General features: G+C 35.4%; 2 protein-coding genes across 2 annotated transcripts; one reads left to right on the top strand and one right to left on the bottom strand.

The window, feature by feature from the left end:
- Positions 1 to 93223: 93223 nt before the first annotated feature.
- Naa15-16 (N-alpha-acetyltransferase 15/16) lies at positions 93224 to 490184 on the bottom strand. The gene is made up of 21 exons (XM_090403132.1): positions 490041 to 490184; positions 470902 to 470986; positions 459123 to 459227; positions 443768 to 443856; positions 433263 to 433331; positions 428672 to 428806; positions 417950 to 418097; positions 392405 to 392524; positions 367764 to 367859; positions 358932 to 359038; positions 321432 to 321504; positions 306392 to 306567; positions 287385 to 287537; positions 257049 to 257177; positions 229573 to 229722; positions 216149 to 216212; positions 141874 to 142067; positions 130164 to 130371; positions 117097 to 117240; positions 107847 to 107944; positions 93224 to 98609 (listed from the first exon to the last, which is right to left on the bottom strand). The coding sequence occupies exons 1-21, from the start codon at positions 490095 to 490097 to the stop codon at positions 98391 to 98393; spliced, it is 2619 nt and encodes an 872-aa protein (XP_090259258.1). The 5' UTR covers positions 490098 to 490184; the 3' UTR covers positions 93224 to 98390.
- Positions 490185 to 490382: 198 nt separating this feature from the next.
- On the top strand, positions 490383 to 542517 carry LOC150100090 (ras-related protein Rab-33B-like). Its single transcript, XM_090402341.1, has 3 exons — positions 490383 to 490440; positions 514345 to 514688; positions 538302 to 542517. Exons 2-3 carry the CDS (start codon positions 514470 to 514472, stop codon positions 538791 to 538793), a joined length of 711 nt encoding a protein of 236 aa, XP_090258467.1. The 5' UTR covers positions 490383 to 490440; positions 514345 to 514469; the 3' UTR covers positions 538794 to 542517.
- The last annotated feature ends 11728 nt before the right edge of the window (positions 542518 to 554245 follow it).

Here is a 554245-nt window from a genome sequence, read left to right as displayed (position 1 = left end):
AAATTATAATTAGTATTTCTGTTCAGATGTTTCAATGGTATCTATGGTAGAACGTGTGTGTTAAAACTTTTAAATGACACACGACTTCTTTTTCTGTTATGACATCATCATGATGTCCTAAGGTTGGTCGATTGGTAGAGTCTCTGCTGCTAATGGCGCGCAAAAACTTAAGCAAGTTTGAGAGCGGTTAGTAGTTAGGAAAGGGATATCAATCGTTCGATGCTGTTGGTACACTCTCCCTCGATGAGTCTTTGGACTCCTTGGAGATGTCACCTAATAATAATAATAAGAAGAAAACAATAAAATGAAATGATTTTCAAAAAAAATCCAGTGTCTCACGTCGAATTCACACAAACAGGGTATCTGCAAATGTTTTTGGTAATGGCGTGATGCTGTCCTTGATGAATCAAGCCACAATGAAACTAAAAGTACAATATGAAATAGGCAAATGCTGTTATTTTAGAGGGAAACAAATATAATTCATAATTTTCTTGATCCAACCTTCTATTTCTCCTTGTCGGATCTCTAATGTGTGTCCCATCTACCGATATCAGTGATACTACTCATAACGTGACCTGTTTAAAGGCTGTTGTTACCTAACTAAATAATCTACTGCTTGAATGTGGGAAGTCTCGTGAGATAACGGCTGCAGAATATTGTGTCAAATGTATGGAATTCCTAATGAAGCCAACACAAATCGGCTAGTGAAATTAGCTTTGAAATATAAATAAATATATACCAGCAAAAGGACTTTCTTCCTAAAAATATATCACATGTTATGAATATACGATCTTTCTCCACTTTTATAAATAAATTAGGATTAATTTTGTGGTGTTAAGCAGCTGTTTCCCAACACAAAATACTTGCTGAAATTTACGTGGAAGAGTTCAAAACTTGAACTATACTGTCTAAATCAAGATATACAAGATATTACTTTACACTTAAAGATTAGCAATGGGATGAGATGAGAATATGTCAGATATCACAACTTGCGCATGTCAACCAGTCACGTTTAACAATATCATACTCGAAGATACTTTCATTCCTGAAGTTTATTGTAATAAGGAAATTATATTTCGCATGTAATGAGTGTATGTGAGGTAAATCAAGCATGAACAGGTTTCTCTTCAGGCGTAGGCCTCATGACGTTATATCTGTCGTAATTCTAGCATTTAATCGTATGAAGATTTATGACATGAATTGCTTGGCGTGCACCTTCCTGCTATGGCAGAAATTTTCCCCATAACAAGATGTTTATAAGACTGACTTTAACGTTATTTGAATTAATTTTTTGATATTTTTATGAAAGTGGCGTAAAAAATTAATAGTTTGAAAAACAATTAATGTTAATTTTTATGTTAATATTTATTAGTAATTTAGGTTCTTTAATTTAATGATTATCGTATCGTTTCTTGTTTAATTTTTTTTTTCCAATGATTTATACTGGTTGACCGAGTGATTAACGTATCTACTCTCCAAACAAAAGGCTGCGGTTTCGAATCCCGTCACAGGCAGCGATGTTTCTGATTGTCTATTAACTCTGTGTGGAAAGGACATCTGCGACCCTACCATTTTTTTTTTGTTTTTGTTTTTGTTTTTATCTAGTAGAAGGCTTTATTCCCAAAATCTTATGAGGTACTGGAGTGACCATACGGTGTCAATTGACGTCACATGTGAATAAGTAACTGTTTATACCTAAATTAGAATTCTGTTTGGGATGCGAAGAAGAACCTTTATAAAGGATTTTCATCTGAAAAGCCTTTATTATTATTATTAAGCCTTTATGAATTGGTTACGGAAATTCTTGAAGCTTGGATGATGACCATTTCAGCAATGTCTATGAATTATTGTGCATTATGTCTGTAAATTGCATGTGTGATTTTATTTGTTTCCTGGAATGAAAAGCTAACTTTCCTTGAAGGAAACGCTTCGACCTCATCCCCCCCCTCAAGGAAAGGCGGCTTTTCATTCCAGAAAACAAACAAAATCACACATGCAATTCACAGTCATAATTTACAGGCTTCATAGCCATAGTTTGGCCGAAATTCACAAGCAAGATTCAACGGTGATTTATTTATTATTTTCATCAGGTAGGTGTCTGGCCTCTTTATAAACCATTATCTTATGGTTTGCCTTACATCAATTTCAAATGTCCGCCAGTTTCTTCTCCTTGCCATGAATGGGTTCAGGTTTCTCCAAAATGTCAAGACTCTGCACTTTTTTTCCCCTAACGCTCCTATACATTAAATGACTTTCTCTTACTAATCTCAAACCTACCTATCGTATTGCTGATGAGCGTACACCTAGTACCTCTTTTCATTAGATACATCTAATGGTGCTGAAGTGGTCATCCAAGCCTCAAGATTTTCCATAACCAATATTTTAAATACTAATCTCCTTACGATTCTCCAGCGGAAGGTGAGGAAAATATGAACTTCAATGCTACAAAAACACAATCCTATTCCCGTCTTGCAGGACCGGTTTCATGAACGTGAGACCAGTGCAGTCGCACAGGGTCCAGACAGACGGAACCAGACAGATTTCGACCTTTGTTGAGGTCTCGTCAGTGGCGAGGTGCCAAAAAAGGTGTCACATCACAAAAGGCACCAAGAATTACTGGAAAAAGAGAGCCAAAAGGCTTCATTTCGGCGACGCAAAATTATTCAAATTAAGCGGATGTTGAATCCAACATTATTTCAAAGCCAAATATAGAAACTATAAAAGTTTCGGCGGATCCAAGCGTAAGCAAACCTTTCAATGACGGGGGCAACTCGTAGTAAAGGTGTAGTAAGCTCTCGTTTTTCAGTAATTCTTGGTGCCTTTTGTGATGTGACATTTTTTTTTTTTTTTTTTTTTTTTTGGCAACTCGTATGGTAAAGTATAAGTTCTGCATCACTTCAACCTGAGTATTTACATCTGGGTCTGGCTCCCACTGACGAGACCTCAACAAAAGTCGAAACTGGTCTGGGTAGTGACCCCATCCATAATGTATAACATCATACATGTCCGCTGGGAGATGTGTTTTACATTATGGGAAATACTGAGGATAGTGATCAGAGCTTACTCCACGTTTACTACGAGTTTCCCCTGTCATGAAAGGTTTGCTTACGCTTGGATTCGCCGAAAATTTTATAGTTTCTATATTCGGCAAGAAACCTTTGTAGTTTCTCTATTCTACTTTAAGATAATGTTGGATTGAATATCCACTTAATTTAATAATTTTGCATCGCCGAAGTGAAGCCTTTTGGCTCTCTCTTTTTTTTTTTTTTTTTCACTAATTCATTGAAACAGTTCCTAACAATACTATTAAATTGGAAACAGATTCTATATATATGAAGACATTGATTGATTTAAATGTTTCTTAGCTTAGTTTAATAGTCTGGTGAACTTTTGTTAGAAGTAAATATCGTCAGTAAATTACTGCCAAATAAGAGCATACATATTGATATTGCAATTAAACATATCGGAGAATTTGTCGTGAATTGCAATTATATCGATTGAAAATGAAATGCCTAAATTGTAAAGTTCGTGGATATAATAAATGACTTTACCGAAAAACGAGTTAGGCTAAATAAAACTACTTAAACTTAACTCTTTTCAAGTTGTAACATGTAAAATATTGAATAAATATATTTTTGCGTCTATAAATTATTTTAATTTTTCTATCCAAAATGTGACATGAACTTACACACACTGAGAAGAAACTAAGTTTATTCGGTCCAAAAAATTTCTGGACGCATTTATTTTTTTTTGCCTACGAAATTTGAGGCCCTGTTTTGCACAGGGGTTCCACAAAATATGGATCCGATACTGCTGTCTTATTTCCTCATACGAAAGATTTTACCTCACTTCCATTTATCTTTGATAAATACTCTTATCTCCGGTACACACATAAGTCAACTTGTTGACTTATGCGTGTCGCCTATTTCTAACACACACACACACACACACACACACACACACACACACACACACACACACACACACACACACACACACACACACACACACACACACACACACACACACACACACACACACACACAGCATACAGTGTCCTCCGTTTTCAAAAAAGTGAACTATTCCGTACAAGACAATACTTCTTACTCCCACTTCTTACACTATATAAATCCCACATCTGGCCAAATTTAGAATATTGTTTTCACATTTGGGACAGTGCGTCAAAAATACTTGTTAACATCCATAATAAGAGAGCATTCTGCTTAATATATGGTCCTTCTCTCTCTCTCTCTCTCTCTCTCTCTCTCTCTCTCTCTATCTATCTATCTCTATTTTTCTCTTTCTCTCCCACATCCACCCACACAAACAAATCATTTTCTTATAGACTTTCTTCTTCCGTATGCCTTTTCTACAGATATTTTCATGAATACTGTCCTACTGAATGGTTGCCATCATCCACCTCTAAATATGTAAGAACACAAGCACATACTGATCCTGGTCAACATCCCTACACAGTTAAGCTTCGTATTTCGTTGAAGCAACTTCTCCTACTCTTTCATGCCATATTATATATATAATCCATAATAAGAGGGCATTTTGCTTAAGATAGGGTCCTTCTCTCTCTCTCTCTCTCTGTATATATATATATATATATATATATATATATATATATATATATATATATATATATATATATATATATATATATATATATATATATATATATTTATGACTCATTATTATGAGTCATAAATGAAAGATATAACTAATTATGGATATAACTTTCGAAGGTTCGAGCCTTAGTTTTTATCATTGTCTACTGGTAAGTAAATACAGTAAATGGAAACAACAACAATATCCTTTTTATTATGATTCATTGCCAAGTTAGTCTTTTGAATAAATGTTATCAGTTTAAATCTGATAATATTTATTTAAAATAATTCAACTGATAACATTTATTTAAAAGACTTTTGTGAAAAGCAAAATCAATAATTGAGTTTGTTTTTCACTGATAACATTTATTTCAAATTTTCAGTTGTATTATATTTAATTGTATTATGTGGGTGTTGTATTCGAGAAGATATACAACAGATTTAATTTTTTTTACAAATTCGATTAAACATTCTCAACATTTTTTCGCTGTGATTTGGTGTGAGAGGCACATCCATCCCTATTTCCCACTTCCTCTAGATCACGCACCAGTTTCTTTTGGCACATGCAACATACTTTTATACATTCTACTGCTCTTTTCAGCTTTTGTTCTCTTGACAGATTTAACTGTGTACATTGTTGATCGTGCGTTCCAATTCAGTCCAACTCGATTTGGAGGGTCAGATATCATCATTATCATAATTATATTGCACTAATGAGTAAGCATCTGATGTGAAAAGGAAAAGTCGATGAGCCACTGATGTTTTAAGTAGAAAAACTTTCAAACATTCCAAAATGAAGAAAAATTCAACGAATCATGTTTAAGGGATTTTTACAAGTTTAGTGTTTGGAAATTTGGAGCGACCTCTGTATATAAATCTCAGCGATATAGGAGCAACTGACAACAAATAATAATCATAAATTACTTATTATAAAGTCATATTAATTATTGATATAAAACATTTTGAAACTTCACCTTTAGACTAATATTTTGAAAATAAATCAAAGAAAGAATAAAAAAGGCGAAGCAAATAAACAGCGGAACGATTTGCAGAGTACAATATTTCTTTTTGAAACCGCCTACAATTCAATCACAAGCTCTTCAAGCATGTAACCAAAATTAAAAATTTAATTTTTAAAATATTATTTTTATAAATTACAATTAAAATAAAATTACTTGTATAAGTAAGAAAAAGTAAATAATTTTATTTTATATTAATTAAAATATTAATTTTAACGATAAATAACTTATAATATTAAAGAGCCGTGAGAGTAATATATCGTCTGGGAAATGTGAGATGAAATATTCTAAGAACGTCGTCTGCTGTAGTAGTTTCCATATGTTATACTAATTTTCATAATTTGTGGGTTGGATCGTACAAAATTGACGCTGGTAAGTAGCAGATCTGTAATTTATTCTATATTCCGCATTCTTATCTCCTTTAATACTGTAATTATATAAAGCAGCGTATAAATAAAAATATGATCGCCGTCTTTAGTAACACCGTAATTATATAAAGCAGCGCATGAATAATAATCTAAACTGGTATGGTACTGATTGTGAAACTGACAGTACATTAATAAATATTGGAATTATTAAAATATGGCAAGAAGATGGTTTATTTTTAACCATCATCCACTACCAAGAAATTACACAAATCAAGGTAATGGGGAATTTAAAGAGAAAAATGGAAATTAAAAGCAGTACTTGTAAATAACTCAAAAATCATTTTCATTCTTATTATGATGTTACTGAGAATTAGTCAAGCAAAATGCTCAAGCTATTACGGCGCAAATATGACGTGAGAGTTGATTGCCTGCACGCTGCTTGGTTCAGTACAAGTTTTTCAGGCGTGGTAGCTGACTCACCCCCCACCCCTCACCTCCCGTCCCACTATCTTCATGGTCGATTGATATCCTACCTACACCTCGACTCTCAAGACTGTAATTTGTTCCGTTTGTATCCATCTCTCTTTGACCTTGTATTTTATAAAGAATTGGCAAGTGCTACATGTTAAGTTCTGAGTCTATTTCTCGGATGACTGCCAAGTTTTATTTCTTCTTTATCATGAAAATGGTTGCACGCGTGTTTGTATGCTCAGTAACACTATCTTCGTTTTCACTTGATCCTTAAGCGTGTTGAGCAAAGGGATATTTCGTCACGCATTACCTTGATTTGTGTAATTTCTTGGTAGTGGATGATGGTTAAAAATAAATATTTAACATGTATTTCGATATTAAATAAAATTTAATAGAAATTTCTTAGCAGAAAAGCAAATAAAATGAATGCAAAAAGCTTTTTCGTACATTTACAAAAGAAGAATGATTTTATTCTTCATTTCTGATTCAGGGAGATTTGGGTTAGGTTTGATATTAACAACGGGATAGCTAGAGTCGTGAATCATCAAAGTGAATACGTGTTCATACAGGTGCACTGTGATAACGTCCACCTGTATCGCATTTCTGAATGAGAACATATGGTACTAGAGCAAGTGAAATTTCCGGTGTTGTGGTTGTGGATTAAAGCGCCACCTAAGTAGCTGGTATCCAGCTACTTAGGTGGCGCTTTTTGGAATTGTCAGTTAGTGTTTAATTTTGAGCTTAATGTACTGAGGATGCCTGTGACACACAGGCGAAAATTATACTAATAAATAATCTTTCTACGTGAGTTTTTCCGCTATTTATTGTGTACCGATTCAGCATAAGATACCGAACAGATGAGGAAAGTAAGCATCCTTGCCTGTCCAAAATCAACCAGTTAATCCAACACAATTATGGCTTCTTGTTCACTGTACAAAGTAGCTATCAACCTGATAATGGGAAAACCCATTACTTTCATTATCTCCCACAGTTTCATGTTGAACACAGTCAAAAGATTTTGAGTAGCGACTACGAAACACATTACCAAAGGAAGTCTAAATTCTCTATACTTCTCGATCATCTGCCTAAGGTGATCTCTGATACCCTTGCCTTTCCTGAAACCCGACTGTTCCTCAGGCATCTCAGCCTCGATTTTGATTAGGCTAAGGATATACTTCCAAAACCCTGCTCTAGAGATCAAACAGGAACTTTTTTCCGAGCCATTTTAAGTCTCTGATAAGGAGGGTAGTGTTGATGGCGGTGGTCTCGCACCCGACAATGAAATTCATTTTCTATCTAAAGACATTCACAACACCCATGTGGTATGCGAACCCACGACCTATTAGTCGGAAAATATAGACGCTATCCACTGAGTCAACCAGGCCGGCAGATATCACATTATAAATGTTTCTTTTGCACTACAACGAAAATTGAACCGTTTAGTGACAAATCTTTCGTTTAGTTAGAAACGAAATTCTAATGAAATGGGAGAGAGATCTCTTCGCTCTCTACGCAGAAGACAGGCACTGCTACATAAGTTGATTCAAATATAGTCATTATTATTATTTTAAATCATAATATGACAAATGATATTGAAATCATATTGGGAAGAGAGTATTATTAAATGGTTTTAGATGGACGAAATGACCAAGAAAAACAATCCTAAGTGCCCACGCGCTTATTGCGAAACGATACTTATTATTATTATTATTATTATTATTATTATTATTATTCCATGGTATTATTACACCAGATCATAGAGGTCAAATTCATGTATTTTATACAGCACCTTTTCTGGGTTGTTATAAAGTTCACATTGGGAAATATTCGCCAATGTATTTACAATTTAGTAAATGCATTGGCGATGCTTCCTCGATGTTACAGATTTTGCAGATGGGAAAGACTTTCATGCCATTGCTAAACTTGATTGTGTGGCCGGTCTTGAGGCGAGAGAGATCATGGTAGTGGCACAGCGATTAAACTTGGAGTTGATGGTAGCTCCAGGTTTTTCTGCTGAATACCAGTGGTGAGTCATGTCCTGGAGAGTCGTTCTTTTTGAGTGGTTTTAAAAAGATTGAAATATGTGGTATCGCTTGATGTTGCAGCCATTTTTGCTACTTCATCAGCAGTTTCATTTCCCTTTATTCCCACATGGGATGGGATCCATTGGAAAATTATTTCAGAATCCTTATGTAGTTTGTTTATGTTTTTTGCTATGTCTCTAAGTATTTCTTGATGGCTAGTGTAGCAGTTCTTAATAACTTGAAGGGCTGCTAAAGAATCAGTGAAAAATATAAACCCCTTTGTGTTTTGTTTATCCAAATGTTGCAGTGCTGTATTAATGGCTATTAATTCTGCATGGTATGAGTTGCATCCAATACTGTTAGTAGTTTTTAGTTCTATATTTTGAGATCCATAGATGAGTACGCCACTCCCAGAATTGCCATTTGGATTTTTGGAGCCATCTGTGTAGATCTTTATTGAGTTAGGTCCATATTCCATTATTATTGAAAGAACTAATGATCTCAAAATTTCAGGGTTTTCTATGCATTTTTTCTCATGGTTCCCTATTTCAAAGTTGATAACTATATTTTTCCTGTCTTGATTTGGAAGAAATGCTGGGTAGTCGGCTGTTTTATTTGGACAATCCAAAGGAATTTTATTTTCTATGATTTCATACATTGTTGATTTTTTCTTTATTCTGTTTGTTGGTTGCCAATTTTTAAATAGTTCACTTGTTCTATGATGTGCAAGGTTGGCTCTTTTTTCTACAAATTTAGTAAGATTTTCTTGCCACCTAATTTTAAAGGAACAAGGTTGGATTCGAATTCTGCTATTTTTCCAAGAGTTGTATTCCGTAGTCCACATATGATTCTAGCTGCATTTTTCTGAATTTTTATAAGCTTGTCTAAACTGGTTTGTGATGTTTACATCTAGATAGGCAAAGCATATTCCATTATGGTTCGGATAATAGAGGTGTATGTGACTTTTAAGGTTTTAGCATCAGCTCCCCACTCTTTACCTGAGATATTTTTCATAATATTTAGTCTTCTTTTTGCTCTGACTGCAACATTGTTGATATGTTTATTGAAGCTTAGTGATGGATCCAGAGTAACTCCAAGGTATTTGGGTTTTCATTAAAGGTAATAGGTAATTAGTTGAGTGTTTAGCTTAATCTTTGGTCTCCACTTTCTGACGTGGTTATTAATGGTAAATACACAAATTTCTGATTTAGTAGGGTTAATGTTGATTTTTTGGTTTTCACAGTATGTAGATAAACTTTCATTGGCTTTGTTTAAGTGACCTTCAACAACTGTTGAAGGTCACTTACCGTCAACATTCTCAACTTCCTATTTTCAGCTCACAACAGGTCGGTGTGAGCTGAGAATAGGACCAAATCATCAGAAAACATAGCTGTCTTGGTTTTCTTTATTTATATTTTTATCTAAGTCGTTTAAGTAGATGGAAAAAAGGAGTGGGCTCAAAATGCTGCCTTGAGAGAGTCCCTGTCTTATTTTCACTTTCTTAGAAAAGGTATTATTTATTCTAACTCGAATTGTCCTATTTCTTAGAAAGTCATAAATCCAGTTCAGAACTTTCCCTTCTATTCCAATATGACAAAGTTTGGAAAAGAGTTTCTGCCTTCACACCTTGTCAAAGGCATTGCTAAAAATCTATAAAAGCTGCAATAGTGGATTTGGTAGGTTTGGTCTGGAAGTTATCTTGAATTGTCTGGGTTAAATAGAAAAGTTGATCAGTTGTGAGTGATTTCTTCTAAAGGCAGTCTGAAAATGTGGTAGTATACTATTTTTCTTCGGATAGTTAATTCAAACGTTGGAGTATCATTTTTTTTATCAATTTGCCTGGAATTGAAGTCAGTGAAATTGGTCTATAACTCCCTGGTTGGTCTTGAGGTTTGTTAGGCTTTAAGATTGGTATGATTGTGGCTGTCTTCCAGTCTTTTGGAGCTTTTCCTTGTTTTAGGCTATTGTTGTATAGGCCAAGCAGCCAATCTAGGGCTAGGGAAGGAAGATGTTTGATCATAATTCCTTGTATGTCATCTAGTCCGCATGATTTATTTATATTTAGTCTCTCAAGGCATCTCTCAATTCAGAGATTGTAAATGGATCCAAGAATAATTTGTTTTTATATTTTGGGAAATTTGCAGCGTTTTTCTCCTGTAGAGCCTGTTTTGATATTTAATGGTCTTTCCTAGTATTCATCTCTAGTTTGCTTATATTTTGAAAATAAAAGGCAAACATATTTGCGATCTCCTTGTCTCCTGTTATGACATTTCTATCTGGATCTTTTAGTGTGTTAGTCTCACTTGCCTTTGGTAGGTCTCTTTGTAACTTAGCAGTCAGTTTCCAAAGTCAGTAACATCATACATGTCCGTTAAGAGATGTGTTTTACATTATGAAAAAATACTAAGGATAGTGATCGGATCTTACTCCACCTTTACTACGAGTTTCCCCTGTCATGAAAGATTTGCTTACTCTTGGATCCGCCGAAACTTTTATAGTTTCTATCTATATTTGATATAAAACTCTTATAGTTTCCCTATTCGCCGAAGTGAAGCCTTTTGGCTCTCTTTTTCAGTAATGTTTGGTGCCTTTTGTGATGTGACACCTTCTTTAACACCTTGTATGGTAAAGTATAAGTTCTGCATCACTTTAACCTGAGTATTTACAATTACATCTGGGTCTGGCTCCCACTGATGATACCTCAAAAAAAGGTCGAAACCGGTCTGGGTAGTGACCCCCCAATAATGTATAACATCATACATGTCCTTTAGGAGATGTGTTTTACATTATGGGAAAATACTAAGGATAGTGATCGGATCTTACTCCACCTTTACTACGAGTTGCCCCTGTCATGAAAGGTTTGCTTACGCTTGGATCCGCCGAGACTTTTATAGTTTCTATCTATATTCGGCATGAAACTCTTGTAGTTTCTTTGAAACTCTTGTAGTTTCTCTATTCGGCTTCGAAATAATGTTGGATTGAATATTCACTTAATTTGTATAATTTTGCATCGCCGAAGTGAAGCCTTTTGGCTCTCTTTTTTCAGTGGTTTCCAAAGTTTGGTATCCGAAGTGTTTAGATATAAGTTGTGGCAAAATTCTTGCCATCTAGTTCTTTGTAATATATTATATTCTTGTTTAATTTCAGCATTTATCTTGTTGCACTCGATCCTGGTTTCTGGAGAGCTTCCAATTTTTAAGATGCTAAATAATTCATTTCGTTTAGTTATTTTATTATCAAGTTCCTGCTGAACTTTTGTGTAGTTTGAAATAAATTTTCTCCTGTAGCCCTTTGGGATACTTTTCTTTTCTGCATTTAGGATAGTATTCTTTCAAGTTATAGTATTTCATAAGTCATCATGGTGTGTGTGTGATCTTTCAGCATTTTACTTACTTCATCCTTGTATTTCTCCCAATTTGCCTTCTGGAAGTTCCAATGATATATTCTTTTTTGGTTGGGTCTAATCATTTTTGGGTTCATATTGATTAATATTGGGGTATGGTTGTTCCTACTGGTTCTAAAACAGACCAAATAGCTTTGTCGTGAAGATCTGAAGATACCGCAGTAATATCTAGGGCATCTTTTATACCATGAGAATGAGACAGATAAGTGGGTTCTCCACTGTTGAGAGTTATTAGTCCTGTTTAATCTAAGAAATTACTCAGGTTTTCTCCTCTTGGGATTATTTCCTCAGAACATCTGTTATGGGGGTTCTCCTAAGATAATGGAGTTTCCTTCAGTGAGATGGGATAGGCTGGAAAGATTTGGTCCAGGTTTGTCAGGAGGATGATAACAATTGAATATGTTTAATGGCTTTTTACTTGGTTCCAGTATTTGGATTCCTTGTATTTCAGTTCCTTGTGATACTATGTCTAACTCAACAACTTTATATGACAAGTTTCTGATTAGTGTCAGAAGCCCTCCTCCATTTTGGTCAGTAGGCCTATCTTATCGATGATGTCATAGTTTTGAATGTTTATTCTGCTGGTTTGTCGAAGTTTGGTTTCCTGGATGCAGATAATATCAGCATCATGTTTGTCAGCTAGTAGTAATAATTCGTTTAGTTTTTCTTTGCTTGCTGGAGTAACGATGCCGTTTAAACTACATTAGATGATATTAATATTTTTTGTAATGGGCGGAATGATTTGCTCATTTCTCAACTCTGACATCATTTCCAAATCAAGAGTCGCATCGGCTGCCCCGTACGCGGTAGCATAGGTATAACACTGAAATTTGTCTCCATGATGGGGAAAAAAAAAAAAAAAAAAGAAATGCTGCTGTCGTTAGATCATCCAGAGGGCACCACGAGGAGGTGACAGTCAGACTTTGCCCTCCGCGAAACGATACTAAAGTGGTCTAATTATTAAAATATACTTTCACTGGCCCGTACTTTAATGGGTTTTAATGTTCGTGAAAGCATTTCTAGACAAGAAATAGTGGACACGCATGAAAATAGAAAGCCGTTTTCATTCTTCGTTAGGTTGAACGTAAAGATAAATAATCTCTTTGGCCTTTGGCCTCATCAGAGAACTTTACACGGTTATCAAAAAGTATATATTAACTGTATAAATATAAATAAATGATTAGAAACATTAAAGTTGATAATAATATAAAGTTTAGGTATTATCTGTGCATAAGATCATTGAAAAGGAACATTCCTTTGCAAAAAGAATATCATCCTTAGGGAGATAAATAATTATAATCAGACATAAAAAAAAACAAAAAAAAAACAGGTCATTGAACTGCAAACTAAAGATTACAAAATATGAATGGTCGTGTAATGAAAGCAAAGAACGGATATCAGCTTATAACCAAGACGAAAAAGGAGACTACCGTTTGTAATCATGTAGAAATTCAATAGTGAAGCAATAAAGTGATTCAGCAGTTCAAGGAAATGGGGTTGAAGAATGGTAAGGAAAATACCAAATAGCATTTATTTATTTAAAAATATGAAATTTGGTGATCAAGCAAATATTTGTGCCAATTTGTGGCTGTTGGGAGACTAGGTGGTTCTAGAAATTATTTCGCAAAACATAGACAGAATGATGAAGAAATCTCTAAAGAGTTTCGGCAATACATTTAGGAAAGAAGGATAAGGAAGTTGGCATATTTCTTATTTCAAATTTAGAGCACGTGGTGTTTATAAAGACAGAAATCAAGGTAGGAAAAAAGTTTCGATACACAGAAGAAATTCACATAATTTCTCTTAATGGATTCTTTTATCAAATGAGATTAAAAATAATATAAAAGAGTGCAAAACAGATGAAATTAAGGTATACGAAGGAAGGAAAGGAATAAAATGGAAATTTAACTGTATTCGTGTCTGTTTTGAATTTTATGAGGGAACGTAAGTTAAGGAAATGAAATTATTTATTTGTTTTACGTAGCTAGGAGCAAGTTAATATTTTCATTAGTGTGTGTTTATGTTTTCCTGTACGTCTAATATTACATCAAATGTAATATTAAACGATTGGTCTAATATTACAATATATTATTAATATAGAGAAATATTTGATAAACTGCATATAAACTTCTGTTGTTTAAAAGGCCAGATTTTTTAAGGAAAAAAAAAGCAGTCCATTGCTAATGCCATGTGAGATAAATAGCTGTCATGCCTTGAAAACGAGAAATGAAGAATATTATTAAATTTAATGAAAACGTTTTAAATATAAATATGAAGGAATAGAATGTCAAAGGAATCAAGTAAAATATGTATATTGCAATGCAATAAACAGCGAGTGAGATTACCAAGCTCCGAAAACTTTCGTTGTAATCACATTACTGAACAAAACTGAAATATTGTTCTGCAATCAACTTCCTGACAAATAAGGAAGAACATTTGCTGGATATTAAAGATTTATGGCTACGTTGTCCATTCATTCGGGTGCTTTTTGTTTATTAGAATCAGGGGCTGCTCGTGCATAGGCACTGTGTAACTGCAGCACCCCCAATTTTTCTCGATATATAAATATAGTTATTAATTTATTTATATTTGCTTGTAATATTTAATTTTATCATCAATAATCCTATACAATTCTCTTATTTTGTATAAAAAAATAATAAAAATCCATCTTGTAGCACTTAGGAGGGCGAAGGACGCTAGCAGCACTGTTGTTTACCACAGTGATATGCTAGCATTTGCTGCTCGCGCAAGCATATGCACGTCAAAGTGAGATGCGAGCTATTAGTGTAATGCGGCACTGTCCTTTGCGCCAGTAGTAGTGTTCGTAGTGCTTTACGTGTTTACTCCGTCTCTTTAAATATTTGGACATTACAATTAAAGACACAACATTTGTTATAGTTTTTATTTTAGAACATTATTGGGGTTATGATAATGGATTTTATTTTTAATTTTGAATTATACTAAACTGTATAATTTTTATCGATAATAAACAATATTTTTTCATGTTTAATTTTTTTAAATTTTTACCATAATTTTGATATTTTATCCAAACATGTATACACTGTACCTACAGTGTGTATATATATTTCAAAAGTTGCAGCACCCCCACGATTTCAAGCCCCGAGCCGCCACTGGTTAAAATAATTTGAAATCGCTGGGAAGAAGACGAGAAAAGATTAAGATCTGTATTACCCCCCCCCCCCACGCACAAAAATCAGGACTGCTTGATACTGTTCCTGTTTCAAAACATGCTTTCTGTGTTAAAAAAAAAATATATAACATGGAAATGGTCACTGCCAAATAAATTGGCTTCGTGTTATTTGGATTTTAGCTACTGAGGTGCAATACGAGCACGAAACAGTTTTAATTACGGTTTCGATGTTTTGTCCTTGTGATAAGGACATTATCAAGAACGTTACACAATTGTAGAACATTAATATACAACATGAAGGTTACTATGATTGCAAAGATACTAATGTTACTATCACCTAATGGTGATTTCCTTCCATCTTCTATCTGGAGTGTGAGCTAAAATTTCGAGGCTTTTACAAAGTCATTCTTGTTTATCGCAGGGTTGTTAAATGCTATAGCTACGGATTCTTTAAATAATCTCCTTAATTTTTAATTCCAAGAAAGGCAGACATAGCCAAATTGTTTTCTATTTCATTGGTACATATGAAGACATTATAAATGTTCAGACAATTTAAGGCAGAGATTTTTCAAAACTGTTACCAAAAAGCTCAACCTGTATCGTGTGAATTAGGAACGCTTTAAATTTTAATCATAAATTTACTTATAATTTTTTTTCAAATTAAAATTGAAAATTTAAATTAATTAAATATTGGTTTCAATTTAGGTCTGATATTAGAATTCAGATGGATATTCTTCCACAAAATCTGTAAGTAAAATCATGCTCCATAAAATACAAAGAATGATGTTGTTTCCGTGCCTTGAAGGTTTTGTGCCATAACGGTCGTAGGGAGAACAGCATATGGAGTAAACTCCTACAGCATCCTAGATCAGTAAGATTAAATAACATGTCAACACAAGGAAGGATAAATAAAGTATTAAACTTTAATAGCCAGATATTTCAATCTGAAAATTACAGGCCGCCATAATCAGTACTAATGCTAGTGGATGTAAATGAAATGTCTTGAATTGTGAGTAGCTAAGGTTGATATCACTTTGAAATGTTCACTACTTATTTTTTTATATATATACCATCATGTGTAGCATTTTTTAATATAGAATTCGAAGTGGTTTACACTTAAAACGTACTATATTAACTCCATTGCTGTTATATTTCGGTAAATTTGTAAATTAAGAACTTTTGAGCTGAAAAATAAGCCCAAATATTAATATAATTTCAAATTACGTAAATTACGAACGTGATCACTGAGTTTTGTCCGCGTGGTTAGCCAAGTGGCTGTGCGCTTCGCAACCATATGCCTCGGGAAGGAGTATCCTAGGTTCGATTCCCAGCGGTGACGTGAGGAGTTGAAGGATCTTCCTCAGCCAAGTTAGCCGATCTTGGGCGTGTCCACGAATTCTCCATGCTTCTGCTCAAGCTCATTAATTGAGAAAGAAGTACTATTTATTTGTTAATAAATGCATGCAATTATAAGCATTCCATTTAGGCTTTTATTTTTGTAGACAGAAGACGTCTTAAGCTTGCGCGGCAATAATTGAGCTTTGCGTTGTGCATCGAAGGCCGATGCTTGCTCGTCTAGTCAAAGCTACCTTGGCTTGCTCGGTTGTAAGAGCTTACAGGTCCACGCAGCAGCACTGCGATTTCATGCGCACGCATAGCCATCTCACGTCGTCTCACTCTGTTGCTTAAACCACAGGCCATACGCAGTCAACGTAGCTCTAGCCAGTGAGCTTCAGCAGCCTTTACCGGTGTGCGTGTTGCTTGGGAAAATTAAGTTACAACCAACTTTTTATGAAGATGTTATTGACCAGTTCATAAAGAAGAACTGTAGGGTAGAATTTGTATTCAAGTAGCTAAATTGAAAAATATAGAATATCATTTGTGAAATAAATGTTGTATTTGTATGATTAAATGTACATAAATTTCTAAATATATAGTTTTAATTGGTCAGTACGTACAGTAATTCATTATTCCGATAATCAGATTTCCATCACATCTCTCACTCCCTGAATGATAACAAGAGCCCCTGTGGACAATAAGGTTTTTTCCAAATTTATTATGGGGTTTTTCATCCCGCAAAGCAGGCTAACCGGCCTTTGAGAACTCAACACTACAGGACATAGGATACACCGGGACCACCTTATCCTGTGAACGGTTTGAAATTCGATGATTAATAAACTCTCCACACCGCAAGGTAAAAGAGGGTATAAAGAAGATGAGATGAGATCACTGCGTTTTTGATTTTAATTAATTAATTTATTGGTCGATTTTTTTATTTTCATTACTTTTTTTTACAGTATTTTATAGCAAACTAGTTTTGAAAGTTTAGAATAAATATATCATTTAATTTTAAAAAAAAAAAAAAGGAGAAAGAAAGAAACATTAAAAACGCACAGAGGGAGCGAAGCGGAAAGATCCAGCATGCACGACACGTTTAGAAATAATAGAAAATGGGACGTCTGGAAGCGTTTGTACAGTTAATTCCAAACCGGAATCATAATCTGACCAAACAGCACTTAAGAATAAAAAATTATAATAAATTAAAAAAAAACACTTTACCCTTACAGCTAATTTACATCGAATTTCATGTTGCATCACGAATTGTAATACTTTACTTTTTCCGGAATTCTTAATTTCGTCAGCACTGATAAACAGTAGCTAGCCACGAATAAATAAATAAATAATAAAAGCTCTTGGAGAGAAAACAATAATGAATCAGGTTTTTTATTTGTTTATTTATTCCCCCCCCCCCCCGCTCCATCAAGACTGAATTAAATAGAGCGCGAATTATAAGTGCCAAATGATTAACCCTTACAGCCTTGTTTCCCGAGTTTATTCTTTCGGACGAGGCACAACTTTTATTTTTATTACTTTTTTTTTTTAAGCGAGATGTTGTTGTTTTTGCTGTTGAAATAATCATTTAGGAGATGCTAAGATTATAAATAATTCTTTCAAAAATTCAGCGAAAAGAACTAAATGGATATCACAACAAGCCTGCTGATTTCTGAGTAGCATTTTCCTCCAAGGAAGAAAATAAATTCAGAGGTTAAAGTCAGCGTTCAACTAAGAAGACAGTTTCTTAAGGTTATGGTATCAACAGTTGTAATACTGAAGAAATCTATATTTTCTCCTGATATAAAAAAAAAAAAAAATTGAACATAAAATAACTTGCAACCTCTGTTCAATCAATTGGGAGGCAATTTATGAATGACGTAATCTACAGGAAGAAAGACATTAACCTAGAATTCCAATGGAAAATATCGTTAACCCACTTAAGCTCCTGGCTGTTGACTTCCAAACAGGAAGCCTAAATATTATATCGCACCGAATATGTAACAAGTCTGTTGTCGGCCGGGAAAAAAATGATATGCTGTATATATATATATATATATATATATATATATATATATATATATATATATATATATATATATATATATATATATATATATATATATATATATATATATATATATATATATATAGTACAGTGGCGAATTCTCCATGCTTGCTATGCTTCCTGCGCAAGCTCATTAATTGAGAAAGAAGCAATATTTATTTGTTAATAAATGCATGCAATTATAAGCATTCCATTTAGGCTTTTATTTTTGTAGCCAGAAGACGTCTTAAGCTTGCGCGGCAATAATTGAGCTTTGCGTTGTGTATCGAAGGCCGATGCTTGGCTTGCTCGGTTGTAGGAGCTTACAAGTCCTCGCTGCAGCACTGTGAATTCATGCGCGCGCATAGCCATTTCACGTCGTCTCACTCTGTTGCTTAAACAATAAACAGCCTTTACAAGTGTGCGTTTCTTGGGAAAATTAAGTTACAACCAACTTTTTATGACGATGTTATTGACCAGTTCGTAAAGAAGAACCGTAGGGTAGAATTTGTATTCAAGTAGCTAAATTGAAAAATATAGAATATCATTTGTAAAATAAATGTTGTATTTGTATGATTAAATGTACATAAAATTCTAAATATATAGTTTTAAATGGTCAGTACAGGTAACCCTCGTATAACGCGGTACTTATACAACGCGGTTTCAATATAACTTGGTCTACAAATTGTAGTAACCCTTTATCTTTTCATATACTTTTCACCGCGCGACACTTAAAAATCAAATTTTATCTTCGTTAAATTTTTGTCTGACCGTATCGTGCAGGTAGTTATAAGTAGCGAATTTATATTAGGGGAAACACCCTTGAGCACGCATGTACGTCAATTGTATACCGTATAAAGTGTTTATTGTTGAAAATTGTCTTCGTTTTCTGCCAGGAAGCGCATTAAAAATCATAAGTGTGTTACCTGTAGTAGCTTGAGATAGCACACTTACACTTAGATTCATGTACACACTTATACTGTAGATTCATGTTGCATGTGCTCTACGACTGATTTGATTTGTCTGTTAAGTGAATAAAGATGCAAGTTTTCTTTGTAAAGTCTTTCTTTGTAATGTCTGTTAAGTGAATAAAGATGTAAAAAATGGGATAAATTTTCTTGTCAAAAAATAGAAAGATAGAAAAAACAAGGAACGTAAGAAATAAATTCGATTATATCAAAAGCCTTAAAGAAAATGCCACCGATTTATATTTATACCCTCACATTAATCTCTAACATTGTCCTGTGTCTAACAACCGGCGACATAAAAATAAAAATAAAATAAAATAAAATAAAAACAACCTTCCTCTCGTGTTACGAGGACGCCCATTGATATTTCTTGGCTTCGGTATCATGAAAATGGTACAAAACATATAACATCTGGAGCGTTTAGCTAGCGAAAGTTGTTTTCACTCGTGAACGCCTTCTGCTAACTAGTGCGTGGTAAAATACCCATTACACTTGTTTGAGCATTTATGTAAACAGTCCTGTGTTCTTTGGGTCGTGATAACACGTTTAAGTGCTTACGTACACTGTGTGTGTGTGTGTGTGTGTGTGTGTGTGTGTGTGTTCTTTGGGGCATGATATTTGCAGAAAATAAATAGTTTTAGAGATGTTTTGCATTTGTTTCACTAGCACTGATAAAGCAATAGTTAATAAACTTTTTTATTTTATTTTAGTTTATTTTTTTAATGCTCTGCATCAAGAGAATCTACACACGAGTACGATTGTACTGAATAATTTATATAAAGTCCAACCAACAAAAACATTAATTTTTGAATGCTTATTCAAAAATCCATAGTTATCCAGAAAACATGTGCATCCTATTCCTAAATTGCTTGTGGTTTCTATAACTTTTAATTCTAATTTCTGTCGCATATCTATCTTGTATTTAAGAACAAAATTTTTCTCATACGAAACTGAACAAATTAAAAACTGCAAATAGGATAATAATAATAATAATATTAATAATAATCGTATTATTATTATTATTATTATTATTACGCGACACATTGAAGTAGTCCAAAGACTCGCAACACGCAACGAACTGTCTATATATTACAGCAATCCCCCGATTAATGCGCCTAATACTTTCTTTAAAACAGGTGCATTAATCGAAAACGCAGAAATCGAATATTATAACCTATGGGAAAATGTACAATTCGTTCCTCAAATTTCTTTATGGACACTTGAATTTTTTTATAAAATAATTAGGGTATGTCTCAGGACCTAGTTAAAGGAAAACCACGAAGCTGAAAGACTATAAAACATTTTCAGAATATATATTTATTATTTTGCTTCTTAACAAAGAATTGAGCAAACGTAGATTGGCGGGCATTCTGTTTCTTTTTTTTTTTCATACAACTGACGGTATGGTTTTATTGCCTCTTCTGCAAATTTTACTGGTTCTCTCTTCATCAGAGTCAGTCTCTAAGCACTGCTGCTTAAAAACTTCGGTTGCACGAAAAATATTTTTCAATTTGTTTCTGTGAAATCTCTTTGGGCTTGTCAGTGATTATTTTCTTCATATTCTTCAGGATCTTCCAGTGGAATTACTCAATTTCTCAGAATGAGATTTAATTAACTTAAATTCATTTGAAAAGCCTCTAAAATCATTTGCACAATGTAGAAGAATGTGCTTTCAAACAGCTCGCATAGTGCTAGTAGTAATTTCATTCGACTTTGCGACTTTATAACCAGGCTGAGATTTCTCTGATTTGGCCAGAAAAGTCTTGGAAGTCATTCCGTTCCAAAAAAAAAAAAAAAAATGCCGGTTTCATCGACATTAAATATTTGTTGGTCACAACAGCCCCCCCCCCCCTTCTTACACAATTTTCTTCAAAATCTCTGGATAATTTGCGGCCATCTCCTTATCTGCACTTGCAGCTTCGCCTGTGATTAAAACATTACGTATGTAGACTATTTCTCAAACCACCCAGTACTAACGTGGAATTCTTCTTTTCCATCATTGATAGAAATGATGGAAATGATAGACATGATGATCCATGTAGAAAGAAGTCTCTCTAATTCAATCATTATAATACTTGGATTTCGAGTGCATGCATGATGAACTTAAAGCAGCCTTACCTTTCTCTTTGTATTCAACAGCTTTGCTTAAAATTGCTCTTATAGTTGATTCACCCATTTTTGTGTTATTGTCTTATCTTTGCTCTGGACTTGCTTGTTAATTTTTCATTATTATTTCAAGTTTTTCTTCCAATGAGATTACTTTTCGAATCATTTTCACACTTTTACTTTTTTGCTCACTAATTCTTTTACTCATGATGAAAGGTTGGGAAAATACTTTGAAATAAAAAAAAAAAGTAAGGAAAACAGTTGCAGAGGAGGCACTAGATATGATCAGCAAAGTGCTATGTAATTAGCAGACGACATAAATTTTGCGGTAAATTTGAAACATAGTATACATGGTGCACATGGAAATAGTGTAGCATGCCATTAAAAAATAACTTTGTAAAATGTTTCAAATCGGTAACTAAATTATTTCATCCTGGTGAGTGATTTTTTTAAAAATAATTAGCCATAAAAAATGTATAGATAGAAAAAATTTTAAAACCCGTAACATTTATTGTTAAGATGTATATAGGCGCACTAATCGAATTTGGGTACAGAAAAAAAAAAAGACGTACAAATCGAAAATGCAATAATCGGGGGCTCATTAATCGAGGGATTGCTGTATTTAATTTTACCATCTACATATCTACACCCAAAGCTACTATTTCCACTTACAAACCACCATACTACTGCTGTCCACTAATAATAATTTTGTCAATAAATTGTGTGTTCTCTGGCCGATTTGCCTGCATGCTGCATGAAAGCTTTACCCCGAATGTTTCAAACAATTGGTAGGTATGAAGTCAACTGTCGGCGACTACGCAGAGTGTTAAATGTCAAATATTACTGCTGAATGTATTAAGTCGAAAATCTATAACAAGTAGCATGTATATGACGTCATTATTACAGCAATTGAGCCTATCTGTTGAAAGTTTTTTCACTTGGTCATAAATTAAATTATATATTGCCAAGATGCCAAGAATTTATATTCATTTTTTTAATCCTTTAAATGATTTGAACTGAGAGTAATTAGTTCAGATTGTTTGAAGTGGTAATAATTCGACACTGGCCGAATGGAATTCAACGAAATTTAGTATTTAAGATTTCCATTTTGTGAATTAGGGGAAATAAAAGTAGAATTAGGGAAAATAAAATTGTTTACATTTCAGAAACTATACTATAACTTGAAAATCGTGATAGATTTCGTGAAGACAATCCAGATATTGACAATCGAAAATTCATCTCTGAACAATTTCAAACTCTATTCTAGATAGAAATTGTAAGAGGTTGGTAAAGTGCGTATATATTTCGTCGTATGCATAAGTTGTAATACAATAGTTTTGAGTCTTAGATTGAAGACTGGTTGATGAGTGTTTTTTTTTTTTTTTTTTTTTTTTGCGCTGCAATGACATTGTTTTTATTGGCAAAATGTTGAAGAAAAAAACGATAGGATCTGTATTAATAATTGTCGAGGTTGGTTTTCAATCGGATTGTTTTAATGGAAAATTCTTATTACCTTGTTTATTTTCATTTCTGAGTTTCGAATCGTTTGCTACGAAAGGATCACCTGATTCAAATCAAAATTGAGATGACGCAATAAATTTTAATAAAAATTCAAAATACTGTAGTAAGTCCGATTAAAATTCACCCAGTCACACGAGCTGTGACAAAAGTCCACTAGTCAAATCGCATGATTGTCGCAATAATAATTATTATTTTTGAAACTTTCGTTTAACATTGTGTTGTTGAATGCTTCGATCTAGACAGATTTAGAAAATTTAGTGCAACTGTTATCACTGTGATAACATATTGATAATCTACCATATCAATCTACTATTGATATCTACCATTGGTAGATAAGAATGCCTATTTACTCATTTAGATAATAGGCATAAGAATGCCTATTTACTCATTACCCAAAATATTCTTTGATAAAAATGCACAAACATGAAAATTTTCAATTTGGCCAAAGGTTTTCTCTGATATTGGAATTATGCGATTATTATATTAGAACAAACTAAAATTACTGTATTACGTATGTCTACTTAAATGAAAGCAAATGTCTTTTCAGTATAAATCAAACATTAAATAAATAAACTTCTAAAAAGGAAAAGGCATGTACTGTACTTGATAATAAACTCTCGTTCTGTAAACGAGTCAACGGAGTTAACTAATTTAAAAAAAAAAAAAAAAAGAATAGTTAATCTGTTAGCGATCATTACTAAGGAATTCCAGAGGATTTATCTTTGATTCCGTTTGTGAAATGAAGAAATGGAATTTTAGCAGACACCTCCAAACTACACAATACATCTCTCTTCTTCAAACTATCATTGGTATTAGGAACATGTTTTTTAAAACTGTTGGGCATAAAGGGAAAATGTACATCTCGATAACATAAGGGGAAACCGAAATAAGCCGCGATAGCGCACATTTTATACGACGCGAAGAAACTTTATCTAGACTTTCAACTAAATGTGAGTTACCGGTCTCGTACAGGGGGGGGGGATGGATTGTTTTCATTCCATAAAACAGGCAAACTGACTAGAAGAATAAGAGTTGACAGTCACAAAGCACTGTACAAACAGAATTAACCCTCCTGTCAGAAGAGCATTTATTAGGTTTCAAAGGAGTCAAGTTATTTGGCCGTCACAAGCCACTGAGTCTCACACTTAGGGAAAAAGAAGAATGAGGGTAATATATCTATATACTACAAATTACGTGTGGTTATTTAGCATACTCGTGTATAGTAAGTTTAGACTCTAGACCAACGGTGTCTAGCCTTTTTATCACACCACCGCGAATATCAAATTATTATTATTAAGAGAGACCTCCAGGGAGTCAGAGACTCATTGAGGGGGGGGGGCACATACTACACACCAGCTATCATACTTATTCTTGAATTCATTCACACTACTTGTACTCACAACATCCAATGGCAATCCATTCCAATCAAGCACCACCCTCTGAGAGAAATATCTAGCCCTCACCCCTTATTGGCGGACTTCATTCTCAGCTTCCAAGGACGCCCTCTCGCCCTTTCCCCACCCTCCATAAATTGAAAAATTCCATCAATTGAAATCCCGTATAACCCTTTTAGAAGTTTATAAGTCTCAATCATATCACCCCCCCCTCTTTCTCCTGTTCGCTAGTGTCTGCATACAAATTCTCAATCTGTCTTCATATTCAGTATTCCATAATCCTGATATCATTTTTAATACTCTCCTTTGTACTCTCTCCAATATATCAGAATCACAACGGAAACCAGGAGACCAGACCTGCGCATAATAGTCAAAATGAGGTCTTATCAAGGCCTTGTAAAGAGGCAAAATAACATCCTTATCTTTACATGTGAACTTTCATTTCAGCATTATATTTCTTTTTTTGAAAAAGAGGTGTAAATTTTATATGGGTGAATGTTAAAGATAGTAACTGTTGTTTCAATAAACATTAAAATATATATATAATTTTTTAAATAATTTAAAAATTAAAAAATGTTTAATTAACTCAAACGCAGCAAAGGGCCAGTCAATTAGCAGACGCGGGCCATATTCAATATTATTCTGTGAACCAAAACATAAACTAAAAAAAACAAAGGCCCTTTTGTTGCCGGGCCTTTACGCCTTACGTAAACAGTTACACCACCATTTAAATTTATAACCATTTTTATTTTAAAATTTCAACAATATAACGTCGTCATCCGGTAGCATCCTCTAGCAAGAGGGTTGCAGCAGATGAGCAGCTCTTCTCCATTTCTCTCTGTCTGTCGCCTCCATCATTCTTAAACCAATCCATTCCATGATGTCATTGAACCACTCTCTAGTTGGTCTTCCACGTCTTCTCTTTCCCTCAACTTTCCCTTGTAATATAGTTCTTGTCAGGTGTCTCGAAGAACCTCTCAGAAGATGTCCTGGAAATCTGGTCTTTCTTTGCATAATATTCTTCAGCAGTGTTCTTTGCATAATATTCTTCTTAAAACTTCTTGATTTGATATTTTCTCTGTATAGCTAATATTTTCCATCTTTCTATAACACCACATTTCCAATGCATTAATTCTTTCTGAGTGTCCATGACCTACTTCCATAACTTGCAATACTCCAAACTGTTGCTTTTACTATTCCAATTCTAACGCCTATTTTAATATTCTTGTTTATTAAAATTCTCTTCATTTCCATAAATGCCGATTTAGCCTATTCTATTTCTAATGTCCAACTCTAAAGTTCCTTTCTCTGAGATCCAGCTACCTAAATATTGAAATCTTTCCACTTCTAAAATATTTCCTTCTCATCTTATCTTTACATTATCTCCTATTTTTCTGCCCATTATCATTATCTTCGTCTTCTTTGTGTTAATCCTTAGTCCGTACTCTTTACAAGAGTTTTCGAATTCTTTGAACAATTTGTTGTAATCCATTTTCACTTTCTGCCATCACCACTGCATCATCCTCATATCTTAAGTTATTAATGATTCTTCCATTTATTTTTATTCCTTCTTCTACATCCTCAAGTGCCTCTCTAAGCATCTATTCACTATAAAGGTTAAACAATAATGGTGAAAACTTGCGTCCTTGTCTAACCCCCTCTCTCACCACCCGGAATTCTCCTGTTTCCTCTCAATTTACACATACTGACGCTATTTGTGACCAATATAATCTCTTTAAAATTTCCTAGTCATAAGAGTCAATATCAGTATTTTCTAGAATGTCAAAAACCTTTTATGTTTCACTGTATTAAATGCCTTTTCAAAATCTAGAAATCCCAAAAACAACTTTCCACCATGGTTTAGTGTTTTCGCCCCAGTAAATCTTAGACAGTTATAGCCTCTCTAGTTCCTCTGTTGGTTCGGAATCCAAACTGTTCCTCATTCATTTCTTTTCCTATTTTATTCCTAATTCTCTCTAAAATTATTTATGCCAAAATTTTTGCTGTGTGAATTATAAGACTTAAAACAAGTTTAGAAAATATAAGTTCAATTACATTTTATTCATACTTTAAGAAAATTATTTAAATACATCATTTTGACTTGCAAAAATAAAGATTTTTATCTACGAGTCCTTTTTTAATTCGATTTTGATCCTGAAAACTGACATCTTTTCCTCTGTACTAACATGTCAATATCTGCTTTTCGTTTCGTATTGCAATTTAATCTAGAATCTTTTATCCGTGAGCGGCACTTTGACTTATTAAGTTTCATAATTGAAAATAATTGCTCACATACATAGGTGCTTCCAAAGATTGACAACATTTTTGCACAATAAATTTTATATTTGGGATATTTACTGCCGAGGTGTGTATAAAAATTTGGTATGCCAACTTCGTTATATTTATTTTTTTAGTTCAGTATTGCACTGGAGTTCAATTACTTCCATTTGTAATTCTTCGTCAACATTTTCAATATTAATTAAAAAAGGTGAACTGAATAATAATAATTCATTTTCAAACTGGTTGAAATCAGAAAATCTTTTTTCAAATTCAATTTTCAATTCTTCAATTTGAGGAATGTACTTTTCGGCATCATTATTACTTCGAGAAATCGATTTAAGTGTAGGAAAGTGGACTAAATTATTCTTTGCCAACTGGGTTTGTCAAAGATAGAGTTTTACCAGAAATGACTTAATTGAATCATACATATGAACATGAACATATCAACTGTTCACGTCTTTGCAAAGCAGTATTCAAAGTGTTTAAGTGGCTTGTTATGTCAACTAAAAAGACCAAGTCTTTGCACCAATCTTCATCGGTGAGCTGAGAAATCAATTTTCATTTGGATGAAGTAAACATGTCAATTTCTTTTAAGAGTTCAAAAAATCTTTTTAAAACGACGTCACGACTAAGCCACCTAACCTCCGTATAATATAGCAAACTGTAGCAAACTGCTGTATTGGGAATCCAATTCATCCAAGGTTTCGAAGCCCAAGCAATTTTTCACTTATGACGTAACTACATTTAACAGCAGCATCACTTGTTGTGATAACATTCGAAAATATCCTCTGTTAAAACTTCAGTTTATTTTTTAAATCTTCAAGTTTGTCATCACGCATCTTTTTTGTATATTTATCACAGTTCTTATGGTTTGTTTCATAATGGCGTTTTAGGTTATATTCTTTCACCACGGCGACACTTTGTCTACATATATAACATGTTGGAATATTTTTTACTTCCACAAAGAAATATGCCTTCTCCCATTTTTCTTGAAAAGTTCTGCCTTCTTGATCTATTTTTCTTTTTTTAACTTTAAATTCAGACATTGTTATGGGCCAAAAAAATATAAGTTATTGAGGTAACTTTTTATTAACACACTATCATATTACAATGGCAACCTGTAACTTATTGACATTGTATCACGTGGCTTAAAATGGCTGCGTGATAAGTGACTTCCATTCAATGTTGCCAACATTTGATGATAGAAACATGGTACAAAGAATTATTCATAATAAGTTTTGCTTTTGTTTAAAGCTGTCATAAAACATTTAGAAGTTTGACTTTTTTCTGTTTTAATCCCCACAGGATGTTAGAAACATTGATTTTTAGAAAAAAAAATCATTAAAGTTGCCGGCCGGATACGAAGCCTTCGCGGGCTACCAGTTTGTGATCCCTGATTACTATATATGTATATATATTTGCGACCCTTGATTTACTACATACTTGATATATATTAGGGTTACCAAGTAATTTTATAAACTTGGTTATTTTACTCCTAATCCTAAGTAATCCTAATCCAGAGATTCTTATTCAAAATAAAAACACCTTGTAGCAACTTGTATACGTAAAGTTGATAAGGCTCTGTACTATAAAATGATAAGCTGAAATTGGCAACGGATGTGGCGTCGGCTTGAAACGGATGCAAGCTGTAACGTTTTTATGTAACGTTTTTTTTTTTTGTAACGTTTTTATTTTTATGTAACGCTTTCGTCAAGTTATTTGAAACGTTTTGAAACTCAGGGGCTACCCAGAGTGTCGAGTCTTCAAAATTTGAGTCATCGGAATTCAAGGAGAACCGGCCTACCAGTCCGAGTTGGGCGCCGTAGGCGTCAGGGGGAGGATCCCCCCTAGTAGTAAATAAAATAAATACAGGTTAAAAATAAACAAGTATTTTTGTATATGCGAACATTTTTCGCATAGCTGCTGACGCAAGAAGCTGGGTGTGACACCATCTTAACAAACGATAAAACTTTTTATTATATAAAGAAATTTATTTGCATGTAACATGTAGTGGTCTTTGCTGTTTCAGATAAATATGGAAGGATTTTTTTCTTATACAGCAAAGACCACTACATGTTAAATGCAAATAAATTTCTTTATATAATAAAAAGTTTTATCGTTTGTTAAGATGGATGTCACACCCAGCTTCTTGCGTCAGCAGCTGTGCGAAAAATGTTGGCCTACTTCCAAAATTTTCGTTTAAATCTTCAAGTGAGGCTACAAATATTTTTTTCTTTGAATTGGGAATATTAAGGGGAGAAGATCGACTTGGTTTGTTGGAATTACGGCTGAGATACGAGTTTTAACTCCTGTCGAGGTAGCGAGGAATCTATTATAAGGACTTTCCAGCCGGTATCATACGGTGCTGACAGATTATTATTATTATTATTCCAGCATAGTATGTGTGTTAATTTCGCATGTTCTCCAACCGGCTTATTTGTTTCGCATGATGAAAAAACCCAAGTTTCCGTGAAAAAAAAACAGTAAAATATAATAATAATAATAATAATAATAATAATAATAATAATAATAATCTGTCAGTGTGTCTCTTAAGTCCGTTTCATAGGGCAAGTCGGTTATTTATTATTATTTATTTATTTTCCCTATCATGAACCTACTGCGGGATTACTCTCTCTACAGTGATAAAATATACTGTAATGTTTGTCAAGTTGATAGCGCACACTTTACATATTAGTATGAAGCGCCAACCACTCATTTAAAATTAAAAAAATATATATAATATAATTCGAATGGGAAAACATGCCTTGTAGCAGTATTTCTTCTTATTTTGATCATAAACCCCAAAAAAACGAATGGTAAAAATCTATAGCACACTTTAAAATTCACCCTACGAGGCTAATTCCCCATTCGTGTTTTTGTATGCCTGAAATTTACTTTCCACAAGGCAAAATCAGTCGATTCTTAGGGATGACTATCTTATAATCTTATCCGTTAACATCATCAGGGTGAACGATAATGAATTACTCATTAAAGTAGGAGGAGGAATATAATATAATAGTTTGCATGAAAATAATTGGAGTCACAAACAAGTGGTTTGTTAATCTGAGACTATATCCATAACTCAGGAGTGAGAAATATCTGCCGTATTGGCCCTGCAGTTAGAAAGTTTTTATTTTATTTTATTTTATTTTTTGCTCCCAGAAACTTGAATTTTATTATTTATTTATTTATTTTATTTTATTTTATTTTATTTTTTCGTCTTGCAAAACAGACAAACCGGTCATAGAAATTTACGGCTCTTACTTTCGGCCAAAACAATCTTAATGTGGTTTAAATGTTGAAAAGACGTTTTGAGTCAAGATCCCAAATATTGCACTGACTCAAATCTCATCCCAGATTTTTATTATACTGACTCAAATCCCATCCTTTTTTTATGAATAAGAAGACCGACATTAATAGATAGTTATTCCTTCTGGAAACATGTCTGATAGTGTTACTACTAATAAAAACACCTTAGGAGGTAATATTATGTAAAAATCACTAAACCATTTATCTGATGAAAATTCAAATTAAAGTATGGTAGTAACAATTTTATTTTATTATTTATTTATTTTTCTTTTTGCCGGATAACCTTTGACGTTTCCGTCTCGTTTTATCCTTCATAACACACTCATGTCGAGTGTGTTATGAGTAAAGCTTAAGTAAAGAAAATGTAGAGCTCTCAATCAACACAGGCATCTTAGAAATATATGGAAATCGTCCCTCATTACCTTGGAATCAAAAATTAGGCTTTAAAAAGCACCTTCTCAGGCTCTCTTCTTATACGGTGGAGAAACATGGAACGTTTCCACTCAAAAAGCAATAAAAACCATTAATAGCTTTAATACAACCTGCTTAAGACTGTTACTCGGTTGGACATCAACTGAGACATCCTCCTTCCCCATACTTTGACATCTTAGTTTTATACGCCTCCTTAACAATTCTGCCAGTATATTAACCAACTTATCAGCACAGATACTTCAATTGTAAATAAACCACGATGAGTAACAAGTCTCTAATGAGATTCTAAGAATTCTTTTATATATCTGAGCGTAAGAAATAGCGAAATAGAGTGCCCTCCTGCGATGAGTCCTTGAACTCCCTGGAGGTGTAACTAATAATAATAATAATAATAATAATCTCTCTTACGTTTACAGTCAGTACATTTGGCACAGAAATGATTGCTTTGTTTATATTTCCAGGAACGACTTTTAATATAAAATCGTAGCATTTTCTCAGAAGCCCGTGTTCTGGTTACTTGTTTCTGTAAACAATGCATTATGCCATAGGCAGCACAATCGACCTGTTTATCAAGTTTTTACCTACTATCTTCTTTAAAATTGTAAACACGTATAAAGGTCTTTCGTCTATTTCTTGCACTAATCACACGGGATTATTACAATGGTACTTGGGAGAAACAAACGAAGGATAACCTTTGACGTTCAGTCTCGTTTTATCCTCCACAAAATACTCATGTCGAGGCAGCTTAAGTAAACTTCCCGCAAGGAAACTTTGTTCCAAAAAACAACTGTAACATGATATTTCTGTGTGAAACACGATAATACGATCGCTTCTATTGTTCTAGGCAAATAATATGCGCCAACTGCTGTTCATATTTCGAAGTATAATAATACTTTTATTTCTTTACAACAGTAAAGAAATAAAAGTATTATCTTTTATACCGGGATTATATTGTAATAATGTATGCATTTCAAATGCCAAGAATATATATGTCATATACTTTTAGTTCACGTGCTATTAGTCTGAATTTCTAAAAGGCTGCACGAAAGTAGTAAACTTCCCTTCTATTTCCTAATGTGCCAACACATTTACATTATATGTATGACACTTTATTTCGATTCTAATCGCTAATTAGAATTGAATCTCTGTCTTCTGGCAGTGTAGCTCAATGGAATGGTTACAACAGAGCAACACAAACAAAGCTGCATAGCCCTATGATATCTATAATTTATCTATAATATCTCTAACTCTACAAGATTATATTTTGATATGATAAGAAATAGTAATTGAATTCTTTCCGTTTTCACAAAATTATTGTGAGTTTTTTTTGTTTAAATAATTTCTTAAAATGTGCTCCATTTCTTGTGCTTTTAATCTGAAAACTTTTTTTTTTCAAGAAAATGGGCTTTAACTTTTATAATTTTATATACATATTTAATGTGATTCCCACCTACAAATGGTTGTAAACTTTAGTACTGTGGATGGGCTAAGGATTTTTTTTTTGTTTATTTATTTATTTTTTTAAAAATATTTTTATCGATTTTTGCGTAATTCGGAAATCTCATTCTAGAGACCAAACATGGATTTTTGGCCTCCAATAAACGGGTTAGTGGTCTCACATCCTACGATGAAACTCATCTACCCCTAAAGACAATCATAAATATCCATGCCCACGGCGAGATTTTAACTCAAGCCTGTTGGTTGGGGGAGCGAGTACGTTAACTACTCGGCCAACCTGGCCAGGAATTTGACATTCTTTTTATGACCACAAAGAGGCTATATCTCTCTATATTATAACATTCACATATCTGATTAATATCAACTGCGGTTGCGGGCATGATAGCCTTCAGAAGCGATGACTTTTGAGAGAGAGAGAGAGAGAGAGAGAGAGAGAGAGAGAGAGAGAGAGAGAGAGAGAGAGAGAGAGAGAGAGAGAGAGAGAGAGAGAGAGAGTTAGACTTCATTAATCAAGATATCAGGACAGTTTCATGCCAAATAAATTATTATTACATGGAACTTCTATGTAATAATAATTATGTGTACTACTACTACATAATTCCCTCCATTGTCAGTTAATTGCGTGTGTTCTCCTGCTGTTTGTCTGATTGCTGGAGGCAAAACCCAAGTTTTTGGGATAAAAAGAAAATAACTTTTTCAATGAAGAAAAGCATACCTATTGACGAGAACCCAACCCAGATCTTTTTCAAGGGCTACAGAAGGAGGCTTTTAACGTACTCTCCAGTTCGAGCGTAATTTCAAAAATAAATATTTGGTGAGAAATAAAATAGAACTTGACGAATTCCTGACAAATATTTGTTACAAAATGTTGCAAATTACCGACCGATCAGGAGTCGTTGTAAAGGTTTTGGAGAAAATAGTCAAGAGAAAAATACAGGAATGGATAGATGAAAATGGCATACTGTATGGGGGACAACATGATTTTGTGAAGGGTAATCATGCTTCAGTAACTTGCTCACGTATTATAACACAGTGACGGCTGAACTGGATAAGCGTAATGGGTTTACAGTGATACTGCTGGACCTTGTTAAGGCCTTTGACAGGATACCACATGGAATTCTAATCAGTAAATTGCAGCGTATGGGGATGGATATAGGGTTGGTGAGATGGATAGGAGGGTGGTTGATGGTTAGATATCAGAGAGTAGTTTATTCAGGAGTAGAGTCCAAAAGACGGCCTGTGACTAGTGGTATGCCGCAGGGTTCAGTTCTTGGACAACTACTATTTAATTTGTTCTTTAACGATATAGGAAAGGATCTAAGAGAAACTGTTCATTTGTTTGCTGATGATGCAAAGTTGTGTAGAGCAATAGTGAATGCACATGATGTCAAAATTTTGCAGGATGATTTGGATAGATTGGAGGACTGGGCTAAAGAGAATGGATGTCAATTTAATGTGGCAAAGTGTAAGGTTATGCATTTTGGGATGAAAAGATTAGCAGCAGTATACCACATTGGTGGAACTGTACTCCAGGAGATTGATGAGACCAGTGATTTGGGAGTGTTGGTGGATAGGTAGTTGAAGTTTACGGGGAACATTGCAAAAGTGGCTAAATCAGCTCATCAGATCACTTGATTACTGAAGAATACTTTGACGAGCAGAGACAAGCAAGCTATTGTTCCTCTGTATCGAGCCTTGATAAGACCCAATCTTGACTAATGTGCCCAGATCTTGGTGCCAGGGTTTCTTCTTGATGGGGAGGAGGTGGAGAGGATCCAGACGCGAGTGACCAAGATGATAGCAGGTCTATGGAATGAACTTTATGAGAACAGGTTGAAGATTTGTGGGTTGCAGAAATTGGTTGATAGGCGGAAGAGGGATGATATGATTGAGATAATCAAATTACTGAAAGGTTTTTATAAGATTAATTCAGAGGATATTTTTTAGAACAGGACTGGTGGTGGGAGGACTAGAGGCCATCCATGGAAACTGGCGAAGACTGTGGTTAGCAAGGGTGTTAGAACTAGGTTTTTTACTTGGAGAGTGGTGAATGAGTGGAATAAATGCCAGAATCTGTTGTGGGTTCCATGACTGTGAATGAGTTCAAGGCAAAGTATGATAGATACTGTGTGGATGTTGAATAGTTTTTCTTGACATGATGTTTAGGTCTCCCTCAATGAGTCTAAGGACACCATGGAGTTGCCCGTAATAATAATAATAATAATAATAATAATAATAATAATAATAATAATAAAATTTACATTCTGAACCTGTGAGCAAAAAAAAAAAATCTGGATTTATGAAACAATAGTACTCCAGAGGGAAGGTTTTCAAATAGAACTGTGATTACCGAGGCTAAATAATAATAATAAATAAAACAAGATGATCTTTAGATCTCCCTGGAGTTGCCCGTAATAATAATAATAATAATAATAATAATAATAATAATAATAATAATAATAATAATAATAATAATAATAATAATAATAATAATAAAATTATTTACATTATGAACCTCTGAGCAAAAAAAAAAAAAATCAGGATTTATGAAACAATAGTACTCCAGAGGGAAGGTTTTCAAATAGAACTGTGATTACCGAGGCTAAATAATAATAATAAATAAAACAAGATGATCTTTAGGTCTCCCTGGAGTTGCCCGTAATAATAATAATAATAATAATAATAATAATAATAATAATAAAATTATTTACATTATGAACCTCTGAGCAAAAAAAAAAAAAATCAGGATTTATGAAACAATAGTACTCCAGAGGGAAGGTTTTCAAATAGAACTGTGATTACCGAGGCTAAATAATAATAATAAATAAAACAAGATGATCTTTAGGTCTCCCTGGAGTTGCCCGTAATAATAATAATAATAATAATAATAATAATAATAATAATAATAATAATAATAAAATTATTTACATTCTGAACCTCTGAGCAAAAAAAAAAAAATCAGGATTTATGAAACAATAGTACTCCAGAGGGAAGGTTTTTTTCAAATAGAACTGTGATTACCGAGGCTAAATAATAATAATAAATAAAACAAAATAAAATAAAAATAAAATAAATTAAATGATAAAAAACCATGCTGTAACAATTAAGAGCCCTTTCAAAAGTATACACTAACATTATTTTAAAACGTAATCCATAATTTTTGGAACATTTTGACCTCTAATGGTGCATTTGTCGGTGTTTTGCTTTTGCGTAAATGATAGGTCTTCTTAGAGAAATAAGCGGAAAGACAACGAGGTTGAGGTTTCTAATGAGGTTGATTTTATTCAAATTCTGTATTTTAGAAGCTTTAAGAGTGCTAATTTCTTTTAAATAGTTCCAAGATGAACTGTCTAGAGAATGAGATTAACGTGTTTCATGATAGGTCTTCTTAGAGAAATAAGCGGAAAGACAACGTTTGGTATCACAAATGCGTTCCGATAAAAGATCCAGTTTTGCTCTCCTGTAAATCCTTTCAGCTCTAGCGGTTTTTATCGATTTTTTAAAATTAAGGAAGCGTGGAATAATAAAATTGCACTTACATCTTTTGAGAAATACAAGTCTGTTGATGTATAATCCAATCGCTCTGAGATTCTTTTGATATTCTCTGACCAGTGAATTTAATTCCTCGTCATCAGGAAAGTAGATATTTTCAGAATTCATTTTTACTCGGTTGGAATATTATGAAAAAGCTTTAATGACTGATACAAAGAGAAAAAAAAAAGGATAACATGGTATATTTGAAGCATGTTTGTCTCCAAACACGCCACTGTCTTTTTATACTTGTTATGTTATTACAATTTTAAGTCTCTGCAATTCTTTATACATTTCTTTGATTGTGATACCTGAAGATCTTGATCAATTCAACGAAACTAGTAAACTAGTAGTATCTTTTCAAATATACCATGTCATTCTCTCGGTACCAGTCATTAAATCTTTTTCATAATATTCCAACCAAGTAAAAATGAATTCTGAAAAAAAAAAAAAAAAAAAAAAAAAAAAATATATATATATATATATATATATATATATATATATATATATATATATATATATATATATATATATATATATATATATATATATATATATATGTGGCGATTAGTTTTTACTCGGTTGTTATACATTTCAAAAAATAGATTTAATGACTCCAAGACCGAGATAACATATAAAGATTTTAATGATAAATACTACTAGTTTCGGCATATAGCAGCCTTCTTCAGGTATTTATAAAGGAAAGGAATACTAATAAACATTGAATTATTTAAATAAACAAACTGGAAATTACAGGTACAAATTGCCTCACATAATCGATACATAAAAACGTTGTATTTTTCAAGTTGTTCCAACTGGCGTGCCATTGTTTGTTGCAATTGTGCGTGCAAGTTCACGTGAACGCCAATATTGAATAACTGCAGCATGGCTATCTGGGATGTTATAACTTAAATTATTATTTAAGTGGACCGGATTCAGTAGGATTTCCCGTGATTCTACGATTTTTCTTTCAAACTCATCTTCACAGCGAAAAATATTTTCTGATCTATTCCAGCATACAGAGTGGCTTTGTTGGTCATCATTAGGATTATTTGAAAAAAGAACATGACTGGATAAAGCAGTTGCATGAGATCTTTTGTATGAGATGTCTCTCTTATGCTCTTCTATGCGTTGTTCAATAGATTTGTTAGTTTGACCAAAGTATGGGATATTGCAATCACACCACAATTTATATACTCCAGGGTACTTAAGGTTGTGATGAGTAGGTTTTGGATGGCTGATTAGAGAGCGGATTTTTGGAAGTGTGGTGAAGAAGGTCCTGATATTATATTTTTTAAGGACTTTAGCTATTTTCTTAGAGACTGTGCTAATGTATGGAATAGAGATGCTACCTTTAAAATTAATAGTCTCTGTTGTGCACTGCTTAGGAGGGTTCAGAAGAAGTTTCTTAATTGTTTTTTCAGAGTATCCATTTTGTTTAAAAATAAGAGTGAGGTGATTCATTTCTTTTTGTAGTTCATCTTGTTCATTTAAGAGAGAACGTGCTCTGTGTCCTAAGGTAGATATAATTCCAAGTTTTTGTGGTGGAAAATGATGAGAAAGATTATGCAGATATCTATTGGTATGCGTAGGTTTTCTGTACATAGAGATTTTTAATCTTTCAGAGTATCGTGTAAGCATAACATCCAAAAAAGGTAAAGAGTTATTATTTTCTATATCAGCAGTAAATTTTATATTAGGATGTTGGATGTTTAGATGACGAAGAAAATCTGTGAGAGCTGTGTGCCCGTGATTCCAAATAATGAATATATCATCAACATATCTTTTCCAAACTTTTGGTTTAAATGAGAAGGAAGATATGGCTTTCTTTTCAAAGTCTTCAAGGAAGATGTTAGCTAGCACAGGGGACAAAGGGTTGCCCATTGCCAGGCCTTGTTTTTGTTGGTAAATGGAGTCCTTATATCTGAAGTAACCAGAATGAATGCAATGTTTTAATAAAGTGAACATTTTTTTGGATAATTTATCCTGTAGTAATGTAAGTACCTCGTCCGTAGGAACGTTAGTAAATAAAGATATAATGTCCAAACTAGCTAGAATATCATTATCATCGATGGGAATATCTTTAATATGAGAAACAAAATCTGTGGTGTTTTTGATGAAAGATGAAGATTTATTGGAGAAACACTTGAGGTACTTTGCTAAATATTTTGAAAGTTTATATGTAGGTGAATCAATTCCTTCCACAATTGGGCGAAGAGGGATGTTTTCTTTATGAATTTTTGGAACTCCATAGATGCGTGGGATAAGAGGATGTAGAGAGCGTAATGAGAGCCGAATATTATGAGGAAGTTCACTCGCAGTCTTTAACAAGTTGTTTGTACGGTTTTGTAATTCTCTTGTAGGATCTTCCTGAAGAATTGAATATATTGAACTATCTTCAAGTAATTGAAGCATTTTGTTGTGGTAATCTTCAGAGTTGAGGATGACCGTAGAGTTGCCTTTATCTGCAGGTAAAATAATAATTGATTATGTGAGGCAATTTGTACCTGTAATTTCCAGTTTGTTTATTTAAATAATTCAATGTTTATTAGTATTCCTTTCCTTTATAAATACCTGAAGAAGGCTGCTATATGCCGAAACTAGTAGTATTTATCATTAAAATCTTTATATGTTATCTCGGTCTTGGAGTCATTAAATCTATTTTTTGAAATATATATATATATATATATATATATACATAAACTATATATATAAACTATACTTATGTAAGGAATAGATATATTGCCTTTGAATCTATTTGTTTCTTCTGAGTGATGTTTAGGAGGATTAAGAAGGAATTTTTCAATGATTCTCTTGGAATATCCATTAACTTCGAAAGCAGTTTTCAGATGGTTTATTTCTGTAAGAAGTTCAATTGGGTCATCCAGAAGAGAACGAGCACTATGTCCCAAGGTGGAAATTATTCCAAGCTTATGAGGAGGGAAGTGATGGGACTGACTATGCAGATATCTGTTGGTATGTGTGGGCTTTCTATATATCGATATTTTGAGTTTACCAGAAGAGCGAGTCAGTTTGACATCAAGAAAAGGCAAGGAATTATCCGTTTCAAGCTCGGCAGTAAACTTAATACGTTGATGTCGGCTATTGAGATGTTCGAGGAAAACCATAAGGGAATCATGTCCATGGCTCCAAATAATGAAGACATCATCATCTACATAGCGTTTCCAAACTTTAGGTGTTAAAATAAAGGAAGAGATAGCCTTGGTTTTCAAAATCCTCTAAGTAAATATTTGCGAGTACAGGGGATAAAGATTACCCATAGCCAGTCCATGATTTTGTTTGTATATATTATCTTGAAATTTGATGATGCAGTGTGTAAGCAAGGCTAACATTTTTTTGGATAACTTGTCCTTGAGTAATGTTGGGACTTCATCTGTTGGGACATTAGTGAACAAAGAGGTTATGTCCAAGCTAGCCATGATGTCATCTTCATTAACTGTAATATCCTTGATGTATGTAACAAATTCTGTAGTGTTCTTGATAAAGGATGGTGACTTGCCTGAAAAACTTCAGTCCCATCACTTCCCTCCTCATAAGCTTGGAATAATTTCCACCTTGGGACATAGTGCTCGTTCTCTTCTGGATGACCCAATTGAACTTCTTACAGAAATAAACCATCTGAAAACTGCTTTCGAAGTTAATGGATATTCCAAGAGAATCATTGAAAAATTCCTTCTTAATCCTCCTAAACATCACTCAGAAGAAACAAATAGATTCAAAGGCAATATATCTATTCCTTACATAAGTACAGTTTCATATAAATTAGCAAAAGTTCTAAGAAAATACAGTATCAGAACCTTGTTCACTCCACTTCCAAAGATCCGTTTCTTTGTAGGCCACCCAAAACCTTGTCATCATCAACTCAAATACTCTGGTGTATATAAAATATTGTGTGATTGTGATATTCCTTATTTTGGGCAGACAGACAAATCTGTCAAATTGCGTATGGAAGAACACATGAGAGACATTATTTACAAGAGACAGCAAGCCAGTGCATTATCAAGTCATATCCTTTTCTCGGCTAATCCTAATGATGAAAATCAAAGTCACAAAGTCTGCTGGGAAAAATCTACTAACATCTTTCGTTGCAATGATGAACTAGAGAGAAAAATCGTGGAATCTAGAGAAAAATCGTGGAATCTAGAGAAATCATCTTCAATCCTGTTCATCTAAATAATAACTTGAGCTACAACCTCCCAGATTGCCATTCAGCTGTAATCACGTACTGGCGTTCACGAGATGCTACTAGCACGCACTTTCCCAACAATACAACTAACGAAAGAAAAGCTTCTTCTTCTTCTTCTGCAGCTTTTCCCACTTAAGTAGGGTCGCTGTTTGTGGTGAGGCTCCTCCACAACTTCCTTTCTTGGGCTGTAGCCACATCCAAGTTCTTCGTCCTCAAGTCCTCCTCCTCCACCATCTCCCTCCATCTCTTCTTTGGCCGTCTGCGCTTCCTCTTCCCCTGCACATCCATCTGCATGACCTTTCTTCTCACATACTCTTCCTCCCTCCTCATCACATGACCAAACCATCTCGACCTTGCCTCCTGTATCTTTCTTCCTGCTGATGTTATTTTTCCTCAGGGCCACAGTTTCCAAAGCATACGCCATAGCTGGTCTCAATACTGTCCTGTAGATTTTCCCTTTTAGTTTGATCGGCACCCTCTTATCACATAGCACACCAGCCATCTCTCTCCAGTTCCTCCATCCTGCATCCAAATTCCTTCTCAGCCTCACCATCCTCATTCATTATTGAACCTAAGTATCTAAAGTTACTGACCTTCCTGATGACATTTCCTTCCAGCTCCAGATCTGTCTCGTGGCTGCCATCCACTTTGCAACACATATACTCGGTCTTCTGCTCAATCTCATACCTCTCTCTTCAGTACTTTCTTCCAACTGTCCAGTTTGGCTGCCACTTCTTGATTCTGCACACAGCACGATATCATCTGCATACAACATAGTCCAAGTCGCGTCTTCTCTCACTTCCTCCGTCACCACCTCCATCACAATATTAAACAGCAACGGACTTAATGCTGACCCTTGATGCAAGCCAACTGTCACTGGAAAACTTTCTGTCTCTCCAAGGCAAGTTTGTACTCTTGTCTTCACATTTCTGTACATCTCCTGCACCAACCTGATATATTTCTCCGGTACCTTCTTCTCCCTCAGACACCTCTAGACTTCTTGCCTTGGCACTCTATCATACGCTTTCTCCAGATCAATAAATACCAGATGTAGCTCCCGTTGCTTCTCCCGAAACTTTTCCATTATTTGTCGTACCCCAAAGATAGCATCTGTCGTCGATCGACCAGGCATGAAGCCAAATTGCCCTTTTGCAATCTCCACCTCCTTCCTCATTCTTCCATCAAGAACCCTCTCTAGGATTTTCATTATGTGGGACATCAACTTTATTCCTCTGTTATGTTTACAGTCTTGTGCATCCCCTTTACTCTTGTAGATGGGGACAAGAGTACTTTCCTTCTATTCCTCGGATATATTTTCCTGTTGACAAACTTTTATTAACAGGTCCCACAGCAGGTCAATTCCTTCTTCCCCCAGTGCTTTCCATGCCTCCACTGGGATCCTGTCAGGGCGCACTGATTTTCCATTCTTCGTGCTCTTTATGGCTTCCTTCACTTCCACTTTAATAATGTTCTGCACCATCCCCTCATAAGGCTCCCCATCTTCTCTGTGAGTCCTTGCATTTTCTTCATTCAAAAGCCCTTCAAATTATATCCTCCATCTCCTTCCTTTGTTTCTAATTGCTCATAAAGATCTTGATATACCATGGCCTTCGCCTGTGCAACAACTCTCTTGGCTTCTCGATTTTTCTCTCTGTATTCCTCTATGTCCTCTTCCACTCTTGACTCATCCCACTTCTGATTTGTCTTCCTCTTTTCTCTCACTGCTTCTTGTACAGCATTATTCCACCACCAAACCTCCTTCTGCTCTCTAATCTTTCCGGATGTTTCACCAAAGCACCTCAATTGCACAGCTTAGAATTACTTTTGAATTATGTTTCCACTAGTCTTGTACACTTTCTAATCCATCCGAAATCCTCTGTAACACTTTCTTCCTAAAACAGTTCCTCACTCTCTCTTCTTTTAAGCGAAACCACTTAATTTTCTTCCTCCCATGGCTTCCAAAGGTTCTTATCTTCGACTTTATTTCAAAGTCTGCACACAGCAGCCGGTGTTGCTGCGCCACTTGATCTGTTGGGATTACTTTACAATTTGCCTTAAGATGTTTTCTTCTAGTCAAAATATAGTCAATCTGTGAACTATTGTTGCCACTTCTAAATGTTATCAAATGCTCTTCCCTCTTACAGAAGAAGGAGTTCACAATTGCCAGATCAAACGCTACTGCAAAGTCCAAAATCCTCTCTCCCTCTCCTTCCCGGTTCATCATTTCCACTCCATGGCCACCATGTACCCCTTTCACAGTCCTTATTCTGTCTCCCTATGTGTCCGTTCAAGTCTCCTCCGACAATCACCATCTCGTTTTCTTCCAGTTCCCTCATTTCTTCATCTAGCACGTTCCAGAATTCATCTTTCTCTTCTGCTGTACAGCCAACTTGTGGGGCGTATACACATAAGATGACCAGTTCTTCTTCTCCTAGACCCAGTTTCAATCGCATGATCCTGTCGTTCCTCCTACCCACTTCCAGTACTTCACCCTTCATTCTGCCACACACCACAATTCCGACACCATTTCTTCCCTTTTCATTCGCTCCAGAGTAGAACAATTTATACCCGTCTCCTAGTTCCTTCGCATTTTCTCCCTTCCACCTTGTCTCCTGCACGCATAAAATATCAAACTTCCTCTTCCTCATCATGTCTGCCACCTCTCTTCCCCTTCCAGTCATGCTTCCAAAATTCAACGTTCACACTCGCAACATTCTCTCCACTTGCTGGGCTCGCTTCTTTAACCGCAACCACCCTTGATGCGGTAGCCCTCGTCCACTTCTCGCAGCTGTAGGGCGATGTGGCTGCGCGTCGCTTAAGGGGTACGCCATAGCCCTTGTTATGAGGTGTATTTGATCCATAATGGCCGGTGAGGTGGTTAAATACAGCCACAACGATTTAGTGTGAATTATGTATAGAGACTCTCTATGATGTTATGATGTTCATAGTTTATTTAAGCTTCAATGTTTTAGTTTATTTTTCTTTTTTCTTTCTTTTATGTCACCTAATGAAAGCTGCAAGCCAAAACTAGTCATGTTTTTATATTAAAACATTTTTACTTAAATCTCGGTTCTAGTTATTCAGTTCTCTCTCTCTCTCTCTCTCTCTCTCTCTCTCTCTCTCTCTATATATATATATATATATATATATATATATATATATATATATATATATATATAGAGAGAGAGAGAGAGAGAGAGAGAGAGAGAGAGAATATTATTATATAATATTATTAAATAATATTATATAATAATTTATTTAGTGATTATTTATTTAGAAATATTAAAAAATAAATATTTAGTGACTTTAAACCGAGGTAAAATATTGTTTTAATGAACATGATACAACTAGTTTCAGTCTTTTACAGTCTTCATCAGGTATCCACTAAAGGTAGAACACATTAACAAAAATTGAAGTTACAAAAAACTGAGAATTACAGGCAAAAAAAATGCAATACATAATTGACACAGAAAACGTTGTATTTTTCAAGCTGTTGTATCTAACGTGCTATTGTTTGTTGCATGCGTGCTTACAAATTCTCGTGAACGCCAGTATTGAACAACTGCAGTATGGCTAGCAAGGATGTTGTAACTTAAATTGCTGTTCAAATGTTAAGGATTAAGGAGGATTTTCCTGGACTCCACGATTTTCCTTTCAAACTCATCACCACAGCGAAAAATGTTTTCGGATTTATCCCAGCAACCTGAGTGACTCTGTCATGAGGATTGTTTGAGAAAAGAACATGACTGGATAGCGCAGATGCATGTGATCTTTTATAGGAGATGTCTCTCTTATACTCCTCTATACGTAGTTCAATAGATTTGTTAGTCTGTCCAAAATAAGGAATATTACAATCGCACCATAATTTGTATACACCTCGATATGAAATTAATAACGGAAAACTCACGTACAAAGATTATTTAATAGTATAATTTTTGCCTGTGTGTCACAGTCATCTCCAGTACATTTTAAGCTCAAATTAAACAATAACTGACAATTCCAAAAAGCGCCACCTAAGTAGCTGGTGTAAGATAACTAAAAAGATCAATAAATTTCCGAACAAAAAAAAAATGTATACAATAAAAAGTTAGGAAAGATTAGCTGATTTATAAAGTACTATCTCCCATAAAGGGGATAGACGTAAGCCATCGGATCTATTTAAGTTAGGAGAATCAAGTAAAGTTTCACATGTTTCTTTATAAAGGCGTTCCATGAGGAACCGACTTTTGTGAAGGACACCTGTCTTTCTCCAATGAACTTTATGTCTAGTGAAGATGGCATGTTCTGCAAGTCCAGATTTTTCAGGTTTAAAGTATTCAATATAAGATTGGTGTTCTTCTAGCCTAAATAAATAATCTTTGTACGTGAGTTTTCCGTTTTTTAATTTCGTATCGATATGTCTACTCACGGTATACCTCTTTTAAAACTTATTGTATATACCTGGATATTTCAGATTGTGATGAATAGGCTTCGGATGGCTTATAAGAGAACTGACTTTAGGGAGTCTAGTGAAAAACGTCCTGATGTTGTATTTTTTAAGGACTTTAGCCAATTTATTGGAGATTGACCTAATGTAAGGGATTGAGATGCTACCTTTAAAATCAGTAGTTTCCGTAGTACACTGCCTAGGAGGATCCAGAAGAAATTTCTTAATCGTTTTTTCAGAATATCCATTTTGTTCAAAGATAAGAGAAAGCTGATTAATTTCTTTTTGGAGCTCATCTGGTTCATTTAAAAGAGAGCGTGCTCTGTGTCCTAAGGTAGAAATAGTTCCGAGCTTTTGTGGTGGAAAGTGATGAGATTGACAGTGCAGATATCTGTAAGTATGAGTGGGTTTTCTGTATATAGAGATTTTAAATCTATCAGAGCATCGTGTAAGAATTACATCAGGAATGGAAGGCAGTTATTTCGTTCTAGTTCGGCAGTGAATTTTATTTTAGAATGCTGGTTGTTAAGATGATGAAGAAAATCCATGAGAGATGTGTGTCTGTGACTCCATATAATGAAAATGTCGTCAACATAATGTCTCCAAAGTTTCGGCTAAAGTGAGAAGTACGATTGTAATATTCCTTATTTTGGACAGACTAACAAATCTATTGAACTACGTATAGAGGAGTATAAGAGAGACATCTCCTATAAAAGATCACATGCATCTGCGCTATCCAGTCATGTTCTTTTCTCAAACAATCCTCATGACAGAGTCACTCAGGTTGCTGGGATAAATCCGAAAACATTTTTCGCTGTGGTGATGAGTTTGAAAGGAAAATCGTGGAGTCCAGGAAAATCCTCCTTAATCCTGAACATTTGAACAGCAATTTAAGTTACAACATCCTTGCTAGCCATACTGCAGTTGTTCAATACTGGCGTTCACGAGAATTTGTAAGCACGCATGCAACAAACAATAGCACGTTAGATACAACAGCTTGAAAAATACAACGTTTTCTGTGTCAATTATGTATTGCATTTTTTTGCCTGTAATTCTCAGTTTTTTGTAACTTTAATTTTTATTATTGTGTTCTACCTTTAGGTAGAACACAATAATAAAAAGGTTGAAGGCTGTAAAAGGCTGAAACTAGTTGTATAATTTTCATTCAAACTTAATATTTTATCTCGGTTTAAAGTCATTAAATATCTATTTTTAAAATGTACCATACCAACCGAGTAGAATCTCAGGAATGTATATATATACAGAATATTAATTTTAATTAATAATTAATTTAATGTTAACATTAATCAATGATTTTTATTTATTTATAAATAAAATAAATAAATCCTTAACGCCTTCTTCTCAAAAAGAGAGTAGGCGAGGCTGTATCAGCCCTATGAGGGAGCAGTCATTGTCCACCCTTAGCCAGTCAGAAACAGCTGGTCAAAGTATTAATGATTATAAATGGCATCCGGTGAAGAGACTACGGCAGACAAGTATTTCTTAATATATTAACCATGCACACAAGAGTTAGGTGATTAGGATCACGAGATCCTAATCACCTAATTTAGAATCACGGGATTGCGGTATTTGCTTGTTGTAGTGCTACTAAATATCAACAGCCATTAGCTCAGCTTTCAGTTACTGCTATGTATACAGATCCCCCTCCGCCAATTTCTAAAACTTAGTTAAAAGAGTTCCATTATTGTAGTAAAAATCACCAGGGGCGGCTCGTGCATACGCACTGCAGAACTGCAGCACCTCCAGATTTTCTTGATATTATTATTACGCGCAACGCCACACAACTATACGACATTCTCACAGTATCTATCATACTTTGCCTTGAACTCACTCACCGTCATAGCACACACAACAGACTCTGGCAGCTTATTCTACTCATTTACCACTCTAAAAGTAAAGAACCCAGCTCTAACACCCCTGCTCACCACACTCTTGCCCAGCTTCCATAGGTGTCCCCTAGTTCTCCCACCACCAGTCCTGATCTCAAAAATATCCTCTGAATTAATCCTATAGAAACCCTTTAGCAATTTGAATGTCTCAATCATATCTCCCCTTTTCCACCTATCAACTAATTTCTGCAACCCACAAATCTTCAACCTGTTCTCATATGGTTCATTCCATAGACCCGCTATCATCTTGGTCACTCGCCTCTGGATCCTCTCCAACCCTCCCCATCAAGAAGGAACCTAGGTGACCAAATCTGGGCACAGTACACGAGATGAAGTCTTATCAAGGCTCTGTACAGAGGTACAATAACTTGCTTGTCTCTGCTCTTCAAAGTATTTTTCAACAACCAAGTGAGTTCATGAGCTGATTTAGTTACTTTTGCAATGTGCCCCCTAAACTTCAACTCGTTATCCACCAACAATCCCAAATCACTGGTCTCATCAATCTCCTGGAGTACAGTTCCACCAATGTGGTATACTGCTGCTAATCTTTTCCTCCCAAAATGCATAACCTTACACTTTGCCACATTAAATTGACATCCATTCTCTTTAGCCCAGTCCTCCAATCTATCCAAATCATTTTGCAAAATTTTGACATCATGTGCATTCACTATTTCTCTACACAACTTTGCATCATCAGCAAACAAATGAACAGTTTCTCTCAGATCCTTTCCTATATCGTTAAAGAACAAATTAAATAGTAGTTGTCCAAGAACTGAACCCTGCGGCACACCACTAGTCACAGACCGTCTTTTGGACTCTACTCCTGAATAAACTACTCTCTGATATCTAACCATCAACCACCCTCCTATCCATCTCACCAACCCTATGTCCATCTCCATATGCTGCAATTTACTGATTAGAATTCCATGTGGTATGCTGTCAAAGGCCTTTCAAGGTCCAGTAGAATCACTGTAAACCTATTACCCTTATCCAGTTCAGCCGTCACTGTGTTATAATACGTGAGCAAGTTACTGAGGCATGACCTACCCTTCACAAAACCATGCTGTCCCCGATACAGTGTCCCATTTTCATCTATCCAATCTTGTATTTTCCTCTTGACTATTTTCTCCAAGACCTTGATAGCGATTCCTGTTATGCTGATTGGCCGGTAATTTTCAACAGCAGCCTTGGAACCACCTTTATGCAGTGGAACTATTTTCCCCTCTTTCCACCCCCTTGGGACTGACCCAGATCCGCAGCTCAAATTAAACAAAATGGTCAAGGGCACTGAATTCTTTAGCTGCTTCACGTACGACACGAGCTGGTATACCATCCAATCCCACAGATGTATTGACATTGAGGTTCTGTAATAGACTAGTTACCTCTACTTCATTCATCTCAATTCCAGTATAAGCTGTTGGTTCTTCCATTCCTGCAATGTCACCACCTGGATGATATACTCTTGCAAAGTGCTCGCTCAGTAATTCCACTATATCGACTGATTCGGTTACCTCCCTATCCTCAGCATTTTATAAAATCATTCTGCCATGAACATTTTTCCTTTTACTTGCAACATATTGAAAAAACTGTTTGGGATTCTCTTTAGCCTGCATGGCTACTTTTCTTTCGTAGTCTGCTTTTGCTTTTCTTACCACCCTTGTTACCATCCTGGCCTGAGCTTTATACTGTTCCTGCACCTACTGGTCACCTTTCTCCTTAAATTCCCTCCACAATTGTTTCTTTTTTTGCAGCTGAAGCTTAATTGTGTTATTCATCCATTTAACCCCTGCTTGATTTATTATTCGGACTTTTGGTATACAGTCAACCATTGCCTCCTGCAAACACTTCTTAACCACCTCCCATGCACTATCAACATCCAGCTCTTGCAGTTTTACATGCCATGGCACTGAGCCAAGCACACGCCTAAGCTTGTCATACTTACCAGCCCGGTAATTCCACATGTACCCTGTCTTAATTGTAAATTCCACTCCTTTAGCCACCTCCCAAGTCATGACCTTATGATCACTCTCACCAATTGGTGGCAACATGGTCATGTTGGTTACAGCCACATTCTCAGATGCAATTACTAGGTCAAGCACTCTATACCCCCTTGTATTTTCCACTACATGCTGTCGCAGATAGTTGTCCCTTAATAACCACATAAAATCCAATTCCCTGCTCCCATGTGCCCTCTCCTCTTTCCAGTCAATGTTACCATAATTGAAATCACCCATAATAATTACCCTCCTTCCACTCATTTCTTCTATTTGCCTATGCATACTATCCCCACCATCTATTCCATCACCTGGTCTATAGCAGCACCCAGTTGTATATTGTGTTCTGCTAGACTCTATCTCACACCAAATAGCCTCAAATGTGCTCTTTTCTCTATCCTGCAGTTCAACTTCTATACTCCTTGGCTGCAACTCATCAGCTATCATCAATAACACTGCTCCCCCCACCTTTTTATTCTCCCTGTCACGAACACGCTATACCGTCGCATTCAATCCCACTAGCTTTATTATGTTCCGTCAGCCATTTTTCACTAATACCAACAACCTGTGGCCTGGAAGTGCCAACCAAGGCCAAAAACTCCTCCTCCTTGTTCTTAATACTCCTTGCATTAGTGTACATGAATTGCAGAAGCCCATTAGTCCCATCCCCTACTTTGATGCCTTATACTAACTATCCCATTCTGATCTGTTGTCCTTCGTACTCGCTCGCGCATATTATACTCATTCATACACTCAACTGCCTCCCTAAAGTCTGCGTATCTATACCCCCCCCCCCTTAATAAATCTAGTTTCCCTGGGTCTCTACATCCACTTCCACTTCATTCATCAACACTCTTTCAAGCCTCCGTACACCAAATCCATTCAAATGTAACCCATCCATCTTATATAAATCCTTTCGCCCATCGAACTCACTCCACACACACCCACAAATTCCACACCACTCTCCATGCATAACCCACGCATAAAGTCATTGGCAATTATGGCCCTCCTTCTAAACACTTCACTGTCATACCGCAGCAAAATACTCACCATCCTAACTCTCTCACTCTTCTCTTTTGCTACCTCAAGTAATTCCCTCACATCCTCTATCATTTCCATTTTGTCTTTCAAATCATTTTTTTCCTGCTACGCTTATCATCTCTTTCACCCTCTGTTTTTGCACTCGAATAGATTCTCTGACGTCCTTTATGGTCGCATCCGGCTGGTACGATTTCGTCGAACTCTCAACTATCACACCTTTTAATAGCGAATCTCCATACAGCACTCGCTCCTTCATTTTATTTACGTTTACGAACATTCTATTATTTTTCGTAACAGACTTTCGCCGTTTATTAGTCGGTACGTTCAGCACACATTTTTCCATATGCTCCGGTTGCTGCTTTGCTCTGTGTATCATCCGCTCAACCGAGCGATTTCACTACTTGCATATATTTCACCATTTTCATTATCAGTTAAATCATCCATTCGTTCTATATTTCTACCTTCATTTACACTTTCAACAACGCTTTCACACCTATCTGGTACTACCTCGCAATTCCTTATCACATCGCTAATTTCTATATTCTGACTATCTTTAACGATATCACTCTTGCCACCCGAAACACGCTCGAGATCCTCATTATCCTTACACTTTCTGCACATATTAACTCCACTATCACCATCTAACCAGACTCCCACTGCTCTTCGCAAAGCATACACCTCACAGACAGCACATTGCAGAAACTTTTTTAAACAAAACTCTTAAACAAACATGGCGACCTGGCCGCCATTTTTTTTATCGGTGCCATATGTACGCTATCTTATCTTAAAAATAATAATTAAAATAACACAGAAAACACACAAAAATCGCACAGACACACCAAGAAACAAAAAGCAAACAATACTACTTAAAATTCTAGTAAAATTGCCAATGATAACATAAAATACTACTAATCTTTTCAGATGCTCTCGACAAGCCGACGATCATATCAGATCATATCATATCATTAATAAACATATAAATATATTTATTAATTTACTTATATTTGCTTGTAATATTTAATTTTATCATCAACAATCCTATACAATTCTCTTATTTTGTATAAAAAAATAATAAAAATCCATCCTGTAGCATTTAGGAGGGCGAAGGATGCTAGCAGCACTGTGTTTACCACAGTGTCATATTGCTAGTATTTGCTACGAGCGCAAGCATATGCACGTCATAGTGAGATGCCAGCTATTAGCGTAATGGGGCACTGTCCATCGCGCAGTTCCACTGTTACGTATATGTAGTTTGCGCCAGTAGTAGAGTGTTCGTAGTGCTTATCGTGTTTACTCCGTCTCTTTAAATATTTGGACATTACGATTAAAGACATAACATTTGTTATAGTTTTTATTTTAGAACATTATTGGGATTATTGACAATTATGACCTCAGAATTTTCAAGTAATTTTGAATTAAACTGTATAATTTCATCGATAATAAACAATATTTTTTCATGAAACAAAACAAGAAGAATATATAATATTTTTAAGTAATTTTGAATCATACCAAACTGTATAATTTTATCGATAATAAACAATATTTTTTTTCATGTTTAATTTTTTTTAAAATTTTTATCATAATTTTGATATTTTGTCCAAACATGTATACACTGTACTTACAGTGTGTATGTATATTTCGAAAGTTGCAGCACCCCCACGATTTCAAGCCACGAGCCGCCACTGAAAATCACTATTATTTATTTGATATATACACTAAGTTTCTGGAGTATGATTTATTTTTATGTATTTTTATTGTTACGTTGGGAATTGTAGAGGTGTATTTATATTCACTTTTGGTTTATTCCTAGTATCATTTTACTTGTTTATCGCTTATCATGATATGGTATAATGACATTTCTACGAATATTAAAATTGACAATTGGATCACGGAAACATGCCAATGACCTTTACGTGTTGTTGAAGCCATAACCTGTCGATCGCTCTCTCTCTCTCTCTCTCTCTCTCTCTCGCCTAAAGCATCGAGACAGATATTTAATGCAAATGACGTTAAAGGCGTATAGAAAACATGTTAATTCTAGGAAGAATTTTTCCGCAATGGTAATGTTATATTACTGTGTGTTAACCTTGTGTAAAAGCTCATGAACCTCAACTAGGTCGGGTTTAAGCTTTTACACAAGCGAAGTTAAGGATAGTATATATATACAGGGTGTTCGGGATAAATTTGACATATTTATAATTAATTATATTTTTCCGTAAGTTACATGTATTAACACACACTTCTCTTCATTTAAAAGTTTGGACCCTTCTTCATTCATATACAAGATGTCAGAAAGGATGGATAGCTGGAACCCACCTGAATCATGGAAGAGAATAACTTGTATCATGATGATTCGTGCCCGCCATCAAAATAAGGATATTACGACTGCTGCCCAATGCTCCCTGAATACAGTAAAAACAATCAGGCATGAACTAGAGACTTGCAATGGTGACTACGAGGATGTAGCAAGAAGAAAGATCCCTAGCAGACGATCTGATTGCGTTCGTACAGCAGAATTCCTCGCAAATCTGCAGGAACAGGTGTTGAAGAACCCTGGCATTGGAATTCGGGCTTTGTTCGTGGAGTTGCTAACTGTAGTCAAGCCCTGGATAACAAGGGTAGCCAATGGTAGGCCGTATGTATGGCAGCAGGATTCGGCCCCTTGCCACACCTCTGGGAAAAGTCAAAAATGGTTGTCTGAAAATTTCTACGACTTCACCAGTCCAAATGTTTGGCCTCCAAACTCCCCAGACCTTAACCCCATGGATTATTTTGTATGGGGCGCAGTTGAAAAAGACACCAATCGCACTTCCAGTAATACAAAAGCCCAGTTAATGGATAAAATTAAAACAGTTTTTGCGGCCCTTCCCAGGGAGACTGTAGCATCAGCTTGTTCGAGGTTCCGAAGCAGAATTGAAGCTGTGATCGATGCTAATGGTGGTTACTTTGAGTAAATCTTGTTGATAGTATTGTAATTAACTCTGCCTGTAATGTTTTTTTGTCAATTCATTAAATTTAATAGATACAAAGAAGATTTTCTTTTTCCTTACGAAACTGTCAAATTTATCCCGAACACCCTGTATATATATATATATATATATATATATATATATATATATATATATATATACAGTATATGATGTGTGTGTGTGTGTGTGTGTGTGTGTGTGTGTGTGTGTGTGTGTGTGTGTGTGTGTGTGTGTGTGTGTGTGTGTTTTGTAAAACAATATTTGCTGGTAATCATTCCTTCTAGTAGAAAAATTGAAAATCAAAAGGATATGAAAAGAAAACTAAATAATTATTTACTGATATATCTGTATTTATTGATACTGTCTACTTCACAGTCTGATAATATTGTTTGAATAAGAATAGAAAATTAATTACAGTATATAACATAGAGTTTATTAAAAAATAAATTTATTGTGCAACTATTATGCCAGCAAAGGTTGGTCGATTGATAGAGACTCTGCTACTAATGGCTCATGCAAAAAGTTAAGCAAGTTTGAGCGCGGTTAGTAGTTGGAAGTGGTTCAATCGTTCGATACTGTTGGCACACTCTCACTAGATGAGTCTTTGGACTCCCTGGAGGTGTCACATAATAATAATAACTATATAAAATATATAAAAATTAAGTAAAAAACGTATGTATACCATCATTTTAATAAAAATATATATATAGCAAATATAAAAAAAATTCATACAGTAAACATCCAATAGACGTAATGAAAAATGTTACTATGTCTATAAATTTCATTAAAAAACTAAGCTTATTGGCTTAAATGTATAAAATAATTACTGAATATAAAAATTTCTAAATGTACCGAATTCGTATGTCGCACTTCACTACGTCACTGTTGGGTGCAGTACACCGTACCATTGCTTACCGTCACGACAACAATAACGCATCGCTTGTAGCTAATATTTTGCTAGTGTAATGAGCGGCATCATCATCATCATCATCACTGGACCTAGGAACCAATTAAAAATATACATGTATGATTAAGGCGTACATGATACAATATGATGAATACAGTATAAGATTTAATGATGACATATGCTCAAGAAAGTATATTAAATGACGTTGATTATATTAAATCAGGTTGATTATATATGTATATATGATTGATATTTATTGATGCATATATGATTAATATGATTATATTAATTGATGAAAATTATTAATATATATTATTAAATTATGTTGATGCAGAAATCCCACGGGATGATTCTTCTTTGGATAAACCTTTAGAGAGAGAGAGAGAGAGAGAGAGACTCAGATGGAGGAGGAGCCCTCTGTAGCTCGGTCAATTTTGAACATGCCCTTCTTCCAAAGAACTAGGTTCGAGTCCCGTCTAAGACGCGAAGAACCTTTGCAAGTGATTTGTTAGTTTTTTTTAGTTTTTTTTTTTATCCCAGTAACTGGGATTTTTCGTCCCACATATAGGCAAACCACATATTTACATACAAATTATTGGGTAGGGCTAACAACCTTATCCTGAAATTATGGTTACGAAATCCCAGGATATCTTGGACGCTTAAAGGCCTGTTAATAACCACAGAAGTCGAGTCAGGGGAAGTAAGTTTTTAAGTTTCTCAGCAAGAAGCTTTCAGTACGCTCTTTCAGACATTTAGAATTTTTGCGATTACTCTTTGAACATACCTAAGCTATCCCTCGTTTCTAGACTTCGCTGTATGGTAGTGATGCCTATAAACTACTAACTATTCTGCAGAAGCAAGACGAGAAGAAATACGAACTGCATTCGATTTCACCAACATAGGAAGTCAGATCTTGCTATTAATGTATTGTCCTAAGTAGTATATGTCATCATCGAGCCTCTCTCATCGCAGCATTGTTTTCTAATATCGTGTTCTGTTTAGCAATGAGGATACCAACTGATACATTAGCGAAATATTAGCTATAATAGAAATTAATAATATATATTAATCATGCCTCATCTTAAGCTATTTATTATAATACGTAATCTCAAAATCAGTTTACTAGATTCTTTATTTGCATATCATGTGCTTATGATCGGGTATCTAATGCTTTCGGAAACATTACCGAAAACATCAGTTTGTTTTTCTTAGTGTGTGCGCTCGCGCAAAACCACTTATCAAATTTTAGTTACTAATGCCTTACTCTTAGCTTTATCTTTCATTTGGCATTGCTTCAACAAGCATGTCATAAAAGAAGATAATATGTTAACAACTCGCCGAAGATAAAGAGTCTTTTTAAAAATTAAACGTATTCAAGAAATATTTAGCCAGATAATGGCAAGAATTTCTGAAGAACTGTGAACACTGTGTTGTGGAATAGAAGTTCTACGATTTGGCAGTTGGCCATCGTAAACAAGCAAAGTGGTTCGGGAGGTGAAAGGAGTTAATGGTGCATTATATAAAATAATACATGCGGAAATTGTAAAACGGTTAAAGGATGATGTTTTCATTCTTAAGGGAAGTGTTACGAGTTGGCTGCAAAAATCACACCAGCTCTCTTAAATTATCACATGCAGATCTGATTTTAACAAGGCACCCACTTACGTTATGTAGTTTAGTAGGCCAATTGCCATTATAACAAGGAAGAGGAACTGCTAGGACCAAGTTCTTTCTCCCACTTTTTTAAAAGTAATTTTTGACATGCTCATTATAAATAACTGGCTAGTTTACTTTCAGTCGAAAGCGTGCTTTGAATGAAATATTACAGTTTTGAAGCTCTAGTATTTAATTCGGACTACGCTCTCAATATTAATAAGAAAATAAACTCTGCATTTGTTATATATTGTTTCAGATCATCATTACCTTGATTGACAATCGTTCGTTTAGTGTATTTTTTTTTCCATGAAATTCTTTCTGGAGGCCTCCGTAGCTTAGTCGGTATAAACGATTTTCTTTTGTTGAAAAACGCGTTCGTATCCCGTCTAGGATGCAACGAACTTTTATCAGGGTTTTTCAGCTGTGGGTAAGTTAGTCGATCTCATATGAAACTGAAGAGTTTTTCCTTCGGAAAACTCCACGTAAAACGGGTATAACCGACCAAAAGATCACACACTTTACAGCCAAAGCTGACAATCCAGATGGGATTAATTGTTGTAACAGTATCAGGTTTCTGAGAAGCCACGTGACAAGCCATCGTGCCTAACAGGAAAGGGAAGATGAGATAGGAAAATCTTTCTGTCTCTCCAAAACAAAGTGATCTTCTTTTATCATTGCGTCAACTATATCCTCAGAAGTTGGGAAGTTATGTCATATTAATACCGTGGGCCAAGTAAGAGTTTAGATAATCTGGGAATCTTATTTTACAGACCGAAGTGGCTACTTATTCAGACCACTTCAAGCCTGTAATAAACATTCCAACGCTGTACTACAAAAATCGTTTTTCCACCTAAACATGTTCACAAGCCCCCTCCTGAGCAGTGGCGCACTCAGGATTTAATCTTGGAGAGGGCCGAGCACTCAAGATTTAATCTTGGGGGAGGGGGAGCGAGTTGAGTAGACGATTTGAGAATACACACTACGCATTGCATACGAGCTATGATTGAGCATCTGCAGTGATCACCAATACATGATACCCGTGATTCCTCTGGCCCGGCTCGGTCAAACCAAGTAGCGCCCGAGCATTACTTCGTTCGCTTTGCGTTCATAGCGGCCAGGATTCCCGAGAACTATAGGGTATTCCCACCTTATGTGACCGCTAATTCATAAGTAACATAGAAATAGAAGACACGACACAATATAAATTAAAAAAAAAAAGACTTTTAATTAGGAAAAGATTTTGGGGAATTTTTCTAGTGTTTTTTTTTCCTTTTTCTTTTTTTTTGGGGGGGGGGGAAGGGCCCCTTGGCTCCCTCCCTGGGTGCGCCAATGCTCCTGAGTATACAGAAACGTTGAGTGAGTTTAAGGCACACTGTTAGATCATCCTTTTGTATCAGTGGAGAATTTCTGCAATGAGTGGGCCAGGGCCCTTGGCCTCCTCCCTGGGTGCGCCAATGCTCCTGAGTATGCAGAAACGTTGAGTGAGTTTAAGGCACGCTGTTCAATCATCCTTTGTATAACAGTGGAGAATTTCTGCGATGAGTATTTCGACTCCATGTAGGTATAATAATAAAATTAAAAAACAGCTAAGGCCTTTTATTCCCTTATAGACAAGGCCGTTTTTAGCCCTGTCGAACTTTTGGAGACAGTGGACAGTTCAATCTCCAATAGTAGTCAATCGGAAATAGCTGGCTCAATATTATCACTACTTTTAAGCAGCAGTGAAAAGACTGTGAAACATGCTGCTGTCTCGTGATCCCCTAACCATAACAGGATATGTTATTGTCTGATACGGTCAATTTTCTTGAGTTTACGGGACGAAAAATTCGAGTTTCGAGCCTAGTGTAGAGGATGCAAACGTCACATCCACTGAACTCCACACAGGCTTTGTATAATAATAATAATAATAATAATAATAATAATAATAATAATAATAATAATAATAATAATAATAATAATAATAATAATAATAATAATAATAATAATAATAATAATAATAATAATAATAATAATAATAATAATAATAATAATAGGCTTGTGTAGCTCATTGGAAGTAATGCTTACACCCTCTGCGCTTGGTCTGCACGAAGACAGACTTATAGTTCGAGTCTAGTCGTCGACTGGAGGAACTTTTTTAAGCCTTTCTTTGACCAGCTCCCGAGTTACTCGATCTCTGGCACGGGCAAGCCAGTTTTTTCCTCCTGAATACTCGGGTTTTTCATCCTGTAAACTCAAGAAAATCGACCGCAGAACCCACATTATTTCAAATAGTAACATATCCTGTTAGGATTAGGTACTATGGCAGTATTTGTTTACCAGTCTCTTCGTCGGTGGCTGATTATAATTAGTGATAGACATGGGACAGCTATCTCTGATTGGCTACTGGTGAAGATTGAACTGCCACTCAGTCTCAAAAAGCTAGCCAGGGTTAAAAGGCCTCGCCCACTCCCTGTACTGGAATAAAAGACATTAGTTTATTATTAATATTTATAATAATAATAATTCCTTTAATCAGTGACTAGACTTGAACTTAAGTCGGCCTAGCATAGAGGATGAAAATGCCACTTTCACTAAGTACACAGGCCTTTTATAATAATAATAAGAACAATAATTATGTTGTTGTTGTATAATAATAATAAAATCAGCTAACTCTTTTTTGTTCTCGCATAGGGAGTAGGCAAGGCCGTTTTAGCCCTATCTAACTTTTGGAGACTGAGTGGGCAGTTCAATCTCCGCTGATAGCCAATTAGAGATATCTGGTCCAAGGCTATCACTAATTAATCAGTATGCGGTGAAGAAGGCGGCTAGCAAGTGCCGCCATCTCGTGGTCCCTAACACAATGTTTTTAATTTGTGAAAATAGTATGGGTTCGACTACCGATTTTCTTGAATTTACGGGACGAAAAACCTCATTACCCGGTCGAGAAAAGGCTTAGAATATCCAAGTCTTTCGTAGTGCGGTCAAGCACGTAGAGTGCAAACGCCAATTCTACTGAGCTACATAGGCTGTAATAATAATAATAATAATAACTTATTATTTCAGTAACCTCCATGGAGTCAATAGAGTCATTGCAGGAGGTCCACTCAACCAGCAACATGTCTATCATAATGAAGTTATTTACATTCCCTGCATTCACAATGCACTCCAGCAATGTATTCCACTCACCCCCAGGTAGAGAATTGTTGGTGAGTGCAATGTATTCCACTCACCAACAATTCTCTACCTGAAAAAAAATCTACTCACACTCTTCTTCACCACATCTTTATACCACTTCCATGGATTGTCACTCGTTTTTCCCATCTTAACATCCACTCTTTTCATAATGCATTCTGTGTCAATCTGGTAGAATCCCTAAATTAACTTGAAGGTCTCTATCATATCTCCTCTTTTCCTCCTATAGACATTCCCTCAAACGATCTTCATAACCAACATCCCCATAGTCCTGATATTTGGTCATTCGTCTATGAAGCCTCCCTAGTGTTTCCACTCACAATGAAACCAGACGACTAAATCTGGGCACAATGGTCAGTATGTGGTCTTACCGATGCCTTATATAGAGACACCACCAGTGCCTCCTTATTCCTACATGTTAATGTACTTTTTATCATAGCAGCGATATGATGTGCAGGCTTTGCAACACTTAAGACGCGCCATCTGAACTTTATCTACTGTCTACCACCACCACTCCAAAATCCCGAATCTCATCCACTTCATGACATACGGCTCCACCAATACAGTACATAGCCTTAAATTTCTGTGTTCCAAAGTGCAACACTGTGCGTTTATTAATATTAAAACTGCAACTCTAGTCATTTGTCCGAGCTAAAAGTCAACTGAAATCTTCCTGTAGAGAATTAACATCTGTACTGCTCCTGACAATTCTACCTAGTTTTGCATCATCAGCAAACATTTGAAGATCCGCAGTCAATCCACAAGAAATATCATTAACAAATAATTTAAACAGTAGTGACCCAAGACCAGAACCCTGAGGCATGCCACTGGTCACCTTTCTGATACATTGCTCCTTCATACGCAACTTGCTGGTATCTTTCAGGAAGTTAATCTCCAATCTATCTGACCAACCTGTTATGTGGTAATCTATCAAATGTCTTTTGCAAATCTAAGAAAATCACTGTATATGAATCTCCCTTACCCATCACATTCGTCACCTTATCATAAAATACAAGCAGATTGCTAATAATAGAAATAATAATTTGGAGAAGAAATAATTTATTTTGTCAGTAAAAGTTCAGTTGTTCGCTGACAATGCAAAGTTGGGAAGCGCAATAAGAAATTAAGCCGATGTTAAGAGTTTGCAGGATGATTTAAATAAGCTGGCAAAATGGACAAAAGGTAATGGATGTCAGTTCAATCTGGAAAAGTGTAGAGTTATGCATTTTGTGGTTAAAAGATTTCCAGCTGTGTACTACATTGATGAAACGGTACTCCAAGAGATTGATGTGGCTAGGGACTTGGGGGTATTAGTGGATAGGGAATTAAAGTTCAGAGGACACATTGCTAAGGTGTCCAAGATTGCACATAGGATTACTTGGTTATTGAAGAACACACTAACACCCAGAGATAAAGAGGTTATTATTCCTCTTTATAAAGCGTCGATACTTCCACATTTGGATTACTGTGCTCAAGTCTGGTTGCCTGGATTCATTGGAGATGACGAATTGGTGGGGAGGGCTCAGAGGAGAGTGACTAAGTTGGTGAGTGGTGTAAAAAATGCTCTCTACATTGATAGATTGAGAGCTTGTGGATTACAGAGGTTGGTTGATAGGCGGAAAAGAGGGAATATGATAGAAACAATTAAATTACTTAAAGGTTTTTATAAGATTGATGCAAGGGAAATATTTCAGCTGTGCGATAGTGATGGAAGAAGAAGGCCATCCCTGGAAATTAAGGAAAAGTGTGGTTAACAAGGGCGTGAAAACAAGATTTTTTGCTTGGATAGTGGTGAATGAATGGAACGCATTACCTGACTCAGGTGTGAGTGCTTCGTCTGTAAATGAGTTCAAGAAGAGATATGATAGATATTGTTTTGATAGCTTGGGTCTCCCTCGATGAGTCTCTGACTCCATGGTACCCATATATAATAATGATAAATCTCTGAGAAAGGTATTCAGATTTAAAATGATAGCACTACATAATACATTTATGCAATCAGTCTTCTCGCTAGTTCTCTTTTCTTTTCTTTTTCAGGGCATACTTCTTGGATTAATTTATGTTTGTTTAAATGCCTAATAGCATTTTCTACAGCGAGACGAAAGAACAAACCAAATCTGTGCTTTTTATTTATTTATTTGAAAATTGCATAGTCAAATATTATACAATATTTTCTTCCTCGTCTGCATTCCCCAGTTTCATCATAATATTTTAGACATCAGCGAGAAGCCTACAAATACTATCAAATATACTAGTTTGATATTATTATTACAGTAAAACCTTGATATTAGGGCCTAATTCGGGGGAGGGGTTGTCCCTTAAATAATAAAGTTGATTTTCCGAATATGTATGTTAAAAAATTGACAAATTAGCTAATTTACATGTTTTTACTTATGTAGAAACTTTTATTGCTTATAATCTCACTGTGGTTTTGAGCGATCTATATCGAAATAAATAAACAAACATTTTCCAGAAAATAAGCTTTAATTATATTTAAATAAACAAATACACAATATTCTTAAAAACAAAACAAAATTTAAATTTTATAAAAACACAAAATATGTTTCCCATTTATTTGTCTTTGGCTGATGATATATTCAGACACTTCCGTTCTGGCGTGAAGTTAATGTTCGATGTTGAGGCGCTTGGTTTAGGTAATCCTGCTTTGAAAAAAAAAAACTATCTAGGTTTTTTTTTTTTTTTGAACTTTTGAATTCTGCTGTTTTTTTACAATTAACTCACTAAAATTACAAAAAAAATGTGTGTGATAAAGCTGAATTTCTTATCTGATGAATTGTCAATAAATGTTATTAGATCGTCGAGATGAGATCTAATCACTGAAATTGAACATTTGGGCGTGTTGTTTCTTCTTCCTCCTCATTATCTTCACTCCCATCCTCATCTTATTACAAGGCCTTAACCTCATCTGCTATTTCATTTTGAGTCATGATATGATATCCAGGATCACCTTCTTCTTCTAACCACTCTAAAACATTTTCCTCAGCTACTTCCTCCCCATCAATATTCTGTATTGTCCTGCAGTAATCACTAACCTCTAGCCCTTCTAAATCCAAGTCTGCATCTTCGTCAAGCAAATTCTTCCAACCATTCTTCAATGTTTGAACTTTCACTTCTTTTCATGCTGCTGCAAAATTAAAAATCGCAGATTTTAAACTGTAACTTTTTAAGTTTTGTAAGGTATGCAGACCTCTTGTATCTTCTTCATTATCTTCAATCTGAAATACAACCATTACTTCGTCTAAAAACTTTTTGCGATATATTCGCACGTCGGAACACTGGCCAGCAAGCGTTAAAACTGCCGCAGAAAGTCATGCCACGTGACAAAAGGACCAATTAGAGCGCGATTGGTGTGATCACGTGCTAGTCATTATCCGAACATGCTTCATGAGCGGTGGCTCATTTATGTCGACTAAATTACTACAGTGTTTTTCCAACATATGATGGCCTATTCGCCAAAATTTGTTAAAAATAAGAGGAAATTAATAATGAAAATAACCTGTTGATTTAATTATAAGCAAATCTTGGTTAAAATCATTTTAAAATTAACAGGGTGTTAATTTTCACACGTGACATATGGACCGGAAATTTTGTTTCATTAAATCGAGGGTTTACTGTATTACGTGACACCTCCAGGGAGTCCAAGGACTCATCGCGGGAGGACACTCTACTTCGTTAAATACATCTCACCATCTCCACTACTACTTAATTTTTCCTACTACGATACTACTACCATCAACGACATCTACCATCATCACCAACAACTGCATTTTTTGTTTGTAAATTGCGTGTGTTCTGAAGGCCGATTTGTCTGTACGCAGAATGACTAGAGTTTCCGGGAAGGGAAAAACCCTGCTACATCCGTATGAGATCGGCTAACTCACCTTCAATTGAAAGAGCCCATTACCACGAGAATCGAACCCAGGTCTTTTCCAATCGAAGGGCGCAATGTTCCGCTGTTTTTCTAATTGCACTACGGAGGCACTCAATATATAACTTGAAAAACATCCACTCAAATTCTGCTTCTCATGTTTTAATCTTAAGATTAAAAACTTGTTATGAACATCATAATATATGATATGCCCTTGCAGCCTTAGTTAGTACAGGCTTAATTCTAAATTAGCAAACCAAACCGAAATATAATTACCGTATTTTTCAGACCATAAGACGCACCTTTTTACATAGAAAAATCGACTTAAAATTGAGGTGCGTCTTATGGTCCGAAGATAACATTAAAATACGAATCTTTACACTGTACCGAAGTTGTTTAGCGAAGTTCAATTACTAGCGCAATATGTTAATAAAATTAGTAAGTACGCCACTGAAGGCAGGTACCTAAGTTATTATATCTCGCTGCATGTGGGTGAATTACCGATTTAGAGCGTAAATAGTCATTAGTGTGGAAACATATGCGCTTTTGTACCGTTCATTTGAATTATTTTTTATAAGTTGTTAAAATTTTTATCTTAAAATTAAGAAAAAATGACATTTAATTTATAACTCACATTATATGAAAAAAGATTTTCATATAACGTGAGTTATAAATTAAATGTGATAAATTATGCAAAACAATATTGAAACAGAGCATCAGAAAGACATTTTGGTCCCCACCAACAGAAAAAATGGTTCGCGAGTGAAGAAAACAAGAGGAACAATTAAAACTGCTATGTAAACACAAGAAAACATTCCGTTCGCACCTAGAAAAATGGCCAGAATTAGAAGTGCAAATGAAAAATTGGGTAATAAATCATCGAGACATGGGAATATCTGTTTTTTCTACAAAAATGATAATTTTTGAAGCGAAACGATGGGCAACTGCTAATGGACTTTTAGATTTTACCGGATCACCGTCTTGATGCTTTAGATTTATGAAAAGACACCGGTTATGCATGCGTACAAAAACCATTCTAGCCCAAAAAAAATGCCGGCTGACTATGAAGCTAAAATTATAGAATTCCATAGATTTGTCATATCAACGAGAAGGAAATTTAACTTTGAGCTTAATCAAATTGCGAACATGGATGAAGTGCCTCTAACTTTTGACGTTCCTTCAAATTGGACAGTAGATCCAAAAGGCACGAAATCAATAGTGATCAAAACATGTCACGAAAAAACTCACTACACTGTAGTTTTAGCTTGTTGCGTGGACGGAACAAAACTATTCCTCATGTTAATCTTCAAGAGAAAAACGTTACCGAGAGATGAAATTCCTCTCGGTAACGTTAGGTTAATATCTTTATCTTGAACGTGGATAATAATGCCACCTCTCTGTGGCATTATTATCCACGTTGAAGATAAAGGCTGGATGAACAAAACAGGAATGAAATTATGGATACAAAAGATATGGGCAAAACGTCCAGGTGCGTTGTTTAAAAAGCCTGCGATGTTAGTGGGATCAATTCAGAGCGCATAAAACCGAATCAACCAAGAAGCTTCTAAAAGAAATGAATACAGAATTAGCTGTCATTCCTGGAGGCCTTACAAATCAATTACAACCCTTGGATGGATCTATTAATAAACCATTCAAAAATTTTATGCGGGAAGAGTGGAACAAATGGATGGCAAAGCCAAATCACGATGTTACAGCAACAGGACGTATGAAACGGCCAACAATTTCAGAAGTATGTACCTGGGTGAAAAATTCATGGGAAGCTGTGAAAGAAGAGACGCGGGATAAGTAATGCGATGGATGGTACCGAAGATGACGCAGTTTTTGAAGGGAGTGACAACAATAGTTCAGACGAAAGTAATACGAACGGTGACATTAACGAGAACAGTGATAGTACTGAGAGTGAAGATGAGCTGAATATTGCTAATACAAATGATTGCAACAATAAATAAAAATTAAGATTAAGTAAGAATTTGTAAATATCTTTATATAATAAAATATTTTTTCTAAAAATCGTCTCATAAATTTGGGGTGCGTCTTATCGTCCGAAAAATATGGTATCCTGCCACTCGGCTTTGCTTTATCTTCTTTGTCACTGTGATATTTCCATATGGTATGCTTACACCATCTGGTGATAACTTTTAAAAGATACTAATCAAGCAGTTATTCTGAAATGCAAAACTTAGTAAATACATATAATTTTTCAAATACTGTATGCCTGAGCTGAATTATTAAAAAAAAAAAAAAAACACTTGAAACTGAGCTAAGGAGGCCCTATGCTCCATAGAGACTCCGTGGCTCCAGCTTGGAGAAGGGTTTGTATGGAAAAGGTTCAAATCCTTCTAAGACGGGAAGAAGCTTTATAAGTTTTTTTTTTTTTTTTAATTATTATTATTATTATTATTATTCCTGATACCTCCAAGGAGTCCGAAGACTCATCGCGGGAGGATATCTTCAACTGTCTCTACACCTTACCTCTACTACGAATCAACGCCATCTATCGCCCACCTCCAACACCACCACAACTAGTAATTTTTGTCTGTAAATTGCGTGTGTTCTGAAGGGCCGATTTGTATGTATGCGGGATGAAAAACCCGAGTTTCCGGGAGAAAAAACCCTACTACCTCCGTATGAGATCAGCTAACTCACCATCGATTGAAATCGACCAGATAAAGATTCCTCCCGTCGCGACGAGAATCGAACTTAGGCCTATTCCAATCGAAGGGCGCAATGTACCGTCGTTCTTCCAATTGCGCTACGGAGGCGCTTACTGAAAGTTTTAAACTGAAAGTGAGTTATCCGGTCTCATACCGTAGCAGAAGAGTTTTCAATCCCGGAAACTCGGCTTTTCATCTCGCAACTAATCCAAGTGGTGAGGAGAAAACGCTGTTTACAGAATACATATGTTTAGGCATAAGACTACTCATCTTGTCTCCTAAAATTCTATTACGAAAGCCATTTTTGATAGGTCGTGTCTTGAAGGCTTATAAGTATCACTGATTATTTTTATTGTTTCCATATTTCCTGAAGAGTTTACAGATTTCAATAAATAAATGTGCATCAATTAATCCTTTAAGCTATGGATTTTCCATGAAAGAGTTACTGGACTCTTTCAGCACTAACTCGGAAGATAGTAGTCAGTAGACCTGTTTCCACCTCTCACTATAGTCAGGGTTTAGTACATTTCCACGTTCTACTAAATGAAATAGGCTGTTCCTAATCCTAAATGGTGCTTATACAGATACCGACCACTGAATTAGAAAGTTTTATTTAATACAATGTTGGTCTCTTTTAGCATGAATTACAACACGTATGTGGATTGGCATAGATTCCACAAGGTTTGGGATTGCATCTATGTCTGTGGCATAGCAGGCATTCATCACACAATCCTTTAACATCTTAAAAAACAGAAGTCCCATACATTCTCAATGGGGTGGGTTCAGATTTAGTCTTTGTGGTGGCCAAAGTGAGAATGACAGCGACTTCCACCATCTGCCAGTGGCGCACTCAAGATTTAATCTTGGGGAAGGGGGGGGGCGAGTTAAGTATACGATTTGAGAATACACACTACGCATTGCATACGACCTATGACTGAGCATCTGCAGTGATCGCCAATACATGATACCCATGATCTCCTTTGGCCCAACTCGAGCAAACGAAGTAGCGCTCGGTCCGATGGAGCAATACTTCGTTCGCCTCGCGTTCAACAGTGGCCGTGATTCCCGAGAGCTATAGGGTATTCCCACCTTATGTGACCGATAATTCATAAGTAGTATAGAAATTGAAGCTACGACACAATATATATATAAAAAAATAATAATTTTAATTAGGAAAAGATTTTTGGAAAATTTTCTAGTGTTTTTTCTTTTTCTTTTTGGGAGGGCCAGAGTCCCCTGTCCCCCTCCCTGGGTGTGCCACTGCCATCTGCTGAACAAGTTTTGTGCAATGGACAGTAACCTTGTTGTTCATGAAGCAACTGTCACCTGCTGGATAAAAAGTGAACATTGCAGGGTGGAGTTGATCGGAGTGACGTTCAGATGTTCCTTGGAGGACACCTGACCTTCCAGCAATATCAGTGGATCCATTCTGTACCAACAGAACATGCCCCACCTTCAGAACCTTGCATTGTGTTTACCAGTGAACATTGGTGTTTACTGGACACCAATGAACCCAGTCAAGCTGGGTTCATTGGTGTCCAGCCAAATGATCTGCCTACTGTCGGTACAGAACAAGGTGTACTCATTGGACCACGACTTTTTTTCCAGTGTCCAGTCACGTGAGTTCTGACACGAACATTTTGGTTCTACATCAGAAATTAGTGGTTTCCGTATAGGCATGCAACTGTCAATATCGATCATCTTCAATTCCCTGCACATAGTTCAGGTATGAGTTAGAAATAGCCTTCATTAAATGCTTCACTCAATTGCTGCACACATGAAGTTCATTTGTCCATACAAACCTTCTGAGATGACAGTGATCTCGTTTCTGATACTGTCTTAGGATCACAGTTACACCTCTCAGACAAGCAATTTACGTTATTTTTCCACTGATTAAACACCAGGATATATCACCTTTTGGAGAAACCAGTCTGTTTTCAAACTCGTGGCTGCAGCTAGACAGGCACCCACAATAAACACTTTATCAAACTCTGAAATATCCTTTTTTCCCCGTGATCAACATTATTATCGGCAATTACTGACTAGCAGCATTCTTAAATAGTTGCCTAGAACACATGACCAAGTCGTTTGCATATACACTGCATAAGTGATATTTACCTATATTTGTAAAGATTACTAATTCAAAACACAATATGCACGCGCGCACACACACAGCATACTGGTGTGTGTGCATATTGTATTTTGTCTATTATGTTCAGTTGAAGGATTTAAAACTCGAGTTTCTTTTAAAAATCGAACTACCAGTTCTCAATAGTGACTTACTTGCATAGGCAGTGCCATACTTATGCACAGGTGCATGAAGCTCTAGCTTGAGCTCCCCAAAAATTAGGGCCACAAACAATGAAGGAGAGTTTTTTTTTTTCATCAATAGAAATCTTGATTCAAGGACAATTTCAATCCAAAACACATTTCTTCAGTTGTTTTAAAATCTTCCAGAGTTAGTAGATTGCTATAATTTGTAGTCAAGACATTGGTTAGAAACAGACTACAGGATAGGGCTGATGGTCATTATGGGTTTGCGAAGGGTAGGTCTTGCTTTAACAACCAATGTGCATCAGAGGCGTAGCTAGGGTGGGGAAGAGGGGGCGATCCACCCCAGGCAACACTTTGAACCTTATTGAATTTTTGCAGTTAATTCTATAATGGTCTCGAGAACTCATTTCCAAATATTGTAATACTACTGCGAATTTTCCTCACAATTGCTGTAAGTGTTGCTAGTTGTGAGAGGAGTTTTTTCTAAATAAAACTGATTAAGAATTACCTACATTACTATGAAATAGACTTCGCGAATGTCATCGACGACTTTGCTAACAGAAAAGCAAGAAAAATAACATTTTGGAATGTTGAAATTAAAGTTTTACTTAAAAAATAAATACGTCATTTTTATTTTTTGTAGTATTTTGGTGTGTACTGAGAGGGGTGTCAAACTCAGGGACCGCCCCAGGCGGCAAAAGCTTTAGCTACACCACACTGATGTACATTTTATAGGAGAAAGAATATTTTGGAAAAGAGAAGTGCATATATACAGGGATATTTTTGGACTTTGCAAAGCCATTTGATGTCACATAACAACCTACCAAAATGCATTACAATGTACAAGCTGCAGATGGGTCAGGGGCGGCTCGTGCATAGGCACTGAGAAGTAACATCTTGAGAAAAGGAGCCATGAAGTTTCTTTGGGACTATTGGATATGATGCATTTATACCAGAAAAGGCTAAAAGTAAACGTCAACCCAAGAATAGAATTCTAGTTTGAGAGATCTGGATATTATCAACAATAAGGGAAGATGAAGTGAGATCTTTCTTGCAAAAAGGAAGACTACTACTTTGATTTCTCACATACATTGAAGAATAGTAAGATGTATTTAAGGCATTGGTTGGAAGATTTTTGAAGCTTGGAATCTCTGAGCACTATGAAGTTTGTCAAATGACAAGGAGGAATGGAGTCCACTCAATTTGTCATTAGCAAAACTTTAGATAGGATATGAAGTCAGTGTGGTGATGATCATTTACATACAGAAGGAAGAGAATGGGATACTACAGCAGTGCTTTGTATTTTTGGTGCAGAAACTTGAAGAGAGGAAGCTATTTACCATGATGTGGTAAATAACCTATCTGTTGAATTAAACACCAAATTACAAGGGATGGAAGGCTGATCATACGATGACAATTTTTAAAGTAGGTCATTATGCCAGACTCAATCTTGAACTATTAACAGTGACTAAGGGGGTCTCCAAACCTTTCATGTTTTGCACTCAAAAGACAAGTTAGCCATATCTGCTGCAGAATGAGGGTAGCAGAATCCATACTGGTGACCTCTGATTAATTGTTAGACTTCCAGATGTCAAAATGAACTGAGTGTGGAATGATAATTTGGTGGCTGACTTTTATCTTTCACTTGGAATAGACTAAGTATAGGCTTTCTTCCATGCAGGATGTGAATGAAAGATTGAAATGGCAATACAGAATGGATGTTAATTCCAGAAAAACACATAGCTAAATTTTCAAAGGATGAAGAGTAGTATAATACATATCACAGCACTTATGGGGAATTTTATTAAACAAATTACAGGTAGGTAAGATACTCCAGTAGAATAAACAAGTAAATATATGAATATGTAAGTATATTATACATATCAAGAACCTTATACTGCTCATTTTGGCAAAAATATACTGGAAGTATATGTATACAATTTTTTGCTGCAATAGACATTATATGCATTTCTGCACATAATATTTTTAGCAAACTTACTTCTTCATTTTCTCTGGAAAAGGAAAATCTTAAATGACATAAATATCATTATATATTTTTTACCAATTCAAAAAGTTTGTGCTCTGCCAAATCAGTTATTCCATCTTAGAAAGATACACTCTGACTAGGAAATCTAACTAGGTATGGAAGACCATTAATCACACCAGACATACCTCAAATACAGTTTTTGCTGGTAGGATATTATAAAAATAATACACTAACATGCTGAATTTGTAGAGCCCCCCCCCCCATTTTTTTTTTCTTTTTCAGGTAGCAGAATCAGATGAATGAAGGAATAGCCGGAGTGTTTTAACTCTGAACATAAAGCAAACTTTATTGGAAAACTGAATATGATATATTTTTTTTTTCTGTTTCTACTAAATGTTCTAGTAATGAAGTGAAGTGAAGGAATTGTATCAACTATTAGGCAGATAAACTGACATATACACACAAAGTATGGAAACAATCAGAAACAAGCATATAACGTTGAATTTCATGATAGCTTTTGTTCTAACTCTGGGTCTGAACATCAATCAGGAATGTACTCAGGATTTTGTTCACTGAAAGCATGGTTCTTCAAACTAGTTTAGGACCACAGATTATTTAATTCATATTATTATACAGGACTTTCCATAGAAGACTCACTTACAAACACCTCTAGCAACCCAATCCTCCAAATCACCACCCTCCAAGCAAAATATCTAGTCCTAGTACTGCAAATAAAAGTTTTCAGTGTCAATCTTATACATCTCCTTTAACAACTTAGATGCTTCTATCATTTCTTCTCTTTTTTGCCCACAATTTACAATGTTACAAACTTGTGTACTTGCATATACCCTATGTGGAAAAGTGTCCAGACATTCCATTCTGCAACAATGGAACATTGCAGTAGATCATGTGTGCCAGAATAGAATTCCTTTATAACTGAAGGTGAGTGCCTCAGATGTCATACTGTACCGTATATTGTCTACTCGTGAGACATGGCCACATGCTGAGCTTACTGACTTCTGAGGTATTATTATAGGGTGTCATATCAGCAACCGATCTGTGGTGATTTCAGAAAAATTGCAAAACCCAAGGTCACAACTGTTCAAGATGTTATTAGTAAATGGAAACGGGAGGGACTTACAACTACCAAGAAATGTTCAGGAAGGGCATGTAAATTGATGGAAAGGGATGAGAGCTCAGAAACATGCTATCTGCGAGCGCCATCATTCCTCTGCACAAATCATCACCAAGGAATGCAGGAGTCAACGGGGGGGGGGGGGGGAGAGTGTACATGAAGACCCTTCATAAGGAACTGCACAAGTTAAATTTCCATGGACGAGTTGCTGTATACAAGCTGTTAATAACTCATACAAATGCAAGTAAGCAACTTGCTTGGTGCAAAGAACAATGTCGATGGACCCTAGACCAGTGGAATGGAGTGACAAATCATGCTACACTGTTTTTAAATCTGATGACCATTGCTGGGTGTGGTATATGCCAGGTGAATGGTATCTGCTAGCATGTGTCATTCCCACCCCCATCTGTCAAATTTGGTGGAGGGAGACCAATGGTCTGGGGATGTCTCTTGTGGTATGGACTCGGATAACTATTGGTGGTTGTGGATGGAAACATGAATGCCGTGAAATACTGGGACATTCTAGATAACACCACACTGCCCACTTTACCAGTTTTATGGAGGAGGGCCATTCTTGTTTCAGTACAACAATGCACTGTGCCATAAAGCACTTCTGTAAAACAATTTTGTTTCATTTTTGTTGCCCCCATTAAGCTGACAACTAGAGCAAGTGCCCCAGATTGCTCACCCTCCTCAGATCCATCCCAAATTGTAATAATTCATTATTGTTAATAAATTGTTATTCTCTAAATAGTGATATCAGTATTACTATAATAACTGAACTCTGGTATGTTTTTCATTTGTACCATTTTGCAACTAAAATGATCCAACAGGAACTAAAACTGAGATGATTTGTTAAAGATTAGCAGAGAAGATCCAAAATAAAATATCTGATTACATTTCATCTAGCCAGAATGGAATTACGGATTCACCACACCATCATCAGTCATATGATCTTTCCCTTACAGGTATAGCTGTAAAGTGAGACTAATTTTTTATTGAACAGTATGTGATGAGTAGAAGTGTTCTGGTGAGACAGGTATGACTTATCCTTGAATACCATACTAAGTAAATCAAAAAAAAAAAAAAAAGGAAACAATTAGAACATGGAATATGAAATTTTTTGCGAAGTCGAAAAAGAAGCAGTAAATAAGATACTTCAAATCCTTGTGTTAGGGGTTAAGTGCTAGGAGGAGACATTATTCATGTTGAAGGTTTAATGGAGTATTAATAACAGCACTAAGAAAGGATTAAAAACTATTTTAATTATTCCAATATTTTAAATTTGTGGATATAACACTAAATCCTATCTAGGTAGGGTGCCCTCTGTGGACATTTATAGGAGGCCCAGGTTGTAAACTGAGATTTCTGCAGATCCATCCATCCTATGTATGGATGGATGGATGGATCTGCTTGGGAAAATATGCATAGTCCGAAAGACCTGACTGGCCATGGTTGTGATTGCAGATGTATTGTTTGTGTTCATCTATGAAGATAATGGCTGATCTTTCTGGCTATCCACAGTATTAAAAAAAAAAAAGAAAGAAAGAATTATAGCTGTTGGACAAGGTGTTGTGTATATGGTTGAGTTCTGTTGAAAGAGAGGTATCACTAAACCTCCATTGAAAATCCAATTTTAAATAATACAGATATATTGATTAGCTTCGATATCACCTCACTATTTAACATCATTCCCTTGAATGACACCTTAACACTTAAAAAATGTTTTTCCTTCTGATATCTTAGATTTCTTTTCCTTTGCCATCAATTCTGGATATTTTTCTTAGAAGAACAAAATTTCAAGACAGATAGAGGGAACTGCTATGGGTTCTCCACTCTCACCCTTCACTTGCCAATTTTTAAACAGAAACTTTTGAAAAATGAGTCACAGATTCAGTCCCCTTCAAACCCTCTGTCTGGCTAAGATATGTAGATGATGCATCTCTATTTGGCCTCATGGCTCAGATACATTAGATTCTTTCCCCTATCATCTCAATAGTCTACATTCAAGAATCCAGTTTATAATAGAAAAGAAAACTAACAATAGACTACTCTTCCTAGACACCTTCCAAATGGTAACCTCTCCTTCACTATAAACAGAAAGCCCACTCACACATTCATGAATCCTATCCCCTTCAAAAATATGGCATCATTAAAATTCTAACCAATAGAGCCTAGAATCATTGGTCAGTGGAACCTCTCTTTCAACAGAACTCAACAATATACACAACACCTTCATATCCAATGGCTACAGTAACTACAGAATTAAAAAAATAATCACCCCCCCCAACCAAATCCATGTCCATCTTTTCAGAAGGATCTCAGGAATGCCATTACCATTCTCCATGTCCAAGGTATATCCGAAAAAATAGCCAGGTCCTTGAACTACATCACTGCACAGCATTTAAGCCATGCCTAAAACTGGCTACCCTATCTGTTCTGCCAAAGATCAGTTCCCTCCTCTCTCTCTCAGTTCCAAGAGTAGATAAAGTACCCTGTTTCTGCAAGTTGGCATACTTTGGACAGACAAGTAGATCGGCTACCATCCACAGAGATCAACACAAACAATACATCTAAGATCATGACCATGGCCAATCTAGTTTTGTGGACCATTCATTGAACACTATGCATAGGATCCCTGCTGGGAACAAAATACCATGCTCCATCACAGTAAATTTAAAAAAGGACAGTTTTTGTAACCTGCAGCTGCTCTCAGAAATAAACTGAATTTAAATAAATACAGATGCAAGAAACTTCCCAAATGGGAAACATTAATCCTCAGATATCTCAATCTACAACCTAGGTTTCTTGCAAACACCCACAGAAGGTTTCCCCACCCAGTTTAGGACTTTAGTGTCATATCCACGTGTTTCATTTTGTGTGTGTTACAAATATTAGTTTGTAATCCGTGAAGAGGTTTAAGGTGACTGAGATGAAATGTTGAATGAATTATTATTATTATTATTATTATTATGGGCGACTCCAGGGAGTCCTTAGACTCATCGAGGGAGGCCCTCAACATCATGTCCACACAACGATGACATTCTCACAGTATCTATCATACCTGGCCTTCAACTCACTAACTGTCATAGCACCCACAACAGACTCTGACAGCTTATTCCACTCATTTACCACTCTAAAAGTAAAGAACCCAGCTCTAACCACACTCTTGCCCAGCTTCCATAGATGTCCCCTAGTTCTCCCACCACCACTCCTGATCTCAAAAATATCCTCTGAATTAATCCTATAGAAACCCTTTAGTCTCAATCATATCTCCCCTTTTCCACCTATCAACTAATTTCTGCAATCCACAAATCTTCAACCTGTTCTCATATGGTTCATTCCAGAGACCCGCTATCATCTTAGTCACTCGTCTCTGGATCCTCTCCACCTCCTCCCCATCAAGAAGGAAATTTAGGTGACCAAATCTGGGCACAGTAGTCGAGATGAGGTCTTATCAAGGCGCGGTACAGAGGTACAATAACTTGCTTGTCTCTGCTCGTCAAGGTATTTTTCAACAACCAAGTGAGTTGATGAGCTGATTTAGCTACTTTTGCAATGTGCCCTCTAAACTTCATCTCCCTATCCACCAACACTCCCAAGTCCCTGGCCTCATCAATCTCCTGGAATACAGTTCCACCAATGTAGTATACTGCTGCTAATCTTTTCACCCCAAAATGCATAACCTTACATTTTGTCACATTAAATTCACATCCATTCTCCTTAGCCCAGAACTCCAATATATCTCAGTCATCCTGCAAGATTTTGACATCTTCTGCATTCACTATCGCCCTACCCAACTTTGCATTATCAGCAAACAACTGAACTGTTCCTCTTAGATCCTTCCCTATATCGTTAATGAACAGATTAAACGGCAGTGGTACAAGAACAGAACCTTGCGGCAAATCACTAGTCACAGGTCGTCTTTTGGACTCTACTCCTGAATAAACTACTCTTTGATATCTCTCCATCAACCACCCACCTATCCATCTCACCAACCCTATATCCATTCCTATATGTTGTAGTTTACGGATTAGAATTCCACGTGGTATCCTGTCAAACGCCTTTGCCAGGTCCAGCAGTATCACTGTAAACCCATTACACTTATCCAGTTCAGCCATCGCCTTGTTATAAAACTTGAGCAAGTTACTGAGGCATGATCTACCCTTCACAAAGGCTATGCTGTCCCCCATACAGTATCTCAATTTCATCAATCCATTCCTGTATTTTTCCCTTGACTACTTTCTCCAAGACCTTGACAACGACTCCTGATATGCTGATCGGTTGGTAATTTGCAACTGTAGTCTTGGATCCTCTTTTATGCAGTGAAACTATTTTCCCCTCATTCCACACCTTCAGGACTAAACGAGACCAGAGACTCAGATTAAACAACATGGTCAAGGGCACTGATAATTCCTTAGCTGCTTCACGCAAGATCCGTGCCGGTATACCATCCAATCCCACAGATGTATTCACATTAAGGTTCTGTAATAGACTATTCACCTCCACTTCATTCATTACAATTCCCGTATAAACTAATGGTTCCTTCATTTTTTCAATGTCACCACCTGGATGATATACTTTTGCAAAGTGCTTGCTCAGTAACTCCACTATATCGACTGATTCAGTGACCTCCTTACCATTGTCATTCCTTAAAATCATTTTGCCGTGTACAGTTTTTTTCTTGCTTGCAGCATATTGAAAGAACTGTTTGGGATTCTCTTTAGCTTGCATTGCTAGTTTCCTTTCATAATCCACGTTTACTTTTTTTACCACACTCGTTACCATTCTGGCCTGCACTGTATACCGTTCATGTACTTGCAGGTCACCCCCTTTCTTTAAATTCCCTCCACAGTTGTTTCTTTTTTTGCAGCTCAAGCTTAATGGTGTTATCCATCCATTTAACCCCTACTTCTTTTACCATTCGGACCCTAGGTATACAATCAGCCATAACCTCCTGTAAATGCTCCTTGACCACTTCCCATGCTTTATCGACATCCCGCCCTTGCAGTTGTACATGCCATGGCACTGATCCAAGCAATCTCCCCAGCTTGTTATACTTGCCAGCATGGTAATTCCACATATATCCTGTCTTAACTGAAAATTCCACACATTTAGCCACCTCCCAGGTCAAGACCTTATGATCACTCTCACCAATAGGCGGCAACATGCTCATATTCAGTCAAATTCTGAGATGCTATTACCAGGTCAAGCACTCTCACACCCCTAGTATTTTCAATTACATGCTGTCTCAGATAGTTATCCCTTAATAATTGAATAAAATCCATTTCCTTCCTCACGTGTCCTCTCCTCCTTCGAATCAATGTTACCATAGTTGAAATCCCCCATAATAATTACCCTCCTTCCATTCATTTCATCAATTTTTTTATGCATACTATCTCCACCATCTATTCTATCACCTGGTCTCTAGCAGCACCCAACTGTATATTTTATTCTGCCAGTCTCAATCTCACACCAAATAGCTTCAAATGAGCTCTTTTCATTATCCTGTGATACAACTTCAATTCTCCTTGGCTGCAGTTCATCAGCTATCATCAATAACACCCCTCCCCCATTTTATTCTCTCTGTCCCTCCTAAACACACTATAACCTACACATTCTATCCCACTAACTATATCATCTTCCGTCAGCCATGTTTCACTAATGCCAATAACCTGTGGCCAGGAAGAGCCAATCAAGGCCAAAAATTCTTCCTCCTTGTTCCTAATACTCCTGGCATTAGTATACATGAAATGCAGAGGTCCCTTTGTCCCACCCCATCTTGATGCGTTATTCTAACTATCCCATTCCGATTTCTTGTCCTTAGTACTGACTCGGGTACATTATATACATTCTTACACTCAACTGTGTCACTGATGTCTGCATATCCCCCCCCCCTCCTTGGTAGTTCTAATTTCCCTGGTTCTGCACATCCATTTTCACTTCATTCAGCAACATTTTTTCCAGTGTCCGCACACCAAATCCATTCAAATGCAGACCATCCATCTTGTATAAATCCTTTCGTCCATCAAACTCATTCCACACCACACTGTCTGCATAATGTCATTTGCAATTATGGCCCTCCTTCTAAACTCCTCTCTGTCATACCGCGGCAACAGACTCACCAATCTAACTCTGTTACTCTTTTCTTTCGCTACCTTTAACAATACTTTCAAGTCCTCTCTCATAAAAAATTTATCTCCTTTCAATTCATTCGTACCTGCCACAACTATCAATTCTTTCACCCTCTGTGTTTGAGCTCTAATACTCTCACTTACATCCTTAAATTTCGCACCCAGTAAATACGATTTAGTTAAACTCCCATCTATCACTCCTCTTAATAACGAGTCACCATACAACACTCTTTCCTTCATTTCAGAAAGTCTCCCACCCTTACGCTTATTTTTCCTTTCAAACACTTGTTTATTTATGTTAGCTGAATCACTCTGGAAAGAGTTTTGCAGGTGCTCTAATTGCCCCTGCGCATTTTTTATCACTGTGCGCAACCTAGTGATCTCGCTTCCTACAAATAATTCCTCATTTTTTTTATCATGTAAACCATTTTCTCTCTCTGTATAGTTGTTTCACTCTTTCTTTGATCACCGCTCTCACTGCCATCTTGTACATCGCAATTCTCTATCAAGCCACTATTTTCTGGCTTTCTTCAACCATAAATGTCTCACAATCTGATATCACTTTGCTTACACTTTCTGCACATTCTCCCACCACTATCACTTTCAATCCAAACTCCAGCCTTATTCGGGAATGCATACATCCCACACACATCACATTGGACAATTAAAAAATTTTTAATCCTTTCTTAGTGCTGTTAATACTCCATTAAAGCTCCAACATGATGCTTGAAATCCAAAAAAAAAACTATGAGGATCATGAACAGGGATGTCAAGTTTTTAACTGGTTAAAAAAATAATAAATAAAATAAAATTAGAAAGACGTTAGTATAACTGCATTTTGAAACCAAAGGCCTAATAAAAAAAAAGGGTAAGAAATAGTTCATTCAGATGTACAGTTCGACTACTTACTCTTAATTAAGGTAAAGAAATTGCCAGGCTCATTTTTGTAGAAAATTTGAACAGAAGAACAATACACCAGCTCTGTGTGCATTATTATTAGTGAGATAGTTTTTAACACAAAATTATTAGTTATTTCGTATGGTGATTCAACGGCAGTGAGCCCCTTTTACAGGGAAGTATGGCACCACCTCAATTCCCCCCCCCCTCTCTTTTTATCCAGGCACATGGGCGTTAGGCTGACAATTCAGACCTATGGCTGGAGGGATCGTCTTAGATATTCCTGACTGTATCAGTGTGTGTTCACAGGGCCAGTTTGCCTGTTTGCAGGATGAAAAACCCCAGCTAAACTGGGGAGAAAAATCTTGCTGTCCATGCCCAAGACTGGCTAACTTGGCTATGGCTGAGGAAGATCTTTAAGCTCTTCTCATCACCGACAGAAATCAACCTAGGACACTCCTTCCCCAGGCATATGGTTGCAAAGCGCAAACCCACTAGGTTAACCATGCAGACTTTAACACAAAAGAAAGATTATTACATAGTCTGATAATCCACCTTAATTCCTAAAACTCAGTTCTGAATGACTTCCGGCTCCAAACTGAAGGTCATCTTAAAAGAACAAACATTTGATAGTACTGAGAATAAATATAAGGGGTTGTAAACTTTGAAGATGCTTACAAAATAAGAATTCAACAAATGTTTTATGAGTAATAATAGCAGCAGCATTACTGGCTTAAGCATAGCTAGCTTGCTCAAGTAACAAAATCAATAGCATAGTCATTCCAGGTATATTATCATGTTACTTCATAACCATGCTTTGTACATTTCAGTGTTTCCTTGAAGATACATATTGTATAGATATGGTTTTTTCCTAATACAATGATAAACAACAAGATGACTAAAACTGGGAATATTGAAGATATAAGAAAAATCTGGTCAAACCATTTTAAGACTACTTTCACCAAGGAAACAAAACTACAATGCCAACAATAGAAGAAAATAACGACCACCCAAAAATTTTACAAGAAGTTAGATACGCAATAAAACAGATGAAAAACAATAAAGCACCAGGCATTGATACTCTCCCTACTGAACTGTGGTCATATGGAAGCAGCACATCAATAGAATATTTAACAACCCTATTCAATAAAATACTGCAAACAGGAGAGATCCCAGATCACTGGAAAGAGCATCCCAATATTTTTGAGAGCGCTTATGAGTCAAGCGCAGTGACATGTAGAAGAGCTCCTGATTGGGATAAGTTTTCTAGGAATAATTAAATATATATATACGTAATTGTTTGAGTAAGAGAGGCTGTAAACATGTGCACTACCGGTTTTATTAGTATGGGGGATTTTTTTTGCCAAAACTTAATTACAAAATTGTTATTATTAGACTTATTAACCTGCAAAAAATGGCAGCAGCACTGTCATTCCATGACTTTAATTTAGATTTCAGTCGTTTCATTAAGTGTGAGGTCTGTTATATGTATTCTTTCGATTACATAAATGATTTGTGGATATTTAGTGAGGATGGAAGGAGGGTGTGTGCGAAGTGTGACCTGAACGAGGAAATGATGAATGCAAATATGAAATTGATGACAGAAAGTGTTAGTAGCGAGTTTGTCGTGGGGAAAATGAGTGCACGTTTGAAAGAGAGGCGAAAAAATGTTAAAAAATCAGTAAAAAAGAAAAAGAGCGATTTGAAAACCATAACGGATGTTAAAAGGGATGGAAGTGAGGTAAGAGTGGTGGAAGGAAACGAAATTAAGAGAACGAATGAAACTAGAAATGGCATGATGCAGAAATCAAAAGAATGGATGATAGCGAAAGTTCGATGCATGTTGGACTGAAAGTACAGAAATAAAGAAAGATGAATGAGTGTGAAAATGGGACCGAAAGCATGGAAACAAAGAAGGATGAATGAGAGTGAAAATGAGAAGAGGGGGTCGAGAGTTAGAAAGATTGAATGATAGAGAGAATGTGTCGCGAGATTCGGAAGTTGAATTGGATCGGATGAGGCAAGAAATGAAATGGATGCGGAATGAAATTAAGAAAATTCGGGAAAAAACTATTAAAATAAATAATGATGGCATGAAAGAGTTAACGAAAGATGAGTGAATGGCGTTGTATGGCGACTCCATTATTAAAGGTGTGCTGGAGGATAGAATGCACAAGGTATGTATTCCAGGCACTAAAATCAGTGATTGAGGCATTGGTTATGAGGCAGGAGCAAGCAAAAGAGTTAATAGTATTAAGAGGTGCGAATGATTTGAGAGAGGACAAAGAGTGTGTCAGAATGGATATCAGGAGTCTGCTTAGAAGGATAAAAGAGAATAGTGTGACAGGAAGGGTAGTTAGCGTGTTGCCTAATATGACTGTGGTGAAATGAGGCGAGGCAGAGAGCAAGGATTTTGAATGATATGCTGGCTGAAATGTGGAGACGGGAGTACAGTTTGTTAATGTGTGGAATGAGTTTGAGGGACGAAGTGAGCTGTATGGGAGCGATGGACTGCAATTGAATGGTTATGGTGTGAGTTGCTTGGAGAGACTGCTGCTGGAAGGTAGAGAAGTGAATAGAGAGAATGAATCAGATCGAGTGGGAAGTGATATGGAAGAGCGGGAGAGTAAGACAGGAGAGATTGAAGAGGTAGTTATGAATGGGGAAGTGAGTGGTATGAGTATAGAAAATGAGAGAAAGGGTGTGCAAGAGGAGCAGGGAAACGGGGAGGCTCAGGGTGAGCAGGGGTACACAGCATAAGAAAGGTGGATGCTCCAAGAGGAGGTGAGCATGTGTAGGAAAGGAATGGGATGACCAGGGATCAAGAGGAAACAGCTGGAATTGAAAAGGGTTTTAAAATGAAGAAGAAGAAAGGGAAATGGCCCCAGTCGAGCATGGAGAGATCACATCGAGTGAGTGGTATCAGTGGAACTAGCTGCAGATCCAGAAATGAGCTGTTGTGTTTGTATACAAATGCTAGAAGTATAAGAAACAAGGCAGATGAAATGGTTGCACTAATTGCGTCTGTTCACCCAAAGATTGTCGAAATAAATGAGACATGGTTGGAAGAGGATGACATCTGATAAGAATAGAGATGGAAGGGCATGATGTGTTTCGTGAGGACAGAAGGGGTAAAAAGGGAGGGGGGGGGAGGAGTGCTATTAATGATAGAGAAAGAGTTATGTCCATATAAAGTAGAGATGTGCAAGAGGGAAATAGTGCCAGTGGTTTTGAGGCAGTATGGTGTGAGATAGAGGTGAATGGAATCAAATACTTGGTGGGATGTTGTTATAGACCAGGTAATGTGGATGGTGGTGATAATGAAATGTACAATCAAATTAACCAAGTAAATAAGAAAAGAGTGATCATTATGGGTGATTCTAATTATGGTAATATGGACTGGAATGATGAGATAGCAACTGGAAGTAAAGAAAATGAGTTTCTTGAGGGATAACTACCTCAGAGTATGTAACAGAGGGCACACGAGGATTGAGGGTCTTGGATTTGGTCATCTCATCAGAGGATGTAATTATAAATGAGGTGTCAAATCATCCACCAATTGGTGAGAGTGACCACAAGGTGATTACCTGGATGGTTGCCAGCAGTGCGAGGACCTCTGTGAGAAAAGGGTATATGTGGAACTACAAGGGGGGGGGGGGTGATTATGAAGAGCTCAGGAGACAGCTTGCGGGTGTAGTGTGGAATGAGGAGTTAGCTGGAAAAGAGATCAATGCAGCTTGGGGGATTTTCAAAAACTGTTTAGTAGATGCAATGTCTAAATGTATTCCAAGGGTGAGAAGGTTAAATAAGGTGGGTGTGAGATGGATGAATAAAGAGATTAAGCATGCGATACAGAGAAAAAGGGCATTGTGGAGACAGCATAAGAGAAGTGGAAATAACCAATTCCATGAGGTCTACAAAGGAGGTGATCGAAACCAAGCAAGGAGGGTGACTTGGTTGGTGAGGGTAGCTAAAGAGAGGTATGAACAGCAGTTGGCTAATGAAGCCAAAAAGAATCCTAAGGAGTTCTTTCGATATGTAGCCAGCAAAAGAAAGACTAATTATGGAAGGATGACATTGACTGGAAAAAATGGTATAAAGACAGCTGATGCAGAATGTGTGGTGGAGATACTTAATGAGCAGTTCATAAAGATCTTTCAATCTTGTGAATGTGACTTCATGGAGGGATTGAGAGCAGTTGATGATGGGGAGGAGAGATTGACTGTAGGTGAGCAATAGGTGTATGGGGAGTTGAGTAAACTAGATGTTAATAAGGCTGTGGGACTTGATAATATATCACCACATATTCTGAAAGAATGTGCCAGGGAGTTGACACCTGCCTTGACATATTCTTTTAATATGAGTCCTGCACTTGGTCAAGTTCCTAAGGAGTGGAAGGAGGGCAAGATTGTGCCACTTCATAAAGGAGGTGATCGAACTCAAGCATCAAACTATAGGCCTATCTGTGTGTCAGGTGTTGTGGTTAAGTTGTTGGAGAGGCTTGTGAGAACTAGGATCCAGAGTTGGGTTGATAACAATGGTATTATCTTTGATGGACAGCATGGATTTGCTAAAGGGAGGTCATGTTTTAGTAATCTACTTACTTATTACAATAAAGTGACTGCTTCTTTGGACAGAGGAAAAGGATACACAGTAATATACTTGGATTTCGCAAAGGCTTTTGATAGAGTACCTCATGATAGGTTGACAGTCAAACTAGAGGAGATGGGGTTGGATATTAGATTGGTGCATTGGATTGGAGACTGGCTATCTGATAGGTATCAACAAGTTGTGTATGGGGGAGCAATATCCAGGAAAAGGAAAGTCACTAGTGGAGTGCCTCAGGGGGTCTGTTTTAGGTCCATTACTGTTTAACTTGTATATTAATGATATAGGTGAAGATTTGGATGGAGATATTCAGTTGTTTGCAGATGATGCAAAGTTGGGACGAACCATGAAGTGTAGTGAAGATGTTGTGGCCTTACAGGAAGACTTGAATAGATTGAGTTCAATGGACACGGAAATGGGGATGTGAGTTCAATGTTGCAAAATGTAATGTAAGGCTTAAAAATTTGGAAAACAAAGATGGGATGCAGAATTTATGCTTGGTGAGAATATATTGTTGGAGGTAGAGGAAATAAGAGATCTGGGGGTGATAGTGGATAAGGATCTAAAATTTAGGGGACACATTGCCAAAATTTTGAAGACAACACAAAGGCTTCTGGGAATGATGTGGAGGACACTGACATGTAGGGAGATTCTTGTTCCATTGTATAAGGCTTTGATTAAGCCACACATGGACTATTGTGCCCAGATTTGGTCACCGGGTTTTGTTTTCAGAAGGATGAAGAGATGTTGGAAAGGGTCCAAAGGAGACTGACTAAGGTAAATGTCGAGTATGAGGAAAGATTGAGATGTAATTTGCAGTCTGGTGGACAGGAGGAAGAGGGGAGATATGATAGAGACCTACAAGTTGGTAAGGGGTTGTTATAGGATCAATGCTGGAGAAGTTTTACAGAGAATAGTGGGAGAACCAGAGGTCATCCCTGGAAACTGTATAAAGAGGGTGTGAGTAGAGGAGTGAGGCAGGTTTTTTCATGCAGAGTTGTGAATGATTGGAATGCCTTGCCTGAGAATGTGGTGTCTGCAAAGAGTTTGAATGTGTTTAAAACACGGTATGATGAGCTGTGTGTGTGTGCGTGTGTGATAAAAGGACCTCCCAGATGAGTCTTTGACTCCATGAGGTCTTGGGGTGGTAATATTAATAATAATATACAAGAAAGGAGACAAAAAAGACTGCAGAAATTACAGACCAATCAATTTACTGTCCCACACCTATAAAATATTCGTAAGAATTATACAAAATAGATTAAAAAACACCTATGAAGAAACGATAGGCATAGAGCAAGCTGGTTTCTGATGAAACTATTCAACAATAGACCAGATTTTCACATTGCACCAACTAGCAGAGCTCAGCCGGGAAGACCATAAAGAATTATATTGTTGTTTTGTATTGTTGTTTTGTGGACTTTTAAACAAGCTTTCGATAATATCAACAGAGAAATCCTTCTTAAAGTTCTACTAGAAAAAGCAATAGAGAAATATATAATACAGTTTCTGATAAAATATTACTCTAAGACAAATGTAATAATTAAAAAGGACACACTCACAACAGAACCCACAGAGATCCAAAAAGGAGTAATGCAAGGATGCCCATTATCCCCATGTCTATTCAACATATATCTAGACGAAGTTGTAAAGAAAGCAATAGACAATGAGTAATGAGCCATCAATGTCAATGGTTTAAACATAAATAATATCAAATATGCAGATGATCTCGTCCTTATTGCAAGAACCCCAAATGAACTACAAAGGTTGATAAACAAGCTCAACGAAACCTGTAAAACATACGACATGACAATAAATATACAAAAGTGATGAAAATAGGGAGGAACAGAACTACCATCTCAGCCACCCTAAATGGAGAACAAATAGAACAAGCAGACAACCTCATATATCTTGGATCAAAAACTAACAGAAACAATAGATGAACTCAAAACAATCAAACAAAGAATAACGATAGGATGGACCACCATGAGAAAATTGCAGAAAATCTGGAAAACAAACAAGATATCTAAGCAAGCCAAAATCAAATTATATGAATCAATAATTATACCAACAGTCATCTATGCAACAGAAGCGTGGACAGTTAAGAAAAGAGAGGAGAAAAAACTGCAGGCATTTGAATGAAATGCTTAAGAAAAATAAATAGAACAAGTTGGATAGAAAAGATAACAAACAGCACAGTCAGACAAGAATTATTGTATAAAAATACAATAATAGAAAAAATTAGAAAACAACAACTGAGATGGTTTGGCCACACTGTACGCATGGATGTAGACAGGCTTCCTAACGTCCTAATCAATACTTTTCCAACTGAAAAAAGAAGACCCAGAATTACCTGGCTGAAATTAATAAAGAACATCTCGGGATGCAGAACATAAGGAATTTTTTGAATAGCAAGGAATAGAGAAGACCCTGCTCAAGAGAAGACTCAACCCGTCTTAGATGGAAGAGAAGAAGAAGAAGATGGTTTTTAATTTATTAAACTTGTGACAAATAATATATGATTACTAAAATGTAGGGCTATCTCCCAAGTTTAATACAGTTAATAAAAGACATTTATGAAACATTAGGTAGATGTTAGAATGGAATCAAGACACAAAGTATTAATATTAGTAATTATTTGTTAGTGGAGATATTTTGTTCACTCAGAAAAGAGTTTTTGGATTAACTAATTGTAGTCTATCCATGGTACTAATTGTGATATGCATTTATGACTTTTTGCAAGTACAACTGATATAATAAAAAGTCTGTATTAGCTAGCATCTTCTGAGAAAAGATAAGTAAAAACAATGGATACATAAAATCTGTTTAAGGAATCATTTTTCCATCAGCCAAAACCTGATTAGCAGTAATATATAGTTATTACTAACTACTTGCCTTATTTGCAGTATTTTCCTAAATGACTCACAGTAATAAACATTTATGACTTTATTTATTTTTTATGACACTATCTTCATTCAATGAGGTTCTGGATTGTGAGTTTTTAAAATGCTATGTCATAATCACGGTAACACCGATTTGGCATAGCATGCAATGTAAGTAATATGATGGCTTAAAAATCGGCTGCATTGTTCTGATTCAGCTGTAGTATTTGAAAAATTTCCTGAATTACTATAAAACTAAGCATCACTGCATACTACTAGAATTATGGTTGATAGTAATCAAGAGATGAAGCATACAGAGCATTTAAAAGGACAAATTGAATTTTTTTTTTTTTAAATATAAGTTATATGTAAAAATAAACTCGTATAAATTGTTTTTTTGGCCACTCGATTAAATTCATATTCTTAGTCTCTAGAAGTAACTCCACTGCTTGTGCAATGTGGTGTGGCAATATCATCCATAAAATGAATTCTTAACCTACAGCACCACATTCCTTTATACAACTATAAAGAAATATCCAGCCACAGCTGACAAGTTTCTGAGCCTGAAACACATAAATCTGAATTATGCATCACCTTTTTAACATGTTCTTTTAAATTTTTCTACAAAACTCTTCAATATTTAAAAATAAATTATATAAATAAAAATGAGAATGATTCTTTGTTGATTGGTAGAGCCTCTGCTACTAATGGCTCACAAAAAGTTAAGCAATTTTGAGCGCAGTTAGTAGTTGGAAGGGATGCAATAGTTCGATGCTGTTGGCACACTCTCCCTCAATGAGTCTTTGGACTCCCTGGAGGTGTCACAATAATAATCCCAAAATGGAGATCATAAACAAAGTGCATTTTCTAATGTTCCTGTTTCTGGGCACTTCATACAAATACCCTACATTTATTAATTCGATTGCTCATAATCATATTATTTATAATTTGCTGCAATAATTGATATGATACACTGGTGTCCAAAAGCTAAGGACAAACTGCATTTTTATTTACACATGAAAAAATTTTCATGACTATAGCAAAATGTGGACATAAATTTAATGGCAGCATACTAAGGCATTATATTACACACACAAAAAAAAATGTTATAAATTTCGTACAAATTAAATTACAATGTTTCTAGCAAAAGTTACAAATTTCCTAAGGATATAGGCTAAGGAATTAATGTACAGTGCTTAGAGAAAATTATGTGGAGAGACATTTCACTATGGAACATGCCCACTCAAAACTATGATGCAGCTCTCACAGCGTCTTACTATGTTTAGCACAAAGTGATTCAGGTGCTCTTGAGGCAAACTCCTCCTTAAGAGCAAGGATAAGGCCTTGTTTCTTTTCTGGAGGGGGAATTTCGAGTAGCAATGCACTCCCTGTTGCAGCTCAAGCATGTTCTATGAGGTTGAGATCTAGAGAGCATGTTGGCCACTCGATTCAATTCATATTCTTAGTCTCCAGAAGTATCTCCACTGCTTGTGTACAATGTGGTATGGCACTATCATCCATAAAAATGAATTCTTAACCTACAGCACCACAGAACAATCGAACATGATGCTGAAAAACTTTGTAATATTGTTCACTAGTCATAGTCTCTTTTTCCAGCACTTGTAGCTTGGTGCATTCATTAAGCATAATGCCTCCCCACACCATGATTCCAACACCGCATCTATCTGTCCCTTTCAAGAAAATTCTCGCAATGGTAAGCAGTACCACTTTCACGCAAGATCAAGTGTCTTCTAGAATTAGAGGAAAGACTAAAATGACTCTCATCTGTGAAGAATGCATTAGCTCACTGGTGTCTTGTCCATTTTTATGGATAAAACACCACTGAAAATATGCTGCTCTAACATGAGTGGTGTATAAAGGGATGGAAAGGTCTTGCCACAGTTTGTCAAGATATCTGCATACTTTGTGCTTGAATGGAGCTGACTTGCAAGCTAACCTGCTGTGGTGCATTGAATACATTCTGTGTTATAATCAAAAATCTGTCTTCATGCTAGGTGGTAGAGCGAGGGCAACCTCTTAGCAAATGTCTGGAACATATTCTGCCCAGAGCCTAGATACAACACTATGTGAGATTCCAAACTCTCTGGCAATATCAGTAATTCTGCAGCCTTTTTCAAGCTTTCCAGTACTTCTACCCACGTGAAATCATCTAGATGATGTCTTTGAGACAATGCAAGACATCCAAATTTACAACTTTATTCCTTCATGAAAACAGCTTCCTTCAAATACAATTCGCTTAGTGCAGCCTTTTACCCTGTTAGTGCTACCGTGTGACTCCCTTTGCACACAATTCGTACCTGCTTTCTACTCGGAACTGTCAGTTACACAAATTTCCACAAGCTCATTCATCTAAATTTGCAGTTGTAATCTTCAGATTAGGTTTTGGACATACACTGGTGTCCAAAACCTAAGAGGCCAAATATTATCTCTGAAGATTACAACTGCAAATGTGGTCCTAGTCTACTATACAATAACGTGGTAACATTGTTTCATAATGACATAGCTGGATTTGTTCTAAGCACTAAAAGTTCAGTTTAACTCAGAATCAAAACAGCCTACAAATTTCAGTAAAGATTCCAAATTATTAGAGACTGAAAACTAAAAAGGAAACAAAATGGAAAGAGTCATAATGAGGGATTTATTATCCGCTTAACTTAATTTACGTCACCGAAAAAGAAAAAAACCCTCTTGGCTCTTTATTGTAGTAATAATATATGGGTACACCTTTCTGGCAATTCGTATAGTAAACTATGTAAGTTCTGTTCACTTAAACCTTGGTATTATCCAGGTCTACCTACTCACTGATGAGACCTCAATAAAGGTCGAAACCGGTCTGGGTAGTGACCTTCCCTCATAATGTAAAACGTAATACATCTCCTAGGAGCTATGTTTTACATTATGAGAAAATATTAAGGACAGTGATTGAAACTTGCTCAACCTTTGCTTCGAGTTGCCCTAGTGTTGTACTACCAGGCATTAACTTACGCTTGGACTCGCCGAACATTCTTCGGCATGAAACTCTTAGATTTCAATCTTCAAGTTTCTTATTTGGCTTTAAAATAATGAGGGATTTATTATCCCCTTAACTTAAGAGTCATAATGTTAACCAAGTAAGAACAAAAACTTAAATCTTAATTTCAACTAACTTCTAATTTTTTAGGAAATGATTAATGTAAACTATATTTTTAATTAATAACTACCTATATTTCGTCAATGTTACATTGCCATCTTCAGGGATCACAAAAAAATGATATGTGCATGCAAGCACTCACATAAGCAAATGAGGCTGAAGAAAGGCAACAAAGTTGTTCCTAGAGTCCTAAATGGTGCCCCTAGTGGGCTAAATTACGTTGTCTTAGCCATTGGGCTGACGATCCTAGAACATATACTTCCGAAATTTGGGGAAGACTCATTGCACCCAAATTTGTTGAGGTTTGGAAAGTTTATCAGAGCTGAGGCAGATTCAAGAAATAGTCTTTCATACTTGTGCTTGCTGCAGTATAATAAAATGGCCTCCTTCCAGCGTATTCTATGGTGGGTGTCCAAAGCATGGTCAGCAAGTCCTGAGTGGCTGTCTTGGTGAAACCGGATGTAGTCTTTGTGTTCGGATAACTTGATATTAGCTGTCCTGCCTGTAGTAGGACAGTTTGCAACTGCAAGGGACCTGGTAGTATACTTCAGGTCGGTCTAGAGGACGTGGCTGGGTCTTTGGTGGAGCAGATAAGAGATGCCAATTTCTTATGTGGTTTGTAACTGGTTGTGAGGTCATATTTCCTTAGGATTTATGTTAATTTTTTTGGATGTACCCCGGATATATGGAATGGTGGTGATAGATTTAGAGTAATCTCTGCTTTGAAGGGAGAGGGGGATTGTGATTACTTGGTTTTAATATTTTTTGGGTGGTCAAGTTCAATAGTTAGGACATTGTTAACTGAATGATTAATTTCAACTGTTATTTATGATACTTAAAAAAACAATAAGGATACTTTTCTGCTTAGCATTCACATGCACTACAGAACTATTTCATAACCATTACTTGCTATCAAAAGTATGAGAATTTCTATTTTGTAGATTTTCAAAAGTAATTTTAACTCGTTAAAAATATTTTGGCTAATGGATTTGATTAGACAGCTTAACTGGTAAGTTAAGGTAAGTATAGATTAAATAAACTATTTGTGTTAGCTCACTATTGCTGCTTTGATGTAGCTGACCATACAAGTTATGTTTGTGGCAATAGGAAGTTGTAAATTTTATATCACTGTTATGATTTTTTTTTAACTATAATTATTTAGGACTTTGAGAAATGGAAAGGGTGTCAAGATTCCAGCTTAGAAATGTTCTGAATATGATGGACTGCAAAAACATAAAATTGCAGGGTGTAATATAACAACAGACAACCATGCATACTTACGCTATCCTAAAGTTATGTGGTGCTCCTCTTCTGACTGCAAGAAAATAAATGCAACTGTGCAATATGCACTACCGTACAACACAAAAACTGGTATCATTAATACTCTAAAAAATAGGGCTTTGGGGATTTGCTCCAATGGACAAGTGCTTAAAGATGAATTTAAAGTTATCGGCAGTGCTTTCCTGGAAAGTGGTTGCTGCCAAAACACTAATAACAAAATTCTCTACAAGACCTCAATAAAAAACAGGGATGGACCGGACTAAGGTCGAACTATAGCCATTCCTTATATTGGAGGGACATCGGATAAAATAGAAAGAATACTGCAGAGATGCAACCTCAAAGCCACATTTAAACCTCTTGCAAAATTAAAAAGCTTACTCAACTCATCCAAAGATGCACTACCTCTACTGGCTCACCCTGGAGTATATCGTATTTATTGCACCTGTAATCTACCATATATAGGGGAAACAGGATACACAATTCCTATCAGACAAAAGGAACATAAACGACACATTACATATAATAACTATGGTGAAGCTGGTCTTTCTGATCATGCCCTGAATACTTTATATAGAATTGACTGGAAAAGCACCAGTTGTTTACGTGAGATTCTTATCAACCACCCTAATCTGAACAATGACGATGGTCTAAAAATCCCATGTTCATTTCAGCATTGCAATGCTCTGAATTATATTTACAATCTTTGCTATATGGCCCTTGAACTTCAACACCCTATCTACTAAAACTCCAAGATTTCAAGCCTGATCAGTTTCTTCTAACATAATCCCACCAATATAATATGACAATGGATATTTAATCTGACTGAAGTGCATGACTTTACACTTACTATCATTGAACTGACAACCATTTTCAAATGCCCACAATTCCAGCCTATTCAAATCATTCTCGTGTACTATTCATAATAGTATCTGCATATCAGCAACATTCCTGATTGCCCAGCCTATCTTTGCATCATCAGCAAATAGCTGTATATCACCTGTTAAATCCCTCCAAATGCCATTAATGTACAGACTGAATAACAATGGACCAAGGACTGATCCTTGCGGTACACCACTGGTTACTTTAAACCTTGCAGACCCACATTCCCTGTATACCACTTTTTGATATGTGTCAGTCAGCCATCCTCTTATCCACAATAATATTTTATAATCCAAACCCATATTTTCCAATTTATTCAACAGTCTTCCATGCTGCATTCTGTTAAAAGAGAACAGAAAAGAAAAGCATCTGCATTATAAGAGAAAAACTTTCTCTGTCACTGTGAACCAAAAACAAGAAATTGGTCATACTTCTAAAAAAAATTAACCATATAAAAAATCTTGACTTAAATAGTTGCTATGCTACATATTTAATAAAAAAAAAAAAATTAAGTCCTATTTACTCTTCCTTTCAGCTTCTAAACAAACAAGTAAGGAAATTATTGCAGACAATCATCAAAAAGGTGTGTTCATAATAGTATTCTTATATACAAAGGTCATTTCAAAAGTTCTACACACTTAGACATGGCCAGGGTGTAGCATATTGGCAGCCTGCCCCAAGGCATGGCTTAATAAGGGAGCTCGTTCAGCCATATTGCGGTAGGTGCAGTCACTATGCTAACAATTCCCATTAGCGTAGCAAAAAAGTGCGGAAAGTAGTTTTTCCAAGCTTAAACTGATTAAAAATTATTTGCGAACAGCAATGACCCAAGAAAGATTGGTTGGTCTAGGAACCATATCGATAGAGGTGGACATAGCTTATAATTTAAATTCAGAAGAGCTTATAAACAGTTTTATTGTGTGATATGCCCGTAGAGCAACTATTTAATTAATATTATTATATAATTGTTTTGCATTAATGTTTCTCTTGTAATAAAAAGAAAATAGCAACTATAGATTTTCTTATATTTTTGTCTTATAATCCATCAGGGCGATATATTTAATTGTTTGCCTCAGGGCGTGATCTAATCCGGCGATGGCCATGCCAGGGTGAGATGATGTTTTTGCCTTCACATCAGTCCTAAGTCACCTGAGTAAAACCAATGTTCTTGCTTTCTGTTTGTGGTGCTCTTGTTCTGTGAAATAAGACATCAAAATGGAGGAAAAATCTAGTTCAAGGGTCAGATATCATGAGTTTTACATGACAATGCAAGGCTACATGTTTCACATGAAGTAAGTCAACCTTATTCTTGTGGAACAATATGGATGGCAAGTGCTTCCCCATTCCTACAGTCCTGACAAATGTTCCTTAAGTTGAAAGAACTATTCCATTTGAAATGCTTTACTGCCACTGAGGTTTCTGCTTAAGAGGCCCAACTTATTAAATACATAACACTTGGCTGACAGAATGGAGATTATATCAAAAGCCTATAAATGTATTTTGTTAAATTAATATTTAGTTTAACAACAGGAGTACAACATGCAGAACTTTTGGAATGATCCTTGTACCTAACAATTCTGTTTTGCTTAGATTTTCCATTAAAATTATTCTACAAATTTTACTAGAGATCTTAAATACCAAATTTCATTCACTTCTATGAAGCCAGAAAGAAATGATAATTTCAATTATTTTAGCAATAACAAAGATCTAATTATAGGAGAAAAAATAACTAAATTAGTCCTGAATCTAAGATTGAAAATTATTGTACTGCAATTGTGTGCATGCAAAGTTAAGAGATTCTTATAACACTTTTCGTGCAATAAGAGCTGAAGTTCAGTTGTTGATATTTGTCATTTTTGCCAGAATCATGATGCATATGACAAATTTATGTTAATCAATCAGTTATACCAAATGGTGGCACATCTGTAAAAATCTGATGGGTATATATAAAAAATAAGAGTGCAATTAATGAACATCAATGTGTTTTTGACTTACGTACTATACATATACCTTTGTTTTACTATTTTGTCAATATAAATGGTCTAAATAAAGCTGAATTCTTTCTTTTAAGGTTACACGGTAGTCAGCATTCATGGTTCAGAATTTAGGGAGACAAAACACGTGTTAAAATAACTACTTTACTTAATATTGCTATATTATGTTAATAAGAAAGTAACAATTGACGTTTCGACCCCTGTATTGAGGTCATCAGAAAAATGCATATATATATATATATATATATATATATATATAAGAAAACAAGCTACATGCTCTTGTATTCTACAAAGGTAAAATGAATCTAAGCTGCTTATTAATCCCTTATCTAGTCTGACCTCTAGTGAGGAAAAAATAAATAAAAATAAAATAAAATAAATAAAGTTAAAAAAATTACAAACAGAACTACAATAAACATTCCTCAAGTCCTCTCATATTGAGATTTCCTTCTGGGCTTGTTCTGGTTGCTATAATAGTCAGATGGGACCTCCACATTCTTGGAATGATTAGTCATTCATTTTTGTTCAGGTTTGGATTGTCTTTAATCATTTCACATGCTTCTTTAAACTTCCTCTCAAACCAGGCTTTGGCATGGTGTAGGGACTTGGTGCCTTTTCCAGTCGATTCTATGGTATGTATGGAGTGCATGGTCTGATAGGCCAGTTTTTCCATAATGGAGGTATTTAATGTGTCGTTTGTGTTCTTCTTTCCTGATTGGTATAGTGCGTCCTGTTTCCCCTATGTAGGGTAGGTTACATTACTCTGGATTTTGTAAACCCCTGGGTGGGCCAGGTGTGGAAGAGGATCTTTGGAAGAACTGAGTAGACTTCTTAATTTTGTCAGGGATTTGAAGGTAGTCTTGATGTTGTATTTGTGTAGTGTTCTATTTTTTCTGAAATGCCTCTGACAGTATGGATATGGCATTCTTAAAATATTTTTTTGTTTTTAGTGGTGTTTTTGTGAATTGTTTTTTTATTATAGCCATTTTTTTATAAATGTGTGATTAATGATCTTGAATTCCTGGTTTAGAGCTTGCTCATTCAAGCAAATAGTTAGTGCTCTGTGTTTGAGGGTGCTTATGACTCCTAGTTTTTGTGTTGGGTGGTGGTATGAATTTTTGCATATGTACTGGCCTGTGTGCATGTGTAGGTTTGCAGGAGACAGAGGAGAGACAGCCTGAGTCCTTCTCTGTCTACCGCAAACCTTCAGCTTAGATTTATTTTAACTTTGTAGAGTACAAGAGCATTTAGCTTGTTTTCTTATACATATGTATTTTAATGGTCTTAATACTAAGACTAGATCTTAGTATTAAGTAAAGTATTTATTTTAACACGCGTGTTTTGTCTTCCTAAATTCTCGACCATAAATAAAGCTAAAATTGAAGTAATTCCTCAATTATCCAACCATAGTGAAAAATCAATTTGGTTAGATAATTGAAGGGTTGGTACTAAAGGTATAATTTCATGGTGCTGTACTAGAAGTCAGCTGGAATGAAACATTTATCTATTCACAGGTCAGTTTGTTGAAGGGTTTTTTTTTTTTTTTATTTATTTGATTTTTGAAGGCTGGTAAGAATAAATAAGAAACTGCTGTACTTGACAAATTTTAGTAGAAATCCAAAATAACAAATTTTATTAAATTCCATCTAGCCAGTGTAGAATTATTATTATGACTCTGAATCATTTTGCTAATGAAAATTATCTCACTGAACAAAAACAGAACAACATGAACATATTCTGGTGTACATCTTAGGTACAAAATTTATTAACTTCCATTAGCAGATTGAAGTTATTTAAATGTTTCCCCAATGCATGTGGTCATCAATCAAAATAAAAACTGAGATGGCACAACAAATATTTGTAAGAATTCAAAATAGTAAATTTCAATAAATTATATCCAGCTAAGGTCTAGAAATAACTTGTATACAGACAAAACAAATGTAACAGGTGCTTAAGCATTTTAAACATTTTGTGAAATGTGCCTATAAAGAAAACTGCAAAGGTGATGCACTTATCCTTGTTACAAGAGTACTCTTAAAATATATGAATTAAAGAGAAAGTCATTCATATTCATTAATTAAAGATTACAGTGATAGGCTATAGCAAGTTTAACTGCCTCCCTCACCAATCAAGTTAAACTTTTAGATGACTAAGGATGTTTAAAATTAGGATATGCAAATTTCTTAAGCTATGAAATGAATACAATTCAAATAATAAACATAGAAAACAGCATTAAGATTAGAATTATTAGTGTGGTGCCAACAGAAGATATCGGTGTATTATGTTTGTTAGTCACATGAACTCTTAATCTGATTTATTTCATGGAAGGAAAACTCAAGTTTTCTGGAATAAGAAGCTCTGCCACTTCATCGACAAGCTAGCTAGCTTAACCCTGCCTGATATAAAGTGAAGAAAGTATGTATAGATAGTATAGAAAGTAAAGAAGACACATATAGAGATAGGGAGAATGAGCTATTATGCAAGTTCTTATTAATTTTGCAGTGTCATTTCAGAATATCTGCAGCAATGAAAATATTCTTTGTTAACTGCAAAATTCTATTTTAGACAGCATTATTTTTGCTACTTTCCTTTCAGTATAACAGAATGATGATTTTTAAGTTTTATTCAGAACTTTTAACCAAAAATGCATTATACCTAAATTTTAAGCCAGCAGTTCAAAACTTTTTTTTCCCACTAGAGATCACCTTCTTATTCTGATTCTTGGTATGACTAGCAAACTCATGTTTAGCTAAGCATTAACATATTAGCAAATTAAAAGTAGTCAGTGCATATAAAGAAAGCAGATTTTTTTTTCTTTTAGATGAAAGAATGCAAGAATGAAAAAAGTGTCATTGACATAATTCTGTTTCTAGAAATAAATTATGATCTAAGAGCCATTGGAATGATTAAAAAAGATTAGCTAGAATGTTTTTTTTTTTTTTTTGAAAAAACATGGTTAACTGAAACAAAATAAAAGCTTGTGAAATAATGAACTAATAGCATTTTTTAAGAAACAAATGTGAAATGTGATTACATTTTCAACCTTACTCAAAAGAGGAGTTATTCTATTTTCTAGCTAAGGTTTTTCTGATTTTATGAAATTTTAATATTCTGCTATTGCAAATTTCACTTTATATATATTTTTTCTTTTATTAATATTAAATGTTTATCTTTAAAGATATTATTGATCTTGTTTCACAAGTTCCCCCCCCCCCATTATTCATGTGTGGAATTTTGCATTTTGGACCTACAGCTTCAAAACTATTTCTATACAGGACTGGTACCAGAATATAGTTTCGTTATCAATGAATATATTTGTACTGAAGAGTGGACAATTACTCAATTAGTAATTAAATGTTCATGCTCAAGCAAACCTCTGCTTTCAAACGTTTTCATTATGTGCAAAGGAAAGGAGCTGGAAAACAAGGTAAGGTCTTTCTTTTCCTTCTCATAACAGTATGCACATAATTTAAAGGAAATTTCTAAACATTCACATGCCTTCTCTTTTTTATATCATATAATAAACTAATAACTGTAAGACAGACATATATGAAAGCCCATCATATAAAAGTTTGAAATATTTCTCTTGTACATATCTCAAAACAATTTTGAAGACCAATTTCTGAGAACATATGAATTGCAGTTGAACATGGTCTCACAGACAGCTTGACTTCTAGCCACAAAAATAATTCATTCTTGAGAGAGAAAGATCACATTTGGGAAGAAGCAAATATTTCAGAGATGCTTAAGAACAAATGAAACAATGTAAACATTCCAATGCAATTTTGGAAGAAAGTTAAAATCATTGTAATCCTTTCTTGAGAATACTCAATGGTCAATGACCTCATCCTCAAGACCTATCCAATGAGATTTTTTCAGATGGAGTAAATAAATGGATTTTAAAACAGAGTTCTGTCATTTTGTTTCTGGAACAAATAAATGTTCTAGATATTAGATAAGGCAATTCATGTCATGATCCCTATAACCCTATAATGATTTTATTATTATTTATTATTTTAAATACTGATCATCCTTATCTTCATTTTTTCCTCCCTGTTTTCTGATGTGATTAGGATTTTCATTACAAAACATTCAGATATGATACAAGTCTAAATTGGTGGCCTGGCAACTTTCATGTGAAACATTTAGTAAATGCTTCATGGATGCTTGGCATCCAACAACTTCATAAATTCTCTTATGCTAGCTTTGTTTTGAGATCTCAAAGTCGTTTCCAGTCTTCCTTAAACTACTTAAAAATAGTGCACCTGGATGGACAGCCATATGAAATGAGGAAAAAGGAATTGGTAATTTTTTTCATGTTACCAAAAAAATTTTATATTCACGCATACAATTCGATATTTGCCACTGCAGATGAAAAGATATAATAAAAGTACAAAACCATGTCAGATGATTACATGAATTTTATAAGTGATGCTGAATATTGTTCAGCCAATCAGAAAAAATGAAATAGCTAAAAGTTTGTCAGGTGAAAAAAACAGAACCCTACTTTATGGACTTTCTCCCCTGCTCCAGTCCTTTATCATTTTTGACACACCTTCAAAGACATAACAGTGCTATTTATTTGGTAGATATAATTTAACAAAATCTTAATGACTATGTTGTTAGTTATCATAGAATTAGTGTGACGATGATTAATACTTTAGGATCGTTAAATAGTTATGATTTTCTCTCAAAATTATATATATATATATATATATATATATATAATTATGCTTGTTATTAACATGTTATCAAAAAGTATGCATTTATTGAGAAAAATAACATGAAAATACATGTCACGAGGATAACTGTTGTATTTTTAACTCTCCCTCTCCACCCAATGCAGACTGCTGAAAATAAATAAAACTGTGGTGTTGATCTGTTGAAATCAAGTTAAAGGATCAAGATTTGTTTTGTAATTGAGTTGGAGTTTGGATGGATATCAACAAATATATATACACATAATATATAAACAAAATAATTTAGCGCATAACTATATAATCAACAGTTATGTAAAGCATAATTAATTAGAGAATAAACATTAACTAAGTAATTCACAGCATACATAACAAATAGTAAAAATAGTAAAGCTCCATTATTAATTTGAGACCCTAAAAAGTAACAATTGGGATTTCACATACAGTAACAGATTAAGCCTGTAAGATAGAATTTTTTTTTTTTTTTGCATAATGTGGTAGTAAAAAATAACTGAAACATTGGCAAAAATGCTTTAATTTAGGTTGGTTGTCCTTTACAGTTGAGTCACTCCATGTTACATAGCATTTGTATACACAACCTCTTACAGCCACTGTCATTTTGTAGGAGGACCTTGTTGTAGGTCAGCATCAACCTGCCAATCCTAGAAATAGTACAACAAAGTTGTGGCACCTAGGCTGCAACAGTAACAAAATAGTCCAACTGCTGGGCTTTGAAGCAAGCATTTACAAAAGATTTCCCCTCCCTTAAATCCCTTAGTGGAGCAATTTCATTAAACTAAGAGTAGAAGATTTTTGAAATGTAACTGCTGAACAACAGCTAGCAGATATCACACTTTATGGATAACACACTTTTCAAACAGCATCTATAACTGCTGACAACAGATCACGTGTGGTCGTTGTTTCTTTCTTCCAATAATAAACACAAATGAATAAATTTAAACCCAGCCTGGTGAATGAACTTTTCTATTATATTTTTAAGAAACTGTACATATTTTGCAGTTTTATTAATAACTGAATCTGTTAGCATCAACAATTTCCCCCCCCCATTATTTTGCTAAGAACAGCTGTATGTCTTATAAAAAGCAGCAATTAAATCAAATTAAGACAGAATCCAAATTAAGTCTATTTGCACAGACTCCCCTCCAATTATGAAAATGAAAACACCATGTGTGTCATTTGCAACTAGTACAAAAATTAATATAGCTAAAATTTTTTTTTTCTTCTTGGCTGGAATCTTTTTTTTTTTTTTTTTTTTTTTTTTTGTCACACTAGAAACAGATACATTTATGTGACAACTGTTATCAGATATATTAAATAATACTACTGATCGACTTAATGACCACTATGAAAACTACAAATGCTAATTCAACCATGGGGAATTCTGTTTTCAGAAAAGTTTCTGCAAGAAAACACTTAACTTTTTAAATGGTTCAATGATTTTTTTTTTTTTTTAGGATGTAGCTCCTGTAAGTACAAGGGCAATTGCAAACATCTAAATAGTGCTGTATCAAGTCATTCTTCAAGTGGGATTTATTTTTATGCTTTTATTTAAATGTTCTATCTATAAATGACTTTTCTGTAGTTAGACTAGCAGGAGATCCAATTATGAAACAACTTACACCTTTCATCTTTGATCAATGCAATTCCTGAAAACGGCAATCATCCAACTATAACAATCCTTTTGCTTGTATTATTCACACCAACATGCGAAATGAACAAAATATCTTCCACAACAAACAAACTGTCAAGAACTACAAACAGGTGTACCGATTGTTTTTTATTTATTATTATTATTTTTTTTAAAGTAGCGCCTCTTATATACACTGATTCAAGAGGTCAGTTTCTAAATCCTGCCCAGTTCCCTCAGATGCCCAAAGCTGAGCATATATGGGATAAATGTCTGTTGCAGCTCTGTGACAAGTCAGAATGGGGAGATGCATCATACTAGGTCAACAACAACTTCACAGTCAGAAGCTAAACACACACATGAACTGTAAGTCGTAGCTGTTTCTGGAGTCTGAGCACATTCAGCTATATCTGTCACATTTGCATCCACTCCTGGGAAACAGCAAGACCAGGAGTGCAGCGGAATGCAGCCATTAATGTCCAGGTGGTGGAGCTGGAGACAAAAGTGGAAGAAAAAAAAGATTTGCAAACACCTTAAGGGGTAGGCGATGGTCATTCTTCTTTAGTTATACTGTCCACATGATTTGAAACAGGATTATCTGGAGAACTTGGAAGCTGAGTTTCAACTTTTTGGTCAACTTTTGGAGTTCCAGTCTGGAAGGCTACTGCATAGGGATATAATTCATGGCATTTAGCAATGAAATCAGTCAATGCCTCATCACATGGTCCAAAATCACCTCTCCGAAGAGCATTTAGAACATCTGTACAGGTCTGTTGAAAAAAATCATACAAAATTAAACTTCAAATTAAGTTTTAAGGTTAATCCATAAAAATATTTATAAAATAAGTATACCTGATAATGCAGAATAATTTTATTATAACACAAAAATATTCATTTTTGTTTTCATTCATAATTTTTTAACAGTTATAGACTAAATGTGAGTACAGTTGACTTAGATGTTCCTGTCTGCAAAATAATTTGATGATAAACACATTAGCCATTTGTTATTAAAGATATTTTCTATATTAACTGTAGCAAATTTACAAGAAATCTCCATTTGGTCTATTTCATGAGAACTGGGGTTAAAACAAATACATGTTCTCCTGCATGTTCAAGTTTTTATTGTTGAAACATCATTTCACAGCTTACAGTGTGCTTGTAGTAGGAATGCTATAGATACGTAATTTATTTCATGTGGAGTCAAATTCATCATCTCTAATCATGCCTAATGACTGAATGGAGCGCAAGGTCAGATAGTCTGTACATCTATGGCTCCTTTCTTCTTTACCACATGTTGCTGTGTAAAGCCTTATGAATAGCATAGGCTACTAGTTCTGTGCTTTCCATGTTTGGTGTCATCTTGGTGGTCCTATCCACCCACCTACTCACCTATATGAGCAAGGTAAGAGGTTTGATAAACACCTAAATGTTTTATCCATGGTTGTGACACCTTTGGTGAACTAATCAAAGACTTCATTTGATTTGTAAACTTGGAAACGACTGAGAGAATTGCAACAAGATACAGGAAGAGAGGAGGGAGAATGAGAAGAGTATTTCATCAATATGCTTAACCTATGCATCCATTTTGTTATAAGGAAAAGCATGTTTTATAAGAAATGCTTCCTTCTGTAGAAAGGATAGAGTCTTGGATAGTTGATTCTATTTGATGGTTGAGTACTTTTATATGGAACTGTTGATATTATTTCAACATTTTCCATGGCGAGAACTGTAGAAGGGGGGGGGAGATGGGATGGGAGGAGTTTCCCCTTGTTGCAATCCTCTCAGTCATTTCCAAGTTTACAAATCAAATGAAGTCTTTGATTGGTTCACCAAAGGTGTCACAAGCCAAAAAAAAAGATGTTGTTTGTAGAATGCACCACTTCAACAGTACTGCATTCAGTGTAACAAGATATCTTCTTACCTGAGATATCTGGTAAAAAGAGGTCTTTGATAAGACTCAACACTTATAAACATTACTGGAGAGAGAGAGAGAGAGAGAGATACTATATCTAAATTGGCAACTGTCAGAGACAATGAAATGGAAGTATTCAACAGTTTCTAAATAAAATGTGCTGAATTCTTAAAGAAAGAACCAGAATGTGTAATGTAGGTGTTTTTTCTTTTTTAAAAATAATTCAGCAAGATGTTTAGAAAATAAATAAGCAGGTGAACTTATTCTATTAACTTGGCCCTAAAAGGAATATTAGTTTTATGAATGATGAGCCATATAATCTGGGAGTCAGAGAGTGAAATCTTAAGGTTTTTTTTTTATTTCAGTTCTAGACAAGTCTGCCATGTTATAAAACAAATCAAGAAGATGAAAAACTAGAGTCCTAACTAGGTGAGGCACCTGTTGGTGGCCTACAATGTAAACTGGGATCTTAAAGTATTATATTAGTGTTCCTCATTGCATGTATGTGTTACAACAGCAGTGTTATCTGAACAAATTAATGAACATTAATAGATAAATCGCCTGTGTAGCTCAGGGACGAAGTGGCGTTTGCATTCTATGGCGCTTGACCGAATGAAGGAAGACTTGGGTTCAAATCTAGTCTCTGACTAGAGGAACATTTTCTAAGCCTCCCCCCCACCCAACTGGTTCCTGAGTTAGTCAATTTCTGGCGTGGGCAAGCGGGTTTTTTTCTCCCGAAAACTCAAGAAAATCAACCATCAAACCCTCACTATTTTCAAACATTAAAAATGCTGTATTAGGATTAGGGACCATGAGATGGCAGCACTTGTTAGCCATCTCTTCATTGCCTAACGATTAAATTAGTGATAGCCTTGGGATAGCTATCTCTGATTGGCTACCAGTGGAGATTGAACTGCCCACTCAATCTCCAAAAGTTAGATAGGACTAAAATGGCCTCGACTACTCCCCATACAGAATAAAAAGGCATTAGCTTATTTATTTATTTTTTTGATAATATAAATCAAAATACTTTATGACAGGATTTTATTCATGTTGGTGTTTAGAGGAGAAAAAAATATGTGTAGGAATAATTAACTAACTAACTTTAGTTATTAAATTATTAGACCAATATTTTGCTTTGGTCACCAAGGCATCTTCATGAACTCATGTTAGAAGTTTAATGGAGTGAAATAGCACTGAGAAAGGATTAAAAATAATATTTAATTCTCCTAATATTTCATCTTACTTACAGAAACATTGTTAAGGAGTACAATATGAGACATATAACACACACACAAATAACACAAAACTAAGTGAAACACATGGATGAAAAACTAGAGTCCTAAGTAGGTGGGGTACCTGCTGATATAAAACCCAAAGTCCCACTGTGTATAAAATCTTATACATAGTGGCACTGGTGTCAGTGCCACTGTGTATAAGGACTGTTCCAAGACTGTTTATGGATAAAATACTCTCACTGAGAGAGGGAACTGAGGAAGTTCCTTCCCTCAATCACACTGCTCATAGTTTTAGCAGCACCATCATCATTTAAAATACTTTATGCATTAAGTGAGGTAAGAACATGTCTTGGTGTTAAGCAGGAAAAGAAATGGTGTAACATTTATTAAATTTAACGTTTAAATTAACCAAGAGTAACGAGGAACTCGCATAGCAAATTCTAAGACAGATGATTCAGTGCATTGTATCATGAACTCATTAGCTATCATTAATGCTGAGAATTTGAAACCAGAAGTGATCACCACTTAGTTTTCAGCTGGATAATAAATTGAATACCATATTGAAAAGAAAAGTATATAAGAAAGGTTTAAAACAAATCAAAATTGAACAGCTTTCAGAGGTGAACTGTAGACTCAAATACACAAATATTATATAAGAAAAAATGAAAGAATTTGAAAACAAGAAACAAACTTTGAACATATAGTGGCAAGTGCTGATTGATTTGGTCAGAGAGAGAGAGAGAGAGAGAGAGAGGAGGGGGGGGGGGGCATATGATGAAGTTGTCCCAGGAAGGAAAAGTAGAACTCCATGGTGGGACTCAGAAAGTTAAAGAGGCAGTCAAGGAAAATAAGAAAGTATATCAATCAAAAGTTCCTGCAACTTGTGCTCTGAGAGAATAGAAAAATGCGAAAGAAAGCAAAGCACTATGTAAAACTAATCTCAACAAAAGTCATGGGAAGACTAGTAAGAACACAGAAGATGATAAATATTCTGGAGGCTATTGAAAAGAGTTCAGAAATGGAGGAAAGAATATTATAAAGGGAATCAAAGATAATAAAGGCAACATGAAAACTGAAGAAAAGGCTAAGAAAAATCGTAGAAGGGAAGCTTGGGAAGGAACAAGTTGGGTTCAGGCCAAATAAAGGTTGTCAAGATCAGATTTTCACTTTAATACACATACTTGAGAAATCATGAGAATATGACAAGGATCTGTACTTAAGTTTTGTAGATCTGTAAAAGGCATATGACAAGAGAAAAGCTGTGGTTATATGGTATGAATGGTACAATATACTGAGCAATATATAGTGTACATTTGAGCTGAAATTTGGCAGTTAGAATTGAAGAGGCACAGGAAGATGGTTTGATTTTAAATCCAGTAGGGCACATTACCTCCATTATTACTCATCATTTATATGGATCATAATATGAAGGAAAGCATTATACCTGATATCAAATTCGGAAAGGTTAATCTCAGCTCTTTACTTTATGCAGATGACATCATACTCCTAAATAAATCTAGGCATGTCTGCAGGATTCCTTAACTAAACTGAAGAAGTACTGTAATAAAGCAATAAAAAGACAAACCACAAAAATAAGCAGGAATACTAAAAACATCAACTGCATCCCAAATGGAGAACCTATAGAACAAGTAAAACATTTCAGCTATTTTAAGCATAATTTTTAGTAAGAATGGCAAAAATTAACATGTTGACTGCCAACTACTAGGTAACTCATAGATGGCTGTCTATATCATGATACCAATTATGAGTTCTCATATCATATTTTTCATACTAATGGCACTCCCTGTGTGTGCTAGAATCATTCAATCAATATAATCACACAAGTTCTGAAATTTATTTATTTTTTACTAAAAAAGAGTTCGTAAAAATGAAAAATGTATCGATATATATTTTGAAGAGAAAATACTCACAACCTTGTGGCACTGGTGGCAAGTTTACATTAGGACAATAGCAGTGAACATGTTAAACATGGAAATAGACAATAGAATTAGCAAAGCTGGTTTGGTAGGAAATCCAACGAATAAATTTATATGGAATAAGAATGAAATTAGTTGAAATACTTAAAACTGCTGTTTACAAGGGTGTTGAAACTAATTTTAACTTATGGCATTGAGAACTGGATTATAAATAAAATGTCTGATCAAAGACTTGAGATGAAAGATATGAGAGTTCTGAGAAAGATTAGGGGGGAGTGAACAGATTTCATGAATGGCTGAACCATATTAAAAACAAGGATATTAGGAAGGAGCCTGACATTGTTAGCATTCAAGAATGTGTTAACAGAGCTAATCTCAGGTCACTTAAATAGAATGGGAGAGGAAAAGTTACCAACAGACAGGTGTTTTTTTTGCCAGAATGGCAGGGAAATAACACAGGCGAAGACCGATATCTCAGTGGTTTGATACAGAAAATAGGGCGTTAGAAGAGAGAAACATAAGATATGATAATACTGAAGTCTCGACAGATAACAGATTAATTTTGAAGAAAAGTGCCAATAAGAAGTTAGTAATGAGGTACATTTTTCATATCATACTATCATAATGTCCTGTACACCCCCCCCATGAGGTACATATCAGGAATTTGATGATAGTTAACAAAGACTCAAGTTAAGAACTGCAAGTTGAAAGTTTAATTTTAAGTCCTGTAAGGTGTTTTTTGAATTACATTTAAAGTGTCTGAACTCATTGGCTAAACCCTCTGCATGTGCTTATAATGCTAGTTAAGATACTAAAAGCAGGTGTTATAAACATTATAAAGAGCATAAGCATAATCAAGAATGGCAGATTTGCTATACTGGTCAAACAGGACATTCCAGAGTGATCTGCATGTCAAATATTTTCAATGATGTCAAAAAGAAAAGATAACACAAATCCAGATTACTTTTTTACACAGCAAATGTAAATGTAAAATGTAAAACATCCAGTACTTTTGGCAAAAAAAACAGAAATGCCTTATCAAACATAGCTGTTTATGTCTGTATGGAAATTATGATGGTTTTAATTACTAATTATTAGATTCAAAAATCCAGCATCTATGGACCTGGGCTATGGCATGCATTGCATTACAGAATGTGGTAGTACCAACTAATCCTCCTATCTTCATGATTTAGTTTAATTTCTTTAATCCTTTGCATTCTTTCATTACTTAATGTTATATGTTTACTAATTATATAAAGAGCCAAAGGCTTCAATTCGGCGACATGAACTTAAGTTAAGGGATATTACATCCCATATTGTTTCTTAGCCAAATAAGAAACTCAAAGAGTTTCATGCCGAATATAGAAACTATATAAAGTTTGGCGATTCCAAGCATAAGCAAATACCTGGATAGTGCAACTGACCCATTTGGTAGTGCAGCACTCAGGCAACCCATAGTAAGGGTGGAGCAAGCTCCGATCACTATTCTTGGCATTTTTCCCATAATGTGAACTCAGCTCCTAGGAGCTATATTACTATATTTGGCATGAAACTCTTTTGAGTTTCTTATTCAGCTAAGAAACAATATGGGATGTAATATCCCTTAACTTAAATAAGTTATATGTTTACCTTCTCTAGTCTTTTAACCTTTTTTTTTTTTTTTGGTAACATCAGTAAGGTTCTAAGGAAGTGGTCCTGTTGGCTCATGAAACTATGCAAACAAGAAACTTACATTTTCTACCATTGTTTTGTCACTTCTTTCATTTAACAATCTTTCAAAGTAATTATTCCACACCTCCACAATAGCTATATCTTCAATTTTTATATGACCTTTATTATCTCAAATTCCTTTTACAACACTCTTTCCTCCATTTCTATGTATTTATCTCCTACACTGATTTTTCAATAGCCTCTAGAATATTTTCTATTTATCTTTTATATCCTTACAAACGTCTTCTCATGATAGCAACTTTTTACCCATAATTTAGCTTTTGACAATTTTTCTCTGTATTCTCTAACAGACATCTGCTGACTTACTTGCCAGGAACTTTTGAAATGATTTCTCCTTTTCCAGAAGTGCTCTAATTTTTTTAAGTTCACCATGAAGTTTGCATTTTTCTACTATTGCAAACAATTCCACCACATTTTTTCTTAAAAATTGACATTTGCTTCAACTTTTACATCCAGTAATATGCATAATGTATATTTGACTCTACAGTTCACCTTCGGAAGTCACTCTGGTTCTTTTTTTAAAACTTTCGTACATATTTTTCTTTTCATTGTGATACTAATTTTTATCTGAAGAAGTAAATGATGACTGCTTCCTATTCCAAATCTGTTGTATACTTTTCTATCCTCAACCAGTCTGAAGTTATTATCAACAATAATATATCTTATCAACAAGACTTTTTCTGTTTCCGTTTCATCTTCTCTCCTCATGAATTTATACACATATTTATATTGGAACATAGATTTGTAATGACTAGTCTGCGTCCTAAACACAAATTCAACAGGTGCTTACCATCATTATTAGATTTGCTCTTTTCTCCAAAATTTCCCCAAACAAATATACATTTCTATATATGTGATATTCATTTTCTACCTTGCTGTTTAGAGCTCTAACCAGAACCAGTTTTTCTTCTTCTTCATCTCAGTTGGCTCTCTAATGATGAAAAAAAAAATTCTTCTACTTCTTTCTTCTGTGATAACATAGGCAAAAACAATAAGTCTCTTTCCTTGAATTTATTCACATTACTCTAGTTAAAGTTGTACACTAGTTAAGAAGTTTATGTTTAGAATTGAATATTATAACTACTGCTTCCTTTTTCTGATCACTGCCTAAATATAGTATCATACAGTAATGATTTAGTAGTATCTCACCTGACTACTAAAAAGACACGTTAGATACAGCACAGATTTATTAAAAATTAGCAACAGATATTTTGTGTTGAAAATAACAGTATATCATCAGTGTGGAACAAATAAATAATTTAATCACAACAGAATACAAGGCAAATACAACAATCAGTTAACCCGTAAAAGCAAGTGCTGTGAGCAAGACGTTAATCATTTAAGATATTTGGAAAGGACAGAATCATCCAAACTTTTAGGATCGAGAAGGAATCATTCTGATTGATTGAATGATTTCACACTGATGATGTGCTATCATTTTCAGTATGAAAAATCTGTTGTTAGCTTTCAGCAAATCATTACCATGTCAAAATTTTTATACTCTATAATTTAGTATATCACAGGTATCATTAAAGTTATGGTATCTCACCTGTTTGTCTTCTTTATCCCAGTAATAATAACAATTTTGTTGACATTGTTGAAATGTCATTGGGACAACTAAGGCAACTGATGTGAAGGCGTTAGCCCCTGTATACAAGCAGGTGAGTCATGAAGATACTTCACGTGCAAACTTTGTTTGCTTACACTTAATAAAGGATGAAACCAAGAATATAATTTCTTGTCATCTTTAATTTAAATCATGTTGACACAGTACTTCTCTAATTCTTCTCCTAGTTCCACTTTTTTTCTTTGATAGTTCTTACAATGATGGTGTCTACTTCAATTCTGTTGATTTGTACCAACAGCTAACTTTTCACTGTTCATGCTGGTCTACTGATGAAAACCAGTAGGGACTTCGTTTAACTAGGTAATATTCTACCCATTGACAATTTATCATATTGTACCATCATATCCACATACAATTTAAGCTAATGCAGGATACAATTTGATTAAAAAAAAATGTTCATCCTCATTTGTTTGGTATCACGGGTGAATCCCAACAAATGGAATATACGACAAGGTGACAAATGAACATTGTCAGAAGCCCTGATCAGCTCTCCACATTCCTTACAGGCTACATGGAGGTCATCTCCTATTAAATACATCTAGTTTAACTCATACGTTTAACAAATAGTTTAACAAATCCAATTTAAGACCATTTTCTTTAATAATGTGTGTATGTGTGTGTATATATATATATATATATATATATAGATTATAAATAACAGTGAGGATGGCATAAATCATACCGCATAACCTGATTTAATATCAAGTCTTCCTTCTGCACATTCTTCAATTCTAATCGATGATTTGCAACTTATACTGCAACTTATATTTGCAATTTGTGCAACTTATGCACAAATTGCAAATCATGCTTTTATGTATTACATAAATGAAATCACAACTGCATTAATATGGATAGTGGATATAGTCACTTTCTAATTTGAGCTGTTTTAGGTATTTTGTAATGTACAGTATGTATAGGTTACAAGAGCAAAACTATGATAATCCTTTTATGAATTCAGTTAGGTAACTGAATTCATAAAACATTTACTCTTTTTCAAAGTTTGCAAGAAAATTAAATTATCAAACTGAGCTATATATATATATAAAGAAAATGGAAAGTGATAAGTTTAGAGACTAAAATGGACATAACAAAAAAGAGTGGAAGCTAGTAACCTAAAAATGAAGTGGATAAAGAATATGGATTGACATAATTAATTTTAAAGACAAGTTTAAATCAAAGAGATAAAATTAAAGCAATTATGCAAAACTGTATTGATATTAGTGCAATAAGATAATATACACCTAAGATAGCATTAGAAAAGAAAATGTTAAGGGTATGCTCAGCAACATGCCAATCAGTGAGTTGGCAATTTAGCACAACCCATTAAGTTTCTTTATATAACTATCTAAAGGACCAGGAAGAAGGAAGACATTGGATGGTTCCAAAAATTTACGTGTCAAAGTTCATACCATGTGCCTTACTGGTGAAGATTCAGGTGGTAGTAGCTTTACCCTATGTAAACCAAAAGCCCTAGAATACTTATTAAACAAAAAATGAATACTTAATGAAAAATGAATAATCAAAAAAGGTAGTGTGTGGAAAATTACAAAATAGAAACTCACCTGAATACTGACTCCTTCCATCTGATTGTTAAGCCTTGTCACTAGTTTCAAAGCTTTTTTTTGTGATGACCTGTCCAGATAACAAAGCATTCTAGCACCTAATGAAAAGAAAGAAATTTAGTGAATTATTCTAATATAAAGTTTATGCTTTTGATTTCACCAGTAAAACAAACCAGAGGTCTAACAATACACCAAAAAACAACTGATATGCTAGGACTTTAATCTTTTCCATAATGAGTCGCAAATAAAAATGTATTATGGAGAAGATTAAATTCCATCCCAGAGAACATATTAAATCACTCTAAGAATGAAAAAATTGTACTGCTCAGAACAAATAACATAACATATTGTGAGTATAATTTTTTTGGCCACTAACTTAATTTTAGAAAAATATTACTGTTTTTTTTTTTTTTTTTATGAACCAATGCATTTAATGATAAATTTTGCCCACAAGTTTCACCAACTGGGCTGTTTGGTTTCTTCAGGACATACAAAATGGCAAAGACAACTCAAAGTCGCTAGTACATAGAACAAACGTATAAAACATAACAAATTAAAAAGATGTGTAACATGGAGCGTGTGTTTCATTAGTTATTGTTGTGTGTGCATGCTCTGTAGTTTGCAGCGAAATTAACTTCTGGCAAGCTTAGTGATCTTATTAGGGTTTTCCATACGGCAGGCAGGATCATTCCTTGATTTCTGTTTAGGCTACTTTCAGAACGAAGAACCATTGTGGCTTTTTATGTTATATTTTATATGTTTGTTCTATGTACTAGCGACGTTGTATGCCCTGAAGAAGCCAAACAGCCCAGTTGGTGAAACTTGTTGGCATAATTTATCATTAAATTCATTGGTCCATAAAAAAACCCAGTGTAATATTATTCTAAAATTAATGTAACATATTCTTGCTTCTGAAATTAATTTACAACCAATGTATAACCATGCCTGCAATACAAAGCAAAGATGAAGGCAACAAAGCAGAGCACTTCAAGTCTCACTATTGCAGACAGACCTTTTGAAGCTTTAAAATTATGAAACTGCAAACCAGACATTTTAGAAAAGAAAAAGTTTACTATGCAATTTTTGTTGCCAACAGACTCATTCCAAATGTGCCAAAATTGATAAATTGGCACTCAAACTCCTAACAACCTCAGCCTGCTATTTTTCTGTCACCTGTGCCTCCCCACCATTAAATAGGTCCTAAACTTCGACAAGTAAACAGATAGCTTGGAACTTATCATGCTTGATGAAACCTTCTCCCAGAAAATCGACACAACTGAAAAAAAAGCCCCAAAACAATTCACGATCAGTGTCTCAAAGCAACCATGCCTACCACAGACAATGCCAGCAAGCTTTGTGACCTCATCGTTTCATCAGTTCAAGACACAACTTAGGTAAAAAAAAGTATAATGCCATTTGCAGGTTCGCTGAATAATGTAACTTTGATCCCCAACAAGTAGATCTGCATTCATATCAGCTGTGACAGCAAATTGGAAGGCACTAGCCCCATAGGCCAGATCTGACCTACATACAGCATGAAACAAGGTGGCAATTATGATCAGTGCAGAAACCTATCCCAAAAATTGTATAGGAAATGTGTGAGACCCATGTGGTCAACAGCAAACTTCACAGGGCCTATCAGATCCATTTCACAAATATAAGCAGTCTCAGTTCTAACCTCAATGATGTTCACTTCCACCGTATGCAAAACTTCACCCACTTTTCCTGATAGAAACTCAAATCTCAACCTCCTCAAACACTACTCAATCTCTGATTTCCCAACTACAAATGCACAGACCCTCACCTCAGAAGCAGGGTCTGTGCATATGTTTGTGCCAATATACCACACCAGGTAGTATCAAACATGGAATCTCCCAATTTTGACCTCTTTTGGCTAAAAATCATTTTAGCTTATTCTACCAAATTCATACGCTGTCTCTACCACTCTCTAATGCCAACAACCACTCTGAACTCTTTGATCAACTTTTCTTAAATGTTAATTTTCTTCCATCCAACTCTCCAAACAGTGAAGTCATCTTCCTCAGAAACTTAACTGTCCACAACACCAGCTAGCTGCCCTCTTCCAACTGCACAGATCAAGCAGAGTAGACAGGCTGAGACTTTTGCAATCACAAATTATCTCACACAAATTTTCTCCATGCCCACCAGAATACCAGACAATCTCAGCCACTTCCCAAACAATCTGGATCTCTTCCTCACTAGTGACTCTTTTAAATATGCTGTGAATGTTGTCTGCACTCTAGGCAGTTCAGAGTGCAGATTTTTGCACGCACACAGTCAACTGAGCTATGGCCAAGTGGGTGCCGGACATCTGGGCGACAAAATAATAGATCATCATCATGCGTATCAAGGATTTAGGCCTAGCATGGCCTGTTCCGGCCTTAGAAGTCATCGTTGAATCGTTTAAGAGGACGTCCTGGTTTTCTTTTTCCTAATGGCTTGTACTTTAAGGCTTGTTTTAGTAATCTTTCTGTTTTCATTCTTTGAACGTGTTCCTTCCATTTATGTTTATATTTTTTAATTTTTTCTATTACTGGTTCTTGGTTTAATTCTTTCATAATATCTTCATTTCTTTTGTGATCAAATAGGGTATACTTTGCAGTTTTTCTCATAAACTTCATTTCTGCTGTTGTTAATCTTTGTTTGTCTTTTTGTTTTATTGTCCAGATTTTGCTTCCATACATTAAGACCGGTAGGACTAATGTATTGCATACTTTTAGCCTGGTTTGTTTTTGAACTAGGTTTGGTTTAAATATAGAGTTCATTACACCTGTTATTTTTAAATATTTTGCAATTTTTACGTTTATATCTTTTTCATTTTCATATGTGATCATACATCCTAGGTAGTTAAATGAATTCACCTGTTCTAAGATCTTGTTGGATCTTGTCCTTTAAAGGCCATAGTTTTTGATTTTTCTGTTGATATTATCATACCATAATCTTTGGATATTTCATTTAGATCTAAAATAGCTTTCTGTATTTATCTTCAGAATTTGTAATTATTATTTGGTCGTCGGCAAAGAGGAGAGGAGAGTGTTTAAGTTAACTGTAGGAGAAAGTTTAATTCCTTGATGTAAATTTTTACTCCATTTTATTATTATTTCATTTAAGTAGATATTAAAAAGAGTTGCTGAGAGGGGACATCCCTGTCGGATCCCTTGGTTTATCTCTTTTGTATATGATAGCTTGTGATCAAAATAATAGATCAAATATGCAATTCTATTCTATTGATCTGCTATCTGGTAAATTTAGATATTTTTTTGAGAAACGAGTTAAAAGAACGGTATAAACATAAAATTTGAAAAATCTCGCTTATAATTAAGTTTATTTTTATTGTGTAGAATTATGAAATTATATAAAAGTTATACTGAAATTTCCCATGCAAAAAATGAGTCAGCTAGTTAATAAATATTTTGTTTATATCATAATGACAATATTAATTTTTGGTCGTGAAAGTTATGCAATGTGGAGCCAAAGCATGATTGAATGAATTATTTGTGAATGGCACATTTTTACTTTCACCCCCTCTTTTTGCTCAAATTTTTGTTATTTTGGCTAGAAAGGATGGAGGGCTTGTTTTCTCTGTTTTGTATTGTTTACTACCTAATAAGACTCTTGAAACATGCACAAAATTATTTTATATGATACATGAAATGTGGTCATTACTTGATCCCGAAAATATAACTGTTGATTATGAAATTGCCATTCATCAAGCTTTCTTCTTCTTCGTGTAGCTTCCTCAGTGAGAGGGTGCAGCACCATGTCCTTCCAGTTCTCTCTGTTGGTGGCTTTCCTTTTTGTTTCTGTATAGTCATGTGATCCTGTCCATGATCTTATATCTTCAAGCCATGTCCTTCGTTTTTTATCTCTTGATCCTTTTCCCACAATTTTTCCTTCTAAAACTGTTAATATCCTCTGTCCTGCTGAACCTCTCAGTACATGTCCTGCCAACCTCATCTTTCTCTGGATCATTTCCTGTAATAAAGATCTCTGTGTTCTCATTCTCTGTAGGACATCTGTATTTGTCACATGTTCTGTCCATGGGATTTTCAGAGCTCTCCTATAACACCACATTTCAAAGGCCATTATCTGTTGCCTTAATCTCTTCTTGAATATCCAGGTCTCACTTCCATATGTGAAAATTGGCCACACTAATGTTCTTATCATCCTTTTCTTTGTCTCAATACTCACAGAACTTCTGAGCAGATCTTTATTTTTCCAGAATGCATCTTTAACAATGGCTGTTCTTATTTTTATTTCTTTATATTGCTTTCCATCTGCAGTAAAGCAAGTGCATAAATATTTGTATTCTGTTGTATGTTGTTCATATTGTTTATGAATATTTCTGGCTCGGATCTGATTTCTTTTGAGATTTTCATAAATTTGGTTTTTTTTTGCATTAATATCTAATCCAAATTCTTAACCGTCTTCAATTAGTAGCTGCAGTAATTTGATTAATTTGTTTCTGTTTTCTGCTATTAGAATGTCTCATCAGCATATCTAAGATTGTTGTATTTTATACCATTGATACTAATTCCTGTTTTTTGTTTTTCAATCTTTTTCATCACTGTCTCACTATAGATATTAAATAGATTTGGTGAGAGGATACAACCTTGTCTAACTCCTCTTTTTATTTTCATTTCGGAAGTCTCAGAGTTAAACAGTTGCATTTTCTGTTTGATGTAAATCATTTTTATATTCTTAAGTACATGATCTTCTATGTCTAATATATCTAATATATTGAACATTTTATTACGTTTTACCCAGTCAAAAGCCTTCTGAAAGTCTATGAAGCATATGTAAATGTTCCTATTTCTTTCAAGTGATCTTTCTATTAGTATTTTTAATTCCAGGATAGCATTAATGGTTCCCATTCCTCTTCTGAAGCCTTTCAGAAGAGGAATATTAGGCTCACAGTTCTGTAATCCTCACAATTTTGTGCATTATGTTTCTTTGGAATTGGTATGCAGATAGATGTTGTAAAAACTTCAGGTAATTGTACTGTTTTATAGATGTCCTGAATGGATTCCACTAAATAGTTATAATTGTCAGTCAAAGCTTTCAGCAACTCAGCCGGAATATTATCACACCCAGGGGATTTATTATTAGGAAGATTCACCTCCTTTCTTGTGGAAGGAGTGGTATCTGTTGTTGCATTTAACTTAAGGTGTCGTGAATCATCTAACATGTTACCATTATCATCATCACAGAGATCTGATAAGTACTCTGCCCATCTTCCATTTAACTTTTCCTTATCAATGAGTATGTTTCCATCTTTGTCCTTGATGTTATTAGACTGTGCGTTTTGTTTTTCCATTAAGTTCTTTCACTTTCAGGAATGCTTCTCTGGTTTTGTTCCTATTTCCTATTTTCATCAAGCTTTACATATAATATTTCCGCAAGCTAACATAAATGGTTGCTTTTTTTCATCTCGTACAAAATCTTCGTAAGCATTTAGCTTTATGCAGACTTTCAACAGATACAATTCTGATGCACAATTTGCTTTAAATTTAAAAATGATCACTTCACTTGCTTTTGTTCCAGAACAAGATATTATTTACACTATTTCTGAACTCGAGAATCATTTATCCAATGAATTTGAACCAATTTTAGAATGGTTTATGAACACATACATAGGCCGTCTAAGGCAGCGCTTCCCAAACTGTGGGCTGCAGCCCCCTTGGGGGGCATAGGTTTTGTTGAGGGGGGGGCCATGAAATAATGAAAACAAATTTAAAATGTTTTAAGACTAAGTAGATTTTTTTTATTTTAAAAGAAACGCATTTAACTTTTATTATTTCTTTTTTGTTATTTTTTATATTTTAATGGAAAAATTCACACATTGGTGTTGGTTCACAAACTTTGCTTCCTGCGTATTTCGGCACTTAATGAATATTAGTAAATATTGCTTATTCATATGTTTCATTTCAAAGTAGTGGTTATTGTATTTACTTCGAATGCTCTCCAGGGAGGGAAGCTCCAAATCTTCCTGTCCCTTTCATCACGCGTTCGTAATCAGGGACTGTTGATATTGACTTTATATACATATCAAAACTTGTTTTATATTATCACTGTCATCCGAGCTAGTTTTCTGTTACCAATAAAAGTTTCTCATATACTTCACACATGAAAAAAAGCTTAAACAAGTTCATGTGGGGAGATAGTAACCCGCTTGCAGTGGTAAACAACATGCCCTCCCTAAAAGCCACTATACTGCAGAGACAATAAAAACAAGTACTTTTATTATGCCAGTGAATAAGGTATGAAGAGTCTATGTAATATATTTCTCAACAAATAGTGCAATTAGAGACAACTGGGATAAAAACACACTAATTAATGAATCACATGTCCCCTCATACAGAAACTTGTATAAACTGAAACAAAACCATATGTTGCATTGGCAAACACAGTATCTAACTAAAAACTATTGTTATTAATTAGATGTGTGTGAGTTCAATTTCCCAAAGCAGCAATAAAATTCAACCGATCGTGTTAAAATTCATAAAAGTGTTAAAACTAAGTAATATATATATATATATATATATATATATATAATGAATGTTATGGCAGTTTCACATATGGAATTCGGTTGAAGAGAGTTAGCATTTCAACTCAATTGTCAGCTATGCTTTTATCTTTTGGTTGTGCGATCTTTTGTTAATACCGCACCAATCATATGCACGTTTTAATAACTTGCCTTTGCTGTCTGTTTCACGTTAGGCTTAATTACCGTAAAGGGAGAAAAGTCACAAAAGAGAAAAATGTTCCTGGTCCGGGGATTCCCTTATTCAGGTAATATTCACTAATTTCATGTTATCAGTCTGTGGTGTGCCAGTATCGGTAAGTGGCGATATTATTTGATCTATTCTACATTAAAAAATTTAACCCTGAGATGGATAAGTGGCTGATAAAAAATTTAAAAAAAAATCTTGCGAACAATCAGAAGCAGAAACAGACTCAAAAAAAAAGGACAGTATTTCATATTTTACCAGAACAGCCCGCATCGTCTTCAGAACCATACGGTAAGAGGCAAAAAATGTAATATATGCATTTGATTTTTGCAATATTCGCTGTGTATGTTTTGTATTGAATATAAATACAATAAATATTATAATAATATATCTCTCTCTATTACGATTTTTTTTTCAAGGGGGGCCGTGAAATATTTTAATTTTTGCAAAGGGGGCCCTGACATCCAGAAGTTTGGGAAGCACTGGTCTAAGGAATAATAGAACCAGGGCTCCACCGATTTTTCCCTCAAATGTTTGGTCTGTGTACCAAAGAACAATAAATGGAAGAGATAGGACAAATAATTTTAAGGAAGCCTGTCATCGAAAATTGCAATTGAGCTTTGGCACAAGTCACCCAGATTTATGGATTTTTATAAATGGACTACAAAAAAATTCAAAAAACATATGTTGATTATGAAAGAGCAGTAGGCTCTTTTCAGCAGGTTTTCAACATCAGCACAAACGTAGACATTACGATGAAGCTGACCAAAGAATTTTGAAAAAGTTATAAATTACGATAGGAAAAATAGAATATTTACGTTGTATTGCATATAGCTATAATATGAACTGATAAATTTAAAATAAAAATTTTGTTTTGAATTTCACATGCTTTTTTGTTTTAATGTATATATATGTAACATGTGTAAATATATTTGTTAATTACAAAATAATATTAATAAATGAATTAAAAAACTATATTTTTTCTTTATTTTAATATGGTGCAATTATACCTTTTCATTTTTTAAATCATTTTCGAACCACTCTTTTTAACTATCTCTTTCTTAAATGATCCTACAAATTTTGATATATGATATAATTCTTCGAAAGTAAGTTTTAGGAATGATTAGTTCTTCGAAAAAATAAAATTTTTTAATTTATCGAAAACTAGAACGGAGGTAAGCTTAGGTCAGATTAGGTCGTTAGGTCTGGATTATTTTTAGTTTTTTTTTTTCACTTATGTGGAAATAACTCAACTTATACCTCATAAGTCTTAACCATATTTATATTTATATATATTTTACCAATATTTACAAAAAATAAAATAAATAAATAAAAATTGCCAAATTGTATCCCTGCTAAGCAGGCAAAAATTTGCAAGTTTCTGTCACCCATTGTGAATTGTCCAGTTGTCGCATGCCCCCCCCTCCCCCACACACACGTTGTATGGCATTACCAGAAAGCCAAGCGAGATATAACCTATGCAACTTCTATACCTCATTTCCTTGGTCAGATTACTGTTTCCAGCCACGTGAGAAATCGCCAAAATAATTCTCAATGACATGGAAACATTTATTCCCCACTCCATCCTAAATTCCCATACCCTATACAAGTCTTTGTTCTTCCACAGGTGTGCAAGACTGTACAAAAGAAGAGTCAGCAACTGGTTTGCACCTGAAAACTCCACATTCCTATACTGCCTATGCCAAAGCCCAGAATGACTGCACGAAAACTGTCACCACATTGAAAACTAATTTTGAGAGAGCTAAAAGCAGGAAACTTGCATCTTCTCAAAATGGCAGCCATACCTTCTGGACTTTAGCTAGCCAAGTGGCCTGAAAAAGTTCTGTTTGGTTTTAAAAAAAAAAATTTTAACTTGCCCATAACTAATGCACTATAGGTTTCCCACATTTTGTGAATGACAGTCACATTAAAAAAAAAAAAAAAAAAAAAAAAAAAGATTGGATTAGACCTCTTTCTCTCTACAACAAAGGACAAACTTCCATAGAATAGCACTTTGAGTAATGAAGTGAAAGATTCAATTAATAACTGCCTTCATAATTTGCAAAATATATTTTATAAGTAGGACTACTAATTTTCAGTTGAATAAAATGTGTTAATCTAAATTAGAAAACTTGTTAACACTTCTATTACATAAATTCAAAACTTTGCATTTCCTATTCCCCTATCCCTTTATGGCAGGCTCTGCATAGATCTTTTCAAATAACTTCCAGAAGAAATGCAAAACACTGGCAATATTTTCTTTCACAAGAAAAAATGAGGAAATTAATTCTCTGGACAATATGTCCAGAGAGAGAGAAAAGCACTCTTTCAATCTCCAGTGAAAAAGACGTGAAAAGAAAATACACTCATGCTAAAAATACAGCTTCGTATTGAAAATCCGCACCTGCTGGCAGTTGTAAATAATGCAGTTGATCATCATCATCATTTTAAATTGGCTACAAGTTGAAAAAAAAATAAATAAATAAATAAAAAAATACCTTGAAGCAAGTGAGGCAAAGAATTGGCATATTTGTCCAGGAACTCTTCATTTAATTGATAGGCATCTTTAGAACCATAAATTTTATCCATTTCTTGCTTTAGGACGGTAGACACAGGCTCTGGCAAATCTATATTCTGGAACACTGCACAAAAATAAAAGATATGCTTTGCATTAATTTTAATGACTCATTTATATACATATTCAAGTAACCCAGTTTATTTATTATACATGCTCATACATGTGTGTATGCATTTAAATTTGAGTTTATTACTCTATTTTTGTTTTTCTTGTTATTTAATATTATCATCTTGACTAAACAAACCAGCATTCTCAGAAAGGACAGCTTTTAACATTCTCTTCTTCTGGAGTAGCCAGAAGAAGAGAATGTACTTTTTATGTACTTTTTGAAATATCGCATAAGTCATATTTCATCATGTACAAAATTAAAAATATTGGAGAAGTCGCACATTTGTATCAACAAGTGAAAAAAAAAAAAGTTTGGTTTACATATAATATAGTAAATGTTTAGTTTATTATACATATCTGCATTATGCAATGGAATTTATCACTAGTTTTAGGTGATACACTTTTTATCACGCGGTGGTCTTGCACTTTTTATCAAAAAGTGCAAGACCACCATCCTGCTTACTGGAGCTTTAAGTAGCTTGAAAACTAGCGTTTGATCTTTAAACAGGGTTCCAGATTATCTAACATGATTATCTACTCATGGTAATGTATGATAAGTTTACAATCTTTTATAGCTGGAATTCACCAAAATATATGTTCTATGCTATATATTGAGCAAGCACCCAATTTTCAACACTGCATGAGTGTGCATGAATGTAATTTAATAGAACAACCTATATCACATCAGTTCTGCATGTGATGTGTAGATAAGGTCTGATGCAAATCTATCCAAATGTGTGCAGCTAACCAACACCATGTCACAGTTTGACTCCAAACCTACAGAACTTCTTCTCTTTGTTTATCCCTTCCAGCACTGTCCTCTGGGACAGTCTTTCACATACATTTCCAAAAGAATAAAACCCAAAGCTTTTCAAGTCAAATGTGAATAAGTTCCCTATTTCCAGTATCAGCGTACTCTAGGTTGGCCAACCTCTCGTGGATGAGTTCTCCATTTAAAAAATAATCACCTGGAATTCCACCTTCTGACATGGCCCTCTGAATTATGCAGTGTTGCAAAACTTTTATACTTCCATATATCTGAGCATTTCTTGCCGAATTTCAACTAATCCAGCCTTTCCACATTTCAAGTTTTTGAACTTTTTTTTCTACCAGAAGTATTGATATATACCCCTGTTTGCATTTCTCTTGAAAATTTTCTACTAGAGTTCTGTCACTTCTTGTTTCAATTAACAGTTTTTCAAAGTAATTACTCCAGACATCTAGGACATCTTTGATTCCTTTTATATACTCCTCAAAACAATTAGGGGATATTCTTGTTAAATTATTTCATGCTAAAATGTAAAATTTGTAATAAATATCGATTATTAAAACAATATCTCATCACTTACACTCTATCCATAAGTAAGAAATATTTATTCATGTATAAAGTATCCAATAGTTATAATTATTTGCAGAAATTTATAATTATCTGACAGAAACTAAAATATCCCCTAACTGTTTTGAGCAGTATAGTACTCTTTCCTCCATTTCTAATAGCCTCCAGAATATTTTGACACCTTCCTGATATTTACTTTCTACATAGGATTGCTTAAGGGTCAAAGACAAATAACTGGGAAAAGATCTTCATATTGCCTTTAAGGAATGTGGAGAATTGACTATTTTCAATATCCTTCCCTTCATGTGTACACCCTGTTAGTAGGTATCCACTAGGTATACTGAACAAAGGGAATGGGCAGTCAATTTTTGACTTACCCAACCAAACTGTACTCTCTATTGACTTAAACCACAAACAATATGATGGTGCTAAATTATTCTAAAATGCTAAATTAGCTGTAGATAAGCAGTGTTGAAACCAATTTAACTTATGGATCTGAGAGTTAGGTTAGAAATAAAACACTTGATCAAAGACTGCAGGCCACAGATAATTAGAGTTTTGAACAGATGGAAGTATCACATAAAAAATGAGGATATTAGGAAAGAACTTGACATCGTTAACATTTAAGAATGTGTTACCAGAGCTAATCTTGGGTGGTATGGTCACTTAAACAGAATAGAAGAGGGAAGGTTAGCACACAAAGAAAGTGTCTTTTGCCAAGATGTCAGGAAAAATGACCCAGAGGAAGACTGAGATCCAGGTGGATTGAAACAGTAAGAAGTTCTATAGAAGACAGAATTACAAGATATGATGATATTGGAGTCTTGAGAGATAGCAGATTAATTCTGAGGAAAACTGTTTCTCAAAATAGGAAGTTAGTAATGATGTAACTTTTTCATTTAGTATTATCACAATATTCTATACACTCTGTGAGAGTACATGTCAGGAATTTAATAGCGATGATGAAGTTGGCACTAGGCATATCTATGCAAATATCATGGAAACTTTTGTCCTGTTGGCTCAATTATATTCAACAGTGAGTGTTTAAGGTGACTGAAATGTCTCAAAACATCCAGCCAATGACTGTCCTTGGCCAGGACCAGTGTAGTGATGTGACAGGCTGATGGAGGATTACAGGGTGTTCGGGATAAATTTGACAGTTTCGTAAGGAAAAAGAAAATCTTCTTTGTATCTATTAAATTTAATGAATTGACAAAAAAACATTACAGGCAGAGTTAATTACAATACTATCAACAAGATTTACTCAAAATAACCACCATTAGCATCGATCACAGCTTCAATTCTGCTTCGGAACCTCGAACAAGCTGATGCTACAGTCTCCCTGGGAAGGGCCGCAAAAACTGTTTTAATTTTATCCATTAACTGGGCTTTTGTATTACTGGAAGTGTGATTGGTGTCTTTTTCAACTGCGCCCCATACAAAATAATCCATGGGGTTAAGGTCTGGGGAGTTTGGAGGCCAAACATTTGGACTGGTGAAGTCGTAGAAATTTTCAGACAACCATTTTTGACTTTTCCCAGAGGTGTGGCAAGGGGCCGAATCCTGCTGCCATACATACGGCCTACCATTGGCTACCCTTGTTATCCAGGGCTTGACTACAGTTAGCAACTCCACGAACAAAGCCCGAATTCCAATGCCAGGGTTCTTCAACACCTGTTCCTGCAGATTTGCGAGGAATTCTGCTGTACGAACGCAATCAGATCGTCTGCTAGGGATCTTTCTTCTTGCTACATCCTCGTAGTCACCATTGCAAGTCTCTAGTTCATGCCTGATTGTTTTTACTGTATTCAGGGAGCATTGGGCAGCAGTCGTAATATCCTTATTTTGATGGCGGGCACGAATCATCATGATACAAGTTATTCTCTTCCATGATTCAGGTGGGTTCCAGCTATCCATCCTTTCTGACATCTTGTATATGAATGAAGAAGGGTCCAAACTTTTAAATGAAGAGAAGTGTGTGTTAATACATGTAACTTACGGAAAAATATAATTAATTATAAATATGTCAAATTTATCCCGAACACCCTGTATAAGAATTATGCAGACTAACAGAAAGGGTTACAGTTAGTTAAATGGCACTGTAACCCTTTCTGTTAGTCTGCACAATTCTTATAATTCCTATTAGGCAATTTGCAAAGAAGCAACTAGGAATGCACAACACATCAAACTCTGCAGAGAGATAAGGTATAATAGAACGTAACAACTAAATTCTACTCTTGTCAGCTAAAAAACAAGTAACCTACAGATACAGTGGACATAAACATTCAGACTGGAAAATCATGGAGAGTGTTTTCATGGCATACCTTAGATTGCATAATACCAGAATTATGTTTAAATGCCAACAGCTTACTTGAGAATTGTTTTAAGTGGACATAAATATTCAGGCTGGAAAATTGAGGAGCAGAAAAAGGCTTATTTTTTTTGCTCCTCTAACTGGTGGAATTTGTTAGAGACAAATTCCACCAGTTTCATTTATTTCAACTGGCAGTATGTACAAGATATGGTGGAAGCATGAATCATGGTTTCGCTATGCCACATGGCAACAGGCTGATTGAAGGTAGTGATTTGGAGAGTGTTTTCATGGCATACATTAGATTGCATAATACCAGGGTTATGTTTGAATGCCATAGCTTACTTGAGAATTGTTTTAAGTACATTCCAACATACTTATAGATTATTTATCTGTATTTAATTCCAGCAAAATAATGCACCATGTCCTAACAGAGATCATCTGGAAAAGTTCCTGGAATAGCACTAGTCTGTAGTCATTATATCAACTCAATGGAACATCTGCAGGATGAGTTGTAACAAGCTGTTCACTATAGAGAATGGTTGAAAGCACAGAGGAATAAAGAAATCTTACAGCTTAATTAGTTTGTACAAGGTGTGTGTGTGTGTGTGTGTGTGTGTGTGTGTGTTGTCAAATTCATCCATTGTACACCAGTATGGTGGAAGCCAACAACTCTGTTTTGTAGGCTAAATTCTATATTTTACTAAAACAAGTTCTCCAAACCAGCTATGTGATCGTTTCTTCTTCCAGTTTGTGTCCTCATAGTTGAAGCCTTCCCATCATAATTGCTTGATCTCATTGTGCTAATTTGCTGATACATGTCTTCCACATCATCCCTACTACCACCCCCCCTTCTCCCCTAGCCTATGGCAGCAAGGAAATGCATATTTTTTCTTGTTATCCTCTATCTCACACCAGATGCCTCAAATGAACTACCATCCATATCATCTCTGTTTTCCTGACCACCTACTGTTTTTTGGCTGCAGTTCATCTGCAATCATGAGCATTACTGCTCCCTATCCTATTTTCTCTATTCTCCCTGAAAATACTATACCCTCACATTCTCTCCTTGTACCTACAGCGTCAGCTGTGAGTCAAATGCCATTAATGCCTGTAAGTTTTGTCAAGGCTGTATCAATCCGTGCCAAAATCTTATTCCTGATATTTCTTGCATTAGTATACATAAACTGTAACATCCTTAGGCCCCAACCACTTTTACATGTTTTGTTGAAGATGTTGAGTGCTGTATTGCTTATCACAGTTGTTTTGTGTTCTGAAGATGCTGGGTAGAAAACTAGCAAAATATTAGTGAGTTCAATATTTATTTTTTTCTCCTATTGGCATTGTTTATACTGTGAAGTGCTATTATGAATATTAACACTTTTATTGAATATATAAAAAGATATTTTATATTCATTTATAAAAAATATAACGATGATAAAGTTCCATTTAATCTTACAGTATTATCATAAATTCATTAATTTTGCTAAATTTGTGCCCTGTATATGTTAAACATGTACTTTCATGTGTCTTCATATGAGGCCCTTATGCATGAGAGGGTTAATTATTACACCGTTATTTAGGTTGCATAATAATATATGTAAAAGAACAAAGATACAGATGCAAGAAATTTCAAGAAAATCTGTGGAACAATTAAAAGGATATTGAATAAAAACAACAAATCTAATCGCCTCCCACTCTATTTTATGATTTAGAAATATGTACTTTTTAAAAAAAAGATCAAAGTAAAATATAGGGACAGCAGAAATGAGATTTTTAATTGCAATTTTGTTCCTTATGAACAAAAGTACTGCTTCAGTGATGACGATAATTTATCTGAGGATAAGGTGACATTAGAAAAATCTCAATTAAAAGAAATTATTAGAAAATCGACCAGAGAATTGGAAAACCGTTTGATTAAACAGAGACGTGATAAGAAAAAGGATCAGAAGAACAGGCAGGAAAGTACTGAACTTGGTAATCATAATATTAATAACAACAAGGTAAGTCAGTTGAAATCTAAGAAAAAAGAGGTGATATGGCATGGCGACTCAATCTTAAAATTTGCACTTGCCAATGGAGTCACCACTTCTAGTTTCCCGAGGCCAAAAATTAAATTATTTTGTGTGTGTAATATATAAAATATGTAATATATAAAATCTTATTTTAACATTCACACAGATAATTGTCATATGGAGTAGTTAACAGCACCAGTATCACTTTGATCATCAGAAACTTCTGTATGCCCTTTACCATATTCCTCATCGTAGCATTAATACTGACATTGTATTATGCTTAATATCGTCAACTTTTGCTCTCCCTCTTGCAACTGCTACCCATTCACATAATATTAAACTGCATTATTCCTTATTGAGATTAGCATCATCTGTGGTTATCTATTAGTGGCGGCCCATACATAAGCACTGCGACACTGCAGCACACCCAAGGAAAAAATGAAAAAATTAAATTTTGTTTGTGTTTATAAATAATAACAATGCTTACAACATTATATAAATGCAGTACAACATGTTAAAGGTTACAGCTTATGTTCTGACATTGATTAAATAGTTAATAATTGGAATTGTTCGATTAATGCTTTAGATTACGAAACAAATGCACTGCGATCTAACGCCAATATTCGTTTGCTCTTGTCATTGCACATTACGTCATTCCCAACTGTAACTGTTCAAACGGAAGTGTGTTTTTAGTAAGCTTACCTGCCTTATTTCTGTGAGATATGAGACGTTTATTATTGGTGCATGTGTCTGGTGAACTATTTTTTGTAAATCTTATTTTATTTTGTTAAAATAACATATAATTATTTATTTATTATAGATACAAGGCTGAATTATGACGAGTGTCACTGCTGAAAATATGAAAAGAATAATATTTTTTCAATTATTGTTACATGAAACAAATGCACTGCGATCTAACGCCGATATTCGTTTGCTCTTGTCATTGCATGTTATGTCATTCCCAACTGTAACTGCTCAAACAGCGGTGTATTTTTAGTAAGCTTATGCGCCTTATTTCTGTGAGATATGAAACGTTTATTATTGGCGCATGTTCATGGTGAACTATTTTTTTGTAAATCTTATTTTATTTTGTTAAAATAACATATAATTATTTATTATAGATACAAGGCTGAATTATGACGAGTGTCACTGTTGAAAATATGAAAAGAATTATATTTTTCAATTATCGTTACACAAAACAAATGCACTGCGATCTAATGCACCGATATTCGTTTGCACTTGTCATTGCTATTGATACAAAACTTTTATTGTGTGTTTGTTCGTGGTGAGGATGAAATATTTTTAATAAAGCAATTTTTAATATGTAAATTTATTTATTAATAAATTCATTACTGATTAGGGAAAAAAAGTGTTTATTTTTATTTTTTTGTATATGCAGCACCCCCACTTAAAATTTTCACCAGCCGCCACTGTTATCTATAGATCATATCATTCATGAACACAGAATCTGAGATGGGCTCATTTGAAGGGAGGGATTTGATTGCATGCTCTTTGTGTATTAGTATCGTATAAAATATGAATTTTATATGATGTTACTGTTTAATATTATACTGATATATGCAGTTATTTGGTCCATTTTTGCCATATCTTGCCTATACATTGGACCTTTGAATTCTGATAATTGGAATAGAACTTTTAAATACCGTCACTTCTGTTGTAATGAGTAGTACAATAACATATCTAAGCACAAGTGCCCTTACTGTTTACGTTATTTCATTTTCTCTCTGAATATGAACATAATGCTAGTTTTAGCTAACAATATGTTGGCATGTAAATATTTACTATGTTTGTCAGCATATAAGACAATGTTTGAAGTTAAGAAAAAAATATTCTGAAACATGGCGGGGGTCGTCTTATACTCTGGGTATAAAATCTGAAGCAATTAATTTGGCAATGGAAAATGCCATCAAGCTATTGTCTAGCTCATGCAATAATGTAATATGTGTAGTTGTGCTATGTTGGATGCATGTACTCTGTTTTAATACACTTTTTTATATTATGTTAATTAGAACATTAATGTACTGACATATTAATATATTCAATTTATTCAATTGACTTCCCACGATACCAGCTTTGCTGATTCTGTTGTCTATTTCTATATTTAGTTTACCATCTTCAGTAAAAATTGTGCCTAAGTAGCTGAAATGTTTTACTTGTTCCACAGGTTCTCCATTCACAACACAGTTCACATTTTCAATGATTCTGCCTATTTTCATTGTCTTTGTCTTTTTATTGCTGACCTTCATACCATATCTATTACAACAGCTATTCAATTTAGTCAGAGAATCTTGCAGACTTGTAGCGGATTTATTTAGAAGTATAACATCATCTGCATAGAGCAAAGAGCTGACATTAACATCTCCAATTTTGATATCATGTTTAATACCACTTTCCTTCATAATGTGATCCATATAGATAATGAATAACAGAGGGGATAATGTACATCCTTGTCTCACACCAGATTTAACATTAAACCATCTTCCTGTACTTCCTTCAATTCTAACTGCTGACTCACAACTCAAATAAAGACTAAGTATTGCTTGATATAATGCCCCATTGACACCATATAACTGCAGCGTATTGAATAGCTTCTCTCTCGGCATCTTGTCATATGCCTTTTCCAAATCGACAAAACTTAAATACAGATCTTTGTTATATTCCCATGCTTTCTCGACTATTTGTCGTAAAGTGAAGATCTGATCCTGACAGCCTCTATTTGGCCTGAATCCAGCTTGTTCTTCACCAAGCTTTTCTTCCACAATTCTTCTCAACCGTTTCTCAAGTATACTTGCATAGATCTTGCCAGGAACACTCAGTAGGGAAATACCTCTGTAATTCTCACATTCAGTTTTATTTCCCTTTTTATATATGGGTACTATGAGAGCTCTACTCCAATCATCGGGAATTCGTCCCTCTGTCCAGGCTTTCTGAACTATGCAGTGCAGCCACTGTAAGACTCTTATACCACCATATTTCAGCATTTCTGGTCGAATATCATCTACTCCTGCTGCCTTTCCACATTTCAAGCCTTTGATGGCTTTTTCTACGTCAAGTATGGATATGTATTCCTGACTGCATGCCTGGTCAGTGTTTTTTATCACTGTGCTGTCAATTGAATAAATTCATATTGAATAAGAAAGAAATTAGTCGGAACACTAAATTAGCTGTATACAAGACTGTGTTCAAACCAATTTTAACTTATGGATCTGAGAGCTGGGTCAGAAGTAAAACACTTGACCAAAGACTAGAAACCGCAGATATGAGAGTCCTGAGAAAGATTAGAGGCGTGAACAGATGGCATCAATGGCAATATCATATTAAAAATGAGGATATTAGGAAAGAACTTGACATTGTCAGCATCCAGGAATGCGTTAGCAGAGCTAATCTCAGATGGTATGGTCACTTAAATAGAATGGGAGAGGAAAGATTAGCAAAACAAGTGTTCTCTGCCAGGTTGGCAGGAAAACGACCCAGAGGAAGACCAAGATATAGGTGGATTGATACGGTACAAAGTGCCTTAGACGATAGAAATATAAGATCTGATAATGTTGGAGTCTTGACAAGTGACAGACTGAATTGGAGGAAAATTGTAGATAGGAAGTTAGTAATGATGTAATTTTTTCATGTAGTACTGTCATATCCTGTACACCCCTTGAGGGTACATGGCAGAAATTTGATGATGATGATGATGATGATGATGATATTAATATATTTTTTATAAATATTGGTATTTAAGAAATGTATTCATCAGGGTAAGCATGTAGTTTTTTATTTAAATCCTAAAGAAACTTTACTGATTCAAAATTACATGAATTACAAACATACAGAGCAGAAGAGTGGTGTAAACATAACAAACAAATGATTTTATTGATTGTCTTATATGGGAAGACATTATTCATAAATTACAGTAAAGAAAATTCCTACTATGATTTGTATGCCTACATTATATTAAATTAAAATAAAGTAATGTGTAAGAAACTGTCAGTGTAATTGTAAAATCTGTGGTTCTTATATGGCAAGCATAGCACAAAATAAACATTTTGAAAAGAAATTTTGGGGGTCGTCTTATGCTCACTTGCCTTGTATACACTGGTGCGTATTACAGTAATTATTAAATTATTTTTTTCATTTCTGTTCTGCACAGTTACTTTTCCAGAAAACTGCAGTGTGAGTGATTACAACAACAACTACTGGTTGGCCAAGTGGTTAGTGTATCCACTCTCCAGCCAAAAGGCTGAGAGTTTGAATCTCGCCATGGACATGGATGTTTGTGATTGTCTGTGAAAATACTAGTGGTGGTGGTTGGCGGTAGATAGTGTAGATGATAGATAGTTGGTATAGATGAAGAGTTGTAGAGTAGATGCCCTCCCTCGATGAGTCTTTGAACTCCTGGAGGTGTTATGTAATAATAATAATAATAAAAAATGTGACTAGAAGACTTGTTTTAGTAAAATATAGAATTTAGCCTACAAAACAGAGTTGTTGGCTTCCACCATACCGGTGTACAATGGATGAATTTGACAACACACATACACACTCCTTGTACAAACTAATTAAGCTGTAAGATTTCTTTATTCCTCTGTGCTTTCAACCATTCTCTATTGTGAACAGCTTGTTACAACTCATCCTGCAGATGTTCCATTGAGTTGATATAATGACTACAGACTAGTGCTGTAGTCATTATATCAACTTGATATTGAATGGAATTTATTCAATATTAAGAGATAATTACTTGAAATAGCATGTGATGAAAGGGACTTGAGAGTGCTGGATTCTGATTAGAGGATCTGTCCATAACCAAGTTAGCCACACTGCATTCAAATGGAGAGAGGAATCATAATATCTGGACTCGGAAGGTTGTTAAGCATGCATAAATCAGGTAGAAATTACATGGATGAGAAGTATCATTAAGCAGAAGCTCAAAAAAAAAAAAGTGCATCAGCAAGCTCACAATAAATACAAGACTCAGACAAGAAATGTGACCACCATAGTAATTAAGAAAAAATCAGATTAGGAGAATTAGTCAAAAAATTTAACCATACACAGTACTAATATACCATAGTACATTAGTGTACTAATTTACTATATACTAACCTCTCGTGAATGGAATCAACAGAAAAATGACTAAAGAAAATTCCAGTCTTTTACAATGTTGGTAAGTAAGAGGGAGAATGACTACAAATGGATAAACTTAATGCATGCTGATGGTAGCCAGGTGATGAAAGCAAATAAAATAGTTGAGAGTAAGTTACTGAGTGACCACTTTGCAAGGGTCTATCATCTAAGTACTGTGACAGTTCTCACATGAGAATAGAGGGCAATGAATTAGAAATACTCAAGATATTGCAGAATGTTAATGCAGATACGGCTGTGGGATTAATTAGGATATCAGTATGTGTAAAGGAATTAGCATTGCTTAGTAAATTACTAAGGCATGATCTACATACCTCAGCTTTGGCTGAAAAAAAATATAACATTATATACATGCACATTTTACACACACACACACACACACACACACACACACACACACACACACACACACACACACACACACACACACACACACACACAAGGGGGGAAGGGTCTGGAAAGTTCTGATAAACACCTAGAACAAAAATGAATTAATTTTATGTCTTCTTATATATCCTAAAAGAAAAAGAACAAATTATTACAATTTGATGATACATGTGGGTTAAAGGGTTTTAAGGTATGTTCTTTCTTGTGGTTATATCAGTTGCTTTAATATGATTTTTGCTCTAGGTGTGTATCAGAACTTTCCAGACCTCCCCCCCCCCCCCTCATGTATGTGTATGCAGGTGGTCTGAAAAGTTCTCGACCTTGACTATAGATGGCAACACTATCAGCAAGATTTTTTTTTCTAAGTTGTTACATCTGTCATAAGCATTCCATGTGAAATTGCAAGTCATTCTATCAAGTAGTTTGTTTTATATAGCTATCTGAAGCAAAAATGTTGACTGTATCCCTTAAAATGGATAAAATTAAGTACTGTGCGGTTATAAAATTCTTTGTAAAAGAAGGTTTAATGCCAAAAGAAATTCATTCGAAGTTCATAAAAGTTTATGGGCACTCTGCTCCATCGTTTTTGACAATTAAGAAATGAGCTGCTGAGTTTAAACATGGCAGTACCAGCCTTGAAGATGATCTGTTTGAAGGATGTCCAAGAAGTGTAACAACACCAGAAATCATTGATCAAGTGCACGATATGGTATTGGATGACCAGTGAGTCAAAGTCTGTGAAATTGCTGAGACTATAGGCATTTCAAAGGAACATGTAGGATATATTTTGCATGAAGAATTGCAAATTAAATGCTTTGCGCAAGATGGGTGCTGTGCTTGTTCACAGCAGATCAAAAACGCACTCGCATGAAAATCTCTGAACAGTGCTTGGAGCATTTTAACAAGAATAAAACTGATTTTGTGTATCGATTTATTACTATGGATGAGACTTGGATTCACCATTACACACCAGAATCCAAACAGCAGTCAAAATGGACAGAAGTCGGTTCAGAGCCAAAGAAGAGAAAGGTGGTTCCACCAGCAGGAAAGGTCATGGCATCGGTGTTTTGGGATGCTAAAGGCATTTTGTTTATTAATTATCTTGTAAAGGATAAAACAATAACCGGGCAATATTATTTCGATCTTTTAACCAGACTAGATGAAAAAAATTGTTAGAAAAGACCCGATTTGCAGAAGAAAAAATCATCTTTCATCAGGACAATGCACCTGCCCACAAAGGTGTTTTGGCAATGGGAAAATTAAGGGATCCACACTATGAACTGTTGGAACATCCACCCTATTCCCCAGATTTGGCTCCCTCTGACTACTATCTCTTCTCAAAACTAAAACCTCTTTCTTGCTGGTCAGCATTTTTCTTTGAATCAAGAGGTGATTGCAGCTATAGAGGGGTATTTTGCAGATCTTACTGAGAACAACTACAAGGATGGGATAATGGTGCTGGAGCATCGCTGGAATAAATGTATTAGTCTTAAGGGAGATTATGTTGAAAAATAAAAATAATTATGAAATTATAAATTCGTTTTTTTTCCATAGTTAGGCCGAGAACTTTTCAGACCACCTTCGTATGTATATATATATATATATATATATATATATATATATATATATAGTGAGAGAGAGAGAAATTGAAAAAAGATGTTTTACACTATACATACCTATAGTGTAAAATCGCACTAGATTACTATGCAGCTGTGGATGATGTGGTGCAAGTTTCCATGCCCTTTTAATGGATTGCAGCATTAGTAAAAGCTTGTTCTTACGATAGTATATTTCAAAGGCCAACAAATGAGTCTCTACCCGCTTTGATGAAAGTGTTTGCAGTGGTTTCAAAAATTTAATAGCTTGTTCTAATGGATCTTCAGCCTACAATATCAACAAAAAATAGATAATACATAATTTGGCTGGGATACTTTGATTTAAATTTCTAACTTAAGCAATGAATGTATAAGCTATAATGCAGTAAAAATTAAAGTAAAAATTGATTATTTGGAGAAGCGACTGAAATTTGTAAATTATTTATATTCATAATTACTTGCTATCACTTAAAGTTCACACATATACAAAAATCTTTTAAGGTATAAAATTCATATAAAAATTGGCTATTTTGAGAAGTGAATATGTGCCTACATTGTAAGTTATTAATACTCAAAATTAGTAACAACACAGAATGATTATTAGTGTAACTGTAGTCGAGTTAATTTAATGCATTCCCGTGATGCAAATAATATAGAAAACATCCACAAGACTGAGAGAACTGCATGTGAGTCATGACATGTTTAGAAAGTTCCTCCATTACTCTTCCACCTACAGACAAGTATAGTTGATGTGTGCATAATTAGCAGCTTTCACATAAAAGTGCAAAGTGAGAATTATATCTAAATAGCCCAAGGTCAACTTGCAGAATATTAATATAAAGAAATTGAAACCAGAAACAAAATCCAAGATGCTTTTTTTCAAATCAAAAATACCACTCACTGTTTCTGCATAAGAAGAAATCTAAGATACCTGCAAAAAAAAAAAAAAAAAAACTTCTGCCTCTATTTGATACTTGGTTGATCTCACTGAAACATTAAGATAAATTTTTGCATGATAATGGTACACAAACCCAAATCTTTTTAACAAAGAGGAATATGTCATTCTTCTAACTGCATGTGACATTTTGCTAAAAAGTTCAGCTTCAGACTTGTACATAGATTCTGATAGGTACAAGTTGTTCTAAAAGCACATGCTCATACAGTTTCCTACTATTTTCACATACTAATCAACAGAGCACATGTTTGTTCCAATACCAAATATACTCTATGCGATAAAAAAGAAGTGTCTGGATACTCTATTCCACAACAAAAACGAAATATTGCAATAGATCATATGTGCCAGAATTTCTTTATAACTGTGGGTGAGCTACTCAGATGTTGTACAGTACTGTACATTGTCTACTCTTGAGACATGGCCATGCATGTTGAGCATACTGTCTTCCAACAAGGTGTTATTATAGGATGTCATATCAACAACCTGTCCGTGTGTGCGATTTCAGAAAAATTGCAGCACCCACGGTCAACTATTGAAGACATTATTAGTAAATGGAAATGTGAGGGACTTACGACTACCAAGAAACATTCAGGAAGGCCACATAAATTGATGGAAAGGGACTAAGAGAGTTCTGAAATGCGTCACCCGTGAGTGCCATTATTCATCTGTGCAATCACCAAGGAATTGCAGGAGTCAACAGAGCGAGTGTGTGTGTGTGCATGAAGATCGTTCATAAAGAACTTCATGCACACAAAGCACCAGTTAAATTCCCATGGCCAAGCTGTGTATGCAAGCTGTTAATAACTCATACGAATGAGAGTAAGCAACTTTCTGTGTATGTGTGTGTTTGAAACCCCTGTAAAACCGAGCTCGATAAGTAACTAATTTTACTTATTGTGCAAGATTTTACACAGTATCTGCCAACATGTATCATCCCAAATGTTAAATTTGGTAGTGGCATGGTCTGAAGATATTCTTGTGGTATGGACTTGGACCATTAGCAGTTGTGGAGGGAAATATCAAATGCAAAAAGTACTGGGACATTCTAGAGAATGTGACATTGCCTATATGTTACTAGTTTTGCAGAGGCAGGCCATTCTAGTTTCAGCATGATAATGCGCGTGCTATAAAGCATGTCCCATTTCAACATGGTTTGAGGATATTGGTGTACAGAATTTGGTGTGGCCAGCTCAAAGCCCTAGCTCATCCCTTTGGGATGAACTCAAAAGCGGATTTGGGTTAGAATGACATTTTCAACTTCTGTGTCTGAACTGACCACTGCTTTGCAGGAGGAAAGGAAAACTATACCTGTGATTAGTTACTAGCATCTCACTGAAAGTGTGCGAAGGAGAGCACACAATGTAATTGTGGCCAAAGATGGACCAACTCCTTATTGATTTGCAATAAATGCAGTATTGTCTAAACAACACTGGTGTCGGGACACTTTTTTCCACATAAGGTGTGTGTGTGTGCGCATGCACACACACACACATACACACACAATATACTATCATTTATTGGGCCTGGGATGGCCCAATTTGTCAACAGATAGGCCTCCAACATGGCATCCTATCACAAAACCTCTTTTAAACTCCATTAGTTTCCTTTTCACAATCATTTCACCCAGACACAGTCGCACTGACTTGGGAGCATAGCATTCCTCTAATTTATACCGTTTACAAACGTGACTTGTTTCATGGCACAATGCATCTTGCCCAGGCTCTGTTGACTTCTTTCCAAGCAGTGTATAGTATAATTAGTCTGTATTCTGGTGCAGATTTCACTTCTTTAGCAAGCTTCATATTTAATATTTTAAAGTAATAATCAACCAGTTTTCTTTTAATGGTATAGTCTGGAGCTAATATATTGATGTGATTGATGACAGAGCTAACTAGGCAATTTCCTCTCTAGTGAGATCTCTTTGGCTTTTGCAAACTTGTAGCTGGCTAGATCCAGGTATTGTAATGTAAATGGGAAGACTTGGTCAACCGTACTGAAATCACCAATCATAACAATTTGATTGTTTTGGTTTAGTGTGAAGTGGCTTAACAGCTTTCTGTTTCATGAGAGCATGTCAGGAAGCTTTGGTCTTGCAGATGGCATAATGTTGACAAATGAGTGTTCTCTGATATCCTTGCTCTTTTTTTTTGAAATTTTATATTCTGATGCTGTAAATGGAACCATTTACAGCACCGGACATTCCTTCTGTCATACTATAGGCTGATTACCTAACCACATATTCCTCTTGTTCTTTGCACTAAGTACACAGCTAGCAGTCCTCAGTGAGTAGTTATTACTTGTTTCCCATAATGTTGTGAAGATAGGACTGAAGGTTAAGCTGGTATTGTTTTTTAATACTTCAAATACTGAAGTATAGGAGATTTGTGCAATTTTCTGAATAAAGATTTGATTTAAATTTTTGGAAGTCTTTTAGGTCTAACAATAATAATTTCCAATTAAGTTAATCTTTCTATTACTATTACTCATGAAAATGCAACATATCCTATTATTATTACTGCCCACCCCCCCAAAAAAAACCAACAATTCAAAGATACTTTATTGACATACCTGTATTACAGGAATAGGTTCTGGTTTTAGTCTGGTTAAACTAAGTAACACCAGTCAGTGGACTGCATTTGCCCACAGATTGGTTACCAATGATCTAGATCAGTGGTCTCCAAACTTTTAGCCGTGAGGGCCACATTGGGTACTTCAGCACTGTTCAGTGGGCCGTAGTAATAAAAAACTCTAGAACTAGATATATGAGTTTTATTGAAAGCAAATAAAAACTTATTACAAAGTATGTGAGATTAAATTATCGTATATTAATGACAACGAACACTATCAGCAAATTCTCATATTTTTATCACAAATTATAATAAAACCATTAATGTGAATGATGTAACTGTGTTTGTGTTTTTAAAATCTTATTAAACTCAGGTTCAAATTTTGAAGTGCTAATTACAAGTAGCGATTTCAAATGTTCATCAGATAAATTTGCCCTGTATTTTGACTTGATATATTTCATTCGGGGAAAAAGTTTGTTTGCAAAGATACGTTGTCCCAAAAATAGAGATAAATTTACAAGCAAATTTCTTCAAATTTGGGAACTGCCCAGAGTTCAAAAATTTATAAAAATCTATCATGTTTTCTTCCCTGTATTTATCTTTAATATGTTCATTTGCCTGAAGTTCAAAAATTTCCATTTGAAGTTCTATCAACACCCCATGTTTTTTTGTGGATTCTTATTGAAAAATTAGTCCAATTGGCGGGGCAGATAAAATCATATTGCGGGCTGCATCTGACCCACGGCCGTAGTTTGGAGACCCCTGATCTAGATGACAGCAATGAAGAAGATGTCTCAATTGCTAAGAATGAGCCAATAACAAAATTACAAATACTGATACACAAACCAAATCTTTAACAGAGGATAATGAGAAGTGCTAATAGGCTGCTCACAAGTAAAATGTGTAACTGCAGTATTATTCGCAGAATAACAATCATCTACAGGAAGGTCCATTACATATCACTAATAACTTTGGTGGTAAGGCTTATGTGTTGGCTATTCATGACTGTCTTTTTTAAGGAAACTACAATGTAGCCTAATATATTAACTAAAATGAATTTAATTAATACTACCAACATTTTGGCAAAGACAAATCGCCATAATCAGGGAACAAAACATAATAAGATATGTGCATGCAGGCACTACACTAAGTAATGAAGCTGAAGCATGTCAACTGACAGAAGGTCCAAAGTCCTAAATAGTGCCTCTAGTGGGCAAATTACAGAGGATGAGAACTTTCCAAATTTGGGACAGTTTCATGCAACCAAATTTGTTAAGGTTAGGGTAGCTTCTTAAGGCAGAAGCAGATTCAAGGAAAAGTCTTTCATATTTCTATTTGCTGCAATGAAATAGAGTTGCCTTTTTCCAGAATATTCTATGGCAGGTGTCTCCAAAGCATGGTCAGCAAGTCCTGAGTGGTTGTAGTGCTGGATACAGGTACAGTCCATATGGTCAGCAATCCTGATATTGGCTGTTCTACCTGTTTGGCCATAGTAAGATAGTTTACAAATACAAGGGACCTGGTAAATACCAGGCAGGTCTAGAGAGACTGTGACTGGTCATTAGTGGAGTGGAAAAGGGATTCTAATTTTTTTATATGGTCTGTAAGTGGTTGAACGATTGTATTTTTTTTATTAAAGATTTTTGTTAGTTTTTCATATGTGCCTTGGATATATGGAATAGTGATAGCATTGGTGTAGTCTCTGTTCTGGAGAAGGTGTGTGAGTTTTGGGTTTTAATAGTTTTTGGATATGGGAGGAACTGTAGCTAATGGCTAAGAAGATTTTATGAAGGTCATCAAGTTCCATGGAAAGAATGCTGTTATCTGAACTAATTAATTTAGCCCTGTTACATAAAGTTTTAATTATTTCATAATGTTAGAAGGGGGACTGTTTGTGACTGTATCTACCAGTGTGCATGGGTTCTCTGTAAACAGAGAATGCCATGGATCTATTAGGCTGGAATGTAATTAAAGTGTCTAGGATCCAAATAGTGGATCTATATGGGGAAAAGTTTAGAGCTTTCTCTTCAAATGTTTATTATTGTTATTATTACGTGACATCTCCAGGGAGTCCAAGGACTAATTGAGGAAGGGCACCTACTCTACAACTATCTGTCTCCACCTCTCCACTCAATCCACCAACTACAATGAGCTGCAACCACACCAATGCCGTCTACCACCCACTACCACTAGTATTTTCATACACAACCACAAACTTCCCATGCCTATGGTGGGATTTGAACCTGCAGCCTTTTGGCTGGAGGTTCAAATCCCAGCCGAGTGGTTAGCATAGAGCGGATATGCTAACCACTCGGCCAACCAGGCCAGCTTTGTTTGTAGATGCAAAAGACAGTATGAAATGGTGGATGAATGCCAAATGGTGTACAGCTGGTATAAAAAATATGAAGAGAAGTGAGTATATGAGAAAAAAATATGGTAAGGGTGAGGAATTAATTGAGGCATGTGCAGGGTGAAGATAAGATAGGATGTGTAGAGAAGAGATTGATGGTTGGAAGTATAAGAAGGTAGATGAGTCAAAGATGAATGATTACAGTGGAATGGTGGAAAGTAGCATGGTGCTATATAAGGACTCTATGTGAAAAGTTGCAAAAATGGAGCAGGCATCAAATGTATGCCTGACAGGAACAGTGATAGGAGAAGTGAGGAAGTGCAGAAGAATTGACTATGGCAAGAACACCTGATTTATGAGAAAGTGTGGGATTTGCGAGTGTTGCTAGAGACAACGAAGAGAAGCAATGCGAGGGGAGAACTGTGTGTGTGTGTTGCCAAGATATGATTAGTAGAACGCTAAGAGCAATGATTACAAATGGCATGATAGCTAGAATGTGCAGAAAGAGAGAACTTGAATTTGCAAATGTATGAGATAAATTTGAAGGGGGGGGCTGTTTGCTACAGATAGCTGTATTTCAGTGAGAACAGCAGTGTGATGCTGGATAAGTGAGTGTAGCCAATCAAAAAATGAAAAGAAAACCAAATAGTGGAACTGAGAGTGTAAGAATAAAGGACTGTCTTAATAGGAGCAACAACAGGGTCAAAGAATTATGGGAAGGGGACCAGAGGAAAGCCACTATGCTTATACACCAATACAAGGAGTATTAGGAATAAGAGTGCTGAGTGTATGGCCTTGATACAGTTAGTCCATCTGCAAATAATTGGTGTCAACAAAATGTGGTTAACAGGGGATGATGTAGTCATGGGAATAGAATACGATGGTTATGGCATTTTTCGACTGGTGAATAACAGGAGGATGATGATAATGGATGCCTTTAACAATGGGAAGCATTCACTGGAAACAGGAAATAACGTGTGAGTAAAGAGATCGAATTCCTCGAGTTACTCAGAGACAACTACCATGATGCTACCAACCGGGAAGAGTGATCGTGTGAATGTGATGTGGGGAGTGGCTAGGCAGGTACAAGCTTCATACAGCAAAAGAGATATGTGGAATTACAGAGCAAGGGGACTATGATAAATTAAGGAAACAAAGTGATGTGCATGAGCATTATCAATTAAAAGAGAGAACAATCAGCAATGCCCAGGACTTGGTCTAAAATCAGTTACCTATGGCAATGTCAGATTGCATTCCTATGGTTAGGAGGACAAATAAAGTTGGGGTGAAATGGATAAATCATGGAATTATGTAGGATCATCTTCTAAGAAAGAGGATGTTGTGGAGGAAATATAAAGAACAGGGTACCTTAGCAGCAGCGTGAAGAGTATAAGCATAGATCAGAAAAGTGATGAGTGTAGTGAGGAAGGATAAATTGGCATATGAAAGGAGAATAGCTGAAGTGGTAAATAAAACCCTAGGGAATTCTACATTTATGCCAATAGAACAATAAAGAGTGAATATGGGAGACTGGCTTTAGCTAGCAGAGATAGAACATGAGTGACATCTGCTGAAGATATAGTGGAAATGTTCATTGAGTATTTCATTAGTATATTTCATGTGTCATATGAGAGGAGTAGTGATGAATACCCATAGGAAGAAGGACAGAAAAACTGACAGTTCAATAATGGAAAGTATTTAGAATATAACCAACATTGATGTTAATAATGCTGTGGGACTGGATGGGATATCACCATGTGTTACAGGAATGTGCAAAAGTGCAGGCAGTGCTTTTCACTTAGTTGTTAAAAGAATGCTAGATCACTTAAAACAGTGTTGATTCACTACATAAGGGAGAATCTGAATGGTGTCCAATACAGGCGAGTGTGTATATCAGGTGTAGTGCTGAAGATGTCCGAGAGACTAGTTAGAGACAGAATATAAACTGGATTGATGAGATGAAAAACAGAAAGCTTTCAAGAGACCAGAATTGGTTTGTTAAGGAGAGGTCTTGCTTTGGTTATATTTTATAATAGGGTTGCTAGTGTATTGGAAGAGATGCGTATGGAGTGATTTATCTGGATTTTGCTAAGCATTTGATCCAGTGCTGCATGGTGTCCAATACAGGCGAGTGTGTATATCAGGTGTAGTGCTGAAGATGTCCGAGAGACTAGTTAGAGACAGAATATAAACTGGATTGATGAGATGAAAAACAGAAAGCTTTCAAGAGACCAGAATTGGTTTGTTAAGGAGAGGTCTTGCTTTGGTTATATTTTATAATAGGGTTGCTAGTGTATTGGAAGAGATGCGTATGGAGTGATTTATCTGGATTTTGCTAAGCATTTGATCCAGTGCTGCATGATAAACTACTGTTGAAACTGAGCAGATATGGATGGATAATCAGTTGGTAGCTTGGTTACAGAGATAGCTGACTGATAGGGGCCAATGAGTTGTGTATGGGGTTGCAGTCTCCCAAAAAAAAAGGAAGGTGACAAGTGGAATATCTCAGATTACTATTGTTATATATCAATGATATAGTTCAGGGAGTTAGAGGAGATATTCAGTTGTTTGCTGATGATGTTAAATTAGAAAGAGCATGTTAGGAAGTTCTGATGTGATTGTTACAAGAGGATTTAAATAGGCTGGTGCTTTGGACTGAATAATGGGGATGACATTTCAATGTTGTAAAGTGATGTACTTTGGCCAGAGAAGATGGAATAAGGTTTAATACATTGGAGAAACTTTGCTTCTTGAGGTGAGAGTTCTTTGTGGATAGGGAAGAACTGAAGTTCAGGGACACATCATGAAAGTTTTAAGGGTAACCCAAAAAACTGCTTCTATAATGTGAAGAACCATGGCAAATATGGATAAAGAGGTGATAGTTCTACTGTACAAGGGCAGTAATTAGGCCTCATTTTGTATTTCTGTGCACGGATCTGATTACCTGGTTATATGAATAAACCATATGAATAAAAATGGAAGAAAGAGTGCTGTAAAAGGAGTTAGAGATGATAAAGGTGACATGAAAACAGGAGAAAAAGATATCCTTGAAGTATGGAGTAATTACTTCGAAAAATTCCTAAATGAAACAAGCAGCAATAGCACAGTGGTAAAAAACACTCAACACGCATACATACAGCCAGGAATACATATCCATACTTGAAGTAGAAAAAGCCATCAAAGGCTTGAAATGTGGAAAGGCAGCAGGAGTAGATGATATTCGACCAGAAATGCTGAAGTATGGTGGTATAAAAGTCTTACAGTGGCTGCACCGCATAGTTCAGACGGCCTGGACAGAGGGACGATTTCCCGATGATTGGAGTAGAGCTCTAATAGTACCCATATATAAAAAGGGAAATAAAACTGAATGTGAGAATTACAGAGGTAGTTCCCTATTGAGTGTTCCTGGCAAGATCTATGCAAGTATACTTGAGAAACGGTTGAGAAGAATTGTGGAAGAAAAGCTTGGCGAAGAACAAGCTGGATTCAGGCCAAATAGAGGTCAGGATCAGATTTTCACTTTACAACAAATAGTTGAGAAAGCATGGGAATATAACAAAGATCTGTATTTAAGTTTTGTCGATCTGGAAAAGGCATATGACAAGGTGCCAAGAGAGAAGCTATTCAATACGCTACAAGTCTTTATTTGAGTTGTAAGTCAGCAGTTAGAACTGAAGGAAGTACAGGAAGATAGTTTAATGTTAAATCTGGTGTGAGACAAGGATGTACAGTATCCCTCCTCTGCTATTCATTATCTATATGGATCACATTATGAAGGAAAGTGGTATTAAACATGATATCAGAATTGGAGATGTTAATGTCAGCTCTTTGCTTTATAATTACGATGTTATACTTCTAAATAAATCCGCCACAAGTCTGCAAGATTCCCTGACTAAATCGAATAACTGTTGTAATAGATATGGTATGAAGGTCAGCAATAAAAAGACAAAGACAATGAAAATAAGCAGAATCGTTGAAAATGTCAACTGCGTTGTGAACGGAGAACCTGTGTAACAAGTAAAACATTTCAGCTACTTAGGCACGATTTTTAGTGAAGATGGTAAATTAAATATGGAAATAGACAACAGAATCAACAAAGCTGGTATGGTAGGAAGTCAATTGAATAAATTCATATGGAATAAGAGAGAATAAGTCAGAACACTAAATTAGCTGTATACAAGACAGTGTTCAAACCAGTTTTAACTTATGGATCTGAGAGCTGGGTCAGAAGTAAAACACTTGACCAAAGATGAGAGACCGTAGATATGAGAGTCCTGAGAAAGATTAGAGGTGTGAACAGATGGCATCAATGGCAATATCACATTAAAAACAAGGATATTAAGAAAGAACTTCACATCAGCATCCAGGAATGAGTTAGCAGAGCTAATCTCAGGTGGTATGGTCACTTAAACAGAATGGGCGAAGAAAGATTAGCAAAACAAGTGTTCTCTGCCAGGTTGGCAGGAAAAAGATCCAGAGGAAGACCAAGCTATAGGTGGATTGATACGGTACAAGATAAGATCTGATAATGTTGGAGTCTTGACAAGTAATAGACTGATTTGGAGGAAAATTGTAGACAGGAAGTTAGTAATGATGTAAATTTTTCATGTAGTACTATCATATCCTGTACACCCCTTGAGGGTACATGTCAGGAATTTGATGATGATGATGAACAAACCAGGATCTGTTACCTGGTTTAGGAGATTTTTGGCATAACAGATGGTTGAATGCTCCAATGTTGAATATCCTTGAGACAAAATATGATAGTTATTAAGTGTTCAATCTCCTATGATGAGTCTTCAGACTCTACTGAGACTTGGAAATAATACTAAAGTACTTGCCATTATTATTAGCCCCCACTATTTCATCTAAATTTCCCTAAAACTTTATGGTTTGTACTAGCTTCGACCCAGCCATAGTCTATGTTTTGTTATATCTTTCTAAACACTATTGATGCCTGTCACCTTTTACAACCATTCTGTAAACATTTTTATTCTTCAACCTTTTTAAAATATTCGGATACAGAAAAATAGTTTCATATTTGGTCTGTAGAATAGGGTTTCTGGATTATTATAAACCAGAAACTGACGAAATCGACAATCCTAATTTTTTATATTTTTTTTTTTGGTGTACTATAAAATATTCCTTATGGTACAGTTTAATTGCTTTTTATTTCACTATTAATCTTATATCCTTACCCACTTTTAATTTATGCTATTAAATTAACCACAGAAGAAATCTATATAACTTAGTAGCAGAGATTTCTTCAGTTTCTGGATTACAATAATCCAGAAACCTATTCTACAGACCATAAATACAGAACTTCTAAGCCATTTCCTCCTCCCCACAGGGAGAATGTCAGAGAAATTTTCATTTTTCCACTTAAAAATATTCACAAACATCCATGTTTAAGGTGGAATTTAAACACAACCTGCTGGATGTTGACTGATGTTATATCCACTTATTATTATGTAACACCTCCAGGGATTGAGGGAGGGCACCTACTCTACAACTTTTCACCAACTCCATCTACTGCATATCACCACCACCACTAGTATTTCCACTGACAATCACAAACATCTATGCCCAGAGGGGAAGGGGATTCGAACCAGCAGCCTTTTAAATTCAGCAAGTAAATTGGCCTATTCACAATTAGCCACAATGTTTCAATATTTTTGAAACATAAATATGAATGCATGTATTTAAGGGGGGAAAAGCATATGTTCTGAACTGTCACTTTTCGTTTCAAAAAACTGACACTAATATTTCAGCTCTGTTGTTTGGGGGAGGGGAGGGGAGGAGCATAATATCAAATTCCAGTCCAAACTATATAAAAAATAAAACTAAATTAATGACAATTAGTTTATGACAATTATATGCCAAATCTTCTGACATAAACAAGAGGGAGAGAGCATTTACCCTAGCCAATTTATCAGGCACTAACTCTTCTTCTTTAACACCATCTATTTCTCCATCTTGTTGCTGTCTTGACTTAATGTGTTGTTCTCGTTTTTCCTGTGCAGCTGTCTGCTTTTCTTTTTCGAGTTCAGCTCGTTTTCTTGCCTTCCTCTGCTTATTCCTAAGCTTTTTCAATTCTGATGGAGCCATATTTGCTGAAAATAACATTAACAATTTAATATGTTATTTGTATGAGATGATAATGGAAATAAGAATTTTGTAATGAATATAGTGTGTTGTACATTTGCATGTATTGTAAAATGGTCCATGATATTATATATAACTAGAAGTATAATAATGCCATGCACATGTATGTGCATGCACACACACATGCAAGCACTATATAAATGGTTCATGATATAAATACCTATAGTGTTGACTACAAATGAAAATCAAATAATTCATATAAAATATAAAAACAAAGATTCTTCACACTAATTATAGGAACTAGTTCTTGATTGGACCATTTTAGGGTTTAAACCAAACTAAGCCTGATTTGCACAATGAAATGGATCTATTACACGATGATCGTCAGCCTAGAATCTATTCCAGGCTGGCATTCATAAGAGATGATTCTTTTGCTAGTCAGTTATTTAGAGTCCTCAGTTCAAAATAAATACCCTCTCACCCCTTTTATGTGAATTCCACTCACGAAAACTTGCAAATGATTTATCATACAAGAATATGTATAAAATTAATAAAACTTTGGTTAACAAATATTTTAGTATAAAACTAACATATTACCCTCAGTGTGAAGACAGTTAAAACAAGGTAGACTGATAACAATGGATTTTTGAAAAACTATGTGAGCTATGAGGAAGATACTAAAAGTTTTCGACCTGACAGATGGCACCATCTATGGGAGAGCTTAGTGTACCAGTTTCCACTCTCTACCTGCATCATTCAGTTAGAGGCTAAGTGGCTATAATATTAAAACTGAGTTTGCTGTGATAAGGTTTTTCACCAAAGAAGGGCTTTCTCCAAGTGCTATCAAACAGCAACTGGATGGTGTTCATGAGGAAGCTTCTCCTTCATATTACACCATGAAAGAATGGGCTAAACAGTTTTGCATAGGAAGAGAGCATCAAAGATGATCCTAGTTATAGTTGGCCTGTGGAAGTGATGATTGAGGAAGAACTGTTCAATGACAGACAGCTGAAGTCTCAAAGAAATCTCAGCAAGGTCAAGGCTTTCTATAACAACTGTCTTTTGTATCATTCACGAGAAGCTTCACATGACTTCAAATTCCCATTATGTAAATGTAAAAATTCTAGAAAATGTATGGTTTATCATAAGTGACTCTGAGCCAAATACTATAGAAAGTCACTATTCATTTTAAAAAGGCTTGAAAGAACCAAAATTCAACCCACTTCTCTTCATCAATATCTTCTCCTTTACAAACACCTCTACAGGTCATATCACTGAACTGATTTTAACTAAATTTCGAATGTTTCTTGTGTCATTGAAGGTTAAGAAATTCAGCCTAACTAGACTAACAGGGGAAAGTGATAGCATTCCTCTGCAAACGTGTGCATCATTTAATTCATTTTGGCTACCTATGGAACAGGTTTATTTCTTATGTTATTTATGTTCACACAGAAATTAAGTCCAACCAGACAGAAGCAACGGGAGAGAGGTAAATGAGGGCATCCATGGCCAGAACTTCTATAGGTTACATCATTCAACCAAGTATAACCAAATTTAAAATTTTTGATATTGCTTAAGATCCTGAAATATTCAGCCCATTTGGACTAAAAGGAAAAGGAATTTGTATGAGGAGGGAGGCAAGTTGCTCAAAAGTTACAACTATTTTTGGAAATCACTATTTTTGAACATGAAAAAAAAAAAAAAAAAACCCACCTTGAGTTGTGCTCATTTTTTCTTCACCAAAAGCAAGTGTAAACATTTCAAAGGCTTCCTCCCACCAGTTTGAAGTAGAACTTAATGCATATGCCCAAATGTGGTTTATACTGGAGATAATACCAATACAAACTATAGAAGCTTGAAATCAGTTACTGACACACATTTTTAAAGAAAATCGGGCATTACTCATTCTTATCTGTAAGTAGAATAATTACTATTCCTGATCAACAGCCACATTCTGTCTTTAAAAAAATTTCTGTATTCATTAACAAAATCATGAATAGTAAAGAGCATGTTGAATTATTAAAAAATAAAATAAAATAAAACCAGTACGTGGACTTATGTGACATCAATCAACAGACAAAATAAACAAAAAGGATAAACTTAATATGAAAGCATGCCCGAGGCTGAAACAAAAAAGGAAAAACGATATCTTTTATTTCTAATAAGAGATATGACTCCCAATTTTCTTGTGATGTTGTTTATTGATAACTAACGTATAACAATTCTTGATGAAATATATAGCAAAATTAATTACATCTACTCATTATTATCGTGGAGGACATTCTATATACTACGTTACAACCGCCATTACGCACTGCATTCCATTAAACTATCTACCGCTCACGAATAGTATTTTAGTCTGTTAACTGCGCATATTCTCTGGCCAATTTTCCTATATACAGGATGAAAAACCTTAATTTCCCGTAAGGAAAACGCTGCTACCACCGAATGAGATCGACTAATTCACCTTCAATTGAAAAAGCCCATATAAAGATTCATCCCATTCATGACGAGCATCAAAGTCAGTATTATTATTATTTCCTGACACCTCCAAGAAGTCCAAAGACTCGTCGAAGGAGGGCACGTACGTACTCTACAACTCTCAATCTCCACCACTTTATCTATCAACTACACAGAGCTGCCACTGCCATCTACCACCGCTAGTATTTTTTTTAAAATCGAAGTGTCCTGTCATTCTTCCAACTGTACTACCGAAGTGCTTAAATATGCCATATGACTCTCATAATCATTCTTACTACTAGGGGAGAAATAGAGCTTGTCGTTTGAGATACAAACTGCCAAAATTTTAAAGATGAGAATACCACACTTTAACTCAAAGGTAAATCATACACGATATCAGAACTGTAATATGATAATTTAGATAAGATCCACTTACTTTAATATTCAAGACAGTATACTTAAATTTTAATATATTATAGTCATTATAATAGCAGAAAACATGCTAAAATCTACACAATACTGCCTTTAATGCGTATATTAAGTAGCTATTCTAAAACGTGTAAACTCTATAATTAAATAGAGCGCTAAAAACAACTGCGAACGAGACGAGACGAGATTGAAGACGTGTGCACAAAAAAAAAAAAAAGAAAAAAAGTAATTTATTCTTTATTTCCGCAATTATTTCTTTCCTCTACTGCCACAAAGCGCGCACACACCCTTTGCAAACGTTATTCGGCAGTCCATCCCTTTCATGATAAAGTGCAGCAGCGTCCTACTGACCACAAGGTCATTTCATGATGGCAACAGAGAACATAAAAGTAATGAGCCTTAGAATGTTCCCGGTCACGACTGCGATGGAATGGGGAAGAAGCTCTGATGAACACGGCTAGTCATGAAGGTGGTGAAGAAGAATACTGTATTTATTTGTAACAAGTGCTGTTTCCTGACTGTGTTGATAGCCCTGTTAATACTGGATGATTTTTAAGTTCATATGATGCGTAGAAAACATAGTAAAAACTGCAAAAATAGAATTTCTTCCGGCTTTCATTATAGGAAAAAAGTGACGTAAACAAGGAAATTTCCAGTAATTTGGGTGGAGTAATGAGAAAGTAATTTTACCATAATCGCTGTTCAAATCATAACAGGCGTATCAATAATCGAATACAATGAAGCGAAACTACAAATGAGGTTATTAAAAAAAGTGAGGAGGCGGCAATCTAAGAGATAAGACATTTACAATACGGTTAAGTTAACTGCAGAAAAGAAGAGCGCCAGGAAATCAAAATGATAAACTTCTTTGTTCACATCCTCCCACCGTTTTAATACTCCTATTTCAAGTAAAACTCTGAGAAGAAGAAGAAAACAAAAGTAGTTGTAAGGAATCTTCAACCATTTTTCTTGTATATTATATATTTGTCACCACTATTAATTATCAAGTATTTATAACTACAGAATTCACATACACAGATATATATAGGAATGCAAACTTTAGCCGATGCACAGACACTGAAAAATAAGTTTCTATTGATTAAACCGGGATTGTTTTAATATTACCATGACGACTTTCGTCCTAGTTAGAAGAAAATTCTTCAAGTGTAAAAAACAAACATTAACATGTGTCAACAAATACATTTTGTGCGTGTGTGCATGGCTCAAATTGACTAAAGAGGATCAATGCGATATACGGTATTCTTAACTGTATCGACCATAATTGAATGCAGTAAAATTTCACACAAAATCTTGAGAAGTTTAATCTACTCTATACTATAAAATGATAAGCTGAAATTGGCAACGGATGTGACGTCGACTTGAAACGGATGTAGGCTGTAACGTTTTTGTCAAGTTATTTGAAACGTTTTGAAACTCAGGGGCTACCCTGAGTGTCGAGTCATTAGAATTCAAGGAGAACCGGCCTACCAGTCCTGAACACGGGGGGGGGGGGGAGAGATTGTGCGCGGTAGGCGTCAGGGAGAGTAGCCCCCTAGTAAATAAATAAGTGTAATAAAATAAAACTGTTCATCACTTCATGCAGGTGATTACTATTTGTGAGTTCAGTAATTAATAGTATAGAATTCAGTTTCAGGCATTTTTATAAAAAAATTAATTGTATCAATTAACAAGAGTGTACTTTGAAACGTGTTGCGCAACTCGGATCACCTGTACGATATTTTGTTCACGCAAGAAATTAATTCTCGTTGCTCACAACGTCATAATTTGCTAGCACTTCTGTATCTGAGCATCCGACTTTAACCAAAGCCTCAGCAGATAATCTCTTAAAATTAAATACTTAAAAGGACTGAGTATTATTTAAGCACGTGATTGAAACGAGAGCTCTTGAGATGTTGATTATATAGGGCAGGATAAAGTGCTTAGGCTCCGCTATGATATGCAATTGTTCATACGTTTGGATTGGATATATAATTTTTGGTTAACAAGTATAGCAGATAAATTTTGAACCAGTATCAGAGATAACTGACATACTATACAGTCTGCATTACAAATTTAATACAAAACCTAGATAAATAACGTAGTTACGCAGTTCAAATCTAATGTACCAATAAAAGCTGGTGAATACCTGCTACAGCAGCAAATTACAACTTTTACCTAAACTAAATATCATCCAGTGTTTTTAAAAAAACGAACTCGACTGTGCCCAACCTAGATACAGCATGCCACATGTTCTAAAAAACGTCTAATGGCAAAACAAATTAAAATAAAATTGCTGACCAATCCTACAACATTCTTTCTTACAAATGTGGGTCCAAACAGAGAAGTTGTATTTCAATAATACTTGCAATACTTGGAATGAATAATATACCATTCCACAGCCCACCACCTGTCTTTACGAAACGGCTTTTTTTTTTTTTTTTTTAAATACTTGCTGAAAGCATTCCGTGTATTCCTCAACTGACAAATACTGTTCTAACCGATGAACTTGCGCAGTTAAGCTTTATTTGATAATTTCCGCCCAGATGAAAAGCAGCTGTATGTAATTTCCGGTGAGGATCTGAAGAAGAAAGTAATCTGGCACAACACAATCGATTCCTGTCGCTTGCATTAAATAAAAATAATAACGTATGAGTTACCTATGTGGTATACGAAGGAGTACAATGGTCACCTTTAACCGCATAAAAATTTCAAAACAAAATAAGCATTTTATCAGATGACCTCTTTCGGTGTCAGAAGGTGGGGGGGGGAGAATAACACAGATGAGAGAACAAGAAATATCCAAGCAGCTGAGTACACACCATGCTTACACACAAAAACCAGCTATACTGTGCTGCGGGTCAGGGACGCCAATAGAGTAGCAGCATCAAGTCTCCCATGCAACCCTTATTGAGAAATTCTTCACAACAAAAGTTAAAAGAGACGAGGTCAAAGTTTACAGTGACGTATACTGGAGGCTATCATTATTGTGCGATCTGACTGGCCGCGCTCGGCATACCTGTCAGAGATGTGCAAGGGAATGGCGGGAAAACCGGCTAGTCATTCACTCCTTTCTCCCACGACGTGCAAGCCATATAAGTGGCGAGGGAGGAAGGGAGGGGGTGAAAAGAAGGGAAATCGAAGCAAATGATAGCGATGCGCAAGATATAACCAGCTCACTGGTATTGCCCTGCAAAATAAAAGAAGAGATGGTATGAAGAATGAATCATTAAAATCTTGTTAACCCTTTTCTTTCTTTCTTTTTTTGCCTAAGGGAAATTCTGGTTTCTCAGCTGAGACTGGTATTCAGAAGTATGCCAAGTGAACATTCATTATATAAACACATACTTACATCATCATTAAATCAAGCTGGCGATCCTCTACTAATAAAGCCGCATCCTCGAGTAAACAGTTGATGTATATAAGTTATGCACGTATGATGCACGATTTACGTGCATCATACGTTTCACCCATCAAACCTTTCATGTGAACAAATTGAACACGTGTTCGGCAATGGGAGTAGTATCACATTAATAACGGTGGCAGCATATGCAACAATTCCTGCTATGTCAAATAGAGGGGGGGGGAGAAAGACAATACATTTCGAGAAAGAATTCATTTCCCAAACAAAAGAATAATTTTGCGCTTTGAATATTTGAACTTTGTAATTTTGCAACAGCATATGTTTCTGTTTATAATACCATTCTTTCATATATATATATGTGGTATATTGCGTGCATTTTACTGTTTCGTAAAAGGCATTATATTATTTTCCCCACGTGAAATAGCGAATACAATTCTTAAAAAAATTTGTCAATCTTTGATGGCTCATAATATCCTTCCCCCCGCTTATTTCTACCAAGTGAAATTTTAACAATAGCGACCTATTTACTGACTCACAGTATTTAGAACATGTAAATATAAGCCTGTTTCACATTCAAAGCATACAGATTTTCTGTGAATGCTTCTGACAGAGATAGTCAAATTATTTATACACAAATTCATGAGCTGCATTTTTTAGCCCGTGTTTTTGAAGTGAACCAAAATATATCTAAATCGACATTTTTCTGTATATAGAATGGAGGAAACGCTCTTGAAGAACTTTGCTTTTATGTCTAATAACAGTGTTTTTTTATCATTTATAAAGTAAAAAGAAGTTTCAGTTAGTTTTTGTTTTCAAGAAGTTTTTGTTAAATGATATAACAAAATAATATACATTTATAAACGGCTGTTAATTCTACATAACTTGATATTGTTATTACATGCGTATTATACATGGACAAATTCTCAACTTGTTTTATGAGATTTTGCTTTTAGAGGCATTTATCTGTCTCATGACAATTATTTCAATTTCGATCCAATTTTGCTTTTTTATTATCACTGTCTACTGTTGCTGTTATGTCGTTCTCCCTCCCATCTTTCATTTTAAATACTTTTCTGCCTACTGAATCTTTGTCCTCCACTTATTACTAAATTTTTTCATATTTACTTTTAATTACTGTACTTTTTTAAACTTTTTTTTTTACTTTTTCATATTCTTTAAAGAACTAAGTTCACATTTTGCAATTATTTATGCTCAAGCTAACAACAGAAGATGGAATTTAGTCTTTTTAAGTGAGATTACAAAATTATAAAATATATTAAAAGATCACCACAAATAACAACAACAACAAAAAAAAAACTTGTTTTAAGATTTGGAAATTCAGATTAATGTGCTGTCATTTTTGTGGAAACTCATTTTACCGGAAATATGAAAATCAGACTACTGTATAAATAACTGTATAAATATCGCAATTTATAATTCAGATAAATACTAGTAATACAGTTTTAATGTCATTCTATCTTTTCGGTGTTCGCTTATTTCAATATTTCTTCTATACTGCTAAATGTTTGACAGCTCGACATCTATTACAATAAATTACAATCGTAATGTTTATAAAAGCGACCGCTATCTTTCTTCCTGAAATACCTGAATACACCTCGACGGAAGAACGCCGATACTGAACTGCGTAATATATGGCCGACGACTATTTCTAAAAACGTTGATAAATCTACGTGATATGTTCCCCAAAATATCTAAATATCAAAGTTCACAATCAATTTTACACGAGACAAGTTTCAAAACCTAGGTCAAAATCGATAAAATGGCAAGCTGTTTGTGCGTGCGTGTAACTGCGCTCCAAGGAGTATAAAATGTTAGTTTTATTTAAAAGAAAAAGAAAAAAAAAAAAAAAAAGCGCGATGCTTTTAGACATACAGCTGAATAAACAGTTAACCAAAACGTTATTTTCTAAGCAAGTAAGAGGAACATGAAATCAATTTCGACAAGAAAGCAACTACTATAGTTCGCTTCTGCAGATATTAGAACTGTAACTTGGAGCCTAATATGGAGGAGAATGACGACAAAAAGGATGCTCTAATTATAAATGTTCGACCATAACCACGATACTAATGCAACTATAGGTTTACAACTTTTCGCGGGTGGGAGTAAAAAACTATTCTCACTTGGATACTTAAAATTCAAGTATCAAATTATTGACAATTTTTTTCTCTCTCCTAAATTGCACAATGAGTAAGTGCGGGGTAAATTTGGTTACACCATTGAATGACAGGTATTTGTGAGCAAAAGGGGAAAAAATGCATCGTTATATACAGTATGGCATTTCGATTATTATTGCAGACTATTTATATTATCTTAGAATGGGAAAATCCTGCAAACATTATTCTACATCTAATAAAAATGTATCAGGAGTGGTTGAATTTTGGTTTCAATCGGCGTATTTTTATCGGCAAAATTATTTGAATTAACATTAAAAATTTCATCCAGCAGGGTATAGCTCAATTACATAATACTGTATTATACTCAATGGTGATTTTAAGCTTTCTGAGAAATATATTGCTATCGCTCGAAGTTTGAACAAACAAAATATTCGAAAATCAACACATGATTTGTCAACTCCTGATAGATTGAAAAAGGATTGGTAAAACATGTAATTGTTTATCTTCAGCGGGGGAAATTTTTTATATTTTATTATTCTTCATTTTATAAATTAAAAAAGAAAAAAAAATTAACTATCCATTATACACGTACCACCGGTTGAGATCTGATGTAAATACAGGCAAAAATATCTCTTAGTGCCATAAAAGTACGGACGATACGTCACATTGATCTCATAACTCCAAATAATAAACAAAAATATTCTTTATTATATACATATATCTTATTATTATTCCTTCCCTCCTCTTTTACCTTGTGGTGTTGGAGATAAGGTGGTTAGCCCTCTGCCTCCATATATAGACTGTTTCTGGGGTAAACATTTAAAAGAAAAAAAAATAATTTGACTGTCACTTTTAAACTTCATTTCATAATAGTTGGCTCTTTCACTTGAATCTTCCAAATCTAGGAAACGGAACTGTACTATTATTATTACTACTACTATATGACACCTCAAAGAACTCATGAAGGAAAGGCACTCCTCTGTAGCTCTCCATCGCTTAATCCACGAGCTACATAAAACGCCACATAATCATTTACACACACACAACGCCATCTATCGCCCATCACCACCACTAGTATTTTTTGTCTGTAAATTATGTGTGTTCTCGCGTCCGATTTGTTTGTATGCGGAATGAAAAACCCTGCTACCGCTACTGTATTATGAAAAGCAAGCATCCAGTTAGTAAATAAACAGCTGTTTGAATTATCTCAATTTTATCAAGACTGCAATTGACTACAATCTAACGGTCTTTCCATTCTTGGGTTTTGGCATCATTTCTTTGCATGGTTTAATGGGTCGATGGTGTCTCTACTCTCCAACAAATATTCGTGGGTTCGAATACCACTGTGAGCATAGATGTGTATGAAAGTCTCATTTCCCACCTAAATTTTCATCGTCCGGTGGAAGATCACGTTCCCTGATTAACGGAGGCTTGATGGCTTGGAAAAAAAGTTCCATATTTGCTGTAGAGAGCAAGTTTCAAAGAATATTTTAACTCTTAGCTTATCCAAATACTAATCTACCATGTATTTACAACGTTTCGTGCGTGCGATTCACATTAAAAAAAAAAAATATATATATATATATATATATATATATAATAAAAAAAAACTGAATATACACAGAAATGTGATTGTTATATTAAAATGATACTATTTTGTTAATCTTCGGAATAACAATTTCAACGCTTGTGGAGCCAACGATAATTTTCATAATATAATTTGTAACATATTTGTCTTAATTTCTTTTATACCAAAGTAGGAAAAAAAAAAACAACAACTGATGAAACGAATAATTTACAAAGACAGAGAATTTTTCTTAGTAACAGTTTCACAGATACGGCAAGTAACAGAAGTTTTTTTTTTTTTTTCCCCCCAATCAGTTTGTACCAGTTATTTAAGCTATAATCCTCAGCGGGGTGAAAAAAGAAAGGGCTTTTGAAATGGATATGAGAAGGAAACGGATGGAAAGGTCAGACCACTACAGCTTTAGAGTCTCGCAATGTTCATCGTTTCCTCCTTTCCTTTCATATATTATCAGATGACCTCGTTCAGAGCGAAGAAGAGGTTGATAGAGGGCGGAAAGAAGTAGTTAAAGTCGCTACAATGGAAACCTACGTAAAACTTTTGTAACTTATCTGTGGGAAGATATGGACCGTAACTGGAAATGCAAAAGAAGTCTTTTCACAAATACTACAGGTAAAATGCAAGTTATTTAATTTTTGCAATATACTTGCGGAAGAACCTCATAAAATCACGGAATAATTTGCTCATTAAAAAAAAATCTTCACCACCCACCAAAACGTGATTTTCCTGAAAGAATTAATAAGAAAGATACGAACTCACATTCTTTAATGACCAGCAAAACTTGAACAGTGCATACTGAAGAGAAGTAGTCTGGTTACCTTACCAAGGTATGTGTCATGAAAGATCAGCCATTTTACTTTCTATGACACTAATATTTTTCCAAGTCCGTGGAAAAAAATAAAAAAATAAAAAAAATAAAATACAAAATTAACTTAAGCTGAGCTGCAAAAAAAATAGCAACTGTCATTTCTTTACCTTTTTTCCCCCACACATAAATACATGTACCGATGCACTGCCTATGAAACACCCATACGTATCATAGTAAATACTAAATCATTCTATTCTAAGAAGTAAATTTAAAACGTCTAGCTCCATTTAGGAGTTAAAAATTCACGCAATGCAGATTTTTATTTATAAACTTGATAGCAATATACCCTCCTCAAAATTTCTTTCTTCTATTATCATAAAAACAAAAGTTGTTAAGCCAAACTCAAAATGTTAATTAGAGAATTTCGCATATCTAGAAAATGATTTAATATGAATGAGGGCTGAAATTTATAGTGCAATAATTTTAATGTTCTCAATGTTTGAGAGCACTTTATTCTACATCTCTACTACCCATTAACGTGTTAGATTCAATGAACCATAACGACCAAGTAATTCGGCTTTACAGTAACCTAATTAATGTAATCATAGGGCGGTTAATCCTGCCAGTTAACTGTGTGAATTCTTCTGGCTAGTTTGTCTGTGTTGTGAGACGAAGAACCTGAGTTTCCGGAGGACGACGACCTGGGTTCGAATCCTACGAGCTACAATAGCTTCAATACTCTGGTAATAAAGAAATGTAATGGTAAAGAAGAAATAAAAAGAACTGAATTTTTTTTTATTCCAATATTTCTAAAGCGTAATAGTAACTGAGGCATTGTCAAAGATAAAGTTAACATGGCAAGCAAAATCATATGAATAGGAATATAAAAATATCAAGCAAGCAATTATTTTAACTAAGCCCTCTGAGCACAGTCAAAGGTGTCCTTTTTTTTTTTTTAATTTAAACGCAAAATTAGAATCTCCCAAACGTTGGAAGTTTTATTGCAGCCATACTTGTTTCGGTTCGAAAGTGTTCTGAATTACATAACCAGATTCCCCAGATTCAGATGTCAAACTGTCCATAATATGGAAGTTTACACTGACAATGTATTCTATATACAGGTACTGATAATGAGTGAACTTCATCTTTTGGAAAACGAATAAAGGAAGCTAGTTTTAATACTAGTTTACAGAAAGTTTGTAACTGGTTATTTACTGAATGCTTTTTTTTTTTTTTTTAATCTTTTCAGATTAGTACTAATTTTTCGCCTCATTAGGCGTAGGATATAACAACCTGTTTATTTACTTATTTATTTTTTAGGATTGTAACCATCATTAATGAATATAATAAATTTAGTTTAATCCTTTATCCAAGTGTGAGCAAACAAAGTTTGCGCCTGAAAGTATCTTCAGGAATGGGTTAAGGTGGTACACACCAGGGCAACTCGTTGCAAAGGTGGAGCAAGCTACCAACACTCCTATCTCAGTATCTCCTATAATGCAAAACACATCTCCTTGCGGATATGTCTAATGTTATGCATTAAGGGAAGGGCCACTACCCAGACTAGTTTCGACCTTTATTGAGGTCTCTTCAGTGGGAGCCAGGCCCAAGTGGAGATATCAGGCAGAAGCATTAGCAGGTCATCTCTACCTATAGGAATTGCATCATTAATGAAATTAGTGAAAATGTATTCTAATTCTTTTTGGAGTCTCGAAGAGTTTTGACTAGGGGAGATGTTTATATAATAATAATTTATTATTATTACTGTATTAAGAATTTATTATTAATTATATAAACATCTCCCAGAGTTGTACTAAATTATCCAAAATACGCACGACGCCACTACTGCCATCACCACCAACAACAGTGTTTTTGTCTGTGAATTGCGTGTGTTCTCATGACCGATTTGTCTGTACGCGGTATGAAAAACCGAGTTTCCGGGAGGGAAAAAACCCTGCCACCTACGTATGAGATCGGCTAACTTACCTTCAATTGCAAAAATAAAAAACATACAAAGATTCATCTATATATAGTTAGTTAATTATTTCCCTAGTCTAGTAACATATTGCTACCTGACCAACCATAAGGTTGAAGGGAAAATAGTACAAGAGAATAATGTACAACTAATGTGTCTAAAAACGGTAAATAGTTATTTTCAATTTTCGAAGTGCATTTTATTCTAGGGTGATGGTTAAGTGCACTAAGAATGTATCTAAAGGGCTGCGGACCAGATATCAAACAAGTCTTCAACGTAACGCAGCTACAGGGTTTCAGCAGGAAGAAGTTTAGCGCTTTTTCTTTTGAAAAAGCGCTAAAGAACTTTTGAAGAAAAAAGTTTCTATGAAACAATTTGCAAATGGCGGTGAAGGGGTGATGGTGAGAATCCATTGCCATTCCTTCGATTTGGATGTAAATTTTATTACGCCATACGAAATATTCCGATTGCAATGCAAAATGAAAGAAGGAAGTAATATTAGGAGGGATTTTTTTTTAATGTTTCTTTTAAGCATGATATTTGTAAATAGAGAAGTAACATCAAAACGTACTAAGATGTTTGATTCTTTAAGCTTCAGTTTTTCGGTTAGAGATTTGAAATGAAGAGAAGTTTTAATGTATGATGTCTGCTTTAACTATTTTAGCTAAATTGCATGTAGGGCTATCTCTATTATCAACTAGGGCGGGTGTTATTTTTGTGCATTCTTGGAAGGTCATTGATACGAGGGATACGTGAATGACAGGGATATAAGCAACCCCGGTGAGAAGGGGGGGGGGAAGGAAGTTCCCCGGGCCCATGATTCCCCACCCTTTTTTTTTTTGATTCACTTCAGCGACACGGTAACTTCTTTTCCCCAGGCATAGTATATTAGCTGCCCGATGCCTCAGAGTATTTTTTTTTTGTTAGGAGTTTTTTTTTTTAATCTCAAGGAGCCGATAAGGGATTTCTACGGTAATAATAAATACTTATGAATATAATAGATACATGCTAACGTTATCTTTCAAGAGACCATGCTACATATGAAGTTATGACAGAAATCCTACGAATTTCTAAAACAAGAAAGTTTCTAAGTTCATTCAAAAGGCAAAACAAGAATTGAAGGAAAAAAAAAAAATAATTTCTTATCAAGTATAATATATCTTTTAATCCGGAGGTAAAACTTTCTACAATTATCTTTGATCTGGAATATTTAATAATATGGTGGTATGCCATTTTATTATTTTTATATAGAAAATATATGATTTCAGGTTTGGTTCTCTCTGATGGAATCTCAATCGGTCTGGGTAGTATGATCTTTTCCATAATACTGAGGCAATTTTGTTTGTTTACCCTTAGGTAAAGGATAAAAACAAGAATATAATTTCTTGTCGAGTCTATACTTATTTTTCAGAAGTTTATAGACGTCTAGTATATCGCCCCTTTTTCTTACCAGTGTTTATACAGGGTGTCCCTGAATTCATGGCCCAAACATGAGGGGAATGGTAGCACACACCGAAACCACCAATATTCGTCATAGAATATGCGGCCGCAAACGCAGCCTGGTGCCGGTAGGGGCGCAGACGCCTGACTATCCGGCGATGTGCGCGACAAGCCCGGTGTTTAAGAGCAGGTACGCCAATCACTACTCCGTCGTTGTGACGCGCGTATCAACGTTGATGGCGGAGACGTTTGAGCATTTGTTGTAATGATCTCCAATAAATGTCACTCTGGAAACCTGTCTGTCCTTCATTTCCGACTCCTCACTGCGTTTGCGGCCGCATATTCTATGACGAATATTGCGTTTCGGTGTGTACTACCCCCTCCCCCTCACGTTTGGGCCATGAATTCAGGGACACCCTGTATACCCAATCTGTCCTCGTAATCTACATTCCATAATCTCGATATCATCTTTGTTACGTTTCTTAGTACCCGTTCCAAGCTTCTTCAACTCCTTCGAACGCAGGAGACCAAATCTGCGCACAATAGTCCAGATGCGGTCGTATCAAGGCCTTGTAAAGAGGCAAAATGACTTCAATATCCTTATGTCACTGTTCGTTTCAACATCACAATTATCCTCTTATTTTTGCTATGTGAGCTTTGAACTTCAAATTTCTATCCATCATAACTCCAAAATCTCTCACATCACATCACGCCAAAGTGCATAACTTTACACTTACTAACAGTGAACTGAGAGCCATATTATTTGCCCAAATTTTCAACCTATTCAAAGCATTCTGTAAACGCTGTTTATCAGTAGCGTCTCTGATTGCCTTGCCTATCTTTGCATCATCAGCAAACAATTGAAAATTTTGTCAGGACCTTCCCAATATTATTAATGCATAGATTAAACAAACAGCCCACGGACTGATCGTTTAGACACCTCACTAGTCACCTTAAATCTGGCAGATTCACACCCCACATACCACCTTCTGATACCTGTCAGTCAGCCACCCACTTAAAACAATCCCAATTAAACAGGAAATGATTTAAGGAAATGCAAACAATATGTCATGCTCTTTCTACTGACGTTTACATAACATGTAACACTATGTTAGCACTTTTAGGATTACGTTTCCTATAATTCTCTAGCTTGTCCATTTTCAAAAGATCAAAATATAGCCATTCCAAATAAGAAGCATCTCTTTATAGCTGGTCTCTTCTCTTAACTTATTGTATTATAATCACTCACCCCTTCCCCACCAAAAAATTATCGAGGATAGCAATATATTCCTTAACAATCCTTTCACAATAACTAAAACAACTGTTAAGAAATGTTTATGTAGTTTATAATTTTACAGCTTCGTGCTGTATGAGAATGACCACGAAGAAAGGCATTAAACTAGTTGTTATACTTAACAGGTTTTTGTGGGGAACATTATCAGTCACATTTAAAGGGTTAGAAAGCAATAGCATTTGGGCTTAAATACTTTACTGCATGCATAATTGATGACTGTCCTGCGGTATAATTTGAAGGAGGCGTGATAGCGGTTGTGGGAAAATCTGTTAATCTTATTTTCTCACACCGACTCATCTGCTGTGAAAGATGGGTGTTATTTCAAGACAAAGGGCGTTCAACGTGCTTTTAAGATGGCGCCAAGGACCATTTACTGAACGCCCATAAACGTGAAGGACGATGATGTTCTTATCTTTAGGCGTGAGAAACTTTCTCAAATTCGATGAAAAATGGAGAGCACATCTTGATTAAAAAAAAAAAAAAAACGTTGTTTGTATAGTTTTGAATTTATGGTCCCCTAGTTTCTCATGACTGATTATTATTTTATTAAATCTCTTAACATAATGAATCTAAAAAAAAAAAATAAAATAAAAAACCTCACAAGGAAGTGAGTTCATGTACTGCAAGAGCGGGGGGGGGGGTGGATGTAATTTAGAAGGCTATTTGTCTGAGAGTTTTAGTAATACTGTTGCTAATGTTTTACATTCTTGCCAATTCAAAACGTAACGTTACACAGTAACATAACTCTTGATGCATGTCCAATAATTAAAATGTTACTACTCCAAATTTTCTAGTTTACAGTTCTTGCGAAGCTCTGAAGTGAAGTGAAATAGGGTCTTGTGCGATGAGTTTTTTGACGGCTGCAGAAGCTATAGTTGAAATACGTTATGTCAGGAAAGATCAGAGGTGCAAACCAGTCCAAGAAGAGAAATCTGATCGTGTTTGGATATCTCAGTATTACTGAAGATAAGGGGTAGGGATGCGAGCTCTTTCTTCCGAGAGATCAGACAGAACTGAGTATTATGGCACTGAAGTTTAGAAGGTTGTCTTTGCCCCACTGGGATATAGCTAGGAGATCTGAGTTCAGGTCACTGGCCATGGTAGATCTTGAGGATTCTAATACTTGAGCACTAACAGGTTTGTCGAATGCAAAGGAGGAATGAAGTCCTTCAGCAAAGTTATGGATGGATTGGAGGTCTGTGAAAGCAGGTCGTTTATATACAAGAGGAAGAGAGTGGGTGAAAGAGCAGAACTCTAGGGTAAGGAGAGTAAGAGGAAATCTGAGGAGAGTTAATAATTATATATAACGTGCCTTCGTAGCTCAATCAGTTTCGAGCACGCCCTCTGATTGGAAAGAACTGGGTTCGAATTCCGTTTAGAACGCTATGAACCAAATTACACTATACAGATTAACCGCTCTTCGTTAATAGTTAATTACGTTTTCAAGAAGCCAAGTTACTTGTCCTTGGCAGGCCACTGAGCCTAACATGCATGGGAAAATGAGGAGTAATTATACGTATCACTTGATGAATTTCTTAAGTAAATAAAGAAAATGTAATTACATCATTAATATACAATTTTCAAGAATGAAAGGAAAATTATAAATGAAATTACTGGGAATCAATCCCCTGGTGACGTATGAAAACACTGACTGGCCCATGGATATATTGAATAATGCTTACATTCAGTACCGTCGACAGGGTGTAGCATAGAGACAGCCTGACTCACGGCGCCGTATTAGGACAACAAGATATTTTACATTCGACGTAGATGTAATAGATTTATTTGAAGAATTAAAAATTGTCTCAAAATTAATACAAGAGAAAAGCGGTCCTGACCAAATTTTATCATATATATATATATATATAACCAAAATCTTGTAGAAATTTATCCCAACGTAACCATCGCCCTAAGGATATTGCTAACAATTCCTCTTAGCGTAGCAAGTGCGGAAAGAAGTTTTTCCAAGCTTAAACTGATTAAAAATTATTTGCGAACAGCAATGACCCAAGAAAGATTTGTTGGTCTAGCAACTATATCGATACCTCTATATACATAGCTTATAATTTAAATTTAGAAGAGCTTAAAAACAGTTTTATTGTGCGATATTCCCGTAGAGCAAACATTTAATTACTATTATTATGTAATCGTTTTGCATTAATGTTTCTCTTGTAATAAAAACAAAATAGCAATTATAGTTCGCCCACCGATTAGAGATCCTTCGACACTTCTGCGCATCTCAGAAAAAGGAGAATCTATTCCGATAATAGGGTAATCAGTCCGTATTGTGGGATGAGTTGTTTATTATTACCGGTCGGAAAATTAACTTCTCTTTTATGATTATTGTAGTTAACTATGTTGCTTGTATAACAGTTGGAAATTTTTACTTATAAAGCACGTGATTTCGCGTGTGGGCGACAAATTCGGACGTCCTTCATTTCTTTCTCCCCTTCAGCATGAATCGACTATTCTTGGAAAGACGCGAAGCAGAGCCCTACAAACGGTGGGCGAACTATAGAGATTTTTACTTATATTTTTGTCTTATAATCCATCAGGGGCGATATTTAATTGTTTGCCTCAGGGCGCGATCTAATCTGGCGACGGCACTGCTTACATTATTCGTTGATCGCTAAAGAAAATTGCCACCATTGAGTTTTTGGTAAAGGTAAAGCTCGTTTTAGGTCTGATTAGCCCAATAAAGAGTTTTATTGGGCTAATCATTCAGGGCTTACCCCTTCAAAATCAGTGACTGTACTGACAATGTATGTCGGTACAGCCACAAAGATGCCGGTTTCAAAAACAGGAACTAACAATGCGAAGTCTGTCACCAGCAGACAAATGCAATTGAGGTTGATTTTGAGCTTTGATGAAATAACGCGAAAGAGTTTGCTGAGCGAAGAAACTTAAAGATATAAATCTCTCTTAGCCAAAAGTCACGCCTGGTTGGATTTTAATAAACATATTCAGTATATTATTTCAAATAATATGCTACTAAATATTATTATTATTATATGAATTCATATAATACTAATAATAGAATTAATAAGATACATGAATAAAAAAATATAGACGTCTGAAAAACTGGAATAGAAACGAGATATGTATATACTGAAAACATGACATAAAACTGAAATCGATAATCATTACTTTTTTTTTCAGTTTTCCATCCGTTTTTTTTTTTTTTTTACATTAAATTCCATTTAAGCGACTTTTTAAATGAACTTGTGGATCGAGACGGTTTTTTCAATAAAACTGGCAGTCGTAATTTTTGAATCATATAAATGATGATACAAAGAATGATTTGAGCAATAGTTATTCAGAATGTTCGAAGTGAAATATAACGCTGTATACCGTATAGACAGTGCTGTATTACAGAAGGTGGAGGAAAAGACATCGCAAAAGTGATAAAAAAAAAAAAGGGCACAAAGAAATGCTATCCTAGTAAGAACACTGACATATAAAAATAAACCTTTCATTAGACCACATCCGAACTACTAGTGTGTGTGCGTGTACACATTTAGTCACATGGATTTCTTGAAGAACAGCAAACCTTGGAAAAGGATCAGAGGCAGATAACAAAAGCAGTATCGGATTTGTGGACTGTTGGCTATGACGAGAGGTTAAGGGAATGTAATTTGTATAGTTTGGTAAATTATGCGGAAGGGTAATATAACAGATAAATTGTTAGGAGGAGCTCACCAAATAGATTTCCGGGATAATTTTCAAAGATTTGGAATAAATTGGAGGGGGGGGGGGGGAAGAGGTCCTTCATTTTGGAAATCGTGTAAAAGTGTGATGCATAACATTTTTGCAGTGGCTGAATTTAAAGTTGTTGTAGCCTTGTCTTCCTTTCCCTCTTTTACCTAGCGGTGTCGAGGGGTTATTAATCATCGGACCTCAAGCCGTTCACAGGATAAGGTGGTCAGCACTACGCCCCGGTATATCCTACGTCTGTAGTGTTGAGTTCTCAAGGTCGGTTTGCATGCTTTGTGGGATGAAACACCCCAGGATAAGCTGGGGAAAAAACCCTACTGTCCACGCCCAAGACCGGCTAACTTGGATATGGCTGAGGAAGATTCTTCAGCTCCTCACGTCACCGACGGGAATCGAACCTAGGACACTCCTTCCCCAGCATATGGTTGCGAAGCGCACAGCCACTAGGATAACCACGCAGACGTTGTTGTTGTTGTTGTAGTAGCCCTAAGCTATAATTTTAAGGACCCCCCCCCCTACTGAGTACATTTTAGGTTATCAAAACTGAGGCGGAGGTCCTGAACTGTGGCTTGTTTAGCTTATGTGTAAATTGGATGTAGTGGTGAGTGCACAGAAATTAATCAATTTAATGCGAGGTACGGCAAATATTATGCCGGTTAGATTGCTTCCCTACTTCTTACCTCTCTCGACGAGCCTTTGACTAGGAAGAGTTGGCACCAAATAATAATAATAATAATAATAATGACAATTAAAAGCTCTTTTACATGAACCTAACTGCAAACTCTAATATTGTTCTATGTTTAATTAATTCATCGTGTTGGATCAGTTCTAGTTTCGAAGACAATATGATGAAACTCCACTCCCTCCCCTCCCCTCAATCCAGCCATAATTCTGTTTATCCGGCAAAAAATATGAAATAACACTACTATTAAAATATAGTCCTCTTTCTTTTCCCTCTATAAGTAGTCCTTTTTATTGGCAAAGCGATTCGAAATGATAATCATAATTTCTCCTCGGATGGATGAAATTTAATGAAATCTGGAATCACTACTAAATTTTCTCGTTTCGATCGACCATTTTAATGACAAAATTATGCCTGCGACACCATATAATGCTATTACGAAACGCACTTTCGGTGTGTATGTGTGTGTGTGTAATCTTAACTTGTAGTAATTTTATATGCTTTTAGTCAACTATGTAAAGAAATAAAATGAAATTCTCACGCCCCTATAATAAATTCCCTTTTATTACCTCACGTGTTGGAAGGCTTTTTTAGTAAACAGAGTTATTAAAAGTCATTTTATAATGGAAAATGCCTAGTTGAAGGCTACAGTAACCAAACAAAGAATGTGTATTGGCAGTAGTAATGACTGAGGAAGATAAATTGATAAGATAGAGAACTTCTAGTCATTATATGCGATTTTGTTGCTGATCTTATCTACTGATTACATAATGAATGACATCTACTGAATTTTTCAGGGTACGCCATAACAGTTATTCATTTATTTAAAACCATCATACATAGTACGGAGAAGCGTCCCCCCCCCGGCTTTTTTATTTTTTTAAAAAAAGTACAATGTGAACTAAACTGCAATCATGCAGGATATGATATTTCCGTGTTTTATGTAGCAATAACTGATATGAAGGTTAATGGATCACATGCAATTAGGATATTGCAGAATCTAAATGCAAATACTGCTATGGGTTTGGATGGGATATCAGCTCGCGTATTACATGAATGTGTATAGGTGTTAATGCCTCTTACTAAGCTGTTTAATTAAGTCTGAGCTCTGATGTCCCTAGAGAAAGAGTGGAAGGATGATAAATTAGTTCCGTTGCGTAAAGGAGACTAAGATTGCGGTAGAAAATTACAGACCAATCACCATCTTGGAAGTGATAGTAAAAGTATTGGAAAAGTTGGTTAATGACAGAATTCATGAATGGGTGAATATGATTGTTAATTGTTAATTAAGCCGATGTGCGTTGATAGGCGAAAAAGAGGGGATATGATAGAAGCGTTTAAGTTACTTATAGAATTTTATAGGATTAATGCATGGAAAATATTTCAGCAGTCGGCTAGTGGTGGAAGAACAAGAGGTCATCCATAGAAAGTAAGCAACAGTGTGGTTAACAAGTGTGAGATTTTTTGGTTAGAGAGAGTAGTATGCGTTGCTAGTGTCAGCTGTGAGTGCCTTGTCTGTCAATGAGTTCAAGATGTATGATAGAGCAAAAAAAAAAAAAAAAAAACTGTATTTCACACAAAAACGTTTATTAATACAGCTTCTGTACAAATGCCAATCAAAACGTAAAAAGGGAGGGCCAACCTGTAAAGGCTATAATTTTTAAACCAATATTTCACGATCTAAACATGAAATATTTACACACAATCATCTGTGTTAATTTATCTTACATAAGAAAAACATTTTTTTTACTATCAAAATATAATAAGAATAAAATCTTTTATAAGCGCACATATGAAATCGTCCGCATTTTTTATAAACAAAATAAATTTCTTTTGTTTGCGTAGAAGCTTTCATGACAAAGAGTCTATAAATAACAAATAAATATTATCTAAACACAATAATATTGAAGTACGTTATACTTCAAGTGATAATCAGCGGTACCAATCAATGGGCATTATTTTATAGTTCTGTTTATTTATATGCGATTACCAAAAGTGAATTCTTATTTGTAAAATGGTAGTAACAGTAACTATAATATTTTATTTACTAAAATCACTTTGTTAGGTTACCGTATGAGTTTGTCGCTTAATATATTTCAAAAAATGTTTTTTTTTTCTTTTTTTTTTTTTGAAAAAATAAAAAAAGTATACAAGAAGAACAAGGGGCTCGCAAATTTCAGAAAAAATTAAAAAAGGGCTCGGGAGAGCCCCTTTCACCACTGGATAGCTCAACCAGAAACAGAGAAGTGAGAGTAAAGTTAGGGAAGGGGGGGGGGAGGACAGAAAGAGCGCTTTCTCCACAGATATCTCTACAATCTCATCGATCAATTGATTTCGACCAAATTTGAAAAATAATTTTTGCTTACGTTAAGGGCGTCCTCCTCTTGTAACTGACTTAAAAGAAAGTTGATTTAAATTCAAATTTAAAATCTTATTGCGCAACTGTAAATGAGACAGAAGAAAGGAAAATATCGCAAAAACCAAACGATTTCGTACAGTTATTTATTCTCTGTTTTACGTACTACATCTAATAAGTGAGTAATATCACAGAAAACAGTGAATATTTAAAAAAGCGAGTTGAGGAAACGAGGTTTCCTGCAATTTAAACGCAGCCAAGAGCGTATATTTTCTTGAAAGTGAAGCAGTAATCCTATACCACTATTAAAAATCTAATGTTAGTAAAGGTAGCCTCATCTAAATTGCAACCAACCTCCACCTTTTATTTTTCACCTGAGAGGTAATAAGGATTGTTGATATGAAAATAGCGGGGAGGATAAAAACAATGTTTCAATGCATAAATGAAAGTTCCTTTTATTGCAGCAAAGATGCAACTTGAGTGCTGCAATAGAACCTTTTTGCCATAAACACTGCTGAATACTTGCAGGGATCCCCATAATAATAACAACAACAACAATAAGATGTTTACTAAGCATTTCTTTTTTGCATATACGACAACAAATAAAATGACTTGTTATAAATGGATTGTTCCAAGAACAAAAGTGAAGTTAAAAAGATAATTGATTTAGAGAATTAGATCTTATTTCAGCATGATGCACCTACCTGAATTTGGATTGTATTCTCACCGATAAGAATTTGTCAATTTCTTTACCATCATTCTGCAGCACCTTGTACATAAGAAATCCAACACCATACTATACATTTTTAAAAATATTCCATTTTTACCAAGTTAAACAAACAACTGGAAGCGTGATGTAGTTACATAAAGGTCTCTGTGCAGCTCTCACTCTACGATCAAAAGAAACAGCGAATTCAATGTGAAGAGCAAGCATCCTGATTTTGAACTGCGTTTGCGATGCTTTTCAATTCTAAAATCTATGATTTAACGCGACATTTTGATTGCGGTTGGAAAGACGAGTTCGATTCCTGTTACAGTAAATATGAAGAGTAACATACGAGGGCGGTCTGAAAAGTTCTCGGCCTAACAATGAAAAAACGAATTTATAATTTCAAAATTATTTTTATTTTTCAACATAATCTCCCGTAAGACTAATACATTTATTCCAGCGCCATTATCCTTCCCTGTAGTGGTTCTCAGTAAGATCTGCAAAATACCCTTCTACAGGTGCAATCACCTCTTGATTCGAAGAAAAATGCTGACCAGCGAGGAAGAGTTTTAGTTTTGGAAAGAGATAGAAGTAAGAGGGAGCCAAATCTGGGGAATAGGGTGGATGTTCCAACAATTCATTGTGCAGATCCCTTAATTTTATCATTGCCAAAACACCTTTTGTGGGCAGGTGCATTGCCTGATGAAAGATGATTTTTTTTCTTCTGCAAACCGGGTCTTTTCTCACGAATTTTTTCGTCTAGTCTGGTTAAAAGATCGGAATAATATTCCCCGGTTATTGTTTTATCCTTTTCAAGATAAAGTCTTGAAATATTTAATAAATAATTAATAAACAAAATGCCTTTAGCATCCCAAAATACTAATGCCATGACCTTTCCTGGTGATGGAACCGACTTTGACTTTGTTTTCTTTGGCGCTGAACCGGCTTCTGTCCACTGTTTTGACTGCTGTCTGTTTGGATTCTGGTGTGTAATGGTGAATCCAAGTCTCATCCACAGTAATAAATCGATGCACAAAATCAGTTTTATTCTTGTTAAAACGCTCCAAGCACTGTTCAGAGATTTTCAAGCGAGTGCGTTTTTGATCTACTGTGGGCAAGCGCGGCACCCATCTTGCGCAAAGCTTTTTCATTTGCAATTCTTCATGCAAAATATACCCTACACGTTCTTTTGAAATGCCTATAGTGTCAGTAATTTCATGCACTTTGACTCGCCAGTTATCCAATACCATATCGTGCACTTAATCAATGATTTCTAGTGTTGTTACACTTTTTGGACGTCCTTCACGTGGATCATCTTCAAAGGCTGGTACGGCCACGTTTAAATTAAACTCGACAGCCCATTTCTTAATTGTCGAAAACGAAGGAGAAGAGTGCCCATAAACTTTTATGAACTTCAAATGAATTTCTTTTGGCGGTAAACATTCTTTTATAAAGAATTTTATAACCGCACGATACTCAATTTTATCAATTTCAAGGGATACAGACAACACTTTTGCTTCAGACAGCTGTATAAAACAAACTGCTTGATAGAATGACTTGCAATTTCACATGGATGCTTATGAAAGATGTACCTTAGAGAGAAAAAAAAAAAATGCCGTCAGTGTTGCCATCTATGGTTGAGGCCGAGAACTTTTCAGACCACCCTCGTATAAGAGCTATTCAACTGAAGGTGAACCAGGTGGACTCGCACGGGGATGGCAGGGTTTTCTCTCCCGAAAAGCAACTCGGACCCGACACACACACACAGCCATTACGAGTCACGTAATGATAGCTATGCCAACGAAATTGACAAGATTAATAGTAGCGCGAGAGATTCATTAACACGTGACATAACAGACATTTAGAATAAGACGAGCGAAAAAAAAAAAGGTATTTTTTACTCTCTACGGTCAAAAAGAGAGATTATTATTATTATGTGACACCTCCTATGAGTCCAAGGACTCATCGTGGGAGGACACTCTACTCCGCTACAAACATCACAACATCGCTCCCTACTACTTACAACTGCTAGTCAGTATTTACCCCATCATTGTTTATTTTAAATAAACAATGATGGAATAAATATATAATCAACCCATTATTCAATCTAATCATTATAATATATTTAATTAAGTGATATATTTAAATTCACTTAATTAAACTGGCGTTGTAGGGTTTTTTTTTTTCAGTGTCTATTAGTAAAAAAAAAAAAAAAAAAATGTATATCCGTCGGATTTCGGTTTTATCGGCATACCTCCTTTTCCAGTGGTGACCATCTCTTATCCCGCCCTGCCCACAAAGACGTGTCTGAATTTTAGCGATGACGTCCATTAAGTGTAAAATTATTAAATTCGCATTATTTAGCTTGAGGTTTGCGACTGTAAACATGATTTTTCAAGTATCCCCTAAGCAGAAATATCCAAAGGGGCGGGACGAGATCTGGAGGATATTCTGCTACTAAATGGCTCGCAAAAAGTTAAGTTAGTTTGAGTGCGGTTAGTAGTTGGAAGGGTTTTTAATCGTTCGATGGCACACTCTCCCTCGATGAGTCTTTGGAGTCCCTGGAGGTGTCACATAATAATAATAATAATAAAGCTTTCCTTCGAAGGGCGGCTATTCAATTATCAGGAAATTCAATGTTAAGATAATCCCGCTCAGCTGAATGATAATATGGGGATGTGCCATCTTGTTGGGAAAAAAAAAAAAAAAAAAAGTCTCTCTAAACATGTTTGCTATTTGGTACAGCATAATCTCTCAATATTTCACAATTTTCATCATTAAATGAAATCTTAATTTTAAAATAGACTAAAAAATTTATGTTCATGAAACACATTTTTAAAAATATGTATACATAATTTTGAGACACCCTGTATATCAAGAATATGGGTACACACACACACACACGGCTTTCTAGAAAACTACTTATGTTGTGTAATCTCGAATCAGTATTTCTAAACTATGTGATAAGGAAGTACACAGATAATAGAAACTTTTATTACAGAGACTTGTTTTATACAGCGCTGTATTTTATTAAATATATTTGACATAAAAAATCAAAACTACTCCCAAAATTTGCAAGCACGATACTGTACTGTTTGCATTCCCCACTTAATCAGTAATCAACGCAGCATGTAAAAACTGTAAATGATTACAAAGGATACAGCGAAGTCTGACATCAGCTTCCAAAGAAGCGTGTATCTAACAAGCCTATGCCACTTTTTCCTGGTATATCAAATGAAGACGGTGTTTTCATTGAAACACTGGCTTTAACCGGTCTGCCAAACAGCAAGTTAAAAACCACAATAGGAAGAAACATTCCAGCCGATTAATCACCTGCTTTCATTATGTAAGCTGGTACGTCAATCGAAACCTACCATGCAGCCAACACCAAACATTCTACTTCTTATGTAGTTAGCAGAGGTCTGCTAGAGCTGATCTTATCCAGTTAAACTAGAGGCGCGCCCTATTACACAAAGGCTTCCTGCGCAGCTCTACGATCAAAAGGAACAGTGAACATTCAATGGAAGGCTACTACTATGAAATATTCTTGACAGCCGACTGATGAGATCTACAAAGACACAAAATCGCTTTTGTGCGAAAGCGCATATGAAAGGATGAAGAAATATAACTAAAACAATCGGTGCTTTCCTTTTGAAATAACACATATAATGCATATTTGCACTAGCATAAAATTGCTACCATGAAACGATAAATAAAAGCTTGTTCAAGACAAAGCACTACCAAGAATACTCTTGGTATTTTTGAAAATTCTTAAAGATAAAAAAAAAAAACGATATCTGGAAGATCCTGGCTGAAAGCCATTATAAGAAAATCTGCAAAGTATATTCCGGTCACTAAATTCAACTACATAAATCCTTTTGCAAGTCTCATAAACACTTTAACACTATTCTGTCTTTCCATAGTTGAAAGAGCATTGTGATACGCCCTAATTAAAAAATACAATTCTTGATAGCCCGTAATGTTTTATACGTTCCATAAAAAAAGAAAGAAAGAAAAGAAGTTTCTGTTATACAGTTAATTACTCAAACCACTTATGAATCCGACCAAATTCAATCTGACCATTTTTAGTATCAAAATCAGGCAATAATCATTTTGAAATGATACAAAACATTAGTTCATTTAGATAGATTTTATTAACATTTGGTATTTGAGATGTCTTACTAAAATTTGTCGCGTCATCTCATTTTTATTCCAATTGGAGTTTTTCCAAGTGGGAAAAATACACAAAACGATTTTTTTAAAAAAATGCATTTAAAAAAAAAATAGTGGAAGTTTATTGTCAGGATGAAGGTAAATCTGTGTCAATGTGAGCTTTGACGTAGACGAACTGGAAGTGCTTGGGATATTTAATGTAAATCCTGTCGTGGATTTAGATTGGATATCGGCGCGCGTTACGTGAATGTGTAAGGGAATTGGACTTACCTTTGACCAGGTTGTTTAAGTCTCAGCTCTGACCGAGTCCCAAGAATGTGGAAGGAGAGTAAGGCAGAATGAATGCACAAAGGTGGATCCAAAGCAGAGATTGAAAATTACAGATATGTTACTATCTCAGGGGTGGTGGCTAAGGTTTTGGAAAAGTTGGTTAAAGCCAGAATTCAAGAATGGGTAGATAAGAATGTGAGACTGATAGAAGACAGTATGACTATGTTAATGGGAGGTCTTGTCTTAGCAATTTACTCTGTTTCGATAAGAGAGTGACGGTACAGTTGGATGAAGACACTGCCTATACTACGATATTGTTAGATTTTGCAAAAGTATTTGACAGGATACGACATGGTAATCTATTAATTTAAATGGAGCGAACAAGTATGGGTATTCGTGAGATGGATAAGAGGTAGTTGCCCAGTGGTGTGCCGCAAGGCTCTGTTCTTGGACCGCTGTCGTTTAATCTATATATTAATGATACTTAGGAGGAGTTACTGAGTGACAGTCTGTTGCTTGATGATGATGCTAAGTTTGGGGGGGGGGGGGGCAATATAGTAAATAAAAGGTACAGAGATCCTTCGGGATGACTTCAATATGCTGACAATGTGGACAAAGGATAATGATTTTTCTTTCGGTGTGGCAAAATGCAAAGTTATGCAGTTTAGATTAGCTCACTAATAGGCACAAGAAGTAATTATCTAATTAACAAGGATTTCATAATTCCGGATCTAGATTGCAGATTCAAATTTGGCCGTTTGGGTTTCTAAGGGATGGGGGGGGGTTTGAGAGGATCCAGAGGCAGGTTACTAACATAGTTTCAGGTCTGTGAAATGCTTCATATGAAGACAGACTAAGGATATGTGGATTACAAAAACTGATTGAGAGATGGGAGAGGGGCCTGTGTGTATGCGCACATTAAATATGTCCTGAATATAATCCGCGATATTTTAATATGAAAACTTGGTAAAGAGAGACAAACACTGGTCAGAATAAACTAAATTTCTAAAAAGTGCTGTCAACACTTTTCAGGAATTTAGAAAACATTGTCTCTGTTGAAAACCCGGAGCTCCCTTTTTTTAAAAAATAAAAAAAGACTCTCAGGGAGTAAGTCATTACCTGATGACTTACTCCGTGTGTGTGTGTGTGTGTGAGTGAGGGTATGGTGGCTAACTACATTTTAGTTTTATATGTCTACATTTATAAGGGAAACATTATCTCATATTTTGTTCAATAATCTCAAATGCAAAGTGGTGGTGAAGGAATAAGTCTTCGAAGTGAAACGTAAAATAAATAGTGAGATAAAAGGACATAATAAGAAATAAACCATCTTGAATATGTTATTTTGATACATATTCACAACGTGCTTGCAAGAGGATGCACACTTGGTATAAGTGTCCTGAAGTCAAGTTCGTCACCACGAACGTTATATAAATTGTTTTACACTCTAATATTTAACTTATCTATTTTAGATAAGTTAAATATTCAGTGTTTCTTCTATATTTTCCCCCCTATTGTGATAAGTCGACATTTTTTGTCTTAGGAAAATTTTTATACAGTATTTTACAGAACAAAAAAAGTAGGCCTTATGGTCTGGAAAATACGGTAAATATGTTTTACAAGTATATCCGAATCATCAACCTTCTTGTAACGAATACATAAAAGTAATACATAATGTGTTTATATGACTGTTTTTTTTTTTAATTTTTATTTTCATGGCGACATTCCTTAAAATAATAATGAAACGCGACAGTCACTTAATTTGTCCCTCCATTTGAGGCGTATGCATTCTTGTCTTCCTTCATCGCCATTGCAGCTTCAACGGGTATTGAAACAAGTCATTCCACCCATCCACCAACGCTTGCGGTTGGTGGATGACTAAAATTTTGCATGGAAGTATTTACTTCATATGCCTTCCGATAAGCAGGGAGCAGATCTCACACCAGGCCATTAAATCATTTAACACTTGAAAAAATATTCATAAACAGTCATGCCATTGGAAAGTCGAGACATTATTCATTCCGCCAACCAGGTGAAAATCAAAATCCTGAACCTCAATTTATGTACAGAACTTCGTATTTATAGAATCTTTTTCTCCTAAGGTAAATCGCCAGTTTCGTTTATATCACATTAAGAACTTTAAGTACGTGCTCGTCGCAAAGCGAAGTCCTTTAAAATGACTTCACTTTGTATTGTGAATACCTTTTCAATGCGAATGCATAACAACATTCACAATTATCGTGCATTGGTCTGATTTAAGTCTAGTTTAAAGCCATTAGCTCAAAAGTAGTAGACCTTTTTGTACGAATGCCTGCCATAGCAGGAAAGTTAACGGAAATAAAGTGATAATTTCCACAATGTAACTTTGTCTTCTCGTGACAGCTATTTATATATAAAAAAAAAATCCCCAGTCTAAGTTCCCAAACTGGTCTGACGAAACTACGTCTGACTCGTAATCAACAGTGCGCAAATAATCAGCAGTAATCACGAAGAGCGTGGATGCCATCCTTAACCCATATTTTCCTGATTTGGAAGAGACAGCAGTAACCCGAGGCTTTCGAGCATTGAGTGCTATTCGTTCCGTGAGAGTGGAAGACAATGCCGAGGAAATCAATTACAAAGCGTCCCAAGTGTCGCACGGTGTCCCCAGGAAGTATTGCGAAAGCGTAGCAAATACTGATTTAGAAACTAATCCCAAAATACATTCAAACGGTCTTCTGTGGCTAATGATACTTTCCCATGACGATGTCGAAATGTGTTTTTGGCTGTAAATAAGAAGCTACTAATTTTGTTATAGTGCTCTACGGAGAGGAAGTGAAATGCATCGAATAACAATTAATTTGGAGAAAATTAACTAATAAGTAAATAAATTAAAAAATCTGTTTACAATGGCAAAATTTTGATCAAACTCTTAGAAGCATGTTATTTAATGTAAAAGTTTGCGTACGTATTACTTTTCCCAGAGCAGCAGCGGGAGCCTTCGTAATGAACCCTTTGGTCGGAAAGAAAGAGGTTCGATTCCCGTCTATGACGCGAGGAACCTTTATAAGGTCTTTCGACTAAGGGTGAGTTAGCCGGTCTCATACCGAGTCCCCCCCCCCCCCCGGAAACTAGAGTTTTCATCTCTCAGAACAGGCAAACCGACGAAGGGTTTACTTATGTAAAATGACTTTAGGGACTACTACGATACTGGGGGGGGGGGGAAGAAGGTTGCTCGATCTATGAAGAAACAAACAGTTATATTCTGATATTTCGCTAGCCTGATAATTATTCGAAATAGTTATCAGAGTAGCGAAATCTTAAATCAAAAGCAGTAAGTAGAGTTCGCCGTCTTTCAAGTAGTGCAATATCCAAGGCAACTCGACACCAAAGGTTGTATTCGCATAAGCTCTCTGATCAATTTCGAAACTTTTAAAATGATGTATATGCTATGAAAGACTTTTTTTTTTTCATTGAAAAATGATAATAAACGAAATGAAAAAATCTGGCGGGAACTGCATTTCGTATTTAATTTTCATTTTTTGTTTGTTTATTACACTATACAGTATTAAATACACTGCAGTTTTATATTTGTGCAATGGCATTTAAAAAACATATTCAATTCCAATAAGAAGGAAAAAAAATAGTGAAAATTCAAAACATCCAAAATTTCCCCTAGGCTAGTCGGAATCGCTCGATCAAATCACACACACACACAGAGACAAGTAAGCGGACACAAAGGCTGTGTAAGTACTGCTCTTTCATTTTGCATGTTGACATACAATTCCAGGAAATGACGTCTGGGGAAGAGAAGGGACACCACTGATAATGAGCACGAAGGTGATAAAGAATGTTTGCAACTATATTACGTATACACTAGCAACTATTCTACACCGCTTTTCCATCTTTCTTTGGCGTATACTAGTTTTCGTTGCGCTGTAGCAATAAAAGGTCGTAAATGATTGTGTGATCAACTCACGTAAAGAAGCTACTAAATATTTTAAAGATGAAGTCAAGGAGAAAACAAAAACGTCCACTCTCAAGGACTGACTAGTTTTCCGCTGTATATGGTGGAAATCCAGACAGGATTTCGCACTGACTTAATATAACCAATTGGATTCAAATGGAGTAGGGCAGTTTCCATAAATTACGCGAAAATGCCTTATCGCATTATGTGATGCACCTGTTCGGAATAACCAATTCAAGGTGGAAACCACATTTTTAGATGCTCTATGAAAATGAAGCTGCCCGATATTAACGGCCTTATGATTTGCTGTTGATACCAAGGGTAAATATTATGGGTTTTCTTATCTTATGACCAGTGGCGACTCGTGGCTTGAAATCGTGGGGGTGCTATAACTTTCGAAATATACATACACACTGTATGTGTTTGGATAAAATATCAAAATTATGGTAAAAATTGAAAAAAAAATTAAACATGAAAAAATATTGTTTATTATCGATAAAATTATACAGTTTAGTATAATTCAAAATTACTTAAAAATAAAATCCATTCTTCTTGTTTTGTTTCGAGCGAAAAGGTCAATAACTTTTTCCTTGATGTTTGTGTGAGTGTTGAAGAATTTGTAGTTCACTTACAGTCACAGAACTTATTTCTTGAAGATGCATTTCTCAGGTCATAATTGTCAATAACCCCAACAATGTTCTAAAATAAAAACTATAACAAATATTGTCTTTAACTGTAATGTCCAAATATTTAAAGAGACCGAGTAAACACGATAAGCACTACGAACACTCTACTACTGGCGAAAACTACATACAGTAATCCCTCGATTAATGCGCCCCCCGATTAGTGCATCTATATACATCTTAAAAATAAATGTTAACAGATTTTAAAAATTTTCTATCTATTAATTTTTATGGCTAACTATTTTAAAAAATCACTTACCAGAATGAAATAATTTAGTTACCGATTTAAAGCATTTTACAAAGTTATTTTTAATGGCATACTACACTACTTCCATGTACATTATGTATACTATGTTCCAAATTTTTACCGCCAAATACAACTTCTCTCATACAACCTATGAACCAGGGGATTATCGCAACCTTTAAGGCATACTACCCAAGAAGAACATTTAAACAGCCAATAGAAGCAACATCTGGTCAGAATTCTATGACATTAGTAGAATTCTAGAAGAAATGTAATGTTAAATTTGCTATTGAAAATATTCATCAATCTCGGAATGAAATTACTGCTAGCAGTATGCGAGCCGTTTGGAAGCACATTCTTCCACATTGTGCAAAAGATTTTGGAAGCTTTTCAAATGAAATGGATAATGCTGTTGAGGAAATTGCCAACATCGGGCATGAACTGGGTTTTGATGAGATTGACAATGATTGACATCCAAAAGTTAATTAAATCTCATTCTGAAGAATTGAGTGATTCCGACCTGCTAAATTTAGATGCACAGAGGGAAGATCCCGAAGAATATGAAGAAAATTTAACCACTGATAGTCAGCCAAAAGAGATTTCACAGAAACAATTTGAAAATATTTTTCGTACAATCGAAGTTTTTAAGCAGCAATGCTTAGAGGCTGACAATGATGAAGAGAGAAGCAGTAAAATTTGCAGAAGAGAAGAAGAGGAAATAGGACCATACCATTGGTTGTATGAAAAAAAGAAACAAAATGCCCGCCAAACTACGTTAGCTTAATTCTTTGTTAAGAAGTAGAATAATAAAATTTATATTCTGAATATGTTTTATTGTCTTTCAGCTTCATGGTTTTCCTTTAACTAGGCCCAGAGACATACCTTAATTCTTTTATAAAAAAATTAAGGTTTAAAAAAGAAATCTGAGGAACGAATTATATTTTTTCCCATAGTTAATGCGCCTGTTTTAAAGAATGCATTAGGCGCACTAATTGAGGGATTGCTGTATAAACAATAGTGTAACTGCGCGATGGACAGTGTCGCATTACGCTAATAGCTCGTATCTCACTATGACGTGCATATGCTTGCGCGCGTTGCAACATGACACTGTGGTAAACACAGTGCTGCTAGCGTCCTTCGCCCTCCAAGTGCAACAAGATGGATTTTTATTATTTTTTATACAAAATAAGAGAATTGTATAGGATTGTTGATGATAAAATTAAATATTACAAGCAAATATAAATAAATTAATAAATATATTCATATATCGAGAAAAATTGGGGGTGCTGCAGTTCCTATGTACGAGCCGCCCCTGCTTATGACGATAAGTGTGATGAAGGGTGGAGGGCTCAGTCTGACTTCATATCGCATTACACAAGTTATATATGATCTATTTTATTCTGCTTGGCCGAGAGGTTAACGTACCCGTCCTCTAGCCAGGAGGCTGCGGAGTTGAATCCCGCTATGGGCATGGATGTTTGCGACTGTCCTACCAACTCTGTGTGGAAATGTATTTTGTGACCCTTCTAGCAGAAAGCTTCGCTCACAAAACCCTAAGATACAGGAATGACCAGTTCCAGTGACGTCAAATGTGAATAACAAACTACTCTATCCAAGTAATCTAGAAGAAATTGCACAAGATTTGGCTAAAAATTCTGGCAGAAATAGTTTAATTTTTCTGCCAGAATTTTCAGCCAAAGTCTTGTGCAATACCGCATTTTATATATATATATATATTTATTTTATTTTATTTTATTTTACCATAAGTGAAAATTTCGAATTTTCTTCCTCCCCACTCGAAAATTTGATTAACTATGGCACAAGGGAGGGAAGAGGAAAGGCAGAATTTAGATAAAGTATCATTTTCCAATGAATAGCCGAATTTCAAAGTTCGAATTTCGCCAACATGCGAAATCACGTGCTTTCCTGTCTGTCGCTGTACTAATACTAGTTTGATTTTTGTTGTCGCTTTTTTGCATTTTTTTTTAATTATTAATTTGTATGATGGAGCCAGTACAGTCAACAAGTTCTGTTGTTAAACGTTTCAGTAGCTCTTGCAAAAGAATATTGAATAATGTGCTGACATTCTGCGAAAAAGAATCGCCTCCTTGTTCCCTTTTCTCAAGTCATAAAACGTGCAAGTCAATAGCGGCAAAATTTAATTATTTAAATCTCCTAAAAAAAAAAGCGCCCGAGTAAAGAAAACCATCGAAACCGTAGCTTTGAATGATTTTGATGTAGACGTTATAAGAAGCATTATTCACGAATTTTACGTGGTCGAGAAAAGAGTGCCAACTGTTCCGAAATTGATTCCTGTGCTTAAAGAAAAAATTAATTTTCCTTGGAAAAGAGAAACTTTAAGGAAAATACTTCATGAAATCGGATTTTGTTTTAAAAAGTCCCAGAATAAAAGGAAACTTATCATGGAGCGAAGTGACATTTTTATCTAGAACGCAGTATTTGAGAGCAATGAGACGTTTCAGGGAGGAAAAAAAAACGATTGTGTATCTAGATGAAACTTGGATTGACAGTAATTTAAATTATGGAAAATGTTGGCAATCTAAAGAAGAATGTGGAGTGCTACAAACCGGAAATGCCTCGCGTCGCATAATAATTTTGTGTGCGGGTGGAGAAATGAGTTTTTTTACCGAATTCAAACTTACTATACAAAGCCAATTACCATAGGCAAATGAATTCTACGATCTTCGAAAAGTGGGCAGAAGAAAAACTGATTCCAAATCTTCCTAAAAATGCTGTTGTTATAATTGATAACGCTTCATATCTATTCGATCAAACAAAGTTCCAAATTGGTCTAATAAGAAGCAAGTTCTTATGGATTGGCTCTCTGCAAATAACACTTCTCATTCCCCAGATATGCGAAAAATTGAATTGCTTAATTTGGTCAAAAGAAACTCGCCCACAACTAAACTATTTAAATTCGACACAATGCTCAAAGAGCATGGATTTCTAGCTTTGAGGCTACCACCATATCATTGCTATATTAATACTATTGAGTATGTTTGGGCAGAAGTGAAAAGTTTCATTCGCCATCGCAACGTAACTGGAGATATTGACATGTCGAAACTTTTTAAGCGTTCAGAACAGGCGATTGAAACTATTATTCAAAACTAGGGAAAATATTGCTTTCATGTCACCTCATTAGAAAATATGTATTGGGACAGAGACGGAATTATCGAAGAATTATGCGAACCTTTGGTGATCAGTTTAAGTGAAAGTGATGGCGATTCAGACACCGATTCAGATGACTATGAAGATTAAAAGGATTTGATAATGGTATTTTTTTCCAACCTTTTTTTTTTTTTTTTTTTGCATGGGTTTGTTAAAAGAGTCGCAACAAGTCATAAATAATTAATCGGTTTAGGGCATTAAAGTGTCTCAGTTCTCTCAACTGTAAGTTTAGAATATCTAAGTTCATTTGAAAAAATTTCTGTTTTTCTGTATAATTATTTTTATTTTATAGAAAACTTTCTTAAAAATAAACTTAGTTAAATTTTTGTTTTATGCTATACTTTTTTTAATTTTGTTAATACTGTACGTACATTTTTCCAACTGTTATACAAGTAAAATAGTTACACTTTAAAAACTACAATGTTCGTAAAAGATAAGCTAAATTTTCCGACCTGTAATAATAAACAAACACATCCCAGAAGACAGATTGATTACCCTATTATCGGAATGGATTCTCCTTTTTCTGACATGCGCAGAAGTGGTTGAGGAACCTCTAATCAGTGGGCGAACTATAGCAGCCAAACTTCGCATAGGGAGACGTGAAGCAGCTTTTGAATACCACTGGACTGTTTTCTTGGGGTTACATTAAGCAAGCAGTTATTCTGGATCTAGAATTCTTCACATTTAAACTGATCAGGCTGTCCTGTTGAGGTGGCGATTTAAATTCGCCTAAATGAATGATTATCACTTGAAAACCCGGCATGAAATCAACTTGCATATATATAACGCACGTATCAGTTTTAGTAGCGTGAACGTTTCTTTATATATATATATATATATATATATATATATATATATATATATACACACACACACACACACACACAAATGCACATTGGTCATCCCCCCCTCACATATATAAGTTAAAAATGAAGCGATTATTTGCATAACATTAGCTAATATCCAAATGCCAGAAATATTTTAACCAATTCATATAAAATAACGATATTATTTAATCGAATTAATAATAACACTTTTGGGAGTATCCAGGGAAGACTGAATGACCGCTAATGTTATGACGATCGCAGTGGATAAAGCACATCACTGAGAAAACTGTGGACAGTTTTTTCCCGCTTGGTTATCAAGTAAATTAAAACAGGCAAAATAATACAAGAAATTATATTCTTGTATTAATCCTATACTCAAGCGTAGGCAAACAATATATATATGGTGATTTTCCTACTTGAATATGGGAAGATATGACTTCTGTATTTGATTTAACCTCAGTATCTACATGAGAGAGAGACCTCAATAAAACACAGCACCACACACATCTAAAAGGAATGTGCTTTGGGATACTAATGCAACTGATGTAAAGTCAACTGTTTATATACAAGCAGCATAGTCATGAAGATAACTTCACGCGTTTTTTTTTTTTATGCCTACGCTTGGATATATATATTAAAATACCAACTTGGATATATTAAAATACCAAGATTTTAGTAATACAGAGCTTATAAGTATTTACCAGAACAAGTTACCATAAGGTGTTTTAACCTTATTAAATAAAAATCTCAGGAGGAGATATAAATGTAGAAAGTATTTTACCTTGGGTATAATAAATGTTAAAGTTACCAAGCTATTTTAAACCTGGTATTTCTAGCCTGGCTCCCACTGATGAGACCTCAACAAAGGTCGAAACCGGTCTGGGTAGTGGCCCCTTGCCTTTAATACAAAACATCATACACCCCCTTCTTGGAGATGTGTTTTGGCATTAAGGGTAAATCTTAAGATTAGTGATCAGAGTTTATGCCACCTTTACCACGAGTTGCCTTGGTCTTGCACTACCTGTAGGATCAGCTAGACTTGCATCACTTGCAGGCGCAAACTTGACTTGTTTGTCTGTTTGCTTACTTGGGAAATGGAGTAAAACCAGGTTTAAAATTGCTTGGTATTTTTAACATACATATATATATATAACTTAAGCTTACAAAATAATCCCTTTCAATAGTCATGGATATTATTAGAATCATTGTCTTTCCACGACGACTGTAATCACACAGTCGATGGATATGACTGCAATTCTAGCAGTGAAGATGGATTAACAGACAGCTTCTTCCCCCCCCCCCCCGGCTGTAACCATATTGTTTGTTTCCCAAACTGACAAAATACGGTTGCAATGCTCATGAAAACATGGCTGTCTATTCACATACATGAATGCAATAGGCTGAGGAGCTGGTGTTTCTTCATCCTAGATTATTAATTTCCCACGTCATAGGCAGACATGTCGTCCCGCGACAACGTTTTAATGGTCCATGTAAAGCAGCATTTTATTGCTTTACATGGACCATGTTGCGTTGCGTTTTTTTTTCTACTATTTACTCTTATGCTAATAGTGCTGAGGATAAAAGCGGTTCAGTTATATAGCCAGCACTTCGCTGCGGTGATAGACAAACTAAAAATTTGTTCCATCATATGGAGGCTACAGGACGTAGGGATGAATGAGTAACGTAAAGTCAATAGCAGTATATACACAGAGCACGCCTCTAAATATAATATCCCTGTTCACGCTGTCTAGATGAGTTGATAAAATATTATACATAAACGATACTGAACATCTGATAGTTATTGTCCAGGTATAAATATATATTCGTACAGTTCGTAGCATTGCTATCCTTGAAACAAGTCTCTTGAGAAAAGGCCAATAATAATAATCTCACATGGTGCGAGTAGCCAGAGAGAGAGAAATCACTGCTGAGTCTTCAGAATGAACACTTACGAAAACAGAATTCTTAAAACATCATTCAAATCTGGGTTCCCAGCGCTGTTTGAACGATTCTGGCCATCAGTGCTCATGTAATAATTATCATGTAGGGATCCCAAACTCAAATTAGTCTGCGAGTACTCGCGGAGTGGGAATGGACAAGTAAAGAGATACAGTCCGTAAGTTGTGCGATATGCAATCAATGTAGGAAAAGAAGCGTTTGCTGATGTACATACACCAGCTCTTGATTTTGTATTACGTACACTTCATTACATAATCAGAAGAGAAACAGTTCCCTTTAGTTTATATATCTTCACTCACACACACGAGACTGAATAACCTATATTTCGTGTATTAAAAGTTGTCACCAGTTTCCGGAAAGATCGAAGAATGGCGACAAAACGACGAGTCCTGCCAACATAGGACTCGTCGTTATGTCGCCATTATTATTATTTTTCACATATAAACAGGTATCTATTAAAAACATTTTAAAAATCGTTGAATTTTGCTTATGTCTCCCTGGATCTAATGCCCCCACTGAACGAGTGTTTTCATTAGTAAACAATATGTGGACCAGCGAAAAAAACCTAATTAAAAATCGAAACATTGAAAGAATGCATTTATACCAAAATGCAACCTTTGACATGAACTGTATACAGTTTTATGAATTTTTAAAACACAAACCTGATTTATTAAAAAAAAGTTCATTCTTGTGAAAAGTATCAAAATTAATTTTTTAAAGTAATAATATGATTGTTTAAAATGCTATGTATATGCTTATATTTTATAATAAATGTTATAAAGCTTTTTAGTTTTAGTGAAACAAATAAACGTAACCTGAAACAATTTCTGATTTGTCCTTTATTTTCTCAAAAAAAAAAAAAAAAAATGGTCACCGTAACCATACATAAAATAGAGGGATTTTCCATCATGTCATCGCCAGGAGTAAACGTCCGTCTAAAAATCCGTCCTCTAAGCTAATGACACTACACGTTACGTTTGGTGAACCCCCACAAAAGAATTACCACTTAACCAGTTATATCTTCTGACTCACATGACAGGTGATAATTATAGCAATATCAGAAATGCTTAAAGTGAGATGTTATGTTTACTAAAAACATTATGAATTAATAAAATAAAAGTAAAAATAAAATGCATTAATAAAAACATTTACAAATCCCAAAATACAGCATTTAAAAATTCATGGGTACTGTGTTGTTTCTTTTCAACAAAAATAAATTTCTAAAGTGATATTAATCAACTGAAGTCTTGTACAGTAAATATATTTTAAACTAATTACATTCTTGAAAAATACATTAATAAAAGGCAATTAACCCTCGACACTTCGGTGCCAGATTATTTTGCGCCCTAGGCAAAGTTTACAAGCGCGCCCCTTATTTCATAACTAAAATGTTTCTAATTGACATTAAACAAAATAAAATTGTCTTTCAGGTTAAATTAATAGGGCTTTTTTATTTTCTTTTTAAATTAATTTTAAAATTCTCTGTTATAATTCATTTACAAAAAAAAAGTTATAAAATACCGAAATTTAATATGTATTTCAAAATGTTAACGTTTTAAAATATTTATCTTAACTGAATTTTATATAGCGGTAAGTTCAAATCATTTAGGTAAGGAACAAAAAAGAACCAAGAGTTAAATAGTAAAATAGTGTGATGTGTGAGGGATAAGGAAAAAGAATCGATACCTAAATCATATATCACTATTTAATTTTGATATTTTAGTCAAGTATGAATAAAGCATAGCTTGAAGTTTTGCGCCCCTTCGTGGTTTTGCCCTAGGCGGTTGCCTAGTTTTCCTAAATGGTAGCGTCGGCCCTGACCCTTGATTTACGCGACACTCGAATTCCACGATTTAGTTTTGCTCGATCGAAAAAAAAAATGCTACAAATTTTCATTTAACACAATTTTAGAATTAAAAAAAAAATTTTTTTTTTTTTAAAGTTTGTGTTGTATTAAAATCTATGCAGTGCCCTGTACCGATTGTTATGGGTTTTGTATTCGTTGGTAGCGTGAACGCTGAGATAGCAGTCTGCCAGACACGTGAATGCAATCAATTTTCAGACTATTGTAATAATTAAGATGTAAAATAATATTGCATTCTTATACAATGCGGATTTAAATGATTATTTAAAACCACAGGATGTAATATTGTATTGCATTGTATTGTACATGATTTAATTGGTCTAGCTAACGTGAGTACTACTGTACATTTATCGATGAGTAATAATAATAATAAATTGTTTGAAAATAATATAAGGAGACAACTGTTCAAACATCGCCACACACACGCTGTATCTTTAATTAATAAATTGCTTAAATAAAAGTATTTGTTTTGTTTTATAGTGCGTTTTATCCTTAAATTTTTGTTGTGCATGTTGTGCATCTATACATAAAAATAAAATGTTAATTTATTTTAAAATAAAACAACAACAACTAAATATTCAGTTCAGTGTTAGGGAACCCATCCCCACATTTTAGGATTTTCATTTACATTTACAGAACAAATCTACTGTGAAAATCGAGAGTTAGGTGTAAAACATTATGACTGTCAACGATCTTCCGTGTAATTTTCTCTCCACATGCCATGCGCATGCGTACTGAATCAAGATAATGCACATATATATTGTCACTTAGTCAATGCACCTTTTAATATTTTTTTTTAAAGTGGATCCAGCCCATGAAAAAGTTATAAACATGTACATGTTTAGTGCCGTTGGTGGGCTGTCAGATAATCTGAAAACTGCACTACAAACCGACCACAAAACTTTTTCAACCGTATGCCAATGCGCAACTTTTAGGAAACCTCTCTCGCTAAATTCTAACATAAAAGTATTCTCAAGGAATATTCACTATCTCGTTAATCACAAATTCGACACGCAGATATTTCTCACTGAAGTGGAGTGATATACATATAACTATATATCATATACTTATTACCACACTGTCATACTATAGTATATAATCATAAAAGATGTGAAAATATATACCAAACGCAAAACTTTAAAGTTTTGGAGACTTACGTATGTCTCTCTTCCCCCCCCCCCCTCCCTACACACACACATTCTCGGAAAATCATCTAGTGAAGGACATGAAATTCAGTGGCACGCAACCACCTTCTTAAGAGAAGCAAAAAATAAAATTAAAACCAGGCTCGATTAAAAAATCCCGCATCTTCATGAACAGTACTGGTTTTCCGAGAGGAGGGCACGACCCACTGAACTACGGATGTCGTCAGCAGCGTCGCTTCAGAGCAACTTCGACCCCAACCAATCGAGAAGATCTTCGGAATATTCTGCCAATGAAAGTGGAATAATGCAACACCGTGAGGGATTTTTAACTATCTGGCTCCACTGACTTTTTGAAAAAAAACATTCGTCCAACCGCCAGAAGGTACGGAAGATCCGCGTATCCGGAGTGGTACAACCCGATCATCTCAAGGACGTCTGCTAGAAACCATATAGGATGCGCGATTGTGTATAACGTGCTAAAGATGCTAGTTGCAATAAACGCGGGAAAAGACAAACTATCAGAGAGGATAAACCTGCGTGTTCCGCTTTAGTGACTTTGGAATAAAGTTTTTGGAAGATGACGCCCGCCTTTTTCATACTGATGCATGTAGCCGCACTAAAGCCCTTAGGACGGCACTGAATGAGGCCATCTCCTGCGTGAGAAAGAAAACTACTCTCTCTCCCTCTTTAAAACAACGTGCACCAACATCATGCTATCATCTCAACGGGTAAGTAGAGGAAATGTGGTGTTCTCTAAACTATTTCCTTCCCGAGGAGGCAAGAACGTATTATGATTGCTATTTAAATATCACTGGGTCACTTAATAAACCTGAGGGGGTTTATGTTGCTCGGCCCGAAACTATTTCATTTTACTTTTTTTTTTCAGTAAAAAAAAAAAAAAATTAAGAAAATATGATGATAATAAAATAACAAACCTGGTTTTTAAATACAAAAGCATTCCATAAATACATTGCTTTATTCCACGAATTTATTATTTTTTTAAATACATCTAAATACTAGTTATTTAAAAAAATGCGCATTTAAAATTTTCAGATATGTTTTATCTTAAGTTAGAAGAAAAATATGAAAATCGTACATTATCTAAGCTATGGTATATTTTTATAATGGCTGGAAATATTTAATCGAATTAGTGACGTGTGAATGTTGATTCTTATTTATTACTTGAGGATCTAATCTTAATATTAATAAACGATATATGAATTTTTTTGGGGATCAGAAGAGTAAAATCGAATTCTTCTCTGTAGCGAAATGCAAATTTGCGTCCACCTACTGAAGAACGCACGTGAGTTTTTAATTCTTATCCTATTCAAAAATACATTATTATTAATTTTTATGTGATTCCCAACCGCGAAAGGTTATTTGTAAACAGTACAATCGTACCGTGGGTGGACTAAGTTTTTCCCCCTATTTTTTAAAATTAATATATATTTTTAATTTATTCTTTGCCTATGTATATTGTAGAGTCGGAATCCCTACTCTAGACACCAAACATGGAACTTTTTCAAGTCACTTCAGGCCACTAATAAGTGAAGTGGTGTGTGTGTGGGGGGGGGGCTTACACAGGGCGAGGAAATGTATCTCCCACCTAACGGCACTGTTTACGTAAAGCACCGCTCTAAAAATTAGGCGATCCTCCCGACTACTCCCTACGAGTGACCGAAAGATCGTCCAACTTAGCATTGGTTCCATTCTGTGACAGACTCACTCCCACCACTGACTTGAACCCTGCCGGAAAGTGCCAATCCCAGAGACTCAAATTGCTCTCTCAAGGCAAAACTCCCCGAAATCTTAACCCCCCCCCCCCCTCAGCGGGAGCCAGACCCGGAAGAAACCTTGAGAGGCAAAAATTCTCGTTCATCTTCCACCTTAAGGCAATCACAAATGTCCCATTGTCTAAGAGGGATTTTAACCCCCCCCCCCCCTGTTTTTAGTATGCTGCGTCCAGGGCCAGTTTCGCACTCCTTTTTCATCCCTGTAACTAGTGCGATTTCACTTTGCACTGCAACCAAAGGTACCATAAGGTGGATAATCCATTTACAGCGAAACAATAGATAACCATAACCATGATTTACTTATTATCTTATCAGTAATAGCTAAATTTGCATTAAAGGACGTATGTAACGAGTCTGTTATGCGAACTTTTAATATTTTTTTTAGGAAGTTGTGAGAGAGACATCATGAATGGCTGCTGGAAACTGTATGGAAAATAATAAATCAGTGTAGTATCTTTTAAGGTACTAATGTCTTTTGGTTGGCCAAACCGATTATGAGGCGTGAGTTTTTCTTCCATTTTACGGGTTTGTATGTCATGCGGGAAGAATAAACACCCTGCTGCCATTGTTTGAAACTGGTTAACTCACTTTCTGCTGAAAATGCGATAAGACAAAATCGAAACATGCAAATTTCCCGCAGAGGATTTGGAATTGGACTGCTGAGAAATGAACGCTAAAAATACAAGAGTGTATATATATGAAAAAAATATAGATTTAATGACTATAAAACCGAGATAACATATAAAGATTTTAATGATAAATACTACTAGTTTCGGCATATAGCAGCCTTCTTCGGGTATTTATAAAGGAAAGGAATACTAATAAACATTGAATTATCTAAACAAACTGGAAATTACAGGTACAAATTGCCTCACATAATCGATACATAAAAACGTTGTATTTTTTCAGGTTGTTCCAACTGGCGTGCCATTGTTTATTGCAATTGTGCGTGCAGGTTCATATATATATATATATATATATATATATATATATTTGATGTCGGTCAGCTGAATGTATTTATAAAATTTACCTCTATAGTTAGAAACTGTTTAAAGTAACATTTCGCCAATGATTCGCTGCAATATTATTTTTACTTAATTATAAATAAAAATGAGAAATAAAAGGCTGAGGGTCACGCTGGACTACAGCACAAATTTTGTCAGGTAGCCGCTCTGACGCCAATACTTGTCCAAAGTAGCCCCCCCCCCCATCACTCCAGAGAATTACATCAGTTCATCACGAATGAAGGAAAACTTGACTCACTTTTTTTTTTTTTTTTTAAAGTTTCTATCCTTGCTGCTGTACAAAGTGCACAGTTTATTTTAAAATCCTTGGAAAACGACTTATGCTTATCCCAAACAACACTTCTGGAGTAAGTTTATTTACTAGACAGGATGATTTATTTGTAAAATAAAGCAGATCTGGTTGCAGTAAAATTAATACATTTATTATTATTACTTGGCGCCTTCACGGAGTTGATGCCTCACTGAGCACTCTTCCACTTTAATGTTTTTGTCTTAACTGGTATCCTCAGGGCGCTTGTTCGTAGAAATAAATAAACCTACCACTTCCATATAGGACCAACTAATCCTCCAGATAATAATAGCTTATATAAACGTTGCTCACGTCATGGCAAAATTAAACTAACATATTTTCCAAAGAATGCATACAGCGCCGTCCGACCAACTGAGTATACTTTTTCGATGGTGTGGTTGGAATTAAAGTTGAAGTAGATAAGATCCGGTATTTACAGGATGAAAAACTGTACCGCCTCTGTATGATACCTGCTAACTCACCTTCAGTTGGAAAGTCATAAAAGTTCTTCGCGTCCTAAACGGGATTCGCATCTAGGTCTTTCCAACCAAAAGGTAAAGGTTGCGGCGTCGTTATCAACAACGCACTACAATGTGTATATATACACACGCACACACTGTAATTTTCGAAACGTTTCTGCACCTCAAGAGTCATTTCTGGGAGGTACACCGCTGTTTGAGCCATGCCTTTAGGATGCAAGCGTTTTTTTATTTATTTTTATTTTTTAATATGTTTAAATATGAATCTGTTCAGTCGATTCTTTGATGGTATAACAGATGAATATCATCTACTATACTAACCAAAACAATCATAAACGAAGTATAACACCATTGGGCTTTAACAGTTTAGAATTATTCTGAAAAGAAAACAAAGCCCCCCCCCCACAATATTTTCATGGGAAGACATTAATTGCAATTGCTGAAAATAATTCTCTCTTCAAGTTCAATCGTTAAGCAGTTACCCCGCATACTGAAATTAAATAATTATGCAGCATAGATTACACAAAATAAGGCTTATGTTCAAGAACAATATTATCTTAAAAATGTGACAATTCAATAAGAATAATAATAAGCGAAATTATGAGTATGTGAAAAAAATTAGAGCACTGAAACAATTTTACAATTTTAGCTGAATTACTTTGAATCCATTTGCAAAATGCACCAAATGATTCATCTGTGCATATGCAATATTGCTATAAAAGGTCACTGGATTATTCTAACTTTTGTGATTACTACTGTATGATCATGGTAAGTCCAGACAATACACCTATCATAACTGTCAAACTTATTAGATAGCAAAAAAGCACTCAAGTCAACACCTCTGGTAAACCATTACACTTGTCCAACACTCTCCAAGTCAAAAATCTCGTTCCATCCATACCCTTATTATTGACACTTCCAAGAGTAAATCCTTGTTCTCTTCTGTCCTATCAAGTATTGGAAAACTTCTTCAGAGTCTATTCTATAAAATCCTGTTAGTAGTATATGTTTTTATTATATGTCCTCTTTTCTGACTATGAGCAAAACTCTGTAACTCGCATTCTATCCTCATAGTGAGTACACATCCACAGGCCAGCCAGTCATCATTTTGATTCCAGTCCCTGGATCTTCTCCAAGTTACACATCCTTAAGAAGCCTAGCCAACTAAATCTAAGGTTTTAGTGAAGATCTTCAAGATCCTCACTAAAATCTGACATTTTAATTTTGGCTTACCATTTAAACGAAGCCACATTATGGTACTCATTTTTATATTATCATTTCCACACTTGTTACTTAGAACTGGTCTTGTCAAGATTGCATTGACAAAAACTTCAGGATATAGAATTTATGATAACTGCATGCCTAATTGTTTCCCAAGGTTTTGAGACTTTTTTTTTTTTTTTTTTTTTTTTTTAAGGTGAGCATTTAAGTAATAGAGAAAATTTTTTGGTCAAAAGAAAAGAGACACATCACAACAAAAGTAATATTTTGAAATATATATAAAAGTAATCCCCTATTCCTAACGCAGGAAATGGATACAACTACTGTATGCTATTATGCAAATTTCCAGGCCTATAAAGGAGCTCAGCAATCAGATTGATGGCAGCTGATACTCCTTGAGAAGGCTAGTGACCTCATCATGCCTTCAGACCCATGTTTGGTGACACTGAGTACCCACTAGCTGCCATTGGTTTACTTTAGCCCATAGAATCTGAACTGCACACCAATGTAAATCTGTCCTATGTCATGAAAAATATAAATCCAGCCTGATGGATGGATATGGAGTAACAATGTGGAGTTGCTTCTTATAACATGGACTGAAGTCCACTGGTTGTGGCATATGGCATGACTGATACACTCTAAATTAATGTTCTGGATAATTGTGCATACCCTGTATAGTGACAATTTTATATTACAAGCTGTTATACTTGCCAAACATGAAGACATTCCATGCTGAAAAGCCATGACTATAAAAACACCTGGTTTAAAGAAAATAGAACTGCAGCGTTGTGGCTCAGCATTGAGTTCCAACTCAAATTCAACATCTGCGGATTAGCAAAAATTCAGATTTATATCGACCCCCTCAGGATCCCGAAATGGGGTGAAGACAACTTAGTAAATTTCAATGAAAAAAAAAAAAAAAACCTTAAGCCAGCCTTATTGCCTGCAAGAAAAATCCTACCTCATCTCTCATTTTTGATAATGTTCCAGTTTCCTTTCAAGATCAACTTTCTCTTCTTGGGTTGACTGTCACATCCAGTTTATCCTGGCACAAACCTACACCCTCTGTCCAAAAAGAAACCGAACTTTTCGAAAATAGAAGAAACTAGTGGAGCCACCTGTTGTATCTTTTTATTGTCGAAAGCAGCAACCTTCGTTAGTGTTGTGTCAACTGTTTATGACATTTGTTTCATTAGAAGCCGAGTTATAGTGCCAAGAGTGATGGTGTGTTTTGACAAACAGTTGGAAAATGAGTTTCAAACAGAGAGCTGTGATTGAATTTTGTGTTAAACTCGGTGAAAGTTTTACTGAAATGCATCAAAAGCATACAGTGATGAATGCTTATTCCGTACTCAAGTTTACGAGTGGTTTAAGCGATTCAAAGTGGTCGTGAGACATAGCAATGTGATATACAGTTTCTGCAACTTTCAATGTGCCCCCTAAACTTCAATCCACCATCATGTCCAGATCACAAATTTCATCCATTTTCTGAAGTAGAGTTTTGACAATACAGTATGCAGCCATATATCTTATGGCTGCATACTGTATTCATTCATAATAAGAGTACCTACACATTTTACTATTTAATACTAATAGCTTCTTCTTTTTGAATATTTATGCAGTTTTTAAGTGGAGAAGTATTTAAAAAAAAAAAGTTCTAGGAACTTCAACATCCAATTTGTTTTTAACTTTTCTTTCTTTCTTTCTTTTGATCATAGATTAATATTATTCAGTGTATCAAATGTGTGCTATTCATTGTAATGCATAAATTAAAGATACCAAGAAATTATATACTTGGTTTGATCCTTTATCCAAGTGTAAGCAAACAAGTTTGCACCGTAACTATTTTCAGGACTGGGGCAACTCGTATAAATAAGCTAATGACTTCACATCACTTGCCTTAGTATCCCATAATGAAAAGCACATCTTGTTGGGGACATGTATAATGCTATGCATTATGGGAAAGGTCACTACCCAGACCGATTTCAACCTTTATTGAGGTCTCATCAGTGGGAGCCAGACCAAGGTTGAAGTAATGCAGAAGTCATATTTTCATATACGAGTAACCAAAAGGTGTCACACCTTATTATTAAAATACAATGATTAGACCCTTCCCATAATGCATAGTATTATACATGCCCGCAAGAAGATGTGTTTTGCGTTACAGAATACTAAGGCAAGTGATGTGAAGTCATTAACTTCTTTATACGAGTTGCCCTGTCCTGAAAATAGTTCAGGCACAAACTTGTTTGCTTACGCTTAGATAAAGGATCAAACCAAATATATGATTTCTTGGTATTATCTTTAATTTATAGTATAACCAAGTGGAAAAACTTCTAACAACTTTCTCTAATACAGAGTATTTTATTCATAAGGCTTGACACCTTTTGGCTACTTGTATATGAAAATATGGCTTTTGCATTACTTCAACCTTAGTATCACTTTTTGGTCTGGCTCCCACTGATGAGACCTCAATAAAGGTTGAAACCAGTCTGGGTAGTGACCCTTCCCATAATGCATAGCATTATGGAAAGTCACTTGAGAAGAAAAATTGTGTTTTACAATAATGAGTAACATATCAGACCTGTGTTTCGAAAATAAGGTATCAAAATTTTATTACATAGTTAAGAATAGAGCATGAACCAGGGTATTTATCAGAGGATTCAGTACTCAACAGAAGTAGGGGTGGCTGACTTCGAGACATTTGATTCAGCCTTCTTTTGTTCGACAGCTATAGGTGCAGAATAATACAGTCTCATTGACACTGAAAACCTGTTAAGATTTATAACCCTTTTGCTTGATGAGCTTCTTGAGTTGCACAGGGTGGACCTTAGCAACCTCATGATCAGCTGAAGCAGACTCATCCATAATCTTTACATTATGGAGTGTTGAATTTCTGGAACCACCAAAAGCTGGCAATGAACGTAAAAGTGGTTTCCATGGTTCTGCTGGTACAGAGGGTTTACTGCTTAAATCTGTTGTAAAGAATAAAGGCCTTAACAGAAATCATACAATGTTCCCTAGCAAGTTTTTTTTTTGTAATGCTCTTAGGTCGAAATGAACAGTTGCATTCTTCATCTTTAACACCAATTATTATTATTATTAAGAGAGAGACCTCCAGGGAGTCAGAGACTCATCGAGTCCCTGTATGTGTTGCAGTGCCTCTCTGATCTCAGTTTCTTGTTTCCTTATGTATCATACTTTCATCAATACCAAAAATGCAGCATACAGGTGCATAATTGAATCCTTGACATTTATTTAGAATCATATGTTCTTGTTTAAAATCATCACTTTCTTGGCTCTTTTAGGCTTTTGTCCATCATTAGATACACTTTGTTTAGAATCCATGGGTATTCATATAAGCACAAGTAGCCTAACACTCACTATGAAACTGAAGACGTGATTCTAAGATCATCAACGTGAAAACACGAATGCATTAATACAGATTCCGCAAATGTGGAGACCAGACAGTATATGAATAAATGCTTGCTCATAATTTTTATGAGCTTTAATATTATTTTTATGAGCTTTAATATTTTAATATTACTTTTATATAACTAAAATTTTTTAAAAGCATTTTATTTGTTTATTTTTAATTGAATCCTACCTACAAAATTGTAACTCTATCATACATTAGCACTGTACATGGGTGAATAATCAAATACTCTAGAAATCCTACTGTAGAAACCAAATATGGAACTTTTTAAAGCTGTTTTAGGCCTTTAATAAGCAAAGTAGTGGTCTTATACCAAGTGATGAAAAAAAAAAATTATTTCCCACCTAAAGGCATTCACAAACATCCATGCATGTAGTAGAATTTGAACCTACTTGTTGGAGAGAAGAGACACTAGGCTGAAATGCATACTAATTTGTATCCATTGATAGACAATATGCTTAGGAAGAAATTAATATACTTAATGCCAATAAGTTCAGCCATTAAATTTTATCATGTGTGTGTGTGTATCGGGGGGGGGGGAATGATGATGACAAAACTAAATGGTGAATTTTATTTTTTCCTGTTATGTACCATATTTTTTGGACCATAAGACGCACCTTTTTTATGTAGAAAAATCGACTTAGAATTGGGGTGTGTCTTATGGTCCGAAGGTAGGTGATACCAGGTAAGTCTTGGATTCTCACATTTTCTATTTATTTTTAAGTTAAAAGTGCATCAGGCAGTCTCATACAGTGACAGAAAGATTTTGTGTTATTTCCAGTTACAACTCCGATGTAATCAGAAATAACATGTCTGCAGAATTCTTTCAGCTAGTTTAACATTCAAAATGTAAAAGCTATACATTTATTTTAATTTCATTATAACTGAATCGTGTTATAGTGCACTATAAGTATTGTAATTACAGTAGCAATTAACACCTATTCCTCAGAATATTTACTTCATTTGTCATTCACAACACTATTGTCAATGCAAATTTTGTTACTGAAAATGTATATATATCATATTACAAGGTATTATTAGAACTCTAAGGAATCAAAAGTCTTTAACAATGTTTATATAAGGGATGACACTTGAAAGTTTTTTTTTCCCCTCCTAAAAATTTACATAAACTTAGAATACTAAAAGTATTTTAATTATAATATAAGTCATTTGACAATATACTTAAAGGCACTGCACATTACTTAAACATATATGAGAGGAAATATTTGGAAGGGGGAACTTCAATTTATGGCAGTCTGTATTTAGCACGATAAGAAATCTTTGACAATGTTTATATATAATATAAGTAATAACATTTCAATTTTCTCAAAATTTATCTAAAATATCACTGATAATTAGAATAGTGAAAATATTGCTTTCAAAATGCTATATTTCCAAACAACTTCTTAAAAATGGTAGCAGACAATTCTATAAGCAATATGATTATGTTGCTAAAAGGAATCCTATTCAAAAAATTCACATGACATTAATTTTGTATAAGATGTATAAAGAATTTTCAAAAGTGTTTCTTTTAGCACAGGTAAAAAAAAAAAAAAAAAAAAAAAAAAAGGAGGAAATGAAGTGAATATTTCGGACTTAGCTATACAGCTGAATTTAGGCATAAACTCTGACATTGAAATCTTCATAATGAACTACACAATTCAATGAAAAAAATTAACTTATTTCTTATTTTCATCTTTAAGAAAGAAGCAAGCATATCTTCTTTCATAAAAAACACTTTCTAGTGTTGATTAGTGAACTTGGTGAAGAAATCTCATATTTGAACACAAAACACAATAAGCAAGACAACAAGAGTAGGTAACCAGCTATAGCATCAAATTAATAATACTACTGATCAAAGATGGACACTACTGATAAATTTAACTTGACAAGAAATTATATTCTTGTTTTTACTCTTTACCCAAACATGAGAAAACAAAAGTTGACATGTGAAATATCTTTATAAATAGGCTACTTGCATAGAGTTAGTTGATTATTGATAAGACTTCAATAAACTTAGGTCTCGGTAGTGACCCTTCCCATCATGCATGGCAATATGCACATCCAAACGGAGGCGTATATTGCCATGCATTAAGGGATATTAATGCAAGCTGCTGTGAAGTTAACTGTCTCAGTAAGTAGTCTAGTTATGAAAATACTTAACTTTTTTTTTTTTTTTTTTGCTCATACTTGGGAGATAAAGGATAAAAACAAGAATATAATTTCTTGTAAAGTATGATTTACTTTCTGACCAAGGAAAAACTTATTGGGACACATATTATTAACATGCAAGTCCTGAGGTGAAAAAAAATAACTGCCAGAAGCAAATAAAAAGAACTTTTATTTGCTTCTGGGCATGATTTATTGCCCAGAAGCAAATAATTTATTGCCCCGGTCACATTGATTGGAGTGAGGAGAGGACACACGGGAGGAAGGAATTGGATTTTATGCGGTTATTAAGGGAAAACTATCTGCGACAGCATGTCGCAGATAGTTATCCCTTACTAGGGGATAATACTAGGGGTCAGAGAGTGCTTGACCTAGTAATTACATCTGAGGATTTGGCTGTAACAAATATGACCACATTGCCACCAATCGGTGAGAGTGATCATAGGGTCTTGACTTGGGAGGTGGCTAAAGGTGTAGAATTTTCAATTAAGACAGGGTACATGTGGAATTATCGGGCTGGAAAGTATGACAAGCTTAGGAGTTTGATTGGTTGAGTGCCATGGCATGTACAACTGCAAGGACTAGAAGTTGATAGTGCATGGGAGGTAGTTAAGAAGTGCTTGCATGAAGCAATGGCTGACTGTATACCTAGAGTCCGAATAATAAATCAAGTAGGAGTTAAATGGATGAATAACACCATTAAGCTTGAGCTGCAAAAAAAGAAACAACTATGGAGGGAATTTAAGGAGAAAGGTGACCGGCAGGCACATGAACGGTATAAAGCGCAGGCCAGAAGGGTGACGAGTGTGGCAAGAAAAGCAAAAAAGGAGTACGAAAGAACATTGGCCATGCAGGCTAAAGAGAATCCCAAACAGTTTTTTAGATATGTAGCAAGTAAAAGGAAAAATGTACATGGCAGAATGATTTTAAAGAATGCCGATGGTAGGAAGGTAACTGAATCAGTTGAGATAGCTGAGTTACTGAGTGAGCACTTTGCAAGAATATATCATTCAGGTGGTGACATTGCAGAAACGAATAAACCAGTAGATTATACGAGAATTGTGGTGAATGAAGTGGAGGTGTGTAGTCTATTGCATAACCTCAATGTCAATACATCTGTGGGATTGGATGGTATACCAGCTCGTGTAGTACGAGAAGCAGCTAAAGAATTGTCAGTACCCTTGACCATTTTGTTTAATTTGAGTCTCGAGTCTGGGTTAGTCCCGAGCGGGTGGAAGGAGGGGAAAATAGTTCCACTGCATAAAGGTGGTTCCAAGACTGCTGTTGTAAATTACCGACCAATTAGCATATCAGGAATCATTGTCAAGGTCTTAGAGAATTTAGTCAAGAAAAGAATACAGGATTGGATAGATGAAAATGGGATATTGTATGGGGGACAACATGGTTTTGTGAAGGGTAGATCATGCCTCAGTAACTTGCTCATGTTTTATAACACAGTGACGGCTGAACTGGATAGGGGTAATGGGTTTACAGTGATACTACTGGACCTAGCCAAGGCCTTTGACAGGATACCACATGGAACCCTAATCAGTAAACTGGAGCAGATGGGGATAGATATAGGGTTGGTAAGATGGATAGGAGGGTGGTTGAAGGAGAGATACCAGAGAGTGGTTTATTCAGGAGTGGAGTCAAAAAGACGTCTTGTGACTAGTGGAGTGCTGCAGGGCTTTGTTCTTGGACCACTGCTTTTCAATTTGTTCATCAATAATATTGGAAAGGATTTGAGAGGAAGTGTTCACTTGTTTGCTGATGATGCAAAGTTGGGTAGAGCAATTGTGAGTGCACAGGCTGTCAAAATTTTACAGGATGATTTGGATAGTTTGGAGAACTGGGCTAGGAAAAATGGATGTCAGTTTAATGTGGCAAAGTGTAAGGTTATGCACCTTGGGGTGAAAAGAATAGCAGCAGTATATTGCATTGGTGGAACTGTACTCCAGGAGATTGATGAGGGGGATTTGGGAGTGCTGGTGGATAGGGAGTTGAAGTTTAGGGGGCACATTGCGAAAGTGACTAAAACAGCTCACCAAATCACTTGGCTTATGAAAAATACTTTAACATGCAGAGACAAACAAGTTGTTGTTCTTCTGTATCGAGCCTTGATAAGACCCCATCTGGACTTCTGTGCCTTATGGGCACCATGGTTTCTTCGTGATGGGGAGGAAGTGGAGAGGGTGCAGAGACGAGTGACCAAGATGATAGCAGGTCTGTGGAATGAACCTTATGAGAATAGGTTGAGGATTTGTGAGTTGCAGAAATTGGACGATAGGCGAAGGAGGGGTGATATGATTGAGACATTCAAATTACTGAAGGGTTTTTATATGATTGATCCAGAAGATATCTTTGAAAATATGACTGGTGGTGGGAGGACTAGGGGCCATGCATGGAAGCTGGGCAAGAGCGTGTTTGACAAGGGTGTTAGAGCTAGGTTTTTTACTTGGAGAGTGGTGAATGAGTGGAATAAGATTCCAGAGTCTGTTGTGGGTGCTACGACCGTGAATGAGTTCAAGGCAAGATATGATAGATACTGTGTGAATGTTGAATAGTTGTTCCAGACATGATGTTAGGGCCTCCCTCGATGAATCTGTCGACTCCTTGGAGTTTCACGGAACAATAATAATAATAATAATTTTTTTTTAGGAATTTGGCATTATCAATTCTGAAGAATGTATAAGCAGAGCTAATTTAAGGTGATATGATTATTTAACTGGATGAAACAGGATATGTGAAATTAGAGATGAGAGACTGTATGAAGCAGAAACAGCTTCAAATTGAGCCTGTGACAACTAAAATCATGAGATAAGTGCATTATCAATAGAGACTTTATAGATTTTACAAAAGAACCAGACCTGTCATTTCGCAGCTAGTTAATGAAAGGATCATGAAAGCTAGCTTCCAATGAAAGAGACTAGAAATATTCCTTGCATCTTGTTAGACTGTGATCAGGCCTTTCCAACTAAAGAGTATAAGTCATTTTTCTGAATAGCTCCACAGTAGTAGCATCCAAAAGTTTCACACACTGGGCAATGACTCAGAGGAAGACCAGGACACAAATGAAATAGAATGGAATGAGGATGGATATATAAGAGTCAGCTAACCTAACCTATTCAATAATAGACCAATTTGGAATAAAACTGTTCAAGGAAACCTGTCATGGGAACCATCCACACCCCCACTGTATTGGACTACCACAGTATTATATATACTCCTTAGAGGTATATTCAAGCTACGAATATTTTAAATAGTATATATCTGTTTATATGTTATATTAACTCTCAGAAAATAATTATAAATTATCTTATGCTTAATGAATGACAGATTCATAATGTAGGTTATTTACTAATATTTATTATTGCTTTTGAAGTGAATATAAAAAATGAAAGGGATAGTGTCTATTGTTTACAAGTAATCCTAAGATGAATGAATAATTTAAATGAATGTATAAACAAATTCCATATATGGTTTGAAAACATAATTCATTCCTTGAGTTTTCAATGTGATTGATAACTGAAAGTTATCAGAACAATTATCATTTTATTTTCTGATACAAATTTATAAAAAAAGAAAAAGAAAAAACCCTTCATAATGAAACGAGATAAAAGGTTAAAGAATTAATAATATAAATGTTTATATAATTTCTAAATTTTAATTGTGTACCAGATTATTTATTCTGAATTAAAATGTTTAAAATAGTTAAATATACTTTCTCCTCATTTTTATTTTTATTATATACTTCTTAGGTCATTTCTTTGCTGTTTCTATCACTGTGTCACCCTCTATTAAGTATATGTCATCTTTCAACTGATAGTTCAAAAGGATTTGCACACCACTCACAAGAAGGTGTAAAAGTAGAACCCAAGGCACAATTAGAGACGCAAGATGATGAACCAAAGCCTGAAGCAAGTTTTTTCTTCACCAATGTTGGACCTCATAGTTTTGAATACCGTGCTATGTTTAATCATGGGAGTAGTCCTTTTAATTCAGAAAAAAACCTAAACCCATTACTTCATACATTCCCAAAATTTCCACATATACCACCTCACGAACTTCATATCCCACTGCCCGACTTTCCTAATTTTGATGAACTTTTCCAAAGAAAACCAAAGATTCCAACTACATCACCAATACACTTTCCAAATTTTCATCCCAATATTCATAGGTTACTACACCAACCTCATAGAGATATAACAGCACAACCAACTGAATCACCACCACTGACAATATTTCGAAGAACTGATAATGCAGAATCACCTCCTGACAAAGCAATAGCTTTTCCAAAATATGATATTATAAAGGGAAAAACACGAGCTGAAGATTATCCTAAAATATTTCGTTTTAATGAAGAACGAATAAATATTGAAGATTTTGATAAACTAAAGAAACAAAAGACAATATTTGGAGATTTAAACCGGGGAGATGCACTAGATCCAGAAAAAATTCCAAGGCATAGCTTTCTTATTCTTCATGGTGGAGTATTTACAGTAAGAGAACCCCCAGCATATAATTCTGGAGATGGACTAAATGATATAGACAGAAAATCGCCACCTGATATTTTTGAAGTTGTACATAAAGAAGAGAAAAAAATTAAATTTCAAGGCTTTTCATACTATTACAGAACATAAGTGCATCACAAATGTTCAAAGAACTATTATTATTATTATCCTCCCCCTCACCATTCCAATCAAAGATGCCATGTTCTGACATAATGAATATACTATTTCTTCAATTATTATAAACCGTTAACTGAAAAAACACAAACTAATTTATATTAAAAGTACAATAAAGTGGAAGACCCAGCATTATAATGTAGTGAAAAAAAAGAGAATCAATCCTATTAAACAAATGGAACAGAATCGAAACTTTTAGAAGATGTTTAATTTTGTGATGCAATAGCTTTTTTCAATTATAAGTAAAAAAAAAAAAAGTGATCTCTGTAGAAAGTTACCAACAGCTAAAAAGAACTGTGAAAAAATAGATTATGTGTAAGTAGAATTTTGTAAGTAATAAATTGATGTTGTGATATTATTCCTAATTATATAGTACTGATGTTTTTTAAACTGAAATAATAATTATTATTATTATTATGAAACCTCCAAGGACTCATCGAGAAATGGCACTCTACAACTCTCTGTCTACACCACATACTCTACCAACTACATAAAACATCACTGCCATCATCTACACACAAAGTCATCTACTGCCCATCACTACCACTATTAGTAATTTTTTGTCTGTAAATTGCATGTGCTCTCATGGCAGATATGTCTATATGCAGGATGAAAAACCCAAAAGAACTTGGGAGGAAAAAATCCTGCTATCTCCGTATAAGATCAGCTAACTCAGCTTCACTTGAAAAAGCCCACACAAATATTAAAATATAACGTTTATGTTAATACATAAAGTTTCATTTAGAGCTAGGATATCTTAAGTCAATCTCTGCAGATATGCAGACCAATAAATAGTCATCCATCACTACATCAAACTCACTTACTATAACAAATTATAAAAAAAAGAAAAAGAAAAAAAATAGTCATGGCCACATCTTTAACATCAAATGTTATTTTAAAAAATTCACTATACGAACCTTATATTACATTATATATATCTACTATATAATATAAAATGATAAGCCTTTTTTTTGTAACTTTTTTGTTAAGTTATTTGAAACTTTTTGAAACTCAGGGGCTACCCTGAGTGTTGCGTCATCAGAATTCAAGGAGAACCGGCCAACCAGTCTGGAACTCTGGGGGGGGATACCCCGCTCCCCTTCGAGTCTTCAAAATTCAAGGAGAACTGGCCTACCATTACGTAACTCGGGAGGGCGCAGGCGATGGACCCCCATTCGAGTTTTCAAAATTCGAGTAATCAGAATTCAAGGAGAACCGATCTACCAGTACGGAAGTTGGGCAGACCCCCCCCCCCCCCTTTTGAGTCTTCAAAATTCGAGTCATCAGAATTCAAGGAGAACCGGCCTACCAGTTTGGAACTCGCAGGGGGAGGTACCCCCCCCCCCTCTTCAAGTTTTCAAAATTTGTGTCATCAGAATTCAAGGAGAACCGGCCTACCAGTCCGGAACTCGGGGGAGGGACACCTTTTGAGTCTCCAAAATTCGAGTCATCAGAATTCAAGGAGAACTGGCCTACCAATCCGGAACTCGATGGGGGGAAAGCCCCCCCCCCCCCCCAGTATATACATATAAAAATATATAAAAAAACATTTCATTAATCCCATGAGTTTGCTGTAGTGAGATGTGATGCTATGTGGGTGATTGAATAGTATTAAGACTTTCGAGACAGCATAAAATTATGAATTAAGAATACTTAGCAAGATATAGTACGCACACAGATACAAGATCTTCGACACTTCTGCACATGTCAAAAGAAGGAGAATCCATTCCAATAATAGGGTAATCAATCCGTATTGTGAGATGAGTGTTTATTATTACACGTAGAAAAATTAACTTCTCTTTTATGATCATTGTAGTTCTTAAAGTGGTAACTATTTCGCTTGTATAACAGTTGGAAAATTTTACATATAAAGCACATGATTTCGCATGTTGGTGACTAATTCGTACATCACCTTATTTCTTTCTCCCCTTCAACATGAATTGACACTTCTTGGCAGTCTGCCAATGAGAGCTCTCGCTTCTGTGGTTGGACTATAAAAGGACACAGTATACTTTGTATGATAAAAGGACCATGACAATCAAAGTGATCTGAAAAATTGAGGAAAAAGATATTCAAGATGTCCTAAATAATTATTTTGAAAGAGTGCTTAATGAAACAAGCAGCGAGGATAGAAAAGTGAAAGAAATTATCAAAGGACCAGAATCAGGAATAAACATTGATACCTGAAGTAGAAAAAGACAGCAAAAACTTGAAACGTGAAAGGACTGAGGAGTAGATATACTTGATCAGGTGCTCAAATATGGACATATGAGGTCTAGTAGAAAAGTAATGAGTTTTTTTTTTTCTTTCAGACAATTGGCAGCAATGTTGAGCAGACAATGACGTAGTAAGTTTGAGTGATTCCCACTTTTTTTGTTCGGTATCAGTTTCTTGTTGGTAAGGTAAACATTTGTTGAGTTATTGTGCATTTGGCAAGTGTATGTCTGGTGTGTTCATCACGAAAATGGAGAAGTGAAATCTTGAACAGCACTGTGCAATTAGATTTTATGTTAAACTAAATAACAGTGCCACTGAAACATTTGATAAAATTATGTTGGCATATGGTAATGATTCTTTATCATGTACTCAAGTGTTTGAATGGCATGAGATATTTTTGGAGGGAAGAAAAAGCATGAGCAAGTCCAAAATGAAAACTATGATTGTCATCTTTTTCGACGGCCATGGCATGGTCCACCAAGAATTTGCACCTCCTGTGAATCAAATTTAGTACAAAGAACACATGAATGGTTGTGAAGGTGTGTCATATGAGTGCATCCAGGACTGTGAATGATTGAGTCTTGCAATCATGCCTTCTAGTGTTGAAACAGCCACTACATTCACCCGACTTGTCTCTCTGTGTGATTTTTTTCTCTTTTTTCCAAGATCAAGAATAAGATGAAAGGTACCCATTTTGAGACTAGGAAAGTCTCAAAATGGGTACCTTTCATATCCAAAGAGCTGTTTGGATATTTATTTTATTTTTTGGCAGGGGGGGGGGCATACACAAGCCAACAAAAGACGGCTTCTACTCCTGTTATACTGCATGGAAGGAATGTTTGAAATGGTGTGTTCATTTGTTCATTGTATGGGGGGGTTACTTCGAAGGTGACCACGATGTATCAGACGATTAATTGAGTACACGATTTTATGCAAATTTTGTCTCATTACTTTTCTGCTAGACCTCATAAAAGTTTTACAGTGGCTGCATGACATAATTCAGAAGACTAAATTCCAGATGACTGAAGCGGAGCTCTCACAGCACCTATCTATGTAATCACAGAGAAATTTCCATACTGAGTGTTTCAGGTAAAATTTATGCAAGCTTATTTAAGATGGTCTAAAAAGTTCTCGGCCACAATGAAAAAACAAATTTTATAATTTCAAAATTATTTTTATTTTTCAACATAATCTCTCCCTTAAGTCTAATACATTTATTCCAGCAATGCTGTGCCATTATCCCATCCATCCTGTAGTGGTTCTCAGTAATATCTGCAAAATATCCCTCTACAGCTGCAATCACCTCTTCATTCAAAGAAAAACGCTGACCAGTGAGGAAGAGTTTTAGTTTTGGGAAGAGATAGAAGTCAGAGGGAGCCAAATCTGGGGAAGTGGATGTTCCAACAATTTATAGTGCAGATCCCATAATTTTCCCATTACCAAAACACCTTTGTGGGCAGATGTATTGTCCTAATGAAAGATGATTTTTTCTTCTGCAAACCGGGTCTTTTCTCACAAATTTTTTCGTCAAGTTTGTTTAAAAGATCGGAATAATATTCCCCAGTTATTGTTTTACCCTTTTCAAGATAATTAATAAACAAAATGCCTTTAAGCATCCCAAAACACCGATGCCATGACCTTTCCTACTGATGGAACCAACTTTATCTTCTTTGTCGCTGAACAACAGGCTTCTGTCCACTGTTTTCACCGCTGTTTGGATTCTGGTGTGCAATGGTGAATCCAAGTCTCATCCATAGTAATAAATCAACACACAAAATCAGTTTTATTCTTGGTAAAATGCTCCAAGCACGGCACCCATCTTGTGCAAAGCTTTTTCCTTTGCAATTCTTCATGCAAAATATATCCTACATTCTTTTGAAATGCCTATAGTCTCAGCAATTTCACGCACTTTGACTTGCCGGTCATCCAATATCATATGGTGCACTTGATCAATGATTTCTGGTGTTGTCAACTTTTTGGACATCCTTCATGTGGATCATTTTTAAATTAATTTAAAAATTAATTCCATGTTTAAATTAAACTCGGCAGCCCATTTCTTAATTGTCGAAAACAAAGGAAAAGAGCACCCATAAACTTTTATGAACTTCGAATGAATTTCTTTTGGCATCAAACCTTCTTTTACAAAGAATTTTATAACCACACGATACTTAATTTTATCCATTTCAAATGATACAGACAACACTTTTACTTCAGACAGCTGTATAAAACAAACTACTTGATAGAATGACTTGCAATTTCACATTGAAGCTTATGACAGATGTACCAACTTAGAAAAAAAAAAAAAAAAAAAAAATCTCGCTGACAGTGTCGCCATCTATGGTCGAGGCCGAGAACTTTTCAGACCACCCTCGTATATTTTTATTTATTTACAATGGCACGAGTTCCATTAAAAATTCATAAAATTATGCAAGCTTACTTGAGATAAGGCTAAAAAATATGAAAGGGAAACTTGGAGAAGAACAATCTTCATAAGAATATAACAAGACTGTAGTATATATGACAAGATGTCAAAGAAAAAATCTGTTTAAAAATGTTACAAATATGGTGTAAAGGGGCATTATATCAACAGTACGTAGTATATTTGAGTTGTAAGTAAGCAGCTAGTAAGTGAATGAAGATGGTGTGACGTAAAATTAGATGTGAATCAATAGTGCATGCACATTATCTCCACTGTTATTCATCATCTGTATAGATCACGTTATGAATGAAAGTGGCATTAGGCCTCATATCAAAATTGGAGATATTAAGCTCAGGTTGTTGTTTATGCAGACGATGTTATATTCCTCAATAAATACACTGAATTTAACTGCAGTAACAATTTTGATATTAAAATCTGCAATAAAAAAGACAAAGATTATGAAAATAGGCAAGAATATTGAAAACATCAGCTATATCCTGAATGGGGAAACCTCTAAAAAACAAGTAAAACATTTCAACTATGTAAGTGCAATAATGAATTTTGTTTAATCCTTTATCCCAGTGAGAGCAAACAAAGTTTGCACCTGAAAATATCTTCAGGACTAAATATAGTGTTGTACTATCTTACCCCGGTAAGTAGTGCAACACCAAGGCAACTCGTAGCAAAGGTGGAGCAAGCTACCAACTCACTGGGATAAAGGATTAAACAAAATTCATTATAGTCAAACCTAGTGATAAATAAACTTTCAACATCTTTCTCTAAATCCAGAGTAATTTTTAAAAAAAGGTGATAAACCTTTTGGCAACTCCCATAGGTAAAGATGACTTGCTACTGCTTCTGCCTGGTATCTCCAGCTCTGGGCCTGGCTCCCACTGAAGAGACCTCAATAAAGCTCGAAACTAGTCTGGGTAGATGGCCAATCCCTTAATGCATAACAGTATACATATCCACAAGGAAATGTGTTTTGCATTATGGGAGATACTGGGTTAGGAGCGTTGGTAGCTTGCTCCACCTTTGCTACGAGTTGCCTTGGTGTTGCACTACTTACCGGGGTAAGATAGTACAACACTATATTTAGTCCTGAAGATATTTTCAGGTGCAAACTTTGTTTGCTCTCACTGGGATAAAGGATTAAACAAAATTCATTACGTAAGTACAAGTTTGCAGCAAATTAAATTTGGAAACATCTGACAAAATAGGCAAAACTAGTGTGGTAGGGAGTAAACTGATTAAATTTATATGAAACAGGAAAGAAATTCTCTGCAATTTTAGTTTATGGATATGAGAGTTCTGATAAAAAATTAGGAGTATGAACAGATGGCATCAATGACAGAATCATATTAAAGAATAAAAAGTTAGGAACGTGAATGCTTGCATGCATGCATATGCAAAGCTAAGTTGGTCACTTCAACAGAATGGAGAAGGAAAGGTTAGCAAAACAGCTACCTTATGCCAGGAGAAAGACCTAGAGGAAGGTCATGATCTTGTTGAATTGATGGAGTTAGAAGGCTGCCTTAAATATAACATCTGATAATATTGGAGTCCTTACAGATAACAGACAAAATTTTCACATAATACTATCAATAAATACACTTAAAACATCTCAAAATGATGAGGAACTGGGTGGAATACTAATGGAATTTGAAAAAATAGTGGACATTACATATTTAGAATTATAACAGAATGATTTAATTATTTTAGAAGATGACATACCTAATTGACCGGAATTTATCTCATATTTCAGCCGTGCACACACACACATGAAAGAAAGAAATAAAGACTTAAATAATTATAGTGGAATTAGGTGCAATGACATCCATTGGTCTGAGAAGAGTAATAAAACATAACTGGAAACCCTGGTTCACATGAACTGGGAACAGCATGCTGAATTTGTTGAGAGAAAGTACTGCATGGATAACGCATTCATAATTCACCTAATATCAGAGAAGATGACTGAAATGATGATAATTACATTTGGTTTTTATGGACTTAGAAAAGTCTTATGACTGTGCCAATTATCCAACTATGGAAGACATTTAGGAAACTTGGAGTGGTTGAACCATTTATCCAGCTGATAAAAGATCTATGATACATCCCAGACAACAGTTAAAGTCGGACAAAAGATTTCAGGAGAAAAATGAGAACAACTAAAGGCATGGATGTGGAATGTCTCCAACTCTTTTTTAAAAATTTATTTAGAGAATGAGCTAGCTACATCATGTTCAGGGATGGATGTTCTAGCTAGGGTTAAATGATACACTCTTTATTTTTCACTGAAGACATGATGATAATAGCCCGAGACAGCGATGATGCACAATATGTTATTGTTATTATTCTAAGACCTCCAGGGAGTCAAGGACTCATAGAGGGATGCTATGTATCACCCAAACCAGCTGTCATACCCATCTAATAAATTCATTCACACTAGATGCACTCACCACTTCAAGAGAGAAACTATTCCACTGACTCACTGTTTTCTGAAAGAAAATCTAGCTCTTATCCCTTTCTTAACTACATACAAACTTCCATGCATGCCTGCTTGACCTCTCCCTATCTTCCATATAACAAAAAATTAAGATGATATCCTATTCACTCATTCAGAAGCTTATCTCTGTAACTTTTCTTTGCACCCTTTCCACAGCCTCTTTATCCCTTTTTAACCCAGAAGACCAAATCTGCACACAGTAGTCCACATGCAGTCTTATCAAGGTCTTGTAAAGAGGAGAAATGACTTTCTTATCTTTGCATGTCAACGTATGCTCATCATTGTAATTATTCTCTGTATTTGGAATTTTTGCTACACGACCTTTGAACTTCAAATTCCTATCCAGCATAAGGCAAAGTCTCATCAGATTCTTGTAGCATAATCCTGCTAATACAATGTCCATAACTTTACACTTACTAATATTGAACTGATAGCCATTGTTGTTTGCCCAAATTTCCAGCCTATTCCAATGGTTCAAGTGATAGATGTCAGTAGCCTTCCCAATAGTCCTACCTGTCTTTACATCATCAGTTATGACAAAAAAAAAAAGTTAATACAATAAGTCTGGTGATTGTGAAAAGATGTGAAGCATAAGTCAATATGTATGATATATGCGTTCTATGGATTTGAGAAGTACTTGACAAACAGAGAAGAGTATTATGAGGGTCAAAATGGAGAGTATTTTGATATGTGGAGATGCATGATGGTCATTAACACGATGCCAGAAACAAAGGCTATATGCAATAGAGATGGATAACTTAAGGAGATATTATAATTCTAAGAACCAACAAAATCAGAATGAAATCACTGGAGAATGGATGCACCAGCTAGATACTATGGTAGAAAGATCGGAAGTGAAGATTTTGCTATGGTCATAACATCAGAAGGACACCTGATGCGAGATGTAAAAAAGACTGATCTCCTCTGAGTAGAAGAAATATAGGAAACCTTGAGTAACTTGGAAAGTAGGTACAGTACAGTACAGGTCATGAGGGAAAAGAATTTGAATAACAACTTGCAGGTGGACAGGAAGGCTTGGCACAGATAATAAGACTGATGAACAAGTAGAGAAGCCTGTAAAAATTAGTAACTATCATACTATTTTCTGCACCTCTTAGCAGTACATACTGATTTGGAATCTGATGATGATATTTATATTAAATAATTCCAAGCATATGTTCTGAACACAACTAATTAATTTAATTTTTATGTTAAACTTAATTTTTAGGCAAAATCTGCAGCATGTACAGGGTGTCCCAAAATCGACACAAGAAGTAATTTTGATAGAAAACACAGGTTTTTAATTAAAAATTGTAATTTCTTATTGATTCATAAAGTATACAGTATAGGGTTATGCATGAAAAGCATATCGGATAAATGGCCTCCATGGCTTTGCTGGCACATACGCACTCTTTTGTCGAAATTTTCCATAAGCGTTTTGCATAAATGTGGCTGAATTTCGTTGATACAGCACTCAATTTCCTCCTTCAAGGCGTGAGTTGTCGTGGGCTTGTTGGCATAAACCTTAGACTTCAAAAACCCCAAAGAAAAAAATCCAACGGTGTTAAGTCACATGATCTGGGCAGCCAATTCTGATCACCAAAACGGGAAATTACACGACCAGGAAATAACTCATGCAGTAATTGAATTGTTTTTCGGGCTGTATGGCATGTGGCACCGTCTTGTTGAAACCACATCCATATCTTGCAATTTAGGCACAAAAAACTGGATCGCAATAGCAATAGATCATGTCGCAATAGCAAGCACCATTAATTGTTATTGCCTTACCAGCTGCATTTTCAAAGAAGAATGGACCGATGATGCCTCTAGCCCAAAATCTGCACCAAACAGCGACACGTTGTGGATGCATTTGTTTCTCAACAATCACTCGTGGATTTTCTGAACCCCAAATGCGACAATTCTGTCGATTAACGAAGCCATCAAGATGAAAATGAGCCTCGTCGCTGAAGATGATTTTATTCGAAAAATAAGCATCCACTTGTTGTTGTTCCATAATCCATTCAACGAACTCTCTTTGCTGTGTGTGTGGTCAGTAGGCTTCAGTTCTTGAGTCAATTGAACTTTGTAAGCATAAAGATGCAAATCTTTCATGAGAATACGCTGTAGAGAGCTTCTCGAAATGCCCAATTCAAGACCACGGTGCCAAATTGATGTTCCTGGACTCTCAGCAACACTCTCACGAACTGCTTCGATGTTTTCTGTTGAACGACGGCCAGAGTGTATAAGATCACTAATTGATCCTGTTTCCTTGAATTTTTTAATTAATCTTTTCACGGTTGATGAAGTTAAATCACTATTCCAGCCATATTTTGTACGAAAATTGCGAACTGTAGCTGCCAAACCTTCATTATTTATAAAATATAGCTCAACAATGAAAATGCGTTGTTCTTTCATGTAGCGCTCCATTTTTAATAACCCTGAACTGTCAGCTGTCACGCTGTCTTTTTTTTTCTCATTGGCAACACTTTACCACATAAATGGCGCTAAATTTAAATCTTGCATGAATTTTGGGACACCCTTTATATACGAGGGTTGTTTGAAAAGTTTGGTAAAAAATAAGTTAAACACATTTCTTTTTTTTTTGAAAAAAAATCCCCTTAATTTCTCAACGGTCTCCATCGAGGTCTACACATTTGGTCCAGCTAGTTTTAAATTTTTTCATCCCATTTAAAAAGTAGGATTTGTCAAATTGTGCAAAATAGTCATTGATAGCCTTGATGACATCCTCGTTCGAAGAAAATGTTTTCCCCACCGAGCCAAATTTTTAAGTTTAGGAACAAGATGGGGCCAATTGTGGAGAATACGGTGGATGTGGAACCAATTCGAACCTCAATTCGTCCAATTTTGCCATTGTGATAGCCGATGTATTGTCTTGATGAAAGAGCATTTTTTGGTGCACTGATCTTGGCCGTTTTTTCTTCAGTTTTTCTTTTAAATGATCCAACAATCATGCATAATAGACTCCTGTTATTGTCTTACCCTTTCCCAAATAGTCTATCATGATAATTCCTTGGGAATCCCAAAAAACAGTGGCCATCACCTTCCCAGCTTACAAAATGGTCTTCGATTTTTTCAGTGCTCTTTCGCCAGACATTCTCCACTGTTTTGACTGCTGCCTGGACTCAGGTGTGTAGTGATGGATCCAAGTTTCGTCTGCAGTCACGAATCGATGCAAAAAATCTTGTGAATTGTGATTAAACATCACTAAACACTGCATTGAAAAGTCTTTTCACGTGCGTTTTTGATCTACAATCGTGGCACCCATCGTACAAACAGCATTTTCATGTGCAATTTTTCATGCAGGATTTTATACACCCATTCAGTTGAGATGTCTACAATCTCACGCACTTTCACTCTGCGGTCTTCCATAACAATACCATGGATTTTGTCAATCATTTCCTTCATAGTGACCTCAGTCGGGCGTCTGGAGTGTGCTTCATCTTCGATGGATTTATGACCACGTTTAAACTCATTTGTCCAAAAATAAATAGTCTTTAATGTTAGTGCAGGGCCCCCATGAACTGCATCTAACTCAGCTTTCATCTGAGCGACCGTCCACTTCTTCAAATAAAAGTGTTTTATCACTGCACGAAAGTTGTTTTTCTCCAATTTTATGAAAAATGCGAACATGGCCATTTTAAATGTTTGAATTCTAAAATTTTGCCAGAGGTCATGAAAAAAAAAGATGATATGTGCTAACACTATATGAATGAACAAATTGTGTTGCCGTCTATTGGAAATTTACCAAACTTTTCAAACAATCCTCGTATATGTATGTATGTATATATATATATATATATATATATATATATACAGTAATACCCTGTTTTATGACAATCTACTTATAAGACACTTTTCAATACCAGCTTAAGACCATTTATATGATGCTGCATTTGCTCACATGACACTTTTCAATTACTATCAATGAACGTTTGTATAAGCATTTGCTCATATGATGATTTTTAGGAATATGAAGCTCCAGTGAATCAACCGATGCGCAGTTTTCACGAACTGTTTGTTTATGATGCTGTAGCTTGTAATATCTTGTTGTGCTTTGCTTTAATGATAAACTGCATATGACTATTATTTTACAAAAACTCATTGTAAGGATGCTGTTGTCTGTAGCCAGTAAAAAGAAGAAGCATACAACCATTACATTTATTTCATATAGGGTTCCCTACTCTCCCCCCCCCCATCCCTTAGGAAAAGTTGAGTCCCGCCTAATTAAGGATTAAGTAAGTATTTTATGACTGTAGATCCGTGTGTGTTCATGGGAGCTGGTTTGCCTGTTCTGAGCGACGAAAAACTCGACTTTCTGGGTGAAAATACCTCCTATCTCCATTACATACTAAGATTAAAATTATGAAATTTATTGACAGTATATCGAACAATGAGATAGGTTGAAGGCTAAACTTACCTTGCACTACTGCTGTTACAGTTGTTGAAAGTTTTTCCACTTGGTTATAATATAAATTAAAGATGCCAAGAAATTATATTCTTGGTATAATCCTTTATCCAAGTGTAAGCAAAGAAAGTTTGCACGTGAAGCAACTTCACATCACTTGCCTTGGTATACCATAATGCAAAGCCACATATCCGTACGGACATGTAGAATGCTATGCATTATGGGAGGGGGTCACTGCCCAGACCAGTTTCACTATATAAGCAAAGGTAGGTCTCCAAAAACTCAGGCAACCCCCAAGATAACTTTAAACTCAGCAAGTGCAAGCGATCCAAAGGATCATTTTACTCAGTGGTAGTTCCACTCAGTGACAGGCCCACCCTGCCATGGAGGGGAACCAGACCCAGATGTGATACCAAGGTTAAAGTAATGCAGAACTCATATTTCCATATACAAATTGCCAAAAGGTGTCACACATTATTACTAAAATACTCTGGATTAGAGACAGATATTGAAAGTTTTTCCACTTGGTTATACTCTAAATTAAAGATGCCAAGAAATTATATTCTTGGTTTAATCCTTTATCTGAGTATAAGCAAACAAAGTTTTGCACATTGAAGCAACTTCAGAAGCCTCTATATACAAGTTGCTTCACATGCAAACTTTGTTTGCTTACATTTGGATAAAAATTTAAACCAAGAACAAAATTTCTTGGCATCTTTAATTGATGTTACAGTTCTTAAAAACAATGATAAAGTTCTTAATTGTCACATTTACATATAATACTACAGTTATATGTAAATGTGACAATTGCCAAAATGTAAAAACTTTTAATGGTGTAAATTGATGATCGGTTGGCATGTTTCCTTAAGCCAAGTTATTGAGAATAACTTTTTTGTTTGTGAAAATTATTCTAAAGTTTTCATTTTGCATATCTGATGTAAATAAATGTTATTTACACCATTTATGCATATATATGACTGGTTAAAAATGTTACTAAACCATTACATGTATCTAGAACTGAAAAAAGGCATTATTCGCTATATGACAGTGGTCTGGAACCAAACATGCCATATGACTTCGATATGCTTGTATATATATATATATTTTTTTTTTTTTTTCTCCTCATTTTACAAAAGAAAATCAATGCAAGGTAAAACAAACAGCAACATATTCAGTAATAATCTGAATATCTCGTGCAATTATAACTAGTTATGGTATTTGCTAATTTAATTGAACTCAAACAGTCACTAAGTTAAATATTTAAATATTCATACACAATTTTAGAAAAGTAGTACTTAGTCCTTTTTTTTCTACAAATAATAGCAATGTTGTGCAGTAATGCTGTTTTCAGAAAACAGCTTAAGCCATGTAATGGAAAACCAAAAAGCATGAAAATCAGCCAAGGCAATTATTAAAAATACTCATTTTGTAATAGCCTTCTCATATAGTGACACTGAGAGCAGAGTTATTACTTAATAAAATTCGGTCGCTAAAAATAGTCCAGTTAATCTAAAAGTCAGCTGGATTGATTATTATTATTTTTAATTTTTATTTATTTACTTTAAGGACTTAAAACTTATATTTTGTACCAAATTTGAATAAACATTTGGTCTGAGCCAAGGAATAATAAGTAAATGAATAGACAAATCTAATAGTTTGAAATGTACTAAACATGCACCTATAAAGTTTTATAATAGCTTTAACATATTAGATTTGTAAAAATGAAATAGCAAAGAGAATTTTTTAAATGAAATGCATTCTTGGTACATACTTAAAAATAACATGATAAAGACCATTATACTATAAAAACAATAAAGGAAATCATGTATAGATCAGATAAAGAGAAATAAAGACATGAAAGTCATCAAAATATGAAATAAAAGAGAATTTTTTTCATTAATCCAGTTTCTCGAGTTCCATTATGTTATCTAATAAATGTGAAGTCTTAAAAACCAAGTATAAATTTTATGTACTAGGGTATTCCTAATTTGTGGGATATTTCAGAGGATTAATGGAATGCTAGGCATTATAATAATGACAGCGAGTAGCTCAATTGTAAAATACACTGTATTAAGCCTTTGTGTTCTCTCTCAATACCACATCACCCTCCTAATGGCAAGTGACAATATAGACAGTGGACTTAAGTTTGTGGGATAATTCCCACAGTACTACATGAAAAGTTACATCATTACTAACTTCCGATCAATAATTTTCCTCCAGATTAGCCTGCCACCAACATCCTAATATTATCAGATCTAATATTTCTGTCTTCTAAGGCACTTTTTACTGTATAAATCCACCAACATCTTGGTCTTCCTCTGTTTTTTTTTTCCCTGCCATCTTTGCAATGAACACTTGTTTAATTAATTGTTCCTCTTCCATTCTGTTTAAGTGGCCACACCACCTGAGATTAGCTCTGCTAACACATTCCTAAATACTAACAATATCAAGTTCTATCCTAATATACTCGTTTTTGATACGATAATGCTATTGATGCCATCTGTTCATTCCTCTAATCTTTCTCGGGACTCTCATATCTGTGGTCTCCAGTCTTTGATCAAAAGTTTCATTTCTAACCAAGCTCTCAGATCCATAAGTTAAAATTGGTTTGAACACTGTCTTGTATACAAGACAGTGTTCAAACCAATGTCTTTATACAACTAGTTTAGTGTTTTGACTAATCTCTCTTATTCCACATAAGATTTATTCAAATTTATTCATTTGACTTCCTACCATACCAGCTTTGCTAATTCTGCTGTCTACTTCCAAATTTAATTTGCCATCGTCACTAAAAATTATGCCTAAATAGCTGAAATGTTTTGCTTGTTCTATAGGCTCTCCATTCAGAATGCAGTTGATGTTTTCAGTGTTTGTGCCCATTTTTAATGTTTTTGTTTTTTAAAACTGATTTTCATACAAACTTTATTATAGCAATTACTTAATTTGGTCAGGGAATCCTGCAGACTTGTCCTTACCATACTAGTGTCACCCTTCTTGCTTGCACTTTGTACTGCTCATGAGTATGCTGATCACTATTTTCTTTATATTTCCACCACAATGTTTTCTTCTTTTTTTTTTTTTTTTGCAGCTCTTGCTTTATAGCCCTATTCATCCACTTAATTCCAACTTGGTTTATCCTCCTGACCACTTGAAATGCACTACTGACATTCCTTCCTTGCAGCTTCTCAAGCCATGGCACTGTTCCAAGATGACTCCTGTCACTCATGATCACCAGATTTATAGTCGAACATAAACTCTTTGACAGAGAACTCCACATGTTTGGCAACTTCCCAGAACAGGACAGCATGGTTACTGTCCTCGATTGGAGGCAGAGTGTCCACCTTAGTTATAGATATATTTTCTGATGCTATTATCAGATCCAACACCCATGAACCCCTTGTACCCTCTATAATATGTTGTTTCATGTAATTATCCCTTAGAAATTGTATAAATCCCACTTCCACCTGATAAAGCACTACCAATTTGTCACCTGTCAAAATCCTTCCCAATGTCATTAATGTACAGATTGAATAACAGTGGACCAAGAACTGATCCTTGTGGTACACCATTGGTTACCTTAAATCTTGCAGACCCCCCCCCCCCCCATGTATGCTGATATCTGTCAGTCAGCCACCCTCTTATTCGTGCTAATATTTTATAATCCAAACCCATATTCTCCAATTTACGCAACAGTCTTCTAAAAGCCTTAGCAAAATCCAAAAGTATCATGGTGTATTCATTCCCCTTGCCTAGTTCAAAACATTATTATAGATTGTGAGTAAGTTGGTTACCCATTTCTGAATGAGAGCCCTAACCAATTTTTTCAAAATCTTATTGCAATTATTTATTATTTATTTAATATTTATTATTGCAATATCTTAACAAAAATATATCATAAAACACTAAAATCATGAAAATCTGCACTAATATACTACAAAAAAAAAAAAAAAAAAAAGAAAGAAAGAAAAGAAAACAGATAAAAACGAACAATTTCACATGAGTGCTAATTTCATATCTGTATGAAATTAGCACTCATGTGAAATGATATTTCATATCATATCATATCTGTGGTCTCTAGTCTTTGGTCAAGTGTTTTACTTCTGACCCAGCTCTAACTTATGGATCTGACCCAGAAGTGTTTTACTAGACAAAACACTAGAGACCACAGATATGAGAGTCCTGAGAAAGATTATAGGCGTGAACAGATGGCATCAATGGCAGTATCATATTAAAAACGAGGATATTAGGAAAGAACTTGACATTGTCAGCATCCAGGAATGCGTTAGCAGAGCTAATTTCAGGTGGTATGGTCACTTAAATAGAATGGGCGAGGAAAGATTAGCAAAACAAGTGTCCTCTGCCGGGTTGGCAGCAAAACGACCCAGAGGAAGACCAAGATATAGGTGGATTGATACGGTACAAAGTGCTTTAGACCATAGAAATATAAGATCTGATAATGTTGGAGTCTTGACAAGTAACAGACTGATTTGGAGGAAAATTGTAGATAGGAAATTAATAATGATGTAATTTTTTTCATGTAGTACTATCATATCCTGTACACCCCTTGAGGGTACATGGCAGGAATTTGATGATGATGATGACAATGATGCTAATTTCATCGACCAATCACTATATAGCCTCTAACTGACGTTGAACCCACTTGTACAAGTTGTCATAATAATCTTGCATTCACCCAAAAGAATGGAATGCAAGCCTATATCCAGTCAATCCATAAAGTAAGCCATCAAACATGATGGCTTACTTTATGTATCTTAACTTACTTTAAGTGATCCATTTGCCTCACTTCAACTTTCTTGACAAGAAAGTTGAAGTGAGGGAAATGGATTTCTTCAACAGCTAACTTCTCTGCTACCAATAGACTACCATTAATTAGTGACTATTAATATGGATTCTGTCACTCTCTCTTCATAAGCGATCAGCAGATCGCTTATGAAACTTGCTCCACTTTAGATATAAGTAACAGAAAAGCCTGGAGAAATTCCATACGGTCACTCTTGTCATTTCCAGAACATTTGATTGGATCTGTTTTTCACATGCAAACACAGTTTGTATGTGAAATAACTTCATGACTGGGCTACCTGTATATAGAAACTAATGACTTTACATCAATTGTCTTAGTATCCCATAATGCCCAGTCATGAAGGGACTTCATGCACAAACTTTACTTGCTAATACTTGAATAAAGGATGAAACCAAGAATATAATTTGGCATCTTTAATTTATAGTATAACCAAGTGAAAAAAAACTTTCAACATCTCTAATTCAGAGTATTTTAACAATAAGCTGTGACATCTTTTGACTACTTGTATATGAAAATATGACTTTTGCATTACTTCAATCTTGGTATCACTTCTGGGTCTGGCTCCCATTGATGAGACCTCAATAAAGGTTGAAACTGGTCTGGATAGTGGCCCCTTCCTATAATGCATAGCATTATACTTGACTGTAAAGATATGTGCTTTGCATTATGGGATACTAAGGCAACTGATGTGAAGTCATTTGCCTCTATATACATGTAGCCAAGGCATGAAGATACTTCACATGTACACTTTGTTTGCTTACACTTGGATAAAGGATGAAACCAAGAATATAATTTCTTGGCATCTTTAATTTATAGTATAACCAAGTGAAAATGCTTTCAAAATTCTAAAAGTATAAGTGTGATCAGTTTACAGCAGATATCTGCTGCAGAAAGATTCTGCTCAATTATAGCAAAAATATCATAATTCATACACAAACAACTAATTTTCGCATTACAAATGGCTTGGTTTTAGTAGTAGACGAAAAAAGAAGGAAATTCAAGTTTCCTGGCTGTAGCATATATTAGACCTAATACTTTAATAATAACAAGCTCCACTTATTTACTTATATAATTACATAAGTTCAAAAGTTAAAAATAAGAATACTATCTAGAAGTGAGTCAATGTAAGTGAAGATTAAGTAGGGAAAAGAAATTTAAAAAATTACATAAACAACAGTTGGAAAGCTGGAGGTCAAGAGCAAAGTCTGTTATATGTATATTAAAAGTATTAAAAGATGAAAAGTAAAGGCAGTTCTATCATTTTTTTAAATTAGCAACAAACAAAATGTTTGCTAAAACTTATTTTAGAAGAATAGGCAAATAAAGGGGAGTGGAGAAATTAATAAATGCTTACCTGTGTTAATTTCTTCTGTTGTTTCACTATCTGTTAATGGCTTATCATGTAACCTTAAATATACCTGAAATGTATATTAATTCACAAAATATTATAATGGAACATTATAAATAAATGCATATTATACAAAATACATATAATGTTCAGGTTTTACTTTGAAATTATTATTTTTTATTTTTGTAGTTCACTGTCAAGTCATGTTTATTTGTACTGTAATTCATATAGAGGGAACCCAGTCCTCTGTCCTCATGTGGCCTCGATAGTTCTTCCTGTAACCACTGTACTTTGTATCCCTCTAGTCATGAACTGGCAAAGTAATGTCAGCAGCATTTAATGTATCTAATTGGGAAGCCTCTGGATTTGTTGCTAACAATTAAATATAACTGTTTTTGTAACAATTAAATTTGACAAAGAACCCGGATTATCTTTGGCAAAAGAAACAGCTGAAAATAAGTGAAAAAACACCAAATGGGTTATCAGATCATCAAAATTAGGAAACCAGCCACAATAAACTGTTCAGTGATGCTTAGGAAAAAAATATATGGCAAATACAAAACAGTTTATTATAAAGTAAAAGTACAGTGAAGCAATCCCATTTATAGATTTGCCTTGCTTAAAAGAAGATGTGCTCAAATATAAGAAAATTTAATTTTTGTTGCTGAAAGGTGGGGTTGGGGTTATTATAGCCTCTCCCAGTCAAGTCATCCCCATCTTCTTGTAGTGTTGTCTGTTTCCATAAACAGGGCTCTAGTGAATCTGGCAAGCACTTCCATAGTTGGGGGGAAAATGCCAACTAGACTTCTAGGTGGTAAAATTCTTTCATTACCCAGTGAAATATTGTCACATTGTTCACTGGAGACCTAAAGTGGCTTGCAGGCATGTTTGGTTGCTAGAGCAAAGTTTCTAGTTTCTGTTTTCCTTCTCTATTCCCACATGAAGTGAGAGTATCCTCAATGACATACCAATCACACTAAACAGAGACCAGACTATCCACCTATTCGAGGGTACAGCAGTAAAATGATTCCACAGGCTGATCATTGGTTAGAGCATGGGAACAAACTAGTTAGTAATGAATCTGTAGGTTCCTCAATCAAATAGCATTAAATACCGCTGTTGCTTATTTTGCCAGTTCATGACAAGGAGAGACCAAGTAAGGTAGTTGTAGGGGGAATCTGCCGAGGCTATGTGTGGACAGGTGACTGGGTTCCTTCTGTGCAGGCGGCAGTTTTGTGACCTGTTATCTCTCATTTGCATATCCCTATTCCTTCTTATCTCTTCCTCCCCATATTTAATGAATTACAACTCAAAAGAAACATGACTTTATAGTGGATTCAGAAAAATTCTCTAGCAAAAAAAAGCTATAAAAATCATAAAAAAAGAACAAAAATCCAATTAAAAAAAAAAAAAATGCCAACATCAAATCGTTAAAAAAAAATGTTTGGATCAGTTCTCCTGATCCAAACACTGTTCAGACCAAATAACAGAAATCTCACTCACAGTAATAGATTTCATCCCCTCATGTCACCTCAAATTCCTGACCACCATATCAAAGCCCTGGTTCTCAAAACAAAGTGCACCAATGCAGTAAAAGGAAAAACTCAACATACCATGAGTAGCTCAAGATCAAAATGGTGTGCATATATATGACTGTGGTTTGCAGCTACAGTTTTTATTCTTCCAGTCTGCATGTTGCATACATCAGCTTTTTTTTTTTTTTTTTTGAGGAATGAAATATTAAATAAATTACAGTAATTACTAAAGAATAATATTATAGTGAAATAATAACCCAAATGAACAAGCCTTTTTTTTTTCTCTATCTGACCTATACACAAAAGGTCACAAGACCTTTAACATATAAGTGTCATACTTGGGCAAGAGGGTAAGAAGAAAGGAAGAATGTATTTGCTTTTTGAATAGTTGAAGGTTATATTCTCTGGGAAGAGCAGAGTGGTGGAGACTGTTATGAAGAACAGAAGTAGATGGAAAGAGGAGGCAGAGAAGGTTCGTTGAGTTTCAAGCTGGGCAATAAATGGGTGTTGGTCACAAGCTCTTGTTCTTATGATTTTGGTGGGAAGTGGAGTGGAGAAGCAGAGCACTATCCATGAAAGTATCTGTAGAATAGGCATGAGTTGAAAATTGAACGTCTATACAGAGAGAGATTGAAGCGGGTGTGTGAGCAAGAGATCATTAACTGGATTGCCCTCATCCAGATAGCACTGAGCAATCTTAGAGAGGATGTTGGTGCACCACTCCAAATATGTGAGCAATATTCCATGATTAGGTATATTTCAGATTTGTACAGAGTTAGAAGTAAAAGTGGAAGTAGGCTTGAGTGGGAAAATATACCATGTTTTTTGGTAACTGCAAAAGCTATGATTGAAATGTGTTGATGCAAGGAAAGTCTAGCAGCGTAGGTCATTCTGAGAAATATGATTGTGTTTGGATATTATTGAAAGTTAGGGAAAGGGATGCGAGCTCTTTTTTGTGAGAGATCAGATGGGACTTAATATTGGTGGCAATGAAGTCTATCTCAATATGCGTGCAGTAACGTAACGTTACTGCACGCATATTGAGATTCCATTGTAATCATTCGCCCTAACTGTATGTTATTCCTAGTATTGTTTGAACTACTGTACTGATGATGTCCCAAGATACTTGGGATGAAATATTTACGAATTAAATAGTCATTACTGTGGTTAATATGTGTATTTTTTAGTGATATATTTACACATACCACTCTACAACCATATGATACTTAAAACTATCAATGTGGTCAACTAGTCATCATGACTGAATGCAATTTTGATTTTGATCCTTAGAGCTTGAAGAAATGCAGTAATCTAATTCCATATACGAGAATTGTTTGAAAAGGTTGGTAAAAAAATAAGTTAAACGCTTTTTTTTTTTTTGGAAAAAATCACCTTTATTTCTAAACATAGTCTCCATCAAGGTGTATACATTTGGTCCAGCGAATTTCAAATTTTTTCATCCATCTAAAAAGTAGGATTTGTCAAATTGTGCCAAAATAGTCATTGACAGCTTTGATGACATCCTTGTTCGAAGAAAAATTTTCCCCACCGAGCCGAATGTTTAAGTTTGAGAACAAGAAGTCACACGGGGCCAAGTCTGGAGAATACGGTGGATGTGGAACCAATTCGAACCTCAATTCATCCAATTTTGCCACTGCAAACAGCTGATGTGTGGGATGGTGTAATTGTCTTGATGAAACAGCACTTTTTTGTGCACCAATCTTAGCCATTTTTTTTTCAGTTCTTCTTTTAAAAATGTCCAATAATGATGCATAACAGACTCCTATTATTGTCTTATCCTTTGCCAAATAGTCTATCATGATAATTCCTTGGGAATCCCAAAAAACAGTGGCCATCACCTTCCCAGCTGACAAAAAGGTCTTCGCTTTTTTTCTGTGCTCTTTCACTGGACACTCTCCACTGTTTTGACTGCTGCTTGGACTCAGGCGTGTAGTGGTGGTGGATGCAAGTTTCGTCTACAGTCACAAATCGATGCAAAAAATTTTGTGAATTGTGATTAAACATCACCAAACACTGCATTGAAAAGTCTTTTTGCATGCATTTTTGATTGACAGTCAACAATCGTGGCACCCATCGTACAAACAGCATTTTCATGTGCAATTTTTCATGCAGGATTTTATACACCCATTCAGTTGAGATGCCTACAATCTCACGCACTTTCATTCAGCGATCTTCTATAATGATACAATGGATTTTGTCAATCATTTCCTTCATAGTAACCTCAGTCGGGGGTCCGGAGTGCACTTCATCTTCGATGGATTTTTGACCGCATTTAAACTCATTTATTCAAAAATAAACAGTCTTTAATGCTGGTGCAGGGCCCCCATGAACTGCATCTAACTCAGCTTTGATCTGCGCGGCCATCCACTTCTTCAAATAAAAGTGTTTTATCACTGCATGAAGTTGTTTCTCCCTTTTTATGAAAAATGCAAACACAGTCATTTTAAATGTTTGAATCTAAAATTTTGCCAGAGGTCATGAAAAAAAAAAAGATGATATGTGTGACACTGGTATGAATGAACGAATTGTGTCACCGTCTATTGGAAATTTACTAAACTTTTCAAACAATCCTCGTATATCTTTGCCCCACAAAGTTCTGTGAACATCATCATTAATGATAAATAGAAATACCGAATATGCTTCCGATGTTAGTCAGGCCGTTCCATCATCTTTGCAATGCTATATATCCACGTATAGTGTTGTTAATTCAGACTTGTTTTCTGGTAACCCCCCAATGATTTTGTTTCAGTTGTATTGTTATCCTCATATTTCTTATGCCCAAAACAAGGTAACTTATATTTTTTCAAGTTTCATTTAAAACAAACCAATCTTAAAGGGTGATTTAAGACCAGGTAGAATGTGTGATTCATACAGAATTAACATGTGGTGCATGTGACCATATTAACCAAAACCACCTCAATATATGTGGTTTTGGTTAATATGGTCACAAATATTTATAGCATTCCTCTCTCTCTCTCTCTCTATATATATACAGGATGTTCGGGATAAATTTGACATATTTATAATTAATTATATTTTTCCGTAAGTTACATGTATTAACACACACTTCTCTTCATTTAAAAGTTTGGACCCTTCTTCATTCATATACAAGATGTCAGAAAGGATGGATAGCTGGAACCCACCTGAATCATGGAAGAGAATAACTTGTATCATGATGATTCGTGCCGCCATTAAAATAAGGATATTACGACTGCTGCCCAATGCTCCCTGAATACAGTAAAAACAATCAGGCATGAACTAGAGACTTGCAATGGTGACTACGAGGATGTAGCAAGAAGAAAGATCCCTAGCAGACGATCTGATTGCGTTCGTACAGCAGAATTCCTCGCAAATCTGCAGGAACAGGTGTTGAAGAACCCTGGCATTGGAATTCGGGCTTTGTTCGTGGAGTTGCTAACTGTAGTCAAGCCCTGGATAACAAGGGTAGCCAATGGTAGGCCGTATGTATGGCAGCAGGATTCGGCCCCTTGCCACACCTCTGGGAAAAGTCAAAAATGGTTGTCTGAAAATTTCTACGACTTCACCAGTCCAAATGTTTGGCCTCCAAACTCCCCAGACCTTAACCCCATGGATTATTTTGTATGGGGCGCAGTTGAAAAAGACACCAATCGCACTTCCAGTAATACAAAAGCCCAGTTAATGGATAAAATTAAAACAGTTTTTGCGGCCCTTCCCAGGGAGACTGTAGCATCAGCTTGTTCGAGGTTCCGAAGCAGAATTGAAGCTGTGATCGATGCTAATGGTGGTTATTTTGAGTAAATCTTGTTGATAGTATTGTAATTAACTCTGCCTGTAATGTTTTTTTGTCAATTCATTAAATTTAATAGATACAAAGAAGATTTTCTTTTTCCTTACGAAACTGTCAAATTTATCCCGAACACCCTGTATATATATCTTTAAATTTCGAATAGTGCAGACGATTACAAAACAGAAAAAAAAAAAAATTTATATACATCAGGGGCGAATATTCCAGGTGTGCGGTACTCATCCACGAAATATCAGTATCACCGATATTATATTTTTGCATCTATTCCCATTAAAGACTCTCCGAATTGTTTGCAGACTTCGTGCGATTCCTAAAATTGAACACAACATACTGTACTAATGCTTCATGAAGAAGGTGCTTTCAAAATACATACACCTTTGAGCAATCAAAAAGATGTAAAGAGGGTGCAGCGTGTCAAATTCTTAGTGTTGTATTATTTTTAAACTGCTGAGAAGGTGTGACTGTGAAATAATGAAAACAAATTTAAAATGTTTTAAGACTAAGTAGATTTTTTTTATCTTAAAAGAAACATATTTCATTTTTATTATTTATTATTTCTTTTTTTGTTATTTTTTATATTTTAATGGAAAAAAAATTACACATTGGTGTTGGTTCAAAAATTTTGCTTCCTGTGTATTTCGGCGCTTAATGAATATTAGTAAATATATGCTTATTCCTATAAGTTTCATTTCAAAGGTACTGATAAGAAGCACGAAAAAGCTTACAAACGCAAAATCTTGCGCTCATTTAAGACGACCAAGTTTTCGCGCTTTAAATTAATGTTTCACTACTAGTGTACTCAGGTGTGGGCGATGCATGGGAAAGCAATGCGCTTGGTGTGTATGTTTTGTATTGAATATAAATACAATAAATATTATAATAATATATGTCTGTATTACAATTTTTTTTTTTTCGATGGAGCCTTGAAATATTTTAATTTTTCCAAAGGGGCCTTTACATCCATAAGTTTGGGAAGCACTGCTCTATACTATAGAGCTCAACTGTAAAGATGCCACATTCTAGTGGGATCTGAGAAGATATTATGTGTCTGGGAAGATTCCACCAGGACCATCTGATTTTGAACAATCAGTGTAAACAGGCACAGAGTATTTGATTCTATGAGCTCGAAAGAGCTGCTGATAGACAACAGGAGGTTTGAAAATCTGGATAGCTAGCAGAAAAAAAGCCACATGATGGTATGTATGAATGTTGTGGTTGAAGTAAATGTAGTAGAATCTGTGCTTATGTTAGTTATCTATCCCAATATCTAGAATTTCTGAGAGAGCTTTTATTTGCGAATCAAAGGGTCATATGGCAATATGATTGTTGTTGCAGATTCTAACACCATAGACAAAAAAAAAAAAAAAAAAAAAAATGGTCATGTGGAATAGTCTGGAGGGATTTTATTTTTGTAAAGCATAATAGAAATAACCATTGATGTCCAAGTGACAAAGGTTCATTTGCATTGACATACAGATTAGAAATTGGTGAAGTTCGAAATTCTCTAGCTGTAATTCTTATGGCACGATTGTGAACAGGGTCTATCAATCATAAAGTACTTTCACTGGCAGAAGAATAGACTTGGGACCTAGTTTTGGTCTAATCAGTGCCCTGTACAATCAAAGCAAAGAATATCTATCTTCATCCTAAGAGGTGGAAGATATGGTTCAAAGAATGTTCATTGCTTTATGGCACTTATCTTGCAACTGACATATGTGAGGCAGGAAAGTGAATTTTTTTTTTTTTTTTTTTTTGTCAAATATGAGTCCAAAGAATTCAGTTTTTGCTGCAACTGGGATTGAAGTCCTATTATGAGTTCTGGGTTAGGATAAAGACAATGTCTGTAGCAAAAATGCTCACAAACAGTCTTCTTCTGTGAAAATCTGAACCCATTTGCAAGTGCCCTTTTTTAAAAATGCTCAATGGCTTGCTGCAGCTGTCATCCACATAGAAGACATTACTTACAGCTGGAGAAAGTTGTTCAGTTATTGAGTTAACCTTGATTGCAAAACGCATGACACTTAAAATTGAAATTTGTGGAACGACTTCTTCCTCTTTGGTATAAGGTCAAGGGAAAGTGGTTCCTACTTGGAAGATTCACTTCGATAAAAAGGTCTTGATAAATACAGGGAGGGAGATTCCCACCGAGACAAAAATTGTCAGTCTTTCAATATTCCAAATCTTCAAGCAGCATTGCACTTTTTTGCATATCAAAGAAAACTAAAAGTTTTCTTAGAGTGCTAACAAGGAAGGCATCTCTAATGGATGTTTCCAGCCATATTAGATACTCAGTTGTAGAAAGATATTAGTTGAAGCCTGATTATGTTTGGTTAAACTGTTTCTCTCCAGAATCTTGCACAAGCAACTGTCAGAGCAACTGAACAATAGTCTATTGAGGATTTTGGATCCTTTCCTGGCTTAGGAAAGACAATAATAATAATAGCCTTTTTGCCAGGTTATCAAACCCATTCTCACAGAAAATTCTGTTGAAAAGGTGCAACAGTTGATCCATGGCTGATGACAACAGATATTTTACCATATCATAATTGATATTATCTGGTCCAACAGCAGTTGGGTGACATTTAAGGAAAGGAGATTTCATTACTTCTTTTGCGAATAGCCTGTTGTATTTTTCAGTAATGTTCAAAGAATACAGAATCTGTTGTTTTCTGCTTTGCATTTTTGGGACTTTGGGGGGGGGGGGGAGGTAAGAAGATACTGCTGATGTTTTAGTAAAAATCTCCCCAAGTGTGTCAGAAATGGCTGTTGGCTAAGCTAACATTGGTTTATACTTCTGTATATTTATACTTTACTTATACTTTATTTATAAATATACTTTATACTTAAGTATATTGGTTTATACTTCTGTAAGAGAGCATTGAGGTTGTCGATGTTTTGTTAAAATCCACGACAATTCGATCATAAAAAAGTTTACGATGGAAATAATTTTCATTATTTGTTTCCAACCAAATCTGCCCAGTGGAATATTACTCCCATATTTGGGACAGTGCACCAAAATCCTTTCTAAGATCACTCGATTTTATCTAGAAGAGGGCAATCTGGCTAATTAATCATCCCTCTCTCATGGACATTCAGTTTCTGCCTTGTGCTTCTACAGATACTTGCATGAACAGTGCTCTACTGAATTGGTCACTATTATTTTTCCACTCTCCTCCATAATCATTAAAATAAGAGCCACTGCTAACCAACACCCTTATACAATCCATCTTAAAACTCACCGAACCAACTTCACTGCCTCCTTTTTTATTCATCTACTTCTGTCCTTTGGAACAGTCTCTCTACTCTGCCTTCCCCCAAAGATTACAATCCTCAGCTGTTCAAGTAAAATGTGAACAGACACCCTCCTTTCTTCTATTGCTGTTGCCCACATGGCACTAGTGTGCTATAGGCCTTTTGTGTGTGGACCAGATATATTAAAAAAACTCTAGAAAGATAGTAACAGTAAGCAAAGTTATACCATTCAGGAATGTTATAGTGTTGTGAGAAGGTGGGATTAATATATGTGTCAGCATCCCTACTGACACTTTCTTTACAGTTGTTCTTGGTGTCTCTTTACCTCCTGATAAGGGATGCAATGCTCTGTTTTTATTTTTTGGATTTCCTCCTTTTCATCCTTCCACAAGTTCAGGAGTACAGTAGGTAGTCTCTCTCTCACAGAGCATTTTGGTGTTTTGCTCATAGTTTTCATTTTTATGATCACTGCTGCTGCATCAGGCAAAGGCAATTTGAGAATGACTATATTTTTGACATTTAAAGCAGCATAAAGAGTTGAGATACAGAACCTTACTGGACAGCTGAGATAACCTACTTTAATAGATGACAGTGATTTTGGTGTATTGAAGGTAAGGATGACGTTCCTTGCAGAACCAGGTGCCCAATCCCTACATATGAGGACTCTTCTTTATGAATGTCACTCCTAGGTTCTTCAAGTTCAGAGCAGTTATACTCATCAGTAATGTCGAGGAAGTCCCACTCTGATATTGTGCTTCTATGCAAGTTTAAAGTTTTATGTGTGTGTATGTGTAGTGGGAGATTAACCATAATTGGTATTCACTAGATAGATGTTACACAAAGTAATTTTTAGATTGTGTAACTGTTGCTGCTTCAATGTCTCCTGAAAGGAGTTTTGTTACAGATTTTGGAGATTCTGCCCCCTTCTTGGATGAAGAAGGATGGCATTTTTTCAAGTGGACATTCCCTTGAATGTAGGATTAAGAAAAGCAATATAATTTTTGCAGCCTGTGATGTTTTTATTTCTTATTTTGATTTTCTGTTGATGTGTATGATTTCTGAACATGGTCAGGCTTGATGAGGACAAGATAAACAAGATGATGAAAATTATTCATTTTTAAAGGGAGTTCAATTCAGCAGCAGCAGAGGTCCCCACCCACAAGGGCACCCATTCTCTGGCAAGCAACAACTGTGCTTGGGAATGGAATGGAATGGCAGGGCTATCTTAAATGCCATACCAGCAAAACAGTAAGCCTTGGGCCCTATTCTCAGACCATCGGGGGAGAGACGAATTGCAATACTGTTGACTTTTTCAGGTAAGTCCACTTGTCGAATGATCCTGGCAAGGCTATCAAAGACTGCTCATCTTGCTGAATCAGAGGCCAAAGTAGTGCGAGGCTACTAGAATTTCCCTTTCCAGATGTCGATGGGTTACATCGCACAGGCCAAACAGAGAAACGAGGTGTTTGATCCCAGTGATGGCAGTCTGGAAGATAGGATAGTCAAAAAAGATTCAGAAGAAATAGAGCAAAAGATGCAGGAGGAAAAGCCAGTACCACTGCTGGGAGGTCCCTTCCACAGAAGACTGACATCTAAGATATAACAGTCATGAAGAAAATTAGATTCATCTTTAAGGCCACTGTTGAATAGGAAGTTAGTAATAACATAAACCGAGTTATATATTACTATCATAAAATTTTGTATTCCCCCTTTAAGAGGTACTCATCAGAAATTAATTATGTGTATAACAGCTATAATTCTTCTATTATTAAATTTTAAAGAAATATGTATGAATGGTTTCATTATTACCTGTATTATATTACCACAAAATTTTCTGCTTGTGAGGTTCCTCTGGTTCTGGTTTGTACGATTTACTGTATTTAGGTAGTAGATGACCTTCATATCTGGTGAACTACCACCATCTAGCTTATTGAAGGCTTGGAGTTATGAATGTCACGTCTGGTCTTCAAAGCAGGGATTCAGGTTTCCGACTTCCCTTCTCTTCTCCATGCAATGTGAGTGATACCCTCACATACTTATAGACCCACAACCTCCTCTACTTTGAGGATACATTAGTAAAACAATGAAGTCACAGGGACTGCCAGATAGGTTTGTACTCACACTATCACTAACAAATTGAAGGTTCCTGATTAACTGGCACATAATCCTGCTGCTACATACTTTGCCATGTTGTGTCTGGAGACAGAGTCCAAGTAGTGAGATGTGAGAGGCGCTATTAAGCCACACCATGGCAAAGAGACTAGTCATTAACTGTGAGGGTATGTTATGTCAAAGAGTCTATCTCCTGTCACTGCATTTTGCCACTCTATCCTTCCATTACTAACCATACATGAACACATAAATACTGACGACGACTGTGTGGCAATAACAATTCCAACAAAAAAGACAGACCAAGCACAACATACAAATCATGCCAAAATTATATAAAAACTCATTTCATATCCACTTGAGTAACATCCATGGCATAAATGGATGATCAGCTTCTTACTCTTGATAGAAATGCAAATTGCGGCTACATCCAATACTGTCCACCTTCAATGCCCAAATTACACATTTCATGATTCTTTTTGACACATAGGTTTTTGCCTTTGTGAGATCTGATAGTGCTTGTCAGTGGATGGCTAGTTTAGAACTGACCTCTTCACCATCCTCTCCATGGAGACTGGCCATAATATCCACAATTCCAACTGCTCCCCTTTTAAATTACTATCAAGTTGCACGAGATGTTGAACTCTTTCTATAAGCAATTACCTAATGCAAATTGTACATCAACCTACATAATTTCCTGATAGTCCTCTACACTTCCCCAATAACCCCTTTTTAAACAGTTTGCTTCTCAGTAACTCAGATCACAATCTTGTAAGTCTCCTCTCTCAAAGAATGCTCTTCCTCCCACACTCCCTTATCTTGTATCCTTTGGCACTACAGAAGTCTAAGTGGAATGAAGGCCAGTATTTCAGCTCTTTCTTCCCATGGTCTCACTACTGCTTCAGATCCAAACTGGCCTGAATACCTGCTCCAAGTGAGTTGCAAAAATTATCCTCACTGGCATGAAGGCCTTCATTTCTCCATTCTAAAATTCTCATTGAATTCCATGGGTACCAAAGCAGCTGGAAAAAACAGCTTATAGCAGGTGGCATGCAAGAAGGACTTGTCATGCCCCCCCCCCCTCCCTTCTCCAGCCTTAGCCAACCTGTTTATGGAAATTTTCAAAAGTAATGCATTAAAAAACTATCTGAAAAAAATTAAAAATTTGGCTATGTTTCATTGATGATATTTTCGTTATTTGGTCATGAACAGTGGATGAGCTAATTACCTTTAAAGATTATCTGAACAACTTACTTACATCCCAATATAAAATTCACTCTTGAACTAGAACAGCACAAAAAATTACCATTCCTTGATATCCTGTTGAAGAAAATAAAGAGGAAGAAAAAAGGCTATCCTTTTCCGTATACAGAAAACCTACCACAATTTCAGATGCCACTTCACACCACCATCCATTACAAAAGATAGGCATAATTAAAACTTTATGAGACAGGACAAACAATATATCAAGCACATCAATTAAAAGGAATAAAGAACTGCACTACATGAAACAGAACCTTGCACTCAATGGTTATGAACTCAAGACAATCAGAAAAATTCTTAATACATCTCCTGCAACTCTCTTACTTAAACAAGATTTCAAGAATGCAGTCACGCTGCCTTATATCAAAAATGTCACAGACATGGTTGACTGCATTGTTCTGCATGTACAATGTAAAAGTGGCTTTTTGCCTTTACAAAAAATCTGAAGATTCCCACATCCACCAAAACCTCCACATCACTCCATAAAAAAACCAGGCATTTATGAGATTCACTGCTCTTGTGGCATTTGTTCGTGAGCCAGACGGGAAGATTGGGAGAGATCTACGTGTCTAAACATATAAAAGACGTCGAAAAAAAAAAAAAAAAGAACATAAATCAGGGCCTGGCATTTCACACAACTTCTACAGGCCATCAGGGACTTTGGCCACAAACGAAAATGTCATATACTGATTGTAACTGTTTAACAAGAAAATTAAAAGAAGCCTTGCAAATGATTAGGATTCCTACACAATGCAATAAAAATCAAGGCTTAATTTTGCATCAAGTATAGTCTGCTTTCATCAAAAGTTTAACTGCCACGGACCTAAGAAAAAACACGCATGACACCACAGAACGTGATAGCAACAAACTAGCAATGTTCCAACACACACATACGAATTTACCTTTTGTATTCTGGTTTATCAGTTCTGTGGGTAGTTTTCGATGGTGGGACCACATTATGATGTAAATAAAGAGTTTAATAAAAGTAAGCACTTAAAAACTGACAAGTTTTGTAAGTCGTAACACTTAATCATCAGGGGTACTGGTACAGAAAAGTTGTACACAACAAAAGCATATTAACAATTATTAATTAGTAATTAATTGTTAATATGCTTTTGTTATGTACAACTTTTCTGTACCAGTACCTCTGATGTGAGTCTTATGACTTACAAAACTTGTCAAGTTTTAAGTGCTTACTTTTATTAGACTCTTTATTTACATCATATTGTGGTCTCAATGAACTGTGCATGTGAGTGTGGTCAGATAAAATTGCTTTGAATTGAGCACAACTATTTCTCTTTGTACATACCTGCATAACATTGATGATATCATGAAACACCACTAACTGTAAAAGGAATCAGTTATTAAAAATTAGTCATATTCACAATCTCCTCTATGCACCATCATTCTAACAATTCTATTCTAGCATATAATAAACCACAAATATATGGTTAAAATCCTACCTCGATTGCGACTTTAGCTGCTCTAAAATAAAATGGATGAGACCGAAGAATATCTTCCAACCGAAGTAGCCCTACATATGCCCTTAGAGTCATTTTTCTCATACAATATGTATGGAAATCAAACTGATCTTCTACTATTTCTGCAAAATGCTGAAAGGTTTAAACGAGATATCACATATAAACGAATGCAAAAATTTTTAAAAAATTGTATTCAGGAACATTATCAATTTCATTAAATTAATGCAATTTTAAGGATTAAGTGGTGAGTCAAATTTATCAGATGTTGAGATAAGGTATTAGATTTATATTTAATTATATTCATGAACTATTTATTTAGAAGGTCTGTAGTTACTATTAAATTCACATCAGGAGTGCATGAATGATTTAACAAGTGAAGTAATGGAATAATGTATATCACTAGGAATTCATACATGCATAATTATGTAGAAATAATCTGAACATTTAATGAATTTGTAAAATCTACATAAAATTATATTTGAACAATCATTAATTTTAAAATAAAAAAAATAATTATTACATTATATTTGCAATATCATATACAACTGAAGAATAATCTTTACTCCTCCCCACATTGATTTTTCCAGCGGGATCTTAGGCTGTCATATTTTCAAAAACTGTTTCAAGACTTATCTTATAAAACACATCTTCCAAGTTTAATTTAAAAAAAAAAAAAAGTTCTAATGCTTCAAAATGAAACTCTTACCATGACTGTCATTGTGACTACATGTCCCAAACCAAGACAAAAAGTGACTTATTTTGATTTTTTAAATTTCAAGAACATCATACAAATAATGCAATGTCAGTTTGACCAAATATAGTTAAGGAGAGAATATCTCATCCTAGACCAGCAAGGTACAATAGTTAAGAATTTCTTGGCAACAGTTTCATTCTATCACTCCCACTAAATTTATAATGGATCCCTTCTTATCTTTATTTTTGAATTCATGTATCATTTTCAATTTCTTTCAACCATATGTAGCTTTCTGACTAGTATGAGACCACTGGACATTCTTCTTTGTAAGCTCTTCATTACAAGGGGCACGTGCACACATCCACACACACACAAACACATAATTTGTTAAAAAAAGCAAAATGGAAAAGAGTTTTTTTTTTTTTTTTTGCTTCCTGTGGTTATAACACTGCATTAACACCACAACTTCTGATAATAACAAAGTGTTTCCACTACCAAAATAAAAAATACTGATAGAAAGACAAAGATTAGGGTCTATCATTTCAAATTATCTTGAAAAAGCTACAGAATTAGCACACCCACCCTTTAGTTGCTCCTATATGACTTGACAGCCTGTTTCTGCTATTCTTGACTTGACAGGAATTATGTCATATGGTTGGCTCTGCCTCCTTCTGATGAGCAAGTTATGGTGAAATAGCTGTCAGGAAGTTGGAAAGATTTCCTTATTTGATTGAATATAATATGATCCTTTGGAAACTAGTTATTCTAATCTAATACTCTCAAGATAGCAACTGGGCATGGAGTGGTCTCCAAGTCATTCATAGTTTTAGAGCAATTTATATATAAACACCGAAGAAGCTTCCTACTATATATTATAATAAGTAAAGTACTTCAGTTTCAGCCAAATTATATATAAAGTTTATGTTTATTTTAAAGTCTTGAAGAATTAGAGTTCTGAATTTTCATAAAATATGTAAAATTAAATTTTGTTCTATAATTAATTCTGAAAAACACCCATAGATGTGTATGATTTTGACTAGGTATTAAAACATGAAATTATATAAACATATACAAATGAGTACAGCTAACTCTAAATGCATCTCACATTAAATCACAAATACATTTACAAATCATATGTCATTAACAAGAATAAATATCTTTAAAGTATATATGTGTCAAGATCAATCACAGCAGACATACTGTTCTGTTTTATACTCTTACACATAGATCCACACCATGATATGCAGGCTTTGAAAACCAGATCCAATGGAATAGGGGGTTAATCTTTATTTCTGTAGCATCCTATGTCTGTATATTGCATGTACTCTTCTGGCTAGTTTGTTAGCTTTGCAAGATGAAAACCCAAGTTTTTGGGAGGAAAAGTCTCCATTTCACACAAAACTGGCTAACTCACCTTCAAATGAAAAGCCATGATAAAAGTTCTTCACATCCTAGATAGGATTAAACCTAGGTCTTTCCACCAGAAGATGTCAAAGCTGACTGAAGTTATTACGTTTACAGCATGCTGTAACATCTCATAAATTATTAACTTGTGAGATGAAGCTTCATCAATAACAATTTATAGCAGCTATATGGTTTCCATTTGTGGATACCCACATTGACTACTACTATTTTTTCTTTTCTTTTTTTTTTTTTTCCTTTCTTTTTTATGGTGGTGTAGCTGTGAGTAGTACAGAATGCAAAATGCAATAGAAAATAATTTCATCAAACTGAGAGCAGTCAGTGAGATTTTGGGTTGAAATGGAGAAGAGTTTTAAGATTTAATTAATCACAAGGCAACTTAAAGGAATGAAAACACTCATAATACTAAGACCAGATGATGGGAATCATGCTGTGATTCACAAAACTGTAGAATGCATTAATGAACTTTAGTACTCAAATAGCTCTACCCAATCTGATTACTTTGAGTTCACTTTGATTACCCATAGAAATTAACTAACATCTGACAAATTCCAGCAAAGATTAGTAACAAGAACTACTAACTAATTATTACTACTCAGAAAGACATCAATTGGTGCTTTGACAGTGATCCTGTGAAAGCTATTAATATTTAAACCTATAAATTAGTCAAACACTTTAAAAAATAAAATAAGTAGCAAAATAAGTCTTGTTCATGAAAGGGTTAGCAAATTATCTCAAAATCTGGATGCACACAGATGATATTATCAGTAAATAGCAGGAAAAAAGCAGGAGGCTTGCAGCCTGTCCAAATGGCAGCCATGCCTTTTGGTCTCTTGCCAAGGCAATTGGCCGTAACTTTTGCCCTACACTATTCCCACCTCTATCATACCCAGATGGCTCATTTGCAACATCACCCATAGAAAAAGCTAACCTCCTGGCATCACACTTTGCCTCCAATGCACACAACAGACAATGTCAAAAGCCCCCCCCCCCCCCCCCCAGCCATTCCAACTGCCCAACATACAATGCCCCCTATATCCTTTTGCCAAAAAAGACACAACAAACCTATTGTCTAAATTAGACACAAAAAAGTCTCCTGGCCCTGACGGCATTCCTCCAATTATCCTGAAGGTCTGTGCATCGAACTGACTCCCATTCTATGTCACCTATACACACTCTCTTACTCCACCAGTATATATCCCAAAACCTGGCCTATATTCAACCCATTCCTAAAAAGGGTGACAAATCATTGCCATTCAACTACCACCCTATCTCACTCACTTCAGTCCAATCTAATGGAGAAAATCATCAATTCTCAACTCCTAATCTACCTTGAAGGTACCCGGCTATTAAGCGACCACCACCAGTACAGATTCCGTCAAAGCCGTTCAAAGATCTACTCTCATACATCACCCATCACTGGACAAATGCCATGGAGAAATTCAGTGAATCCCAAGTAGTTGCACTCGATATCTCCAAAGCCTTTGACCGAGCCTGGCACAAAGGCTTACTAAGCAAACTTCCATCATTTGGACTGCCTCAGGACTTCTGCAGATGGATTGCCAACGTCCTGTGTGGATGCACACTACGTGTGATGGTAGACGGCTCCCTATCCTCTCACCATCCAACCAATGCTGGGGTCCCACAAGATTCAGTTCTCTCACCGACCCTCTTCCTTCTATATATCAATGACCTACATCAGTTGACCTCTAACCCAATACACAGTTTTGCAGATGACAGCACATTACATTCCTCCCTTTCATTTGACAAACCCTACTCTACACAATTCACCTCAACACACAGAACATCAACCACTACTGCCCTTAATTCCGACCTCCAAGCCATCTGCCAATGAGGCTCAGATAACCTAATCAACTTCAACGCTAGTAAAACCCAGTTCTGTCTTATTTCTCACAAAAAAAGAACCATTTTCACACAGCATTGTTTTCGATAACACTCAAATTCTCAGACAAGATGAAATTTCTCTTCTCGGAATTACCTTGACATCACGCCTCTCCTGGCATAAACACATCACAACCATTGCATCCTCAGCTTCCAAAAAACTAGGCTTCCTCTTTCACTCAAGACACTACTTCACCTCTAAACAGCTGTTAACACTATACAAGTTACAAATCTGCCCAGCTCTTGAATACTGCTCTCTCACATCTGGAGTGGGGCTCCAAAAAGCTCCCTCAAAATGCTTGACTCAATACAGAGGAGAGCAATTAGACTAATAAATAAACCATCCCTCATCAACTCACCCCCCTCCTCCCACTTTCACATAGATGCCTGGTCTCTGCAATCTGTATATTCTATAAATATTTCCATGGGAAATATTAATCTGAAACAGCATCAATAATTCCCCCACCCTATACTAAGCCCATTGGAACACATACAGCTGCTGCCCAACATCCTTTCACAGTACACCTCGAAACCCACAGAACAAATTTTTTTTGCTTCTCATTTATCCCTGCTACTGCAGTATTGTGGAACAGTCTTCCCCCAGACGTATTTCACAAGAAATACAACATACAGGTGTTCAAATCAAACATAAACAAGTTTCTCCTTTCGCAACCCACCACCCATATACGGTACTAACGTACTATAGGTTGACCAGCCAACCTCTTGTATATGGGCCCAACATAAAATAAAATAAAAATAAAAACATTTGCCCAGGTATCCAGAAATTTTTCTTTTGGTGGCATTGTAATAATGCAAGTACTTTACTTATAATTTTGGCAGTTTTAATTCTGGAAGGTGAAAATTTCAATGCCAATTTTGAATCACAAAATCATTTAGATATAAATTTATCAGTACAAACAGCTTTATTATTATTATTGTGACACCACCAGGAGTCCAAAGACTCATCAAGGGGAGGGCATCTCTCTGTCTCCACCAATGGCATCTACTGCCCACCACTAGTATTTTCACAGACAATCACAAATATCCAAGCCCAAGGCGGGGATTCGAACCTGCAGCTTTTTTTTTTTTTTTTTTTGGCTGGAGAGCAGATATGCTAGCCCCTCAGCCAACCAGACCAGTGAAGCAGTTGAATTAAATGACTGGTTCAAAACTAATGAAACAGCAGTTCTAATGTTTACAGGTGCTATTATTATCATATTTTGTGTAATGAAAATTGTAACAAAAGTTCTGGTAAAAATTTCAAGGTCATGGCTCAGTTTATAAAAAAACGCAAAGGACTAATAAGACTGCCATAAACAGAGAAAGGGAAATCAGGAAGAAAGTTTTTGTGTGGGCGCATGGGCACGCACATTAGCAATGTCACCTATGAGGTCAAACTGGGATATAATTTTTCAAGTTTTTGCATAAGACATCAACTATTTGATAAACATTTCATAAAGCAGAATACATTTATTTGTACAGTCACTATAGGGAATTTGTACAGATCTCACAAATAGTCTATTATAGCTGATAGTTCCTATAGTGAATTTTCTATAGATAACATTGTGCTTATGTGGCTTCAGTCAAGATTTTTCAGTAGAGTTTGTTAAAACTGTATCTGCCACAGAGAAAGGCAGATTTCTACTAAAAATCGAGATGCAAGAGGAAGAATTCATTATAACATATAAATAACAGAATCCCTTATGTTAATTGAAATGTCTTTATTTATAAAACTGTTGGCTAATTTCATAGCCACTGTCAATACAATTATAGAAAAACACAAATAAGAGAACAATTCAACTGAAAACGTGTGATATTGTGTGCACTATCAGCTGCAGGAGAATAGCTCCATCTGTTATATCAATATCAGAAACATATGATTAACTGAAATTGTGTATTTTGTTGGTATATTGAAACTATATTTAAACCAACCAATAATAAACAGTGCCTGCATATACTTGTAGCTATAATGGAAAGAAAATGTCCCTCTATAGCTGAGGTAAAATTGAGGATATCACATAATTTATATGATTGAAGACAAAATTTACACAGTTGTTTTTATTACCAAAATACAGAATATAATTCTATACAAAGATATTTTGGGGAACTTAGCGAGAAGTATGATCTGTAATGGGATTATATACATTTCATCTTAGAAAATGTCTAAGATGAATATAGACAAATATGTACCAATATTCACTGACAAGATATACATGGTACTCAAAACACTGTCAAGTTAGCAATGTCAGTGGCATAGCACAGCAAGTGGAGTGCAACATACAGTTACTGCTGCAACTATATATGGGTAGCAAATGTGGCCATAGACAATACACAAATGAATGGGAATGGATGAATCACATTAACAGTACTCTAATCATGAAACAGCAATTTCATGATTTTGTAATGAAATTCATTTAAAACTCATTCTTAGCTCAAGCACTATATAATAGTCAGCAGGCTGTATCAGGCATGCGCCATTTATTATAGCACTAAAAACGGTTGATTATTTTATGGTTTATTGGAGCAAGCTCAGTGAAGGTTACAACAGTACACAAGGAAATAATAAATAGTAATAAAGCAAGAAATTAGTAAATACATGTTCCGTACAAAACTCAAATTTCAGAAAATTTATAAATTAAGCAATGCAGTATTTACACAAAAACAGAATTCATAATTAAACATGATTATATAAATTAATTTCTTTGTAAAAAGTTAAAGCTGTCATGCAATTTGTCTGAGTGTGATAAAATCTGCCTGAGTTTATGTGGCTAGGCTAGATTAGTAACAATTTCATTACTTGTGTGAAGGGCTTCACTGGAATATGACAAATGGTGAGTTGTGTGTTGTATTTTCCACACCTAAGTAGGTCCATCGAATTTTAATGGAACTTGATCAAAGACTAGATCCCACAGATATGAGAGTCCTGAGAAAGATTAGGGGAAATGAACAGCAAACAAGTGTCCTCTGCCAGGTTAACAGGGAAAAAGACCCAGATGTAGGTGGATTGATAAAGTCTTAGAAGACAAAAATATAAGATCCGATAATGTTGGAGTCTTGATAGGTAACAGATAGATTTGTAGGAAAATTGTAGATAGGAAGTTAGTAATGATGTAAGTTTATCATGTAGTACTATCATAATATTCTGTACACCTCTTAAGGGTGCATATCAGGAATTTGATGATGATGATGATGAGGAAGGGCAATCAGCCTTCAGTAAATAAGAATATATAACATAACTGTGACCTATACACAGCCTAGCAAGAACAATGTTCTCTCGTGTTTCTACGTTGACCAGACTGGCAATGTTAATCACATGTAATTTGTATGCCAATGCTTTCCATTGGGTAATTTATCTTTGATCTTATAAGCTATCTGAAATCTCATCATCATCAAATTCCTGACATGTACCCTCAAGAGGTGAACAGGATATTATGATAGTACTACATGAAGAACTCACATCATTACTAACTTCTTTTCTTTTTTTCCCCTAGTTTTCATGTCCCCTTTATCATCTCTAATTCCTTTTACAGAACCCTTTCAACAACCTCCAGAATATTTTGCCACATTAATGATATTTTTTCCTCTTATGTTCTTGCCAAAGTCTTCCTATTACTTTTGTTTAGCTAGTTTTACACAGTGTTTAATTTTTCTTACATTTGTCTCTGTAAGACACATTTCATATGATTTGTCAGCTTGTGCTCTCTTACAGAGCACAAGAAGACTTATTCTCCAAGAACTTTTGATATGCTTTCTTTTTTTCCTTCACTGCCTTTTTAATTTCCTCAGTCCACCATGGAGTTCTGATATTTCTATCCTTGCAGACAAACTCACCACGTCTCTCTCTCTCTGAGTGAATCAATCAAATCTGTAGGTAGTTTTCGGTATTGAGACCACATTGTAATGCCTTTTAAAGAGTTTATCGAAAATAAATTAAAACCCAATAAGTTCCGTGCGTTGTAGGATTTACATCATCAGGGGTAGTGGTACATAAAAGTTGTACAACAAAAGCTTATTAACAATTAATTACACATATTAAATGTTTTTTATAACTTCACAACTGTTAAATAATTGATAAACCAGAATACAAATGATACATTCGTTACTGTATGCATGTTGGAACATTGCTAGTTGTTGCTATCACATTCTGGGTTTTATCACGCATGCTATATCCCAGGTCTGGGGCAGCTAAATTTTCGATGAAAGTAGACTATACCTAATGTAAAATGAAGTCTTGATTTTTTATTGCATTGTGTAGAAATCTCAAGCATTTGTGAGGCTTCTTTAAATTTTCTTGGAAAACTATTACGATCAATATATGACATTTTTGTTTGTTGTCAACAGTATTTGATGGTCCATAGTGGTTGTGTGGAATGCAAGACTTGATTTATGTTCTCTTCTTTTTTGGATGTTTTTTATGTGTTCAGACATACGGATCTCTCCTGACCTTCCTGTCTGGCCTACATAACAGATGCCACAGGACCAATGAATCTCATGGATGCTTTGTTTCTTCATGGGAGATGTGGTAGTTTTGGTGGATGTAAGAATCTAGATATTTATTGTAAAGGTAAAAAAAACACTTTTATGTTGTATTCACAGAGCAACTTTATCCATGACATTTTTTTATATAAAGTAGCGTCATTGCATTCTTGAGAGAGTAAGGGAGTTGCTGGAGATGTATTAAGAAATGTTTTGATTGACTTAGGTTCAAAACCATTATGTGCGCCAGGAAGTGCAGTTCTTCATTTTTTTAATTGGTGTGCAAGATATATTGCATGCCTTGTCTGGTAAAGTTTTAACAATGCCTATCTTTTACAATGAATGGTGGTGTGAAACGGCATTTAAAAATTTTCCCACTGTGGTAGGTTTTCTGTATACAGAGAAGGATAATCTTTTTTCCTCTTCGTTTACTTTTACAAGCATATCAAGGAAAGGTAATTTTTTTATGCTGTTCTAGTTCAATAGTGAATTTTATAATGGGATGCAAGTTGTTCAAGATGATCTTTGAAAGCAATCAGCTCATCCACAGTTCCTGATAATATGATGAAAATATCATCTACATAACGTGGTCGAAAGTTTTTTCTGACAGGTTTTTGATGCATCATAATCATCATCATCAAATTACTGATATGTGCCCTCAAGGGGTGTACAGGATATGATAGTACTACAAGAAAAATTTACTCATTACTAACTTAATATCCACAATTTTCCTCCAAATTAATCTGTTACCTGTCAAGACTCCAACATTATCAGATCGTATATTTCTATCTTCTAAGGCACTTTTTGCTGTATCAATCCACCTATATCTTGGTCTTCCTCCTGCCAACCTGACAGACAACACTTGCTTTGCTAATCTTTCCTTTCCCATTCTGTTTAAGTGACCATGCTACACCACCTGAGATTAGCTCTGCTAACATATTCCAGGATGCTAACAATGTCAAGTTCTTTCCTAATATCCTCATTTTTAATATGATATTGCCACTGATGGCACCTGTTCACACTTCTAATCTTTCTCAGGACTCTCATATCTGTGGTTCTAGTCTTTGGTCATGTGTTTTATTTCTAACCCACTCTTAGATCTGCAAGTTAAAATTGGTTCGAACACTGCCTTTGACTAATTTCTCTTTTGTTCCATATAAATTTATTCAGTTGAATTCCTACCATACAGTTTTATTGATTTTCTGTTGTCTATTTCAATATTTAATTTATCATTTCACTAAAAATTATGCCTAAGTAGCTGAAATGTTTTACTTGTTCTATAGTTCTCCATTCACAATGCAGTTGATATTTTCAATGCTTCTTATTTTCATTATCTATGACTTGTTACTGCAGACTTTCATACAAAATCTATTACAACAGTTATTCAATTTAGTCAGGGAATCTTGCAGACTTGTACTGGTTTTATTTAGAAGTATAACATCATCCACATAAAGAAAAGAGTTGACATTAACATCTCCAATTTTGATATCAGGTTTAATACCACTTTCCTTCATAATGTGATCCATATAGATAATAAATAACAGATCAGATAACGTACATCCATGTCTGACACCAGATTTAACATAAAACCATCTTCCCTTCCTTCAATGCTAACTGCTGACTTACTCAAATAAAGACTAAGTATTGCATTTTGAATAGCTTTTCTCTTGGCGTCTTATCATACGCCTTTTCCAGATCTACAAAGCTTAAATACAGATCTTTGTTATATTCCCATGATTTCTCAACTATGTGTCGTAAAGTGAAAATCTGATTCTGATAGCCTCTATCTGGCCTGAATCCAGCTTGTTCTTCACTAAACTTTCCTTTCACAATCCTTCTCAACCGTCTATCAAGTATACTTGCATAAATCTCACCAGGAACACTCAGAAGGGAAATACCTCTGTAATTCTCACATTCAGTTTTGTTTCCCTCTTTATATATGGTACTATGAGAGTTCTACTCAAATCATCTGGAATTCGTCTCTCTGTCCAGGCCTTCTGAATTTTGCAGTGCAACTTTAAGACTTTTGTACCTCCATAAGTGAGTATTTATGGTCGAATACCATTTATTCCCACTGCCTTTCCACATTTCAGGCATTCCATATTTTCTATGTTCTTACTAAAGTCTTCTCATGACTTTTGTTTAGCTAGTTTTACACAGTGTTTAGTTTTCTTACATTTGTATCTGTATTCTGTAAGAGCACAAGTTATTTGCCAAGAACTTTTGATAAGCTTTCTTCTTTTCCTTCATTGCCTCTTTAACTTCTGTGTCCACCATGGAGTTTTTTCTATCCTTGCTGACAACCTCACGACATGCCTCTCTGGCTGACTCAATCAATGTTTTCTTAAGGATTTGCCACTGAATCTCTAAGGTTTGGTTCCTGTTCTCAAACTCTTCATTTTTTCTTGAATAATGGTTGTGTATTTTAGTCTACAGTTCACATCTGAGAGCTGCTCAACTTTTATTTGCTTTAAAACTTTCTCATGCGTTCTTCTTTTCAATATGAAATTCAATTCTATCCTGCTCAAGACTAAATGGTGATCACTTCCAATTTCAAATCCTGCACCAGTGAGAAAACATCACTATCACTAATAACATAGTCAATGTGCCTCGTATCTTGTGTTGAATACTATAGCTCAGGGTTTCCCAAACTGTATTCCACGGAAAGTGAATAAGCGTTCCGTGAAAAATTATGAAAATTAATATGAGTCTGGAATTGTTGTAAATGCTGTGACAAGTTCAAACATGTTCAAAAATCAGGAGCTCTTCATTCTGCGTGTGAATTGTGCTATTAAGTCCAGTGCTCGCTGGCCTTGATTCAGCTGCCAGCGGTTGTTGACACCTCCAAGTGCTAGTGAAGTATGAAGGTATCTATTCTAGGAAACGTGTGGTCACAAGCAAGGTCAGTGTGAGCTGTCACATTTTTGCAATGTGATACAGCCTGCTTCGGCGATAGTGTGCGCTTAGCTTACATTGAATACAAGACCTATGATACTCGACTCTAACGAAGGTGTTCTGTTAAAATTTCAGGATTTGTGAAGTGTTCCGTCGTAGGAAAAGTTCAGAAATGCTGCTATAGCTAATGCTTCTTTTCCCTGATTGTTATTGCCTGAATATGATATTTTGTATTTATTGCTCAGAAAATTCTCACAAGTGTTTGTTTTTTGGTTTCAGTCTTCTCTATTATGTCCATGTGGTACTTATCCAATTCCTCAGCTAGCTTCATTGTTTTTTGCCATTCAGGCTTCTTATGTTAATAGTATGGATCTTGAACTCGGGGTGATGTTGAGTTGGGGTGTGCTTTTAATGCATTAGTTTCGAAATATTTCATAAAGAGGATGCTAGGGCTGGAGAAAGGGGGAGAACCCATGGCAAGGCCTTCATTTTTTGTGTCCAATATTTTTCTTGAAAACGAAAAAGGTGTTTTCCATGCAGTTTTTGAATAGTCCTACAGTGTCCAGTGGGACAAGATATCCAAGTTGATCCACTGTGTCATTTCTGGGTACATTGGTGAAGAGATTGACTATATCGATACTTGCTAAAATGTCTGAAGGTTCCATATTTATAAGAGAACATAAATCAGGTCTGGCATTCCACACAGCCACTATGGACCATCAAGTACTCTGTCAACAAACAAAAAGTCATATACTGATAATAACTGTTTTACAAGCAAATTTAAAGAAATCACACAAATGCTTAGGATGCCTACACAATGCAATAAAAATCAAGGCTTAATTTTACATCAAGTATGATTTGCTTTCATCAAAAATTTAACTGCCATGAACTGGGATATAGTATACCACAGAACATGATAGCAACAACTAGCAATGTTCCAACATGCATACAGTAATGAATGTATCATTTGTTTTCTAGTTTATCAATTATTTAATAGTTGTGAAGTTATAAAAAAACATCTGTGTAATTAATTGTTAATAGGCTTTTCTTGCGTGCAACTTTTATGTATCTACTTCTGACGATGTAAGTCTTATGATGCACGAAACTTTTCAGGTTTTAATTTTTTTATTTTCAATAAACTCTTTATATTACAATATTGTCTTAATACTGAAAACTATATACAGAACTGCTTAACCACAGAAACCTATGAGTACATATGAATCAATTTTTTCTTCAGGGCTTGCCACTGAATCTTTAAGGGTTTGTTTCCTGTTCTCAAACACTTTCATTTTTTCTTGAATAATGTTTGTGTATTTTAGTTTTCAGTTCATATTTAAGAGCTGCTCAACTTCTATTCGCTTTAAAACTTCCTTACATGTTCTTCTTTTCAGTATGGAATTCAATTTTATCCTGCTCAAGACTAATGGTGATCACTTCCAATTTCAAATCCTCTGTACACTCTAGCATCCTGCACTAGTGAGAAAAGATCACTATCAACAATAACATAGTTAATGAGACTTTTCTTATTCCTTGCTTCTTCTCTCCATGTGAATTTGGGTACATTTTTATGCTGGTTCATTGTGTTAGTAATAACCAGTCCATGTCCCAAGCAGAAATTAAACAGATATTTGCCATTAATATTAGCTTTCCTCTTTTCTCCAAATTTTCCCAAAATATTTCTGTACGTCTGCCAATCATTTCCTACTCTGCTATTTATTTAGATACTCAACAATGACAAACCTTTCCTTTTTCATTGTGTGAGCTGCTTTCTCTAAAGCCTCAAAAAATTCCTCCACTTCTACCTTAGTAGAACCTTCTGTGGGACCATAAGCAGAAATAAGTCTCATTGTCCAGTTATCCATTCTGATATTTGCCCTCATTGTTCTACTTGATATTACCTGCCTTTCAAGAAGATTAGCCTTGCATTTAGTGTTGAATACTATAGCTACTCCTTACATCTTAAAAATGATGAAGGAAAGGATAGCTACTCCTTCTTTTCCTTGATTGTTATTGCCAGAATATAACATTTTGTATTTATTGCTTAGAAAGATCTCACCAGTTTGTCTTTTTTGTTTAAATCACCCATATAATATCGATCTGCTACTTATCCAATTCCTCAGCCAGTTCCATTTCTTTGCCATTAAGGCTTCTTATGTTGATAGTACCAATCTTGAATTCTGGTGATGTTGAGTTGGGGTGTGTTTCCAGATTTGTTCCAGTAACTGACTTTTTGCTGTTCACTCTGGTTCCCTGGCAAAAACAATGGGGACCTTGTTTAACCAGGTGGCACCCCAGCTGGCATCAAATTCTGTAATGTTGTACCACCATTTTATCTGTGCTTTAAGCCAATAAGAGTATAATTTGTTTGGACACCCAGGTCAGAAACCATGGCCAGCTCTCCACATTCCATTTTCCACCATCTAATTCACCAACTACACAGAAACACTACTATATGGGACTGACAAACAATACTGGAAAAAAGGTATGAACTGGTCTAGCATCTGCAATCTCATTTCCTTGAATTTCAATGTGGCCAGGAATCCAGCAAAATCGTACATCAAAATTAAGGATGTTAATTTTGTATAACAGTTGTAAAACCTCACAAAGCACTGGATGTGAATTATACATGGGAGAGGGAAGGTTGATAAAGAACTCAATGAGATTGTATAAATTACACATTTCTGATAATATTTTCCCCCTTATATGCACAAATGCAAGCTGAATGGCATACAACTCTGCAGTATAATTATTGAAATCAAGTGGGTTCTGGTTGGATATAGTAATATCTGGAAATACAGCAGCACAGCTAACTGAGGTCTCAGATCTTCAACCATCAGTATAGATGATGAGCAAGAAATCAGAGTAGATTGCTCAGTGTGCATTAAACAATTAGGTTTAATCTCATACGCTAAACAATTATAGAGTATGAGACTTCACTGTAGTTGACAAAGTAAGAGGTTGCAGGAAGGATTACAACCTGCCATGGAGAAATGCTGTTCTGTATATGGTGCAGGTAATGTTGTCAAGAATCATGGCAAAATCTTCCATAATTTCTTTAAGATGCATACTAAAGTGATGTATGGGCAGTCTGACAGTGTGATATTAAGCTTCCCAATACAGAGAAAAGATACTAGTCCATGTATGATGCTCTGGAAGGCACCTTATTTTTAGAGCACAGTTAAGAGAAACTGTTTCTATTTAAATGATAGCCAGTTCATTTGTTTCAACATGAAGGCTATGAGAGGGTGATGTGCAAAATGCGCCATAGCTATTCATGTACCTTGATGAGCGATAGAGTCCAACTATCAAAGTGTGTTCTCCCTTTCAGAACTGTAAAGCTGGGACCTCATAAAAAGCTTTGAAGGATATTCAATGCCCTTTTGCACTTGGCCCCTAAGTTGATGAATGATGCAAAGAATGCAAGCGTTTGTGAAAGATGAGTCCAACGAACTTGGCCTCTGGTACTACTAGAATAATACTTTGTCTTTCTTCAATCAGCATCCAGATGAAGGATACATTTTCAGCAGAATTGTATGCAGACATTTTTTCGATGAAACCTGAACCCATTACTAAAGATCCCATGATGAAACATGGTCAATTATTTGCTGTAGTTATCTTTCAATTACCCTCATGTTACAAGAGTGACAGTAAATTGTGACATTATCTACATAAAGAGCATTATGCACAGTGGGAGGAAGCTGTACAGAAATTGAATTAACTTTCCTAGCAAAAAAGTGTTACACTTAAGACAGAGCCTTGAGAAATACTGTTTTATTGATGATGTGAAGTTCTTTCTATTGGACTTATAAGACTCAGCTGGACAGAAAATATTTAATCAAAATAAGGTGTCCAATCAGACCAAGACAAAAGAGGTCTTTTAATATGCCATATCTTCAGGCTGTATCATATGCTTTTTCCATGTCAAAGAAGACTGAAACAAGATGTTCTTGTTTCAGGAAAGCATCTCTGATACATATTTCTAACTGGACAAATGATCCAATGTCAATTGGTGTCTAAGATAGCCCCATTGCATATACCATTTTTTTCAATATCTTACAAAGTCAGCTAGTCTGTTTGCTTGTGTTGGATCCTTTCCAGGTTTTGGGGATAGCAATGATAATTGCCTTATGCCAAAAAGCCAGAAACTCTTCTTCTGTAAGTAGCCTGGTGTATAATAAGAAAAGAGATCCATAAAAGATGATAGAAGATGTTTTATCTTCTCATAATAGATGTCATCAGGACCTGAAGTAAGACAGTAAAAGACCTGTTGGATTCTGAATATATAGAGATTTGAGTAATTATTATTTGCTTCAGAATCCAACATGATCTTCCATCACAAAGGCTAGACTTGTAAATATTATTTATTGTAAACAACTTATTTTACAATTTAATATTCATATAACTACCTTTAATTTTATCTAATATTTAATTAATTAATCAAAGATCAAAAAAAAAAAAAAAAAAAAAAAAAATCAGCTAACGCCTTTTTATTCCCATATACGGGGAGTAGGCGAGGCCATTTAGCCCTATCTAACTTTTGGAGACTGAGTGGGCAGTTCAATCTCCACTGGTACCAATCAGAGATAGATGGCCCAAGGCTATCACTAATTAAGCGGTACTCAGTGAAGAGAGACGGCTCAAATGTGCCGCCATCTCGTGGTCCTTAACCCTAACACAATATATTTAATGTCTGAAAAATAATGTGGGTTCTACGGTCGATTTTCTTGAGTTTACAGGACGAAAAACCTGAGTTTCCGGGAGGAAAAACCTGCTTGCCCGTGCCAGAGATCGACTAACTCGGGAACCGGTCGAAAAAAGGCTTAGAAAAATTTCCTCTAGTTGCCGACTAGACTCGAAACCAAGTCTTCCTTCGTGTGGCCAAGCGCCGTGGTTGGCAAACGCCACATCCGCTGAGCTACACAGGCTCTTTAAGCTATTTTATTTATTGCTATGTTAATATTATAAGAATTTGTATTTGATATTTTAACTGCGCATTAATTGAAATGTAAATATTCTCTATTTATTCCTATTTGTAGAAATTTAACGTTACGTAATAGCTCAATTTTATTATGTTTTGTTTTGTTGTCATGGAGATGCATGTGAGTAAGCGAGCGCAAGTTTTGGAACACCATGTGAGGAGAAGGTTTATTGAAAAGAGTTTTAGAAAGAAATCACGAGAATAATTTAGGCGGGAAGAACGGATATATAAGCGATGAACGCTGAAATTATAAATTAATTAAGAGAGAGAGAAAGGAGAGGATTGGCATTAGGTTGGAATCGGAGCATTCGGCATTCGGGAATCACAGTGCGATAATAGCAAGTCGGCAAGTCACTCAAGCAGCTAATAAAGTCTACTAGTCGAGAAGCAGTTAGCTAATAAGTTGTAGAATAACAATTATAGCTACGGAAAACAGCTGAGAGACTATTAATTAGACTAGCGATACTTGAACTGAGATATAATTTCAGGGCCGACCTGTCAAGGACACACAGAATCTTGAAATAAAGCATCGAGTACTAGAGAATAGTAGAGGCTGAAAAATTGAAGTTTACCGTTAGCTGTGTTTAGAATTGTAGTGTCTAAAGAATTAATTGAATGCCAGAAGTGTGAACAACTGTGCATATAAAACCTCAAGTTAAGGAATAATTGTGTGTTGCCTTATTTCATGAATGATCAGTAGTACTTCATGCAAGAATGTTTGTTTATGTGTATAGTGACTGTGAATTAATTCAGTTAATGCTTTGAAGATTTATTTTAATGAGTGCCGATTATTGTTAAAAGTGTTTACGGTTATAAAAAGTTATTGTGTATAAGTTGATGAAGATAGAAGATTATCGGTAAGATTATTCCAACCATTAATATTCCTATACAGAGAAGTGTGTGAGTTTCATCCTAGAATTTCCTTATGTTAACAGTAACTATTGTGAAGATTAGCTGAAGTGTAAATTTAAAAGTGTTTGTTTGTAAAGTGGTGTTACTGCGATTTTATTGTATTTGGAACTTAAGGAACTGTGAGAAGACTGTATTAGAGACAACGAATTTACCATTGTCTGAGTTTGTATGATTGAATTTATCAGAGAAGTTAAAATGTTTGTGATATCTTAATTACTGATTTGAACTTAAGTGTAAAATTTGTGATTCTAAAATTAAATGTTTGTTTTTATTAATCAAAAGTTGTATTTTGCCTGATGAATCTCTTTTACTGCACCATTTATTAAATATTCGAACCAAAGCGGGTAAAATAAGTAAGTTAAATATACTCGGCCAGTATATACAATATTAACACCTAAAAGGAGAGATAGTTGTGAGTTGGTTTTTCTTCAGTTCTTGAACTAATTCAGATATAGAGTGGCGCAGTCTTTAAATATAAATTTTCTCTATATTTGAATTAGAAATCAACTTGCAACCTATCAACTAGTTAAGAACATCGTAATAACTATATATTGGATCCAAAGTATAAATTGAGGAGAAGTAGGATCCAACAAACCCCTTTTTAGTTTCTCTTTAACGAATGGATGATTGTACAGCTCTAAGCCACTGGAAGAAAACATTAGTTTTTCTTACAATTATCAAGTTTCTCTTGTTACACTTTCAATATTAAAAAATCAGAAGAGTATGAAACTATTGCTGATATTCTGGCAAAATCTTTTCTCAAATTGTGCGTTCTGTAACTATCTTTCATTTTCTGGATTTCATCCCATATAATTGTTGTGCAGGATGTTTGATTAATTGGGATGTAAATTGGATCCAAGATCATTTTTGACCCTGATGTCTCACATAATGTGCTTTCGCCTGAGCACATCTAAAAGTTCTTGTTCCTGTGCAGAAACAGTAAATGGACCAGGCTTACTACAATACTTTTTCCTAATCTTGCAAAATTTAATGTTGAATCAGTCAGCTATCAGTGAAGCAATGAAGTATGTAACAGATTGTATTGTCCATGCAACAATAGCTGCAATTCCAAAAACATAATCTCAATTTCTATCCAAATCCTAGGTGGAACCCAAAGTGTCATGCATCCAAAAAAGATTAAGACTGAGAATGGTTTTTTTTTTTGTTGATACCTTACCACAACAAATTAAACCCCATGCTCAGTCTTAATCTATTTTGGCTGCATGGCACTTTGGGTTCCACCAAGGATTTGGATAGAAATGAAATTGAGATTATATTTTTGGAATTGCAGCTGTTGTTGCATGGACAATACAATCTATTACATACTTCATTGCTTCACTGATAGCTGACTGATTCAACATTAAATTTTGCAAGATGGGAAAAAGTATTCCAGTAAGCCTGGTCCATTTACTGTTTCTGCATAGGAACCATCTGTGTAGGAGAAAACGCAGTTCCTGTGCAAATAACAGGAACTACCTATTCGCTTCTATAGATGTTCCCTTCAACATCCCACAGGAGGTGGAAAGAATAGCAAGTTAGCAGACTGTATGATCTATTGCAGAATACTAGAGCTTACCTTTGTAGTTTATATTTATCAATTAATGTTGGGAAGTATAGATGGCCAGTGTCCATGACCTCCCCATTCATTATGTCATCTGATGCATCAGGATCAGTTTGTAGGTTTAATTCATTTTTGGCACATGCTGAAGTAACCATTCTCTCTCTTTTTTTTTTTTTTTTTTCTACAGAAGTGTCTGGTGGTTTATCTTTAAGTGGTATCTGTGCACAATTAATTTTTTTTTTGACAAGTGGGTTTTCATCGAATGGAATCATTTCTGGAGTGAGACCATACATCATGTGATTGATATGCTCATCAGAGCATATCAATCATTGTTGTGATGAGAGGAATCTTTATAGTTTTTTTTTCATTGAAGGTGAGCTAGCTGATCTCATACAGAGGTAACAGGGTTTTATCTCCCAGAAACTCGGGTTTTTCATCTTGCGCACAGGCAAATCGGCCATTAGAACACACACACAAGTTATAGCAGTGTATATTAGTGGTTGTGATGGGTGGTAGTTGTGTACAATAGGAGAATTAAGTATCAGGGGGAGATGATACGATGTGTGTAGCAGAGTGGAGTACCCTCCCATGCTTCTAAGGTGTCCTTGGACTCCTTAGAAGTGTCACATAATAATAATAATAAAGTTCAGGAAGAGTTAAATTATCAGATGGTGGAAAAAACATGCTGTTGACATTTTCTTAACTGTTGGAAGTTTTTCCACTTGGTTATACTGCAAATTAAAGATACCAAGAAATTATATACTTGGCTTAATCCTTTATCCAAGTGTAAGCAAACAAGCTTCTTTATACAAGTTTCCCGCAGCCAGAAAATAGTTCAGGTGCAAACTTGTTTGCTTACACTTAGATAAAGGATTAAACTAAGTATATAATTTCTTGGTATCTTTAATTTACATTTTCTTAAGTGTCACACTCTCGGCATACGAGGATCTCAGGAGAGGTTTGGTGGTGGTTCCCTTTTTGCATCCTGATATGATATATTTTATTCTTTCCACTTCTGAAATTCCCAGGAATAAGCTGGAGGATTTCCTTGACAGTTGAGACACTGAACTTTCTTTGCAGAGCAAGATTTGTTATCATGCTCTTTACTACCATACTGGAAAAAGGCGGTAGAACCACAATAGGCAATTTGGGAACGTCCATATTTCTGACATTTCAAGCAAATAAATGGATCAGGGAATTATAATCTAAAAGGACAGTTGAGATACTCTACTTTTACAGGTGTTGAAGGCTGATGCTCTAGGTCAGAACCAGGTGACCATCCCTAAATATCAGTATCCCGACATCCCAGGCTACAAATCATCTACAACTGGTGCCTTAAACATTGATCTATACTAATGGGGCAAGAACAACCTTGTTATGTTCAATGCTACCAAAACACAGTCTTGCTTTTTCTCGCATAAAAGATACCAGATCTGATTCTCCTCGCCCCATTGAAATGGAGTGAGGACAATCTGGTTACCTTCAATACCACCAAACAAAGTCTTCCCTTTTCTCTCGCAAAAAAAAAAAGATCTCAGCTCACCTACCCCATACCTTCAAAGTAATACACAAATCACTAGACAGGATCAAATCTCTTTACTTAGACTAACGCTTACCTCCAATCTTTCCTGGCATAAACACATCACATCAACAGCCTCCTCAGCATCCAAGAAACTTGGCATTCTTTTATTCAAGAGCCTATTTTACACCCAACCAACTCTTCACAATATACAAATCCCAAATCCATCCATGTTTAGAATACTGCTCGTTTGTTTGGGGTGATGCACCTAAAACTTCCCTTAAACTCCTTGATGCCATCCAGAGGCATGCAATTAGGCTCATAGAGGATCCTACTCTTACAGACTCACTTCGACCTCTATCTCACAGGTACAATCACAGTAATCTCTATCTCACAGTGTTTCAGCACTGTGTTTGTTCTACAAGTACTTCCATGGTCACTGCTCCAGTGAATTGGGAACCATCATGCCTCCACTTTCTGTTCTGCCTGTTAATCTAAGGTCTGAAGCTGCCCAGCACCCCTTTCTGTGCAACTGCAAACTCATTGAACCCACTTCTATTCATCCTGTTTTATTGCATCCATCTCTGTCTTCTGGAACAGCTTTCCTCAAGAAGTACTCTCAACTACAGCACACAACACTACAACTTGAAAAAAAATTTATCTATCTCAGTCTTGCCTGCACACCACACATGACACTGATGTGCCTACAGGTTCCCTTGACCTCTTGTGTATGGGATCAATTTAAAATCGGGATGCACCTCATATTTGTCACTCACTTATCTTTAAACTCTGAACATACCTCCTTCATCAGGAACATCAAGGAGATCCAATTCTGATATCTCTCCTCTAGAAGAACTGAATGTTTTGTGAGGTGTTACTGTGATTGGTATTCCAACCACTGATTATGCTGTCAGTAGTTTTTCAGAATGTTGCTTACATGATATTTCCACAAGGATATCATTAGAATGTTGTTTAATTGCTTTGTTCCTGTAGCTTAGTGTCAGATCATAGCTGATTTGTGGCAGCACTCCTGTTTCAGCGAGCACATACGAGGGTGGTTCCATAAGTTTCTGGCCTGAATAACTTTTAGAGGTGATAGAAAGAAAACAGCTGTGTCACTTTTCAACATAATCCCCCTTCACTTCAACACACTTTTCACATCTTTGAATTAACAATTCTATGCCTTTGAAAAAAAAAAGTTTGTACTTTTGTCTGCAAAATGGCCTAAAAACTGCATCTTTCACCTCATTGTCATCTGCAAATTTTCTTCCTCAAAGGTCTTTCTTCAGTTTTGAGAAGAGGTAGTAGTCAATGGGTGCCAGATCTGAGCTGTAGGGGATGGGTTCAATCTCCTGGAAGCCACAGTCCTTCACTGCATCTTTTACAACAATAGCTGTATGGACAGGAGCATTGTCAGGACACCATGACTCACCATTTCCTCATCTCTTCTCCTTTATGCATCACAGTTTGTGCAGGAGTGAAGCATATTCTGAATTCATAGTGGTATTCCTTTCCTTGAAGTCAATCATGAGAATTTCCCCAGCAATCCCAAAAGATTGTTGTCATGATCTTCTTGGTGGACTGAGTGACCCTGACTTTTCTTAGCAGTGCTTTGCCTAGTTTGCACCACTCCATGGATTCCCTTTTGGAAAGAGGATCATGGTTTCCCTCGTGACAATGGATTCCAGCACTTCTCTGATTCCCTTGACAAAACTCTAAAAACTTGTGGGAACAGGTCACAGGATGCTCCTTCTTAATTGAAGAGAGAAGTCAGGGCACCCACCCTGCACTGACCTTCGTCATGTGAAGCTTCTAGTGAATGATGCAAAAGATGGTTGTTATAGAACGCCCCAACCTTGCTGAGATATTTTGAGCTTCAGCTGTCTGTCATTGAGCAGGTCCTCCTCAACAAGAGAGAGACATTTACCTCAGTCATTACTTCCACAGGCTGACCATCACGAGGATCATCTTCCTAGGCGAAACTGTTTAGCCCATTCCTTCATGGTGGAATATGAAGGAGAAGCTTCCTCACAAAAACCATCCAATCGCAGTTTGATAGCACTTGGAGGAAAGCCCTTCTTTGGCAAAAAACTTGATCACAGCACAGTACTCAATTTTTAACATTATAGTCACTTAGCATGCCACATGTTAGTAAAACAAGTGCCTCTGGCATTTTAAAATTAGACCCACCTTGTAATTGGAGACATTAGTCACCCACTGTGATTGTAGCCATGGCCTCCCTTTACTGTATATTTGGGATGCAGTTTGTGACTATTGGAATTGGTGCCGATGACTGTGAACCATGGAACTACTCACATGCAACCATCTGGCTATCTTCACCTGACTTTGGCCAGCCTCTATTCTTATGATGGCTTGCCAAACGAAGTCATCGGTTAAATGATGGAACACCCGCAGCCACATCCAAGAATTTTTTTTATCATGAAATATCTTGTTCTTGCTCCAGACACAAAATAGAAAACACTCCAAAACTCTCATTTTTATGGCATGGCTCATTTGCATATATGGCTTGAGCCCCCCCACCCCACCCACTCATTTGTATGTATACGATAACCAACTTCAGCTGCATATTTTGTATAATGTTCCTGAATTTCATGTTTTCTCCCTTTTCCCTTTGAGTTATTGTGATTTTTCTCTTTGTTCCTTAATTTATAGAAACCATGTATTAGTTTAATCTTCTAGACAAACAACATGTACTAAAGATTATGCTAAATAGGATTGAGGCCAAAATTGAGGAAAGGCAAGGGTAACAGAGATCAGATCTTTACCACCAGCAGATCACCAATGGATGTTAAGAGTGAAGACTTCCTTTGGTAATGCACTTCAAAGAAATCTTAAAAGCTTTTGACTGTGTTCAATATATGAAAGTGTGGAAGATAATGAAAGTAATGGGTTTTTCTGAACATATTATCAGATGGAGAGCTAATTTGTACAGTGAGCAAAAAAGCCACAGTAAGAACAATTATTGGATTAAATGAATAAACTTCAGGTTGGCAAAGATTCCTACTTTTTCTTCATCTGTTTAGTATCAATGCTGAGGATATCATGCATGTAACATGGGATGGGCTGAAGACAGCAAACAGGATAGGCGGCAGAAGGGTCAGCAATCTGAGATATCTTGATGATACAGTACTCCTCTGTAATGACAGGGAAGAACAAGAACAAATCCTTTGCAGATTTAATGAGATCAACAAGAACAGAGGACTGAAACTCAACCAGAAAAGCAAAGCATATAGTTTGAAGAAAATACAGGGTCCCAAGAAACAAATGTACATTAATATATAAAAGTAGAGGAAGTCAGCAAATGTGAGTAACTAGGATCCATTATGAATGCAAAGAATTGCTATTCAGAAACACCAAAAGATTTGGAATGGCTAAAATAACAGAGAATTCTCTAAGGTCTGAAAGGACAGATCTATCACTACAGGAATAAAGCTGTGGATCTAAATGCAAAACTTGGAGCCTACAGAAACTTGATTGGAAAAATATAGCTGCTTTTGAGAAGTATTGTTACAGGAGACTGTTGAGGATCTTATACACTGAAAAAGCAGACAACCTGATGGGTTCTTTCATTATTAAAAAATTATGGGAATAACTCCTATGTCATAGTAAAGCTTAGTTTAATATAAATCAAAATAATCACCTAATGTTTCAGCCTTTATACCAAGGTCATCATCTGGAGTATACACATATATTATTTTGGTTTATAAATAATCTGAAGTTTTACTATAACACGACAATTGTCTCCATAAATTTTTAATAATGAATGCTGATCACTATGTAACTATGAAATAAATTGATGGGTTCTAGAAAGGACTGACAGAACTTTTAAGATTCCATAAGAGCAGCAATAGAAGAAAGCTGAAATACTCTGGATACACAGAGAGAATGGGAAGAGGATAAGTGCCAAAAGTGTGTGCTGGCAAGAGCTACTATGAGTATTACCCACAAGCCAGCTTTTATGAAGGGAAGGCAGCCTCAGCTATCATTCGGGCAAAGTGGTGCCTTCCCTTCTCAATATACATCATGACAAAGTAGTGGGACCAAAGTTGAAGTCAATGCCCCCAGCAGAAATACTAATTTCTTTCTCTGCATTTTTTCTTCTAGTATTGTAAGTTATGAAGTCCACTGCTAAGCAGTTAGTTGATTTGTATTACAGTTATAAATAGCAATGTTCTGATGGCAGCTGTTGTCTAGAATTCAGCTACACGTGATGGACAAAAAAAATGGAAACACTAAGCTATCGGAATGCATTATCAGTAGTAGTTGCAATGCAAATGCACCAAACAGATGCAGTTGATATGCAAAAATACTCCTGACATTCATAGGGACATGTGTATAAAGGTAAACAGAGGCTACAGCAGTTTATTGCATGTTAGAATAGAATCCAGAGGACCTCAGTGAGTTTGAAAGGGCTGTGATTTGGAGCCAAGCTGGCAGGTGCATCTGTGACCAGAACGGCTGAAATTACACATGTTAGTCAAGGAACAGTTTCTAAGGTTATGTCAGAATGGCAGATGAAAGTACAAACATCATCATCAGCGAAATGCAATAGTGGATGAAAGCACTTATTGCAAGAGAGGGATGTTCTAGCATTAGTGAGCTGTACCATACCATGAAAAATAGGTGGGCTATTGCTGAGCAATTGTGCGAAAAAAATCAACTCCGGTCGTGAGAAACCCATTTCAATAAAAAGCTCTGCACCAGGAGCTACACATAATTGGATATCACAGTCGGGTTTACTTACACAAGCTTTTGATCACTCCCGTCAATGCATGTCATTGCATTCAATGGGGTAAACATCACAGGCAGTGGACTACACAACAGTGGAGGGGTGTGATATGGTCTGATGAATCCATATTCACACTTTTTGCTGCAAATGGACGAATACGCATGTAGTGTCAGCTGAAGGAAGCTTACCAGACAGAGTGCTTGTTTCCAACTGTGAAAGGGATCGGTGGTTCTATAATAATCTGGGATGCATTCACATGGCACTATTTGGGTCAACTTGTATTAAAAGGCAAAGTAGATGCTGCATGTTATCTTTCAATCATAAGTGATCATTGTCATCCTGCGTTGACACACTTTTCTCCTACGCAACCAGCTATGTTTCAACAGAATAATGCTCCCATTCACTGAGCAATGTGGTCACCGGTCACCTGGTAGTTTGCAAAACATGACGGTGAAGTGTCCTATCTGCCATGGCCATTCCAATCGCCAGACTTAAATCCTATAGAACATTTATGGGACATTTTGAAATGAGCTCTCATTCAACATTTCCCACCTCTAAAGAACAAAGGCAAATTGATCCAGTTTCTGTCAGACAAATGGTGTAACCCCCCCCCCCCGGTTGAGTTCCAAGCACTGATAGTCTCCCCCCCCCTCGAAGAATACAGGCTGTACTAGATGCCCATGACGGACCAATTGCCATATTAATCGAAACGTGTCACTGATTTCATTTTTTGGTCCATTACCTGTAGTATATATAATCAAGTATGAGCAATGAGATGCAGCAATAATTACTTGCATTAGAGTTAAGTCTCCTTTTAAGTATAAATGGAACCATTAGATTAACATTAGGAGTCTAAGTCTGAAGGTTGAAATATCATATTCAGGATAAGTAAATACTCGGGAAAGTGAGCTGAAATATTAATAGTCCATGCAGCATTAGAGTTTAAGAAAGTTCACTATATTTTGTTCATATACTTATCAATAGATTCAAAGCAGAAACTGTTAATGATCCCCATGCTTATATTTCTATGTACTTTACCAAAGATATGTCTGTTAACTTTACCTTAATTCATCATCTCACATATAATGTAATTTGCATCTTTAGTTAACAGATCATATGAGAAGTTGTTTCTTTGTCATTGTGAATCTCATTTACTTCAAGGGCTCACTTTAGTGAGTATGGGAGTGGCAAACCCATGGTACCTGATGCTGGACCATGACTTACTTCATGCAATATACATCCATTATGCTATAAGTACACTCCCTCCCCCTCTTTTCTCTTTCTTTGCCCTGATACTTTAGAGCAGCATTTCCCAAACTATCTTCTGCGAAACACCAGTGTTCTGCGGAAAGTGAATAAGTGTTCCATGAAAAATTATCAAAATTTAATGAGCCTGAAATGGTTTTAAATGCTACGACAAGTTCAAACATGTTTGAAAATCAGGCACTCCTCACTTTGCGTGTGGATTGTGCTATTAAGGCCAGCACATGCTGGCCTTGACTCAGTTGCCACAATTATCAACACCTCTGAGCGCGAGTGAAGTACAGAGGTATCTATTCTCGGAAATGTGTGGTCACAAGCAAGGTCGATGTGATGCACTGCGGCCCGGTATGTCTGTAGTGTGCGCAAAAATGTCGCATTTTTGCGATACAATACAGCCTTTTTTTTTTTTTTTGAAGAAAGTATTCATTATGTAGAGCCTCTGCTTTCTTTCAGCAAATTCTATAAATCTTTCTCCATTTTCATTCCACTGGCTGCCAGATGTGTACTGCGTACAACTACTTACCACTGAACTCTCCCATCAAGATTGTAAAGAATGCATTATTTCTATCTAATAGTTGGTCTAGTGTTTCATAAAATGCATCTATTTCTTCCTCTTCGTGGTTTGAGGTTGGTGCATAAACTTGTATAATTCTTAATTTATAATATCTGTTTATTTTAAGATAAAGTCCTGCAATCCTGTTTGTGACATATTTTTATCTCTTGCATTTGATCTTTTATGGAGCAATGAATTAGGAACCAGTGATCTTGGATTGTCACCATAATTATACAGAGATGTCCATTCTTTAGATCGATACTATTTTCACCAAGTCTCAGAGTTTCACTCTCAATCCAATGATGTTCCGTATTTATCTTTTCTGTTTCTAGTAATAATTCTTCTAGTCTGGTTAGTCCTAATAATGATCTACAGTTTCTACAGTTGTAGAAATACATATATAATTTTGTATTATTAGTTCTGTTCGAGAAAGGGAAGCTATGTTTAGCATTCCAATTAATTTTTTTTATTAGTATGACAAGTAAGTGACAAATCAATCTGTTAATTACAGTTTTAATAAAATAATTACTTACTCTGTCAACTTCATGACACTTCTTAAGGCCTTCTCCCCATTTTTCTAACCTTTGATAAGCTAGGGCACATTCAGTTTGAAACCACATGCACTGCATTTCATTTAAATTTTCCATTGCTGAAACTCCTTCCTATAATCACCCAAATTCAAAAATTATGATATCAAAATTGCCTAATTTTTAAAAGAATGATTTATTATTCAAAATGAGACACTATTTCTGTCACTGGAAAATTATAAAAAATAAAGAATTTTTTTTAGAAAGTGAGATATTTATATAACAAGAGGCTTTAGTTGAATGTAAACCTTTAATTTGAGTCACATCTCAAAAATAAACAAATTGCAGATTAAATATCAAAGAGCAATATTTCACTCAGTCATCTGAATACTAATTCAAGCAATACCATTATTTTAAATAAATCCTTAATAAGACTCATTAACTAAATTACATAACTGCTTTAGAAGAGGTATATAATGAGCAAAGAAGCCCAAAAATATCAAACAAAAGAAATAAATTTGAGGCACTGTCAGTAATGATGATGATGCCATGTAGATGGAAAGACCTGGATTTGAATCTTGTCTAGGATGCAAAGAAAATTTCAGCACTTTTCATACACAAAGGTGAGTTTGCCAGTATTATACAGAAGTGGCAGGTTTTTTCAGGTTGGGAAATTCAAGTATTCAGAAGGAACACTTGGATTTCCCATCGTGAAAGAAAACAAACTGGAATGAAATACAGGCTAACTGACAGTCATGTTTCTAAATAATCACAATTACTTAGCCATAATATTACAGGCAATCATCATCATCATCATCAAATTCCTGACATACTTTCAGGGGGTGTACAAGATCTTATAATAGTATTACATGAAAAGGTAAATCATTACTAACTTTTTATCAACAATTTCCCTTCAGATTAGCCTGTTATCTGTCAATATTCCAATTACAGACCATAATTTTTCTGTTTAATAACCACAGAGAAAATTTTATTTTCCCTGTTATTATCTAAGCCTACAAAGATAAGCATAAGATGGAATAAGAAATATATGGCACTTCTAATCTACATTAATCCACTCATTTCTTGGTATTCCTACTATCTTTGCATCAAATAAGAATTGTTAACCATTCCACTACCATTCTGTTTAAGTAACCATACTACCTTAGATTATTTATAATAAATTTAGTTTAATCCTTTATCCAAGTGTAGGCAAACAAAGTTTGCACCAGAAAATATCTTCAGGACTGAGACAAGGTGGTAACATCTGTTGGCAACTCGTAGCAAGGTGGACCAAGCTTTCATCACTCCTTGTCTTAGTATCTCCCATAATGCAAAACACATCTCCTTGCAGACATGCTTGGTCCACCTTTGCTATGAGTCGCCAACAGATGTACCACCTTGCCTCAATCCTGAAGATATTTTCAGGCACAAACTTTGTTTGCCTACACTTGATTAAGGATTAAACTAAATGTATTATAGTCTAACCAAGTGCAAAATAAACTTCCAACTTAGATTACCTATGCTTATACATTCCTGAATGCTAACAATGTCAAATTCCTTCCTAATATCTTTATTTTTAACATGATTTTGAGATCGATGCCACCTGTTCAATCCCCAATTTTTCTAAATATTATCTTATCATCAGTGGTCTTCCAGTCACTGATCAAATGTTTTTTCTTTCTAACCCTATTCTAAAATTCACAAACTAAAATTGGTTTCAACACTTATGTATACTGCTAGTTTAGTGTTTTGGTTAATTTTGCTCTTATTCCATATAAATTTATTCAAGCAGCTACCAAGTATACCAGCTTTGCTTATTCTGTTGTTTACCTCCATATTTAATTTGCCATCTTCACTAAAAGTCTTTTGTTAATTTTATAGGTTTTCTATTCAGAATGCAGTTGAAGTTTTACATGTTAGTGGCTATTTTCATAGATTTGGTTGTTTCAGTACTAATTTTCATGCCAAATTTATTATGGATGTTATTCAATTTAGTTAGGACTACAACATCATTTGCATGAAGCAAAGTGTTAAGTTTGTTATCTCCATTTCTGATATCAGATTTAATGACACTTTCGTTCATAACATGATCAATACAGGCAATGAATAAGAGTAGAGATAGTGCACCCTTCTCTTACATGTGATTTTTATATCAAACCACCTTCCTGTACTTCCCTCAATTCTAACTACTAATTTACAACTTAAATATAGATTAGGTACTACTCTGCATAATGTTGGAGTTTTCCCATATAATTTTAGCTTTCTGATCAGATTTTCTCAAGGCACTTTGTTGTACATCTTTTTCCAGATCTACAAAGTTTAAGTACAGACCTTTGTTACAAATTTCTCAACTGTTTAATAATAAAAGGGAAAATTTTATTTTGTTTGTTACATTACATCCGAATAAAAATGCACAACTATTTGTTGTAAAGTGAAAATCTGATTATGACAACCACTACTTTGCCTGAACCCAGAATGTTCTTCTCCAAGTTTCTCTTTCACATTTTTTTTTTTTTTTTCCTTAGCTGTTTCTCAAGTATGTTTGTGTAAATTGTACCTGAAACACTTATTAGAGAAACAATTATGGATGTCATTCAATTTAGTTAAGGAATCTTGGAGAACTTGCACTGGATTTGTTTAGGACTACAACATTATATGCATGAAGCCTCTTCATGCATATGATCACATTTAGTTTTATTTTCATGGGGGATGGTTGTTTCAAAGAAATGAGGTAGATGGTACAAAAGAAGACTGAGAGTAACAGTTTAGTGAGTCTGCAGTTCAACTGTAAAAAGAATATTGGGCAGCTGCTGCTTATGTAACTGTAGGTTTAACAAAAATGAGGATGGGGGGGCATAATGGATGCTAGTACTGCTGAACACTGAAGAGAGTCATCAATCAACTGACCACTCTCTTCTAGACTACATTACGAGTATTTAGAGGAATTCGGTGCACTATCTCGAGAGCGCAGAGCAGTATTCCAAAGTTGGGCAGATATGAGATTTGTACAGAGTACACAACTGAGAGAGAGAGACACATCTGGAGGAAAAAAGTATGTCAAGTTTTCTGGAAACTGAAGATGGTAGAGAAATGATGAGATCATGCCAGAAAAGACTAAGCGTGAGAGTTGGCCTAAGAAGAGTTAGAGAGTTTGTGAGAAAACAGGAAAAGCTATTATTTGGAAGTGTTCAAGGTGAGTAGGTGAGCATTTCGAACTTCCATATCAACTTATTAGTTGATATGGAAGTTCGAGATGTTTGAGCACTGCAAGGTTTATTTTATGATTCAATCAGCCATCCTCTTATTCAAGTTAACAGTTTATAATCCAATCCCATTCCCACTAACTTATGTAGCAGTGTTACATGTTGTATCCTGTTGAAAAACCTAGTGTATAGTGTATCCATTCCTCCTGTCTAGCTCAACCATAACATTATAAAATATGAGCAAGTTACTCAAACATCACTTTCCCTTAGTAAACTTATGCTGTTCGTTGCAAAGTATAGATTCTCTGTCAACCCATTTCTGTATGCAAGGTCTTACCAATCTTTCCAAAATCTTCACCACCATTCCAAAGATTAGACACACCAGTCTTTGCACTCTTGTGCAATGGGATTATCACATATTCTTTCCAATCCTGTGGAATCTTCCTTATGCTGACTGATTATACACCATAGTCTAAGGCACAGCCAGCTGAGTTGAACACACTTTTAGCTGATAAACCATCAGGTCCTATTCCCAAATTCATATTCAGTTTATGCAATAGATCTAATAGTTCTTCACACACCTAAGTTTCTTCAAAAGTGTATAGGTAGTATCAGACTCTATATTGCAGACATCAGGTTGATAGTTTTTAGTATAATGGTACTGATGTTGAACAACCTCTTCTGCATCTGCAACATGCATGTCATCTGCATTCAGTAGAGTTATAGTTTCACATTCATTTTGTCTTTTACCTGCAATGCAACGACAGAATTCTCTTGGTTGTCTTTAACATGCAGAACCAGTTCTTTTCATTCTCACACTCAGCTTTCTATACAATAGTTGCAACTCTTCAGGCCTACACTTTATAATTCTGATAATTGACATTAATATAAGAATCTCCTGCTTAATAAGATTACATATCCATTTCACTACTGTCTTGTTTATTGACTGAACTCTAGGGCTACATTCCTGTGCTTTTTTTTTTTTTTCTTTCTTTTTTGTTACTTTCCATGCTGCTGCTGCTATCCTTCCCATTAGCAACTGCTACCATAGGATCGAAACTAGTCTTCTACTTAGTTTGCTGTCATTTCTGTTTCTTGTTTCATAATATCCTGTTATTTCATCTATCCATACACTTAGCCACTTCCCAGGTCCCAGCCACTACTACCAACTGAAGGCAGGGCAGTATGTCTCTCAGTAGCGCACCCAGGGAGGGGACCAAGGGGCCCTTGGTCTCCCCCAAAAGAAAAAGTCAAAAACCACTAAAAAATTTTCCAAAATACTTTTCCTAATTAAAATTCATTTTTTTATTTTTTTTTATTTTTATTATTTATGTTGTGTCATGTCTTATATTTCTATACTACTTATGAATTAGGGGGTTCTCAACCTGTGGTCCATGATGATGGGACAGGTGGTCCACAGGCAGACTTAAATTAACCAAATAAATCTATATATTTTAATTATCCAAACAAAGCAAATTAAAATTGAATAAGTAAGTAAAAATTATTGAAATAAAATGGATACTTAAAAAAATAAAATAAAAATAGTGACAGAATGTTCATTCCATGAACATTCTGCCACTATTTTAATTTGTAGCAGCAGAATGACGAGCAATAAAAGAGGGGTTAAGTGAACAACAATATGGTTTTATTGCTTCCACTTTCCCTTGCTGTTTTGTCAGGTTTGAAGTGAACATGTGTTGTCCACATGACCACATTTCAACGAATTGCTTGTTGTTTATTGATTTTTATTGTTGAAGGGTTTCCTCCTTCAACCAAGGCTCAATATATCTTCAGAAATGCTAAGTATTACTTGGACAAAGTGTGTTGTGAGTTAACCATAGTATTTATATATTTTTAGGAAATTGCACGACTGAAAGATAAAACAAGCTGCCAGTTGAGTTGAAATGCTAACTCTCTTCAACCGAATTCCATATGTGAAACTGCCATAACAACATTCACTATATATATATTTCTTAGTTTTAACACGTTTACGAATTTTAACATCTTCGGTTGAACTTTATTGCTGCTTTGGGGTAGGCAAACTCACACACATCTAATTAATAACAATAGTTTTTAGTTAGATACTGTGTTTGCCGGTGCAACATATGATTTTGCTCGAGTCTATACAACATAGTTTCTGTATGAAAGGATGTGATTCATTAATTAGAGTCATTTTTATCCCAATTGTTTCTAATTGCAGTATTTGTTGAGAAATATATTACCCAGACTGCTGGTACCTTATTCACTGACATAATAAAAGTACTTGTTTTTCTTACCTCTGCAATATAGTGGCTATTGGGGGGGGGCTGTTGTTTACCGTGGAAGCAAGTTACTATCCCTCCTCCCGCTCTGAACGTGTTTCAGCTTTTTTTCATTTGCGAGGTATATGCAAAACATTTTAATTTCCTTTTCCGAAAAGTAAAATCAACGGGGCAAGTTATATGTGAGGGCGAATTATATTTGAGTAAGTACGGTATTTCAATTATGGATAAGTACATTGGTACCTTCTTTAAATGGCAAAATACCTTGGATGACAATGATAATAAAAAACGAGTTTGTAATGACAGTTTGTGTGTAGTTTCTGAAGAGAAAGAGGTTTGTAACAAATCCACAGAATTCCCATCAATTGCAATGCGATAATATTAAAACAAACGGATCTCATTCAAAGGTAAATACAATTGGTTATTTTGTAGGAACATTTTTCTGTTTTGTGACTTTTCTCCCTTTACGGTAATTATGCCTACATTATTGTGTTATTATTCAACAATTGTTTACAGTTTGGAATGCGTATATAAAGTCAATATTGACAGTAGCCTGATTACGAACGCGTGATGAAAGGGACAGGGAGGTTTGGAGCTTCCTCGGATAGTATTCAAAAGGTAAATACAATTGGTTATTTTGTATAGGTCCCGAAACTTATTAGTTTAGAATTTAACCACTGGGGAAGTGTTTGTGTCCACCTCAAAACTCTGAAACAGAATTTGGAAACATACTTTCCGAATAACTTTTATAAGAAATTTCTGTGGGTTCACGATCCATTTCATGCTTGCAGTCATGAGAACGACCTTTCGTTATCAAAAAAAGAGCACAAGCTGACCAACATTGAGCCAGATATCCAGCAACTCTGCAAGGGCCGAGAAGTTCAATCATCTTATTAAAATTAAGTAGTAATAATTATATCATTATTTATTTATTTAATAAAAATTATAACTTTGTTCAATGATGATACACACTTTTTAATCATTTGCTTCAATTTCATTAATTATGTTTCCATATGTATTCAAAACGTTTTTAGATTTATTATGTTATAAATGGCACAGTTTTACCAAATGTTGGTAACCCCCACCCCCACATAGTTTTTTTAAAAAAATTACATGACTTAGTGGTCCGTAGAATTGTTTTAAGCATTTTACTTGTCCTTGGGATTAGATAGGGTGAGAAACGCTGTCCTATAGCTGTCCAGGCCAGGCCAGATAGTGGATCACGGGTATCATGTATTGGCAAATCATTGCAGATGCTCAGTTATAGGTCATGTACGATACGCTTGTATTCTGTGCTATTTTGCATTGAGTTTGTTGAAAAGCATGTCTTGAACTTGAAACTTCTTTCCATCTCTGAAGAATAACCATACCGTACGCAAATTCTTCAATAACATTGAAGTTAAGTTAAAGTTAAAATTTTAAAGTTAAATTTGTAAAAGATTTTATTTTGTTTTTTGGATTTTGTGCTTCAAATTATGGCTGTAAAACATATGCAGAGTATTTTATTGAACTATTGTAAAAAAAAAAAAAAAAAAAAAAAGGATGATTCAAATGTTAGTAGCAATGTTGACGCTATTAATATTGTCAATACCGATTTGGATTCGGTTTCCCCAGTCGTAGGTCTGACAAAAACCATCGAATTATCCAGAAGAAAGTACTTCCTTAGTTATTAATAATTCTTACAACATCGCAGTTTTGAAAGAACAAACATTTAATTCTGACTATAATTTAGATATTGTAAAAAAGTTGTGGAAACCAGAACCAAATTTTAATTTTCCTGCAACCTGTGCTGCAATTCACAACCGAAGTTTTCAATACACATGGTTTGAAAAATTTACATGGCTTGTGTACTCTCAAGTTGAAAATAGTGCGTACTGTAAATATTGTGTGTTTTTTGCACCTACTAATGTTGGAAAATCTAAATCTGAAGTACTTGGACAGTTAGTTATGCAAGGTTATAATAATTGGAAGAAAGCCATTGAAAAATTTAATACTCATCAAAGAACAAAATATCACATAATGGCTGTTATGACTTACAAAAGGCTAAACACTATTCGAGATGGAAAATGTATTCCAATCAATCGACAAATTGATGTAGATAGTGCATCACAAGCTGCAGTTAATTGGAAACGATTAACTGCAGCTCGTGATTATAAAAACAATACTTTTTTATAAAAAACTTATATTTGTAATTTTATGTGGTAAGCAAAATATACCCTTGAGAGGACATCGTGATTATGGAGAATTTTCATTTGAACAGGAGTCAATCGCCAATGAAGGCAATTTTCGAGCTTTGCTAAGAACGAGAATCGATGCGGGCGACAAAAACTTGGCTGAACATTTTAACCATTCTGCCAAAAATGCTACCTACATTAGCTGGAACATACAAAATCAAATTATAAATGCATGTAATGAAATAATTTTGAACCATTTGGTCGAAAAAATTAATTCAGTGAAATATTTTTCAATTCTTGCCAATGAAACTTGTGACATTTCTACCACTGAACATCTTTCCTTGTGTGCCAGGTATATAGACGAAGAAAATGACAACAAAGTTTGTGAACAATTTTTACAATTTGTTTCCTGTAAAACAAGTATTACAGGAAAAAACTTATCCGACAAAATATTAGAAAGCTTAAATAATTATGGCATCGATTTATCATATTTACTTGGGCAAGGTTGCCGCATCAATGAGCAGAAAGTTTAATGGTGTCCAATCTCACATATCAGCTATATCTACAAGCTTTATATGTTCATTGTGCATCAGATAGTTTGAATTTGGCAATTGGAAATGCTGTATCTGTTACTGAAATAAGAAATTGCATTGGCATAATTGAAAAGGTACACAATTTCTTCAATACCCCCTAAGAGACAAGATGTCCTTGTTGACAACATTGATAAATATACTCCGGATACTAAGAGATGGAAACTATACCAAGTTTGCCTGACTAGGCGGGGGGAACGCCATGAAGCCATCATGACCATGATGGAATTATATGATGCAGTGATTCATAGTCTTGAAACAATCATTTCTTGGGAAGACAGAGACTTGTCCTCTAATGCAAAAACTTTGAATAATTCATTGTGTGAATTTGGTTTTATAATATCTTTATTTAGCTTGCAAAAAATATTTGCATACACCTTACCATTGTCTAAAATAATGCAAAAATCTGACAGTGACCTCTTAATTGCCCTAAATTTTGTTGATGATGTTGTGGCTCAATTAAATACCATTCGTGAAACACCAGATTTTTCATTTAAAGATATTTACGATGAAGCATGTATAAAAGCCAATAATTTTAATATTGACATTGAAAAGCCAAGGACTATCAAAACAAACATTAAAGTCCAATGTTCCAGCCGATTCTGTAGAAGAGTATTTCAGGAGAACTATTTCATTCCATTTATTGACCAAATATTGACTCATCTTCATGAACGTTTCACTCGACACCGCAACATTTTGAAATATATTTTTTTCTCTTCTACCAAATGGAAAAGATGCTCCAATAGCAAGTGCAATAGAAGATTTTCATCAATTGTGTGAATTTTATGCTGGTGATTTGTCTTATACAAATCTAGCAATTTTGAAAATCTGTTTGCAATAGCTCCATGCAAAAATGCCGTGCAGTTTCAGAGTGTGACAAAATGATATATCCTAACATCTATAACTTGTTAAAAATATCTGCACAGTAATAACATGTGTCAGTGAAAGGTCATTTTCTAACTTACGCCTTTTAAAAACTTATTTAAGATCTACCATGACACAATCACGATTGAACGGACTGACTCTGCTGTATATATACAGAGATTAATGTAACCACAACTGAAATAATTCAAGAGCTTTGTAAAAAGAAAAGAAAACTAGATTTTATTCTTTAAATAACTTTTTATAATCACCTAATGAATTTTATTTAATGAATGAAATTTAATGAATTTTAGTTAATGGATAAAAATATTTTTAATGCAAATTCATTGCATTAAAAATATTTTCATCCGTTCAACTCCCCCCCCCCCCCCAAAAAAAAATTAAATCCTGGGTGCACCACTGATGTCTCTAAAGAGTCCTGTGTTTGTAGCCAATATAAATTTGAGGAACATGATGCACCCAAGTCAGTGCAATTGTGTCCGATTGAAATGGCTGCAAGAAGGAAACTGACAGAGTACAAAAAAGAAATAATATGATGCCATATTGCAGGCCTATTTGTCTGGCAAACTGTTGACAAATTGGGCATTCCCAGGTCAACAATAAGTGATTCCATAATGAGATGGGAGTGCAAGGAGTCAATTGCAAGTGCTATCCACAGTGGATGACCCACCATACTCATCAAACATGACTCTAGGATGTTATGAAGGATAATATGTAAAAACTGCCATTCTTTGACCAACACATTGAATGAAGAGTTTCGTGCATCGCCCGGAACACGAATCTGCACAAAAACAATTCAGAACCGAGGCTTGCAATATGGGTTTCCACATGGTAGAGCCATAATATGCAAGCCCACCATTCCCCGAACCAACATACAGTGTTTTCTTGGGATGCGGAAACTTGGAAAGCTGTGTTATGGAGCAATGAATCATACTACATCCTCTACAAAGCAGATAGATGGGTGTGGTGGATGCCCAGTGAATGTCTTACCAGAGTGAGTAACCCCAACTATGAAATTTGGAGGTGGCAGTGTGATGTATGGTCCTGTTTTTCCTGGTTTGGCATCAGATCTCTGTTTGTGGTGTCATGAACACTGAATTCTGAACAATGAGAAATATCTGAACATTCTGTGCAATGCAATGCTTCCTATTTTGTGGTGTTTCTACTGAATGACCAGTGTCTTTTTTCAGCAAGACTGTGCCATAAGGCAGCTGCTGTAACTACATAGTTTGTGGATATGAACATCACCACACTTAACTGGCCTCCACAGAGCCCTGATCTCATCCATCGAACATATGTAGGACAAACTGTAACATTGGGTGAGATCAAGGGATGTTTGTCCCCACAACTGTCCAGGACCTCATTACATACCTATGGGAAGAATGGTCCCAAATTCCCATTGATTGCTATCATATGCTTGTGGAAAGTACATCCTGTTGGATTGCTGCAGTCACCACAGTGAAAGGAGGTCCTGTATCGTATTAAGGTGGGTGCCATGGCTGCTTGTTCCTCACACTATGGTGTCTGCTGACTTCTTTCTGAGAAGTGTATTTGAATTTGTTAGACTCCACCTCATAGCCAATAGCTTTGAACCTACTGTTACCTGAAAATTGTTACTAATATTGCAATGATCACTTTCTACCCTAACTGGACACAAAACTATCTGATATCATCATCATCAATACCCCCACTCATCAATAACCCCACTCATGTTTATCCTTTCTAAAAAATACTATATGCTGTTTTTTTTTTTTTTTTTTTTTTTTTTTGAGAGCCAGGTTTTATTAATGCTAATAAATTTGAGATCAGGATTGTATACTAAGACAATGAAGTAAACCCACTTGTTTTCAATTTCCTTAGTATCTATGTACAGACATAATAAGTTACCCTCATGCCTATTTGTATATTCACCTATGTAGTCTGCATTGTCCAGATGGACTATTTCAGATTTTCTATTCATGTATGTTTCACATAACACACATCTTTGCATATAATTCATAAGTCTGAACAAGACAAGCACATAATCACCTCCATGATTAAGCATACTCGTATCAGTAATATATATATATATATATGCATAACTTCATCATCATAATCTAGTTTTTATGACTAGTCATAATTAAGTCTCATACTAATAAATCTAATAAATAACCTTTCCATATTCCTGATACCAAACTCAAGTGCAGGACATTCCTTCTAATATAAATTCATTTTTCATTCAAACTCACTCCACACATTCAAAAACTTGCAACTTTCCTTTCTACAGAGCTAATGCAATGAATCGTTTGCAATCAAAGCCCATCTTCCTAATTCAGTGATAATCCACCCATCTATCCATTGGATATCATCAGATGCCGTATGATCACTCCGTCCCTCAGTGATGTGCCACAGCAGTCCTCATGATTACTCGAAAAAATTCCTTCATTGCTGGATAAAGAGGAAGATGGATGGATGATCCGAAGGACCATCCATCCATCTTCCTCTTTTTCCAGCAATCTTTGCATATCCTCTCTCATACTGTATTTATCACCAATGAAATAATTTGTTCTTAACAGAACTATCATTTCTTTTACTTTCTTTTATGCTTTTCAATTACACTCATTAAATTTTGATTTTAGCATGCAGAAAACTCAAGACATTCATAAAATTCTTGTCCTTTCAATGCCTCTCTAATCACATTTTGACTTTTCCATTTCTCTTAGTGTCTGTCTAGTAATCTGTTTTAGTCATGATTCTCTTCATCTGGACATGCCCCCTTGTTTATAATGTCACTATTCAGGTAATTATTACTTTGTAGCTTCCCTACTGTTCTTGTGACCTTTTTTGGCACCATTTTAAGAATGTTTTTTATATTTTTCTTTCTTTTAATTTTAATATCTAATCCATACACAAAAGGCCATAACACCTATAGCAAATTAGTGACATGGGGTGGGCAAGAGGAATTGGAGAAAGGAGGAATCTGTTCACATTTTACTTGAACAGCTTAGGGTTGTAATCTTTGAGGAAGGGAGAATGGGGAGACTGTTTCCAAGGACAGAAGTAGATGGAATAAAAGAGGAGGCAGTGAAGCTGGTTCAGTGAGTTTCAAGATGGATTGCAAAAGAGGTGTTGGTCAGCGGCTCTTGTTTTAATGATTTTGGAGGAGTGTGGAGGAATGAGAGTGGCCAATTCAGCAAAGCACTGTCCATGAAACTATCTGTAGAAGAGGCAAAAGGCAAAAACTAAACATCTATGATGTTTAGTTTTTGTATCCATTCTTGATTCTAGAGAAAATCAAGCAATCAATCAAAAATTTACTTCAAGATTCCTGGCCTGATCAGTATCTTCTGCATAATCTTACCAATATAATATGACACTGGATATCTAATCACAAGAAAGTGCATGACTTGACATTTACTAACACTGAACTGACAGCCATTATCACATGCTCACAATTCCAGCCTATTCAAATGATTCTGCAAGTACTGCATATCGGCTACATTCCTGATTACCATGCCTATCTTTGAATCAGCAAATAGCTCTATGCCACATGCCAAATCCTTCCCAATGTCATTAATGTACAGATTGAATAACAATGGACCAAGGATTGACCCTTGTGGCACACCACTTTTTGATATCTCAAGGCAGCCATCCTCTTATCCATGCAAGAATTTATGGGCTAGTCCCATGGTGTATCCATTCCCCCTTGTCTAGCTCAATAGTAACATTATTATAGAATGTGAGCAAGCTGCTCAAATGTGACCTCCCCTGTAATCAACTTTTACAGAACTTTCACCACCACTCTAGAGATATTGCTAGGTCAATAGTTGAATACATCAGATTTGCACCACCCTTGTGCAATGCGATTACCATACATTCTTTTCACTCCTGTGGAAGCATTCCTGTTCTGAGACTATGTAGACTATCAAAGGAATAGCCAGTTCAGCTGAACACTCCTTCAGCAGATAGTTGATATTCCACCAGTCCCTACTGCTGAATTCTTATTGTTTGTACAACAGCTCTAATACTTCCTCCTCATACACCTGAGTTTCTTCATCTAGTGAAGAGGTAGCAGTGAACTCAATGTTGCATACATCAGGTTGATAGGTTTTAGCAAAATGGACACTCATTAGTTGAACAACCTCTTCTTGATTCAGTAGAGTTATTCTTTCATATTCATTCATTCTTTCTTTTACTTGCAGCATAACAATAGAATTCTTTTGGGTTGTCTTTAGCTTGCAGGGCTAGTTTCTTTTCAAACTCAGAATTAGCTTTCCAAACAACACTTGTGATTCTTCTGGCCTGCTGCTTATAATTTTCATAACTGACATCATCGTTATGAACACAGTATTCCTTCCACATAAATTTTCTTATAAATCTCTTGTTTGATAAGATTACACATCCATTTCACTCCAACCCTATTTATTCCTCAATCTCTAGGGACACATTCTGATATTGCATTATTTAAGTATTTTTTAAACACTTCCCATCCAACAACTGATACCATGATGCAGAGGACAGAAGGATACTTCTTCAGGTGGTCATAATTTTTTTATGAGATTACAAGATGACAACTAATCCATTTCACCCAAAGCAATTTATTGGACATGTGCATGATACCACAAGTGTAAATTCATGTGTTAAGTGTTGGGAGGAAATGATGTTGGAGGTTTAACAGAGAACTGACAGCACTGAGAAAGGATTAAAAACTAATTTTATTAAAAATAAAAAAAAAACTCAAACCCTTCTTGGTTCTAACCCCTCCCCCAACCCACCCTCCCACATATGATTTACCTAAAATATACAAACCTAATTCTCCCCCTAAGACCTATAGTAGTGTCACTGTTGCTGCATGCTACAAATTGTCAAAACAGCTCGCAAACACTCTTATCTCCTCACTGGACCTGCCACATCCTATATAAAAAACTTTACTCATTTTAAAACCTTGATTGAACATCAAACCTTAAATAATACGGATATATTCGGGGTGCTTAAGGGTCAAAGCTGTATAACTGAAAGGAGACTTCCACATAGCTTTTCGAAGAATGTGGAAAACTGACTAGGGCTTTTGACCTAATGTCTAATCCTCATCTTCTTGTGGTGCAACCTGTTAGGTAGCTACCTGGATACTGAACAAATGAGGATGGATGTCAATTTGGATTTAACCAACCAAATTGGATTCTTATTGGCTTAAACTACAATGTAAAATGATGGCACAACATGACAGAATTTCATGCCAGCTGGGATGTTGCCTGTTTAAACGAAACCTGTTAGGTATCTACCTGGATACTGAACGAATGAGGATGGATGTCAATTTGGATTTAGCTGACCAAATTGGATTCTTATTGGCTTAAACCACAATATAAAATGATGGCACAACATGACAGAATTTCATGTCAGCTGGGATGTTGCCTGTTTAAACAAGGCTACCCTTGTTTTCACCAGGGCAAACAGCAAAAACTCAGCTACTGGAACAAATCCTGAAACACATTCCAATTCAACATCACCAGAGATCAAAATCAGCACTATCAACATTAAGAAGCCTTAATGGCAAAGAAATTGAACTAGCAGAAGAACTGGATAAGTACCAGATGGACATAATAGGGGTGACTGAAACAAACACTGGTGAGATCTTTCTAAGCAATAAATACAAAATATTATATTCAGGCAATAACAGTCAGGGAAAATTAGCATTAGCTATAATATTCAACACTACATATGAGGCTAATATTCTTGAATGGCAAGCAATATTCAAGTTGAGTGATGTGGCCTAATATCAGAATGGGGAACTGGACAATGAGACTTATTTGTGCCTATGGTCCCAGAGAAGATTCTACTAAGGTAGAAGTAAAGGAATTTTTTGAGGTTTTAGAGAAAGCAACTAACACAATGAAAAAGGAAAAGTTGGTCCTTGTTGGAGATCTAAATAGCAGAGTAGGAAATGATTGTAATACATACAGAAATATTTTGGGAAAATCTGGAGAAAAGTTAATAATAATAATGCTAATTGCCTGATGGAGTTCTGCTCAGGAAATGGACTGGTTATTATTAACACAATGTTTCAACACAAAGTGCACAAATTCACATGGCAAGGAATAAGAAAAGTTTCGCTGACTATGTTATTGTGATAGTGATGTTTTCTCACTGGTGCCGGACACTAGAGTAGATAGAGGATCTGAAATTGGAAGTGATCACCATTTAGTCTTGAGTAGGATAAAACTGAAGCTTATACTAAAAAGAAGAAATGTACGAACGTTTTAAAGCAAATAAAAGTTGAGCAGCTCTCAGATGTGAACTATAGACTAAAATACTCAAATATTCTTCAAGAAAAAAATAAAAGGGTTTGAGAACAAGAACCAAACCTTACAGATTCAGTGGCAAATCCCGAAGAAAAAATTGATTGATTCAGCCAGAGAGACATGTGAAGACTTTGGCAAGAACATAGAAAATAAATATCAGTAAGGTGGCAAAATATTCTAGAGGTTGTTGAAAAGAAATGGAGGAAAGAGTACAGTAAAAGGAATTAGACATGATAAAGGTGACATGAAAACTAGAGAAAAAGATATCCATGATGTATGGAGAAATTATTTTGAAAAATTGCCAAACGAAACAAGCAGTGATAGCACAGTGATAAAAAAAAAAAAAAAACACTCAACAGGCATACAGACAGGAATACATATCCATACTTGAAGTAGAAAAAGCCATCAAAGGCTTGAAATGTGGAAAGGCAGTGGGAGTAGGTGATATTCGACCAGAAAAGCTCTAGTATGGAGGTATAAAAGTCTTGCAGTGGTTGCACTACATAGATCAGAAGGCCTGGTCATCATCATCACCATCATCAAATTCCTGACATGTACCCTCAAAGGGTGTACAGGATATGATAGTACTACATGAAAAAAATTACATCATTACTAACTTCCTATCTACAATTTTCCTCCAAATAAGTCTGTAACTTGTCAAGACTCCAAAATTATCAGATCTTATATTTCTATCGTCTAAGGCACTTTGTACCGTATCAATCCACCTATATCTTGGTCTTCCTCTGGGTCGTTTTGCTAATCTTTCCCTGTCCATTCTGCTTAAGTGACCATACCACCTGAGATTAGCTCTGCTAACTCATTCCTGGATGCCAACAATGTCAAGTTCTTTCCTAATATCCTCGTTTTTAATATCTTATCGCCATTGATGCCATCTGTTCACTCCTCTAATCTTTCTCAGGACTCTCATATCTGCGGTGTCTAGTCTTTGGTCAAGTGTTTTACTTCTGACCCAGCTCTCAGATCCATAAGTTAAAACTGGTTTGAACACTGTCTTGTATACAGATAATTTAGTGTTCCGACTAATTTCTCTCTAATTCTATATGAATTTATTCAATTGACTTCCTACCATACCAGCTTTGTTGATTCTGTTGTCTATTTCCATATTTAATTTACCATCTTCACTAAAAATCGTGCCTAAGTAGCTGAAATGTTTTACTTGTTACACAGGTTCTCTGTTCACAAAGCAGTTGACATTTTCAATGATTCTGCTTATTTTCATTGTCTTTGTCTTTTTAATGCTCACCTTCATACCATATCTATTACAACAGTTATTCAGTTTAGTCAGGGAATCTTGCAAACTTGTATTGGATTTATTTAGAAGTATTACGTCGTCTGCATATTAATGTAAGCAAAAAGCTTACATTAATATCTCCAATTTTAATATCGTGTTTAATACCACTTTTATTCATAACGTGATCCATATAGATAATGTACATCCTTGTCTCACACCAGATTTAACATGATATCAAAATTGGAGATTTCACGCCTCTATCTTCCTGTACTTCCTTCAATTCTAACTGCTGACTTACAACACAAATAAAGACTAAGTATTGCTTGATATAATGTCCCATTGACACCATAGAACTGTGGCATATTGAATAGCTTCTCTCTTGGCACCCCTTGTCATATGCCTTTTCCAGATCGACAAAACTTAAATACAAATCCTTTTTATATTCCCATGCTTTCTCGACTATTTCTCGTAAAGTGAAGATCTGATCCTGACAGCCTCTATTTGGCTTGAATCCAGCTTGTTCTTCACCAAGCTTTTCTTCCACAATTCTTCTCAACTGTTTCTCAAGTATACTTGTATAGATCTTGCCAGGAACACTCAGTAGGGAAATACCTCTGTAATTCTCATATTCAGTTTTATTTTCCTTTTCATATATGGGTACTATTAGAGCTCTACTCCAATCATCGGGAATTCGTCCCTCTGTCCAGGCTTTCTGAACTATGCAGTGCAGCCACTGTAAGACTCTTATACCACCACACTTCAGCATTTCTGGTCGAATATCTTCTACTCCTGCTGCCTTTCCACATTTCAAGCCTTTGATGGCTTTTTTCTACTTCAAGTATGGATATGTATTCCCACATGTAGACCCACTCCCTCTACTACCCACCATGGAGTATACCAGATTTATTGTACTTGCAACATACCATACATAGGAGAAATGGGATGCACAATTCGTATCAGACAAAAAAGAACATAAACAACACATTAAATATAATAATTATAGTGAAGCTGGCCTATCTGATCATGCCTTGAATTCCTTACACAGAGTTGACTGGAAAAGCACTAGCTGTCTTCATCGCACTAAAACATGGTATGAATGGAAATTTAAGGAAGCATATGAGATTATTATCAACCACCCCAATCTGAACAATAATGACCCACGGAACGTTCCTCACTAAGAACAACTATAAACAGGACTGTAGAAAATCCAGGATCTTAAAAGCAAAAATAAGAATTGTAATACTAAAATAGGACATCATTGTTTCTGAAAGAAAACCATCTGAAAGAATGTTTATTCCTGTCATCGTAAACAGAATTTAGCTTAACGTATTCCCCCCACCCCCACTATTGGTCATGCCAGTAGAATAACATGTGATCAAATCATTGTTTCTTTAGCTTACAGTTAATAATGTAACTCAGCTTGTCTTGTATATTGATGTATGCTCCAGATGATGATCTTGATGTGAAGATCGAAACGTTGGGATAATAAGAAAGTTTTTTAACACGGTTTTAAATTCCATAAATTATTTAAAATGAATGCTGATCACCATGTAACTCTAAAAGAAAGGATTACAATAATTCATGGGGATTCGACCCACAAGCGATGCAATCAATACGGTAAGCTGAAGATTCAAGTTTCAAATATGATCAATCGACTGGCTTTTTTAAAACGGTTTAGGGACAGCAACATCACTCCTAATTGCATCAGGCTAAAGAGAAAATTCACTTCAACAAAAGCGCAACGAATATACCACTGCATGGAGAAAGCACTTCTCAGAAAGCAGATCCAAGCTACCAGAAAGAACCTAGTCACTACACAAAACCAGCTACTAAAAGAAAAAAACTGAAATTTCAAGCTACGTAAATGAAAATATCTGGATGATCCTAGAAAAGATAACAGACAACACAGCAAACCACATCCTCCAAAAGAAGAAAGGAAACCTGATTTCCAAATTTCATAGACTAAAAGAACGACAAAACCAGCCGCCATATTCAAAGTTCGCCACAGTGAACAACAACCAACCAACAGGAAGCAAGAAACAACAGGAGCCACCAATCACCCACAGGTATCGATAACATAGTCAACCTATCTAACCACGCTCTAAACAAAGACGAAATCTCTATACTTAACAAAGGTTTAAATTTTGTTATAGCACCGAAATCGATAAACAAACTTGAATTTATGTGTAATATTGAAAGAGGCCTAAGATTCATCCCTAGCAGACAAAATAGGTTAAGAAACTGCCAACATTTTAAATCATAACAAAACAATAACAAGCAACATTAAAACAAATCCGAACATAGTAATAACGAGAGCCAATAAAGGAAATGCCACCGTTATTTTAAACCGTACTACTTACGTAGAAAAAATGAATCTGCTGGTCTCTGACAATAACACATACAAATTAATTAACTACAACCCAACCAACAGAATAAAAAACAAAACAGAGAAACTAAAGTCAATTACCACTTGGCCCGAAGATACAGTCAATGATCAAATCATTGTTTCTTTAGCTTACGGTTAATAATGTAACTCAGCTTGTCTTGTATATTGATGAATGCTCCAGATGATGATCTTGATGTGAAGATCGAAACGTTGGGATAATAAAAAAGTTTTTTTTAACACGGTTGTAAATTCCATAAATTTTTAAAATGAATCTTTGTGTATTTTAGTCTACAGTTCACATCTGAGAGCTGCTCAACTTTTATTTGCTTTAAAACTTTCTTACATGTTATTCTTTTCAATATGAAATTCAATTTTATCCTGCTCAAGACTAAATAGTGATCACTTCCAATTTCAAATCCTCTGTACACTCTGGTGTCCTGCACCAGGGAGAAAACATCACTATCAACAATAACATAGTCAATGAGACTTTTCTTATTCCTTGCTTCTTCTCTCCATGTGAATTTGTGCACATTTTTATGTCGGAACATGGTGTTAGTAATAACCAGTCCATGTCCTGAGCAGAAATCCAACAGATATTTGCCATTATTATTAGCTTTGCTCTTTTCTCCAAATTTTCCCAAAATATTTTTGTATGTCTGACAATCATTTCCTACTCTGCTATTTAGATCCCCAACAAGGACCAACTTTTCCTTTTTCATTGTGTCAGCTTCTTTTTCTAAAGCATCAAAAAATTGCTCCACTTCTACCTTAGTAGAACGTTCCGTGGGACTATAGGCACAAATAAGTCTCAATGTCCAATTCCCCATTCTGATATTAGCCCATATCACTCTACTTGAGACTGACTGCCATTCAAGAAGATTAGCCTCGTATTTTGTGTTGAATACTATGGCTACTCCTTCTTCTTGATTGTCATCTCCTGAATATAACATTTTGTATTTATTGCATAGAAAGATCTCACCAGTTTTTGGCTTGTTTGTTTCAGTCACCCCTATTATGTCGATCTGGTACTTATCTAATTCCTCAGCTAGCTCCATTTCTTTGCCATTCAGGCTTCTTATGTTGATAGTACTGATCTTTAACCCTGGTGATGTTGAGTTGGGGTGTGTGTGCTTTCAGATTTGTTCCAGTAGCTGACTTTTCGCTGTTCGCCCTGATTCCCTGGCAAAAACAACTGGGGCATTGTTTAACTGAGCGATGCCCCAGCCGGAATGAAATTTTGTCATGTTGTATCATCATTTTATATTTTGGTTTAACCAACAGGAATACAATTTGGTCGGCTAAATCCCAAATTGCCAGCCCATCCTCGTTCGTTCTGTATCCAGGTAGATACCCAACAGGGTGCTCCACGAGAAGGTGAGGATTGGACATTAGGTCAGAAGCTCTTGTCGGTTCTCCACATTCCTTTAAAGGCTATGTGGAGGTCTCCTCTCGGTTATACAGCTTTCACCCTTAAGCACCTGGGTCAGGCCTGGACAGAGGGACGAATTTCAGAGGATGGAGTAGAGCTCTCATAGTACCCCGTATATATAAAAAGGAAAATAAAACTGAATGTGAGAATTACAGAGGTATTTCCCTACTGAGTGTTCCTGGCAAGATCTATGCAAGTATACTTGAGAAACGGTTGAGAAGAATTGTGGAAGAAAAGCGAAGAACGAAGCGAAGCAACAGGTGAAGAACAAGCTGGATTCCAGCCAAATAGAGGCTGTCGGGATCAGATCTTCACTTTACGACAAATAGTTGAGAAAGCATGGGAATATAACAGAGATCTGTATTTAAGTTTTGTCGATCTGGAAAAGGCATATGACAAGGTGCCAAGAGAGAAGCTATTCAATACGCTACAGTTATATGGTGTCAACGAGCCATTATATCAAGCAATACTTAGTCTTCATTTGTGTTGTAAGTCAGCAGTTAGAACTGAAGGAAGTACAGGAAGATCGTTTTTATATTAAATCTGGTGTTAGACAAGGATGTACATTATCCCATCTGTTATTTATTGTCTATATGGATCACATTATGAAGGAAGGTAGTATTACCTGATATCAAAATTGGATATATTAATCTCAGCTCATTACTTTATGTGGATGATGTTATACTTCAAAATAAATCCAGTACAAGTCTGCAATAACAAGACATAGACAATGAAAATAAGAAGCATTGAAAATATCAACTGCTGCATTGTGAATGGAGAACCTATAGAACAAGTAAAACATTTCAGCTACTTCATGAATTTTTACAATTTTTAATGAAATAAATTAAATATTGAAATAGACAACAGAAAATCAATAAAGCGGGTATGGTAGGAATTCAACCGAATAAATTTATACTGAATAAAAGAGAAATTAGTCAAAACACTAAATTAGCTATACACAAAACAGTGTTCAAACCAATTTTAAATAGTGGATCTTAGAGCTGGGTTAGAAATAAAACACTTGATCAAAGACTAGAGACCACAGACATGAGAGTCCTGAGAAAGATTAGGGGCTTGAACAGATGACATCAATAACAATATAATATTTAAAATGAGGATATTAGAAAAGAACTTGACATTGTCAACATCCAGGAATGTGCTAGCAGAGCTAATCTCAGGTGGTATGGTCACTTAAACAGAAGAAGAAAATTGAAGAGAAAGATGAGCAAAACAAGTGTTCTCTGCTAGGTTAGCAGAAAAAGACGCAGAGGAAGGCCAAAATATAGGTGGATTGATACAGTAAAAAGTGCCTTAGAAGACAGAAACATAAAATCTGATAATATTGGAGTCTTGACAGGTAACAGATTTATTTGAAGGAAAATTGTAGATAGGAAGTTAGTAATGATGTAAGTTTTTCATGTAGTACTATCATGATATCCTCTACACCAGTGCTTCCCAAACTTCTGGATGTCAGGGCCCCCTTTGCAAAAATTAAAATATTTCATGGTCCCCTCGAAAAAAAATCGTAATAGAGAGATATATTATTATAATATTGATTATAATATTTGATTATAATAAAAATGATTATAATATTATTATAATAATGAATATATATATATATATATATATATATATATATATATATATATATATATATAATGAATGTTATGGAAGTTTCACATATGGAATTCGGTTGAAGAGAGTTAGCATTTCAACTCAATTGTCAGCTATGCTTTTATCATTCGGTTGCGCAATCTTTTGTTAATACCGCACCAATCATATGCACGTTTTAATAACCCTGCCTTTGCTGTTTGTTTCGCGTTAGGCTTAATTACCGTAAAGGGAGAAAAGTCACAAAAGAGAAAAATTTCCTGGTCCTGGGATTCCCTTATTCAGGTAATATTCACTAATTTCATGTTGTCAGTCTGTGGTGTGCCAGTATCGGTAAGTGGTGATATTATTTGATCTATTCTACGTTAAAAAAATTAACCCTGAGATGGATAAGTGGCTGATAAAAAATAAAAACAAATTCCCGCAAACAATCAAAAAAAGCAGAAACAGATTCAAAAAAAAAAAAAAAAGGACAGTTTTCATATTTTACCGGAACAGCCTGCATCGTCTTCAGAACCAAACGTAAGAGGCAAAAAATGTAATATATGCATTTGATTTTTGCAATATTCGCTGTGTATGTTTTGTATTGAATATAAATACAATAAATATTATAATAATATATCTCTCTATTACGATTTTTTTTCGAGGGGGCCGTGAAATATTTTAATTTTTGCAAAGGGGGCCCTGACATCCAGAAGTTTGGGAAGCACTGGCGTAAACCTATCAACAGGTAGGATAGTTTGTGTATGCATGTCAATACCGTCATCAGACAGGTACATTTTATAAATGCACTTAACGTAATTAATGAAGTGACTACAAATAAGGGAAAGCTAATTACACGCTGTATGCGTTATTCTTATTGTAATTAAATATAATTAGTTTTTTTTATCGTTTTAATATGATATATTGGCTCATTTCAAACTCCAACTACACCATCTGTTCACGCCCACTAAGTCACAGTAGGAGATGCTCAGGTAGTTTTGCACTTTGTGTTCTCATTACATGTAACTTTCACTTAGTGAAGGCCTGTAATGTATAACAGTAATTAAATATGAGATGGCAATTGCAACAGATATACGCGATTGTAATAAAAATTAGTGTTAACCAAATACACTGATCTTGATTATCAACACAACAGAGAATGGTATTTTGAGGTTAATAAAGTGAGGGTGGGAAGGTGATCAGTGTTGGTTACAAAGATATAAATTGGGGAAGTCGAATGTTTGCATCTTTAACAACGAATCCCTTACCATGAGGAATGTATCTGCCTATTTATAGATTAAATTTTCCCTTAAAAATTATCATACTCTTGGAGATCCGGATAGAAAAGGTTTATTTTATTTTATTTTATTTTGTGTGTAATTTCTTCATACAAAAGGTTGTAAGCCTAAGTGTATTAGCACTGTGATTGTAATAACACACAGTACTAATACACTTTTTAAGATGTATTAGTACTGTGTGTTATTTTTTGTTCATTTTTTAGAATTAATTTTGTAATTTTTGTTGTTTTTTCACATAGTTCAGAAAGCATGTTCTACAGACCTCCAATAATCTGGGCGATGGTCTCACACCAGGCGATGAAATCCATCGCTAAATATTTGATGATTAAGTGGGAGCTGGAATCTCCAAGTGTCCTAACACGCAGACGACTTTGATCATTGACATACTCACAAAAACACGGGTAATTCCTCAAAATATCAGATACTTCTGACTGTCATGATGCCAACGTCTGAGGTCCATGACTAATTTCTTTGATTTTTCACCATCATCATCATCAAATTCCTGATATGTACTCTCAAGGTGTGAACAGTAAGGTCAACTGACACCATAGTGACGAACAAACAGTCATGGTTCTCACCTAAATAAGATGTAGGATTTCCTTTCGTTGTGTTGACCTCAGCAATCCTACGGGACATAATTTCCACAAGCATACGATAGCGATCAATGGGAATTTTGGACCATTCTTCCTGTAGGCATGCAATGAAGCCCTAGACTGATCATCACACCCTCACATCCGAATTTCATAGTTTGGTTATGCACTGTGATAAGAGACGCTCATTGGGCATCCACCATACCTACACCCGTTCTTCTGCTCGGCAGAAGGTTAGCGTGATTTATTCCATAACACAGCTTTCCAAGCTTCCTTCCTACTGTACATGTTCTTTGCTCCACTGGAGATGACGCTGCAGTGGACATGTTGTTTCGCGTAATGTGGGGCTTACATATCGAGGTCCTACCATGAAAAACCTATGTTTTGAGCATTGGGTTCTGAATGTTTGTGTGCTGATTCGTGTTCCAGTCAATGCCCGGAAATCCACATTCAACGTGTCTCCAGACGAATGGCGATTTTTACACATTATCTTTCTTAGCACCCTATAGTTGCATATGGTTTATGTGATGGGCCCTGCACCACATAAACTGTATGTGGTGGAGTATGGGTAGCATTTGCAGTTGACTCCCTACACTTCCATCTCATTATGGTATCACTCATTGTTGACCTGGGATGGCCCAATTTGCCAACAATTTAGTGAACAGATAAAACTGCAACATGGTATTTTATTAGAGTGCCTCTTTCATACTCTGCCATTTCTCCCCGGACACAGTGACTCGGGAGCATGATATTCCTCCAATTTATACCGACTATAAACACGTGACTTGTTACATGGCACGATGCACCTTGCCCATGGCGGTGTGCACCACTTCTTTCCAAGCAGTGTAGTACTATGTGAAATGGTTACATCATGACCAACTTATCAACAAATTTGTCATCCAAATCAGCCTGTTATCTGGCAACATTCCAATATTATAAGATCTTGTATTTCCGTCTTCTAAGTCATTTTTTGTGTATCAACCCACCTGCACGTTGGTCTTCGTCTGGGTCTTTTCCCAGCCTAATCTTTCCTCTCCCATTCTGTTTAAGTGACCACCTGAGATTAGCTCTGCTAACGCATTCCTGGATGCTAATAAAGTCAAGTTCCTTTCTAATATCTTTATTTTAATATGATTTTGCCATTGATACCATTGGGTCACTCCCCCAATTTTCCCAAGAACTCTCATATCTGCGGTATCCAGTCTTTGATCAAATGCTTTATTTCTAACCCAGCTCTCAGATCCATAAGTTAAAATTGGTTCGAACAGGGTCTTGTATTCAGCTAATTTAGCATTTTGACTAATTTCTCTCTTATCCCATATGAATTTATTCAGTTGACTTCCTAGCATACCAGCTTTGTTGATTCTGTTGTCTATTTCCATATTTAATTTACCATCTTCACTAAAAGTTGTGCCTAAATAGCTGAAATATTTTACTTGTTCTATAAGATCTGCATTTAGAATGCAGCTGAAGTTTTCTATGTTCTTACCTATGTTCATTGTCTTTGTTGTTTTTCATACCACTTGATACTGTTATGGGATGTTGTAATAACAATGCTTGTATATATGATGCTTTTAAGTTATCATCAACTCTAAATCACTCCTTGAAACATTTAAACTTTCGAAGAGCAAATCATTTAGACAATTTTGCTATAAAATTCTAATACATATTTATTGTTCTTTTAAAATAAAGATAGAATTTGGTCAAAATCAACTTTTGAATTATTTTTCAATGATTATTATGCAAACACCTATAAATATTTAGCATATATTGGGATATAATAATTAAGCTTGAACGGTAGCGTACTGCTAAGTGTTTGTTTTTCAAAGAGTTTCTGAGAAATCCTTTAATTTAAATCAGTGCTTCCCAAACTTCTGGATGTCAGGGCCCTCATTGCAAAAATAAAAATATTTCATTTTTATTTTTGTCGGATGTCAGGGCTCCCCCATAGAAAAAAAATCGTAATATAGACATATTATTATAATATTTATTGTATTTATATTCAATACAAAACATACACAGCGAATATTGCAAAAATCAAATGCAAATATTACATTTTAGCATCTTACATCACATTTGACATGGCACATTATCTCATATTTTTATATAGATAGATATATTGTTGTTGTAGATTTGCAGTAGAAACACATGAAATGTAAAACGATTAGTAATAAACAAAGTAAGAATTAAAAACATTAAAAGAGGTTTAATAACAATTTCATGTGATGGATGTGTTTCAATACTACTACTCCAATATCAGGTGAAATATTTGAAACTGCAATTCTTAGATTTCTGCTTTGAAATGAAACTTATATGAATAAGCATATATTTACTAATATTCCTTAAGCGCCAAAATATGCAGGAAGCAAAATTTGTGAACCCACACCAATGTGTGATTTTTTTTCCATTAAAATATAAAAAAGAAATAATAAAAATTAAATATGTTTCTTTTAAGATAAAAAAAAAATCTACTTAGTCTTAAAAGATTTTAAATTTGTTTTTATTATTCACAGCCCCCAAGGGGGCCACGGCCCACAGTTTGGGAAACGCTGCTCTACAACCCCTTAAGAGTACATGTTAGGAATCTGATGATGAGATATATTCGTAAGCTTTATAATCACCTCACTGTTTACTAATGACACTTTAGCACTCTTAAAAAACGTTTTTCCTTCTAATATCTGATTCTTTTCCTTTGCCATCAATTCTAGTTCTTTTTCTTGGAAGAACAAAATTTACAAACAGACAGAGGGAATTGCTATGGTTTTTCCCTCTCTCTTGCTAATTTTTACATGGAAAATTTCAAAAACGAGCCATAGACTCAGCTTCTCTCAAACATTCTACAGGGTGATTCAGAACTCTTGGGCCAAATTTTAAGAGGTGATAGAACACACCTAAACAAGCACTTTTGGTCATACAATGCATGTCTGAACTCAAGTGGTGAAGCGCTAGGGGTTAGCAACTACTGTGTCAGGAAATGAAGAAACACAAGAATGACAGAGGAGATTTGAAACAATTGCAGAAATTATAGAACATAAATTAAAGAATTTTATTGAACAAATTACAGAAACTGCTCAAAAGAGTGACCGCCAACATTAATACAGACTTCACACCTTCGACGTAGTGATTGGCATACATTGGCGAAAATACCAGGTATTTCTCATACAGCAGCAGTGGCAATAGAAATCCTGTCAATAAGGTCCTCATTGGAATCGATGGGGCTATCGTAGATCAGGCTTTTCATACGGCCCCATAGGAAAAAGTCCAGACGTGAGAGATCAAGCGATCATGGCGGCCAAGCGATGGATCACCCCGATCAATCCATCTTCCTGGAAATGTTGCATCCAATGCATTCTGCATATCCATGCTAAAATGGGGTGGTGCTCCGTCGTGTTGGAACCACATACGTGTTTGAATGTTTGCTGGAACAGGGTTCAGTAATTCTGGCAAGACCTCTTGTAAAAATACAAGGTACATTCTCCCATTCAGTCGTGCTGGCAGAAGGTATGGGCCAATCAAATGGTCGTGTAGGATTCCAGCACAAATATTTATGGAGAAACGCCACTGGTACGAATGTGGACGTGTGGCATGCAGATTTCTGCTTGCTCACACATGATAATTGTGGGTATTAAAAATGCCCTCACATGTAAAGGTGCATTGTTGGAACCACATACGTGTTTGAATGTTTGCTGGAACAGGGTTCAGTAATTCTGGCAAGAATTCTTGTAAAAATACGAGGTACATTCTCCCATTCAGTCGTGCTGGCAGAAGGTATGGGTCAATCAAATGGTCATGTAGGATTCCACAAATATTTATGAAGAAACGCCACTGGTACGAATGTGGACGTGTGGCATGCGGATTTCTGCTTGCTCACATATGATAATTGTGGGTATTAAAAATGCCCTCACATGTAAAGGTGCATTCGTCAGTGAATAAGACATGTGCATCAAAGTCCGGCTGCACTGCAGTCTGCTGCAGGAACCACTGTGCAAAATCCACACGAGGCCGGTAATCTGCAGGTGTCAAGGCGCGCACCCTCTGCATGGTAGGGGTGTAATCATTTGTCTCGTAGAACTTGCCACACCGTCGATTGGGGCACATGTACGGCATGAGAAATTGCTCGCGTGCTACATTCGGGATGATCTGCAACCCTATGTAGAATTTCCTCTGTAACACGTGCCATCCTCACACTCCTTGCACGTCCTGTATCCTGCATGCCGCTGAAAAAAGGAGCCCATCTCGCACAGATACCGGTGCAATTGCTGAAAGGTTTTACGATCAGGCATGCGTCTGGTCTAAAAGCGCTCTTGGTACAGTGTTTGGGCTTCCCTCGCATTCCCGTCTGCAGCTCCATAAATGAAATGCATGTCAGCCTTCTCCTGATTCGTGAAAGAATCCATCCTTTTTGCACTCCTCTAGCGCTTCACCGCTTGAGTTCGGACCATGCATTGTATGATGAAAAGTGCTTGTTCAGGTGTGTTCTATCACCCCTTAAAGTTTGACCCAAGAGTTCTGAATCACCCTGTATAAGATACGCAGATGACGTGTTTTTTATTTGGCTTCATGGCCTAGACACGTCAGACTCCTTCCTCAGTCACCTCAATAGTCTACATCCAAGAATTTAGTTTATGATGGAAAAGGAAAATAACTATAGTTTCTGGATACCTTTGTAATACGCCTTCTGAATGGTAACCTCTTCTTCACTGTATATAGAAATATAACTCAACACAGGCAGATACATTCACAAATTTTCCCCACTACCTCTCTCAGCAATGTGGCATCATTAAAACTAATCAATGGAACCTATAATCTTTTTTTTCCCAGTAGAACGGTTCTTTCAACTGAACTCAATCATGTACACAATATTCTTATCCAATGGCTACAGTGATTACAGAATTAAAAAAATAATCAGTTCCTCCCGCATTCCTCGGCAACTGCTTCAGAAGGATTTCAGAAATGCCATCACCATCCCCTATATCCATGGCACATTGAAAAAAAAAAAAAAAAAGTTAGGTCTTTAAAAAAGTGCAACTTTTACACAGGTTTTAAGCCCAACCAGAAACTTGCATGCCTTATCTGTTTCCAAAGATCAGCTTCCTCCTCTCTCAGTGCCTGGAGTATATAAAGTACCCTGTTCCTGCAAGTTGGCTTACTTTGGAGAGACAGGTAGATCAACCATCATCCATTTCAATGAACACAAATTGTACATCTGCAATCATGACTATGGTCAATCTGGCCTTGTAGATCATATACGGATACAACTCATAGGATCTTCTGGTAGAAAACCACCATGCTCCATCATAGTGAATGTAAAAAAGGAAAGACTGTTTTTGGAATCTGCAGTGGCACTCAGAAATCGGATGCATAAATCTTCCCAAAATTTGGGAAACAATAATCACTAGAGGTCCCAGATTACATCCTAGGCCATCTACAAATGCTGATAGAGGGCACACCACTTAGATAGGACTTTAGAGTCATCCATGTGTTTTCTTTATGTGTGTGTGTGTGTTATGTGTTATTTTACTCCCTGAAGATGTCTCAGTGACTGAAACAAAATATTAGATACATTAAAATTAATCTTTTATCCTTTCCCAGTGCTGTCAATAAAATTTCACTACATTAAACGTCCAACAAATGTAAATTATTAGTAATCCATTTGCCTCTTATGAAAGTATTGATACTGAAACGTATTTTCCGTTACGTTATATTCCCCAATTATTCTCAAATGGTTCATGTCTCATTAATGTCAGTTCAAATATTTACATTTTTTAGTAATTTAAATATATGAATCATATGAAGATTTCCATTCGGTAAATAGTTTTTAATATATCCAGAAACAAGCAAACCCCCCACCCCCCTAGTAGTTTTGATCTCAATTGAAGGTAAATGTAATAATTTGTGGAATGCCCAAAAAGTATGAGGAAAAATTGTCACTTGTGTGTGTGTGTGGGGGGGGGTATCCTCATGTGGTTTCTCTCCCCACTTTAACGTAGATCATCAAATGTCTGTTCTTCTTCCATGTCAGTCACTTATATCTCATTTAATAAATCATTTAAAAAAAATATGAAAAGAATAGACTTAAAAATATAAAATGTTTCCTTTAACACATTTGATAGTGGGGAGAGAAATCACAAGAGGATACCCCCCCCCCCCCCCAAAGTGACACAATTTGTGGATTATGCCTATTTAGCTTAGCATATAATAATTATAAAGTATTATATTACAGCATGAATATTTTTTGTCTATAAATCTATTACTTAGACGTGTTTATTAATAAAAATCAGCCGAATTGCTATTGACCCCCTAACTTAACTTTTCAGTTATATACCAATATGACTTTTGCAACTATTAAGAAAATATTATATTAATTCCATAAATTATAATGGTAACAAACTAAGGTGATACATACCCTAGTAAATTTTGAGCACATCTCTTCGGCTTCTTTGATCATATTTGCACGTAACATATACTTGGCACACTTTGAGTTAATGTATCTATCCGCAGTATCTAAAGCTTGTGCTTCATCCAAACACTGTACTGCTTCAGCGATATCACCTGAATGCTGAAATATGAAAAACCTACATATCAAAAATACTAAAGCAAAAGAAATAGTACAATTATTCCAATCTTATAGAAAACATGGAAGGAATTTTTATTAATTTTTTTGTATAGTTTATACAAAAAAATAAAAAAGCACTGTCACATGCAGAGTTTCATGTGATTAAACTATAACTATATATAGAACTATATATTTACAAAATCACCAGCCATCGCTCTTTATAAAAATTGCTTCATTGATGATGATTTGACAGCCTATGGATTAACTGATAAGTTGTTTTATGAAACTTATAATGTGAAAATTATAAATCATGTTATATTTTATATTCTTGTCTTTGTACAGTGAAAAGAATACACTTTCTACAGCATAGTCATATTATTTGATTATTACATGGTATATAAATTTTGCATGATGTTAGATATGTCTGCAAATTGGACACTTACTGGCACTTTGTATAAAGTATAAATATGATGCACCCCTTCCCCCTAATATATAATAATTCTATCTATAAAAAGTTGGAAACCTGCAGCACACTAATGGTGAGAGTGGGCAAGTCAGGTAAACTGGAAACTCTCCACTAAATGTGCTCTCTCTTTTTTTATGACAGATCAGGCCTCAATCAGCAAGGCAATTGCATTCAAATCTTTTGGTGAAAGATAACTAGAAAGACAAACATACAAAATAATGAGACTGATTTTAATGAAGAGACTAATTTAATACATACTATTTCTATTTCAAAAATGACACAGATTAGAACATGTCTCATTTTTGCATGCTGTGAATATCATAGGTTTTAGGTCCTTTAATGAAAAGGAATGCATATTCTTTAGTGCAGTCATCATTTTTATGCTGATTATTACTTGGTACATAAATTTTTCATGAAGATGCCTAAATCTGCAAATTGGACACTTGCTGGCATGTTGCTAAAAACTGGATAGCATATCCAGTTCCTAATATATATGTCATAGGTTTGAATCCCACTGCATGGCTATCTCTAGGTAGAAGATGATTTCATTGCTGGTGGGATACTGCATCCTGCATGGAGCAATTTGAATAATTACCCCTGTTTGGTCTTCACACCAGAGTTCTTGATTATCTAACCATTAGTCCAACTAAAATAATGCGTGCTTTATGTTTATAACCTCTTAACATTGGTATTTACATAAAAATGAAAATGAATTCAAGGATGTCTGTGAAATGCTTATCAACTAATTCTCAACGAAACTGACACCACGAGAGTCCTAGGGATTTGGATGGCTCATCTATGACCCACACAATATCTGGAAAAAGAATAACCTACATAGTGAACACCAGAAGAAAAGAAATTTAATAGGACAACAACACAGTAACTCTCAGGCAGCAAACAGAAATTTAAAGTAACAGGACAAAACTATAAGAAATGAATTAATGTTGATGTAGTTTTACTAATATAATTATCTTTATTTTATTATTATTATTATTTTTTCATTTATTTTTCACCAGAGGTCAGGCTACGGTCAACAGTTGACCAAAGTTATTCTTAGCCCATTATAGCATGTACCGATGTAGCTTGTGATCCAATGTATATACACCTTCTGTCCAAAAAGAAACCGAACTTTTTGAAAATAGAAGAAACTAGTGGCACCACCCGTTGTATCTTTTTTGTTGTCGAAAGCAGCAACCTTCATTAGTGTTGTGTCAACTATTTATGACATTTGTTTCATTAGAAGCCGAGTTATAGTGCCAAGCGTGTGACAGTGTGTTTTGACGAACGTGGAAAACTTGGTAAAAGTTTTACCGAAATGCATTAAATGCTTCAAAACTCAAGTTTATGAGTGGTCTAAGCAATTTCAAAGTGGTCATGAGACGCTTGAGAACAATGAAAAGCCAGGCTGTCCAAAAACTGGACTGAGTGAAGTTAACACCCAAAAAGTGCATGATTTCATCAAAGAAAACCCAAAATCGTCCGTGAGATTGATTGAAGATGAATTGGGGATTCCAAAATCAACTGTGCACAACATTTTGACCGAGAGTTTGGGCCTTCATAAATTGAATTCACGATTTGTTTCCCAAGTTGACAGACGACCAAAAAAACATATCGAATTGAACACTGCAAGGACCTCATTAAAACCGTTATGTCATAGATTTAAATCTCATTGCATGGCTATCTCTAGGTAGAAGATGATCATTTCAAACTTCCTTGAAACGATCGTTACTGGTGACGTGGTGTTTTGAGTATGAGCCCAAAACAAAGCGCCAGAGTGCTTAGTGGAGACCACCAGAAGAGGGTCATCTGAAAAAAATTCGCTTGGAGAAGTCAAAAGTAAAGACATGTCTTTACTTTTGATTCAAACCTATGACATAGCGTCATAGGTTTGAATCCCATTGCATGGCTATCTCTAGGTAGAAGATGATCATTTCAAACTTCCTTGAAATGATCGTTACTGGTGACGAAACGTGGTGTTTTGAGTATGAGCCAAAACAAAGCGCCAAAGTGCTTAGTGGAGACCACCAGAAGAGGGGCATCAGAAAAAAATTCGCTTGGAGAAGTCAAAAATAAAGACAATGCTGATTTGTTTTTGATTCCAAGGGCATTATCCACAAAGAATTCATTCCACCTGGCCAAATGGTCAATGGCGAGTTTTATCTCGAAGTTTGAAGCAATTGATAGCGAGAATTTGTCGTGTACGGCATGAATATAGTGATGCAGGCAGCTGATCACTTTTGCACGATAATGCACCATCTCATTGTTCAAACATTGTGAGACAGTTTTTGAGCAAAACCCAAGTTTGTGTGTTGGATCACTCGCTGTATTCACCTGATTTAGCACCTGACTTCTTTCTCTTCTCCTGACTTCATTTGCTGATGAAAGGAAAGTGATACGACACCATTGAAAATGTTCAACAGTATCCCAAAAACTGATATAAAAAACTCATTTAACGAATTAATTGACTGTGCCAAATGCTGTATCGAAGCTGAGGGAGAGTATATTGATTGAAATAAATGATTTGAATAATTATAATTGCCCTGTGTTTTATTTTCTATCAATAGTTTGGACAGAGGGTATATATATATATATATATGTGTGTGTGTGTGTGTGTTTGTATTCCTGAAGATGACCTCGATATAAAAGTTGAAACATCTAAAGTAATTTTTTTTAAACACAGTAGTGTCTCCATAATTATTCATGGTTGCTAATCACCATGTCATAATTCTGAAAGAAAGAAGTACCATAGTATCCTGTTCACCTTAAGGGTTAAATAGAATACTAAGATAGTACTACATGAAAAGTGCACATTACAACTTACTTCTTCTCGACAATTTTCCTCCAAACTGGTCTATTACCTATAAGAACACCAATACTGTTAGATTTTTTATTTATATCTTCAAAGGCACTTCTAAATGCATCAATCTACCTAGATCTTGGATGGAATTCTTTCCTTGCTATCTTGGCATCCAACACCTGTTTGCTAACTTTTACTTGTGCATTCTGCTTAAGTGACCACATCACCCAAAAATTGCTCTGCTTCTTGAATACTAACAATGTCAAGTTCATTCTTAATACAGTAGAAAAAAATTAAGAGTGAACAACACTATAATGAACTATGTAAAATTCCATATTAAGTCCTCTGAAACCAATGCTATTTTAAGATCACTATTCCAAACAGTGAAGTTAAAAACCTTCACAATAATGAACGAAATTTCCTCACAAATAACATCACGATTAGTAGAGAAAGGAAAAGGTAGGAATTTGCACACCAACTACACAACAATATTCATGTAAGACAGGAACTATACATACAGAAAATAAATGCAGGAAATAGAACAAAGGAAATTGTATGAACTGTTTACAGAACCATATGTATGGGGGAACTATACATAAATAAAGGAAATGGCAAGAACTAAGCAAACTTTTTTTTAACATTAATTACCTGTTATTATTCATTAATATAACAACTTACAATTCAATTATAAACAGATGTTTATAATTTAAACAAGAATTAAGTTTCAAGTATAATATGCAACTGAACAAATGAAGCTAAACCACAAAGTATAAAATGAGAGAATCAGAGGAGAAAAAAAAAATGATGAATTATATATATATATATAGTCTGCCCACAGTTGAGAGAATCTTAGCTGGCAGTGCCAAGAGTCAATTGGCCTCTTGGCCAATTGACTCCAATTCACGTGCTTTATACTTAAATTTTTCCAACTGTTATACAAGCAAAATAGTAATCACTTTAAAAACTAGAATGTCCATAAAAGAATAGCTAATTTTCTGACATGTAATAATAAAAACTCATCCTGCAAAATGCACTGACCCTATTATTGGAATAGATTTGCCTTCTGCTATGCACAGAAATGTCAAGGGGCCTCGCATCTGTGGTTAAACTATATATGTATATAACATACCCACAGTGCACATCTTTTCTTCCCCCCTCCCCCTTTAAATAACAATCTTATCCACAAAAAGTTGAAATACATATGACACTTTCATGGTGCCCTGGAAAGGTGACCTTAGTTCACATTTTACCTACAAAGGAGGCATATTAACTAAGTTTTTGCAAAGCCTTGCAATGTTCTTATTATGCTACCATTATATAGATAATTTTCTTTAGTTCTTAGGCAGAGACAGCAGCATTTTTGCCTGAAGCTTGTTACCCTCTTCAAAAAAAAAAAAAAAAAAAAAAAGCCTGAGGATATACATTAACAGGATATAATACATAATGTCAACAGCAACTAAAATGCAAATTTATCAATTGCAAACAAGTATCAATTTCACATTTCATTTAGAAGAGCAGATGAAAGTTATGCTTCTTTAATCCTCTCCACATGCAGCACTAATGTGGTATAGGTTTTGCATGAAACTCTGGTGTATGTAGAAGTAACATTCCTCCAATTCCATGTAAGCCTATAATACTAATAATAATAAATTATTATTATTTTGTTGGACTAATTAGCCAAGGGTAATAGCATACCACACTCTTAACTGACTGGTTGTGGGTTCGAATCCCAATGCAGGCATGGATGTTTGTAAAAGCCAGATCTGGTTGAGCTTGTACAGCTCGTTGGGTTTATAAGGCTTGTCCTTTTAAACAAACAATATATATTATTGTAAGAATACCTCCATGGAGTCTGAAGCCTTATCAGACTCCATGGGGGATGTAAATTTTCCACAATATCTACTATATTTCTCTTTGAACTCATTGACATCATTGAATGCAGTCAGTGAGATGCACTTCCAACAGACATTGACAACCCATTCCATTCATTCATTCACTCCAACAAGCAAAAATTCTAGTCTTCATACCCTTGCTCACCACAATTTACTTAATTTGTAGGGATGACCCCCTTATCCTGTATTCTCTAGACAAGTGAGGAAATATTTCTTCTACATAAACCCTATAAAACCCCCCTCTAGTAACCTCTTTCCCACCTATGCACCAATTTCTGAAATGCACAAACCATCAATCTATTGTCACAGGGAGCATTCCAGAGACGACTCACTATCTTGCTCCTTCATGTGTGTGGATTCTCACTGCCCCTTCCGCATTCTTAAGGAAGACCAGACCTGAGCACAGTACCAAGGACTTATAAAGAGAAACGAGATAACTTCCATATCTGTTTGTTCTTCAATAACCAAGTAATCATATGTACAGGGTGGCCTATAACTCATGGAACATGCCATAGAAAGGGCCTGTCTTTGTGAAGCAACTGCATAAGGTTTTTTTTTTTTATTAGTTATGAACAACCACACCACGTAAGTGCCTTCCATTTTTGGCTTCACACAGTTGGGCTCTTTCTACAGAATGTCCCATGACTTATGGAACATTCTGTAATATACTCTATAATTCTATAATAATCATATTATTGAATGGGAAGAATACCAGTAATGCATGAAGAGTTTTAAGGAGATGCTTAAATAATGAGGTATCTGAATGTGTCTAAGGAGTTTGAAGAACAAATAGGATACTTTTTTTTTTTAATATCTGTGTGTGGATCAGATATATATAAAAAAAAAAAAAAAGAGGAACAGAAGAAAGGAGGACTCTGTTCACATTTTGCTTGAACAGCTTAGAGTTGTAATCTTTGGGGAAGGGAGAATGGGGAAGACTGTTCCAAAGGACAGAAGTAGATGGAACAAAGGAGGAGGCAGTGAAGTTTGTTAGCAGTGGCTCTTGTTTTAATGATTTGGAGTAGAGGAATAATAGTGGCCAATTCAGCAGAGCACTGTCCATGAAAGTATCTGAAATATGTCCATGCATAGAAGAGGTGGCACAATGCAAAACTGAACATGTATGAGAGAAGGATTGAAGCAGGTATGTGAGAGAGGATCATTAATTAGCCAGATTGCCTTCTTCTGGACAGAATCGAGCAAATCTTAGAAAGGATTCTGGTGCACTACCCCCAAACATGGATGCCATATTCCATGGCTGGGCAGATCTGGGCTTTGTTTAGAGTCAGCAGTGTGAAGTAGCATCTTGTGCAAAAAAAGTACAAAAAGATTTTTGGTGGCTGCAGAAGCTATAGTTGAAATGTGGTTCTGGCAGCAAAGATCAAAGGTGCAGATCAGCCCAAGAGGAGAAATCTGATTGTATTTGGATATCTCAGTGTCACTGAAGGTAGGAGGAGGGATGCGAGCTCTTTCTTGTGAGAGATCAAGACAGGACTGAGTTTTGGTGATACTGAAGTTGACATGGTTGCCCTTTCCCCACTGGGATATATATGAGATCTGAGTACAGGTCACTGGCCATGACAGATCTTGAGGATTCTAATACTTGAGACTACAAATCCTCAAGAGCTTACATTAGTGAGTATGAGAGTGGCAAACCTGATGCCGGACCATGCTTTGCTTTATATAATAGACATCTGTTATATTATTACACATAAGGCACATAAGTCATTCTGGTATTAATATTTTATGATAAATTCTTCCACTTATGTCTCGATTTTTCAATGAAAAGATTATTGAAGAATACCCTAATGAGAAGAGATAAGCAGGGTTGAAAGCCTCAATCATATTGCCTCCTTTATAGCTATCAACCAGTTTCTGTAAGCCACAAATTTTCAACCAATCCTAATAAGGTGCATTCATACAATCTTAATATAGAAGAAATTTTTTAGATATGTCTGGTGGTGAGAGAACTAGAGCTATTCTTGGAAACTGAGCAAAAGTATGGTAAGCTAGGATATGAGAATTACATTTCTTGCTTAGAGAGTGGTGATTGAGTAGAATAGCCTGCCAGAGTCCGTTGTGGGTGCCATCACTGTCAACGAGTTCAAAACAAAGCATGATAGATATTGTGTGAAAACTAGGTAGTGTTTGGCATAACATTTAGGGACTCCCTCGATAAATCTACGGACTCCACAGAGTTGCCGCACATGCCATAATAATAATAATAATTTATTTTTTCTATTGAGTAAAAATCTTCCCATATTTCTGCAGAGATCAATGCTTTCAATTTTTGTTTTTATAACAAAATAATAATAATAAAATAAATAAATAAAATAAAATAAATAAACATTGGTGGAGAAATTATGTTTTAAGAACTTTGTAACTTGCAAATCTGCTTTGCAAAATTTACTGCTTCTGGGATAAGCAAAAACATGATGTGTATATATTTGAATTTCAAAAATATATATAGTGGAGTCTCAAAACACCATGGAGATTTCCAATCATACTGTAATATAACATGTAAGGTTCAAAGCTAGAGAACTTGAAGAAAAATTATACATTAATAGGTATATTCACCTTGAATACTGAATGAATGAGGATGGCCTGGCAATTTGGGACCAATTGTATTCTGTAATTGGTTTAATTTAAAAACAAAACAATCATACAACATAATGAAATGGGTTAGGAGATGGAGCACTGTCCTTCCAGTAAACAAGATTCCCAGCAGTTTTGATCAAGAAACTAGGATGAACAGTGAAAAGTCAGCTACTTGAATAACTCAAGCCGAATATCAGCACCATCTATGCAAGACATCAACAGAAGAAAAGTGGAAATGGCAGAAGAATTACATAGTAATTACCACATAAACATAACTGGTGTTACAAGATGAAATAAAAATGTTTGAGATTCTGCTAAATAACTACAAGAAGTTATATTCAGACAATGATCAGAGAAAGGAAGGTGTAGCTATAACATTTGACACTAAATGTAAAGAAAAATTTCTTGAAATGGCAGACAACTTTAAAGGGAGTCATGTGGATAGATAAGAAACTGGACAATAAGGCTTACTAGTGCCAACCCACAGAAGGTTCTACTAACTGTGGTAAAAAAAAAGTTGAAGGAATTTTACAAATCATTACAGAAGGCAGCTGAAATTCTATATATATATATATATATATAAAATAGGAAAAGCTGGTCCTTGTTGGGGATCTAATCAGAAGAGTTGGGAATGAATATAGAAATGTTTTGGAAAAATTTGCAAAAAAACAAAAAGAACAAAGCAAATAACAACAAAAAAATACTTGATGGTTTTTCTGTTCAGTGTATTAGTAATGAGTAGGCATATCCTAGTCATTACTAAGACCACATCCAACATAAAGATGTGCACAAATTCAAATGGAGAGAGAAAAGACACAAGAAATAAGAAAAGTCTTACTAACCATGTTATTGCTAATAATTATATGATCATGCTGGTTCAAGAGAAACGAGTTTAGAAGGAAATTAAAACATGAAGCGATCATTTAGTATTTAGAAGAATAAAAATAAGAAAAGTCTTACTGACCATGTTATTGCCAATAGTTATATCATCAATATAACTATCAGCAATAACAAATCAAAGTTGAGTAGCATTTGACTATACACTCAAATATTCAGATATCATTCAAGAAAAAATGAAAAGAAAATTGAAAACAAGCTCCAAACCTAGTTCCCTTCAAAACTCAATGGCAAACTCTAAAGAAAACATTAATTGATTCAGGAAGGGAGAATATATGGGTGTAACTGAAAGTTAAAGAGGCAGTCATATCAAAAGTTCTAAGTAAAATGTACTCTTAAAAGATTACAAATCCAGGGAAAAATAGAGGAAAGCTGATGTAATGATATCATATGATATGAGTCTCAACAGTGTCTATAAAATGAAAAATTCCTAGTGGTACATTATATAACCCTTTAAAAGGTTCAGAGGTGCTATCATATTTCCCCTCTCTTCTGTTTGATAGTGACTGTAGCCAACAAATTCTCAATTTGTCCTCATAATAATCTACATTCCACAGTCCCAATCTTATCTTTGATACTCTCTCCACTATATCTGCATCACCTTGGAAACCTCAGCCCACATGAGGTTGTATGAAAGCTCTGTAAAGAGGCAAAATGACTTCCTTTCCATATCACCATTGCAATTAACCTCCAAGCTGTATTTTGCAATCTTTGCTATGTGGTACTATGTGTACTTTGCTCTGTGGTCTGCAAGCCCAAAGTGGCTGTATTGATGAAACCAGATGTAGTCTTTGTGTTTCAATATCCTGACATTTGCTGTCCTGCCTGTTTGGCCTAAGTAGGACAATTTACAGCTGCAAGGGACCTGGTATATTCCAGGTAGATCTAGGGGAAGTGGAGCAGATAAGGGATGCCAATTTTTTATATGGTTTGTCAGATCATATTTTTTTAAGATTTTGGTTAACTTTTCAGAGGTGCCCCGAATACAGGGAATGGTGATGGATGTAGTGTAATCTTTGTTATAAAAGGGGAGAAGGGAGGGGTGGTTGTGGTTAATTGGTTTTAATATTTTTTTGGGAGTTGTAGCCATTGGCTAAGAACGTCTTAAGGATGTGGTTTAGTTCAGTGGTTAGGGAACTGTCATCTGAACAGATTAATTTTGCCCTGTTATATAGGGTTTCTATAACCCCCATATTGTTGTGAGGGGGGGGGGATTGCTGGTGAATGTATCTGTCTGTATGGGTAGATTTTCTGTAAACAGAGAAAGCCAAGGATCCATCAGGCTGGCAAGTGATTAGAGTATCTATGAAAGGGACTGTTGTTTTCTTCTTTTTCCAAGGTGAACTGGATTCCGGGGTGTTGGTTATTTAAGTGTGTTAAGAAGGAGTGGAGTGTATCTAAGCCATGTGGCCAAATAGTGAACACATCATGAAAGTACCGTAGCCAGTGGGTTTTTTGTGGGGCTGAGTTTAAGGCTTTCTCTTCAAAAGTCTCCATAAAGAAGTTGGCCAGGGGTGGGGAGAGTGGTGAATCCATGGCTATCCCCTCTATCTGTTTATAGAATTTTTCTTGCCAAACAAAATAGCCTCAGTTCATTGTGAACTGAAATAGGGCTAAGATATTGGGAGGAAATTTGGCTTGGATGACCTCTAAAGTTTCCTTGAGTGGGACATTTGTGAATAGGAAGGAGATGTCAAAACTGACAATTATGTCAGTGTGTTGGAGTGAGAGGTTTTCTATACTGGCTTTGAAGTGGGCTCAGTTTTTTGTGTGTGATGGTGTGTTGCCAGTATAGTGTGAGCACCTTGGCTAAGTTGTATATGGGGGAATCAATGCCATCCACTATGGGACGTAATGGCACATTTTGTTTATGTATTTTTGGAAGTCCATATATTTGGGGGGGGGGCCCTAGAGTTAAAAGGTTTTAGTTTGTTAGTAACTTCCACAGGCCAAGAAATTACCTTCTTAAGGAGCTTTTGGAGTGTTCTAATTTGGGAGCTGGTGAGAACATATTTAATAGGGAGGTAGGTAGTCCGGTCTAATAATAAAGCATTAAGCTTACCTGTATAGTCAGTTTGGTTGAGAACCACAGTGGCATTTCCCTTATCTTAATGCTTTACTGCTATTTATTTATTGCAATTTCTCTGATATCTCATTACACCAAACTGCATAACTTTGCATTTACTAACATTGAATTGACAGCCATTTTCACATGCCAACAATTTCAGCTTACATCATTCTGCAAGGCATTACATGTCCTGATTATCCAGCCTATCTTTGCATTCAGCAAACAGCTGGATGTCGATTGTGAAATCCTTACCAATATTATTAATGTAAAGATTGAATAACAATGGACCAAAGACTGATCTCTGTGTGGTACATCAGAAGTCTATTAAATCTTGCAGATGCATCTCCCCATATCACTTTTTTGGTATTCATCAGTAAGCCACCCTCTTATCTAAGTTAGTAGTTTATAATCCCATTCTATACCCTCCAACTTATACAACAATCTTCAGTACTGTATCCTGTCAAGAGCCTTAGCAATATCCAAAAATATCATGGTGTATCCATTCTCCTAGTCTAACACAACGCTATCATTATTCTAAAACATTAGGGCTCAGTTTGTTAGTTGCTCAAACATGACTTTCCTTAATTACCCCATATTGTTCTTTGTAGAGAACAGATTCACTGTCACCCCATTACTGTATGCAAACTTCTGCCAACTTTTCCAAAATCTTTATCACTAGTCTAGAAATATTGATAGGTTGATAGACACATCAGTCTTTGCACCACACTTATGCAGCAGAATTATCACACATTCTTTCTACTTCTGTGGCATCTTCTCTGCGTTGAGACTAAAATTATATTGCCTAGGTCTAAGGCAGTATGATATATGATCTGATATTATTCCTTATTGCCAAATTCTTATTCAGTTTTTGCAACAGCTGTACTACAACTGGCCAGCAAAGAGGTAGCATTAGTCTCAATGTTACACATCTAGGTTCATAGGTTTCAGCAAAATGGACACTCATTAGTTGAAAAATCTCTTCTGCATCTGTGATCTACATTCAGTAGTCATTCTTTTTCTTAAGAATCTCTTGATTAATAAGACTGCACATCCATTTCGCTTTACCTGTGTGTTCATATATGTGTGTGTATGTATATATACATTTTATTTTTTTCAATTGCCTAGAGGCAAATTATATATATAACATTGGTAGGTCAAGACACCAGACTGATTACATCCTGGTTCTCAAACAGTGGAAGACAAGCATCTCTGATGTGCAGACTTGTCCTGGAGCAGACTGTGGTATAGACCATCAACTAGTAAGAGCCAAAGTAAGACTTTGAAACCTTCCAAATCAGACACATCTCACTAGACTGGATGTTAAGAGTAATCCAAGTGGGTTCACAGAAGAAACATAAACTCAGTTGGATGCTTTTTTGGAGAACAGTGAGGAGAACTCATTGGAAGGAGTCAAGCTATAATACGAGATACAACCAAGAAGTATCTTGGCCCAATAAGAAGACCAAGAGACCCATGAAAATCAGATTCAATGTGGGATCTAATTAAAAGAAGGCAGTTGGGAAAAACAAAGAGACACAGGGGCTGAAGAATATAAGAGATTACACAGAGAGGTCAGAAGATTCAACAGGCAAGACAAAGAAAAAGTTTTATATTAATAAATGTGAAGAGATAAAGTACCAGATGAGGAAACACAATTATAAAAGGATGTTTTTTTAAGTTCGTTACTTAAAGCACAAGTTAGAGTCCAAATTGAATGTCATCAAAGAGAGGAATGGGGCACTACTAACAGAAGAATTGGAAATCAAAAACAGATGGAAAGGATACTGTGATAACTGTACAGAGTACATAAAGAAAATTTGGAGGAGTCTTCTCACCAGGAAAATTTTGGTTTGGAACCTCTTCCACTTAGGCATGAGGTTGAAAGAGCAGTTAAACAGCTTAACAGCAATAAGGTCCCAGATGCATATGGAATCCCAGAAGAGTTAATTAAAGCTACAAGGGATGGAGGGATCAGAGTGTTTTATAGACTGATTAATTACAAGGATATGGGAGACAGGATCATGGCCTAGAGACTGGAAGAAATCGGTTTTCATACCACTACATAAGAAGGGAGATATGAAGGATTACAAGAACTATAGAACTATTAGTTTAATATCTCATGAAAGCAAGATTTTATTGAAGATCGTTCTAAATAGGATTGAGGCAAAAGCCGAGGCAGAGATGCCCGAGGAACAAGCAGGTTTTAGGAAGATTAAGGGTACGAGAGATCAGATCCTTTGCCTTAGACAAATCATATAAAAGTATAAAGGAGTTATACTCTCTATGGTAATCTGCTTCATAGACTATTCTAAAGCTTTTGACTGTGTTCAGCATGTGAAACTGTGGGAAGTAATGAAAATAATGGGTTTTTCCACAAAACACTATCAGGGTGATAGCAAACCAGTAAAGGGAGCAAGAAACTATGGTAAAAACTGGTGTTGTATCAACTGATTGGAAAGGGAGTTAGGCAAGGATGCCTACTTTATCCTCACTTGTTTAGTATCTATGCAGAGGACATCACGCGTGAAGCATTGTATGAGCTCGAGGCAGGAATTAGGATAGGTGATAGATTGATCAGTAATAAGAAGTATGCTGATGATACAGTATTCCTCTGTAATGACAATGAAGAACTAGACAAATTCTTGACAAAGTTAACGAGATCAGCTCAATCCTAAGAATACAAAAATTATGGTTCTCATAGTAAATACGACAGGCAAGCTGCAAAATTTTGATATTCTGGCAAAAATCACAATAATTCAACTGTAAAAAATTTGCCTACTGTTTTTGGCTTTGTAGACCTGTCCAAATTCCAGGAAGATGAGAACTTACCTTTGTCAGGTTTATATTTATCAATTACTTTTGGCAAGTATGGACGGCCAGTGTCTATCTCTTCTTCTATAAGAGTATTCAATATGTCACGATCAGTTCGTAGGTTTTCATTTAATTTCAGTGGATACCAAAGTATGCATTTTTTCTGGTGGTTTATCTTTAAGTAATATCGTTGTCATGATTTTTTGGACAAGTGAGTTCTCATTGAATGGAATCATTTTTGAAGATCATAGGCTATGCACAACTGATGTGCTCAAGAGAGAACCACTCACTGTCATAAAGTTCAAGAATGGTGAAATAGACATAAGGGTTTGAGATGCTTTTGACATTTTCTTAATTGCCACCTTCTTAACATAAGATCTCAGGACAGGTGTAGTGGTGGTTATCTTCCTTTTTACATCCTGATATATGATATATTTTGTTCTGCTTTAATCTTTTGTATTTGTTTTTCATCTTTCCACTTCTTACAAGCCAGGGAGTAAGCTGGCTTGTAAGACACTTGATGCATTTAGGCTTCTTTGCAGAGATATTTTGAATACCAAGACTTATCATGCTCTTTACTAGTGCCACTGTTGGATCCTACTTCTTAATCTGTACCTTGGATCCGACATGTTAGTCACTACGATGTTCTTAACCAAAAAAATAGTTGATAGTTGATTTCTAATTCAAATATAGAGAAAATTTATATTTAAAGACTGTGCCACTCTATATCTGAATTAATTCAAGAATTGAAGAAAAATCAACCTTCAACTATTTCTCCTTAAAATATATACTGGCCGAGTATATTTGACTTATTTAATTTACCTGCTTTGGTTCGAATATTTGGTCCGATTCCAACCTAATGCTAATCCTCTCTCTCTCTCTCTGTTTCCTTATTATTCTTATAATCCTCTCTCTCTCTCTCTGTTTCCTTATTATTCTTATTTTCCGCGTTCTTCCCTTTTTTATATCCATCCTTCCCGCCTAAATTGTTCTCGTGATCTAAAACTCTTTTCAATAAACTTTCTCCTCACGTGGTGTTCCAAAATGTGCTCACTCACTTACATAAGTCTCCATGACAACCAAACAAAATATAATAAAATTGAGGTATTGCATAACGCTAAACTTCTACAAATAGGAATAAATAAGGAATATTTACATTTCAATTAATGCGCAGTTAAATTATCAAATACAAGTTCTTATAATATTAAATACAGTCTTTTCATTATTAATACATATATCTTTGATTAATTAATTAAATATTAGATAAAATTAAAGTAGTTATATGAATATTAAATTATAAAATAAGTTATTTACATTAAATAATATTTACAAGTCTAGCCTTTGTGATGGAAGATCATGTTAGATTCTGAAACAAATGAAAATTACTTAAATCTCTATATATTCAGAATCCAACACCACTAAGAGCAGTTTGGGGGCATGTGTATATTTCTGACATTTAAAGCATCTTAGTGGATTAAGGATGCACATTATAACGGGACAGTTGAGATACCCTGCTTTTACAGATGCTGGAGGCTTAGAGATATCAAAAGTAGAGATGATGCTCCTTGTCAGAACCCAGCAACCATCCCTACATACTAGAATGTGCTTCGTATCTGTTACTCCGATCTTTACGATCTGAACAAATCTCCTTATCAAGAACATCAAGGAGATCCCATTCTGATATCATTCCTCTACAAGAATTGAGTGTTTTGTGAGGTGTTACTGTGACTGGTATTCCATTCATTGATGTTACTGTCAGTAGGTTTTCAGAACATTGCTGACACGATGTTTCCAGAACTTAGTTTCATATCAGTTTTGGGAGATCCTGCCAGTCCTACTAAACCCCTTTGAATGAAGGTGGGTGATGTTTTCCCCATTGGCTTTTCACCTATTGCATGAATAAGAAACACTGATACATTTATATTGGTATCACATATCTTTTGTTTTTTACTTCTGTTATTAAATAATGTATCTACAGTATAAGTACTTGAGTTGGGATCTCCTTAGGGCTCCTGAAACATTTGAGGATGAAGAATACATGTTCAAAGGGTTCTTTGTTTGACAACAGAGCTACCCTAGATGCTATACCACAGCAAGACCTGGGTTTCGTCTCTTGGGGTGAGAGGCTTACTTGTTAACCCTTGCAGGCAAGCCTGATAACCGACCGATACTAGCTGGGCCATTCAGGACTGCCCATCTTTTTGAAGCAGAGACCAATGTGTTTGAAGACTACTAGGATCTTCCTTTCCAGATGTCCATACAGCAAACATGGAGGCTGAGCATTGGTAAAAAAGATATTATATTGATAATGTAATACCTTTTGATATTGATAAAAAAAGACTCAGAAGGAGTACAGAAGAAAAAAAGAAAAAAAAATGGAAGAATAGAATGGCCAGTACCATTGCTGAGAGTTTCCCCTCCACCATAAACAGGTGACCAATGGGGCAGGGAGAGAAAATGATAAGGCTAATGATATGTACTTACTAGATTGCTGCACAGGTAATAAACTAGTTATTTTGAATACCATGACTCAGCTTTTGTTGAATCATGTAAATTCAAATGAGAAGAAACATATAACAATTTAAAAAAATCTTACTGATTACGCTGTTGTTGATTGTGATATGTAAGAAATGGTTTGGGATACAATAACATGCACAGGAATAACCACTTAGAAGTGAACAATATTTATTTTGAGCAGGATAAAATATTATATAGAAAGAAAAGAAATAAATGAAAGATTTAAAAAGAATCACAGTCAAGCATCTTTCACAGGTTAACTTAACATGTTCAAGTAGGGGTGATCATAGGTCTCTCACCATGAACCCAACCATTTAGTGAAGCGAGCGAATTTGCCAGCAATTTTGTTCTTGCATGTTGTGGGACTTTACCTAATGATTTCTTTGATTGTAACTAATCCTGCATCGAGAAGGGGGGTAAGTGAAAAAAAAATGTTCTTTTCAGAATATATTAAAAAATAATAATTAAAGAGAATGATATATTTGATTATTAATTACTATACTTGATTTATTAAAAGATGTAAAGAATAGCAAATATAAGGAAGAGAAAGAATAGGCATGACTAAAAATACTTTCAGTAATGTAAAATGGAGTATGAATGAATTACATCTGTGATATTATATATGTACTTGTGTTAAGAGTATCTGAAGGTGGAGTGAAGAATATATGATCCTATAAATTGTAGCCTTTCATATTTGCATTTATCATTGGGATAATTTAAAAAAAAAAAAAACGTATGAATAGATGGAAAGGGATTTATTTGCAAAATATAAATCACTAACAGCCATTAGTGCGGATGCAAGAAAAATAAGTAGTTTTATTGTATCACTGAACAAGGTACAGAGACATTTGCAGTCTGTGTAATATATTTGTGAACAAATAGTGCAATGAGAGACAACTGGGATAAAAATGGCACTATCTAATGAAACCTGTCTCTTCCCACAGAAACTATGCTGCATTGACTCAAGCAAAACAGTTTATTGTACTGTCAAACACAGCATCTAACAGAAAAAAAATTGTCCTAACATTTGTCCAAATTTTCATTTACTTGAAATAAGTGTTTGTTTGATTGCATTTGCAACCGAATCACAAATGCCAATTTCAAATAAAATTCTACTGAAAAAAAGTTGCAAGAAACACACTGCATAAACTTTGTGTCGGTGAGGCTACCTACCAGCCCAATGTGGGAGTGGTACACAGGAAAGTGGCAATAAAATTCTACCAAAAGGGTTGCAATTAACATGGCATGAGAACTTTGCATCAGATCGGCCTCCCTGCATGACGTGGAAGCAGCACACAAACAGTAATGAAGTCCTATTGATACAACAAACGTGCAAAACACTTCCTGACTTGAACATGTTCAAGCTCTGGACAAAATGAAAGCACACAGAAAATGAAGAAATCAGATTTTGCCAACAAGGAATGTTATAGTGAAATTCTCTGCAAAGAGAAAAGCAAGTCAGAAGGCACCTTTAGAGAATACAGAGAAAAATGAATAAAACTAAGAAACTTTATGTTTAAAAGTAGCTAAACAAAATGGAAAGATTTTGGTAAGAATACTGAAGAAAATATCATGAAATGGCAAAATATTCTGGAGAGTATCAACGAAACCTAGAAATGGATGAAATATAAAAGGGAATCAAAAATGATAATGGTGATATTAAAAAACTGAAGATAATGATAATCTGGATGTCTAGAGTAATTTCTTTGAAAAATTATTAATTGAGCTAGTGACAGAAGAGTGATAGAAAATATCCAAAAAAAAAAAAAAAAAAAAAAAAAGCCAACTGTACATATCATTACCTGAGATTGAAAATGCCATCAAAAAACATGAAATGTAGAAAGGCAGCTGGAGTAGATGATATTCAATCAGAAGTGCTGAAATATGGAGGTATAAAAGTTTTTCTAAATTAAGCCTTCTGAATTATACAGTGACTTCACTGCATAATTCAGAAGGCCTGGTTATATTGTCAAATACTGGATGACTAGAGTAGAGTTCTGATAGTAGTACCCATCTATAAAAAGGGAAATAAAAATGAATATTCAAATTACAGAGGAATCTCTATACAGATGTTCCAGCTAAGCATAAGGAAGCATACTTGAGAAGAGAGACTAAGGAAAAAAAAACCTTCATTCAAGACAAACTTGGCTTTATAAGGATATACTTTTTTATTTTAAGAAAAACAGGTGAAAAATCATGGGAATATAACAAGGATCTATATTAAGTTTCTTGGTTCTTGGATTGGATGTAAACAGAAAGCTGTTCAAAATGCTAAAAGTTTATGTGACATGAATAGGAAATTATGCAAAGCAATACAGCCTAATATTTATACTATTAAATTAAGCCAACTGTTAGAAATAAAGAAGGCACAGGAAGGTGTTTGATGTAATCTGTTGCAATGCATTCATGCCATCTCCATCACCTATATAAATCATGTTAAGAATGAAAATGGCATTAAACCTGATACTAGATTCCACTCTTTAATGAAGATGATGTTATATTCCTCAAGAGCTCAGAATAAAACAGCTACATACAACAAATTTGTTGTAAAAACCAACAATGAAAAGACAAAATCCTATGAAAATAGATAGGAACATGAAACACATCACTTCATTACTTCTTCAGCTATATAACTTCTGGCCATGATGATGTCAACTACGTGGTTAGAGAAACATTGGAATAATAAAACGTCATTATTCTCCACATGTGCAAGATCACAAACCTTACTGATACATAAATGTGAAGCCAAATTCTACTGCATGTTTAACAAATCAAAAATAAAATTCAATTGTTGAAGGTTACACTTCTCACCTTGAATATTCTTGCTTTTGCAACAAATAATTCTATAAGTGTAGGGGTGTGATCTATTGCTGTGTTAATATATTCTAAGGCCTTGGCAGTGCCACCTAGATAGTCATAGTGTTGAGATAAAAAATAATAGGCCCAAAGTAGTGCTGTAGCTGGTTCCTTTTCAGCCGAGCCGTTTTCTGAAAAGAAATAAAGAAATGTTACTGTGCACAAGAATGAATAAATAATAAATTTTTTTTTTATATATTACTTTCAGTTATACCATTCAGCATTTCTCTTATTAAATTCAAAATACAGATCATGAACTCCAAATTCTACTTAAAATTTCTACATGCAGTACAGTTAATTCAGTATATAAAAGATGGGATTACACATTAAGATATGGAAAAATTCACACAACAATAAAACCAGTTTGAAATGAAATTTCATAGATGCATTCAAAGACACAGGGGATTTGAAATGGGAAAAAAATGTTATCATTGAAAAGAAAAAATATGTACAAAAGTTTAAAAAAATTTTTTTTTTTAAAATCGGAACTAGGCACCTTTCAGAAGTGAACTGTAAACTCAGCTATTCAAATATTATTCAAGAGAAAATGGAGTTTGAAAACAAGAACCAAACCATGGAGATAAGACAGTGATTTGCCTATAAAGTTCTCTACAATGGTAGAAAAATCCAAGCCTTACAGTGGACTCAGAAAGTTAATGGAAAAGTATCAATTCTCTGAGCATTACTGATTTACACAAATAAATCAGCAATGCTCAGAGAATACAGAAAAAAATGTAAGAAATGAAGATAATATTTAAAAGTAGCTAAATAAAAGTCATGGGAAGACTGGAAAAAATATACAATATCAGAAGATGTCAATATCTTATTAAGGTGACCGAAAACAAAAATGGGGGAAAGATTACTGTAAAAGGAATCACAGATGATAAAGGTAGTAAAAATGAAGATAAGGATGTTTTAGATGTCTGGAGTCATTACTTTGAAAGGTAACACGTCAGTTGCAAGTGTGGGTAAGTACGAAGAAAAAAAATCAAATTTTGCCAACATGCTTTTTGAATATTTGAAGGTTGTAGTCTTCCAGGAAGATAGATAGATAGAGGCTTTTCCAGAGAAAAGGGGGTAGGTGGGATGAAAGAGGACTTGGTTTTATAAGTTTATATGGTATAAACAAAACATTATAACAGAAATAACAATATATGCTAAAATATTAATTACAAAAACTTTAATTAATACTAACCTTGTTGGCAAAATCCGATTTCTTCAGATTTTGCCAACAAGGAATATTATGGCGAAGTTCTCTGCAGCAAGGCCAGGCTTGTAGTTTAAGCAGACGGCCACAAGTGAAAAATTGGCTATAGTTTCCAAAAACATCAGAAAATAGAAAAAAAAAACAGAGACATGTATACATATGCACATAACAACATAAGCGCAATAAGAGAAGAAGCAAACCTCCTAGAGTTGGAAGAAATAAAAGAGATTAAATGGAACACCAGTGGACTCGGTGAAGTAAGAAGGAAGGGGGAAAACATTCACATAATAAACAATGGGCATATGACCTACACCTACAGAAACACAGAAAACAATAGAAACGGAGTTGGCTTTCTAATTCACAAACAAAGAGTACAACAGATAATAAGTATACAACGAATATCAGATAGAATGGTCCAATTGATTCTCAAGATAAACTCAAGATATAAAATTAAAATCATTCAAATACATACACCAACAACAAGCCATGAAGACAATGAAATAGAAGAATTTTATAAAAAACTTGAAGACTTATGAAGAAAGGAAAAAACTCATTATACTTTAATCATAGATCACAAACTCAAGACTAGGAATAAACCATATGCACAAGAACTTCCACCAGAAAAATTTGAATTAGGAAACAGGAATGAATGTGAAGAACGATTAATTGAATTTGTAACCAAAAAACAGCTAAAAATAGTCAACACCTTTAAGAAAAGACCTCAGCAAAGATGGACATGGAAAGGACCAAATGATATAACAAAAAAAATGGATTACACCCTATCTAACAAAATGAATATAATCTAAGATGTAGTGTCTTAAATAAATTCCACACAGAAAGTGACCATAGAATGCTAAGAGGAACAATAAATATAAATACAAGAGTAGAAAGAAGAAAACTTACACAAAAGACAACAGGTGACTCCATAACAAATGAAATATTACAGATATAATTATAAACAGCTTAAATATGATAAAAAGAACTACAGAAAGACAGCAGAAACTTGAAGCACAACTTAAATAGAAAAGATGGAACTAAACATAACCATCAAAAAGAAAAGAAATAAGAGAATATAATACAAAGAAGCTAAAAGAAACTATTGAAAAAAGTAAAAGCATCAAAACTACTTATGAGAATATTACATGAAGGAAAAGCACAAATAATCAACAGTAAAGGTAAATTGATCAAGGAAAGACAAAAAAATAATAGAAGGAATCTATGAATTCTACAGTAATTTATATAGCTCTAAACAGTCAGAACAATGAAATCCACTACACTGTGGAAGTACCATCAATATTGATTGAAGAAATAGAAAGAGCCTTAAAAGAAATGGAAAATAATAAAAGCCCAGGACCAGATAAAATTATAGCAGATATGATAAGACATGGAGGAAGAAAATGACTAAAAAGGTTCGAATGCTTTTTAATAAATGCTTGAAAGAATCTCAAACCCCAGATGACTGGAACAAAGCACATTCTTAATATACAATAAAGGAAATCATACAGATCTAAAAACTACAGACCAATTAGCCTGCTTTCACATATGTATAAATTATTCAGGGGTATTTAAGGGTCAAAGCTATATAACTGAGAGGAGAACTCAACATAGCCTTCAAAGGAATGCAGAGAACTGACCAGGGCTTCTAACCTAATGTCCAGTCCTACACCTTCTCGTGGTGCACCCTGTTGGGTATCTACCTGGATACTGAACAAATGAGGATGGGCTGGCAATTTGGGATTTAGCCGACCAAATTGTATTCTTATTAGCTTAAACCAATATACAAAATGATGGTACATGACAAAATTTCATGCCGGCTGGGGCATCGCCAGAGTTAAGGATCGGTACTATCAACTTAAGAAGCCTCAATGGCAAAAAAATGGAGCTAGCTGAGGAATTAGATAAGTATCTAATTCCTCAGCTAGCTACCAGATCGACATAATAGGGGTGACTGAAACAAAAAAGCCAAAACTGGTGAGATCTTTCTGAGCAATAAATACAAAATGTTATATTCAGGCAATGACAATCAAGGAAAAGAAGGAGTAGCCATAGCATTCAACACAAAATACGAGGCTAATCTTCTTGAATGGCAGGCAGTTTTAAGCAGAGTGATGTGGGCTAATATCAGAATGGTGAATTTTTTGAGACTTTAGAAAAAGCAACTGATACAATGAAAAAGGAAAAGTTGGTCCTTGTTGAGGATCTAAATAGCAGAGTAGGAAATGATTGTCAGACATACAAAAATATTTTGGGAAAATTTGGAGAAAAGAGCAAAGCTAATAATAATGGCAAATACCTGTTGGATTTCTGCTCAGGACATGGACTGGTTATTACTAACACCATGTTCCAACATAAAAATGTGCACAAATTCACATGGAGAGAAGAGGCCAGGAATAAGAAACGTCTCATTGACTATGTTATTGTTGACAGTGATGTTTTCTCCTTGTGCAGGACACCAGAGTGTACAGAGGATTTGAAATTGGAAGTGATCACTATTTAGTCTTGAGCAGGATAAAATTGAATTTCATATTGAAAAGAATAACATGTAAGAAAGTTTTAAAGCGAATAAAAGTTGAGCAGCTCTCAGATGTGAACTGTAGACTAAAATACACAAAGATTATTGAAGAAAAAATGAAAGGGTTTGAGAACAGGAACCAAACCTTGTTTGATTCAGCCAGAGAGGCACATGGTGAAGTAGTCTGCAAGGATAGAAAAATCAGAACTCCATGGTGGACACAGGAAGTTAAAGAGGCAGTGAAGGAAAAGAAGAAAGCATATCAAAAGTTCCTGGCAAATAAGTCAGCTTTTGCTCTCAGAGAATACAGAAACAAATGTAAGAAACACTGTGTAAAATTAGCTAAACAAAAGTCATGGGAGGACTTTGGCAAGAACAAAGAAAATAAATATCAACAAGGTGGTAAGATATTCTTGAGGTTGTTGAAGAAGCTTAGAAATGGAGGAAAGAGTGCTGTAAAAGGAGTTAGAGATGATAAAGGTGACATGAAAACAGGAGAAAAAGATATCCTTGAAGTATGGAGTAATTACTTCGAAAAATTGCTAAATGAAACAAGCAGTGATTGCACAGTGGTAAAAAATACTCAACAGGCATACAGTCAGGAATATATATCCATACTTGAAGTAGAAAAAGCCATCAAACGCTTGAAATGTGGAAAGGCAATGGGAGTAGGTGATATTCGACCAGAAATGCTGAAGCATGGTGGTATAAAACTCTTACAGTGGCTGCACTGCATAGTTCAGAAAGCCTGGAAAGAGGCACAAATTCCCGATGATTGGAGTAGAGCTCTAATAGTACCCATATATAAAAAGGGAAATAAAACTGAATGTGAGAATTACAGAGGTATTTCCCTACTGAGTGTTCCTGGCAAGATCTATGTAAGTTTACTTGAGATACGGTTGAGAAGAATTGTGGAAGAAAAGCTTGGTGAAGAACAAGCTGGATTCAGGTCAAATAGAGGCTGTCAGGATTAGATCTTCACTTTATGACAAATAGTTGAGAAAGCATGGAAATATAACAAGATCTGTATTTAAGTTTTGTCGATCTGGAAAAGGCATATGACAAGGTGCCAAGAGAGAGAAGTTAATCAATACGCTACAGTTATATGGTGTCAATGGGGCATTATATCAAGCAATACTTAGTCTTTACTTGAGTTATAAGTCAGCAGTTAGAATTGAAGGAAGTACAGGGAAGATGGTTTAATGTTAAATCTGGTGTGAGACAAGAATGTACATTATCCCCTCCGTTATTCATTATCTATATGGATCACATTATGAAGGAAAGTGGTATTAAACATGATATCAAAATTGGAGATGTTAATGTCAGCTCTTTGCTTTATGCAGATGATGTTATACTTCTAAATAATTCTGCCAAATGTCTGCAAGATTCTCTGACTAAATTGAATAGCTGTTGTAATAGATATGGTATGAAGGTCAGCAATAAAAAGACAAAGACAATGAAAATAGGCAGAATTATTGAAAATGTCCACTGTGTTGTGAATGGAGAACCTGTGGAACAAGTAAAACATTTCAGCTACTTAGGCACGATTTTTAGTGAAGATGGTAAATTAAATATGGAAATAGACAACAGAATCAATAAAGCTGGTATGGTAGGAAGTTAATTGAATAAATTCATATGGAATAAGAGAGAAATTAGTCGGAACACTAAATTAGCTGTATACAAGACAGTGTTCAAACCAGTTTTAACTTATGGATCTGAGAGCTGGGTCAGAAGTAAAACACTTGACCAAAGACTAGACACCGCAGATATGAGAGTCCTGAGAAAGATTAGAGGCGTGAACAGATGGCATCAATGGCAATAAGATATAAAAAACGAGGATATTAGGAAAGAACTTGCCATTGTCAGCATCCAGGAATGCGTTAGTAGAGCTAATTTCAGGTGGTATGGTCACTTAAACAGAATGGGCAAGGAAAGATTAGCGAAACAAGTGTTCTCTGCCAGGTTGGCAGGAAAATGACCCAGAGGAAAACTAAGATATAGGTGGATTGATACGGTACAAAGTGCCTTAGATGATAGAAATATAAGATCTGATAATGTTGGGGTCTTGACAAGTAACAGAGTGATTTGGAGGAAAATTGTAGATAGAAGGTTAGTAATGATGTAAATTTTTAATGTAGTACTATCATATCCTATACACCCCTTGAGGGTATATGTCAGGAATTTGATGATGATGATAAATTATTCACCAAAATACTAAACAATAGGATGAAAAACAAACTAGTTCTCACAAACTAACAAAAGACCAAACAGGATTTAAAAGTGGATATTCAACTAATGACCACCTGCAAACTATTATTAACCAGATAATAGAAAAGAAAAAAACATATATATACCACTTTGTATGGCATTTTTTTGATTATGAAAAAGCATTTGATATGATAGAAAGAATAGCAATAATAGAGGCACTAAATAACCAAGGTACTGAAAACCATACATACAACCTAATACAACATATATACCAGAATGCAACAAGCAATATACAATTAAATAATCTAAAAGAAAAAATTAAAATAGGCAGAGGAATACAAGGAGATACAATGTCACCAATAATATTGAACGCTTGCCTAAAGGAAATATTTAAAAATCTAAATTGAAAGAAAAAAAAAGTATCAGAATAAATGGTCAATATCTAAGCAATTTACGATTTACAGATGACATTGTACTATTTTTTCAAACACCTGAAGAACTAAAAGAAATGATTATAAAGAATTAAGTACAGAAAGCAACAAGTCTGGTCTCAACACAAATATTGATATAGTAATGCCCACAGATATGAGACTCTTCAACACTTCTGCGCATGTCAACAGAAGGAGAATCCATTCCGATAATAGGGTAATCAATCCGTAATGTGGGATGAATTGTTTATTATTACATGTCGAAAATTAACTTCTCTTTAATGATCATTGTAGTTTTTAAAATGGTAACTATTTTGGTTGTATAACAGTTGGAAAATTTTACCTATAAAGCACGTGATTTTGCGCATTGTTGACCAATTCATTCATCACCTTATTTCTTTCTCCCCTTCAACATGAACTGACTCTTCTTGGCAGTCTGCCAACAAGAGCTATTGCTTATGTGGTCGGACTATAAAACCAAACTAACGTTCAGCAAAAATACAAACTACAAACAAAAGATAGAATGAGGTCTGATATGGAAAAAATGAGACTGTGCCTTATTAAAACACTTAAGGAATAGAACAACGTAGTTAAGGATATAAATTAAATTCAACTTTAATAAATATTTTCCGATATTTCGGCAATGTCACATTGCCATTTTCTAAAGGAACTTACACAAAAAAGTTACGTGCACGTAGGCACTACAACACAGAAACTGGGAATGAAGAGATGAAGCTATTGTTCTCCTAACAGTCCTGATGGTGCCCTCTAGCGGGCTAAGTAGGTGTTCTTGGCCGTTGGGCTGAAGGTCTGCAGATGTAGGTCTCCCAAATTTGGGGCAGTCGCATACAACCAAATTTGTTGAGGTTTGGAGAATTTCTTAGGGCTGAGGCTGATTCCATAAAGAGTCTCTCAAATTTGTATTTGCTACGGTGTATCACTGTAGCTTTCTTCCACCGTATTCTGTGGCGTGTATCCAGAGCATGGTCCGCAAGCCCAGAATGACTGTATTTGTGAAAACTGATGTAGTCCTTGTGTTCTGAAATTCTGATATTCGCTGTCCTGCCTGTTTGGCCAAAGTAAGACAGTTTACAACTGCAAGGGACCTGGTAAACACCAGGCAGGTCTAGGGGAAGTGGTTGGTCTTTAGTGGAGCGGATAAGGGATGCCAATTTTCTGTGGGGTTTGTAACTCTTTATGGAATCAGCCTCAGCCCTAAGAAATTCTCCAAACCTCAACAAATTTGGTTGTATGCGACTGCCCCAAATTTGGGAGACCTACATCTGCAGACCTTCAGCCCAACGGCCAAGAACACCTACTTAGCCCGCTAGAGGACACCATCAGGACTGTTAGGAGAACAATAGCTTCATCTCTTCATTCCCAGTTTCTGTGTTGTAGCGCCTACGTGCACGTAACTTTTTTGTGTAAGTTCCTTTAGAAAATGGCAATGTGACATTGCCGAAATATCGGAAAATATTTATTAAAGTTGAATTTAATTTATATCCTTAACTACGTTGTTCTATTCCTTAAGTGTTTTAATAATGCATAACCAACGTATAAGCCTGTCTACGAGAGACTGTGCCTGTATCTCTTTTTATTTAACAAATTGAGAAAATCAACTATGATCTCCTTCAAAATAGTTCCCTTCTGAGTTGACACACAGCTGCATATGATGCTGCCAACGTTCAAAGCAATTCTGCAGATTTTTCTGAAAGGCTCTTGAGGATCTCTATCATTTTTGCTTTTGCATCTTCTACCGACAAAAACTGGGTTCCTTTGAGCGCCGATTTGATCTGGGAAGAAGTAGAAGTCGCAGAGAGCCAGGTCTGGCAAATAGGGTGGGTATTCAAGCACAGTGATGTTGTGATTAGCTAAAAACTGCTTCACAGAGAAAGTAGTTTTTAGCTTTCTTGGTGGAAAATTCAACTGTTTCTCCACAATTTTGGTCGTTTCCTTCTCACGCGTTCACTCAATTTCGTCAAGACTTTAAAGTAATACTGCTGATTTATAATCTGGCCTTGAAACCCACTCTGCTATTACAATACCCTGGATATTGAAGAAAACAATCAACATGGTCTTGAACTTCAAACAACTCATGCATGAGTTTTTGGTCTTGGAGATGTTGCTGACTTCCACTGCATTGATTGTTGCTTGGTTTCTATATCATACGTAAAATATCCAAGTTTCATCACAAGTAATTATCGAATTCAACAAATCTGGTTCATCCTTAATGCATTGCAAAATGTCCAAACACAGTTTCTTCTGATATTCTTTTTGTTCATCTGACATCATTTTTGGAACCATTTTTACACAAACCTTTTTTATGTTCAATTCTTCTGTTAAAATGTGTCGAACACTTTCCCTGTCCAAATGAACTTTCCCAGCTACAACTTGAACACCCAACTTTCTGTCTTTTCAAATCACATCTCACACTTTTTTTTAATGTTGTCATCAATAACTGCTGTGCATGGGTGGCCTGGATAATTGTCATCTTTCACACTTTCTCTGCCTTCCGAAAATCATTTGTGCCATTCAAAAACATGTGCACGAGACATGCACTCTTCACTGTAAGCCTCAGTCAATAATGTTTCCATCATGGATTTCTTCAGTTTCACAAGAAACTCAATGTTAACTCGCTGTTCATTGTTGCACCCCAACATTTTCCAACCGAGGGTAAGAAAACATCTATACCTGAACACGCGTCCACTTGTACTGAGTAAAGTGATGGAGTCAATGTTTCACGGTTAGAACATGCTCTATAACCATCTCTCTTTGTCTCTTCCCTCCCACTCTTCATTCCCAAGCTATAGGGTTAGTCTCATTTCTTTTGTGTCGGACCTTGTAAATGATAGTGAAATAGAAAAGCTAACTAAACTGAAATATCTAGGTCAAATAATTAACATAAATAGAAATTGGGAGCATGAATAAAATACCAAAAAAAAGCATAAGAACAATGCATAATACCAGCTATGACATATGGAACAGAAACTTGGAGCATCACAAGAAGACTGAAAAATAAATTAAGACTTGCACAGAGAAACATGGAAAGATCAATGTTAGATATATAAATATATAATATAAAGTAAAACACATAGAAAGGGCACATCAGGAAAAAAAACAGGATTAAAAGACATCATTAAAGAATTAAAAAAAAAATGGAGATGGATAGGAGACATTGCAAGACATGGAGACAACCACTGGACAAAAATTTGTACAAAATGGCAAGTACAAGAAGGTTCAAGAAGACCTGGCAGACCATCAGCAAAGTGGAGAGATGAAGTACATCATTCAATGGGAAATGACTAGAGCTTATGAGCAATAGAGAAATGTGGAAAAATATGGAAAAGTCCAGCAGTGGATGGATAAGAATTGATTATGTTGATGACGATGAATTAATACTTGTCTATATTTTGGCAATGTTACATTGCCATCATCATCATCAGGGATCACAAAAAACAATGATATGTGCACCCAGGCACTAACACTGGACAAATGAGGCTGAAGAAAGGCAAAGTTGGACCTAGGGTCTTAAATGGTACCGTCTAGTGGGCTGAATTGGATAATTTGGGCCATTGGGCTGAAAGTCTTAGGATGTATGCTTCCCAAATTTGGGACAGTCCCATGCGCCCAAAATTGCTGAGGTTTAGAAAGTTTTTCAGGGCTGAGACAAATTTGAGGAATAGCCTTACATATGTCTGGCATAGGCAGACAGTGGGTCAATGTCCAATATAAACCCACTGTCTGGCTATGCTATTTAGATGATATATTCTCCATATAACCACACGGCTTGGATTTGCTCAGAAATTTCTTGACACATCTAAACAATCAAAATCCCAGGATGCAATTGACCTCAGAAACTGAAAAACAACAATAGTCGCCCATTCTTAGACACTGATTATACAACAGCCTCATGGATACCTGCCATTATCAGTTTACAGAAAACCTACACATAGAGGCACCAGCAGGCATCTCCCATCCCAACAGTATGGGATTATAAAATCACTATATAACAGGGCACAACCTGTAAGTACTTATAGTGCATTAAATCAACTATATTTCCAGTTATAAATCAGTATATCCCCCCCCCCCCACACACACACCAATGGCATTCTTCCAATTGCTCTGAAAGTTTGTGCACCAGATCCGACTCCTATCCTATGTTGCTGTAAATACTCTCTTATTCCACTGGTGTCTATCCCACAACCTGAAAATTGGCCTATATTCAACCCATTCCAACTACGGCCCTATCTTGCTTACCTCAGTCCTGTCTAAAGTAATGGAAATAATCATCAATTACCAACTCCTACGTTACCTTGAAGGCACCCACCTAATGAACGACTGAAGCTTTTGACCAGGTCTGGTACAAAGGCTTACTAAGCAAACCGCCATCATTTGGTCTGTCTCAGGACTTCTGTAGTTGGACTGCCAGCTTTCTGTCTGGATGCACACTGTGTGTGATGGTGGATGGTTCCTTATCCTCTCACCATTCAACTAATGCCAGGGTTCTAGGTTCTGTTCTCTCACCAACCCTCTTCTGTTAGATATCAATGACCTACTTCAATTGACCTCCAATCCAATACAATACAAGTTTTGCAGATGACAGCACATTGTATTCCTCCCTTTCATTTGATAAACCTTACACACACCTCAACCTACAGAACAGCAACCACCACCATCCTCAGTTCTGATCTCCAAGCCATCGTCCAATGAGGTTCAGATAGCTTCATCAATTTCAATGCTAATAAAACCTAGTTCTGTCTTATTTCTCATAAAAAGAACCATTTTTTCCCCCAGTATTATTTTTGACGATATCTAAATTTCCAGACAATTTGAGATTTCTTTTCTTGGAATTACCCTGACATCACAACCATTGCATCATCAGCTTCAAAAAGACTAGGATTTCTCTTTCACTCAAGATGTTACTTCACCCCTGAACAGCTATTAACATTATACAAATCATAAATCCAAGCTATTGAACACAGCTGCTCTCACATATGGGGTCGGGCCCCTAAACGTTTCTTCAAAATGCTTGACTCAATACAGAGGAGAGTAATTGGACTTATGAGGACTTGTTTAAAAAGTTTGGTAAATTTCCAACAGATGGCAACACAATTTGTTCATTCATACCAGTTCGGCGCATATCATCTTTTTCATGACCAATAGCAAAATTTTAGCTACGTGCAATGAGTAGTTCTCGTTTGGCAAACATTTAAAATGACAGTGTTCACATTTTTCATAAAAATGGAGAAAAACGAGTTTCGTGCAGTGATAAAACACTTTTATTTGAAGAAGTGGATGGCCGTGCAGATCAAAGCTTAGTTAGATGCAGTTCATGGGGACTCTGCACCAGCATTAAAGACTACCATATTTTTCGATAGATAACGCGCACCCCAACATTTTCATCACTCCTTTTGCTGTATAGATAACGTGCATGCGCCAACTAGCGGTAGAGTTCAAAACTGCAACCGATGGTGATTTTCAAAAGAAAGACTGTTCCAAAAGGTTGTGATTCCAAAGATATTATTGTTACTGCTAATGATAAAGGTTGGATAAATTCCGAGGTTATGAAATTTTGGTTGGAGAATGTGTGGCGAAAGAGAAAAATGGCATTTTTCAACCCAAAATCTTTGTTAGTATTGGATTCGTGTAAGGCACACACGACAGCAGAAGTTAAAACAATTGCAAGTATTCCAAATTGGCCATCATTCCAGGTGGTTTAACAAAAAAACTCCAACCCCTTGATCTTGCAGTAAATAAACCATTCAAAGACAATTTGCAGGCTAAGTGGGAAGACTGGATGATGAATGGCATCCGTGAATATAACAAAACAGGGCAGATGAAAAGAACGTCATATAAAGATATAGTTACGTGGATTGTAGAAAGTTGGGCTGCTGTAAGTGAAAACTGTGTTAGAAATGGTTTCATTAAAGCACAAAGGAATGCAGTGGTGTCGGGGGACAATGATTATGAAGCTGAAGAAATACCAAACGAAATTTTTAACGCAATTCATTCTTTCAATATTGAGTCTGATGAAGAATTTTTTGGATTTGAATAGTGTAATGTTCAATAAATATTAAGTAATACTTCTACCTTAGTTTTGTTATTACATTTGATTTACCTCTCATACCTTTCAAATGTATACTGCGCATGTTCATTTTTAATGAATTTAGACTTTTTTGTATAGATAACACGCGATTATCTATCGAAAAATATGGTATTTATTTTTGGATAAATTAGCTTAAAAGTGGTCATAAGTCCATCAAAGATGAAGTGCACTCTGGAAGCCTGAGTGAGGTCACTATGAAAGAAATGATTGACAAAATCCATGGTATCATTATGGAAGACTACCGAGTGAAAGTGCGTGAGATTGCTGAGATTGTAGGCATCTCAACTGAATGGGTATACAATATCCTGCATGAAAAATTGCAGCTGAAAAAGCTGTGTGCCATGATTGTTGACTGTTGATCAAAAACGTATGTGAAAAGACATTTCAATGCAGTGTTAGATGATGTTTAATCGCAATTCATCAGACGATGTTTAATCGCAATTCACATGATTTTTTGCATTGATTCGTGACTGTAGATGAAACTTGGATCCACCACTACACACCCGAGTCCAAGCAGCAGTCAAAACAGTGGACAACCCGGTGAAAAGAGCACCGAAAAAAGCGAAGACCATTTTGTCAGCTGGGAAGGTGATGGCCACTGTTTTTTGGGATTCCCAAGGAATTATCATGATAGACTATTTGGCAAAGGATAAGACAATAACAGGAGTCTATTATGCGTCATTTGGACCATTTAAAAGAATAACTAAAAAAAAAAAAAAATGGCCAAGATTGGCACACCCAAAAAAAGTGCTCTTTCATCAAGACAATGCACCTTCCCACACATCGGCTTTCGCAATGGCAAAATTGCATGGACTTGGCTCAGTGCAACTTCTTCTTGTTCCCAAACTTAAAAACTAGCTCAGTTGGAAAAACGTTTCTTCGAATGAGGATGTCATCAAGGCTGTCAATGACTATTTTGCACAATTTGAGAAATCCTACTTTTTAGATGGGAAGAAAAATTGGAAACTCGCAGGACGGAATGTGTAGACCTCGATGGAGACTTATGTCGAGAAATAAAGGTCATTTTTTTCAAAAAAATGTGTTTAACTTACTTTTTTACCAAACTTTTCAAACAACTCTCATATTAATGAGCCATCTCTTACCAACTCATCCCCCATTTTCGTACAGACATTTGGTTTCTGCATTATGTATATTCTACAAATATTTACACAGAAAATGTTCATCTGAAATAGCATCAATAATTACCCTATTTAGTACTAAGCTTGTTGGAACATGTGCAGTTGCCGCTCAACATACTTCATAGTGCATCTTGAAACAAACAGAACAAGTTTCTTTTTCTCTTCCTTAATCCTTGCAACTGTTGTGTTTCTCAAAGAATACAATATACTGTCTTTTTAATCAAATGTAAATAAGTTCCTCCTTTCCCAACCACTATACATATACGGTACTAATGTACTATAGGTTGATTAACCAACCTCTTGTGTATGGGCTTGACATAAAAAAAAAAACATTATTAAAAAAAAGAGGAATTAGATGTGATATCAAAATTGAACATGTTAATCTTTATCCTTTCTTTTAGTGTTGCATGGTGATCAGCATTCATTTTAGAAATTATAGACTTTACAAGCGTGTGATAAATAACTATTTTAAGTTTCCCCGACGTTTCGACCTTCATATTAAGGTCATCATCTGGAGTATATACAAATATACAAGGACATGCTGTGTGCAATGTCTATTACATTTCACACAGTAAGCTAAAGAAACAACGATTTGATCACTGGTTATTCTACTGGCATGATGTCTAGTGAAAAAAAAACATTTTTCTTCTTCTTTCACTAGAGATCATGCCAGTAGAATAACCAGTATGAAAATTGGAAACAATTTTCATGCCAAATTTATTACTGATTGAAAATCAGCAATAAAATATCAAATGTATGAATATAAACTGGATTTTTGATGGAGAGCCTATAGAACAAGTAAAATATTTCAGCTATTTAGACACAATTTTTAGTGAAGATGACAAATTAAATATGGAAGTAGAGAACAGAATAAGCAAAGCTAGTATTGTGCAAATTCAGCTGAATAAATTTATATGGCATATGAGAGAAATTAGACAAAACACTAAACAGTGTTCAAACCAATTTTCACTTATGGATCTGAGAGTTTGGTTAGCATTCAAGAGTGTGCCATTTAATGAAAATGGGGGAGAATGTCATCATGTATGGCTAACTAGTGTTTGATACTAAAATGGCAGGAAAGACCAACATCTAAGTGAACTGATGCAGTCAGAAGTATAAGATCTGACCATACTAGGGTGTTGACAAATGATAACAAGTGATAGATAATTTGGAGGAAAATTGTTACCAGGACATTAGTAATAATCATAGTATTTTGTATGTCCTTTGGAGGAATGTATCAGAAAATTGATGATGATGAGCAACAATATGTCTATTCTTCATAACTACTTTAATTTTTGCATGTATTTTCATTTATATACTTCTCATTTTCTAAAAGCTAAATTAAAATGTTAAATATAAAATAATTTGATGAGATGAAGATTACAGATAACTTACCATCTTCTGTAAATACTTCCCATCGACGTAAGCAGTCAACATAACCAAGTACTAATTCTTCAATTATCCTGACCTATATATATATATATACATATATATATACATATATATACACACACACACACACACACACACACACATAAACCTTCTCAGAATAACTTATGTTAGATAAGCAATAATATACTGAACAAATGTAGTGGAAACAAAATTCTAAGAAAAACGATTAAAATATGGATGATACAAATGATATTTCTTTATATATAAAGAAATGTCATCAATAAAGGAATATTTTTACTTAAGGCTAAACTGTTTGTATTTAAATTTGTGACAACTTAACTTGTACATAATGAATGATTACACATTTTCAATTTTTTAAACTACAATTTACATATAAATTCCATTTGTTTTTATATGACTTTTGCAAAAAAGATCTATTAGTCATAATGACTTGTGACAAACAACTGGAATCATTTCATAATGTATGACTTTTTTCCCACAACACTGACAACAGTAAGCACATCTGGTACATATTGTTGTTTTAAAGCAGTGCATATGAATCTATCTGGTGAGATAAGAACCAATAAAGGATGAAATATATCTGGTTGTTGCTATATGCAAAGGAGAGCAAAAGGAATGTGGATGACATGCATTAGCAAATTAGCTCAATGAGAACAAATAATCATTATGGAGGACTTAAACTCTGAGAAGATTGGAAGGAGAAAAGGGCAAGTGGAGTTTATGCAGCTACTGAGACACAAATACTCAAACACCAAGTAATAGAAGGGACCTGGAGATGGAGTATATTAGATCTGGGGGATAGCATTACAAACTTTATCCATAACCATGATAACCATGTTGCTTGTGATTAGCAAGAATGATCTTGTAATCTTGAACCTGGAAGGTAGTTACATGTGTGAAATTTTCAATTAAGAAGAGGTATATATCTCAGTATGTCATTCATGGTGGTAAAAGTATTAGAAAAATTGATAAAAAAAAAAAAAAAAAAGAATTCAAGAATGGGTAGATAAAAATATGATACTGTATGAGGGTCAACATGGCATTGTGAAGGGTTAGTCATGCCTTAGTAATTTACTAACTTTTTATAATAGAGTAACAGCTGAGTTGGATAAAGGAAATGGCTACATGATGACATGGCTGGATTTTGCAAAGGCATTTGACAGAATACCACATGGAACACTGTTACTCAAATTAGAACTCAAATCAAATGGGGATGAATATGACACTGGATAAGAGGGTGGCTGCTGGACAGATATCAAAAAGTAGTATACGAGAGGATGAATTGAGGTGAAAACAGGTGACTAGTGGTGTGCCACAAGGGTCAGTGCTGGGACAACTGCTGTTTAATTTGTACATAAATGATACAGGAAATGACCTGAGAGGAAATATTCATTTGTTTGCTGATGATGCAAAATTAGGTAGAGTAATAGTTAATCAAGGCGATATGGAGAACTTGTAGGATAATTTAAATAGGCTGTCAGTATGGGCAAAAGTTAATGGGTGTCAGTTTAATGTTGAGATATGTAGAGTTATGCATTTTAGGATAAATAGATTACAAGCTGTGTATCTAGCTTCACCTATTTCCTGTACTCCAGGAAATAGGTGAAGCTAGAGATTTAGGGGTGGTGGTGGCAGACAAAGAGTTAAAGTTTAGCGGACATACTGCTAAGGTTGCTAATGTAGCACATAACACATTAACAAGTAGAGATAAGGAAGTCATAATTCCTCTTTATAAGGCCTCGATACGCCCACATCTGGATGATTGTGCTCAATTCTGGTCCTCTGGGTTTCTTGGGGATGAAAGAGATGGGGAGAATTCAGAGGTGAGTGGACTGTGCCCTATGAGGATAGACTGAGCGTGTTATCCTCTAAGGGGGACAAGTTGAATGCACTTGTGTCATCTGTCATCTTTCAAGCTGAGCCAATAACTAATCAGAAAAGTGTAGATTTTTCAATGCTCTGCTTTTTGATAATTTTGCTTTTAATTTTATAAAGTTCTGGATCCAGATGCTATGTAATGATTTGTCACTAGCTGAAAAAATTACCTTACTAGACCAAATCAAAGGCCACTTGCCGAATACTAGTCATCAGTGTCTGGAGGAGATAACTGGAGTACTGAATGTACCAAGAATGATCATGCTGCCAGAAGGAACATACCAAAAAAATGGAAGCATGAAGGCAAGGATCCTGATGTTGAGTATGCCCTAAATCAGTGGTCCAATATTAAAAAAGAAGTTATACAGGAGCTAACTAAAGCCTGCTCACGATTTTAAAGCAAACAGACGGTTCTAAATCTGATACCATCTGATTCTAAGAAAGCAATGGATCGTATAAATGTATTATGCTGTTCAAACATATCAGGAACTTTTCCCAACAGCTACTGATCTAATGTGTTATTTTGTTTTAATAGGATTACACTGAAGGACAACATGTCTCTCTTGATACCAAAGATGAGGAAAATTTAAACGTCATTTAATCTGAATAAGTGATTTGTTGTTAAGTGAAGTGTTAGTTTGTCTTTTTTATATCTTTTTAACTATTAACATGAAACATGGATGCTGAAGAAGAAAGTTCAGAAGATGTAGAAATGCTAAATGAACACTAGAAAATTAAATGAGCGTACACTATCACACATATGTATCACAGTTTGTAAGATGTTTGTTCAGTTATTATTATTTTTAATAAAAATTAAGTTTCCAGTAGTTATAAAATGGTATGTTTTTGTTGGCTTATGAAATGTACCCCCCACATCTCTTAAGATGCCATCCATCCATCCATCCACCTCTGGATGTGGATTCTAATTTGTCACTCCAGCTTTAATGATCACTCCAGGGATACTGATTGTGCTTAGTGGTCTGTAATTGGTTGCTTCTGTCGTAACTCTACTCATGTATAACAGAATTATCTTGCTGTCTCCCCCCCCCCCTTTCCACTGTGCTCACGTTGAGACTCAAGATCAATACCTAAGTCCAAGGCACTTCTGATTCTTTTGCATGTTGATGCAGTACCCTGGCTAATATCCAACTTAATCCCACTACTGTGTAAGAATCAAGCCAACCTCTTCAAACAGCTTTAATATCACCAACTCATCTGCCTCTACCCTTTCATCTAGTTCCACCTCAGCATCAGGATAACAAATAGTTCTGACTGAAATATATATCCTACTAAAGTTACTGCTTAGCCACTCCAGGATGCAGTTTGTGATTATTGGAATTGGTTTCACAGTCTATGAACCATGGAATGATGCCCATGCAACCATCTGGCCACCTCCACCTGTCTCTAGTCTTACGATGGCTTGCCACTTGAATTCAGTTAAATGATGTCTTGCAACCATCTCCAAGAATTCTGATATCACGAAATGTCTTGTTCTCACTCCAGACACGAAATGGAAAACCACTCCAAAATGTCCACTTTTATGCTGTAGTTCATTTGCATACACTGCTGACAGCACCACTCATCTGTAAATGATAAACAGACCTAGTATTTGTCCTTATGAACAGAGGTACTGCTGCAGTGATGATGACATAATGTACTTGACTTTTTTATTTTTTACCCTTTTTTTACTGAGTTATTGTGATTTTTCTCTTTGTTTCTTAATTTATGGAACCAGTGTATGTGTGAATACATGACAGTTCTGACTGGAATATATATATTCCATAAACCTACAGTACAACAGTACAATTCGTGTGTGTGTATATATATATATATATATATATATATATATATATATATATATATATATATATATATATATATATATATATATTGTAAAAATAGAGGTTGAATAACTTAAACCGAGAGTTAAGTAAGTAAAAAAGGTTTAATAGTAAAACATGACTAGTTTTGGCTTATAACAGCCTTCATCAGGTGACATTATAAAAGAAAAGAAATATCTAATTATATATATATATACTAACTTACTGCATGTGTGTGTGTGTGCATACACAGTGATCTCTCAATTGTCCAATTTAAAGGAAAGAATCTTCAATTAACCAATCCTTGAATAAGTTAGTGTGTTAAATGACTTCTACAGAACCAGAATGCATTTGTACTGCTACAGATAACCCACCGTTTACTAGCAAATTGCTAATCACTCAATTATTCATGGTTGAATAATTGAGCAATTACTGCATATGTGTGTTAGTGTGTATAAATATGCATATGTATATATTAGCACCACTTTTATAAGTATTTAAAGATGCCAATCAGTATATAGGGGTGCCTATTCTAGAAGTTTTGCTCACTCATGTCTGTAGTACAGCATACTGTCATCAGCAAATTACAGATGGTATATGCAGTCAACCAGATCATCAGTAGACGAGATACATAATGAAAATATTCAGTAAAAGAATAGAGTGCTTTAGTATCAATATTTCCAAGTATGAGGGTAAAGAATCCATTTTGTATTTGTTCAAAGGTAGATGACATAAGAAAGAAATTGTTTGTGGTATGACAAAACAAATACTAGCAATCATTTATTAGTTGAAAGGTTTCCAGGTGGTGCAGAAATTGAATCTTAATGGATATGTCATTATTTGAAAAAGAAGTGAGGGTAATAAAACAAGAAGTGAGGGGATTGGTGTCAAGGCTATCAGGTGAAAAGACATGCTATTAGAAAACTCCTGAATGATTTGTGATTTTGTTGATTAAGTGTTTTCTTAGATTTAATGGTGTATTTTTAGTATATTAATGTAGTTTTTTAAGTGTAATTATTATTTTACAGCATTTTATAACATAATTGCAGAATTATTATTAGTTGTTACTATTCTTAAGAATGGTGCCGAAATCGTTGTAACAAGGCAGTGTCTAAAGCTCAAGTTCTTACTGCTAAGGAGAGCATTTGTCCTTATGAACAGAAGTACTGCTGCAGTGATGATGATAATTTATCTGAGGATAAGGTGACATTAGAAAAATCTCAATTAAAAAAAATTATTAGAAAATCAACCAGAGAATTGGAAAAACGTTTGGCTAAACAGAGACATGATAAGAAAAAATTATCAGAACAAGAACAGGCAGGAAAGTACTAAATTTGGTAATCATAATATTAATAACAAGGTAAGTCAGTTGAAATCTAAGAAAAAAGAGGTGATATGGTATGGCGACTCAATTTCAAAATTTGCACTTGCCAATGGAGTCACCACTTCTAGTTTCCCAGGGGTGAAAACTAAAAATATGACAAATGTAACTGAAAAGCAAAAGAGATGGTAGTTCTGGTAAGTGATAATGATTTAAGCAGTGACAAATATAATATGAGAGAAGATATGAGAAGGTCTGTTAGAAGAAGCGAGAAAGAAATGTGGACTAAAAATTGTAGGATTGCTACCCAGATATGACAGAACTGAGCTAAGAAGGAGGGCAATCAGAGCAATTGATTTCACGTGCAGGCTGTGTAGAAGAAATGGATGCAAGTTTTTAGATATGTGGGTGTGCTTGATGGCAGAAAAGACTTGTATAAGAAGGAATTCACTTGAATTCATTTGGCATCAGGAGCCTGGAGAAATTACTTCTTGGTGTGAGATATGAGACCTAATGCAGAGAGTCAGGGAAACTAGATCATCAAGGGAGGAATGAGAAAAATGTGTGTGAAAGTTCAGCTATGGTATGCAAATATGATAAAGATATGAATGCTTTCGAACATGGTTATGTATGTGGTGAAGGGGGCGGGAAAATATGCTTTGGATTTGGACCTTTTAAATATGTCTGGGGAGGGAAAAGAGAAAATTCTAAACAAGACCAAATAGATTGCATATCAAAATTTTTTATGTCTATGCACAAATGCATTAGTGAAACCTGGCTATCAGAATCAGGTATGGTAAGTGGGATCGAGTGTAATGGATATACTATTTTTAGAAATGACAGAAGAGATAGGAGAGAAGGAGGAGTACTACTAATGATATTAGATGATTTAAGTCCAGTTAGGGTAGAAATACAAGAAAACAATGATGGCAACAATGTCCCATGTAGCAGTGAGTTTGAGTCTGTCTGGTGTGAAGTGGAGGTTAATAGAATGAAATATATGGTGGGTTGTTGCTACAGACCTGGTGGCTCAGTTGCAGGGGTCAAGGAAATGCATCACCAATTTAGCCTTATGGGTACCAAACAAATGATCAAATTATGGGTGACTTTAATTTTCCAAACATTGATTGGATAGAAGAGAAATCTCATAATAAGAAAGAACAGGAATTTATTATATTGTTGCGAAACGACTTTCTCAAGCAGCATGTGAAAGAAGGAACTCAATGTCAAAGAGTGTTGGATTTGCTCATACAGTCAGAAGGGGTCCCTGTTAAGAATATGGCTATTGTACCACCAATTGCAAGTGATAATGCTGTACTTTCTTGGGAAGTATCTAATTGTATTGATGCTCTGATTAACGCGTTCGCTGCCAACTATTAGTATACTTGTAGTTGGTATATGAGCCTCACAAGCGAACTACAAATATACTCGTATGTCGATTACCGCCGGCTATGAGATTACTCGAACTGACCTTGAAGAAGTGAAAGTGCCTGGCGTGCTATAACAAACTATGCCCGAGGAGTGCGGCAGTGAACGTGTTAAAACAGGTTGCATGCTGAACTACAAAGTTGGAAATTATGATCAACTTAGCAGAATACTATCTTTTGTTCCATGATATCAGTTACTGAATGGGAAAAATGTCAACAATGCATGGGAATCTTTGAAAAAGTGCTTAAATGAGGTGGTATCAGACTGTATCCCTAGTGTTCGAAGAATAAATAGGTTGGGAGTGAAATGGATGTGCAACCTTATTAAGCGAGAGATCCACAAGAAGATGATGTGGAAAGAATATCATGAGAATAAGAGTGAGAGCAAGTTATGAAACATATAAAGCTCAGGCCAGAAAAGTAATGAGTATTGTGTGGAAAGCTAAATCAGAGTATGAAAAGAAATTGGCCATGCAAGCTAAAGGCAATCCAAAAGAATTTTACCATTATGCTGCAAGCATAAGAAAGAAAGAATGTGAAAGAATAACTTTATTGAATGCAGATGGTACTCGAGTGTCAGAAGCTAATGAGATTGTGTTCAATTAATGAGTGCTCACTTTGCTAAGATATATCAACCAGGTGTATGTAACATGGTGCACAGTGCTACTGCTACATTGGATGAAGAGTTAGAGGTTCATGAAAATTAGGTTGAAGGGCTGTTCCATAACCTGGATAAGAATTGTCTATAGGGACAGATGGAATATCGGCCCGTTTGCTAAAGAAACATTCAGCCGAACTGGCTATGCCTTTCATATGTTTGTATTACTTGAGTCTCAGCTCAGGAATGATATCACAGGAATGGAAGAATGTATGATAGTTCCATTGCACAAGGGTGGTGCAAAAACTGACGTGTCTAACTACTAACCTATCAGTATTTCTGGTGTGGTAGTGAAGATTTTAGAGAAGTTGGTAAGAACTCGCATACAGAAATGGTTAGACAAGCAAGCTATACTCTATAAGTAGGAACATGGGTTTACTCAAGGAAGGTCATGTTTTAGCAATTTGCTCATATTTTATAATAATGTTACGGCTGAGTTGGATAAAGGGAATGGATAAACTATGATAATGTTGAATTTTTTTAAGGCATTTGATAGGATACCACATGAAAGGCTGCTGCATAAACTAGACAATATGGGATTGGAATATAAACTCTTGACTTGATCAGGAGATGGTTGACAGACAGATATCAAAAAGTGGTACACAGCAGGTGTGAATCTGACGGATTTAAGGTGACCAGTGGTGTACCTCAGGGTTCATTCCTTTGGCAATTATTGTTCAAACTATACATTAATGACACCAGGCAGGGTCCAACATGAGATGTGCAATTGTTTGCCAATAAAGCAAAGATAGGCAGGGCAATCAGAGATGCTACTGATATTCAGTACTTACAAAGTTCCAGTGGCATATTACGTGGGTGGTCTGAAAAGTTCTCGGCCTAACAATGAAAAAACAAATTTATAATTTCAAAAAAAAATTTTTTTTCCCCCCAATATAATCTCCTTTAAGACTAATACATTTATTCCAGCGATGCTCCAGCACCTTTATTCTGTCCCTGTAGTGGTTTTCATTAAGATCTGCAAAATACCCCCCTACAGCTGCAATCACCTCTTGATTCGAAGAAAAACGCTGACCAGCGAGGAAGAGTTTTAGTTTGGGAAGAGATTGAAATCAGAGGGAGCCAAATCTGGGAAATAGGGTGGTTATTCCAACAACTCATAGTGCAGATCCCTTAATTTTCCCATTGCCAAAACACCTTTGTGGGCAGGTGCATTGTCCTGATGAAAGATGATTTCTTTTCTTCTGCAAACCAAGTCTTTTCTCACAAATTTTTTCGTCTAGTCTGGTTAAAATATCAGAATAATATTCCCCAGTTATTGTTTTACCCTTTTCAAGATAATTAATAAACAAAATGCCTTTAGCATCCCGAAACACCAATGCCATGACCTTTCCTGCTGATGAAACAGACTTTGTCTTCTTTGGCACTGAACAACTGGCTTCTGTCCACTATTTTCACTGCTGTTTGGATTCTGGTGTGTAATGGTGAATCCAAATCTCATCCATAGTAATAAATTGACACACAAAATCAGTTTTATTCTTGTTAAAACGCTCCAAGCACTGTTCAGAGATTTTCATGCAAGTGCATTTTTGATGTGTTGTGAGCAAGCGCGGCACCCATCTTGAGCAAAGCTTTTTCATTTGCAATTCTTCATGCAAAATATATCCTACACTTTCTTTTGAAATGCCTATAGTCTCAGTAATTTAATGCCTTTGACTCGCCAGTCATCCAATACTATATCGTGCACTTGATCAATGATTTCTGGTGTGTTGTTACACTTTTTGGACATCCTTCACATGGATCATCTTCAAGGCTGGTACTGCCACATTTAAATTAAACTCGGCAGCCTATTTCTTTATTGTCGAAAAAGAAGGAGAAAAGTGCCCATAAACTTTTATGAACTTAGAATGAATTTTTTTGCCATTAAACCTTCTTTTACAAAGAATTTTATAACCACATGATACTCAATTTCATCCATTTCAAGGGCTACAGACAACAGTTTTGCTTCAGACAGCTGTATAAAACAAACTACTTGATAGAATGACTTGCAATTTTATGTGAATGCTTATGACAGATGTACCAACTTAGAAAAAAAAAATCTTGCCGATAGTGTTGCCATCTATGGTCGAGGCCAAGAACTTTTCAGACCAGCCTCGTATATTAAGTGGGATTATGCTACAAGAAACTGAGGAGGCAAGGGATCTTGGCATATTGGTGGATCGGAATTTGAAGTTCAAAGGTCACATAGCAAAAGTTGCAAATACAACTCAGAGGATAATTGAGATGTTGAAGCAAACCTTGACATGTAAGAATAAGGAAGTAATTTTGCCTCCTTATAAGGCTTTGGTAAGACCACACCTGGATTATTGTGAGCAGATTAGGTCTCCTGAGTTCCAAGGAGATAAAGAAGCTGTGGAAAGGGTGCAAAGAAGAGTTACAAAGATTATGATTATGGGATTTAGATTATGAGGACAGATTGCGAGTATGTGGACTGCAGACTCTGGTTAACAGGAGAAAGAGGGATGACATGATAGAAGTCTATAACGTTTTGAATGGGTGTTATAGGATACATTTGATAAAATTTTTTGTTATATGGAAGGGGAGAGAGAGAGAACAAGGGGATATCCATGGGAGTTGTCCTTGACTCTCTGGAGATCTCAGATGATGATGATAATAACAGCTGGTATTTTCTTTTCTGCTAAAGAACAGATTGAACATGGCTGATTTCCAAACTCCAGTACATCAATTTCAGCATATAGAAAATTTTCAGCAGAAGAACACAGAGCGCAATGAGACACAAAACAGGAATCAATCTGGAGAATAAAATAAATCCTCGAAACAAAGAAATTTTAATTTTAATCTCTTAATGAATTAGGTTGAAAACCTAGCCTCACCAGAAGGCTAAGGTTTTTTTTTTTTAATTATTTTTAAAAATATATTTTTCTTTTTTATGTAATCAGGAAACCCTGCTCTAAGCTAAACATGAAACTTTTTCAAGCCACTTCAGTCGTCCAATAATCTGGCAATGGTTTTTCCAACAGGTTATGAAATTCATCTCCCACCCTGAAAACATTCACAAACATCCATGTCCATAGTGGAAATTCAATCTTCAACCTACTGGTTGTAGAGATGTTATGTTATGCAATCAGCAAACAGGTCAGAAACCTTTTTCTGAAAAACTCAAGACAGGAATAAAATTCTAGGTTTTCGGAGTGGTATATTTACTTGGATTATCAATGCAAGAGTTTGGCAAAAGGTGAAACAATAAAACTGGCTTTCTGTGGGTAATAATGCAAGTTGGTTATGGTTCAAGAGAGTTGCCAAAGTAACTAAATTCAGAAGTATATTTTGTCAGTTAACTGTGTGTTCATCCTAGTTTTAATGTTTTTCTGGAAAAACAGTTTCGATGAAATCTTGTCATCTCTGTATGAGAGTAGCTAGCTCACTTTCAGCTGAAATGTTCTCACACATAAAGTTAGCCAATTAACAGGGCATGGGTTCAAATCCCAGTGTAGTCATGAATGTTTTTCAATAGCAGAGAAATTTTATTGTCCAGTGTGAGGCTGTACTCAGCTATCAAAGTTCCAAAATGGTTTGAAATTCCATATTTGGTGCCTAGAGCAGGGTGTCCAGATTATTCAATCGTTAGCCAGCCATCCAAAGTGCTAATATTAGTATAATAGGTCTGGAAACTTTCATTATGGAAAACATATATAAAAAGATCCCTGTGTCCAATAACGATATAGTTGAACTGTCCGAAGCAAAATGGTAGAAACAAAGTTGAATAAAACTTGTAGCTAACAATGGTAAAGGTTCAGAGAGCCTATCATTTGAATATAATGCAAATGTTCCATGTCTTGTTTTTTTTTTTTTTTTTTTCAATTTCAAAATAATTTTTCAGTATTTTTTTTGACATATTGGACAGCTTCGTACATTTATGAGGGAACCAAGGCTGAGCAAAATGGATACAATTTAAAGTAGAATGAAGTTACCATACCTATAAGAAGCAGGAATTACAAAATAAAGAGAAAAAGTTGTCCTAAATTTCACTGTTAATAAAATTTAACATCAAATTATTAATATATTATATCATATTAATTTGAATGCAATACATGTTTCCTGTTGAGTTATAACAACAAGAGTACACTTGTTCAGTGAGTGATATCATAATCTCCCATTTTAAGTAGTTTCAGTCAATACTTCCTAATCACTAAGTGTTCTATGAGGTGCTACCCTAAAGTTCGGGGAATGTAAATAACCGCTAAGAACCAGTTGTAGTACAGCCTTCTACTGCTATAAGGGGCAAGTGGTACCCATTATGAATCAGTTGCCAAAGGCAGTAAGGTGAGAGGCTGTGTTCTTTTATTTGTGTTTTTGTTTTGTAATGTTGCATTTCAGCAGTTCATTGATTTCTTCTCCAACGAAATGGCAGATTTTAAGAAGTAAAGAATATGCACAAATTTTGCTTCAACCTCACAAAACTGCTGCAGAAACCCAGTGAATGCTTATGGAAGTGTTTAAAAGTCATCAAATTCACTGGAAAAAAAAAAAAGAAGCTTTTTTTTTCCTTTTTTGGACACCAAAGGCAATATATCCACAAGAAATTTCTTTCCCTCTGGTCAGACCATCAATGGTAAGTTTTACTGTGAGGTTTTGAAATGCACCTGCCCACACATCACTCATTTGACAGTTCCTGGTTCACAAAAACAACAGTTAACCCCATTCACCTGACTTTGCCCCTTGAGATTTTTCCTATTCCCCACAATAAAAGTCTGGCCAAAAGGGTGTCATTTTGACACAACTAAGGCAAAATCACAGAAGGTGCTCAACACAGTCACACTTGAGGAATTCCAAGGACGAATGGAAATGGGAAAAACTGCTGAGATCACTGTATATATATGCATACGGGGAATTCTTTGAAACAGGTGGAAACATGAGTTAGGGTAAGTAAATTTTTTTTATGGTCAAATCCCCCAAATTTGGGTAGCACCTCATAAATGATATATTAACAATGACTGCCTAAATTGTAGCAAACACAAATTTCCACATCCCACACCATAATAAAGGGAGAGGTACATATAAATAACTATAACCTTTTTCTGGCCATCATAATTAGTTTCATCTTTTAAAATAAATTCAATTCCCAGGAACAGAAAATATAAACATTACAAATATAATTAAGGAAATGAATCATAGAAAATCACAAGTGAATATAAAGCTCTTTTCTGGTATTATTGTGCTGCAGACATAATTTTGCTATTAAAACAGTCCAGTTATAGTGGGAAAAAATTATTATAACACAAACATCTTCATGGAGCTCAAAGACGGATCATGGGAGACTCAGAAAATATTTGACCAACCATTAACCCATTATTTATACAATATCTATTATATTTCTTTTTAAACTAATTTAGTTTAAACAAGGCACTCACAAATGACCCTGGCAATCAATTCATTCTGCTGTTCTCTAGCAATGATCCAGTGACACCCCTTGGAAGCTACACATGTACTCAATTTCCAGGAATCATCTCTGCTCTCCTCCCAATCATATTCTGAAAAATTTTTCTCTGCCTCAACCATATAACATCCTTTTAGTAACTCATGTCTCTGTTATATCCCATAACAACCAATTCTGTAACTACAAATCTTCAATCTCTCTCTCCTCACAGGAAGTATATCCATAGGCCAGTCACCATCTCAGTCACCCTCTTGGCCTAGCATAGCAACTGATATATATATTGGTCTGTTGGCATTTATTTCACACTATATAACTCCAAACACTATATTCTGCTCCTCTGCCCTCCTACTGAACTCCTATTCTTTTTTTTAGCTGCAATTCATCTGCTATCATCAGATGAATCTGATCTCCTAATCTCCCTGATATTATCATGTCCTTCGCATTCTACTTCTATGTCATCTTCTGTCAACCATGTTTCATTAATGCCAATAATGTTTAGCCAAAATAGAATTTACCAATACCAAAAATTTCCCACTTGTTGCACACCTTCTGGCATTAATATACGTAACATGTAAGTTATCACATGGGCTAAAAAGTACCTTTATGCTTTGTGCTGACTATCTAATTCAGATCAGTGGTGTAGCTAGAGCTTTTGCTGCCCCTCTCAATACACACCAAAAATACCACAAAAAGTCAAAACGACGTATAGGGAAATAAATTAAAACACTATGTTTATTTTTGAAGTAAAACTTTAATTTCAACATTCTAAAATGTTATTTTTCTTGCTTTTCTGTTAGCAAAATCATTGATGACATTGTCGAAGTCTATTTCATAGTAATGTGGGTAATTCTTAATCAATTTTATTTAGAAAAACTCCTCTCACAACTAGCAACACTTACAGCAATTGTGAGGAAAATTTGCTGTAGTATTACAATAGTTGGAACTGAGTTCTTGAGACTGTATTTTAGAATTAACTGCAAGAGTTCAAAAATGTTCAAAGTGCCACCAGGGCGGACTGCCCCCCCCCCTCTAGCTACGCCTCAGATTTGGATTCATTACCTGAAGAACTATATTCAACATTTTTTTGATCTCTCATACTCACTTAACTCAAAGGTGTCAACCCCCCCCCCCCCCCGCCCCAAAAAAACATTCCATACCTCTGGCTTTGCTGATTTCCACTTCCAATCTAACATTCAACAACACTTTTCCAGACATCTAACTCCAGACCCATTCAAGTGGAATCCATCCATCAGCATTATATTATTTTATCAAGAATTAGTTTATATATGAGAAATGTTGCCCAGCAAATATTCATTCAACTATACTGAAATTAAGGTTATCAACTCATATAGCATATTTATATAATAACAAGTCATGCAAATATTATCATGACATTGTAACCTAAGTAGCAAATTTCAACAAATTTAAACCAGCTAAATGAGAATTTATTAATAGCACTTTGAAATATTTTGCAAAATTCTGGCAATTTTTTTAAAAATGTACTAATGCTGAAATCAAAAATTTTATTCTATCTATCTAGAATAGAGTTATTATTGAAACACTTCAAAGAGCTTATCCACATTATCATGCATAATACCTTCCATAAGTTACTGAAAATACTGCTGAGCCATCTTATAAATGTAGTATCATTTTTTAGTAAACTCCACCAATGTGCTCAAACTACTATCAGATTTTGCAGACTTATTTTAATTGTTTCCAAAATGTAAAGAAAATTCAAAGGGATGCCAGTTTTACTCTGTGGAGGTAAATGCTATACCTTTAAATGCCTACCAGCAGTTTTTTGAAAATTTGTAGGACAATAAAAATGCTGTATTGAGTTAAAGGAAGATTACATTGAAAATAAAAAAAATGATTAGTCTTTACAGTTGATCTTTTTTGTGTACGAATTTTGTCTCATTATTTAATGGACACACTGTGTATACTTCAGGTCACAACAAGAAATGGTATCCCCCCCCCACCCCTCTTTTGTTGCTTTCAGTAACATCTACTTTCTCCAGAGCTTACAGGGGAGAAAGACTAATATAGCAGTTTGTTTCACCAGTTTTTATCAAAAAAAAAAAAAAAAAAAACCTCCAATAACTCATTTCATTTCCTATATAAAAGTAAGTCAGTAATTGCTACTGAATTAGTAATTAAAAACATATCTCAACTTCAAATCATTCTTCAGACTGATGGTCTTAAAACATTTCTTTTTGAATTAGAGAGCAATAATGGTTCCTGAAGTTTTAAGTGAATAAGTCCTATATGGATTAATGACTATAATAGACTTCATACTTACCCCCCCCCCCCCTTTTACTAAAAATTTATTTCCTTTCCCAGTCTTCCAATCTGGTATGGATACTTAGATGTTGGTTTTCCCTCATGTTCAAGTTTAAAGGAGAAAACACATGTCTAGAGATAATAATTACTAACTAAATTTTATTTAACTAATAAATTACTATGCCAATATTTTGCCTTGGTCACTAAGGCATCTTTATGAGCACAAAATCAGATAACTAAGCACACGAATGCATGCACACTAACAGGGAACAGAAACACAGTGTATTAAAGACAGGATCCTATAGTCCTAACTAGTACCCTTTATTGATGCAGTGATGGAAACTGACTGAAATTCTCAAATTAATGGTCTCTGATTTATACCAGTCCCTGTATAACAGGGAATCCTCCCCCACACCCACCCACATATGGATACAGCGAGTCATATCCATGACATGGAATGCTAATCCAGAGCAACTATGGCACAGGTGATGCAAGTAAAAAATGTTTTTGTGTTCCTCAAAATGGATATTGGTGGTTCTTTCTGTTTGTCCAAAACAGGAAAGCTTGCAGGATCACAGAATGCTGTAGACCCACGATGGTCTAAATGAGGGAGAGAATCTTTTGTTGAGTGGATAAGGACAGCTAATTTTGATATAGTTGGAGACAGTCTGCATGTTGTATCTTCTTAACACGCATGAGGTTTTTTTTTCTGAAGTGGCCCAGATGTATAGGGACTGACAACTGATTGATATTCTGATTACCTGACCATCCATCAGATCATTAGCCTTTTCTGTTTACACAAACCTACTCATACGGTTAGGTATATACATTACCTGTAACATCAACATCTGTTTCAACAATATGGTGTTATTAAAAACTTGGCTAATTAAGTTAGAACCATTTGCTACAACTACACTATCCACAGAAATTAATCACATCTACAACACTTTTTCAGCTGATGGCTTTCTCCTTCACAAAAGCAACAGAACATTCTGCCATCCCCAAAACCTACTCCTCTCCCCCTCCCAAAAAAACAAAAATCAAATTGCCAGTCCCTTCATCTGAGGCTCTTAAGAAAAAAAAAAAAAGTTTCACGAGTGTACGAAGGTACGATATACAGACCACTTTCAACCCATATCAAAAATTAGCTACCCTTATCCATTCAACAAATGATCCTTCCCATCATCTAGATCATTCTGAAGTCTATAGCATCCTGTGTTCCAGAAAGCTTTCCTATTTTGGACAAGCAGGAAAAACCACCAGAATCCGTCTTGAGGAAAACAGTACCTATGTTCATTACCTGCATTGCCTGCACCACAGCCACTCTGGAATAGCAGTCTATGTCATGGATATGAATCACTGGTTCCAGTGCAGGAAAACAACCTCGATGCTATATGGAAACCAGTATAAATTGGAGAGATTATTTCTAGAATTTGCCACAATATTTCAGGATTCACCTAATCTGAACAAATTTGGCAGCTTTATCTAAAATATGGGATTCTATTATTTTGAGACCTTCAATAAGTTTCCATCACCACATCCACAGAGCAGTTAGGACTGTAGGACCCTGCATTTCATATTCTGTGTGTGTTTACCTTCCTGCTAACATGTGATTTAGTTATATGTTTTCTACCCAAGAAGGTGCCTTGGCAACCAAGACGAAATCCAAGCATTGTAATTTATTAGCTAAATGAAATTTAGTTAGTAATTATTATCTCTGGATGTGTGTTTTCTCCATTACACTTCAGCAAATTTATCAGTCTTCCATTTCTAACCTAATTTCTATTAAATCTTCACATACTGAAGATTCAAAATCAGACGATTCTCTTTCATTTTGTCCCCCCCCCCCTCTCTCTCTGGAATAGTCAATAATTCACAATGTCCATTATTGGTTTTTTCACCCCTGCACAAGTTCAGAAATATTGCAGGCCAACTTTTGTTTCAGCGCTGTGCTTGAAATTGCAATAAATATTCTTTAATATTACAGCAAAATCACTCATTTATAATTTTATTAAGAAACAAGCAGAATTTATAACATTTCTTCACATTTTAAACATTGAAACAAGTCTTCTTAATTATTTATGTTAATACAATTGTCACTTTTTGTGCCTCCCTTAGGTATCAATCATACAATAAAAATTTTAAATGACAAACTGTATGAACAAATTGTTGCAATGAATTCTTATCTAAATAAATTTTGTTTTGAATTAAGCTAGATTTCAGTGTCCAAGAAGGGGGGGGGGGGATATGTCTCAAAACATTTTTCTTGCAACATACAAAGGAAAGAAAACATACATTGACACAACTTTATAAAATATTCAACTATTTCAATAAACTGCATAATTTGAAATCCATTCCTCTTTTTTATCTGAATATATACAGGTAGTCCTCGACTTACGACGGCCAAAAATTATTAAAAATTTCTAATTTAACTTCGCCGCTAGCATATACATACACATATATCACATTACTTTTGTATACGCAATGCAGCGTCGGCATTAATCAACAAGCAAAGCCTATCACCAATACGCAATAGCTTCTGCTATGATTCACTCACTTCTAACTTATCACATCCTTTGGCAGGTTAGTTGCTAATCAGCAGTCGTTTCTCTCGTTGCAATTTTTGTATCTCGTCGTAACCCTATCATGTCCAGTAAGAGAAGTAATATTGCTGATGAAAATTCCAACATAAAAAAAAGAAGGCGAGGAAAGCTTTCAGTTTAGATGTTAAAATGAAGGTGATTAAAACATATGACAAAGGAAAGAAAGTCGGTGAAATAGCATGAGATGAAAAACTATTGCATTCAACTATTTGAACAATTATAAAAGATAAATCAAGAATAATGGAGGCAGCTAAAGGAGCAGTTAATATGAAACGTACAATTTTAACAAAAAAAAAGGAGAAGGGCCAATTCATGAAATAGAGAAGCTTTTAATGACATGGATAGATCATCATCATCATCAAATTTCTGCCATGTACCCCCTCAAGGGGTGTATAGGATATCATAGTACTACATGAAAAAAATTACATCATTACTAACTTCTTATCTACAATTTTCCTCCAAATCAGTCTGTTACTTGTCAAGGCTTCAACATTATCAGATCTTATATTTCTATCGTCTAAGGCACTTTGTACCGTATCAATCCACCTATACCTTGGTCTTCCTCTGAGTCGTTTTCCTGCCAACCTGGCAGAGAACACTTGTTTTGCTAATCTTTCCTCTCCCATTCTATTTAAATGACCATACCACCTGAGATTAGCTCTGCTAACGCATTCCTGGATGCTGACAATGTCAAGTTCTTTCCTAATATCCTCGTTTTTAATATGATATTGCCATTGATGCCATCTGTTCACACTTATAATCTTTCTCAGGACTCTCATATCTGCGGTCTCTAGTCTTTGGTCAAGTGTTTTACTTCTGACCCAGCTCTCAGATCCATAAGTTAAAACTGGTTTGAACACTGTCTTGTATACAGCTAATTTAGTGTTCTGACTAATTTCTCTCCTATTCCATATGAATTTATTCAATTGACTTCCTACCATACCAGCTTTGCTGATTCTGTTGTCTATTTCTATATTTAATTTACCATCTTCACTAAAAATCTTGCCTAAGTAGCTGAAATGTTTCACTTGTTCCACAGGTTCTCCATTCACAACACAGTTGACATTTTCAATGATTCTGCCTATTTTCATTGTCTTTGTCTTTTTATTGGTGACCTTTATACCATATCTATTACAACAGCTATTCAATTTAGTCAGAGAATCTTGCAGACTTGTAGCGGATTTATTTAGAAGTATAACATCATCTGCATAAAGCAAAGAGCTGACATTAACATCTCCAATTTTGATATCATGTTTAATACCACTTTCCTTCATAATGTGATCCATATAGATAATGAATAACAGAGGGGATAATGTACATCCTTGTCTCACACCAGATTTAACATTAAACCATCTTCCTGTACTTCCTTCAATTCTAACTGCTGACTTACAACTCAAATAAAGACTAAGTATTGCTTGATATAATGCCCCATTGACACCATATAACTGCAGCGTATTGAATAGCTTCTCTCTTGGCACCTTGTCATATGCCTTTTCCAAATCGACAAAAGTTAAATACAGATCTCTGTTATATTCTCATGCTTTCCCGACTATTTGTCGTAAAGTGAAGATCTGATCCTGACAGCCTCTATTTGGCCTGAATCCAGCTTGTTCTTCACCAAGCTTTTCTTCCACAATTCTTCTCAACCGTTTCTCAAGTATACTTGCATAGATCTTGCCAGGAACACTCAGTAGGGAAATACCTCTGTAATTCTCACATTCAGTTTTATTGCCCCTTTTATATATGGGTACCATGAGAGCTCTACTCCCATCATCGGGAATTCGTCCCTCTGTCCAGGCTTTCTGAACTATGCAGTGCAGCCACTGTAAGACTCTTATACCACCGTACTTCAGCATTTCTGGTCAAATATCATCTACTCCTGCTGCCTTTCCGTATTTCAAGCCTTTGATGGCTTTTTCTACTTCAAGTATGGATATGTATTCCTGACTGCATGCCTGGTCAGTGTTTTTTACCACTGCGCTGTCATCACTGCTTGTTTCATTTAGCAGTTTTTGAAAAGTAATTACGCCATACTTCAAGGATATCTTTTTCTTCCGTTTTCATGTCACCTTTATCATCTCTAAGTCCTTTTACAGCAATCTTTCCTCCATTCCTAAGCTTCTTCAACAACCTCCAGAATATTTTGCCACCTTCTTGATATTTATTTTCTATATTCTTGCCAAAGTCCTCCCATGACTTTAGTTTAGCTAGATTTACACAGTGTTTAGCATTCTTGCATTTGTCTCTGAGAGGAGACCTCCACATAGCCTTTCAAGGAATGCAGAGAACCGACCAGGGCTTCTGACCTAATGTCCAATCCTCACCTTCTCGTGGTGCACCCTGTTGGGTATCTACTTTGATACTGAACGAACGAGGATGGGCTGGCAATTTGGGATTTAGCCGACCAAATTGTATTCTTATTGGTTAAACCAAAATAAAAAATGATGGTACAACATGACAAAATTTCATGCCGGCTGGGGCATCGCCCGGTTAAACAAGGCCCCCGTTGTTTTTGCCAGGGAACCAGGGCGAACAGCGAAAAGTCAGCTACTGGAACAAATCTGAAAACAAACCCCAACTCAACATTACCAGAGTTAAAGATCGGTACTATCAACATAGGAAGCCTGAATGGCAAAGAAATGGAGCTAGCAGAGGAATTAGATAAGTACCAGATCGATTATAATAGGGGTGACTGAAACTAAAAAGACAAAAACTGGTGAGATCTTTCTGAGCAATAAATACAAAATGTTATATTCAGGCAATGACAATCAAGGAAAAGAAGGAGTAGCCATAGTATTCAACACAAAATACGAGGCTAATCTTCTTGAATGGCAGTCAGTCTCAAGTAGAGTAATGTGGGCAAATATGAGAATGGGGAACTGGACAATGAGACTTATTTGTGCCTATGGTCCCACAGAAGGTTCTACTAAGGTAGAAGTGGAGGAATTTTTTGACGCTTTAGAAAAAGCAACTGACACAATGAAAAAGGAAAAGTTGGTCCTTCTTGGGGATCTAAATAGCAGAGTAGGAAATGATTATGAGACATACAAAAATATTTTGGAAAAATATGGAGTAAAGAGCAAAGCGAATAATAATGGCAAATATCTGTTGGATTTCTGCTCAGGACATGGACTGGTTATTACTAACACCATGTTCCAACATAAAAATGTGCACAAATTCACATGGAGAGAAGAGGCTAGGAATAAGAAAAGTCTCATTGACTATGTTATTGTTGATAGTGATGTTTTCTCCCTGGTGCAGGACACCAGAGTGTACAGAGGATTTGAAATTGGAAGTGATCACTATTTAGTCTTGAGCAGGATAAAATTGAATTTCATATTGAAAAGAATAACATGTAAGAAAGTTTTAAAGCGAATAAAAGTTGAGCAGCTCTCAGATGTGAACTGTAGACTAAAATACACAAAGATTATTGAAAAGAAAATGAAAGAGTTTGAGAACAGGAATCAAACCTTGGAAATTCAGTGGCAAACTCTGAAGAAAACATTGATTGATTCTGCCAGAGAGGCATGTGGTGAGGTTGTGTGCAAGGATAAAAAAATCAGAACTCCCTGGTGGACACAGGAAGTTAAAGAGGCAGTGAAGGAAAAGAAGAAAGCATATCAAAAGTTCCTGGCAAATAAGTCAGCTTTTACTCTTACAGAATACAGAGACAAATGTAAGAAAGCTAAACAGTGTGTAAAACTAGCTAAACAAAAATCATGGGAGGACTTTGGCAAGAATATAGAAAATAAATATCAAGAAGGTGGCAAAATATTCTGGAGGTTGTTGAAGAAGTTTAGGAATGGAGGAAAGATTGCTGTAAAAGGACTTAGAAATGATAAAGGTAACATGAAAATGGTAGAAAAAGATATCCTTGAAGTATGGAGTATTACTTTGAAAAACTGCTAAATGAAACAAGCAGTGATGACAGCACAGTGATAAAAAACACTGACCAGGCATGCAGTCAGGAATACATATCCATACTTGAAGTAGAAAAAGCCATCAAAGGCTTGAAATGTGGAAAGGCAGCAGGAGTAGATGATATTCGACCAGAAATGCTGAAGTATGGTGGTATAAAAGTCTTACAGTGGCTGCACTGCATAGTTCAGAAAGCCTGGACAGAGGGAAGAATTCCCGATGATTGGAGTAGAGCTCTCATAGTATCCATATATAAAAAGGGAAATAAAATTGAATGTGAGAATTACAGAGGTATTTCCCTACTGAGTGTTCCTGGCAAGATCTATGCAAGTATACTTCAGAAACGGTTGAGAAGAATTGTGGAAGAAAAGCTTGGTGAAGAACAAGCTGGATTCAGGCCAAATAGAGGCTGTCAGGATCAGATCTTCACTTTACGACAAATAGTCGAGAAAAGAAAGCATGGGAATATAACAAAGATCTGTATTTAAGTTTTGTCGATTTGGAAAAGGCATATGACAAGGTGCCAAGAGAGAAGCTATTCAATACGCTGCAGTTATATGGTGTCAATGGGGCATTATATCAAGCAATACTTAGTCTTTATTTGAGTTGTAAGTCAGTAGTTAGAATTGAAGGAAGTACAGGAAGATGGTTTAATGTTAAATCTGGTGTGAGACAAGGATGTACATTTTCCCCTCTGTTATTCGTTATCTATATGGATCACATTATGAAGGAAAGTGGTATTAAACATGATATCAAAATTGGAGATGTTAATGTCAGCTCTTTGCTTTATGCAGATGATGTTATACTTCTAAATAAATCCGCTACAAGTCTGCAAGATTCTCTGACTAAATTGAATAGCTGTTGTAATAGATATGGTATAAAGGTCACCAATAAAAAGACAAAGACAATGAAAATAGGCAGAATCATTGAAAATGTCAACTGTGTTGTGAATGGAGAACCTGTGGAACAAGTAAAACATTTAAGCTACTTAGGCACAATTTTTACTGAAGATGGTAAATTAAATATAGAAATAGACAACAGAATCAGCAAAGCTGGTATGGTGGAAAGTCAATTGAATAAATTCATATGGAATAAGAGAGAAATTATTCGGAACACTAAATTAGCTGTATACAAGACAGTGTTCAAACCAGTTTTAACTTATGGATCTGAGAGCTGGGTCAGAAGTAAAACACTCGACCAAAGATTAGAGACCGCAGATATGAGAGTCCTGAGAAAGATTAGAGGCGTGAACAGATGGCATCAATGGCAATATCATATTAAAAACGAGGATATTAGGAAAGAACTTGACATTGTCAGCATCCAGGAATGCGTTAGCAGAGCTAATCTCAGGTGGTATGGTTACTTAAATAGAATGGGAGAGGAAAGATTAGCAAAACAAGTGTTCTCTGCCAGGTTGGCAGGAAAACGACTCAGAGGAAGACCAAGATATAGGTGGATTGATGTGGTACAAACTGCCTTAGACGATAGAAATATAAGATCTGATAATGTTGGAGTCTTGACAAGTAACAGACTGATTTGGAGGAAAATTGTAGATAGGAAGTTAGTAATGATGTAATTTTTTCATGTAGTACTGTCATATCCTGTACACCCCTTGAGGGTACATGGTAGGAATTTGATGATGATGCATTTGTCTCTGTATTCTCTAAGAGAACAAGCTGACTTATTTGACAGGAACTTTTGATATGCTTTCTTCTTTTCCTTCACTGCCTCTTTAACTTCCTGTGTCCACCAGGGAGTTCTGATTTTTTTATCCTTGCAGACAACCTCACCACATGCCTCTCTGGCAGAATTAATCAATGTTTCCTTCAGAGTTTGCCACTGAATCTCCAAGGTTTGATTCCTGTTCTCAAACTCTTTCATTTTTTCTTCAATAATCTTTCTGTATTTTAGTCTACAATTCACATCTGAGAGCTGCTCAACTTTTATTCACTTTAGAACTTTCTTACATGTTATTCTTTTCAATATGAAATTCAATTTTATCCTGCTCAAGACTAAATAGTGATCACTTACAATTTCAAATCCTCTGTACACTCTAGTGTCCTGCATCAGGGAGAAAACATCACTATCAACAATAACATGGTCAATGAGACTTTTCTTATTCCTTGCCTCTTCTCTCCATGTGAATTTGTGAACAATTTTATGTTGGAACATGGTGCTAGTAATAACCAGTCCATGTCCTGAGCAGAAACCCAACAGATATTTGCCATTATTATTAGCTTTGCTCTTTTCTCCAAATTTTCCCAAAATATTTTTGTATGTCTCATAATCATTTCCTACTCTGCTATTTAGATCCCCAAGAAGGACCAACTTTTCCTTTTTCATTGTGTCAGTTGCTTTTTCTAAAGCGTCAAAAAATTCCTCCACTTCTTCCTTAGTAGAACCTTCTGTGGGACCATAGGCACAAATAAGTCTCATTGTCCAGTTATCCATTCTGATATTTGCCCTCATCGTTCTACTTGATATTACCTGCCTTTCAAGAAGATTAGCCTCGTATTTTGTGTTGAATACTATGGCTACTCCTTCTTTTCTTTGATTGTCATTGCCTGAATATAACATTTTGTATTTATTGCTCAGAAAGATCTCACCAGTTTTTGTCTTTTTAGTTTCAGTCACCCCTATTATGTCGATCTGGTACTTATCTAATTCTTCAGCTAGCTCCATTTTTTTGCCATTCAGGCTTTTTATGTTGAAAGTACCGATCTTTAACCCAGGTGATGTTGAGTTGGGGTTTGTTTTCAGATTTGTTCCAGTAGCTGACATTTTGCTGTTCGCCCTGGTTCCCTGGCAAAAACAACGGGGGCCTTATTTAACCGGGCGACGCCCCAGCTAGCATGAAATTTTGTCATGTCGTACCATCATTTTTTATTTTGGTTTAACCAATAAGAATACAATTTGGTCGGCTAAATCCCAAATTGCCAGCCCATCCTCGTTTGTTCAGTATCCTGGTAGATACCCAACAGGGTGCACCACGAGAAGGTGAGATAGATGATCAAATCAACAAAAATATTCCTCTCCGTTTGTATATGATTCAAACAAAAGCACGCAGCCTAATTGACAATTTCAGGAAACAAGAAGAAGATAAATATGGCGAGCATACATTTAACGCTAGCAAAGGTTGGTTTTATCGATTCAAAAGCCGATTTAACTTACATAACATATGAATAACGGGAGAAGCTGCTAGTCCCGATTTTCAAACTGCCAAAATTGTCAAGAAAAATCTGAAAAAAAAAAATCTGAAATAAACACATATCAAAAATGGTGAATTTTGATATGTGTTTATGTATTTTTTCTTAAATTTTTCTTTCTTAAGTTTTTTATTTATGTATATGTGCTAATACATAATTTATAAATGTTCATGCAAGTTTATACATTTTAACCATTTTAAGTTAAATAAAAACCTAATTTATGAAAATATTATAACAGAAATCAAACAAATCAAGAATTAACAAAAGTCCTCGACTTACGACGGAGACGTTGGAACATAACCCCGTCGTAAGTCGAGGACTACCCGTATTTCACAATTCACAAATACCGTTAATATACAAACTGATCAGTACTCAAGTATAGTGTCCTGTGGTACAACGTTGTCACAGTGAACTATACTTGGTTTATCTTCGATTCAACATTAGTATACATTGTTCTCAAACATCTATCCATGTCACTAGCTTTGTGTCCATTCCCATTTACTCTAACCTATAGTTCTATGCAAAATCCAGCATCATGGTGTAGTTTCCTTTATCTAACTTATCTGTTACTTCATTGTAGAAATGTGTCAATTATTAAAACAGACCATCTCTTTGAAAAGTCATACCAAAGAGTATCATATTCTATTCATTCATTTCTGTTAATCATTTAATCAAGTCAAATCAATCATTTAATGAGAGCCTTTAACCAACTTTTCCGAAACATTAGCAACCACTCCTGCGATACAAATTGATCTGCCTCTTTCTTGGAGCTTTACAGACTATCTTGCCCCATTTCCATTCCTTTGATCCTTTCCAGTTTTTATTTAAATTAAGAAGCCTAGTTAGGGGCACTACCATTTCTCTTTCATTTTTTGGTAAAAACACAGGCTATCTTTTCCAATTGCATTGCACTATTCACATTGAGATTTCTTAATATCATAAATATCTCCAGTTCATCAACCTCTATTCGAATGCTGACCCTTAATGACACCAGTCACTGTATTATCTCCAATTGGATGATATCACCAACAAAGTGACTGCTTGTTAATTGTTTCTTCTGTAATTTCCTTACTATTAAAGTTATCCTCTCATAATTATTCTTTCTTTTGTTTGCCATTGGGATTGCTGTTTTATTTATTCTATACTTGTTCTATCAGAATGGAGTTTGATCTAGGTCTTTTTGCTTAGTTTTGGTCTTTTTACTGCTTGGAATTACAAGTTATTCCATTTAGTTTAGGAATTCTGCAAACCAAGCATTACTAATGCTATAATTTTTTGGACAAGTCAAACTAACCAATGTTCCAAAATTCCCCACCCTCATTTTTGATTCTTCTGGCATTAGTACACATGCTTTGCAATATCACCATGGGCTCATAGGTACCCATGAATCATTTAATGAGAACCTCATTCAGATCTGAGAACATAGAAACTACAAGCAGGATTCTATATTTCTTAATCTAATACCTTTCCAGAGACTGCACACATACTCGCATGCATTCTTCCTAATAAATTTAGTTTCTCTGATTTTGTACAAGTCATTCCATATGAAATAATCAAATAATCTGAAGCTGCATAAATTTTGTATTTTGATAAAGATGAGTTATTTAATCCTATCCTTTAGATGGAAGAATTTTTTTAAAACATTATTCCTGGGTTTCTGTTAATTATGATGGACATTTTTATTTGGTAGATCCACAGAATTTTTACAATTTCAGAAGTCTTAAAATGAATCACAGCTTATTTCCAGGTTGTTCGATTTCTGATTTTTTAATGCCATTATGATGGCATGCTATTTACTTTTTGATTTATTATTTGCATTTTCAGACAACTAATTTTGTTTTCAAGATGGTGGCAACCTGCTTTAGGTACTATGAGTGCTCCTTTCCCCCATTTTGTACTATATCCTGAAGTTTCCAGGCAGAATCCACAACATGCAGTGGAATAACCAAAATTACCTTGTTTGAAGCATTTCTTCTATAAGAGAACTGCCCCAAAATTTGCAAAAAAATTAAAAAGAGCTGCCACTGAAGATGAAAAAGTTATATGGGGAAACATAAAAATTTGAATTTTTTAATTTGGTGTGTGTGTGAGAGAGATACTCTTGATTGGTGGCTATAAAGCAAAACTGGTCCCATTCTATTATTTTTCATCCTTTTGAAAATGAAGAAAGCCCCCCCCCCAACCTGCATCTTCCAGTGTATTTGGTACATCCACCTATCAAGACAATGGGGGGGGGGGATTCATGAGTGGTGTTGCTATGTGACAGCAGATATGGAGGAGTAAGAAATAACTGAATGAATGCTTTAAAAATGTTAATATTGTTAAATTTGGTTATTTGTGGAGCGGCACATTTTTGCTATGTCATATTGCAAGAGCACACGTAACATGGGAAAAAAGTGTTCCTTCTCATGTAATGGTTTCGCCTAGTGCAATGTGATGGTACTGAGAACACCATTAAAAGGCTGATCATGAAGGCAACCTTGCAAAGGCCTACTGAAAACCACACATATTGTAGCTGCAAGGTGACAATATGTGGTTTTCAGTAGTCCTTTGCAAGCTTGCCTTTTCTGGAACATCATGTTCCAGCAAAGGTAATGTTCAACCAATTTTGCCTATGAAAAATTGGTTGAACATTGCCTAATTTTCATAGGCAATGTTCAACCAACATTGCCTATGAAAATTATTTTTTGTATCCAGTGAAGACAATGAACATGAACAACAGCAAGCTATTTAAAGAAAGACTTAAATAAAAAACAACATCAAAATAGAGAAACAGAAGAATGTACCACAGCTATGTCCCAAATGATGAGGAAAATGTTGCTCTTTATTATGCTCATGAGAGATTTGACGTTGTAGTTACCCAAGCATCAAAGGTTTGCTGTGTTTATGATTGTAACAAGCAAAACCAAGATCATATCCTTTGGAAAAATAAATTATATTTAAGTGATGACTACCAGTTATTTTTATTATGTAATTAAGTAAAATTGGTTAAGACAGAAAATTTTATAAGCATTTCAAACTCCAGGACATCTGTTCTTTTCAAACTCTACTAATATGAAATTACATTGCCTCCATAGCTAAGTCACTAGTATAAAAGTAAAAAATTGTATTATTTTCAATGTTTTATTCTGATTTTACATTATTACTGGTGACATGCATAAGCTTGAAATGCAATTTACTGACTTCGCTTTACTCATGTCCTAAAAAGTATGTGTTTAAATGGGATATAATATACTGAAAGATGAAAATGCAATTTTCCTCTTCAAACAGAATACAACAAATGCAATTTTCTTAATTTTTTTAAAAGGTTATCTTCACTGAAGGGATGAAAACAACAGAATGGGACCAATTTTGCTTTATAGCTACCTATCTCTCTCTGTGTGTGTATGTGTGTGTGTGTGTGTGAGAGAGAGAGAGATTCAAAATTTTATTTGGTTACCCACATAACATTTTTGAGCTTCAAGTCAGCTGTTTTAGTTTTTTTGCAGACTTTAAGGCAATTGTCTTGCTTCAAGCAAGATGATTTTAGGCAAACATATTCCACTACATGTATAAATGAAACACACACACACACACACACACACACACACACACACACACACACACACACACACACACACACACACACTACTGGATTCAACCTGAGACTTGTATGATGCGCATTGGAGTTTGGAGGGGATGGGGGGCTTAGAACAGCTTAGAGTTGGTGGCTACCACTTTAAAAAATGTAAATAAGAAATCAAAAAGTACATATCTTAAACATTAAAATGCCAGTAAAAAAAAAAAAAAAAAAGAATTTGAAAATAAGCTGTAATTAATTTTAAAATCCTGCAAAATTGTGAAAAATTTTTGTGGATCTGCAGAATAAAAAGGACCACAAAAATTAATAGGATGCCAGGAAAACTAAAGGACAGGCTTAGAAGATAACTCACTTTCATAAAAATCACAAATTACGTAGCTTCACAACCTTCCTTATGATATGGCTTGGAATGATCCACATCCATTCTCTCACTGAACAAAATTTTCTCCACACCTGACTTGAAATCCTTTCAAGTGTAATCTATCAGTCATATAGAAGTCCCATCCATCAATTCTCCAAACACTTTTAGCATTTACAAAACCCTTTCATTGACTCAATTGCAATCATGGCCATTATTCTAAATTCACACAAAACTTTATTCTCTCATTCTTTCATATACTCTTCAACTTTTAAATTATTCATATTGGCTAAAATTATTAATTTCTACTTTATCTTTCTGAAATCTGATGACATCACTAATAATTTAAACTATGCACCAGGGAAAGCATTATCTTGTCATATACCCATGAAGCATATTCCTAATTGTGAAGTTACCATGATAGATTCTTTAACACTGCTTTTTTTTCACCCTTTGCTAATACTCTCCTTACTTTTCTCTCTCTTCTCTTCAATCTTCTTTATTGTACCACTTGCCGATGCTTGTAAAAATGCTCCACCTCATGCTCTTGTCTTTTGAATGACTATGAATAAGTGTGCTTTTTTAATCATTAATACCACCTTGTTATTCTCCTCATCTTGAATTACTTTATTGTTATATTCTTCTGACTCACACTTCATCATTCATAGTTAATTCAGCTCCACTTAATTCTGTATTCCTCTCTTTGTTCTCTGTGATACTTGCATTTTTGTGACCTTTTTTGGCAAACAATTACCACACACAATTAACTTCCTCTTGACATGCTCTCCCTACCATTTTCTCTCTCTCTCTCTCTCTCTCTCTCTCTCTCTCTCTCTCTCTCTCTCACTCACTCACACACACACACACACACACACACACACACACACACACACACACACACACACACACACACACACACACACACAGTATCTCACAAAAAATCTCTCGTATTAAACTCACTAGATCAATAAGGTTTTGCTTGTCGATGTATTGGGTTGCTTAGATGCCATTAATGCAAAACTATGAACCAATAACTTTATTAAGCCATACATATAAATTATTTATAAGAATTATACAAAGCAGAATTTGCAGTCTGGTTGGTGGCTGAGTGGTAATGCATCCACTCTAAAACCAACAGGCTGCAGGTTTGATTCTCGCCATGGGCATGGATATTTGTGATTGACTTTAAGTTAGAGATGAATTTCATCATCAGGTGTGAGACTCCTATCCTGCTCATTGAAAGCCTGAAGTTCGCCAAAAAAAAAAAAAAAAAGTCCATGTTTGGTCTCTAGAGCAGTTTCCAGACTATGTTAAAAATAAATAAAAATACAACTATATCAGGTCATCTCAAAAGTAATGTCGTTTTTTTATACTGCACTTGTTCAAACCTGTCTCAGCTTGTCTGAACATGAATTTTTAAAGCTTTATAAGTATTGCTAAGCTCAGGCAGCCTCATTCTAAGGAATTCCACCTTGCAAGAACATCGTAAGTTATTGTTTATATAATCCTTTATTACTATGGAGGTCACTGAAGAGCACAATAAGCACATCATGCTTTAAGAGTTCAAAAAAGGCAACAATGTTGCCGTAAAAAAGGTGCAAGAAGTGTATGGTGAATGTTTTGAATGTGCCAGCAATGGTTCTAAAAATTTCGACAAGGGGACTTTAGTTTAAAAGTCTTCTTCACTCTGTGCATCTTGTCTCTCTCGATAATGATATGCTGGAAATCATTATTGCGAGAAATGCCAATGCAGCTGTTGAAGATTTAGCAAAAGATCATAATTCATCATCATCGACCATCAATCGCCATTTGCAAGAACTTGGAATAGTGTCTAAGCTCAGCAAGCGGGTTCCTTACGAAGTGAAGAACAACAATCGAAGAGAGCACGTCAACATCTGCACTTCTCTTCATTGTCAAGAGATTCGATCTCTGTTTTTGAGTCGTGTAGTCACCAGTGATTACAAGATTTGAGGAACTTGAAAAATGGATACTTTAGAAGAATGTTAAGTTTCGGAGGTAGTGAGGGTTCATTCAGGGGAACGAACAGGTTAAACTTCAGCCAAAACAAGACCTTCACCCTCAGAAGGTTTGTTAAACGTTTGGGGATATGGCTGGTAACACACTTTGAATTCTTGCCACAAAACCAAACAATCACAGCTGAAGCATACTGTGAACAATTCAATCGACTGAATGAAAAACTGAAAGAAAAGAGATGTTCTCTGGTCAATCGAAAGGGTGCTGTTTTTTACCATGATAACGCATGCCCTATCACTTGTACCAAGACTGAGGAACTCAACTGGGAAAAGCTTCCATATCCTTCATATTCTCCTGATCTTGCACCTTCAGATTACCACTTATTTCGAAGTATGCAACATTTCATTAATGAAAAACAATACAATACATTAGAGGACTGAAATTGAGCCTAAGCAACTTCTTTGCCACCAAACCTCTTGAATTCTATAGAAATGGCATTATGAAGCTTTCATAATGTTGGAAGAGCATTACTGATTCAAATTGAGAATATATACTTGATTAAATTAGCAAGTGATTTATCTTTTATATCCTTTTAAAACTTAATGCTAAAAACGGCATTACTTCTGGGATGACCTGATACATATATAATTAATAATAATAATAATAAAAAAAAAAACAGAAAAAATTCTTAGCCCACTCACAGTACAAATGCACTATATCTCGACCTAAACCTTTTGTGGATGAGAGCCACATAAAAAACATACAGGATAAGATCCACAACAGATGCAATATAAACAAAATCCAATTATCTGAATCGATGTAAAAGAAAAAAAAAATTTATTGCTGCTTTATAGAATTTAAGCAGCATTTGACTCCCAAAACAGAAATAAATTGTTTGCAATTTTAAAACAAAAAATAAAAGAGGAAAAAATACTCAGTCATACTGGAATATTATAAAAAATACCACCCAAGAGAGTGGTCGTGCAGGGATGTTGCTCTCACCATATATGTTTAATTTGTGCCTGGAGGAACTGGTAAAAGAGTCCATACTAAGAAATATGGGACACATCTGCAAACTGACAAAAATTGCATCATATAAAATATGCAGATGATACAGTATTCTTTACAGACAATAAGGAAAACTTAAAAATTGCATGACTGAAGGAAATGAACTGAAACAGGTTAAAAATTTAATTACTTAGGCATTTTAATAGCAGACAAGTTAAATTATGAAGAAATTATTAAACACAGAATAAATCTAAGGTAGTCAACTATGATCAAACTTAAAATCAAAATATACATCTGAGTGGTACTCCTCCACAGTTCTTTACGGTAGAGAGCTATAGGTTATAAACAAAAGAAAGAACAAAGACTGATAGGCTTTGAAAACAAGTGTTTTAGGAAAATAAATAAAACATGGGCTGAAATGAAAACCAATTAGGAGATCAGAGCATTACACTTAATTACACATTCCTGTAACAGCAACAATCAAAGAAAAACAGTTATAGCATATAAGCATGTGTAAAGAATGCTTATTGCAAAATCTTTCTACATTCTCCAAAATGGAAAATAGAAAGTTAAAGGTATTGCTGGGAAGACCAAGAAAGAATTGGATAGAAAACATCAAAAGCATATGTACAATGGACTCGCAGAAGTTTCAATAACTTGGTTGCAGATAAACTGAAACATGCCTTAGACATATAACAATAATGATGAATAAACCAAATTAACTAAAAATTACACAATAAAGTACACCACTAATAACTGTCCGACCACACATCCAAGATCCTAGTCTGGCAACCTGCCAAGAAGAGTCAATTCATGCTGAAGGAAAAAAAGAAATAAAGGATGTATGAATTGGTCACCAACATGCGAAATCACGTGCTTTATACGTAAAATTTTCCAAGTGTTATACAAGCAAAATAGTTACCACTTTAAAAACTACAATGTTCATAAAAGAAAAGTTAATTTTCCGACATGTAATAATAAACAGCCTCATCCCACAAGACGGATTGATTACCCTATTATCGGAATGGATTCTCCTTCTTTTGATATGCGCAGATGTGTCGAAGGGTCTCGCAGCTGTGGGAATACAGTAAAACCAAAATAACTTATATTTTTAAGAAACATGCTATGGCAATCTTCTTCCATGAGGCACAAATGAAGTGAACTGGAATAATTTTTGCAAACTTCCAATCAGAAAGCACTATTCTCAATCTCAGTGATTCATTGAAAATGATCAAAAGTGGATAAATTAACTCTGACACACATCTTTTTAACAGCAAAGGAAATATATCATCCTTACTTTCAATCTTATCAAATGATCCAAAATATCAATAATTCCCTCTGCCTGCATTATGTTATTTGGTAAATCTTATCTCTTGTGTATTTTCTCTAGTAACTGCTCATGTTCACATATATGCTTGCAAAATATTTATTAAATTCTTCTGCAAGCACAGTTAGATCATTCAAAATTTTTCTAGAGGAACTGGTTATGTTTAATTTGTTCCCATAATACTTGGGTCTTTTTACATATGTATAAAAGGTTGTTGAATTAAAGATTAATCCCAAAAAACTTTTATAGATATATTTAATAAAGCAATCTTTAATAACAAGTTGGTTAATGTTAGGTGCTGATTATATTTATAATGCTTATAAGTGATTTATCAGACTGATACTTTTTTCACAGCTATTTCACAGAGCATATTTCTTTAAGAACTTGATTATTAATTTAGCTGATTCAAGGTTTATTATGAAACTTATTCTTAAGGATAAACTAAAATATTAAATTACATAAGTTGTATTTCAGTGCTATCTATTTGGCATTAGTGTCATTATTCTTATACCTTTGAGGTTAGCATTTTTTTTGAAATTCCACCTTTCAATCATAGTTCATCCATTCTAATAATCACAGTCCAACACCAACACACCTTTGATTTTGCTATGTAGTGGTGTTTCCTATCCCTTTTGGTCATTCACATAGATGTTGCTTCAGATCACTATGGCAAAGGTGCTCCAAAAATTTACTATCCATTGTATCATCACATCAGCTTTCCTTCTAAGGTATTACTAATGGAAGATTTTTTATCTCTATTGTGAAAATAACATAAATATTGACAATTAAAAATTCAACTTTAAACCATGTCAAACTGTACTGTATTGTATGTAAACAGTTATAAGAGACTGCTATGTGATTTCCAACCCCCCTCCTTTGTATGGTGTACCATTTTTACTGGCCAAACAATTTCAAAATGATAATTCCCCCCTGGAATTTTATGTTTCATTTAAAATTTAATAACAAAATCAGGTAAAACGATTATTCTGCCCAAACTTAAGAACTCCTTTAAAGGCATGCAGGTCAGCTAGTGGGTAATCTCAATGGCACTATTCTACTATGTCTGGGAGTGTCTAAATTGTGATATTCAAAAGAACTCCAATTTTTTTTTAAAGAAAAAAGTCAACTTTTGGCTTCTTCCATTGCTACTTCACAATTTTTACTATTGCACATTCCACTGTTAATCACAGTTTTCCCAATTATACACTCTTGATATCTTTCATTTATCTGAGCAATATATTTGCTCTGATATACCAAGTTACAGAGTTTCTAATATTTTTGATTTTTTTTGGAAAACTCTTTTGTCTCATTCTATCAAAATCATTTACTATACTATCACTCTCTTGACTTGACTGCATTTCTTTAAATATCGATTTTCACCAATCTAACTTTCCAGCAAAGTCATTTTCCTTGGAGATTTTAATGCACACAATTCCAACTAACTTTCCTTTGCCAATTGTAATGATCTAGCTGTAGGTGCTGAGGCATTTGCCATCATTAACGACTTCATGCAAATTTCCCATACTTACTCCTACAGTAAGTATGGGAAAAGTAACTATGCATACACAATGCTATGTACATTTCCAACATTCTTCACTTCTTCCTTACCAATGTTCTCTCTAAGTACACTAAGTTCTTCTCCAGTAGAGAAGAACACAATATATGTATGCAGCTACCTCTATCCATATGTTGTCTGGCATTATAAGAACATCAAATGGAATGATTTTGAGGATTTCCATGTTTAATTTCCTTGGCTGGATTATTGTTTCCAGTTTTCAGATCCAAGCATTTGCATAACCAAGTGATCAAGAACATTAAGTGGATGTTCATGACAATCTGACAAAAAAAAAAAAAAAAAAAAAAAAATATGGTTTTGATTTCTTAGAGTATTTTCAAGGTTTTTATGCTGACAAATCCTTTACCACCATGTTCACATCCCACTGTTTTCTCACTTCAATTCCACTGTCAACTTCTCAACTTGCAAATGAGTATTAGTATGGACTCTGCAGATGCTGGTGATAATTACCAGATTTTTCTTGCTTATATCATTTCCCGATAGACAAATGGTGGAAAATGCAGACTTTTGGTTGTTGTTCATTTATATTAATAACACCACAAAAAAGAATCTAGTTTCTCTACAGCTTGGTGCATTTCTTCAGCAATGTATTGAAAGCTGTGGACTCAAAAAGCTAATAAACATAAAAGCAGGCTTTTAAAAAGCTTACACTGAAAAATGTTAATAGAATGTAAGGTTGAAAAAAGTAATAAACACTATTATTGCCTATATTGCATGCTCATTGGTGATTTAATAGATATTCCATCAAAACCTAACTATGTGAAATTAAGATCTTTTATGAGGATCAGACTTTGATTTTTGTTGCAATAATGTTGCAACAAAATCTACTAGTGTTGGGCACCTTTAGGCTTGTGGATATAACCAAAGAATTTGATGTGTGGGATTTTTTTAGCTGCCAGACTATTTCATGATTTCCCTTTGTTGTGTGAAAGGTTAGTCTTGAGTTGTATGTTCGTTTGGTGGAATGTCTTTTAAATATGCAATTCATAATTTCTCCCAGTTGGCTTGTCTGGCTTACATAACAAATACCACAGGTAACAAATGTAACAAAATTTTTTACATGCATGGTTTCTGCAGGATGGATGAGGCTGCTTTGATAATTTTAGGACTGAGGATATTTTTTCAGGGGTCCAATCAACAGATTGCAGGTTCACATCCCATCATGTTTGAAAATATCTGTAGGTGGGAGGTGAATTTCATTTTAACAGTATGATGAGACCACTGTCACACTTACTGAAGGCTTGAAAGGATCTACCACTGGTATCTAGAGCAGGATTTCTGGATAATGTAAAAAATAATAATAATTAAAAAAAAAAAAATGAACCCTTAGCTCACCCACAATACTATATAGGTCTATCAACCTTTCATTGGTGGGAGTTATTAAACAAAGTTCTGAAAGAAACATCATTCATAATATCACATAACCAACCTCACCCAACACTGAAGACACTCTGAATATATACTATTTTCCACTCCTGTAGTATTTGTTATATGTTATGTAGCACAGGATAGACTCATAAGTCAGAACTAGCTGTTTGTATAACAAAGGAAAAATGTCAAGTAATCTTGCAACTAACAAAAATGAAATGGTATAGACTGAGATCAATATGGTTACATTTGCAAATTTAAAGAAGCTGCAGAAATGATCCAGTATCCAATTCAGTGCAATAATCGAGGTTCATCTTCGGCCAATTACGATCACCCCTCATAAAATATCTATTTGTAATCAACAATGAAACATGCATGCTATTTTTCAGCATTCAGTCTGTTAACATAATAATTTTTAAGCCTTCTTTTATGTTTATTAGCTTTTATGTCACCATCCTTCAGTAAATTCCAGAATAAATATACCAAAGCATGTACAAGAAACTAGGTGAATGAACAAGATTCTGTCTTTTGTTTTATTGATAATAACAGAAATGACAGAGAAAGTTTGGAGATCTCAAGTGATTGATTCTGATATCTCTAAGGCATTTAATTTGACCTATTTAAGAAACCACCAATGCTGTGCCAAGTGTCCACGTGGATAGTATTACCAATCTTCAATTACAGGCCATGGGTTCAAATCCCAGCAAGGCATGGATATCTGTAAAATTCTGGTAGATGAAACTATGGTTGTGAGACCGTTGTTCAGTTTACTGGAATACTGATGAAGTTTGAAAAAATTCAATGTTTAGACTCTAGAGCAAGGTTTCCAGATTATCTAACCCTGACTTTACTCAGAAGCACCATCTGTGTTATAGGTTTCCCACCATTTGTGGGATTGATAAGAAACCAGTTTTCTGTTGAGTTCCATGTTACTTGTGATGGATCTTCAGCCCCATTCCTTGCAACAACTACTGCTGGGGTATCACAGGAATCAATAATAATAATAATAATAATAATAATAATAATATATATATATATTTTTTTTCCTGAGATATCATTCTTATTTTTCTCAACATCAGGAGTGGGGTGCTCAATTCCTATTTCAAATTCCCCTATAATTTAGTATCTTAGATAAGTCTGAAGCATCATTATCAACAATACATAATCGATAAGAATTTTGTGTGTGTGTTTGTGTACATGCATGCATGTTCACTCTATGTGAACTTGAGTACATTTTTATGTAAGAATATCATGTCAATTTTACAATAGTAAGAATATTGTAATAATTTTACAATATCAAAATGATCAGTATTATCACATATAAGAACTTAATTTTCATAAAATCTATCAAATAAGAGAATTTGTACATTCAAGAATAAACGAGATGGATAAAGTAATTGTTACCCATGGACAAAAAGTTTCAGTCATTACTGATAACTCGGCAACCATACTCTTCTACTATCAGGTAATAATAAAGACATAAAATAACCATTATATTTAATTATCTAGTTGAAGAAATCATTTATAATTTAAAAAATATTACATCAAATGCAAAGTTCAAATTTGGCTTTTCATGAAATTTATTATAATTAAAAAATATCATCCACAGTTTTGAATGCATATATTAAAATATAAGTAGTTATGAAATTATCTGTCAATAAAATGACTGAATAAGATACAATACATGTTTAGAATGTTTATTCAAATTTTGTCTTTTCAGATATTTTTAAATAAAGAATATCAAATCATAATGACAACAGACCTTACCTTTTCAGGATCTTGATATAATGGCCTGAGATCTACAAATAAAGGCGGGACTCCTTTATGCAAAGCTTTTTTAATATAGTTACCAACTAATAGACGAAAGTGTTCCCCTAAAATATGATATAGATTATCAAAAAAGGAAAACAAATAAACTATCGAATGAATGCATGCATGCATCTGCAAATACACACAAATTATCAATTTTAAGAGTATTTATTTATTGTAGAAGAAATAGTTATATGGATAAGCGTATTTTTTCTTTCTTTTTTTTTCTCTCTCAATAGATGTCATTAATTAGGATTTTAGTTCCTTGTGTTGTCCATTACAATTTTTTTTTTTAAAACTAGCCCCACTGTTATACTAAACTGTTGCAGTTTCATGTACTGTGACAAACTGTTTGTGCTCCGAAGATGCTAAATATAATAATTTGCTAATGAAATATTAGCAAATAAGTTAAAATAAATAATTATTTTCTTACATCCTGTGTTGTAAATTAATACAGTTAAATAAACTTTCACCTTAAAACATTCTTACCAAATTTTCTCGTGATTTTTGTTTCTCTACTTTTACAGGTAGCTTAGCTTTCTTACATTTCCTTCTGCACACTTTGAGGATAATTAATTATATGCTTACCAGGAACTTGTGACATGATTTCTTCTTTGCCAGGACTTCCCCTTTATGAGTGTGCTGAAAAGTTATGATAATCACCATGAAGAAATTGAGGTAGAACCATGTAACCTACATATTATTCTACATATTCACCATGATATGTTATACACTTGTTACAACACTGCCACATCATTTGCAATCCTCTGAGAAAAAAAGTATTTTCCTTGCTGCACAAAGTAGTCCTCAGCTGCAGATATAATTTCATCATCTGTGGTAAATTTAGCTCCTCTCAAATGTTTCTTTAAATTTGGGAATAGGAAATAGTCTGATGGGACCAGGTCTCACAAATATGGTGGGTGAAGCAGAAAATTGAAAGTCCAAGTTGTGTATTGTCTGTTGGGTTTCATGAGCAGTGCGTTCCTGCAAAAAGCAACACATCTCTGCTCAGTTTCCTGCGGAGTTTTTCCTTCAGTGTACCTCCTTCAATTCCTTCCAAGCTGTTGAATAAACTGTTGCAGTAACAGTATCACCTTTTTTTTGAGGTGCTTGGAAAGGATTACACCATCCATATCCTAAATACAAAGGCAAGAGCCTTCCCTGCTGAGGTTAGGGCTTTGAAACTTCTTTAGCTGTGGAGAACCTTTGTGTCTCCATTCCACTGACTTGTTTGGTTTCTGGGTCATAGTAATGAAGTCAGGTTTCATGAACAGTCACAATATGAGCCAAGAAATTTACACTTGAGTTCTCAAAATTATACAAAAATCCTAAGGCTGAGAGCTTCTGCATGTCCAGATGCTTTTGGTTGGTATTCATCCATCAAGGATCATGGCATGCACTGCATCGATGTTTTCAGATGTGATCGCTGTGGAAGGTCTTCCTGACCTGGAGGGGGCAACTGTTGTCTCAGGATTCCCAGTTTTAAACTTGGCAACCCCATCTGGCAACTGTTGTCTCAGGATTCCCAGTTTTAAACTTGGCAACCCCATCTGGCAACTGTTGGATATGCTGGGACACAGTCCCTAAAGTCTCACACACAGTTTGGTGAATCTCAGTTGGACATTTTTCTTGCAGCATGAAAAAACCTGAAGACAGCCTGCACCTCTGTGTCTTCGAATTTCTTCAAAATCTCTGACATGTCTTCTTATATATCCTAAAAGAAAAAGAACAAATTACACTCGGGTCTCTTTTTATGCATATCTTTTTTTATGCAGTTTTGAAGTTATGTGGTGCATATTTCATGCAAATTTGGCTTTCCCTGTTGTACATAATGAACAGCGTGTTGCAGCACATTCAGGCATTAAAATGAGTAACGAGTAAGCAGTGAGTGTCTGTGAAGTTTAATTCTGAATGTAAGTGCTTGTCTTTTCATTATCATAAGTCTAAATTTTGCTAATTTTTATTTTAAAGATTTAATTTGGCCCGATGGAGGAAAAAAAGCACCAAAGAAAAGCAATTTCTCTGGAAATGAAAACTGCAATTTTAGATTGCTTTGCAAAAGGAGAGGGATCTATGGCGATCGGTAAACATTTTAATTTAGGCAAATCTACTATAAGAGCAATTAAAAAGAATGAAGTTGCAATAAGAAAATCTGTCATTTCTGGAGCAAAACTAAGTGCCAAACTATTATCGTACTCAAGAGATGCTTTATTAGAAAAAACGAAACAAGCACTTGTAATTTGGATTGAAGAATTACCTCAAAGGAGAATTCCTATAAGTGGTTATTTAATTAAACAAAAAGCTCTTCAGTTTTATGAACAGAAGCAATCGGAGCCATCTACTTCTGCTTCCCAGGCTGATAAAGAATTTTCGGCTAGCAAAGGATGACTAACCGGGTTTTTAAAACAGAATGCACTTCATAACGTGAAGATTACAGCAAGGTTGCAGCAACAGATGAAGCAGCAGCCAAAAATTTTCAAGAGAAGTTAGCAAAAATTATTGAAGATGGTGGATATTGTCCCGATCAAGTGTTTAATGCTGACAAAACAGGATTGTTTTGGAAGAAAATGTCTAGTCGAACTTACATTGCAAAGTCTGAGAAAAAAGCAAGTGGATTTAAAGCAAGCAAAGATCGAAAAGAAACATTGTTACTTTGTAGCAATGCATCAGGGGATCAAATGTTGAAACCCCTCTTAGTAAATCGATCTCTAAGACCACGTGCTCTAAAAGGCAAAGATCTAAAAACAGCTGCCGGTATGGATGGCGAATACAAAGGCCTGGGTAACAACTGTTGTATTTATTGAATGGTTCAATAATTGATTTGTATCAGAAGTGGAAACATATATCAAGTAAAAAGCTCTCGATTTTAAAGTTTTATTAATTGTTGACAATGCACCAAGTCATCCGCATTTAGAACATCCAAATGTGCAAGTAGTGTTTTTTTTCCACCTAATACAACAAGCATTATTCAGCCACTAGATCAAGGCATTAATACTTTCAAAAAATATTACATTAAGCACACTTTTCAATTTATATTGGATAAACTAGAAAATGAATCATTAACAGTAACTGATGTCAAAAAAAAATTATATTTTGGACTGTTTAAACTCTCAGGGGACCCTGTAACCCCTAGAGAGCGCGTCCCCTGGGTGGCGGATAGGGGAGCCCACCATGTGTGTGTGTATACATGCGCGTGCGTGCGTGTGTATATATATATATATATATGGTGGGGTGGTCCGAATATACTGAATAAGGACTCGTGGACCAACAGGGCCATAAGGGGCAATCATCTTGATTGTAAGGGAAGCTGCACTCCCATGGACCCCTAGCTGGATCTACTCTCTCCTTCTTCTACTTTGAGGAAGACCCACTTACTTTAATCTTTCCTATAAGGCCTTATCAGCCAACTCTTCTTACTTTATGACCCTTATGCTATTAGAGTACTCGAGGGCCATGGGGTCTTTTCATTTCTGGTCTTACAACTATGTCCTCTCTATAAACCTTACTATGTTTCTTCTGTAATCTACTCTTTTCCCTCCAAATACCCTATTCCTCCTATGGGTTTAAATTCGGAAGAAGGCTAGTTCATAAGCCTTAAGGTAGCAGCCCTACCACTGAACTATTCCATCGTCAGGCTAGTCCCCTGACATGGAGAACATAATACTACTTGTAAGCTGACAGAAAAAGATAATCGGATTGAATCTATGGGAAACGACCCTGGAATGGAAAAGGGAAAACGAAAATGGAAATGACACAATATAATACACATAGCAAACTGGAATGTAAGAGGAATAGCATATAAAGAAATAGAATTAGACCAGTTATTAAATGAAAGAAACTTTAAAATAGCAGTAATCACTGAAACAAAAAAGAAATTAAAAGGAACTATGAAAACTGAAACTTTTAATGTGATATACAGTGGAGTCGACAGAGACCAAAGTGCACAAGCAGGAGTCATGATTTGGATTCATAACTCCCTTTCAAAACAGTTAAAACATTATAAATTATGGAATGAAAGAATAATAGAAGCTAGAATAAAAATAGATTGAGGCTATTTAACAATAATTGGTTTATATGCCCCAGAGGAAGGAAGAGAACAGGATAATATTGATTTTTATAATCAGCTACAAAACATATATAATAAAATAAATAAAAATGATTACATAATTTTAGCAGGAGACTTAAATGCAAGAATTGGAAACACGAAAATTAATAATAATATAGGAATACATGGAGAACACACTCTAAACAGAAATGGTAAAAAATTGATTGACTTTGTAGTTTATAATAACCTAAAAATAATGAATTCCTTCTATAAACATAAAAACATACATAAATATACTTGGGCAGCAAGAGGATGGAAATCAATATTAGATTACTTCATATTAAATGAAAAGACATCAAAATTTTCACTAGATGTTAGAGTTCACAGAGGATATGAAATAAGCAGTGACCACTTCCTTGTTAAAATAAAATTAAGATTACCACCTAAATGGCTACAAGTAACAAGAACAGAAAGAAAAATTGAAACATTTGTTTATAAAACTAGACTGTTGAATGACACAAATGTACAATGGCTATATGAACAAAGAATTAACCAATATCTAGATAAAATAAAACAAAATGAAGAAATAGAAATAGAATGGCTTAATATAAAAATGATACTAAATGCAGCAGCAAATGAAAGCTTAGGAAAGACCAAAAAATTCAATAAAAGAAAAAAACTGAAGATCTGGGATGATACAATCAAAGAAATAATCAAAAAGAAAAAAGAAGCCTATCACAAATGGTTAAGCAGTAAAAGATTAGAAGATGAAATAGAATATAAACGAATAAGAGCCATAGCTAAAAGAGAAGTCAGAAAAAGACATAGAGAATCATGGAATAAATGTTTCTAATTTAGAACATGATTTATATAAAATAAGACCCAATGTATATAAGATTTTGAAACACCTAAATGCAGATACCAAAGAAAACATAAAATTAAACACTGAATTGAAATTAGAGGAATTTCTAAATTATTACACAGAACTGTGGACAGACAAATATTTTAAAAAAGACAACTGGCAAGCAATTAACGAAAATGAAAAGGAAATAACTGAAGAAGAATTAGAAATCAGCCTGAAAGAAACAAGAAACGGAAAATCACCTGGAGAAGATAAGATAGGTTCAGAACTATATAAATACGCAGGAACAAGATTCAAAGAAAGACTGTTATTATTCTTAAATAAAATCTACTCAACTGGTATCCCCCCAATAGAATGGAAAAAAGCAATTGTGATTCCTATCTTTAAGAAAGGTAATAGAGATGACCCTAAAAACTATAGAGGTATCAGTATACTAAATTCCTGTTACAAAGTATATAGCAGAATCTTAAATAACAAACTAATGAAATATTCCGAAAACTTTATTCTAGAGGTACAGAATGGATTTAGAAAAGGACAATCATGTATAGACCCAGCCTTTTGCCTAAAATTAATAATAGAGAAAAGAAGAGAATATAATTTAGAAACACATATTGCATTTATTGACTTTGAAAAAGCATTTGACAAAGTTAAAAGAAACATATTATTTAACATATTAAAAGAAAGACAAATACCAAATAATATCCTAAAAGCTATCACAAGTATATATGAAAATAATCAAATACAAATAAGATTAAATCAAGAGCTATCATATACACGAGAGATAAACGAAGGGGTCCGACAGGGATGTCCCCTCTCAGCAACTCTTTTTAATATCTACTTAAATGAAATAATAATAAAATGGAGTAAAAATTTACATCAAGGAATTAAACTTTCACCTACAGTTAACACTCTCCTCTTTGCAGACGACCAAATAATAATTACAAATTCTGAAGATAACTTACAGAAAGCTATTTTAGATCTAAATGAGATATCCAAAGATTATGGTATGATAATATCAACAGAAAAATCAAAAATTATGGCCTTTAAAGGACAAGATCCAGCAAGAACTAAAATAGTAATAGATAACAAGATCTTAGAACAGGTGAATTCATTTAACTACCTAGGATGTATGATCACATATGAAAATGAAAAAGATATAAACATAAAAATTGCAAAATATTTAAAAATAACAGGTGTAATTAACTCTATATTTAAACCAAACCTAGTTCAAAAACAAACCAGGCTAAAAGTATACAATACTTTAGCCCTACCGGTCTTAATGTATGGAAGTGAAATCTGGACAATAAAACAAAAAGACAAAGATTAACAACAGCAGAAATGAAGTTTATGAGAAAAACTGCAAAGTATACCCTATTTGATCACAAAAGAAACGAAGATATTATGAAAGAATTAAACCAAGAACCAGTAATAGAAAAAATTAAAAAATATAAACACAAATGGATGGAACACGTTCAAAGAATGAAAACAGAAAGCTTACCAAAACAAGCCTTAAAGTACAAGCCATCAGGAAAAAGAAAACCAGGACGTCCTCTTAAACGATTCAACGATGACTTCTAAAGCCGGAACACTCCATGCTAGGCCTAAATCCTTGATACGTATGATGATGATGACTGTTTAAATCATGTTGCATCTGCTATCGCTGAAATAAGACCACAAACTTTAAATGCCTGCTGGAAAGCAGCTTGGCCTGGATGTGTTGCAAACAGTGCAACCATTCAGACATCTACATTATCAGCTGAAATCATTACTTTGGCACATAAAATTGGTGGAGAAGGTTTTGATACATTTAGCCAGAATGATACGGACGAATTGCTTGTGGATAATACCTTAAGTGACAATAATATTATTGGATATCGATTAACTTTAGATATCGTTGAAGATCCAGAAACGATAGTGAGGCAAAAGAAAAACCTGTCCCCCTCACTGCAAATATAATTCGAGAAGGTCTTGAACTATGCAATAAATTGGAAAATCATTTTCTTGTTAATGACACAAATTCTGAACAAGCCTTTAAATTCCAACATGAGCTGAAGAACTGTATGTCTGGATATCGCGAGCTGTATAAAAAATTAGTAAACTAATCATCGCAAAGTTTAATCACTGATTACGTTGTCAGAAGAAAAAAATCAACACAGAACGAGGATGAAGGTAATTCTGTTTGTGAAGAATCATTGCCTTTACCATACAGATCTCATGCGCTGACTATCTCTTCTGGTGATGCAAGAGATTTCGCACCTTTTCGCAAACGTTGCCGAATATTGTCTAATAGCGACGATAATTCTGATGAAAAAAATGTAAAAAAAAATTGTTACTTTTCAATAAAATTAAATGAATAAAGCTTTAAAACAAATTTAGGCATTCTTATTTTTCTGAATTTTTATAATTTTTTTTTATGCAATTTTAGGTTTATTTTAATTCATTGCTTCAGTTTTATGGGGTTTTAGAAAATTATGGAACGTATCCCTAGTTTTTCAACGTAAGTTAGGTCTTTTTTGTGCGATTTTCTGTGGCATGTATCTATCGCATAAAAAGAGACCCGACTGTATTACAATTTGATGAAACAAGGGAGTCAAAGGATTTTAAGATAAGTTCGTTCTTGTGGTTATATCAGTTTTTTTAATATCATTTTTGTTCTAGGTGTTTATTAAACTTTTCACCCCCCCCTTCCATAACTTCACCATGAAGTTTGCATTTATCTATCCTACCAAACAACTTCCCTGCATGTTTATACTGTACAAACACGAAATTGATTGAATCAATCAATTTCACGTTTGTATTTTTCATCAAAATACTTGTATTTAGACCATATGGATTTTTCCCTGACCAACGATTACTATCCTCATTTTTCTTTTTCCCTTTTCATTATGGTTTGTAACATATACTGTTGTGCACTATTAAAAAATGTAATCTTCTTTACTTAAATAAAAGAGCCAATGGGCTTCACTTCTGCGATATAACATTATTTAAATTAAGGGGATATTAAATCCCGCATTATTTCAAAGCCGAATAAGAAACTCAAAGATCGGAATCAAAGAGTTTCATGCCAAATATAGTAAACAATAAAAATTTCGGCGGATTGTAGCGTACGCTAAAGCACATAGTTCAACACTAAGGCAACTTGTTGCAAAGGTGGGTAAAGTTCTGATCACTATTCTTAGTATTACCCATAATGTAAAGCACATCTCCTAGGAGATGTATGACGTTATACATTATGGTGAAGGTCACTACCCAGACCGGACATAATACATCTCCTAGGAGATGTGTTTTACATTATGGGTAATACTAAGATTAATGATCAGAACTTTACCCACCTTTGTGTGTGTGCGCGCGCGCGTGTGTGTGTGTGTGTGTGCGCGTGTAATGTAAATTAAAGAATAAAGAATTTCTACAAACAGTGCCATTCTCAGTTTTCTCTTGTGTGTTAAGCTCAACAGCCTGTCAGTCATATAACATGGCTTTTTTGAAACCAAATTGCCTGACCGTAATGCTTTGATGAGTCACTTAATTATATCTGTACAGGATTATATATTATATACATTAATTATGTGCTTTCTTCTGGCTGGTTTATCTGTTCTGCTCTGTAGAATGAAAAGCAAGAGTTTCTTGGAGGGGAAACCATTCCATCTCCATATGAGACTACTCACCTTTATACAAAAAGCCCTGATAAAGGTTCTTTTCATCTCAAATGGGATCTGAACTCAGGTCTTTCCAACCAAAGGACATTACTAAAACATCTATGGAAGCTACTAGTTGCATCTGAAATAGGATTTATGTCAATAATAGTATATATCTGAGCGTTTTCAAAACACATACATAAATAAATCAACAGTGATAAGGAACTCTTTTTTTTTCTTCTACTTACCTGATGCAAAATTAAGTGGTATTCGCCTTGGTGTTTGTGCCCTAGGAAATTTTTCTTGAATTTCTTTATAAATTTTTAACCTATCTTCAGTATTTTCTGCAAATAAAAACCACCTGTAAATTGCATAATTTTTCACACTCACTAGATTACTAAATTTCTTTGAAGAAATAAATAAATTTTATAAAATTAAAGTGTATATTTAACATTCCAATCAAATTCAAAACTATAAATCAACTTCAAAAAAACTTACCAAAACATTGAAAGAACAGCATATTTAAACTTATTAAAACTGTTCCCAAGAAGCCTCACAGACAAACTATTTCTAAAATATATATTATCAAATTAATGAAATGTAATGACTTCACCCACCTATATATATACAACAGTCAAATATGTCTTCAAGTGACAGAGTGATATACCATTTATATGACTTTCAAAACTTAAAACTTTGATCCTTCAATTCTACAACCTGATAATGAATAATTCCTCAACACTTTCCTCAAATACTTATACTCATAATGATAACAGATGATTACTGGCTTCACCTTACTGAATCTTACAATAACATGGTACAATGTTTTTATTTATGTATTTTTAAATAACAATCCAACCTGCAATAGGCTATAACTGTACATTACATTACTAATCAGTGGGGAAAAAAAAAGTTAAATAATCCAGGCACCTTGCTCTAGAGACCACATTAGAGCCTTTTCAAGCTATTTCAGGTATGTTCAATAGACATTAGCATGAAAATTACCTCCATATGAAGACATCCATTCAGAAAAAGAGACAGTGGATTCAGACTCACTTTCTGCAAAATGAAGATACTATGCAGTCAGCAAATCAGGATGATAAACTAGCTGAAATCTATATGTACTGTACAATATTAATCCCTTTATTAGTTTAATTTAACCCATTCTAATCATCAACAGATTTCCAATATGTATACACAAGTGGTGTACATGATACTAAAAAAATATTATAGTACCAATATTGTTAGATCTTATATTTTTCTTCTTCTGGTCTTTTCCAGAGTCGCCTTGGCATCAAATACCTTAAGTTCTCCATTCAGAATGCAGCTGATATTTTTAATGCTCTTGCCTACTGTCTTTTTTATTGCTAATTTTTATATACCAAATTTGTTACAGAAGTAATTCAATCTAGTCAAAGAATCTTGAAGTCCAGTGCAAGATTTACAGTGGATTTATTTTGAAATATAACATCTCCATTTTGATATCAGATTTGATGCTATTATCCTTCCTAATGTAATGTTCTGATATAGATGAATAAGAGTGGAGATAATGTGTACACTTGTCTTGCACCTTGATGCATCCTTCGGTACCTCCTTAAATTCTAAATGCTAACTTAAGTATAGACTATGTATAGCTAGATATAATGTCCCGTTAATAGATAATTGAAGCACTTTGAAAAACTGTTCTACTGGCCCTCGTGTTTTTTATCACACCTACAAAACATACATGCAGATCCTATGCATATTCCCATGATTTCTGAATTATCTGTCTTAAAGTGAAAATGTGATCCCTTGATCTGATCCCAGCTTTATTCTTCTCCAAGCTTCCCTTCCATAATTTTTCTCAGCTTCGTTCTCTTCGTCCATCTAAGACAAGTTCAGGATACCATGATGAACAGTAGTTTTCCAGTCCAATCTCTCTCCAAAAGCCAAGTTATTTATATTTCTATATGCTTGCATAAATATGAGACCTTGATTCTTATCATAATCTAGAATTTGACCTTCAAGACCATGCCTTCTGAATTATGTAGTACAGCTGCTTTTCCACCATTTCAGTTATTTTATGGCTTTTCTACTTTAATGCTGATATGCATTCTGGAATGTGTTTCCCTTGATTTCTATTTCATTTAACAATCTTTCAAGGTAATTTATCATCTGTGATTCCTTTCACTGTTTCTTCCATTTCTGCCCCCCCCCCCCCCAATAGCTTCTTGATCATCTTCCTGATTTGTGATATTATCTTCTGAAAAGTTTTCCCACAATTTTTGTGTGGCTACTTTTCCACACAATACTAGAGCTCCCCCCTCTCTCTCTCACTTCTCTTCTCTTGGATATCTGCTGACTTACTTGACAGGAAATTTTCATATGCTTCTTTAACTTCTTGAATCCACCTTGAAGTTCATCATCATCATCAATTTCCTGCCATTTACCCTCAAGGGGTGTACAGGATATGATAGTACTACATGAAAAAAATTACATCATTACTAACTTCCTATCTACAAATTTCCTCCAAATCAGTCTATTACTTGTCAAGACTCCAACATTATCAGATCTTATATTTCTATCGTCTAAGGCACTTTGTACCGTATCAATCCACCTATATCTTGGTCTTCCTCTGGGTCATTTTGCTGCTAACCTGGCAGAGAACACTTGTTTTGCTAATCTTTCTTCGCCCATTCTGTTTAAGTGACCATACCACCTGAGATTAGCTCTGCTAATGCATTCCTGGATGTTGACAATGTCAAGCTTTTTCCTAATATCCTCATTTTTAATATGATACTGCCATTGATGCCATCTGTTCACGCCTATAATCTTTCTCAGGACTCTCATATCTGCGGTCTCTAGTCTTTGGTCAAGTGTTTTACTTCTGACCCAGCTCTCAGATCCATAAGTTAAAACTGGTTTGAACACTGTCTTGTATACAGCTAATTTAGTGTTCTGACTAATTTCTCTCTTATTCCATATGAATTTATTCAATTGACTTCCGACAATACCAGCTTTGCTGATTCTGTTGTCTATTTCTATATTTAATTTACCATCTTCTGTAAAAATCGTGCCTAAGTAGCTGAAATGTTCCACAGGTTCTCCATTCACAATACAGTTGACTTTTTCAATGATTCTGCCTATTTTCATTGTCTTTGTCTTTTTATTGCTGACTTTCATACCATATCTATTACAACAGCTACTCAATTTAGTCAGAGAATCCTGCAGACTTGTAGCAGATTTATTTAGAAGTATAACATCATCTGCATAAAGCAAAGAGCTGACATTAACATCTCCAATTTTGATATCATGTTTAATACCACTTTCCTTCATAATGTGATCCATATAGATAATGAATAACGGAAGGGATAATGTACATTCTTGTCTCACACCAGATTTAACATTAAACCATCTTCCTGTACTTCCTTCAATTCTAACTGCTGACTTACAATTCAAATCAAGACTAAGTATTGCCTGATATAATGCCCCATTGACACCATATAACTGTAGCGTATTGAATAGCTTCTCTCTTGGCACCTTGTCATATGCCTTTTCCAAATCGACAAAACTTAAATACAGATCTCTGTTATATTCCCATGCTTTCTCGACTATTTGTCGTAAAGTGAAGATCTGATCCTGAGAGCCTCTATTTGGCCTGAATCCAGCTTGTTCTTCACCAAGCTTTTCTTCCACAATTCTATTCAACCAATTCTCAAGTATACTTGCATAGATCTTGCCAGGAACACTCAGTAAGGAAATACCTCTGTAATTCTCACATTCAGTTTTATTTCCCTTTTTATATATGGGTACTATGAGAGCTCTACTACAATCATCGGGAATTCGTCCCTCTGTCCAGGCTTTCTGAACTATGCAGTGCAGCCACTGTAAGACTTATACCACCATACTTCAGCATTTCTGGTCAAACATCATCTACTCCTGCTGCCTTTCCACATTTTAAGCCTTTGATGGCTTTTTCTACTTCGAGTATGGATATGGATTCCTGACTGCATGCCTGGTCAGTGTTTTTTACCACTGCGCTGTCATCACTGCTTGTTTCATTTAGCAGTTTTTCAAAGTAATTACTCCATACTTCAAGGATATCTTTTTCTTCCGTTTTCATGTCACCTTTATCATTTCTAACGCCTTTTACAGCACTCTTTCCTCCATTCCTAAGCTTCTTCAACAACCTCCAGAATATTTTGCCACCTTCTTGATATTTATTTTCTATATTCTTGCCAAAGTCCTCCCATGACTTTTGTTTAGCTAGTTTTACACACTGTTTAGCTTTCTTACATTTGTCTCTGTATTCTGTAAGAGTAAAAGCTGACTTATTTGAGAGGAATTTTTGATATGCTTTCTTCTTTTCCTTCACTGCCTCTTTAACTTCCCGTGTCCACCAGGGAATTCTAATTTTTTTATCCTTGCACACAACCTCACCACATGCCTCTCTGGCAGAATCAATCAATGTTTTCTTCAGAGTTTGCCACCGAATCTCCAAGGTTTGATTCCTGTTCTCAAACTCTTTCATTTTTTCTTCAATAATCTTTGTGTATTTTAGTCTACAGTTCACATCTGAGAGCTGCTCAACTTTTATTCACTTTAAAACTTTCTTACATCTCATTCTTTTCAATATGAAATTCAATTTTATCCAGCTCAAGGCTAAATAATGATCACTTCCAATTTCAAATCCTCTGTACACTCTGGTGTGCTGCACCAGGGAGAAAACATCACTATCAACAATAACATAGTCAATGAGACTTTTCTTATTCCTTGCCTCTTCTCTCCATGTGAATTTGTGCACATTTTTATGTTGGAACATGGTGTTAGTAATAACCAGTCCATGTCCTGAGCAGAAATCCAACAGATATTTGCCATTATTATTAGCTTTGCTCTTTTCTCCAAATTTTCCCAAAATATTTTTGTATGTCTCACAATCATTTCCTACTCTGCTATTTAGATCCCCAACAAGGACCAACTTTTCCTTTTTCATTGTGTCAGTTGCTTTCTCTAAAGCCTCAAAAAATTCCTCCACTTCTACCTTAATAGAATCTTCTGTGGGTCCATAGGCACAAATAAGTCTTATTGCCCTCTTCCCCATTCTCATATTTGCCCACATTACTCTACTTGAGACTGACTGCCATTCAAGAAGATTAGCCTCGTATTTTGTGTTGAATACTTTGGCTACTCCTTCTTTTACTTGATTGTCATTGCCTGAATATAACATTTTGTATTTATTGCTCAGAAAGATGTCGCCAGTTTTTGTCTTTTTTGTTTCAGTCACCCCTATTATGTCGATCTGGTACTTATCTAATTCCTCAGCTAGCTCCATTTCTTTGCCATTCAGGCTTCTTATGTTGATAGTACTGATCTTTAACTCTGGTGATGTTGAGTTGGGGTTTGTTTTCAGATTTGTTCCAGTAGCTGATTTTTCGCTGTTCGCCCTGGTTTCCTGGCGAAAACAACGGGGGCCTTGTTTAACCGGGCGGTGCCCCAGCCGGCATGAAATTTTGTCATGTCGTACCATCATTTTTCATTTTGGTTTAACCAAGAATACAATTTGGTCGGCTAAATCACAAATTGCTAGCCCATCCTCGTTCGTTCAGTATCCAAGTAGATACCCAACAGGGTGCACAACGAGAAGGTGAGGATTGGACATTAGGTCAGAAGCCCTGGTCGTTCTCTGCATTCCTTTAAAGGCTATGTGGAGGTCTCCTCTCAGTTATACAGCTTTGACCCTTCTTGAAGTTCAGATTTTTCAATTTGATATTCACTTTTATCCTTTCAAAACTGAATTGTTATCATTTCCTATTTCAAGTCTCCTGTGCTCTCTTGCATTCTGATTCAGCATGAAGATATCACTATTAACAATAAACAATCAATAAGACTTTTCTTATTTCTTGTATCTTCTCTACATCTGGGTCAATAATGGGTGAGGTGCAATATATAGCCTCTCCCACTTAGGTCAATCCTGCCACTTTCTGATGGCATGGCTTTTTTCCACAAACAAGGCTGTGACAAAGCTTTGGCATTTCCTTCAAATTTCCCTAGCTGAAGGATATGCCAACCAGACCTCTAGATAGTAGATGACTTTATTCCACTACTTATTGGAGGCACAATGTGGCTATTGCCATGTTTCATCTCTATAGTATCTCTCTGGTTTCTGTCCCTGTCTTTTTTCTTAGATGCAGTGTAGGTGCTGAAGATGCTTTTCACACCATGATTATTGAATCAGAAAGGAAAGTCACGACATTCTTCATTCAAGGGTACAGCAGAAAAGTGGTATGCAAAGGCTGGATGGCAGATTAGTAAATCTGTCAGAATTAGGAAAAATAAAGGCAGCAAATGAAGACAACAAAATGAGGTAGTGAAATCTTCAGCCAAAGTTTCCTCATTACATCATGAATGATACCTTCTATTAAGAAGGAAGAATATCAGATTATATTCTATATTCTGAATACCAAGTTATCAGACACAGAACAAGAACTAACACTTGATGAGCAGCTTTGGCTAAAGATTTCACTACCTCATTTTGTTGTCTTCATTTGCTGCCTTTACCTTTCCTAATTCTGACAGATTTACTAACCTTTTTATTTATTTCTAAAAGTTAATCACATACAGTCTAATTTATCCAAACAATGAGATAATCTTCCCCAGAGATTTCTGCATCCCTAATTCAAACTGGCTCCCCCTTCTTTAACTTACAGAGCAAGCTGGATGAGAAGCTGAACTGTGTGCTATCAGTAATGATCTAACGCAAATCATTCACCTACCTACCAGAATACCAAATAATGCTCATCATTTTCTCTCAATATCCTTAATCTGTTCTTTAACTAGTTCTGACTGCAAATACACAGCTGATGTTAGTTCCCCTTTAGGCAACTCTGACATTAACCTTGCCCATGATCCTTTTTCTACAAATTGTCCTTCTTCTAATCATTTTCAGCCTTGTTCTCCCGATACAAGCACTTGACCCAATTTAATAGCTGAAATTATTCTTGCTCAGATGAGTGACTTTGTTCGCCACTCCACTCAAGACCCTTAACCCTTGATTTTCCAACAAATGTGACAAAGTAATCCAAACTAAAAAATGCAGTACACATTCACTAGCTTAAGTTACACTAAGGTCCACAAGTGTAAAAAAAAAATCAACAAATCTAAAGTAGACTGAAAGTGCCAACTTAAGATTTGTTGATGATTTTTAGAGTAGCTGTTTTTAGTTTAAGCACGAAGCTGCCTCCAGCTCAAATAGTAGTCAAACATTCATGTTCATTGTCAAGGCTGATGAGAAAGAAAAACTTCAATCCTGCTATGTTTTCACCTTGTGTTTGCTGATGGAACAATGATTGTTCTCCTAAAGCTAAGACAGACTTCTTGGCATCAGTCTTCATCTCCAACTCTTGTTAAAATAACAAAGGCAAAGGTCCTCCTATTCTACAAACCAACCACAGTAACCCCCCCCACACACACCTCTGATGTTTTCCAGAAGGACATCAGAAAAATACTGAATCCCCCTGGCTAAGATAATCTCCTAGAGCTTGTGCACCAGAACTTAAACCCCCTACTGTACTGCCTTTTATCCAGCCTGTTCCCAAAAAGGAAAATAAAAGTCAACCATCAAATATCATCCCACTGTCCTCACCTGAATTACCCCTGAAAGTGATGGGGAAGATAATCAACAACCATCAACTTCATCAGTACCTAGAATTATGATCACCAATATGGATTTCACCATTCTCCTTCTACAGCAGACCTGATGCTAACCTTACCCATCTTTGGATACATGACATGGAAAAACTCAGTGGTTTCTTTTGATATTTCCAAGGCATCTGATTGAGTTTGGCAATGCAGCCGTCTTACAAAGCTGTTAGTCTCTCTGGTTGTTCACTGCATATAACAGTGGATCATTATCTCTTGTCTGATATTTCTATAAATGCCAGGGTACCCCAAGACTCTGTGCTTTCACCTAGCACATTAATAATCTTTTCTGACTAATGTCTAATGCTATTCATATATTTCACTCTTCTTCTTCATTTACAAAATCCTATAGTGTTCAGATGACTCAAGCATCATGATCTTCCTTGCCATTCTCAAGTGGGATGAAGATAATTTAGTGTATTTTAATGTTACCAAAACATAATCCTGTCTTATTACCCAGAAGAAAGACCATACCTCACTTTCGATAACATTGGTGGTTGACTTTCTCATCTAGCCTATCCTGTAATAAATACATCACATCCATAGCTTAAACAAAAAAAAAAACTCGACAAAAAAAAAAAAAAGAAAAAGAAAAAGAAAAAAAAAAGCTTGGTATTCTTTATCATTCTAAACTACTTCTGCTCAACTCCTAAAACTTTATAAATCCCAAATCTACTCAACCTTAGAATACTAATTTCACATTTGGAGCAGTGCACCAAAAATCTCTCTCAGAATTCTTGATTGTATCTAGAAAGACTTATTTACTTAGTAGATAACTTCACTCTCTGAGTTACTTTCTTATAGATGCTAGTCCCCAATAAATATAACCCCCCCAACTCTTCAAGAAACACATTCTCTAATTACTTTCTCAAAACAAGGCACTGTTGTGTTATAGATCTTGAGATTTCCCACATGTATTTGGAGGGGAGGCATTGATTTATCAAGAAAGAAAGCATATTTTTGCATCTTTGTTTGATCATGGCATTAGTGATGACCAGTCAATATCCTAAAGGGAAATACAGCAGGTATTTACCATTATTATTAACTTTATTCTTGTCTCTAAATTTTCCTAAAACAATTTAACATGCTTGATATCATTTCTGCTTCTGCTGTTTAAATCAATAATAAGGAACAATTCTTTTCTTTTTCTTCGTCAGTTGTCCCCCTCTCATGATTTGAAAAATTCTTCCACTTCTTTTTTAGTAAAACCTTCTGTGAGACCACAGGCACAAATAAGTTTCATTGTTCAATTCCATATTATGAAATGCACTCTATTTGAAGCTGCCTATCAAATCAGTACACCTCAAATATAATATTTTAAATTTAACAATTATCAGAACCTTGCCTGTTTTAGTCTTGCCTTAGTAACACTTATTATGCCAACATGGCACTTCTCTAGTTCCCCAGTTTGACTTCACTTCTTTTATAGTGGTGATATTTCTTATGCTGATGGTGCTATGCCTGTCATCAATTGTGCTGAAGTTAGTAAATTTGTTCTAGTAGGTGGCCTTTCACTGTTCACCCTGGTTCACTGATAAAAAGTTGGGCCTTGTTAAACCAAACAACACTAAGACAGCAAGGTATCAGGGGAAAAGATATTCAAGCACTATAATTATACCATGGACAGCTTTGGAAAACCATTGTTATTTTACCTTTTTTTGAAGCATCTGCCCATGGAAGATGATCTGTTAAATTCAGATTGAAATATATGATTTAATAAATTGTTATTAAACTTCTTGTGTCTATGTGTTTCAGTGTTTGTTTTAGACTAAAATTAACACATGTGAACCACAGTAGTAGGTTTTTTTATTACGTAAATATTTCGTCCTAGGTATCTTAGGACATCATCAGTACAGTAGAACAATACTAGGAATGACACAAAGGATAGGGTGTGTACGTACAATGGAATCCAAATTGTTGCAGTGGCGCGTTGCAGCCTGAACTCGAATTAAATTAAAATTAAATTACAGTTAAGTTATTTTTACACAATTTTGTATGGCAATTTCCCATACTTTAGGGATGGCAAGAACATCGTTGCGGTTTAGATTTGGTCTGTAAAGTGGGGCTTCAGCACTTTCTTTATATAAGCGTTCATATTTATATGAAGATCTATGTAGGAGTTTTGTCTTTTCCCCAGTGGATCTTGTGGTTTGGGTTTTCAACTCCGTGTTGAGCGAGGCATGATTTATGCGGTTTGATGAGGCAGATATGGTCTTGATGTTCCGAAATGCGTTTAAAAACTGATCTGCCTGTCTGTCCATAATAAGAGAGTTTACAGGAGCATGGAACCTCGTATACACCAGGTAGCAGCATAGATGAAACTTTGTTTTTGGGCGAAGGTAACAGGTTGTGGATCTAGTTGATGAGTTTGTAGGTGGCAGTAAGATTGTATTTCTTCATAATTTTTGAGAGCCGTTAGGAGATGCCTTTGATATAAAGTATGGGAATCCTATGGACTTGTTCTTGTCTAGATTGATGTGTAGAGAAGTTACTGATGATTTTTTGAGATTGTATCCATTTAGAGTGGCTGTATTTTTGATCATTTCCAATTCTTGTTTTAGAGAATCCTCAGAAGATCAAAATCAAGTTAATCAAGTGTTTGTTTTGTTGACAGAAGTTTAATGCTATTTCCTTCATAATGTGATCTATATAGATGAAGAAAAAGAGTTGTATACTGTGTACACATTTTACACTGATATTGCATTAAACCATCTTCCTATATATCTTTTTCAGTTCTAACTGCTAACATACAACTTAATTTTAATCCACACATCGCTCTATATAATGTCCTATTTAAATCATATAATTGTAGTGCTTTCAAAAGCTTTATCTAGGAACCTTATGACTTTATCCGATTCACAAAACTTAAGTAACAATCTCACACATGTTATAGCGAACCCCAAATCCCTAGGGGCTAAAGGCATGGTTTGTTAGATTCCTATAGTGAATTTAGGGAAAAAATACTGACCCCCCCACTCCATTCCCATTAAACAAAAAACCTATCAGCAACAGAACAAATAAAATTATAGAATATACAAAATAAAATAAATTGTAGGAAAGAGAACAAGTGAAATGACAGGAAATCGTACACTAAAGACAGAACACAAAGAACTGGCAAGAACAATACATAAGGCACACAAAATGACAAAAGGAAAAAAGAATAAATACACATAATAATAGTAGACATAGGAAAGAACCAGAAGAGTAGAAAATTATAAAAATGAAAATTCAGAAATAACATTTAAATTTTGAATTTTAACGTTAGCTTAATGTTATTTACCTGAAATATTCACAATAAACTAAATATGAGCAATCTGTACAATTAAAATCAAAAATATTCTAAAAGCTTCACCAGTCAGACAACTTTATAATTGGTTACCTCCAATAACAAAGAGGAAGGGGACACAAGAAATCAATGTCTGCTGTGAATGTCAGCTTTCTAACTGGACAGAGACGTAATGATGTGTAGTTGGCATAAATTGGTAAACTGTTCTCTTAACAAGTAAAGAACTATTCCATTTTATGTTTGAAAGATTCTTTATCCACATGGTACAATCTTCTAAATTTCTGACTTGGAATTTTTAAGTGTTTGACCTAAATTTTGATTTCAATCATACAGTATGCACATCCACCTTATTCCACAAAAGGGAGATAGAAATCAACTATCGAACTGCTGACCAAGTGCCATCACCTCAATTCTCACCAGAATAATGGAAAAATTCATCAATAGCAAACATCACTATGTAGATGCTTGCAAATTAATCAGCACCACAATTATGGATTCCATCAATTGAGATCCACCGAAGATCTTTTAGTTTACATTATTCACTACTAGACACATGCCATGGAAAGGTTCAAAGAAACTTGTGCTGTCATCAGGAGCTTGCTAAACAAGTTACCTCATTCTTTGGTCTACTTGTTCACCTTCTGTAATTATATAGCCAGCTTTCTCTCTGATTGTTCACTGCATGTCATGGTGGACTCCCCCCCCCCCCTCTCTTCAAGCTTCACCACCAATGCAGGAATAGCTCAGGGCTCTATTCCTATCACCTATTCTCTTTCTCCTATACATAAATGACCTACTCACAATCATTACTAATCCCATCCAGAGCTTTACAGATGATAAATACTCTTCTGTGGAGTTTATATTCCCATGTGAAATAAATACTGACAAAAAAACCATGTAAAAAGATAATTTAATAAATCAATTATTAATGAAAACCAGGGGGTGTATGGGATGTCGAGGAGAAATAGTAACTCTCCACTTGGACAGTTGCACGTAATTGAGTTTCAGATGGATTGGTTCTCACTGGACACCCAACTCTCACTTATGGCTCCAAGAAGCTACTGTAAACTGGTAGCAGCCACACCCCGGTAAACTGTGTCGACCCACAGGCTAAACTAAGTGAGGGCAGCCAGATATGGCGATCTCAAGCAGCGACTGTATTCGGTGAATCGGCTGCAAACAGTGTCTATACTCCATGTTAGGAGTGGCTAAATTCAGGTCAAAGAGTGGTGTTTGACACTTGACGAAACCTAACCATTGAAACCGAATGAACTCTAACCAACCTAAAGATATATGCCAGCTCGACCGTCACCTGGTCAAACAAGGGTCGTGCCCCCTATTAGGGAACCAAGATAGTGAAGGCAAAAAATGTATTGGAACAAAACATCACCTAGTAGATAGGAAAAACATAACAAGCATAGGAAAATGGAATGTAAGAACTCTTCACCAGAAAGGAGCACTGGAAATGCTACTGCATGAATTAGACAACTATCGATGGGAAGTGATTGGACTCTGCAAAACCAGATGGACTGGAAAAGGAGAATTTCATCATGGAGAGTACAAAATCTTAACTTTAGGCAGAAAGGACAACAAACACCAAGGAGTAGCACTTATACTAAAATCAAAGGCTCAAAACTCTCTATTGTCTTACAATCTTATCTCACCTAGTATAATTAAAGCAAGATTTAAAACATGAATTGGATCACTGACTATTATTCAAGTATACTCACCAACTTCAACATCATCAGAGGAAGACATTGAGGAGTTCTATACAGATTTACAAAAAGCAGTACAACAGACATCAAGTCAAGATCTTCTAATTGTAATGGAGGACCTAAATGCAAAAGTAGGCAAAGACTGGGAAACCTGGCCAAGAGTAATCGGACAGTTTGGGTATGGAGAAAGTAATGAATGTGGCGAAAGACTGCTAAACTTCTGCTCAAATAATAGACTAACAATAACCAACATTCTCTTTAAACAACCAAAACCCCAAAGAAAATGGACATGGATATCACCAGAAAGACAAACCAAGAATATGATAGACTATATTATTGTAAACAAAAGATGGAAATCAAGTATTCTAAGTTGCAGATCCTTCGCTGCAGACTGTGGATCAGACCATAAGCTAGTGTTAGCAAACCTACGAATAAAGTTAAAATCTGAAAGCACTTTTAGAGTCAAAAGGAGAATGAATGTAAAAAAACTACAAGACAACAATATTCTAAGAAAATATCAACCAGAACTAGAAAATAAAACAAGAACTGCAAATTAAAGGAAATAATATTAAAATCGGCAGAAAATACAATAGGTTACACAGAAACAGAAAGTAAAAAGGATTGGATCTCGAATGAACTAAAAAGGTTAAGCGATCAAAGGAAAAGCATGAAATTAAAACAGAACTATAACAGAAATTCCCAGCTTCAAACTTCAACCGTGTTGAAGTTTGAAGCTAGGAAAATTTCTCCAAACTACTTCTTCCTAGATCTTCTGTAGAGCCACAGATACACACACGTCTCAGTGAGCAATTTTCAATTTTGAAATATGCCAACATCACTCTACTTGAAGCTACCTGTCATTCACAAAAGTTTATCTGTATTTTTTGTTGAATATTGAAGCAACTTCTTCCTTTCTCTGATCAGAACTTTTTGAACTTAATACTTCATAGTTATTATTTAGCAGTAACTCATGTGTTTCTGATGTCTTTGTTTTGGTAACACTACTTATATCAATCTGGCACCTTCTTAATTTTTTTTTTGTTAGTACCACTTCTTTTCTAATGATTCTTTAATTCTGCTATGATTGAATTTGTCACAGTAACTGAATTTTCACTGTTCACTTTGATTCCCTGACAAAAACATCAGTTTTTAACTGAGAAATAATGCTCCAGGCTAGCATGACATTTAAACATCTTATAATTTGATTCCAGCCAATTCTTCTTTGTTCACTATCTATATAGATACTTAATAAAGGGTGTATGATGAGTCACAAGACTCATCGTACACTCTTGATGGTTCCTCATGCTCCTTACAGGCTATGTGGCAGGTGCCTTCCAGTTATCCAGCATTGATCCATAAGTGACTCCTGTATTATTTTAAGTATTAAAAATTTCAAGAGGAAATTTTCTCTATAACAGCAAAGTTAATATACATTGTACACTTTATTTGTGAACATAGTACATATGAACCAATATGAAGATGTAAGGTGTCACAACTTCATATTGGTTCAGGATATAAGAGTATACAGAGGATTTGAAACTGGAAGCGATTATCACTTAAGATTTGAGTATGATACAAATGAATATCACACCGAAAATAAAGATATGTAAGAAAGTTTTAAAAAACAATTAAAGTTCAGTAGCTTTTATAGGCTTGGACTGCACAAATGTTATACAAGAAAAAAAATGAGAGTTTCAAAACAAGAACCAAACCTTGAAGTCTCAGTGTCAAATTCTGAATTCTGAAGAAAATATTGATTGATTAATCTAGGGGGGGGGGGGGAAGAAGTATGTTGTGAGGACAGAAAAATATAAAAATACCACGATGGACACAAGAAGTTAAAGAAGCAATTCCTGAAAAAAAAAAAAAAAAAAACTGAACCCTTCCTAGCAAATAAGTCTGCACATGCACTAAAAAAAAAATACAAAGAAAAATGTAAAAGAGCTAGGCTATGTTTATAAGTAGTTGAACAAATCATGGGAAGACTGGTACAAACATAAAAAACTAAATATCAGGAAGGATGCAAAATATTATGGAGGCTACTGAAAAAGCATAGAAAAGGAGGAGAGAGTACTGTAAAAGGAGTCAAAGAATAAAGGCGACATTAAACCTGAAGAATATTATAGATGTCTGAAGTAATTACTTTGGAGGATGTTAAACAAAACAAGCAGTGAGAAAACAGTAGTAAAAAATATAAATATCAGGAAGGATGCAAAATATTATGGAGGCTACTGAAAAAGCTTAGAAAAGGAGGAGTACTGTAAAAGGAGTCAAAGAATAAAGGCGACATGAAACCTGAAGAATATTATAGATGTCTGAAGTAATTACTTTGGAGGATGTTAAACAAAACAAGCAGTGAGAAAACAGTAATAAAAAGTATTCAAGAAGGTTTGCTTGCAAAAAGTAGCTAGTACTTACTTGAGGTAGAAAAAGTTATCAAAAGCCTTAAATGTGGAAAGGCAGCTGGAAGATATTTAACCAGAAATGCTCATATATGGAGATGTAAGTTTTAACCTGCATAATTTTGAGGGCTTAATCAGAAGGTCAAATTATAGATGATTGCAATAGAGCTCTCACAGTTCCCATCTATAAAAAAGGGGAATAAAGCTAAATGTGAGAATTAGAGAGGAATTTCTCATAAGTATTCCAGGTTAAGATTTATGCAAGCATACTTGAGAAAAACAAGCTGTGTTCAAGTTATATAAGGTTGTCAAGTTCATATGTTCACTTTATGGCAAACAGTTGAGATATCATGGGAATACAACAAGGATCTGTATTTGAGTTTTGTAGACCTGGAAAAAGCATACAACAAAGTGACCACAGAAAAGCTTTTCAAAACACTGCAATTATATGGAGTAAATGGAATATTATAGAGCAATAAATAGTCTATATTTAAGCTGTAAGTCATCATCATCATCATCATCATCAAATTCCTGCCATGTACCCTCAAGGGGTGTACAGGATATGACAGTACTACATGAAAAAATTACATCATTACTAACTTCCTATCTACAATTTTCCTCCAAATCAGTCTGTTACTTGTCAAGACTCCAACATTATCAGATCTTATATTTCTATCATCTAAGGCACTTTGTACCGTATCAATCCACCTATATCTTGGTCTTCCTCTGGGTCGTTTTCCTGCCAACCTGGCAGAGAACACTTGTTTTGCTAATCTTTCCTCTCCCATTCTATTTAAGTGACCATACCATCTGAGATTAGCTCTGCTAATGCATTCCTGGATGCTGACAATGTCAAGTTCTTTCCTAATATCCTCATTTTTAATATGATATTGCCATTGATGCCATCTGTTCACGCCTCTAATCTTTCTCAGGACTCTCATATCTGCGGTCTCTAGTCTTTGGTCAAGTGTTTTACTTCTGACCCAGCTCTCAGATCCATAAGTTAAAATTGGTTTGAACACAGTCTTGTATACAGCTAATTTAGTGTTCCGACTAATTTTTCTCTTATTCCATATGAATTTATTCAATTGACTTCCCACGATACCAGCTTTGCTGATTCTGTTGTCTATTTCTATATTTAGTTTACCATCTTCAGTAAAAATTGTGCCTAAGTAGCTGAAATGTTTTACTTGTTCCACAGGTTCTCCATTCACAACACAGTTGACATTTTCAATGATTCTGCCTATTTTCATTGTCTTTGTCTTTTTATTGCTGACTTTCATACCATATCTATTACAACAGCTATTCAATTTAGTCAGAGAATCTTGCAGACTTGTAGCGGATTTATTTAGAAGTATAACATCATCTGCATAAAGCAAAGAGCTGACATTAACATCTCCAATTTTGATATCAGGTTTAATACCACATTCCTTCATAATGTGATCCATATAGATAATGAATAACAGAGGGGATAATGTACATCCTTGTCTCACACCAGATTTAACATTAAACCATCTTCCTGAACTTCCTTCAATTCTAACTGCTGACTCACAACTCAAATAAAGACTAAGTATTGCTTGATATAATGCCCCATTGACACCATATAACTGCAGCGTATTGAATAGCTTCTCTCTTGGCACCTTGTCATATGCCTTTTCCAAATCGACAAAACTTAAATACAGATCTTTGTTATATTCCCATGCTTTCTCGACTATTTGTCGTAAAGTGAAGATCTGATCCTGACAGCCTCTATTTGGCCTGAATCCAGCTTGTTCTTCACCAAGCTTTTCTTCCACAATTCTTCTCAACCGTTTCTCAAGTATACTTGCATAGATCTTGCCAGGAACACTCAGTAGGGAAATACCTCTGTAATTCTCACATTCAGTCTTATTTCCCTTTTTATATATGGGTACTATGAGAGCTTTACTCCAATCATCGGGAATTCGTCCCTCTGTCCAGGCTTTCTGAACTATGCAGTGCAGCCACTGTAAGACTCTTATACCACCATACTTCAGCATTTCTGGTCGAATATCATCTACTCCTGCTGCCTTTCCACATTTCAAGCCTTTGATGGCTTTTTCTACTTCAAGTATGGATATGTATTCCTGACTGCATGCCTGGTCAGTGTTTTTTATCACTGTGCTGTCATCACTGCTTGTTTCATTTAGCAGTTTTTCAAAGTAATTACTCCATACTTCAAGGATATCTTTTTCTCCTGTTTTCATTTCACCTTTATCATCTCTAATTCCTTTTACAGCACACTTTCCTCCATTCCTAAGCTTCTTCAACAACCTCCAGAATATTTTGCCACCTTCTTGATATTTATTTTCTATATTCTTGCCAAAGTCCTCCCATGACTTTTGTTTAGCCAGTTTTACACACTGTTTAGCTTTCTTACATTTGTCTCTGTATTCTGTAAGAGTAAAAGCTGACTTATTTGCCAGGAACTTTTGATATGCTTTCTTCTTTTCCTTCACTGCCTCTTTAACTTCCTGTGTCCACCAGGGAGTTCTGATTTTTTTATCCTTGCAGACAACCTCACCACATGCCTCTCTGGCAGAATCAATCAATGTTTTCTTCAGAGTTTGCCACTGAATCTCCAAAGTTTGATTCCTGTTCTCAAACTCTTTCATTTTCTTTTCAATAATATTTCTGTATTTTAGTCTACAGTTCACATCTGAGAGCTGCTCAACTTTTATTCGCTTTAAAACTTTCTTACATGTTATTCTTTTCAATATGAAATTCAATTTTATCCTGCTCAAGACTAAATAGTGATCACTTCCAATTTCAAATCCTCTGTACACTCTGGTGTCCTGCACCAGGGAGAAAACATCACTATCAACAATAACATAGTCAATGAGACTTTTCTTATTCCTAGCCTCTTCTCTCCATGTGAATTTGTGCACATTTTTATGTTGGAACATGGTGTTAGTAATAACCAGTCCATGTCCTGAGCAGAAATCCAACAGATATTTGCCATTATTATTAGCTTTGCTCTTTTCTCCAAATTTTCCCAAAATATTTTTGTATGTCGCACAATCATTTCCTACTCTACTATTTAGATCCCCAACAAGGACCAACTTTTCCTTTTTCATTGTGTCAGTTGCTTTTTCTAAAGCCTCAAAAAATTCCTCTACTTCTACCTTAGTAGAACATTCTGTGGGACCATAGGCACAAATAAGTCTCATTGTCCAGTTCCCCATTCTCATATTTGCCCACATTACTCTACTTGAGACTGACTGCCATTCAAGAAGATTAGCCTCGTATTTTGTGTTGAATACTATGGCTACTCCTTCTTTTCCTTGATTGTCATTGCCTGAATATAACATTTTGTATTTATTGCTCAGAAAGATCTCACCAGTTTTGGTCTTTTTTGTTTCAGTCACCCCTGTTATGTCGATCTGGTACTTATCTAATTCCTCAGCTAGCTCCATTTCTTTGCCATTCAGGCTTCTTACGTTGACAGTACCGATCTTTAACTCTGGTGATGTTGAGTTGGGGTTTGTTTTCATATTTGCTGTAAGTCAATGGTTAAAAATGAAGGAAATATAGGAAGATGGTTTGATGTAAACTCCAGTGTAAGACAAAAGTTCACATTATCGCCATTCTCATTCATCACCTATATGGATTGCATTATGAAAGAAAGTGGCATTAAACCTGACATCAGAATTGGAGACAGGAAACTTAGCTCTTTGCTTTATGCAGATGATGTTTTACTCCTAACCAAATCCAGTGCAAGTCTCCAAGTTCTCAAAATTGAATAACAGCTGTAACAAATTTGGCATGGAAATTAGCAATAAAAAGACAAAAAGTAAAAAATATGCAAGAACAAAGAAACTTTTGCTGTATTCTTAATGGAGATGTTGAAAGTGATGTGAAGTCATACCACCTTTACCACGAGTTACCCCAGTTCTGAAAATACTTCAGACAGAAACTTTGTTTGCTTATACTTGGAAAAAGGATTAAACCAAGTATATAATTTCTTGGTATCTTTAATTTATAGTATAACCAAATGGAAAAACTTTCAACAACCATCTATCTCTAATCCAGAGTTTTTTAATAATAAGGTGTGACACCTTTTGGCAACTTGTATATGGAAATATGACTTCTGCATTGCTTCAACCTTGGCATTACTTCTGGGTCTGACTACCACTGATGAGACCTCAATAAAGGTCGAAACTGGTCTGGGCAGTGACCTGACCCTTCCCATAATGCATAGCATTATACATGTCTACAAGGAGATGTGCTTTGCATTATGGGATAACAAAGCAAGTGATATGAAGTCATACCACCTTTACGAGTTGCCCCAGTCTTGAAAAAACTTCAGGTGAAAACTATGTTTGCTTACACTTGTATAAAGGATTAAACCAAGTATATAATTTCTTGGTATCTTTAATTTCTTAATGGAGAACCTATAAAACAAGTAAGTAAATATTTCAGCTATTTAGGCACAGTTTTTAGTGAAGATGGCATATTAAATATGGAAATAGAAATGTGAAAAGTAAAGTGGTATGGTGGAGAGCAACCTGAACAAATGTATATAGAATAAGAGAGGAAATTAGCCCCAATACTAAACTGGTAGTGTACAAAACAGTGTTCAGACCAGTTTTAAGTTATGGATCTGAGAGATGAGTTAGAAATAAAACACTTGATCAAAGACTAAAGACCACAGACATGACAGTTCTGAGAAAAATTAGGGAACTGAATAGATGACATTGCTAGCATTCAAGAATGTGTGAACAGATCTAACTAAGATGGTATGGTCATTTAAATAGAATGGCAGAGGAAAGGTTAGCATAACAGGTGTTTGGTGCTAAGATGGCAGGAAAAAAAAACCCAAATGGAAACCAAGATCTATGCGGGTTGATTCAGTCAGAGGTGGCCTAGAACAGCACTTCCCAAACTATGGGCCGTAGGTTTTGTTGAGGGGCGTGAAATAATGAAAACAAATTTAAAATGTTTTAAATTTGTTTAAGATTAAGTAGATTTTTTTTTATTTTAAAAGAAACATATTTAACTTTTATTATTTATTATTTCTTTTTTGTTATTTTTTATATTTTAATGGAAAAATTCACACATTGGTGTTGGTTCACAAACTTTGCTTCCTGCATATTTCGGCGCTTAATGAATATTAGTAAATATTGCTTATTCATATGTTTCATTTCAAAGCAGTGGTTAATTGTATTTACTTCGAATGCTCTCCAGGGAAGCTCCAAATCTTCCTGTCCCTTTCATCACGCATTCATAATCAGGGACTGTTGATATTGACTTTATATACATATCAAAACTCGTTTTATATTATCACTGTCATCCGAGCTAGTTTTCTGTTACCAATAAAAGTGTCGCATATACTTCACACATGAAAAAAAAAGCTTGAACAAGTTCATGTGGGGAGATAGTAACTCGCTTGTAGTGGTAAACAACATGCCCTCCCTAACAGCCACTATACTGCAGAGGCAATAAAAACAAGTACTTTTATTATGCCAGTGAATAAGGTATGAGGAGTCTGTGTAATATATTTCTCAACAAATAGTGCAATTAGAGACAACTGGGGTAAAAACACACTAATTAATGAATCACATGTCCCCTCATACAGAAACTATGCTGTATAGACTGAAACAAAACCATATGTTGCATGGACAAACACAGTATATAACTAAAAACTATTGTTATTAATTAGATGTGTGTGAGTTCGATTTCCCAAGGTAGCAATAAAATTCAACCGAATGTGTTAAAATTTGTAAAAGTGTTAAAACTAAGTAATATATATATATATATATATATATATAATGAATGTTATGGCAGTTTCACATATGGAATTCGGTTGAAGAGAGTTAGCATTTCAACTCAATTGTCAGCTATGCTTTTATCTTTCGGTTGCGCGATCTTTTGTAAATATCGCACCAATCATATGCACGTTTTAATAACCTGCCTTTGCTGTCTGTTTCGTGTCAGGCTTAATTACCTTAAAGGGAGAAAAGTCACAAAAGAGAAAAATGTTCCTGGTCCGGGGATTCCCATATTCAGGTAATATTCACTAATTTCATGTTATTATTCTGTGGTGTGCCAGTATTGGTAAGTGGTGATATTATTTGATCTATTCTACGTTAAAAAATTTAACCCTGAGATGGATAAGTGGCTGATAAAAAATAAAAAAAATTCCCGCGAACAATCAAAATAAGCAGAAACACTCAAAAAAAGGACAGTATTTCATATTTTACCAGAACAGCCCACATCGTCTTCAGAATCAAACGGTAAGAGGCAAAAAATGTAATATATGCATTTGATTTTTGCAATATTCGCTGTGTATGTTTTGTATTGAATATAAATATTATAATAATATATCTCTCTATTATGATTTTTTTTCGAGAGGGGCCGTGAAATATTTTAATATTTGCAAAGGGGGCCCTGACATCCAGAAGTTTGGGAAGCACAGGCCTAGAAGACCAAAATATGAGATATGACAACCATAGATGGCAACACTATCGGCAAGATTTTTTTTTTTCTAAGTTGGAACATCTGTCATAAGCATCCATGTGAAATTGCAAGTCATTCTATCAAGTAGTTTCTTTTATACAGCTGTCTGAAGCAAAAGTGTTATCTGTACCTGTCCCTTGAAATGGACAAAATTGAGTATTGTGGTTATAAAATTCTTTGTAAAAGAAGGTTTAACGCCAAAAGAAATTCATTTGAAGTTCATAAAAGTTTATGGGCACTCTTCTCCTTTGTTTTCGACAATTAAGAAATGGGCTGCTGAGTATAAACGTGGGTGTACCAGCCTTGAAGATGATCCATGTGAAGGACATCCAAAAAGTGTAACAACACCAGAAATCATTGATCAAGTGCACGATATAGTATTGGATGACCGGTGAATCAAAGTGCATTAAATTGCTGAGACTATAGGCATTTCAAAAGAACGTGTAGGATATATAAGACTATTACACTTTTTTATAAAATCTTTATCAAGTAGCTCTATTTTTATCTTCCTACATGTTTCGCCAATCTGTTTCTATTGGCATCCTCAGGGAATACAAATCAGTAAGCACAAAATGAAGGTTACAGACTAGGTTATAACCGATGGTTCTAAATCATACAAAAATTGGTATTGTGCGTGACAATGTGCGTGTCTCGTTAACGTGATTTATTCGTGATGACTCAACTATCCAAGTATCTTGCGAAGATTTTACAACAACACATTCACGTCTCGGATACTTATATTAAAAACTCAAAACATTTTATAGATAAAATAAAAAACATCCCTATTTTTGAAGAGGATATACTAGCAAGCCTGGACATCACATCTCAGTTTACTAACGTTCCAGTGGTTGAAGTCATCAACATCTTAGACAAATTGTTCCCAAGAAACATCACTACTTTGTTCAATCACTGTTTAACTTCTAACTATTTCATTTGGCAAGAAATGATCTACAAACAACTCACTGGATTAGCTATGGGTAGCCCCCTCTCACCTCCTTGTGCTGACTTATTCATGGAAGATCTAGAAAAAAATCTTAACCCAGATCTTTCCAAAACCGAAAATTTGGTACAGATATGTAGATGACATCTTTATCATTTGGGATCATACAAAAGAAGAACTAATGAATTACCTCAACCAAATCAATAGTTTCCACAATACCATCAAATTCACATTAGAAATGGAAAAAGATAAAAAACTGCCATTCCTTGACATTTTAATAAAGAAACAATCCAATAATAGTATCAACCTATCTGTATACAGAAAACCTACAAATACTGGACGTTACCTCCATTTCAACTCAGCTCATCACATAGCTCAGAAACTTAGCATTATCCATAGTCTCAAGAAAAGAGCTATACAGTATACGACAGATAAGGATGACCTACTAACGGAATTAACCACAATATCCAGAGAACTTTCTTTAAATGGTTACCTAAAAGACTCTATAACAAGATTCTATTTACTGATATACCACATCGACAACGTGATGACGTCCAATACATCAGTACAATTACAATTCCTTTTGTCAACAACCTTTCCAAAAAATTAGCTAACCTTTTAAAACCATACAAGATCAGAGTGGCATTCAAACCAATCAATACTATTCGGAAATTTTTAAGATCACCGAAAGATCCTCACCCATTCTACAAATACTCTGGAATATATAATATTCCTTGCTCATGTGGTATTAGTTACGTAGGTCAGACATCTAGAAGCTTCGAAACGAGAAAGAAAGAACACATAGGATATGTCAGAAATAACAGACAAGACATTACAGGCCTTTCATGCCACTTTGCCTCTACTAACCATCACATTGAGTGGGATAAGAGCCTTATGCCATACATAGAAGATAACTACCATTCAAGAACCTTTAAAGAAGCAGATACAGTCGTCCGTAAAACTGAAAACCTAAACAAGAATCAAGGTCTAATTTTACCAGAAATTTGGAAAACTTTTATCAGATCATTAAATATCAAAGAAATGAACTTTCATAACAATTACGTCATGAGTCATCACGAATAAATCACGTTAACAAGACACGCACATTGTCACGCACAATACCAATTTTTGTATGATTTAGAACCATCGGTTATAACCTAGTCTGTAACCTTCATTTTGTGCTTACTGATTTGTATTCCCTGAGGATGCCAATAGAAACAGATTGGCGAAACATGTAGGAGGATAAAAATAAAGCTACTTGATAAAGATTTTATAAAAAAGTGTAATAGTCTTATGAATAATTGTCAAGAAAAAATTCAACATAATGAACAGGATCGACGTGTAGGATATATTTTGCATGAAGAATTGCAAATGAAAAAGCTTTGTGCAAGACAGGTGCCTGCCTTGCTCACAGCAGATCAAAAATGCACTCGCATGAAAATCTCTGAACAGTGCTTGGAGCGTTTTAACAAGAATAAAACTGATTCACCATTACACACACACCAGAATCCAAACAGCAGTCAAAACAGCAAATAGAAGCCAGTTATTCAGTGCCAAAGAAGACAAAGTCTGTTCCATCAGCAGGAAAGGTCATGGCATTGGTGTTTTGGGATGCTAAAGGCATTTTGTTTATTAATTATCTTGAAAAGGGTAAAACAATAACTGGGGAATATTATTCCGATCTTTTAATCAGATTTGACGAAAAAATTCGTGACAAAAGACCCAGTTTGCAGAAGAAAAAAATCATCTTTCATCAGGACAATGCACCTGCCCACAAAGGTTTTGACAATGGGAAAATTAAGGGATCTGCACTATGAATTTTGGAACATCCACCCTATTCCCCAGATTTGGCTCCCTCTGACTTCTATCTCTTCCCACAACTAAAACTCTTCCTCGCTGGTCAGCGTTTTTCTTCGAATCAAGAGGTGATTGCAGCTACAGAGGAGTATTTTGCAGATCTTACTGAGAACCACTACAGGGAAGGGATAATGGCACTGGAGCATCGCTGGAATAAATGTATTAGTCTCAAGAGAGAGATTATGTTGAAAAATAAAAATAATTTTGAAATTATAAATTTGTTTTTTCATTGTTAGGCCGAGAACTTTTCAGGCCAATCTCGTACATATCAGGAAATTGATAATGAACTGATGATGATGGTATGATGTAAAAATTATTACGTAATAATAATAATAATCAGTAAACATAACTTACCTTCCTTTTGAAAGGTGTAAAAACTGGTTATTTGTATTTTGATATGCAAGTTTATATTTGTCTACACTGAAATTCATTTAATGCTCTTTTAATAATTTTATGTTTCTGTTTACATTACTTTCCATTGAAAATAAGAGTAGAACTAAATAAAAAAAAGTACTTGATTTGATTGTGTACATACTTGGATGTAGAGCACTTTCAAGTCCTTCATAATATGCACGATTCTCTGGATTCCTATTCAAAAGCTCCCTAAATACCAGTGCAGCTTCTGAAGCTTCTTCTAATTGTAATAATAAATTAGCTGCAAAGATATGAAAATCTAAAATAAAATACTGAAACCATCTTAAAAGAATAGAGGTAAGATTTAAGCAGGGAAAGCAAAATATATCTGATATGGCATGAAATGAAAACAAAATTGTGATATGATTCTTTGCAAGATAATTAACTAGAGCTATTTTCTGTTAATTAACAAAACTTAAACTTAATATTAAACCTGATATCAAAATTGGAGATGTTAATGTCAGCTCTTTGCTTTATGCGGATGATGTTATACTTCTAAATAAATCCGCTACAAGTCTGCAAGATTCTCTGACTAAATTGAATAGCTGTTGTAATAGATATGGTATGAAGGTCAGCAATAAAAAGACAAAGACAATGAAAATAGGCAGAATCATTGAAAATGTCAACTGTGTTGTGAATGGAGAACCTGTGGAACAAGTAAAACATTTTAGCTACTTAGGCACAATTTTTACTGAAGATGGTAAACTAAATATAGAAATAGACAACAGAATCAGCAAAGCTGGTATCGTGGGAAGTCAATTGAATAAATTCATATGGAATAAGAAAGAAATTAGTCGGAACACTAAATTAGCTGTATACAAAACTGTGTTCAAACCAATTTTAACTTATGGATCTGAGAGCTGGGTCAGAAGTAAAACACTTGACCAAAGACTAGAGACCGCAGATATGAGAGTCCTGAGAATGATTAGAGGCGTGAACAGATGGCATCAATGGCAATATCATATTAAAAATGAGGATATTAGGAAAGAACTTGACATTGTCAGCATCCAGGAATGCGTTAGCAGAGCTAATCTCAGATGGTATGGTCACTTAAATAGAATGGGAGAGGAAAGATTAGCAAAACAAGTGTTCTCTGCCAGGTTGGCAGGAAAACGACCCAGAGGAAGACCAAGATATAGGTGGATTGATACGGTACAAAGTGCCTTAGACGATAGAAATATAAGATCTGATAATGTTGGAGTCTTGACAAGTAACAGACTGATTTGGAGGAAAATTGTAGATAGGAAGTTAGTAATGATGTAATTTTTTCATGTAGTACTGTCATATCCTGTACACCCCTTGAGGGTACATGGCAGGATTTGATGATGATGATGATAAACTTAATATTACAACTCAATGTTTTGAAGCACAATGGAATAATATTTAACAAAGATAGTAAAAACTCAAACATCTGAAAAAGATTTAAATTGTTTACTTATTTGTTGTCCAATGTGTGTGTGTGTGTGTGTGTGTGTGTGTGTATATGGTGGTGGTGCGGGGGGGGGGGTATGTCAATCTCTTCTTCTTCTGCAGCTTATCCCACTTAAGTAGGGTTGCTGTTGTTGGTGAGTCTCTTCCACATCCTCTTGTCTTGGGCTATAACCACATTCAAGTTCTTCATCCTCAAGTCCTCCTCTGCCAGCTCCCTCCATCTCTTCTTTGTCCGGCCATGCTTCCTCCTCCCTGCACATCCATCTGCATGATCTTTCTTCCCACATATTCGTCCTCCCTCCTCATCACATGACCAAACCATCACAACTTTGCCTCCTGTATCTTCGCTCCTAAGTCTGTAACTTTTATGTTCCCCTCACACAGTCATTTCTCAGACGATTCTTTCTGGTCACACTGCACATCCACCAAAGCATTCTCATCTCTGCTACCTCCATCCTGCTGATGTTATTTTTCCTCAGGGCCACAGTTTCCATAACTTGGAGATAGAAGTGTTGAAAAAAGTAAATACACCCAATTCTCCATTTATATGGTATATTGGTTCCAGAAAAAATCGTGTAAATGAAAACCGTGTAAAAAATAATACAGTGCATATGAAAAAATAGAAGAATGGTTTCAGATGTGAAAACCCGATACGAACGATAAGTATTTTCAAACAAAACAAAACATACATACATATATATATATATATATACATGCATCATAGCTGATCTCACTACTGTCCTATAGATTTTGCCTTTTAGGTTGATCAGCACCCTCTTATTGCATAGCACTCCAGCCATCTCTCCCCAATTATTCCATCCTGCATCCCACTTCTTTCTCAGCCTCTCCATCCTCATCCTGTTCTAGTATGCCAGGCTCTATTTTTACTTAATGTAGTAAGCATTAATTGACAACATTTCCTTCCAGAGCTCCAGATCTGTCTCCTGGCTGCCATCCACTTTGCAACACATATACTCTGTCTTACTTCTGCTCAGTCTCATACCTCTCTCTTCCAGTTAAGCTTCCACTTCTCTCGATTCTGCGCACAGCACATACAACATTGTCCAATGCACGTCTTCTCTCACCGTGTGTCACCACCTCTATCACAATATTAAACAGGAACAGACTTAATGTTGACCCTTGATGAGCAAGCCAACTGTCACTTGAAAACTTTCTGTCTCTCCCATGCAGGTTTGAACTCTTGTCTTCACATTTCTGTACATCTCTTGCACCAACCTGACATATTTCTCCAGTACCTTCTTCTCCCTCAGTCTCTATGTCGGTCTCCATGTTTACTTAATACTTACATTAAGTAAAAATAGAGCCTAGCATACTGATTTTTGTCCTACTAGCACAAAACTACTTGAGACAAAACATACTCAACAGTTTCAAGTTCAGTGACTTTTAATTAATTAAAACTCAATGAATTTGGATCTTTCAGACTAAATGGTGTAAACCTATTGTATATTAGTATGGGTTAGATGGTAATTCAGAAACCCTAATCTGGAGAACAAACATATACTTATTTTTAACTCACTTCAAACCTCCAAAGTTAGTCAAGGTGGTAGTTTTTCACTGAGCAACTAAAGACATTCACAAACATCCATCTTCAACAGTGGGATATGAACCAAGTAAGTTTACAGACTGTTTATTCATTAAGTAAAGAAAACATAATGGATGTCTATGAATGTCTTTAGATGCTCAGTGCAAATCCATCACCTTGACTAACTTGGAGATAGAAGTTGAAAAAAGTAAATACATCCACTTCTCCATTTACATGGTAGATTGGTTCCAGAAAAAATCATGTAAATGAAAACCATGTAAAAAAGAATACAGTGCATATGAAAAAATAGAAGAATGGTTCCAGATGTGAAAATCCGATACAAACGATAAGTTATTTTCAAATAAAACATATATATATATATATATATATATATATATAAACAGAAATTCTAAAAGGCCCAAATACAGCATGGCATATGGTTATTAGTTAAATTTTATTCGCCGTCACTTTCTGACGGTAGCCACATTCTTTTGTGTGAGACTGGAATTAAATCACTTCCATCACTTAAAATACTTATGAACACTCCTATTCATACTGCAATGGCAAAATGTTTTCTTCAGTAAAAGGAACTAATATAGCACTAATTTCTAATAATTCTGAAGGTTTATTTATTTATTTATTTTACCACGAACTCTGTAATTAATTGTTGAGATCGTGTTTTGACTAGATCTTTGTATAATTCTTCATATCGCAACATACATGACTTCAGTTCACGTTTAAACTGTTCAGCTTGTTCAGTATTTGGATCATGTGTAAGAAAACGACTTTGCAATTTTACTAGCCATTTGAAGCCCTTCATTTAATTAATTCCTGCAGAGAGTAGAATCTCTTCATCATCATACTTTTTTCTTTTTCATCAAGATTCTCAACAATAGCTTCTATTATTTTGTCATCACTAACAGTCTTGTCAATCCTCAATATCTGCAGACAAAAAATCATAAAATCCTTCCCTGCCAACTGTATGTGCTAATCTGATGATATTGAGATATTCAGTTGTATGCAAAGGTACTGGGTTTTCTTTTTCACACATTCTGGTGAAGTTCCTGAAAGGCATGTGGTGAAGTAAGAATGTTAAGGAAGAAGTTCTGAAAAAGAAGAAAATGTACTAAAAGTTCCTAGGAAGTTAGTCAGCATGTCTTCTGAGAAAATGAAGAGAAAAATGTAAGAAAGCAATGCAATGTGTAAAAGTAGCTAAACAAAAGTGTTGGGATTGGTTGTTTAATTGTTTTGGATTTACTGATGAAGCAACTCGAGCTATGAGGTGAGTGTATTGTGTCTGTTAATTGCATGTGTTCTTATATTTGTTTTGCAAAATTCAGTTTTAAAAAGCTCTGATAAATTTTTTGTGTATAGAGAGGATTCAAACCCAGATCTGTTCACCCAAAGGGCATAATCAATACTGAGTAAGCTATGAAGCACAGAACATCATGGGAGCATTTTGATAAGAATACAGAAGATAAATATCAGTAAGGTGGCAACATGACTGGTGTTTGATCCTGAATGGAGAACAAGTAAATTCTTTATTCAGGATTTAACATGATAAATATTACTAATTAAGGAGAGATACCTGCACATCAGCATATAATTATAAAAAATTTCTTTATGTGATAATGTGTAGCCCATATGTGCATGTATTGAAATTTATTCCTGTATAACTGAAATGAGAAGCAGAGAATTTTGTGCCAGAATAGTAAGAATTATGTAAGGGATTTTTTAAGTTATTTGTAAATCCCACTAAGCTGTCTAGTACATTACGAAATTTCCAGAAAGATGATAAGTAGTAATCCGGAATAATCGTTTATAATCTGTACGAGTCGAGTGTAGTGATGGAGGCTGTACCTATGCGGAAAGCGACGTCAGAACGACTACCTGGAATAGGGTAACTTAACAGATTAGAGAGTGTAAGTTTTTTACCCACGAACCCCATCATTCATGCCAAGGGACATGAATGATGGGGTTCGTGGGTAAAAAACACATCAAATAGAGGGCGCCTGAAAGGGTGGATAAAAGACGATGCACAGCATATTACAAGGCTCTATTCTTGAGAATGCTTGAGGATTTCCAAGCGAAGCTGACTGTTACGACGGCCTATGCAGAATCGAGCCTTCGAATAAGGTCCCATCGAGGAGAACAGAGAAAATTTCCAGCGGAGTGGTAGACGGCATGCCACAGTCCGGAAATGATTCAAAGAAAAGCGTAGTGCATCGCCAGATTCAAAAGACGGCTGATAACTATACAGTAAGGAAATCCAGATCTACATGAGATGACGGCATGAAATCTGAAAAGATCCAGTAATGTAAAGAATTTCATTCTATGTTAAAAATCGCTTAGAAGAATAAGAAATTTGTGTGTACTACAAACTGAGGACACTAATAGAGAACTTTTAAGATTGAATTAGTTAAGATCACATCGAACAAAGAAGAATTGTTGATAGGCAGTATTTTGATTGAGAATGGCTAGGCTTGACTAATGAAATTTAGAAGTAAGATGGTTATTGATAGAGTATTAATGAAAGTGTTCAATGCGTTTTCTGTGAATAACTTGTGAAAGGAATTATATCCTAGTCGTGTTATGCTTACACTTAATCTTATCCTTTTGTAATTGAAGGATTTAGCTTACTCAAATTCATTGTTGTGATTTAGTATGAACCTTAACTTAGAGTGAGTTTTGTTCTATTTGAATTTTCTTAACTGTGAATGGTTTGTGCTTTTCCAATAAACATGTTTTGTACCTTATACCTGAGTTTATGCCTGATTACGAATTCAAACCACCACTTATGAAATAGAACCTTTTGGCGGAAAGGAATTAGATATTATTGCTTATATGACTGCTAACTGAATCTGCACAATGCTAGCGTAAGATTAATAATTGTGTGTATCCCTTTAGAATTATTTCCCTGAACAAGAGTCCTTCTGTTATAGGATATTGGCTAGTGCAGCATAAAAATAAATTTTGCCAATATCCGAAAAGGAAATAGTACTGAATTAATATTTTAAGGACACAAGTAGATTAGAAAGCCGGCTATTTAGAGGTAGAAGAAGGTATAATATAGAGAAAGCAACGACATAACAATACATAACACTGGACAATGCTGAAAAAAAGCTTAGAAAATGGAGAAAGAGTAATGTAAAAGAAATCAGAAATGATAAAGGTGTAGAAAACTGAACATTCTGAGATGCCTGGAGTAATTACTTTGAAAGACTGCTAAATGAAAGAAGTGACAAAAACAGTGGTAGAAAATATTCATGAGGAATGTAGTCAGGAGCATATATCAATACTTGACATAGAAAAGACATCAAAAACCTGAAATGTGGAAAGGCAGCTGAAGTGCTAATATTATACCAAAATCTCATATATGGGGGTATAAAAATTTTACAGTTGATGAAACATAATAAATGTGGCAAAATATTCTGAAGCCTATTTAAAAACTTGAAAATGGAGGAAACAGTGTAGAAAGAAGCAGAGAGGATAAACACAACATAAAAACTGAAGACAAATATATTCTGGACATTCAGACCATTTACTTTTGAAAAGTAATTACTCCAAACATTCTATCAAAATTTTACAAAGGCCAACATTCATAATGGCAGGATAGAATGCCTGATTGCAGTGGCTAGGGTGAAACCTCAAAAGCTGATGAAGTTAACATAATGTGGAGTTTTCCAAACTTTGATGAATTCCATTTTTGTCTCCAACAACCAGATCCTCTGCTTCTATGTTTCATATTGATAGGCCCATTAGTAGATCGATATATCCTTCAGCTAAAAGGCCTGAAACCATGAGACTAGAGACAATTATCTGAGTTCATGCCTGGTAACTCGTATCTCATTACTTGAAGGACTGAAGTGATTAAAAACCATGTTTAGACTCAAAAGCAAAACCTAGTTTACTTTTCCTCAATTTCTTCAGAATGCAATAATGTTAATTTTTTACAGTTCAACTTTTCTTAGTAGTAGTGAAAACCGTTTTCTTTGGAGATTTTAATGTTCACAACTCTAACTAGCTTTCCTTTCCCAACTACACTGATCTAGCAGGTAGAGAAGAAAATGTATTTTTTGCTGTCGCCAATAAATATTTCACACTAACTCAGGGTTTCCCAAACTGTGTTCTGCGAGAAATTCTCCTGGAATTTGTCATTTTAGTTTTCTAAGCATTTTTCATGAAAAAATATTTTATAGTGGAAATATTCTGAGGAGAATAATATTCGTGTCAAAAAAAAAGAATATGTCAAAAAGCTCAGACCCAGAACGCTTAATAACATCTGTGTAGCAAATGTCAGTGATCCAGCCGTGTATTTTTAAACGTGGAAATATTCATGAATTATCGTTAATTTTCACACATCGAAACCTTTCAACATTTGGGAAAGGGAATACCGCTGTTTATGACCGGTCACAAAAATTGCCTGCAAATGGATTATAACAATGGGCGGCATATCCTCTGTTCTCAAAACTGAAAGAAATAACATCTGTGTTGCAAATGTTAGTGACCAATCAGCAAGGAATTATAAAGAAAATTTTTCCACTAAAATTGAAGATCAAGGTAATCTGTATCTGGTTCTCAAATCTAGTAATACTGAATACTTTCTTCGCAAGTTCGTATTGTAAGGTGAAAGTTTCGAAACCGTAGTGCCGTGATTTTTTAAAAGTAATAGGCCTGCAGATTTAAATTTTAATATGAATAAGAGACAAGGGACTTTGTTTAATTTTGGTATTAAGAAATCTCTTATTGAAGGTGTTTGTGATGCAAAAGATAGTGAATCATCGACCACCAGCATACAAAGTGATCTCCAGGATGTACAAGAGGAGGAGAAAACTACCAGCACACAGGAGAAAAAGTCATAAGTACTTATAATCTTATAAATTTTTGGTGATCAGAATGGGATATGTCAATGAAAATCAGCACAAATTAATTTAATGATGTTTATGTAAAATTGATGTTTAATTAATTATTAATGATAAATTAATAATAATAAAAATCAGCTAAATTAAGAATTAATTTAGCTGATTTTTATCAGCTAAATTAACAATTAATTTAGTGTTATCAGCTAAATTAATTGTTATTTTAATTATTTTAATTAATTTAAATTAATTGTTCACCGAATTTCTCTATCCTCTTAGAGAAATTCGGTGAATCCCAAGTAGTTGCACTCGATATCTCCAAAGCCTTTGACCGAGTCTGGCACAAAGGCTTACTAAGCAAACTCTCATCATTTGGACTGCCTCAGGACTTCTGCAGATGGATTGCCAGCTTCCTGTCTGGACGCACACTATGTGTGATGGTAGACAGCTCCCTATCCTCTCACCATCCAACAAATGCTGGGGTCCCACAAGGCTCAGTTGTCTCACCGCCCCTCTTCCTTCTATATATCAATGACCTACTTCAGTTGACCTCAAACCCAATACAGTTTTGCAGATGACAGCACATTACATTCCTCCCTTTCATTTGACAAACCCTACTCTACACAACTCATCTCAACCCACAATATCAACCACCACTGCCCTTAATTCTGACCTCCAAGCCATCTGTCAATGGGGCTCAGATAACCTCGTCAACTAGTAAAAGTAAAAGTAAAACCCAGCTCTGTCTTATTTCTCACAAAAAAGAACCATTTTCTCACAGCATTGTTTTCAATAACACTCAAATTCTCAGACAAGATGAAATTTCTCTTCTCGGAATTACCTTGACATCAAGCCTCTCTTGGCGTAAACACATCACAACCACTGCATCCTCAGCTTCCAAAAAACTAGGCTTCCTCTTTCGCTCAAGACGCTACTTCACCTCTAAACAGCTGTTAACACTATACAAGTCACAAATCCACCCATCTCTCGAATACTGCTCTCACATCTGGAGTGGAGCTCCAAAAAGCTCCCTCAAAATGCTCGACTCAATACAGAGGAGAGCAATTAGACTAATAAATGACCCATCCCTCACAAACTCACTCCCCCACTTTCACATAGACATCTGATCTCTGCAATCTGTATATTCTATAAATATTTTCATGGGAAATGTTCATCTGAAACAGCATCAATAATTCCCCCACCCTGTATTAAGCCCATTGGAACACGTACAGCTGCTGCCCAACATCCTTTCACAGTACACCTCAAAACCCACAGAACAAATTTCTTTTCCTTCTCGTTTATCCCTGCTACTGCAGTATTGTGGAACAGTCTTCAACCACATATTTCCCAAGAAATACAACATACAGGTGTTCAAATCTAATGTAAACAAGTTTCTCCTTTTGCAATCCACAACCCATATACGGTACTAACATACTACAGGTTGACCAGTCAACCTCCTGTATATGGATCCAACAAAAAAAAAAAAAAAAAGATCATGTTATGTTTCATTCGGTGAAACCTCCCTAGTTTTTTTCCCTATTTCTAATAAAGCTTGAAACAGTTTACAATTGTTTCACATGCGAATGGCAGTATGTTTTCTAGGTGATCATTCTAGTCTCTTACCCCTTATCACTGGCTTTTATACATCCCAGCTTTTATCTCTTTTGCACTTGTATAATTCTATTGAAATGTCACTCATAGAAAAAACAAATCTCTCAGCTTTGAATTTTTCCTTTGATGTATTGATGAATTGGTAAATAGATACTTACCAATTCATCAATACAAGAATCAAAGAAAGTCAATACCAAGATCACCTTCCCAAACATATATTCAATGCTCCCATTATCCCCCCACCACCACCAGACTGGAAACTAAAAGTCTCCTAGTCATGTAGTATCATGTATCTGATTGCCAAGGTTGTGTTCTACAGTTGACCCCTGTTCCATGTTAGCTTTTTCTTATCCTTTTCTATTCTACTGGGATCGATCCTGTAACTTGAAAATTATCCTACATTTAATTCATGCCAAGAAAAGCAAACATAATCTCCACAATTATTATCCAATTTTTCTCACTTAATTTTTTTTCTAAAGGAAGAGAAAACCATTAATTCTCAAATTCTATTCTGCTTGGAGGCCTCCAAACTACTACAACACAATCACCAGTATGGATTTTGCACTGTTGAGCAACAGGGAATCTTGCTTACGTTACCTTTGAACAAATATTATGGGAGAGTTTAAGAAATCTAATGGTTGCTGCTGATAGCTCTACAACATTGTATCTGGCAACACAAAAAATCCATTAAGTTTTGATCATATGGTCTTTCACAAGCCTTCTACAATTGGCTGCTAGCTTTCTCTCTGACTGCATATCGTTTGATGGTAGATGGATCTTTATCTTCAAACTTTGCAACTAATGCCAGGGGAGATTCCATAAAGCTCTGCTACTCTTCCTTCAGATTACCTTCAAATCCAGCTTTTCCAGTAACAGTATGAACACATCTTTCTCCTTTGACAAGCTTTCTATTACACATATCACCAAAACTTTCTGAATATAAACTTTTATAATGATAGACTGAAATAGCATTCGTTGCATTGTTAATTTCGATTCTAGTAAAACTTAATCTAGTCTTAATTCTCTCTCTCGGATTTTCTTTTCTAAGGATTTTTTTTTTTTTTTTTCTATGTATATATACTCTTGCTTAGTGAAGTACAAAAATCTATAGTACATTGGTAACTCAGGTGGACTAAGAATTTTTTTTTCTACTATAAACCTGCTATAAAGGCAAAACAGAATCTGTTCAAACCACTTCAGGCCTTCAAAAAGCAGGGCAGTGATCTCAAACCAGGCAATGAGATTCATCTCCCACTTTTTTTAATGTCTTTAGACAATCACAAACAACATACATGACCACAGCAAGATACCAACTCATAGCTTTGTTTTGAAAGTAGGCATACTTGCTAGCTTGCTGTTCAAGAGGACAAAAAGACTAGAAAGTTACTTAAATAAATGCAAATTTACATTGGCTTTGTCAATTTCTGTTCTAAATTAAATTATGTTCTAGCAATTCAGTTAATTTTGAACTTATGGAACATGTAACCTTATTAATTTTGTATCTGAATACAAATTGTGGCTGTAGAGGAAGTAGTTAAAAGAGCAACCAATCATAAATGTGGCAAGCAAAATTCTTCCATTTCTTCTTTAAAATCTGATAACTATAGAGACTAATGTCAGATTTGCAAAATTTTAAATTTTCCATTTTTATCTAAAAATAGTTAATCAGCACTGTTTCAAAGTCACAACTTTCCCAGGAAATTTAACAGGAATACTACTCGTTCTTCAAGAACAACAACCAATGGAAGTTATTAAGTAGGATTGCTACTTGCCTCCAATTAGAATATTATATAAAAAAAAAATAATAATAAAAAAGCTCATCAGAGAAAGAGAAACCTTTTCACTACACTTTTAACAAAGTACTAATCCCAAACTGTTATGATAAAACTCACAGAATGATTTTCTTTCCCTCATTAACTAAATATTTGGGAGCAGTTAAAACATCCATAATCATTAGATTCTGTTTTCTGTTCTAGAGTTATGCAAAATGTAAGAACAAAGCATAATTACTGAGAAAGAAATGCTTCTATAAAACAATATTTATTTAATCAATATTTTGATCTAGTTGATAGGTCATTTATTGTACTACCAGGTGTTGGCTTACGCTTGGACTCGCCGAACTTTATATAGTTTTCTATATTCGGCATAAAACTCTTAGATTAGTTTTCCTATCTTTGAGTTTCTTATTCGGCTAAGAAATAATGTGGTATTCAACATCCACTTAATTTTGAATATTTTACTTCACCGAAATTAAGCCTGTTGGCTCTATTTTCAATAATAAAATCTGTGATTGGTGTGTGTGTGGGGGGGAGAATCTCACAGAAATGAGAATAGTTTTGAAGGAGTACTTCTTCCAATTGAGAATACGTGACACTGTCATTTTTGTTCAGATGATAATTCTCTTACCCAATTATTTCTTTTTAAATGATTGGTAAGCACAATTTTAACAATTTATACTTCCTCACCAATTTGGTATGAATACGTGACACCTCTGTTCTTTGATAAACGTTGTACTCCAAGTTAAAAAAATCTTCTTAAAAAATTAGCTGCATCTGTCTCTACACACCTAGGTTACTTTGCAAGCAGAAATGAACAACTGTGTGCATTTCTTGATACTTCTTTCAAGAAAAGACTACAGCAGTATACAGGAAGATCACATTGCCTAATTCATCCTATTGTCATCTCATTACTATCAGAAATCAGGTACTATAACAACACTTGCTTATCACTTTAACATGTTATATTAAACTGAGATCCTCTTGAAACAAACAATTAAATTGGATGAAATCCATGTTCGTCAACACAGCTAAGACAGTTCATTTAGAACAATATTAACATTACCCCTCCCCCCCACACACAAAAGAAAAATGCCATCCATTCATTCATTCATCAAGTGACTATTCCTCATGTATCAGGAAAGTTTGAATGCATGGCAAAAATCCATCAACAATTAAATTTAAACATGTATGTATACATTCATTGAAATTATCTTTACTGAGAAACATCAAAGTCAGATTCATAGAAGTGCCATGCTAAGAACATGAAACAGTATATCCAGTTTCTGGATCATGAAAGCTTTATAAACTAATTATAAACTGATACCACATTCAGTGCCATGGGTGGGTTAAAGTTAGATTATTCATGAATCATGCTCAAACAAATCAAACACGGTAAGTTTTCAGGATAGCAGTCTTCTCCTAACATGACATGAAAATCACCCATCACAATGCCAGGCTTACTGTTTCCACTAAGCAACAGATAAGGGAATCAATAAAAAGTTCTCCAATAGTGTAGCTCCCAGGAAAGACTAAAGTTATATCAAACTCACCCACAAACACAATCTGAAATCAGTATTTTCAGACTTCCTCAATTCTGTCCTTATCACCAACATGATTCTAATAATTCATAAGGAGTGTTATCAGCCTGAAGCTATTTACCTTCCTTCTTCCCCATTTCTTTCCATTACTAGCCTAGTAGTTTATTGTCCTCCAGTACTCACTCTATCCCATCCCCCATCAGCATGATTAAAATGATATTCGAGCCCATGAAATACTTTTAATCGTCCTACGATTTAATTTCAACTGCTGTATTTGATTATGTATCTAGATTAATCTCATTTATGTAACTCAGGTACATAAAAAGAATCTTGTGCTGACTATTTTCAAAATGATCAGTATACAAATCAGATGAAAATATTGGTGAAATAATCTTTATCGTACTCATGTTAAAAGCTTAATGGAGTGAAACAGCACTGAGAAAGAATTAAAAATAATATATAATTCTTCCAGTATTTTGTGTCAGTTGCTGAAACATTGTCAAGGAGTACAATATGAGGCTTGTAACACACACAAAGGCAACACAAAACTAATTGAAACACAAGGATGAAAGACTCGACTGTTTCAATTAGTTTTGTGTTGCCTTTGTGTGTGTGTGTGTTACAAGTCTTATATTGTATTCCTTGACAATGGAAGGAGTACTGGAAGAATTATATATTATTTTTAATCCTTTCTCAGTGCTGTTTCACTCCATTAAGTCTCTGACATGAGTTTCACCTAGCATTTAAGTCTTAACACATGGATTATGATTATTCAAGACAAAATATTACAGCAAGTTGAAAATTCAATTGTTTAGAGTCAAGTTTTGCTTTGCTATAGGAACACACAATCACTACATGTACCATCATTGCTGCTACCAATGTGCAGCCACTGGAGTTCTCAGATATTCAGAACATTGAATTGTGTATCATTCTCTTTGATATTTCAAAAGCCTCTGTTCAGAAAGAATTCTTAAAAATAAAAAATAAACACATCAAAAGTACAACAGTCTAGAACAGACAAACTAGCCCTGTGAACACACATCTACAGGTATAAGACACCTCTGGAATAAGGATTAAAATCAGCCTACACCCTCTGTCCAAAAAGAAATCGAACTTTTCGAAAATAGAAGAAACTAGTGGTGATATCTGTTGTATCTTTTTGTTATCGAAAGCAGCAACCTTCATTAGTGATGTGTCAACTGTTTATGACATTTGTTTCATTAGAAGCCGAGTTATATTGTCAAGAGTCACAGTGTGTTTTGAAAAACAGTTGGAAAATGAGTTACAAACAAAGAGCTGCAATTGACTTTTGTGTTAAACTTGGTAAAAGTTTTACCGAAATGCATCAAATGCTCCAAAAAGCATTACGTGATGAATGCTTATCCCTTACTCAAGTTTATGAGTGGGTTAAGCAATTTCAAAGTGGTCATGAGATGCTTGAGGACAACGAAAAGCCGGGTCGTCCAAAAACTGGACAGAACAAACTTAATATCCAAAAAGTGATTTCATCAAAGAAAACCCGAAATTCCGTGAGATTGATTGAAGATGAATTGGGGATTCCAAAATCAACTGTGCACAACATTTTGACTGAGAGTTTGGGCCTTTGTAAATTGACTTCGCGACTTGTTCCCCACAAGTTGACTCACGACCAAAAATTGTATCGAATTGAACCTTGCAAGGACCTCATTAAAACCACTTAAGGACTTAAACGTTCTTGAAACGATCGTTACTCCTGATGAAATGTGGTGTTTTGAGTATGAGTCTGAAACAACGTGCCAGAGTGCTGAGTGGAGACCACTAGAGAGAGAGAGAGAGAGGGGGGGGGGGGGAGGATCCGAAAAAAAGTCGCTTGGAGAAGTCAAAAGTAAAGACTATGCTGATTTGTTTCTACGATTCCAAGGGTATTATCCACAAAGAATTCGTTCCGCCTGGCCAAACAGTCAATGGTGAGTTTTATCTCAAAGTTTTGAAGTGATTAACAGCGAGAATTCGTCGCGTACTGCATGAATATCGTGACGACCGACCGTTCGTCAAAACACACTGTCGCTTTTGGCACTATAACTCGGCTTCTAATGAAACAAATGTCATAAACGGTTGACACAACACTAATGAAGGTTGCCGCTTTCTACAACAAAAAGATACAATAGGTGGCACCACTGTTTCTTCTATTTTTGAAAAGTTCAGTTTCTTTTTGGACAGAGAGTGTATTCCATAGTATTTCAGTTTCGAATGTCAGCACGGTGAAGTGTGAGTCTACGAGTGTGCATAAATCAGGCAATTAAGAACCTGCATAAATGCCATTCCTGTTTTTGCGAAGTGCCCTTTCCTCCTTCCAATTTATATATCCATAGTTAAAGTCTCCCATGATAACTGTTTCCCATTTTAAACTCATTGTGCTAATCTGCCAACGAATGTCATCCACATCTTCTTCTGTCCCATTGGTCTCTATCTCATACTAGACAGTCTCAAATGAACCATTTCCATCAGAATTACAATCCTTCTTAACTTCCCTTTTTGTTGGTTGAAGTTCTTCAGCTATCATTAATAATACCCCTCCTCCTGTCCTATTTTCTCTATCTTCTCTGAAAATACAATATCCATTACATTCTATCCCTGTAACATCATTCGCTGACAACCAGGTCTCACTGATTGTCAGTGAGACCTGGATTGACAATTTTTGGCCAAGTTGAGCTGACAATGCTAAAAACTCCTCTCTTTTATTTCTGATGCATCAGACATTCATGTACATGCATTTCAACATCCCCATTGGCCCACAGTTACCCTTACATAATGTCATCACCTGCCCATTTTGATTGAAACCTGGGTAGCTGAACCTAGCTCTTCATAGTCATTCCTACACTCATCTATTCCGGGGTGGCTACATACATGCTTTTGCACTTCCAAATTCTCAGCGAACAACACTTTTTCCAAGCACCTAACTTCAAAACCATTTAAGTGCAGTCCATCACAATCTTTACTTTCTTACTCTTCATTTTTGCTTCTTCTAACAACTCTGTCATATCTTCTCTCGTTGCTTGTTTTTCATCTTTCAAATCATTTGTGCCTGCCAAAATAATTAACTCCACTTCTTTCTTCTGGAGACTTACACCTTCACTAACATCCCTTATCTTCGCACCTGGGAAACATGATTTTTCACTTTCTCATTAAGTACACTTCATATCATCGAATCCCCATACAATACTTTCTCTTTTCTCTCAGTTTCTCACAGTTTTATGCTTTTCCAATTCACTCTTTCTTTTTTTTTTTCCCTTCCTTCCTTCCTCCTTCCCACTGTACCACATGCCAACTGTTTCTCCAGTCGATCAAGCTCACATTTTGTCCTCTGAAGGAGTCCATATAACCATGTAAATTCTTTCCGCATTAGCATCTCATAATCCACATTACTTTCATCCACTTCCTTCAAAATGTCATTTGCATTTCATGCATTATCATGTACTCCTTCTGCTACATTCTCCATAACATTTTGACAATCCTGCCTTATATCCTTAATATCAGTCACTACATTCTTCCACTCCCGACATGACTCTGATTCCTTGCATTCGCTCGTATCTTTTAGAGAATTTTTGTTGAAACATTTCCAACAAACATTCTCTCCATTCTTGCTCTCGCAATGCAAACCATTCACTATTGGAAATGAATAACTTAAATACATGCTACATCACACTAAATGCCATATATTAATATCATTCATCATCAATGTCTTGGCTGCCATTTTTCTATGCGGATTGGTGCCATAACATAGAATGTGTCTGAAATAATATCGCATAATAATAGTCACAACTAAACAATACAGTCAAAAATAAAGAAAATAACATGAATTATATTTAACAACTGCAAAAGCTATTTGAGCAGCCCAATAACTATTCCATCCCCTCCTGGTGCTTTCTTACTGGATAGCTGTTGCAGTGCCTACCTCATTTCACTCTCCAGTGGTACTGGCTCTTCAAATTTCTCAGTAATCTGTAAAGAGCTTTTGTATACTCTTTCTTTGATGTCTGTAGCTTCTGTAAAATATCCTTTGTGTTTACTTTTCAATATCGTCACCTTGGCGCTGAACTTCCCTGTCAGTTCCCTGATCTTTTTGAAAAGATCTCTTGTGTTTCCTTTCTTGTTTTGGTCTTCTATTCGTTGGCATTGCTGGTTAAAGTATTTTTCCTTGTCTCTTCTGGCTTGTCCTTGAAACTCTGCATTCAAATGCCGTACTGCCAGCAAATTTCCTGTGGCCTTTATTTTCCTCCTTTCATTTCCTGAGCAGTTTTGATGGCATCTTCTGACAGCCATTTAAACTTCTTCTTCTTCTGACAGCCATTTAAACTTCTTCTTCTTCTTACAAACCGTTTGAATATTTTTCTTTGCTTCTGTTTTAATTAAGTTTTAAATTTCTGTTCTAAATTCTGTTTTAATATACTAGAATACTCAATGAAAAAATATTATTAGAATATCAAAAGGGATTTTAGAAAAGGGTGCGCTCTACAATCGATGCAGCTTTTTTAAAACTACTTAGAGAGAAAAGAAGAGAATTTAATTTAGAAATGTTTTGTTTATAAATTATGAAAAAGCATTTGACAAAGTAAAAGGACATATGCTGTTTGATATATTAAAAAGAATAAATTTACCTAAATTTTACTACATGCAATACTGAATATATATATGAAATAACGAAAGATAACGAAATAAAAATAAATGAAAAAATGTCTGAAAAACAATTTATAAACCAAGGAGTAAGACAGGGATGTTCCTCTGCCTCCAACTTTTTAATATTTATATTAATGAAATATTAGTACAGTGGAACACTTTAAATAACCCAAGTATTGAAATTTCCTAGAATAATAAAAGAAATACACCATTATTTGCAGATGATCAGGTAATAATATCATATAAGGAAGACAATTTACAAAGAGAAATACATAATTTTTCATTTCAAACTGCTTAAATTTAAACAGTTTGGAATGAAAATATCCATAGATAAAACTAAAACAATGGCATTCTGTGGACAAACTCCACTTAGTAGTAAAATAGTTATTAATAATAAAATAATAGAAGAGATAAATACTTTTAATTATTTATATGTGAAATATATGAAGCAGAAACACAAATTAAAAACTTCAAAATTTTTACACATTATAAGCCTGATACACCTCAAGGGTTCACTTTAGTGAGTATGGGAGTAGCAAACTCAAGGTACCTGATGTGGACCATGCCTTACTTCATGCAATATACATCTGTTATATTATCTGTTGACTGTTCCCTTCCCTTCTTTCTTTACTTCTTCCCCTTCCCCAATGCTATTAGAGTATTTGAGGGCCAGGGGTGAATCGTTCCTATTTTACTATTTCATTTTATGCAGTAGGAGTCTGCCTCACCTAGTATAAGAAGTCCAAATCCACCTGGCCAACGTAGGATGAATTGGGGAACAAAACTTCCCAGATATGTGGAAAGGGCCTCTTGCAATCCTACCACTTTTTTTAGCTTGCAGTGACTTACTCCAAAATGCCAACATGGATGTGTCTTATAATACATCTCATGCTGCCTCGTTTGTTGCAGAATAATCAGAGCCTCATTCAGGGCTCAGGCAGAGGGTCCTGTTCGAGAAATATACACATAGATACTCTTGATATTATCTGTAAAGAGATGGAGAGGTATAAAATTGACTGGAAATTACAGAGACCAGATGGAATGAAGAAGTTCACTTCAAAAAACAGGATGGTAAGCTAGTTGTTCACTCAGGAGGTGACTCAAAGCATCATGGGATAGTTGTGACTAAAGACAATTCAGGAAGATCTTCTTTTTCTTCTTCTGCAGCTTCTCCCACTTAAGTGGGGTCACTGTTTATAATGGGTCTCCTCCACACCTTCCTGTCTTGGGCTGTCACCACATCCAAGTTCTTCATCCTCAAGGCCTCTTCTACCAGCTCCCTCCATCTCTTCTTTGGCCGCCCACGCTTCCGCCTTCCTTGCACATCCATCTGCATGACCCTTCTTCCCACATATTCGTCCTCTCTCCTCATCACATGACCAAACCATCTCAACCTTGCCTCCTGTATTTTCGCTCCTAAGTTCATAACTTTCACTGTTCCCCTGACATAGTCATTTCTCAGACGATCCTTTCTGATCACACCGCACATCCACCTAAGCATTCTCATCTCTGCTACTTCCATCCTGCTGATGTTATTTTTCCTCAGGGTCACAGTTTCTATAGCATATGTCATAGCTGGCTCACTACTGTCCTATAGATTTTGCCTTTCAGATTGATCGGCACCCTCTTATCGCATAACACTCCAGTCATCTCCCGCCAGTTCCTCCAACCCGCTTGTATCCTGCATCCCACTTCCTTCTCAGCTCCTCCATCTTCTTCCACTGTTGAACCTAAGTATCTAAAGTCTCTCACCTTCCTGATGACATTTCCTTCCAGCTCCAGACCTGTTTCCTGTCCGCCGTCCACTGTGCAACACATATACTCTGTCTTACTTCTGCTCAGTCTCATACCTCTCTCTTCCAGTACTTTTCTCCATCTTTCCAGTTTAGTTTCTGCTTCTTCTCTTGAATCTGCAAACAGCAAGATGTCATCTGCATACAACATTGTCCAAGGCGCATCTTCTCTCACCTCCTCTGTTACCACCTCCATCACAACTTGATGCAAGCCAACTGTTACTTGAAAACTTTCTGTCTGTCCCAGACAGGTCCGAACACTTGTCTTCACATTTCTGTACATTTCCAACAACCTGACATATTTCTCCGGCACCTTCTTCTCCCTCAAACGCCTCCAGACTTCTTGCCTTGGAACTCTATTGTATGCTTTCTCCAGATCAATAAACAGATGTAGCTCCCTTTGTTTCTCTTGATACTTTTCCATCATCTGCCATAACCCAAAGATAGCATCTGTTGTTGATCTACCAGGCATGAAGCCAAATTGTTCCTTTGCAATCTCCACCTCCTTCCTCAATCTTCCATCAAGAACCCTTTCTAGGATTTTCATTGTGTGGGACATCAACTTTCTTCCTCTGTAATTTTTACAGTCTTGTGCATCCCCTTTACCCTTGTAGATGGGGACAAGAGTACTCTCCCTCCATTCCTCGGGTATATTTTTTTGTTGGCAAACTTTCATGAACAGGTCTCACAGCAGGTCAATTCCCTCTTTCCCCGGTGCCTTCCATGCCTCCACTGGAATTCTGTCGGGGCCCACCGATTTTCCATTCCTCATCCTCTTCATGGCCTCCGTCACTTCCACTCTACTGATGTTCTGCACCATCCCCTCAGAAGGCTGCCCATCTCCTCTGTGAGTCCTTGCATTTTCCTCATTCAAAAGTCCCTTAAAGTATATTTTCCATTTGTTTCTTATGTCCACATCCCTCCATAATACTCTTCCTTCAGCGTCTTTGATCTGCCTCACATGTAAGATGTCCTTTGCTGCTTTCTTTCTACATTTTGCTAGTTGTGACTAAATACAATTCAGGAAGATGGTAAATTAAATATGGAAATAGACAACAGAATCAACAAAGCTAGTATGGTAGGAAGTCAACTGAATAAATTTATATGGAATAAGAGAGAAATTAGTCAAAACACTAAATTAGTTGCAAGACAGTGTTCAAACCAATTTTAACTTATGGATCTGAGAGCTGGGTTAGAAGTAAAACACTTGACCAAAGACTAGAGCAGATATGAGTCCTGAGAAAGATTAGGGACATGAACAGATGGCATCAATGGCAATATCATATTAAAAATGAGGATATTAGGAAAGAACTTAACATTGTTAGCATCCAGGAATGTGTTAGCAGAGCTAATCTCAGGTGGTATGGTCACTTAAACAGAATGGGAGAGAAAAGATAGCAAAACAAGTGTTCTCTGCGGGTTGGCAGGAAAAAGACCCAGAGTAAGACAAAGATATAGGTGGATTGATATGGTAAAAAAAGTGCCTTAGAAAACAGAAATTTTTCAGGAAAAATTTACATCATTACTAACTTCCTATTTACAATTTTCCTCCAAATCAATCTGTTACCTGTCAAGACTCCAACATTGTCAGATCTTATATTTCTATTTTCTAAGGCACTTACAGAGTGTTCGGGATAAATTTGACAGTTTCGTAAGGAAAAAGAAAATCTTCTTTGTATCTATTAAATTTAATGAATTGACAAAAAAACATTACAGGCAGAGTTAATTACAATACTTTCAACAAGATTTACTCAAAATAACCACCATTAGCATCGATCACAGCTTCAATTCTGCTTCGGAACCTCGAACAAGCTGATGCTACAGTCTCCCTGGGAAGGGCCGCAAAAACTGTTTTAATTTTATCCGTTAACTGGGCTTTTGTATTACTGGAAGTGCGATTGGTGTCTTTTTCAACTGCGCCCCATACAAAATAATCCATGGGGTTAAGGTCTGGGGAGTTTGGAGGCCAAACATTTGGACTGGTGAAGTCGTAGAAATTTTCAGACAACCATTTTTGACTTTTCCCAGAGGTGTGGCAAGGGGCCGAATCCTGCTGCCATACATACGGCCTACCATTGGCTACCCTAGTTATCCAGGGCTTGACTACAGTTAGCAACTCCACGAACAAAGCCCGAATTCCAATGCCAGGGTTCTTCAACACCTGTTCCTGCAGATTTGCGAGGAATTCTGCTGTACGAACGCAATCAGATCGTCTGCTAGGGATCTTTCTTCTTGCTACATCCTCGTAGTCACCATTGCAAGTCTCTAGTTCATGCCTGATTGTTTTTACTGTATTCAGGGAGCATTGGGCAGCAGTCGTAATATCCTTATTTTGATGGCGGGCACGAATCATCATGATACAAGTTATTCTCTTCCATGATTCAGGTGGGTTCCAGCTATCCATCCTTTCTGACATCTTGTATATGAATGAAGAAGGGTCCAAACTTTTAAATGAAGAGAAGTGTGTGTTAATACATGTAACTTACGGAAAAATATAATTAATTATAAATATGTCAAATTTATCCCGAACACCCTGTATTTACCATATCAATCCACCTATATATTGGTCTTCCTCTGGGTCTTTTTCCCTGCCAACAAGAGAACACTTGTTTTGCTAATCTTTTCTCTCCCATTCTGTTTAAGTGACCATACCACCTGAGATTATCTCTGCTAACACATTCTTGGATGCTAACAACGTCAAGTTTTTCCTAATATCCTCATTTTTAATATGATATTGCCATTAATGCCATCTGTTCATGTCCCTAATCTTATTCAGGATAATACTTGATGACGATACTTTGTATTAGAATTAAGGCTCATCCTATTGATGTGTGAATTGTGGTGGTTAATGCACCCCACACAGAGAGGCCTGATGAAGAGAGTGAGGAACTCTGTGAAAATCTACAGACCATTTTGGACTGCCTACCAAGGAGAGATGTGCTTTACATCGATAGACCTGTACTTGGACATTGAACACTGATAGGTCTAGCCACCAGATTGATTACATCTTGGCTCTCAAACAGTGGAAAAAAGCATCTCTGATGTGCAGACTTGTCCTGGAGCAGACTGTGGTATAAACTGTCAGTTAGTAAGAGCCAAAGACTAAGACTAAAATCTTCCAAGTCCAGCACATCACACCAGACTGGATGTTAGAGTATTCCTTGTGGGTTCACAGAAGAAACATCAACTCGGTTGGATGATTTTTTGGATAATAGTGAGGAGAATTCACCAGAAATGCTTTAAGAAAGAGTCAAGGTTATAACACAGGATACAGCCAAGAAGTATCTCGGCCCAATAAGAAGACCAAGAGACCCATGGAAATCAGATTGAATGTGGAATCTAATCGAAAGAAAGCAGTTGGAAAAACAAAGAGACACAGGGACTGAGGAATATAAGTGATTACATAGAGAAATCAGAAGTGCCATCAGGCAGGATAAGGAAAAGTTTTATAATAAATGTGAAGAGATAGAGTTCCAGATGAGAGGCACAATTATAAAAGAATGTTTCTTTTAGTTCATGACCTAAAGTACAAGTTCAAGCCCAAATTCAATGTCATCAAAGACAGGAATGGGGCACTACTAACAGAAGAACTGAAAATTAATAACAGATAGAAAGAATACTGTGAGCAACTGTACAACAGAGTGGATAATGAAAATTTGGAGGAACCCTCTCACCATGAAAATTTTGATCTGGAAGCTCCTCCACATAGGGATGAGGTTGAAAGAGCAATTAAACAGCTTAATTGCAATAAGGTCCCGATGTATATGGATCCCTGCAGAGTTAATTAAGGCTATAGGAGATGAAGGGATAAGAGTGTTTCATAGATTGATTCCAAGGATATGGGAGACAGGATCATTGCGCAGAGACTGGAAGAAGTTGGCTTTCATGCCACTACATAAGAAGGGAGATATGAAGGATTGCAAGAACTATTAGTTCTACTACTAATTATAGAACTATTCATTTAATATCTCATGCAAGCAAGATTTTATTAAATATAATTAAAAAAAGAATTGAGGATAAAGTTGAGGCAGAGATGTCCAAGGATCAAGCAGGTTTTAGTAAGAGTAAGGATATGAGAGATCAGATCCTTTGCCTCAGATAGATCAAAGAAAAGTACAAAGGATTCAGACTCCCTATGGTAATGTGTTTCATAGACTACTCTAAAGCTTTTGATTGTGTTTTCTGCATGTGAAATTGGAAGTAATGAAAAGAATGGTTTTTCCTGAACACACTTATCAGGCTAACTTGTACAGGGAGAAAGAAGCCACAGTAAGAATTGGTGTTGGATTAACCGATTGGCTTCAAGTTCGAAAGGAAGTTAGGCAAGGATGTCTACTTTCTCCTCACTTGTTTGGTATCCATTCCAAGGACAACATGAATGTAGCATTGGATGAGCTGAAGACAGGAATTAGAATAGGTGGTATATTGATCAGTAATCTGAGGTATGCTGATGATACAGTACTACTCTGTATTGACAAGGAAGAACAAATTCTTGACAAAGTTAACAAGGTTAGAAAGAACAGAGGACTTCAGCTCAATCTTAGTAAGACAAAGATTATGATTCTCAAAGGAAATATAGACATGGAAGCTCCTGAGAAACAAGTGTACTTTAATGGAGAAAAGCCAGTTCAAGTATACCTGGGATCCATTATTAATATGACAAGCTGCTGTTCAGAAGACATCAGAAGAAGATTAGGAATGGTTAAAACAACACTCAGAGACCTGTTTAAAATCTGGAAGGATGGATCTATCTCCACAGGAACAAAGGTAAGGATTTTGGATGCAGCTGTTTTTCCAAAAGTGACTTATTGATGTGAGACTTGGAACCTGAAGAAGTCTGATAAGAAAAGGATAGCTGCTTTTGAGATGTAGTTTACAGAAGGCCGTTGAGATATCACACTAAAAGGCAGACAAACGGATGGGTGCTAGAAAGGACAGGTAGAACTTTAAGGTTCCTTAAGGATATTGACAGAAGAAAGTTGAAATACTTTCATCAAATTGAAAGGATGGAAGGAGGATTTCTCCGAACAGTAATAGAAGGTAAAGTTCCTGAAAAAAGAGGATGGGATAGATGCCAATGAGATGAATGGATGGTGTGTCTATCTTCAGAGAGTTGAAGCTTCCTGAAAAGCATACAACAGGACCACACGATAAGGACTGGTGTAGTACATCACTGAGAATCTGAGTACCATATGGCATCTGTTGATGTCGAATGAACACACAGATGGATAGGCTTGATAAATAAAATGCTCAATTTAAGCACTGTTATTAAAAAAGCAAGCTTGAAAATGCCAGTTTAATGTGGGCAATAAATAAACCAGAAAACCACGTTTCTAGTCATCCTGCAATCTTGAACTGATGATATAGCTGTATGACACCCACATGCCAAAGGTGCAAAAAAATAAAAACAACGGAAGTTTTTTCCACTTGGCTATGTTACTAATTATATATTGGATTTTATCCTTTATCCAAGTGTTAGCAAACAAAGCTAACACTTGGACAAAGTTCACCACCTCTGGGTCTGGTTACCACTGATGAGACCTCAATAAAGGTCGAAAGCAGTCTGGGTAGTGGCCCTTCCCTTAATGCATAGCATTATACATCTGCAAGGAGATGTGCTTTGCATTATGGGATATACTAAGGCAAGTGATGAGAACTTATACCACTTTTACCATGAGTTCCCTCAGTCCTGAAAGTACTTCAGGCACAAACTTTGTTTGCTAACACTTGGATAAAGGATAAAACCCAATATATAATTAGAAAGTAAAAACAAGTGAAATGAGATTCATGAAAACTGCAAAATACACGTTATCAGACAAAAAAAAAGGAACGAAGATATTTTAAAAGAACTAAAAATAAAACCAGCAGAAGAAAAATTAAACAAATATAAACAACATAGGATAGAGCATATAAATAGAATGGAAAACACCCAATATCCTAAACAATTAATAAAATATAAATCAATTGGGAAGAAAAGGCTGGGTAGACCTCACAAGAGGATATCAGATGGATAATGAGACTGGAACAGACCAATAAGGTCTATATTTGTATTTAGCATTATGATGATATTCAACAATATAGCCAAGATTTACTAAAAATAAGGACTGATTTGATCAATGTGTGCATGGCAGTCACTATTAAGGATGATGCTAGAGCCCTTCAATATTGAAAACAAAAGTGTTTCTTGTCTTTTAGCAAGGAACTGCATACCAAAAATTTGGCATAGAGCTAAATTAACTCTCAAGATTTTAATTTTACAACTTTTGTTAGTTATCCTACTTTATCATTACAACTAAACCACCATAGTCTTTATAATTAATAAAACTATTCAAGAATATATCACTATTTAAAGTGACAATGAATACATATTTTTGTTAATTCGAAAAATTAATACTGAATCAATGAAATTTACTGGTTCATCGTTATTGATTTTACAATTTTATAATAGTTTTAATACCTTTTGTTTCTAACAATGTCAGTTTATCATAAATTTGTTCTTCATATTTGATCAAATGCTGCAATGCTTCTTCTAGAATACCAGCCTCCCGCATTACCATGTTTTGATACAGCAACAATTCGCTATGTTCATAGTCATAACCACGTTTCTGAAAGAAGAGAGGGGGAAAAAAATCATTTTCATAAAACAACAATGAAATTCTATAATTTAGAAGTGATAAAAATAAACACCCAGATTTGCAACATTAACATATTTAGAATGAAAAGGAACTATGAGACACAATTATAAATGATTTATTCTATTATTATTTATGAAAAATGTTCCTATAAAATGGAGTGATTAGAATTAAAATATGCAAAGTACAATAACCTAGTTCCCACATGCTGGACAAATCTGACAGCCAGCAATCAGTTAATCTCCATTCCCATTAGAAGGTATGAAATTCCAGCAGGCATAGACAATATACTAATCCAAATCTAAATTAGCCAAACATTTAGCCAAAACGCTCACACACTATACTGGCAACACACCATCACATATAAAAAACTCAGCCCACTTTAAAGCCAGTATAGAAAACCTCTCACTCCAACACACTGATCAGTTTTGATGTCTCCTCCCTATTCACTAATGTCCCACTCAAAGAAACCCTAGAGCTCATCCAAGCCAAGTTTCCTTCCGATATCTCAGCCCTATTTCAGTTCACAATGGACTCAGGCTATTTCGTTTGGCAAGGAAAATTCTACAAACAGATAGAGGGGGACATCCATGGGTTCACCACTTTCCCCACCCTTGGCCAATTTCTTTATGGAGACCTTTGAAGAGAAAGCCTTAAACTCCGCCCCACAAAAACCCACTATTTGGCTTCGATAAGTGGATGATGTGTTCGCTATTTGGCCACATGGCTCAGACACACTCCACTCCTTCCTAATACACTTAAACAACCAACACCCCAGAGTCCAGTTCACCTTAGAAAAAGAGGAAAACAACATCCTCCCCTTCCTAGACACTTTAATCACTCGCCAGCTTGATGGATCTTTGGTTTTCTCTGTTTACAGAAAACCCACCCATACTGGCAGATACATTCACCAGCAAACCCCCCCCCCATCACAACAATATGGGGTTATAAAAACACTATATAACAGGGCAAAATTAATCTGCTCAGATGACAAGGCCCTAACCACTGAACTAAACCATATCTTCAACACTTTCTTAGCCAATGGCTATAACTCCCAAATAAATCCAAAAAATACTGAAACCAGTAAACCACAACCCCATCCCCAATAAAGATTACACCAAATCTATCACCATCCCCTACATTCAGGGCACCTCTGAGAAAATAACCAATATCCTCAAAAAAATATGACCTTATTTCTTGTTACAGACCATATAAAAAGTTGGCACCCCTTATCCGCTCTATCAAAGACCAACCACTTCCCCTAGATCTACCTGGTGTATACCAGGTCCCTTGCAGCTACAAATTGTCCTACTTTGGCCAAACAGGCAGGACAGCAAATATCAGGATTTCAGAACACAAAGACTACATCCGGTTTCACCAGTACAGCCACTCTGGGCTGGCAGACCATGCCTTAGATACCCACCATAGAATTCGTTGGAAGAAAACTAAAATAATACACCGCAGCAAGTTTAAGTATGAAAGATTATTCAAGGAATCATCAGCAGCTCCAAAAAAACGTTCCAAACCTCAACAAATTTGGGTGCATGAAACTACCCCAAATTTGGGAGACTTACATTATGAGAACTTCAGCCCAACGGCGAAGACAACCAAATTAGCCCGCCAGAGGGCACCATTAGGACTTCAGGAACAATATTAGTTTCTTGCTTTCTTCCTCATTTGCTTTTGTTAGTGCCTGCATGCACATACCATAATTTTATGTTTCTGAAGATGGCAATGTGACGTTGCCGAAATATAGAAGTTATTCATTAAAGTTGCCTTCAATTAATATACTTTATATGCGTTGTTAATTCCATAAGCTAATTACCAACGTATAAGCCTTGCTACTAGAATTAATCCAATTCGTTATATGAAAAATAGCCAAGATTGCTAGACTCACCTATTGAGGCATGAAAATCCACTGTGAAGTTTAATCCAAATGACCTTAAATGGAGGCAAAGAAATTGTAGGAAGGGATCTTTCCTCTGCAGACACTTCTACACATCACAGGTCCACTCACTTTTGATTGGAATACAGTTGCTTCTTACTGTTTATGCTGCACTGAGAAGTTCAGTACAATCAACCTAAAATAAAGAGGGGAGTCCATTCCTCTACAGGGAGCATCATTCAACCATTTTTAACCAACTTTGGGTGGTTGTTTCTTAGATTTTTTTGGGTCATACTCTGGAAAATCAGAATGGGGAAGGGGAGGTACCCACAATCACCTCAACAGGTCAGTTGTTCAACCATATGTCATCAAATTCAGAATGTAGCTAGTTCTTACATTTTCAGGTACCCTGACAGTTTTGAAAGAAATCACCAAATATGGAGACTAGAAAATGAGAAGCACTGGGACTGATATAAGTCAAATATTCAACTAATTATACCAGCTATCCTCAAACGTTTACCTTGAAAACTTGCAAAAAGTGCCACATGGACATAATTGGCATTACTGAGAAGACAAAAGCAGGTGAGATCTTACTAAATAATAAGTATAGGATTTTATATTCAGGCAATAATGATTAAGGGAAGAAAAGAGTACTGATAGCATTGAATACCAAACATGAAGATAAACTTCTTGATATCAAGGCAGTTTCAAGTAGAGTGATATGGGTACACTTCAAAATGGAGAAATTGACAATGAAACTTATTTGTCCTACAGAAAGTTTTTCCAAAGAAGTGGAGGAATTTTTTTGAATAATTAGAACAGGCAACTGACATAACAAAATTGGAAAAAGTGATCCTTGAGATCTGAATAGCAGAGTAGGAAATGAATCCCATATAGGCATATAGGAACATTTTGGAAAAATTTGGAGAAAAGGGCAAAGCTAATAATAATAATGGTAAGTATTTGCTGGACCTCTGCATAGGACGGATGTGGACTAGTCATTACTAACACCATGTTTCAACATAAAGATATGCAAAAGTTCATATGTAGAGAAGACACAAGAAAACAGAAAAGCCTCATTGACTATGTCATTATTAATAGCGATATCATCATGCTGGTTCAGGATACAATAATGTACAAAGTGATGATTACTTAGTACTAAGCAGGATAAAAATGAATATCAACATTGCAAAGAACAGTTTGAAAGAAAGTTTTAAAAACAATTAAAGTTAAGCAGCTTTTACAGGTAAATTCTAAACTCAACTACACAAATATTATTGAAGAAAAAATGAAACAAACTGAAAATACGAACCAAACCAAGGAGTTTCAGTGGTGAAGTTAGGATAGAAAAATAAGGATACCATGATGGACACAAGAAGTTTCAGCAGATGCCCTAAAAGAATAAAGAGAAAAAATGTAAGAGAGCTAAGCTATGTGTAAAAGTAGCTAAACAAAGTCTTGGGAGGACTTTGGTCCTCCCAAGCACCTTCTGGAAAATAAATATTAGGAAGGTGGCAAAATGTTCTGGATGCTATTGAAGATGCATACTGTAAAAGTTTCGAAGATGATAAAGGTAACATGAAAACTGAAGATAAGGATATCCTAGATGTCTGGAGTAATTACTTTGAAAGACTGTTAAACGTACTAAGCTGTGACAGAACTATGCTAGAAAATTTTCAAGAGGAATGTAAAGAGGAATACACATCAATACTTGAGGTAGAAAAAGCCATCAAAAACTTGAAATGTGGAAAGGCAGCTGGAATAGATGATATTTAACCAGAAATACCTATGCATGGAGGTATAAAAGTTTTGCAGTGGCTACGCTGCACAACAGATGGCCTGGAGGTCAAATTCCTAATGAATGAAATAGAGCCCTCATAGTACCCATCTATAAAAAAGAGAATAAAGTCGAATGTGAGAAATGCAGTGGAAGTTCTCTACTAAGTGTTCCAGGTAAGATATATGCAAGTATACTTGAAAAAATGTTGAGAAAGATTGTGGAAGAGAAACTTGAAGAACAAACTGGGTTCAGGCCAAACAGAGGTTGTCAAGATCAGATTTTCACTTTAAGAAAAATAGTTGAGAAATTGTGGGAATATGATAAGGATCTGTGAGTAAGTTTTGTAGATCTGGAAAAGGAATATGACAAGGTGCCCAGAGAAACACTTTTCAAAACATTACAATTATATGGGATGAATGGATCATTATACATGTAGAGAGCAATACACTGTCTATATTTAAGTTGTCAGTCAGCAGCTAGAATTGAAGAAAATTAAGGGGTTTGATGTACAATCAGGGGTAAGACAAGAATGCACATTATCTTCTCTTTTATCCATCCTCTACATTATCTATATGAACCACATTATCAAAGAGAGTGGCATTATGTCCGATGTTAGAATTGGACTGAATAACAGCTGTAACAAATTTGCATGAAGATCAGCAATAAAAAGACCAAAACTATGCAGGAACACAGAAAACTTCAGGTGCATTCTGAATGGAAATCCTATAGGACAAGTAAAATATTTCATTTCACTATTTAGGCACAGTTTTTAGTGAAGATGGCAAGTTAAATCTGGAAATAGACAACAAAATAAGCAAAGATAGAATGGTGGGTAGCCAGCTGAATAAATTTATATGAAATAAGAGAGAAATTAGCCAAAACATCAAACTAGTCGTATACAAGACAGTGTTCAAACCAGTTTTAAGTTATGGATCTGAGAGTTGGGTTAGAAATAAAGCACTTGATCAAAGACTAGAGATCCAAAATATAAGGTTCTGAGAAAAATTAGGGGAGTGAACCAATGGCATCAATGACAGAATCGTATCAAAAATAAACATATTAGAAAGGAACTTGACATTATTAGCATTTGAGCATGTGCCAGAAGAGTTAATCTAAGGTGGTATGGTACTTAAATAGAATGGGTGAGGAAAGGTTAGTGAAATAGATGTCCGATGCCCATGATGGCAGTAAAGAGACTAAGAGGAAGACCGAGGTCTACACGGATTAATTCAGAAATGCCTTAGAAGCACAAAATCTTAGATACCACAATACTGGAGTGCTCATAAATAATAGATTGATTTAGAGGTAAACTGTTTGTAGGAGATTAATAATGTGAACTTAATCATGTAGCTGTCATAATAACCTGAACACGCCTTCAGGTACAAATCAGGAAATTGATGATGATGGTACTAAGAAAGCAGGCAGCTGGCTGCAATTTAGAAGCTTATCTCAAATTGATGTTTTGATCACCAGAAATGCAAGCAATACCATAACAGAACAAGTCTTGATATCAACCCACATAAGGTGCACAGGACACTGTAATAGTGCTACTGTATGCCCACAGATGCGAGACCTTTCGACACTTCTGCACATGTCAAAAGAAGGAAAATCCATTCCAATATTAGGGTAATCGATCTGTATTGTGGGATGAGTTGTTTATTATTATAAGTCGGAAAATTAGTTCTTTTTTTTAATGAAAATTCTAGTTCTTAAAGTAGTAACTATTTTGCTTGTACAACAGTTGGAAAATTTACATATAAAGCACGTGATTTTGCTTGCTGTGACCAATTCGTACATCCTTTATTTCTTTCTCCCCTTCAGCATGAATTGACTATTTTTGGCGCAAAGCCAAGGTCGGCTCTACGAAGTGTAGCTGTACAATAAGAGGCTACACTTCGAATACATTATTGCTGATTTCATATCAGTTTTCTTCCAAATGAGTATGCCACTGTCAATTTTTCAACATTGTTCAATCTTATATTTCAGTCTTCTAAAGGGCACTACCAACAGTATCAATCCACTTAGATCTTGTCTTCCTTGTGGTCTTTTTTTATACAGACATGGCATTTGCTGCTTATTTCTTTCTTTTTTCAGTACCTGGCTGATTTTATATATAAGATGCTTTTTATGAGATTTACTTATAATGTAAAGAAGAAATTTAGTGTGATATTTAATTAAAGTTTGTATAATTTGTATGGGTGCTCTGTCATATGAAAGGCAAATAAATTATTAAATTATGTCAACTGAACTTCATGCCTTGATTTGTGCATTATGAAATTAATGAAATCTTAGAGAAAGGGAGAATAAATAAGCATATTTTCAATAGTGGAAAAAATAGACCTTATACATAAACATAAACTTGTAATATCTGCATGAATTTGCACAAATTAACAATGTGATTTAGAAAAGTGAAATAAACTGATACTTCCTTTTACACATACAAGCGCACGCTGCCAAAAGTATTTGGACAGCAACTGTTTTTTTATTTCCCCATTACTGTCAACATGAGATTGGGCCTCCTTTCACTGCTATTACAGCCATTACCCTTCAGGGTACTCTCCACTAAGTTCTGGTAAACTGCTGCTGGAATTCATTTCCATTCCTTCTGTAGTATGGCAAATAGCTGATGAGCGTTAGTTGGGTGAGTAGGTTTGGCAAACAACCTTTGCTCCAGCTCTTCCCAAAGATGTTCAACAGAGTTGAGGTCAGGACTTTGGGCTGACAAGTTTAGTTCTTCCACCTCCATGCCATCAAACCACAGAGCTAGGGACTTTCCTTTGTGAGCAAGTGCATTATCGTGCTAATACAGGAAAGGGTCTATTTCTAACTTTTGCCACAGTGTGAGAAGAACGGAATTGTCTAAAATATCATGGTAGGCATCAGCATTTAAAGAACCAAACACAGAAACCAATGGACCCAGTCCAAACCAGGAAAAACAGCCCAGACATTATGGTACTGCCTCCAAATTTCAGGGTCAATACAAGACATTTCTGTATCATTTACAGGCATCGTCAGGTCCAGAAACATCCATCGGATTGCCAGATGTTATGCTACTGCCTCCTGTCTCCAAATTTCAGGGTTGATACAAGACATTCCTGTATCATTCACCAGGCATCTACGAGGTCCAGACGCATCCATCAGATTGACAGATTATGTACTGCGATTCATCGCTCCACAGGACTCTCTTCTATTGATCCACAGTCCAATGCCAGTGTTATTTGCACCATTCCAGATGATGGAGGGCATTCACAGGTGTAATCAAGGGCTTGTGAGCTGCAGCACAGCCATAAAACTCAAGGACAAACACCTCATAGCAAATAGTTCTGTCACTAGCATCCGTTCCCGAGCTCATACAGAAGTCGTTTATTATTTTTGCTAATGCTGACTGACGATTTACTGTGACAACATGTTTGCTGGTTCAGATTCGTCCGTTTCTTGAGCTTACCAGTTTGGGAGAAGGATTGGTGGCTCCATCACGTTTCCACATGATAACTTTGCTGACAGTAGACCAGGGCACATGCAATGTGGCAGAAATTACTGAACTTATGGACTCCGGCTATCATACCACGTTCAAACAAACTCAACTCTTTTCATCCACTCATCCTGAAGGCAAAGAATGTCGACACTGCTAATGCCAGCATGCCTAGTTATATAGCACTGTGGATGTGTATCTGCATCATGCAGGCGAGGCAAAGCTATGGGTGTCCAGACACTTTTGGTAACATAGTGTATATGTTAGAGAAAGCTAGAAGAACACATGCAATTGACTATAATACACTATGCAGATAGGATTAACTGTCCTGTTAGAGTATTAACAAGGTTTCAAAGAAGCCAAGTTACTTAGCTATTGAACCTAACATGTGAGGGGTAAATGTGTTTGCTGCAATTTCTGTATTTTCTACCATTATTAATCAAAAAGAAAATTCTTCATTATGAGGAGATATAGAATGGCCAAACAACCTCCATATATCTTTAATATGGAGGTTGTATCCATATCCATAATTGTCCTGATTGACATAGTACACAGAAATTAAAATAAACTTTATATAGGGTGTTTCAAATTAAAGTACCTTTATTCAGAGCAATCCAGGGAGGGAGAGAGAGAGAGAACCAATAGACAAAATTCCCTCAGACTTAGTGGGTAACCTAACCAGATCATGGGAAGAGATTTTGACAAGAAAAAAAAATTAGTTCAAAAAAGACCAATAGGGGAAATATGGTGCTGTGAACAGGAGAAAATTAAATTAATATGAACTAGATATAATGTGAACGTGAAATGATTTGGAGTCAATAACAAATGGAGTTATTCGATAATGTTTATCTCAATCAGTTCATAAAACAATGTGATACAGCATGTCAGATCAGACAGATCTGACTGCAAGGAGATCTGGATGATCAATGGAGGTGATGTTCAACACGATCAGTTGAACATGTTCAACTGATCCCACCATACAACACTATCAGCAGCAGAATGCAACTTATCTGTCGAAAGATTTCACACATGATGTGCAAATTTGTCTTTCAAATCTTCCAGGTAAATAACATTGTCCCAATATACCATGCTTTTGAGGTAACACCAATGCCAAAAGTTACAGGGGTTAAGGTTTGATGAACACGGAGGTCATTTCAAAGAAAATGAGCAACTAATTATTCTATCCTCTCTGAAATGTTGATGAACTTCATGTCCTAAGTGTTCCAGTCTTGCATCAACGTTCAGGCACCCTCTTTGCTGCAGTTGTATGACGAAACTGCTCAACATGTCCTGATAATGCATAGCTGTGAGATGCAGCTCACAGATTTAGTTCAATGGATTTCTTCAAAGAACAATGGCCCAATAACAAACTTGGCCATAAACCTTATCCATATTATGACTTTTAGCAAATGTAAGGAAACTTGCTGAAATGTATGGGGATTCTAGGTAGTCCAGATGCAGCAGTTTGAGTATTTACTCTTCCACAAAATGAAAATGTGCTTCATGTTTAATTCACATTTTCATGCACTGCATGAACCTAGAGCATTCTCATTTGATTGCTCAACAATTGCAGTTGCAACATCTTCAAAAATGACCAATAAATGACTCAGTCATTTGCCAAATTTCAGATTTATACCATCTTCCTGCTTGAGATGTTAAACTGCCTGTCTCTTCAAATCAACGAACTATAAATTCTATTGTATTTCGTGTCACTGGGTTTTTTTGCAAACTTTTTAGGTGTCTGTACTCATGAAGTGCTGCTGCAATATTTCCCCACATTCCTATAGAAACACTTTATAAGCAAGCACATTCAGGAAAAGTGAGACCTATCACACAAGTCGAATGATTGCAGAGTCAGTCTCACTCCTTTGTTTATACTACCTCATGGCTCGCATGGTATGCAAAATGCAAAAATTCACTATCTCTTCTCGCTTACAGTACCATATTTACCCTATCAGATATTTTTTAACTTTTTTTTTTTTGTCAAAATCTCTTCCCCGTTATGATCTGGTTAGGGTACCCACCAAATTTCATCTACTGGTTCTCTCCACAGATTGCTCTGAATAATAGTACTTTAATTTGAAACATCCCGTATTTCCATTAAAAATAAATAAATAACAAATAAAAATAAAAGTAAAAAGTTGTTTTTATTGAATTGCTTAACTGAAACTAAGTCATTTTCATTTCATTATTCTATCACAAGTATGACAGAATGATGAGAATATCATTATAGATTTTTTATATTGGTTACAAAAAAATAATTTATTATATGATTCATGAAAAATTAATTAATTATTCAACTATATCATACACTCCTCGTATGTAAACCTGGAAGGCAATATAAAAGAACCAGATTTTACTGGCACATTAGGAATGCAAAATTTATAATGATGGAGTAAGTTACCTCATATCTGGTAATCCTCCATTAAAACCTACAGAAATTCATAAAATGATAACAGGTCAGCAGAACTAATATGCACCCTAATATATCATATCTGCAGAGATGTCAGGTAACTGATATTGACAAACTAATCAGTATTCAGAAACAATATTGTTTTTAAACTCTAACCAGCTTGCTAGACAGAGGGAATAATGCATTGAACTTAAAATCAGTATCTCTTCAACATATTATTTTCTGCTTAACAAATGGACTCCGCTTTTTTTTTTTTTTTTTTTTATAAAAAAAAAATGGCAACCTCTCATAACTGATGGTATTAATTTTCAGTCAAGCTATGCCTCTTATTTACATTGCTGGGTGTTAGGAGAACATACAAAGAAAAAAAAAAAACGAAATTTATTTATAAAATCATGGCATATCCTCCACAATGAGAACGTGATATGCCATATTAATCACAGGCTTGCTGGAAAAGCTGATTGATCTTTGGTGTACCCATAGCTGAAAACACAGGAAACAAATGATGTGTCATCAGAATTCATCACCCGCTGGTCATTAACAGTGCCCAGTGACTGGTGTAGTGGACCATGCTGTAACCTCCCCACACCAAGTACAGCATCATTCTAGATGAAGTCACCAATGACTGTGCAATTTTTTTTTATATTTAGGAAGAGGACAAAAGTCATGCAACCCTTTTTCAAAAAATTAAGTTCAAGATTTACTTATGTGATTTTCTTTTCAGCTACAAATGACTGATCAGGATTTGAACTATAATACTGAAACTGCCTGCTATATAGATACAGTAATAAATATATGAAAAATCAATTATGTTATTTCATTACTCAGTTTCCAACATCCCAATCTATCTGAATACTGCATGACTGATTGTACATAATTTATATCATTGTAAATTTTTAATTTAATCTCAAAATAGTAAACAATTGTAACAATTTGTAAGCTTCAGGAGTAACATTTAAAATAACAAAAAATAAAGAAAAAGAAAGCATGTACTCACAGTTTGTGTTTTTCGAAATTCTTCTAATATTTTTAAGGCCATATCGTAATCTTTTAACAAGTGATATGCCATTGCAAAACCTATCCATGATGCCCTTTGAGTAGGCCTTAATATGAAAAGTTGATACCTGGTGTCCTAAATTATATTATAATCAGATCATTACTGATAGTATACGTTATTATATTTAATCTTTAATAATGTCTAGAAAGAGGGAACTTTTGTAATATGCCAAATACAGGATTTTACCAGATGCAATTACATTAAAGGTAAGTTTTGGTAGCCAAACTTTATGCCATTTATATACTATTGTCATTTATATCCTTTTATACATTTTTATGTGTAAAAGAATAGGGTTATTGAAAAATCTCTTTTGCAATTTGTATAAATAAAAATGTAAGTAATGACTAATAAATAATAAAATATATAATATATATAAATGAAAATAAAATTAAATGAAAAATGTAAGTAATAAGTAATAAAAATATAAGTAAGTAAATATCATCTGATATTTACTAACAAAGAAGCAAGTTGAGAATTGGCTACTAATATCTTAAGAATATAGGACATATCATAACTGAATTTTTTATTTAGTTAAAGAATAAAAAAGAAAGGGGGTGCTTAAGGGTAAAAGCTGTATAACTGAGAGGAGACCTCCACATAGCCTTTAAAGGAATGCAGTGAACCGACCAGGGCCTCTGACCTAATGTCCAATCCTCACCTTCTCATGGTGCACCCTGTTGGGTATCTACCTGGATACTGAACAAACGAGGATGGGCTGGCAATTTGGGATTTAGCCGACCAAATTGTATTCTTACAGACTTAAACCAATATACAAAATAATGGTACAACATGACAAAATTTCATGATGAGGCATCACCCGGTTAAAGGCCCCCGTTGTTTTCGCCAGGGAACTAGGCAAACAGCGAAAAGTCAGCTACAGGAACAAACCTGAAAGCACACCCCAACTCAACATTACCAGAGTTAAAGATCGGTACTATCAACATAGGAAGCCTGAATGGCAAAGAAATGGAGCTAGCAGAGGAATTAGATAAGTACCAGATCGATTATAATAGGGGTGACTGAAACAAAAAAAGACAAAAACTGGTGAGATCTTTCTGAGCAATAAATACAAAATGTTATATTCAGGCAATGACAATCAAGGAAAAGAAGGAGTAGCCATAGTATTCAATACAAAATATGAGGCTAATCTTCTTGTATGGCAGACAGTCTCAAGTAGAGTGATGTGGGCAAATATGAGAATGGGGAACTGGACAATGAGACTTATCTGTGCCTATGGTCCCACAGAAGGTTCTACTAAGGTAGAAGTGGAGGAATTTTTTGATGCTTTAGAAAAAGCAACTGACACAATGAAAAAGGAAAAGTTGGTCCTTCTTGGGGATCTAAATAGCAGAGTAGGAAATGATTATGAGACATACAAAAATATTTTGGAAAAATTTGGAGTAAAGAGCAAAGCGAATAATAATGGCAAATATCTGTTGGATTTCTGCTCAGGACATGGACTGGTTATTACTAGCACCATGTTCCAACATAAAAATGTGCACAAATTCACATGGAGAGAAGAGGCAAGGAATAAGAAAAGTCTCATTGACTATGTTATTGTTGATAGTACTGTTTTCTCCCTGGTGCAGGACACCAGAGTGTACAGAGGATTTGAAATTGGAAGTGATCACTATTTAGTCTTGAGCAGGATAAAACTGAATTTCATATTGAAAAGAATAACATGTAAGAAAGTTTTAAAGCGAATAAGAGTTGAGCAGCTCTCAGATGCGAACTGTAGACTAAAATACACAAAGATTATTGAAGAAAAAATGAAAGAGTTTGAGAACAGCAACCAAACCTTGGGGGATTCAGTGGCAAGCCTTGAAGAAAACCCTGATTGATTCAGCCAGAGAGCCATGTGGTGAGGTTGTCTGCAAGGATAGAAAAATCTGAACTCCATGGAGGACACAGGAAGTTAAAGATGCAGTGAAAGAAAAGAAGAAAGCATATCAAAAGTTCCTGGTAAATAAGTAAACTTGTGCTCTTAGAGAATACAGAGACAAATGTAAGAAAGCGAAACACTGTGTAAAATTAGCTAAACAAAAGTCATGGGAGGACTTTGGCAAGAACATAGAAAATAAATATCAAAAGGTGGTAATTCTGGAGCTAGTTGAAGAAGCTTAGAAATGGAGAAAAGAGTGCTGTAAAAGGAGTTAGAGATGATAAAGGTGACATGAAAACAGCAGTAAAAGATATCCTTGAAGTATGGAGTAATTACTTCGAAAAATTGCTAAATGAAACAAGCAGTGATAGCACAGTGGTAAAAAACACTCAACAGGCATACAGTCAGGAATACATATCCATACTTGAAGTAGAAAAAGCCATCAAAGGCTTGAAATGTGGAAAGGCAGCAGGAGTAGATGATATTCGACCAGAAATGCTGAAGTATGGTGGTATAAAAGTTTTACAGTGGCTGCACTGCATAGTTCAGAAAGCCTGGACAGAGGGAAAAATTCCCGATGATTGGAGTAGAGCTCTAATAGTACCCTTATATAAAAAGGGAAATAAAACTGAATGTGAGAATTACAGAGGTATTTCCCTACTGAGTGTTCCTGGAAAGATCTATGCAAGTATTCTTGAGAAACGGTTGAGAAGAATTGTGGAAGAAAAGCTTGGTGAAGAACAAGCTGGATTCAGGCCAAATAGAGGCTGTCAGAATCAGATCTTCACTTTAAGACAAATAGTTGGGAAAGCATGGGAATATAACAAAGATCTGTATTTAAGTTTTGTCGATCTGGAAAAGGCATATGACAAGGTGCCAAGAGAGAAGCTATTCAATACGCTACAGTTATATGGTGTCAATGGGGCATTATATCAAGCAATACTTAGTCTTGATTTGAGTTGTAAGTCAGCAGTTGTAAGTCAGAAGTGCCACCTAATTAAATAGTAATCACCAATATGGATTCTGCCATTCTTGCTCAACACCAGATGCCCTAGCCAACCTTATTTACCTTTGGGCAAAAGCTAAGAAGTTTTGAAAAACTATGTAATTAATTCTAACATTTCCAGAGAATTTGGTACAGACCATCTTACCAAGCTACCATTGAATGGTCTTCTTCTTTGGTCATTTAGTGCATATCATAGCAGATAGTTTCATCTCATCAGTGTTCTGTTCTTTCATCCACAATGCATCAATGACCTATTCATGCTGCTCACAAATCCCATCCATAGTTGTGCTGATGACATTACGTTCCATCTCTCTCTTCCTTCTTCATTTAAGAATTCTGTGCTTGAATCATTCGAGCATAAATGTCTTCCATAACCAATGTCTTAAACAGTGATGTTTTCACCATACTCAAGTGAGATTAAAGTAATCAAGTAAATTTCAATACAACCAGAATATGATCTGATTGTATTCAAGTATTATCAGTATTAAAGTTATGCCCACATACATGACACTTTATGGAATCAAATAAATGAAATTCACTTGAAGTTTGGCCTAAAGGCTGAATGATATGACTTTTTTTTCATATCACTCAGCTCACAATTCTTTTCCTTGTTGGTTGTCTCACTACTTTGAGGAAATCTGCACCCCAGAACATAAAAGATATGAAAAAGAAAAGAAAACATAAGATGGGGCTTGTTTTTCAAAAGCAAATGAAGATTATTAAGTGCAAGTCAAGATGGCCTATATCACTTACAATTGTTGCACCTGGAAATTTAGACTTCTGAAATTTTACATATTACAATCAAGGACTTATAATAAAACAGGTGTAATCCTTGCTCATCAAACATCTCAATCACATGAAGTGAAGATATGATGGACATAATACTTTTCATCTTAACTTTAGTATTACAGGAAGTATTTATTATTATTTTTTTTAATTTTTATTTATTTATTCTACATAATCTGGAAACCTCACTTGAAAGTCTAAACAAGTCTATTACTGTTGTTTGAATGTTGCAGTTGGTTTTGATTATAACATTTATCACCCCCCCCCCACCACCACCACGAGGAAGCACCACACAAGAAAGTGAAACTTAGTAGAGGTAATAAACACTAATCAGCAGACCTTTTAAATCGCACTCCTTTTCTAGTATAGTGCAGGCAGTTAAGGCAAATGAAACAGGTATATTATGCATGTCAACTACATGAGAAGTTTATCATCTTTCCACCTGAGATGTACTAATTCAGTTTTTTTTTGTTTTTTTTTTGGGGGGGGGGGGGGTAGTGGAATTAGAATTCTTCCAATTTTATAGTGATGGTATTGTGACATAGGATGAGGAGAATAGCAATAGTGTCAACTGAAACTAATTTCTGCTTATGTAAAATACCTCCTTTTTTATTTTGTTGACTATATGCAACTTTCTTTTGAATTTCAATTCAGATTTATTATGAGGCTTTTAACTGGAAACTCACTACTTGGTTAGAAGGAATCACAGATAGGATATGCCTAATATTCTAATAACAGATAGGATATGCCTAATATTCTAATAACAGATAGGATATGCCTAATATTGTAAAAACCCTGCATTGAAAATATTTTAATAAATATAATTATCTCAAATTATCATTGATAAAATTACTTACCCTATAACCTTCTAAATCCCTCATCTGAATTTGTAATAATGATAAATCCCTCAAGATTTGGATGTTGTCCTGATTAAAAACAAAAGAAGATAAATAGCATAATCAATTCAGGTTAAAAATTTCTGTTATTATTTTATAAGTTACTTCATAAAATTCTTAACTCTAAATTTCACTAAACTAAATTACATTATAGCTTTTTTTAGCCTTGTTTTTTAAGAGTTAGAATGCTGAAAGAATCATCATATTTTTTATGTGAATCTCACCCACAAAAGGTTGTAAATCTAAAATACATGTGTCATTACCATGGTGGGCTAAGGGTTAGGTCATCTAGACACCATGCTCTAGAGACTAAACATGGAATTTTTACAGCCACTTCAGACCTCTAACAAGCAAGGCAATGATCTCACACCAAGCAGTGAAATAAATTCATCTACAGGCTAAAGACATTCACCCATATTTGTGCTCACAGTGGGATTCAAACTCACCACCTACTGGATGGAGAACAAACATACTATCCACTAGGCCAGCAATTCATACAAAAAGGCTAACGTGTTGGTTTCATAACAGTGCACCGTAAAAAGAAGAAGAAACAACAATTAATTAATTTATTAAACTTGTTAATATCTGCTGGTTTTCTAACCAGCATCATCAAAGCACAAATTACAACTGTGGTGACAAACACTCAATTAGAATGTTATAAAAACAATTCAAATTATAACTGAAAAGGAAAGAATGTCCTAACATGGACAATGAAGTTAATCTGAAGAAGGTCATGCTATTTTATTCTCAGAATGGCACTCTCTCTCTCTCTCTCTCTCTCAGATCTCATAATCATACTTGCTGAAGTTAAGGGAGTGGTTCAATGATAATGATGCTAAAAACTATCTCTATGACTTGCAGTGAATTCTGTGTAGCACGGTTATCTTCTTCCATTTAATCCTGTGAAGGAACATCCACAGCATGGTTTGCTAGTCCTGACCACAATCTTGTGTTCTTCAAGGTGGATGTTAACAGATCAGCCAATCTGTTCACAAAAGTAGGCCAAGCTCCAAGCATGGGGAACTTTATACATTCCAAGATGTGCAAGAGGATGAAGTTGATCCTTAGGAAAAACAGATGAAAGTATTTCCATGGACACTGCTCCTTGAACTGGTGACTACCATCCATCCCTTTTCCTCTAATCTTGTACGAATACAAACAGTTGCTAATCAACAACCATATACAGTTCAACCCCAAACTTGTTGAACTAACTTCTCACCCTTCTTCTCCATTCTATATTCTTCTGCTCATGAGAATAGTATTTCCCATACTGTTTCCTCCAAAGATTATGCCCTCAGTTCTTCAAGAAACACATGAACCAATTTCTTCCTACTCTCTAACCTGCCTGCCCAAACACAACACACAAACATCAGTCATGTCATAGGGCTTGGGCCCTTTCATGTGCAAAGCTGATATAAAAAGTGAGAAAATAATAGAACACAAGAAAGATGCTCACTTGTTTTTCATCGATTGAAAAAAAGCCATCAAGTACTACATGAAAGAAAGTTTTATCCAAGGAATTCAAAGACTCTACCAAAACTGTCAAAACTATGTAAAAAATAGCAATAGCAAATCAGAGAAATTTGTCACAACAGCAGAAGTAATACAGAGATGCACACTCAGTCCACTGTTGTTTACTGTAGTGACGGATAATATTGCCAAGTTCTACAGAGGAAACACAAACTATTTCAGATAAGAAACTGGCTAATGAAACCTGTGGAATTCTCAGAATTAGCTTTCACTGATGATATGGTATTATTATTAGCAAAACCAGAACAAGTTCTTCAGTATAAATCTTTGGAATGAAACTCTAGATAAAATTATAGAACAAGTGGCTAACTTTAAATATTTAGGATCAGCTCTCAATCAAAAGAGTAAAATCACAAAACTCATCAGGAGAATTGATGAGTAGAAAGGTTGCACTACATGCCAAATAGGAATTTAAAAAAAAAAAAAAAGAAATAAGAAGGAAAACAAACTTGACATTTTACGATTCAGTTTAAAATCCCAGTACTGCTTTACAGTTGTGAGTCATAGTCTTATATACTGGTTTCCATAAATTAAAGAACAAACGACAATAACTCAAAAACTATATGATGAATTTTTATGCATTCTGTGAAAAGTATGATATGAGAGGAAACAATAAAAGCTTTTGCAGAAATTGTAAATGAATAGTTTAATTCAGTAACAAACAGGTACATGAAGATAATGATCAAAAACAAGAGGTCATCCCTCATTAGCTATACTGCACTCACAATTATTATTATTATTATTATGTGACACCTCCAGGGAGTCCAAAGACTCATTGAGGAAGAGTGTGCCAACAGCATCGAACAATTGAACCCCTTCCAACTACTAACCGTGCTCAAACTTGCTTAACTTTTTGCTGAGCCATTAGTAGCAGAGGCTCTACCAATCGACCAACCTTTGCTGGCTGATTATGTTTTATATATATTATATAAGTGCCTCCGTAGCGCAATTGGAAGAACGATGGTACATTGCACCCTTCAATTGGAAACGGCCCGAGTTCGATTCCCGTCATGACGGGAGGAATATTTATATGGACTTTTTCAATTGAAGATGAGTTAGCCGATCTCATACAGGGGTAACAGGGTTTTTTCTCCTGGAAACTCGGGGTTTTTCATCCCGCATACAGACAAATCGGCTGTTCAGAACACATGCAATTTACAGACAAAAAATACTTGTGGTGGTGGTGGTGCTGGGCAGTAGATATCACTGATGTAGTTGATTGGTAGTAGAGTAGTGGTGGAGTTCGATAGTGACGGAGAGTTGTACATTAGGTGGTGTACAACTCTCCGTCACTATCGAACTCTCCGTCACATTGTGGAGAACTGCAGCATAAGAGCCTACCCTGGTGATCTGAGAGACTTTTTTGAGGCAGATCCTTCAGCTCTTGATTGGCTATCTGAACTAGACTTAAAATTTTAGACTTTTTTTTACCTGATATTTGTATCTGTGCATTACTTGTTTCATTTTTATTGTCTGCACAAATATGTATTTATATATTTTGATGTCATGTGTCTTTATTATGCCATACACTAAATAAATAAATGGAAGAGGAATATCTAAAACATACTGAAAAAGAAAGGAATAGGATGGAATAATTCCAATGTACTAGCTAGAACTCAAAACAAGTGGCATGAGCTTTATAGGAGGAGTCAATCCACTTCCATCATCAGGTAGAAGACAACTGAAAAAAGTAGTAATTTAAGTAAGTTTGTTCCTGTGTTGTTTATATCATGGCAGGATACTCTTCAAATCTTAAAAAATAAATTTTCTTCTGATATTTTAAAACTTATTGAATTTGTTATGAAATCAAGTAACTTTATTCAAAAAGGAAAATATTATCAAACAACTTGAAGGAACAGCCATGGACAACACTATTTCACCAAATCTAGCCAATTTTTATGTGATTCAATTTGAGGCACCAGACTTTTATTGCTGTGTTTACTGAACCTTATGTTTGCTGTTGGTTTGAAGGTGATGTTTCTGTCACTTGGTCTTGCTTTTAGAATGATCTTTAAAATTTCCTTTATAAGATTAACAGCATTCAGTGATGCATAAAATTTACCACAGAACTTACAGAGATAATACTGTATCTTTTCCTGGTAATCTGACATGTCATTTTTCTAGAGAAAGCCCAAATTTACTGGCAGACATATAAATTGATTCACATGATTCATCTAGTGTGGGAGAGAGAGAGAGAGAGAGAGATCTGTTTTAATGGCCACAAAATATTTATTATTAACAAAGTACTCAATCATTATCAACCCAGACAGTTTTATAAGAAAATCATAATAGGATTATTTTTGTAGAGATTAAAGATCTTTCTGAAAAAGTAGCTAACATGTTATAAAGATTCAATTTCTCAGGTTAAAAAACTTTCCTCCTTGTTTCTTAATACCAAAAAGAACACCTATAGCATCGATGCTAGTGAAGCCTCAATTAAGTAATATGGTTAATTTTGCTGTTTGGTGAAGTTAGCCATTAAGAACATATGAATTACACCATACACTTGGTAAGTCTGGAATAGGCGAGCATGGTATTAACACAGATCACAACTTAACTAACATGGATCCTTTTACAGCCAAGTTGGATAAAGAGAATGGATATACTATGATAATGTTGGATTTTTCTAAGGCATTTGATAGGATACCATACAAAAGGCTGTTGCATAAACTGGATATGGGATTGGAATATAAACTCTTGACTTGGATCAGGGGATGTTGACAGATATATCAAAAAGCGGTATAAAGTTCATACCCACTTTATTCACACCCACATTATTGTTCAATCTATACATTAATGACATCAGCAGGGCTTAACATTAGATGTGCAATTGTTTGCAGATGGCAGATGATGTGAAGATATGCAGGGCAATCAGGGATGCTACTGATATTCAGCACTTACAAAATGATTTGAATAGGCTGGAAAATAATGTTAGCAAGTGTAAAGTTATGCACTTCAGCGTGATGAGATTTCCAGCAGCATGTTATATTAGAGGGAGTTATGCTGTAAGAAACTGAAGAGGCAAGGGATATTGGCATATATAAGGCTTTGATAAGACCACACACCTGGATTATTAGGTGCAGATTTGATCTCTTGGATTCCAAAGGGATAAAGAAGCTCTGGAAAGGGTGCAAAGAAGAGTCACAAAGATTATATCCAGATTATGAGAATAGATTGAGAGTATGTGGATTACTCTCAATCTATATTACAGACTTTGGTTAACAGGAGAAAGAGGGGTGATATGACTGAGGTCTATTAACTTTTGAATGGGTGTTATAGGATATTATCTGATGAAATTTTTTGTTATATGGAAGGTGGGGAGAGAACACTTGGACATCCATGGAAGTTAAGTTTGTTCATAGTCAAAAAAGGGGTAAGAGCTAGGTTTTGCTCTCACAGAGTGGTGAGTGAGTGGAATAGTTTGCCTTTAAGGGTAGTGAGTGCATCTAGGGAAGGTATGACAGCTGATTTGGGTGATTTATAGTCTCCCTCAATGAGTCCTTGACTCCCTGGAGGACTCAGATAATAATAATAACAACAACAACAACAATAAATATTACAATTCTTATAGGTTTACAAGCTCATCTAAAGAATCCTATGAAATTTTCTACTAGCCCATTCTGAATAAAACCGATTCAATGTCTATTTCTTATATTTCAAAAACAGTTGCCCAGAAGACTAATATACAGTAAATCTAATTAATTCCTATTACCATAATTCACTAATCATCTAAACATGAATTTATATGATTTTATAATTGTTAATTGTTTACAATGTCCAAAATGGCTCTGAAATTGCTACCAAAAACTTGAGAAATATTAGCTCTTAGTTTATTAACAAACTTTAATTCATTCCTGCTGTCTTATCCATTAAATGTAATACAATATGTTACAGACATTTAAGTTTAAAAAACAGAAATAAATAGTGAAAATACTCTAGAAAATAATTCAAAAACTCACTAGCACCATTATATAATAGGATGCTCATTTCCAGAATATCTGGTTGAAAACCACTTTATGATTACCTTTGTTTCATATATACCATTATACATATTTATAAAAGACAAAATGAGAGAGATTGTAGTTATAATTACTCTGAAAACGTTGGAGCATTTCTGAGATGAGTTATAGACTGTTTTGTTCTTTGGTTACCAAAGAACAAAACTTGACTAGAATGACAAAATTTGAAGAAAACCCTAATTGACTTAGTCAGAAGAAGGTTCCTGGATATGCAAATCAACAGGTGCATTGACAGAAGTTATTTGTTTTATACAAAGTTATATGTAAAACTGACTGAACAAGATATAGAAGATTTTGAAAAGAATATAGGATAATATAGGATAAACTAGCTTAAACATGTAAAATGTTTAAGCTAGTTTAAGAAAGCTCAGTAACAGATAAAGAGTAAAGACCACTGCAAAAGCAATGAAAGTCATAAAGATAATATCCCAGCCATGAAAGGCTGTCACATCCCACAATCCTTAGTATTAAGTACTGTGGATGGGATAAGAGTTAGATAATCAGAAAACCCTGCTCTAGATACCAAATATGGAATTTTTTCAACCTACTGTATGGGAATTGCCTCCTACCTGGATTTGAATATGCAGATTTAATCAGGACTAAACCAAAGAGCAGGCTGTCAGAGTAGCGAAACTTTGGTAAAGTAGCGAAAATATGTATCAGAAAACACAATGCTATAGTGTGGGTTACTGAAAATAGATTAACAGCCAAACAAACAGCTCTCAAATTCTATCTCTCAAATCCATCTACAGCGACTCAAAATCTGCACTAGAGGGATTAAAAAAATGGAAAAACAAAACTTACACAGGAAATTCATGAACTACTAACAACTTTACATTTAAAAAATAAGAACTGTACACTGCAATGGATACCAGCTCATGTAAATATTGAAGGCAATGAAAGAGCAGACAGACTAGCCAAAGAAGCAAGATACTTACCTCAAAAATTACATCCACTATCACTAACTGATGCTAACTCTGTCACAAAAATAAGATTGAAAACAACTATCAAGAAGAAGAAGAATGAAATCAGTGAAATTAATGAAAATAGAGAGATAATTACAATCATCGCCAGACTGAGGAGGGAACATTTTAAAGGAATAAAAATACAGCCAGACGGTAGTAGGATCTATGAATCATGCAAGAACTGTCCAGGAGTCAAACTAACACCTATCCATATCTATTCTTGTCCAACAATTGCTGCTGCTATACAGAAAATTGACAATAACCCTAGAGAAAAGCTTTACTCCATCAAAGTTCAACAGATTGCCAAAGCTGTTCTACAGATCCACGGTCATCTCTAGAAGTTCTTCAATGGACTTGACAACAACAATAACAACTGAAAATGGATTAAAAAATAAATGGTTGGATAAAAGCAGTGGAACTCATTAATGAACTAATATAGGATTGTAGAAGCTTGACCTTGCGGTAAAGATAAGATATAAGTTACTGGCATAGCAATTGCAGGTCCCAGAAAACCACTCACTGCCCTCCACCATGAGAACTTGCCTACTGTGGAAAACCGAGACTTGGTGTGTCTACTTTGAGAACACCAAATCATACCAAAATTACCTCTGGAACTGTATCCTTTGAAGGTTTATAGCATCAGAAAAATTATATAGACTTACTAAGCTTTGGACTCTTGGAGCTGATTTCAAGATACTTTCTTTGCACGTCTTAGAGAATAAACAGGCAACATGAAAAACTTAACAGAGAATGACTTAAATTCTCCTGATCTGGAGTTAGATAACACATGATACCATAGGGACTTAGGCCTCTTCTGGCCCTACATATAAGACCACAGTATTGTAGCACCGATTTCATTGTGAAGGTATAAAATAACAAAATAATAATAATAATAAAACTTCAATAAGTAGAGTGGTTGTCTCACACCAGGTAATGAAATTCATCTTTGATCTAAAGGCATTCCTCCATCTCCATGGTGGGATTCAAACTCACAGCCTGTTGGTTGGAGGGTGTACTAACTACCTCAGCATCTGAGGTAATTACTTTGAACAGTATTAAATAAGTACCAAGTACACAGCAACAGAAATATGATAGCAATAACAAGGATACAATCATCGGTATATTTTAGTACTGGAGGAGGAGAAAAAACTATCAAAAAACCTGAAATGTGCTTTTGCAGATTTAAATATTTAAAGTAATGATAGCTAAAATGTTAAAATATGAAGATATGAAAGTTTTACATAATTTAAATTCTATAATTCAGAATGGTTGATCACATCAGAAGTAATCTCATTATACCAACTTATCTTCTCCTTATGTATTAGGAGACTGACTGGGATGCTCAAATAACTTTATTTCACATTAATTTCACCTAATTAATGCTCTGATAAACAGTTAATCCTATCTGGATATCCATAATAAAGCTAACACTAAGAGGAAAAAATTGTCTGATGAATACCACATAAAACTGTAACTAATATATAATTAGTTACAGTTTGTAATAAAGAATTATTCAAAATTATTTGTTTTATTCCATTAGTTTACTGCAGTAATGCTATACGAACATAAAATCCACACTCAAATTGTATTTAATATTTAAAGGATGCATGCTATCATCACTATTGTTCACCATCTATATGAACCACATAATGAAGGAAAATAGCAATAAGCCAGATATCAAAATGGAAGATAATCAACTCAGTTCTTTAGGTAGATAATTTTATAATCTTAAAAAACTCTTACTTTCTTATGAAAATAATTACCAATGTTTTTCATTAATTACATTCTCAATGTAACCTAGAGAAAAGAAAATGCATTTCAGCTGTGGAAGAATTTTTAGTGAAGACAAAAAATTAAATATGGAAACAGATAACAGAATAAGTAAAGCTGGTGTGATGGGGAATCTGATGTATACATTTAGGTGGAAATAAATTAGCAAAAATTGAAATCAATGTACAGAGTGTGTTTTCCAACCAGTTTAACTTATGGATTTAAAATTTGGGTTAGAAATGAAAAAGGTAGTGAAATGAACAGATGGTATTACTGGCAGAATCATATTAAAAATGAAGATGTTAGAAACATGACATCATTATCATTAAAAAATGTTTAGGTAGAACCCATCTAGGGTGACATGTCAAAATAGGAAAGGAAAGGTTACAATAAGAGAAATAAGCCAAGCTGGAAAACATATTTGACTAGCAAGCAAAAGATCAGAAAGAAGAATATGATCTAGCAGGACTGATGTAGCTTGCAGGGACTTGGGAAAATAAAATGAAATCTGACAATACTGGAGACCTGACAAACAGATTAATGTAAAAAAAAAAAAAAAATTGCAGATAAACTAAGCAAAAATGTAAACTTATATTACTATCTAAATGTCATGTACATCAATTGAGAAACTGTACAGACAACTTTCACTATGGAAGTCTCATATAGACTACAGAATAGTCTGGTAACAGTGAATTTTCTCTACATCAGATTATGCTTTATAGGACTTTGGGCTTTACAATAGTTTGTTGTAATGGTGTTTGCTATAGTGAGAGTCAAGTTTCTCTTTTTCTACTTGTGTGTTAGGCTCAATGGCCTGTCATGGTCAAATGACTTGGCTTTCTTTGAAACCTAATGCACTGATATGGCAGTTAATAATAATAATAATACACCATGCAGTGTATTATGCCTGTCAATTGCAAGTATTCTTCAGCCAGTTTACCTGTTCTGCAGGATAAAAAACCATTCCATCTTTCTATAAGACCTGCTAACTCATATTCAGTTGAAAAGCCCTAATAAAGATTCTTCATGTCCTAGATGGAAATTGAAAGAACTCAATTCAGTTCCAACCAAAGGGCACTGGCAAAACTGACTGTGCTATGAAAGCTCTTGAAACATGTAGGTTTTAAACAAAAACGAGTTTCAGCAAGACAGGCTTTGAAGCTGTTGTCCAGTAATTGATGTTAGCAGAAGCTACTTCCTGCACCAGCATTCTACTGATGTTTTCATTCCTTTGAAATGGATGTAGGATTTTAAAGTGTTTCAAAATCCTACATCCATGGCCTGGTTGGCTGAGTGGTTAACATACTTGCTCTCTGACCAACAAGGTTCAAATTCTGCTGTGAACATAGATTTTTGTGATTGTTTAGGTGGGAGATAAATTTCATCTCCTGATGCAAGACTACTGCCCACTTATTAGAGGCTTAAAGTGGCTTGGCAAAAAGTTCCACGTTTTGTATCTAGATCAGGGTTTCTGACTATGTATAAAATAAATAAAATTAAAAATATATATAAAATGAATTAATAAAATAAGGGGAAAAAATCTTTAGCTCACCCATGGTACAAATGTACTGTAGGTTTGCAAAAACCTTTCACAGGCAGGAGTCACATGAAAAAAAAGATGACACAATACTTAATGTATTATGTAATTATTTTAGAAGATGTAGATCCTTTCCTTCATAGTTACATGGTGATCAGCATTCATTATTACAAAATTATGGAAACAACTATCATGTTATAGTAAAACTTCAGTTTAATATAAACCAAAATAATCACTCAACATTTCGACCTTCAATATCAAGTTCATCACATCTGGAGTATATACATGTACATACACAAAGAAACAAGCTAGTTACAATCTAGTCACAGTAATTTGGTCAACCATTAAAACAAATAGCATGACCTGTGGTGAAAAAAAAAAAACTACATCAAAGCTAGAATCCTGTTATTATTATCTATTTGGTTACAAATCATTAAGAGATATATTAAGCTAGAGAGTTACATGATCACACATAATTATTCACATAAATTAGCATTTATGTATTTAGCTTTCCTTCCACCGCTTAACAATGCCACCATGAGGCTTTGAGGTGGGGAAGAAATACTGCTCTAAATAACAATTCTAAATTTCAAAATTTATGAAAAATTCCATCACATTCTATTAATAATACAAAACAGGACTCACCTTGTCCCATTTTAAGGCATTTCTATAGCACTTGATGGCCTCATCATATTTTCTGTCTGACCGTTGTAATAAACCATAAACATGCCAACCTAAATAACTTTAAGGAAAATTATCAAAATGTTTAAAATGCAAGAGAGGCATCACATATAAATCCTTCATCCCCCTACTAGCTTTATTTATTTATTTATTTAGATTTTTAAAGAATTAAACTTGCTGTTCTTCTATTTTAATAGTAAGTGTATATTTATAAAAAAAATGCTGCACAGCTTTTGCATATCACCAACAGATAATACCGTGAGTTCATATCAGCCAGACAGATGTGTGACAGTTATAGCTAGGTAGTTTAAAAATGAGCTTAGTTAAGTGATCAATAAGAGTTGAGGGGGAAAAAAAAAACTTTCTAGTACATTTTAAAGAAGCATAAAAAGGTTGGAATATAGATCCTAAGAGAGCAACTGAGATTCCTTGCTTTCAATGTTGTTGGGGTTTTAGAGGTGTTAAATGTGAGGATGGCCAGATGATACAAGTATACCATCCCCATATATGAGCATTTTTCTTACTGCTGTCATTTGTTGATTTTTTAACCAGTGCAAATCTCATCAGGAAAATTAACGAGATCCTGCTCTGATGTTACTCCTTGAGAAAAATTTTGTGTAGTCACCATGATTGGCATTCCTCTTACTGATGTTGCAAACATGAATTGCTTTGATTGTTTCTGGGAGGATGTTTTGCAAGCATGTTTCCTAAAGGAATTCTTTTTACTGATTTTAGAGATCTGTAAACCCTTCCAAATGTGACTGTATGCAACTCTAATGTTTTCTGTTTATTGTTCTTGCTGTCTGTTGATGTTGCTATGGTTTCTATAGAGGTTTGATAAATTAGAGAATGAAAGACTCATTCTCAAATTAAGAGAAAATTCAACACCAGAGCTCCCCACCTACTAACCATAGAGCCACACATGAATGCCACTATCCAGCAAGAAATGAATGAGCTTGAAAGTGGAACATCAGAGCTTCCCTAGACACCTACTGACACCACAGCAGGTACTAAGCTATTTTTATGGACATAGGGAAAGAGAATTACTGCCCCACACCAATGATCCTTGCAGCTGATTGATTGTAGCTGGGCCATCTAGGACCACTCATTTTCCCAAAACAAAGGCCAAAAGCAGTTCAAGATTACTAGGATTCCCCCCCCCCATCAGATGTCCATGGTCATACTGCACAGCAGCAGGACACTGAATCTCAGTGGTGGTGGTTTCAAAAATACAGTAAAAAAACTAAGGAGAAGGAGACAAAAGAATACTAGAATAACAGACAAAGACATGTCTATTTGTCAAAAAGAAATGCCAGAACAAATGAAAAGGGCTAGCACAATCATTGGGAAGTCCCCCTCTACCACAAACAAGGTATCCCCCTTTTAAAAGGAATATAAGAGGTAGGATTACCAGTGAAGCTGACAGGATAATGACAGTTGATTGGCTAGCTTATGAGACAGTCCAATACACAGCAGAGTATCATTAGCCATGTGGACTTTCAAGAGACTATACAATCTCAGAGGTCTAGCAAAGTGAACAGTTTCTACTTTAGTAGCTGTTCCAGGAACTTCTTCAACATGCTCATTTAATCTGTTAATTTGTAACTGCATATGATTTCTAGAGATGATTGATAATTTTAATGCTTCCACAGAAGTCAGCTTCTATAATATACATTTTTATCATCATCATCATCATCAAATTCCTGCCATGTACCCTCAAGGGGTGTACAGGATATGACAGTACTACATGAAAAAATTACATCATTACTAACTTCCTATCTACAATTTTCCTCCAAATCAGTCTGTTACTTGTCAAGGCTCCAACATTATCAGATCTTATATTTCTATCGTCTAAGGCACTTTGTACCGTATCTATCCACCTATATCTTGGTCTTCCTCTGGGTCGTTTTCCTGCCAAACTGGCAGAGAACACTTGTTTTGCTAATCTTTCCTCTCCCATTCTATTTAAGTGACCATACCATCTCAGATTAGCTCTGCTAACGCATTCCTGGATGCTGACAATGTCAAGTTCTTTCCTAATATCCTCATTTTTAATATGATATTGCCATTGATGCCATCTGTTCACGCCTCTAATCTTTCTCAGGACTTTCATATCTGCGGTCTCTAGTCTTTGGTCAAGTGTTTTACTTCTGACCCAGCTCTCAGATCCATAAGTTAAAATTGGTTTGAACACAATCTTGTATACAGCTAATTTAGTGTTCCAACTAATTTCTTTCTTATTCCATATGAATTTATTCAATTGACTTCCCACGATACCAGCTTTGCTGATTCTGTTGTCTATTTCTATATTTAGTTTACCATCTTCAGTAAAAATTGTGCCTAAGTAGCTGAAATGTTTTACTTGTTCCACAGGTTCTCCATTCACAACACAGTTGACATTTTCAATGATTCTGCCTATTTTCATTGTCTTTGTCTTTTTATTGCTGACCTTCATACCATATCTATTACAACAGCTATTCAATTTAGTCAGAGAATCTTGCAGACTTGTAGCGGATTTATTTAGAAGTATAACATCGTCCGCATAAAGCAAAGAGCTGACATTAACATCTCCAATTTTGATATCAGGTTTAATACCACATTCCTTCATAATGTGATCCACATAGATAATGAATAACAGAGGGGATAATGTACATCCTTGTCTCACACCAGATTTAACATTAAACCATCTTCCTGTACTTCCTTCAATTCTAACTGCTGACTCACAACTCAAATAAAGACTAAGTATTGCTTGATATAATGCCCCATTGACACCATATAACTGCAGCGTATTGAATAGCTTCTCTCTTGGCACCTTGTCATATGCCTTTTCCAAATCAACAAAACTTAAATACAGATCTTTGTTATATTCCCATGCTTTCTCGACTATTTGTCGTAAAGTGAAGATCTGATCCTGACAACCTCTATTTGGCCTGAATCCAGCTTGTTCTTCACCAAGCTTTTCTTCCACAATTCTTCTCAACCGTTTCTCAAGTATACTTGCATAGATCTTGCCAGGAACACTCAGTAGGGAAATACCTCTGTAATTCTCACATTCAGTTTTATTTCCCTTTTTATATATGGGTACTATGAGAGCTCTACTCCAATCATCGGGAATTCGTCCCTCTGTCCAGGCTTTCTGAACTATGCAGTGCAGCCACTGTAAGACTCTTATACCACCATACTTCAGCATTTCTGGTCGAATATCATCTACTCCTGCTGCCTTTCCACATTTCAAGCCTTTGATGGCTTTTTCTACTTCAAGTATGGATATGTATTCCTGACTGCATGCCTGGTCAGTGTTTTTTATCACTGTGCTGTCATCACTGCTTGTTTCATTTAGCAGTTTTTCAAAGTAATTACTCCATACTTCAAGGATATCTTTTTCTCCTGTTTTCATTTCACCTTTATCATCTCTAATTCCTTTTACAGCACTCTTTCCTCCATTCCTAAGCTTCTTCAACAACCTCCAGAATATTTTGCCACCTTCTTGATATTTATTTTCTATATTCTTGCCAAAGTCCTCCCATGACTTTTGTTTAGCTAGTTTTACACACTGTTTAGCTTTCTTACATTTGTCTCTGTATTCTGTAAGAGTAAAAGCTGACTTATTTGCCAGGAACTTTTGATATGCTTTCTTCTTTTCCTTCACTGCCTCTTTAACTTCCTGTGTCCACCAGGGAGTTCTGATTTTTTTATCTTTGCACACAACCTCACCACATGCCTCTCTGGCAGAATCAATCAATGTTTCCTTCAGAGTTTGCCACTGAATCTCCAAGGTTTGATTCCTGTTCTCAAACTCTTTCATTTTCTTTTCAATAATATTTCTGTATTTTAGTCTACAGTTTACATCTGAGAGCTGCTCAACTTTTATTCGCTTTAAAACTTTCTTACATGTTATTCTTTTCAATATGAAATTCAATTTTATCCTGCTCAAGACTAAATAGTGATCACTTCCAATTTCAAATCCTCTGTACACTCTGGTGTCCTGCACCAGGGAGAAAACATCACTATCAACAATAACATAGTCAATGAGACTTTTCTTATTCCTAGCCTCTTCTCTCCATGTGAATTTGTGCACATTTTTATGTTGGAACATGGTGTTAGTAATAACCAGTCCATGTCCTGAGCAGAAATCCAACAGATATTTGCCATTATTATTAGCTTTGCTCTTTTCTCCAAATTTTCCCAAAATATTTTTGTATGTCTCACAATCATTTCCTACTCTACTATTTAGATCCCCAACAAGGACCAACTTTTCCTTTTTCATTGTGTCAGTTGCTTTTTTATCATACATTTTTATCTTGAACTATAATTGCTTTTATGAGCCTGACTTACAAACATGCTAAACAATTTTCATTATTTCTATGAACTTTGGTAATTCTCCCTCATATCAAAAATTCTCCTCAAGATTTTAAAAACAAAATTGCACACCTACATCTCATCTCCATGATATACTGTGATTAGTATGGATATTGCATTGTTTTACACAAACATCATGTTGTCATATACTAAAACTATTGAAGAAAGACTTGTCTCCAGACATTATAAAATTATTTGAAATTGTCATTGATGGAAAATACTTCAATTGTAAAATAATCTGTTTCCCAAACTTGCTAATTATGCAATACTTACAATACTAACCATAAACTTTAATTTAAGCTAAGATAAATGGATGAGATTTCTACAATCAGGGATTGCAGAAATCTAGCAGATTTATAGATTTATATTAACAGTACCCATCACAAAAGTTGATGCTAATAACTGTGCATTTTCTAGATCTTCTTATGTCAAGACATAAAAAAAAAAAGGGGGGGGGGAAGATCAGTAGTCAGGTAGTTGATGCCACATTCCAACGTCACCCTTGTCAGATTTCAGGTACTATTAAAATGTCATTTATCAGGTTCATACATTCATTGTGTAGAAGTTATGGAGACAAAAACACACATGTTAGAGCAATTACTTTAATTACAATTAAGAAAAATAACATTAGATGTTTTGAGCCCTATATCAAAGTCATCATCAGGAATGCATACAATATGTATGAGCAAAACACAAGCAACATAACAATACACAAAAGTAAGCTACAGTATAACTACTTTGTTAACTAGCCTGACCTTTGGTGAGAGAAAGAAAGAAGGGAAGAGTTTAAAAAAAAAACGAATTAAACATTATTAATATTTTGTTATTAATATAACAATTAATATTTTAATTATATATTATTATATAACATTTAAAAGAATATATTTATAAAATTATTAATGATAGATTTAAACCTATTTAAATCTAATCTATCTATCTATCTAAATAAAATAATAAAACAGATGATATAGTATAATTATTTAGGCTGAATAATAACATATCTAAAAGATAAAGATATAGATGAAAAAATAAAGAAATTTCAGAAAATCTGCAGAAACAATTAAAAGGACACTGAATAAAAAAACAAGACAAGAAACTCAACTAAAATTTTACAAAGTAATGGCCACTACCACTATTATATGGTTCAGAAACATGGATAGTTAAAAAGAAAAAAGTTAAAAAGATGAAAATAAAATACAAGCTGCAGAGATGAGATTTTTAAGAGCAATCAAAGGGTGCACAAAATTGTACCATATAAGAAATAAAGACAACAAAAGAACTATATATTTTATGGCGTGAATCAAAAGATCAAGAAATATAGAGAGAATTGGAAGGATGGAAAGATATTAGCCACAAAAGAGGTGGATAGATATAGACTAAAGGGGGGAAAGAGAGAGGAAGACCAGCTGCAAGATGGAAAGGAAAGCCAGTGAAGCCAGAATAGGTCAACGCCTAATCCTTGAAGAGAAAAATAAGAAGAATAAATTATTATACAAAGTATAAGTCAGCAGTTAGAATTGAAGAGTGTTAGATGTAAAATGATGGGTAAGACATGGATGCACATCATTTCCAATCTTACTCATCATCTATATGGACTGCATTATGAAAGAAAATGGCATTGAACCTGATATTAGAATCAGGGATAAGAACTTTAGCTCTTTGCTTCATGCAGATGATGTACTCTTAAATAAATCTGGTGCAAATCTCAAGGATTCTCTATCTAAATTGCATAACAGCTGCTACAAATTCAGCATGAAAAATCAACAATAAAACGAAAACCGTGACAATAGGCAGGAACATAGAAAACTTCAGGTGCACTCTAAATGGAGAAGCTATAGAAAAAGAAAAAATATTTCAGCTATTTAGGCATAGTTTTTAGTGAAGATGGCAAATTAAATCTAGAAATAGACAACAGAATAAGCAAAGCTGGTATGCTGGGTAGCCAGATGAATAAATTTATATGAAATAAGAGAGAAATGAGCCAAAACACCAAACTAGTAGCATACAAGACAGTGTTTAAACTAGTTTTAAGTTATGGATCTGAGCATTGGGTTAGAAATAAGTTTGTCATAATTGCTAGCTTAGTAGTTCCGCATAAATCCTTTCTTAACTGAAATTTCCACGTGTTGAGCAACCTCCCAGAACAAGGCTGCATGGTCGCTTTCCCAATCAGAGGTAGAGTTGCTAATGCAGTTAAAGATAGACCTTTTGATGCTATTACCAGATCCAACACTCTGAAGCCCCTGGTCCCTTCCACCATATACTGTTTCAGGAAAAAATAATACTACATATTTTGGGGGGGAGGAGGCTGTATACGCCTATATAATAATGATTTGTTCATCAAATTGTTTACAACAGCATTGGATGGATTTTGATGAAATTTGGTTTTGGAGATCTTTTGTAAAATTTATAATGTAAAGATGTCTAAAACAAGAATTTCTTCTCTTACACACACCTGGGATGAATTATAAATATATTTAAATGCTTTTTTGCAAACATAGAAATACACAATAATAATGCAGGTTTCATATTTTCATAAATCTGAAGAGGGGACATAACAATAACTAAACAATGGCATAAAATGAACATAAATGTAATGACAGTATAAGAGCAATGGGATGATTAGGAAGAACAAGTGTTCACAAGCCCTGTTTAACACATTTGCTGCCACGTTCCTCGTGCATAGTTTGTTACTACACGCCAAGCACTTTCACTACTTCAAGGTCAGTACAAGTAATCTCGTAGCTGGCAGTAATCGACATACGAGTATATTCGTAGTTGGCTTGTGAGGCTCATATACCCACTACGAGTATACTCGTAGTTGGCAACGAATGTGTTAAGTCTGGAAGCCACCATGGTTTCTTTTATATATGTATACACAATAACTCAACATCATACATTTTCGATCACTTTATAACAGGTTAACAATTAGTATGATAGCAAGTTACTGTATATGTAAATCTATCGAAGAAAGATACCAGGAAGACAGTCCAACAAACTTTGATAAAAGAATTTGGTCCTTTCTGCTTAGACTAAGGATGTCATAGGAGGTTGTGAAAGATTTATAAAACAATCTCTCTCTGCAGCGAGCTGCTATGGTTGATTTTGGTTTTTTACTCATATAATCATAGTATATGCAAGTTCTGATCTACCTTCTTTGAAGAGAAGTGAAGGGAAGAAATTTTACTCAATTATTTTTAAGTCACTTGTAGATATATTTATCTAGAGCTCTAACAATATTATCCAAAGTGTCTTTAACATGGGGATGGCAATTCAAGCATATGTTTCAGTTTTGACTAGGCTGAGAGGTGTCAATTTGTTTCTGAATACAATTCAAATGGATTAGTTGGTTAAGTGGATAGCAACTCCACTCTTAATCAGCAGGTTGTGGGTAAATTTGATGTCCATCATAGCTAACATTTGTAAATGTTTCTAAATTATCTAACTCTTAATTCATACATGGTATGGTTCCAGTTTCATGGATGCAATTTATAAAGAAAAATATTATATCCTATTCTAGTTGCAGCAGCTGACTGTAGAAAGAACTCAAGAAGCTGACTGGTTGAACAGACAATGACAAATGGCCATCAGATTCATAAAATTTTCATGTAATATGAAATTTTGTAGAATGTTTTCTCATGTGACCAAATGGAAAACACATTATCCACAAATCTGAACAAGGCAGTTTCTTCATGGGTAGGAGTGGAAAATATTTCTGTGACTAATATGATTTTATACAACTGAATATTAGAAAACTGCATTATTTTTAAATAGTTAATTTAAGTGAAGGAACAAATTCAGCATAGCCCAACCAAGCTTTGGTTTTCGAAGATATCAAAAAGACCAACCTTTGAAGTTTGGTCTTTTTGATATTTCAAATTATTGCTTCACTTAAATATAGCAAATATATTGGAGTAAATTGCACCCACCTCCAATTCCATTACTATTTTAATAGGCATGCCTATTTATGTCTAACAGTTGTGACACATCTTCACTGCCAATTTACAATACAACAAACCCTAAAACACACACCAACTCAACATCACCAGAGTTAAAGATCGGTACTATCAACATAAGAAGCCTGAATGGCAAAGAAATGGAGCTAACTGAGGAATTAGATAAGTACCAGATCGACATAATAGGGGTGACTGAAACAAAAAAGACAAAAACTGGTGAGATCTTTTTGAGCAATAAATACAAAATGCAATATTCAGACAACAACAATCGAGGAAATGAAGGAGTAGCCATAGTATTCAACACAAAATACAAGGCTAGTCTTCTTGAATGGCAGGCAGTCTCAAGCAGAGTGATGTGGACAAATATCAGAATGGGGAATTGGACAATGAGCCTTATTTGTGCCTATGGTCCCACAGAAGGTTCTACTAAGGTAGAAGTGGAGGAATTTTTTGAGGCTTTAGAAAAAGCAACTGATACAATGAAAAGGGAAACGTTGGTCCTGGTTGAGGATCGAAATAGCAGAGTAGGAAATGATTGTCAGACATACAAAAATATTTTGGGAAAATTTGGAGAAAAGAGCAAAGCTAATAATAATGGCAAATACCAGTTGGATTTCTACTCAGATGGACTAGTTATTACTAACACCATGTTCAAACATAAAAATGTGCACAAATTCACATGGAGAGAAGAGGCAAGGAATAAGAAAAGTCTCATTGACTATGTTATTGTTGACAGTGATGTTTTCTCCTTGGTGCAGGATACCAGAGTGTACAGAGGATTTGAAATTGGAAGTGATCATTATTTAGTCTTGAGCAGGATAAAACTGAATTTCATATTGAAAAGAATAACATGTAAGAAAGTTTTAAAGCTAATAAAAGTTGAGCAGCTCTCAGATGTGAACTGTAGACTAAAATACACAAAGATTATTGAAGAAAAAATGAGAGTTTGAGAACAGCAACCAAACCTTGGAGATTCAGTGGCATGCCTTGAAGAAAAACCTGATTGATTCAGCCAGAGAGGCATGTGGTGAGGTTGTCTGCAAGGATAGAAAAATCAGAATTCAATGGTTGACACAGGAAGTTACAGAAGCAGAGAAGGAAAAAAAGGAAGTATATCAAAAGTTCCTGGCAAATAAGTCAACTTGTGCTCTTACGGAATACAGAGAAAAATGTAAGAAAGCTAAACACTGTGTAAAATTATAAGGTGGCAAAATATACTGGAGGTTATTGAAGAAGCTTAGAAATGGAGGAAGAGTGCTGTAAAAGGAGTTAGAGATGATAAAGGTGACATGAAAACAGCAGTAAAAGATATCCTTGAAGTATGGAGTAATTACTTCAAAAAATTGCTAAATGAAACAAGCAATGATAGCACAGTGGTAAAAAGCACTCAACAGGCATATAGTCAGGAATACATATCCATACTTGAAGTAGAAAAAGCCATCAAAAGCTTGAAATGTGGAAAGGCAGCAGGAGTAGATGATATTATTATTATTATTATTATTTGACACCTCCAGGGAGTCCAGAGACTCATCGAGGGAGAGTGTGCCAACAGCATCGAATGATTGGATCCCCTTTCCAACTACTAACTGCGTTCAAACTTACTTAACTGAGTCATTAGTAGAGGACCAATCGATCAATTTTTTCGATCAGAAATGCTGAATTATGGTGGTATAAAAGTCTTACAGTAGCTGCACTGCATAGTTCAAAAGGCCTGGACACAAGGACGAAATCCCAATGATTGGAGTAGAGCTTTCTCATAGTACCCATATATAAAAAGAGAAATAAAACTGATTGTGAGAATTACAGAGGTATTTCTCTACTGAGTGTTCCTGGAAAGATTTATGCAAGTATACTTGAGAAACAGTTGAGAAGAATTGTGGAAGAAAAGCTTGGTGAAGAACAAGCTGGATTCAGGCCAAATAGAGGCTCTCAGGATCAGATCTTCACTTTACGACAAATAGTTGAGAAAGCATGGAAATATAACAAAGATCTGTATTTAAGTTTTGTCGATCTGGAAAAGGCATATGACAAGGTGCCAAGAGAGAAGCTATTCAATACACTACAGTTATATGGTGTCAACAAGCCATTATATCAAGCAATACTTAATCTTCATTTGAGTTGTAAGTCAGCAGTTAGAATTGAAGGAAGTACAGGAAGATGGTTTAATGTTAAATCTGGTGTGAGACGGGGATGTACATTATCCCCTCTGTTATTCATTATCTATATGGATCACATTATGAAGGAAAGTGGTATTAAACATGTTATCAAAATTGGAGATGTTAATGTCAGCTCTTTGCTTTTTGAGGACGCTGTTATACTTATCAATAAATCCACTACGAGTCTGCAAGATTCCTTGACTAAATTGAATAACTGTTGTAATAGATAACGTATGAAGGTCAGCAATAAACAGACAAAGACAATGAAAATAGGCAGAATTATTGAAAATGTCCACTGTGTTGTGAATGGAGAACCTGTGGAACAAGTAAAACATTTCAGCTGCTTAGGCATGATTTTTAGTGAAGATGGTAAATTAAATATAGAAATAGACAACAGAATCAGCAAAGCTGGTATGGTGGGAAGTCAATTGAATAAATTCGTATGGAATAAGAGAGAAATTAGTCGGAACACTAAATTAGCTGTATACAAGACAGTGTTCAAACCAGTTTTAACTTATGGATCTGAGAGCTTGGTCAGAAGTAAAACACTTGACCAAAGACTAGAAACCGCAGATATGAGAGTCCTGAGAAAGATTATAGGCGTGAACAGATGACATCAATGGCAGTATCATATTAAAAATGAGGATATTAGGAAAGAACTTGACATTGTCAGCATCCAGGAATGAGTTAGCAGAGCTAATCTCAGATGGTATGGTCACTTAAACAGAGTGGGCAAGGAAAGATTAGGAAAACAAGCGTTCTCTGCCAGGTTGGCAACAAAACTAAAATGACCCAGAGGAAGACCAAGATATAGGTGGATTGATACGGTACAAAGTACCTTAGACAATAGAAATATAAGATTTGATAATGTTGGAGTCTTGACAAGTAACAGACTGATTTGGAGAAAAATTGTAGATAGAAAATTAGTAATGATGTAAAATTTTTCATGTAGTACTATCATATCCTGTACACCAATTGAGGGTACATGTCAGGAATTTGATGATGATGATGATAATTTACAATATTTTAATAGTCACCTATTTAATAAGTAGAAGAAATAGAAAGAAAAGAAGGATTAACCATAGTATTCAACACAAAATACGAGGCTAATCTTCTTGAATGGCAGTCAGCCTCATGTAGAGTAATGTGGGCAAATATGAGAATCGGGAACCGGACAATGAGACTTATTTGTGCCTATGGTCCCACAGAAGGTTCTACTAAGGTAGAAGTGGAGGAATTTTTTGACGCTTTAGAAAAAGCAACTGACACAATGAAAAACGAAAAGTTGGTCCTTGTTAGGGATCTAAATAGCAGAGTAGGAAATGATTGTCAGCCATACAAAAATATTTTGGGAAAATTTGGAGAAAAGAGCAAAGCTAATAATAATGGCAAATATCTGTTGGGTTTCTGCTCAGGACATGGACTGGTTATTACTAGCACCATGTTCCAACATAAAAATATGCACAAATTCACATGGAGAGAAGAGGCAAGGAATAAGAAAAGTCTCATTGACTATGTTATTGTTGACAGTGATGTTTTCTCCCTGGTGCAGAACACCAGAGTGTACAGAAGATTTGAAATTGGAAGTGATCACTATTTAGTCTTGAGCAGGATAAAATTGAATTTCATATTGAAAAGAATAACACGTAAGAAAGTTTCAAAGCGAATAAAAGTTGAGCAGCTCTCAGATGTGAACTGTAGACTAAAATTCCCAAAGATTATTGAAGAAAAAACGAAAGAGCTTGAGAACAGGAATCAAACCTTGGAGATTCAGTGGCAAACTCTGAAGAAAACATTGATTGATTCTGCCAGAGAGGCATGTGGTGAGGTTGTCTGCAAGGATAAAAAAAATCAGAACTCCCTGGTGGACACAGGAAGTTAAAGAAGCAATGAAGGAAAAGAAGAAAGCATATCAAAAGTTCCTGTCAAATAAGTCAGCTTGTGCTCTTAGAAAATATAGAGACAAATGCAAGAATGCTAAACACTGTGTAAAACTAGCTAAACAAAAGTCATGGGAGGACTTTGGCAAGAACATAGAAAATAAATATCAAGAAGGTGGCAAAATATTCTGGAGGTTGTTGAAGAAGCTTAGGAATTGAGGAAAGAGTGCTATAAAAGGAGTTAGAGATGATAAAGGTGACATGAAATCGGGAGAAAAAGATATCCTTGAAGTATGGAGTAATTACTTTGAAAAACTGCTAAATGATACAAGCAGTGATGACAGCAATGTGGTAAAAAACACCGACCAGGCATGCAGTTAGGAATACATATCCATACTCGAAGTAAAAAAAGCAATCAAACGCTTGAAATGTGGAAAGGCAGCAGGTGTAGATGATATTCGACCAGAAATGCTGAAGTATGGTGGTGTAAGAGTCTTACAGTGGCTGCACTGCACAGTTCAGAAAGCCTGGACAGAGGGACGAATTCCCGATGATTGGAGTAGAGTTCTCATAGTACCCATATATAAAAAGGGAAATAAAACTGAATGTGAAAATTACAGAGGTATTTCCCTATTGAGTGTTCCTGGAAAGATCTATGCAAGTATACTTGAGAAACGATTGAGAAGAATTGTGGAAGAAAAGCTTGGTGAAGAACAAGCTGGATTCAGGCCAAATAGAGGCTGTCAGGATCAGATCTTCACTTTACGACAAATAGTCGAGAAAGTATGGGAATATAACAAAGATCTGTATTTAAGTTTTGTCGATTTGGAAAAGGCATATGACAAGGTGCCAAGAGAGAAGCTATTCAATACTCTGCAGTTATATGGTGTCAATGGAGCATTATATCAAGCAATACTTAGTCTTCATTTGAGTTGTAAGTCAGCAGTTAGAATTGAAGGTAGTACAGGAAGATGGTTTAATGTTAAGTCTGGCGTGAGACAAGGATGTACATTATCCCCTCTGTTATTCATTATCTATGGCATCAATGGTATCTATATGGATCACATTATGAAGGAAAGTGGTATTAAACATGATATCAAAATTGGAGATGTTAATGTCAGCTCTTTGCTTTATGCAGATGATGTTATACTTCTAAATAATTCTGCCAAATGTCTGCAAGATTCTCTGACTAAATTGAATAGCTGTTGTAATAGATATGGTATGAAGGTCAGCAATAAAAAGACAAAGACAATGAAAATAGGCAGAATTATTGAAAATGTCCACTGTGTTGTGAATGGAGAACCTGTGGAACAAGTAAAACATTTCAGCTGCTTAGGCATGATTTTTAGTGAAGATGGTAAATTAAATATAGAAATAGACAACAGAATCAGCAAAGCTGGTATGGTGGGAAGTCAATTGAATAAATTCGTATGGAATAAGAGAGAAATTAGTCGGAACACTAAATTAGCTGTATACAAGACAGTGTTCAAACCAGTTTTAACTTATGGATCTGAGAGCTTGGTCAGAAGTAAAACACTTGACCAAAGACTAGAAACCGCAGATATGAGAGTCCTGAGAAAGATTATAGGCGTGAACAGATGACATCAATGGCAGTATCATATTAAAAATGAGGATATTAGGAAAGAACTTGACATTGTCAGCATCCAGGAATGAGTTAGCAGAGCTAATCTCAGATGGTATGGTCACTTAAACAGAGTGGGCAAGGAAAGATTAGGAAAACAAGTGTTTTCTGCCAGGTTTATAGCAAAACGACCCAGAGGAAGACCAAGATATAGGTGGATTGATACGGTACAATGTGCCTTAGACGATAGAAATATAAGATCTGATAATGTTGTAGTCTTGACAAGTAACAGACTGATTTTGAGGATAATTGTAGATAGGAAGTTAGTAATGATGTAATTGTTTTTCATGTAGTACTATCATATCCCGTACACCCCTTGAGGGTACATGGTAGGAATTTGATGATGAGATTTAATAAGTAATGATAGCCATGACACATCTTCATTGCTAATTTACAATTTATCATTACCTTCTGTCTGTTTCATAAGGGCTTCGATAAGTTCACTAAAAAGTCTTGTGTACCTGAAGACATGTTGTCTGGGTAGCATCTTCACTTTCCACCCTACAGACTTAAATCAGAATGTGGAATGGATATTGTGAAATGTTTTTTATTGCTCAACATGAGATCATTACCCCGTTTACTAAAGATTTCAAGTCACTTGTAAAAGTAAAATGCACTGTTTGATCTCTGTGCAAAGTTCCTAGTTCCTATATTATCTAACTCTTAGCCCACTTGAGGTAGTAAATGTACTACAGGTTTACAACCTTCATAGATAGAAATTTAACATGGGGTTAAATAAATAAACACACACACACATTAATATTACAACTTCCATTTTAAGGTATTCTTTGATTTTTATTTTCTTGTGCCTGGTGTATATTATATAAATGTTATTATTATTTGCAGTAATATTACTTATAATATATAATTCTGATAATGATAGAAATATTATTTGTAATATTACCATCATCATCGTTTTATATAATTTTGTATTGTATTAAATCAACTCCTAAAATATGCGACTCAAAATGGTCCAGTTTAATTACAAATGATATAATCTCCAACAAATTTTATTATAATCCATCCAGGCAGAGTTGTTACGTGCAAATGTAAGTACAAATATAGACAAAAGAAATTGATAAGTACTGAAGTAATGTTGTAAAATGTATCTAAAAAGAACAGTTAGTCATTCAAGTTTTTTTTATTAGAATTCATTTATATACCATGAAACTCAGAACTTAGCACTGTTTCAGTGTAAAATGCAAGCATTAACAGATATTACCAGAATAACTCTAAGGAAAACTAGGAAAACAATTTAGAAGAGACCTTCCACTCAACAGTTTGAGATTTAAAGCTAAGGAATAATGGTACTTCCTTAAAGGATACACACATGACTTTTCAAGTCATTTCGAAGACCTTTACGTACATATTCATAGGCTTCATCCTTCCTACCTAGACAGTTAAGAGTAAGTCCTTTCATAGCCAGTGTTTCTGAAATTAGAAGAGATGGTTTTATTATACTTTGCAATTCTTAAATTTGTAAGTAGAAAAATTTCAAATCTGTTAACTTCCAAAACAATATCAAGCAAATGAGTTCATATAGTTCTTTAATTTCCCATTAAAACTTGAACGCGAATGTCTTTTGAAAGTACTAAGTTCATATTACAAACGTCCAAATATTAAAGGTTAATAAAAAAAATATACCATAATAATAAAAATATACCATTAAGGTTAGGATATCCACAAAAAATCATAGTTTTGAGGTAAAAATAAGAAAAAAAAAATTTTTTTTTGTTTTTATAAAGTTTATATACTAAAGAATATATTCCATAATTTTCGCAGTCAAAAACTTCCTACGTTTTGAGTTATCTTATCATATTTATCATTTAAATGCTCATTAACATAAACTTTAAATTGTTATAACTTTGCTTGTAATTGTCAAAATTAAAAAAGTTAAAAAGTAAATTATGTAGATTTAAAAGCCCTATAACATCAGTTTTGTAAGTAAAATCAATTTGAGAAGAAATTTTATTGGTTCTTGCTATATTGTAAGCTACTCTGAAATAAGCCAATCAGAGCAAAGCTTACAACACCAAAACTGGAACCGATATGGCCGCCACTAACTCATGTGTGTAAGTGTGTTTTCAAAGCTTTGTCTTCAGTCTGAAATTTATTATAAAAATTAAGTTTTAATATAACATTTAGAAACATAAATATATAAATATGCCTAAAAGAAGAGAAGAAATAGATGCACTGATAACTTTTAATGGTGGTGATCTAGGAAGAATAACAGTACAAACATTTCAGATATTTGATACACAGATACTTAAGAGCAAAAAAAAGCTGCCTCGGAAGAAGAAAAATTATAAAGAAAGCAAAAATCTATGAATATGTTATTTAAAACACCTGTTGATAACACATATATTGCTAGTGGCTTTTAAATATTCATAGAATAATAATAATAAAGTTAGTTATAAACTTTAAATTGATTTTTCTCTGGTTTTTAAATTTTAACACATTGCAGTTGGTTTTGGCAAGATATCTTAAAAACTATTAGTCCTAGAATATTAATTTTTTTTTCTAACACAGCTTAATATATCCAGAATATATTAAACTAAAATTATAATCATTGATATGTATTTTAATTTTTAAGTTTATTTTTCAAATATGCAAAATTTGTGTAATAATCATTATATGAACAAATTAAATTTCATAGCGTTAAAGGAACTGATATTTGCTCGATAATTTTAGTTTATATTGTTTAATAGACATGACAGAATATCTGTAGCATATTTTAACTAAAAAAAATTATTTGTTTCATAAAAAAGTGACACAAAAAATTCATAATTTTTAAATAAAATTTTGATTTTTTAAAATTAATGTTAATTTTTAAACATTTTTTCCAAGAAAGTTATTACTGACATTGCTCCCTAACAAACACAATAAATATCTGTAGCATATTTTAACTAAAAAAAATTATTTGTTTCATAAAAAAGTGACACAAAATATTCATAATTTTTAAATAAAATTTTGATTTTTTAAAATTAATGTTAATTTTTAAACATTTTTTCCAAGAAAGTTATTACTGACATTGCTCCCTAACAAACACAATAAATAAAATGACTGTTATATGATTAATAATTTTTTTCCAATTCCATGGTACACTCCTTAATAGAAGATAAACTTCAAAATAAAAATTTTCTATTTTACATAATCATAAGTGAGTATTCTCAAGAATCTGTAAAAATTCATTACATTATATGAAGAGGGATAAAAAATAATTACTTTTTTTTTTCAAAAAATTTTAAGTAGGTTGCAAATTATATATTATTTTAATCATATCTAATCCAAAAAAAATTGTTTAGTGTAGCAAAACAACGACAGCAGATGGTAATAAACTTATATAGTAGAAATACACACACACAAATTCTGATTGCCTGATCAGCTAGAATTAATATTACAGTAGCTAAGCTCATGATGCACATACAATTATACCTGTCAAATGAATATTTTTATTACATGATTTTGTAAAAGAGAGAGAGCCCAGGTTTCTATGAAAAACAACCCTTCCACCTCCACATAAGACTGTCATAGCGGCTTCAAATAAAAAAAAAGCATAGAAAAATTATTCTTGTGTCCTTTACAAGAAATGAAACTAGATCTTCAAGGAATGTAAAGAAACAAACCTTAAACATTATTCTCCAGGTAGTACCTGTCTACACCAGTCACAAATATTGATTACTGATATTAGTGTCCCTTATTCATTTCCATTTTCAAGGTGTTTGTCAAGTCACAGAATACTTAAAAGTTCAACCTGTAACTTAGTTCTTGCCATAAACCATCCTATTTTTAGAATAACACAAGCCACTTTGATAAGTGGCTTGTGTTAAATAAATAAAATTTTTAAAAAAAAAATTCTAGTACGTGAAGTCTACAAGGAAGCCATGAAATTGTTTTTTCGTGGCTTCTTCTTCTTTTTTTTTTTTTTCAACCTAACCACCTCTATGGGAAACAGACATTGAAGGTTTTTTGCATATTTCAAAAGGCAGAGACACCACATCTAGTTGGAAAATGGAATCAGAACATCCCTCATTCTCTGGAAGAATGTAATTTAAAAGTATATTATGCTTGCCAAGAAATTACATTCTCATTTATATCCACATTTTACCTAAGTATAATGAAAAAAATTATAGAGAACAGCCTGACTTGATATGACATCAACTGCTCACCATAAAAGAATACTGACATTCTTTAGTGGAACACTGTATAATAGTAATTGATGTTAGATGATTTTCATTTGTTGGTGTAAAACAACCACCGTGCTTATCTGGAGGACTGAAACATCTCAAAAATAATAATAATAAATAAATAAATAAATAATAAAAATAAAATTTTAAAAATACACATTTGGGCTCTAGATCAAGAGACTTCAGGTTTTATTTCTTATTTTTACTTTCTTCTTATTTTAATAACATCCCACACATAAGGGATCACAAAATCTAGAACACAACACTACTCTTTGTTGGCAAAGTGGTTTGAAAGAAGGAATCTGCTAACACGTTAACTTGAAAAGTTGGGGGTTGCATTCATTGGGAAAAATAATATGGGAAAAGCTGTTCAAAAAACATAGGCAAATGGAACAAAGGAAGATGAAATGCGGTTCAACCAGTCTGGAGTTAAATTGTGTGTACAATGCTGACCAATGGCGACTTGAGTTCTTAAAAGATCAGAGGAAAGCGGAAGCTTTTCCTATGACAATACTCATTCTCTCTCAAAGACAGTACTGTCACTAGCAAAACTGTGGACAGGATCTGAGGTGAGAAAGAGAAAGAAGGCTATTAAACATGTTCATGCATGGCTATGTTTCACACTTGTTGCTCATCTAACAGAGCTCACTTAATCATATAACATATCACTTGCCCATCAGGTGGGCACATTTTTACACATTTGTCAATGTACATAGCATGCCAGTTTCAAGTTTTTCAGTAGAATTTTCACTTAAAACTAATATTTATGAACTATCTTCATGGTATAGAAAATAAATATATAAAACATTTGCATCTTATATGCATTACATAAATGAGTTGGTTTCTGCATCAAGTGTGTGTGTGTATTTTTTTTTTTAATTTATGGAGAACCCATCCACAAGTGGTTGGTCAACCTGTAGTACACTAATACTGTGGATGGGCAATAAAGAACTTATTCACATTTGATTTGAAAAGCTGTGGATTGTATTCCTTGGTAAACACGTGGTGAAAGATTATTCCAGAGGGCAGCAGTAGAAGGGATAAACCAAGAAGAGAAGAAATTCATTCTGTGGATTTTAAGTTGAACTGCAGGAGGGTGTTGGTTAGCTACTGCACACATTTGGATGGATTTTCAAGAAAGTGGTTTTCAAAATAACAAAATAAATGTTATAGATTTAAAAAATTTTCTATCTATACATTTTTATGGCTAACTATTTTAAAAAATCACTCACCAGAATGAAATAATTTAGCTACCGATTTAAAACATTTTATAAAGTTATTTTTAATGGCATACTACACTATTTCCATGTACACTATGTATACTATGTTGCAAATTTTTACTGCCAAAATTTATGCCATCTGCTATAGTATGCCCACAGATTCGAGACCCTTCGACATTTCTTCGCATGTCACGAAAAGGAGAATCCATTCCGTGGTAACTATTCTGCTTGTATAACAGTTGGAAATTGTATCTATAAAGCACGTGATTTTGCGTATTGGCGACCAATTCGTACGTCCTTCATTTCTTTCACCCCTTTCTATGATAACGTCTAGGAGTTAAATCTCATTCTGAAGAATTGGGTGATTCCGACCTGCTAAATTTAGATACACAGCAGGAAGATCCCGAAGAATATGAAGAAAATTTAACCGCTGATAGTCAGCCAAAAGAGATTTCACAGAAACAATTTGAAAATATTTTTCGTACAATCGAAGTTTTTAAGCAGCAATGCTTAGAGACTGACCCTGATGAAGAGAGAAGCAGTAAAATTTGCAGAAGACTAGAAGAGGCAATAGGGCCATAATGTCGGTTGTATGAAAAAAAAAAAAAGAAACAAAATACCTGCCAAACTACGTTAGCTCAATTCTTTGTTAAGAAGTAGAATAATAAAATTTGTATTCTGAATATGTTTTATTGTCTTTCAGCTTCATGGTTTTCCTTTAACTAGGCCCTGAGACATACCTTAATTTTTTTATAAAAAAATTAAGGTTCAAGAAAGAAATTTGAGGAACGAATTATACTTTTTCCCACAGGCTATTGTATTCGATTAGTGCATTTTCGATTAATACACCTGTTTTAAAGAACGCATTAGGTGCACTAATTGAGGGATTGCTGTACATTAGTGAGAGAGAGAGAGAGAGAGTGTGTGTGGGGGGGGGATCATCAATTGATCTAACTGCTCTTTTCTGTATAGAATCCAATATTTTCAGAGCTCTTCCAGATATGAGAGCAGTATTGAATGATCAGGCAAATTTGTGATTTGCATAGGTTAAAAGTGAGTTAAAGTAATGCCTTGCACAATGAAAGAGAAAGCCTGATTTTTTGGATGCAGGGGGGGGGGGAATTTTTGTGATATTTTTGTGCCAAAAGAGATTTTGAGATTGAGAGAGAGAGAGAGAGAGAGATTGAGAAGGTGAATCTCATTGTTAATAGAAATTTGAGTATTGTCAAAGGTAAGATTGGAAGAATAGAGTTCTTTTTTGTAGGAAATAATGCAGAGCTGTTTTGCTAACAATGAAGTTGATAATGTTATCCAAATTCCATTGATGAATGTTTCAAAAATCAGAATTTAAGTGGAGGTTAAGAGTTCTGGAGATTGTGGTGATTTGTGCTTTACAAGGTTTGTCAAACAAAAAGAAGGAATACAACATGATGTCATCAGCGAAACTGTGTACTGGATGGCAGTCGAGCTGGAATAGATTGTTTATTAGACTTTTAATACACATGCACATTAGACATCGCATAATATTTTAAATAACAGCTTTACATATAAGAGAAAGCTAAATAAAATTTATTACTCCTATATATTTCACTCAGTATGTGATGAGCTTCACTCAGGGAAATGGCAGAATTGGTAACAATATTTAGATTATGAACTGCTATGATAAAAAAAAAAAAAAAACCAGCCAACGCATTTTTATTCCCGTATATAGGGAGTAGGCGAGGCCGATTTTAGCCCTATCTAACTTTTGGAGACTGAGTGGGCAGTTCAATCTCCACTGGCACCCAATCAGAGATAGCTGGTCCAAGGCTATCACTAATTAAGCAGCATGCAGTGAAGAGAGACGGCTCAACAAGTGCCACCATCTCGTGGTCCCTAACACTCGTATTTAATGTCTGAAATAATGTGGGTTCTACGGTCGATTTTCTTGAGTTTCCGGGAGAAAAAACCCACTTGCCCGTGCCAGAGATCGACTAACTCGAGAACCAGTCAAAAAAAAAAAATGCTTAAAAAAATTTCTTCTAGTCGTCGACTAGATTCGAAACCAAGAAGCCTTCCTTCGTGCGGTTAAGCACCATGGTGTGCAAATGCCACATCCACTGAGCTACACAGGCCTTTATGATTAGAATTCAAAAGAAGACAACTTCAGTGGAACGAACAGGTTGAGAAAATGCCATCAAAAAGACTACCCAACCTTGCTCTGTATGCAAGAATAAAAGAAAAAAAGAAAAAAAAGGAAGACCAAGAACTAAATGGATAACAACAATAAAGATAATTCTGGATTACAAACATATAGACAGCTCACCAGCCATGCAAGAAACCGAGACTCCTGGAGGTTGTTGTGGAAACATGGAAGACTCAACCTGTCCCCGACAGAAGAGGACATTAAGTAAGTAGGTAAGTAAGTATGATTAGAATCTAGAAACATCGAGATTATATAAGATTTGTGGAATCTGAGTGTTAAGGCCTTGCTTCTCATGCCATCTCCCTCCAGAGATTTTCCTTATACAGAAAACCACAGTTGTTCCTTCTCGCTTAACTGTTCTGAATGGGAATCGAGCAAGTTTCTCACATCTTCATTATCCAGTTCATTTAATCCAAGTTCTTTTCCAATTGTGCTGATTTATTCAATAATGTTAGATCTTGGATTTTGCACATGATAAACTAATTACATAGGCCTGAGTTTAAAGTTGCATTCTGCATTGCCTACTAATAAAAGCCTACGATGATTTTTAGTTACTTTGTATCCTGGTTGAGATGCTTCAGTTTTAGCTAGGAAAGTTTTTGTTGGCATATGCTGAATATTTGACGATCGTCATAATCACCTTCCTAAATTATCCTTTGCAATTTTTCAGGAAACTTGGCTACAGAATCTTTATAAGCACTAGCAGATTCCCCAGTTATTCTTACTTTATGCAGTCCAGCTCGATTTCTAAAACGATCAAACCATCCTAAACTCACAGTAAAGCTTTCACATTCCTCTTGAAATTTGGTCTCTTTCAATGAGGTAAAAATATTGAGAGCTTTTGCCTGAATATTCCCTGTACTAAGAGGTATTCTTTTTTGGTTATAATCCTCAATCCAGAGTGACAGAAGACACTCCATCCCGATCATTAAATGGCTTCTATTTCGGGTGATCTGCTCGCTTAAAGAAGCAGTAGGCAACTTTTCTTTGTTCTTTGTATTTTTTGCTCTTATTTAATATAGTCCAAACTGTAGACTCGCTGTATCCCAGGTCTCTCACAATCATTGTATTACTAACACCATTTTCATGTCTCTAAATGACTTCCAACTTTTCCGCTCGCTGCAGATTGGCGACAAAAAATTTCGCATAACGTAAAAAAATTGTGTTAACTGATTAATCACTCACTTAAAGCAGGAAATAGTATCATTTCACTCAATCGAGCATATCGAAATCACATTAAGCAAGGTTTTCCTGTACTAATGCTTCATGAAGAGGACACTTTTTGATGCGTAAACATTGCATCACATTCGCATTAATAGCCTTGGTGTGTCATTACAAATATGGCCACCTTTGAGCAAATGTATGAATGATGCAGCAGGTCAAACTCTTGAGTGTTCCAGTGGTTTTAAATCACTCAGAAGGCAAGGCAGGGCATGTGCTAAGACAATAGCACTCAGAAATCATTGGCTGTGATTGGTTATTATGTCGACCAATCTATTCGAACGTTGTCATTTGTCTAAGTTGTTGATTTTGTTTTCTGAGTTTCATCTGTTTTGTGTGTGTGAAGTGAACTGATGTGTTTAGGATACCGATATAAGACAAGTTTTAAAAATATATATAATTTTCTATAAATAATTTATAACTTTTTTGTCCATATTTTAACTTATGGATCTGAGAGCTGGGTCAGAAGTAAAACACTTGACCAAAGACTAGAGACCGCAGATATGAGAGTCCTGAGAAAAATTAGAGGCATGAACAGATGGCATCAACGCAATATCATATTAAAAACGAGAATATTAGGAAAGAACTTGACATTGTCAGCATCCAATGCATTAGCAGAGCTAATCTCAGGTGGTATGGTCACTTAAACAGAATGGGTGAGGAAAGATTAGCAAAACAAGTGTTCTCTGCCAAGTTGGCAGGAAAACGACCCAGAGGAAGACCAAGATATAGGTGGATTGATACAGTACAAAGTGCCTTAGATGATAGAAATATAAGATCTGGTAATGTTGGAGTCTTGACAAGTAACAGACTGATTTGGAGGAAAATTGTAGATAGGAATTAGTAATTATGTAAATTTTTCATGTAGTACTATCATATCCTGTACACCCCTTGAGGGTACATGACAGGAATTAGATGATGATGATTGTCCATATTTACAATGGGAAAGTGTTGACAATCTACTGATGTCCTGTTTTCTACCAGAGCTTTCATGGATTGTATGATTATAGTTGAAGGAGGTTGGAACTTGAGTATAAATAAGTAAGTAAAATGAGTTACTTCAGACTTTCTTTGGTCAATCCAGAAAAATAATAATTCTCCAAGTGATTACTTTTTCCGATTTCTGTGCATATTATATAGTGCATTTAAAAATCACATCAAAATTCAAATTATCCATGTCTAGTATTTGCGAATGATACTCTAATCTTTGTGCTTCTCACATAAACGACACACTCGAAGCATAACTATTGTTCATTTGGCCTTTATGATTTTCATATTTAAAATTAAATTTTTGATCTTTAATTGATAAATTAAAGTATTCAAAGTTATCCTACAATTAATTGCATTGGACCAATTAAGATGAGCACTGATGCACCATGCATTCTTAAAACTTTCATACATCAGTAAAAATGCAATCATACAGTCAAACTGACTTGAATTTTGTAGAGCGGGTTGCATAAATCACGTGATAGCACATCCCAATCTAAATGGGCAGGCAACACTACAGGTAGGAACCTAATGGTTTGTGTTTACCACTTATTGTATATTTCTTTGTTTTTCCTAACCCAGAAGAAGCCACCAGATTATGTGACAAAACTAGTTGGTTTAATTAAATATCTATTATGACCTATACTGTATATTTGTTTTCTTCTTTCTAACCCAGAAGTCACCAGCATAGGTGGCAAAACTAGTTGGTTTAATTAAATATCTATCAGGACTTATTAAATCTAGTGCTAGTTATCTTTTGTCACAGTTGTTCCTTTCATTAAATATCAGATACTTTCTTTTTCATACCATTTATGGAAGAAAACTCAAAATCCTCTAATATAAAATTTCTCATATATATCAGTCAAATAGTCTCTGATAGATCACAAGGTTTGAAAATGCTGATTTTGCATAAAGCTTCATAATCCCTTATTTCACACTTTTTTACCTTGGGCCTTGATAATTTTTTTAGGATTAGCCAGGCTTTTCTTCTTTTCTTTTATTTTTTGTTTATTTTTTGGTTTTCTTGGGAATAAACTCCAAAAACTATAGTCGTCTCTTGGGGATTAAACAATAGAAGGATAGATATGTCACATTTTTCAATCAATGCAGACCAAGTTTGGAGATTGAAAATCTCTTGCAAAAGAGATCAAAATTTGATCAGTAAATATAACAAGGTTGTTTTCACCCCATTGGAGGATATGGAAATCAATGTTTAAGGCACCAGTTGCAGATGATCTTGTAGCCTGGAATTGATACTTAGGGATAATGATAAAACACTGCATCTTTGAGATAGAGGTTGAAGTGAGTAATGTAAGAGAGGGATCATCTACAAGCCTAATTACACGTCTCTGGATGGTATCAAGGATTTTAATGGAAGTTTTAGGTGCACCATCTCAAACATGTGAGCAGTACTCTAAACATGGGCAGATTTGTGATTTGTATAAAGTGAGGAGTTGACTGGGTAAAAAACTGCCTTTTGAACAAAAGAGAATGCCTAGGTTCTTGGATGCTGAGGAGACTATTGATGTAATGTGTTTGTGCCAGGAGAGACTAAAGGTAAACATTAGTCCAAGCAGAGAGGTCTGATCTTGTCTGGTGATTTGTGTGTTACTTAGGGTAAGTAACACACAAAAGCTCTTGCGAAAGATCTGAGATCTCTTTTGAGAGGAAAAAGGCAAGACTGTGTTCTGGTGTCATTGAACATAACAAGGTTGTCATCCTCACCCCCATTGAAGGATAGTATGAAGAGCAATGTTTAAGGCAGTGGTTGTAGATGATTTTGTAGCCTGGGATGTCAGAGTACTACACAGTTTGTCAAATGAGTAGATGAGTGGAGAGTACTATCTCCAGCAAAGCTGTGGATAGTATTAGTGGTAAATGCAAGCAGGTCATTTATGAACAAGAGAAAGAGAGTAGGTGATAGGACAGAACCTTGAGGCACTCCAGCATTGATGGTGAAACCTGAAGAGAGCCAACTACCATGACTCAGAAAGAACGACCAGAGAGAAAGCTGGCTACCTAATTACAGAAGGTGGCAGGGAGACCAAAGGATGGCAACTTGTTTAGCTGGCCTTGATGCCACACATGACAGAAAGCGTTGGAAATGTCAAGGGTGACAGTTTCAGAATATGGATAATGGTAAGTTGATAGTAGTGAATGTTCAAGTAGGCATGTGAAAGAATGCATTCTAAGAAAGCAAGTCATTCTATCAAGTAGTTTGTTTTATACAGCTGTCTGAAGCAAAAGTGTTGTCTGTATCCCTTGAAATGGATAAAATTGAGTATCGTGCAGTTATAAAATTCTTTGTAAAAGAAGGTTTAACGCAAAGAAATTCATTCAAAGTTCATAAAAGTTTATGGGTACTCTTCTCCCTTGTTTTCGACAATTAAGAAATGGACTGCTAAGTTTAAATGTGGCCGTATGAGCCTTAAAGATGGTCCATGTGAAGGACGTCAAAAATGTGTAACAACAGCAGAAATCATTGATCACGTGCACGATATGGTATTGGATAACTGGCAAGTCAAAGTGAGTGAAATTGCTGAGACTATAGGCATTTCAAAAGAACGTGTAGGATATATTTTGCCTATGGATGGGATTTGGATTCACCTTACACACCAGAATCCAAACAGCAGTGAAAACAGTGGACAGCAGCCAGTTGTTCAGTGCCAAAGACAAAGTCGGTTCCATCAGCAGGAAAGGTCGTGGCACCGGTGTTTTGGGATGCTAAAGGCATTTTGTTTATTAATTATCTTGAAAAGGGTAAAACAATAACCGGGGAATATTATTCTGATCTTTTAACCAGATTTGCCGAAAAAATTTGTGAGAAAAGACTTGGTTTGCAGAAGAAAAAAATCATCTTCCATCAGGACAATGAACCTGCCCAGAAAGGTGTTTTGTCAATGGGAAAATTAAGGGATCTGCACTATGAATTGTTGGAACATTCACCCTATTCCCCAGATTTGGCTCCCCCTGACTTCTATCTCTTCCCAAAACTAAAAATCTTCCTCACTGGTCAGCGTTTTTCTTTGAATCAAGAGGTGATTGCAGAGCTTACTGAGAACCACTACAGGGACAGGATAATGGTGCTGGAGCATCACTGGAATAAATGTATTAGTCTCAAGGGAGATTATGTTGAAAAATAAAATTAATTTTGAAATTATAAATTCATTTTTTCATTGTTAGGCCAAGAACTTTTCAGACCATCCTTGTGTATATATATATATTCAGATAAGTCCACAAAAATTTAAACAAATTTAAATTTAAAATAAAAATAATATAAAATAGAGACAAAAGAAAAAACTTACCACCATGTTCACAATATTTTGGATTGGAAAGAATTTGTTTTGCAAATTTTAAACCATTCTTGTATTGTTTTTGCTCATAACATTTCTGAAATTTCAATAGAAATATATATTTAAATTCTTAGTGAAATATTCCTTTGTATGTAAGAAATATTATTTGTTTGCTAAAGTAAACATTTTAAAGGTTGAAGTTAGCTTTCTTATACTCAATACACTTACTGACTATAACAGTTTAAGTACAAACTCAAAGCACAGATATTTCTATACAGTAGGTGTAAACATAATAAAGATAGCAAACTTTTTTTCGCACTAGCATAGCAATGCAAAAGGAATTCCATTTTTTTTTCAACTAAATTAATCAATAATAAATTTAGTTTAATCCTTTATCCAAGTGTGAGCAAACAAAGTTTGCGCCTGAAAATATCTTCAGGACTGAATATGGTGTTGTACTACCTTAGTGGGGTAAGGTAGGTGTTGTACTACCTTACTAGGGTAAGGTGGTACAACACCAGGAAACTTGTAGCAAAGGTGGACCAAGCTAACAACACTCCTATCCCAGTATCTCCCATAATGCAAAAATCTTTGCTACGAGTTGCCAGGTGTTGTACTACCTTACCCCAGTAAGGTAGTACAACACCATATTCAGTCCTGAAGATATTTTCAGGTGCAAACTTTGTTTGCTCACACTTGGATAAAGGATTAAACTACATTTATTATAGTCTAACCAAGTGAAAAATAAACTTGCAATAAATTAATGCAACTAAATTAATGCTGTTATTTTGACACAAGAACAAATTTTCTAGAACCTGGGAAAAAAATGCTGACTTTCATTTGAATGTGGAGAACATTATGTCATGATTTACAAAATTATTCCTAATTTTGTAAATGTACATTTTCAAAAAGTAGAAGTCTTTTTAGTTTATTTGTATTGAACCAATTCTTATATTAAAACTACTAATAAAATAATCTAAATTTTATCTATTACCTTTTCAACTATGCATATAGTGAAATTACAGATATATATAAAATAATTTACTGAGTGACCACTTTGCAAAGGTATGCCATCCAAGTGAGGTTAGTGTTGTGACAGGGACTGATGTGAGAAAAGAGGTTAATGAATTGAAGGTACTTAGGATATTGCAGAGTCTCAATGTAAATACAGTTGTGGGATATCAGGTCACATTTTATGAGAATATACAAGAGAACTGGCAATGCCTCTGACTAGGCTGTTTAATTTAAGCCTCAGAGCTTTGGTAAAGCAACAAGAGAGTGAAAGGAGGGCAAAATAGTTCTGTTCCATAGAGGAAACTACAAGACAGTAGTAGCAAATTACAGAGCAATCGATGTATTAGGAATGGTGGTACAAGTATTGGAAAAGTTGGTCAAAAAGAGAATTCAGGAATGGGTGGATAAGAATATGATACCCTATGAGAGGCAGCATGGCTTTGTAAAGGGTTGGCCATGCCTTAGTAGTTTACTAACTTTTTATAATAGAGTGACAGCTTATAAATAAAGGGAATAGCTACAGATTTTATTATTATTATTATAATCAACAGACCTGCATGGAGTCTCATTATGCCTCTCACAATGAATCTCTTGAGACTCATTGTGAGAGGCAGGGGCACCTCGTGGGTAAGAGGAGCCTTTGTTCAAAGTTATATTTCAGTGTCCCCCATAAAATAGAATTTGCAAATTAAAACGAAATGGCATCCCTTGTGATCAGGTGCCATTGTGCAGGGCATAACCTGCACAGGGTGGCCCTGGTGAGAGGTCCCTTCTCACATGAGAGTGTGAGAAGGGACCTCTCACCAATGCATAGCTCATCATACCTCAACTTAAATGCATTCATTGTCTCTGCACTCAACACTCTCTTAGGCAATGAATTCCAATCACCTACCACTATCCCTACAAAAAAATCTACTCCTCACACCCACCTTATTCAGCTTCCAGAGATGGCCTCTTGTTCTCCCCACCTCTAGATATTCTATGAAAAATCTCATCAATGCTAATCTGGTAATTACCCCTTACCAACTAGTATGTCTTGATCATATCTTCCCCTTCCTTCTATCCACTAGGGTCTGTAATTTGCATTCTCTCAATTAGTTCTCATATTCCACATTCCTGAGACCAGAAACCAACTTAGTCATCTCTGAACCCTCTCCAACATCTCATTATCCTTTTGAAAAACCAGGCAACAACCAAATCTGTGCATGCACAGTAATCCATATGCAGCCTGATCAAGGTCTTGTACAATGGAATCAAAACATTCTTACTTCTACACGTCAGTGTACTCCACATCATTCCCATTATCTACTGTGTTGTCCTCACAATTTTAGCAAAATGTCCATGAAATTTCAAGTCCGTATCCACCCAACCCCAGATCTTTCATCTCCTCCATTTCTAAAATATCCCCACCAATCCTATACTTTACATGCCATCTTTGCTTCCCAAATTTTAAAACCTTACACTTTGAAACATTAAAGTGACATCCCCCCCCCCCTCACACACACACTCATTCACTCAGTCTACTTAGGTTCTTTGGCAAAGCAACAACATCTGCTCTACTTCTCATAACTCTTCCCAAATTTGCATCATCAGGGAATCTGCCCCAGAGACCAAATATGAACATTTTCAGTTTCACTGCCTGGTGTAAGAACACTCTCACAAAGCAATGAAAATTATGTTGTTATTAATTTTTTAATACTCTATGGATGTAAGTAGTTGTAATCCTTTCTTTTAGTATTGCACGGAGATCAGCATTCATTTCAGAAATTATGGACTTGACAACCTTGTTATAAATAACTATTTTAATTTCCCGATGTTTCGACCTTCATATAAAGGTCATCATCTGGAGTATATACAAATATACAAGGACAAGCTGAGTTACATTTCACACAGTAAGCTAAAGAAACAATGATCTGATCACTGGTAATTCTACTGGCATGACCTCTAATGGAAAAAAAAAAAAAAAAAAAAAAACAGATAAAATTAAAAATTAATTATTTAGAAACTACATCAAAGCTAAACTCTATTTAAGATAACATGATAGAAACATTCCTTCATATAGATAGTTTTCTTACAGTAACAAAACTGTTATATTAGATTTAGAATTCTGGATTATCTACTGTCCCGTTCATAGTTAACTCTTAGGGGGAAAGGTCCGTGGGTAGAATATGTGCCTTCCGTATGCTTGGGATTTTTAGACCATCATTATTGTTCAAATTGGGGTGGATGATAAGAATCTCACAAGCTTCATTAAATTTGCGTTCGTACCATGTTTTGGTGTGATGTAAACAACTGGTGCTTTTCCAGTCAATTCTATGTAAAGTGTTCAGGGCATGATCAGAAAGGCCAGCTTCACCATAGTTATTATATTTAATGGGTCATTTATGTTCCTTTTGTCTGATAGGAATTATGCATCCTGTTTCCCCTATATATGGTAGATTACAGGTGCAATAAATATGGTATACTCCAGGGTGGGCCAGCAGAGGAAGTGGGTCTTTGGATGAGTTGAGTAAGCTTTTTAATTTTGTAGGAGGTTTAAAGGTGGCTTTGAGGTTGTATTTCTGTAGTATTCTGTTTATTTTATCTGATGTCCCTTTAATGTAAGGAATGGTTATAGTTTTATTGTAGTCTGGTTTATCTTTGTTTTTTATTGAGGTCTTGTAGAGAATTTTGTTAATAGTGTTACGGCTGTAACCATTGCTTAGAAAAGTATTGCTGATAACTTTAAATTTGTCTTTCAGCACTTGTTCATTGGAGCAGATCTTCAAAGCCCTGTTTTTTAGAGTATTAATGACACCTAGTGTTTGTGTTGGGTGGTAGTAGGAGTTTATGTGTATATATATTGGCCAGTATGCGTCGGTTTCAGGAAAACAATGAAGGAAAGACTGCCAGAAGGAAGATGTGTGACAAGTGCATCTAGAAACGGAAGTGTGTTCTGTTTTTCAATCTCAATTGTGAACGTTTGTGTTGTTTGTTTAGGTGGCTAAGGAAAGTGTCTAGCGGCCATGGGGCCAGATCGCAAAAACATCGTCAACGTATCTAAGCCAGACTTTGGGTTTTAAAGGAGAGGAATCTAGAGCATGTTGCTCAAAATGTTCCATATAAAAGTTAGCAATGGGGGGGGGGGGATAATGGCAAGCCTATGGCTGTGCCTTCTTTTTGTAGGTAGAAAGCGTTTTGCCATACAAAATAAGTACGTAATACATGTGCAAAGAGTGCTGTGATATCTGAAGGGAATTTTTTTTATAAAAGAAGTATTGTGTCATTGATTGGAACATTTGTAAAGAGAGCAGAGACGTCAAAAGTGACTAATAAATCATCTTTTTCTAATGTAATGTCTTTGATTAAGATTATGAAGTGTTGTGTGTGTTTCTGAAAAAAAAAAAAAAAAAAAAAAAAAAAAATGTAAGTAGTTGTAAACCTATCATACACATTTAGAACTAATTAAGAGATAATCTGGAAATCCTAGTCAAGAATCAAGTGCCTCAAAATTTCTATTCTTATGTGTTAATTAATAAACTGCATGCATGTTATCTGTACAGTTCCTATTTTTAGTTTTTATATTATCACCATTGTGATCTTTGTTTTCTTTTTGTGTTACTCTTTGCTTCAGTTCGCTGCATTTTTGGCAATCTCATTTGGCACGACATTTTGCTAACTTCATGAAATCTTCTCTATTCCTTCAAAAAATATTCCCTTCATTCGTTTCTAATAATATATAATTTTGCATTGACAAGTTTTGCTGAATTTTATATCACCATATTTTGGCAGCTAGAAATGTGTTTTAAATTATGTTAAAACAATAAAAATCTTCCTTAAAATCTTATGATCATCAAATTCCTGATATGTACCCTCAACAGGTGTAAAGGATATTATGATAGTACTAGGAAAATCTTACATCATTACTAACTTCTTATCAGCAATTTTCCTCCAAATTAATCTGTTAACTTGACAGTTGACTTCAATATTATCAGATCTTATATTTCTCTCTTCAAATGCACTTTTTACTGTATTAATCCACCTAGATCCTGGTCTTCCCCTGAGTGTTTTTTCTTCATATTTAATTTCAGTTTTCACCCTATTCATCTCTGATTCCTTTTACAGTATCGTTCCTCAATTTCTAAGTTTTTTTCAATATCCTCCAGAATGACACCTTCCTGATATTTATTTTCTATGTTTTTGCTAAAGTTGACTTTTGTTTAGCTAGTTTTACACAGTGCTTCGCTTTCTTACATTTTTCTCTGTATTATCAAAGAGCACTAGCTGACTTAGTTGACAGGAATTTTTCATATACTTTCTTCACTTCCTGATTTTTCCCTATGGAGTTCTGATTTTTCCATGACTGTAGACAATTTCACAATATGCCTCTCTGGCTGAATCAGTCAATGTTTTCTAGAGGATGTGTTGCTGAATGTCTAAGGTTTGGTTCTTGATTTCAAACTCTTTCACTTTCTCTTGAATAATGGCTGTGTATTTGAGGCTACAATTCATGGAAATATCTTAAAGTATGTATGAATCAAACTCCTTTTTTATATCATTTATTAATAAGCTGAGAAAGCCATTCGACTTCCTCAGCCTATCGCAGTTTCAACTTTCTTACTTTCTCACAAAATGAATTCATTTCTTTCTTTATCTTGTTCCAGTCTATTTCAGTCATTTTCTTTAGAAAGGAAATTCAGTATCAATCACTGTTCCTTCTACCTCACATGGAATTAGTTCACCACCTCTATGTCAATATGGATGAAATATATCATTCCTCATGCACTTCATATCCATCATATATTTCAATGTAACATAATGAGAATTGCAATTTTAATAAACAGATCATATCCATGGTAACTCTTGACATGTATACACATCAAAGATGGCTGGGTGGTTAAATTCCCTGTTAATTAAATTGCAGACCTCATGGATGAGTGGAATGTTAAAGATTTTCAAATGCATGGTTTTTTTCTGGAACAGATATGACAGAAAGTTTTATGGAAATTGCTGTTTTTTTTAATTTGTATTATCCCCAGTTTATATTAATTGTTTTAGTTTTTCTTTTATAGTTGATTAGTTGATACTCCTGAATCAGACTTTAGAAAATCAACAATATTTTCACAATTGTTTTAGATATATTTTGCAGCTTCAAACCATGCAGCCCATCTTTTTGGAATTCCTTCAGTTGGTGTTCCCAAGGTCCTTTATAAGAACTCCATTATCCTGACAGATACTGAAAACCTTTTTTCAGTTTTGGAAAAAAAAAAACAGAAAGTTTTCTTCAAAACTTTATTGACAGATTTAAATATTGCAGAAAAGTGAATTAGCAAGTCTGAAAACTCTTCAGATTTGAGAGCAAAATCAATCGCAATATGTAGAAATGAACATGCATGAGGAATATGCAACATGTTAGGATGTACTACATTTACTGCAAGATCTCATGCATGTTGCCAAATCCTGTTTATAGGGAGTTGTTCCAATGAAGTGTTAATATTCATGAAGTCTTGGATAAGAAGAAATAAAAATGATGCAATGTATATTGCATGTTATAACGATGCCATTAAATTTACAGCTGGCTGCTCTCTAAACTCATGACTTTCATCTAAAATTAAAGAAAAAGTATTGTTTTTCATGAAACTAATTATTTCATTCCGACGGTCAAATATTTCAGGTTAGTATTTGTGAATAGTGACGAAGCAACGACAAGGTCCTATCGGTGATATGGAAAAGCTACTTGCATCAACGATAGAGGACCTGAACCAAACGCGCATACCCCCTTAGCATTGTGACTATAACCACGAAGACACCAAGTCTCTTCAACATGTTGAAGGAGAAAGTAGAACCCGATTATGACTATGAATTCAACGCTTCTTCTGGTTGGTCCATGAGATTCAAGCAGCATTTTGCGCTGCATAATGTGAAAATGTATGGGAATCTACGTGTGCTGAGAAGGCTGCCAAGGAGCTTGTGGAAAAATTGGATAAAATTATTACAAAGGAAAATTATTTGCCACAACAAATATTTAATATGGATAAGACGTCCTTATTTTGGAAAAAAATGCCCAAGCAGACATTCATTCAGAAAAGCTAAAATCTATGCCTAGTTTCAAAGCTCTTAATGCCCCGTATTGCGATTCTGTTATGGGTAATGTGGCTGGATATAAACTGAAACCATTTGTGATATGGCACAGTGAGAATCCACGAATCTTCAAAAACATTAGGAAGCATACTCCCAGGTCATTATCGGAGCAATAAGAAGTCATGGATGACTCAAAAATTGTTTGAGGATGCCTTAATAAACTGTTATGCGAGTGAAATGAATTTAAAATTTAAAATAATTTAAAGTAGAATTTAAAATTTTAATAATTCTATATAATGCTCCAGGTCATCCGTCTTGTACGTATTATAGCGGTGATCTTCAATAAGTTCAAGGTCATGTTTCTCCCTCCAAACACTACTTCATTGATCCAACTGATGGATCAGAGAGTTCTTGTAGTGTTTACGGCTTATTATCTACGGAGAACTTTTTTAAAACGAGCCATTTCTGCTACTGAAGGAAATGACCAGACTCTCATGCAATTCTGGAAAATATTCAATATTTATCATGCTATTAAAAATATTGTTGTGGCTTGGGATGAAGTGACCTCTTCGTCCCAAGAATTTGTGCATGATTTTGGAAGTTTGTAATAGTGGGCCTAGCAAACAATCTGAATCTCGAAGTGAATGATGACGACATAATTCAACTCATAGAGAGTTCCCTTGAATAGTTGCCAAATGAAGAATTGGTCGAACTGGAGGAACAACTGTTGCAGAAGAGGAAAAACGATAAACAGAGGAAGTAGTTAAACAATTTACAGTGAAGGGTCTTGCAGAAATGTTCTTTGCAGTTAGCGATGTTCTCAAAATGGCTGAAGACATGGACCCCAATGTTGAATGCTATTTAATAATAGAAACGAAAGTGCATGATGCGTTTGCTTGCTATGAACAAATTTATGATGAAAGGAAGAAGAGGAATAAGTAAAGCACATTGGATACACCAGAAGAGGTACAGCCTGATCGTTCACACAGGGAAGGTAATGAAGATGTGATTGTGGAGAAAGATTTCGGTGATTATTCTTCTGTTTTATAGTGGCAGTAACACACAGCATAGTTTTATAATAATGTTTAAAAATTAAAATGACAGTATACTTATTACAGTTAAGTCCCTAATCCCTATAACTCTGTGGATTTAATGTATCGACTTACGTCCTGCCAGATGGAACGGAACCCAGGACGTAAGTCAAGGGATGACTGTATATGGTTTCTTAGTTCCCTGGGTTTCAAGTGCTTTTAGTGCTGCAGATGTTTTAACTGAATCAAATGCTTTTTCGCAGTCTATATAGGCCAGACATAAGGGTTTATTGTATTCAATTGATTTCTCAATGAGCTGTCTTAATGTGTGAATATGGTCCAAAGTATTGTAATTCTTTCTAAATACAGCTTGTTCACAGGATTGCATTCCCTCTAGTTTAGATTTTATTCTATTATTTATAATTTTTTGTGAAGACTTTATATATGGTGTGGAGTAGGTTTATAGGTCTGTAGTTTTTAATTTCTTCCTTATTGCCCTTTTTAAAAATTAATATTAGAAGTGAATTGTTCCAATTTTTATCTGTTTTAGGCATTTATTCAAGAGTTTAGTCAGCTGTTTGATGACAGGACTTCCTCTCAGTTTTAAGAAGTCTACCATAATTCCATCTTCTCCTGGGGCCTTTCCATTCTTCATTTCCTGCAGTGCCATTTCCACTTCACCTTCAATTGACTCTTTACTAAAGTTTATATAAAAGATATAATTTAATATTTATGCTTTTAACACAATTTAGTTATCAAACTAATTTCATTCCTACTATGGTACAAACCATCCAGGGGTACCATTAATACTAATACAATATATTAGTATTACTGTTACAAGTGGGCTACATAATCTGGAAACCCTGCTGTAGACACCAAACATGAGTCTTTCAGGTTTTCAATACACGAGGTGGTGGTCTCACACTAGGTAATGAAGTTTATGTACTACCTAAAAACACACTTGTTTGCATAACTAAATATCTTCCTATATCATCATTCCTGGATTATACTTCTGAATGCTGTCCAAATTTAACTGATAGATGATCCCTCTCTCATTCCCTACTTTAACCACTATCTGACTGGTCTGTTTCAGTTCTGTCTTTCCTCCTTCCATCCATTCCTCTGCTAGGCCTTTTAAAATACAAGCAACAGCTGCCAAACATTATTTTACAGTCCCAGTAAATTCATCAAAGTATCTCCTCTTTTATTCTCTGGAGAATTGTGAATTCTTCACAATTCTCCAGAGAATAAAAAGCATTCCCCAACAAGCACAACTTCCACTTTTTCAGGAAAAATATCAATTGAGTCTAATCCTTAAAGGTAGCTATGGAGTAACTATAAAACATCAAAAATTACACAAAAATAAACTTTAATGAAAAGTACAAATATTTGCTTGTTGTTTCCACACACAGATGATGTACTGTTATTTTCAGTATGAAATATCTGTACTTTTCATTAAAGTTTATTACTGTGTTTATTGTGTAATTTTTGTTTATCAATAGATTCTTTCTTTTCCAATCCTTGCCCTACACATGACATTGATGCAGTTATAGGTTCTCTCATCTGTCATGTGATGGTTTGACATAAAAAAACACCACCTTGTCATCTCCCTCCTTCAAAACATCACTCCTGTGCATAATATTTATAAGCCAACCATTCCCATACACAATGGTAATAAACTTTAATGAAAGTACAAATATTTATTTTATCAAATAATTATTTTCAAAGTTTATTACTGTGGTTATTGTGTAATTCTCTTCTGTTATAGTTATGCTGCATGTACTTTTAAAGATTTGATTTATTATCCGTTCTCTATTTCAATACATAGTGAAATAACAAAAAGCATTTTTATTTTATTTTTATTATTTTTTTTTACCATTTTCTAAAAGATCCCATTGTTGTAGTAATGAATAACAGCTCTTGGTTCATTCATTTTGATAAATTCAAGTCTATTGCTAGATGAACAAACTCAGGATGGGTGATTATATGTAATCTGTCAATGTAGATCCATATGAAGTCCGAATAAATTAATTCTTCACAAATAATAATAGATTTGTTTTAGGGTTCATCCATGCTTGATCTTCATCCAACATATATATATAAATACCTAAGTTTTGTTACAATTCTTCAATATGAGACATATGTGGAAAGTTTTTTTCTATTATTTGCAAAACAGATTAAACTTGCCAAGAAATTATATTCTTGTTTAATCCTTTATCCAAGTGTAAGCAAACAAAAAGCCTGCATGTGAAGTGTCTTCATGACTAGATTACTTGTATATAGAGGATCTTATATATGCAGAAGTAGTAACTCCCAGGATATATACATGACTTCTACATTACTTCATTTTTGGTATCTCTTCTGGGCCTGTCGCCCACTGATGAGATCTCAATAAAGGTCAAAACCAGTCTGGGTATAGTGGCCCTTCCCATAATGAATAGCATTATACACACCCAAAATGATGCATGCTTTGCATATTATGAGATACTAAGGCAATTAATGTGAAGTTATTAGCATTTATATATAAGTAGCCTAGCCGTGAAGATACTTCATGTACAAAAATTTGTTTGCATACACTTGCATAAAGGATTAAATAAGAATATAATTTCTTGGCTAAAAAGACACTAGAATCAGACTATATAATGTCTTGTCAAAACCAACTCTATTATATGGAAGCGAAATATGGACCATAAAAAGGAAAGATGAAAAACGAATTCAAACAGCAGAAATGAAGTTTCTCAGAAAAACAGCTGGATATACCAAGTGGGACCATAAAACAAATGAAGAAATCTTACAATCCCTGAAAATAAAACCAATTAATTACTACATAAGACAGTATAAACAAAAATGGCTAGATCATTTAAATTGAATGGAAAACAGCAGACTACCAAAAATATTATACAGATACAAAATAAGTGGAAAAAGAAGAATCGGAAGACCAAGAAAGAGATGGCATGAGACCAGAACAGGCCACGTGGCCTAAGTTAGGAAGAAGAAGATAATTTTTTTGGCATCTTTAATTTAATCAGAGATTAGAAGTCATGGAGGTCATCCCAGTTGACACCCTTGTAGTGCCAAAATACATGAGACTATGAATTGGTGGGTGTAGGTTGTTCTGCAGCAAAGGACTTGTATGAGATTGTGGTCGGAGTTTCCAAGAGGAAAACCGACAACCATAGTATACCTGGAAGGGGAGCTTGTTAGGAAGAGGTCAAGTGCATTGGCAGATTGGTGTTGTCTGGTATTCTGGTGGGAAGATTGATGATTTGAGATAGGTCATTGCTGATGGTGAACACCTCAGCATCCCTGCCTGCTTGATCAGTGAAACTGGAGAAGGGAAGCCAATATGAGTTGTGGTTTATGAGGTATTGTTTATGGCTGACATTAATCTAAGATAAAGCAACTGCATGCTTTGACCCTAATGAAAATTCAGATTTTTTTGATAAACAAAAATTAACAGTAATATAATACAAACATGAAATGCAGTGTCTGAGAGGGTGTTCAGAGTGTAGATAAATACATGAGTTTAACTGGTGGTATAATACTGTGTTGTCTAAGGCAGACCTCTTCTCACAATGCCATGGAGGTCCTGAATAATAATAATATGATCCTTTTGTTTTGTTCATGCCATACTATATGAAAAGGAAATGGCATTAAGAAACATTTATTCTTGAGCCATCCTCTAAAGCAGTGCTTCCTAAACTTCTGGATGTCAGGACCTCCCCCCCTTTGGAAAACTTAAAATATTTCATGGTCCCCCCCCCCCAAAAAAATCGTAATATAGGCATATATTATTATAATATTTATTGTATTTATATTCAATACAAAACGTACACAGCGAATATTGCAAATATCAAATGCAAATATTACATTTTTAGCATTTTACATACACATTTGACATGGCACATCATCCCATATTTTTATATAGATAGATATATTGTTATTGTACGTTTGCAGTGCAAGCACATGAAATGTAAAACGATTAGTAATAAAGAAGGAATTAAAAACATAAAAGAAGTTTAATAACAATTTAATGTGATGGATGTGTTTCAATACTGCTACACAAAAAGTCAATATCAGGTGAAATATTTGAAACTGCAATGCTTAGATTTCTGCTTTGAAATGAAACTTATGTGAATAAGCATATATTTACTAATATTCATTAAGCGCTGAAATACGCAGGAAGCAAAATTTGTGAACTAACACCAATGTGTGATTTTTTTCCATTAAAATATAAAAAATAACAAAAAAGAAATAATAAATAATAAAAATTAAATATGTTTTTTTTAAGATAAAAAAAATCTACTTAGTCTTAAAAGATTTTAAATTTGTTTTCATTATTTCACAGCCCCCCCCCCCCCGAACAAAACCTAAGGCCCCCAAGGGGGCTGCAGCCCACAGTTTGGGAAGCACTGCTCTAAAGTATCTAGCACACCTAATGAATTGTTAAGCATTTTTTCAATCAGAGATATAAATATCTTTACTCCTTTTTTTTTTTTTTAAATTAAAAAAAAAAACAGCAAATCACTCATTCACAAATGTTCAGGAGTACTGAAGACTGGATGATAAAATGGCTACATAATGGATTTTTCATATAGACTATATTTTTCTGCTATGGATACTTAGACATTAATTATCACATATGTTGAAGAAATTTTGATTTTGATGGAGAAAACACATATCTAGAGATAATAATTACTAACCAAATTTATTTATCTAATAAATTACTATACCAATATTTTGCTTTAATCATGAAGGCATCTTCATGGGCATAAGAAATACAAGTACATGCACTATGCACAGGCACACTAGCAGTAAGGCAAACAAGGATATGAAAGGCAAAATCCTACTGGTGCCTCTATGGATGCAGTGATGGTAACTCGCTGAAGGTCTCAAAATTCTAGAGTGCAAGATCAATGGGTTCCCACTGTAGCACAGAGAGAGTTTTGAATGTCTTTGAGTGGGGTGATGTTCAATGTACAGTGTTACAGCAGGTTGTGCTTTGCCAGCATTATGTCTGATTTTTGGATGCAGCCTCTGAGTTACTGTTGTGCTATATGTTTACAAATTTCATGACTTGTTAAAAATATAAAATAGCTAGAGTTTGCACAATATTAAACTCTTCACAATATTTCTTTAGCAGTTCATTGATATCCTTATCTGTAGTACTTTTTTTTTTGGCATGCAAGGTAATTTCAATAAAAACACTGTGCAACAAATCCAGGATTTGTTGCACAGTGATAAATTAACTATGGTGCAATTTCCAAGGGGCTAAGAGGTTGAAACTTTGCACCAAAGTAGCATTCAGTACATAATTTATGGAAAGAATCCAAAAATTGGACTGCTTGGACAAAAAATAAAATTTAAAAAAAAATAGAAAAAAAAAGTTTGAATTATACATCAGGGCTGAATCACCTTTGCCATGAGTTGCTGTAATGTGAATTATTTTAGAGTAATGCATACCAATGGCTTTCTAATTGAAAGTAAGTCAGCTGGTCTCATGGGGATGGGTGGCAAGCTTTCTCTTCCTGGAATCTAGGTTTTCCATCCCATAAAACAGGCAAACTAGCCAGAAAATAGAGTTGCTTTGGCAGTAAATCCAAAAGAACCAACCAACTGGTTAGTTCTTTTGGATTTATTTTGAAAATATATGATTTCTGAATTACTTCGACTGTGGTATCTCTTCTAGGTCCAGCTCCCAGTCATGAAGCTTCAATAAAGGTGTCGAAACTGATCTGGATAGTTGACTATAATGCATAGCATTATACACACCTGAAAGAATGTGTGCTTGCATTATGGAATAATAAGGCAATTAATGTGAAGTCATTAGTCTCTATATACAAGTAGCCTAGTCGTGAAGCTACTTCACGTGGAAACTTTGTTTGTTTACACTTGGATAAAGGATTAAACAATATTTCTTGGCATCTTTAATTTTACTATACACCTTATAAGGTACCATTACACCTATTAAAAATAGATATTAAAAATTTAATAATTTCTAATAATCTATATGTCGAATTTATGAGAAATTGTATTATGATAAAACATTCCATAATCAGGAAAAAAAACAAAAAAAAAAACCATTATGCTATAATCTGTTGTCCAGTGATCAGAAGACTAAACAAATTAACAAAATTAACTTGAGAAAAGAAAGCAGAGTTTTGAGCAGCAGACTGGCATTATGGGCCAAGTGAATGAATTCAATATTTCATGGTACAAGTTTTAACAATTTTTTAACACATCATGAGGAGCATTTTTTTACCCTTCTTTTTTTCTTCATTCCAACTTCATCCACCAAAGTTGAAAACCTGTAAGTAATTCCAGTCCCACAGGTAAAGAAAGAATTGACTAAATCAAGAACCTACTCTGGAAACCATGTTTTTCATTACTTAAAAGCCACCAAATACACAAGGTGGTAGTGTCACAATGGACAATAAAAATCATCTACTGTCTAGAGAGAGAGAATTGATGAACAGCTAACCAGATAGAGGATTATAATCACTTCTAATTGAGGACAATGCACAAGGTATTTTCAGACCCTACTCTTTTTTTTTTATATATCAAATCTATAGACACAAAAGGTTAAAACCTACAGCACGTGCTCTGTATGGAGCAAGTAGGAATCTATAAAAACATTTCTTGAACAGCTGAAGGTGTGGTCTTTGGGAGACTGTCCAAAGAACAGAGGTAAATGGAATGAAAGAGAAGTTAATTTATTAAGTTTAAAGCTAGATACTAACCAGCAGCTGCTCAAAGAATACTGTTCATGAAAACACCTACAGAAGAAACATAAGGCAGAAACCAATTATCTAATAGAGAAAGAGAGTGAATTTTTGAGAGAGGGGTCATCAACAAGCCTTCCCTCTTTTGATAGTATTAAGCATCCTTAGAAAGGTTTTAGGCATCCTCCTCCAAATGCATGAGTGATAATCCAAGATCAGGAAATTTTAAATTTATAGTATCAGCAGCTGTACAGGTGAAAAGTAATGTCTCGAACAAGAACTTACATCTAGTGTTGGGGATACTGAAGTAGCTATGACGATGATGTGAGGAAAGACAAGAAGTGAGGATAAGTACAATTACAGACATCTGAGTTGCCAAAAGGTGTCTCACCTTATTATTAAATTACTCTGAATTTAGAGAAAGATGTTGGAAGTTTTTTTCCCACTTGGTTAGACTATAATATGACTTCTCCATTGCTTCCACCTTAGTATCACCACCTCTGGGTCTGTTTCCCACTGATGAGACCTCAATAAAGGTCGAAACCAGTCTGGGTAGTGGCCCTTCCCTTAATGCATAGCATTATACATGTCCGCAAGGAGATGTGCTTCGCATTATGGGAGATACTAAGACAAGGAGTAATGAGAGCTTGGTCCACCTTTACCACGAGTTGTCTCGGTCCTGAAGATACTTCATGCGCAAACTTTGTTTGCTTACACTTGGATAAAGGATTAAACTAAATTTATTATAGTCTAACCAAGTGGGAAAAAACTTCCAACATTTAGGCAAATTTGTCTCCTGTAACCACAAACTGGATTTCAAAAGAAGGGAAATGAGGCTGAGGACGTCCTAAAAGAAGGTGGAATGATGAATTGTCAAATTTTATTGGGAAAAATTGGTCAAACATTGCCAAGAACAGAGAAAGATGGAAGGAACTGGAGGAGGCCTTCATTCAGCTGTGGACAGAAAATGGCAGAAAAGAAGAATTACAAGCACTAATGCCATTCAGTATTCTAATGATCTTCAGTTCTTTATGAATCAGCAGCGTCAACAATTGCACTCGTACTCTTAGTATAGCCTGGATGCTAAGTATTGGATTGGTCAGACCAAGGTCCAACTAATTCAGAACTTAGCTCTTCCCCAGTCCCCATCTCATCATGTGAAAAGTATTATATTTCTTTTTTTTTTTTTTTCTGTGCTAGCAAAGCGATACTTTCTATCCCAATGTTCAAATGCACAGTACTTACATCAGGTGGTTAGAAATAACAGTGAAACAACTAAGATCTATAAGGTCAGTCTGTCAATTGTATGGATTCTTGTGGTTTGGAAGATAAACACTTGAGTTTCCCATAAATCAGATGAGTTTTTTAGAATTTCTTATATGTAGATTTTCTGTCATTCCAAAACCCGTTTATTAAAATGGGCACTAATCAGTAGGTAGCCCAGGCATTAGTTATTTATCATTTGCTCTTTAAATTGCATGTTCTCTTGTTTACAGTGAAAAACATTAATTACAACTGGAGTATATAGAAACGTAGATTCTTGAAGGGGAAAAAAAATTACTGATTACAATGCCTTCATAACATCAAACCGTTTGCATTAATGAATAATCACTGGTAATTTTGTTTGTTATTTTCATTCAGCTCTTATCCATAATGTGTATATGCATATAATAGATCACAAAGACTCAAATATTTAAATACTATATAGCTATTTTTAGTAGTGTCAGTAGAGGAATAAGAAAGATTTATTTTAAGAATTTAGTGTTCAATACCTTTACTGTCTTAAAAGTCAAAAATTGTAGGCATGCTCGCTACTACAGTCATTTGTAGATCTACTAATGATCATGTTGTAAATCAGTAAGACAGCAGATTTACACATTGTTACAAGTCTGTGAAGGTGTATTTCTCCGAATTCCAGAGATACAATTTATCCCATAAACAATAAAAAAAAAAGCAGGACTATTTCATGACTGGTTGAAAACACATAAGCAGCAAAGGATTATCATGAACTGAACTTTGCACAAATTAAAACATCTCAATCATTTTCATTAATGGAGTACCTCAGGGTTTGGTACCAGGATCACTACTCTTTAATTTGTATATCAATGACATAGGGAAAGATTTAAGATTGGATATTCAGTTGTTTGCTGATGATGCAAAACTGAGGAGAGCAATAGTTGATAAAGGTGATGTAGATATCCCGCAGGATGATTTAAATAAATTGGCATTGTGGGCAAAGGATAATAATTGTCAATTTAATGTTGCAAAATATAAGGTTATGCACTTCAGGTTGAAAAGGTTGCATATGGTGTATCATATTGATGGTATGCAGGAAATTGATGAGGCTAGGGACTTGAGGATAATGGCAGACAAAGAGTTCAAGTTCAGAGGGCATATTGCAAAAGTTGGTAAAATAGCTCAACGAATTACAGAATTCTTGTTGATTATTAAATTATTTCAGGAAATTACAACGTATACTAAATATTAATTAAAAGAAAACTTTAATCAATACTGCCTATATTTCGGCAATGTTACATTGCCATCTTCATGGGAATATAAAACTATGATAAGTGCATGCAGGCACTAACAACGAGCAAATAAGGCCGAAGAGAGTAATAACTAACATTGAATTACTTGAATATTGAAAAACATGCTAACAAGTAAGGATAAGGAAGTTATTATCCTTCTTTATAAGGCTATGATATGGCCACATCTTGACTACAGCACACAGATTTGGTCACCTGGGTTTCTTGAGGACTAGGAGGTGATCCAAAAAATTCAGAGATGAGTGATCAAGATGGTGACAGATCTGTAGAATACTCCCTACAAGGATCGGTTAAAGGTTTGTGGGTTACAAAGTTTAGTTGATAGGTGGAAAAGAGGGGACATGATAGAAACTTTTAAGATATTAAAGAGGTTTTATAAAATTGATGCAAGTAAAATGTTTCAATATATGACAAATAGAACTAGGGGCCATCCGTGGAAGTTTTGTAAGAGTGTGATTTAGTAGGGGTGTTGAGCAGATTTCTTGTGTGGAGAGTAGTGTATGAGTGGAATGGATTGCCAGAACTGGTTGTGAGTTTCCTGAGGGTGAATGGATTCAAGGAGTGGTATGATAGGATTTGAGTATATGATGGTTGATTTGGATCTCCCACGATGAGTCTCTGGACTGTATGAAGATGCTGTAAGCAATAATAATAATAATAATCACTAATAAACTAAGCAAAATTTATGTGGTAGTTCATGCCCACTAGTGCTATAGGAATGTAAGATGTAGATTACTAACAGACTGCTCTGCAAACACGCCAAGGAAGCCAAGTGGAATAATGAAAACTGGCAATACATACATATGCATAAGTCATCTGTCAGTTATGTACAGCCAATAAAAAATACACTTTTGGAACTAACACAATTCCAAAATGAAATATATGTTGGGATGGTACTGAAAAAGTTAACTGTAGCATCTTCAATATATCAAATGAATGGCAGATTAAGCCATTCTGAGGCCCACCCCCATCCTATTCCAATTTTTATACACGTCAATATAGTTGTGCAACATCTCAATATTTAGTCATCAAAATTATTTGATAATTAGCAAGTAAGATTTTTTTTTGTTCTGTGCTAATATTACTATGAATAAAGTCGCTGACATGCTGAAACAAAATCTCGCAGATAAGCAAAAAAAGAAAAGGATTTATGAAATCACGAAACGTGAAGTTTCACTCTTTAGTCAATACATCATGCAATGCAGCCCAGTTTTCCGTATTTGTATTTCTTTTGTTTGTGTGTGTTAATATAATACTAATCAAGTCATGAATTATAAAATGGATACCCCGATCGTGATTTTTAAAAATATATACATGTTGAATTTATAAGTCATGACTATTAAATCTACCAATTTGACTTAAAATAAAAATCTGGCATACAGGCGCGTTGAACGACAGATGATCACATATCGTTTTCTTATCAGCTTCAATTCAAATTTCAACACTCAATTCCCTATTCATTACAACTTTAATTCTGCAATATTCTTGCTTCTTCCAATCGATGTCTTCAGTTTAAAGCCCACTTTATGCGAGAATGTGGATAGCATGCATTATTTAATTGACTATATTTATATACATCCATACGCGCTATGCAACATTCTCTCTCTGATAATTTCGTTTTCGATTTAATATTCATATTAAAGACTAATTTGCAGAATCATTGAAGCAAGTACACTGCATGAATTTTCTGACACTAAGTTACACCCTATACAAACATGCAATAGGCCTAACCAGGAATGAAGGGGTTTGTATAAAGTAATTATTATGCAGTGACTTACCAAGATTCTTTTAAATAAAGCATTTTCTTTTGGTGGGAGAGGTTGGCTAGGGGACATTGTAAGTCACAAAAAATAATAGTGTTCTTTTAGAAACAATTTTTTGTGACACTCGTGCCACAACCTCGTGGTAATTGTCCAAAATGGCGTTAGCATCAAGATCGCGTACAAATCGCAGCTTCGCACACAGACTTTATTTTTTTATTGATTAATTTTGATTAAACTTATCAATTGTATAATATTTTATCAATATAAAATTTTTAAACACGATCAATTATTATTTTATTTTCTAATTTTTGTTCCTAACTTTAATTGTGATGTTTATCCTTATTGTGTTTCGGACATGGCTGCTATATGGTTGTGTTGTGTTCCGTTTTAAATTATTACATATCATTGTTTCTAGGTAATTTTCCCCTCTTTTATTATAGTTGGAAGTAGCGTGTATTAAATATTTTTTTTAGTTTCTGAGAAACAAATCAGTACTATCATGACACGTTGAACTTGTATCGTGCTATTTAAATAAGTGACTGGATTCGTGCTTTGTATAAGACGATGACACTTGACTTTGCATGATTTACCACGTTCAGATATTAAAAAATTATGTTATTATTATTTTTTTAGAAATGCTAACAATTAACAGTTGTTGATTTTAATGAACTTGAAGTTAAATGATTATCTAGTTAATCATTTAATGTCAACTTGAGAACTACACACACCATCCAAAATGTTTGAAACGTAGTCATGTCTGATCATGGTAACAGATTAAAAGTTCATTAAGATAGCTGAAGGGATTAGCCATTAGTTTTTAAATGCTGTCTGGGCATCAAAAAGAAAAAAGTTAGCTTCCCACGATGTCATATCGTTTACTTATGGCACAGCAGAAATACTGAAAATATAAACCCTGATCATGATAAAATGAATAGTTGACAATTCAGTCTTGCCACAGTGGATTTGGAACTCTGTAGAGGCTCAGCGATATAAATAATAGAAATGATAAGGTCCTATAAAAAAAGTATTAAGCGTATAAATTTTGCAGCAAGCCTGTAATTCTGGTACCTGATATATTGCTGCTGAAGAGAGAGGGCAGTTGATTGATTTTTTTTGGGGGGGGGGGTTATTGATTCATGGACCACTTGAGGTCATATTGCACCATGTGTAAGGTTTAAACAGTATATAGTGTAGAGAGAAGTTTCAGAATAGTACATAATATTTTTAAAAGGGAATTTTGTGAATGTTCGCCTTTGCTTGTTATGCCACATAACATTCATTCAGTTTTAACTTTGGAGGTAGCTGAAATGTGGAATTTTCAGTAAAGAAGGGTTTGATGTGGAATTACAAAGCTGGAAACTATGAGAAGCTTAGGACTCCACCTGTATGAATTGCACCATTCTAGATCCACAGATCTCTTAGCCTACATCACCTGCCACTGATGGAAAGATTTGGAGAAATGTGTCATTGCTTTTGACAATTCCAGAGCATTTGATCATGTCTTGCAGATCATGTCAGTTAATTGGCATCCTTTGGTCTACCTTCCATCCTCAGTAATTAGGTATCTGGCTTCCTCTCTGTGATTCAGTGCATGTTATGGTGGATAGCTCCTATTCTTTGGAGCTTCTCTACCAATTCAAGAATTAGTGTCTTGGGCTCTTTATCCTGTCATCTCCTCTCTTCTAAATTAATGACTTTCTACCATTGATCAGTAATCCTATCGACAGTTTTGCTGATGATAATATACTCCATCCCTTCTCATTTATCTAGCCATGTAATACTCAAGCTCTACAACCAGTGCCTTAAACACCTGATCTCCATACCATTCTTCTCTGTCACTCAGTACATGTTATGGTGGATAGCTCCTATTTTTTGGAGCTTCTTCTCCACCAATTCAGGAGTTAGTGTCTTGGGCTCTATAAGTGTGTTGATCTCAGGAGTTAGTAGCAATGGAGATGGTGCTTTGGAAACAGACAGTATTCAATTTGTGGGCATCAGTGGTGTGTTTGGAAGGTGGAGAGAATGTGAAAGATGTACATATGAATTTAACCTTGGAAAGTGTGGCAGAGGGAGATGGTTGGTCTGATGGCACCATGATTATGTGTGTGAATATCAGTTGAAAGCAGAATGTGTGGAGAGAGAAGTAGAACTGCTGAGAAAGAAAATGGAAAGACTGAAGACAAAGTTGAGGAGGGTGAATGAAGATAATGAAGTAAGGTGGGGGGGGGGGCTAGATGGAATTTCACCATCTAGTATGTTTTTAAAGTAATGTGCTATGGAACTGACTGTGCCATTAACTTGGCTGTTTATTGCATGAGGTGGCAGAATGGAGGTATCAAGCTATAGGCCTGTTTGTATTACTTCTGTAGTTAAGATTTTGGAGAAATTGGCATGATCTTGTATTACAGAATTAGGCAGATGAGGGCAGTATTATTTATGCAGGCCTGCATGGATGGGTGCTGTTGTTTTATTAATATGGTTGCCTTCTACAGCTGAGTAATAAGAGCAGTTGATCAGGGTAAGGTATACACTTTCATTTTTTGGTTTTTGGACAAGGTGACACATGGCAAGTTGGTTTTTAAGTTGCAACATATGGGTTTGGTTATCAGGTTAATGGATTGGATTGATGATTTGCTTTCATCCTCTCTCTCTCTCTCTCTCACCATGTTGGAGGTTTAATGGAATATTTACAGCACTAGGTAGTGCTGTAAACATTACAGCATTACCTAGTGCTGTAAACATTAAAAATTACTTTTTAATGCTTCCAATATTTTGTCTCAGTGACTGAGACATCTTCAAGGATCACAAATAACTCTTGTGACCAGAGGCATAGTGAGGCTATGGCCAATGTGGCCCCGGTCATAGGCGTTAATTTTACATAGCCACAAAAATTGAGGTTTTTAAAGTTTTTTTTTTTTTTAGAACAGCAGAATTTTTCCTGGCCATAGGTGCCAAAATTCCTCACAACGTCTCTGCTTGTGACACACACAGTACAATACTAAATGAAACATGGGTGACTCTAAAGTCCTATCTAGGTGGTGCACCCTCTGTGGATGCTTGTAGGTGGCCTAAGATGTAAAGTGGAACCTCTTAACAATTATCGTTTTCCAAATTTTGGGAAATTTTATGCATCCATATTTATTTAAATTCGGTTGATTTCTGAGTGCCTCTGCAGAATCTAAAAACAGTCTTTCCTTTTTAAATTTACTATAGTGGAGCATGGTGGTTTTCTTCCAAGAGATCTTGTGGGTTGTATCCAATACACGGCCTGCAAGGCCAAATTGGTGATAGTCGTGATTGCAGATGTACAACTTGTGTTCTTCTAGACAGATGGTTGCTAATCTACCTCTCTGTCCAAAGTAAGCCAGCTTTCAGGAACAGGTACTTGATATACTCCAGGCACAGAGAGGAGGAAGATGATTTTTGGTAGAATGGATAAGGGTAGCAAGTTTCCTGTGGGGCTTAAAAGCTGTGTAGTGGTTGTACTTTTTAAAAGACCTTGCTCTTGCTATTTTTTCTGATGTGCCATGGATGTAGTGGATGATGATGGCATTTCTGAAGTAATGGGGGGGGGGCAGCAGCTGATTATTTTTTAAATTCTGTAATCAGTGTAGCCACTGAAAAGGAAGGTGTTGTGTATGTGGTTGAGTTCAGTTGAAAGAGAGGTTCCACTGGAACAAAGATTATGGACTCTTTTGGTTAAAGTTTTAACAATGGCATATTTTTGAGAGGGGATGGTGGTGGTGGGAAAGTTTGTGAGTGTATTTGCGAAATATTGGAAGCTTTAAAATTTGTTTTTAATCCTTTCTTAGTGCTGTAAATATTCCATTAAACCTCAACATGATGTCCTCCCAGCACTTTTAAGCCTTAACACTTGCATCTTCTCTCTTCTTACCCCTTGACACTGCTCTGCCTTATCAGAGCATTACTATACTGCTCTCCCACATACAGTCTATATGTGGGGGAGCAGTATCAAGTAACAAGGGTAAGGAAGGTTACAAGTGGAGTTCCACAGGGTTCAGTCTTTGTCACTGATATTGTCACAGGACTACAAGGAGATGTGCAGTTGTTTGCAGGTAATATAAGCTTGGTAGATTATTAGTAATACTGCTGATGGTTTGGCTCTTCAAGAAGATTTGAATAAGGTGGAAACATGGGTAAATGAAGTGAGGATGTCAGTTTAATGCAACTAATTGTAAGGTTTTAAAATTTGGGATCATATTCACTTCATGGAGTTATACTAGACGAAGTGGAGGAAGCAAGGGATCTCGGGATGATTGTGGATAGAGATTTCAAGTTCCAAGGACATATTGCAAATGTTGTGAAGACATCTGAGAGAATTCAGCAATATTGAGGAGGACATTGACCACTAGAGATAAAAGTTTACTGGTCCTGTTGTATAAAGCTTTGATGAGACTACATCTGGATTTCTGTGCTTAGATCTGGTGACCGGGGGTGAAGTAGCCTTGGAGGGGATGCAGAAATGAATAATAAAAATGATATCAGGACTGTACAATGTTGGTTATGAGGATAGACTAAGGGAATGCAGATTGCAGAGTTCAGTGGATAGAAGATAAAGGGGAGGGGGGTATGAAATTGATACTAAAAAAGGACTTGTGCTACCAACTTTCATCTTTGGGACTGATCATGCTGATGATGCACTAGCCAGTCACAGAGATGATGGGTTTGTGATAGGGCAAATACTCAGTTGTTAATGAGTGGGTAGATGCCATGTGATTCACTGTATTCTTTCTGACTCACAGTGGCTAGCCATGCATAAATAAAACCAGTTAAGCATGCTAACCATTTTCACTGCATATTTGCAAGATAGTGTAGAACATCATTTTGAGCATGACTAGTACAATTCAAAAGACTATCTTCCAAATATGACGTATGTATGTATTTCTTTTATCACCAATAGTTCCATAATTTACATTTTGAAGGTAAAATTCATATCTTCAGTACAATGTTGCAATAATCGTCTTTGATGAAGAACTGTTCTTAATATATTATATCTCAGAACTATATGCTGATTGTCAGGGTGATCATGATAAAGCAATGTTAATTTTTCATTCATCCTCATGTCTTCTTTATAGATATACTTTGAAAAACAAGAAACAGAAGTAAAACAGCAAAATTATACAATGACCACAGACGTTGGTCGATTGGTAGAGCCTCTGCTACTAATGGCTCACGAAAAAAGTTAAGCAAGTTTGAGCGCAGTTAGTAGTTGGAAGGGATCAATTGTTCGATGCTGTTGGCACACTCTCCCTCGATGAGGCTCCCTGGATGTGTCACATAATAATAATAAACTTTAATGAAAGTACAAATATTTCATACTGAAAATAACAGTACATCACCAGTGTGTATGTGTGTGTATGGAAATAACAAGCAAATCAAAGAACAAGAATACAAGGTACATACACCAATCGGTTTACCAATTAAAAATGGTTGCTGCTGCATGCTAGAAATTAATATTAAAAATAATATTAAACCTATTTTTGATATTTACATAAGATGAGAATCTCTCAAATTTTTGGGAGAGAGAGAGGGACATTCTGATTCACATTAGGCTTTCATATTTAAAACTACTTTTATGGAAAAGATGAGCTTCATCCCACAAGATACTGTGTTCAGTATCAGTGTTACTGTGCCAGACTAAACTCTGAGGTTTCATGTATTCAGTATAGCATTGATGTTCATTATTTCTTTTTTCCACAGAATGTCCCTTCTGGCAAAGTATGTCAAATTCACAAAGTATCTATAAATAACAGCTAAAGATAGAGGTGACAGTTTGTCTTTTGTAGATGAGAGATTCTGTTGATAGGAAAATATATGAGATTAAAGGGATACTTCAAAATTCTACTAATAGGTTCAGAAATACCAGAAGTATGAGTGATTGGAACCTAGTGGTCTGTCAAAGAATCCTTAGATGTTAGAACGTAGGAGTAAGTTATTATTATTATTATTATTATTATTATTACCACGGGCTACTCCAGGAGTCCTTAGACTCATCGAGGGAGGCCCTAAACATCATGTTCACACAGCTGTTCAACATTCTCACAGTATCTATCATACCTTGCCTTGAACTCGCTCACTGTCATAGCACCCACAACAGACTCTGGCAGCTTATTCCACTCATTTACCACTCTAAAAGTAAAGAACCCAGCTCTAACACCCGTGCTAACAACGCTCTTGCCCAGCTTCCATGGGTGTCCCCTAGTTCTCCCACCACCAGTCCTGATCTCAAAAATATCATCTGAATTAATCCTATAGAATCCTTTTAGCAATTTGAATGTCTCAATCATATCTCCCCTTTTTCGCCTATCAACTAGTTTCTGCAACCCACAAATCTTCAACCTGTTCTCATATGGTTCATTCCATAGACCTGCTATCATCTTAGTCACTCGCCTCTGGATCCTCTCAACCTCCTCCCCATCAAGAAGGAACCGAGGTGACCAAATCTGGGCACAGTAGCCGAGATGAGGTCTTATCAGGGCTCGGTACAGAGGTACAATAACTTGTTTTTCTCTGCTCGTCAAGGTATTTTTCAACAACCAAGTGAGTTGATGAGCTGATTTAGCTACTTTCGCAATGTGCCCCCTAAACTTCATCTCCCTATCCACCAACACTCCCAAGTCCCTGGCCTCATCAATCTCTTGGAGTACAGTTCCACCAATGTGGTATACTGCTGCTAATCTTTTCACTCCGAAATGCATAACCTTACATTTTGTCACATTAAATTGACATCCATTCTCCTTAGTCCAGAACTCCAATCTATCTAAGTCATCTTGCAAGACTTTGACATCTTCTGCATTCACTATCGCCCTACCCAACTTTGCATCATCAGCGAACAAATGAACTGTCCCACTTAGACCATTCCCTATATCGTTAATGAACAGATTAAACAGCAGTGGTCCAAGAACAGAACCCTGTGGCACACCACTAGTCACAGGCCGTTTTTTGGACTCTACTCCTGAATAAACTACTCTTTGATATCTCTCCATCAACCACCCAGCTATCCATCTCACCAACCCTATATCCATTCCCATATGTTGTAGTTTACGGATTAGAATTCCATGTGGTATCCTGTCAAACGCCTTTGCCAGGTCCAGCAGTATCACTGTAAACCCATTTCCCTTATCCAGTTCAGCCGTCACCTTGTTATAAAACTTGAGCAAGTTACTGAGGCATGATCTACCCTTCACAAAGCCATGCTGTCCTCTGTACAGTATCTCATTTTCATCAATCCATTCCTGTATTTTTCCCTTGACTACTTTCTCCAAGACCTTGACAACGACTCCTGATATGCTGATCGGTCGGTAATTTGCAACCATAGTCTTGGATCCTCCTTTATGCAGTGGAACTATTTTCCCCTCTTTCCACGCCTTCGGGACTAAGCCAGACCTGAGACTCAGATTAAACAACATGGTCAAGGGCACTGATAATTCATTAGCCGCTTCATGCAAGACCCGTGCCAGTATACCATCCAATCCTACAGATGTATTCACATTAAGGTTCTGTAATAGACTATTCACCTCCACTTCATTCATCACAATTCCCATATAAACTAATGGTTCCTTCATTTTTTCAACGTCACCACCTGGATGATATACTTTTGCAAAGTGCGCGCTCAGTAACTCCACTATATCGACTGGTTCAGTGAACTCTTTACCATCGTCATTCCTTAAAATCATTTTGCCATGTACAGTTTTTTTCTTGCTTGCAGCATATTGAAAGAACTGTTTGGGATTATCTTTTGCTTGCATAGCTAGTTTCCTTTCATAATCGGCTTTTGCTGTTTTTACGACACTCGTTACCCTTCTAGCCTGTACTTTATACTGTTCGTGTGCCTGCAGGTCACCCCTTTCTTTAAATTCCCTCCATAGTTGTTTCTTTTTTTGCAGCTCAAGCTTAATGGTGTTATTCATCCATTTAACCCCTCCTTGTTTCACTATTCGGACCTTAGGTATACAATCAGCCATAACCTCCTGCAAATGCTCTTTGATCACTTCCCATGCTCTATCGACGTCCAGCCCTTGCAGTTGTACATGCCATGGCACTGATCCAAGCAATCTCCTAAGCTTGTCATACTTGCCAGCATGGTAATTCCACATATACCCTGTCTTAATCACAAATTTCACACCTTTAGCCACCTCCCAGGTCAAGACCTTATGATCACTCTCACCAATAGGTGGCAACATGGTCATATTCATTACAGTCAAATTCTCAGATACTATTACCAGGTCAAGCACTCTCACACCCCTAGTATTTTCAATTACATGCTGTTTCAGATAGTTATCCCTTAATAATTGAATAAAATCCATTTCCTTCCTCACATGTGTCCTCTCCTCCTTCCAATCAATGTTACCATAGTTGAAATCCCCCATAATAATTACCCTCCTTCCACTCATTTCATCAATTTGTTTATGCATACTATCTCTATCATCTATTCCATCACCTGGTCTATAGCAGCACCCAACTGTATATTTTGTTCTGCCAGTCTCAATCTCACACCAAATAGCCTCAAATGAGCTTTTTTCACTATCCTGCAATACTTCAATTCCCCTTGGCTGCAGTTCATCAGCTATCATCAACAACACCCCTCCCCCAATTTTATTCTCTCTGTCCCTCCTAAACATACTATAACCTACACATTCTATCCCACTAACTATATCATCTTCCGTCAGCCATGTTTCACTAATGCCAATAACCTGTGGCCAGGAAGAGCCAATCAAGGCCAAAAATTCTTCCTTCTTGTTCCTAATACTCCTGGCATTAGTATACATGAATTGCAGTGTTCCCTTTGTCCCACCCCTATCTTGATGCGTTATTCTAAATATCCCATTCCCATTTTTTGTCCTTATTGCTGGCTCAGGTACATTATATACATTTTTACACTCAACTGTCTCACTGATGTCTGGATATCCACTTCCCCCCCTCCTTGGTAGTTCTAGTTTCCCTGGTTCTGCACATCCATTTTCACTTCATTCAGCAACACTTTTTCCAGTCTCCGCACACCAAGTCCATTCAAATGCAGTCCATCCATCTTGTATAAGTCCTTTCGCCCATCAAACTCATTCCACACGTCCACAAATTCCACACCGTCCGCATAACCTGCGCATAATATCATTTGCGATTATGGCCCTCCTTCTAAACTCCTCTCTGTCATACCGCGGTAACAGACTCACCATTCTAACTCTGTCACTCTTTTCTTTCGCTACCTTTAACAATACTTTCAAGTCCTCTCTCATAAAAAATTTATCACCTTTCAATTCATTCGTACCAGCCACAATTGTTATTTCTTTCACCCTCTGTTTTTGCACTCTAATGCTCTCACTTACATCCTTAAATTTCGCACCCGGCAAGTATTGTTGGATTTGATGAGAGTGGTAACCATTTAATTCCATTAAAATTTTGTTAGGGAGAAGTTTTTATCATCAACTTGATTCCATTTAATGGAATGAAATGGTTACAACCTCATCAAACTTCTTTGTACAAATTCCAGCCTGTTCTCTGTTCTTGATGGCTTTAATGTCTGGCTGAAATGGAATAAATATATCATGTAGAGTGCATCTATAATGTACATTTGCATGAACACATGAGATGAAATCAATCAAAGCAGTGTAGCATAAGTTTTCCGTCTGGTGTACAAAAAGGCCGTGCCTGACCCCAAGAGTATCTGTTTGTGAAAAGAAAATTTCCTAACGACTGTAAGTGTTTTGAAACAACATAGCGGTGGGAAGCAGCCAATATTGGAAGAGAAGGTCGAGGGGATTTGCGAGACCTGAAATTCTGGAACGTGCTGACGAGAATCCAGATTTGCTTTTCAGATGAAGCCGCTTTTTATGTCAGTGGAAAAGTGAATGTCAGGATATGGGGGAGTGAAAATCCTCACTGTATCATGGAAAACGTATGTGACAGTCCCAATGTAAATGTCTGGTGTGGTATAATGCAAAACACTATCATTGGCCCATTTTTTTTTCAATATTGACCAAATGATTTACCTCAACATGCTGGAAAATTTCACCTTTCCACAACTTGAAGATTTGCAACTGCATATCCTCTTTCAATAGGATAGTGCCCTGCCACACTGGCATTTGGAGGTCCGTGCAACTCTTGATAGGGTCTTCCCTCAGCAGTGGATCAGACGTGGAGGACCGATTCCCTAGCCACCATGATCACTGGACCTTACTCCACTTGATTTTTTCTTGTTTCTTGAGTCTACACAACTTTTTTTTTCTTCCAATTACTATTGAACCAAAAATGATATTTTACAAAGACATCAACTCTTAAGAAACCAACTAGATACTACATCTATCTGATGATCTGTTCAATATATTATAAGTTATATATATATGTGCAATTTATTTTACACTGTTATGATTAACCTTTTCTTCAGTTAAAGCATAGCACTATTGTTGGCTATTTAACATCACGTGGCTCATTCTATTTCGAATAAATCAGTTGTTTGCATTCTACCTTGTAACAACTGATTTTTAAGCCACTGACAATAGTCTGTTAATTTCAGATTGAAATATATGTCATTATATTTAATAAATAATATTTTTATCTTGTGTTTTTGTGTATATATTGTATATTCTCATTTGTACAATTTTGACACCATGGTCCATACACTTAAGTACTGTATTAATAACGTTGAAACTAAGGAGGTCCAAAGACCTCCCATGATCACCATAATCGATATTCTAGTTCTGATATTGCCTTAATCGGCCATCTCTGGACTCTCTCTCAAGAGCAGTATAATCTTGGCAATCCAGTCTGAGTCAACAGACTCATCTTGGTGGCCCACTCAACCAGCACATGTCTGTCATAATGAGCTTTGAAGTTATTTACACTACCAGCATTCAAAATGCACTCGAGCAATGCATTCCACTCATCAACAACTCTCCATGCAAAAAATCCACTCCTCACAGTCTTATTTATACAACTTCCAGGGATGGCCTCTTATTCTTCCCATCTTGACATCCATTCTTTTTTATATTTCTTTCTGTATTAATCTGATAAAATCCCTTAACTAACTTGAAGATCTCTATAATATATCTCCTCTTTTCTTCCTATCCACTAACTTCTGATACCACTTTGGTCGTGTTTTTGGACCTTCTCTAGTGTTTCCATATCATAATGATAATCACCAAATCTGAACACAATAGCCCATATGACCAATGCCTTATATAGAGGCACCACCACCACCTCCTTAATTCTACATGTTAATGTACGAGGTAGGTTCCAAAAGTTTCTGCCCTGACATACAAAATTCATGCCAATTTTAAAATGCTGTGCGTGACAGATAGCACCATCTATGGGGAGCTTAGTGTACCAGTTTCAACTCTCTACCTACGTCATTCATTTAGAGGCAATTGTTTGACTAACACATAGCACATTAAGTGGCTGTAAATGTTAAAAATTGAGTACCACACTGTTATAAAGTTTTTCACCAAAGAAGGGCTTTCTCCAGGTGCTATTAAACAGCAATTTGATGGTGTTTATGGCGAAGCTTCTCCTTCATATTCCACTGGGAAAGAATGGGCTAAACAATTTTGCCTAGGAAGAGAGCATTGAAGATGATCCTCGTGATGGTCAGCCTGTGGAAGTGATGACTGGGGATAGTGCCTTTCTTGTGAGGAGGAACTGTTCAATGACAGATAACTGAAGTTCAAAGAAATCTTAGCAAGGTTGGGACTTTCTATAACAACCATCTTTCACATCATTCACGAGAAGCTTCACATGACGAAAGTGGGTGCCCCAACTTCTCTCTTCAGTTCAGAAGGACATCGTGTGACCTGTTCCCTCAAATTTTTAGAGCTTTGCAAAGGGAATCAGAGAGAAGTGCTGGAATCTGTTGTCACCGGGGATGAGACCATGGTCCTTTATTATGATTTTCTTTCCAAAATGGAATCCATGGAGTGGCACAGACTAGGTAAAGCACCACCAAGAAAAGCCAAGGTCACTCAGTCCACCAAGAAGATCGAGGCAACAATCTTTTGGTATTGCCAGGGAATTCTCTTGATTGACTTCAAAGAAACAAATACCACCGTGAAGCATAATATTATGCATATTATCTTATCCTGTACAAATTGCACGATGCCATAAAGGAAAAGAGGTGAGGAATGCTCAGTTATGATGTTTACCTGCTTCATGACAATGCTCCAGCTATTGTTGTGAAGGACTGTGGCTTCCAGGAGATTGAACACATTTATATTAATAAATGTGTTCAATTTATTATAATACCCTACAGCCCAGATCTAGCACCCATTCCTCTTCTTGAAACTGAAGAAAGACCTTCGAGGAAGAAATTTGCAGATGATAGTGAGGTGAAAGATGCAGTTTTAGGCCATTTTGCTGACAATTTTTTCAAGGAATTCCAAGATGTGAAAAGTGTGTTGAAGTAAAGGGAGATTATGTTGAAAAGTGACAGAGTTGTTTTCCCTTACCTCTAAAAGTTAGTCAGGCCTGAAACTTACGGAACCACCTGCGTACTTTTTATCATAGCAGCAATATGATGTGCAGTCTTTATAATACTTGCAGTGTGTCCTATATATACCTAATATACCTAAAATAGTTCTTCTTTATTTTTTGATGTATCATAAATCAACTTATGATTAATTGTTGAGTTCTATGTAAAAAAAATTGTATAAACAGGACTAATCCGTAGGTAACATTATACTGTAAAGCAGTTTTCATTTGTTTTTCATTTCCTGTTCATTTTATTCACACTTTATTCAAAAAAAACTTTTTTGGAAAGGCGCCGAACATTAATCGCACACACAAGAAAAATACTAGGCGCTGGCTCTGGGTATAGATATATTTATCTGTTAAAGTTTTTATATCTGCAGAAGTATGTTTCTTGGAGAAACAAAAACCTGATATTATGGCGTAACATAAGTTTTTGTATAGCTTCTTGTTTAACTTGCCTGTGTAATCCTTGTATATTTAATGATGCAATGCAGAAAGGTGATTTTGGATGAGCCTGATGAATTCTTCAGTCTGTGAAGGAGCATTTTTGTAGTCTGCTTCTTGTAAATTGTTTTCTAGTTTATTACAGTTGCTTACATTATTTCAGTTTTATGCCTACCATTGTTGATTTGTAAGCTAGTTATTTTCTTTTCATGTAGATGATAATCGTACCAAGAAAACTTTGTGTATCTCTTGCTTTTCCTTTATTAGCATGAGATCGTTCCTCATAGTCCATAAACACTTTGGTGAGGAGTCTTCATTTGACAATCCACAACCATCTCCATCTTTGTATTTTTTATCATTTCTTCTTCTTTTAGATTTGGTTCCTTTTTTTAGTACATCTTTTAATTTTTTTTTGTTTATCCTCATTTTTTTTGTTAATTCAGCTTTTCTTTTTGATGATCCTGTCTGCATATTAAGTTCTTTCAGATGCCTTACTTGCTTTTCTGTTTCTTCTCCAGTTTCTCCTTATATAACAGTTTCATTGGTTTGAATTTCATCTTGTATCTGTTCAGTTGTTATGCTAAGTTCATTATTGGTAATTTCAACTAATGTTGTTCCATCCATATTTGACTCGGAAAGTTACTCCTGCAGTTCTGGAATTTTGGGGCTGATTTTGACACACGCTTCTTGTGATTTTATAGTTTGTTTCAAAGTATTATCTTTACTAGCCCTAATTGGAAGATCTAGGAACTCTTCTTTATGCCTCTTTGATATATGTGCTATTCTAATTGGTTCTACCAGTACTCTTGCCAAAAGTTCTGAAAGGTGGTAATGCGATGTTTTCTGGACTTTTGCATTTCTGACATGATTTGATGCGCTGATTAGCAATATTTCCAATCTCCATACAGTTGAAACATTTAGCTTTGGTCAGTTGCCACCCAAGCGATTGTATAAAACACAACATGGGGCACTGCCTCTATACTCCAGGATAGTTCATTGGGGGGGGGGGGGGGTGGGGGGGGGGGGGGGTGGGGGGGGGGGGGGGTGGGGGGGGGGGGGGGTGGGGGGGGGGGGGGGTGGGGGGGGGGGGGGGTGGGGGGGGGGGGGGGTGGGGGGGGGGGGGGGTGGGGGGGGGGGGGGGTGGGGGGGGGGGGGGGTGGGGGGGGGGGGGGGTGGGGGGGGGGGGGGGTGGGGGGGGGGGGGGGTGGGGGGGGGGGGGGGTGGGGGGGGGGGGGGGTGGGGGGGGGGGGGGGTGGGGGGGGGGGGGGGTGGGGGGGGGGGGGGGTGGGGGGGGGGGGGGGTGGGGGGGGGGGGGGGTGGGGGGGGGGGGGGGTGGGGGGGGGGGGGGGTGGGGGGGGGGGGGGGTGGGGGGGGGGGGGGGTGGGGGGGGGGGGGGGTGGGGGGGGGGGGGGGTGGGGGGGGGGGGGGGTGGGGGGGGGGGGGGGTGGGGGGGGGGGGGGGTGGGGGGGGGGGGGGGTGGGGGGGGGGGGGGGTTTTCTTTAAATTCCCTCCATAGTTGTTTCTTTTTTTGCAGCTCAAGCTTAATGGTGTTATTCATCCATTTAACCCCTCCTTGTTTCACTATTCGGACCTTAGGTATACAATCAGCCATAACCTCCTGCAAATGCTCTTTGATCACTTCCCATGCTCTATCGACGTCCAGCCCTTGCAGTTGTACATGCCATGGCACTGATCCAAGCAATCTCCTAAGCTTGTCATACTTGCCAGCATGGTAATTCCACATATACCCTGTCTTAATCACAAATTTCACACCTTTAGCCACCTCCCAGGTCAAGACCTTATGATCACTCTCACCAATAGGTGGCAACATGGTCATATTCATTACAGTCAAATTCTCAGATACTATTACCAGGTCAAGCACTCTCACACCCCTAGTATTTTCAATTACATGCTGTTTCAGATAGTTATCCCTTAATAATTGAATAAAATCCATTTCCTTCCTCACATGTGTCCTCTCCTCCTTCCAATCAATGTTACCATAGTTGAAATCCCCCATAATAATTACCCTCCTTCCACTCATTTCATCAATTTGTTTATGCATACTATCTCTATCATCTATTCCATCACCTGGTCTATAGCAGCACCCAACTGTATATTTTGTTCTGCCAGTCTCAATCTCACACCAAATAGCCTCAAATGAGCTTTTTTCACTATCCTGCAATACTTCAATTCCCCTTGGCTGCAGTTCATCAGCTATCATCAACAACACCCCTCCCCCAATTTTATTCTCTCTGTCCCTCCTAAACATACTATAACCTACACATTCTATCCCACTAACTATATCATCTTCCGTCAGCCATGTTTCACTAATGCCAATAACCTGTGGCCAGGAAGAGCCAATCAAGGCCAAAAATTCTTCCTTCTTGTTCCTAATACTCCTGGCATTAGTATACATGAATTGCAGTGTTCCCTTTGTCCCACCCCTATCTTGATGCGTTATTCTAAATATCCCATTCCCATTTTTTGTCCTTATTGCTGGCTCAGGTACATTATATACATTTTTACACTCAACTGTCTCACTGATGTCTGGATATCCACTTCCCCCCCTCCTTGGTAGTTCTAGTTTCCCTGGTTCTGCACATCCATTTTCACTTCATTCAGCAACACTTTTTCCAGTCTCCGCACACCAAGTCCATTCAAATGCAGTCCATCCATCTTGTATAAGTCCTTTCGCCCATCAAACTCATTCCACACGTCCACAAATTCCACACCGTCCGCATAACCTGCGCATAATATCATTTGCGATTATGGCCCTCCTTCTAAACTCCTCTCTGTCATACCGCGGTAACAGACTCACCATTCTAACTCTGTCACTCTTTTCTTTCGCTACCTTTAACAATACTTTCAAGTCCTCTCTCATAAAAAATTTATCACCTTTCAATTCATTCGTACCAGCCACAATTGTTATTTCTTTCACCCTCTGTTTTTGCACTCTAATGCTCTCACTTACATCCTTAAATTTCGCACCCGGCAAGTATTGTTGGATTTGATGAGAGTGGTAACCATTTAATTCCATTAAAATTTTGTTAGGGAGAAGTTTTTATCATCAACTTGATTCCATTTAATGGAATGAAATGGTTACAACCTCATCAAACTTCTTTGTACAAATTCCAGCCTGTTCTCTGTTCTTGATGGCTTTAATGTCTGGCTGAAATGGAATAAATATATCATGTAGAGTGCATCTATAATGTACATTTGCATGAACACATGAGATGAAATCAATCAAAGCAGTGTAGCATAAGTTTTCCGTCTGGTGTACAAAAAGGCCGTGCCTGACCCCAAGAGTATCTGTTTGTGAAAAGAAAATTTCCTAACGACTGTAAGTGTTTTGAAACAACATAGCGGTGGGAAGCAGCCAATATTGGAAGAGAAGGTCGAGGGGATTTGCGAGACCTGAAATTCTGGAACGTGCTGACGAGAATCCAGATTTGCTTTTCAGATGAAGCCGCTTTTTATGTCAGTGGAAAAGTGAATGTCAGGATATGGGGGAGTGAAAATCCTCACTGTATCATGGAAAACGTATGTGACAGTCCCAATGTAAATGTCTGGTGTGGTATAATGCAAAACACTATCATTGGCCCATTTTTTTTTCAATATTGACCAAATGATTTACCTCAACATGCTGGAAAATTTCACCTTTCCACAACTTGAAGATTTGCAACTGCATATCCTCTTTCAATAGGATAGTGCCCTGCCACACTGGCATTTGGAGGTCCGTGCAACTCTTGATAGGGTCTTCCCTCAGCAGTGGATCAGACGTGGAGGACCGATTCCCTAGCCACCATGATCACTGGACCTTACTCCACTTGATTTTTTCTTGTTTCTTGAGTCTACACAACTTTTTTTTTCTTCCAATTACTATTGAACCAAAAATGATATTTTACAAAGACATCAACTCTTAAGAAACCAACTAGATACTACATCTATCTGATGATCTGTTCAATATATTATAAGTTATATATATATGTGCAATTTATTTTACACTGTTATGATTAACCTTTTCTTCAGTTAAAGCATAGCACTATTGTTGGCTATTTAACATCACGTGGCTCATTCTATTTCGAATAAATCAGTTGTTTGCATTCTACCTTGTAACAACTGATTTTTAAGCCACTGACAATAGTCTGTTAATTTCAGATTGAAATATATGTCATTATATTTAATAAATAATATTTTTATCTTGTGTTTTTGTGTATATATTGTATATTCTCATTTGTACAATTTTGACACCATGGTCCATACACTTAAGTACTGTATTAATAACGTTGAAACTAAGGAGGTCCAAAGACCTCCCATGATCACCATAATCGATATTCTAGTTCTGATATTGCCTTAATCGGCCATCTCTGGACTCTCTCTCAAGAGCAGTATAATCTTGGCAATCCAGTCTGAGTCAACAGACTCATCTTGGTGGCCCACTCAACCAGCACATGTCTGTCATAATGAGCTTTGAAGTTATTTACACTACCAGCATTCAAAATGCACTCGAGCAATGCATTCCACTCATCAACAACTCTCCATGCAAAAAATCCACTCCTCACAGTCTTATTTATACAACTTCCAGGGATGGCCTCTTATTCTTCCCATCTTGACATCCATTCTTTTTTATATTTCTTTCTGTATTAATCTGATAAAATCCCTTAACTAACTTGAAGATCTCTATAATATATCTCCTCTTTTCTTCCTATCCACTAACTTCTGATACCACTTTGGTCGTGTTTTTGGACCTTCTCTAGTGTTTCCATATCATAATGATAATCACCAAATCTGAACACAATAGCCCATATGACCAATGCCTTATATAGAGGCACCACCACCACCTCCTTAATTCTACATGTTAATGTACGAGGTAGGTTCCAAAAGTTTCTGCCCTGACATACAAAATTCATGCCAATTTTAAAATGCTGTGCGTGACAGATAGCACCATCTATGGGGAGCTTAGTGTACCAGTTTCAACTCTCTACCTACGTCATTCATTTAGAGGCAATTGTTTGACTAACACATAGCACATTAAGTGGCTGTAAATGTTAAAAATTGAGTACCACACTGTTATAAAGTTTTTCACCAAAGAAGGGCTTTCTCCAGGTGCTATTAAACAGCAATTTGATGGTGTTTATGGCGAAGCTTCTCCTTCATATTCCACTGGGAAAGAATGGGCTAAACAATTTTGCCTAGGAAGAGAGCATTGAAGATGATCCTCGTGATGGTCAGCCTGTGGAAGTGATGACTGGGGATAGTGCCTTTCTTGTGAGGAGGAACTGTTCAATGACAGATAACTGAAGTTCAAAGAAATCTTAGCAAGGTTGGGACTTTCTATAACAACCATCTTTCACATCATTCACGAGAAGCTTCACATGACGAAAGTGGGTGCCCCAACTTCTCTCTTCAGTTCAGAAGGACATCGTGTGACCTGTTCCCTCAAATTTTTAGAGCTTTGCAAAGGGAATCAGAGAGAAGTGCTGGAATCTGTTGTCACCGGGGATGAGACCATGGTCCTTTATTATGATTTTCTTTCCAAAATGGAATCCATGGAGTGGCACAGACTAGGTAAAGCACCACCAAGAAAAGCCAAGGTCACTCAGTCCACCAAGAAGATCGAGGCAACAATCTTTTGGTATTGCCAGGGAATTCTCTTGATTGACTTCAAAGAAACAAATACCACCGTGAAGCATAATATTATGCATATTATCTTATCCTGTACAAATTGCACGATGCCATAAAGGAAAAGAGGTGAGGAATGCTCAGTTATGATGTTTACCTGCTTCATGACAATGCTCCAGCTATTGTTGTGAAGGACTGTGGCTTCCAGGAGATTGAACACATTTATATTAATAAATGTGTTCAATTTATTATAATACCCTACAGCCCAGATCTAGCACCCATTCCTCTTCTTGAAACTGAAGAAAGACCTTCGAGGAAGAAATTTGCAGATGATAGTGAGGTGAAAGATGCAGTTTTAGGCCATTTTGCTGACAATTTTTTCAAGGAATTCCAAGATGTGAAAAGTGTGTTGAAGTAAAGGGAGATTATGTTGAAAAGTGACAGAGTTGTTTTCCCTTACCTCTAAAAGTTAGTCAGGCCTGAAACTTACGGAACCACCTGCGTACTTTTTATCATAGCAGCAATATGATGTGCAGTCTTTATAATACTTGCAGTGTGTCCTATATATACCTAATATACCTAAAATAGTTCTTCTTTATTTTTTGATGTATCATAAATCAACTTATGATTAATTGTTGAGTTCTATGTAAAAAAAATTGTATAAACAGGACTAATCCGTAGGTAACATTATACTGTAAAGCAGTTTTCATTTGTTTTTCATTTCCTGTTCATTTTATTCACACTTTATTCAAAAAAAACTTTTTTGGAAAGGCGCCGAACATTAATCGCACACACAAGAAAAATACTAGGCGCTGGCTCTGGGTATAGATATATTTATCTGTTAAAGTTTTTATATCTGCAGAAGTATGTTTCTTGGAGAAACAAAAACCTGATATTATGGCGTAACATAAGTTTTTGTATAGCTTCTTGTTTAACTTGCCTGTGTAATCCTTGTATATTTAATGATGCAATGCAGAAAGGTGATTTTGGATGAGCCTGATGAATTCTTCAGTCTGTGAAGGAGCATTTTTGTAGTCTGCTTCTTGTAAATTGTTTTCTAGTTTATTACAGTTGCTTACATTATTTCAGTTTTATGCCTACCATTGTTGATTTGTAAGCTAGTTATTTTCTTTTCATGTAGATGATAATCGTACCAAGAAAACTTTGTGTATCTCTTGCTTTTCCTTTATTAGCATGAGATCGTTCCTCATAGTCCATAAACACTTTGGTGAGGAGTCTTCATTTGACAATCCACAACCATCTCCATCTTTGTATTTTTTATCATTTCTTCTTCTTTTAGATTTGGTTCCTTTTTTTAGTACATCTTTTAATTTTTTTTTGTTTATCCTCATTTTTTTTGTTAATTCAGCTTTTCTTTTTGATGATCCTGTCTGCATATTAAGTTCTTTCAGATGCCTTACTTGCTTTTCTGTTTCTTCTCCAGTTTCTCCTTATATAACAGTTTCATTGGTTTGAATTTCATCTTGTATCTGTTCAGTTGTTATGCTAAGTTCATTATTGGTAATTTCAACTAATGTTGTTCCATCCATATTTGACTCGGAAAGTTACTCCTGCAGTTCTGGAATTTTGGGGCTGATTTTGACACACGCTTCTTGTGATTTTATAGTTTGTTTCAAAGTATTATCTTTACTAGCCCTAATTGGAAGATCTAGGAACTCTTCTTTATGCCTCTTTGATATATGTGCTATTCTAATTGGTTCTACCAGTACTCTTGCCAAAAGTTCTGAAAGGTGGTAATGCGATGTTTTCTGGACTTTTGCATTTCTGACATGATTTGATGCGCTGATTAGCAATATTTCCAATCTCCATACAGTTGAAACATTTAGCTTTGGTCAGTTGCCACCCAAGCGATTGTATAAAACACAACATGGGGCACTGCCTCTATACTCCAGGATAGTTCACCATAACTCGAGCTGTACCCATGTTGACAAAATTTGGTACAGGCATCTTCATATCCATAGTGAAGGTGACCTTACTAAAAAACCAGTTTGGATCTCCATCTGATGTATATCCTTTCGTATGTTACTAATTTTACTCCATTTTGAGAATATCTGGATAAGAATTTCATTACTGTTCTCTATATACAGCAAAACTTTGCTTAATGTGAATTCGATGTGTGTGTGTGTGTGATAATCAGTTAGTGCGATTGAGTGAAATGATACTATTTCCCACTTTAAGTGAGTGATTAATCAGTTAATGCGATTTCTTTATGTCATCATGCGAAATTTTTTGTTGCCCATCTGCGGCGAGCAGAAAAACTGGAAGTCATTAAGAGACATGAAAGTGCCACTAGTAATACAACGACTGTGCAATACCTGGGATACAGCCAGTCTACAGTTTGGGTTATGTTAAATAGGAGCAAAGAATACAAAGAACAAAAAAAGTTGCTACTGGTTCTTTAAACATGCAGATTACCCAAAATAGAAGCCATTTAACGATCGAGATGGAGCGCCTTCTATCACTCTGGATTGAGGATTATAACCAAAGAAGAATACCTCTTAAAAGTACAAGGAATATTATTATTATTACTATTATTCAGGCCTCCATGGAGTCAAAAGACTCATCATGGGAGGTCCTTCCTAAGAACATAAAGTCTGTCAAGACTCATCGAGGGGAGGTCCCCCCCTTAAGAAACAAAGTCTATCATACCACTCCTTAAACTCATTGACCGTTCTCGCTCTCACCACTCCATCGGGCAATGCATTCCATGGTTCAACCACTCTCCATGCAAAGAAACCACTCCTCACCCTCTTGCTCACAGTTTCCTTTCGTAACTTCCAGGGATGGCCTCTTGTCATCACTCCCTCCCGCTGTTCAACCAAGCAAAAGAACTCCCCAGTGTCAACCCTGTAACCACCTCTTAACAGTTTAAAAGTCTCAATCATATCACCTCTCCTTCTTCTATCCACCAAACTCTGCAGTCCACATTCCCTCAGCCGATCCTCATAACCAAAATTGTACAGTCCTGAAACCATATTTGTCATCCGCTCTGTACCCTTTCCACAGTTAATTTATCCCCTTCAAATCCTGGGGACCAAATCTAAGAACAATAGTCTAAGTGTGGTCTGATCAGAGACTTATACAACGGAATGATAACCCTTTTATCTCTGCTTGTCAGCGTCCTTCTCATAATTGCAGCAATCCTCTGTGTTACCTTCACCACCTTTGCAATATGTCCCCTAAACTTCAGGTTTCTATCAATCATCAACCCCAGATCTCTTGTCTACTTCCTCCAGTATAACTCCTTCCATAGTGTATGCAGCATCCCATCGATGTTTCCCAAACCTCAAGACCTTACATTTTGCTGCATTAAACTGACATCCCCATTCATTTGCCCATCTATCTAGCTTATTCAAATCCTCTTGCAGGGGTGCCGCATCTGCACTATTACTAATAATCCTTCCCAGCTTTGCATCATCTGCAAACAACTGAACATCCCCCCCTGCAATCTACTGACAATGTCATTGATATAAAGGTTAAACAATATAGGTCCCAGTACTGAGCCCTGTGGGACCCCCACTTGTAACCATCTGCCTCCTTGAAACTGCTCCACCATACACAACTCTCTGATACCTATCAGACAGCCAATCCTGAATCCAGTTGACCAATCTGACATCCAGACCCATGTGCTGCAACTTAAATATCAGCTTATCATGTGGCACCCTGTCAAATGCCTTTGCTAAGTCTAAGAAAATTGCAGTATATGCCTTTCCCCCTTATCTAATGTTCTTGTAACTTTATTATAAAAGCTAGCATATTGCTAAAACAAGAGCGTCCCTTCACAAATCCATGTTGACTCTCACAGATAACATTACCCTCATCTTCCCAATGCTGTATACAGTCCCTCACTACTTCAATATTTGAACATATTCAATATTCAAGCAAAAGCTCTCAATATTTTTACCTCATTGAAAGATACCAAATTTCAAGAGGATTGTGAAAGCTTTACTGTGAGTTTAGGATGGTTTGACTGTTTTAAAAATCAAGCTGGAATGCATAACTTAAGAATAACCAAGGAATCTGCTAGTGCTGATAAAGATTCTGTAGCCAAGTTTCCTGAAGAATTGCAAAGGATAATTTAGGAGGGTGATTATGACAATTGGCAGATATTCAACGTTGAACGAAACTGGTCTCTTTTGGAAATGTGTGCCAACAAAATCTTTCCTAGCTAAAACTAAAGTATCTCAACCAGGATATCTAGTATCTAAAGATCATCTTTTATTTTTATTTTTACGTTGTTATTAGGAAGCAATGCATAGGCTTTAAACTGAAGTCTATGTTAGGTCATCATGTGCAAAATCCAAGATCTAACATTATTGAAGAAATCAGCACAATTGGAAAAGAACTTGGATTTAATGAACTGGATAAAAATGGATATGTGAAAACTTGCTCAATTCCCATTCAGAACAGTTGATCTCTTTCAACCAGAAGAACAGCATTCATATGAAAAGAAGATAAGAAGTGCAAACAAGAAGATAATGTTATGACTAAGAAGCTAACTGCAAAAGAAAGTGAGCTAGTTTTCAATCGCATTGAGTATGCTAAGGAAATTTTGTTTGATGCTGATCTTGATATGGAACGAAACTTCGAAGTCTGTCGAAATTTTGATAAAGCAATCACCAGATGTCACAGATTGCATGATCAGGATGAAAAAAGTCGAGCATGATTCAAACATCTTTACTTAAATTTTTTTTTTTTTTTTTTGTAAAAAAGTAGCTCAATCAAATGTTTAGACATTAAATAAAAATTTAAGCAATTGATTTTTATTAACTTTGATTTTATACTCTAATATAGCTTATAGTGTAATTTTATTTCCAAATTTATGCTAACTGATGGATGAATTATAATTATTGTTTACTGTATTTGCTTAACACAATTTCGCTTACCTCACATTAATTGATGGATTAATTAATTGCATTAAGCAAGGTTTTCCTGTATTCCATTGGAAATCTCTCAATTTTTACTGTTTTAACCTGGCTTCCCACCATTACAGGAATTACTGTACTACCTTCAAATGTAAAATCCTGTAGTAGTTTATTCCTTGTTTCTACATCTTTAATTACAATTAAATATTTCCCTATCTTTTGAAACCTTAGTCACCTGCCTCACTTCTTCATATCTGGAATTTCAATTGCTAGAGTTTGCACCCTTGAGGAATTGGTACCAATCTCTTAGGGGAGGGGGGGGGAGACTAAAACCTCTGCATTTGATTATAAGAAAAATTGTTCAGTCGTAAGATGGAAAATTAAATCTTGTGATATAGAAACAATTCTACACTACAAGTAAATGCTGTATTTGAGCTACTATAAAATGGTGGCCATGATACAGCCAAAAATAAGCCTGTAATGCAGATATCAACTGCACTACCCAACCATCTTAATATTTACTTTAAAAATCCAATGCTAGTGGTTGGGGTGGGGGGGAAACTACTGCTAGCACCAGTAGTATAAAATATCAAAGTGAAAAACTAAGAAAAAAAAACCAAAGTACTTATTATGTCAAAATCTGAGGTCTCATCAGCCACCCCAGAAGAGATACCAAGGTTGAAGTAATGCTGAAGTCATATATTACTCATGTACAAGGAGTCAAAAGGTGTCACGCCTTAGTATTAAAATACTCTGGATTAGAGATAGATGTTACAGTAATTTTTAATTGCCTTTATATTGAAATATGATTATTTGGAATAATCCTAAGCTTCAAAAGATTTGGTTATTGTTTCTAAAAATTTATTAAAAATTTTAAATATTTATTTTAGGTTCAATTATAGTGGTTTTATATGTTCAAGGATTTGACTACCAAGGAATACAATCCATATTTAGCAGGGATTGAAATTATTTCATAACTTCTGGAAAAAACCAATAAATCAAAACAGACAATAAAATGGCAGAAGGAGTAAAAGAAAAACCTCAAAAGGTTAGTTCTATAAGCGTTGAAAAGCAGAAACGTATTTTTAAGATCATTGTAATTGGTGATTCCAATGTAGGAAAGACTTGCTTGACATTTCGTTTTTGTGGTGGCAAATTTCCTAATAAGACTGAAGCTACAATTGGAGTAGATTTTAGAGAAAGAACTGTAGAAGTTGATGGAGAACAGATAAAAGTAAGTTTTTTTTTTTTTTTTGTATTTAAAAAAATATATATTATTCATTGTCATGCCTGTGTACACTAATTCAACTTGGATAGTGCTTAACACTCTATTCTTATCCTAATTTTCGTCAGTATTCATTCAGATCTGTTCAAACTGAATTGGTATTTCTTAGCATTATTCTAGGCCTCATTGGAGTCACTCATGCTACATTTCACAGTATTCATTCTACCATGCTTTGAACACATTCAGCAAAGTATGTATTCATCTCTTGCTCTGGTTGTTCCACTCATTCATGAAATCACCTTTTCATCATCATCATGCTCACAAAATGCTTATAAGCTAATTTCTTTCAGATCTAGATAGATCATTGCTCTTTTGTGTGTGTGTGTGTGTGTGTGTGTGTGTGTGTGTGTTTGTACACACATACACTTATATATATATACACACACATATACACTGCTTGGAAAGAAGTCAACGGATGCCATAGTGTGAGGAATAAACAGCCATGGCACCCACCTAACATGTAGGACTTCCTTTCGTTGCGATGACTGCAGCAACGTACTGGGTAAACTTTCCACAAGCGTATGATAGTGATCAATGGTATGATGAAAATACACTATCCTTCAGTTCTATTCACTTAAAAAAAATTATCCCTGAAGAGCTTCAAATTTCTCAAAGAGTGTGCAGCCTGTGACCTGCAGGTTGCTGACTCTCCCCCTCCCACCTAGACACACCTTTAGAAGGTCAAAAATTCCTTTCTGCTCATCCACAACTTCTTCAATAAGCGAGTGATGAAAATGATGGGTATGCCATCTGGTCCGTCTATCATGAAAAGTTAAGAATTTTTCTCTTTCTGCTTATAAGCTAATGCCAAAAAAAATCATTGTCATTCCCACATGATATTTACATTAAAAAAAAAACAGTTTCTGGCCTTTATTGATCCTCTTCTTCATCATGAAATATTGATGGCAACTTTCTCTTTCCTGTATCAAAGACTGTAGCTTAAATTCGTTCACTCACCACTCTATAATCATATATATATATATATATCTCTTCTTTGGTGCATCAATCGAAGATTGTATATAATTTTTAATATGGAAAGCATAAAGGTCTAGTGTGCTGTTTATGTGAGAATCACAAACAATTTATGTTTTATATGATTTTTAAATACAGCCATATAATACACACAGAAATCAGAAAAAGTAGTCACTTGGGAAATTATTAATATTAACAAATCATATTACAATCATATGATTTGCAAAACCGAGACATTCAGTAGATTGGCAACACTGTATCCATTATAAATATGGGCAAAAAAAGTTATGAATTATTAATAGAAAACTTGTCTATATCGGTGTCCTAAATGCGGTAGTTTCATCCGTTTTACATCGCACATGTAAAACGGATGACACTCAGAAAACAGAAACAGCAACTCATGACAAATGACAATGTTCAATTGGATTCATTGACACAATAACCAATCACAGCCACTGATTTCTAGGTGCTGTTGTCACAGTGCCCACTCTGCCTCGCCTTCTGGACAGTTTAAAATAACTGAAATGCTAAGAATTTGACCGCTGCACCATCTATGTCTGTTTAAACTCAATGGTATATGTATTTGTGACCACACATCTGGGCTAGTAATGAAAATGTGATGTTTACTCGTAGAAAGTGTCCTCTTCATGAAGCATTAGTATATTGTGTTTAATTTTAGGAATCACGCGAAGCCAGGAAACAATTAGGGGAGTCTTAACTGGAATAAATGCAAAAATATAATATCTGTAATATTGCTATTCCTAGCACACCCTGAATATTTGCCCCTTATATATATATATATAGGTATACACACTGCTTGGAAAAAAAGTCAACAGATACCATAATGTGAAAAAACAAACAGCCAATGTGCCCACCTTAATAAGATCTAGGACCTCGTTTTGACACAATGACTGCAACAACCCTAATGGGTATACTTCCCCCAAGCCTATGATACAATGGGAATTTTGAATCATTCTTCCTGTAGGCATCTAATGAGGTCTTCTGGACTGTTCTGGATTGTTCACCCGACACTCCAGTTTATCTAAGAGATGTTCTGTAGAGTTGAGATCAGCTCTATAGTGGCAAGTTAAGTGTCCTGAAGTTCATGTCACAAACCATGCAGTTACAGTAGCAGCTTTATGATACGGTGCATTGTCTTGCTGAAAGAGACAATGGTCAGTTCCATAGAAATACCACAAATTAGGAAGCATTGCATTCTGCAGAATGTTCAGATACCTACATTCATGTTTGGTGAGTGTGTTAAGTCATTCACTTGAAGTTGACTCTGTGCTTTCATCTCAGTATGGTATCATTGATTGTTGACCTAGGATGGCCCAATTTGTCAAACAGATAGGCCTGCAATGTAGCATCCCATCACAATGCCTTTTTCAAACTCTGTCAGTTCCCTTCTAGCAGTAATTTTACCTGACACATTTGCATTGACTTCAGAGCATCATATTCCTACAATTTTTAGCGGCTACAAACATGTGACTCGTTACATGGTGTGCAATCCATGGGGGGGGGTTACTTCTTCCCAAGCAGTGTATGTTTGATTTTAGTCGCCAACTAGAGGAACTTTGTCTTGGCCTCTTGCAGTTGATTCCATGTTAGACAATTTCTGGCAACAAGAAAGAAGGCCTTCTCCACCCAAGAAGTAAATATTTTTTAATCCCCATATATTATAAACTTTACAGAAACAGTATTTCAGTCAAAAATAGGAATTTACAGTTTATGCTATTAGACTGTGCTGGAGTTGTTCTTTCCTTGAGCAATATTGGTAGTACTATATCACTTGCTTTGGCTGATTCTGTTTATCAAATATTCTTTATTAATTGTCATTAATTAATTACTTAAAATATCTAGTGAAATTATTCAAATTAAGTGGATATTAAATCCAACATTATTTCATAGTCGAATATAGAAACTATATTCGACTATGTTGGGGGGGGGGGGGGTAAGGGTGAAAGCTGTATAACTGAGAGGAGACCTCCACATAGCCTTTAACAGAATGCAGAGAATCGACCAGGGCTTCTGACCTAATGCCCAATCCTCACCTTCTCGTGGTGCACCCTGTTGGGTATCTACTTGGATACTGAACAAATGAGGATGGGCTGGCAATTTGGGATTTAGCCAACCAAATTGTATTCCTATTGGTTAAACCAAAATACAAAATGATGCTACATGACAAATTTCATGCCAGCTGGGGCGTTGCCCAGTTAAACAAGGCCCCTGTTGTTTTCGCCAGGGAACCAGGGTGAACAGCAAAAAGTCAACTACTGGAACAAATCTGAAAACACACCCCAACTCAACATCACCAGAGTTAAAGATCGGTACTATCAACATAGGAAGCCTGAATGGCAAAGAAATGGAGCTAGCAGAGGAATTAGATAAGTACCAGATCGATTATAATAGGGGTGACTGAAACAAAAAAAAAGACAAAAACTGGTGAAATCTTTCCGAGCAATAAATACAAAATGTTATATTCAGGCAAGCGACAATCAAGGAAAAGAAGGAGTAGCCATAGTATTCAACACAAAATGCGAGGCTCATCTTCTTGAATGGCAGGCAGTTTCAAGTAGAGTGATTTGGGCAAATATCAGAATGGGGAAACTGGACAATGAGACTTGTTTGTGCCTATGGTCCCACAGAAGGTTCTACTAAGGTAGAAGTGGAAGAATTTTTTGAGGCTCTAGAGAAAGCTACAAACACAATGAAAAAGGAAAAGTTGATCCTTGTTGGGGATCTAAATAGCAGAGTAGGAAATGATTGTCAGCCATACAAAAATATTTTGGGAAAATTTGGAGAAAAGAGCAAAGCTAATAATAATGGCAAATATCTGTTGGATTTCTGCTCAGTACATGGACTGGTTATTACTAACATCATGTTTCAACATAAAAATGTGCACAAATTCACATGGAGAGAAGAGGCAAGGAATAAGAAAAGTCTCATTGACTATGTTATTGTTGATAGTGATGTTTTCTCCCTTGTGCAGGATACCAGAGTGTACAGAGGATTTGAAATTGGAAGTGATCACTATTTAGTCTTGAGCAGGATAAAATTGAATTTCATATTGAAAAGAATGAGATGTAAGAAAGTTTTAAAGTGAATAAAAGTTGAGCAGCTCTCAGATGTGAACTGTAGACTAAAATACAGAAAGATTATTGAAGAAAAAATGAAAGAGTTTGAGAACAGGAACCAAACCTTGGAGATTCAGTGGCGTACCTTGAAGAAAACCCTGATTGATTCAGCTAGAGATGCATGTGGTGAAGTTGTCTGCAAGGATAGAAAATCAGAACTCCATGGTGGACACTAGAAGTTAAAGAGGCAGTGAAGGAAAAGAAGAAAGCATATCAAAAGTTCCTGTCAAATATGTTAGCTTGTGTTCTTAGAGAATACAGAGACAAATGTAAGAAAGCTAAACAGTGTGTAAAACTAGCTAAACAAAAGTCATGGAAGGACTTTGGCAAGAACATAGAAAATAAATATCAAGAAGGTGGCAAAATATTCTGGAGGTTGTTGAAGAAGCTTAGGAATGGGGGAAAGAGTGCTGTAAAAGGAGTTAGAGATGATAAAGGTGAAATGAAAACGGAAGAAAAAGATATCCTTGAAGTATGGAGTAATTACTTTGAAAATTTGCTAAATGAAACAAGTAGTGATGACAGCACTGTGATAAACACTGACCAGGCATGCTGTCAGGAATACATATCCATACATGAAGTAGAAAAATCCATCAAAGGCTTGAAATGTGGAAAGGCAGCAGGAGCAGATGATATTCGACCAGAAATGCTGAAGTATGGTGGTATAAAAGTCTTACAGAGGCTGCACTTCATAGTTCAGAAAGCCTGGACAGAGGGACGAATTCCCAATGATTGGAGTAGAGCTCTCATAGTACCCATATATAAAAAGTGAAATAAAACTGAATGTGAGAATTACAGAGGTATATCCCTATTGAGTGTTCCTGGCAAGATCTATGCAAGTATACTTGAGAAACGGTTGAGAAGCATTGTGGAAGAAAAGCTTGGTGAAGAACAAGCTGGATTCAGGTCAAATAGAGGCTGTCAGGATCAGATCTTCACTTTACGACAAATAATTGGGAAACCATGGGAACATAACAAAGATCTGTATTTAAGTTTTGTCGATTTGGAAAAGGCATATGACAAGGTGCCAAGAGAGAAGCTATTCACTACTCTACAGTTATATGGTGTCAATGGGGAATTATATCAAGCAATACCTAGTCTTTATTTCAGTTGTAAGTCAGCAGTTAGAATTGAAGGAAGTACAGGAAAATGGTTTAATGTTAAATCTGGTGTGAGACAAGGATGTACATTATCCCCTCTGTTATTCATTATCTATATGGATCACATTATGAAGGAAAGTGTTATTAAACATGATATCAAAATTGGAGATGTTAATGTCATCTCTTTGCTTTATGCGGATGATGTTATACTTCTAAATAAATCTGCTACAAGTCTGCAAGATTCCCTGACTAAATTGAATAACTTTCGTAATAGATATGGTATGGTCAGCAATAAAAAAGACAAAGACAATGAAAATAGGCAGAATCATTGAAAATGTCAACTGTGTTGCGAATGGAGAACCTGTGGAACAAGTAAAACATTTCACCTACTTAGGAACGATTTTTAGTGAAGATGGTAAATTAAATATGGAAATAGACAACAGAATCAACAAAGCTAGTGTGGTAGGAAGTCAATTGAATAAATTCATATGGAATAAGAGAGAAATTAGTCGTAACACTAAATTATCTGTATACAAGACAGTGTTCAAACTAGTTTTAAGTTATGGATCTGAGAGCTGAGTCAGAAGTAAAACACTTGACCAAAGACTAGAGACCGCAGATATGAGAGTCCTGAGAAAGATTAGAGGCGTGAACAGATGGCAATATCATATTAAAAACGAGAATATTAGGAAAAAACTTGACATTGTCAGCATCCAGGAATACATTAGCAGAGCTAATCTCAGGTGGTATGGTTACTTAAACAGAATGGGCGAGGAAAGATTTGCAAAACAAGTGTTCTCTGCAAGTTGGCAGGAAAACAACCCAGAGGAAGACCAAGATATAGGTAGATTGATACGGTAAAAAGCGCCTTAGACGATAGAAATATAAGATCTGGTAATGTTGGAGTCTTGAGAAGTAACAGACTTATTTGAAGGAAAATTGCAGATAGGAAGTTAGTAATGATGTAAATTTTTCATGTATTACTATCGTATCCTGTACACCCCTTTAAGGTACATGGCAGGAATTTGATGATGATGATATAGAAACTACGAGAGTTTAATGCCGAATATAGAGGCTATAAAAGTTTCGGCGGAGACATGCGTACGCCAACCTTTCTTGACAGGGCAACTCGTAGTAAAGGTGGTGCAAGAACCGATCACTGTCCTTAGTATTTTCTCATAATGTGAAACACATCTTCTAGGAGATGTATGATGTTATACATTGGGGGGAGGTCACTACCCATTCTGGTTTCGACCTTTTTTGAGGTCTTGTCAATGGGAGCTAGACCAAGAATACCTTGGTCTTCAATATTAAGAATACCTTGGGGTAGTGACCCCCACACACACACACAATGTATAACATCATACATCTCCTAGGAGACGTGTTTTACATTATGGGAAAATACGAAAGATAGTGATTGGAGCTTGTTCCACCTTTACTACGAGTTGTCCTGTCATGAAAGGTTGGCGTACACATGTATAGTCTCTATATTCGGCTATGAAATAATGTTGGATTCAGTATCTACTTAATTTGAATAATTTTGCATTGCCGAAGTGAAGCCTTTTGGCTTTCTTTTTCAGTATATCTAGTGAAATTTATTACATGTATGAATGCATTTAATTTATGTGCTTAAGGGAAAATGGATGCAGTATTTCATATACTGTTGACCACTGCCAAGATAGAGAACAGTATATTGTGATAGTATGGTCCTGTTTTTCTTAGTTTGGTCTTGGACCTCTGTTTATGGTACCCTGAACATTGAACTTGCGAGAGGTATCTGAACATTGTGGACATGAACTGGATCTTTGAGTGAGACCAAAGGATCTCTGCGCCACAGGGATCCAAAATTCCCATTGATTACTATCGTACACTTGTAAATTGTAGGATTGCTGCAGTCATCGCAGCGAAAGGAGATCCTACATCTTAATAAGGTGCCTGCCATGGCTGTTTGTTCCTCACTCTATGGTGTCCGTTGACTTCAGTGTACAGGATGGCCAATAAGCACAAATGGGTTTAAACATTTAATACTCGTGGAAAGGCTTAGATGTTGGTTATGCATTTTTTACTAAATAATGTAAGGAAATTACAACGTAAACTAGGATATGCATTAAAATAAATTTTAATATACTTCAATATTTCGGCAACGTCACATTGCCATTTTCAAGGAACTTAAAAACAAGACACATGCACGCTGGCACAACAAACAGTAAGTGAGGAAGAAGCAGGAAGCTATTATTTCTCCTAAAGTCCTGATGGTGCCCCCTAGCGGGCAATGTTGGTATTCTTGGGCAATTGGGCTGAAGGTCTTCTGATGTAGGTTTCCCAAATTTGAGGCAGTCTCATGCAGCCAAATTTGTTGAGGTTTGGATTGTTTCTTAGGGCTGAAGCTGATTCCATGAAAAGCTTTTCATATTTGTATTTACTACAGTGTATTATCATGGCTTTCTTCCACCATATTCTATGGCAGGTATCCAGCACATGGTCAACAAGACCAGAGTGGCTGTATTGGTGAAACCAGATGTAGTCCTTGTGTTCTGAAATTCTGATATTTGCTGTCCTGCCTGTTTGGCCAAAGTAGGACAGCTTACAGCTGCAAGGGACCTGGTATATACCAGGTAGGTTTGGGGGGGGGGGGGGGGGTCTTTAGTAGAGCGGATAAGTGATGCCAATTTTTTATATGGTCTGTAACAAGAAGTTAAGTCATGTTTTTTTAGGATTTTTGTAATTTTTTTCTAGGTGCCTCGGATATAGGGTATGGTGATGGATTTAGAGTAATCCTTATTGTGGGAGTGGGGGGTTGTGGTTTACTGGTTTCAATATTTTTTTGGCAGGGGGAGGGTAGCCATTGGCTGAGAAAGTGTTGAGAATGTGGTTTAGTTCTGTGGTTAGGGCATTGTCATTTGAACAGATAAGTTTAGTCCTGTTGTATAGCGTCTTAATGACTCCATATTGTTGTGAGGAGGGGTGGTGGGATTGTTGGTGAATGTATCTGCATGAATGGGTGGGTTTTCTATAGACTGAGAAAACCAAGGTTCCATCAGGCCTGGCAGGTGATTAGTGTGTGTGTCTAAGAAAGGAAGGCAGTTTTTTTTTTTTTTTTTTTTTTTTTTCAAGTACCGTTTCTCTTCGCCAAAGGCTCTTCGTATTTATAACCATGCAAGCCAAGCTTTGCTCAGGGAACAAATCGCTATGACTCGCCATTTCCTGAATGATGCTAACTTAGCTATTCAGGCACTCGAAGATGTCCTTTCAAGCACCTTAAGCCACAAAATTTGGTCTATTTTATACGACATCTCGTGCACTGCAGCAGAGCAAGAATTTAAAAAAGTACGAGATCGACACATCAAAAAATTTGAAAATTTAAAAAAGAACTCGATCTCGAAACCACAACTTCCTACCGAAACGGTAATCAACCTTTCGTCATTTAGTGTGAAACCTGAAGCACTCGACACCCTCGCACATGACCACAACTTCGCCATTGCACCCAGAAGAATACCTGCTGAAAATATTATGATACGAATTGAACGCGGGATACGACACCTTCCAAACCACGTCACCAACGATATTAGACTGGATGTGGCTTGTGTTCTGACCAAAGCTAAAGCACCAAAAGCCAACATGCCCAGCAAGAAATTAAATCTCTACTGGAATTAAAGAAAAACAAGAAAATAATAATCACCAAAGCTGATAAAGGGAACGCCACAGTATTGCTTAACCAAAAGGATTACACAGGTAAGCTGAAAGCTTTATTGTTAGATCGGGCTACTTATCTTCCTATCGAGTATAATCCCACCAACTCACAAATTAGAAAACTCCACAGGCTCCTTAAGAAGGTCACTTCTTGGCCTGTGGAAATCACTAACAAATTAAAACCATTTAACTCCATATCCCCTTGTATTTATGGACTCCCAAAAATACATAAGGAAAATGTGCCATTACGTCCTATAGTGGATGGCATTGATTCCCCCACATACAAACTAGCTAAACATTTGCCCAAAGCTCTCGCACACTATACTGGCAACCCACCTTCACACATAAAAAACTCAGCCCACTTCAAAGCCAGCATAGAAAACCTTACACTCAAACACAGTGACATAATGGTCAGTTTTGATGTCTCCTCCTTATTCACAAATGTCCCACTCAAAGAATCCTTAGAGCTAATCCAAGCTAAATTTCCTCCCGATATCACAGCCCTATTTCAGTTCACAATGAACTCAGGCTATTTTGTTTGGCAAGGAAAATTCTACAAACAAATGATGATGAGGCCAAATGAACTCTTTCCACTTCTCTCTCTCCTGGGAGAGAGTCTGAACAATTATTTGCTTGCAAAAAAACGTGCCTTAGGAGTTCTATTCTCATTTTCAAAATAAAGTTGCATGAATTTGGTTTGCTTTTGGGATGTGACCATTTCCATGATTAATTTCTAAAATGATCCTTAGAATACCTGCACTATATTTTTCAAGCCATGTTCCCAACACATTATCTTCCTGTGTGTTCTTCAATTTGAACTGCTGACTTGCAACTTAATATAGACCATGTATGGCTCTCTATAATGTTCCGTTTAACCATATAATTGTAGTGGTTGGAAAAGCTTTTCACTGGGCATCTTGTCATATGCCTTTTCCAAATCTATAGAACTAAAGCACAACTCCTCATATTTGCATGATTTCTAAACTATTTGTTGTAAAGCAATAATCTGATCTTGACAAATTGTGTTTTGCATGAACCTATCTTGTTTTCATGTTTCTCTTCCACAATTTTTTTCAACTTCCTCTCATATATGCTTGCAAAAATCTTATCTGTAACACTTATTAGAGAAATTCCTCTGTAATTCTAATATTCAGCATCATTTCCCTTTTTTATAGATAGAATTATGAGAACTCTACTCCAATCATCCTTCTCTGACAACTTGGGTGCTGCTATAGAACAGGTGATCCACAAAAAGATGTAGATGCCAAGTATCAGCAAATCAGCACAGTGAGCGTAGACTTTAACTATGGGGGACATTGATTGAAGGAAGGAAAGGAGGTATAGCAAGATGGAAGTGGGATTTATCATCATCATCAAATTCCTGCCATGTACCCTCAAGGGGGTGCACAGGACATGATAGCACTACATCAAATTTCCTCCAAATCAGTCTGTTACTTGATCAAGACTCCAACATTATCAGATCTTATGTTTCTATCGTCTAAGGCACTTTGTACTGTATCAATCCACCTATATCTTGGTCTTCCTCTGAGTCATTTTGCTGCCAACCTGGCAGAGAACACTTGTTTTGCTAATCTTTCTTCGCCCATTCTGTTTAAGTGACCATACCACCTGAGATTAGTTCTGCTAACGCATTCCTGGATGTTGACAATGTCAAGTTCTTTACTAATATCCTCGTTTTTTTAATATGATATTGCCATTGATGCCATCTGTTCACGCCTCTAATCGTCTAAGGCACTTTGTACTGTATCAATCCACCTATATCTTGGTCTTCCTCTGGGTCATTTTGCTGCCAACCTGGCAGAGAACACTTGTTTTGCTAATCTTTCTTCGCCCATTCTGTTTAAGTGACCATACCACCTGAGATTAGTTCTGCTAACGCATTCCTGGATGTTGACAATGTCAAGTTCTTTACTAATATCCTCGTTTTTTTAATATGATATTGCCATTGATGCCATCTGTTCACGCCTCTAATCTTTCTCAGGAATCTCATATCTGCGGTCTCTAGTCTTTGGTCAAGTGTTTTACTTCTGACCCACCTCTCAGATCCATAAGTTAAAAACTGGTTTGAACACTGTCTTGTATACAGCTAATTTAGTGTTCCGACTAATTTCTCTCTTATTCCATATGAATTTATTCAATTGCCTTCCCACCATACCAGCATTGCTGATTCTGTCGTCTATTTCTATATTTAATTTACCATCTTCACTAAAAATCGTTCCTAAGTAGCTGAAATGTTTTACTTGTTCCACAGGTTCTCCATTCACAACACAGTTGACATTTTCAATGATTCTGCCTATTTTAATTGTCTTTGTCTTTTTATTGGTGACCTTCATACCATATCTATTACGACAGTTATTCAATTTAGTCAGGGAATCTTGCAGACTTGTAGCAGATTTATTTAGAAGTATAACATCATCCGCATAAAGCAAAGAGATGACATTAACATCTCCAATTTTGATATCATGTTTAATAACACTTTCCTTAATAATGTGATCCATATAGATAATGAATAATGGAGGAGATAATGTACATCCTTGTCTCACACCAGATTTAACATTAAACCATTTTCCTGTACTTCCTTCAATTCTAACTGCTGACTTACAACTGAAATAAAGACTAAGTATTGCTTGATATAATGCCCCATTGACACCATATAACTGTAGCATATTGAATAGCTTCTCTCTTGGCACCTTGTCATATGCTTTTTCCAAATCGACAAAACTTAAATACAGATCTCTGTTATATTCCCTTGCTTTCTCGACTATTTGTCGTAAAGTGAAGATCTGATCCTGACAGCCTCTTTTTGGCCTGAATCCATCTTGTTCTTCACCAAGCTTTTCTTCCACAATTCTTCTCAATCGTTTCTCAAGTATACTTGCATAGATCTTTCCAGGAACACTCAATAGGGAAATACCTCTGTAATTCTCACATTCAGTTTTATTTCCCTTTTTATATATGGGTACTATGAGAGCTCTACTTCAATCATCGGGAATTCATCCCTCTGTCCAGGCATTCTGAACTATGCAGTGCAGCCACTGTAAGATTCTTATACCACTATACTTCAGCATTTCTGGTCGAATATCATCTACTCCTGCTGGATGGCTTTTTCTACTTAAAGTATGGAATATGTATTCCTGACTGCATGCCTGGTCAGTGTTTTTTGCCACTGCGCTGTCATCACTGCTTGTTTCATTTAGCAGTTTTTCAAAGTAATTATCCATACTTCAAGGATATCTTGTCCTCCCGTTTCCATGTCACCTTTATCATCTCTAACTCCTTTTACAGCACTCTTTCCCCCATTTCTAAGCTTCTTCAACAACCTCCAGAATATTTTGCCACCTTTTTGACATTTATTTCTTATGTTCTTTCCATAGTCCTCCCATGACTTTTGTTTAGCTAGTTTTACACAGTGTTTAGCATTCTTACATTTGTCTCTGTATTCTCTAAGAGCACAAGCTGACTTATTTGACAGGAACTTTTGATATGCTTTCTTCTTTTCCTTCACTGCCTCTTTAACTTCCTGTGTCCACCAGGGAGTTCTGATTTTTTTATCCTTGCAGAAAACCTCACCACATGCCTCTCCTGCTGAATCAATCAATGTTTTCTTCAGAGTTTGCCACTGAATCTTCAAGGTTTGATTCCTGTTCTCAAACTCTTTCATTTTTTCTTGAATAATCTTTGTGTATTATAGTCTACAGTTCACATCTGAGAGGTGCTCAACTTTTATTCGCTTTAAAACTTTCTTACATGTTGTTCTTTTCAATATGAAATTCAATTTTATCCTGCTCAAGACTAAATAGTGATCACTTCTAATTTCAAATCCTCTGTACACTGGTGTCCTGCACCAGGGAGAAGACATCACTATCAACAATAACATAGTCAATGAGACTTTTCTTATTCCTTGCCTCTTCTCTCCATGTGAATTTGTGCACATTTTTATGTTGGAACATGGTGTTAGTAATAACCAGTCCATGTCCTGAGCAGAAATCCAGCAGATATTTGCCATTATTATTAGCTTTGCTCTTTTCTCCAAATTTTCCCAGAATATTTTTGTATGTCTCATAATCATTTCCTACTCTGCTATTTAGATCCCCAACAAGGACCAACTTTTCCTTTTTCATTGTGTCAGTTGCTTTTTCTAAAGCGTCAAAAAATTCCTCCACTTCTACCTTAGTAGAACCTTCTGTGGAACCATAGGCACAAATAAGTCTCATTGTCCAGTTCCCCATTCTCATATTTCCCACATTACTCTACTTGAGACTGACTGCAATTCTCCCATCTCCCATTCTAAATGGTTATCTCCCAAAAATTTGGGAGATAACCATCTCCCAAATTTTTGGCAAATTAATGCAACCATATTTGTTAAGGTTTGGAGAATTCTTCAAAGCCATTGCTGACTCAGAAAATAATCTTTCAGAACCATAACGACTCCTAAATAGCACATTCGTTTTCCTCCATCTAATCCTGTGTGAAATAATGTCCAAAGCATGGTCTGCCAGTCCCGACTTGCCATAGTAATAGTAGCAAATGTATCTTTCATGTTCTTTCAGGTGGATGTTCACTGATCTTCCTGTTTGCACATAATAGGCCAAGTCACAGTCACACGGAACTTCATACACTCCTGGGTGTGCTAAAGGGTGAAGTTTATCCTTAGGCGAGCGGATCAGAGTTGCCAGCTTGACATGAGGTTTGAAAGTGGCGCAAAGGCCATGTTTCAACAATACTTTGGCTATCTTTTCCAATGTACCTCAGATATAGGGAATAGAAATGGTCATGTTGTATTCTTGTGTATTAGGGGAGGGCAGAGTAATGGGCCTAAGTAGTATTTTATCTATTTTGTAGGGATTGTAGCCGTTGGCTAAGAACGTATGGCGCAGGTATTTGAGTTCAGTGGTCAGAGCTGTATCGTTAGAATAAATGGCTCTTGCTCTGTGTGTAAGTGTTTTTAAAATGCCGTACTGTTGGACTGGATGATGATGTGATTGTTTATGTAGGTATCTTCCTGTGTGTGTGTGTTGGGTTTCTGTAAATAGAAAAAGATAGTGATCCATCTGAAAAGCGGGTGATTAATGTGTCAAGAAATGATAAACAGTTTTTTGATTCTTTTTCTACTGTGAAGTGAATTTTGGGGTATTGGCTGTTTAGGTAGGTGACAAAGGCATCCAAAGTGTCTTGTTCATGGGGCCAGATGGCAACACATCATCTACATAGCGTAATCACACTTGTGGCTTGTATGTAGCTGTGGTAAGTACTTTGTTTTCAAAGTGTTCCATGTAAAAATTTGCTAACGGGGGAGAGAGGGAAGGGGGGAACCCATAGCAGTACCATTAATATGTTTTTAGAATTTTTCTCCCCATGTAAAGTAACCTGCATTCATGGTAAATTGAAATAATTCAAAAATATCTGGGGGAAATTTAGACTTGATTAAATCAAGAGTGTCTATAAGTGGTACATTGGTAAATAAGGAGGTGACATCGAAACTAACCATTATGTCTGAATCTTTTAGGATTAGATTTTCAACCACTGTTTTGAAATGGATTGAATTTTTTACAAAAGTAGAGGAGTTGCCAGTAAGGGGGACAAGCGACGTGGCTAAATGGCGGGCCAGTTTATATGTGGGACTATCTATGCTATCAACTATGGGGCATAGGGGAATATTAGTTTTGTGGATTTTTGGTAATCCATAAATACAGGGTGGTTTAACATGAATTGGTTTTATTTTCCTGATGATTTCTTTGGGCCATGATGTCACTTTTTTCAGTAATTTTCGGACTTTTTTCTTTTGAGACATCGTAGGGTCTCGATGTATAATTTGATATGTGGAACTGTCACATATGAGATCTTGCATTTTTCTGTTATACGCTTCTTTATTATTCATATCGAAATATTGAATATCATATCGAAATTATGATGTAAGTAGAACGGAGTATCCACAATCTTCCACCAGCAATGGCCAATAACGTGCAACTAGATATAGCAAGTATTATAAACAAGGCTAAGCCTCCAAAAACAATATGCCATGTAAGCAAATAACTGCCCTCAAAAAGTTATGTATCGGGGATATTGTTAAGTTAACTAAAAAATTGAAGGGGTTGAGTGAAAGAAAATAAATTCAAAATTAATATCTTTATTTGCAAACAAATAAGATTAGGGTAAATTATGGTATGCATGGGCATGACAATGTATGGGTAAAATCTTTGTTTAGCAATTGCTATATACAAATCAGCATTATAAATAAAACTTGTAATCTAAAAAGAAAGTTCCCACAAACTTTACATCAGTCATAAAGAACATAAACATCACCTGAAAATTCTTCCCATTTCTTCTCTTCAAGAAATTCTTCCTCCTTCAGCAGTGGTCATTAAAATCTAATTTCCTGTATCTTTGATGTATAAGGTAAACAACAGAGAATGATCACTTGCAACTGAACTATTTGGTTTGCTTCTGTTACCAACTCCCTATCATCAGCACTTTTTAAAATCATGAACTCTTTCCTCAACTCAGCTTTGTGGTACACCATGAGTCACGTGCAAACTTTGTTTGCTTACACTTGGATGAAGGATTAAAATAGGAATATCATTTCTTGGCATCTTTAATTTATAATTTAACCAAGTTAAAAAACTTGCAACATCTATCTCTGATCATCCAGAGTAATTTAATAATAAGGTGATATACCTTTTAATTGCTTGTATATGGGAAATATATGATTTCTACATTACTTCAACCTTGATATTCTGGATAAGGGAGATTTGGAGATTAATACCCTTGGAGGGTAATAGATGGCAATGCTGTAGCCAATGAAGTTCTAACTGAGGCTCGGCTATTGCTGTTACCCTCCTGCCATGATCAGAGCTTTAATAGTTCAATAACACCTTATCCCTACACTGTTCTCTACGGATAACGTGGAAGATGAAAAGCATTCATGCTTCGCCCTTGATAGGACCTTGGTATTCCTTCTGGGTCTGGCTCCCACTGATGTTAGATTGCTTTGCAGGGATTAAAGAGGTTCTGCTTAGTTCCAATATTTAGGCAAAGTCAAATTGCTATTATTAGGAAACAAAATATAAGATACATGCATGCAGGCACTACACAAAGCAATGAAGATAAAGCATGTTAACCTTACAGTAAGCCTAAATAGTGCCCCTAGTATGGTACATTTGGTGTCCTTGGCAGTTGGGCTGAAGTTCAGAGGATGAGAGCTTCCCAGATATGGAGTAGTTTCATGCAACAAAATTTATTGAGGTTTGGGTAATTTCTTAAGGCAGAAGCAGATTCAAGGAAAAGTCTTGTAATTTATATTTTGCTGTGATGGAGTAGAGTGGCTTTCTTCCAGCATATTCTATGGTGGGTGTCCAAAGCATGATCAGCCAGTCCTGAGTGGCTGTAGTGGTGGAAACAGATATAGTTTTTATATTCAGTAATTCTGATGGGGCTGTTTAGCCATAGTAGGACAGTTTACAACTAGGGGATCTGGTAGTGTAGGGACTGCTGCTGGTCTTTGGCGAAGCAGATAAGGATTGCTAATTTTTATGTGGTTATAAGTTTTGAAAGGTTGTATTTTTATGAGATTTTTGTTAGTTTTTTTTTGTTTTTTATGTGCCCTGAATATATGGGATAGTGATAGCTTTGGTGTAGTCTCTGTTCCAGAGAGAGTGCATGGGTTTGAGGTTTGAATATTTTTTGGATATGTGAGGAATTGTATTGTAGCCATTAGCTAAGAAGGTTTTGTGAAGATAGTCAAGTTCAGTGGAGAGAGAGGTTCTGTTATCTCTCAGCCTTCCTACCGATATTGCCAACAATATCAGACTGTATGTTGCCAATGTACTAATTCAAGCAAATCTCCAAAAAGTAACCTCTCCCATAAGAATATGAAGCACTGTTGAAAATCAAGAAGAATAATAAAATAGTAATTACTGAATCTGATGAGGGAAATGCTATGGTAGTTCTGAACTACTATGATTACATATTAAAACTTGCTTCTTTACTTAAAGATCGCTTAATCTGCCTTACCTTAGACTATGACCATACCCTACACAGATTTGATCGCTTCATACACTCCTTAAAAAGGTCACCACCAGGCCTGAATGTGCAATTACACTCAATTGTAGATGCCATCGATTCACCCACATAAAAATTAGCCAAATATTTAGCAAAAGTGCTTTCTCAGTATACTGGCAACACCTCACTCACTCACTCACTCACTCACTCACTCACTCACTCCACTCCACTCCACTCCACTCCACTCCACTCCACTCCACTCCACACCACACCACACCACACCACACCACACCACACACTTAACCCACTTAACCCACTTTAAAGTCAGTATAGAAAACCTCACACACTTTCATGTTTCATGTCTCCTTTCTGTTCACCAGTGTCCCACTTAAAAACACTCGAGACCTTATTCAAATTAAATTTCCTCCCAATATTTCAGCTTTGTTTAAGTTCACTATGAATTTATTTTGTTTGGCAAGGGAAAGTCTACAGCCATGGGCTCTATCCCCCCCCCCAGCTAATTGATTCATGGAAACGTCCAAATGGAGGCAGAGTTTAGAGAAAGCTCTAAACTCTGCCTCCATATAGACTCAGTGTTTGGCTATGCTTTGTTGATGTGTTTTCCATTTGGCCACATGACCTGGATGCTCTCAACATATTTTTAACACATCTAAACAATCAACATTCCAGGATCCATATCATATTAGAAAAAGAAAATAACAGTCTTTCCTTCCTAGACACTAATTACACTCCAGCCTGATGGATCCCTAGCATACTTGGTTTACAGAAAACCCACACATACTGGTAGATCCATTCACAAAGGTCATCTCCCCCCCCCCTCCCAAAAGTATGGAATTATTAAAATCTTATATAACAGTTCTTCATTAATTAGCTCACCACTGAACTTGGCCGTGTTCACAAAACTTTGTTAGTCAATGGCTATAATTCCTGTCAAATCTAAAAAATATTAAAACTCCAAACCCACACACTCTCTTCCCCTCTCCTGAACAGGGACTATACCACAACTATCACTATTCCGTCTATCTAAAAATCTCAAAAAAAAATACAAGCTTTCAACCACTTAAAGACCATATAAGAAATTAACATCCCTTATCTGCTCCACTAAAGACTAGCCACAGTCACTAAACCTACCAGGTGTTTACCAGGTTCCCTGTAGTTATAAACTATATTTCTATGGCTAAACAGGCAGGACAGCCAACATCAGAATTGCTGCCCATTCTTTGGACTTCCACCACAGAATTATCTGGAAGAAAGCCACTCTACTCCATCACAGCAAATATAAATATAAAAGACTTCCTTGAATCTTTTTCTGCCTTAAAAAAAAAAAAAAAATTTACCCTAACCTCATCATTTTTGGTTGCATGAAACTATCTCAAATCTGAGAAGCTCTCATCTTCTGCACTTCAGTCCAACAGCCAAGGATTCTCAATTTAGCACACTAGGGGCACTATTTAGGACTTTAGGCCAACTCTTGTTTGACACGCTTCATCTTCATTACTCAGTGTAGTGGCTGCATGCACATAGCTTATTGTATTTTGTTCCCTGATGATGTCAATTTGACTTTACCGAAATATTGGAAGTATCAATTAAATTTATTTTAGTTAATATAGTAGTATATCTTGTAATTTCCTTGAAAAATACAGCTATGAATAGTCAACATGTAGCCTTACCATCAGACTATACTTGAATAAAGAATTAAACCAAGAATATAATTTCTTGTCATCTTGTGTGTGTGTGTGTGTAGGTGATATGGTTTTTATCCCAGAAACTTGGAATTTTCATCCCATAAAACAAATAAACTAGCCAGAGAATCTCTCTCTCTCTCTCTCACACACACACACACACATGGAATTAACATGTTAATTAATTATTAGCCTTGCAGTCTTAGTTACTTTGACCATAATTCTAACTAATACCTTATTTTTCCATCTTTATAGATTTTGCTATTTTGTTTGCTATTAGAAATGTTGTTCATTTCTAATTTTTTATTTTAATTCTGATATTAATATTTGTAATTTTGATTATTCAAAAATTATCGTAGAAGCTTTATCATGGTTTATTAAATATTTTGTATATCTTCTTAATATCTATTTTGAGAGCATTGCAGCTTTTTTTTTTTTTTAAAGGAAATTTAGGGCATTGCTAGATAATATACAAGCTCACTGTATATCATCCATATTTTTTCATCATCTAAGTACCGTAAAATATCTTAGTATCTCTTCAGTTAGATCCTGTTGTCAACTTATGTCATGTTCTCCTACCACTCTCTTCCTCCTCTTTACCAAGCTCATTAGCTTGTGTTTCCTCATTCCTGACAGATAGTATTCCTTGGTCTTGGTGTTATTTTGGTATCTATTTCTATAACCATTTTAACTCTCTTCATTTCCTTGAAATCGTCTGAACAAATATGTGCATAGTAAGCACATAAGACAGCTTGAAGACAGCATTTTGAATGGTTAATTTGCAGGATAATCTAATCATTTTCTGAAGATCAGACATGTTTTGTTCTTTTTCATCTGCTTCAGGCATTCAATAAACAAAATGATTGCATTTACACTATGTAAGAAAATCTTCTGTGTAACCCTAATAAATTTCCAAAATTCAAAGATTGTACAAACTTCCATGCCACACAATAGGATTTGAACTCGCATCCTATTAGCATTGGTGAACATTTCACCTGTTGAACATCAAAACTGGTCTGATTCTGGTAAAATGCAAAAGCTTCTTTATTCCACTTTGTTACTCATATTCTCCATGTTGTTTTTACTACATTTTACAATATACCGTCTTAAATTCAACTTCTACCACTGTTGCTAAATTCCTTGTTTCTTCATAAATTCTTCTAAATTCCTTCTTTCTGGGTTGCTCTCTACTACAGTCAGGAAAACAACATGACCTTAAAAAAAAAATGAAAAGTACACCTACAAATAAGGTTATAAACCTATAGCCCACAGATGAGTTATATAAAACTTCAAGCCACTTCAGACTTCCAGTAAGCAGTGTTGTAGTCTCACACAAGTTCATCTGCTACCTAAAAGGCATTCAGCTCTTGAATCCTATCCATTCAGACAACCAGGTGAACCAGCTCTTTGGTTGAAAACACCTAATTTGTATTCAATTCTAGAACCTGAGAAACTTTTATAACATCTTTTAATTTCAATGTGAGTTAGTTTCACATGGAGGTCACAGGTTTTTCCTCTTGAAAACCTAGATTTTTTTGTCGCTGCAGAAAATACATTATGCCTTATGACTTTAGTTGAGACAACTAAAGTCATGAGGCATAATGTATATATATAGACATAAAGACAACTAAGTTAATGGAATGGAATAAGATTGCATTTTGAAGAATTTAATGGGATTTACACCATTTTTAGACCAAAAACTTTAACAAAGAAAATTATAGCTCATCATTTTAACTAGTATGTTATGGTCGTTATTTGGAACATAAAAAGTAAGTGGATGTTCACATAACAGTGCTAGCAAACAACTTCTTCCCTCGCCTTATTTTCAATCCCTGTTGGGATCAGCATGCTAATGAAGTTTGGCATGTTATTAATCCTATCTACTTACTGACTTAGCTGACAGTAGTAGGAACTGCTCATTATGCAGCTGCTGTATTCAGTTACCTGTTTGTTGCTTACACTTAGATAAAGGATTAAGCTAAGAATATAACTTCTTGGCATCTTTAATTTATGGCAAAAGTGAAGACAATAAAATTTGCAGAGTTATATGAAAACTCAGAGAGAGAGAGAGTTGAAACAGTGAAGTAAAATCGTGTGTGTGTAGCGAACATGAGGAACAGCCACTGCGTTTGCAACATGAGGCCACCCAGAAGTGCATTCACTTCAACAGTTATTGAAGAGATTGGATTAGAAGTTATGGAGTATCCTTTCCACAAGCTGGAATGTATAAAAACAAAACACTTTTTTTTCTCTCTCTTTTGGATGGGGGGAACTGTTAATGGATGAATTAGACTACTCTCTTAAGTGAGCTACCAGTCCTCAGAAAGAAAGCATGTATAAGCGACAGAACACCTACCAAGAACAGTTTCCTCTCTAACGCACGTGTAATTTATTCACAATTTTACTTTTCTTTTACTGCTCTCTGTATTTGGTACATGGAAATGACAAACTAGGGACTATTGAAGTTATTGTATCAGGTGATTACCAACACTAGTAGATGGTAATCATAGAAGATTTGGCAGAATTTCTTATAAGACTTTCAGTTAAAAGTGCTATATAAATTTTAATTTCAACCCCACTCAAAAAAGTTTCAAAAAAATCTACAGCATGGGTAGGTTAAGGATTAGATAGGAAAAATGCTATTCATTTTTGATTAATAGCATTTTTTTTATTGTTGATATGATGATGTAATTGTACTGCAAATTGGTATAGATTTACAGCTGCTTAAGTATTCATAGATTCTGATGGAATTACAGATATAATTCCAGTGACATTACAAGTAAACAAATGCAAATGAAAGTAACAAGTAGAATATTTTACATGCAGAGCTGAAACCAGACATACCACCTTAATAAGTGTGAAATTTTTAGACATCTTCAAGAATGGGGGTGCCTCTGAGACTAGTAGTATCTAGATCAGAAAAAAAGTCTACAAGAAATATGGCAAGACTGAATTCAAACTATGCTATGCACACCCCCTAGACATGAGAATAATGAGATTGTTATGAGTTGAATGAGTGAGATATTATAACTTATATCCCCAGTGAGAAAAAAGGAAAAGCCATTTAACCACACAACCTGCCATATGGATAAAATACACACTTTATATCCATCATATACATTCCAATGTAATATCAACGATATTAAAATTTTAATATGCACTTTGCATCCATGGTAATCTTGACAATGTCATGGCAGGTTGGGTGGTTAATACTAGTTATAAAAGAACAACTGTTTTAATATATGTATCAAATCTCATAACTATTGTAAAGTTTAAGTTACAGCATCATCTTGACAATGAAGGTCACCCTGATACTTACTTAAATACTGTCTGTTTACTTTAAATCTCATCATTAGTGCTGATGAGAACTTTTATTTTCATCTAAACTGATGAGATATCACACCTATTACAAATTAGCTGTATTTTATAAAAGCATTAAACTAATTTTTTTTTTCTCATCATGAGTACATCTTATACATCTAATTTGTCTGTACTTCATGATTTCTAAAAGAAAGAAACCAAATATTTCATCCATTAATAGGGTTTGCAGTTAGTTAAAGAACAGGAGGGAGAGAATAAGGAGACGGAACTTGCACAATTCTGGTATTGATAGAGAAGTCTAATGATAAAAAAAACATCCAGAAACTGGACACTCAGTTCAAGAATGCAGGAGAAACACTACATAATGGAAGATTACTCAAAAGCCTTAGTACCAAATATGGTTAAAAAAAAAAACCTTTCAAGTCATATCTTTAAGATCTCGAATAGCCTATATGGAAGTTAATATGACTATAGGTCATCTCTGTGGTGATGCTTTAAATATTGAATTAATTTTTTAAACAGTTTATTTATAATTAGCAAGTTTTGTTGTTTACTTGCATTAAAGTCTCTGTGGCTTGACTGCAACATTTGTCTTTAGGTTCAATTATTCTTGTCACGGTACTTGAGAAACATTTATAAGGGCTTTCCAAATGATAATGAATTTAGTTCATTTCTTATGGAATCAGGAGAGTTCCCCCTCCTATTAATGGAAAGAAAAACCTCTAAGTAAGAATCTTATAAGTTATTATTCAGCCTATCCCTTTAAAAAAAAAAAGTTAATAAAAGTCAGGCACCAAATTACCATACCCTCAAAAGTAAATGAAAAGGTCATTAATGGTCAGCATCTTCACTATATGAAGACCCATCAGTTAATTGGTAATGTGCAATATGGATTTTGCTACTTCTCATTCTAAGCTCCTCTCTGCTACCTTTACCCCACCTTTGGACATTGGCCATGGAAAAGTTTGAAACTCATGATTGCTCTTAATATTTCTAAAGCATTTGATCGTGTTCTGACATAGAGGTCTTCTTACAATGATAACCATCTTATGGTTTCTCTCTCCTGCCATTTGTGATTGATTTCTTTACCAGCTTTGTTTCTCTGGTCATTCATTGCATGTCATGGTGGATGGCTTCCTCTCATCAGATTTTTCCATCAGTGCTGGAGTATCTCAGGGCTCTTTACTCTGGTTCTCTCTCTCACACACATATTTCTTCACGTCTTTCTGTATATCAATGGCCTTTTCTTTCTGACCTCATATTCTATCCACAGTTTTTTTGATGACAGTAGTCAGGGGTTGTTATCAGGTTGACATGGAAGACATTTTTCATAGAATGGAAGAGGGGGGGGGGATAGAACAAGAGGCCATCCCTTGAAACTGTGTAAGGAGGATGTGAGCAGAAAGTTCTTTGCATTGGTGAGTGGAATGCATTGCCTGAGTGTGTTGTGAATGTCGTTACACTGAATCATTTTAAAGCATAGTTGGATGAGCTTTATGTGTACCTCCCATAATGAGTCTCTGATTCCATAGAGGTCAGATAATAATAATAATAATATCTCTTATTAAGTATATCCTTTGAATAACTTTATATTTAGTACTCAATTTCTGTTTAATTTAGCTGCAGCTATGGGATACGGCAGGACAAGAAAGATTTCGGAAAAGCATGGTGCAACATTACTATCGTAATGTTCATGCTGTTGTTTTTGTTTATGATGTAACCAAAATGTCATCATTTGAAAGTCTTCCTCATTGGGTTGAAGAATGTAATCAACATCAGCTTACATCAGATATTCCTCGTATTTTAGTAGGCAATAAGTGTGATTGTAAAGAACGTGTTGCAGTTAGCACTAATATGGCTCAGAAGTTTGCTGATCTTCATAATATGCCTCTGTTTGAGACATCTGCTAAAGATGACAGTGAAGCAGACCATGTTGAAGCAATCTTCATGACACTGGCTCATAAATTAAAAAATTCCAAGCCAATGATGCCTCCCCGATTGCAGAGACACATGATTCCATATGATGAACAGAATCATAAGGTTATCAATGTAAATAGACAAATAAATGACACAGCAGTAGAGGATGATACAGAATCTCTGTGCTCTTGTTAAAAGTCAGTGTTATGCTTTAGAAATGTTAAGTGAAAATTCTTGTATGTAATCATTTTGTAATAAATGACCTGAGTGTATATAAATAATATTTGCAAATATTCACTCAAAATGACATTTACTACAGTATGCCATTTGTTAATTAATGCTAATGACTCGTTTCACTGAATATACGCTTTCTCTCTTCATTGAGATATTCTGAAGTGTATATAGCAAAATAATAAGTTTAGTTAAATATAGTTTAATTTTTAGTGTTGTATTTTTTGTTTGAGATGGCAATAAAAATTATTTTTAATATTTTTAATAATGTTTAATGATATTTTAATAATGCATAAAACAGCACAGTATTTACTCTTTCAAGGAAAGGCATTCAAATTGAGTTATCATAGTTAATTATGTATTTTGGTATTGTAAATTTACAACATTTGGGTCGAATCAAAATACATTTTTCAAATAGCATGTACAAGGACTGAAGTTATCATAGTTAATTATAAATTTTGGTATTGTAAATTTACAACATTGGATTGAATGGAAATACATTTTTCAAATAGCATGTATAGGGGCTGGACAAAATTATGGAAACATTAAGATATTTAGGAATAGAATTTTTTTTTGTTGGCTACATTGAAAAAACTTGTGGTGGCAACATTGAATGTTCTTGTTTTGTTTTGTTTACATTCTGTAGCTGTCATACAAGTGCATCAGTAATTGTACTGAGTGTTAAAAAATTGGTAAATGAGAGACTTGTCTGATTTTGAAAGAGGACAAATCGTTGTTGCATGTTTAGCTGGAGCATCAAAAACTGCCACATTATTAGGTGTATCAAGATTTTTGTACAAACCTGTGATGTGGTCAGATGAGACGACAGTTTCTAAGGTTATGTCGGCATACACAGATCACGGCAAGACAACAGCATCGAAGAGAATCAGTTGGCAAAAATGACCAAAAGAGATCATTGGACATTGAGAAGCGTTGTTTTGAAAATTCACAGAACTACTGCAGCACAATGAACAGCAGAACTGAATATTCATCTGGCAGAAGCTATTTCCTCATAAACTGTCCGACATGAGCTTCATAAATCCAAGAGTAAATGCTAAACCTCTGATTAGTGAAAAGAATGCTCGTATGCATAAATGACGGTGTCACGACCTTCATGCTGTTTCCTACATCAGGACGAGTTTACATTTGGAGAACGGCCAAGGAAGCTTACAATCTGGAATTCATGATTCCAACAGTAAAGCACTGGGGAGGTTCTGTGATAGTCTGTGCAGCAGTATTGTGGTATTCTGTTGGTCCCATTATTACTCTTCATGGCAGAATTACCGAAAGTGATTATTTGGACATTTTGGGTAATCAAGCGCATACCACGATCCAAACTTTATTTCCAAACAGCAAAGCATTATTCCAAGATGATAATTCCTCCTTTAAGAGCATGAAGGTGAACTACGACATCTTTCCTGGCCAGCGATCACCAGATTTGAACATTATTGACCCACTCTGGGTCAATAATGTTCAAATCATTTTTCATGTCAGTTTTGTAGACTAATTGTAGACCTCCAATGTCTTTAAACCAACTTGAGAATGTTCTTCAAGAATAATGGTTCAAATTTCCACCAGAAACTATTCAAAATTTATTTGATCCATTTCAAAAAGAATTCAGGCTCTACTGAAAGCAAAAAAGTGGTCCAACATCATATTAATAAAGAAATATGTATGTATAACAAGTGTTTCCATTATTCTGTCCACCACTCATACTATTTTATTAATATCTGATAATTCTTGATAAGTTATGCATAAAATTTCTATTATTACAAGTGTCCAGTGATTTTCAGTACATATTCCTACCAGTAGGAAAAAAGTTATCATTCAGGTAGAGAGAACTGTGTGAAATTGAATTAATTGAAAATTTTTATTATGTTACGTATAATAATTTTTGTTTTACTTTCAAAAAAATTATAGTTTAAAATTAGTTTCAAAAAATGCATGCTATGAGATTACCACTCCTGAATAAGCATTCAAAAGAAGTTTTGATTGCATGAATCTATTACCATCCTACGTAATCTGCCCCCATCACTCAACCACATCAAGAAGTGTAACTTGGCAATGTTTTTGAGATGTTTAACTTGGGTTCCAACATTAATAACAGCTATAAATTGTCATTTGAGGCTGTTTGATCAGAATACTAATTCATGGAGAATTGTTCCATTCAGTCAAATAAATATGCTTTTCAACTTCCAGATGTCATTTATTTTGTAATACAGGTTAAATCCATATAGCAGTCATTAGCCATCAACTCATTATTGGTGTTATGTAAGTAGAAAAAGATGGCTGAAAAGAGCTTTTGGACTTCGGTGTTCCAACTACAGGAGGAGATAATTTGAATTTAAATAAATTGTTTGCCATCTTATACTTATGGTCCTTCTTTTCTGATACTTAATTGTGCTTGTGATTTTAGAAATGGTATGTTATAGATTGAAAAATACTTGGTGTGATTGTTAATATCTGAAGAACTATAGTGCATAGACTCAAACAGGACTTCATTCAAGTCCTGTTTATTTAAATTCTTCATCTGTTTAGCCAGAAATGCAACTAATCAGAAGAAAACAGTCTGAATGCTGTCAGAAAATTAAACATGTCCTCTTGTTTGAATTCAACATGAACAAATATTATTCAGATAAACTGCTTTTAAGCAGATGTAATGTTTCTACAATGAATTCATTTGCAGTATCAAGTATCAGATTCACATTTGATCATTTTGATGAAATATTGCTGTAGTTGATGTAGGATGGTAAAATTAATTAAAAATTATTCCTTTTTCTTAGGAATTCAATTATTTTTTTATTATGAAACATATAAGAGCTTTTAGACTGCTTAATACCAAGTATTTATTTGTATTAATTTTAATGGTTAATATCTTAGGTACAGTTGAACTTGTTTCTTTTTTAGTTTCTTAATATCAAACATCATGTTTGATATTAAGAAAATTATTTTATGTAGATTTTCACTACTTTGTGTGGATATTGTAAATATATTTTATCATATACTTATGTTAGGACTATTTTTTTCCTGGTCTGTTGTTGAACCATATTTTGACTCATCAATAAATGCAAAACTCTTAATATAATGAAAATAGCGAGGTTATGATTGTACTGATGTTACAAGGAATTTGTTTCTGTACAGTGCCTGAGATTTCACACTTTGGTATTTGTAAGTAACCATAAAATCTGCAGGACTGGTAATTTTCATAAGATAATGTTTATAATAATCTAGAAACATTATTCAAAGAGCAGCTGAAATGTATTTAAAATTGAATCTACAACTGCAGCTAACTCAGTGCACTTAGGTTTTTGCAATTTAACCAGTGTAGTTTGAAACATATAAATTATATTTTTTATCCTTCAGATCTGCTTTAAAATTTTGAAAGATATACTTTAAAGAGGTTTTTTTTTTGGCACATTGTGCATTATTTGTATATTTATTTCTTACATAAGAATGTATATATTGATATTTTTAAATCATCTTTACAAAATGTATGTAGAACCTAAATGACTATCACTGAAAGAAATCTTCAAAGATTTTTGTCAATGGAGGGGGAAACAGTCCCCCATTTGAAAGAACAGCATTTTTTTTATTCTCATTTATATGTATTAAAGTATTTTACCTCAGCGAGATTATTCATTGTAAATTATGTTGCCTAATTGTAATATAAAAATTATGGCAATTTGAACCTTCTCTGTTTGTTTAAAAAAAAAAAAATAGGATTTTTGGACAGCTGGTTATTCTGACAGAATTGTTAATATCTATATACAGTATTTGTGACATGGTTCACAAATTTGCATTAAAATTGCAAATAGATCAATTGTACAAATGCTTAAGAAGTTCAGCAACTTATCTGTTACGTTAACAGTGTTTTAAAAGAATACCATAGTTATGAATGTGGTATTCTTCCTCTATAGCAGTGGTTCTTAACTTTTTAAAGTCACGGAACACTTTTCATTATAAGAAAAATTTGGGGAACACCAAAAACATTAGGGTCATAAAACTAACAATAAAAATATGCATGGACTCACCTTTTATAAAAACGGAACCTGTTTTAATGCGATACTTGAGCTTGTCAGCTTTTGCAGGTTTCAGCAATATCAGGTCTAATATGTGATATAGCTCTTCTCATCTCTTTGTCAATATTAGTAAGTCTTTGACACTTTTTATTTTTTATATGGGTTAATATTGAGAAACCGAGCTCACACAAATATGTTGAAAACTGTAACAAAATTTTCAGTGCTCTCGTGGATAGCTGAGTATTCGGCTTGACAAAAATACAAAATTCCTCAAGAGTTATTTCAGAGAATTTAATTTTTAGAGTACGATCCAATGACAAGGGTAACTAATTGTTCTTCTTCTTGTAACGAAAATTCACAACTCGGTGTATTAACTGTGCCAAATGGATTTCGTATCCAGTCATAATTGTGCCATTTAAGGAAGGAAAGTAACTTGAAATCTTTTCTTCCGATATTGTTAAATGTTCTGTTATAATGGAAATAATTCCATCGACATTCAGAGTAGCCAATTACACTCAGAACCGTGTCATGTGACATCTTTCACCAGCAGAAGAATTGTAACCAGTTCGTGGAACACAAGTGTTCCAGGGAACACCAGTTAAGAACTACTACTCTATAGCAATTAATTTAATGAAGTGATTTAATTGGTATGAAATTGAAACTCAGTTCTCAGCTGATGCCATGATGCATCCTGTTTGGCTAATATTGCCATTTATTTCATATCATCTCTGATTTTAATAGTTAATGGTTTAATCCAATAATAACACAATAACATCTGAACTGTAGTGCTGAAACATAACATCTATCCGTGTTGTTTAATTTTGACGGTATATATATCAGAACACAGAATTATAAGTAAATAATTATTTATTGACGTATTGCTGATATTTCGCTGGTGGTGTAACCAGCATCTTCAGAGCACAAAAACACAGTTTGTCACATTACCAAGACTATAACAACATGGTGTAACAAAGGGACTAGTTTAAAAAAAATTGTAGCAATAACACAAAGACTAAAGTCCTAATTAGGCATCCTCTACCTTAAAAACAAAAATAAATAAATAATAGAGAGAGAAAGCAGGTACTAGTTATGTCTTAAGATGACTGTCTCTCATATCTTAGGCAAATTTATACAACCATATTTGTTGAGATTCTGAGTATGTTTCAAGGCTTCTATTGCTTCTAAGAACAATCTCTCTGACTTGTAAAAGCTTCTGTGCAGTACTTTTGTTTTCTTCCAGTTGATCCTGTGTGCAGGGGTATCCAAAGCATGGTCTGCTAGGCCCAACTTGGCATAGCGATAATGCCAGATGTATCTTTTATGTACACTGATGTGGATGCCCACAGTTCTTCCTGTTTGACTGTAGTAAGCTTGATCACAAGAGTAGGGTACTTTGTAGCCTCCTGGATGTGATAAAGGAGGGATGCTGTCCTTGGGTGAATGGATGAGAGTTGCTAATTTGACACACGGTCTGAATACAATGCATAGTTAATTTTTTTGAGAATTCTAGATATCTTTTCCGATGTGCCTTTAATATATGGGAAGGGGTTTCTTAGGAACATTTAGTATTTTGTTTATCTTATGGGATTATAGCCATTGGCCAAGAAGGTGTGGCGTAAGTTAGCCAGTTCAGCAGCAAGAGCATTGTCATTGGTACAGATTGCTCTTGCTCTGTGGGTTAGCATTTTTAAGAAACCATACTGTTGAGATGGGTGATGGTGTGATTGTTTGTGTAAATATCTCCCTGTATGTGTGGGTTTTCTAAAAATTGAGAATGATAAGGAACCATCTGGAAGACATGTGATTAGTGTATCCAGAAAGGGCAGACAGTTATTAACTTCCAGTTCCATTGTAAAGTGGATTTTTGGATGTTGGCTATTTAAATGTGCTAAGAATGTATCCAATGTGCCTGGGCCATGTGGCCAAATAGCAAGCACATCATCAACATAACGTAGCCAAAGCGTTGGTTTGAGAGTGGCTATATTGATAGCTAGTTTTTCCAGGTGTTCTATGTAGAAGCTGGGGGGGGGTGGAGAGAATAGCTGTCCCATCTAATTGTTTGTATATTTCTGTGTTTTTGTGCTCTGAAGATGCTGGTTATAACACCAGCATCTTCAGCGAAATATCAGCAATAAGTCAATAAATAATAATTTACTTATAATTCTGTGTTCTGATATATACCGTGAAAATTAAACAACATGTACGATGAACACATAAGCCTTTCTACACGTTTTATAATATCTATCCATTCAGCACTCAGCCTAACAGTTAAACAGGGCAACATTGGACTTCCTTGTACATATTATGACCATTAATATGTGATCCAGAGTAGTAGCCTATTGCATGATTTGTCAGCCGGTAACTAACTGCAGCTTAAGAGATGAATGTATCATAATGGCAAACTGTAATGTTCAATTTCTGTGGAAGGAGTTTTGTGATATGATTAGAGTGTGGCTCTGGGATGGTTCAAGCTTTAATATCAAAGTTAAATGAGCATTAGCTGTTTTAGTTGTAGAAATAAAAAAGAATGTGTGTGTGTGTGTGTGTGTGTATTATAAATTCAAGTCATTTAAATGTTTTTGTTTTGATCAGTAGTTGCAAAAAATTGGTATCAGCATTCAAATTTTGCTGTCATTGAGACAACTTATATAAACTGGGGTACTAGCTATCCATTTTAATAAATGCATTTCATAGCTGTTAAAACAGTTTACAGAGATATAACAAAAAGCAATCTTTCATACAAAAGAAGCTAATCTAGTGGTAAACTTGAAACTACACTCTGGTTGATACTATCCTGATACATTTGGTAAAAAGACCTTACTTTACCTCCCTTCACCTTTAATAATGCCTAGATCTTCAAACAGGAAGAGATTTCTCTTGGTCAGACATCTCTAGCCTTTCCAAATACATCACAATCAGTAGCATCCAGAAATTACTTTTTGCCCATACAACTGTTAATTTTATGTAAATACGAAATGAGCTAACCTTTGAATGCTGCACTCACATTTGGGTGACTAAAAATTCTATGCTGTACAGAAAAGATCACTCTGAGTAATTGACGATACCTCCTCACAGACTCACTCCATCTATTTTTTTTTACACTATTTGTTTCTGTCCTACTGAACTTGTCTTCATTGTTCCTCCACTTTTCTCTAAGCCTGTGAAATGCAATCAGCTGCTGGTCAACATTCATGGCCTGACATCAAGCTTATCGTACCACTTTATGATGTTCGTCTTTTACTTAGTCTGCTCCTACCCTCCAGAACAGCCTTCCATGTGAGCTTCCCAAGGATTATAACCTTCATCTGTTGAAAAAGTTTCATTCGGTCTCTCCTCTCTTATTAACCACTTATATACAAGGCACTAATGTTTTTTTTAAAAAAAGTTGTTGCTTTCATTTTAGTTTGGCATAGTTTGTTGGTTGTTCACAGGTAGTTTAGAATCATACCAAATAATGAAACTAGCAGTGAAACAGTAAAAAGGAGAACAGATACATGATGATAAGGATGCAACACTTGCATGTACCAAGTTGAAGAACATGAGTAATGCTAGAACAGTAATCCATCTGATGATGATAATGCACCACACTTTTTCTTGTGCATATTTGGTTCCCTGGATGAAGATCTGCATGACATCCTTCCTCACCAAAGGACACTGTCATCCAAAAGTAGTGCTGCTGCTGGTGATGTTGTGGAGTCATTCAGTCATTGAGAGAGTAGGTCTCTCCTTTCTTATTAACCACTTATGCAATGAAACAGTACAAATGGTGTATGTGTATACAAGGCACTAATGTGCTACACTTTATGCAGCTTCTTTGTGCATGTAGAGGGCTAATGTTTTTTAAAAAATGTTGTCTCCATTTTAGTTTGACATAGTTTGTTGGTTGTTCAGAGGTAATCACACCAAATAGTGAAACTTCTAATGAAACACTAAAAAAGAGCACAGATAAGTGTACAACACTTGATAAGTGTTGATAATTGTACAACATTTGCATGTACCAAGTTGCAAAACATGACCAATGCTTGAACAGTAATCCAGATGATGATGAAGATGCACCACACTTTTTCTTGTGTATATTGGGTTCCGTGGCTGAAGATCTACTGGACATCCTTTCCTCACCAAAGGATACTATCAAAAGTGGTGCTGCTGTTGTGGAGTCATTGACAATCTGATTAGATCCTTGAGTGATGGAAAAGTTATACTGCTTCAACTTGTTGAACTTCTTTCTAAAGTTCAATAAGTTGTACTTCCTTCTGAAGCATGCAGTTATCCAGATGGTTGTATGTGTAGCACAAACATGAGTTCCGGACCTTCATGTGTTATTTCCACCATCTGGGCTAGTATGGGGAATATTTTTCTACTCAGATTTAAGATCATTGGATTACTTGAGTTTATATACACTTAACATTACTGACCAATACAAAAAAGAACAAAGTCATTTTTTAATGTAACCAACTACTATATTTTAATGTATTAGACTTAAGATTGGTATCCTAAATGTTTCAAAGGGTGAAATTTGTCCTTATAATGGATAAGGATTACCAGTTTGATGTATGGTTTGAAAGGCAGTGAGTGGCCTTTCAAACCATAAAAAATGTTTGGTCTCTAGACAGGGATTATTTTAAAAAATAAATTTTAAAAAAAATGAAACTTTTTCCTACCCACAGTACTAATGTAATATATAGCCTGGTGACTTTTCGTATGTGGGAATCATTTAAAAATAAATTAAAAATCTAACTTTGGCTTTTCCAAGATACCCCCTTCCCCCAAGATGTGGGGGGAGGGGATATCTTGGCAGTGGAAATAATTAGCTGTAATCTTTATTTCTCAGAGGTTATATACAGTTCTCTGTTATTGAAGCCTTGGTGGCTCTGGGTCATCATTCTTTGAAAAATTGAAGAAAAATTGTTGGACTCAATGGTGCCACAACTTTTAGACTTTTTTTTTTCTCCTTTGCTGTAAACAGAAGATAATTATTTGATAAGCTTGTCTAGGAAGGACATCAAGTATTTCATTCATATTTTAGCAAAATGGATTTAGAAAGTTGGATGTTTAAAAGCAGTAATGATATATCTAATTCTGGACTCTGTTTAGAAAATAGCCAACATATCTGAGTAGTAGGATGGGTTGGGTGTGTTGAGGGCATTTTCTTTAAGTGCTTCACATTGACATTGGACCTGGGAGGAATCAATTGTGATCCCACCTAGTCTTTTCACATAAAATGCCAGCCTGTTCAATTATTCAAAAATCTCAAATAGTAACATTAAACTTGATCATGTCTTAATATTTGAGAATGAGAGTTTGAAAATAGTTTTGAAATGAATAGAATTTTTTGTTAAAGAAGGATTAGGGAGGGATTGCCTATGAGGTGTGGATAATATTTTCCTTGTGCACAAGTGTGAGTGGCTGTCTATACTGTTAACTTGTGAATGGTAGTATACTCTCTCCATTTTTTGGAGGGAGTATTGGATTTCTGAATGTTTTGGATTCCATATAGATGTATCTGTGGTGGTTACCATTATTGGTTTTACCATGTTAATGATTGCTTCTGACTAAAAAGTGATAATTGATCATGCTGCCGGCTAACAATTGCAAAATCCAGGGCAATGATACAAATAGACCTGCATATCATATGCCTAAATTTTTAAAAATTACAAATCAAGCTGATGAACTGTTAAATAAGTTCTATATCTTATCTTGACAAATATACCTTTATAATTCTTTCCTTTCGTGTTACACAGTGATCAGAATTCATTTCAGATAAATTATGGACACTACAACTATGTTAGAAATAATACTTTAATTTCCCAACATTTCGACCTTCATATTAAGGTCATGTGGAGTATACACACACACACACACACACACGCATATATATACAGAGACAAGCTATATTACATTTCAAACAGTATGCCATAGAGACAATGATTTGATCAACCATTATTCTACTGGCCTGACTTCTAGGGAAAAAAAAATTACATCAAAGTTATATTTTATTTATAACATCATCAGAGAACAAATTCATATAGATAGTTTATTACAGAAAAAGTAGTGTCCTAATTTAAAATGAGTAGAGTTAAGATCCTGGGTTACAGTCTTATTTATAATTAACTCTTAGACAAAAAGGGTATATGGGTAGAATGTGCCTTCCATATATTCTTGGGACTTTCAGACCATCATTATTGTTAAGATTAGGGTGGTTGATAAGAATTTCACAGGCCTCCTTAACTATAGTTAATAACTATGGTAAATCTGGCCTTTCTGATCATGCTCTGAATACTCTACATAGAATTGACTGGAAAGGTACATATTGTTCGCACCAAAATGTCATATGAATGTAAATTTAAGGAGGCCTGCGAAATTCTTAACAACCACCCTAATCTTAACAATAATGATGGGCTGAAAATTCCAAGAATATGGAAGGCACATATTCTACCCACATAACCTTTCCATCTAAGAGTTAATCATAAATAGGACTGTAGCTCTAATATAACAACTCTCATGTTAAATTAAGATACCACTTTTGCTGTAATAAAACTATCTATATGAAATTGTTCTCTGATAATGTTATAAAGAGAATGTAGCTTTTGATGTAGATTGTTTTTTTCACTAGAGGTCAGGCCAGTAGAATAACGGTTGATAAACTTGTCTTTTTGGCATACTGTTTGAAATGTAATGTGTGTACTCCAGATGATGGTCTTAATATGAAGGTCGAAACGTATGGAAATTAAAGTAATTATTTCTAACATAGTCGTAGTTTCCATAATTTGTCTGAAATGAATACCTTCATAATGGCAAAAATCGAATTTGTTGTTTCAAAGCTATGTTTTTATATGACTGAATTTAATTATTATTGCTCATGTCTGGGTGTTCTTTTGATGTGCCGATATTTGGATGAGTGATAAAATAAAAACATTATTCATTATTATACAGGATGGTTCAAAATTCCACGTACAAACTTTGAGGGAAGGTAGAGAACATCAAAATCAATCATATTCACATAGGAAAGCATGACTGGAAATGCCACCCGAAAGTGATAGGTGGCTGTTCGGCAGCGTTCTAGGTTAGCAATTGGGGCTTCCTCGTTCAAGCTTTCGAAGTCATACAAAGAACGGGTCATTTTTACGAATGCTGAAATGGCAGACATGCACCTTGTTTATGAGTTAGCTGGTGGTAATGGACAAGCCGCTGTACGAATGTATCACAAAAGGTACCCAAACAGACCTGTACCGCATCACCAAATGTTTGCTCATTTGCATCAGAATTTGTGTGATTATGGATCATTCAGAAATCGCAGGTATGATAGTGGGAAGCCACAATCGATGCAAAATCCCGCCATGGAAGAGGAGGCGTTGAATGTGATGGACAATAATTCAGAGACAAGCACACGTGCTGTTGCCTCTGCTATAGGAGTATCTTGATCCAGTGTATTGTGCATTTTGCACTCTGAGTCCTTGCATCCATTTCATCTGCAATGAGTCCAGTTACTGATGGCCAAAGATTATCCTCGAAGTGTGGAATTCGTGCAGTGGTTTCTGCAGAAAAGTGCTGTAGACCTGGATTTTCCAACTTGTGTTTTGTTCATGAATGAAGCTTCATTTACCCAAAGAGGTCTTCAATCACCACAATTCTCATGTGGGTCCATGAGAATCCACATGCTGTGGGATCACATGCTGCACAACACGCTTTGCCATTAATGTATGGGCAGGTATCGTCGCTGACTGTTTAGTCGGCCCATACCCGTTACCACCCCCGACTGGACTCCCAGAAGTATTGGACCTTTCTGGAAGAAGTTCTGCTGGATTTACTGAACAATGTTCTAATGACCGTACATTGGCAGATGTGGTTCCAACACGATGGGGCTCCAGCCAATTTTGGCATTTCTGTGCATTAGTATTTGGACAGGTCCTTTGGGGCTTGATGGATTGGGCATGGTGGACCCATCACATGCCACTCCCCCCAGCCTCACCTGATTTATCGAGCATTGATTTCTTTCTGTGGGGGACCCTTAAAGCCATGGTGTACGAAATGCCTGTTACCTCTGACATGGACTTCTTGGCAAGAATTGCCATCGCCACTGCTAATATCTGGGAAACTCCATGTATTTTCGAAAATGTACAGCAATCGATGCGTCGTTGGTGTCAGGCATGCATCACTACTAATAGTTGTAACTTTCAGCATCTGATGTGAAACCATATTATGTATCCAACTACTATTGAACTGTTCAGTTACGCCTAATAAAGTTTTTTACACTACTTACTGCTTTGTTATTTCTATATCTTTGTGTTCCTGTTAGTACCTTCCGGTGGTGTTTCTAGTCATGCTTTCCTATGTGAATATGGTTGATTTTGATATTCTCTGCCTCCCCTCAAAGTTTGTATGTGGAATTTTGAACCACCCTGTATATTTATAACAAAATTTATTTTTTCATAAGATTGATTCAGCATATTTCATTTTTTTACCTCAAAGTTTTTTGTTTGTGACTTGCACAGGGACTTGGGCAGTGTCCCTATTACAAAAAAAAGGAAGCAGTTCCCATCTTTCCTAGGTCTATCATTGACATGGCTGCTAATGTGTCATTTTATGGAATTGTGATTTATAATCCAGTAAACTGAGTGATCGTTTAAAAGATCGTGTGTGTGGATGTTGCACCGTTCATATAATACATTTCTTTATTATTTTTGAAAACTTGTCTTTTTTTTTTTTACTAAACTTCCTTGTCTCCAAATATGAGCGAAATGCACATTTGTTTCTGAAAGATGAAAGTAAAATGTCTTGTTCTAAAGGCGATATACATACCAGCCACTGAATTAGAAACTTTCATGCAGATATACATAAACGTGCAAAATACTTGATCACGTGTGATAGACAACTATTTAAGAATGTTGCTTGTCAATAGATTATTGAAAGAATGGAATTGATTGGATTTTTGATTGAGAGTATGGTTGGTGTGTGAGTGAAATAACTGCGTTCGATTAGGTTTTATTTTCAGAGGCGTTTCTTGATTCTCACATTGCACTGCTCTGACCCAACTTGATGAGGTCAGAGCAGTGTCATTTGACCGCATGAGGTCAAATGGCTGTGTAGGCCCCATCTGTAAAGAGGAACAGTAGTGGATACTTGGTTTCTTAGGGAGGTAGGAAATTTGAGAACATGGCATTACCACCTCTACTTGATGCGTTTTTTAACTCTCGGTCTTTTGCTAGTACACTTTCGGGTCTGCAGGATTTTCCTTGCAGGTAGGTCTTTGGATCTATATGATTTCGTAAGTGGGCTCTCGTGTCTACAGTATTTGCAATTCAATGCTCTTTCCAATAATAATGAGTGAAATTGACCCTGATGCTCTTATAGAGATTGGATAGAAAGCTGGCACTGAGTGTTGGAAAAAACTTTAAAAGTTCGAACTTGAGTGGCCCAGATTCCTAAATTTATATTCCATGAGGAGGATGAAGACACTACTCCAGTGGTGAAGTTGGATTTGCTGATTTCTGCTCCCACAGATCGTGGAGAAATTCATGTATGCAAGAAGCGTAAAACAACTACAGAACCATGCGGGAATGACAGGATGGAAGACGATGATCCCATTTCTGACTCCTCTACCCCCCTCCTAAAGAGAAGGTACCTCCGATAATCCTTCTCAAAAAAACAAATGGATATCTCTAAGGTCCCCTGTGGCAAATCTGCAAATAACATATGCAGGAGCTAAAAATGTGAATGATTGGACATAAAGATCCAGCCCACCACATTAACAGATTACCGAAGATTAAGCAAAACAATGGATGATCGGGGTAGCAATATCACACATTCGCCCTCAGCCCTGAGAAAAATCTAAAGGTGGTTCTCCAGGGTGTGTCAGAAGACAATAACCACAGAGGAGATAGCAGAAGATCCTCTGTTACCAAGATTACCACCAGTTAAAGTCCTACTAAAACGTCCAACAAAAACATGTATGATATAACTTCAATCTGTGGGCTCAGGATCAGTAGCGGCTCGTGACTTGAAATCGTGGGGGTGTGCTGCAACTTTCGAAATATGCATACACTGTAAATGTATACGTGTTTTGATAAAATATCAAAATTATGGTAAAAATTAAACGTGAAAAGATTTATTATCGATAAAATTATACACTGGTATAATTTAAAATTAGTTAAAAATAAAATAAAATTCCTGTTTTGTTTCATGAAAAAATATTGTTTATTATCGATAAAATTATACAGTTTAGTATAATTCAAAATTACTTTAAAAAAAAGTCCATTCCTTTAATTACAATTAAAGGAATGGATTTACAATTTTCGGACATTACAATTAAATTCTTTAATTGTGATGTCCAAATATTTAAAGAGACAGAGTAAACACAATAAGCACCACTACTGGCACAAACTACATATAAACAGTGGAACTGCGCGACGGACAGTGCCGCATCACTCTTAATAGCGCGTATCTCACAATGACGTGCATATGCTTGCGCTCGTAGCAATATGACACTGGTAAACACAATGCTTTAGCGTCCTTCGCCCTCCTAAGTGCTACAAGATGGAATTTTGTTATTTTTTATACAAAATAAGAATTGTATAAGATCGTGGATGATAAAATTAAATATTACAAGCAAATATATAAATAAATTAAATATATTTATATATTGAGAAAAATTGGGGATGCTACAGTTCCTAGTGCCTATGCACGAGCCACCCCCTGCTCAGGATCAAACTGAACCTTTAAGAAAGAATGCTTCATCTGGGCAGTGCTACAGATGTCAGAAGTACGGACATGCTCAGAAGCTATGTAGATCCGAGTATAAGTGCTTAAAATGTGGTGAGGGTTGCCCTACTAACACTTGTACTAACCCAAAAACCACCCCGGCTAAATGTGCGAAGTGCAGTGGCGCACACCCAGCCGATTACAGAGGATGTATTTATAATACTATCTGAAAAACAAAAGGACATGCATGCGGACACCAGAAGCTTCGGTTCCCCAGTCTCTCAATGTCCAGCATAGGAAGGCAGAATCTCAACTGCCACTAACTGAGACCTTTAAGAGGATCAACGTCAGGGAATGACAGCTGATGTGGCCCCCTCCCAAAAAAAGGTAACAAGATCAGGATCAATCACATTCCAACCTAACAGCAATCATTACAGCTTCTCTTACAAATATGCTTCAAGACTAGTATATCCAACCCTTCATTAAATTCTACAAAACGATTCCTGTCCAAAACCCAGTCCATTCTAACTGGCTCACTGATGATCAGAAATAGACTTCTTCCAGATTCTCTACAGAATATAGCTTGGAATGCCAACAGCCTAACAAAATCTTAGAACTCCAAAAAGTTGCTCAGAGATATTCTAATATTAGAATAATACCAGATATTATTCTAATCAATGAAACCCATTTAAGACCTGC

The sequence above is a fragment of the Typopeltis vanoorti genome, chromosome 13 (genome assembly GCF_054136105.1).
Source record: "Typopeltis vanoorti isolate ZY-2024b chromosome 13, IOZ_Tvanoo_1.0, whole genome shotgun sequence".
In the NCBI taxonomy this organism is placed as follows: Eukaryota; Metazoa; Arthropoda; class Arachnida; order Uropygi; family Thelyphonidae; genus Typopeltis; species Typopeltis vanoorti.
This window is presented reverse-complemented; position numbering and strand designations above follow the sequence as displayed.

What these genes read in the sequence shown, in the direction of transcription:
- Naa15-16 (XM_090403132.1), bottom strand. Translation starts at nt 490,097, where the DNA reads ATGTCCCCTAGCCAACCTCTCCCACCAAAAGAAAATGCTTTATTTAAA. An exon ending in AAAATATTGTGAACATGGTG is followed by an intron (nt 459,228 to 470,901) that starts GTAAGTTTTTTC and finishes TTCTAATTTCAG; the next exon opens with AAACACTGGCTATGAAAGGA. An exon ending in CAAAAGCAAGAATATTCAAG is followed by an intron (nt 287,538 to 306,391) that starts GTGAGAAGTGTA and finishes TTCATATTTCAG; the next exon opens with CATTCAGGTGATATCGCTGA.
- LOC150100090 (XM_090402341.1), top strand. Translation starts at nt 514,470, where the DNA reads ATGGCAGAAGGAGTAAAAGAAAAACCTCAAAAGGTTAGTTCTATAAGC. An exon ending in TTGATGGAGAACAGATAAAA is followed by an intron (nt 514,689 to 538,301) that starts GTAAGTTTTTTT and finishes TGTTTAATTTAG; the next exon opens with CTGCAGCTATGGGATACGGC.